At 39.8% G+C, this 572414-nt stretch overlaps 6 protein-coding genes across 14 annotated transcripts; 3 read left to right on the top strand and 3 right to left on the bottom strand.

Moving 5' to 3' along the window:
- Positions 1–27897: 27897 nt before the first annotated feature.
- Positions 27898–144344, bottom strand: LOC126191515 (F-box/WD repeat-containing protein 9-like). Of its 2 annotated transcripts, none has more exons than XM_049932412.1 (9): positions 144222–144344; positions 122540–122634; positions 113766–113919; positions 108407–108552; positions 104267–104493; positions 78945–79236; positions 55508–55615; positions 37856–38011; positions 27898–28453 (listed from the first exon to the last, which is right to left on the bottom strand). In XM_049932412.1, exons 1-9 carry the CDS (start codon positions 144235–144237, stop codon positions 28376–28378), a joined length of 1272 nt encoding a protein of 423 aa, XP_049788369.1. In that variant the 5' UTR covers positions 144238–144344; the 3' UTR covers positions 27898–28375. The 2 variants fall into 2 exon arrangements, with proteins under 2 accessions (XP_049788369.1, XP_049788370.1); XM_049932413.1 differs by lacking the exon at positions 144222–144344 and adding an exon at positions 143504–143779.
- A 54816-nt stretch (positions 144345–199160) lies between these two features.
- LOC126190842 (scm-like with four MBT domains protein 1) lies at positions 199161–378264 on the bottom strand. 4 transcript variants are annotated; one of them, XM_049931422.1, is made up of 15 exons: positions 378181–378264; positions 359034–359107; positions 341312–341671; positions 322101–322190; positions 315714–315837; positions 301733–301872; positions 290009–290222; positions 271270–271555; positions 270133–270276; positions 250840–251133; positions 228843–229021; positions 228168–228380; positions 216112–216244; positions 211408–211597; positions 199161–199596 (listed from the first exon to the last, which is right to left on the bottom strand). In XM_049931422.1, the coding sequence occupies exons 1-15, from the start codon at positions 378197–378199 to the stop codon at positions 199444–199446; spliced, it is 2613 nt and encodes an 870-aa protein (XP_049787379.1). In that variant the 5' UTR covers positions 378200–378264; the 3' UTR covers positions 199161–199443. The 4 variants fall into 4 exon arrangements, with proteins under 4 accessions (XP_049787379.1, XP_049787380.1, XP_049787381.1 ...); XM_049931423.1 differs by lacking the exons at positions 341312–341671; positions 359034–359107; positions 378181–378264 and adding exons at positions 322508–322576; positions 322755–322946; XM_049931424.1 differs by lacking the exons at positions 341312–341671; positions 359034–359107; positions 378181–378264 and adding an exon at positions 322755–322946.
- A 218-nt stretch (positions 378265–378482) lies between these two features.
- Positions 378483–452070, top strand: LOC126190839 (peptide chain release factor 1-like, mitochondrial). Its single transcript, XM_049931418.1, has 7 exons — positions 378483–378892; positions 379132–379217; positions 393902–394088; positions 403498–403661; positions 440348–440465; positions 440866–441002; positions 449910–452070. The coding sequence occupies exons 1-7, from the start codon at positions 378553–378555 to the stop codon at positions 450102–450104; spliced, it is 1227 nt and encodes a 408-aa protein (XP_049787375.1). The 5' UTR covers positions 378483–378552; the 3' UTR covers positions 450105–452070.
- Positions 384282–386405, top strand: LOC126190841 (uncharacterized). Its single transcript, XM_049931421.1, has 2 exons — positions 384282–384367; positions 386006–386405. The coding sequence occupies exons 1-2, from the start codon at positions 384294–384296 to the stop codon at positions 386319–386321; spliced, it is 390 nt and encodes a 129-aa protein (XP_049787378.1). The 5' UTR covers positions 384282–384293; the 3' UTR covers positions 386322–386405.
- A 348-nt stretch (positions 452071–452418) lies between the features above and the next one.
- Positions 452419–535507, bottom strand: LOC126190837 (neuroglian). Of its 3 annotated transcripts, XM_049931417.1 has the most exons (24): positions 535376–535507; positions 534785–534862; positions 522355–522484; positions 518865–518980; positions 517958–518151; positions 512154–512293; positions 508829–508990; positions 507421–507611; positions 506727–507002; positions 504828–505005; positions 501612–501703; positions 500737–501018; positions 496318–496505; positions 495421–495600; positions 494328–494562; positions 487155–487273; positions 486804–486990; positions 481758–481894; positions 481228–481529; positions 480566–480732; positions 475353–475563; positions 466010–466113; positions 463102–463215; positions 452419–453377 (listed from the first exon to the last, which is right to left on the bottom strand). In XM_049931417.1, exons 2-23 carry the CDS (start codon positions 534846–534848, stop codon positions 463115–463117), a joined length of 3756 nt encoding a protein of 1251 aa, XP_049787374.1. In that variant the 5' UTR covers positions 534849–534862; positions 535376–535507; the 3' UTR covers positions 452419–453377; positions 463102–463114. The 3 variants fall into 3 exon arrangements, with proteins under 3 accessions (XP_049787374.1, XP_049787372.1, XP_049787373.1); XM_049931415.1 differs by lacking the exon at positions 463102–463215; XM_049931416.1 differs by lacking the exons at positions 463102–463215; positions 535376–535507 and adding an exon at positions 534947–535085.
- LOC126190840 (uncharacterized) lies at positions 535258–542686 on the top strand. 3 transcript variants are annotated; one of them, XR_007538288.1, is made up of 4 exons: positions 535258–535343; positions 541690–541796; positions 542004–542068; positions 542279–542686. XR_007538288.1 is itself a non-coding variant. In XM_049931419.1 (4 exons), the coding sequence occupies exons 1-4, from the start codon at positions 536076–536078 to the stop codon at positions 542381–542383; spliced, it is 417 nt and encodes a 138-aa protein (XP_049787376.1). In that variant the 5' UTR covers positions 535789–536075; the 3' UTR covers positions 542384–542686. The 3 variants fall into 3 exon arrangements, 1 of the variants encoding a protein (XP_049787376.1); XR_007538287.1 differs by lacking the exon at positions 535258–535343 and adding an exon at positions 535556–535665; XM_049931419.1 differs by lacking the exon at positions 535258–535343 and adding an exon at positions 535789–536215.
- Positions 542687–572414: the final 29728 nt, after the last annotated feature.

Raw genomic sequence — 572414 nt, 5'->3', positions numbered from 1 at the left:
ACTTTCATGTTACAACGAAAAATCAAAATCCATTTATAATCGGACATTATAGCCTTTTGTTCTTATGTGGTCACCTGTATCTTCTGATAAGGCAATGTGACATTACTGTAACAGATAATTGTAATAGTTGCAATTTTACATGTGGAGTAAATATTCCTACCACCACTATTTGGAATAAAGAATAGAATGGGTAGAAACCCTAATAAGTGTTACAATGGGAAGTACCGTCTGCTATGCACTTCGTAGAGGCTTATAGATGTAGAATCAGTCTTACATCAAGAATATAACTGTGCTTTCAATATCTCACTGAAGAATTTTTGGATCAGCTTCAAATGAGTGACATATTTGAAGATCTAGTGTGAAAACTGATAGTACTTATAGTTCAGGTGTAAGTGAATTTTACATATCGTGTAATTATTTCTATTTCTGCCTTTTGGTGAATCAGTACATTTCTTGCAGAATAATCCCACAGCAGCAGCACATAACTGATTGGCAGAGTATATTTTCATGAGATATTTTTCCATTATGTTTTTCAATTTCCTTGGGAGCTTCAGGACTCATATATTTCTGTGTATGGCTGCAACTACATCAAAATCTATTCTCTACAAACCACTTTGAAGAGCATGACAAATGATACTTCCCATTGTATCATTTATTAGGCCTTCTTTCTGTTCCATTTGTTTAAAGAGCATGAGAACAGTGATTGCTTAAATATTCTGTGTGCACTATAAGCAGTCTTGACTTAGTGGTCCCTACAAGATTGATACTTAGGGAGTTGTAGCATGTTTCTGGATTCCTCACTTACTGTAGGTTCTTCAGAGTTTTTATGTGGTATTTCATAGGACAGTTGACATCTGACTTATTTGATCTCCTTCTTTGTAGATGTTCGATATACCTTTATAACAAGCCCTACTACTTGCTAAGGATCCCACACACTTGAGCAATATTCTGGGATTGGTTACTAGTGCATTTTGTAAGCAAACTTACTTTTAGATTAATTGCAATTTCACAGTATGCTACCAATGAATCTGTCACTGAGACTAAGTAATAATTTCAGTTCACATCTGTAATTGTCATGGGACCCAGGTATTTGTATGAATTGGCTGATTCCAGTTGTGCTTCATTTATGTTGTAATGTCCGCCTCCGTAGCATAGCAGTAGCGTTACCGCCTACCATGCAGGGGACCCGGTTTCGATTCCCGGCAGGGGACCGGGTGTTGTGTGTTCTTCATCATCATTGACTCGCAAGTCGCTGACATGGCATCACCTAAAAAGGACTTGCAATACAGTGGCCAAACTCCCCCGAATAGGGCCTCCCGGCCAACAATGCTATACAATCATTTCCATTTTTTGTGTTGTAATCTAAGTATGCTATGTTTTTTTGTATATAGACATCTAATGCAAGTTGCCAATCTTTGCACCATGAAATGTTATCAATATACAGGGTGAGGCATTTAAAACTGTTTGTTGGAATATTTGGTGAAATACACACCAGACTAGAGGAAAAAGTGATAATACATGTTGTTCACCTTGAAGAGGGACATCCATTAACATAACACTCAACCACCCTGTACCACTCCTCTAGGGGTGGGAGACTTTGAAATCTAAAATGGGAACCCCCATTTTTTATTGCATAATTGAATTCTCTGTGAAAAAATATGTAACTTTTGTATGAAACATTTCTTTCGTTTCATGATAGATGGCGCTGTGATCAACTAACATGAATATGGGGTGACAATTGTTGCAAAATGGTAATATCTCAAAAAACTACACATCCAATTAAGAAAATCAAAGTACTTGTAAATAATAGATTTCAGCTAGAAACTAGCCATTCTCAGTGCACTATAATTTTTTATCAATGCATGTAATGCCTGTTGGTCGGGCTTCATCCACAGTTCATTGAATACTCAGTTCATTGAATTGCCTGTGTTCAACAGCATTCTGAATGGAAGGTAATGTGATGAAATAAAAGTACATGATTAGATATTTGAGAATATGCTATCATGTGGCACTGTTTACCCTCCCACAATATATTCTTAGACTAAATTTAGTGCTACCCAGGAACAACGACGTGGACACAGTGTTAATGTGTTCCCTTTGGGGTCCTTGATTCTGGTGACTCCCCTTGCCTCTCACTACCTCGGGGAGCTTGATTATTGCGAGTCCCCATGCCTCTCACTATCTTAGGGTGCTTGATTACTGTGAGCCCCCCTGCCTCTCTCAAATGTTTCAGTGCAGCAAATGCATGAAATGTTGTCATTGATTCTAATGCACATTGCAACTCTGTGTCTGAATGACAATCCGACATGTATTATTGTCTCTGCACTAATGTTTGCACATTCATTGTGAATTCACTGCTGCATATCTTCGGGGTTTGTTGGTACATCCCTGTAAGCTCTCTCTTTTACCCATCTCTAGAGGAAAAAATCGGCAGAAGTCAAATCGGGTGAATGTGCGGGCCATGTTTGAGGACCACTTCATCCAATTCATCGACCCAGATAGTTTCAATTAAAAACTTCTCGAGCTACTCATGAATAATGTGCTGGGCATTCATCATGTTGAGACCACCTATCCAGTCTCATTTGAAGTAGAACATCATCCATTAGTATGGTTAAAACATTATCCACAATCGCAATCTACATTTGTCTAATCAGATTACCTTCTTTGAACTATGGGTCATTTACCTGCATACCTAAAATACCACAACAAATGCTGACACTTCATGGGCATTGATGTTCAACTTGCCTTACCCAATGGGGATTCTTCACTGACCAATAATGCACATTATGTCGATTCACTTGACCATGATTCATAAAATTTGATTCATTGGAGAAAAGTATCTGTGAAATGAAATTATCATTGACTGCCAGTTGTTCTTGTATCTAGTTGCAGAAATTCAGGCGATTGTGAAAATTATCACTGTGCAGTTCTTGATGCAGCGATAAATGAAATGGATGCCATTTGTGTGCATGCAATATGCTTAGAACACTTCTTTGTGAATATTTATGAACCTCATGCAATTTGCCGAGAACTAATGTGAGGATTTGCAGCAACCACAGCTAAAACATTCACTGTGTTATTTTTGTTTGTCACAGGAAGCACAGTCTTTCTCTAGGTTTAACGCTTCCCATTTCAGTAAACAGCTGTACAATACTGCAAAACCTCATTGCTGACGGAACATTCCTATCGGGGAACAGAATAGCATACCTTTGACGAGCTTCGTCAACATTTCTATGAGCCTCAAATTATGTGGAAATGATATCAACCCCATCGTGGAACAATTGCGACAAGATGTGCACAGTCTGACCACGAACTGAGTGCATGATCGTGGTGTGTGTTTCATTTGATTGTGGGAGGTATCACATGATAGCATTATCAAAAATGTACTTTGATTGTCTTAATTAGATGTGTATTTGTTTGATATAGTACTGCTTTGCAACAATTGTCACCTCATTTCCATGTTTGCCAGCTACCGCACCATCTGTCATGAAACAAAAGAAATGTTTCATACAAAAGTTAGATATTTTTTCTCAGAGAATCCAAATCTGAAATAAAAAATAGGGATTCCTATTTAAGATTACAAAGTCATCTCCCCCTCCCACCCCCAGGGGTGGTGCAGGGGGTTGAGTGTTATGTTAATGGATGTCCCTCTTCGAGGTGACCAACAGTTATGACCACTTTTTTTTTTTTAATATGATGTGTGTTTCACCAAATATTCTGACAAACAGTGTTAAATGCCTCACCCTGTATAACTGAATATTTGTGCAGTTTTTTGTTATTAATATCTCCCTCTACATACATACATACATACTCCACAAGTCACCAGACAGTGTGTGGCAGAGGGTACCCTGTACCACAACTACTCCACTCACAGATAGAGAGAGGGAAAAACAACTGTCTATGTGCCTCTGTATAAGCCTTAACTTCTCGTATCTTTTCATGGTTCCTGCGGGAAACATATGTTGGCAGTAGTAGGGTTGTGTGGTAGTCAGCTTCAAATGCCGGTTCTCTGAACATTCTCAGTAGTGTTATTCGAAATGAACGTCTTATTTCCTCCAGGGATTCTCCCTTGAGTTCCCGAAGCATATCTGTAACACTAGCAAGCTGAACAAACCTACCGGTAACAAATCTAGCTGCTTGGCTCTGAATTGCTTCAATGTATTCTTTCAATACTCAAGAATAGGTCGGACTAGTGTCCTATATGCGGTTTCCTTTAAAGATGAACTATACTTTCCTAAAATTTTCCCAATTAACAGAAGATGACCATTTATCTTCCCTACCACAATCCTCACATGCCCATTCTGTTTCATATCGCTTCACAATGTTACACCCAGATATTTAAATGATGTGACTGTATCAAGCAGGATGCTACTAATACTGTATTCAAAGCTTAACTTATATTTTGCTACATTAAGAGGTAGCTGCCATTCACCACACTAATTAGAAATTTTGTCTAGGTCATCTTGCATCAACCTACAGTCACTTGCCTTCTACAAAAAGTCTGAGTTTACTATAAATATTGTCTCCCAGATCATTAATATAAAACAAGCAGCAGGAGTCGAGCGTACTTCCCTAGGGCATACCAGAAGTTTGACTCTACTTCCGGTATAACATGCTGTTTCATCTCCACCAAGAAATCCACATTATATATATATATATATATACACACCTAAAAACAAAGACGATGTGACTTACCAAATGAAAGTGCTGGCAGGTCGACAGACACACAAACGAACACAAACATACACACAAAATTCAAGCTTTCGCAACAAACTGTTGCCTCATCAGGAAAGAGGGAAGGAGAGGGAAAGACGAAAGGATGTGGGTTTTAAGGGAGAGGGTAAGGAGTCATTCCAGTCCCGGGAGCGGAAAGACTTACCTTAAGGGGAAAAAAGGACGGGTATACACTCGCACACACACACATATCCATCCACACATATACAGACACAAGCAGACATATTTAAAGACAAAGAGTTTGGGCAGAGATGTCAGTCGAGGCAGAAGTGCAGAGGCAAAGATGTTGATGAATGACAGGTGAGGTATGAGTGGAGGAAATTTGAAATTAGCGGAGATTGAGGCCTGGTGGATAACGGGAAGAGAGGATATATTGAAGAGCAAGTTCCCATCTCCGGAGTTCGGATAGGTTGGTGTTAGTAGGAAGTATCCAGATAACCCGGACGGTGTAACACTGCGCCAAGATGTGCTGGTCGTGCACCAAGGCATGTTTAGCCACAGGGTGATACTCATTACCAACAAACACTGTCTGCCTGTGTCCATTCATGCGAATGGACAGTTTGTTGCTGGTCATTCCCACATAGAATGCATCACAGTGTAGGCAGGTCAGTTGGTAGATCACGTGGGTGCTTTCACACGTGGCTCTGCCTTTGATTGTGTACACCTTCCGGGTTACAGGACTGGAGTAGGTGGTGGTGGGTTATAACCATATATATATGCCACCTTACTACATGAATATATGAAGTTCAGTTTTTAGCTCTTAAATGTATTTTAAAATGAAGCAAAGGATGTCTGTGTCACAAGAGAGGGTCTCCAACAGTACATTGTGTGTGAAGTGGCATGAGAACAAAGACATCTGTTTTTCTGTCTAACAAACATGACTCTTTAATGTGATGATAACAAGCAAACTAAGAAGAAATAAACATCAGACACTGAGAGAGGAGGTGTGAGACGTCAGGTGAAAACATGGGCTCATTGCTCAATGCACATATCCCCAACTGAGAAGAAACAAATGTCACAAAAAGGTATGTTGTGTGCTACTCAAGAGGAAAATGAAACTGAAAGTGTATGGTAGTGTAAAAAGTGTGGTGTTGCTCTACATTTAGAAGATTGTTTTGAGGGCTGCCATACCAGACAATCATATTCGCTGGCATGTAAAACGGTCATACTGGCTGATATGCGTGAAATTTGTTTCACAGCAACCAGGAGGGTATTTAAACACAATGTTGTCAGGTTAGTAGTGAAAAGCGACAGGTATGAAAGTACGAGGTAACAGAAGCAAAACCGTGTTCACAAATGAGCCATCTGTGAGACAAATTCATATGTGCAATTACAAGCTGCCACTGACTTTAGTTTGAAACTGTGGACAAGCTCTGTTCCATCAGTTCCCACATGGCTTTCAAATTTCTCAGTGGCTGCATCGAGTGACACTGCCGAGACATGCGGTTGTGGCTGTTCGATCGAAGGCAACAGTACAAGTGATGCAGCAGAGTCTCTTGGGCTAGGGCAAAAGCCACAACAACATCGTACGGGTGGCCAGGCCTGTCGTTGCAGCAGTGTGAGAGTACTGACTCTGCATACCAATCAGATTTGAAGTGCTGCTGAATGTGGCGGGGATGCAACACTGCAGCTGTGTCACCTGCAGTTCTGAAATAGCTCCCAGCTATTTGTGTGTGTGTGTGGGGGGGGGGGGGGGGGTGTTTAAGGGCACTTTTCTTATCAAGATAGAGTTACTGAAGGCAACCTGTAAGTTGATTAAATGGATGATAATATATGTCATTTGTAATTTTAATGAAACTGGTTGTAAGCTTAATTTAATGTTTTAAAAAAATTGGAAGTGGCTGTTAATTTTACTGTATTTTTAATGGGCCTTACTGTCTGACAATTATTGTTATTTTTTTCCTAATAAATACTTTGAAAGATAAGCCATATAATGATGTTTTAGTGCAGAAATTGCATATCCAGTCTGGTACAAATCTAAGCAACGAAGCATAGTCAGAAAGGTGCTAAATGAAATGTGTATGTTTATTACAGGATGTTTGAAACCTACGTCACCTGTAAAACTCTACCAGCTCACAGACATACTGCAGATACTCATAAATTAACTGCCAACATTGAGACAACAAATCAGGTTCATCACAAAAACCATCAATTATGTGGGAATATTTCAGCAACCCCAAGGCTGAGGACCAGAAGTAATTTCCACACGATTACTTCAGTCTTGCAAGCAGCAGCAGCAGATATAGCAACAAAATGGTTGTGGATTTCTTAACTTGAGAATAACTCTACCTGATCTCTCCCTTCGGAAACCTTCCCACCTGGGCACTAAAAGGAATTACGACTGTGTGGGAGCCACTCAGCTGTCTTCATTCTGGTTTGGAAGATCAAAGAGTAATTTCCAAAAATGGCACTTTCTTATGAATACCACCTTTCCAAAAATGGTACTTTCCTATGCATACCACCAACTGTTACTTGGGAGAAGCATGGACCATGAAACACCTACCGGATTATCCAAGTACACTCGGCATCTTGCGGAGAAGAAGATTTCTGCTCGCTACTCCAAGTGCAATTAAAATTACAAGATTTTGATCAGTAGTAGTGTAGCTTGGTAATTCTTTCTTTCATTAAGGCCTTTAATGCTAACTGAAGTGTAATCCATTTGTTTCTGACGTGAATAAGTAAATACCCAAATAATCAGATCGGTTCTTATACTCACCTTATGGTCTTAATGCAACTGAACATTACCTTCCCAATTTCCTTCAGACTCCAAACCCACCACCTCATTCTTCTTACATTTTACTAACTGACCCTAACTTACAACTACATCTCCTTTGAGGGGAAGGTATAAAACAAATCTGTGGCACAGCCATGGCCACCAGCATCCCTACACCACTTCCAGTCCCAACCCGCTACCACAGGGACCGTATCCCTGCAGGAGACCCAGGTGCAAGAACTGCCCAATCCACCTACTGAGCACGTCCTGTTCCAATCCTGTCACAGGCTTATCCTATCCCATAAGATGCCAGGCAACTGGTGAAACCAGCTATGTCATGTACCAGCTCTGTTAGAATCATTGCACAGCTTTCTCTATTGGTATGACTATCAATCAGCAGTCCACCATGATGAATGGTACTGGCACCATGAGCAAAGTAGACCACCATGTTGGACTACATGCAGCTGACCGTAATGTGCTTGATTTTAATGGCTGCTTCACTACCTGAGCCATATGGATCCTCCCCTCCACATCTAGCATTTCTGAACTATGCAGATGTTATCCTTATAACACCAGTCCTGGAATTATCCTGGCCTCAACTTACAGTAACCTGCTGTCCCCACACCATCCACCCAACATCTTCCACCCACTCAGCCCTATACCTCCTCCCTATTTTTTTCTCCTCACCTTCTTTGTTTGCCGCCCTCTGCCAATGCACCCATCCATCTTTCTCCTTCTCCACTAGTCTCCTTTTTCGTTCGCCTATTTTCCCTCCCTCCCCACGTTCCTGCCCACAGCCCCCTGCCTCTGCATCTGTTGGCAGTCGAGTCCCTGCATGCTTCATTAGACAGCAATCTTCTCTCCACCCACTGGCACCCTGCTTTCCCTTCCCCTTTCCCACCCCCTTCTACTCTGTGTGACAGCTGCAGTCCAGTCCAAGTTGCCAAAGATGGCAGTCATGTGTGCATGAGATGTGCTGGTCTGTATGAATGTATGTGTGCTTTTTCCTGAAGAAGGCTTGGCCAAAAGATAATATGTAAATGTCTTTTTGTTGTATCTGTCTGCAGTTGAATGTGTCATCTTTATGGTGAGTAGCAGTCTGTCTTTCCCTTATATTGTTGATATTCCAACTTGGAGTTTTCACTTCGATTTGTGATTGATGGCTTTAGCAAAACATGCTATATGGGAAGAAAATGTGGTGTATACTTTACAAGAGCAAATGTTGATTGATAAATATTTGGAAACACTGATAAGAAATCTGAAAGAAGTGCAACAAGTGGAAATCACTCATTTCTTAGGCCTAAAATGAACTGGCTTGTGAAACAAAATGACAAAAATTTCAAGCTCAAAATAACAAATATGAGATATTATTCCATAGACAGTGAAAAACTATATAGAAATATTATTTGAATCAGCAGCAATACAGACATTGTTGAATGGGGAAAAGTGGTTGATATTAGGGATAATCAGATCACCAGTAAGGTAAATGATTTTCTAAAGGAAACAGAAGGGCTGTTAGAGAAGTCTACCAGGGAATTCCCATACATAATAGTAGCAGGAAAACTAAATAAAAAGAGAATGAGAGACAACTGCTATACAAGGTGATTCAATGATCTAATCAACCATTATTATCTTAATGTAGTAGTACATAGTCCCACAAGGTGTAGTAAAAGTTTAGAGACATTAACAGGTTACATAATAAATAAAATACCACATTACAGGCAAAAAGTACTGCATTTGTTAAATACAGCCTTCACAGATCGCTGTAGGATATTATGTAGCATATCGGACAAAGATAGCAAGGTCAGAAAACATCTTTAAAGTATTGTAACAAAAGAAGTTAGAAAACCTCAGTAGACTACAAAGATTACTGCACTCTGAAATTGGAGTGTGAGACGAAGCAAGCTGGGATATTTTTCCTTCCCCTCTTGTTTTGCCATCTGCCTCCTTAAATTCATTTTTTCCATTTAACTAATTACCATTAACATACCTGAGTATAATCTGCATTTTCATAAAAGAGAAAGGTTGACCCTCAGGTAAAGAATATAACACCAGATCTAATTTTGTGCTTAGTTTTATGTATGTAATTGATTTTCTAATTTAGTTTGACTATTCCTAGTTAATATCTTTTGTTATAGGGTGAAATCAGCAATCGTTTCATAATTTAAATTCTATAGTTGACTTATAAATGAATATAAATTCCGTACTAATTATAAACATTTGGAGGAACAACTGATAGTAATCTTAAAGTATCTATTTTGCTCTTTTCGGAAACATTTTAGCAGAGCTCGCCCTTAATTAATTCCAAAGCAATTACCAATTTTGTCAAAAGTATTGTTTGCTTAACTATATCCATTAATTTCATCATTTAAACAAATAATTTGGCCTAACCCTTGTAGTAGAAGAAACTGTTAAAAAGACGGAATTTTTCGATGTATTCAGTTAATTTAATGAGTTAAGTTTTAATTATAATTTCTGCAAATTAAACATCAAACAATGTGTAGTTTCAGTACCTATTATTGTGATGATACATATAGGCCCAATTTTTGGGCTTGAGACAGTCAGTCCATGTCTGAATTTCAGACGAGAAACTTGTAATGGTTAGATCAATAACAGTGTATCAACTTAACTGTGAAATGTGTAACACAATTAGGTCGTATGTTAAAACAATGACTGTGTCTATTCCATACATACCTTTTTATTCTTCAAGAACTGTGAACTGTGTGGTTAGGCTTTTACTGCTCCTAGATGTTCAACAGTAAACTGTTGTAGCAGTATGTGGATGTTTCCCTGTAACCTATTAATGAGGCTTATCGAAAGTTAAACAATGGTTAACTGACCATATAACTGTGTAATACTGGGGGGTTGTGAACAATGAAAGTAAAGAACTGTGAAACGCAACTGTGCAGCTGTCGGCTACATCATTCACTGTAGTCAGTGTTGAACTTCTGTAGTGTTTTGAGAAATTTTGTGTAAATTCTAGAACTACTCAGCCTTCTACCGTCTCGAACAAATGATATTTTTGAAGTGAGTAGGGGATGATAGAATCCTACCTACTGTGCGTCACATGTTTGTGTGTGCAGGTTTGAAATTCAGTCGCGAGAAGAATGTAGACGCGGCGGTCAAACGGCAACGAGAAGTACTTGTTGGGTGATCCATGGAAGTTTTAGTGAAAGTGCATGGAAGAGCCCTGGAGCTTCTATGTTATTCTGTGCTAGTTGTGTCAGTGACCACTGTTATAATAATGAGAGCAGTTGAGAAGGTATTCTTGAGAAAAACTCTTGTCTTAGCCTTGTTGAAGGGAAGACATGCATTATGGTTCATGTTGAGACTGGACTTGGCGTTTAAGCCAACTTTCTCTTATATGTAAATTAGTTTGTTTCTAACGTTTGGAGACACGAGAGATTTACTAAACAGTTTATATTTATATGAAGAGAGAGATTTGTAATATGTCTGAAGTTCAAATATACGTCATTAGCTGAAGCAAATGAAATTGGTATGTCTACTTACTTTTATAAGCAGAGAGAGTTTTAAGAGATTCCTGTACCTAGCAGCATACTTCGGAGAAGAAAGTGAAAGAGAGTTTGCAGCAGCAGGCTAACCAGTAAGGAAAGTCGGCTGAGCATGTCAAGTAAGTCATCTCGTAAAAGAAGTGGAAGTTAGTATATTTACTTTGCACTTCAATTGTCGTCTAAAGCGGTTAGACTCCCCCCTCCCATTTTTCAGTGAGTATCACAACGCAGTACGTCGACAACAAAGGAATAAAGCCAGCGAATACCACAAGTGGCATATACTTAACAGGAAATGTAAATACAGGATGGGAATCATTTTGCAAAACATTAGCTTACTCCACAAGTCTCGCAATGTCCAGTAATATGTAGATGTACGAATGAAAAGCACAATGAAATTTGGTCATAACAGATGCAATAAGGAAGAACGAAAAACTGTGTGAACATTTTCAGACAAAACCAACACAAACAACCTGTTATACCTACAGGGACAAGGAGAGACTACAGGGGAAAAAAAAGAAACCGAGTTCGTTTACTACAAAAACAAAATTACAGCTTTTTCTAATCTCACAATGATTATATGGTCTAACTTACAGAAAGGGAAGATGTAGACATGAAAAACAGTGGGGCATAACTGGCAATAAGATTGGCAAGAAAGTCATGGACACTAAACCTCTTTATTCTTCATGTCTACATGTTTGAGCCCTCTGGCACTATAGAGCTCTGAATTGTAGCATGTAACATGGTGGGATGCAATGTAAGTATGTCAGTGTGTGAGAAACAGCATGCTGTAATCACATTTTGAATTTCAAGAGCCTGTCCATACATGGAGCACCCTCTCCTTCAGCATGACAATACCAGACCATACCGGTGCTGCAACAATTTGATGCCTTGGGTTCACTGTCATCGATCATCCTCCATACAGTCCTGACCAATTTTCATCTGTGTCCAAAACTTAAGGGACACTTTCAAGGACTGCACTTTGATAGTGATGAAGCGATGGAAGCAGAGGTGAGGTTGTGCCACCGTCAACAAAGTCAAACATTGTACAGTGATGGTATCAACAAACTGATCTAATACATAGTTTAAAAACAAAAAATACTGATGAGCACTAGATAGCCCATCTAATAGATTAATGAAATGTCCCCTGCAGCAATTAGTAAAGCATCTGGCTTTTTTAATAAATTTAGCTATGGAAGATGGAACATTTCCCATTTTTTAATTTTATTTATTTATTTATTGTTCCGTGGGACCAAATTAAGGAGAAGTCTCCATGGTCATGGAACGAGTCAATACATGAAATTATAACACGATATTAGAAACAGATAAAATGAAATATAAAAAAAACATATTCAGGTGACAAGTCGTAAGTTTAAATGAAGACAATCAACAATGCAACACTGGAATTTGCTTAATTTTTTAGCTCTTCCAGGAGCTCCTCGACAGAATAGGAGTGAGCCATGAGGAAACTCTTCAGTTTAGACTTAAAAGAGTTTGGGCTACTGCTAAGATTTTTGAGTTCTTGTGGTAGCTTATTGAAAATGGATGCAGCAGAATACTGCACTCCTTTCTGCACAAGAGTCAAGGAAGTGCATTCTACATGCAGATTTGATTTCTGCCTAGTATTAACTGAGTGAAAGCTGCTAACTCTTGGGAATAGGCTAATATTGCTAACAACAAACGACATTAAAGAAAATACATACTGTGAGGGCAATGTCAGAATTCCCAGATTTTTGAATAGGGGTCGACAAGTGGTTCTCGAACTTACACCACATATAGCTCGAACAGCCCGTTTTTGAGCCAAAAATACCCTTTTTGAATCAGAAGAATTACCCCAAAAAATAATACCATATGACATAAGCATATGAAAATATGCGAAGTAGACTACTTTTCGTGTTGAAGTGTCACTTATTTCAGATACTATTCTAATGGTAAATAAAGCAGCATTTAGCTTCTGAACAAGATCCTGGACATGGGCTTTCCACAACAGCTTACAATCTATCTGAACGCCTAGGAATTTGAACTGTTCCGTCTCGCTTATAATATGCCCATTCTGTCTGATCAAAATATCGGTTCTTGTTGAATTGTGAGTTAGAAACTGTAAAAACTGAGTCTTACTGTGATTTAGCATCAAATTATTTTCCACAAGCCACGAACTTATTTCATGAACTACATTATTTGTTACTGTTTCAATATTACACACAAGATCCTTCACTATCAAGCTGGTGTCATCAGCAAACAGAAATATTTTTGAATCACCTGTAACACTAGAAGGCATATCATTTATATAAATAAGAAACAGCAGTGGCCCCAGCACCGACCCTTGGGGAACGCCCCACTTAACAGTGCCCCATTGGGACTGAACATCACTACCACTCTCAATATTGCGGAGAATTACCCTCTGCTTTCTGTTCTTAAAGTAAGAGGCGAACCAAATGTAAGATACTCCCCTTACTCCATAATGGTCCAACTTCTGCAGTAATATTTTGTGGTCAACACAGTCAAAAGCTATTGTTTATTAAGTAGTAAAGAGATTCCCATATACAAAGTAGGCTGCAAGGAAGATGTAGTAAACCACAGACTAATAACTATTACAACTGTATATCTAAAATAAAATGCAATTCAAGCCAGTACAGTAAATACTGTAGGAAAATGCAATATTTTCAATGATGCACAGCATGGTTTAAGAAATGCTAGATCTAAGATAACAGCAGTGGCCGAGTTTTTAACATTTGCTACTAAGGCACTAGATGAACAGAAGAAAGTCTGTGGAATGTTTTGTGATCTTTTAAGAGACTCTGTGTATGCCATAACACATCATTAGAAAAGCTTCAGTGCTACAGTATAAGAGGGAAAGCAGCCGATTTCATACAATCATCCATGTAAAATAAACAATATACAAGAAGTTACAAATGTCTATTCAAATTCTGAATTTGTTAAATGCCTCAAGGATCAACATGTGGCCCACTACTTTTCATATTATAGGTATATGACATGTCCAAATTAGTAGGTGAAAATGGTGTCATGTATGCAGCTATTATAAATGTCAACAAAACTACATATACGCAAATACATGCAAAGAAAACACAACTTTAACAATATTACTGTCAAGCTAAGATATTTGGGTGTAAAAGAGACAGAAAGTTATTAATTCCTGGGTGTGATGGTGAAAAGATTCTTGACACAGGGAAACATATTAAGTATCTGTTATAAAATGAGTACACTCATATGTCTGATGAGAAAAACATTGAGAATAATAAACACACAAAAACTACTAACAAAATACTATATGTTAGTCCACTCACAACTATCATATACACTCCTGGAAATTGAAATAAGAACACCGTGAATTCATTGTCCCAGGAAGGGGAAACTTTATTGACACATTCCTGGGGTCAGATACATCACATGATCACACTGACAGAACCACAGGCACATAGACACAGGCAACAGAGCATGCACAATGTCGGCACTAGTACAGTGTATATCCACCTTTCGCAGCAATGCAGGCTGCTATTCTCCCATGGAGACGATCGTAGAGATGCTGGATGTAGTCCTGTGGAACGGCTTGCCATGCCAGTTCCACCTGGCGCCTCAGTTGGACCAGCGTTCGTGCTGGATGTGCAGACCGCGTGAGACGACGCTTCCTCCAGTCCCAAACATGCTCAATGGGGGACAGATCCGGAGATCTTGCTGGCCAGGGTAGTTGACTTACACCTTCTAGAGCACGTTGGGTGGCATGGGATACATGCGGACGTGCATTGTCCTGTTGGAACAGCAAGTTCCCTTGCCGGTCTAGGAATGGTAGAACGATGGGTTCGATGACGGTTTGGATGTACCGTGCACTATTCAGTGTCCCCTCGACGATAACCAGTGGTGTACGGCCAGTGTAGGAGATCGCTCCCCACACCATGATGCCGGGTGTTGGCCCTGTGTGCCTCAGTCGTATGCAGTCCTGATTGTGGCGCTCACCTGCACGGCGCCAAACACGCATACGACCATCATTGGCACCAAGGCAGAAGCGACTCTCATCGCTGAAGACGACACGTATCCATTCGTCCCTCCATTCACGCCTGTCGCGACACCACTGGAGGCAGGCTGCACGATGTTGGGGCGTGAGCGGAAGACGGCCTAACGGTGTGCGGGACCGTAGCCCAGCTTCATGGAGACGGTTGCGAATGGTTCTCGCCGATACCCCAGGAGCAACAGTGTCCCTAATTTGCTGGGAAGTGGCGGTGCGGTCCCCTATGGCACTGCGTAGGATCCTACGGTCTTGGCGTGCATCCGTGCGTCGCTGCGGTCCGGTCCCAGGTCGACGGGCACGTGCACCATCCGCCGACCACTGGCGACAACATCGATGTACTGTGGAGACCTCACGCCCCACGTGTTGAGCAATTCGGCGGTACGTCCACCCGGCCTCCCGCATGCCCACTATACGCCCTCGCTCAAAGTCCGTCAACTGCACATACGGTTCACGTCCACGCTGTCGCGGCATGCTACCAGTGTTACAGACTGCGATGGAGCTCCGTATGCCACGGCAAACTGGCTGACACTGACGGCGGCGGTGCACAAGTGCTGCGCAGCTAGCGCCATTCGACGGCCAACACCGCGGTTCCTGGTGTGTCCGCTGTGCCGTGCGTGTGATCATTGCTTGTACAGCCCTCTCGCAGTGTCCGGAGCAAGTATGGTGGGTCTGACACACCGGTGTCAATGTGTTCTTTTTTCCATTTCCAGGAGTGTAGTATCCTGGTCTGAGGAATGATACAAATGTATGCATACAACAATTACTAAAGCAACAAAAGAAAGCTGTAAGAAACATAGCAATACTATCTCAAAGCGATTCCTGCAGAAATAAATATAGGGAACTAAACATATTAACAACATAATCACTTGAAATATAAGACACAATTATTTGTGGAAAAACTAACTGTACAGTATGTTTTAACAGGTATATCCACAGTTACAACACAACAAATAAAAGTGATTACTACGTAGAAGGCAATTGTCTCAAATTAACTGACAAAGAGCCTGGAAATTCAGGGTGCTTTCTACACAACAGTTTGTCCATACAATGTTAAAGAATATCTTGTAGCTATATATTAAAGTAGCACATTCATATGTTACTGCACAAATACGTGCATTTTTTTCAGACAGCACCAATTGCCTTTAATATGGGATACGAATATCTGTATAATATACAGTGGCAGACATAGTAGACAAATGTGCTCTACAAAGCTTGATAAATATAGAGGAAATCGGAGGGTACCACGGGAAAAGATGACATCTTAAAGTCAGTGAGTAGTTCGAGAGAATGTGTCAACATAATAAAATTGGATACGAGCATGGGAAACACTAAAAATCAAGACAACACAATCTCGGAAAGTGAGGTTACCAGCCTCCAGACAGAGGGAGAGGGTTGCAGCGTTATGGGACACGTGGCACCTTGATACAAGAAACTGAGAGCAGCAGTCATCACATATTGGCAACTAGTGAGACAACCTGTAAGTATGACAACTAACTTCTTGACCATGACACAATATTACAGGCAAAAGTTATGCAAAACATTAGCCTCATGATGGAGGATTTCACCAACAGTGTAAATATTTTGATAAAGGAAGAAATTGAAAGTAGAAGACAAAAGACGCAAAACCACAGCAAAGAACCAACACCACAGAAGGAAACAGAAAATGTGTTTCACATGAATGAAGATGAAACACCTACGAGATGAGATATGACACAAGATCAAGAAACAGAAACAAGTGTAAACAAAGAACACTGGACTAATGTTAACTGTAGAAGACGGAGGAGACCAGCTGAGCAGCATGAGATACTGTCTGGTGCTGGATCCTGGGATACAAATTGATAAGCTGCAGACATGATGGCCTGGCTCTATGTAGGACAGCCAAAACCTGAGACAATGCCGTATCCAATAAAACAATTTTTCAATAGGAAAGGAAATAAAAAAAATGTGAAGAACAATACTACAAAATATTTTTAAGTACACGTTCCCTTTCACAACTTAGAGCTGGCGAATAAAGCTGAGTTCTGGACAGCATGAATCACTGTCAGATGCTTTCACTTGCCCATTATATATATATTTTAAATAAAGAGAACAGAGGTGTCTCTCTTCCCTAAGACATTACCCACAAAAATGCAAAGTAGTAGAAGCAGTTGGAACCTTAAAGATACTTCTATGGAATATAGAAGGTCTAAAATGTGCAATGAACATGGCTCCAAGAGACTTTCTACATGGATATGACATAGCAATCCTAACAGAAATGGTTTTAACCAAAAACTGGGCTAAACCTGGAATTGTACTGCACTTATCTCCAAGCAAAATAAGGTGACAAAGGAATAACTGTACTCATAAAACTGGAATTAACACCAATAACTACAACTATCAAACAGGGACATACACTCCTAACACAAATGAAGCACATTATAATAATCAAACAAAACAGCCACTGACATAGTAGATAAAATAGGCCAGCTGCTAACTTAGAGTACACATGAAAAACTACTAATTATTGCCGGAGACTTAAACTACAGTGGATATACAAAACTGGAAATGAAAAATAATAGTGGGAAAATTGCAGGAAATAGGCTTACCACATTAAACACCCCAACAAATATGTATATTACCACAACAGTAAAAGCACAGAAGATACTGCATTCAAAAGAGGACCAACCAGGGGCATATAACACCTCTCCGGACTGCAAACCACACCACTTTGGAAACGTATTCCTCTGGCAATAAAATACTCATGGAGAAGGCGAAAAACCCATGACAGAGGAGGAACAAGTACTTTAAAGAACAATAGACATCAGGAAAGTGGAAGTAAAATCAGACAATATAAAACAAACTGAAATAATAATAGAAAATTCATGACTAGAGGATGCAACAGAAGCAAAAGGAGAACTGACATGCCACCAATCCCAGGTACAAAAGAAGAGTGAAAAAATGATTCGACATAGAGTGTTACAGGTTACAAAACGATGTACTAGGAAGCCTTCACAACTAAAATGGTGTGCAGAGAACCGCACACTCCTCAGGACTCATGCCAAAAAATGATATATCTATAAGAAAACTCTAAAAGAAAAGAAGAGAACATTCTGGGAAAGAGAGGGGCAGAAATTAGTGGAGGAGACCACAAGAGACCCATATATTGCACTATGCCTCAGAAACTGAGTTGAAACAAATGACATTGATATGAAAGACTGGGAGGCACACTTCAAAAACATACTGAATAAGGAAGGACTGAAAGACAGACCAGGTGACAGACAGGAGGCAGCAGTGCCACAAGCAGCTATGGAATGAGTCCCGTTGGCCACAGAAGGGGTCAACAGATGCCATTAACAGCACCAAGAACAAAACAGCTGCAGGTACTGAAAGATGATACAGCAAATATTTAAAAGACACTGACCAAATACTAATGTCATCGTGGACAAAACTCCACAGCAAGTGCATAGAAACAGCTTCCATTCCAGAACTGTGGAGACAATCAATAATAAAAGTGCTATACAAAGGGAAAGGAGACCCCAGTTACCATAGCAAATACAGAATCATAGCATTAGAAAATTTATCTTTCAAATGTTCATTAAAATAATAACAGGAAGAATAAAGCAAATAATCAACAAACTTCTCCACGAAAGCCAAATGACACTCAGGAAAGGAAGATCAACTCTGACTGCAACGGAACTCCTGCTAAAGATCATATGAGGAACCCTTGACGACAAAGAAAAGTTTCATGTAGTATTTATAGACTTCACATAGGACTTTGACATTGTAAACAGAAAGCTAATGAAAAAAAAAAAAACACCAAACCTATAAGACACGAATCATAAGCACAGCACTGTGATAGAATAAAATGAGTATCTCAGGCAACCTGTCCCTATCAGCTTCGATACTCCAATCAAAAGGAGTACTTCTAGGAGAGACCCACTGAGTCCTCTGTTATTTATCCTTGTAAGAATAACCCAAAGAGAGTGCATAATCTCGTGCATATGCAGACAATATTGTAACAGGCTCAAAGGACACTGAAAAGCTATAAGCAGCAATAGACAATATGGAAGATTGGTGTGTCAAACACAGCTTTGAAATAAATGTGGCAAATACAGAAATAATAATGCTCAGAAGTGGAGGAGGAGCACTTGTATCAGCTGAGATCATCTTACTGGAGAGAAAACTGAAAATCGTACCAGATTTCGAGTACCAAGGAATCAAGATATACAAACAAGTGCAAAATGTTTCACAAAACATGTAACAGAGAAAGCAATAATGGCTATTCATGAAATAGAACACATTAGATTGAAACATACCAATATATATGATTGTTAGGATAAGCATGACATGAAGTGTTGACCTCAGCTATTAGGCTGCCGCCACATTTACAGGCTTATATACATTTTGTAAAGACCTTATTGCAATTATCTGGTCATTTAGAATTCAATTTATTATAGTGATTCATATTCTGTCATTAATTTCATTCTAATTTTAGCAAGCATACATTTATTCCTGCACTGGTTCAACTGTTACTAATTGATACTTTAACATAAAACATAAACAATCCTCATTTTGTAATTGCAGGATAGTTTTTGTAAGGACTGAAACAAGCATTCCATTTGTATGTGTGTAATAAACTCACAGAAATGTTAGGAACATTTTCCAACTAATAATCTTCATTATATAAGCAACTTTGTAAAACAACAATTTTAGTGAACATATTTTACAAATTTCAAAACTAAAAGCCATGTAAAACTTTATGTTGCAATGTGGGAGGAATGAATTGATGCATAACTGAATGACACCGTCTGCAAACACTAGCAAGATTTTTGAATGTAATCCATAAATTTTCTTTTTCTAATAATGGATGACATAGGCAGTAATGGTTACAAATATATATAAGCCATATGGGTGTCAGTTTTCCGACAGTTTTGTTACAGTATTATGGAATAAACATGCAATTTTGAAAGATGACATCGTGTCTGCCTGAATTTTTTGAAATTTCTCTGAGCACTACCAAATCTATAGCTACACTCTCAAGAACTCAGCAAGTTGCGGCAAATTTTGGTGGAGCAGATAACTTGCAAATTTTTTTACAGCTACTGCAGCATCGGAGATCACTGAGAAGTGAAGGTGAGTACTTACTAATTAACTGTTACACCCTGGTATATTTCAAGATTCCTCAGCCTAGAAGTAACAACGGCACTATTGAGAGCCAAAATCTCCCCTATACTGATGTACAGCATAGAAATCACCAGACCAAACCTCACAATGAAAACATAACAACACAAGTAAGAGTAAAGGCATTCCATAAAAAGAAAGCAATTGGCATGTCCAAAACAACATGATCCTCTCTTGTATACTGCTGGTGAGGGAATCCTTCTTCACTGAAGACTTATGGGCAAACCTGATGCTACCCAACGCCAGGATTATGGAAAATCTACTAAAAACATTGACGGGAAATTCAAATGACGTACCTCCAGAATTTTACAAATGGCTCTGAGCACTATGGGACTTAACTGCTGAGGTCATCAGTCCCCTAGAAGGTAGAACTACTTAAACCTAACTAACCTAAGGACATTCACACACATCCAAGCCCGAGGCAGGATTCGAACCTGCGACCGTAGCGGTCACGCGGTTCCAGACTGAAGCGCCTAGAACCGCATGGCCACACCGGCCGGCAGAGAATTTTACAGAAAGGCTGTCCATGGTTTCCACCATCTTATTTGCAACAATGTGTCATATCATGAACCAAAAGCAATGTGTTAATGTAAACTGTGTCACTGAATATGCGAGCATTACCACATAGAACTCTGTACCAAAAGGACACAGTCAATAAGTGACTATGCAAACCACTATATATAATATTTCTTATAACTGGACTTTCAATTTGTAGGCTGCAATAAACTTTAATAATAAGTACATCTGTATGTATTCATTGTTTTTGAGTATTTACTTTAAGATAAATAAGTGTGCATCCTATTGATTTAAATGTTTGAAACTCCTTGTAAAATGCTAACAAAAACTATGTCTATTAATGCTTTTTATCAACCATTCATTTTATATGTAAAAACTCTGTAACTTTTAAATTCATAAATGTATAATTTCAACAGATTAATTCTGACAGATTTATATAGTTCAATTACATTTGTTAATTTCATATAAGTTTTACTTTCTTTATTTTCCTCACCTGGAAAATATTTTTATTCTGAAAGGTAGAGGAAGAGCCAGTGTTTCATCTTATTCAAGTGTTACTTCAATCCACAATTCTGTTTTTTTCCTAGTCTTTTATACTAGCTGTACATCAGATGCTTACAAAAAGGGCCAGAGATATGGTGTTAGGTGAAATTGTATTAATTTGGTTCCTATCATTAGGGTTGCACAATGCATTACCAACCTTAATGTGTCTTTTGACACATTGTGAGATTTCATTTTGATTCCCATCTTCATGTACTTGTTACTCATTCTTGCTGATAACAAACCTACAACGTCAAATGCTCTATTGAGGAGGGCAGCTTTGGGGGAAAAAAAAAAAAAAAAAAAAAAAAAAAAAGTAAAAGCATGGTTGTATGATGTATTGTATAATGCAATCTTTATTTTCCAGTAAAATGCAATGAAACTGAGTCAGAATGTGAGTAAGTCAGCAATAATATTAAGGCTAAAAATAGGGTAAAATGGAATAAACATAAAAACAGATGAGGAAAGAGAGGGAGGTATTTGATCCATAGCAAATATTTAAAATACAGAGAGAGCTTGTATTGCCATCCTTTTAAGTACATTCATACAACTGTGCACAATAACATCATCATCACAGCAATAAAAAGTTTGGAAGTATAGTATTTCAAAATGCACTGTCTCTTGGAAATACTGTTTCATTTAAATCTGGTGCCTGGTACAGCATACATGGTAATGATTCAGATACTGCTTTAATAAAATATATTTTAGTTCATTAGTTACATTATATTGGTTTGGTTATGACAAATTTCTCAATTACTCTCCAAAAACTCTCAACTCATGCTGTTACACACAGTTATGGCTTTCACATTTTTCTATCTGATACAGACTTCTTCCTCATACCTCCTCTTGTTTTTACAAATTAAATGAGACCTTCTGTGCCTATCAACATGAAATATATGTAGTGCACAAATAATTCAAAGCAAATGCTGTACTCTGATGTCACAATCAATTTTATATTTAGCTTCATGTTTTTATGAACTGATTTCAAGGGTTCTCTTTTCCCACATAGCAGCACAGAATATCATAACCTCATGCAGGGCACTAGTACTAATAAAGGTAACATGCAGCTCTGCTAGCTTTATACTGCTTTTCACACCATTATTGCCAAAGGCAGTGTCATTTGTAATTAAGACTCTCATACACAATTTACAGAATACTGTACAGAGATTGATACAATTTTACACAGTTATCAACAAAATAGCAGTGCTGATTCAGCCTCAGTAAATCACATATTACTAGAAACAAGCCACGAAAATTAAAATTTTTTATGTCAAATGAATATTGCAGTACGAGAAGGTGACTGTATTACGACTATCAAAGTATGAACTGATGCAACATTCAGAACGGAGATAAACTATTTTTGTTCCATCAGCTGCTGTTTGACGGTACAACTGGTAAATGAAATGAAAGGTAAAATGGTAGGAAAGAAAGGAAGAAGGTATCCAACTCCAAAATATTCCACCAGATGGAAAAGTAGCAGCAATCATTATATATGTTTGTGCTAGATAACAGCTTATGACCCGACTGAATATACACGTATGAAATGCTATGCCATACCGTAATAATTACATATCAATTCTGTATCAATCAACATCTCATATTAAATGACAGCAATTTTTAATGTAAATATAATTTTTCTTAAATCTTATAAAAAATCTTAAATATTTAGATTGCATGTTCTTTTAAAATATTCCTGTTAGCTTTTTATTACAAATTCAATTATTTTATGGGTGGATGCCTTCTTTATTTTGTTTTCTGTCTTTTTCCTGTATGGTATCCACCTTCTTACACATAACATTATTTTAAAAATTAGTCATTTCCTTTGATAGAATAAACGCTTTCACGGCCGGACGACTTTGCTGCTGGTAAACCTTTCGGGGTAGAAGGTCACGGCTCATAAAACTCTCCTGTTCCTAACATTTCATCCAGAACTGCGTTGGACATCTTCAGAGGCATTGCTCCTCCTTTGAGTCTTGTCTACAGTTGTCAAGCCTCGATGGAGTAGCAGTGCACTTGTGGACAAAACTTTAGGGACAGAAAGGTTTCATGGACCATGACCTTAAATGCTGAAAGGTTTAACAGCAGCAAAGTTATTTCCTTTACTGTTGCCAGTTTTGAAGAACTTTTTTTCACATATCCCTGCAGACTGCACTCAGAGCTTAAGCTGGTTTAACATACTGATGGAAAAAAGAACATGGTAGCTATTTACTTTTGAACCATCCAATACATTTTATGAATTGAACAGACAAGGATGAGACAATGGCCATGTTTGCAGAAGCAAGTTGGTGGGGCTTAGTGCGCAGACAAATACTCAAATTGGCATACTCCTTTACGTCTAAGATTGCTTGCTTTGAACTGTCTTCATTTATTTATATATATTTAATAAAAACCTTTCAGTTTAAAATAAGTTTATCTTTACTTCCATTAACATAAAAAATGAAAGAACCAGCAAGAACTCTATGCTGTTACAGACTTGTTACACTATTTAAGTCAGAACTGGATGCATCAGTCTCTTATTGACCACAAAATCCTCAGAGGAGCTCTCCTATGTATTCTCCTCCTCCTATTTTGATACATGAGATTCTATCCCTAGAAATAATGTGTGTGTGTACGGGGAAGGGAGGAGCAAATATCCTGTCTTAGATTTTCTATTTGCTGCATCTTGATGGTGATTGCATTTTTGTTGTTGTTGATGATGATAACTAGCAAGAGATCAGAATTAAGAGTTCAACATATCTGCATGTTTATGTTAATACCATAGTGACTTCTGTGTTCTTCAGCAACACACGTATTAACAGCTGCCCTATCACAAAGGCCCAATGCAAAGACTACAACAAGACTATGGGACGCATATTTAGAAGATATCGCAATTGGCAAACTGGCTTAAATAGTACACACAAATACATACAACCAACTGTATTCACACAAATGAGGTCTCAAAACATTTATGAATTTTCTTATGTTAGTATTATTCATGTATTTGTATTCAAAGAAAACTATAACACGTCATGTGCCTAATAAGTTGTTGATAAACATTAACAGTGACAAAAATAAATAGGAATTATCTTTTTTTTACAAATACTCAATACTTTGAAAAGACAAATACATATGAGTTTTCAATCAGTCTTTTTGAGTGAGCTAATGCCCCCTTCTTTCATGTATGTTCTTGTATTGTTACACATGAAATTCAGTCACAGAGAATGATTACAACACAATGACATCTCCACTCATAATATATATATATATATTTTTAAAAAGTCTGTAAATGAAACTGTTGTGCTACACATTCATAGTAAAAAAAATTATATAAAGTGCTCACTGAGAATCTATCTTAATGATACCTCAGCATAGTTACAAATGTGAATCTGCCATTTAAACAAATTCCTGATGGGGCAGTTCAAAGCAAAAACCATCTACAAGAGAAGAAGAAGAAGAGGGAGAAGAAAAAGAAACTGAAACATGATAAAGGCTTTGTGAACACTGCCAATGGTGAAGTATAGTTGTCGTTACATTATAAGCCTTAGTTTTTAAATTTTATTTCCCAAATTTTCTTCTGGTAAGCAATGGTATATGTTTTAAAATATTGTTTTCTGATAACCATTTCTCATGCCAGTGAAAAGTCATTTATAGCATGCAATGCTATAGCTGTAAGTATCAATATTTGTAACTGCTCAGCAACGTATCAAGTTATCTATTATAATCAAAAGATTCTGATTGTAAGTAATTTCATGCAGATCAGTACCATTATATTAAAGAAAAAGAAAGCAAGAAAAAGGAAAAAAGATGAGATGAAATGTATGATACTGTACAAATTTAAATTTTGAAATCATATAATGTCTGAAGCAGATGCAAATGTGCAATTAATAGAGATTGCATTGTCCTGGCAATTAATTGCTTCTACGACTGCTGTCATATTTAAGCTTCTACTCCCACTGCAGTTCAAATTAAGATGCCAAACTGTCTGTCATAGACTTCACCTGATTGTATCAAAAGGAAAATTCACTGGAAGAAACTATAAAATCACAAGGAGGTAGAATAGCTGGCCATTATTTAACTTCAGGAGGTGAAACAACTAGAACTACCGATAAAAATACTTAACAGTAATCTCAGTTTTTCTAACTACTTCATGGAGGAATGAGATATTTGTGGTATGGGAAAGTAGGAAAGGGCAGGGATGTCACTCAGATCCCAGGATGAGAGGCCAAGGAGAGACACAATGGAAGGTCAGATACAGGTAAGCACTGAGATTTCTTCAATTCGGAAATGACAGAAGGGACAGAGTGCACGGTACAGATGGATTCAAAGATGCTGAGAAAATTAAGTGGTGGTATGTTCTGTCTGCAAACTGTAGAGCCAGCAGATAGGTCTCCACTCTCTCTACCCAGTTACATAAAATAAAGCACCTACAGGCTGTTTCATAAGGTTATACCAATCTTCCACAGTCTGCTTTTGAACTGGTGGTGATGAAATGTGCACGCACACCCTGTGAGCGTATATTTTCCAGTAAAGGCATTAACAATATACTGAATTTAGTAACTAATACAAGAAAAGAATATACATAAGTCACAGCATGTTGTACTGCATTGTGACATAAGAAATTGGTTCTTAGTTATCCTGTACGGCAGTTGTTACAATCTTCCAGGTCACGCCCCTTCCCCCACAACAAGCATTGTTTGCTGTTCAGTTTACAGACAGACTATAAAGAATAATGTAATTATGCGATAGAAGAAAGGGGAAAGAAAAGGGGGACATTAGGAGGAGGGAGTGGGATGAGAAAAAATGAAAATAAACTTCTCAACCGCTCAATAGAAAGAGGGGGAAAAGAATCTTGTTACAAGTAGCTGAGTCTAGGATGGTGGAGGAATTATATGTTCCATGTGGTACAGAAGGCATTCAGGGTTGTTGAATCATCCTGTAGGGCAAGCTGATCAGATAAATACTAGGTGACTCAAGACAGATAGTTTTATTATGCCCAATAATGCATTTGGCGAGTTTGGTGGTGGTCATCCCCATTTAAAAAGCTGTACAGTGAATGTGTCTTTGGAAATCAAGCTTCATCTTTGCTTCCTCATCCTCACAACAGATGAGTCCCTCTCTCCCTAGAGTTTGAGTTACCTGCCCCCCCCCCCCCCCCACATCATCCTCACCCTCTCTTTTCCCCCTTCTTTGTAACCTCCTTCAAGCTTTCCTTTTCTCTCTCAGAAGAACAAAGGAACATACAAGTTACAAAAACGTGGATTATGCTTCACCCTTGTCCGATCAATCCCTCTTGCCTCCATGAAGAAGGCACTTGGAAGTTCTGAAAACAAGCATTATTATTTGCTACTCTAAGTGCTTTAAAAAGTGCTAATAACAGATCTTCCAACCCCTGAAAGTAATTTTCAATTTCCTATTAATTTCAAGTTTTCTTAATTGACTTTTCCCTTCAACACAAACCAACAATTGGTCTTCCAACCACAGATCAATCAATTAATTGCACCTGCAAGTCATCCGTACAGTGGAAATACATTCCAACAATTTTTCCCCTCTTACAAGCAATGTATTACTTTTATAAAACATTTCCCTCATTTCGGGCACAAATATAACAAAATAAACACTCACTATAGATTATTGCATATTTCATAAAATATTGTGCCTTGGCCTTTAGACAAGTACAGCTGTTAAATACAAAATGAAGGAAGGGAGAAATGTCTCCAAATTACCAAACACACAGCGTACAACAGTTACTTCTTGTCAATAAAAAATGCAATGTGTGTTAAAACTTTGGGATAGCCCAATCAAGTTATGTGTAATCTGGCAATGAGGGCAGCATTGTGCCATCTTGTTGTGGTTGTGAAGAAAGCATATCAGTTTATCTGTGCACTCTTGGCAAATAAAAACCAGAAGACTAGTTATAACTGTTCAGTATAGCCAAGTGTCTGGGAGCTACATGTTTACAGTAGAGTTACTAAGGTGACACATAATAAGGAACTGAGCCAGGTCACATTTTCTGTTCTGCTAACAATTTTAAAATCACTCTGCTACCTCTGGTGGCTGTTAGAGCAGTCACTTAGAATCAGTAATGTTAACTGTTCTAATTCACATTCATTGTATGGTTGTTTATCTTTACAGGATGACAGTGGGCAGGAAAGTGATAACATCGTTATAATCCTGCAACCTGATATCAGTATCTAATGTTAACTGGTAATGTGTGGCTATACTCAGTATAGAGTTACACAACTGTTGCTGCTACAGTCACATTGTGCACTTTGGTAACAGAGAATCAGTAACATGGCAACTATCCATGCTCATGTGTGGTAGACTGTCAGCCACTTTTCATTTTCATCCACGTTTATAACTTTTTACAAAGTGAATTACTTTCCTCTATACAGAAGGAACACAAAATATAAAACAAAGACACACTGGGTGTACTGCACTCTGAGTAATTTCAAAATGCACATCTGCTCTAAGAGGCACACATTTTGTTCAATTGAACTTTAAAAATGTAACTTTATGAAAGAGGAACAAATTATGGTCCCCAATGAATAAAACAACTAATGCTTTCAACTCAGGGATCGCCATTCCATAAATTAATACAAAAACAGATATGTATACTTATAGGAAAGAATTTTTATAGAAAAATCAAGAAAATCTCTCTCTCTCTCTCTCTCTCTCTCTCTCTCTCTCTCTCTCTCTCACACACACACACACACACACACACACACACACACACACACACACACACACACAACATAAAGTAATATTTTTAAATAGTTCTGTTAATTGTTTTACAATCATCTGATTGTTAGTACTATAAACATTCTTCAGTTTTTCCCGTTTAGGAAGCACTCTTTCTTTTATAAAAAACACATTTCACAGCGACACTGAATTATAAACAACGAATTACACTTCTCTGAATAAATAATTTTAAAAAAGTATTATTTTAAGGCTATCCTGAAAATTACTGTGAAAGCATAAACATGTTAACAATTCTACAGTTACGTACAAGGTAAATAAGGCAAACCAAAGGTGAATACTAGCAAGTGGATCTACAGCAACGTTGGCCATAAACAGACAAAGCACATTTATTAGTCCTCAACAAGAGAAGCACCGGGTCACGAAATGTGAGAGCCTTGACGGTGTATCATCACCAGATCCACCCAAGTGTAGGAATGCCTCCCGCCAGAGCTGCCCCCTATGTCAGCGTTTCCGTGGAGTATATATCTCCACCTTGCAGTTGGTGCTTCCCGTAACTAAAACGCCATTTAAATAGTCAAACTGAAACACAGATTCATTGTATTACACATAGAAGAATGGAAAAGACATCAATGTATTGCTGAAAGTGAAGCGTACATAAAATTATTTTATGCAATCGCTTGCTTTTTCAAGAGGCCAGATTTAAATTTACATAAAATAAACACTAGTTTAATGTACAAATACCTTCAACTTATACATATTCATAATGTAAATTTTGTGATGTGAAATGACAAAAGAATATTTAGCTACTTTGCTTCTGAACATGATGTAAGCAATGTGATTCATTCAGGCTTTCTTGGAGAAATTGATGATTTTACAAGTTTTTGGGTTTGTGGCAGAGTTCTCATTTTCTCTTTACATATTTTGACAGCTTCTCTAGTTGACTATGTCAGGTGCTGAGTGCAAATTTTGTTGCGTGCTCTTTGGACTCTAACCAAACTGTGAAAGATGCATGAATGCACGCCATCCTACCAATTGTTTTCGGTGGTGTTAACCAATAAAACAATCACCATAATTCAAATACAATGGAGAGGCTGTGCCAAAAAAAAAAAAAGTTTAAATGCAGAAAATGCTGTAAGACAGTCTTCATTAAAAGCACTTTTAATAGGCATTTATCTTTGGGCAAAGGTAGAGCACTGAGATGTCTCCATGATTTAAGTAAACGGGATGCCAGATCCAATGCTTTACTTAAGCTACAGCCTCTGCCATTGTTAATTAATTATCCACCACTTTAATCTCAATTGCCTTCTTCAATACACTGTCCCAGATATTAGTCACCTGCACCACAATGCTGGCATCTTTCTATTTAATTTTATGCACATACTTGAGGCTGTTTTTGGAGACAGCAGATTGAGCTGCAAACAATGTCAATTTGTATTGTAGGGCATGCTCAATGTGTTGTCCTGAATACCCATTCCTTTTCAACACTTCTCTCAGGTGACCAAGTTTTTCGGCAAGGCTCGCTTCATCTGATAAGTGTACGTGCTCTGTGGATCAGTATTCTAAGCAAGAAACTTCTCTGTGATGGGTTAATTACGGCTTGTGACTAACAAAAGGTTGATTTGGGTGGAATTCCTGTAGACAGGGACCAACATGCTCTTCTCTTAACCAAAACCTCAAGGAAAGGTTGCTGTCCCTCTAGATATTTCATCGCAATTTCACATATGGTTGGCTTTAATACATACAGCTGGCTTTAACAGTGGGGGAAACAATCTCCACAGCAGTGCACAGCATGTACCACTCACAGATAGGTTGGAGTAAAAAAAGTGAGCAACAAAATTTGCACTTCACACATGACAAAGATGACTAGGGAAGTTGTTGCAAGTACAGAGAAAATGACAACTCAGCTGCAAACCCAAAAACTTGTAAACCATGATCTAATCAGTGTAATCTTCATAAATGTTTGAATGGAAGACTAAACTCTAACTTTTAACTTTTAATAGAGAAACTGTAGCAAGGAATTTTGTTTCCATCTTTATGCTGATTGATGGCCAACTTTTAGTAGGACCTTATGCACTGCACAAGAGTCCACAAATGTAATCCAAAACTCACAATCCTAATACTTAAGTAATGACCTTAACAGGTTCCTTGTCAATATGATGCCAGGTACTCAAGTAAACTAACCAATTCAAACAATGGAAAGTCTAGGATGGAATAACAACAATATTATGAATATTATATTAACCAATTCAAGTTATTAGGCCGATAGACTGTATAGATTCTGATGTGGCTATTGGTAGTAAGCTTAAAAAATACAACTTTATTTGTAGATCTCTAAGAAGAATATTAAGAAAAAGAACTAGGAAAAATGTCGTAACTTTCAGTCTAAAGACTGGTTTGATGCAGCTTTCCATGCTAATTTACCCTGTGCAAGCTTCCTTATCTCTGCATCATCTGCTCCAACCCACATACATTTGAACATTTTAACTGCAGTCAAGCCTGACCTTTCTCAACAAGTCTGACCCTTCAGATTTCCCTCCATTACCAAACCGATTATTCCTTGATGGCACAGGTTGTGTCCAATCACTTAATCCTTTCTATTAGTCAAGATGTGTCGTAAATTTGGTTTTCCTCCAATTTTATTCAGTTCTTCCTCATTAGTTATTCAGTCTATCTGTCTAATTTCAACATTCTTCGGTAGCACCACATTTCCAAAGCATCTAATCTGTTCTTGACAGAATTGTTTATCATCCACATTTTGCTACCACATAAGTCTACAATACAGACAACTGCTGCAAGAAGACTTCCTAGCAACTAAATTTACATTTGACTTTAAGAAATTTCTCTTTTTCATAAATGTGTTTCTCGGTGTTGACAGTGTACATATTTATCCTCTCCACCTCCTTGCCTGTCATCAGTAATTTAGCTACCCAAATAACAAAAGTCATCTGCTACTTTAAGTATTTCACTTCCTAATCAAACTCCTTCAGTGTCTTCTGATTTAATTTAATTAAATTCCATTACCTTTGGTTTGCTATTATTCATTTTCCTCTTCCTAGTCCTATACCTTCTCTGACAGACTAAAGTCATCATCAGATGTCAAAGCTTTTAATCGTTTTCCTGAACTTTAATTCCCTTTCCAAATTTTTCCTTGGTTTCCTTTGCAGCTTGCTTAATATACAGATTGAATAACACTTGGGACAGACTACAACCCTGTCTCATTATATTCTCAATTGCTATCTTTTTTCATGCCCTTCAATTTGAATAACTACAGTATGTTTATTGTATAAGTTGTGGATAACCACAAGCTCCCCATATTTTACCCTTGGTAACTTCAAAATTCCAAATAGAGTATTGTAGTTAGGACAAATATTGTCCTGCAAGCTCCTACATTTCTCTGGAACCCAAACTGATATTCCCCGAGGTCAGCTTCTACCAGTCTTTCCATTCTTCTCTAAATAATTCATGTCAGTATTTTGCAACCATGATTTATCAAACTGATCATCCATTAGCATTCACATCTGGCAGTGCCTGTCTTCTTTATAATTGGAATTATTAAATTCTTCTTTAAGTCTGATGGTATTTTGCCAGTCTCATATATATTGACAACCAGGTGCTATAATTTTCTTATGGTTGGCTCTCCAAAATATCTCTTATTCAGAGGTCTTTTTTGACTTGGGTCTTCAGTTCTATCGTGTTTTGATCTCAGTATTATATCTACCTACTCATCTTCATCAACTTTGTCTCTTTTTCAATAATACTGTCTTGAAGTTCATTTTCCCTGTTTAGTTCTTCTGCATATCCCTTCCACCTTTCAGTTTTCTCTTCTTTTCTTAGTACTGGCTTGCTATCTGACCTCTTGATATTCATATAGTTGCTCCTCTTCCTCCAATTTTTCTATATGTGATACAATCTTTCCCCTAGACATGCACACTTCTACAACCTTTGCATTTATCTTCTAACCATTCCTTTTTACACCTTTTTCACCTTCTATCATATTTTTTACACATTGATATCCATATCCATTATGCCTGCATCATTTGCTGCAAAATTATATTTTCTCCTTCTGTCAATTACATTCAACATCTGCTGTGCTATCCAAGGATTTATACTAAGCCTTATTTTGTTTTATTTTTCTTTATTTTCTAGTAAGAGGAAAGAATAGATGTATCAGTGTAATTTAGGTAATAATATTGAAATATGATACTTAACGAAGTTGAATGTACATTCTTATGTGTTCAAAAAATCAGTTGTACGAAGAAATTTTTAAGACCATGAAAAATTTTGCAATACAACCTTTCTAATTGAACTCAATGTGTAATGATTATCTGGGAAGATTAAATTGAGACTCAAGGTTTTATTATTGCATTTTACATGCAGGATATATGATCTTCTTTTCTTAAATTGTAGTTCGAAGCATTATTTTTAGTAGAAGTAGCCTATATGATAACACACTGCTTGGATGTTAACTGCAAAATAGGTTTTGGCAAATCCTGATGGTGGAAATGGTATTCAGGGAATTCTGTTTTCAGTGAGAATGTCACAGAGAGTTTGTTTTAATGACATGGTATAATTTTGGTCATATCCATGAGAAGTGCAAGGAATACTATTTTTGTAAGCCTGTGGTTTTAACTTATTTTTGTAAGCCTGTGGTTTCAACTGACAATGGACTGGTGCAAAACGAAGCTCACTGTTTTGACTCAAAGTGAGTTAGTACAAGCAGGTAGATGCCACCTCCAAGTTTCTAGAATATCTGGCCTGAGAGGGCCTTAGAAAAAGGTACAATGATTTCTAAAGATTTTCGAGTAGAATGTGAGGGATTACTTTCTATATTTGGAAAGTCTTTGGTATGGAGCAGTGGTCAAATGCACTGGTTACCAACTAACTGACTCGGGTTTAATTCCCTCTGCTACCATTTCCCCCACCACAACAATGTTACACTATTAATTATAAAATTTAAATACATTTAAACAGTTCAATTCATATTTTCAAAATTAATTAGAATATTTAAGCAGTAAATTTACAAAACTGGGTGAAGTTTTGAATGAGTTTCCAAAAATTCTAGCAATTAATTAATTGTTTTTTCTTTAGTATTTGAAGGTATATTACATTTTTTACAGTGATAATTAACAAAGAAACATTTAAAACATATATATTGCTCACACCATATACATATAATGCAATCAGTTTTTGAGCAAGAACATTTTTCCAAAATATGCTTCTGTGGAAAGCACACTTATTTCAAATTTTTAAATTGAAGGTCTTTTGTCCATCAGTTATGATGCATACCAAGCACACGGAATCCCATGGAGGAAAACAGGAATACTAAACTGATGCCACATGATTGAACAAATTTTAATTGCAGTTTCTCTTGACAATGATGATTGCCGTCTGGTAGCACTTTAAAAGCACTTTGTAGTCTTAGTTATATTTCTGATGTGTGACAGAATAGAGTGTTGAATAAAACAAGCACTTTTAGGTGGAATGATCCTCGTAGTACATGTTACTTCACCTTCCTCATTGATGTCTCATCATACAATGTAAAATCTTCTTGGCCACCCCATGAATCCATCAACGGAAGAAATTTACTGTTAGCAATGCATGACTTTGAAGTTGTTTTCAAGAATTTTGCTAAAGCTCTTTTGTTAGTTTTCCTGACTTGTTGATAGGGAGGGAGGGAGGGAGGGGGGGGGGAGGGGGAGAGAGAGAGAGAGAGAGAGAGAGAGAGAGAGAGAGAGAGAGAGAGAGAGAGAACTGAGAAAATCCATGTATCTCTTTGTGAAGATTTTGTCTGTCAGGTTTGGTGTATAATATCAAATCATCATCATTCACTACGAAATTATCATTTATAATTTGAATAATCTAATCTGCAATTCCAGAATGAGATTTTCACTCTGCAGCGGAGTGTGCGCTGATATGAAACTTCCTAGCAGATTAAAACTGTGTGCCCGACCGAGACTCGAACTTGGGACCTTTGCCTTTCGCGGGCAAGTGCTCTACCATCTGAGCTACCGAAGCACGACTCACGCCCGGTCTCACAGCTTCACTTCTGCCAATATCTCGTCTCCTACCTTCCAAACTTTACAGAAGCTCTCCTGCGAACCTTGCAGAACTAGCACTCCTGAAAGAAAGGATACTGCGGAGACATGGCTTAGCCACAGCCTGGGGGATGTTTCCAGAATGAGATTTTCACTCTGCAGCGGAGTGTGCACTGATATGAAACTTCCTGGCAGATTAAAACTGTGTGCCCGACCGAGACTCGAACTCGGGACCTTTGCCTTTCGCAGGCAAGTGCTCTACCATCTGAGCTACCGAAGCACGACTCACGCCCGGTCTCACAGCTTCACTTCTGCCAGTATCTCGTCTCCTACCTTCCAAACTTTACAGAAGCTCCTGCGAACCTTGCAGAACTAGCACTCCTGAAAGAAAGGATACTGCGGAGACATGGCTTAGCCACAGCCTGGGGGATGTTTCCAGAATGAGATTTTCACTCTGCAGTGGAGTGTGCGCTGATATGAACACAGTTTTAATCTGCCAGGAAGTTTCATATCAGCGCACACTCCGCTGCAGAGTGAAAATCTCATTCTGGAAACATCCCCCAGGCTGTGGTTAAGCCATGTCTCCGCAGTATCCTTTCTTTCAGGAGTGCTAGTTCTGCAAGATTTGCAGGAGAGCTTCTGTAAAGTTTGGAAGGTAGGAGACGAGATACTGGCAGAAGTGAAGCTGTGAGACCGGGCGTGAGTCGTGCTTCGGTAGCTCAGATGGTAGAGCACTTGCCCGCGAAAGGCAAAGGTCCCGAGTTCGAGTCTCGGTCGGGCACACAGTTTTAATCTGCCAGGAAGTTTCGTTACTCTGCAATTGCTTGACCCGTAGCTATTGCTACATGGTCTACAGAAACAGGAGGATTGTGAGTGATCATATCTTTTTGTCTTCAAACTGAAAAAGCTTAACGAAGAGCACTGATGATCTTTCTAAATTCTTCATGAAAGGTTGTTTTGATATTTTTAAATTTCAGTTTATTTACAAGTCACTTCACTGGTAGAAAATTCTTGTTTAGTTTTTAGTTTCCAATAAAATAAAATGTCTTGATGGAAAAATACCACAGACTTGTGGTGAGATGCTGTCCACAACTGTAGAGACAGTTACAAATTGTTAGAAAAAAGGTACAGTAATGACTTACTATAGGGGATTTGAAACAGCTGACAAAGATACGTGTTCTGAGTGAATGTAAGATAACAAAGAAAAAGAATACGGTGCTGATATGATGACAACAGAATGTTGTTACTGAAGGACAGCTGAAATCACAAACCACACTCTACAGTAAATACAATGCTGAAATATCATTTAAAGCAATACTTATTTAATAGTCTTTAACAGTTCGAGGGAGGAGGGGGAGGTACGACCAGTAGCAGCAGGAACTGAGCCTTTTTTTTCATAGCATAAAATTTACTTATTTAAGTAAAATATAACAATAACTTAGTATAATTGGATTTAATTACTATTTTTCCCTGTAGAATTTCCTTACATATTGTTTTTATTGTTGTTGTGTTTTGTTATGAGTTGAATTTATTTTGTTTTGTCCTTTGGTTGCTTTTTTTCTGTGTGGCCTTGAAGGAAGTCATCGAGAACAGATGTGATTAGGTCTATTTCATAATCTGAGCCAACAAGCTGCCAGCCAGTGCACCTGACCAATTTACCACACAACTGACTTAAAAACTATGGAAAAAAAAAAATCTCTTGAGCTCTGCTTGAAAATCTTTAGAGCACATTTTATCTATTCCTATGGACTAATCAGGTGAGATATTCTAAGAACTTGAAATGGGCATCTACCTGCTCTGCTCATGTAGTTTGAGCCAAATTGATGAGATCAGTCCTGTGCCCTCCCTCTGTGAGACACAGCATTACGATTTAATTTTTTTCTTTTTGGTGGAATTATTTAGTTAACTGGATATTAAGAGAGGAATAAAAGAATCTGACATTATTATTTTATGGGAGCAATGGGGTAAAGCAATTTTACTACAAACTTAAACTAAGTTCACTATAACAGTTTTAGACACATCACACATACTGGTCCAAAAAACATTTATTTTCAACTGAGGTTGCAGTAGACATAAACTTTACAGATAAGCAGAACTGCAAAAGTGAATACAGTGCCGATAAACTCAAGTTTAACCTAAATTTACTTTGGCAGAAGGGAACATACTGTAATCAACAATAGTATGCTCTGTAGATATTTTCTAGAGCAGTGCAGTAGATCCGCATGCCATTCTGTACATCACAAAAATGGTGTGATTAAGCTGTGGGCCGTGTCACTTGGCACAGGGGCACAACAGTGACAGAATCTGGTAAAGTAAAAGTGGTTATTGCTGAGTTCATTAAAACTACCAGTGCAATGATTTACTCTACTATCAAGAGTGAGATTTCAATGTTCACTTAAAAAAAAAAAAAAAAAAAAAAAAAATTATGTTTCGTTGACTCCACAGATGTGATCAGATTAGGTTTGGTGGTGTATTTTGATTGATTTTGTGTGTGTGTGTGTGTGTGTGTGTGTGTGTGTGTGTGCGCTGGGGGGGGGGGGGGGGGCAGCAATCACATACCGATTTATATCAAACATTATCTGGTGACCAAAATTTGCTTTTTAGTTAATAGCTTCCAATTTATATCACACTGCCTCCCACACTGAGAATGAAGTCAAATTTCCGATGTTCAGTTAGGTTTGTGTGTTTTGTGCATATGTATTTTGTATTTCGGGATGTTGTTATGGCCCCTAGTGTGCATGCACCCCTAATGTACATCCTTCACAGATTTCCCCTTTAAAAGATTTCTCCCAATTCAAAATTTGTTACTGACTTCTTGTTAGCATGTGATCCAGTTACCACACTGAAATGCTCCACTTATGTGACAGTTGGCTTAGCTTTTGACAATTTCATTAGCTCATCAGTGCCTTAATGCTTGACTACTTCTTCATCACTGAAAATTGAAATGTGAAGGAATGCCTGAACAATTATAAATTCAATTCACCATGTGTAACACTGACCTTCACAATCATCAAGCAGTTATCGATACGGCTAGTCCTACATACTATTTTCTAATTTACCTCTTGCTATGACAGCAACTCTTTTTCTTTAAATCTTCCTAACACTGCTATGAATTACTCTGAACACATCAATGCATAATTCTCCATTTCCTCCCCACCTTGTCTCACATGGCTCTATAACATATATTTGGTTGTTTCTAATCTCACATTTAATTTCCTCCAGCTTCTTTAAGTATGGTATCCCATGTATCTACATCAACTTGAGAAGGACTTTGCCTGATAAGGACATAGGAGACTCTCTTTCCTGCCCTTGCAAACTTTAGGTTCTGAAATCCACAGTCAGAGATACAGAGATACATGGATTTTCTCTCTCTCTCTCTCTCTCTCTCTCTCTCTCTCTCTCTCTCTCTCTCTCTCTCTCTCTCTCTCCCCCCCCCCCCCCCTCCCTCCCTCCCTATCAACAAGTCACGAAAACTAACAAAAGAGCTTTAGCAAAATTCTTGAAAACAACTTCAAAGTCATGCATTGCTAACAGTAAATTTCTTCCGTTGATGGATTCATGGGGTGGCCAAGAAGATTTTACATTGTATGATGAGACATCAATGAGGAAGGTGAAGTAACATGTACTACTTCTCTTTTTTTAAAAATCTCCTTTCATGATTCCATATCACTTGACATATTCATCTGGAACTTCAATCAGCAATGAGAAACTTTTTGACAATTTCCAAGAACATTTTAAGAAGTTTAAGAAGCCTTATTTACCCTCATATCTATCTGTGGTAAAGGACTGAACATTAAAATACTTGCAATATTTTAAACAAAGAGGCATTGTACTAACTACCTTACTGTGATATTTTCCAGTATTGTGGAGTGTTCTACTGTCAACAATCTCTTTTGACATAAATCAAGAGTGCAATGAGATTCATGGGCTCAAGCAAAGTACTTACCCCTGTCACTTGCCCTGAAGTCCGTATTAATGAAAGCTGTTCCAAAGGGCAAGATGGTGCAAACGCTCTGAGAGTAGTATCTGTTGATGCAGTCAGAACAACACCTTCATGCTGCTGAACTGCTGTTACTTGGCCTCCATGTTCCACATCTAAGCTCTGAAATATATAATTATGATGAGTCTTAGTAAAACCGGTCATAGTTAATTTATCAGTAGCTTGCATCTGCTGATGTTTTCTATGGCTATACTACAGCCCAACTAGAAAAGAAGCTTTAGTGCAATTCTGGAAAACTAAACAAGAAACAGCTAAAGATTATCTACTTACCAACTAATGAAACAAGAACAACAGCATCAGGTCAAAACCACACTACTGGGGAAAGGGGAAGGAGGGAGAAGAATATTAAGTATAGAGCACTTTTAAGAAAGAAATTCCCTCAGCAGGACCACAGAATAAACAACATCAGTGACAGGCAAAGGAAAGGAAAGGAAGTCATTCCAAGTACACAATAAGATGGAGGCAAGGTGCAGGACCTAGCAGCTGAGAATTCAGTTGTATAGCACTAAAAAAGCTGGAGGAAATAAATAGATGAGGACTATAGCTTGAAAGAAGTCACAATATGAAGATGGGTTCATGGTATTCAGCAGTACAGAAGGATGGTGAAGGAAACACAAAGCAAGAGGTGCAAAGGGGATGTATAAAACATATTCTTAAAAATTAGCTTATGAGGTTTACATTAGACAAGCGTGAACAGAAATAAATATTTCAAGAGAATGAAAGACAGACATGCATTAAGACAGAGATGAAGGAAAGGCCAAAATCTTCACAAAAATAAACAAGGTTGACGGTGAGAGTGCCAGAAAGCCAAGTCCTAACTGCCAACACATGTGCTCACCTGCTCTATGGATTGGAGTGATTATTCCTCTATTACTTTTCTTCAGCATTTTTTCATTTGTGATCTACCTTCTCCTATTTTATAGCTGATTCTACACCTCAACAAAAAACATCTAAAAAGTTTGGAAAGATACAAATTGGTCATCCGCATTTTTGTTCATGTCTGTAGATTCTACTCATGCCATTTCTATTTCAATCCATACTAACTGAGTGATCTTCTATCACACACGATATTAACCTCAATTTTTGGATTCTCTTCTATCTATGTTTTGACTAACTAATGATTATAACTATTATCTCCTTCTATTTTTTGACTAATACTTTAAGATCACAATGACTTTGTTGTTAGCTATAATTAGCTATGAGTTACTATCCTTTTTGGCAGCATTTTCCAAAATCTGTGCATGTTTTATTAAATCACCCCCAAAACTTTGTATCCAAGTATGATACAGATGTCATTAGTTCAAATTACATGTCTTAATTTCTAAGGCCTGTTATTCCTTGTCTAAATTTTGGTAGAACCTAGGTAGAAATACCACACTTCTCCTACCTAGCATTTCTTCATATTGTGTACTGTTTGTCGTAAGGCGCCTTACTAGAGGTTTTGAGATTTACATAGTCTTTTACAAACTATATTGCTGCTGGAGGACTGAATACTAATTTAGTATTGTAGCTTCCCAGCATATTTGGTGGCCCAAAACTGCGGTGAACACTTGGTTTAAGGGAAAAGACAAATCAAATTTTCTCTGTGTATTAAAAATGCTACACAACCACTGTTTCAAATGTACTAACCTGGAAAGGGGAAAAGTTGAAGAAAATAGTACGGTGTTTATCATGAAAAGGATAAAAACTGCAGAAAGGTTTCAGCTTCATGATCCAACAATGAGTAGCATGCTGCATCTTATGGCAACACATGACCCGATACCAAACATTTCGCCACTTTTGGGGAGAAAGAGGGAAACAATGTTGATTTGTGATGTGGGAATGCAGACAGTTTCTTTATGTGGCTATAGAAGCATATAAGGTAGCTATTACTGCAGCTTGTTCATCATATCATGTAATGACATGATGTGCCAGAAATTGCCATTTGCATTTCTGTCATCAACCTGCCTGGCAGTGGATATGGCTTTGAATGGTACTGAAATAAATGTGGAAGCAGCATATAACCATCGGCAGATTATTAGAGAACAAGGATGTATGTTTGGTTTTGCATATTTAGCTCCCACATTTTACGAAGGAAGCAATTTAGTAATAGTTGCTATTATTAAGGAAAATCATGCAGATTATACAGGACTAGGAAACAGGCAAAAAAAAGGAATATTAGCTCTGAAGACATTCTCTTGTGCTGACTCATCAGATTTGCTCCAACAAGTGAAATACAGAGTTGTGAACACAGTATGTAATATCTTAACTCCATCAACAACTAGGTTCCTGTCTAGGAAAAGCCTTTCACAGTCAACATTTGCACTACAGTCATCAACCAAGAAAGCCACAGAAAAACTGTGGGCAGCCAAAATAAGTCAACTCAAAATAGGGGTAATGCCAGCAGAATGCTTACCAGCCACACAGGACCAAGACTGGATCACATGGAGGTAAATGTGTTATGAATGGGTGTTGGCAAGGGAAAACCTAATGAATGTGAGTGTTACTGTTACCGTGATTCTTGCAACAGAGAGAAGGTGCTGAAGGTGCAAGAAAATGCTCTAGTAGTTGTTTCTTGTTACACAAAGACTGTTTGATCTCATTTTTGTAGGTGTGTATATGTATAAATTCCTTCTATTTTCTTAAACGAAATTCTAAATCTATAGAATACTATGTGTATGTTTCTGGCATTAGTAAACAAATAGAATAGGGGAAGTCAAATTGAGACAAAATTTCAAATAATTTTAGTATCTGACAGTGTTTGGATTCCCCACTCAGCCCAAGTGTCGATATGGAGAAGAGGTCAGATATGTTCAGGCTACATATTCCAGCCACAGCATGCTACTGTGGGACGTGCCACCTTAGGGAGTATGTCATGTGGAACTGTCCACACACATGAGACTGTCTGTAAATACCTTGCCTGACACTTATCAGTTAGTCACTCTAGTTAACTGAATCATTAAGTATGTTTCATTGATCAGTAGAGTTTTGACCTAGCCTGTATTGTGTTTTCTGGACTGTTTGGTATACACATTAAGATGGCTTTGCTACAGTCTAGACTTGTTTTAGGTAAACCGTTCACTTTGTAAACATTTGTGGCAGCAGCCACTGCAGCTACAATAGCAACAACAAATGCAGCTACAGCAACAGCACAAAAAACAGTGGGCACTCCAGCAGCAGAAGCAGCACCATCCGGAGCAACAGTGAGAGCAGCAGCAGCAGCAGCAAGAACACCAGTGGTAATATCAATAATAACAGCAGAAATTGCTGTTACAACTGCTGCAAAAACAACAACAGTCTGCTGTTGCAACTTCATTGTCTCCCACGCCATCGTTTGCTTGCTTCTATGAGACAAACGAGAGATGGGAGGTCTATTTACATTGTTTTGTTCTTCACTGCAAGGTGAGCCAAACAACTGACTCAGGATGTCAGAGTGACCTCTTACTGTACTGTACGAAGTAGTGCAAAAACTATGCCCACTCTCGGATGCCAGTAGTTGGATTTTTTATTATGTTTGTGGTTTGCTGACTGACTATTATGATCACTAAACACACATAGTTGCAATAAGGCTCCAATTTAATATGTGAGTTAAGCAACACAAGCAGACATATGCTCGACAAAGTCAGCACAGGGCAGGCCACTACATGCTGATTTAATGGGGGAGGTGTATTGTGCCTGACAATGATTTAGATTCCCCACCCAGTCCGAGTAATGATCAGGAGAACAGGTGAGAGGTAGCTGGGCTACATACTCCTACCGCAGCTTGCTCCTGCACAAGGTGCCACTGCAGAAAGCATGTCAGGTGTGGCCATCCACTGATATGAAACTGCCTGTAAATACCATGGCCCAACAATTGCCAGTTAGTCTAGACAGTTCACTGAAGCATTAAGTACGTGCCATTATCAGTAGAGTTTTGACCTTGCCTGTATTGAATCTTTTGATTCATATTGCTCCTTGGAATCTTCTTATATATTTAAGATGACTTTGCTACACTTTGGACTTGTTTCTAGCAAGCTGTTCACTTCATGAACTCTGTCATCGCCTCAGGAACTGCTTGTTTATTCCACTGCTCTCTGTGTTACTGCTAGTACAAATGGTCATAAACTGTGTTCTATCTACAAAGAGGAGAACAGAAAGATAATCATAATTGGTTGGAAATGCACCATTGTGGAGCTATGGCTATAAAACAGATTATCAGCAACAAGTGTGCAGAAGTGTTTGTATTTAAATTACCTTACTGCCGCTAATATCAGATTTGCTAAGTAGCACAGTTATTTATTGAATTAGATGAATATAATGGTTTCAGATGAGCAGTCAAAGCTAAGCTAATTTTAAACTCCTCTCTATGGTTGGTTAAGTCCGACCTGAATATCGGTGATGTTTCACTATTAAATCAACTATGTTAAAAGTACTGTAATGCCACTAATTTGGTAAGATAATAAGCTGTACTGCAGAAAAAGAAATACAGTAAGATAATCAATATATGATACTGGAAGGTGCAATGTTGGTAACAATGAAATCTGAAATCAACATGTTTTAATTTTTGATAATGTAGATACAGAAAGGTTGTACTTTTTTTCTAACAAGTATGGTAGAGAAGCAAGTGTGAAATAAGACAATGGTGAAGAATAAAACAGAAAATAAAATTCAAAGACAGTTTCTTCACAAATCACATTTTTCTAGAGCAAATGCTAAAAATTCCTGCTTCCAAAATCGCTACAAAGATGACATTGTTAAAGAAATTATTGATGCAGCCTCTTAGAATTTCTTGGCACGTTGCAAATGAGTGTGGCAGCCTCAATAATTCTTGCAACCAGCTTGTCACAGGTGTTGAATGTTGTATGGTAGATGTGATCTTTCATAAAACTCTACACAACAAAGTCTAGTGGTGCTAAATCAGGTGATCTGGGAGCGCACACTTGAGGACAACCACACACAATTCACCTGCACCTGAACACTTTGTTCACAATCACCTGTATGCCAGAGTTCACTGTGGCATAGCACCATCCTGTCAAGACAACATTCTTCACTGTACACCAAGAGTAGCGTCTTCTAACAGGATGGGCAATTTCACTCGCCAAATTTGTAAATAATTGTCTCCATTTAATCAGGGAGGTTGTATGTTAAATACTAGTTCCCTAGTAAATATAACCCATTCATAAACATGATGAAGTAGGGAAAATTTATGTTGTTGAGATGCTGGTGCTGCCTTGGTGCCCAGGTACAAAAATTTGTTCACTGCATTTGTGGACTGTTGCTCTAATGCCAGCTGAAGACACTGCTTCAAAATGATTTCATATTCCTTCAACAAATTCTAGAGTTCTCACTGTTCTTTGCCATCCTCTATCAGCCATTTATGGCACAAACATGTCCGTATCTGTCAAGCACTGTTCCACAGATGTTAAGGTGCCGATTCTGGTAGCCTTCTGCTTGTGAAATGTTCAGCATACCACATTCTTGCATCACCAACAGTCCATCTCACTGCTCTGTAAGCACTGTGAATGTTAGACAGCTCCTCGTTCGTGTGCATGTTCATGACGACTTCTAGTGGGGACAATAAATGGCAACAAGTGAAGTGCACCACAACAACCAGAGCATAACACAGTTGCAGCTTAACAATAATAGAAATTCTGAGGGGAAAAATACTTAAAATAAAAGAAAGGCAATCACTCACCTACAGCGGATCAATGCATGGGGCACAGGAATGCATAACAGGAAACAGCATTCACACTAAATTTTGAGCAACAGCTCTTTTTCTAGTACAAGTACACTGGTTCACACACACACACACACACACACACACACACACACTACCACATTGACACCCAAACGCACACTCCTGTGGTCATGGATGGAAAAGAGTAGAGCAAAAAAAGGTGTATGAAGAGGAAGGAGGGGGGGGGGGGGGGAGGAATGTAGAAAAGGAAAGGGTGGAGGGAAGGAAACATGATGATAAAGAGGCAGCAGAACAACAAGGGACAAGGGTTGAACAAGGGGGGAGAGGAGAGGAGTTGAAAAGAGGTACAGCAAGAGAGCTTGCGAGAGCGAGACAGCGTGCAAGAGCGTGAGAGAGCGAGCAGGAGCGCACGGGAGAGCGGGAGGGAGGGGGGATGGGGGAGAGGGAGAGAGGGGGAGAGGGAGAGCGAGAGGGAGAGAATATCTGCATGGGGGTGAGGGTGAGGGAGGAAGATTGGTGGTATAAGGTAGTGCACGATCCAGATGGAGAAAAACAGGTTAGCGAAAATGTAGGCCATGGGCTTTTAAGAGTGCAGGATATGCTGCAGAATCACTTCTCATCTTCGAGGTTCAGACAAACTTGTGCTGAAAGGGAGCATCCAAAAGGCTCGCATAGTGAAGCAGCTTATGAAGTCATTTGTGTTGTGTGCTGCATGTTCAGCAACTGGTGGTCAAGTTTGTGCTTTGCAACAGTTTGGTGGAGCCCTTTTGAGTGGGTAGACAGTCGGTTACTTGTCATGCCTTTACACACACATCAAAAAAAGTTTTGCATCACTTTCATTCTGAGAGTTACGGAACCTGTACAAAAAAGCTGGAATAGAGATCAACATAAACATCATTTCCGCCCTTTTTATTGCTCATGAAAACCACAGATCGCATGTTGTATCACCATACAGCGAGACCTTCAGAGGTGGTTGTCCAGATTGCTGTGCACACCGGTACATCTGATACCCATTAGCATGTCCCCTTGAATTGATGCATGCCTGTATTTGTCGTGTCATTCTATCCACTAGTTCATCAAGGCACTGTCGGTCCATATCGTCCCACTCCTCAACGGCGATTTGGTGTAGATCTCTCAGAGTGGTTGGTGGGTCATGTCGTCCATGAACAGCCCTTTTCAATCTATCCCAGGCATGTTTGATAAGGTTCATGACTGGAGAACATGCTGGCCATTCTAGTCGAGTGATGTCGTTATCCTGAAGGAAGTCATTCACAAGATTTTCACAATGGGGGCGGGACTTGTCGTCCATGAAGACGAATGCCTCACCAATATGCTGCCAATATGGTTGCACTACCAGTCGGAGGATAGCATTCATGTATCGTGCAGCTGTTATGTCGCCTTCCATGACCAACAGCACTGTAAATCAGCCCCACATAATGCCACCCCAAAACAGCAGGGAACCTCCACCTTGCTACACTTGCTGGACAGTGTGTGTAAGGCATTCAGCCTGACCGGGCTGCCTCCAAACACGTCTCCAATGATTGTCTGGTTGAATGCATATGCGGCACTCATCGGTGAAGAGAACATGATGCCAATCCTGGGCGGTCCATTAGGCATGTTGTTGGACCCATCTGTACTGTGCTGCATGGTGTCGTGGTTGCAAAGATGGACCTCACCAAGGATGTCGGGAGTGAAGTTGTGCATCACGCAGCCTAATGCGCACACCTGGATTCGTAACACAACACCCTGTGGCTGCGCAAAAAGCATTATTTAACAAGGTGGCATTGCTGTCAGGGTTCCTCTGAGTCATAATCCGTAGGTAGCAGTCATCCACTGCAGTAGCAGCCCTTAGGCGGCCTGAGCGAGGCATGTCATCGACAGTTCCTGTCTCTCTCTGTATCTCCTACAAGTCCGAACAACATTGCTTTGGTTCACTCCGAGATGCCTGGACACTTCTCTTGTCGAGAGTCCTTCCTGCCACAAAATAACAATGCAGATGCGATCGAACCGCAGTGTTGACCATCTAGGCACGGTTAAACTATAGACAACATTAGCCATGTATCTCCTTCCTGGTGGAATGACTGGAACTGATCGGCTGTCAGACCCCTTCTGTCTAATAGGCGCTGCCCACGCATGGTTATTTACATCTTTGGGTGGGTTTAGTGACATCTCTGAACAGTCAAAGGGACTTTGTCTGTGATACGATATCCACAGTCAAAGTCTATTGTCAGGAGCTCTGGGAACCAGGGTAATGCGAAACTTTTTTTGGTGAGTGTAGGATGATGTACAGTGATTGCAGCATAGCTGATACATAACATGGCTGCTTTCACATGTGGGCTGGTTTTTATTCGGCAGGAAATGCCTGTGACTGGACTGTGATAGGAGGTGGTGGGTGGGTGTATGGGACAAGTCTTGCTGCTGGGCCAACCTCAAGGGAATGATCCAAGGGGTGCAGGATTGGGAACAGGATTAGAACAGGGATAGACAAGGATATTCTGGAGGTTGTGTGGGTGGCAGAACACTATTTTTGGGGATCTGGGTAGGATTTTAATTCCATACAGCCTTGCCACTCAGGGTCGTCGCATCTGCAGTGTCGAGCAGCTCCTCTCGAAATATACCGAGGCCCTCACTGAGGCCTTCATAGACCATAATTATCCTTCTAACTTTGTCCAAAAACAATGCCCCGTCCCTTATCATTCCACTCTCCCACCCCCTCCTAAAGTCTCACCACCTGGCCACAGAGGAGCCTTTCCCTCATAACTCAGTACCACCCAGGACTGGAGCAAATGAATTACATTCTCCCCCAGTGTTCTGACTACCTCTCGTCATGCACTGAAATGAGAAATGTCCTACCCACTTTTCCCACAGTGGTATTCCACCATCAATCAAACCTATGCAAAATACTCGTCCATCACTACACATTCCCTGCTCCCATCCCCTTACTTCATGGCTCATATCCCTGTAATAGACCTAGGTGCAAGACCTGTCCCATACATCCTCCCGCTACCACCTACTCCAGTACAGTCACACTTATTCCATCAAATACTGGGCTACCTGTGAAACCAGTTATGTGATTACAAGCTTAGCTGCAATCACTGTGCTGCATTCTTTGTGGGCAGGGACAACCAACAAGGTGTCTCTCCGCATGAATGGCCACTGACAAATTGCGGCCAAGAAATAACTGGACCACCCTGTAGATGAGCCCACTGCCCAACACAACATTCTTCATTTCAATGACTGCTTCACAGCCTGTCCATAATATGGATCCTTCCCACCAACATCAACTTTTCTGAATTGTGCTTGTGGGAACTCTCCCTGCAATATGCCCTACGCTCCCTTAACCCTCCTGGCCTCAACCTTCATTAATCATTGCCCTCACCCATCCAGCCCCTTCCCTGTTCCCATTCCAGCACTACACAGCTCTATATTCCATCAACGCACCCGGTCTTTTTACTTCTCCTCTTTTCTGCTACACCCCACCTCTCTCTTGCCCTCCGCCTAACCTCCCGACTGCACCTAGCCGCCCTATCCTCTCTTCACCTTGTCCCTGCATGCTTCCAAGCAGCACTTCACCACCCCCAACCTCCACCCTGCTATCCTTCCCCCTCCCTGCCCCAGCCTCCTCCTTACCCCCGCCCAGTTGCCTCTCCCATCATGCACTGCTTGCAATGTGGCTTCAGCTGCCAGAGACTGCAGTGATGTGTTTGTGAGTTGCATTTGTGTGTGTGTGTGTGTGTGTGTGTGTGTGTGTGTGTGTGTGTGTGTGTGTCAAAGTGTTACATTCCTTCCTGGATTTTACGTTGTTTAAATTTTAACATAATTTCATTTACAAATGAATATAAAACTAATCAAAAATATGAAAATGTATACATATTAAACTACATAAGTCAATTCCTTGTTTACTGTAGCCAAGTAGCTTATTACTATGCAGAACTCATATCATATATATATTAATTACATAAATACAGAAGTTATATGATACTGAAAATAACATTAACACCAAATTGTTCTACTAAGCGGTTCACCAAAGGAGTAAAGGAGTTGATGAGTGGTAAATTCTTTAGGTATGTCTTAAACTATACTTTATTAGATTTTAAACCATTTTTTCATTGCTGGCAAGTTATTGGAAATGTATTGTTGCTCACTAGGAGAGAGGAACAGGATGGCCACTTACACCCTCAGTGCCCGGCCAAGCTGAGGCTCCCATGTGGAAGGTCACAGCTGAATCACCGCATGCATCTGTCAAAAGTAGTTGCTACCAGAACTTGCTTAGTTCTGTGTTTGAATGTGTGACGTGGTCAGTTCCAAGTGTTTCTTATGCCTATTTTGTATTTGATTTTCCAGGGAAGGTGCAAAGAAACTAAATACACCATCAGAAAGAGCAAAATGATTGGAACATGATGAGACTTATAACTATAATTGTGAACATAGGTCAGAAAAATGCTTCATGTAACTTTCATTTAGAATAAAATTAATTATGGCTCATAGGTTTAAACATATCTTGTCGAAGCAAATCTACCCATATATGTAAATTGGTCAGTAAAGTAATATTTCATCAATGGGAGACATTTTTATACAAACTTAATTAAAATGATGAGGAATACAAAGCTGCCTTTGTCCCAGGAAACGACCTCCAGCTTGGGTGTGTGCCCTGGCAGCATTTTCCTGGAGGATTTTCCTGTTGCCTCACAAGCCATATGATGGGGTACAGTCGGGGGTACGCTTTCCTCCACAGCTATGGCTCCCGGCTCATCACTATGTCCAGTGTCCTGCCTCCCTCACTGTTGTCATTCACAGCCTCACTTCACGACAACGGTGCAGTATTTTGGGGAGGGGGGAGAATACGCTGGCGTACACTGTCGCCAGCGCACCAGGTGGCAAAGAGGTTGTGAGAAGATCGACAGTAGGTGCAAGCAATATGCCTATAAGGAGAGAGGCCAAAAACAGACTCTCAGGCAATGAGCAGCCAGCAACCTCTTGACTGCTAGTATTTAAATCGGCACCACAGACCGGAGGGCCAGTTCCCCAGTCAGTCATCCAGTGAGTCGACGAGTTGAGTCATCAGTAGTAGCCCAGTGGGAGTCGCATACAGAGTCAATCAGAGACTCTGTCTCAGGCAGCACATAGCGACCAGAGTATGTGCATAGCAGGACGTGTACTTCACCAGCAGTGAGGCTGATGTGCACTATTGTGGAAGAGACTGTGACACAACATCTGGACTATCTTAAGTAAGTTCTTATTCTTATGAATACAGAACCCTGTTAATACGTGCATGCTGTTGTGGTACAGAAAGAGGGTACTGGTCACTAGCCAACATCCTCACCTTGCTTCCCACGGTACAAGCGTACAGTGACAGCACAACGACAAAAATGATTCTCTAAAGCAGAAGGCACGTACAGACACCTGCTAGAGACAGTCAAGAAGATAGCCTTTCCTTACGGACACGTGTAATGGATGTAGCAGCCCTAGGCAATGCCCTCAGCATTAGGAAGGCATCTCTGACAACAGAAGACTGCCCTTCAGACAAATAGGGGAAAAATACATCCTCATGATGAAGGGAATCCTACACCTCTAACGTTATGCAGTCCAGCAGCCGAATACTGCATAAACTGAAAGCACAGCAAAAATGCTTCATGTGCTTACATCTATTAGACAAAAAAGTGATCGAACATACTGCAAAAAAAAAAAAAGTAAATAAATAAATAAATAAATAAATAAAAATAAAAAATAAAAAAAATTTGCTGAGTACATAGTTCAATTACTTGTAATAAGACTTTTTTAATGATCAAAACTTTTTGTGTGGAATCAATAAATTTGAAAGGTTGGTGATTAGTCTCACAAAAACTGTAACGTAATTTATCATACAAAAATAAAAATCACAATAGGAACTCAAGGTGGGAATATCAACAACGTAAGAAATGACAGATTTCTACTTACCGTAAAGAAAACACATCAAGCTGCAGACAGGCACAATTAAAAGGCATTAACAAAAAGCTTTCACGCACTGCACACAAAAGCAAACACACCTCATGCACACACAACTGCTAACTCCCGCATCTCAGGCTGGATGACATTCCGGCCCAAGATGTTGGCGGCCATGTGTTTGTGAGGTGTGCTTGTTTGTGTGTGTGAGTGGGTGTATTTCTCTTTTACTAATGAAGGCTGTGAACAAATGCTTTATGTAAATGTCTTAATTGTGCATGTTCGCAATTCTTTTATACGGTAAGTAGCAATCTGCTCTTTCTAACATTGTTAAAAATTACTGTATCTTAATAAATATTTTCTTATTATTTATTATTTAATAAACAGCTCTTTCAGACAGGGGTCATTTCCTGACTTGTTAAAAGTCACTGAAATAAGACCATTGCATAAAAAGGGAAAAACTACTGATGTACAAAATTATAGGCCTATTTCATTGACATCAGAAATTAGTAAGTTGTTGGAAAGGCTATTTCTTGATCAAATGGAATCATTTTTCTCTAAGTACAATATATTGAAAAGTTCTCAACACGGTTTCAGCAAGGGCAAGTCTACAATAACAGCCATAGCCACATTTATTCAAACAGTATTGAATAAACTTGATGATGGAAACAAAGTTATTGGCACTTTTCTAGACCTATCTAAGGCTTTTGATACTGTAAATCACTCCATTCTTCTACATAAGTTAGAAACTTAAGGGGTCAGAGGAGTGGCATTAGATTTGTTAAGATTGTACCTTGCTGACAGGAGACAATGTGTTAAGTTGTATCATACAACCGAGGGACTTATACAAACAGTAAAATCATCTTATAAAATTCTTAACTGTGGAGTCCCTCAGGGAAGTATTATTGGGCCTTTTCTGTATATTGTGTACATCAATGATATAACAATTCAAAAAAATGCAGACCTTGTGAATTATGCCGACGACACCTCCTTCATAAGCTGGGGCCCTACAAAACAGCTAGCAGTGCAAAATAATATGAAGAACACTAGCCTCATCACAGAATATATGACTAAAAATAAATTGGCATTAAATAAGCAAAAGACAATTCTAATGGAGTTTATGCTAAATTACAAATCAAGACAAGTGGATACTGAGCCAGAGTTATCAATTGAAACAATTGATAAACATAAATTCCTGGGTATTATAGTTGATGAACATCTTACATGGAAGGAGCACATCAGCTACATGTGCAAAAAAATCTCATGTAATACCTACCTGCTAAAATGCCTTTCTAGCATAATAGTGTTACCAGTCTTAAGACAAATCTATTTTGGTATTATACACTCCCACCTACAATATGGTGTTGAGATTTGGGGCGGGGCACCAACGGTATACATGGCTAGGGCTTTTAGAGCCCAGAAGAGATCAGTTAGGATAATAGCGAATATTAGTAAACGTCAATCCTGTAGAGAATACTTCATTAAGTATAATATACTAACAGTATATTCATTATATGTTCTAAGGACTACACTGTTTGTAAAAGAAATATGGAGCACAGTATAATAAATAGTGATACCCATAGTTATAATACAAGGAAGAAAGAGGATTACCACATAAAATTCAGAAATAAAAAAGCAACTGATCATAAACCATTTTCTGTTGGAAGATTTTTTTTACAACAGACTGCCAAATACCATAAAAATGTTAAAAGGAAACATATTTAAAATAAAATTAAAGCAGCTGTTAATTGCTAAATGTTTGTACTCCATCAAGGATTTTTAATGTTGTATGTACTTTATTTCTACTACTAAACTTTGAATTGAATTGAATTGAATTTTATTTGATCCTGTAAGATTACATTGTGTACAGTAAATGTAAGTGTAATATAGGACATGTCAAAGTATTAACATTCTTTATCACTTATTTTTCTACACCTTTAGCTTACATTTTTACATCACTGATAATGAGTAACAATATATACAAATTTAATGGAATAAGTATTCTGCAACACTGTAAAACTCTTTTTCAATGAGATAGTCTTTAAGTTTCTTTGGAAAGTCATTATGAAGTACACTATCTTGCAGGTTTTTGGGCAGACTTCTTAGTAGTCTGATACCAAAGTACTGGGGTCCTTTTTCTAGCATTGCCAGTCGGTGGGGTATGCTCCGTACTTCATTCTTCTTTCTTGTATTGTGGGTGTGTACACTAGCATTTGTAATCCAGTCCTCATTACCTTTTGTGATGCACATTATTGTTTTGTATATGTACAACGATGAAAAAGTTAAGATACCTAAATTCTTGAAACAGTTTCTGCATGTTTCAGAGGTCTTTCTTCTTAAAATGGTCCTAATTGCTTTTTTTTTTTTGTAATGTGAACACTCGTTTTGTCTCTTGCTTGTTTGAGTTTCCCCACATAGTCACTCCATACTGTAAGTATGGTTCGAAAAGTCCATGATACACTGTACACAGAAGGTTCTTGTCTGAATACTGTGCTAGCTGCATCATTAAGAATATGACAGAGCTCAGTTTCTTACAGACATTATTAATATGTTTTTTCCATTTCAGGTCATTATCCACAAGAATATCTAAGAATCTAGCAGATTCTACTTCTTCCAGCCTTGTTCCATCAACCTCTAAATCCATGTCTACAGCCTTTTCCTTGTTTTTAAACACTGCATACATAATCTTTTTTAGATTTATAACCAGTTCATTTTCCAACAGCCATTGAGCTGTGACATTTGCAGATATGTATGCTCTTCTCTCAAGTTGTTCCATATTTTGGTCACTATTTAGTATTGTCATGTCATCAGCATACAATATTTTCTTTTCGTCCTCCTCAACACCTATATCATTAACAAATACATTAAATAACAATGGCCCCATTAGCGAACCCTGCGGCACTCCATATTTGATGGATTTGGTTTCTGATTGGTACGAGTTTCCTAATGATACATACTGCTTGCGGTTGCACAAGTATGATTTTATCCATTCACCTGGTTGCCCCCGAATGCCATAGTTGCTTAATTTTTGTATCAGCATTTCATGTTCAATGGTGTCAAATGCCTTTGAAAGATCCAGAAACATTGCAGAGACAACCTTTTTCTCATCTAAGGACTGTAAAATGTATTCTGTTAGACTGACAATTGCTGATTCTGTAGATTTACCCTTTCTGAAACCATGTTGTGAGGACATGAGAATGTTATGTTTGTCCAAATAGTTAACTAATCTGGTATACATAAGCATTTCTAGGATTTTTGAGAAACCTGATATCAGTGAAACTGGTCTGTAGTTGTTGGGATCATCCTTACACCCTTTCTTGTACACTGGCACTACCTTCGTTATCTTCAGTATTTCCGGAAAAATTGCATCTCTGAAAGAACAGTTTGCTATGTTCAGCAGTGGCGTTATTATCTCCTCACATACCAGCTTTATTACATGATTTGATATTTCATCATCACCAGCTGATTTCTTGGACTTCAGTTTCTGTATAGTTTTCCGCAATTCATCTTCCATGACTGGTCTTAAGAACATAGTACTGCATGATCTTTTTGGTACCTTAATACCCTTCTGTTTTTGACTATTTGTTTCCAATTTTAGGTTTTCTACTACACTGATATAGTTATCATTCAGTATGTTTGCTATTTCCATACCATCTGTGACCACTGTGTTGTCTATTTTAATTAACCTAATACATTCTTCTTTGTTTGACCCATCTTTTTCCTTTCTTTCAGCATTGATTGCATTCCAAGCTGCCTTTGCCTTGTTTTTTGAGTTTGCTGAACTATTATTATTGTTCATGTATGTACTGACTGACTATGTCCATGACTGTAAAAGTTATTATGGTCAAATAAACCATTATTATTATTATTATTAATTTTCTGTCACCAAACACAATATAATTTCACAAGTCTGTTTAATACTAATGTTCTGTATTTGTTTAAAGGTTCAGATCTTAAAGACCCCTTTCGGGCATTTTTCCAAGCTACGGCAGTCGTGCACCCAGGGGTTAAATTGTTACTAAATTCAAAACAATATTCTTTTCAATCGACTTTGATGATATTTTATCATCATTTTATTATTAAGGGATTTTATGGTAGACATTACTACTTCTGGTGTAGTGAGCGTCATAGTCATGACACTGCAATTACTTGTAGAGATAGGTCTCAAGTTTTCCATGCCAGCAATTACTGAGCATGACAACCCCATGCTATCAGTAACAGTAACAATGCCTGTTAAAGAGCTTTGCCACACTATATAATCTGTCACCAGTGTATTAGTCTTAAAGTTATCTGCTTCTCCTTGTCTCTGGTTCCATCAGTTTTCTCAATCACTGTATTCCATATTGTCTGTATTTTGCTGTCTGATATGGCTTCCTTCTTTTCATAATTATTTTTATTTGATGCTTGGATTACCTTCTTGAATATTCTGCAGTACACCCTGTAGTGGACAACAGTACCAACATCAGAACTGTTCCTAACTAAAAGACTACATTTCCTTTTTGACCCACATGACACCTTTAATTTTTGTATATTTCAGTCTAAATTGAGGTACTTATATGGGAAAATGGTTTTAATTTAAGGCAACTACTTCATTCACAAATTTATGTCACAAGATTTGGAAACAATTCTCCAGTTGACTTCTTAGCGCAGTTTACTAAAATACCCAATTTTTGCTTCAGTAACTACATTCTTGAACTAAGTTTTTCTAAATTCTGTAGCCTAATCAGTATCAATACTTAACCTGAGGAGCTCCACATCATGATCTGAGAGACCATCAACTAATGTTTTCACAATACAATTCTAAATTATCCACAACTGTATTATCAATGGCTGTTTTTGAATAATTAGTTACCCTGGTTCAAAACTTTAAAACAGGAACTAAAGTGTAGAATGATCTTAATGATTGCAATGAACTCATAATGCAAAGTTTTTAAAGAAATCTTTATTATATCACCAGCAAACACTTAACAAAACTATGAAATTGGCCATTAGAGACAATTTTAATCTTGTTGATATGTCAATCAGCAGTTTCTATTAATATTATATTAATGATTTTTAGGTTATAACGATCTGTATGCATACAGATGATCCCAACCTAAAAATAATCATCGTAACGGTCACTAGAAGTTTGAAGGTACTTATAAGTATATTAAAACCTTCCAAAAAGTGCCTTGTATTACAGTAAAATACTTATAAAATTCTACTCTATAAGTGTGGTTTCAGTTGCCTGAGACTACAGTCATGTGTGAGCTGCGTGTGTGTGTGTGTGTGTGTGTGTGTGTGTGTGTGTGTGTATATATATCTATTGTTTACAAAGGCCATGTGAAAATCTTTTTGCGAATCAGCATCTCTGCTATATGGTGAGTAGCAAATTTCCTTCTCATAATATTGTTACGTTCCATCCTGGACTTTCCATTGTTTGATTTAAAATTCTATTTCCGTCGCACATGCTTCCGGGTGCTGCATCAAGCAAAATTTATTAGTCCTGTGGTCCACGCTTTAACTGTAGTGGAAAGCTTTTAATGGTCGCTTCTCAGCAATTTTAAATCAGTCATGAAGCATGCAAATGCATGGTGTGCACAACACCAGTAGAGTGTGTCCACTGCAGTGGACTGTGTGCATTTGGAAACTCAGGAGTGGTTTAAAACACCAAAGAGGTGACCAATTAACAGCTGTCCACTGTAGTGGATGCTATGTGCCATTTGGTTATTGATAGTTTTCTTAAATTGACGGAAATTTTTGATCAATCAGGCAACTCCTCTTTTCTCCATACTTGCTCAAGTAAGATGTTAATTTAAACTCCCTAGTAATACTAACTGAACATTTTGATGGTAAATTCATAGAACATGACTTCATATGCATCTGGTGAGTGTAACAGATTGTGGCATGAATGAAGCCTGAAGCAATGTATCTGCCTGGTTCAGAGACAGAAAGTCACGTTAATACTGCTTTAAAATCAGTTTTCCTTTGTGTACGTTACAGATGGTAAATTTAAACAGAATACAAATACTGATAGTCACCTGAACTAGTTTCAGTTGTCCACCAGTAGCATCAAACAGCCACACATAGCCTTTTGAATCTCCAGCATACAAGGAATTTCCTCGCACTGAAAGGCATGTTGGGTAAGACTGAAAAACAGTAAAGTAAAGGACATCAAAAAACTTGCATTACTGAATGACAAATATAACAAAATTTCAAATAAAAAATTTAATAAAAATAGATTACAACAAATACAAGAACAGTTCTGTACACTGCTCCAGCAATTTGTAAAGATTGAAATTCCTGTGTAACTATTACTGAAAAATAAAATTAAATGAATATTTCCTACATTCTGTGGATTATACATTATCATGAGCACAAATAATGAAAAAAAGGAGCTAGATATGAGGTAAGTGTGTAGTTGTGATAATAATAATACAAGTATCTTTTGGGCTCGTGATGTTGAGATCTTTGGTATAAATACTAAAATGTGATGAGACAAGTGGAGTTAAAATTATCAAAAGGTTATAAAAGCTGTACTGAACATCCACACAGACAACATAAATGTAATAAAAATTTGTTCGAGCCAGTTCTTAAAAGTTTTGCTAAAAATAGACAGAGCTCAAAAAAGAAGGGGTTGCTATACTAACATATATGTGGCTTGCTGAGCAGTGATAAAATTTTGAAAGTTTTACTACACTTCACGAGTTGCAACATACAGCAAAAATTCACAATGATCCGAGAATTTTTTTAAAATATTTATTCCACTAGGTAAATAATTATGCTCAATGACAACTTTATTATCCTACGGTTATTCGGATTCCCTGCCCAGCCCGACTAGATATTCCAGCCGAAGCTTGCTCCTGCATGAGGTGCTGCTGCAGCAACAAGCATGTCACATGGTGCTGTTCATTGATGCAAGAGTACCTGTAAATACTGCAGTCACACACTGGTCAGTCAGTCTCACATATGAGACTTGTGCCACTGATTAGTGGAGTGTTTGGACCTCCCGTGTACTATGTTTTGATTTGGATTGCTCCCTAGACTATTTGTGTACACTTAAGAGGACATTGCTATGCTCTGGACTTTTCTTTGGCTAGCCTTAAACTTCGTGCACCCCACCATCACACACCACAGGAAAAGCCTGTCTGTTCCACTGGTCTCTGTGTTAATGCCAGTGGGTTGATCACAATAGAGGTAATTGCAGCTGAAACAGCAACAACAACTACAGAAAAAGCACAGAAAACATTGGGAATTCGATCACCATCAGCAACATGAATAGTAGAGGGAATTCCAACTGCAGCAGCAGAAACTGCTGTTACAACTACAACAACAGTTTGCTGCTGCAACTTCATTGCCTCCCCCTCCATCTTTTGCTTGCTTCTGCAGTCAAACGAGAGTTGGGAGGTCTATTTACATCGTCTTCAGTGTGAGGCAAGCCAAAAGACTGACACAGAATATCGAAGTGCACTCACTCTTACTGTGTTCTAGTAGTAAACTGTTCAAAGCAGTGCTAAACCTACACCCACTCTCGGTCCCCACTAGCTTGAGCTTTTCAAATGTTTGTAGTTTTCTGACTGACTGTTACAGTCACCAAACTCATGTAGTTGCAACTAGGATCCAATTTAACCGTTGTGTTAAGTAATGTAAAGGAAACAAAAGAAAAATTCGGAGTAGGTATTAAAATCCATGGAGAAGAAATAAAAACTTTGAGGTTCACTGATGACATTGTAATTCTGTCAGAGACAGCAAAGGACTTGGAAGAGCAGTTGAACAGAATGGATGGTGTCTTGAAGGGAGGATATAAGATGAACATCAACAAAAGCAAAACGAGGATAATGGATGTAGTCGAATTAAGTCGGGTGATGTTGAGGGTATTAGATTAGGAAATGAGACACTTGAAGTAGTAAAGGAGTTTTGCTATTTGGGGAGCAAAATAACTGATGATGGTCGAAGTAGAGCGCATATAAAAGCAAAACAAGGATAATGGAATGTATTTGTATGGAGTGTAGCCATGTATGGAAGTGAAACCTGGACGGTAAATAGTTTGGACAAGAAGAGAATAGAAGCTTTCGAAATGTGGTGCTACAGAAGAATGCTGAAGATTAGATGGGTAGATCACATAACTAATGAGGAAGTATTGAATAGGATTGGGGAGAAGAGAAGTTTGTGGCACAACTTGACCAGAAGAAGGGATCAGTTAATAGGACATGTTCTGAGGCATCAAGGGATCACCAATTTAGTATTGGAGGGCAGTGTGGAGGGTAAAAATCGTAGGGGGAGACCAAGAGATGAATACACTAAGCAGATTCAGAAGGACGTAGGTTGCATTAGGTACTGGGAGATGAAGAAGCTTGCACAGGATAGAGTAGCATGGAGAGCTGCATCAAACCAGTCTCAGGACTGAAGACCACAACAACAACAAGTAATGTAAGCAATCCTATGCAGTGTGTGGTGCTTACTTGCAAGGCTTAGCAAGCAAGTGTGATTTTTCCTGTGACCAGTGTGCTGCACCACATGCAGAGTCATTAATCTGTGATGTTATTATATTCCTCAATCCTAATAGAAAACTTTGTGCAAAGGCTTTAGAGCCATTTGATTCAACCATGAGTGATATGCCAAAAATGGCCAAATCTCATGAAGTTATGACATCAGCACAAGCTACCTTTCAAGATGCTTTTGATGTTGACTTTCTTAGTAGTAGTAGTAGTAGTAGTAGTAGTAGTAGTAGTAGTAGTCGCAGTCTGTTCTATGATCAATTGATTGCATTCAATGAAAATCATCATCCAAATTACCAAGCACCCATTCGTCCAATAGTCTGGTGACATGGGGATCAGAAGTTAGTGGATCAATTTGTGATCCCTGCCTTCACGGTCGGTAGACTCGCAAAAACATAAGTGCTTTGTTCACTTTCAGTGTGTCCCAAAGCAGGCGGAGGCTGATACAGCAGTTTCCTCTCCATCGTTGTCAAAGGAGCTCAGAAAAGTTTGTGCCATCACATCATATTCAGATTGTGGCTCATGGCACCAACACACTTTCTGCGGCATCACCTCCTTTACGTGCCACAAACTGGGGCATCTAGAAAATGTCTGCCTTGGCAGGTGTGTGACAGCATCACCAGCCACCAGTGTGCTGCATGCTATCTTGCTGGTGTCCATAGCAGCAGCAGGTGGGATGCAGAAGCTCACGTGGCAACTACACATTAATTTCCAGATGGACACAGGCTCGGCCATGTCGCTGATTAACAAGGACGTGTACTGGTGCTTCAGCATCCCACACTGTGCTGAGTGGTGGTGTACAATGGCCAGTCAATGCTGTTTGTGGTCAGATCATATTCCAAGCTAAGTATAAGAATGTATCTTGGCAACTAACACTTTTAGTAGGCAACTTTTGGATGACTACTAACATTTTTGGCTTAGACACATTTGCACATTTTGGTTCCAAAATCACAGCCAAGTGAATTTAGTTTCAACTGCGACACCATCCACAGAACCTGATACCTTATATGTGTAATATAAACAACTGTTTGAACCTACATTAGATTGTGCAACAGGCTTCCAAGCCAACAAATCCTTAAAGCAATCGGTAATGGCAAGTTTCGTAGAGCTCATCCAGTGCCTTTTGTAGAGCTTATCCAGTGCCTTTTGTAGAGCTTATCCAGTGCCTTTTGCCATGTATAATCAAGTTAAAGCTGAAGTATATAGGTGTGAAGGATGGGAATTATAGCCCCACTATTGTCTAGCTTGTGGGCTACACCCATAGTCATAGTTACGAAACCAGGAGAATCACTCCGAATTTGTGATGATCTTAAGTCTGCCATTAATGCTCGAGCAAATGCCAATCTGTACACAATTCTTAGCCTGCCGGAATTGTTGGCAGAACTGGCTGTGGACCATAAATTTTCAAAGACAGATCTCACTGACACGTAACTTCAATTGCCTGAAGATGACCAGATGAAACAGTTTTTAGTGATTAATACACAAGTTGGCATGTCTCATTATAACAGGATGCCATTTGAGGTCACAAGTGCTCCCACAATATTTCACAGATATCTTAAGCATCTCATCCAAGGTATCCCAAACTATGTTATTATTTAGTTGCTCATTACCGGAGCCATGCGAGAGCAGCTCTAAGCCTATGGTCTGCATTGTCTTCTTAACAAATGTAGTATCATCGAGCCAAATGTAAGGTAAATATTTTTTATTTTATTTTAGTTGTTTATTTGTTTGTTTGCTGTCCATATAAGAATCAGTTTTCAGACACTTTCGTAGATTTTAGTTCATATGTACAAAGCTTTAGTTAACATACATAACTGCACACAGTGATATCAATACTGAAGGTCAGAAATTAAGATTTTTTGTTGTTGTAAAAACAAATTTATGCCATACACACTATTATACAGAGAGACTTTACAACGTGAAATATAAATGCATACATGACATAGTGTGCGAAGATCAGAAATCATCATTTTAGTGTTGCAAAAACAAACTTCATTTTAGTGTTGCAAAAACAAACTTATGCTATAGACGCTGTTTTACAAAAGGATAGTACAACTTGAAATCTTCTACTGAATAACAGCTTGACTCTATTAATAAATGCATAAGTTTATTCTTTAAAGTGTTTCAATTAGCTGTCTTGACATCAGGTGGAAATCTGTTATAAAAGATGGTTCCTAGTGTATGTAGACTATGGTCTGCAGCCTCTTTTTCATTTGCAATTCTGTGAAAGTTCTCCCTTCCCTGTGTATTGTACTTATGTACATTATTGTTTGTTACATTATATTCTGGATTTTGTTTCTCCAACATTATTCCTGCAGGATGTAGATGGAGTAGATGGATAGTATTTTATATTTTCTGTAGATTTTCCTATAAGGCTTTCTCATGTTTACCTTAGCTACCACTCTTACAGCCTTTTTTGTGGTCTGAAGACCTGTCTGAACAGACAGCTGGTGCCCCACCACATATCTCAGTACCATACTTAAGATGTGGATGTAGACCTCCAAAGTGTGGCTTCAGTTGTCTGAGACAGAAGTCACGTGTGTGTGAGTTGCATTTTTTGTGAGTGTCTGTGTGTGTTTGTTGTTTAATTTTGACGAAGGCCTTACTAGCTGAAAGCTATATTTGTGACAGTCTTTTTGTTGTGCTTATCTGCAACTCAGCATCTCTGCTATATGGTGAGTGGCAGCTTTCCTTTTCACAATATTGTTGCATTCCATCCTGGATTTTCCTTTGTTTGATTCTCACTCCAAAGTACATTTGTCTCAAGCTATCATGGCCCAGGAAGTCTGAGACTCTTTTCAGTAGATACACATTTGTACTGATTTTCTTACAAATATGGTCTATATGTTCTTTCCATGACAAGTGCTCATCAAAATGGTTCAAAATGGCTCTGAGCACTATGGGACTCAACTGCTGTGGTCATAAGTCCCCTAGAACTGAGAACTACGTAAACCTAACTAACCTAAGGACATCACACACATCCATGCCCGAGGCAGGATTCGAACCTGCGACCGTAGCGGTCGTGCGGTTCCAGACTGTAGCGCCTTTAACCGCTCGGCCACTTCAGCCGGCAGTGCTCATCAAAAATTACACCCAAAAAATTGTTAGTTTTCTGTAGCTAAGGGCCAATGGATGTGTAAATAGAGCTCCATTTCTGTTGTGTTATAGCTAAGCATAAATTGCATTGTCACTGTCTTCTCTTTATTTATGAGTAGCTTATTTGCAGTAAGAAAACTTTACAGAAAATTATAATTGATTTCACTACTGTTTGTAGTAGTTTGCATACCATGGCCCCAACTGACAAAAGATGTGTCATCAGCATAGCTTACAGTGTTGCAGTTTTGAAGTTCAATTAAATTGTTAATGTATGCAAGAAACAGAAAAGCCACCAATATACTTTCTTAGGGCAGACCACATTGATGTATCTCATGTGTTGATTTGGTTGTTGCCAACTGTTCATTCCTTTCATAGGTTAACTTGACACACTGTTTCCCGTCTTTCAAATAGGAGGAAAATAGTTGTAAGGCTACCCCTCTCATCCCGTACACTTCTAATTTATGCAATAGAATTGTATGATTGACAGTGTCAAAAGCTTTACTCATATCCAGGAAGGTGCCTGTTATCTTCTCTCCTTCATCTAGCTAGTTTAATATCTGACATATAAAAATTGCTACTGCTGGTACAGTAGCTCTTCCCTTTCTAAACCACACTGTAGATTATTAAATAGATTATGTTTGATGAAACATGCCTCAAATTGATTTAATAATACTTTCTCAAATAATTTCTCAAACACTGAAGTTAATGATATTGGCCTATTGTTTTTCATGCCAGTTTTTATTCCCTTCTTATACACTATATGATTTCAGTGATTTTTAAAAGATAATGGAATTCTCCAAGGCAGAGGGAGATATTTATTAGATGTGTCAGAGGCTTCACTAATTCTCCTCTGCATTCCTTTAGCAGCTATGTTATCCCAGCCACAAGACATTTTAGCTTGAATTCTTGAAATGACTGCTTGTAGGCCCCTCTCAGTAATGCCATGGATGTAAAGGATGGCTAGTTTTTGTAACATTTAAATTGGGTGCCCAGTCGTGTGTTTCATATGTGCCAGTTATATTAAACATCTGTATGACTTCTCACACATTTCTTTTGGGTCATTTGTTATAGTGTCATTTCCTTTTAATATTGTGCTGGTGTGTTCACGAGATTGCTGTTTCCAATGTTCTTTACACATTATTTTCTAGGCTGTTTTACTAACACAGGTTGAGTTGCTTATTTGATAGGCACATTTCTGAGCTTTAAGGTTAGTCAATGAATCTCTGTCTTTTTCTCTAAGCAGTTTGTATTTTGTTAAATAGCACTGTAATTTGTATCTCTAAAGCAGTCTTTCACGTTATCTCTCACTTCAATGATTTATGGAGGGGAATTTGCAGCTTTTTGATTAATAGCTTCGTTTACTTGTTTTACTAAACGGCATGTTTCATTTAAAGTTTTATTGACTAGTTTATAGAAATTTTCCCATTTATCATTCACATCCGTTGCATTGTAAAGTGGTTCCCATTTTTCATTGCCTGATGCCCTCTTATTATAATTAAATTTTCTTTTAAGCATAAATTTATCACTTTTAGTTATATCTACATTCCTTACATGTGGCATGCTTTAAGTAAAGAAGAGCTCACGCTCACACAGTACACAGTACACAGTAAGTGGCTTGAAACAGCATATCCAGACACTCCGGGATGATGATGGCATTGAAACAGAGGATGACAAGCGTAAAGCTGAAATACTAAACACGTTTTTCCAAAGCTGTTTCACAGAGGAAGACCGCACTGCAGTTCCTTCTCTAAATCCTCGCACAAACGAAAAAATGGCTGACATCGAAATAAGTGTCCAAGGAATAGAAAAGCAACTGGAATCACTCAACAGAGGAAAGTCCACTGGACCTGACGGGATACCAATTCGATTCTACACAGAGTACGTGAAAGAACTTGCCCCCCTTCTAACAGCCGTGTACCGCAAGTCTCTAGAGGAACGGAAGGTTCCAAATGATTGGAAAAGAGCACAGGTAGTCCCAGTCTTCAAGAAGGGTCGTCGAGCAGATGCGCAAAACTATAGACCTATATCTCTGACGTCGATCTGTTGTAGAATTTTAGAACATGTTTTTTGCTCGAATATCATGTCGTTTTTGGAAACTCAGAATCTACTATGTAGGAATCAACATGGATTCCGGAAACAGCGATCGTGTGAGACCCAACTCGCTTTATTTGTTCATGAGACCCAGAAAATATTAGATACAGGCTCCCAGGTAGATGCTATTTTTCTTGACTTCCGGAAGGCGTTCGATACAGTTCCGCACTGTCGCCTGATAAACAAAGTAAGAGCCTACGGAATATCAGACCAGCTGTGTGGCTGGATTGAAGAGTTTTTGGCAAACAGAACACAGCATGTTGTTATCAACGGAGAGACGTCTACAGACGTTAAAGTAACCTCTGGTGTGCCACAGGGGAGTGTTATGGGACCATTGCTTTTCACAATATATATAAATGACCTAGTAGATAGTGTCGGAAGTTCCATGCGGCTTTTCGCGGATGATGCTGTAGTATACAGAGAAGTTGCAGCATTAGAAAATTGTAGCGAAATGCAGGAAGATCTGCAGCGGATAGGCACTTGGTGCAGGGAGTGGCAACTGACCCTTAACATAGACAAATGTAATGTATTGCGAATACATAGAAAGAAGGATCCTTTATTGTATGATTATATGATAGCGGAACAAACACTGGTAGCAGTTACTTCTGTACAATATCTGGGAGTATGCATGCGGAACGATTTGAAGTGGAATGATCATATAAAAGTAATTGTTGGTAAGGCGGGTACCAGGTTGAGATTCATTGGGAGAGTCCTTAGAAAATGTAGTCCATCAACAAAGGAGGTGGCTTACAAAACACTCGTTCGACCTATACTTGAGTATTGCTCATCAGTGTGGGATCCGTACCAGATCGGGTTGACAGAGGACATAGAGAAGATTCAAAGAAGAGCGGCGCGTTTCGTCACGGGGTTATTTGGTAACCGTGATAGCGTTACGGAGATGTTTAACAAACTCAAGTGGCACACTCTGCAAGAGAGGCGCTCTGCATCGCGGTGTAGCTTGCTCGCCAGGTTTCGAGAGGGTGCGTTTCTGGATGAGGTATCGAATATATTGCTTCCCCCTACTTATACCTCCCGAGGAGATCACGAATGTAAAATTAGAGAGATTAGAGCGCGCACAGAGGCCTTCAGACAGTCGTTCTTCCCGCGAACCATACGCGACTGGAATAGGAAAGGGAGGTAATGACAGTGGTACGTAAAGTGCCCTCCGCCACACACCGTTGGGTGGCTTGCGGAGTATAAATGTAGATGTAGATGTAGACGACGCAGTCACTAACTTACCGGCCCCAGTTGTTGTTGTGGTCTTCAGTCCAGAGACTGGTTTGATGCAGCTCTCCATGCTACTCTATCCTGTGCAAGCTTCTTCATCTCCCAGTACCTACTGCAACCAACATCCTTCTGGATCTGCTTAGTGTATTCATCTCTTGGTCTCCCTCTACGACTTTTACCCTGCACGCTGCCCTCCAACACTAAAATGGTGATCCCTTGATGTTTCACAACATGTCCTACCAACCAATCGCTTCTTCTAGTCAAGTTGTGCCACGAATTCCTCTTCTCCGCAATTCATTTCAGTAACTCCTCTTTAGTTACATGATCTATCCATCTAATCTTAGCATTCTTCTGTAGCACCACATTTCGAAAGCCTCAATTCTCTTCTTGTCTAAACTATTTATCATCCGTGTTTCACTTCCATACATGGTTACACTCCATACAAACACTTTCAGAAAAGACTTTCTGACACTTAAATGGCCAGTTTATATTTTATATCCTCACTACTTCGACCATCATCAGTTATTTTGCTCCCAAAATAGCAAAACTCGTTTACTACTTTCTGTGTCTCATTTCCTAATCTAATTCTCTCAGCATCACCTGATTTAATTTGACTATATGCCGCTAACCTCATTTTGCTTTTGTTGATGTTCATCTTATATCCTCCTTTCAAGACACTGTCCATTCCGTTCAACTGTTATCTCGGTCCTTTGCTGTCTCTGATATAATTGCAATGTCATCGGCAAACCCAAAATTTTTATTTCTTCTCCATGGATTTTAATTCCTACTCCAAATTTTTCTTTTGTTTCCTTTACTGCTTGTTCAATATACAGATTGAATAATGTTGGAACCAGCCCTTAAGAACCTCAAATTTTATTATTTCTTTTAAGTAATGACTTTACAGTACCTTTGTAATGCCTCATTTTCCCCTCGAACTCTTACATTTCCTGCGCCAGAAAGCAGAATTTTTGTCCTTTAATTGCTTTCCATGCAGTTTACCACATTATGGAATATCGAGTCATTATCAACATCAACTCAGTTGACAATCTTTTTTATTATTTGAAAATGTTCTACAAGAGATCCCCCTTTCCTAGAGTTTGCAGAACTCTGCAGCATTTGTCTTCAAGTTGGGTTCTTCTTGCAAAGCTTTCTTCAGTGCCTTTGTTACATCTGAACTTTTCTACAGTTTAGTAAAATTTCCAAGCCAATGTAGAAGTCCCATGCTTGTCAGTTCTGTATTCAGATTTTCATTTGTTACATTCATGTATGTTACAATATACTAGTAAAGACTTAATGCTTTGTGTTCTGTGTAAATGAATATGTGTATTAATACAGGGTGTTTCAAAAATGACCGGTATATTTGAAACGGCAATAAAAACTAAACGAGCAGCGATAGAAATACACCGTTTGTTGCAATATGCTTGGGACAACAGTACATTTTCAGGCGGACAAACTTTCGAAATTACAGTAGTTACAATTTTCAACAACAGATGGCGCTGCAAGTGATGTGAAAGATATAGAAGACAACGCAGTCTGTGGGTGCGCCATTCTGTACGTCGTCTTTCTGCTGTAAGCGTGTGCTGTTCACAACGTGCAAGTGTGCTGTAGACAACATGGTTTATTCCTTAGAACAGAGGATTTTTCTGGTGTTGGAATTCCACCGCCTAGAACACAGTGTTGTTGCAACAAGACGAAGTTTTCAACGGAGGTTTAATGTAACCAAAGGACCGAAAAGCGATACAATAAAGGATCTGTTTGAAAAATTTCAACGGACTGGGAACGTGACGGATGAACGTGCTGGAAAGGTAGGGCGACCGCGTACGGCAACCACAGAGGGCAACGCGCAGCTAGTGCAGCAGGTGATCCAACAGCGGCCTTGGGTTTCCGTTCGTCATGTTGCAGCTGCGGTCCAAATGACACCAACGTCCACGTATCGTCTCATGCGCCAGAGTTTACACCTCTATCCATACAAAATTCAAACGTGGCAACCCCTCAGCGCCGCTACCATTGCTGCACAAGAGACATTCGCTAATGATATAGTGCACAGGATTGATGACGGCGATATGCATGTGGGCAGCATTTGGTTTACTGACGAAGCTTATTTTTACCTGGACGGCTTCGTCAATAAACAGAACTGGCGCATATGGGGAACCGAAAAGCCCCATGTTGCAGTCCCATCGTCCCTGCATCCTCAAAAAGTACTGGTCTGGGCCGCCATTTCTTCCAAAGGAATCATTGGCCCATTTTTCAGATCCGAAACGGTTACTGCATCACGCTATCTGGACATTCTTCGTGAATTTGTGGCGGTACAAACTGCCTTAGACGACACTGCGAACACCTCGTGGTTTATGCAAGATGGTGCCCGGCCACATCGCACGGCCGACATCTTTAATTTCCTGAATGAATATTTCGATGATCGTGTGATTGCTTTGGGCTATCCGAAACATACAGGAGGCGGCGTGGATTGACCTCCCTATTCACCAGACATGAACCCCTGTGACTTCTTTCTGTGGGGGACACTTGAAAGACCAGGTGTACCGCCAGAATCCAGAAACAATTGAACAGCTGAAGCAGTACATCTCATCTGCAAGTGAAGCCATTCCGCCAGACACGTTGTCAAAGGTTTCGGGTAATTTCATTCAGAGACTACGCCATATTATTGCTACGCATGGTGGATATGTGGAAAATATCATACTATAGAGTTTCCCAGACCGCAGCGCCATCTGTCGTTAAAAATTGTAACTACTGTAATTTCGAAAGTTTGTCTGCCTGAAAATGTACTGTTGTCCCAAGCATATTGCAACAAACGGTGTATTTCTATCGCTGCTCGTTTAGTTTTTATTGCCGTTTCAAATATACTGGTCATTTTTGAAACACTCTGTATATTGGCTGTTCCATTAACCAAAAGACATATTATTTGGTGACAAGAATTCATGAAATCGTAAGGACGATCCAGAATGGCATTAGCATAACTCATTGAGGTTATCAAAATGCAGATATGCCAAAAATGGCAGTTTACTAAACAACAGAAAGTGTCAAAATAATAACGCGAGTTGTTATAACTGCCAATGAAATGCAGCACTAAATCATGCGATCAAAAGTAAATGTACCAACATTTCCGATATTTTACAAAAATAAAGGAATGGTGGTACATGTTCATGTGCTGCCTACGTCAACTTTTCAGACAAATGCGCATCAGTACGAAAAAAATTCCCGAGCTACTTAAGCAACTACTGGCGAACTTTAAGGCAAAAACACATGTTCTGGTCACCACTTACAAATTCGTCAACAGAAAAAAGATGCCTGGGCATACATATTGAGAATGGATTGCTGATTTATGTGATGCTGCAAGGCATCACAATTTCATAAGCTAACACAATGGCCAAGAGATTGCTTACACTGACGGACTGATCAGAGATGTCTTTAAAATGCATACCCCTCATGATACCATGCAGAACTTAGCCCTGCACCACAGCAGTCCTTCACTGGACTTGCTTACCCCTTTGGGTACCAATAATATATACAAAAAAACTAATTTTGAAAATTTTCACAAAATGACATTTATCATCATAGTAAGCAACAAATACCATAAGAAACTGACAAAAAGTAAACAATCAATTGATTTAAGAAGGTGGTTTTATTTTGGAACCACTGGGACACACGGTTTTCAACCGCTCTTCATTTCATTAAATATATCTGAACCCCCCCCCCCCCCCCCCATGAACAATGGACCTTGCCCTTGGTTGGGAGGCTTACATGCCTCAACAATACAGATAGCTGTACCGTAGGTGCGATCACAATGGAGGGCTATATGTGGAGAGGCCAACCAAACGTGTGGTTCCTGAAGAGGGGCAGCAGCCTTTTCAGTAGTTGCAGGGGCAACAGTCTGTATGATTCACTGATCTGGCCTTGCAACATTGACCAAAACGGCCTTGCTGTGCTGGTACTGCGAACGGCTGAAAGCAAGGAAAAACTACAGCCAAAATTTTTCCCGAGGGCATCGAACTTTACTTTAGGGTTAAATGATGATGGTCTTCTCTTGGGTAAAAATTCCGGAGGTAAAATAGTCCCCATTCAGATCTATGGGCAGGGACTACTCAGGAGGACGTTGTTATCAGGAGAAAGAAAACAGCATGGAATGTCAGATCCCTTAATCGGGCTGGTAGGTTAGAAAATTTAAAAAGGGAAATGGATAGATTAAAGTTAGATATAGTGGGAATTAGTGAAGTTCAGTGGCAGGAGGAACAAGACTTTTGGTTAGGGGAATACAGGGTTATAAATACAAAATCGAATAGGGGTAATGCAGGAGCAGGTTTAATAATGAATAAAAAAAATAGGAGCGCAGGTAAGCTACTATGAACAGCATAGTGAACACATTATTGTAGCCAAGATAGACATGAAGCCCACACGTACCACAGTAGTACAAGTTCAAATGCCAATTATCTCTGAAGATAACAAAGAGATTGAAGAAATGTATGGCAAGATAAAAGAAATCATTCAGATAGTGAGGGGAGACAACAATTTAATAGTTGTGGGGGACTGGAATTCAATAGTAGGAAAAGGAAGAGAAGGAAAAGTAGTAGATGAATATGGAATGGGGCAAGGAATGAAAGAACAAGCCACCTGGTGGAATTTTGCACAGAGCATAACTTAATCATAGCTAACACTTGATTTAAGAATCACGAAAGAAGGTTGTACACGTGGAAGAGGCCTGGAGACACTGGAAGGTTTCAGATAGATTATATAATGGTAGGAACCAGGTTTTAAATGTTAAGACATTTCCAGCAGCAGATGTAGACTCTGACCACAATTTACTGGTTATGAACTGTAGACTAAAGCTGAAGAAACTGCAAAAAGGTGGGAATTTAAGGAGATGGGACCTGGATAAACTAAGAGAACAAGAGGTTTCAGAGAGAACATTAGGGACTGATGGACAAGAACGGGGGAAAGAAATACAGTAGAAGAAGAATGGGTGGCTTTGTGAGATGAAATAGTGAATGCAACCGAGGACCAAGTAGGTATAAAGACCAGGGCTAGTAGAAATTCTTGGGTAACAGGAGAGATATTGAATTTAATTAATGAAAGGACAATACACAAAAATGGAGATGACTGAAGAGAATCAATATTGCAGAAGTGCAACCCTTCCACAAATTGCTGCAGATTTCAGTCCTGGGCCATCAACAAGTGTCAGCATGCGATTCATTCAACGAAACATTATCGATATGGGCTTTTGGAGTCAAAAGCCCACCCGTGTACCCTTGATGGTTGCACGACACAAAGCTTTACGTATCGCCTGGGACCATCATCACTGATATTAGACTGTTGATGACTGGAAACATGTTGCCTCGTCGAATGTGTCTCGTTTCAAATTGTATCGAGCAGATGGATGTGTGCAGGTATGGAGACAATCTCCTGACTCCATGGACCCTGCATCTGAGCAGGGGACTGTTCAAGCTGGTGGAGGCTCTGTAATTGTGTGGGGCGTGTGCAGATGGAGTGATATGGGACCCCTGATACATCTAAATATGGCTCTGACAGGTGACACGTACGTAAGCATCCTGTCTGATCAACTGCATCCATTCATGTCCATTGTGCATGCTGACGGACTTGGGCAATTCCAGAAGGACAATGCGACACCCCACATGTCCGGAATTGCTACAGGGTGGCTCCAGGAACACTCTTCTGAGTTTAAACACCTCTACTGGCCACCAAACTTCCCAGACATGAACATTACTGAGCATATCTGCGATGCCTTGTGATGTGCTGTTCAGAAGAGATTTCCACCCCCTCGTATTCTTATGGTTTTATGGACAACCCTACAGGATTCATGGTGTCAATTACAATACTTCAGACATTAGTCAAGTCTCTGCCACATCGTGTTGTGGCACTTCTGTTTGCTCACGGAGGCCCTACTCGATATTAGGCAAGTGGACCAGTTTCTTTGGCTCTTTAGTGTAATATGTTTCTGCATATGAAATATAGTTAACATATCAAATTTTTCTTTAGACTTGGGTGGAGGTCTCTGTCTGTTACCAGTCTCAACAAAACTGATCTGATGTAGCACATTCATTTGTGATCACACCATGCTACTGATAAAACCAGAGTGTAATATCCACAACATTCCTCATATTTCATAAACTGTTTAAGATATCGAAATAAGATTTTGGCAGATGATAGTACGCAAACAGGAGAGTATTTTGCCATTTGGTTATTATGCAGAACTTCATTATCTACTGTGTTGTTTCACTCACTACATACTTTTTCGACGAAAGAATGTAGCATTTAGGGGCCATTGATAGCTGACAAAACGAGACGTTCCATGGGTTTTGGCACAATGTAAATGAAGACATTACACATTTATTTTGTACCAAGGCTGTGCTTTTTTGTAAGGTACTCACCTTACTTTTCCTCAGTTCCTCACTTAATTAACTTAATAAAGTACTGTTTCAGGATCCTCTCGCAACTGTGGCTACACAATATGTTAGTGAGGTGACACTATGTAGACTCTGCTGTATTTTGGCAAAAGAAGCAAATTTTAATATGGCAACAAAAAAAATGTGTAAATTTTACTCGAAATTCACCAATTTCTTTTTAGATACTAACCAAAGAAGAGGTGACAGATCATTTTGAATAGTCACCAAGCGAGTGTGGTTGTGAGCGTAGGCTTCAATTTGGAATGACACTTCCCCTCCAGTGCTTGGCATTTCCCCTACAGTGTCTGCCGACAGCCCCCACCCCTACTGCTCTCCCCACACTTGCCCTACCAATTGCGCATCTATCGGCTACGGTATTCTGTGTGGACTATACCAGATATAACTTTTTCTTTAAAGAATCCATTGCCCTTGTACAAAACAGATTCAGATGTCTGATTATTTTACAAATGAGTTACTGTGTTAAATATATGACATTAAATTTGGATTTTGTCATTAAGTATATAAATGAGAAAAATGCATTTTAAGCACAAGCAATTTTTTTGTGAACCTCAATGTTTATGATGTCATATCTCTTGAACTATGTTTCATACAATGATATAATTTTGCAGTTACATACAGTGATACATGGAGGTACTATCTGCAAAGTGTGTTGCAAATAGAGTTAGTAGTAAAGAAGTAATAAATTAAAATGTCATGCCTGATGAAGTTTTACTGTGAGCCATTTCAAGTAGTAGCTAGTTTTTCAAGTATCTAAATGTCTGTTACATTGTATCTCATGAACTACGTATTATACAATGATACAACTTTGCAGGGGCATTCTGTGGTATATGTAGATGCTCTCTGCAAACTTTGTGGTGAATAAAGTTGGTAGTAATGAAATAATAAATGTCTGATGAAGTTTTACTGCACAGTCATCAAAAATGTAGTAAGTGATAAACTTTTTATCTTTCATTTTTTATTTTTTTGTAATTTGGTCAATAATCACATGAAATATTCAAAATCAAATTTCTGTTACTCCTGGATGCCGTCAGACAGGTAACCTGCAACTGGTTCTGGGGTAGTCCCTTGAAATACAGGTCTGATTCTGAGGCCTGAGGAGGTCTTTGAAAATATCCGAAGTGGCAAATGTTTCATAAAAAAACAGATTGATCAGATGCATATCTTCTATTGAAACTGGATGATGAGTCCACTTGGACTATTTGAATACCAGATTAGCATTTGGCATAAGAAGTGTTCCTGCAATAAACCAGCAATTTGTGGAACAAAGGGCATATCTTGATGTACCAAATACACTCCTGGAAATGGAAAAAAGAACACATTGACACCGGTGTGTCAGACCCACCATACTTGCTCCGGACACTGCGAGAGGGCTGTACAAGCAATGATCACACGCACGGCACAGCGGACACACCAGGAACCGCGGTGTTGGCCGTCGAATGGCGCTAGCTGCGCAGCATTTGTGCACCGCCGCCGTCAGTGTCAGCCAGTTTGCCGTGGCATACGGAGCTCCATCGCAGTCTTTAACACTGGTAGCATGCCGTGACAGCGTGGACGTGAACCGTATATGCAGTTGACGGACTTTGAGCGAGGGCGTATAGTGGGCATGCGGGAGGCCGGGTGGACGTACCGCCGAATTGCTCAACATGTGGGGCGTGAGGTCTCCACAGTACATCGATGTTGTCGCCAGTGGTCGGCGGAAGGTGCACGTGCCCGTCGACCTGGGACCGGACCGCAGCGACGCACAGATGCACGCCAAGACCGTAGGATCCTACGCAGTGCCGTAGGGGACTGCACCGCCACTTCCCAGCAAATTAGGGACACTGTTGCTCCTGGGGTATCGGCGAGGACCATTCGCAACCGTCTCCATGAAGCTGGGCTACGGTCCCACACACCGTTAGGCCGTCTTCCGCTCACGCCCCAACATCGTGCAGCCCGCCTCCAGTGGTGTCGCGACAAGCGTGAATGGAGGGACGAATGGAGACGTGTCGTCTTCAGCGATGAGAGTCGCTTCTGCCTTGGTGCCAATGATGGTCGTATGCGTGTTTGGCGCAGTGGAGGTGAGCGCCACAATCAGGACTGCATACGACCGAGGCACACAGGGCCAACACCTGGCATCATGGTGTGGGGAGCGATCTCCTACACTGGCCGTACACCACTGGTGATTGTCGAGGGGACACTGAATAGTGCACGGTACCTCCAAACCGTCATCGAACCCATCGTTCTACCATTCCTAGACCGGCAAGGGAACTTGCTGTTCCAACAGGACAATGCACGTCCGCATGTATCCCGTGCCACCCAACGTGCTCTAGAAGGTGTAAGTCAAGTACCCTGGCCAGCAAGATCTCCGGATCTGTCCCCCATTGAGCATGTTTGGGACTGGATGAAGCGTCGTCTCACGCGGTCTGCACGTCCAGCACGAACGCTGGTCCAACTGAGGCGCCAGGTGGAAATGGCATGGCAAGCCGTTCCACAGGACTACATCCAGCATCTCTACGATCATCTCCATGGGAGAATAGCAGCCTGCATTGCTGCGAAAGGTGGATATACACTGTACTAGTGCCGACATTGTGCATGCTCTGTTGCCTGTGTCTATGTGCCTGTGGTTCTGTCAGTGTGATCATGTGATGTATCTGACCCCAGGAATGTGTCAATAAAGTTTCCCCTTCCTGGGACAATGAATTCACGGTGTTTTTATTTCAATTTCCAGGAGTGTACTTGCATAATGTAACTGTTATAGGTAAAAATGAATGAGCATATGAGGATTTTGGATATGCTTTTCAGACAACTAGAAGAAAATGGTTTCTGTTCCAATAGGAAAAAATGTGAATTCTTCTAGAACCAAGTGGAATAGCTGAGCTACATCACTGATGCAGGTGGACTCCAACCACCCTAAATGTGTGTCAAAGCAATAAAAACTCTCCCTTGTCCAAAGAATATTTAATGGGGAAAGTAAATTCATCAAAGGATATATTGAAATCACAAGACCACTGCATCAATTTTGAAAGAGAAATGCACAGTTCAAATGGATCAAGCAAGAAAAACTGCATTTTTGAAGACCTACAAGGAAAGGAATCTTGTGCACTTTGACTCAAGTCAAATTGTGGTATTAGCTACTGATGCATCATCATATGGAATCAGAGCAGAATTGTCTCATAAGTATTCAGATGAATCAGAGAAATCCACTATTGTTGGTACCAATGCTTCAAATGGACATTAGGGCAGATAAGGCCAGAGTGAAAAAGCAGCACTATCCATAAGAAACTTCACCAATATCTGTATGGAAGATCGTTTGAATTGATCACAAGTCACAAGACTCTGGTTTCAATATTCCATGCAAGCAAACAGCTGCCAGTAAAAACAGTTCAGAGACTATAAACATGGGCAATCACACTCATGTGATATAACTGTGAAATCTGAAACAGACCCACAGAAAAACATGACAATAATGATGGCTTTATCAAGGCCGCCTGCTGGTCCAGATGAAAAATTCAACTTGTCTCAAGAATTATGCTTGCAGAAATAGATCAATTCATTTGCAATTGATCGCAGACAATTTTGTGAAGTCATGAGCACTAAACATGATTGTACATTATGTGAAAAATGGATGGACAATCTATTAACCAACTGAAAAAAAAAAGCTTTGCAGCCTCATTTTTAAAAAACTATTGCGATTTGCACCAACCACAGCTTCTTAATTCTTCTGACAAATTTTACAATGGTTATTATACCCAAGACAGAAAAGTTATAAGACACTTCATTATGGACACTGGGGCATTGCAAAAATGAAACAAATGGCTAGAAGATATTGCTGGAGGCCAAAGATGAACAAAGAAATTGGTTCAAGTGTGAACTTTGTCAAATGGCAAAACTACATTCCAAAATAGATTTTAAAAACTGCCCCCAAGCAACAGAACCATGGGAAAAGATGTACACTGGTTACACTTGATCATTCTGGAAAGCACCATGGTTTGTAACTGTGGACGCATACTCACAGTTCCCATATATGTTTGACATTATGTCAACGACTACAGATGACCCAATAAAGGCAATTCAAAAAGTCTTTCCATAGAAGGGTAGTTTCTAACAATGGGACACAATTTGTATAAATGGAATTCAGAGATTTCTGTGGCAATAATGACACATGAGCTCCATTTAAGCACACTTCAAATGATGAAGCAGAAAGCTTAGTCACAAATTTCAAAAAATCCACGGAGAAGGCTTACTGAAGAGGAGGGAACAAGGAAGATGCTCTGTAGAAAATGCTGACGTTTTATCGCACAACTCCAAATCCAATAACCGGAAAATCACCTGCTGAACCACTTCACAACCATCAGCCAAGGATCACATTGTAACTTATCCTTCCATCAAAAGAGGAGGCAAGGCTAAAGAAGAGTTTGAAGTTCTACATTGGTTACCCATGAAACTGCCTCATGGAACTGTCAAAAGGCATCAAAATTAACTCTGAAAACACAGAATATTGAAGAATAGTGGGCAACACAGAACTGAAAATGAATGAACTTAATTCAATTGCTTCCTGATCCAGTAGTAGAACAGGATGAAACTGTATCCCTGGATAACACTTCATGCATCGAACCGGAAATTACAGAGACTGAGGTAAGACCAACAAAACTTATGAGATCAAAAATCATTTGTCAAAATGTGGTATTCTACAGCCCATTCTGCCATTAACTGGGGATGAAATGTTAGACCTGAACTTATCAACATTTTAACAGAATTTATAAGTGTTCATGTAAGTGCAATGATTGTCTGTTTTGTGTTCACTTTTTTATTTGTTGTGTGCACATAACATTCCATGTTAATATACCAGCAGCTTCAAGAATTACAACTAACATAGCCACTAACCAAAAGTCATATTTAGAATCCCATGACGTAAGACCATTCTTACCCCTGTTAAACAAACCCTTAAGCAATATTTGTTTTGTAAAAACCAACATTTGCCACTGATTCCAGCCAATTAAAAATGCAGCTTCCTCAAAGTCCAAGATCCACTTATTGTCTAGGTATCTGTCATTGCTACTAAATTACTTAGGAGCACCCTCTACATCACAACACAAAAGAGAAAATTTACATTGATCATGTGGAAATGGTGAGAAGGTATTTTTTTCACCTTTTTATCTAGTAAACTCAGTTTTCTGTTGTCATCATTTTGGAATTCATCTTTTGCATCACCATTATCTCCACATTGTACATCATCATCAGTTTTCAATGCTATTTTTTCTGTGTTGGATGAATAACAACAAATTTCAGTAGTCATTTCATTTTTTGTCCCATTATCTATACACAATATACTGCAGGTTGTTTCCAACTACACTTCTGAAAATTTCATTTTTTGTCCCATTATCTATACACAACATACTGCAGGTTGTTTCCAACTACACTTCTGAAAATTACTTTTCAATAAATGATTTCTTAGCTTCTTGTTCACCAGCATTTTATTGAAAAGTGGAACTAGGATATTCTGTAAAGCATTTCCAATTTTTTCTATCAGTTGAAACTGTTTCAAAAATTAACTCATGTAAAAATTTAGTGGCTATAGCCAGTGCAGAGATTGTATTTTAATCTACTTTTTTTATTTTACTTAACGCTGCCATTTCTAGATATTTTATCAACTTCCTTAAACTGGCAATACAGCTAACTTTTCACAGTATTCCAAAATCGATGTCATAGCTTCTCAAAATTAATGGGTAAGTAAACCTGTCCTTGACAGATCCAATTTGGCATTCCACACTAAAAACTTATTTTGTCTGATAGTTTTTTCTTTTTTCATTTATTTCTTCTGTCATCATTCCGCTAGCACTAATCATTATTAACACATGAATCTGCACCATATATTTAAAATCCACACAGTCACATACTACTACATCGCAGCTGGCAAACTAACTCTCAAGAAAACTCATAGTAAACATCACAGATGTACAGGCAAAAACAGCACCACATCATTCAGTTGATAACAGGAGAGTACTCAAAATGTGTAGGAAAAATGGTTCAAATTCCACACAAACTTCTTATTATTACCACAAATACAAACTCTAATGATTAACAGAACAAAAGAACAGACTAAGCAACTCACATGTTCTGCATGAATGTAGTTTCTTCCTGAAAAAATAAAATCTGTTCTGCTTCTCTGTTGTGTCACTTGTCTTGTCAGCAAGGAAACCTGTAAATCCGTCATTCGAATCCCACACAAGTAACATATAATGGGTGATTCAAAAAGAAAAAACAGATTTCAACTGTTAATTACAGACAAAATGCAAAAGATAGAAACACATTGCGCATATAACTGGATAGAGGAAGATTCAGTTTTGACACAGCTCCATTGTTGTTTGTTTGTAACAACATGGCAACTACACAGCAAGAGAAATGATTTTACAAGTTGGAATTTGCACGAAGTCAATCCACTGTTCAAATGCAAAGTGCACTCCGCCATTGACTCTGCAGGAAGCCAGCCGCCCCTGCAAAAGCAGATATATGACTGGCATACAAAATTCTTGGAAGCTGGTTGCTTATGAAAAGGGAAGAGCACTGGTTGGTCATTCATGTCTGCTGAAAATGTTGAGTGTATCTGAGATGCATTCATACAGAGCCCATGGAAGTCCACAAGATGGGCAGGCCAAGAACTTCAACTTCTTGTTCTGAAGCAACTTCTGCATATGAAGCCTTAAAAGTTGCAGTTACTGCAGCAACCCGGATCCTGGCAACCATAACAGAAGTTATGAAATTTGCAAAAGCAGATATATGACTGGCATACAAAATTCTTGGAAGCTGGTTGCTTATGAAAAGGGAAGAGCACTGGTTGGTCATTCATGTCTGCTGAAAATGTTGAGTGTATCTGAGATGCATTCATACAGAGCCCATGGAAGTCCACAAGATGGGCAGGCCAAGAACTTCAACTTCTTGTTCTGAAGCAACTTCTGCATATGAAGCCTTAAAAGTTGCAGTTATTGCAGCAACCCGGATCCTGGCAACCATAACAGAAGTTATGAAATTTGCATTTCAATTCTTCAGCATATGTCAGAGGATACTTTTTTCAAATGACTCATCTTTTCAGAAAAATTGACTTTTCATCTGTCATGTACAATAATCACCATAATGTAAGAATTTGGGGGTCACAAAATCCAGGCATCGTCATAGAACATAAGAGACTCACCGAAACTGAAAGTGGGGCAGCTCTACATGAAGGTACCAATAGCCCAGGAAGGCCGCCGACCGCGGGAATTCGCGCCGCCCCCATCCCGCCAGCCTACACGAGACTTCCAGAGCACCCTGGAAGACATCGAGGGACTGGAATAACTGGCATTCGCCGTGTCACAGGGCTCGTTGGTCTAGGGGTATGATTCCTGCTTAGGGTGCAGGAGGTCCCGGGTTCAAATCCGTGCCATCTGTGTTCACAAAGTTTATGGACCTTTCTTTTTTGGGGAGAAAACATGTGACAGGAATTTAATATCTGGACATGCTGCAAAATTGATTGTTTCTTCAATTTAACAACGATTCCAAAGATTTCATTTTAATGCACAAAGCACCCTGCCTCATTTCTCCTTGAAGTGCTGCGTTATCTTAAAAACACTATCCTACAGTGCTAGACTGACTGGAAGAGGTGGACAACAAGATCTTGTTCATTGCTTTTGGCCTCCCAGGTCACCAGGCCTCACACCTTGCTATTTTTTTCTATGGGGATACATAAAAGACAGTGTCTTTGTCCCACCTATGGCAGCTACTCTTCAAGAGCTGAGAAACTGAACTGTTGGAGCTGTCAGTTCAATAAGCAGCGGCCTGTTGATTTGTGGAATGAAATGGACTACCATTCTGATGTTTCTTGAGCAACACATCATGCTCATATTGAGTATATGGTATAGAGTCTATGCGAACATAAAACTTTGAACTTCACTCTACCCATGGACATGCACGATTCGTTTCAATTAGTTCGTCTGTAAATAACAATTGAAATCTGTTCTTTCTTTTTGAATCACCCTGTACACTAAATTTAAAAGGTTTGTAGTTTATAGACATCTCCTGGATGTGTAAGCCCTGGGAAAGCCTGAAATTTAAATCTCATATCCAGCAAATAGTACTCATTACTCAATCTGTTTTTATTGTAACATTCTCAGAATTACCTTGATTTGGCTGGACTCTGGAAAACATTCAGACAATGTAAGTTGGGCGAGGGGGCTGTCAGGACTGCGGAGATCAGTGGTAACTAAACGACCCTCTTCACTGGCAGAGACGAGAACATTCTCGCCCCAAGAAGCTAACCCGAGAGCAGCACGATGATGGGGCCGCAGCAGAGATGCAGGTCCATCTCCAGAACATCTGGTATCTACCAACGCCACATGACCTGTATACTGGCCACAGGCCAACACTGACGAATGAGTGATCTGTGTTAATGAGAGAACGGCTGCCTTCAACCTGTAACATCCATATCATATTTATTAATAGGAAAGCTATGAAGGAAAGATAACATAAGAAAATATATAAAGATAATTTCTTATTTTCTGAAAATCTCTCTTTTCATACACTAAAAGACATTTTGTAGCTGACGTTAAAGAGTTCCCGCACATTTCATCCAATAAAACAGAAATCAGACTTCTTAACAAAGAAGTAAGGAGGGCTGCTCATCACAGGGAGGCAGGAAAGGTAGTTTTGAATGTGGTCATGAAGCAAAATAATTTCTGGAACTTCCTGGCAGATTAAAACTGTGCTCAACTGGGACTCAAACCGGGACCTTTGCCTTTCTTGGGCAAGCGCTCTACTGACTGAATTACCCAAGCACGACTCACAGCCCATCCTCACAGCTGTACTTTTGCCAGTTCCTCATCTCCTACCCTTCCAATTTCACAGTAGTTCTCCTGTGAAAATTGCAGGACTAGCAATCCTGGAAGAAAGGATATTACAGAGACACAACGTAGCCACAGTTTGACGGCTGTTTCTGGCATGAATTTTTTACTGTGAAGTGAAGATTGTGCTGATATGAAACTTCCTGACAGATGAAAACTGTATGCTAGACCAGAAATCGAACCCATGTCCTTTGCCTTTCATGGGCAAGTGATCTACTAACTGAGCCGCCTGGGCATGACTCATAACCCATCCTCACAGCTTTACTTCCACCAATATCTCTTCTGCTACCTTCCAAACTTCCCCAAAGTTCATCCTGTGAAACTTGCAGGACTAGCACCTTTGGAAGAAAGGATATTGCAGAGATGTGGTACTGGCAGAAATAAAGCTGTGAGGATGTGTTGTGAGTCTTGCTTGGGAAACTCAGTCAATAGAGCACTGGCCTGTGCAAGACATGGTCCCACGTTTGAGTCCCAGTCCGGTACATAGTTTTAACCTGCCAGGAAGTTTCATATTAGTGCACACTCCACTGCAGAGGAAAAGTTTCATTCTGAAGGCCCTGTTTGGAAGGATCGAATGCTGCTGCCTCATCTCTATAAGCAAAGCTCCTTCAAACAGTAGTTTACTCCTGAAGAAGATGATGGAACAGCTGCTGAAAGCTCAAGAATTTTACTTTTAAATTATGAAGCTACAACACAAAAAGATTTTCTTTAGGAAGGTACTGTCTTACAACATGTGTAGGTACACAATGCAGTATCCACACAAACTGAATCAAGGGAGTTTTTACAATGATCTTTGGTATTTCCGTTTTTTGGGAAATGTAGTCAGGAATAGCTGCTCTCCCCCACACTCTAACCAAGAATCTACTGTTGCTTTGTTTTAAAATGGATTTTAGCTATCCTTCTATCCTTATTTAGTATACATACAATGGGCAATCATTTTAAACTTGGCAGAAAAGATCAACTAAACATGCTGCCTTTGTGGAAATTATTAATAATAAGTTATTTCTCCTCCCAATCAAAATAAATAAATAAATAAATAAAAAATAAAATAAAATAAAAATAAAAATAAATAAAAATAATCCTCCTCTAATGCAGAATTTAGGTTTCAGTTACTATATAAGTTCTGTTGTTTTGGTATGTCACAGTTTTGATAGATCTAGGTACAAAGGAAACCAATATCCTATCTTTAAGAGAACATCATTACAATGTCTAATCGCTACTAATAAAATTGATAAACTTAAAATTCTTCTATATATCAAACTTACAGTTATACCAACAACATGGAAAGGATAAATTGCTATTCACCATAAAGAGAAGGTGTTGAGTCACAGACAGGCACAATGAAAAAACTACTGAAATATTAATGCTTTCAGACAGTCCATTTGCAGTAGAAAACACACATATACCTCAACACAAGAACAGCTCACACACACATGTCCACTGTCTCAGGTCACTAGAACCAGGCTGTGACTGTGTCTGACCGAGCAGCAATCCCCAAATCTTACCTGCTTGTTGGCATGTTCTTCACAAAAAACACCTATTTTTGAAGTTATATTTTAGGCATGATTATACGAATCCACAGGACTTAGTCTTGCACTGAAAACTATCACTCTGTGATTGAAATCGATACGCAATTTAAAAAAATAAAATAGAAGTTTCAAATTTATATGACCAGTGCTGGAGTTTCCCTTCTTTACAATGCCCAGTCACATGTTTGTGAGGTGGGCTTGTGTGAATGTGTGTGTGTTTTCTACTGCAGAAGAACGACTGTTCGAAAGTTTTAATATTTTAGCAGTCTGTTTCATTGTGTCTGCCTGAGAGTCAACATCTCCTCTGTAAGGTGAATAGCAATTTATCCTTCTCATATTGCTGTTATTCCATCCAGACTTCCCACTGTTTGAAAACTTAGAGGTATGTCATTCAGAGCATATCAGAACACTCGCTTAAATCAGATGTAATTCGGAGTGTGTCACTACCAAATTTCCAATTATGTGATCAGTATTCTAGAACAAAGCACAAACTCTATGGAATATCAGTCATCAGCAAATGTCACACAGAATTTATCGCTTAGTGAACTGAATGTTAGGAAATATTTTTGAGCTAGTTGTCATTCAACTTATCAAAGAAAATCTTATAACTCTCACTATCTACTGTTCTCGTCTGGGAGATTTTAAGTAGTTCATGAATAAACTTGAGCTTTTCCTAAACAAAATAACAAAATGGAAGTGTGATATAATAAGCTCTGGAAACAGTGATATCCTCACCAAAAGTGACAAGAAGGATGCACTTCTGAATCTTATGAAAACATGCAATTTCCAAAACAAAGTAGACATCTCCATTAGAATTAGATCTAACTCACAAACAGTTTTGGATCAGGTTATTGTAAATAAGACCAAACTCTCCATAATAATGCAGAGTTCCGTGAATACCTAAACAAATACTAATGATCAATATAAATACTGATCAATTAAGTAACACCAGAACAGAAACCATTTGTAGATTTTTCAGTCAGGAGAATATCAACTTCTTCAACAACCTACTAAGTTGAGGAAAGTGGATAAATATTTTTGAAGTAGCAGACATAAATGAAAATTTTACCATAGTCATAGATTTGTTAAGTCACTATTCCCAAGCTGTTTTTTCTCTGAATATTGTAACTAGTAAAATAAAGGCCTGTATAAATAATTGGATCACAACAGGAATAAGGACCTCTTGCCTGAAAAAAAGAGATTTCTACACAAAATGTATACACAAAACACATGCAAGATGGCATTCGGTATTGAAGTGTGTACAAATCGTTCAGTGCAAACAAATTTCTCTGTGTCTGTAAAGTGCATATTATGTCCTAAAATTGTTCTTAAAGGAATCTGAATGAATTCTACATTTCAAAAATGGTACCATACAGTGTGTTTTGGTGATATTAATTTAAATTACTCAAATTGTGAGTGTGGCATGTTGGTGTGCAAGGGGCGCCAGTCCACAATTGAAATATTCACTAGTGGATGAACAGAAGGTGTATTGACTTCTCTATGGTCTGATGAGGAATTGTGTGAACAGTATTCTGAAATGCTTAAAAAATGATGCTAAGCTTTTGCTGCAATTTAGGTGGTGTTACTAATGACAACAGTCATGAACATGTTACATCAATGAAGCTAGTGTATTGTAAACAGGGTGAAAACATGTTTCTTTCAACAGTAAACAATCATGCCATGATGCAAAGTCTTCGTAGCAATTTAGACAGTATTACTAATGACAACAGTTGTGAACATGTTAGGTTAATGAAGTTAGTGCGTTGCAAACAGTGTGAAAACACTTATCATTCAGCAAGAAATAGTCACGCAATCTAAGCAGAAATGAGTGCAGGGAAATGTGAAATACCTACTGAACACAGAAGACTTCACACAATCATGTTCTTAAAAATACTGTGTTCAATAGATGGAGTGAACAGAAGACAGAGCTACCTTCAGGTACAGCAAACTTTACAAACAAACATGTGCAGATAAATATGAATTTCAATTCACAAATTTCCAGATTTAATGTAATGATGTGGCCTGATAGCCATGGGCATGGCCTTGCCAGAACCTCATATGGCGATTTTCATTTAAATGCTGCTTCCATTGTAAAACATTGGGCACCTTTGGAAAAATCACAAGAAACATTAATGCTGAAGATCTCTTCAGTTGGTTACAATGTACAGTAATTATTGGGGGTGCTAATGATGTGTAGAAAAACAAATTATTAAAAGCCATTAACAATTTGAAATAAATTCTGTACTCTACTAGGAGAGCATCAGTAATTTTCATTGGAAGTCCTCACGGACATGACCTTATAGCCACTTCTATTGTGAATGATGAAATCATCAAAGCCAATAGACAGTTTGAAACAAATTTGCAAAGCATTCCAGAACTCACATTTCTTACCTGTAGATTCCCTTTAGAGAGAACACTTTACACAACATGGTCTACATCTAAATATTAAGGGTAAAACATTACAATGCCATAAAATCTGAGACATCACAAATTCATTAGGAAGATACAAGGAGTGACCCCCATTACTCCCCCACATCCGACTCCCAGACAACAGCAGCTTCACTGCACTGCAAGCATCATCTTTAGAAGCAACAGGCCAGCTTACACCATTGTCACCAAAAACAACAGAATCAACTAAACCACATGAAGCAGTAAAAACCACCCGTCTGTCAAGCAAAAGAAGAGTGTCACCACCAGGTTACTATAAGGATTTATTACTGAAGCAGCAACCAAACATTGAGGTGAGCAGTGTGACATTTCCCAAGGACAATATATCACATGCAGTTTTTTACCAGAATGTTCAGGGTATAACCAGTAATATTACTGAATTTCAAGTTATGAATCTAAATATTCAGTCTATTTAAAAAGAAAGACGATGAGACTTACCAAACAAAAGCGCTGGCAGGTCGATAGACACACAAACAAACACAAACATACACACAAAAATCTAGCTTTCGCAACCAACGGTTGCCTCGTCAGGAAAGAGGGGAGGAGAAGGAAAGACAAAAGGATATGGGTTTTAAGGGAGAGGGTAAGGAGTCATTCCAATCCCGGGAGCGGAAAGACTTACCTTAGGGGGAAAAAAGGACAGGTATACACTCGCACACACACACATATCCATCCACACATACACAGACACAAGCAGACATTTGTAAAGGCAAAGATTTTGGGCAGAGATGTCAGTCGGGACGGAAGTACAGAGGCAAAGATGATGTTGAAAGACAGGTGAGGTATGAGCGGCGGCAGATTGAAATTAGAAATTGGAAATTAGCGGAGATTGAGGCCTGGCGGATAGCGAGAAGAGAGGATATGCTGAAGGGCAAGTTCCCATCTCCGGAGTTCTGACAGGTTGGTGTTAGTGGGAAGTATCCAGATAACCCGGACGGTGTAACACTGTGCCAAGATGTGCTGGTCGTGCACCAAGGCATGTTTAGCCACAGGGTGATCCTCATTACCAACAAACACTATGAAATCCCCAAACCACCTTCCCTACCCTCTGGCTCCTACCCCTGTAACCGCCCCCGGTGTAAAACCTGTCCCATGCACCCTCCCACCACCACCTATTCCAGTCCTGTAACCCGGAAGGTGTACACGATCAAAGGCAGAGCCACGTGTGAAAGCACCCACGTGATTTACCAACTGACCTGCCTACACTGTGAAGCGTTCTATGTGGGAATGACCAGCAACAAACTGTCCATTCGCATGAATGGACACAGGCAGACAGTGTTTGTTGGTAATGAGGATCACCCTGTGGCTAAACATGCCTTGGTGCACGACCAGCACATCTTGGCACAGTGTTACACCGTCCGGGTTATCTGGATACTTCCCACTAACACCAACCTGTCAGAACTCCGGAGATGGTAACTTGCCCTTCAGCATATCCTCTCTTCTCGCTATCCGCCAGGCCTCAATCTCCGCTAATTTCCAATTTCTAATTTCAATCTGCCGCCGCTCATACCTCACCTGTCTTTCAACATCATCTTTGCCTCTGTACTTCCGTCCCGACTGACATCTCTGCCCAAAATCTTTGCCTTTACAAATGTCTGCTTGTGTCTGTGTATGTGTGGATGGATATGTGTGTGTGTGCGAGTGTATACCTGTCCTTTTTTCCCCCTAAGGTAAGTCTTTCCGCTCCCGGGATTGGAATGACTCCTTACCCTCTCCCTTAAAACCCATATCCTTTTGTCTTTCCTTCTCCTCCCCTCTTTCCTGACGAGGCAACCGTTGGTTGCGAAAGCTAGATTTTTGTGTGTATGTTTGTGTTTGTTTGTGTGTCTATCGACCTGCCAGCGCTTTTGTTTGGTAAGTCTCATCATCTTTCTTTTTAAATATATTTTCCCACGTGGAATGTTTCCCTCTATTATATAAATATTCAGTCTCTAAGAAATAAATACCTTGAACTAGAAGTTGCTTTAGATGAGTTTAATACTGAGTGCTTGTGTCTTTCGGAGCATTGGTGTAGGGAATTTGAATTAAACAACATCATCATACACCCTTTTAGACTAGCTAGCTCTTACTGTAGGGAAAATGCCAGAAGTGGTGGTGTCTGTATTTATACAAAAACAGGGATAAAATTCAAAAGGAGAAGTGATATTGAAAAGTTAAGTGTAGAAAAGCATTTTGAAGCAGCTGCTATTGAGTTGTATGGTAAGCAAAGGAAAATGATAGTAATAATTGTGTACAGGTCACCATGTGGAGATGTAGATAATTTTTTTCAAAGCTAGAATTTATGTTAAACATTGGGTACAATGAAAAAGCTACTGTGCTTCTTTGTGGGGATTTTAACATAAATCTTATGTGCAATAATAAGGTTAAAGATAAATTTCTGAATATTTTACAGAGTTTTAACATGTTACCCCATGTAATAGGTCCTACCCGAATAACACACACATCACAGACCCTCATAGATAATATATTCTCAAACATAGATTCCAATGAAGGGGAGGTAAATAACACTGACCTTGGTTTATCTGATCACAATGCTCTTGTGCTTACCGTTCCCCCCAATGCCTGCGAAAAAAACATGTTGCCACACTTATAAAAGAATTTTTTCTAAAGAAAACTGCACACATTTTGTTAAGTGTCTAACCAATGAAAGCTGGACAGATGTAAAATCAGAATCAAGTGCAAATAATGCATATAATACCTTTTCTTCTATATTCATGTCACTATTTGAAATGTGTTTCCCTACGAAGTTAGTGAGCTCCAAGTCTTCAGAACAAAAAGCACATAAACCTTGGATAACTACAGGCATTAGGACTTCCAGTGTAACCATGAAAAGACTGAACCAAGAAATTAAAACTTGCTCAGATCCACAGTTTGTAGAATATGTAAAAACATACAGAAAAATATACCAAAAAGCAATAGCAAAGGCAAAGTTGCTATATAATGACAATTTAATCAGTAACTCAGACAACAAACCACAAACTATATGGGACATTGTGAGGAATGAAACTACTACCTTGGGAAAAGAGGAAGAAATAATACTCAAAAGCAGTGAAAACTGCAATATAGAAAAGAAGGAAATGGTGAACTATATTAATAATTATTTTTTAAATGTACCACATTCACTAAACTTAAACTTCACAAAACAAAAAATAATACATGCTCCAAGGGTTGCCTGCGGCATGAAAATTCCTTTAACAAATGAACAGGAAGTAATTAGAGTGATTAGAAGCATAAAACCAAAAATGGCAGCAGGTGTTGATGAAGTACTAGTTTCAATCATAATAAAGACTGCAGTGCAGATTGCAAAACCTTTAACCCATATTGCAAATTTATCCTTTAGTGAATGTGTGTTTCCTCAGCGACTGAAGATCTCAAAAGTGAGGCCACTATTTAAAAATGGAGACAGACATAAAATAGAAAACTACCATCCCATATAACTTCTTCCTGCTTCCTCCAAAATATTAGAGAAACTGATGAAATTGAGAGTAACTACACTCCTGGAAATTGAAATAAGAACACCATGAATTCATTGTCCCAGGAAGGGGAAACTTTATTGACACATTCCTGGGGTCAGATACATCACATGATCACACTGACAGAACCACAGGCACATAGACACAGGCAACAGAGCATGCACAATGTCGGCACTAGTACAGTGTATATCCACCTTTCGCAGCAATGCAGGCTGCTATTCTCCCATGGAGACGATCGTAGAGATGCTGGATGTAGTCCTGTGGAACGGCTTGCCATGCCATTTCCACCTGGCGCCTCAGTTGGACCAGCGTTCGTGCTGGACGTGCAGACCGCGTGAGACGACGCTTCATCCAGTCCCAAACATGCTCAATGGGGGACAGATCCGGAGATCTTGCTGGCCAGGGTAGTTGACTTACACCGTCTAGAGCACGTTGGGTGGCACGGGATACATGCGGACGTGCATTGTCCTGTTGGAACAGCAAGTTCCCTTGCCGGTCTAAGAATGGTAGAACGATGGGTTCGATGACGGTTTGGATGTACCGTGCACTATTCAGTGTCCCCTCGACGATCACCAGTGGTGTACGGCCAGTGTAGGAGATCGCTCCCCACACCATGATGCCGGGTGTTGGCCCTGTGTGCCTCGGTCGTATGCAGTCCTGATTGTGGCGCTCACCTGCACGGCGCCAAACACGCATACGACCATCATTGGCACCAAGGCAGAAGCGACTCTCATCGCTGAAGACGACACGTCTCCATTCGTCCCTCCATTCACGCCTGTCGCGACACCACTGGAGGCGGGCTCCACGATGTTGGGGCATGAGCGGAAGACGGCCTAACGGTGTGCGGGACCGTAGCCCAGCTTCATGGAGACGGTTGCGAATGGTCCTCGCCGATACCCCAGGAGCAACAGTGTCCCTAATTTGCTGGGAAGTGGCGGTGCGGTCCCCTACGGCACTGCGTAGGATCCTACGGTCTTGGCGTGCATCCGTGCGTCGCTGCGGTCCGGTCCCAGGTCGACGGGCACGTGCACCTTCCGCCGACCACTGGCGACAACATCGATGTACTGTGGAGACCTCACGCCCCACGTGTTGAGCAATTCAGCGGTACGTCCACCCGGCCTCCCGCATGCCCACTATACGCCCTCGCTCAAAGTCCGTCAACTGCACATACGGTTCACGTCCACGCTGTCGCGGCATGCTACCAGTGTTAAAGACTGCGATGGAGCTCCGTATGCCACGGCAAACTGGCTGACACTGACGGCGGCGGTGCACAAATGCTGCGCAGCTAGCGCCATTCGACGGCCAACACCGCGGTTCCTGGTGTGTCCGCTATGCGTGCGTGTGATCATTGCTTGTACAGCCCTCTCGCAGTGTCCGGAGCAAGTATGGTGGGTCTGACACACCGGTGTCAATGTGTTCTTTTTTCCATTTCCAGGAGTGTAGTTACCTAGACAATAATAAACTTTGGAATAGTAATAAACATGGTTTTTGTGCAAAACGAAGCACAGAAACTGCAGTCATAGACTACACCCAAGAAATAATTAAAAATTTGGAGAAAAACAAAAGTATAGCAGGAATCAATTTAGATCTATCTAAAGCTTTTGATACGGTCTGCTATGAAATCCTCCTTGATAAGCTGGAAGCAGTAGGTATTAGAGGAAGAGTTAAAATGTGGTTTGAGTCATATCTCGAAAACAGATCTCAGATTATAGAGCTCATCACTGTAAATTCAAATCAAAAAATAAGGTTAGTTTCAGAAGCAAAAGAAGTTCCTTTAGGAGTACCCCAGGGCAGCATCTTAGGGCCACTACTCTTTCTCATATATGTCAATGATTTACAGTTACAATATGATACAGCCAAACTTGTAGTATATGCAGATGACACAAGTCTAACAGTGAGCGACTTTAAAAACTCGTTACAGTCAACTACTGACAAAATCCTAAAAAGTATTGAGACTTGGTTTGGTGCAAATAAACTTACACTCAATGCAAAGAAAACAAATTACATACAGTTTGGTAAAATGATTCAGGGCGAAGACGTTAATCTAGAACTGGATGACAGACTAATAAAGAGAGTGCATTTTCCAAAAGTGTCAGGAATGCATATAGATGAAGCTATGAATTAGATACACCATGTAAAATTTCTTACATACAGACTTAACTCAGCCTGCTTTGCACTGAGAGTTATTGCAAATGTTTGCACTCTAGAAGGCATCAGAATGGCATACTTTGGGTACTTTCATTCAATTGCCTCATTTGGAATAGTGTTCTGGGACAGATCAAAATTGAATTTGAAAGACATTTTTATTTTACAAAAACGGGCTGTTCGAATAATTACCCACAGTCCGACACAAGCTCACTGCAGACCTCTTTTCAAAAAGTTAGGAATATTTACTCTGCCATCAGTCTATATACTTAAATGTGTACTCTTAACCAAAGCTAATCTAAGCCATCTCCACACAAATGCAGACTGTCACAACTATAACACAAGGAACAAGAATGATCTCCACATAGAACAAGTGAGAAGAACATGAACTTAGAAGTATGTAAGCCACATGGGCATTAAGCTCTATAATGCACTGCCTCAGTACATTAAAGATTTAAAGGACAATACAAATTTTAAATTGGAACTTAGAAAATTTTTAATTGATAAATGTTGCTACTCAATAAATGAATATCTTGAAGACCAGGAAAATGACTTTACAAACTAATCTCCAAAATTTTCTATCTTTGTTTGTTTCAGCTTTTATTATACTTTACCATCTATAATACTAGTTTTTTTATTGTTACTGAGAAACAAATTACTATAAACCATTTATGTGGAAAGAAACTGTAAGTTTGCTGTCATTTATTATAGACAATTTCATTTTGTACATTCTATATTTTAATTTCAGTGTATGAAAAATCCAATTGTAGACAATTTCATTTTGTATATTCTATATTGTTAATTTCTATGTATGACAAGTCCAATATCGTTTGTACAATGACACGGATGCTAAATAAATAAAATAAAATAAATATCCACATAATTTATCACCCACTGTCCACGAACACACAAAACTCGGAAAGACCTCTAAAACGACAGTTGATCAAATATTTTTAGACTTGCAAACATTTGATCATAATGTAGAAGTGACTGATACTGGATTCTCGGATAATGAAGCAACAAAATTTAGTGTAAATAATATACACAACACAAATTTTAGGAAAAGTGACAAGATATATAAATGAGGACAACATTACGATTTTTAATTCATTGTTAAAAAATTCAATCGGGGATTTACATAAATGTGACAATGCAGATACGAAGTTTGAGTCATTTTTAGCTCATCAGAGGCTAACTATGAAATTGCATTCCCTCTTAAGAAAATTAAAGCAAAAACCAGGACTAACACTTGAATAACACAGAGGATAAGATAATCTTTGGAGCAACTTAGAAAGTTAATTAAAACAGCTAGGCCAAATCCAGCTCTGAAACAGTGTGTAAACTGTCACAGAAAGGTGTACAAGAAAGTTGTTACAGCAGCAAGAAAATTAAACAATGATTCATATATCAAAAGAAACAAGGGTAACAAAGAAATGAAATCAATGTGATAACTGGGTTGCCGCAAGTGAAACTCCCTGACATTTCCCTGATTTCCACACAAGTTTCAGCATTTTTTTCCTGACAAATTTTGAGCTCTCAAGTGTAAGTAAATACATAAGCTGGGGAAAAAAGAAATGCATTTTTTAACGTGTGAGCAAAAATCTTAAGTACTAACATCAACATCTTTTGTAATGAACAGTTTTTAGGTGGAGAAAGCAAGCCAAATGGTATACATGATTCATTAAGACCATTGGTGTTATTTTATTTTGATAAAGTGAAACATATTTGGTGACAAAAATATGCATTTCGTTGGAGTCGCAAGACAGATTTAAAATACCTTCACTGCTTTCAGAAATAACGTCAGAAAAAAATAGGCCTCTTGAAAGAAATGTGTAAGGTGGGGAAGAATTGTGTAAACCAGCACTATAGGTGACTGCCAATAAAATGTTGGTTCTACTATGTACGTTATTGTCGGTTATTACCCACTGTGTTATGTCTATTATTCTACAGATTTTGTGTGATTTTTCTTTCAAGAAATACACGAGTACACAGCATACAAACTGCCAGCGACTGCTGCAATTTTCTTCTTTTTATTGTTCATGCTTTCTTATATATAAACTACTTTTGAAGTGCCAAAATGTACTAGAATAAATAAAATGTCTTTATAACACCACACTGTACCATGTACTTGCAGTGACATGGTCACAATTCCTCAAATCCATCGGCCATGGCCTCTGGCCTGCCAAGGAGCACCACAGTCCTGGGTCCTAAGATAAACCATGAAAATCCACCTCATTACACCACACACAGACAGACCCAGCCTGCAGGCAGATTGGTGAGACTAGATCTGACAGGCACATTTGTGAGAAACTATGGGCTTCAGATTGGCAGGCCCATCTGTTACAGAGACCCACAGAAATGGCCTGCAGTTTTGGCCCTTTGTTTGAAGTTCACTTGTGTGGCCAGCTATTCACGTGCCACAGACACCATGTTGATCAAATGAAACAGCGGTGATCACTCACGCGACAGATAACTTGCGCAATACTCTGAGAATCAATACCAATGAGGATAGGTGGCAATTCACCATAAAAATGATCACTGAGCCACAGACAGGCATTTGATGTTTTTGATCATAAACTGCACATTTTTAAAAATGAGCTTAAGAAAATGCTAATAAGTGAAAGCTTTTACAGTGTTGATGAGTACATAAATTTATTGAATTTGAGAATGTCCAAACGTTGCCATGTGTCACTGGATACAATGTAAAGTTAAAATTTGTTTGGTTTATGTAGTTCATTATCTGTATGATTTGTATATAGACATTATTATTTAAGTTTTTTTGTATCAACATATGACAAGTCCTATATCATTGTGTGTAATAAAATAGATGATCAATAAATATAGCTGATATAACAGGGATAAGGACCTCCTATCTGAAAAAAAACTTCTACATCAAATGTATAAACAGACCAAGGCATCAACAGAGCTACACAATTACTACAAAACATAGCAAAAACATAGTTCTAAGACTTGCTAAAGAAATGGACAAACAGTGACTATGTAAATAACACACCAAAGTAAAAGCCATGTGGAAGATTACAAAAAATGAAAATTGTGACAGTAATACAGAAGTACAAAATCAAGTTAACTTACAAGACAAAAAGATACATAATCCCACAGCACTGGCAAAACTATTTAATAACTTCTTTAACGGCATTGCAGGCGATACAGTAAAACCACATTTTATGCTTAAAACTGCACCTGTTAAATTCAAACTAGAGACAAGTTCTAGATCAATGTTTCTTAACACTGTCATAAAGATAGAGACATGAAAGCAATAAAAGTGAAAAACTCATTTTTCAGCTGGAATTAATGACATTTCACTGACAAAGATAAAAAAATGTGCCCATAATATGATAACACCATTAACATACTCATGTCACTCTTCTCCGAGGTGGCGCAGTGGTTAGCACACTGGACTCGCATTCGGGAGGACAACGGTTCAATCCCGTCTCCGGCCATCCTGATTTAGGTTTTCCGTGATTTCCCTAAATCGTTTCAGGCAAATGCCGGGATGGATCCTTTGAAAGGGCACGGCCGATTTCCTTCCGAATCCTTCCCTAACCCGAGCTTGCGCTCCGTCTCTAATGACCTCGCTGTCGACGGGACGTTAAACACTAACCACCACCACCTCTCTTCAATCAAGCATTTTTCCTGAGTTGTTTAAAACATCTTAAGTCATTTCTATGTAAAAGAAAATGTGAAAATGGGGAGGGAGGACACAAACAACTACAGGTCAATCACCATTTCATCAAGTACCAGGATATCAGAAGGTTTAGAGGATATAATGGGATGAGAAGAAAACACTGACTCTTGGGGAAGTTTTAGAGAAAATTATGTACAAAAAACTACTAACTACTTTCACTTATAAAGAGGAATGATGTATTATGCTTATCTCATATGGGGGCAGAAGAGAAAAATCAGCCCAAACAGTGATGTATGAATGTTTTAATAGTACATCAGATCTGGTGAAAATCAAAAAATTGACAACAGGGATATTATTAGATTTGTCAAAATCATTTCACATGCTTAACAAGAAACCTTTCTTACAAAGACTGAACACCATGGCATACGGAACCCTCCAGACATCTGGATCAAATTATTTTTGGACAACTGCAAACAAGAGATCTCACAGAGATGCGGGGATAAAAACTGCAAACAACCACTAAAGTGCTCTCAAATGGGGGTAAAATCAAATATGGTGTGCCCCAAGGCTCATTTATGGTGCCCCACCTCTTACAACTCTATATCAATGATCTGAGAATAGATCTAGATGCATTCAAAACCGACTTATTTGTGACTGAAAGGTGAGAACTTTGAAGAAATGTAACAGTCTGTATATTGTGCCAGAAAGTCAGTTTGCTGTTGGACAGCCCACAGTCACTTTACCATAAACAGTGAGACTGTTGCAATGAATTTTCGTACTCACATAACAAGAATCCACAAAACCCCATGTTAGGATGGCCAAGTGCACAGTAGCCCTATAACGAAATTCCTTGATTTTGGGTGCAAGACAATTTGAAATGGATTAAACACACTAAGTAAGTTAATCATGCATTAACAGGAGTGGGTTATGTCCTAAGAGCCCCAAAGCCATGCGTCAAAGTGGAAACTGTTTTAAAAGTGCTTATATTCATGTATAAAACACTCCCAGTGTGCCACATCAAATTTATTTACTTATTTACACATCAAGTTCTGTAGGACCAAATTGAGGAGCAAATCTCCAAGGTCATGGAACGTGTCAGTACATGAAATTACAACATAAAAGTAATAACAAATAAAAACAAATGCTTATGAACCTGAAAAAAGTCAATCCATAAGTTTAAGTAAACGCAATCAATAATACAATGAGAATCAGCTTAATTTTTCAAGGAACTCCTCGACAAAATAGAAGGAGTGACCCATGAGGAAACTCTTCAGTTTTGATTTGAAAGCACATGGATTACTGCTAAGATTTTTGAATTCAAGTGGTAGTTTATTGAAAATGGATGCAGTAATATACTGCACACCTTTTTTACAAGAGTCAAGGGAGTCCAATCCAAATGCAGGTTTGATTTCTGCCGAATATTTACTGAGTAAAAGCTGCTTATTCTTGGGAATAAGCTAATTGTTGTGACTCGCCGATTATTCAAAGTGCCGCCGCGCAATTACGCATGTCCTCTACATGTGGCGCTGTCTGCCAGCCATGCAGCAGCTGCGCCACCTAAGCGGCCAGCCGAGCAGCGGCCGTTAGACTGAGACTCAGTGTTTAATCGAATGCCGACTTGTACACAGGTCAACTTACTCAGTGACTTATATGTGTTGTTGTGTTGTCCGAAATATGTGTTAAACTTGAAGATTTAACACTAATATTGCTAACAAGAAAAGACAGTGAGGAATATATATATTGAGAGGCCAATGTCAAAATACCCAGACTCCTGAACAGGGGTAGACAAGAGGTTCGTGAACTTACACCACTTATTGCCCAAACCGCCTGTTTCTGAGCCAAAAATATCCTTTTAGAATGTGAATAGTTACCCCAAAATATAATACCATATGACATAACTGACTGAAAATACGCAAAGTAGACTAATTTTCATGTTGAACGATCACTCACTTCTGATACTGTTCGAATAGTAAAAATGGCAGTATTAAGTCTTTGAACAAGATCCTGAACGTGGTCTTTCTACAACAGCTTACTATCTATGTTGGCAAAATCTGAAGCTTTCAATTAAATTCTCCATCATCTTCATCAGGAGCAACTGATTGTCCTGATGGTTCCTGTTGCAGTGACTATTTATAGCATATAGATGGCATGGGATAGGTCAGTGTACGTCATCATTATGTAATTCTGCTTGAGATTCTACCTGACAAGTAAACCAAGGATGTTGCATACAAGAATGAATCATGAGAAAATCTGATATCACATGTTTGTATTCACTCACATCTAAATTACAGAGTAACATTGTGGGGAAAGTCCTGGCAGCACCCGGCATATTTAAAATTTGAAAGAAGGCCATTAGAATAACAAATGGAAGGAAATTAAGTGAACTGTGCAAACCTGATATCACAGCATTTAACATTCTTCTAACACCATTCATTTACATAAGAGAAATCAATTTTTTCCTCACTCAAATGAAACAGATAACAATAAAAGTTTTCTGAAGAACTATGAGTGACCATAACATCAGACTCAGTGTTTATACAGGGTTATTACAAATGACTGAAGTGATTTCACAGCTCTACAATAACTTTATTATTTGAGATATTTTCACAATGCTTTGCACACACATACAAAAACTCACAAATATTTTTTAGGCATTCACAAATGTTTGATATGTGCCCCTTTAGTGATTCGGCAGACATCAAGCCGATAATCAAGTTCCTCCCACACTCGGCGCAGCATGTCCCCATCAATGAGTTCGAAAGCATCGTTGATGCGAGCTCGCAGTTCTGGCACGTTTCTTGGTACTGAATCTTTCACATAACCCCACAGAAAGAAATCGCATCGGGTTAAGTCGGGACATGAATTGCTGATCATGATCTCCACCACGACCAATCCATCGGTTTTCCAATCTCCTGTTTAAAAAATGCCGAACATCATGATGGAAGTGCGGTGGAGCACCATCCTGTTGAAAGATGAAGTCGGCGCTGTCGGTCTCCAGTTGTGGCATGAGCCAATTTTCCAGCATGTCCAGATACATGTGTCCTGTAACGTTTTTTTCGCAGAAGAAAAACGGGCCGTAAATTTTAAACCATGAGATTGCACAAAAGACGTTAACTTTTGGTGAATTGCGAATTTGCTGCACAAATGCGTGAGGATTCTCTACCTCACAGATTCGCACATTGTGTCTGTTCACTTCACCATTAAGAAAAAATGTTGCTTCATCACTGAAAACAAGTTTCGCACTGAACGCATCCTCTTCCATGAGCTGTTGCAACCGCGCCAAAAATTCAGAGCGTTTGACTTTGTCATCAGGTGTCAGGGCTTGTAGCAATTGTAAACGGCAAGGCTTCTGCTTAAGCCTTTTCCGTAAGATTTTCCAAACCATCGGCTGTGGTACGTTTAGCTCCCTGCTTGCTTTATTCTTCTTCTGCTCCCGACTTCCGCGGGCTACGCGTGAAACTTGCCCGCACGCATTTACCGTTTCTTCGCTCAATGCAGGGCGACCCATTGATTTCCCCTTACAGAGGCATCCAGAAGCTTTAAACTGCGCATACCATCACCGAATGTAGTTAGCAGTTGGTGGATCTTTGTTGAACTTCGTCCTGAAGTGTCGTTGCACTGTTATGACTGGCTGATGTGAGTGCATTTCAAGCACGACATACGCTTTCTCGGCTCCTGTCGCCATTTTGTCTCACTACGCTCTCGAGCGCTCTGGCGCCAGAAACCTGAAGTGCGGCTTCAGCCGAACAAAAATTTATGAGTTTTTCTACGTATCTGTAGTGTGTCGTGACCATATGTCAATGAATGGAGCTACAGTGAATTTATGAAATCGCTTCAATCATTTGTAATAGCCCTGTATAATTCATGAAAATATCAGAATCTGTCAGAAGAGTCCATTCCATATAGGACTAAAACATCTTAATAAACTTTCAGTGAAAAAAAGCTATTCAGGACACAAGATCTTTAAACAATCCTTATAGTCATACTAATGGTGTCATGGTTTATGATCATTGTATCAATGCATTGATACATAAACTGCAATGTACAATATTACACATTTATTTGTTTTATATATATATATTACCTAAGTTTAAAATAAACATTGGAAAATCCAGGATGGAATATAACAATATTATGGGAAGGGAAGTTGCTACTCACCATATAGCGGAGATGCTGAGTCGCAGGTAGGCACAACAGAAAGACTCTCACAATTAAAGCTTTCAGCCATTAAGGCCTTCATCAACAACAGGCGCACATAAGGGTGTACACACACACACACACACACACACACACACACACACACACACAAACGCAACTCACACACGCGACTGGCAACTTAACTCTCAGGCAACTGTAACCACACTGTGAGCACCATCACCAGTGCATGATGGGAGTGACGACTGGGTGGGGATAAGGGGGAGTCTGGGGTGGCGAGGACGAGGGATAGTATGGTGGGGATGGTGGACACTGAAGTGCTGCAGGTTATATGGAAGACAGGGGAGAGGTGGGGAGGGGAGGGGAGGGGGTTGTGCCAAAGGTGAGAAATAAAAAGACTGGATGTGGTGGTGGAATGATGGCTGTGTAGTGCTGGAATGGGAACAGGGAAGGGGATGGATGGGTGAGGACAGTAACTAACAAAGTTCGAGGCCACAATTCAGAAAAGCTGGTGTTGGTGGGAAGGATCCATATGGGCTGTAATGCAGTCACTGAATGAAGGATATCATGTTTGACAGCGTGTTCAGCAACAGGGTGGTCCACTTGTTTCTTGGCCACAGTTTATTGGTGGCCATCCATGTGGACAGACAGCTTGATGGTTGTCATGCCTACATAGAATGCAGCACAGTGGTTGCAGCTCAGCTTGTAGACCACTTGACTGGTTTCACAGGTAGCAGCCTTTTCATTTCTCTCCTTTTCCGCTACTTGCCCCCCCCCCCCCTCCCACCTCTCCCCTGCCCACCATCTAACCTACAGCACTTCACTGTCCGCCCACCCCCACCATACGATCCCTCCCTTCCCCACACCAGGCTCCTCCATGCCCCCAACCACTCACCACTCCCATCATGCACTGGTGCTGCTGCTCGCAGTGTGGTTTCAGTTGCCTGAGACTGCAGTCGTGTGTGTGTGTGTGTGTGTGTGTGTGTGTGTGTGTGTGTGTGTGTGTGTGCGCGCGCGTGCGTGTTTTAATGAAGGCCTTAATGGCCGAAACCTTTAATTGTGAGTCTTTATTTTGTGCCTATCAGTGATTCAGCATCTCTGCTATATGGCAATTAGCAACTTTTCTTCTCATAATATTGGTAAGTTTAAATCATATGTTTAATTCTAATAGTCTATATTACAAATTATTTTATTTGTGAGGAAAAAAATGCATTGTGTGTGCAATACCTGTAGCACAACATACTATCATACATAAAAAGGCCAATAAAGATATAAACTATAAGACGCATAGACAAAATAAAGGAATAATGTCTATATGTTGTTGTGATTCAAGAATTTCTGTGTAAATTCTAGAACCACTCAGCCTTCTACCATCTCGAGCACACAATATTCTAAATATGAGAGTGGGATGGTAGAATCCTACCCACTGTGCATCACATGTTTGTGTGTGCAGGTTTAAAATCAGTCATGGGAAGAAAGCAGATGCAGCAGTCGAATGGCACCAAAAAGTACCTGTCGGGCAATCCATAGAGGTTTTAGTGCGTGTGTAAGGAAGAACTATGGTGTTTTTATGCTGCTCTGTGCTTATGGTGTCACTGACTATTGTTATGTGAAACAAGAAAAGTTGAAAAAGTGCTCTTGTAGAAACCTTGACTCAGCCTTGGTAGAGGCCAGACATATTTTCTGATTCATTTTAAGGAAGTCATGGTAGTGAAGCCAACTTTCTTTTAACTGTAACTCATTTTGTTTCTAATGTTCGATGCTACAAGGTAATTACAGAAAGTTGCAAATGTATGTTGAAAGTGTGAATTATGTAATGCATGAAAGTCAAATACATCGTTAACTGACAAAGTTTGATTGTCCATGCAGTTTATAAGAAAGAGGCTTATAAGTTCCTGCAGTTAGCTCTATTCAATGGAGAAGAAGTCAAGAGACTTTTCCAAAAGCCGACTATCACACATAAAAAGGCCAATAAAAAAATAAACTATAAGATGCATAGACAAAACAAAGAAATAATATCTATTGTGTCATAATCTACATATGTATTAGTATGTCAAACAATTGAAAGACCAGGATGGAATAACAACAATATGGAAAGGATAGATAGCTAATCACCTCGTAGAGGAGGCACTGAGTCACAGATAGGCACAACAAAGGAGAATACTAACAATATTTAAGTTTTGGGACAAAATCCTCCCTCTGAAGTACAACACTAACATATTCACATAAAAACTGCAATCAGGTCTTAGAGCCCAGAGATTGCAGTCATGTTCGTGTGGGTTGTTGTTGATGTTGTTGTTGTTGTGTGAATGTGTGAGTTCTACTTCTGGTGAAGGCTTCATCTGAAAGCTTAAATATTCTTTTTCATTGTGCCTGTCTACGACTCAACACTCCTCCATGTGGTACGGACTAATATGTATCATTCATATTTTTGTGTATTAACATAGCCCTTTTTATATTTTACAGCTACTGTCATTTTTGGCACAATTTCTGTGCTGAATTTTGATGTCCAGTTTCATTTGTTAGCTGCTTAAGATAAGTGGCATTTTATTGTTGCAAATATCAAACACTGTTGGGCTTCAGTGAATTAATAGACAAAGACTGGAGCATTTTGCAACTTTTTTATACATACTTTGGTAGCTACCAAGCAGTGCTAGATCAGCATTCCCATTACTCCACTTACATAATTCAGTTTTCGTTTATATGGTAATGGATTTCCTTCAAGAACCTCAAAACTTTGCTTACAATAATAGCAACATGAAATACTAAGTGCAGTCTTGGAGTTTACTACCAGCTGAGAAGCCATTTCTGGTTATACTGCAAACTTGACCTACTCACACAAACATACACGCCTCCACTCTTAAGCTTTCCTGACACATCTACTGCAAATATTTTCACAGAACTGATGGAGCCTATAGTTTACACCATTCGTATAGTTCCAGACCAAGGGATACCAGTCCATTTTAGGAATGATTCCAACCTGTGTTGAGGTGTCATGACACCCATACTTGCACTGACTTAGGAGCTGCACAATATGAATGGCTCACACGCAATTGTAACCAACAAAGCAGCTAAATAAAATTGCATAATCTGTAGGTAGATGGGTCTTCAGGAAGTATTTCAATTACTGATAAATATTAATGGTGTTTCCATTCAACTGGCGAGAAGCAGATTTCAGCATTTTGATGCATCTGTTTGTGTACAGTTGTCGTTGTTGTGGTCTTCAGTCCAGAGACTGGTTTGATGCAGCTCTCCATGCTACTCTATCCTGTGCAAGCTTCATCATCTCCCAGTACCTACTGCAGCCTACATCCTTCTGAATCTGCTTAGTGTATTCATCTCTTGGTCTCCCTCTACGATTTTTACCCTCCACGCTGCCCTCCAGTACTAAATTGGTGATCCCTTGATGCCTCAGAACATGTCTTACCAACCGATCCCTTCTTCTAGTCAAGTTGCGCCACAAATTTCTCATCTCCCCAATTCTATTCAACACCTCTTCATTAGTGAAGTGATCTATCCATCTAACCTTCAGCATTCTTCTGTAGCACCACATTTCAAAGGCTTCTATTCTCTTCTTGTCCAAACTATTTATCGTCCATGTTTCACTTCCATACACGACTACACTCCATACAAATACTTCCAGAAACGACTTCCTGACACTTCAATCTATACTCAATGTTAACAAATTTCTCTTCTTCAGAAACGCTTTCCTTGCAACTGCAAGTCTACATTTATATCCTCCCTACTACGACCATCATCAGTTATTTTGCTCCCCAATTACCAAAACTCACCTACTACTTTAAGTGTCTCATTACCTAATCTAATTCCCTCAGCATCACCCGACTTAATTCAACTACATTCCATTATCCTCATTTTGCTTTTGTTGATGTTCATCTTATATCCACCTTTCAAGACACTGTCCATTCCATTCAACTGCTCTTCCAGGTCATTTGCTGCCTCTAGCAGAATTACAATGTCATCGGCGAAGCTCCAAGTTTTTATTTCTTCTCCATGGATTTTAATTCCTACTCCGAATTTTTCTTTTGTTTCCTTTACTGCTAGCTCAATACACAGATTGAATAACATCGGGGAGAGGCTACAACCCTGTCTTACTCCCTTCCCAACCACTGCTTCCCTTTCATGTCCCTCGACTCATTGCCAGCTGGTTTCTGTACAAATTGTAAATATCCTTTCGCTCCTTGTATTTTAACCCTGTCACCTTCAGAATTTGAAAGAGAGTATTTCAGTCAACATTGTCAAAAGCTTTCTCTAAGTCTACAAATGCTAGAAATAGATTTTGCCTTTTCTTAATCTATCTTCTAAGATAAGTCGTAGGGTCAGTATTGCTTCATGCGTTCCAACATTTCTACAGAATCCAAACAGACCTTCCCCGAGGTCAGCTTCTACCAGTTTTTCCATTCGTCTGTAAAGAATTTGTGTTAGTATTTTGCAACCATGACTTATTAAACTGATGGTTCAGTAATTTTCACATCTGCCAACACCTGCTTTCTTTGGGATTGGAATTATTATGTTCTTGTTGAAGTCTGAGGGTATTTCGCCTGTCTCATACATCTTGTTCACCAGATGGTAGAGTTTTGTCAGGACTGGTTCTCCCAAGGCTGTCAGTAATTCTAATTGAATGTTGTCTACTCCCAGGGCCTTGTTTCCACTTAGGTCTTTCAGTGCTCCGTCGCTATCTTCACGCAGTATCGTATCTCCCATTTCATCTTCATCTACATCCTCTTCCATTTCCATAATATTGCCCTCAAGTACATTGCCCTTGTATAGACCCTCTATATACTCCTTCCATCTTTCTGATTTCCCTTCTTTGCTTAGAACTGGGTTTCCATCTGAGCTCTTGATATTCATACAAGTGGCTCTCTTTTCTCCAAAGGTCTCTTTAATTTTCCTGTAGGCAGTATCTATCTTACCCCTAGTGAGATATGCCTCTACATCCTTACATTGTCCTCTAGCCATCCCTGCTTAGCCATTTTGCACTTCCTGTCAATCTCATTTTTGAGACTTTTATTCCTTTTTCCCTGCTTCATTTACTGCATTTTTTATAATTTCTCCTTTCATCAATTAAATTCAATGTATCTTCTGTTACCTAAGGATTTCTACTAGCCCTTGTCTTTTTACCTACTTGATCCTCTGCTGCCTTCACTATTTCATCCCACAAACCTACCCGTTCTTCTTCCACTGTATTTCCTTCCCCCATTCCTGTCAGTCGTTCCCTAATGCTTTCCCTGAAACTCTTTGCAACCTCTGGTTCTTTAAGTTTATCCAGGTCCCATCTCCTTAAATACCTACCTTTTTGCAGTTTCTTCAGTTTTAATCTACCGTTCATAACCAATAGATAGTTGTCAGAGACCACATCTGCCCCTGGAAATGTCTTACAACTTAAAACCTGGTTCCTAAATCTCTGTCTTAATATTATATAATCTATCTGAAACCTTCCAGTATCTCCAAGCCTCTTCCATCTATACAACCTCCTTTCATGATTCTTGAAGCAAGTGTTAGCTGTGATTAAGTTATATTCTGTGCAAAATTCTAAAAGGGAGCTTTCTCTTTCATTTCTTACCCCCATTCCATATTCACCTACTACGTTTCCTTTCCTTCCTTTTCCCACTATCAAATTCCAGTTACCCATGACTATTAAATTTTTGTCTCCCTTCACTATCTGAATAATTTCTTTTATCTCATCATACATTTCATCAATTTCTTCGCCATCTGCAGAGCTAGTTGGCACATAAACTTGTACTACTGTAGTAGATGTGGGTTTTGTGTCTATTTGGGTGTCAATAGTGCGTTCATTATGCTGTTTGTAGTAGCTTATCCACACTCCTGTTTTTTTTATTCATTATTAAACTTACTCCTGCATTACCCCTATTTGATTTTGTATTTATAACCCTGTATTCACCTGACCAGAAGTCTGGTTCCTCCTGCCACCGAACTTCATTAATTCCCACTATATCGAACTTTAACCTATCCATTTCCCTTTTTACATTTTCTAACCTACCTGCCCGATTAAGGGATCTGACATTCCATGCTCCGATCTGTAGAACGCCAGTTTTCTTTCTCGTGATAACAATGTCCTCCTGAGTAGTCCCCGCCCAGAGATCCGAATGGGGGACTATTTTACCTCTACAATATTTTACCCAAAAGGATGACATCATCATTTAACCATGCAGTAAAGCTGCATGTCCTCGGGAAAAATTACTGCTGTAGTGTCCCCCTGCTTTTAGCCGTTTGCTGTACCAGCACAGAAAGGCCGTTTTGGTTAGTGTTACAAGGCCAGATCAGTCAATCATCCAGACTGTTGCACCTGCAACTACTGAAAAGGCTGCTGCCCCTCTTCAGGAACCACACATTTGTCTGGCCTCTCAACAGATACCCCTCCATTGTGGTTGCACCTATGGTACGGCTATTTGTGTTGCTGAGGCACGCAAGCCTCCCCACCAAGGGTGAGGTCCATGATTCTTGGGGGTACAGTTATATATTGTAAAGTACGATATTTCTGACCAGATTCCTACAATCACCACAGATACAAAAATACACAGAAATGAAATGTTAGTTTCACTAAAATATTGCTACACTGAAATTTCATTACCCATTAAAATCATGTGCCATATAAAGATCTCATCCAGAAACTTGCTCTTTGCTGGAAGTCCTCCTCTAACTGACATAACAATTTATCTTGGGACAGTTTATAGCTTGAATCAGTGATTATCTCTTCTAGCATTGTTCCAGGCTCTTACAGAGGCTCTCCTGTAACTGCACACAGGTAAATACTCCAGAAGTTATTTTCAGGAGGTTGGAGAGCAGTTGGTGGTAGTTTAAGTTTTGAATCAGTTTGTGAGGTACACTTGATGAGAAAAAGCACTGCCTCAAAGTGTGGGTGTCCAGGGCTATTCACTTACTTGCACAAACCTTTTGTTACAGAATGTTCAATGCTTAAACACATGTGTAATAATATCTCATTTAATTTCTAAATCTTTGCTTGGACCTGCTCATTTGAGACAAATTGTTGCTTTTACTGTAATTAAAACTAAATTTAATCCTATTTTGAAAAGCGCAACACTAGCTACTTATTTATTATACATTATTGGAACTGTTTTCCTGTCATATTTTACATTATATGGGGAGTCAGCTGTAATTTAATTAGCACAATAATTTGGTTTTAGTAACAGTTGGAGAGACACTGACGCAGTAGATGACCGCTGTTCTAGAACTCTGTGTACGTCCCAGCACTTGACAGTGTAGTCCCAGGAACAAGAATACAATGTTCCAGGCTCTTTTGCATCAGGAAGCAGGGCCCAGATCCATCCAGAATGAGCATCCTGTCGCAGGTAGCCATTTACAGATCCAGTTGACGTAAGATCCCATAGTGCCAAGCTCCTGTCTCTCGACCCAGAGACACAGAGCTGTCCACCCTGTTCAAAATGTTATCTTCACGTTAGTTTCTTCATTGTACTGAAGTTTATACATAAAAAATTAAAGCAGGGATATAAATTTAAAAATTACTTTGTGTGGCCTTCATGATGAGGTACAGATAAAAAGTTACAGCAAATGTTGTTACAATCATTACAAATGTCAACAAACAGAATGACCCAACCTAAGTCAGTGCAAGGACTTTGGTCATAAACGGAATTTTAAAATCAGAATAATTAATTATTTTCCAATGTCTTTATGTAGCCTTTGCTGTTTAGAATGTGTTTAATACTCAGCTATGTTCCTTTTACTTCTACTGATCTTTCTAAACAATAAACTAATCATCAGCAATCAGACTGCTCTACAAAACCTGCAGATGTATCACACTGAACTTGGTAATGTTCTCGTGGTCACTTAACTGTATCACAAGCAGTTGTTATCTCCATTACAGAATCCACAGTTCTCCCTAAATTATGCAATGATACATAAACACACAAATCTCTTGTGCACGCTTCATTTACACACTTCACAATAAGGAGACCAGTAGAAAATATGGATACCACACAGTGTAACAAACTCTGAGGGATTGGAGGATCAAGTACAGGAAACGACATCCTGAATCACCATTCAACGCCACTACAGAGAGTTGAAGCAATTGGTGACAGGTGTTCCTTCCACTTACAACAGCTCCATTGGTCTGAAGATAGTCTACATACCACTGAAACCAGTTAGCATGCCATTAAAATAAAAAGCGTTTGCAAGCTTGAAATTGCATTACAAGATTGCTGATGTTCCAATTATGAGTTCAAAAATTATTAAAAATCTTAGTGATGAGTTGACAAAACACCACTGCTAAATTCTTACTTAACAATAGTGACTGGGAGCCATTGATTCCTTTGCCTACGTGGGGATTAAATTACATCAGATGGAGGAGCAAAGGATACTGCAACCTGAGTCTGCCAGCAAAGGCTGCTTTTAACAAGTAAAGAACCCTCTCCAGACTCATCTGCATAAACAAACATATCAGGAAAGACACCATAAGATGTTTGTTTGGAGTGAGTTGCTGTATGGAAGTGAAACATGAATATTTGAAGAAGCATAAAAAGATATAATAACAGCCCTCGCAATGTGGTGTTACTGTAGAGTGCTAAAGACTGCCTGGGTAGACAAGGTATTAAATGATAAGGTGCTCCACAGAGCGGAGGAGAAGCCATACTTTGGAAGGTTATCCTATGCAGAAGGGATACTTGGGTCAGCCATTTGCTAACACATGTGCTGTCATTACAAGTATTACTGAAGGGATATAGAGGCAAAAAACACCACAGATAGGCCGAGATTAGAACACATGCCCACATCATGGAAAATACCAGCTGCATCACCTATACCACTTTTACAAGGAAGACCAATGACAGAAAAATATGGCAAGCCGCTGTCAGCTGACCTGATGGCTGAAGACCTATGAAGAAGAAATAAGGAAAAATAGTGGAAACTAGAAAGATATGTCAAAGAACAAAAACAGAAACTCCCCCCCCCCCCCCCCCCCCGCCCCCCACATGAGACACAAATAAATAAAATAATAATAGGGGCATTCCTTGCTGAGGCAGCTTAATAAATAAGCTTTCAGTGTGGAGTGGTAATTCTTGTTGACAACACTGCTCTAGAAAATTGTAATTGATTTCAGATTCTGTGTGACAATAAAATCACAATCAAAATACCAAAGATGGAATGACCACAGCCAACTTACAGCCAACAATCTTGCTTTCAAAGACTCACACTTTCCTCTACTGCTCCAGAATTCCAAAAACACACACACACACACACACACACACACACACACACACACACACAGAGAGAGAGAGAGAGAGAGAGAGAGAGAGAGAGAGAGAGAGTTTTGTGAATATTATCAGCATTTATCCACGAATATTATCAGCATTTATCCACGTTATTTCTCCATGCTCTGATGCACAGTCATTTGCTCCACTTTTCTTACCTTCCTGTACTTCCTATACTCCCTCCCAGCCAGGAAGGATGAGGTGTGTGTACATTTCCTGAAAAAACTGAGATACCTAAAAAATTACTGTGATTTTCTAATTGATTGTATGTGATATGTTCCAACTATCATTTGAGATAAAAGCAGATTTTTCAAACTTTAGATGAAAAAAATCTTCAATATGGTATTTGTGACAGAAGAAAAACGCGATGTAGGAAGTGTGAAACATTTCTTAATGATCATTTCCAGTGCACCTGAATTTGGTCAATTTTACTGTGGTGTCACCTCCAGACACCACACTTGCTAGGTGGTAGCTTTAAATCGGCCGCAGTCCAGTAGTACATGTCGGACCCGCGTGTCGCCACTGTCAGTAATTGCAGACCTAGCGCCACCACATGGCAGGTCTAGAAAGACGGACTAGCACTCGCCCCAGTTGTACGACGACTTTGCTAGCGACTACACTGACGAAGCCTTTCTCTCATTTGCCGAGAGACAGTTAGAATAGCCTTCAGCTAAGTCCATGGCTACAACCTAGCAAGGCGCCATTAGCCTTACAGTGCTTGTAATTAAAGTCTCATTTGTATTGTCAAGAGCGATGTACCACAATGATGGATTAAAGATCAGTATTATAGAAGCTACGTACTTTTCTTATTAGCATTCATTACGTATCCTGTTCCAGACTTCACGCCAGTCGGCGTGTGTGTATGCGTGCCTTTCGGTTACCCGTCACTGTGGACTGGCTGTCTTGTCAGCCCACTACATTTATCATATACCATGAGTATCTATCACATGTTCAGGAACACCACAGTCCTTGTTCACAAGATGCTGGTCACTGAGAAATAAACAGTGGATTCCAGAAACAAGAAGGTGTGGCTCAATGTATTATAAGCTCTGGTGGCTCCATGTGAACCTTCTGGTTAACAATTACATATGTTATCACAGGATAGCTACTCAAACTTGAAAAATAATTTCTCTGAGAAATCCAGGTATAGGAAGCAAGATGACATCATAAGAAGCCCCTGTTAAATTAAGGTTCAACAGGAGAGGGAGAAGAGCATCTCACAGCAATAACGACTTTTGTCTCCTCTTGGCTGAGTTATACTGGTCATAAGCAGTAGTTTGACTACAGTTTTTTAAACATCAATAATTTATATGGGATGACATTCATATAATTAACACACTGTGAAATACAAAGTATTTTAAAATTTGTGATTTATAAAACTCAATGAAATTAAATTTCAGTGCTACGTTAAAAACAGAATTCCCTGAGACTTTATGAAATATTTGAAATTCCCCAAGATGCCTGATTTTCCCAGCTAAAATGTAATGCCCTGAGAATTCCATTCTCCAGATATTCCAATAGAATCACTATCCTTTATCAGGTGATATATTTCTTACAGAAGACAGGCTTTGTCATTAAGAAGAGTAAAACGAACATTACATTATTAAGTATGAAAACACACACACACACAAACCAAAACACACACACACACACACACACACACACACACACACACACTAGTATGTAAAATCCAATGCTCTCACCTGATGGCCAAGGAAGTACAGAAGGGGTGGAGGATTGAAACGGATTGGAGGAAGGGGCGGGGGGGGGGGGGGGGGGGGGGGGAGGGTATGAGATTGAACCATGTGCTTTGCAATGGATCTGAGTGTGTACAGAATACATTAAAATAAATCCAACACATCAGAAAATAATAAATTGTACTACAATACATACTGCCATATTTAAGTCTCAGATTCAAAGTTCCATATCCTAGTAGCTTTGTTTCCAAATTATGAAATTCTTACTGGTCAGATCGGCTCTGAGCAACTAGTCCATGCAGTGACTTCATAGACGACAATAAAATTCACAGGGTTTCTGAATTTTGTCTTATAGTTATAACTATGTTTACATCACAGTCACTTACATGAATCAGAGCAACTGAGTCAACAGCAGCAATATGTACATAATCCGCAGGTTCCAACTGCAGCATTGTTTCATGTCGATGGGTCCAGTAGAAACGTTCAGATTCCAGTGAAACACATGCACGTTGCCAGTCAATAGCATCCTCATCTGCCAAGAAAGTGAGATCTCATGAGAACTTTTATACTCAAGAATATGACTACGACAAACATGTCGACTCCAGGGAAGATAAGCAAAGAATGACTACAACAAACCAGTAAAAGTGTAATTTTTACAGCATATGTACTAATGTGGGATGTGGAAGATATTTATTTTTCCCTGCTTTACTTTGACCTGCCTAGCACAGTACTTTCACATTTTGAATAGAAAAATTGTGTGTTTGCATACTATCCCTTTACACATTTTCACTAACTTTATATATTACTTTATCCTGGAGATGTTTGCACACATTTTATGTGTTACTGAAGTCATTATTCTCGCTCTTGCAATTCTTTTCGCTATTGACATCTTCCCTTCCTCAATGCTCTTCCTCTCATTCAAATCTGACTACAGCCATGGCTCCAGTGTGTGTGTGTGTGTGTGTGTGTGTGTGTGTGTGTGTGTGTGTGCATGTTTTCCTTCCTTCCTCTTTCTTTTTTTTTTCCAGTCGAGCAATATCCGACTTCTAGTGTACTTATCTCTAGCTGTTAGTTTGTATTACTTCTTACTCATTTTCTACAGAGGTGCCCACGGTACAGGGCTAACAACTTTGACTACTAATCAAAACATCCTGTGTCCTGGGTTTGCTCTCAATCAGTAAATTTTGAATAAAAACCAATAGCAATGGCGGATAAAGACTTTCGATAAAAGAAGTTATCCTCGTTCTGCCAGCGAGCTTGTCAAAGAAGGTGAAGGAGCACCCTCTTGTGCCTGGTGTGGGAAACTGCCCCTAAAGGGTTGAAGAATCATCAATGATCAATAGCGTAAGAATGCAGCAGGCAATGGAAACCAGTGCATTAAATACACACAATATGTATCCTGTAATTGAAAAGGTGTCATGGAGGATATATCCCTTGGCTGAAGATTCTGTATTGGATGTTGGGAAGGGATGCCAAGGGGCACATAACCATAAGAAAAAGAGTCAATAATGAATGAGAGGCTAACAGTATATGAGTTGGAATGTCGAACATCAGAAGTCTTAATGTGGTAGAACAGCTAGAAAATCTAAAAAGGGAAATGCAAAGGCTCAGTCTAGATATAGTGAGGACAGTGAAACAAAATTTAAAAAAGATAATGATTTCTGATCAAGTGAGTAAAGGGTAATGATGTGTTATTAAACACCTTTCAGCCATCTAATTTCCAACCTTATTTTATTTGGCAACCAGTTTTGGTGGTTTATCATGCCATCTTCAGGCCCCTGACCAACATGTTGCAAGATTCCACCTTGGTTCTAGTCAAAACAGGGGCCAGCATTCAGAGATAGTTGAAGTGATTGCTACAGCAAGAAGAAATCTACAGGTACCAGTACTTGAATGCTGGCCCCTGTTTTGACCTTAACCGAGGTGGAATCTTTGTACACGTCGGTCAGGGGCCTGAAGATGGCGTGGTAAATTGCCAAAACTGGCAGCCAAATACAATAAGTTTGGAAATTAGATGGCTGAGAGATGTTTGATTTGACATCCTGTAGCGAACAGCTAAGTCTCGCAACCATCTCTGAAAAGATGGACATACAGAGAGTCAATAGCAGAGCAGAAAGGAGTATAGTGAGAGTGGGATTCATTAGAAACAGGAGTAGATTACTATGAACAGTTCAAGGATCTGACTGTTCTCATCAGAATCAACAAGAAACCAACAAAAACAACAGTTGTTTAGATGTACATGCTGATGTAATACATGGAAGATGAAGAGAAAGAAAAAGTATGTGAGGACATTCAACAGCTAATTTAGTATGTAAAGGGAAGTGAAAATCTAATCATCATGGGTGATTGCAATGTTGTGGCAGGGGAAGGAACAGAAGACACATTATGAGAGAATATGGGCTTGGTGGCACAAAAATAAGAGAGGAGAAAGGCTAACTGAGAACTGTGGAAGGAGACTGCAAAGAATTCTTGAGTAACAGAAGAAATACTTCAATCAACTGATGAAAGAAGAGAGAGCAAAAAGTTAAGGCAAAAAGAAGCATACAACAAAGTAAGGCACTTGGGTAAGATACCAATAGGAAGTACAAAGAAGTAAAGTGATATGATTGCAGGAAAAATGTGAAGAAATAGAAAAAAAAAGATTGTCATCGCAAGGTATGAATACTGAAAAGAAAAAGCATTCTTCTGTGAAACTAAAGCGAAAATTCTCAACATTACGGGCACAAGAGAAATAACACTGTTAAATGTAGAGGAGAGAGTGGATAGGTAGAAACAGTACACTGATGGGCTTGATCAGAGGGAGAAACTGCATGATGTGATAAAAGAAGAAATGGGATTCACTATTGGAGTCAGAATTTAACAGAGTTTTGTAAGACTTGTGAGCAAATAAGGCAGAACTAAAACAGCACTCCTTCAGAATATCTAAAATCATTTGGGGAAGTGGAAACCATATAGAATCGAAGTGACTGGAGATATACCATCAGACTACTGGAAAAATATCATCCACACACTCCCGAAATAGCAAAGTTCTGATAAAAGGGAGAACTATTGCATACTCAGCTCGACAGCTCAAGCGTCTGAGTTGCTAGCAGGAATAATATACAGAAGAATGAAAAAAGAAAACTGAGGATCTGTTAGATGATGATTAGTTTGCCTGTAGAAAGGTAATAGCTCCACAGTAGCAGTTCTGAGTGCTTGATAATGGAAGTAGGATTTTAGAAAAATCAAGATGACTTCATAGGATTTGTTAACCTACAAAAGGCATCATGCAAGACATTTGAAATTAGCAGGTGACCTGGGAGGAGTTGGGAGGAGGGGCATGAAGGGGTGAGGTGGTGGTGGTGGGTGGGTGGGGGGGGGTTCCACACTAGCAACCTCACATTTATTGTGTGATCCATTCTGACACAATTCCAAATTCCGGAGTGATAGAGTGCTGCAACATCTTGTTGTAGTTACAGTTTTGTGCATGCTGCTGTAGGTAAACAAAAAACATGCACACACATGAAGAGCAGGAAAAATCACACACACACACACACACACACACACACACACACACAGCACAAGACTAGCTCCACCAGCAGTTTGAAAAGTGCCATGCTGATAAGCGAGATGCAGTCCCTCACATAATTTTCAACATATTCACATCCTGTTTAGCAGCATCTGCCAATGCGTACCATGAGTTATCATTGTAGGAGACCTTCGTCCACACTATGCACATGACAGTCTTTTTGTTGCCATAATACTGTCTGTGCCCTGTGGTCACCAAAGGCACACATGTAAAGCATTAGCTTCTGTATATTATAGTGAGATGATGATGTTGGATGCCACACCTGCTCATTGGTTGTTGCTGTTCAACACTGAAATGGCAAGCAATTTGCTGTAATGTAGACCACGTATCTACTGATAAAACTGACAATAACGCTGACATGTCATTGCCTATGGCAGTATCAGTATCAATCTTGACACTGTGGCATGCGAAAAACGCTTTGTCTAGATTACCTCAGAAATGAAGGATAGTCACAGTCAAATGTACTGATATAGCATGTCTTGCCTACCCTGAATTCTACTGCCGTGTGACAATTGATATGAGTCACATAGTGTGCTGAATTGGTGAGGTAGCAAAAATGTTCTGTCTCTCCGAGGCCATAGCTATACCGAATTCAACTGCTCGTGAGTATAACTGCACCTCAGCTGGTATATGATGTAGCTGCTTTCACATGTTGCAATTATTTGAGTGGAAGGAAATGACTGTGAGATATGATTTATGGGGCACAGGACTGGGATCAGGGATGGCACAGAGACAGACTACAATACAGCATAATTTGGTTAGCAACGAGGGAAGGATTTTCATTGTGATTTCTTCTCAGGGTATGTTGACAGTTTCTTGATGCACTAGTGATAAGGGGAGTACTGGTCAGTAGGTGGCTCAAGTGGCAATGGAGTTGTTGAGGGAGAAATGACAGTGAAACATGTTTCTGTTTAGGAAGGAGGTAACAAGTTTGTTGTCAGGACAACAGTGGGAGAGGTAGTGTTTTATGACATCCTGGTCACACTTAGCCCCTTGTCTGGACATGGGGGATGTCTGTACTCAGACAATGACAAGCAAAGAGCCTGGCTGTAATGTTATAGGACCCATAGTTGGTTGGTTGGTTGGTTTAAAGATGATGATGGTGGTGGAGGAAGTGATAAGCATCTTGCATGTACAAAGTGAGGCATCAGACAACTTGGAGTTACCGGTAAACCAAGGCACATGATCAATCAGTACTCTCTACTACCTCACAATCTGTCTTTCGTTCCACCCTCCTTTCCAACTTCAGATCTTGTGACTATTACTACAGCTAATTCTCTTTTTTTCACCACTTACGAGAGACACTAGCTACAACACACTTCTGGTATTCACTGTAGAGCTTTTGGAAACTGTCAGTTAACATTTTGTGGAACCGCTTGAAGCACCATAGTCTCTTGTTATTGGATATCTGCACAATTATGAGAAATGAGACCTTGTGCTACCAATACGATCTGGAGACCAAGTGACAGTCAATGGTACGGTGTTCATTGTCTTTGCCGGTCCCCCCAAAAATGTTGGCTTACAAAACCCAAGATTAAGATGATCTTGATCACTTTTTCAACAGCAAGGGCTTGATCTACCATGTATTTCTATATGATGGAGGTGAGGAAGATGATGGTACACAACATCATTGACTGTCACACGATCTCCGGCTCGTATTACTAGCACAAGATCTCATCTCTTGTAACGATGTGGATATCCCTCAACATGTGACCATGTTGCCGACAGTTTCCAACACCTTTACAACCAATAGCAGAAGTGTGTTGTAGCTAATGGCGATTACTTTGAAGGCCAGTAATGGTATTTTGTTTGTAAACTGTGTTTCTTCAGAGGCTATATGCTTTAAGCTCTATGTATACTGGCCTCTGCTTAGCCTAAATTGGCTATCCAAGGATCACTACGACCTTGCAATCATTATGACAGTTATTTTATGTTTTTATTTTGTCGTTTAAACTATATGTTTTTCATGAAGCCACTGTACCTACCATGTCATTCATCCAACCATTTGACATATTACTGTTATTATTCTCATCAATACTACTACTATCATTATTTTATTATTGTCATCATTACTATCACCATTATTATTATATGGCTCCTGTGTGCTGCAAAACCTATGATTTCATACAGAAAGTGAACATATTTTTGAAGTAATAAAATTTTCATGTGGTACTTACTACCAATTGCAGGATAGCTATATTTCATCCTTTTCTTCACTCGATACTTCCACATGTTTGGATCAACCAATATAGCATGAAATTGTCTGCATACTAAGCTCACTGATGATACGAGGAACTTGGCGTCCAAGAAAGAGAATATTTTTAAAAGAATCTGTAGGAAAAGAAGGTTAAGGTTAATTATTTTTTCTCATCTTTACTGTGAATTAAGCTGTTAGTTTAAAGCAGAGTTCATCATCAATACAGGCACAGGTTATAAGACGGCTTCATATAAATTTGTTCTGATCAAAATAACACATACATATATCTTCATCTTTAACAATAATTACATAGCAATCATCTAACACAACTTTTGCTTCAAATCTGGCTGCTTTGAGCAACATATTTTGTATATATATACTACTGGCCATTAAAATTGCTACCCCAAGAAGAAATGCAGATGATAAACGGGTATTCATTGGACAAATATATTATACTAGAACTGACATGTGATTACATTTTCACGCAATTTGGGTGCATAGATCATGAGAAATAAGTACCCAGAACAACCACCTCTGGCCATAATAACAGCCTTGATATGCCTGGGCATTGAGTCAAACAGAGCTTGGATGGCGTGTACAGGTACAGCTGCCCATGCAGCTTCAACACGATACCACAGTTCATCAAGAGTAGTGACTGGTGTATTGTGTCGAGCCAGTTGCTCGGCCACCACTGACCAAATGTTTTCAATTGGTGAGAGATCTGGAGAACGTGCTGGCCAGGGCAGCACTCGAACATTTCCTGTATCCAGAAAGGCCCGTACAGGACCTGCAGCATGCGACCATGCATTATCCTCTTGAAATGTAGGGTTCCGCAGGGATCAAATGAAGGGTAGAGCCACGGGTTGTAACACATCTGAAATGTAACGTCCACTGTTCAAAGTGCCGTCATGTGAACAAGAGGTGATCCAGACGTGTAACCAATGACACCCAGGTTCGTCATTGAGTACACCATCGCAGACTCTTCTGTCTGTGATGCAGTGTCAAGGGTAACCGCAGCCATGGTCTCCGAGCTGATAGTCCATGTTGCTGCAAACATTGTCGAACTGTTTGTGCAGATGGTTGTTGTCTTGCAAATGTCCCCATCTGTTGACTCAAGGATCGAGACATGGCTGCACGATCTGTTACAGCCATGCGGATAAGATGCCTGTCATCTCGACTGCTAGTGATACGAGGCTGTTGGTATCCAGCACGGCGTTCCATATTACCCTCCTGAACCCACCAATTCCATATTCTGCTAACAGTCATTGGATCTCGACCAACGCGAGCAGCAATGTCGCTATACGATAAACCGCAATAGCGATAGGCTACAATCCGACCTTTAACAAAGTTGGAAACTTGATGGTACGCATTTCTCCTCCTTACATGAGGCATCACAACAATGTTTTACCAGGCAACACTGGTCAACTGCTGTTTGTGTATGAGAAATCGGTTGGAAACTTTCCTCATGTCAGCACGTTGTAGGTGTCGCCACTGGCACCAACCTTGTGTGAATGCTCTGAAAAGCTAATCATTTGCATATCATAACATCATCTTCCTGTCAGTTAAATTTCGTGTCTGTAGCATGTCATCTTCGTGGTGCAGCAATTTTAATGGCCAGTAGTGTACATATGTTGTTATATACAGAACTTTTTAAAGAATATATTCATAAATTAATGTTAATGAGAAGTCCTGCAGGATTTTAAATTATTTAAGTACAGTTAGTAACTGACTGAATAGTAGAGGTGTTGAGTTGTAAAAGGCACACAAAAAACCTGATAACTTCGTTAGCTTATGGGTGAATCCTTTTTCAGAGCTATAGATTACAAACAGGTCTGCTCTCCAGCCAGCCCTACGATCTTTACCTGTCACTTAACACTTCTTACTTCTCTGGCAATGTTTGCTGACGTGTAAAATGCCAAGTTGCACTGTGGTTCAAAAGCCATGTACATTTAGATTTGTTCATGGCTATGCACCTAACAAAACAAATTCATATAGGACAATAACGCTCCACAGTTGTGTACGGAAAGTGACGGATAAGATGTTGGAAGATAGACATGAGTGATGGGACAGGCATCTTAGCCTGTCCTCATAAAAGATATTTGGTTTTTGGAAATGATATGGTACAAACCAAACACTAATAAAACTACCAACATATATCCAGCTCTATGTCATTGCTTGTTTATAGGCGTAAACAATACTTATGTCAATGTCATTTTAACAACAGTGGCTGCCAATATGCAGTAGAAGAAGTGGTTTCATGAGTAAACTTACATTCACATAGATCACTGGTAGCAAGGGACGGAAAACTTTGATAGAGCTCCAAATGACTACCTCAGGGATCAGTTCTGTCTCTCCTGCTCTTCAAAATATATACGCTGAACTTTTATGACATTTCTCCATAAAGTGTCATAATCTTACAGTAGCTCATGGACTGTATACATCTTCACAGAGTGCGGCTGTAAATAGTGGCCTGGAGAAAGATCGTATCATACCTAGACTACATGCATATATGGAGAAAAATGGTTTCCACATATCTCCTCCTCTATGTATAAACTGAAGTTCCCTGCTCACTCCTGTTTGTATGTGCAGGCTCAACTCATGAACTTCTGTAAGGGTTTTGATCTGGTTTTTACAAATAGATAAAGTGGTTCACAGGAAGGTTCTTGTGTAAAATTTATAAATATTTCACGCAAAATTCCTCCGCTGCTGTGAAAGTGATGTCATCTACTGGTGCAGTTGCTGTAACTCCAGATAGCACTGAAGCCTAACCGGAATACTAGTTGAACCTGGTGGTCTACTGCATGCCATAAAACTGAGAGGGAAATACATTTCCCATCACCCTGCTCAGGAGCAAAAGTAAACAATGTACATCACAATAATTTATACCAGATGATGCATCATGTGATTTAATAAAACACAAAAATTTGTGGCTGCAGGTGTTACTATATAATCATACTTCCTCGAAATTGAGGAATATATTTCCTGTGACATTGTGGTTAAATTTTCTTGCGTTTTGAAAAGGCTATGGGATGACACTCTTGAATGAACACCACATGATTCTCACTGCCTTTTCTTGTGATACGAAGGTTTTCTCTGAAACTGACATGCTGCACCAAAAGCTTACTCCATAACAAATTAGGGACTGGAATTACTTTCTCCGAAACTGATAAGTAGCACCACAAGATTATACTAAAGCAAATTAACGAGTGAAAATAACCAGAGTATTCTGATTTTGAATTTTACTGACAATAATCTTTTTACTGTCTGGAGAATGTGATGTTCCCAATTCAGCTTACTGTCTATGTGAACACTTAATAATTCAGTCCCTTGCTTTATTGGGTGGCTGTTACACATAATATTAGTTTTCTCTGGATTCTTACAGTTTGATGAAAATGAATGAAATTAGTTCTATTGAAGTTTATCGAGAGACTTAACAATGGAACACACCATAACTCTGATTCTAAGTCACTTCTACACACACTACCAACTATAATATTTGTACCACCAACAAACATTACGGCATTTACGTTTTCCCTTACAGATGACACTACACAGTTAATTTACACAAGAAATAGCAAGTGCTCAAGAATGGACCTTTGAGGAACTCCTCCTTGATGTATATGCCGTATTCAGAGAGATGTTTTCATATCTTGGGAAGTAATGGCTGAGACATGATTTTAGCAAATTACCTGTTGATCTCAAGATAGTTATTTTTGAGCTGTTTTAAAAAGTTAGTGTCATGGGGGTGACCCTGTAGATTTTTGCAGACTTCTTATTAACTTGATATCTGAGTGCTGAGGCCCTTTCTGAAGGACTGTCAGCTGGCCTGCAACAAGCTTGTGGATGTTTCTTATTCCATTTTCAAATTTCTATTGAATGTTTGTTACACTTTAAAACTTGGAGATGACAACTGATTCCAAACTATATATACTGTCTGAAAGAAGCTATACACATATTCAATCACACTCTAATGTTATACTAAACTACCTTGGACAATCATTTGATGAATAACTTCACAGAAGTTCTTTCAGTTACAACTGGTATAAATTTGTGATTTGCTCTGCAAATTTCTGACCATTAATCACAACATAATCCAGCTCAATTTATTGTGAATGCTCCTTGGTTTAGTTGTCCACTTGATAAGATTTCAAAGTGGTGCGAAGATTGGAAGCTTGCTTTAAATGCTTAAAATTGTGCACTTCACAAAGAGAAACAAAAAACACAGTATCCCATGGCTATAGTATCAGTGAGTCTTAAATGAAATACCTGGGTGTAACACTTTGTAGGAATATGAAACGGAATGATCACATAGGTTCAGTTGAGGATAAAGCAGGTAGTAGATTTCAGTTTATTGGTCGAATACTGAGGAAATGCTATCACTCTACAAATGGGGATTGCTTACAGATCACTCGAGGGACTAATTAATTATATTTCTCAAGTGTGTGGTGGCCTTACCAAACAGGACTAACTACAAACATATACAGAGAAGGACAGCACAAATAGTACAGGTTAGTTTGATCCATGGGAGACCATCACAGAGATGCTGAAGAAACTGAACTGGCAGACTCTTGAAGATAATCATAAACTATCCTGATGAAGCCTACTTACAAAGTTTCAGGAACTGGCCTCAAATGATACACTATAGGAATATACTAAAAGGGGAATTCAATAAGTAATGCAACACATTTCTTTTCTCAGCCATTTTCAGTTGAAAAAAATGCAGAATTTTGTTTCGAAAGATTGTAAAATATTCTTGCTTCAGCACTATAGTTTCATAAAGTTCAATAGGTGGTAATGCTATATGTAGCCTTCAAAATGGCCATGTAATGGAAGTTTGTTCCGGGTAGAGAATTGCCATGGAGTTTCTTTTGGCAAAAAACCAGATCATCGCATCCTGCATCCTCCCCTTGTCACTTTTTAAGACCGCATTGATATCCAGCCAAATATTAACGTGATTTACCTACCCTCATAAAAAAGCTCTTATCAAAAGCACACACTAAAAAAGGAAAGTTTGCTACCTTTGTCTCAATTAGACATTAATTACACTTTTATTTTATTTTTTTTCAATCAAACATACATGGGGGAAATAGAGAGATAACAATACAGACAAGCGCACATTGTCACAAAAAATATTAGCTTTCAATCTAACAGAAAACTTCATCTGAAAAGAGAGGAAAGTACAATAGAAGAAGAGGTCAATCAAAAGTCAATGAGGAAAGTCAGTGGGTGGATCAGGATAGTAGGATACGAGAGAAATCAACAATGAAAAGTTGGCATCCACAAAGTTTTTTGGCAATTCTGACTTTTGAAATAATACCATTTTATTAAATAGAAATATGTGCACTATCACTCTTTAAAATAAATAACTACAAAGGTAGTTCTTTTATCATCCACACAAATCACCTAAGAATTAAGCCCAAGGGAGTGTTTTCTTCTGCAAAATTAAAACAGTAAGAAACAGTATTTTGTTCTTAATGGTAGCTTTTAACAATTCATGTCAGCATTACTAGTTTTCATTCTGTTCTCCCACAAACAATGAAAAAAATAAAAATATGTTTCTTGAACGTTATATGTTGTAAGAAACTGCACTCACCACATGTAATAACTGCTACACCGACATGAAAAGTACATGATCAATATTGATAATAATATAAAAAATAAAATTACAAAACTATTTTCAAGCCAGCCAGGAAGGAGCAGGAACATCTTGTACACAAGGAATTTTACGAAAAATTTATAGGAAAGTGATTGAGATTTTGAAATAATCTATAGAATTCACAGAAAGAGTGGGTGTGGTGAGCCAACACACTGAATAGGAGAAACTTTATTTTTCAAACAGTTTTTACTTTTTCAATTTTTGTTCTCTTTAAGGTGTAATTGCATTTCACTGAAGTCATGACCAGACTTGGATTGGTACAGTACTGAATACTGCCAGATGCCATTGCCAAACCATGCCCTGTTCACGACTACACCATTCTTCGTTCTCTCAAGTAGCCAATCAGGGGGATGTGAATAGACACATGGAGGTTCAGGACGGTCTGGTGAGAGTGAGCTATAACAGACCTCAGCCTCATTTAGCAGCCAGCCACTGACCAATTCAGACGTGCCTTCCCATCCCTCTCTCAGGCAACATGCCCCTCAGTCTGTTGATGGCTTCCCTGGTGCCATATTTTGTACCTGCTAGTGGCAGATTTTATGAATAAACCTGGCACACCAGCCAGTTTCTGAAAAGTAACCAACAGTTCTTATTCAGTGATTTTGTACACTCCTCGATGACCACTTCCCACAGCAGCCTTACACTTGCCCAGTCCTGGGCAGGAGGAAACATTTGAAAATGAGTGAGACCTGCACATTGGAAACAAGGAAATGCACAAAACCAATGTCTCAAATATTATATTTAGCTTAAAATTGTCCATGTATCAAAATTTATAAGATAACACTTTTTCAGCAGTTGGATATTCTTTCTGCACTTAATTTGCTCAGTAGCAGATGATATAGATGCAAGATTTTTGCACATACTTGCATTAATGTTTTACTCTTTACAAAATTCTTTGCTGCAATTTGTTTCATGTTTCTTTCCACCCATGTGGAACAGAAATTCACTTGCACTGTAGAAACAATGAAAAAGTAGGAATGATTTTAATTTGTTATTAAATACAGTCAGGGACTTACTGTTTTTTTATTTCTGATGGCAGGCTATTGTATATTTTAAATCCTTTGTTGAAGGGAGAGTTTTTAAAGGTAGAGGTGTGCATTTCTTTAACATGGAGTTCCATTTTCTGTCTAGTACCATAGTCATGGGCATTTACATTTTTATTAAATTTTGCACTATTACTTATTACCAATTTGCATAGTTCTAGTATATACAGGCTGCCAAGGGCAGCAACTTTTGGAAGAGAGGTCTGCAGCTATCAGTCAGCTTTGCCTTGTTCATTATTCTTAAAGCTCTCTTTTGGGTGAGGAGGATGTTTGGGCTAGGTGTAGAGTCTCCCCAGAATATAAAACCATACTGCATTACACTGTGGAATTGCGCATAGTAGGCTGTGTGAACAGTTTCCGGGCTTGTGCAATATGCAAGGATTCGTAGGGCATAGCACACTTGGTTTACCTTACTATTAGTTTTATTAATGTGTGTTTGCCATTTTAGATTATCCTGAATCCATAGGCCTAGAAATCTTGTTTCTGTATTTGGGGATATTTGGGAACCATGTAATTTCATATCAGGCATAATTTTATTTGATCTTAGGTGGAAGTTTAGGTAAGTGGTTTTCTTTGTGTTAACTATGAGCTTGCTTTTTTTTTCTCAAACCAATCACCACGTTTGTCTGTATTTCCATTTATGGCCTCTAGGAGTTCATGTTCATTTTTGCTTGTTATGAGGATATTGGTATCATCTGCGAAGAGTGTACTGGTGCTGGCATTGATGTTTGACGGTAGGTGGTTTATGTACACAAGGAAGAGCACTGGTCCAAGGATTGAGCCTTGGGGCACACCTTGTGTAATATTGCAATAGTCAGAGTAGTATGTTTCGATATGTCCTTGGTTGTTATGTTATATTGACACTTTTTGTTTCCTATTTGTCAGGTATGAGCTAAACCAATTTAGTGGCGTGCCTCTGATGCCATATGACTCCAGTTTGTTGAGAAGAATCTTGTGGTCTATGACATCAAATGCCTTGGACAGATCTAGGAAGAGCCCAACTGCTTTTTATTTTTTGTCTACAGCAGTGTAAATACTCATACATGGCAGTTGTCGCGGATTTGTTTTTTTTTCTGAAACGGTGCTGGGCATCAGATAGTATCTGGTTCCTATCAAGAAAATTTATTAGTCTTTGGTGAACTAGTCTCTCCAAAAGTTTACCAAACACAGGTAACAGCAATATGGGTCTGTAATTTTCTGCGTTGTTTTTTTCACCGTTCTTAAAGACTGGGATGACTTTAGCCACTTTCAAGCATTTTGGAAATGTACCTACATCAACAATGAGTTGTACTAACTCACCTCCACCCTCGGTGTGGCATCCTTGATATCTGTGATACTGTTGGGAGCCACAGTAGCAATTAAAGGCCTTCACAGAACAGAAGTGAATGCTAATGGAGATATAACCCTGTCTACCACCCACACCATCTTTTGCTCCCAGCCCACCAAATGTGGTCCCTAGCTGTCCCTCAAACCCTACAGTCCATCTGGCCTCACCATATGTAGTTACATCAGACACTGACATCCCAGAGGCAATGGATGAGGCACTATGTGTCAATTTAAGGGAGAGTAATTTAGTATTGTGTGAGTATGACACTGTCTCTGATAATGAGGCAGAGACATTAGCAATGTCAGAATTGACATCTCTCTCTTCCTGAAAATTGGCACTGTGGATTTTGGCTTGTGACAACTTTGGCTTGATCTTGGTTTTCAATTAATTTCATAAATCCCTATGCCAGTTCAATTCCTGTCAATTTTTTTGAGGTTTCTATTGTAGTCCCATTACATAAATGTTGACTTTCACATTCCCTCTATTATCAATGGCGACCACTGCACAGCCTTGCTGGTGTACTAGTGACCAAACTCTAGTGATATTATTGTGCTCAGCAATATATTGTCATTGTGCAACAATGCCTGCAATTACACAATTACATCATTTAATGTGTTTGACATATCCTATACCATTATGTTAAATGGCAAAAGAACAACTAAATAAATAAAATATTAGCTCATTATAAACTTTGAAGACAGAGAGGGCTGAACACTGTTACTACATGCCTCTGTTGGTAGGTGTAATATTTGAAGTTTCTCCTCAACATCTTTACTCGGCTGCACTTCTTCAGACTCGCTGCTCATGCTGGTTGTTGTACAATCTGAAATTATAAAAAATATGTCACGTGCTATGCAAAGTAGGACTTTAAGAAAAAGATCACAATCAATATCACATTTGTTGGTAACTCATTGTAACTCTTATGTTCACGTATGAATTGTAAGTTATTCTCTTGTATGTGCATATTCATTAAAATAAAGAACAAATGTAAAAATTTTTATATAGCTTCAATACTATGAAATTAAAACCAATTTGTGGAAAAAGTAATTTGTATTTAATATAGTTACTGTTGTGAGAAAGGACTAAGTTTGCGGTAATTGCAGGCTCTCAGATTTATAAGCACTCAGAACTTACTATGATGATAGTTCTGGCAAAATTCAGCACCATAATTTCCTAGCAGATTAAAACTGAGCACCAGATGAGAATTTGAACCTTATGTGGTGAAAATGCAAGGTTCTGGATTAAAGACTTGGCCTGATACACAGTTTCAATCTGCCAAGAAGTTGCATAACAGCACACGCATGGCTGCAGATGTCATTCTGGAAAGCTTTACGTGTCTTGTATACCACACAAGTGCACAATAGCTGCGGATTTTTGAGACATTGGTGTTCTGACCATGTGACAGAAAACTGGAAGTAATAGACTGAGGGAACATGGGCAAACTCTTTAGGATCATAGGCCGTGACCACCTACTTCTGTTCCTACATCTTGCTACGTGATGTTTAGCTGAATAAACAATGATGTTGACCTTAGAAATCCAACTGCCGTTAGTATGAGGCATGTCTGGAAAGTAAGTACCATTTCATTATACTGCCACTCCAGCAGTAGTGTCACTGTTCCACACATTTCCACTCATCTTTCTGGTTCACTGTCTTTCTACTGATGCCATTACAGCTAGATTTTGTTGTGTTTACATGCATTAGCAATTGTTCAAAATGTTTAAGACAATCTCTCCCCGCCAACTGTGAAACACATTCTGTAATACGGTTTTTGAATGCAAAGAATGTCAAGCTAGCTGACATTCATCATCAACTTGTAGAGATTTATGGTGAAAATGTATTGACGAATGGTGAGAAAGTGGGTGACAAAATTCAATTATAGACGAATCAATGTTCGTGACAAAGCACGGAGTGGATGCCCTTCTGTTTTCAATGACAATTTAAGAAAGTGAATGAGAAAATTTGTGAAAACTGTTGGTTCACAACAAGAATGCTTTGGGATGAGTTTCGATAAATTTCAAAAGCTGTTTTGCACGAGATTGTCACAGATCACTTATATTTTCGCAAATTATGTTCCCCTTGCATTCCGAAAATAGAAGTCCACAAAATGAAGTAACCTTGCAGTACTTTGACATTTCTTGTCTGATACAGTGATGAAGGAGATTAAACAGATCTGTGAGTGGCGGTGAAACCTCAGTTTACCATGTCAATCCACACTCAAAACAACAGTTGATAGGATGGAGGTACTCACGATCCCCCAAAAAACAAAAATTCAAAACGATATTGTCAGCACAAAAAAATCATGTGAAATGTGTTCTGGGACAGACAGAGCATTCTGCTTGTTGAGCTCCTGCCCATAGGTGAAATCATAAATGTGGTATAATACTTTGAAGCAAACGAGGTCTGTTCAAAAAATTACGGAACTTTGTCCACAAAATTTTTTTATGCTTACCTTTTACTTATTGTGCATGGTCTCCTTCAAAATACTCTCCTCCACAATTGATACACTGCTCCCACTGTCGTTTCCAGTTCTGGAAGCAGTCTTGTTACATCTCTTGCTGGATCACATGAAGTGTCATTTGGGAATTTTCTTTTATCTCATCCATCGTTGCTAACCTTCATCCTTTCAACAGGGATTTCAACTTTGGAAATAAAAAAAGTCCTCAGGGGTCAGGTCTGGAGAGTATGGAGGATGAGGCAGCACAGTGATTTCATTTCTTGTGTAATAGTCACGCTCCAACAAGGATGAATGTGCCCACGCGTTAGCATGATGCAAGAGTCATGAATTGCCTCGCCACATTTTGTGCCGTTTCCTTCTCACATTTTCTCACAGACATCGCAACACATCCCGATGGTACCATTGATGAACAGTTTGTCCCTGTGGCATGAATTCATGATGAACAAATCCTTCAAAGTCAAAGAAAACTATTAGCATGGCTTTGACATTTGACCTGATCTGACGAGCTTTTTTTGGTTTTGGAGAACCTTTCCTGGCCCACTGTGAACAATGAACCTTGGTCTCAACATCATCATAACCATAGACCCACGTCTCATCACTAGTTATGACTCTCTTAAGGATCATCTCGCTCTCATTCGCTCGATCCAAAAGCTCTTTTGAGAGTGTGAGGAGAAGGTCTTTCTGGTCTTGACTCATGGGACGAGCTTGGCAGCATGGTACATTCTGAGATGCTGTGTCAGGATTTCATGATATGATCCAACTGAAATGTTACATTCTTCTGTAGTTTCTCGGACAGTCAGTCTTCAATTGGTATGCACAATCTCATTGATGTACGTGACATGAGCGTCATCGATAGACATCAAAGGGTGTCCTGAACGAGGGTTGTCTTTAACTTCCGTGCAGCCATTTTTAAACCATGTGAACCATTCATAACACCGAGTATGGCTTAAGCACTCATCACCATAGGCTTCCTGTATCATTTGGTGTGTCTCTGTAAAGGTTTTCTTGGGTTTCATAAAAGTTTAATGCAGACACATTGCTCTTCTAACTCTGCCATCTCAGTATTCACAAACTGTGGGACACAATGTTCTGCTCAATACGGCACTGAACAACAATTAACAGACATTCAAGAATGAAACTTCCAGCAGTTATACATTATACAGAGGCATGAGCAGGAAAGACAACTGCATTTCGCTCCAACACACCATTGGCTCAATATTACGAACGTTCTGGAATTTTTTGAACACACCTCGTAGAAAAAACTTCAGTGTGCACTTCAAAACAATGCTCAGTCAAGGTACAGTGTCACTTCATCAGAAGGCCCGATCACCTGCCATACATCCCTAATCTCACACATTCTGGCTACCACTTGTTCTTGAATTTGAAGCCTGTTTTTGGAGGAAGGTGCTTTGACAGTGATGATGATGCAAAAAGCAGTGTGCAGTAGTGGCTGTCTTCACAGGAGGCATCTTTCTATGAAGAGGGCATAGAACTGTTGGTTACCTCAATATGACAAATGTCTGGATACTGGTGGCAGCAACGTAGAAAAATAGTTTAAGAAATGTTCTTTCTTGTAAAAACAAATTTTGGTAGAAAAAAATGTTTTTTAGGAGTCTTTTCTAAAACAGTACTTACTTTCCTGATATGTCTCAGAATTATTATTTGAGATCAATAAATTGCAGAATTTTGCAGTCCAAAGAGTGGAGTTGAAGGAATATTCAAATTGAGACCAAATTTGGTGTAGTAGTATTAGTACAAGTGCATAAAAAGAAGAGATCCATTTAAACATACATCTGCTTGTGTGTTTCATTATCTAGAGCAGAGAGGGAATTCAGGTATAGGCTCTGTTGTAAAATGAAAATTAAAAATGAAAATTAACAACAATATCAGAGATATTGGAGGAATTTACACACACACACACACACACACACACACACACACACAGACAGAGAGAGAGAGAGAGAGAGAGAGAGAGAGAGAGAGAGAGAGAGAGAGAGAGACCTACACCCTTTTGAAATAACAGATATGTCAATGAAACGGGTGATTTGGCAACTATGGAAATGACACGTTATATTAGGAATCAAAACAGCAGTGGTGCCACATGGACAATGGACCTTTGCCATTGACCCTGATATAGATGTTCAGTCAAGATAGCTTTGTGGACTAGTGAAAAACGCGCTTTTTCTGTGAAAACGACTACTATCTAGCCATGCAACTTGTATTTCATGCTCATTACAGACTCACACATTGTGCCCCAACCCATCAAATATGGGTAATGAACTTTGAGGAAATAGGTGATATGGTGCGAAAGAGGGGTCGAAGTGCAAAATGCGTGTGCACTCCAGAGAACATTGCAAGAGTGGAAGAAGCCTTCAGCTGAAATCCCACATGTTCTGCATGCATGCATGCATATGCTGCAACTTGACAAATCGGATTGCAGTTTGTGGCAAATATTGCCCAAGGAACAGCAATACCACCCATACAAAATTCAGATAGTGGAGTAAGTGAACACAGATAAACTCCCAAAGAGGCTATGCTTTTTCCAGGAAATGTTGGAAGTCATGAATGACAACCCAGGCCTGTGCATTAATCTTGTCATGAGTGACAAGGCCAATTTTTATGTGTCAGACTTTATTAACAAGCAAAACTTGAGGTACTGGTCACCTGAAATGCTTCAAGAAACGCCACTTCACAGTCAGAAAGTGGTAGTGTGGTGTGGCATATCATCACTTGGAATCACAGGGCCTTATTTATTTGAGGATGATCATGGCACTCTGTTACTGTGAATACAGAATGTTATGTTTGCATGTTGAACCATTTCCTAGTGTAAGAGCATGGTGATCTTCCTGCAACTGCAAATATATTCTTCCAAGAAGATGGTGTCACATTCCATAGCTCACAACGTTCCATTAACACGCTACAGAACATCTTTCTTTGGCACCTCATCTTGAACAATGGGAACACTTCCTGACTTCCAAGATCACTGGCTTTTCAGCATGTGATTTCCTCCTTTGGGGTCATTTCAAATCTCAGATCTTCCAGTGTGAGCCACCACACATACCATCCAGGAAGGATCAAATTCAGGAGGAAGTTAATCGAATTACACTGCCAGTCCTCCAAGATTTGGTGTCTAACTTCTATAGAAGACCTGAAATGTGTGTGAAGGAAAATGTCGGCCACCCATATGATGTCAGTTTCAAGTGACAGGCATTTTAAATTGTAATCATTGTAAAGTCACGCTGTATTTCTTTCATATCATGTGAATACATTTTTATTGCTAGTGGAGGTTTCAAAGTCATCCCTTTTCACTGCCACAGCTGTTACAAGTGAATATTAAATAAAAGTGTGTGGTAAAAAACTAGAAAGAAACAAAACTCATCAAGTAGGTAGCCAGTAACATAGAGATAAATCTCCTGTTTCAAATTGCCTTGTAGGAATCTTGTAATAACATATAAGTAACCAATGTCAATATCCTATTCAGTAGCTGAACCAAAAAGATACCTAACGAATTGTAAAGGCTTACTGGGGTTTATGTCTCGTCTTAGCCTAAAACTTCTGTTTGTGTGTATCTTTTACTATTAGCTATGCACTGTATCTAAAAATACATCCTTGGAGATCCTTTTTAGTTTTGAAAATCCATTTGGTATCTACCAGACTTTTATGTGGGGGTAGAATGCCTTTTTCTTGTCATATTCAGCATGTGACTATAACTCTTCGTTCATTGCCTGAAGGCATTGGTGCAATTCTTGACTTTGTGAAGGTTCTTCTAATGATAACTGATCTGAATTTTGTGTGTCTGCAGGACATGTAATAGAACATGTAATCATTCACCATTACTGGTTTCAGAATTCTCAATGATCTGAGCATTTGGTTTTTATCTGGTAAAATATGACTCGAGCCGTCACTATTCTAATTAAGAACAGGCTGAGATGAACCTATTTCTGAATCATCTTGCTTAGTTCTGTGTGTTTCTCCTCACATGAATGTAATAAATAATCTTTCTGGTTACTGAAACTTTTTGGGCACTGTCATATCATCACTATTATTAACAGTATTTTCTTTAAATATCACATATATTGCCTTTATTAACTTTTATAGATTGGGTTGAAATGGATGCTACGCCTTGTTGTGTTCACAAAATCCTACCAGTATGCATTCAATGCTCTTCTTTACACATTTAAGCCTGCTTGCTTTAGGTAAAAGAATGAAGGCCTTGCTGCCAAATATTTTTAATTATTGAGGTTTTTCTTTTTTTAATGGCTCTTCTGGTGATCTACTAATAAGGTAAGAGGCAGCAGAGACTGCTTCCCCCAATATGTTTTAAGTAATTCCGCTTCAAATACCTTTTTCTGGCAATGTATGCCTTCCGGCTACTTTCTACATCTACATCTACACAGATACTCTGCAAGCCACCCCATACCACTTCCAGTCCACTCGCAAATAGAGCGAGGGCAAAATGACTGTCTATATGCATCAGTATGAGCCCTAATTTCTCTCATCTTTGTGTCCCTTATGTGCAGTGTATGTCGGCTGCAGTTGAATCGTTCAGCAGTCAGCTTCAAATACCAGTTCTCTACGTTTTCTCAATAGTGTTGCTCGAAAAGGCTATCACCTTCCCTCCACAGATTCCCATTTGAGTTTTCAAAGCATCTCCATAACACTTATGTGTTGTTTGAAGTTACTAGTAATGCATGTAGTAGCCTGCCTCTGAATTGCTTCAATGCCTTCCTTCAATTCAACCTGGTACTCATCCCAAACACTTGAACAGTACTCCAGAATAGGCCACACCAGCATCATATATGCAATCTCCTTTAGAAGTGAACCACTCTTTCCTAAAATTCTCGCAATAAACCAAAGTTGACCAATCACCTTCCCTACCACAGTTCTCACATGCTCGTTCCAACTCGTATCGCTTTGCAGCATTATGCTCAGTTATTTAGACAAATTGACTGTGTCAAGCAGAACACTAGCATTACTGTATCCGAACATAACAGGTTTGTTCTTCCAACTCATCCTCATTAACTTAACTTTGTTTTGTTATGGTGAGTAAGATACTGGTGTTTGATGAATTATTTCTTTCTCCTTCAAGAAGTTTGCTAGTTCTTCATTCACATATTCCTTTCAGTTGTCAGTACACACAAGATGAATTTCACTATGTCTGTTTTTCCATTTGCTTCTTGGAATCTCTGATAACTTCCAGTACTTGATTTTTATCAATTAGTGTGTACAAAAGTATCTTTCTTGAATAGTCATCTATTAGTGTCAGGAATACCTAGCATTTAATGTCCCCACCAGTGAATGATATTGACATAGGCTCAGAGTCATAATAGCTCAGGAGTAAAGTGCTTCACCAGAGGCATGAAAACTGTCTCGTGTGGGCTCAGCCACTAGCAGCAACGAGCTATGCAAGCTACCATGGCTCAGTCTTCAATAGTACGCTGTATGAGCTCCTTTGAATGAAACCTAGCTGCTATCTGGAAACAGACTGGTTGAGAACTTGAATATTCTGGTTATCATTTTTGACATTCCTTCTGTCTTCCCCTCATGGCAAACATGGCTATGTTTATGGATTGTGCATTTGTATCAGGCGCACACAAAAACTGGTGATGAATTCTTGCCAGTTGTATTTATAGTGACACATTTGTAGCTAGTGCTAGTGTTATGGTCGTAAGTTTCTGAAACTTTGGCAGCAGCAGATGTCATTGCAACAGCAACAGTTTGCACTACAAGAAGAATGGCAATGGCGACATTTGCACTGCAACAGAAGCAGTGCCAGAAACTAAGGCCGGTATTACACTATCAAATTTCTTTGTCAAAGATGTGATCAAATATTCCGTCAAATATATTTGACAAAGATCTTTGACGTAGTGCTAGAAGGGATATTACACTGTCATCATATTTTTCGTCAAAGTTCAAGATGGTTGACTACAACAACTTGTTATTAACCGCAGCAGTTGCATGTACCACGATTGCACTGTGTGCACGTGTGGAAGAGAAGTGGGAAAAAAAAAGGAAACACACCTGGGTGAAGCCGTGAGTTTTACGACGACACGATAAAAGCATTCAACAAAACTTGTTACGTGAGCTTATAGTGGAGGATGTCAAGTCATAAATCAATTATTTGAGAATGGATGAGCATACATTTCTGTATGTGTTCAGTGAAGTGTATCCTCATATCACAAAGCACAATATTCACTTAAGAACTGCTACATCTGCAGAAGACAGACTCACTGTAACACTCCGATTCCTTTCTACGGGAAAGGTTTAGGTTAGGTTAGGTTAGGTTGGGTCAGGTCAGGTCAGGTCTCCAATCTTCTTAATCTATTTTTGTATTCAGGGTGCCTCACATTGTAAAGCACCTCATCAGCTTCATACATCTCTATTAATTTTGTAGTTGTCGGCACACATCAATTGTATTTACTGGCAGTGTTTATAAAAACACTACATACGACAGAACACTGCAGCGATGCTAGCGCTCCATGTTGTAACATGTCACATTGCAGTGAACAGAAGACAAGCGACTTCTTTGATCAAATCTACAGCGAGGCCCTAGATCTGATCAAATATTGGACACATTTGATAAAGTTCCCTTTACACCATCAAATATCTTTGACAAAAAAATTTAATAGTGTAATACCGGCCGAAGTCAGCAATAGCAAGAACAGACTGCTATTCACTGTCAGCTCTTTTCAGCAGCAACCACAACACCACTTGGTGGCCACAGCTACATCCCCATCACCATTCACTGCTGTCAATAAGTCACTGGAAAATTGGAAAGTCTACCTGCCCATTTTGAACTATACTGTTTTGTTTATGGCATTTCTGGTAGGCAACAAAATGCTTTGCTCTTGTCTCCTAGTAGTCATTTATACAAAGTGGTGAAGAAAATGTAACCACTCTTGGACCCTAGTGAATTGTCTTTCAATGATCTCTGTGCTTTGTTAAGTGAATACTATGGTCAGCAGTCATATCTTATTGCATCTACGCACTAGTTCCATGTCATAAACAACACAGACAGTAATAAGCACCAAGGGCTGTCAACATGCAGGCAAGCGTAGTTTCATGTGTCAAAGCTGTTAAGTTTCATAAGTGGAATCATGGATTCGAGATGTGATTGTGTGCCTTGCACCCAACAGGAAGCCCACAGCTAAAAGCTCTGGATAAGTCCGATCCTAGTCTTAGGGAAGTGCTTAAAAGTCTTTTGATGTTACTTCAGCAGCTCAGCATAGTTTTATAAATGAAATTCACATTTTCCAAGTGGTTAATTGCCATCACAAGCAGGGGTCAACAGATGATTCTAACTCATCATTCTCTAATTCTGTCTCTGAGTTCATGGGCATTCAGATCACCAGCATTTCATGTGAGACTTAAGTACACTTATCATTCTACTACCCCTCAGTGTCAGATGACCCTTTTTTAATTGAGCAGACCAGAAATGATTTCCCTCCACAGCATTGTGAAATATGCCATGCATGTGGAAGAAACTCCAGTCCTGTTCTGCCTGCAGCAGCAGGCTTACCAGAAGGGGATGTCTGCATTGTGCAGTGGACTGCTTGTCCTGAGGCCTGTGTGTTCATGTTGTCATTGCATGTCAACATGCAGCCCGCTGAGTGTATGCCCTGCTGCAGAGTGAGGGCATCACTGCAATCCACAGAGTCACAGTTGCAGAGCAGGTGGTTTCCATGTCACCGAGAAAGCTCACTTTGGACTTGACGCTGTTTGACCAGTCCGTTGAATTCCAGTTGGACACTGGTGTTCCCATATCTTTAATCAGGGAGGACACATATCACGAGCTCAGTTTGACTCTGCTGCAACAGGCCCAGCACCAGGTTCTGTTTACTGTCGCAGAGATATTCCTCTCCTTACAGAACTGTCACTGGCAACCAAGCACAAAACAATTAGATACTTCCTAACCTTCTTAGTCATGTGACCTCTGCTACTACTAACATTTTAGAGATAGATGCCTTTATCAGTTTTGGTTTCAAAGTAGAGGACCAAATCAATTTATTGTCAGGCACAGTTGGTTTTTCTGATCTGGTACCCTGTGTACTTCATATGAAGGAAATTTTTAAACCAATGCTTGGGTGTGGACATAACTTTATGAGGCACATTACTCAGTAGCCATCTGCAGTGCCTAAATTTTGCTGAGCTCACTCACTTCTGTTAGCGGATTGCAAGGCTGTTTGTGCAGAATTCGCACATCTATAAGGCTAACGCATTACTTCATCAGTTTTAACTTTGGGTGGTTACCAGGGTGGTCATTAAAAACCAAACATTTCATTACATATTTGTTGTGATTTTAAATCATCTATTAATTTCCAGTCCATCATACATCTCTATCCACTACCTCACCCAGACGAGTCACTGACAAACAAACTGGGGACCACCATGATTTGAAGATAAATTCAAAGGATGCATATCTCCAGCTACCACTTGACAACATGTCAAGTCAATTGTTAGTTTTGAATAAGCCATTCGTCTTATACAGGTACAGTCACTTACCATTTGGGGTTATAATTCCACTCAATATTTTCCAAAAGTATTTAGAACAACTGATTCAAGGTATTCTGCATTGTGTTAATTATTTGGACAATATTATCATTACCATGTCAACCCAAGCAGATCATTGCAAGAATCTTGAAGCCCTTTTTAAATCTTTTTGTTGTCAGTTAGAGAAGTGCAGTTTTTGGGCCCTGGTTTCAAATACCTAGGGCACATTCTCAGTCACAAAGCTATTGTACCTTTGCGCGAGCACATCAACGTGTTCATAAACATTGGTCTCAATAACCTTAACCAGTTGCAGTCATTCCTGGGTAAAACACATACTATGCCAAGTTTATTCTCCAAGTGGTGCAGATCACAAACCATCTCAATCAGCAGCGCAAGAGGAGCATCAAATTTGTGTGGTCAGCCACTAGTAAAAAACACTCATCACCGCTTTACTATTATGTGTAATTGCATGAGCAGGGCTAAAGAAAATTATGTGTTAATTAATGTTAACACTAATCATGTATACATATCCTTTAAACTGACCCATTTCACATCATTCCAACAAAAGAATCATTCAAATGATTTATGAAACTAACTAACAGTCTCACAGTGACACTGTGTCTGATGCTATATATGCTGGACTTGTCGTTGAATCTGGCGGCACGTGCATCCCAGTACTGCATTGCAGCAGTTTTGTACCACAGGTTAGCAGATGGTTTGGAGTGCCTACCTGCCTTTGCCTCCAAAACATTAAATGCCGCACAGCTCAACAACTCTCAAATAGAGGAGGCGGCTTTGGCAGTGACTTATGAGTTCAACAACTCTCATCTGTATTTCTACAGCATCAAATTTGATCTGTTCACTCACATCAAACTCTCAGTTTCCTTGTTTGAGCATTGTTATAAGCTCCCAGATAACACAGCAAAGCATCTGCAGCATTGCATGTTGCTTTTAGGTGGGTAGCACTAGGAAATTGACGTGAGCCCCACTGCCCAGCACAGTAACACAGATGTCCTGTCACCTTTCCCTCTTGGCCCCAACATGGAACTGATCACCGGGAAACGATTTCTTTCGCCCTGAATCAACACTTACAAATGTGCCTGGATGAATACTTGCTGATGGCAAGCCAAGTAGCCTCAGCATCATGCTGTGACCCAATCCTGAGAAAGACTGTCAGCCGTCCAGACCATCTAGCCACAAAATGTTTCCCACCAGGTCAACCAGGTATTTTGAAATTATTTTTTGCTGCAGTTCAATGCCGTGAGCATGTCTTAACACTGGTCACGGACGACTCTGACTGCTGGGCCATCATTCCGCCCTCACATCCTTCACTTCCTGACACCATGGTATTGGACAATGGTCCCCAATTTACGTCAATTCAATTCCAGGCATTCTGTCACCACAATGACATCAAACATCTGACCATGAACCCCTTTCATGTCACCTCCAACAAGGGTGCTGAGGAGATGTGCACATTCAAGATCCAGAAGCAGAAGGCCTTGGAGATGTCATCGACCTAGGACGCCTCGCAAAGCTTCCTTGCTAAATATGGATACACCCCCATCAGTAGGGTCAGTGTGGCCACAATCCTGCATGGCGGCCAGCATCACACCCCGTCCTGGACCAGACACCACAATAACCACCATCTGGTTGTCTCAACCTCTTCCCATGCCTCTGTACGACCTCCATTCCCACAAGCCAATGTGTGGATAAGGGTATCTCTCAACTCAGGATATTGGAAATGTAACCTGATCTGTTTACCTTCCATGTACATAACACATCGAGAATTTGTAGTTAGCACATATTTACGAGGTGCATTCAAGTTCTAAGGCCTCCGATTTTTTTTCTCCGGACTAGAAAGAGATAGAAACAATGCGCATTGTTTTAAAATGAGGCCGCGTTCATTGTCAATATGTCCCAGAGATGGCAGCACCCTACGGCAGATGGAATTTTACCGCCAGCGGCGAGAATGAGAACTGTTTTAAATACTTAAAATGGCGATGTTTTCCTTACTTGAACAGCGTGCAATCATTCGTTTTCTGAATTTGCGGTGTGAAACCAATTGTAATTCATCGACAGTTGAAGGAGACATGTGGTGATGGAGTTATGGATGTGTCGAAAGTGCGTTCGTGGGTGCGACAGTTTAATGAAGGCAGAACATTGTGTGGCAACAAACCAAAACAACCTCGGACTCGAACAAGCCAGTCTGATGACATGATCGAGAAAGTGGAGAGAATTGTTTTGGGCGATCGCCGAATGAGTGTTGAACAGATCGCCTCCAGAGTTGGCATTTCTGTGGGTTCTGTGCACACAATCCTGCATGACGACCTGAAAATGCGAAAAGTGTCATCCAGGTGGGTGCCACGAATGCTGACGGATGACCACATGGCTGCCCGTGTGGCATGTTGCCAAGCAATGTTGACGCGCAACGACAGCATGAATGGGACTTTCTTTTCGTCGGTTGTGACAATGGATGAGACGTGGATGCCATTTTTCAACCCAGAAACAAAGCGCCAGTCAGCTCAATGGAAGCACACAGATTCACCGCCACCAAAAAAATTTCGGGTAACCGCCAGTGCTGAAAAAATGATGGTGTCCACGTTCTGGGACAGCGAGGGCATAATCCTTACCCATTGCATTCCAAAGGGCACTATGGTAACAGGTGCATCCTACGAAAATGTTTTGAAGAACAAATTCCTTCCTGCACTGCAACAAAAACGTCCGGGAAGGGCTGGGCGTGTGCTGTTTCACCAAGACAACGCACCCGCACATCGAGCTAACGTTACGCAACAGTTTCTTCGTGATAACAACTTTGAAGTGATTCCTCATGGTCCCTACTCACCTGACCTGGCCCCTAGTGACTTTTGGCTTTTTCCAACAATGAAAGACACTCTCCGTGGCTGCACATTCACCAGCCGTGCTGCTATTGCCTCAGCGATTTTCCAGTGGCCAAAACAGACTCCTAAAGAAGCCTTCGCCGCTGCCATGGAATCATGGCGTCAGCGTTGTGAAAAATGTGTACGTCTGCAGGGCGATTACGTCGAGAAGTAACGCCAGTTTCATCGATTTCGGGTGAGTAGTTAATTAGAAAACAAGTCGGAGACCTTAGAACTTGAATGCACCTCGTAATTCGATTGGTCATACTTTTGTGTAAAGCTTCCTTTCTGTCAAAGTCCCTATGCCTCAGCCCAGTGGCACCAGAGCAGTCTATTGCCACAGGTGCACCTCCTACGTCTCTGCCCTTGTCCCCACAGTCCTTTCCTGGGCCTCCTGGTGGGGTCGATCATGAGCCAATGATGCTAGATCTGCTGGCAGAGTTCTGCCACCCCCCTCCACCCCTTTGCCACCAATGGCAAAGCATTGATGGGATATTTTTGGTCCTTTGTGTTGATTTGAGGGGAGAAGGATTTAATATCCATGCCAGCAGATGATATCAATAGGAAATCTGCTGCATTATAGCTTACAAGTGAAGCACACAAAAAAGAGGTACGGAAACTGTGTCAAATGGGCTCAGCCACTCACAGTGACAGGCTAAGCAAACCATCGTGGCTCAGTCTCAAACAATACGCCACGAGAGCTCCTTTGAATCTCACCTAGCTGTTATTTGGAAACCAGCCTGGCTGTGAATGTAGATCTTCTTGTCATTGTTACTGGTATTCCTTCTGCGTTCTGCTCACGATGAACATGGCTTTGTTTATGGATTGCACGTTCATATGAGGTGCTGACACAAAATAGTATCTCCAATAGATCTTGTCTCCACCAGTCCGCATATGTCAGGGTGTATTAACAGAAAGATATGTTTTGCTCTCAACTCAGAATATTGGAAGTGTTACCTTATCTGTTTACCTTCTATGTACATAGCACATGGAGAATCTGTAATTACCACATATTTAATTCAATTGGTCATACTTTTCTGTAAAGCTTCCGTTCTGTCAAAGTCCTAACATTCTGCGCAACAAGTCCGTGTCATGTAATAGTGATCCAGACTTGGTTTTAACTAAATAATTATCTGGTTCATCCTATGCATAGAAGCCTTTAACAAGCATTACTACTTTTCCATGTCATAAATGTGAAGGCCTCATTTATCAAAGGTGATGGAAGGTCGCTTTTAAACTATCTTATTAAAAAAAAAAAAAAAAAAGTTAATTGGTACTTCACTGTGTAATTTTTCTTTTTTCTGCCAGCCAGTACACCAATATGTGTGAGACCAATTCCTTCAATGGGTATCTTTTACCGCCACCACCTGTAAAGTAACACTGATCTACCTCAATTCATTTCACACAGGAGTTTAGACAAGTGTGCTGATACACCAGTGTCAACATATCAATCATTATTTATGGCTTTATTTGCCACAGTGAAGAATACTTAGTAATTATAATTTCCCTTCAGTGACTAGCCACCTTCTTTGGTTTCACTGAGTTCTAGAAATGTGACCATACTTACTACAATTATAAGCATCTCAGTTCCTTGGAAAAACTGTGCACAAAGTTTCTGTTGTCTTTCTTGTTCGCTTGCAGAGCTGAGACAGTATTCATAGAATGGCAGTACTTGTAATCTTTCACTTTCTGCCACAATTTAGTTTTAACAGAGTCTCCAGTTACTGGTATATTCTCTAGGCTCATCATTGATGGAATATGTAAATTAATATTAGCAGTTTTTCATTTATTTCTTGTTTTATTGTTATCTGAGGTGGTTGTGCATTCATACATGTGTAGTCATTTAGTGCATGTACTGCCTTTTCATTTAATAATATGTTAACCTATTATGAAGCCTTCATATTTACTACACTATAAAGATTTAACAAAAGGGGAATGGGTCCAGGTATAAAAGCAAAGTAATATAAATGTTAAAATACGAAGTTATGTGGGGAAATCCGGAGTTGGTTCACAAGTTATGTGTGTGCTGATTGTTTTTTATTTTAACCAACTCATCATTCGCACATTCAAATGGATGTGTACTTCATTCAGACTTAAAAGTGAGAGTTACAGCCTCTTCTGGATTTCAAATAGTTGGAAAGTTGACTGGAATTTGAAAATTATTCGACATGGGAATTAACCTGGAGGCTTATTTAGTCCATGACAAACTGTGGGTCGTTGCAGAAAACTCTCCTCCAGATCCAACAAAACTGGTCAATACTTGGAAGAGAGATTATCAGCTCACACGCAGGGTAGGCTTACTTAGAAAATTAATCACAACCAAATTAGGTAAATACAAGTCAGTAGATGACCACTGTGACTGAATCATAACAACCAAGTTTAAGTTAAATGAAATTAAATTTGCAATGAGTGAAGAGTGGAATGGGAACTTTGCTCCTAACTGGATTGCCTGGCCGTTATCAACCTGTGACTACAGAACTTGAAAACATTGGTACTTGTCACCAGAGGTTCTATTCTATTAAAACTGTTAAATGATGTCAAACATGAAGATGCAAATGGAAATGAAAAATCAACCTTAAATCCAAATAAACATGATCATACAGCACACGTCATTAAATGCTACTTGCGCAACAGACCGAGTCACATTCCTAAATATTGTTCTAGTAAGGGGAATAAAGGAGACAGCTCCCTAAATCATAATGATTGGTAATGTAACTATAATACAGTCAGAATACAAGAAAGCCTTCCCTGCAGCAAATTCTGAACAGTCTACTGAAATGGAGATGTGATATTTAGATTCTTGTGCTTTGATGCACACCTCAAACAATGGAGGGAAGCTTCATAGTGCCAAGTCATGTAATAGCTTAGTTCAAACATATTCAAATGAACAGACACCACATTCATATAACAGCTTAGTGCTCAATGTAGGAGGTGATGGCTTAATATCAGAGATTTCTGGACATTTTAATCTGACTTCTTATACTAGTGATAAAACAGTATAAGTATCTGACATCATTCACATCTCAAACCCCATCATGAATTTTCTCTCAGTTAGTAAAATTGTAAGTAAAGGGCCAAAAACTCACCTAAGAACGATGTCTATTGCATGAATAAATTTGAAAAGAAAACATGTTACTGCACAAAGAGTTGTGGATTCCTATGACACTGCAGGTTAGGAAATACAAATCACAAAAGAAAGCTGAAGTTGGTAAAGGTTTCAAAGTAACTGAATGAGGATATTGTGGTCACAATTCACTATGAGTTGTACGTCATGGGAAAATAATCATGTTTTCCATTCAAAACCAGCAAAAGGTATTCTAAAAACACCTTGAACTTAGTACATTCTGATTTGTACTGACCAAAGGAGACATTGTCTATTGGTGGGAATTATTATTTTCTCACATTTATTGATAATCTTTCATGGTACAAGTTTGTCTATTTTTTATGAAAAATTCCAAGGCACTCCCACATCTAAAAACTACAAAACATAGTCCAAAAGCAGATAGGCAGAAGTATCAAGATATTGTGGTGTGACAACAGAAAGGAATCTGTCTCTGAAGGTATCATCCACCAGATTACACTGTGATATAGTCCATAGCAAAATGGTGTTGCCAAGAGAGCTAACTGAAATATGGTTGAGAAAGTATTTATACAACACAGAAATTTTTTTTAACATACATTTACAATATTTGCTGACAATCTGACATTTTTTTAAAGAAACTTGTATATTAAAATCACAATCATGAAAATATTTTAATAGTGACTCATTTAGTGGGCAAATTTTTAAAACAAAAACAACCATAGGTTTCTTTAAAATACAGCTAGAAAACTAAAAAGATGCTGTTTGATGCACGTGTACAAAGACAGTCGATTGTTAGAATCTCATTGCTCTGGGATAAATGGCTTCACACAAAAGGTTCATTAGGTTAGGAAAAACAAAAGCTTGGGGAATTTGGGTTTAAGGTTTTATTGTACTTACAGAGTCTGTAATACATTAATACTGTGCACTTATCATTTAAACTCACAACTTCCTTCATTGCATCTGTCATAGATTACTCTGCCATTGATTTGTAAGCAGTATGCAGAAAATAATTATATTTCTGAATTATTGTAGGAGAGGTTCTTAAGTTCATAACAGCAGATAAGATTTTCCCTGCCATTACTCCTTTCCAATAGTATGTGTGCCATACACAAACCTACTGTTGTTTTCACTATATTCACTGCTCCTTTCTTTCAAGTTCTCCAAAACTTTTATTGACAATTCTGGAGGTCGATCTGGGATTTCTTTTACCAGACACAAAAAAAAACGCATGTTACATTATTACTATAGGAAAAAACTGAATGGAAGACAACAATCAGTGTAGATAGTAGCTAAAAGGCTAAATGAACGGGAGAAAATGTCCCTAGGCTTATGAATTCAAAGAAGAGAAGTCACAGACCAACAATCAGGTGTGTCTCGCTGTGGAAGTTGTCATTTAAACCGACATTTGAGACCTCTAAATAAGGATCTGGTTCACAATACTTTTATATTCACACAATGAATACTTCGAACCATAATAATTGCCAATAAAAAGAAATTTCATATTTTCATCATTTTCAAGATATCGTCTGCTCCTATGCCATTAGACTTAGGATAAGAAAAGTTGGAAGCAAGTAGCATTGGCAATGATGTGCAAACATAGCTTGTAAATATTACAGTCTGTGGTTCTTTGGGATCATCAGTGAAATAGATGCAACTGAATATGGTGTACAGTTCAATTTATGCATCCTTCAGAATCATTGTTGTCATTCCTTCTGGCACCAGTTCTTATGAAGATGCTACTGTCAAACCTCCTAAAACATTAACTGGAAGAGTATCAATTTTCAGCTGAGTATATGTGCTCAATTCAGAAAAATGTTGCCGTTTTAAATTACTTTAACTTTTCACAAATTGGGCAAGAAATTGAACAAATCAGAAGTTTTATTATTGCTTCAAAATAATTTTTTGTAAATACTGTTAACTACACCACTTTGTTTTCCAAGTATAATGGCTTAAAATCTTAGTTTTGCCATAAACACATAGTCCGAGACTCATAACACTGCCTATTTGATCAGTTGTGAACCATGTCTGTTGCCATTTCTTCCCTCATTTTTAACAAAGTGCTTTTTGTTAAGAAGAATATTAATAGAGGAATCATAAAAAACAATAATTAAAATATTTTCCAAATATCTGAATACTAGCAAAATTTGTCAGATGATAAAATGAAAATTGAAATAATATTACCACTACAGCATGAAAAATAATACCACCAAGCAAAAAAAAAAAAAAAAAAAAAAAAAAAAAAAAAAAAAAAAAAAAAAAAAAAAAAAAAACTAACTCCTTTTTTTCCATTAGATAGCCTATTATTTGACAATGATTTCAGAAAAAAATATTTTGGAGATTATCCCTTTACCTTCAGCATAGTGATGAACTGTGTTTTTAAGAAATGGAACACCAAAATGTGAGTATTTCGGTGAGTTTCTGAAGGGTATTAGGTAAATTTTGTATACAATACTTATAATTTACATTATACAATAACCAAATTTTACACACATCAAGTGATTAACAAAAAAAATGTAATTTCTTTCAAGATGTTATCAAGTGGCATTATGCACCATTGCAGAGTTAAAAACGTCAAAGCTTCCAAATTTCAAAAAACTACATAATGAAATCTCAGAGAGAGAGAGAGAGAAAATGCCAAATTTTCGCTCAAATAGTTATTTATCTATGTATGGTGAACAAATAAGTTTCCTCAAACTCTGAGATGGGGAATGATACAGCTTGGTTGACTTGAAGTAGAATGATCCCAAATTTTACAAAAACTCGTATTACGCAGTTCTGAACAAATAAAAATGACTAAAAGGTACCAGATATATAGATAAATGGGCACACACAGGATGAAGCTCTATGTCATAAGTTCTGAGGCATTCAGGTGGATAAAAACTTGGAGAGCACCAGCATGTGGATAAGTTAGTCAAGTAGCTCAATTCTACCTGTTTTACACTTAGAAAATTCTTTCATTTATGTCAATCTATGGACAGGATTGTTGGCATACTTTCTCTCAGTACAGTCCTATGTTTAATCACCTGGTGCAATACAGCTAAGACCGAAAAAGCATTTATTCTACAGAAGTGAGCAATATGAATATTAAAAAATTGGTAATCAAACAGCTTGGAGCAGCCTCTTCATGAACTTTGGACATACATATGTACCAAAACATTAACTCCCTAATCGTATTTGTGATTAATTTAGGACAAACTCAGCAATTCACATCCACAATATTAGCAGTAAAAACAGTTTCCAAATAGACTGTGTACCCCACCTAGAGTTCACAATGGAGCTTTGTATTCTGTTGATTTTTTTTTTATTGGTCCAGTTTTATTATAGGCTACAGCTCTAATTGTACAAGTGATACTGGACAAAACCTTTACTATATTGCTGACAGACATAATGCAAAACACTGTAAATCAATTTGTGTGGGTGAATAAATAATAAATGCTTTATTCTGAAAAGATGTAAACATCATAAAACAATGACACCATAGTTACCAAGGCAACGACACATTTGTATTTGCTTTCTTATATGGGAAAAACACAATTGCTGTTTACACAGATAGCAGTCCAGGTAAGATCACTTGCAAGTGTGTGTGGTGGCAAAAAATATTATAAAGTCACAACAATATGGCTAACATGGGGCACATCATGCAAATGTGCTACTCTGATTATGGCTCTAATTACGGGAAAGACAAAATATATAACCTGGACAAAATACACAAAACATTGAGTGATTATCAAAAAATTACACCTACATTCAAACTTGATTCTTAAGTACTTACTGGGATTCGTTTCTTAAACAGACAATCAACATTTCAGTCCTGTACACCATTTACAAAACTGAGAATTACCTATCATTCATTCATTATGTTCTTTAGATCCCATCAAGAATAGTCCTCAGGGATGTGAAAAAAGTAAAAATACAATTTCACATAGGGCCAAAACAGCATAGAAACTATCATAACACTGATTAATATTACTCATGTTTATATCATTTAAATGTAATCTAACAACTAGTAAGAAAGCTACTGCTCTGAAAATAGCTGCTGCCTTCTCAGTTTTATTATATAGCTGCTGTTTACCTTGTATTAGTAGCTTATTATTTACTTGATTACATTGATGTTTATCAATATACAGTCATAAATGGTGAGGGAAATCACGTGCAAGCAACATATGGTGCACATTGAATCAATAAACTGAAAGGCTATAGAGAAACATTATTTATTAGGATGAGGGAGGTGGAGATCTCAGTGGTGCACAACACAAGAAGTATTAAAAGTACTGGATATGATAAAAGTGTGAAATTAATGCGACGGTGGTATTGGTTGTATATTATTATATTTGCAAGGTTTTATACATACGTAGCAACTACGATTTCATATATTTACTGAATAAACGGAATGATCGAAAACACTGAAATAAAAAAATGCTTTGCCTTTACGGGTTTTTAACAGGATGTGTGCCACGAAAAATATTGGAAATGCAAGAAATGTTAAGACAACGAAGCTTCCACATTCATAACACGACTACTTACAGCCGTACAGAATCTCGGGATGCAGGGAAGATGTTAATTAAAAACATATAATAAATATCTGGTTTGGCATTGTTTGTGAGGAGGTTCAAATTTCAGGACGCGAAATTATTTACCACGACTATATCTAATCCTTTTCATTACATATAAAGCTGTTTTTTTTCTTTTTTGTGCATAAATGTTTACAATGGGTAAATACTACTAACGAATAACACGTATTTCAACTGCATATAACTAATAGTTTTACCCACAGATTTCACACTCACTCTGTTTGCAAGTCGCCCTGTCACTCTAAATTCTTGTAGGCGTTACGCTTTCTACGATGCCCGTAAAAGGTACCATTCACAAGTGTAATCAATGTTACACCAGATCGCAAATGGGTTACGCTCAGCTAAGTGTCAAAGCGGGTATTGCTATAACAACTGTTTCAACCGTACGTCAAGTAAACGCCACTCAGCCAATCACATTTTTTATAGATCAACAAAGAAATAACGTAACAACTGACTTCAAACGTTGCTTTCAAGTGACATTAATTGACAGACTTCCTTACATGGCAAGTCCTCCGATTAAACGCAAAATTTATGTCATTCCATTTAGTTGCGGCGTCAAAACCTGTTGAAAAATGCAAACACACGGCACTAGGTTGGTTTCATAAAGGATCAATATTTAATACCATATTCACCACTTCTTTAGTAATTAGCTTAAACTACAGACGTAAAGGGACCAACGCTTCTGTAGTAAATACAATACTATTTTCTGTTAAATAAGTGTAAAACGTTTATTGAGTGTTCAGCGGATGGCTTTGGAAGTGCAATAGTGATCACAGCGATGCCCTCATTCATTAGATACCGCTACTCAATAAGGAAAATAAATACATAACTAGGAAAGATGACTGGCGTGAAAAGGAATTACTACGTGTCCAGCTGTATCATTATAAGAATAATTGTAATGTCCTGACTGGCCATAAAACTGCAGCATACGTACGTCCTGTGCTGCCCATAGCACATCATCACATGGATAATAACATTGTAGTCGATGTGATGAGAGGGAAATACTTCACACTATTTTATTTAATATCATGAAGTACTGTTTGATTGTTACATGGACAGTCAGCGCTGAGTAACTACATGCATATTTTTTTAGGTTTGCTAGTAATTACTGTGTTACGTAGGAGCAATGTTGGTACTTCAAGAAATTCATGATGGCTGACGTGGAATTGACCAATTGTAATAGACGTCTCCCTTTGCGGCGTAAATCGAATAAGGCGCGAAAACGAAGCTGCCAAAATAACCTTTATATTTTCACATTACCAGTGTCAACCTATCAGACCTCACTGAGGATAAAACCAATACATTGCGCATTGATCTGAAAGTGACTGATTTTCATTGTAACTATGGTTCTCGACAGTTCTTGTTAATCTGTACATGACGGTTTAATACGGTTGACTCCGGTCACGTAAAAATTTAAATGGTTCTGTGTCGGCAGTAGTAGAAAAACTGGGGGTGTCTCGTTACGAGGTAATTCATAAAATAACTTTGGTAGTTTTTGCTTCAAACGGAAGTCGGCTATACACAGGCCTTTATGACATTTATGGCCATTGCCACACACCGGATGTTTACGGTATTTATTTTCTACTCTGATGTTTCATATGTTGTAATAAAATGAGAAGAGCTTGGAAACAATGCCAGGGAGGGATTAAAATATTTTACTTCTAAAGAAGTATTAGATGTCTTGAATTTCGTTTTGAGTTGAAACTGTAAACAAGATCGGGCCTGACACATGACAAGTGTCCAGATACTTCTCGTTATACAATGTTTTGGACAAATTCTAAGGACGCTGTATCACTGCCAAGTAACACAGTTCGATGAAACGTAGACCATATAGAAAGAACTGCTACAATGTAGTACAGAAGGTATCAGAAAGCTACGAGACGAACATAAACACCTTTATTCAAAGACAATAATAGCACTGAAATCAGCATAATTTGTGGTGGTTCTTCGGACATTAGAAAAGCTGGGACATGGCTCTTAATATGGGGTGTGGTCACCACAGACGGCAGTATATGCTCTGCAACGTGCTGCCATGCTGGCTAGAGTGGCTACTAGGTTGGCAAGGAGTTGTTGTGGTAAGGCGTCCCATTCCTCCGCCAATTCTCCCTACTTAAATCCCATCGAACATGTGTGGGATGCGTTGAGAAAAAGTACTGCAGCATTTACACATGCACCAACAACCACGCAGCAGTTGTCAACTTCCTGATGGAGGAATGGGACGCCCTACCTTAAGAATCCTTACCAACTCTTTGCCACGCAAGGCAGTACATTGCAGAGCATGCACTGCCGTCCGGAGTGACCCTATTGAGAACCACCCTATTGAGATCCATGTCCCGCCTTTTGTAACGTTCAAGGGCCCATCACAAACCGTGGTGATTTCAGTGAAATTATTGTCTTTGAATAAAAGTTTCATTTCCGTTCCTCTCATTGCGTACTGTATTTGTTTCTTTCTATGAATGGTCCGAGTTTCATCGAATTATGCTTTTAGAAGCTAGATTAAGGAAAGGCAAGCCAACGATTCTAGCATTTGTAGACTTAGAGAAAGCTTTAGACAATGTTGACTGGAATATTCTCTTTCAAATTCTGAAGGTGGCAAGGGTAAAATACAGGGAACGAAAGGCTATTTACAATTTGTACAGAAACCAGATGGCAGTTATAAGAGTCGAGGGGCACGAAAGGGAAGCAGTGGTTGGGAAGGGAGTGAGACAGGGTTGTAGCCTCTCCCTGATGTTATTCAATCTGTATATTGAGCAAGCAGTAAAGGAAACAAAAGAAAAATTCGGAGTAGGTATTAAAATCCATGGAAAAGAAATAAAAACTTTGAGGTTCGCCGATGACATTGTAATCCTGTCAGAGACAGCAAAGGACTTGGAAGAGCAGTTGAACGGAATGGACAGTGTCATGAAAGGAGGGTATAAGATGAACATAAACAAAAGCAAAACGAGGATAATGGAATGTAGTCGAATTAAGTCGGGTGATGTTGAGGGTATTAGATTAGGAAATGAGACTCTTAAAGTAGTAAAGGAGTTTTGCTATTTGGGGAGCAAAATAACTGATGATGGTCGAAGTAGAGAGGATATCAAACGTAGACTGGCAATGACAAGGAAAGCGTTTCGGAAGAAGAGAAATTGGTTAACATCGAGTATTGATTTAAGTGTCAGGAAGTCGTTTCTGAAAGTACACTCCTGGAAATGGAAAAAAGAACACATTGACACCGGTGTGTCAGACCCACCATACTTGCTCCGGACACTGCGAGAGGGCTGTACAAGCAATGATCACACACACGGCACAGCGGACACACCAGGAACCGTGGTGTTGGCCGTCGAATGGCGCTAGCTGCGCAGCATTTGTGCACCGCCGCCGTCAGTGTCAGCCAGTTTGCCGTGGCATACACAGCTCCATCGCAGTCTTTAACACTGGTAGCATGCCGCGACAGCGTGGACGTGAACCGTATGTGCAGTTGACGGACTTTGAGCGAGGGCGTATAGTGGGCATGCAGGAGGCCGGGTGGACGTACCGCCGAATTGCTCAACACGTGGGGCGTGAGGTCTCCACAGTACATCAATGTCGTCGCCAGTGGTCGGCGGAAGGTGCACGTGCCCGTCGACCTGGGACCGGACCGCAGCGACGCACGGATGCACGCCAAGACCGTTGGATCCTACGCAGTGCCGTAGGGGACCGCACCGCCACTTCCCAGCAAATTAGGGACACTGTTGCTCCTGGGGTATCGGCGAGGACCATTCGCAACCGTCTCCATGAAGCTGGGCTACGGTCCCGCACACCGTTAGGCCGTCTTCCGCTCACGCCCCAACATCGTGCAGCCCGCCTCCAGTGGTGTCGCGACAGGCGTGAATGGAGGGACGAATGGAGACGTGTCGTCTTCAGCGATGAGAGTCGCTTCTGCCTTGGTGCCAATGATGGTCATATGTGTGTTTGGTGCCGTGCAGGTGAGCGCCACAATCAGGACTGCATACGACCGAGGCACACAGGGCCAACACCCGGCATCATGGTGTGGGGAGCGATCTCCTACACTGGCCGTACACCACTGGTGATCGTCGAGGGGACACTGAATAGTGCACGGTACATCCAAACCGTCATCGAACCCATCGTTCTACCATTCCTAGACCGGCAAGGGAACTTGCTGTTCCAACAGGACAATGCACGTCCGCATGTATCCCGTGCCACCCAACGTGCTCTAGAAGGTGTAAGTCAACTACCCTGGCCAGCAAGATCTCCGGATCTGTCCCCCATTGAGCATGTTTGGGACTGGATGAAGCGTCGTCTCACGCGGTCTGCACGTCCAGCACGAACGCTGGTCCAACTGAGGCGCCAGGTGGAAATGGCATGGCAAGCCGTTCCACAGGACTACATCCAGCATCTCTACGATCGTCTCCATGGGAGAATAGCAGCCTGCATTGCTGCGAAAGGTGGATATACACTGTACTAGTGCCGACATTGTGCATGCTCTGTTGCCTGTGTCTATGTGCCTGTGGTTCTGTCAGTGTGATCATGTGATGTATCTGACCCCAGGAATATGTCAATAAAGTTTCCCCTTCCTGGGACAATGAATTCACGGTGTTCTTATTTCAATTTCCAGGAGTGTATTTGTATGGAGCGTAGCCATGTATGGAAGTGAAACATGGACGCTAACTAGTTTGGACAAGAAGAGAATAGAAGCTTTCGAAATGTGGTGCAACAGAAGAATGCTGAAGATTAGATGGGTAGATCATATAACTAATGAGGAGGTATTGAATAGGATTGGGGAGAAGAAAAGTTTGTGGCACAACCTAACTAGAAGAAGAGATCGGTTGGTAGGACATGTTCTGAGGCATCAAGGGATCACCAATTTAGTATTGGAGGGTAGCGTGGAGGGTAAAAATCGTAGAGGGAGACCAAGAGATGAATACACTAAACAGATTCAGAAGGATGTAGGTTGCAGTAGGTACTGGGAGATGAAGAAGCTTGCACAGGATAGAGTAGCATGGAAAACTGCATCAAACCAGTCTCAGGATTGAAGACCACAACAACATGTTACTTGGCAATGACACATCATAAGGAAGTTACTTTCGCCCTTAAGTTTTGCCTACCATTGTGTATAGCAGCTAGAGGAAAACGTTTTTTTTAAGGGTCAATGGCATTCTGATTAGTTTGTTGCAGTACACCACGAATTCCTGTCCCATATCAACTCCATCTCAGAGTTACCTGAAACCAACATCCTCAATTATTTGTTGGATTATTTCAATCTTGGTCTTTTCCTACAGTTTTTGCCTACCAATGACCCTTCTAGAATCATGAAAGGTAAGCCTTATGCCTAAACATATATTCTATCATGCTGCCCCTCCTTCTAGTCAGTATAGAACACATTTTTCTTTACTCACTGATTCTACCATGCACACCGTCATTTCTGTTCTTATCAGCCCACTTAATTTTCAACATTCTTGTATAGCACATCTCAAATGCTTTGATTCCCTTCACACTCGCGCTTGTGACTAGTGGTCCCTGTGTGACTTCGAATCCCTCATTTTATTTTCATGGTCTTTTCGTGTAACATAAATGGGAAGAAACAGTATATTGGGCGACTCTCAGAGATAAGTACGCCCTGCTCTTTTTTGGATCTTCTCCATTACGTCTAACAATTTTGCCTGCCTGGCCGGTGAGGGTCCAATTTTGTCAGTCACTCACTTGCTGTTTCCACGAGGCTTCAGGCTGTTTTGCTACTGATAAGCAGTTGTTGCTGTTCCTCTTTCTGCCATGGGTTCAGTTGTGTTACCTCTCATTAATGATTTCTTCCTCACATTGTCATATTGTTTTGTCTTCTTTCTTCGCCTCATAGCGTGACTAGTCATACAACGGGACTGACCATGTTCTGTCACCAGTGTATCTACATATATACTCCGCTAGCCACCAAGCGGTGTGTGGCGGGGGACACAATTCGCGCCAGTCATCCCCCCCCCCCTCCCCATCACGCTGTTCCAAGCGCGGATCGCGCGAGGGAAAAACGACTGTCTGAAAGCCTTAGTAAGAACTCTAATTCCCCTTATCTTTGAATGGTGATCATTGCGCGATTTGAGAGTTGGTGGTAATAATATATGCTCTACATACATGACAAAGATCGTATTTCGGAATTTAGGGAGCAGCCCCTTCTGTTTAGCGCGTCGTCTGTCTGCAAGTGTCTCCCACTTCAAACTTTCTATGAGATTTGTAACGCTTTCGCAATGGCTAACTGTAACAGTCACGAATCTTGCCGCTCTTCTTTGGATCTTCTCAGTCTCTTGAATCAGACCCAACTGGTAAGGGTCCCACACAGACGAACAATACTCTAAGACTGAACAAATCAATGAGGATTTGCAGAAAAGAAATGTGTGGTGTAATGGCTGGCACTTATCTCTCAATATTAGTAAGTATAACCTACTGTGTATAACAAGGCGAAAATCCCCATTAATGTAAAAGTACAAAATAAATGCGCAGTCTTTGGAAGCGGTAACATCCGTCAAATACCTGGGTGTGACTATTCGAAATGATCTCAAATGGAACGATCAGATTACACAAGTAATGGGTAAGGCGAACTCTAGGTTGTGGTCTATTGTTAGAATCCTGAAACGATGCAGTCCTTCAACAAAGGAAATTGCTTACTCTAGACTATTGTAAGTAATTTCCTTTGTTGAAGGACTGCATCGCTTCAGGATTCTAACAATAGACCACAACCTAAAGTTCGCCTTACCCATTACTTGTGTAATCTGATCGTTCCATTTGAGATCATTTCGAATAGTCACACCCAGGTATTTGACGGATGTTACCGCTTCCAAAGACTGCGCATTTATTTTGTACTTTTACATTAATGGGGATTTTCGCCTTGTTATACACAGTAGGTTATACTTACTAATATTGAGAGATAAGTGCCAGCCATTACACCACACATTTCTTTTCTGCAAATCCTCATTGATTTGTTCACAACTTTAGTGTGATACTACTTTCCTGTAGACTACAGCATCATTGGCAAACAGTCTAATGCTGCTGTCAGATTCCCGTGCTGCCTCATAGAATCTTCTTGCAGACTGGTGGGATATATCTTCGAGTATTGGAATTCAGGAAGTCTGTTGTAGTTCTCTCGGCAGGAAATCTCTGGGAAGGAGCAGCAACAGCCATAGGGCTTTATTCCGCATCGTTTCAGCATCTTCATTGACGTACGGCAGCATTTCCCGGCACTTGAGCAGAATATTCAAGCACCAGACTGATGAGAGCTAGGTAGGGCATGAGGCGGCGGTCTGAGGGCAGTGTCGTTATGGGGCTCAGCAAGGTGTACATTAAGTGCATTCCCCCAAGTGCATTACCCTTCACCTCCCATATGTGGGCGTTCCAGGCAGGCTCCAGTCCAGATCGATGCCGAGGTACTTGTCAGTGCGAGATGAAGGTGTGAGGCATCCATAACATACACTGGCTGTAGACCAGCTGTCAGCTTCCGTGCCTTTGAGTTTCTTTGGTATATCAGCAGTGGGGAGGGAGTACAGAAGGAGCCCAGGCACAGACACTCTTGGTACTCTCACTCTTATGCTACATGCTGCTGAAGTGCCTGTGTTGGCATGCACTAAGGTAGGATTGTAACAGGCAGATGAGCGAGAAAAATACCCCATTTACAAGCAGCTTGTGTAGGAGGTTTGTACCACACATTGTTGAAGGCTCTAGAGAAGCCAAGGAGCATTGTGCCTAGCTACACAAAACACTCCATTGTCCCAGTTACCTACACCACCAGCTGTATGGAATGGCCCCCAGGAAAGCCAAGCTGTTCATTATAGAGCAGGGCTTCATTCCTGACCTGACGTCTCAGTCACTTGGCACCGAACCTCTCGAAGGTCTCGCAGAGGGAGCGCAGCAGGCTAAAAGATCGGTCATTCTGCGCCAGCCTGGTGTCCTTTCCTGCTTTTGGAATGGCTACCACTTCGGCATATTTTCATATGCAAAAGTAGTTCAAATGGCTCTGAGCACTATGCGACTTAACTTCTGAGGTCATCAGTCGCCTAGAACTTAGAACTAATTAAACCTAACTAACCTAAGGACATCACACACATCCATGCCCGAGGCAGGATTCGAACCTGCGACCGTAGCGGTCGCTCGGTTCCAGACTACAGCGCCCAGAACCGCACGGCCACTCCGGCCGGCTGCAAAAGTAGTGGCTGGTTTGAAGAATGCTGTTAAAACGGCTGTCGGAATTCACACTGCCTCTGATTCCAGTTGCCTCAGCGGTGTATTGTCCATTCGATCGCACACTCCTGCTTTCCTTGCCTGCAGATGAGTGAGCTGTTGTTGCACCTCATCTTTGGTGATGCTGTCGATCTTGTCAGTGTCACCTCTGTTTGCTAAAAATGCTGGCAATTGCCACTCATTCTGCCACCATTCATACGTGACCTTCATCGTAATCATCACGATGTTCAATAATGCTGCATGGTAAAGCCATCAGTTAATAATTACTGGTGAAGGAAGCTCAAAGCACAGTTGACAGATGACAGAATCTGGTGTGTCCAAAGCAGTGACTTAGACTGATGTCCTACCTGTGTTGCTGCTGCAGGAGCTCCACCTGGATAACATCCATGATATGTCGATCGCCATCCTCTAAGAAGTCCAAAACTATTTTTCAATTATACGTTTCAAATTTACGAAGTGATGTCTATTTTTGGGTACAGTGAACTGCAGATTATGCACAAAATTGTGAGGAGCATCATCACAAAAATATTAACCGTTACCATATGTCACTAACACCATCAATCTCAGTGGGCTTCTTGAGCTATGTGTGAAGAAATGAAATCAGATTAATTAGCCGATTACAAAAATATACTGTCAGCACATTCCGCATTAAGTTCAGAAGTCTGTGGTTAAATAAACATTCACCATTCTCAAAAGACACTTCCTCTACCAGTACCAGGCTGCTTCATCAATTGTGTGAGTAAAGGAAGTCAAATTAATGAGCCAATTGGGAGATACAGGCAATGAAGCACAGCTGAAATATGCTAGCTTAAGATCCTGCTCTAAGTTCGGAGTGCCTTATTAAATAAATATTTGCAGTTGCCAAATGTTGCTTGCACCGTCAATACCAGTGGAGTTCCATAGCTTTGCTCGTAAGTATCCAAATTAAAGAACTGACTTGGTATTATAAGCATTTGACAAATGGCAAAAATGCAGGGTTCACAGATTCCACACTGAAGAGTATCATAACGAAACTTTTGTGTATTACTTTAAACACAATGGTAAGGAGAGGTGCACTACAGAGTGGTGAACAGCTGTCATTGAAGGGAAGCTGGACAGGAAGAGAAATGATTAGTTCAAAAATGGCTCTGAGCACTATGGGACTCAACATCTGAGGTCATCAGTCCCCTAGAACTACTTAAACATAACTAACCTAAGGACGACACACACATCCATGCCAGAGGCAGGATTCGAACCTGTGACCGTTGCGGCAGAAATGATTAGTGAACATGTAAATATCGTAAACAGAAATTTTATTTAACTTACAGCTTTCTCCAAGGGTTGCGAGGAAACTTTACAACAAAATGAACAGCTATTAAAAGAAGCAAACTAAAGAGCATTGTGAAGTGTGTGGCTCTCGCAACTAATGTTATCAATGAACTGTCAAAAGCTGACCAAGGCTGAAGACTGTGAGGTGTAGCTCCCACCGGCCGTCCTATATTGCAGTGGCAACGGGCAATCGCAGTCAGTGCCACTTGTATTAAATGGTATTATTTGTTCTTTCTTTCCTTGTATGTAAGCTGTATGTAAACTAGATGAGTTGTAAACCAAGGGCACCACCAAAAGTGTATTAACTAGTTGTTTTGTGGCAAGGATAATGTTTTGATACATCGTTAAATATCTGTAGGAAACAAAGTAAGAAATACACTCTTCAATTCATTAATTCATGTAGCTTCACCATTTTGTTTCGGGAGGTGGTAGCGTACGGACGTATGCTTGGATCCGTTGCACCAGCATTGTTAAAAACGTGTATTTTAACCGTTCATTAAAAGTGTTATAAAAAGTTGTTAGAAAAGGAATATTTATTCGCATGATTGTAAGTTCAATCCCTATCTGTTCATCATTTCATTCGCCGCCGGTATCCTGCATAAAGAGGTTCGGTGCAGACAAGAATAATTAACGCCGTATCTGGAGGAGTGTTCCTGCATAGACATTGTCACTCACGACTAAACACAATGTAATTAATGTGAAGGTAATGACTCAGACTTGATAGGCACCTGTTGAACTTGGTTTACTTATACTTGCGACCGCTACGGTCGCAGGTTCGAATCCTGCCTCGGGTATGGATGTGTGTGATGTCCTTAGGTTAGTTAGGTCTAAGTAGTTCTAAGTTCTAGGGGACTGATGACCTCAGAAGTTAAGTCCCATAGTGCTCAGAGCCATTTGAACCATTTTTACTTATACTAAACATATTGTGCTTTGAGTGTTTAAAAACTTATAGACAGATGGTCAATTTCAGTGGTTGCGGTGCGTATTTGGTACTGTACACTACTGGAAGCAGCAGTAAGTAATGCAAATAATGTTTATTTACCTTGAATATAATGATATACCATGTCTGTTATTATTAGTATCAGTTAAAGTTCACCCAATATTGTGCACAGGTTCTTTAATTGCCTTCGAAATTTTCTCAACTATTCTTTCCAATCAATTTTTTTCCAATTATTCAAAGAATTATTAATCCATTTCCACACCCATATTCAGTGGCGACCATTTAAAGGACGGCGCCGAGCGAAATATGAACAGACCTTTCAATTGTTGAAAATGGTTCAAATGGCTCTGAGCACCATGGGACTTAACATCTATGGTCATCAGTCCCCTAGAACTTAGAACTACTTAAACCTAACTAACCTAAGGACATCACACACATCCATGCCCGAGGCAGGATTCGAACCTGCGACCGTAGCGGTCACTTGGTTCCAGACTGTAGCGCCTAGAACCACACGGCCACTCCGGCCGGCCACTGCATAAAAAGGCAATGCATTGGGGGAGTTGTCGTCTGTATTCTGAGATAGTTCGAGATAGTTCTGATTGTTTGTAAGGACTTAGAACAGTAGTTGATTGGAACAGATATTATTTTGGAAAGAGTTAATAAGAGGAATGTCAACAAAAGTAAAATAATGGTAATGGAATACCGTCGAATTACATCAAGGAATGACGAAGTAAGTAGATTAGGAAATGACACACTAAAAGTAGTAGACGAGATTTGCTAAATGGCTCTGAGCACCATGGGACTTAACATCTATGGTCATCAGTCCCCTAGAACTTAGAACTACTTAAACCTAACTAACCTAATGACAGCACACAACACCTAGTCATCACGAAACCCGGGCGTGGGAAGCGAGAACGCTACTGCACGACCACGAGCTGCGGACTCAATTGTTGAGACAAAAGTTTTTTACATAAATGATTCATATTATTCTTACAAGGAATTAACAAAACTTTCATTGTCCACGAGATTGGGAATGATAAAACTATTGAAGGAGCAGATTAAAATTAAATTCTGCCTACAAAGGAGACGAACCGGAAATGATGCTTTCAGCGGTACAGATAGGACGCTGCTACGCTGAATGGTTTTATGGCCGAGCTTGGCGCCGTATCTCTGGCAGTAGGTAATCTCTTTTCCTTCCAATTAATATCCTATACAGAAAGTGCATTTCTACAAAAAATATGAAAATTTGTACAAAGTCATCATTAAAGTGCAAGATAAGTTATTTAAATACAGATAATAACCAGGTTCATCAGTGAATATGCAGATAAACCTACACTCCTGGAAATTGAAATAAGAACACCGTGAATTCATTGTCCCAGGAAGGGGAAACTTTATTGACACATTCCTGGGGTCAGATACATCACATGATCACACTGACAGAACCACAGGCACATAGACACAGGCAACAGAGCATGCACAATGTCGGCAGAAAAATGGCCAAGAAATGTCACCTCTGACTGCCCAGAAACACATTTGTACACGTTCAAGACGACACCATAACGCTCCAATCGCTCGAAAATCTCTCGCAGATGTCGGTGTTGTTCATGGTCAGCAGAGAATACTAACACATCGTCCAGGTAGGCGAAACAAAACGGCAGCCCCTGGAGAACCGAGTCTATAAACCTTTGCCAGGTCTGAGCGGCATTGCGTAAACCGAAAGTCATAAATTTGCTTTCAAATAAACCGAAAGGCGTTATTATTGCAGTCTTTGGAATGTCGTCATTGGCCACCGGAATCTGTGTATACGCTTTAGCGCAGTCCAGAACTGTGAACACTGTGGCACCATGTAAAGCGTGTTTATAATCCCTCAGTAACGAAACGGGATATTTGTCCGGCACTGTTCGCGCGTTAAGCGCACGGTAGTCACCGCATGGGCGCCAACCTCTATCCTTCTTCGGAACAATATGTAATGCAGAGGACCACGGGCTCTTAAATGGCCGCATTACGCCCTCGCAAATCATGGCGTCAAATTCTGCCTTCGCTATCAACAATCGGTCTGGAGCGAGACACTTGGGTCGGCATGCTACTGGGGGACCATCAGTCGCTTGAATGTGATGCACCGTGTCATGTGGTATGAACCTGGAAGCGCCGGGCGGCTGGGTCAAGTTCGGATGTTAAGCAGTTATTCAGTGTTCTCACCCCTCCGTAGCATGGACCAATTTGGCACTGTGCGTTGCGGTGTTGCGACGGAAAGCGGTGACTGCTAAGCCAGTGACGCTGTCTACCAAGCGTGCGCTCGTGACGTCCGGCAGCAGGTGGTAGTGCGCCAGGTCAGCCAAGACGATCGCCTCCATGACGTCAGCCACTGTAAAATTCCACTCGTACGGGCAACGTTGGCTGAGATTAAGCTCCATCCTCTGTATGCCATATGTTGCGATGGAAGAATTGTTGGCTGCCGTCAGACGGAAGGCAGTTGGCAGCCGGCAACGATGTATGGCTGTTCGTGGTATGATACTCAGGGCCAACCCAGTGTCAATTAAAAACTTTACGCCGGAACTCCTATGGGTAACGAACAGGCGTTTGGAGGATAACTGGCAGTCGGTTGCGCCTATTGTCGACCGCCAGTGGTGTTTGAGTGCGAGCATGGCGATGTGCACTTCCTTGCATGATCGCCGAATTGTCGGTGGTACCAGCACAACGGTACTTCGCCTTGCGGAGTGGTAGCACCGCCGGAAGATCTGCTTCTCAAACGCCGCCGTCTGTATCGGCTTCTTCTTTTGTTGTCATCGTCACGTGCCATCGGCGCACTGACCTGGGTGCACGAAAGCTCAACCTTGGCCGCGGGTGAATCCTGGTTGGCCCGTGCTACAGATGCGGTACTGTTTGTACTGTTGTCCAACGCCGCTACTGCGCTGACCTGAGCCGTTGTTACCGCGTCCTGAATCCGGTCTGCTAGCTGCGACACATCATCCAGCGGCATGTCCGTTTGTGAGGCGATTATGGCTTTTATTTGCGGCGGCAACCTACTGCTCCACAGCGTTCTGAGCAGACTATCTGGTACAGTAACGGTGTCAACTTTGCTGTGTAGATGTCTCAGATATTGAGAAGGCTTCCTGTCGCCAATTTCTTCCTGTGTCAGAACCTGACATATCCGGTCCTCTTGTGACATAAGCCTGGCATAAGCTCCAATCTCGGGCGGTGCTGTGATTATTTCCTGTGCCTCGGCTGCGTAACGTTGGTCGAGCTGACTCACAATCAGAGCAAAATTTAGTTGCTTCGGCCGTTATTCCAGCACAGCCAAAACTTGCCTCTGCCTGCGTGAACCAGAGTACCGGGATGTCGGGCCAGAACAGCGGCAAACGGACTGCAATCCTGGAGACAGCCTGCTGTTCGGTCATTATGTGCTCGTTACTTACGTAGCTCACGCCCGTTTCTTCTTAATCACGTCGGCTTCTGCTTGGATCACGTCGGTATCACCACTTGTCTGGTTCAGCTGAACTGGTGGTTGTCCGACATTTGCTTAACGTGTAGTTATTGGACAGAAAACAGTACTCGTCCACACAAACCAGGAGGCACGGAACTACCAATTAACTCAAAAAACAAGGAATAATAATAATAAACAGAACGTATATAAAAGCTAGAAAACACAGTGCCTCTAGAGGTTGGGCGCCGAACTACACAGACGTCGTGTACAGTGATTACGACCACGCGCACACACACACACACACACACACACACACACACGCACACACACACCAACCGGCGAGCTAGAATTAGTGCGCGGCAGCGTCGCTACAAAGGAAAGTTGCCACTCACCAAATAGCAGAGATGCTGAGTCGCAGATAGGCACAACAAAAAGACTTTCATGATTAAATCTTTCGACCATTAAGGTTGGTTCAAATGGCTCTGTGCACCATGGGACTTAACATCTATGGTCATCAGTCCCCTAGAACTTAGAACTACTTAAACCTAACTAACCTAAGGACATCACACAACACCCAGTCATCACGAGGCAGAGAAAATCCCTGACCCCGCCGAGAATCGAACCCGGGAACCCGGGTGCGGGAAGCGAGAACGCTACTGCACGACCACGAGCTGCGGACGACCATTAAGGCCTTCGTCAACACACACACACACACACACACACACACACACACACACACACACACGCTAACCCTTACTGCACCAGCGTAGCTTATAAGAAGCATCGTCTTTCCATAGATGCATTTTGCATCAAACCGATTTTAACTACTCTTTGCCACTGTTTACTTGAAGCTCCATGCCAGTAGTGACCGTTCCTGACAACAAATGGAATGAACTAACTCGCGGGAAGAAGGAAACAATTGTTGAGCGTGACTAGTTGCTGCAGTCTTCATTGTGAAGAATTGATGATAAAAAAAACACGTAAAATACGTAAGTTTTGCACTTTCGTTTACAGTGAAATAATTATCATGTGTTGTGACAATCCTTCCTGTATAAGTACATCATACATTTGACTTGTATAATGATTTCCAGATAAGATAGACTGCGAAAAACCTTATGTTGCTTCAAAGCAACAGTGGAATTGAGTGGAAATTCCCCCCCCCCCCCCCCCCCATAATAAACCTTATGTTGCTTCAAAGCAACAGTGGAATTGAGTGGAAATCCCCCCCCCCCCCCCAATAATGCCTCGCTTTACAAATCTGTTGATGTAGGTGTTTGAAATTTTGCTTTGCAGGTATAAAATCACATTCTAGACACTTTTTAAATATTGCGTCACTATGTCCGGCTTTTTGAATGATGCTGACCTAGAATATACACTCCTGGAAATTGAAATAAGAACACCGTGAATTCATTGTCCCAGGAAGGGGAAACTTTATTGACACATTCCTGGGGTCAGATACATCACATGATCACACTGACAGAACCACAGGCACATAGACACAGGCAACAGAGCATGCACAATGTCGGCACTAGTACAGTGTATATCCACCTTTCGCAGCAATGCAGGCTGCTATTCTCCCATGGAGTCGATCGTAGAGATGCTGGATGTAGTCCTGTGGAACGGCTTGCCATGCCATTTCCACCTGGCGCCTCAGTTGGACCATCGTTCGTGCTGGACGTGCAGACCGCGTGAGACGACGCTTCATCCAGTCCCAAACATGCCCAATGGGGGACAGATCCGGAGATCTTGCTGGCCAGGGTAGTTGACTTACACCTTCTAGAGCACGTTGGGTGGCACGTGATACATGCGGACGTGCATTGTCCTGTTGGAACAGCAAGTTCCCTTGCCGGTCTAGGAATGGTAGAACGATGGGTTCGATGACGGTTTGGATGTACCGTGCACTATTCAGTGTCCCCTCGACGATCACCAGTGGTGTACGGCCAGTGTAGGAGATCGCTCCCCACACCATGATGCCGGGTGTTGGCCCTGTGTGCCTCGGTCGTATGCAGTCCTGATTGTGGCGCTCACCTGCACGGCGCCAAACACGCATACGACCATCATTGGCACCAAGGCAGAAGCGACTCTCATCGCTGAAGACGACACGTCTCCATTCGTCCCTCCATTCACGCCTGTCGCGACACCACTGGAGGCGGGCTGCACGATGTTGGGGCGTGAGCGGAAGACGGCCTAACGGTGTGCGGGACCGTAGCCCAGCTTCATGGAGACGGTTGCGAATGGTCCTCGCCGATACCCCAGGAGCAACAGTGTCCCTAATTTGCTGGGAAGTGGCGGTGCGGTCCCCTACGGCACTGCGTAGGATCCTACGGTCTTGGCGTGCATCCGTGCGTCGCTGCGGTCCGGTCCCAGGTCGACGGGCACGTGCACCTTCCGCCGACCACTGGCGACAACATCGATGTACTGTGGAGACCTCACGCCCCACGTGTTGAGCAATTCGGCGGTACGTCCACCCGGCCTCCCGCATGCCCACTATACGCCCTCGCTCAAAGTCCGTCAACTGCACATACGGTTCATGTCCACGCTGTCACGGCATGCTACCAGTGTTAAAGACTGCGATGGAGCTCCGTATGCCACGGCAAACTGGCTGACACTGACGGCGGCGGTGCACAAATGCTGCGCAGCTAGCGCCATTCGACGGCCAACACCGCGGTTCCTAGTGTGTCCGCTGTGCCGTGCGTGTGATCATTGCTTGTACAGCCCTCTCGCGGTGTCCGGAGCAAGTATGGTGGGTCTGACACACCGGTGTCAATGTGTTCTTTTTTCCATTTCCAGGAATGTATTATGAATTTACTCGAGAATGAGTTCAATGCATACATTGATGTCCCTGATGGGGATATATAAGATGTTGGGGACGAAGATAGAGATGAAACTGTCGAAACTGATGTAAGTTCTCAAGCTATTTCCGAAGCAGCTGTCATGAATTTCATTCAGATGATGGAAAAGGAGGATGGAATTGAAATTTCGGCAATTAGAGAGGAGCAAGAGACAGAATATGAATTTCCAAAGGTAGGGATCACTAACAGAAGTAACAATATTGAGAAAGTACGTAAGTATAAGTATAATTACGTATTTTAGACGTTAATATCTTTACATTTGAGGCTGATGCAGTCAGGAGTGGTAAAGTTATTGATTCTCAGCCAAAATCAGATGTAAGCGACAACAACACAAATGAAGAAGCACCATCTACACGTGAGCAGCAGCAGCAAGTAAAACATAGATGTAAGCGTAGTGATTATAAATTTAGAAAAACTGCTTTTGTGGTACAAGACACAGAATGGAAAGGATCACTTCCACCACCACCAGTAGAGGAAATGACACCTTTGCAATATTATAAAATATTTATGAATGATGACGTATTTGGACTCATTGCTGAGCAGTCCAAATCTATGCTTTGCAGAAAGATTCAGTTTCTTTGCAGACAAGCAAAAATGAAATGGAGCGGTTTGTTGGTATTTTACTGCACATGGCCATTATCAAAATGCCTTCCATTCATTTATACTGGTCAAATGAGTGTAGGTATTCACCAACAGCTACTGCGGTATTTTCATGTGGCAATAATCAAGACTTGCCTGAAGCTAATAGTAATCGTGACAAACTCTTCAAGACTCGCCCACTTTTATCTGCATTGCAGTCATAATTGAAGACACTCCCTCCAGAAGAATACCAAGCTGTTGATGAACAGATAATACCATTCACGGGTAGAAGCGGTTTGAAACAGTACGTAAGAAATAAGCCTCACAAGTGGGGCTACAAATCTTTTACGAGAGCTGGTGCTTCAGGCATGATGTATGATTTTGAAATTTATGTTGGCAAAAACACCTGCAGTGATAGAGGATTAGGTTTGTCTGGGGATATTGTTTTGGCATTGACGGAAACATTGCCAGAGAAACAGTATTTCAAAGTGTTTGCTGATAGTTGGTTTTCATCTATACCATTAGCAATTGCCCTGAAAGAAAGGGCTATTGAATTCTGTGGCACTATCAGGACAGACAGGATGGGAAAATGTCCCTTGAAAACTGAAGTGGAGCTCAAGAAAACTAGACGTGGCTCCTGTGACTGGAGAGTGGAGACAACAAACAATGTATCTTTAGTAAACTGGTTTGACAGAAAATGCATAAATTTCGTGTCAACATATGCTTGTGTTGAACCCATGGTAACATGTAGACGCTATTCTGCATCTGAAAAGAAATTCATTGATGTACCTAGGCCTTACATAGTGGAAAAGTACAACAAACATATGGGGGGTGTGGACCTTGCTGACATGTTGATAGAACTATACCGTATCAACTTGAGGTCACAGAAGTGGTATATGCGCGTTGTGTACTGGTGTTTGTCTGTAGCAGTTGTCAATGGATGGTTACTCCACCGACGTCATATGGTCCAACGTGGCAAAACCTCAAAGATGTCACTGCTGCAGTTCCAAGCTAATATTGCTGCAGGTCTACTGCTTGCAGGGAAATAAGCTTCCCAAAAGAAGAGAGGAAGACCAACTTCTGAAATGTTGACGAGGACTCCTGCACCAAAAAGGACTGTATGTGCAGCTCCAGTTATGGATGTGCGTTTTGATGGGTTCGAAAACTTTGCAGATATGGTAGACAAGAAAGGTCGATGTAAAGTTTGCATTAAGTATACTACACAAATTTTTTGCACCAAGTGTAAAGTGCATATGTGTTTCCACATCTTTCATGGAATATAATAACTTCATAACGAGAAGATACAACACACACTGATGTCTGACAAGATACATGAAACTAAAACAGTGAAATGTTTGCAGTACATAAATTTCAAAATTTTTACTAATGCACAGAGTTGACTTTGTTAATTACTCGAAGGAAAATTAGTCATCAACACAATGTCAATAATAAAAATGCTGTGCATAGACTTCTAAGCTGAAAAATGTGATGTATAAACCAATATTTTGCTTAAATCAACCCATGTTTATTGAATTTTGTTTCTGTGATGTCACTACTTGTAAGAACCACTGTTGCTTAAAAGCAACATTCAAATTTTTTTTGAATAAAACATATAAAAAAAGATTATATCATATTTTACATTTATGCCCCTAAATAAGTGTAAAAACGAATGCAGATTTTTTTTCTCAAAACTTTGAAATTCGTTAAGGAAAGGGCTAAGGTAACTCACTCTGACGAACTATCTGGGAAGTTGACAGAAGTAGGTAAGCAACTAAAACAAGAAATGATTACCAACACATCCCGTCATATACACAAATCAAAAAAAGTTTTGCATCACCTCGGTTGCAAGAGTTCAGGTACCTGTACAGAAAATTGGGAGAGAGGTCAACATAAACATCATTTCCGTCCTTTTTATTGCCCATGAAAACCACACATTGCATGTTGTACCACCATACAGCGAGACCTTCAGAGGTGGTGGTTCAGACTGCTCTGAACACCAGTACCTCTAATACCCAGTAACACGTCTTCTTGCTTTGCTGCATATCTTTATACGTCATTGCATACTATCCACAAGTTCATCAAGGTTGGTCCAGATTGTTCCACTCTTCAACGACGATTCGGCATGGATCCCTCACAGTGGTTGGTGGGTCACGTCATCCATGAACAGCCCTTTTCAGTCTACCCAAGGCATGTTCGATAGGGTTCATGTCTGGAGAATATACTGGCCACTCTAGTCGAGCAATGTCATTATCCTGAAGGAAGTCATTCACAAGATGTGCACAATGCGGGCGTGAATTGTCGTCCATGAAGGTGGATGCCTCGTCAATATGCTGCCAATATAACGGTCAGAGAATGGCATTCCGTATCATACAGCCGTTATGGCACCTTCCATGACCACCAGCGGCATACATCGGCTCCACATAATGCCACTCCAAAACAGCAGGGAACCTCCATCTTGCTGCACTCGCTGGACAGTGTGTCTAAGGCATTCATCCTGACTGGGTTGCCTCCAAATATGTCTTCAATGATTGGCTAATTGAAGGCATATGCGAACACTCATCAGTGAAGAGGACATGATGCCAATCCTGAGCGGTCAATTTGGCATGTTGTTGGGCCCATCTGTACCATGCTGCATGGTGTCGTGATTGCAAAAATTGACCTTGCCATGGATGTCAGGAGTGAAGTTGCGCGTCATGCAGCCTATTGCACACAGTTTGAGTAATAACATGACGTCCTATGGCTGCACGAAAAGCATTATTCAACATGGTGGCGTTGCTGTGAGGGTTCCTCCGAGCCATAATCCGTAGGTAGCTGTCATCCACTGTAGTAGTAGCCCTTTGGGCGGCCTGTCATCGACAGTTCCTGTCTCTCTGTATCGCCTCCATGTCCGAGCTACTCCGAGATGCCTGGACACTTCCCTTGTTGAGAGCCCTTTCTGGCACAATGTAACAACGTAGATGCGATCAAACTGCGGTATTGACTGTCTAGGCATGGCTGAACTACAGACAACACGAGCCTTCCTGGTGGAATGACTGGATCTGAGCGGTTGTCAGGCCCCATGCGTCTAAAAGGCGCTGCTAATGCATCGCTGTTTACATCTTTGGGCGGGTTTAATGAAATGTCTGAACAGTCAAAGTGACGATGTCTATGATGCAATATCCACAGTCAAAGTCGATCTTCAGGAGTTCTGGGAACCGGGGTGATGCAAAACTCTTTTTGAAGTGTGTAAATACTTTAACAGAAAGTGTATCATCCGTAGAAAATAAACAGGAACAACTTGCAGGTTAGTGTGTGCAAAAACTTATCTACAGAAGTACAAAAGTTAAGTCTAAGCCTGGACCAGTTAAGTTTAGAGTCAAAATTTGCAAAAAAAAAAAAAAAAAAAGAAAAGAAAACAGAGAGAGAAGATATGTGCAGATGTTAAGGAAATAATTGAAAAAGCTGAAGCTGGGATGCTGGATAAGGGCAGCACCATTGCTGATAAGGTGGTATCAGAGAGCAAGATTTATGTAGATACAGTAGAAGAAACTCTAAAAGAGAAAGACATTCAATTTCTGGCCAAAATAGATTCAGGTTTAAAGGAAGCACAGACAGTATTACTAAAACTACTGACATTCCAAAACAACATTTGATAGGAAACAAACCCATGGTTTTAGAGAAGTTAGATACTTTCACTGGTTACTCACAATACGTGGGCAGCTCGTCGAAGGAAAATAGTGAAGGCTGCAGAATGCAACAACATTTGCCGGCAGCTGTACCGTTGAGCAAGTGCAGTTGCCATGCACTACGCCACAAACAAACATTAACACAACTGTCACTGACAGCGCAGCGTGTTTGTCAACATTACTTGCAATGAAGGATTACTTAGCTATCGACAGTTCCTGGTATTTACTTCCAAAGGGAAATGGACAAACCCTGTGGACTTTGTCAGAGCATTTCAACGGTTTACCTTGTACCTGGACTGAAGCCCAGAAAATTAGATTTGTTGTTGGATACACACAGGGTGACGTTTTGCTATGGGCTACGGACATGGTGGAATGTTGCCACTACTATGAACAGTTTGAGAGAGCCTTTCTGGACAAATATTGGTCTGAGATTGTAGAAGAGAGGCTCAGACATGAAGTATTCAACACAGCTCCATTCAGTAGCAAACGTGGAAGCTTAAGGGGCTATTTTGAAAAATATTTGAATAAAACCAGATACTGGATGAACCCAGTGTCTCAAGTAGATGTGCTGAAAATTTTAAAGAGCCATCTACCTGCCCACATTAGGGGAAAGCTCATTACCATTCCGGAACACGACACCTATCTGCACTGGACACAATAGATTTTATATACGAAGAGAGACCAGTACAACCCAATCCTGATAATATGCAGGTAGTGCCACAGAGATTTACAGACCAAGTGAACAACGGATTTTTAGTACAACATGGAGGACAACCTTACCCCGCACAGACCTATGGTAACAGTAATCACAACAGCAATGGCAAAAGCCGTAAATTGAAGGGCGGATGTAAAAGAAATGGGTAATAATCAGCCGATCATTTGGCAGACACAAAACAATACCAGACAGCCGAATAATCCACAGACAGTGGAATTCTTCCAGAAAAGTAATGCACACATGCCGAATAACACACAAAGGCAAAGAGAATTTCAGTCGAGGGCCTCACTGGATACTAACTGGTGTAATCAAACACCAAAAGTCCATATAGTAGAAGTTACACCTAACCCACAGACCGATCCCATCGCGACGCTGGAAAATTTGAACCGATCACTGTAGGTCCCTGTTCTGTGACCTGGGAGAAGAGTGGGGCATTGGCTTGACTGACACTTGCTTTGTCAGATACGATCCAGGTAGTAATGTGAAAGATGATCTATATCTAAGTGATGGGGATACATGGGAAAACTTGGCAGAGTGCAAGGTACAAGCTACTATTAAAGCCAAAATATTTGACATTGATGTACCCATTGTGCTTGACATAGGTGCTATGACTAATTTGATGTCACAGGGACTCTTTCAAGAACTGAAGAATCGTGGGTGTATAACCATACTGCCAGTTCAAAATTGCAAGGTACAAACCGCAATTGGTCAGAAATCGAAAGGAGTCAAAATATAAGCTTTAATTCCTGTCCAATTAGGACAGTTTTCCATATGACACAAGTTTTTGATAGTAAAGAAATTAATATTTGACTGTTAAATCAGTGTGGATACATTTAGGACATATCAAGTACAAATTGATGTAGGGAAGGGCCAGTGTCATTTCACAGTAAATAACCAATTATTTGCAACAGATCTAATAAGGGGAAGTACTTATAGACATAAAACTGAAGTTACTCACAACTTTGACGTTCAATTTGTAAATTCCATAGACATGTTTATCAACACATACAACAACAAACAGTCAGCAGCAGAAGAAGTAACGTCAACACAATAAACATGAAGGTAAGTGAATCAAAGTGCTTATCTCAAGGACAGCAAGTGGAACTTACAGAACTGATACTTTCTTATATACATGTATTTGGGAAAAAAAAGGCCAGGTATCATTACGGATTTTGTGTACAAAATGGAAGTATATCCCCACAAAACTTTTTGTTCTACTTCATACCCTGTACTGTGGACAAAGAGTGAAGCAATAAGAAAAGAGATTAACAGGATGCCTGAATGGGGGGGGGGGGGGGGGGGGGGAATAATACAACCATCATTTTCCTCTTATTGTAGTCATATTATGGCCATGAGTAAGCCAGATGGCAGGGTGCACTTGGTCTTTGATGCATGTAACATTAATAAGAACTGTACCAGTACGAACACGTCCAGACAATTTAGACGGACAGCTTATGAAATTCTATGTGCTAAATTTCTTACTATTACCAATCTCCGGTCCTCTTGTTGGCAAATGAAACTACATGAAGAAAGTTGGAAGTATACTGCCTTCGTATGTGGGGGCAGGAGCTTCGAATTTCAAGTATTACCATTTGGTCAAAGCACAAAGGTGCTAGAACCCAAACTTTTGAGTAAGGTAACAGTATATGTGGATGAAATTTTAGTCGCCACACCCATTTGGGTAGAACACTTAAGATTAATTGAACAAATGTTGAACCGCTTTTCCAAACATGGAGTAAAAGCAAATCTCAAGAAATCTAATTTTGTACAAGAAAATGTAAAACTTTTAGGACACATAATGTCTTTGGAAGGCATACTGCCAGATCCTAAAAAACTTTATGCCATTAGGAACTGCCCTATTTCTCAAAACAAGAGGCAGTTAAAGGCATACTTAGGCCTAGTATCATTTTTCAGGAAATTCATCCCTAACAAACTTATTGACAGTGATTTCTTCTTTGAAAAAACAGACATTGTTATGGGACAAGCAATGTCAAACCGATTTCGAGAACATCAAACACGCCTTATTAAATGATAATATTTTATCTCAACCAGACATGAAGAAGGATTTTTGCTTATGTACCGACACGTCTTCTCAAGGTTTGGGTGTGTTGCTGTTCTTGTTGTTGTCTTCAGTCCTGAGACTGGTTTGATGCAGCTCCCCATGTTACTCTATCCTGATGTGCAAGCTTCTTCATCACCCAGTACCTACTGCAACCTACATCCTTCTGAATCTGCTTAGTCTATTCATCTCGTGGTCTCCCTCTATGATTTTTACCCTCCACACTACCCTCCAATGCTAAATTTGTGATCCCTTGATGCCTCAGAACATGTTCTACCAACCGCTCCCTTCTTCTTGTCAAGTTGTGCCACAAACTCCTCTTCTCCCCAATTCTATTCAATACCTCCTCATTAGTTATATGATCTACCCATCTAATCTTCAGCATTCTTCTGTAGCACCACATTCCAAAAGCTTCTATTCTCTTCTTGTCCAAACTATTTATCGTCCATGTTTCACTTCCATACATGGCTACACTCCATACAAATACTTCCAGAAACGACTTCCTGACACTTAAATCTATACTCGATGTTAACAAATTTCTCTTCTTCAGAAACGCTTTCCTTGCCATTGCCAGTCTACATTTTATATCTTCTCTACTTCGACCATCATCAGTTATTTTGCTCCCCAAATAGCAAAACTCCTTTACTAGTTTAAGTGTCTCATTACCTAATCTAATTCCCTCAGCATCACCTGACTTAATTCGACTACATTCCATTATCCTCGTTTTGCTTTTGTTGATGTTCATCTTATAGCCTTCTTTCAAGACACTGTCCATTCCGTTCAACTGCTCTTCCAAGTCCTTTGCTGTCTCTGACAGAATTACAATGTCATCGGCGAACCTCAACGTTTTTATTTCTTCTCCATGGACTTTAATACCTACTCCGAATTTTTCTTTTGTTTCCTTTACTGCTTGCTCAATATACACATTTAATAACATCGGGGACAGGCTACAACCCTGTCTCACTCCCTTCCCAACCGCTGCTTCCCTTTCATGCCCCTCGACTCTTATAACTGCCATCTTGTTTCTGTACAAATTGTAAATAGACTTTCGCTCCCTGTATTTTACCCCTGCCATCTTTAGAATTTGAAAGAGAGTATTCCAGTCAACATTGTCGAAAGCTTTCTCTAAGTCTACAAATGCTAGAAACGTAGGCTTGCCTTTCCTTAATCTATTTTCTAAGATAAGTCATAGGGTCAGTATTGCCTCACGTGTTCCAACATTTCTGCGGAATCCAAACTGATCTTCCCTGAGGTCGGCTTCTACCAGTTTTTCCATTTGTCTGTAAAGAATTCGCGTTGGGTGTGTACCTTTTTCAAATGGTAAAAGGAGGAGGAAAATTCATCCATAAAAAAATTATCTTTACCGGCTGCACCTTATCCAAAGCTGAACATTCATATTCAGTTATAGAGTTGGAGGGCCTGGCTGTAATTTAGTCATGTAAATGGTTTGAAATTTCCTTTGGGGTAAACACATAAAAGTATACTGTAACCATCAGTCCCCATCGTTTTTGCTAACTTGTAAATTCCTAAACCAACGGATAGCAGGTGGTGTATGTATCTTTAAGAATTCAATTTTGAAATAGTGTACACAAAAGGAAACCAGAATGTAATAGCTGATGCTTTTTTTTCTGATTACAACAAGGCTTAGAGGAATTCAACGATCTTTTAGAGCAGGAAGGTGAAATGAGAGCTATGTTGATGGAAGACAAAACACTCTGACCATACTATGTCCACATGTGTGAACACATAGTGCAATTACAGCAGGAAGACACATGCTGGAGTAAGGTATGAGTGAAACTTATGCAAAACAGTGATGAAAAGGTAAAAAGGTTTTTCACTATTCACAAAGATGTTCTGTTTCATAGGAACCATCCCAAACAAGAACAATGGGACGTGTGTTTGCCACAGGAATATATGAATGATTTCATCTTGTACACACACAAACCTTGTGGCCATTATGGCATGCAAAGTGCACTGACAAAATAGGTAAATGTTGTCATTTCTCCAACCTTAGACAAAGAGTACTACTGGTGGTAAGAAAGTATATTGTCTGCCAGAAAACTAAACATTCTAACATCTGCAAGCAGATTGAACTACATCCCATTGTGGCTAAAACAAAAAACCTCTAAAAAAGGTATCATTGGATGTGGCTGGACCATATCCCAGAGTTAAGGATGGTGTAAAGTATATAGTAGTCAGTATGATATTTTCACTAAATACATATAATTGTATGCTGTACAGAACATTACAGCTAGTTCAATTATAAGACAAATCAAAGAGGACTATTTTGAAAGAGTAGGAAAACCAAAAACCCTATTAACAGATAATGCCTCATATTTTGTTGGATGTAAATGGAAAGAGTTAGTAGATTCCAACCAAATCAAACACATTTTAGTATCAAAATTTAATCCTGAAGCATCGCCCATAGACAGGATGTTTAAGGAATTCAACAGGTTTGTAAGGACCTTTATACCTTATAAACATACCAAGTGGATTGAATATGTCACTCCCTTCTTACAAGTTGTTAACAACCTTCTCCAAATGGATTTACACCAAATGAGCTAATGTTCAATTGCAAACAAAAAGACAAGTGGGAGAAACCTTTGCTCAAGATACTGATACAGGAATTATCACTGCATGATAAAATATGACAAGCAGTAATCAACCTTGAAGCCTGGGTGAAATACAGGAAAGGAATTTATGACAGGAAGCTGAAATGTACTACACAGTATTATATAGGACAAATAGTGTTACTCAGAACACATCCCAAATGCACAAAAATTGTAAAACTGACCCATAAGGGGAACTACCATACACCGGGCTATACATACTGGAAAGTCACATTCGAGAATTTATGTTGTTACTTGTTAACGACAATTTTTGTTTGTGTTTTTTCTTATGTGTCAAATGTGTAAATGATAATATATACATTGTATCTATATATGTACAAAATTTGCAAATTTGTAACAAGGAAGAATTTTACTTTTGGGTACACAATACACAAGACAACCCCCCCTCCACACACACACACACACACACACACACACACACACACACACAAAATAAGCTAAGGAATTATGTACACATGAAAGGAACTCTAACTATGAGATATTTACTTAAGCTATGCTACTATATACATTATATCTATATATGTACAATATTTACAAATTTAAGTATTGAAAATGCATGCACTAATCGTAATTGATAGACAAAAGAAGTCTTACTGAAGGTAAACAAGTGAGTACAGTATGAATGGCAAACTGAATAAGAGGTTGCACCATGCCTCTAATACACTGTATCTTTTAGACTTATAAGGTCAGTAGAAATGCACACATGACATGAAATAAGTTTTGTGATAACAAGACTGCGCACTGAAGTGAATGAATACATGGTTGAATATATGAAGAAAGTATTAATAGCCATTGAGCCACTATACACTTATTATGAAGATTTAGTTTTAAGTTAGTATTAAGTTTTTTCTTCCAGGGAACGATGCATCAACATGTCCTAAAGTGAAGAAAGGTAAATGCTTGTAGAGTGTTAGGTGTCATATAAACATAAGAAAAGGACTGCACTACAAGTGACCATAGTTGTAAGTTTATGATACATGTGAATGTGACAGTGTGAAAGTATATGAAGAAGGAAACAGTTGCAGTATGTCAAATATCATGGTGCTGAACTAAGGTTGAATACTACCAAATAATCATGGGGTTGAGACCTAACTACTGTGAATGTCAACTACCCATGAAAAGCGTCAAACACCTGAATTACATTGAAATTTTTATGCACGTTTGTTACTTGTGTAAACATTAGTTTATGCTCATTATATGCAACATATTGTATTGATGATACAACTCTGCAAACCTCAGCACATGAAATGGTTATCCTTTATACAATGAACAGAACAAGTAAATACTGGGTTGCACTTTTAAATGCTGAATAAACATTTAATACGATTGGTATCGTTAGATTTGAGTTGTGCTTAGAAACAACAAACTATTTTGTTCTTGGTATCACTGTTAAGTCCATTAATGAGACATAAATGAGCACATAAATGTCTTTCCATGGAATTTCTACAACCCTGTAGTATGTAGATCCTTCCTGGAGTATGCAAGAGAGGCAAGGCCATGCGTAGTTATCCGAGTGGTGCGTAGTATCTATTGTAGCGACTATTGTTTACTTCTTTGATTCTTTTTTGAACTGATATATATGCTCCAACAATAAGTCACTGTAAATTGAAATGAAATGTATGCCAATGTATGCCATAAATGAAAACAGAATCTATCATTGTATGAATGTTATATGAAGCATGTGTAACCAAACGAGAGTAAAATGTGTACTCATAAAATTTGAATTGAATAATGTAATGAAAATGAGATCTGAAATAATGTATTAAAACCAAATGACAAGTAATGACCCTATATATAAAAAGAGGAGAGAATATGTTATAGACTATAATTTATATGAGCAACGATAATGGCATGTTAGCAAATGAATAGAATAAGTTGTATTTTGTAATTGTTTTTGTATTTTATTATGTTATGTGTACAGTAGAACACTACAGAAACTGTATGTAATGCAACTGTATGAAAGACACTCAAAAACAAAGTACAAGAACATATGAAACCTGGCTGCAAAGTATTAAGTGTATGTGTGTTAAGACAGTATGTGGGTGTGCCAATGGTAAACTAAAAATGGCAATACTTGGTGTAACACGAATCTTCTGTGCTCGACAACATCGTAAAAGCAGCAAGGAACTTACCTTGTTGACGGATGTTGGATGCATGGGTGGTCTCCCTACTGAATAAGTGAGAGCGACGAAGAGAAATAAATTCTTCAGACTGCTGATATGGAAACCAGTTGTCACTGCATCGAAGATTTCACAAACGATCACAATGAGGAACACGTGCTGCATGAATCTGTGCAGTGAAAGCCACTGTAAATGCACAACACGGACACTCAGGCCTTGTGCAGGATATGTGAGTGCGAACTGTGACAATAATGGATGTCTGCACGCGCATACTTTGCAAGCTAAACACTGTGTGGATGCTGACTGCCAATAATGGGACTATGCAGATACAGCATGCACTAAATAAGAGAAAACTTGTTGTAAAACTGTTGATTTCTTAAAAAAAAAAAAATTGCTTACACACACACACACACACACACACACACACACACACACACACACACACACAGCTGACATGCCCATATAAACTGATAACAGTTCAAGATACACTCCTGGAAATTGAAATAAGAACACCGTGAATTCATTGTCCCAGGAAGGGGAAACTTTATTGACACATTCCTGGGGTCAGATACATCACATGATCACGCTGACAGAACCACAGGCACATAGACACAGGCAACAGAGCATGCACAATGTCGGCACTAGTACAGTGTATATCCACCTTTCGCAGCAATGCAGGCTGCTATTCTCCCATGGAGACGATCGTAGAGATGCTGGATGTAGTCCTGTGGAACGGCTTGCCATGCCATTTCCACCTGGCGCCTCAGTTGGACCAGCGTTCGTGCTGGACGTGCAGACCGCGTGAGACGACGCTTCATCCAGTCCCAAACATGCTCAATGGGGGACAGATCCGGAGATCTTGCTGGCCAGGGTAGTTGACTTACACCTTCTAGAGCACGTTGGGTGGCACGGGTTACATGCGGACGTGCATTGTCCTGTTGGAACAGCAAGTTCCCTTGCCGGTCTAGGAATGGTAGAATGATGGGTTCGATGACGGTTTGGATGTACCGTGCACTATTCAGTGTCCCCTCGACGATCACCAGTGGTGTACGGCCAGTGTAGGAGACCGCTCCCCACACCATGATGCCGGGTGTTGGCCCTGTGTGCCTCGGTCGTATGCGGTCCTGATTGTGGCGCTCACCTGCACAGCGCCAAACACGCATACGACCATCATTGGCACCAAGGCAGAAGCGACTCTCATCGCTGAAGACGACACGTCTCCATTCGTCCCTCCATTCACGCCTGTCGCGACACCACTGGAGGCGGGCTGCACGATGTTGGGGCGTGAGCGGAAGACGGCCTAACAGTGTGCGGGACCGTAGCCCAGCTTCATGGAGACGGTTGCGAATGGTCCTCGCCGATACCCCAGGAGCAACAGTGTCCCTAATTTGCTGGGAAGTGGCGGTGCGGTCCCCTACGGCACTGCGTAGGATCCTACGGTCTTGGCATGCATCCGTGCGTCGCTGCGGTCCGGTCCCAGGTCGACGGGCACGTGCACCTTCCGCCGACCACTGGCGACAACATCGATGTACTGTGGAGACCTCACGCCCCACGTGTTGAGCAATTCGGCGGTACGTCCACCCGGCCTCCCGCATGCCCACTATACGCCCTCGCTCAAAGTCCGTCAACTGCACATACGGTTCACGTCCACGCTGTCGCGGCATGCTACCAGTGTTAAAGACTGCGATGGAGCTCTGTATGCCAAGGCAAACTGGATGACACTGACGGCGGCGGTGCACAAATGCTGCGCAGCTAGCGCCATTCGACGGCCAACACCGCGGTTCCTGGTGTGTCTGCTGTGCCGTGCGTGTGATCATTGCTTGTACAGCCCTCTCGCAGTGTCCGGAGCAAGTATGGTGGGTCTGACACACCGGTGTCAATGTGTTCTTTTTTCCATTTCCAGGAGTGTAATTCCAATGGCTGAAAAGAATTGCTATGCCCATACTGGCCAGGATTATATAAGCTATATGTAAACTGAATGAGCTATAAACCAAAGACACAATTAAAAGTAAATTAACGAGTTGTTTTGTGCCACGGATAATGTTTTGATACGTCACTAAATATCTGTATGAAACAAAGTAAGAAATATGCTCTTCAATTTATTAATTCATGTATCTTCACCCTTTTGTTTTGGGAAGTGGTAGCATACAGGTGTATCCTCGGATTCATCATACCAGCATTTTTAAAAATGTGTATTTCAACCATTCATTAAAAGTGTTATAAAAAGTTATTAGTAAAGGAATATTTATTCACATAGTTATAAGCTCAACCCCATTTGTTCATCATTTCACTCACCGCCGAGATCCTGCATCAAGAGGTTCGGTGCAGACGAGAATAATTAACACCATATCTGGAGGAGTGTTGCTAAATCTACATTGTCACACTCAAGACTAAAGACAGTGGAATTAATGTGAAGGTAATGACTCAGACTTGATAGGTACCTATTGAACTTGGTTTACTTTTACTAAAAATATTGTGCTTTGTGTGTTTAAGAACTGACAATTTCAATGGTTGTGGTGATTATTGGTACCGCACATTACTGGAAGCAGCAGTACATTATGCAAATAATGTTTATTGACCTTGAATGTAATGATATACCAGGTCTGTTGATACTGATATCAGTTAAAGTTCACCCAAGATTGTGCACAGATTCATAAATTACCTTCAAAATTTTTTCAATTATTCTTTCCAATCATTTTTCCAATGATTCAAGCAATTATTAATTCATTTCTATATCCCTATTCACACTGAAGGCATAGCTCAGCAGACATGCATTATTGGATCTGCCAGGTCTCTGTGTGACCACTATTGGAGTGTGTCAGAAATATGCATTTCCATTGATTACTGTGAGATGTTGGCAAGGGTGGTATCTATCTATGATACCACAGAAATTAATATTGGCCATCTATATACGCCACTTGATTCTTCAATTAACAAGTTACCATTTCACAAGGAATGTTGGAGCCATAAAAAGGGGCATTGCTGAAGAAATGAGACTTCCAAAATTTCTTTTCAGTGACATATCGCACACAATAGAAGTAACAGCAATGCCCTTAACAGAAGAAGAACCTCTGCTTTTAGATCTTCATTTCAGTTTACGCACATGGCAATCACTTGAGCCTATTTGGATTAGTTGCAAAAACTGAATGAAAAAGGCCATATGTGACTGTTTAAGCTCCTAGAACCTTTTCAGATTATTGAAATAGCATAACTATGTTTGATAAACTAACATGCTGGGGTTTTAAGTAGTATGGAATATGCAAGGATGAAAAATGGCAGGAGCTGTGCAATATTTGTTATTAATTGCTTTTGTTACACATCTCTAGGGACACCATTCACTGATGAAATATATCCATCTGATGCAAGACAATTTTGTCTATTGAAGCTCATAAGGACATGCTCATTTAGAGAAACTGCAACAGATGCCTCACAATATGCAGTGTAGATATCTCTCTATGGTTTAAAAATAAATGATCATCAAAACTTAAAATATCAAAAATGCTGGTGACTAATACATGCTAGATGCCAGGAAGACTTCACAGTTTAAATGATACAGACAACTTTTGGTAAACTTGTAAAATGTGCAAGACTACTCTCCTTTCAGAATGAAAATTGTTTTACTTGATCTTTATGCAAGTGTATTGTTTGTGTGTCTACTGGTAATTCCACTATTTATCACAAAAAGGAAATGCACTACGTTGCATGTATCTGCATGATGTGGAAACTGCAGCACGTCTGTGACTGTTACTACATAATAGAATACTGTTTCCCGATCAGTGGCTGAACTGTAATGCGGCCACAAATGTTTTCCTGTTTCCTGTCTAACTGAATGATCAGCTAAAAACTGTCATCAAGTTGCATAAGGAGTTAAATTATGTTGGAAAGTAAAAGAAAGGTGAAAGATACTTCTTGAGCCTTTCTAATTTGGAATGTGTGGCTGCTCAGAAGTTTGGTGCAATCTGATGCATGACTTTGAACAGGCATATGTATATATTGTTACAGGAGATTTCAATCAGCTGGGAAAAGAAAAAGGATGTTTCAAATCCAGTGAGGCATAATAGGTTTCTTAAACCAACAGTAGTACAAACGTTAGAGAAAAATTACAATTTTAGTAGCATGGACGAAGTAAGGTTGGGCAGCGTACTATCATCACCAGTGGGTATTCAAAATGTATTACGACAAGGAGATCCATTGGCACCAGTGCTATTCAACTTGGCCTTGGAAAAAGGAATCCATGGCACTAGTCGAAACAGAGAAATGGGAGCAGACATAATCCTGGCATTTTCTGATGGTGTTGTGATCCTTGGTGACACCCAGCAGTAAGTAGGTGAAAGATACTTCTTGAGCCTTTCTAATTTGGAACGTGTGGCTGCTCAGAAGTAGTAGTAGTAGTAGTAGTGGTAGTAGAAGTAGGTGCTGACACTTCACGATTCCTCCACAACGCAAAACAAATAGGGCTGGTAGTGAACAAGAGTAAAATAAAATATGTCGTCATCTTGCGACATCAAGCTCCTTTCCCATCCATTATTGTTGATGGGAAAGCCTCCTAACGAGTAAGAGAATTCAGATACCTGAGATGTACACTGACCAATAAAAGTGAAGTGACAAAACAAGTGCAGCAATGAATAATAAATGCTAATAGCATTTTTGTCAGCCTAAACATTCTATTCAAATCCCAGCCAATATCGCTAAAAAACGAGATTTGGCCATACACAATATTAGTATGGCTGGCACTTTTATATGGTTGTGAAAGTTCAGCAACTTCAGCAACAACTGAAGAAGCAATTTGTGCATTCAAGAGAAAGGTACCTGCAAAGATATATGGACCTGTCTACAATACCGTGGAAGGTAAATGGGAATGAAGAAGAAAAGGAGACCTTCACCAGCAGTATGGAAAGCCACGTATGAGCCGAATATTGGGGCAGAAGAGGCTACAGAGATTTGGCCACATCTTCCGAGCCAGTGGATCCATCCCTAACCTTGTTCTCAATTCCCAACCTGACCTGTTGCAAATCAACTATAAGCTTAATGAAACCAAGCTTTTCACATAAGGTAGGAAAATCCGATGGTACACAGGAAATGTTCAAGAGGTAATAAAGAACCATTCAAACATTCATGTTACATTTTTGAAAGACACAGTATTATCAGTTCAAAATGATACATTATATTCAGAAATATAGCATGAAAGGCTTTCTCTGCCTTTTCTTCCAAAGTCTGTCGAAAAATGCTATATCGTAAAATATGTGCTACTGCTACTTTTGACATTGAAGCTAAGCCAAAGTTAGTACACAGTTATCATTTAGTCTTAGCGACTCAATTCTTGTTGACACAGATTATTTTGCCTCAGTTGATGTCAAAGAAGATGCAATCATCCCTCCATGGCAGCCTGAAACCATGTTGAGGCAGTCCTCACCCTACCCATTTGGTGGACATTTAGCTATTTAATTTACTAGTTTATTTCTAGTGTTGTCTGATTATTTATTTAAACTTGTACTCAAAAGCCACCTAGGCTGTAACTAATCAGTCTATCAGCACAAAAAATAAAACAATAGATTTGACACTTATACTTCAATAATAATTTTAAATTATTTTTACATGCCATCTGCTTCCATCCATGCCCTCATGCCTAGTGACGAAATGTCATAGAAATGCTTAAAAGTCGTCCTAAGATGCCAAACTAAAAAAATAAGGATTTGACAATAATTTGATGAACACTTACAACTTCATCCCAGTGGTCAGTTTTCCTCCAAGAGTAACTCAAAATTAAGCACTCTAATTGACAAAATTACTATTAATACGTAATATGAATATTTGCTGGAATAAACTGAGCCCCAGTGGAAGGTTGTTAGACCCATAAATCAAGAAATGATTAAGGCCTTTAAATCATGTCTCCAAGGCATAAGTCGAAGACATTCCTATGGTGAAACATATGTCATATCCAAAAGTAATCTGTTTAGCAGTGAAATTGCTGCAACATTTGAAGATTCTCTTCTAAAAAGAGGATGATATTTTGCAACCAAAACTTAAGAGTTGCAAATTACATCAAAAAATTCAGGCAAATCTACCCAAATCAATTGTTATAAAAAGTACTGTAAAATATTAAGCAAAGTAATTAATCAAAAAGTTTATATTTCAGTTGCACAATAAACCAGTCCTATAATAAAATCAAAACACTTTGGGCCACAAGGATCAAACAATGGAAACTCAAGGTAGGAATATCAACAATGTGGGAAAAGATAGATTGCTACTTACTGTAAAGAAGAGATGTCAAGTGTAGTGCTTCGAGAATTTCTGTGTAAATTCTAGAACCACTCATCCTTCTACCGTCTTGAACACATGATATTTTAGAGATAAGTGGAAGAGTGTAAGCATATCTACTGTGCCACCTGTTTCTGTGTGCAGGTCGGAAGTTTGTTATGAGAAGACTGTAAGAGTGGCATTCCACTGGCGACGACAAGTGTTTGCCGCTAGTGCCACAGACACTGTGTGAAGGAACACAGAGTAATTATAGGCTATTTTTTGCTGTGTTAGTGAATGTGATTATTGTAAAAAGAAAAGCGAACAATTGATCATAGACTTTTAACTTACTTCATGTCTTAGCCCTGCACGAGGCAAGATGTATGTGATGTCCATAAATCATTTGGTTGTTAGATCAATGTTATTATGAATATCTTTAATAGAGTCTAATGTTTGATGACTAAGTTGAGTTGCAGAAGTTGTCTGTGAAAGTTGAAAATATATTATGATTGAACTGAAAGTATTCAACGAGTACCCAATTACTTCAAGAATAGAGAAAGACTCTAATTAATTCCTATAACCAGTGAAAATCTGCAGAGAGGAAGCTTTTAGGAGATCGATGTAGTTGAATATCCAGAGAAGAGGATCGGCTAGTCACATCACGTAAGTCAACTGATGAGACTGAGGTGTGAATTGTGAATGCAATCCAGTTTCACACCACTTTTCATGTCGTTAAAACTATTAGAATGTGGTGACCTAAGTGACAGGACTCGACGAAAACGGGAATTTTAAGATGGAAATGGGAAGAAGATATTCTGAATTGCCATAGCAACCAGGCATAATGAGGTAAGAGAACTGTTTCGAGTAATTGCATTGAGTCCAAGGAACCAAATGGAATAAAGTTGTGAATGCAACACAGTAAAAGACTTAAGAAAGTAATAACGTCAAAGGAACGAAGAGTAGACCTCAACATTTTAGACTTAGAAGAGTTACACTGAGAATACTTCAACTAAGGAGATTTGGTGTGAAGAGTAGACAGCTCTCATACACATCGCAACCGATGCCAATGCAGTAACCAGTGACCGACGCCAACGGTGCTGACTCCACATCTGCTCACCAACACCAACGCTGAAACCAACGTTTGACATCACCAGCGCCAGTGCTGTTCACCAGCACTGAATACATATCCACTCATCAATGCAGCTAGAACTCTTCACCGGATAAGCGTAAAACAATAATTGTTTGAGTATAAAGTTGAAGAAACTGTTGAAATAGACTGTAATATTGTAGTCATTAAAAGTGGAGTAGGATTTTTTTAATGCCCACGAGGTCTAAAACATATAAAGTTATGGATCAAGAACAGAAACTAGCTTCAGAACCAACCACGGCTATTAAAGTGAGTAGGGAAACGTCAGACTGGACTGAGTTAGCAAATTTAATTAAAGCCCAAAGCGCAGCTTTAAGAAAAGAGATAGGCTCAGTACATTCTAGATTAGATTTAGTAAATACTCAGTTGAATGCTAGGTTGGATGAACAGAAGGCAGATTCAGCAACTTTAAGTGAAAAGCTTGATGCACAGACTGCTAATTTAACTAGAGAAATAGACACAGTGAATATCCAATTAAATATTAAATTAGAGCCTCAGAGTGAGGTTTTAAGTAACCAGAGAGCAACCTTGAAAGCAACAAATATAGGTTTGTTTATTAAAGACTGAACTTGACACTTTAAATAAGAAAGTTGGAAATCTGAAGTTAGATTTAAAGAGTGAACTAACTAGTTCTTTAAATACTCATGTAAATCAACTGTTTACTGAGCTTGACCAGAGACAGAATGAGCAATTTCAGAATTTGACAAAGAAGCAAGAATGTGACATTGAAGGCAAATGTAATAATGTAGAATCTGAATTTAGTGAAAAATTAGGATCATTTCAGAGTGTATGTAATGTTACATTTGATGCTGTAAAGCAAAGATTACACACTTTAAAGGAAAATTTTGAGAAGCAGGACAAGCTAATTCCTATAGTACAATTGCAAATTGCAGGCATTAACACTCGAGTTGGAAAGGAATTTTAAAGAGAAACTAGCAATGTCAGACATAATAGATATAAGCAGTCTGGAGGAACAGGTAGAAGAGATGATAGAAAAGTTACCATGAGAGTAACCTCCAACATCGTGTCTCCAATTTTTTCTTCCAAACTTAGTAATATTAAGAGAAATGTAGATTAACTATGGAAAGAATACAAATTTATCCAGGATAGCATAGAAAATAGAATAACTTTACCTGATATTGTGTTTCCTAGTAAAGTGGTGATTGTTTTGCCATGGGGAGACTTTCACACACAATTTTACAAGTAGTACTGGTTTGCACTTGCTCAAGTGACGTTAATATCAGATCCATGGGATCTGGTTGGAGTCACGTTTATTCCCCCAGGGACATTAAAGTTCTGAGTTAATGGACGGAGTGACAACTGTCGGATTCCAAGTTGTTTTCAGTGTTTCTTCAAAATTAGTTTTCCTACACCAAATTCTTTTCAAATCTTTAACTATTCTGTTATCTATTAATCAATTCTTAAACTATCCTATAATTTTAGCATATAGAAAACCGGATATGATAAGAAACTAATAGACTTAAGAGAATCATGGAAAAACAGTGATCTCTAAACATGAAATGAGATGAATAGAATATAGTATTAATGTAAAAATAATATCATGCTACTATTCAAACAGAGTGATATCGGGACAACATAAACTGAACAGAGTATTTTATGTGTGTATAAAATATAGTATAAACTGAATAACTAAACAACTATTTGATTGTAGTGCATAATTTTTTATTTGGTATAGAATATTTTATACCTTTTATGAAATGTGAAGTAAAGGGAAGCGTTTGTATTAGTTTTGGAAAGAGTGTGTACTGTAGATTAAAGCATGATTTTCACCAATAGACAAATCAGTGCTAACACACAACATACACCACATCTTCTAAACAACCTTCGCAAACAAGTGTGACTGATTCTTCACCATTTGCCATCCCATAGGTGTTGCTAAGATTTTCTTCGGGGACCTCAAGGGTGAAGGTGAGAATGTCCATTCTGTAGGAGATGATTTAACACCATACCTCCTCCAGCTTCTCACTCAAGTACCGGCAAGATACGGATCCTGGGAGAATGGGGGTGGGAAGGCTTTCCTGTCTTTGGGGCTATCTTCTTTCATTTCTTCAATCTTAGCAACCATTTCTACTTTTTCCTTTTTTACTGCTCATTTGAGTACCTATCTATCTTTCCCTCTTTCATATTCAACTACTTCTATCGTAGAAGTCCTTCTTAATTTCCGAGGTTTCCAACAACCTACAACTTATTTCATATAAGTAGGCTGAAGAATCACGCTGCTCAAACACACATCAACATACACACAATGATACACTTAAACACAAACAAGAAAATTACAAATTAGAAACCTGAAGTGATGTCAGAACCACCAAGAGATGTAAGGGAATAAAGATATACGAGGGTCACTCCAAAAGAAATGCACACTATTTTTGTAAAAATACAGTATTCATTCTGCATGTGTGAAAGTTTTACAGTGTGTAGATACATCCTTCCCCCTTGTTTTCAAACTTACTTCAAGCTGTTCCCATGAGTGGCGCTGTCACAGCATGTCTTCAAGATGGCTGCTACACTTGACATTCGTCAGAAGCTACGTGCTGTCATAGAATTCCTGTGCTGTGAAAACGAGACAGTGGGAAACATCCACAAGAGGTTGAAAAAGGTGTGTGGAGAAGATGCTGCTGTTGATCGCAGTACAGTTAGTCGGAGGGCAAGCAGGTTATGTGATGAAAGTGGGCACGGCAATATTGAGGATTGTCCTCGCAATGGCAGGCCTCGTACTGCACACAATCCAGACAACGTGCAGAAAGTTAACGAATTGGTGACTGCTGACAGACGCATCACAGTGAATGAATTGTCATGTTACATTGGGATAGGGGAAGGAAGTGTTTGGATACGACTGAAAGTGTTGACGTTAAAAAAGGTTTGTGCCAGGTAGGTTCCCACAATGTTGACAGTGGCTCACAAAGGAACAAGAAAAACGGTACACAGCAAACTTTTGGAACAATGGTGGAGATGAATTTCTTGGAAGAATTATGACAGGTGATGAAACATGGCTCCATCATTTTTCACCAGAGACGAAGAGGCAGTCAGTGGAGTTGCATCATGCAAATTCACCCAAGGAAAAAAAAAATTCAAAACCACACCTTCTGCTGGAAAAGTTATGGTTACTGTGTTTTTCGATCCCGAAGGACTCTTGCTTGTGGACATCGTGTCAAGTGGAACCACCATAAATTCTGATGCATATGTGATGACACTGAAGAAACTTCAAGCTCGACTGAGTCGTATTCGATCACATCGGCAAAAGCAGGATGTTCTGCTGTTGCACAATGCACGGCCACATGTCAGTCAAAAAGCCATGGAAGCGATCACAAAACTCGGATGGACAACACTGAAACACCTGCCTTACAGTCCTGACCTGGCTCCATGTGACTATCATCTCTTTGGGAACTGAAAGACTCTCTTTGTGGAACAAGGTTTGAAGATGATGACTCCCTTGTGCACGCTGCCAAACAGTGGCGCCAACAGGTTGGTCCAGAATTTTACTGTGTGGGTATGCAGGCGCTGGTTCCAAGATGGCATAAGGCAGTTGAGAGGGATGGAAATTATGTGGAGAAATGAAAATATTGTTCCTAAAGGATGTATCTACACACTGTAAAACTTTCAAACATGTAGAATAAAAGATGGATTAAAAAAAAAAGTGTACATTTCTTTTGGAGTGACCCTTGTATGTACATCTGGGTAGATGCACACATTACATTGTTTTTATAAGTGACAGTTCTACATCGTTCCCCCCTTTTTTTTCGTCTCTTCGTATATATACATACAGGTATGTAAAGAAAGAAGTATAGCAATCAACCCATGCGCCTAAAGAGACAGGAGCCGAAGAGCTGAGTTAATCATGATAACCGTTTGAGAAAAGTCCGGGTAGCTTTCCATCATGTCGTTCTTGGAAACTCAGAATCTACTATGTAGGAATCAACATGGATTCCGGAAACAGCGATCGTGTGAGACCCAACTCGCTCTATTTGTTCATGAGACCCAGAAAATATTAGATACAGGCTCCCAGGTAGATGCTATTTTTCTTGACTTCCGGAAGGCGTTCGATACAGTTCTGCACTGTCGCTTGATAAACAAAGTAAGAGCCTACGGAATATCAGACCAGCTGTGTGGCTGGATTGAAGAGTTTTTAGCAAACAGAACACAGCATGTTGTTCTCAACGGAGAGACGTCTACAGACGTTAAAGTAACCTCTGGCGTGCCACAGGGGAGTGTTATGGGACCATTGCTTTTCACAATATATATAAATGACCTAGTAGATAGTGTCGGAAGTTCCATGCGGCTTTTCGCGGATGATGCTGTAGTATACAGAGAAGTTGCAGCATTAGAAAATTGTAGCGAAATGCAGGAAGATCTGCAGCGGATAGGCACTTGGTGCAGGGAGTGGCAACTGACCCTTAACATAGACAAATGTAATGTATTGAGAATACATAGAAAGAAGGATCCTTTATTGTATGATTATATGATAGCGTAACAAACACTGGTAGCAGTTACTTCTGTAAAATATCTGGGAGTATGCGTGCGGAACGATTTGAAGTGGAATGATCATATAAAATTAATTGTTGGTAAGGCGGGTACCAGGTTGAGATTCATTGGGAGAGTCCTTAGAAAATGTAGTCCATCAACAAAGGAGGTGGCTTACAAAACACTCGTTCGACCTATACTTGAGTATTGCTCATCAGTGTGGGATCCGTACCAGATCGGGTTGACGGAAGAGATAGAGAAGATCCAAAGAAGAGCGGCGCGTTTCGTCACAGGGTTATTTGGTAACCGTGATAGCGTTACGGAGGTGTTTAACAAACTCCAGTGGCAGACTCTGCAAGAGAGGCGCTCTGCATCGCGGTGTAGCTTGCTCGCCAGGTTTCGAGAGGGTGCGTTTCTGGATGAGGTATCGAATATATTGCTTCCCCCTACTTATACCTCCCGAGGAGATCACGAATGTAAAATTAGAGAGATTAGAGCGCGCACAGAGGCTTTCAGACAGTCGTTCTTCCCGCGAACCATACGCGACTGGAACAGGAAAGGGAGGTAATGACAGTGGCACGTAAAGTGCCCTCCGCCACACACCCTTGGGTGGCTTGCGGAGTATAAATGTAGATGTAGATGTAGATGTAGCTAATACTCTGGTGAGTCATAGAGTAGTGGGACTTGATCATTATGTGTAGACACAGTATCTACTAAGAGTTAGTTAATACAGGTAGACATAGCATCTACTATGAGTTGAACAATATGTGTAGGCATAGTATCTGCTTCTATGATAGAAGTGAGGAGTGGAAGAGGACTCTAGAGTCTAGGGTATTAGATGGAGTATTAGAAAGTGGAGTTGAGGTGTAAAATAGATGTGTAGCATTACCAGAGAATATTTAAATATAGTGTACATAAAGATGTATATTAGAGCAATGAACCATGAGGCCTACTCAGGAAAGATAAGGGGGGGGGGTGCACCCAGCACTTATTGAATATAAAAGGCAGATAGGCAGACCTAAGAAAGCCTGACGTTTACTGTGCAGACAGGGGCACCAAGAAGGGGATTCACTTGTACCATAGGAGAATAGGAATCAAGAGGGACACACCTCCCGAAATGGAAGGAGGGAGTGCACTCATAGGGTCAGCCCATAGGTGAGGTATAGGTACAGTTTCTAAAGGGGAAAAGGTCAGTATTGTGACAGAAGTTACACATTTTATAGCAATTACTCTGTTTAGTTTGAATTCTATGCATCATAAGTCTTATCATGTTTTATGTTCACAAGTGAAGGGGATTGACCTGTACCTTAGGGGAAGAGGAATCGAGAGAGGCATACCTACCAAAATGGAAGAAGGGATTGCACTCATAGGGTCAACTCATAGGTGAGGTATAGGTACTATTCCTAAAGGGGAGAAGGGCAGTATCGTGACAGAAGTCACGTTTTATTGGAATTAGTCTGGTAAGTTTGAATTCTATACATCACCAGTCTTATTACGTTTTATGTTTACAAGAGTGGAAAAAATAAAAATAAATAAATAAATAAATAAAATAGAATAAAAATAAGAACACTTTTACTTTCCCAGAGTTCCTCCAAGCTACAATAAGTAATAAATAAGTGCATGCTTAGGAAAGCTAGTACGAAAAGTAGGAACAAACATTAGATTACTCATGGGTCATGCACACCTGGAATTTATGATTGGAAAAAGGGCACTCGATTAGCCAAAATGGTCACTTAATCCTAGACAGCAATGCAATTCTAACAGAAAGAAGAAGGTTCTGCTGCTGGTAGTTCGCATAGCAGAGGTGTGAGCCAGCAGTTGCAAGATGTGTTGGAGAGTGAGTACAAGGCCACCAGCATTGTGAAGCCTAATGCATGGTTGTCTGAGATGACTGTTAATTTAGGGGAGTTATGTAGGAATTTTATGAAAGAGATTCAGGTAGCAATTATGGGTGGAGCTGGGAATAGTCTTGATAGGGATGGGGAGTGTGTTGCAAGTGCTCAACAGGTAAAGATAGCTACTCAAACTGGTGGCACTAATGTGCACTTCATGCAATTGTTCAGCATCATGATTGGCCTCATCTTAATGCAGCTGTTACTCGCGTTTAACATGGAGCTGGAGAAAGCATTGATGGCGGAGGACGTGGATCACATTGCAGTGGTTCCAGTCAAATCTATCAATAGATCGGGTTTCACTAGGCGTGGGATTCACTCATGGAACAATTCCTGTAGCAGTTGATGTTCGATTGAAGTCAGCTGATAGATATCCCTACTTAAAGGGGGTCCATCTAACAAAGGAATCACCTTCAAAGGAGGCCAGGTATCCAAGTAGTGAAGGAATTAGAATATTTCATCACAATATAAGAGGAATTAGAGATAAAGTTAGCGAACTGCTTATAGATGTTGACTGCGACATTATTGATACGTCAGAGCACCACTTAAATAATTTGACAATTCAGACACTTCCTATACCAACATACAGATTAGCTGTCTGTTTTTCAAGGAGTTCTTTGGGGAGTGGGGGAGTGTCCATGCATGTAAAAACCAGTATTCTATTTGAGTCTGTAGACATATCATGGCACTGCACTGAACAGGTATTTGAATGGTGTGCAGCAGCCATTGAATTTAGTGAAAGTAAACTTCTAATTGTTGTTATTTATAGGTCCCCTAACTCTGACATCGGAGCATTTCTGCTCAAATAGAGAGAGTTCCTGGTTCACTTTATAGGAAGTACCAAAAATTAGTTACTTGTGGTGACTTCAACATTTATTTTGTAAGTGATTGTGTAAAAAAAGGGTGTTGGAAGATCTCCTAAATTCATATGCAGGGTAACAGTAGCACAACCATAGACAATATTTTTGTTTGTTCTTCATTACTAGATGGCCATTCTGTTAGTAAAAGGGTGAATGGCTTTTCAGACCATGATGCACAAATTTTAACACTAAAAAGTTTTTGTATTATGTATTACATATAATTACAAACTAAGTAGAAAAGCTAATCCAATGGCAATAGAGAGTTTTTTAAACCTCATAAAGGAACAAGAGTGGCAGGATGTTCATAGTGCCGATAACACAGATGGCAAATATAATTCTTTCATTAACACATTTCACATGCTCTTTGAAAGTCGCTTTCCATTAGAAAATTCTAAACAGGATACCAGCAGTAAATGGCAGCTTGGGTGGCCGACTAGTGGGATAAGGATGTCATGTAGAACAAAGTGGAAATTATATCAAATTGTTAGTAGTAGTCACAATAGACAGTATTGTAAGGCATGTAAAATTGTTATTAGGAAGGCAAAGAGTGTGTGGTACATGAACAGAACAGTTAATTCACAGGATAAAATTACAACCATATGGTTAGTCATGAAAGAAGTGTCTGTCAGCGGCACAGGGTCGATGATATAGTGTCAGTCCATAGTAAAAATGTTTCTTTTACTGATAAGTCAGATATATGTACAGTACTTAACAGTCACTTTCTGATGATTGTTAGTGAATTAACTAAAAACTTAGTTTCTACAGGAAACTGCATAACTTTCTTGGAAAGTGCCTTTTCAAGACTGATGTCTGAAATACTCCTCTGTGATACAGACAGAGAAGAGATTGAGTTAATAATCAAGTCACTGAAGACTAAGAACTCTCATGGGTATGATGGAATACCTAGCAGAGTATTGGAGTACTGTACTGCACATGTCAGCCCTGTACTTAGTCATATTTGTAATTTTTCCTGTAAAAATTATCAGTTTCCTGGATGATTAAAGTACTCAGTAGTAAAGCTGCTTTATAAAAAGGGATAATGTAGACAATTTTAGATCTATTTCTTTGTCATCAGTGTTTGCTAAGGTTATCGAAAAGGCTTTGTATGTAAGGGTAATTGATGATTTTACTTCACATAATTTGCTGTCAAATGTACAGTTCAGTTTTAGAAGTGGTTTAACAACTGAAAATGCTATATTCTCTTTTCTCTCTGAGGTATGGATGGATTAAATGAATGGTTCCGAACACATAGCGCATCGTTTATCTGCAATTGTGTCCCACTTCAAACTTTCTATGAGATTTGTAATGCTCTCATGTTGGCTAAATGTAACAGTCATGATTCTTGCCGCTCTTGGACCTTCTCAATATCTTGAAGCAGACCCAACTGGTATGGGCCCCATACAAACGAACAATACTCCAAGACTGGACAAACTAACATATTGTAAGCTATTTCCTTTGTTGAAGGACTGCATCGCTTCAGGATTCTGCCAATAAACTGCAATCTAGAGTTCGCTTTACCTGTTACTTGTGTAATCTGATCATTCCATCTGAGATCATTTCGAACAGTCACACCCAGATACTTGACGGACGTTACCACTTCCAAAGACTGGGCATTTATTTTGTACTCGTACATTAATGGGGATTTTCGCCTTGTTATACACAGTAGGTTACACTTGCTAATATTGAGAGATAACTGCCAGTCATTACACCATGCATTTATTTTCTGCAAATCCTCATTGATCTGTTCACAACAACCTACTACTGTAAGTTTCTTTATCAGGACCTCTTCAGCCAGTGGTATGGAACAAATCCAGTTGTCTAGTGTTATATTGCGTCCTGTACCTTCGATAGGCCATACAAGTCTATTTAATATCTCCTTAGGTGAGTTTGACAGTGCAAAGGAATCCCCTGGCTGTTTCTCAACATAGATTTCCATCCTCAAATCCCCATGTTCTTGCGTCACATAGGGTGAAATTTTCAAACCATATTTCAGAGGCCTGCTTGGCATATACTGCCGGAAACTGCATTTGCCTCTAAATGCAACCAGTTGTTCATCCACTGTCATATATTCAGACACAGTATAATTACTGACACAGTTTGACACGACTAATTCAAACAACTCTCTGAATGCAGATAGGCAATTAAGTTTTCTACGCTGTTGTCTGCCTCAAATATCATTGAATCTCACACAACCCAACAAGAAATGAAAGTGCTGTAAACTCATTGTTGTATGAAATATTGCAATTCCAAAACCATTTATGTCCCATAAGTCTTCCAGATTTTGGTGTCCTGCCCTGTAATGCCCAGCCAATATCAATAGACACAGGAGAAATATGATTTCTTCCTCATTTGTTGGTTTGTGAAATTTGATGCCGTGTGTTGTACGTAAATATTTGTGCACGATGTAATCATTCTAATTATTATGTCATGAATATAATAGAGGGAAACATTCCACGTGGGAAAAATATATCTAAAAACAAAGATGATGTGACTTACCAAACAAAAGCGCTGGCACGTCGATACACACACAAACAAACACAAACATACACACAAAATTCTAGCTTTCGCAACCAATGGTTGCTTCGTCAGGAAAGAGGGAAGGAGAGGGAAAGACGAAAGGATGTGGGTTTTAAGGGAGAGGGTAAGGAGTCATTGCAATCCCGGGAGCGGAAAGACTTACCTTAGGGGGGAAAAACCCACATCCTTTCGTCTTTCCCTCTCCTTCCCTCTTTCCTGACGAAGCAACCGTTGGTTGCGAAAGCTAGAATTTTGTGTGTATGTTTGTGTTTGTTTGTGTGTCTATCGACGAGCCAGCGCTTTCGTTTGGTAAGTCACATCATCTTTGTTTTTAGATATAATTATTATGTCATTTATAAATAACTGAAAAACTGACCACAGCAGTTTTTGCAGCTTTTGCGATAGCTTTCACACCAGGGAGATGAATAATGAGGTCTACACTTGTAGTTCTTATGATGTGAGTAGGACATTTTTCATCCATTTTGTAACATTATCCTTTCCAATAAAAAATCATGCTTGCTTTCATTATCTGCTGCACTTACTTGCGGTTCCAGTTCCAGGTTGTCATCATCCTCCATTTTCCGTGTCACTGTGATGAGAGATAACTTCACAACTCTCTGTTTCATCCTCTTCCTATTCTTCTCCTTCACAAGTTTCATCTAAGACCTCTTCCAGAAGCATCTGCACTCTTTCTTGTTCTGTTTCGTAATGATCCATAGCTGTTTTAACGCACAGAGCGACAAAATACAAGCAGTTGCTAGGGAACACAACTGTGTGCTTTCTCACAGCACTGCAACATAAAGAGTCGCGTGGGGTGCCGACAACACCCCAAGGCACATTTTTGCGTTTTCTCTTGGAACTTGTGATTCCATTGTAGATTCCATTGTTACTCAAATCTTTCACATTACGTCCTAGAAAGGTACCAAAGAACATGACTTTATACTCCTATCCATTACGTAATAATCCATAGATAAGGTTGACTGGGGTGTTCTGAACACCCCACGCGGCCGCTTAAGGGTTAGTAAGGTGCAGTTTTGTACTGTGAAATGTCTATAGTAAAAACGGTGTATCAAGAATGCTAATGTTTATAATACAACAGTGAGAGCAGAAAATAGAAAATCAGTCAATAACAAAAACAGTTTTTAATTTGAAAGTCAACATTTTTATCCATTGTCATTTTTATGCAATTGAAGAGAATCTATTATTGACTGTGTTGAGTTCAAGAATATGTTATGATAATCCTTTGTTAATAAATTAATGTCTCTTCGTAAAACTGGGAAGACCAGGATCTCTAATGTAATCATACTCCAAGTTTTACAGGACAACAAGATGTGCCAATAAAATCTACAAGAAATTAAGATGAGTACAATTATCAATTGCTAATTACTGACACAATCAACTTAGGCAATGCCTATCTTCAATCCTGTTCCTGCCATAAATATTACACGTTTCTATGTTAGCTGATGCTGACAGAAATGTTGAAATTTAATTATGTTCATTTTATTATCATAATGTTTATTGAACTGTAGAAATGGGGTTGTTAGGTGAAGTGAGTCTTTCTGGCTCGGTTTCAGTTTTAATGGAAGATAGCTCCTCAAACTTGTTGGGTGGGGGATTGAGTTCTCCCTCGTCCCTGTCTCCCCTGTAGACGGCTTCTAGCCCTAATGCTAACACAGCCCTCACAATCATGTGGATGAGTATTGGTCAATCCTGTACTTCACATAAAGAAGACAGGATCCATAGGTGAGGTAGTATTTGAGATGCCTTTGGTATCTCTGGTACACAACTCTCAGTGGCCCTCCCAACACACCCATTTACAGCAGCTTCTAATCACAGCTGGGGAGATTTCCAACTACTTATGAACATCAACTAGCCTATCCTGTGCCTGAGAACAGCACATACAGTGGTGCTGCATTGTGTCTAGTACAGCATTTTACTGAATGGTAAATAAATAACTTTAAAGTAAGCTCAGTGATTCTCTATCCTTTTTTTTTTGATCTGTTACACTAAGAGTATAACTAATAAGCTTTTCAGAACTGAAACAATTAGTATGAAAAACAAAATCTCTTCTAAGGCAGCAGAAAACCCTGGGATAAATCTACCTAATATCCTGCTTTTCTTTCCTTTTTTTACTTTGTAGTCACTAATGAGCTTGAAATCATCATTAATTTATGATAAAACCGAAAAATATACATTCTTGTTTTCACATTACTACACATGCTAACATATACATAAAGTGAATCTACCTGTATTACCCTGTATTATTACCTACCTTAAAATTAATATGCCATTATGTACAGGCAAAAATAACAAGCAAGCAGCAAAAATTGAGGTGTAATACATCATTTTAGGGAAACTGTGGGTTTACATTCTCTGGCCTTCTAAACAGTGGAAGATGATCATGAGATAATTTTTTTATTAACAGATAAGTTTCAGACAGCATATTGTAGATGAAATGTTCCATTATTATTATATGTAGGTAATACTAGGTACATCGGTGCAGCATACTAGCAAGACAGGACAAAAGTTTAGTGTCTCCACCTTCAGTGGGCTGCTTGTTCTTACAAGTCGTGGCTTGGAGGTGTATTGTGGCTATGGAAGAACAGTAGTCACAGTAACAAAAGTGACTGCATCGAAGCTAAAAAAAGAAGTTAACTGTCATCCTGACATTCATTCTCCGGAGTTTAATATGTCAAAGTGTATTCATGTTGTGCACTCTAATGAGACAAGACATATATAAGCAATCAAGCTATTGTAATACAGTTGTGTTATACATATCTGATGGGAGTTATTTGTCGATTGTGAAGAAGCTTTAAAACACAAGTATTAAAAGAAGAAATTTTCTTGGTCATTTTGTAGATTAGGGGATTACAGCTCTCTGTTAGCTTCTAGTACTGAAGACACTGCCAAGGAAAAGAAGTCGGCTAAGAAGACCACATGCACTTTTACATAAGATGTATTTGCAGATGCGAATATAGACTACCATCAGCTGTACAATATAAATTAGCAGCCACTATTCTGCAAAAGCCTATTACAAAGTTTTGAGAATTAGTACTAAATGAATAATCTAAGGATTTTGTTCATTCCCCTATGTGCTGCAGCAACCAAAAAGGAGCCCATAAACTATCAAATAAATGGATAACCAAATATCTGAGAGAAAAAGTCTTCAAATCAAAAGCCGCAGTCATCAACACTGCCAACTAACTCTTCCAATTTTGTGTGTAAAGTTGTAATTCTATGAGAAAATAATCTGCAGAAAGTATGAAATTTTTTTTCAGGCTGTTATCATCTACTGCATTTACTAGTGTTGTGGCATTTATTATGTTCCCTCGTGCTGCTGTGCTTCACCGTACTTGACACCAGGTGTAATGCCACCTTCTCTTTAAGTGGTTGATTTGCATTATGCTAACACTGGAATGACGCTCACCTTTAATAATAGTAATGGGCTTGCTATGCTGGTCAGTTCCAGCCTGACTTTTCCGAAGTGCAAGTGCTTCACTGCAAGAGATTGGAGTTTCTGCTATCTTCAGCTAAATAAAATATTTTTGATAGTGTCTTTGCTTTAAACACTGTATTTTCTTCCATAAATTTACACAATTACAATTTGCAACCATATAACAATAACCTTTAATCTGGACTTCCAACCAAAATCATCCAGTCTCTTTCATGTCTTTACTGTTCTTGTTATTCTTGGAGTGGTCTGCCTGCGTATTCTATGGTGGCCCCTCCAAAGCACATTCAACTAGCAGCAGCATGGAATAGTGTACTTCATCAGCAAGTTTAGTGCTCACTGATCAGACTGCACACACAGGTAGTGTCTTTTCTCACTTGACTCTGTACAAAGAGATACCTCTTGTTGGTGTACTATTTTTACAACATCAAACTGCAAAATGTGACCAAGCTAACACTCGAGATGATTTAGTGTTCATATCCATAAAAGAAAACTATTACACTGGATGGTACCTATATACTAAGCCTGGTAATCCAGTAACCTTCCTCTATAAAACAGTGTGTAAACCCACCCTAAATTATTGAGAGTCCTATACAAAAGGTAATAAACCGTACCCTGAATTTGTGGAAATTACCTATTAGTGTTGGAAAATATAAGAAAGCGACAGACTTAATATACTTTTTCTGTTATGTTACTATGCCATAAAGCTTATTCTATCCGTTTGTAACATTTCACCAGTTCCACATTATATAATCTTATCTCTCGTTCTATAGTTGGTTCTACTAGGAACTAAGCTTTTGGGTGTGGAATCTATTTGCCGTATATGGTCCGCTATGTTTAGGGAAAAATTTGCTTGTCTCCTTTTCGATATTTGAACTTAACTGGTGACTGAGAATCAATAACAATTCACCAACATTAAATTCTGGAACATGCACATGATGGTTATGTTGCCACACACACTGTTCTGAAACATTTTTAGTCATTGTTCCCCTATAAATAATTTACCCATCACTTTTACAGGTGCTTAACCTGTCGTGTGTGGTAGTTCTTTGATGATTACCTGGAACTCATGAATTAACTGTGCCTAAGACGTATGTTTAGCAGGACAGTAGGTTCTACATAGTCGTGAAATCTCCTACATAATTCATTCTTGTGTTACTCTGCGGATGGTATTTTGAGGTAGCTATATGCTTAACTCTTTCCCATACCAAACACTCCTCAAATGCCTGACTGATAAACTGTGGACCATTATCTGTTAGTAATCTGCGTGGTTTTCCTACATTTTCGAAATATTCCCTCAAACAGCAAATCACTCTTTCTGTATTTTATGGGATACAATTTTACATATTTTGACCAGCACTCAACTAGTATAAAATAAATACGTTACTCCTCTTCTACTCGTTGACCAAAAAGGTGACTGCAGTAAGGTCATGCAACCACTTTGGCATTATAGGATACAATTTATAATTTAAGAGCTTGGTTATTGTTTTTCATTTTCTGTCATGTTTCACATGATCTACTTTTCTACTTAAACCCTTAAAGTAATAGAATTTGAACATGTGCTTCATGCACTTACATACTCCAAAGTGTCGCTATCCCTTGTAGATAAACTTAATAAGTACCGTCTCCACAGTCATTGGTATGCATACTCTCCACGAAGGTCTTGTAGTTCTTATTCTCCAGAACAAAAGATGATGTATTATCCATTCAGCTGTATTATCATTAATCACCACACTTTGTTTCATAGTTAATGACTTATCTTTAAAATATCAATTCTCAGGTATAACCTGCCTTATTGTCAGCACCAAGTTGTGTACAACATTAATGGTTTAACTTAAGGCTACAAAATTTGTAGTGAAAGTTACTCCAGACCTTCGGGTCTCAAAAAGTCATTCATGCCTGTAGGTAGACGTGACAATGCATCAGGAGCCATGTTCTGTGAACCTTTTAAGTAATTTATCTCTATGTGATATTCCTGTAGGAAAAATACATATCTGATGAGTCTCCTGTGTAAGAGATGACTTTCCATTAAAAAAGAGAGGACTTGATGGTTAGTATAAATTATAATTTTAGACCCCCAAATCAGAATCTACAATTTCTTTATGTTCCATACTATGGTCAGTAACTCTTTTTCTATTGTAGTATAATTTAACTCAAGTTTGTTCAGTGCTCTATTGGCAAGTGCTAAGGTATTGTTGTCTCCTACTGTCAGATTCTATTCTCCCTGGAACAATTCACAACGAATTCCATATTTTGACGCATCAGTACTAAATTTAAAAGGCTTATCCATACATGGATGTCTTAAGACAGGTGCTTCTACCAATGCTAACTTAATATTATTGAATGCTGCCGATTGCTCTTCACTCCAAATCCATTTTGACTTTTGTTTGTGAACTACTGACATCTTAGGATCATTCATAGTTTGCCCCTGTATGTATCACCTAATCCTGCTAATCCTAGAAACGATCTTAATTGCTTCACATTTTTGGGCTCAGGACAATCTTTGATAGCCCATATTCATTCTGGATCAGGTTTCATCCCATTTATACGCAAAAGATGTCCAAGAAACTTAAACTCTTCTCTGCCAAAACGTAATTAAAAAGTTTAATTGTAATACCTTTAACGTAAAATCTTTCCAAAGCTCTTGTTAATAGATAACAATGTTGTTTCCAAGTTTTTGATGCTAGAAATATATCATCTGCACAAATAATAAACTCTTTTAATAGAACCTTACCTAATGCTGTGTACAAAGCTCTAATGAATATGGACACTGAAATATTCAAACCAAATTGTAACACTTTATATTGGTAAGACATACCTTCATACAAAACGGCTGTATATTTTCTTGAAGCTTCATTAGTTCTGACCTGCCAATACCCCAAGGTCAAATCTATAGAGTTAAAATTCTTTGTTCGTTTGAATTTTGACAGTAATTCATCAATACAGACTAGTCTATCTCATTCCGTTTATCTATGTTTATTCACAGTACACGCATCCAGGACTAACCAACTCAGTAGGTAGCCTTACGTACCACTATCAGGGGATCATTATAAACACTAAGACTATGTTCAGTAATATTGTTTTCAAGCATACTGTTCCAAACAAATTTCAAGACAAAAACTGCTCATATAAAGTGGTGACAGGAAACCATGTCGCAGCATTAACGAGCTGCATCACAGCGCCAGTGTGTTGAAAGGAGTGGCAGCAGCGTGACCTGTAACTTCTTACATCAGCCCGCAGCAGTTCACTGTGCATGCGCTCAGCTCAATATGGTCAGCGTCAACATCACCACAGCATCATCAGCCAGCTATGTCCCTCATAATTGTGCATGCCGTCTTCCAGCACAGACTACAGCCGTCCAATATTTGTGGCCACCAATCTTCTTCGTAATTTTACATGGCAATAACACCTTAACTCTCACTTCTATGTGTGACTTCTTATTTGATGAGCAAAAACCATTATTTATGGCTCAGTAGCCTCTTTGACTCACTAGCCTCTTAGTATTTTGTAACTAATGAGTGTTTGACCTTGGCAACACATTATCTCTTCAGATCTCCCACTTAAAACCATTTAAATTCTTCAAAATTCCCTTCTTGTGCTCTCATCTACAGCCGTCCAACATTTGTGGCCACCAATCTTCTTCGTAATTTTACATGGCAATAACACCTTAACTCTCACTTCTATGTGTGACTTCTTATTTGATGAGCAAAAACCATTATTTATGGCTCAGTAGCCTCTTTGACTCACTAGCCTCTTAGTATTTTGTAACTAATGACAGTGTTTGACCTTGGCAACACATTATCTCTTCAGATCTCCCACTTAAAACCATTTAAATTCTTCAAAATTCCCCTCTTGTGCTCTCATTCGTTATCACACTCAGTCCTGGTCATATTGGTCAATATATACAGTGTTTATTATGTTCCTTGTTGCTGCTGTTCTTCACCTTATTTGACACCAGATACAATACCATCTTCTCTTTAGCTGTTTGAATGTACAATATGTTAACACTGGACTGACAGCCACCTTTAATAACAATTATGAGCTGGACCTGCTAATCAGTTCCAACTTAACTTCTTGCCATGCTCAGTAACTTCCTAATTGCTGAAGTGTGAGAGCTTCAGTGTAAGAGAGCGGAGTTTCTGCTATCTTTAGCTACATAAATTATTTTCGATAGTGTCTTTGCTTTAAGCCCTGTATTTTCTTCCATAAACTTACACAGTTACAGTTTGCAACCATATGACAGTAACCTTTAATCTGGACCTTCATCCAAAATCACCCATTATTTTCTGTGTCTTTACTGTTATTGACATTCTTGGAGCGGTCTGCTTGCATATTCTATGGCCTCTACTAAGCACCTTCAATTGGTGGCAGCATGGGCTAGTACACACCATCAGCAGTGCAGATGCCTCCTCACAGCACACAGTGTCTTATCTCACTTGACTCTGTACGAAGAGTTGTTTGTGTACTAACTCCATCTAAGCTATACATAGTTTTTAGTATTTTGTTCATGCAGCTATCCTCCATACTTTGGAGAGCCTAACTGTATGCCATGGCCTTTCCCATGGAAATGTTTTGGGACATCACAGCATATCCCGTCAATCATCAGGGATGGAATTCTTTTAAATTTCACTTAGGACTACAACCTAAATATGTGCAAAAATGATTATTACAGATCATTTGCCATACAACACTGTTTGTTAGTGATTAAGTGGATCTGTTTGATGTCAGTTTGTCATTGTGTGTTCAAATGTTTAATTAAAAGGTGAAATATTGTTGTAATACGAGGTCTGAGTGAACTGGAAATGATATAACCCATTATCTGATAGGAACACTGAATACGAAGTTTTGTTTATTTGAACCCATTCTACATTTGAGATTTGAACCCAATGTAACTTTGAATTAGGAAAAGCAAGATGTATAAAAATTTCATGGAATATTTATAACCTGTATGGTGGAAGAAAGAAGTGGCAGTTTGTGAGCAACAATTTTGAGCTCACCTCATCCTTAAAGGTTACTGAAAGGTGCACCAACTAATTCAAATTTGAATTTCTCATTAAGTTCACTTACCTGATCAACACTAGTCAGCTTTGGTAAAGCAATGAAAAAATAAAAAAAAGGCCAAGTTAACATAAGTTTGAACCACAACTGAAGAAATGCAATTGCTAGAAGTCTTTGCGGTGGAGCTGAGTCAGTGGAGGCTATACTTTATTTTCTTCGAAATAGGCTGGAGAATATTTGCCAAGGAAGAAATATTCAGGTGAAAGGCCATCAGGTATCATGAACACAAAGGGAAAGATGTAGTACTTGATTTTGAAGAATGCAGATAGATTATTCCAAAACTGCTTCAATCTTGATAGTGAGTGATACCTCCCTGTGAAGAAATGCTGAGAAGGACTTCATGATATAACTGCCCACTTTAACTTTGTGTAACTCTTTGTAGATAGTTATTAGTACAATGACATTCATTTCTTTAGGCATGCGTTTCAATGTTTGTAATCTTTCTAACTAACATTCTCTTGGTACAGTGTAGTTTTGGTTGCAGTTGTATAAATTGTGCATGTTTATGAAAAGTGTTTGCATTATCGATGTTTTTAAGCTATGTATACAATTTGAAGATGAACTGTAAGGTCTATATTGTGTAACAAGTCAAATTAATATTATATGAAACATTGACCTGGAAAGTAACTTTAAAAAATATGTTTCAATAAAGAATTTTGTACGAAAAAAAATTGTAAATATTAAAAATATGTGTAAATTACAGAAAACAGGACCACAGATGTTAATTTGTATTTGTTTTCCTCTCTCTTTTTTTGGCCAACATTGTCCAGGGCATGGGGTACAAAATTAGTCTGTGGTTAGATTCTCTGTCAGCAAGTTGTAGGAGTAAGTGGGTTGGTTTGTTCCAACATGTATTCACAACTGCATTCTAGAATTTACGAGCGAAGATTAAAATTGAGGAAGATTAAGTAGAAGAAGCTTTAATTAACATAAAGTCACAGCACCTACATGTATTTACCCCTGAAAATGGAATCTGTGGACCCAAAGTTACTATATAATGGACAGCTGCAACAAAGGATTCAACAGGAGCTAAACACATAGATAAGTTTAAATCTTGATTTGTAGTTCCAGTTGAAGTCAAGTGGATTTGATTCACTTCGTCAGAATACAATGAGGTCACATAATATTTTTGTGTCACGTTGGGAGGGCAGGGGGTCCAGACAATCTGTTGTTTCTGTATTTACTAAAACCAGAGCAGAACAATCTACATTGTAGATGTTAAGATGAGCGGTTGAAATACCCAAAACATCACTAACATCTTTGTTGCCATAACAGCAGCAATGTTCCACAGCAAGATTCCCATGTGCCCTGTGATGGTGTGGTGTGCCATCTTATTTCCCAGACAAGGGTGAAACTTTTACAAAGTACAGCTGTATAATTACTGCCGATGAGAAAATTTCATCATACTGCAACATCTGCAGTTCCGTTTGTTGTAACAAATAGAGTTTAAGTACTTATGAACTGAATGCTGACTTCTCATTCCTGTATGGGGAAAGTTCGTGTAGTCTGGAACCCTGTATATCTATGGGATTCAGTGCATACACATGATACTTTGTATATATCAACTGATGGATAATTTAACAACATTTGAAACTTGTTGATGTAACAACATCTGATTGCAGTTGGGAATACAAGTATGACCAATAAGATAAAGGACCGAACACTCTTAGTACCAGTGAGTTAGAGTTATTTTTATACATTTGTAGCAGCCAAAAATCTGAGTCTTAGACAAACAAAGTATGTGTTGGCAGTCTTTTATTCTTTTATTCTGTACAGGCTATACTTACATTTTTTATTGGCATGAATGGCTGCTTAAGAGGTTTGTGCCAATTATAATATCTAAAACATTTCAATTTCCTTTAAACTATTAACACAGATCAACAGTTGTACATCACTTAAACCAAAAGGCTTTGCAATTTATAATTACTATGATGTGACAATACTTTTAACCTGTTAGTCTCTCTCTCTCATTATCTTTGTCTGCTTATTTCTCCAGTACCCCGTTGGTGGGATTCCTGTTATTAATCCTGTCTTTTGGTGTAATACTGTAATAGGAAGGCCAGTTTGACCCTCTCAATGTGTCGACACACCATAAGAGCTGCATCTGGTTGCATAAACAAGTGCTTCTCCAGTGTTGGCAGGTTCAGCATCATGAATGCCTGTCCATCAATCATCTATAACAAGGAAAATTTACATTGTATCAGTATGGAAATTAATCGAGGAAACTATTACGAGATAGAATTGATGGCCATAACTTATCTTCAGGAGGCAAAATATTCAGTATTGTCAACAGAAAATTATCAAGAAAAAAAAGGTACATGGCACTATCGCAGCTCTCAAACTACTAATTCATTCCCCAGGGAGCAAAGACGGACAGACTGGGGCAGTTAGAAAAGAGGGATAGGTCACTTAGATCTCAGGTTGAGAGGGATCCACATGTAATGAGGATGAGATAGATGAAGGTCACAGGGGAAGAGTCAGAGAGAGTACGAGATCAGAGATACCACATTGGTAAGCCTCATGCTGGCTTCAGTCCAGAGATGAAGAGGACAGAGTGAGAAGTAAAGACAACTTACTAGGAAGAGAAAAGAATATTGCAATCAAGTAGCATGAGCAAAAGTTGCTCTCGTAAATTAGCAGCAAGACTGACATACAAGTTGTTACAGTGCTGTCAAATTCAAGGCTGGTACTGGGGTGGGAACCACTTGACTTTATTTATCCACTTAATGCCAGTTTGCTGCACCAAGTTGTAGTTTTCACTAGTATATCATGGAAATAATGTTAATAAATACTGCCTTATAGCTGTAAGGTTGGTTATAGCATGACGTCGCAATATTCGGTGTGGTAGCAGCTGCAAGTAGTATCGTTTACACCTCACACACTACTGGCTGGGGAGTTTGCTTTCGCGTAAGATGTATGTGTGCCCGTGCACTTGTCACACATCGGTTGTGTTAAAACTTCAAGTGGCAGAAGCCACAATATTAATAGTGTATTTTTATCAAATATTAAAAGTGAAAATTTGTATTATTGAGTGCTACATGTTATTGAATCACATATTTGTGACTTAACGCTCTTGTCACTATCAGTGAGAACCATACCCACTTACGACTGACATCCACCCTTTAACTTGACGACTAGGTTCCTTTCCAGCCTGGAATATATTAACTAAACTGTGAGGATAGAATGATGAGAAGAGTAAGTAGTGTGAGCTTACAGTGGGACATGTGACACAGGACTTCAAACATCAAAGGACTTCAAACATCATGCTGTCTTTCGATCTTGCCCATCTACCCCAGTAGCAAAAGAAGAATCTCTGTGAGTTTACAAGCAAATGCTTCACAATGCCTTAAAAATTTCATCAAGAATTGTGTTGGATAGAATTTTGTGTATTATGTAGTTAGCAAACTTTTCTGGTGATGGTTGATGCTTTTAATTGTGCAATGATAAAGCTTCAACTATAAGAAAATGGCTAGTACCACTAATATTGTTGACCAAGTGCAACTTGCAGAAGGTGCATTATTGGATGTTTCGGGAGGAGAGCTGCAGATACTCAAATTAGTGGAGATGCAGATTTTGATCCAAAAGTGCCAATGTCAACAATAAAGACTACGAATGTTCATGAATTGGAAATGAGTGACTTGAAATATGGCTTACTGTTGAAGCTTGTCCAAGGAATAAAGAAAACGAATTCTACTGTTCAAGAGACTAGCAAAGAAATAAGAGATAGGCATATGTGACATGACTTAATGCACAGATATGATGAACTGAAATTTGAATCTGATTCATGACACAAAATTTTGAAACTGAAAGCATAACTGTAAAAAGTGAATTAGAGGAACATAAAGAACACTGTTAGCAGTCACTTACCAAAACAACAAATCTCTGGACTCAACAAAACACTTAGATCACTATAGTGAAACACTTCTGTGCAGCAAAACATAACTGCTGTGTCCTGAAACTTACACTTGTGTTTTTGAGTGCGCTGAGCATGTCGTCACTGCATGTGTATGTTTGAATCCGCTGCCAACTATATCAGTGAGGTGCCTGCTGTGAGGCCACATGTGGGAGGCATGCGCACAGCGAGGTCTCCGCCACACTGTCCGCTGGTGACTCACCCACATATATATGCACAGAGCAGCACTGAATGTTGTCTGATTATGTGTAAATATTGGTCTCTAAGCTTCTGACAGACAATAGGATTTATTGTCACCACCGATATACAATCGCAATAAGGGTGCAATGAGTAGCTATTTTCAGTATCACTGGGATAAAATCATATATCTGGATGATTTGGTACAGGATAAAGATTTAATTCAGTTTTTTTTAAGGCCCACAGGATACCGTAATATATATATATATATATATATATATATATATATATATATATATATATATATATATATATAAACAAAGATGTTGTGACCCACCAAATGAAAGCGCTGGCAGGCCGACAGACACACAAACGAACACAAACACACACACAAAATTCAAGTTTTCGCAACAAACTGCCGCCCCACCAGGAAAGAGGGAAGGAGAGGGAAAGACAAAAGGATGTGGGTTCTAAGGGAGAGGGCAAGGAGTCACCCCAGTCCCGGGAGCGGAAAGACCCACCCTAGGGGGAAAAAGGGACGGACACACACTCGCACACACACACATATCCATCCACACATATACAGACCAAATAAAGAGAAAATAAGACGACAGGAAAGATTTTGAAATGCAAAAACAACAATAACAAACGTAATTGTTGGGTTTAAATTAATGACATGGTTATAATAGAAGGAAACATTCCACGCAGGAAAAATATACCTAAAAACAAAGATGATGTGACCCATCAAATGAAAGCGCTGGCAGGCTAACAGACACACAAACGAACACAAACACACACACAAAATTCAAGCTTTCGCAACAAACTGCCGCCCCACTAGGAAAGAGGGAAGGAGAGGGAAAGACAAAAGGATGTGGGTTCTAAGGGAGAGGGCAAGGAGTCACCCCAGTCCCGGGAGCGGAAAGAGCCACCCTAGGGGGAAAAAGGGACGGGCACACACTCCCACACACACACATATCCATCCACACATATACACATATTTGGTCTGTATATGTGTGGATGGATATGTGTGTGTGTGTGCGAGCGTGTGCCCGTCCCTTTTTCCCCCTAGGGTGGGTCTTTCCACTCCCGGGACTGGGGTGACTCCTTGCCCTCTCCCTTAGAACCCACATCCTTTTGTCTTTCCCTCTCCTTCCCTCTTTCCTGGTGGGGCGGCAGTTTGTTGCGAAAACTTGAATTTTGTGTGTGTGTTTGTGTTCGTTTGTGTGTCTGTCGGCCTGCCAGCGCTTTCATTTGGTGGGTCACATCATCTTTGTTTTTAGGTATATTTTTCCTGCGTGGAATGTTTCCTTCTATTATAACCATATATATATATATATATATATATATATATATATATATATTTAAAAAGAAAGATGATGAGACTTACCCAACAAAAGCGCTGGCAGGTCGATAGACACACAAATAAACACAAACATACACACAAAACTCTAGCTTTCGCAACCAACGGTTGCCTCGTCAGGAAAGAGGGAAGGAGAAGGAAAGACAAAAGGATATGGGTTTTAAGGGAGAGGGTAAGGAGTCATTCCAATCCCGGGAGCGGAAAGACTTACCTTAGGGGGAAAAAAGGACAGGTATACACTCGCACACACACACATATCCATCCATACATACAAGACACAAGCAGACATTTGTAAAGGCAAAGAGTCTGCTTGTGTCTTGTATGTATGGATGGATATGTGTGTGTGTGTGCGAGTGTATACCTGTCCTTTTTTCCCCCTAAGGTAAGTCTTTCCGCTCCCGGGATTGGAATGACTCCTTACCCTCTCCCTTAAAACCCATATCCTTTTGTCTTTCCTTCTCCTTCCCTCTTTCCTGACGAGGCAACCGTTGGTTGCGAAAGCTAGAGTTTTGTGTGTATGTTTGTGTTGATTTGTGTGTCTATCGACCTGCCAGCGCTTTTGTTGGGTAAGTCTCATCATCTTTCTTTTTAAATATATTTTTCCCACGTGGAATGTTTCCCTCTATTATATTCATATATATATATATATATATATATATATATATATATATATATAAAGAAAGATGATGAGACTTACCAAACAAAAGCGCTGGCAGGTCGATAGACACACAAACAAACACATAAAATTCTAGCTTTCGCAACCAACGGTTGCCTCGTCAGGAAAGGGGGAAGGAGAGGGAAAGACGAAAGGATTTGGGTTTTAAGGGAGAGGGTAAGGAGTCATTCCAATCCCGGGAGCGGAAAGACTTACCTTAGGGGGAAAAAAGGACGGGTATACACTCGCACACACACACATATACAGACACAAGCAGACATATACAGAGGCAAAGAGTTTGGGCAGAGATGTCAGTCGAGGCGGAAGTGCAGAGGCAAAGATGTTGTTGAATGACAGGTGAGGTATGAGTGGCAGCAACTTGAAATTAGTGGAGATTGAGGCCTGGTGGATAACGGGACGAGAGGATATACTGAAGAGCATGTTCCCATCTCCGGAGTTCGGATAGGTTGGTGTTAGTGGGAAGTATCCAGATAACCCGGACGGAGTAACACTGCGCCAAGATGTGCTGGCCGTGCACCAAGGCATGTTTAGCCACAGGGTGATCCTCATTACCAACAAACACTGTCTGCCTGTGTCCATTCATGCAAATGGACAGTTTGTTGCTGGTCATTCCCACATAGAATGCGTCACAGTGTAGGCAGGTCAGTTGGTAGATCACGTGGGTGCTTTCACACGTGGCTCTGCTTTTGATCGTGTACACCTTCCGGGTTACAGGACTGGAGTAGGTGGTGGTGGGAGGGTGCATGGGACAGGTTTTACACCGGGGGCGGTTACAAGGGTGGGAGCCAGAGGGTAGGGAAGGTGGTTTGGGGATTTCATAGGGATGAACTAAGAGGTTACGAAGGTTAGGTGGATGGCGGAAAGACACTCTTGGTGGAGTGGGGAGGATTTCATGAAGGATGGATCTCATTTCAGGGCAGGATTTGAGGAAGTCGTATCCCTGCTGGAGAGCCACATTCACAGTCTGATCCAGTCCCGGAAAGTATCCTGTCACAAGTGGGGCACTTTTGGGGTTCTTCTGTGGGAGGTTCCGGGTTTGAAGGGATGAGGAAGTGGCTCTGGTTATTTGCTTCTGTACCAGGTCGGGAGGGTAGTTACGGGATGCGAAAGCTGTTTTCAGGTTGTTGGTGTAATGGTTCAAGGATTCCGGACTGGAGCAGATTCGTTTGCCACGAAGACCTAGGCTGTAGGGAAGGGACCGTTTGATGTGGAATGGGTGGCAGCTGTCATAATGGAGGTACTGTTGCTTGTTGGTGGGTTTGATGTGGACGGACGTGTGAAGCTGGCCATTGGACAGGTGGAGGTCAACGTCAAGGAAAGTGGCATGGGATTTAGAGTAGGACCAGGTGAATCTGATGGAACCAAAGGAGTTGAGGTTGGAGAGGAAATTCTGGAGTTCTTCTTCACTGTGAGTCCAGATCATGAAAATGTCATCAATAAATCTGTACCAAACTTTGGGTTGGCAGGCCTGGGTAACCAAGAAGGCTTCCTCTAAGCGACCCATGAATAGGTTGGCGTACGAGGGGGCCATCCTGGTACCCATGGCTGTTCCCTTTAATTGTTGGTATGTCTGGCCTTCGAAAGTGAAGAAGTTGTGGGTCAGGATGAAGCTGGCTAAGGTAATGAGGAAAGAGGTTTTAGGTAGGGTGGAAGGGCTCCATCGCAGCGAGGCCCTGGACATGCGGAATATTTGTGTATAAGGAAGTGGCATCAATGGTTACAAGGATGGTTTCCGGGGGTAACAGACTGGGTAGGGATTCCAGGCGTTTGAGAAAGTGGTTGGTGTCTTTGATGAAGAATGGGAGACTGCATGTAATGGGTTGAAGGTGTTGATCTACGTAGGCAGAGATGCGTTCTGTGGGGGCTTGGTAACCAGCTACAATGGGACGGCCGGGATGATTGGGTTTGTGAATTTTAGGAAGAAGGAAGAAGGTAGAAGGTAGAGGTGCGGGGTGTTGGTGGGGTCAGGAGGTTGATGGAGTCAGGTGAAAGGTTTTTTAGGGGGCCTAAGGTTCTGAGGATTCCTTGAAGCTCCGCCTGGACATCAGGAATGGGATTACCTTGGCAAACTTTGTAAGTAGTGTTGTCTGAAAGCTGATGCAGTCCCTCAGCCACATACTCCCGACGATCAAGTACCACAGTCGTGGAACCCTTGTCCGCCGGAAGAATGACGATGGATCGGTCAGCCTTCAGATCACGGATAGCCTGGGCTTCAGCAGTGGTGATGTTGGGAGTAGGATTAAGGTTTTTTAAGAAGGATTGAGAGGCAAGGCTGGAAGTCAGAAATTCCTGGAAGGTTTGGAGAGGGTGATTTTGAGGAAGAGGAGGTGGGTCCCGCTGTGACGGAGGACGGAACTGTTCCAGGCAGGGTTCAATTTGGATAGTGTCTTGGGGAGTTGGATCATTAGGAGTAGGATTAGGATTATTTTTCTTCGTGGCAAAGTGATATTTCCAGCAGAGAGTACGGGTGTAGGACAGGAAATCCTTGATGAGGGCTGTTTGGTTGAATCTGGGAGTGGGGCTGAAGGTGAGGCCTTTGGATAGGACAGAGGTTTCGGATTGGGAGAGAGGTTTGGAGGAAAGATTAACTACTGAATTGGGGTGTTGTGGTTCCAGATTGTGTTGATTGGAATTTTGAGGTTTTAGAGGGAGTGGAGCTGGAAGTGGGAGATTGAGTAGATGGGAGAGACTGGGTCTGTGTGCAATGAGAGGAGGTTGAGGTTTGCTGGAAAGGTTGTGAAGGGTGAGTGAGTTGCCTTTCCGGAGGTGGGAAACCAGGAGATTGGATAGTTTTTTAAGGTGGAGGGTGGCATGCTGTTCTAATTTGCGGTTGGCCTGTAGGAGGATGCTCTGAACAGCCGGTGTGGATGTGGGAGAGGAAAGATTGAGGACTTTTATTAAGGATAGGAGTTGACGAGTGTGTTGATTGGCTGAGTTGATGTGTAGGTGAAGGATTAGGTGGGTGAGGGCAATGGATTGTTCAGTTTGGAACTGGTATAGGGACTGATGGAAAGAAGAGTTGCAGCCAGAGATGGGAACTTTAAGTGTGAGGCCTTTGGGGGTGATGCCAAATGTCAGACAAGCCTGAGAAAATAAAATATGGGAGTGTAATCTGGCTAGGGCGAAGGCATGTTTGCGGAGGGAATGTAAATAAAACTTAATGGGGTCGTTGTGGAGGTGTTGTGAGGGTGACATGGTATTAGAAGGTGGAAAGTGTAACATTAGGCTGAAATGAAAATGAAAATAAATATAAAAATATATGGGGAGAGATAAAGGTGAACTAGAAAGCAAATGGAGATCTGGTGTGAAAAAAGGCGAAAAAGTGTTGGTTAGAGCTGGGCTATGTTGATCCTGTGGTGAACTGGTGTAGGTAAACAACGATGTGCATAAAGGTTAGGTGGCTGTGTTGCCGCCAAAACACATTAAAGGGTGGAGAAATTCGGGAAAATTTCGAAAAAACTACATGAAGATGTATTAAAAGGAGTGGTTTGGTGGTGGCAGATTATGGAAATGAGGCTAACAATTGTCTGATGAAGAAATAATGACGTTAAAACCTGTGGGAAGCGGCTAAAAATCATCGGTGATGTGAGATATAAGGCAAAAGTTATTAGAACTAGCCGAAAAGGTTGTTTAATAGACGAAAGGAACTGTTTGTGAACTAGAAACGGTGGATTTTATAGCAGCGGTAGTGTTGAAAGCGGAAAAAAAAAATGTTTTTGGTTATGGTTTGGAAGTGGGTTACGTATTATTACGTATTACATATTATTGAGTATATATCGGCGGGATAAAATTGTATAGTGGATTACGGTAAAAAGGAGAAGGTGAATACAAAGTGAAACTACTGGCAAATGTGGGAATGACCAGCAACAAACTGTCCATTCGCATGAATGGACACAGGCAGACAGTGTTTGTTGGTAATGAGGATCACCCTGTGGCTAAACATGGCTTGGTGCATGGCCAGCACATCTTGGCGCAGTGTTACGCCGTCCGGGTTATCTGGATACTTCCCACTAACACCAACCTATCCGAACTCTGGAGATGGGAACTTGCTCTTCAATATATCCTCTCTTCCCGTTATCCACCAGGCCTCAATCTCCGCTAATTTCAAGTTGCCGACACTCATACCACACCTGTCATTCAACAACATCTTTGCCTCTGCACTTCTGCCTCGACTGACATCTATGCCCAAACTCCTTGCCTCTGTATATGTCTGCTTGTGTCTGTATATGTGTGGATGGATATGTGTGTGTATTGCACCAGTGTATACCCGTCCTTTTTTCCCCCTAAGGTAAGTCTTTCCGCTCCCGGGATTGGAATGACTCCTTACCCTCTCCCTTAAAAGCTTTCGTTTGGTAAGTCAAATCATCTTTGTTTATATATATATATATAATAGAGGGAAACATTCCACGTGGGAAAAATATATTTAAAAAGACAGATGATGAGACTTACCGAACAAAAGCGCTGGCAGGTCGATAGGTCTATCGACCTGCCAGCGCTTTTGTTCAGTAAGTCTCTCTCTCTCTCTCTCTCTCTCTCTCTCTCTCTCTATATATATATATATATATATATATATATATATATATATATATATATATATAAAAAGGTGATGAGACTTACCAAACAAAAGCGCTGGCAGGTCGATAGACACACAAACAAACACAAACATACACACAAAATCTAGCTTTCGCAACCAATGGTTGCCTCGTCAGGAAAGAGGGAAGGAGAGGGAAAGACAAAAGGATTTGGGTTTTAAGGGAGAGGGTAAGGAGTCATTCCAATCCCGGGAGCGGAAAGACTTACCTTAGGGGGAAAAAAGGACAGGTATACACTCGCACACACACACATATCCATCCTCATATACACAGACACAAGCAGACATTTGTAAAGGCAAAGAGTTTGGGCAGAGATGTCAGTCGGGTCGGATGTACAAAGGCAAAGATGATGTTGAAAGACAGGTGAGGTACGAGCGGCGGCAAATTGAAATTAGAAATTAGCGGAGATTGAGGCCTGGCGGATAGCGAGAAGAGAGGATATGCTGAAGGGCAAGTTCCCATCTCCGGAGTTCTGACAGGTTGGTGTTAGTGGGAAGTATCCAGATAACCCGGACGGTGTAACACTGTGCCAAGATGTGCTGACCGTGCACCAAGGCATGTTTAGCCACAGGGTGATCCTCATTACCAACAAACACTGTCTGCCTGTGTCCATTCATGCGAATGGACAGTTTGTTGCTGGTCATTCCCACATAGAACGCTTCACAGTGTAGGCAGGTCAGTTGGTAAATCACGTGGGTGCTTTCACACGTGGCTCTGCCTTTGATCGTGTACACCTTCCGGGTTACAGGACTGGAATAGGTGGTGGTGGGGGGGTGCATGGGACAGGTTTTACACCGGGGGCGGTTACAGGGGTAGGAGCCAGAGGGTAGGGAAGGTGGTCTGGGGATTTCATAGGGATGAACTAAGAGGTTGCGAAGGTTAGGTGGACGGCGGAAAGACACTCTTGGTGGAGTGGGGAGGATTTCATGAAGGATGGATCTCATTTCAGGGCAGGATTTGAGGAAGTCGTATCCCTGCTGGTCAGCACATCTTGGCACAGTGTTACACCGTCCGGGTTATCTGGATACTTCCCACTAACACCAACCTGTCAGAACTCCGGAGATGGGAACTTGCCCTTCAGCATATCCTCTCTTCTCGCTATCCGCCAGGCCTCAATCTCCGCTAATTTCTAATTTCAATTTGCCGCCGCTCGTACCTCACCTGTCTTTCAACATCATCTTTGCCTTTGTACATCCGACCCGACTGACATCTCTGCCCAAACTCTTTGCCTTTACAAATGTCTGCTTGTGTCTGTGTATATGAGGATGGATATGTGTGTGTGTGCGAGTGTATACCTGTCCTTTTTTCCCCCTAAGGTAAGTCTTTCCGCTCCCGGGATTGGAATGACTCCTTACCCTCTCCCTTAAAACCCAAATCCTTTTGTCTTTCCCTCTCCTTCCCTCTTTCCTGATGAGGCAACCATTGGTTGCGAAAGCTAGATTTTGTGTGTATGTTTGTGTTTGTTTGTGTGTCTATCGACCTGCCAGCGCTTTTGTTTGGTAAGTCTCATCACCTTTTTAAATATATTTTTCCCACGTGGAATGTTTCCCTCTATTATATATATATATATATATATATATATATATATATATATATATAATAGAAGGAAACATTCCACGAAGGAAAAATATACTTAAAAACAAAGATGATGTGACTTACCAAATGAAAGTGCTGGCAGGTCGACAGACACACAAACGAACACAAACATACACACAAAATTCAAGCTTTCGCAACAAACTGTTGCCTCATCAGGAAAGAGGGAAGGAGAGGGAAAGACGAAAGGATGTGGGTTTTAAGGGAGAGGGTAAGGAGTCATTCCAGTCCCGGGAGCGGAAAGACTTACGTTAGGGGGAAAAAAGGACGGGTATACACGGGTATACACTCGCGCGCACACACACACACACATATCCATCCACACATATACAGACACAAATAACAGCCTTAAATATGTCTGCTTGTGTCTGTATATGTGTGGATGGATATGTGTGTGTGTGTGCGAGTGTATACCCGTCCTTTTTTCCCCCTAAGGTAAGTCTTTCCGCTCCCGGGACTGGAATGACTCCTTACCCTCTCCCTTAAAACCCACATCCTTTCGTCTTTCCCTCTCCTTCCCTCTTTCCTGATGAGGCAACAGATTGTTGCGAAAGCTTGAATTTTGTGTGTATGTTTGTGTTCGTCTGTGTGTCTGTCGACCTGCCAGCACTTTCATTTGGTAAGTCACATCATCTTTGTTTTTAGGTATATATATGTGTAACTAACTAATTGGAACCAAACTTCTTTCAGCCCTTCCTATGAATCAGCGATTGAATCTCAGAAAATATGTTTCCGGATCCATTTTTACTGGATTTGTTCCAATCTTTCAAAATATTCAGCATTACTTTTCTCGACTTTTTAACACCCTAGATTTTGTAATATATCATAAATTATATTACTACGAGACTTGTATCTCCCTGTAACAATCAGGGACAATTTGTATTTACTTCTCATATATTAAATGTCACATCTACACTAAGTTCTGCAATGAAATCCAGTTTTGTGTACTGCCTATGTCTCTATGATACCCTCGCCTCTCCTCCTTGTGTTCCAATGTTTTGCTCAACTGCAATTTCTGGCTAGAGCATACCTGTAAATCATCATCATAAGCAATTTCATTATTAGATATTCCATTTTCTGCAAAAATTACTTCATCTGCATTATTTTAAGTAATTTCATTACTATATATTCTATTTTCTGCAAAAATTACTTCATCTGCATTCTTTTCACTATGTGTGCAGATTTACTGCGTGCGCTTGAGCCGCTCAGGCACTGAATGTATTCACGTAGACCTCAGAGACCTTTTCTTTTTTTTAGATGAATCCTCACAAGTCTTAACAACAAACTGAACAATGATTTGTAGAGCAAATCTCAGATGTTAGCTCATTTCCTCTTACTTGACATTATTTATTGTACTGGTACTTTTGAAGGCCGATTTAAATTACTGTTGTACACTATATAAATTTGCTACCAGTTTACTGAGGAGAGTACAGTAGATCTGTTCCATAAGTAATTTGCAATACCACTATAAAAAGAACTGGAAGAACATCACTGCATAGAGGTGTGGTATTTTAAACATTGGTATTATGTAGATTACACCACAAATGATGTAGTACTGCGTAGCTCCCACTATGTGTGAAATGGGCATGAAAAGCTACTAATTTATGAACTTAGAAAATCAAATTATACATGTTATTCTTAAACTAGCCTACTTAAACTATGTTTACACCTTACCTCTTCCTTAAATTTATCAGCAATTGGGGCACATTCACCAGTAGAGACCAGGTAATGATGTAAATCATCTTCTGTCCAGTACAAAGGATTGGAATTCAGATGATAATTAAACAGTTTAATATGCTTTGAGTTATAGCCAATTTCATCTTCTTCCGAATCATTCTCTTCCCTTCGAGAAGGTACAAGCAACCTGCAACATAGTATTCTCAATATAAAGAACTAATGATTAAATTTTGGATTTGCTGGAACACGAATTCAATGTAAGAGAGCAATTCCCTCATGTAACACAATCTGAAGTGAAATGATGAAATGTATTAAGGGTAACAGAAAGCTGGGAGGATAGCAAAAATCAAAATTTACAGAACAGAGTAAAAGAAGTAAAGAGGGTCATGAAAGAATCTGTTGAAACAAAATAGTGGAAAACTCCTTAAGAGAGATAGCACAGACTAGCATGGTGCAACCCTAAGGAAAACATTACCTTAAATGTTGATGGAGTAGGTGCCAGTGATGAAAATACTGTTAATACAGTTAAAGTTAGATGGTACCATCTTCTACAAAGTATTCATTTGCTGGTAGACAGTAACTGATGACACTTACTAAAACACTTGCAGATCTAATAAATGAAGTAAATACTCGATTTTATGTATTAATTGTTATACTATTTTCATCAGAAATTGATCTAGTGCCACTGGAATAGAGGTTCAATTAACATATTCCATTATCCTCATAGTGCTGTACTTTTATATGCTAACTGAGTACTTCAGCTTTTCCTTCCACAGCTTCTCTTTCCTCAATTTTCAGTTCCACCCTGAAGACAGAATACAAGTTCATCCCTTGAGCCTACCCCCATGAACCATGGACCTTGCCGTTGGTGGGGAGGCTTGCGTGCCTCAGCAATACAGATGGCCATACCGTAGGTGCAACCACAACGGAGGGGCATCTGTTGAGAGGCCAGACAAACGTGTGGTTCCTGAAGAGGGGCAGCACCCTTTTCAGTAGTTGCAGGGGCAACAGTCTGGATGATTGACTGATCTGGCCTTGCAACACTAACCAAAATGGCCTTGCTGTGCTGGTACTGCGAACAGCTGAAAGCAAGGGGAAACTACAGCCGTAATTTTTCCCAAGGGCATGCAGCTTTACTGTCTGGTTAAATGATGATGGCGTCCTCTTGGGTAAAATATTCCGGAGGTAAAATAATGCCCCATTCAGATCTCCAGGTGGGGACTACTCAAGAGGATGTCATTATCAGGAGAAAGAAAACTGGCTTTCTACGGATCGGAGCGTGGAATGTCAGATCCCTTAATCGGGCAGGTAGGTTAGAAAATTTAAAAAGGGAAATGGATACGTTGAAGTTAGATATAGTGGGAATTAGTGAAGTTCAGTGGCAGAAGGAACAAGACTTGGTCAGGTGAATACAAGGTTATAAATACAAAATCAAATAGGGGTAATGAAGGATTAGGTTTAATAATGAATAAAAAAAATTGGAGTGCGGGTAAGCTACTACAAACAGCATAATGAACGCATTATTGTGGACAAGATAGACACGAAGCCCATGCTTACTACAGTACTACAAGTTTATAAGCCAACTAGCTCTGCAGATGATGAAGAAATTGATGAAATGTATGATGAGATAAAAGAAATTATTCAGGTACTGAAGGGAGACGAAAATTTAATAGTCATGGGTGACTGGAATTCAATAGTAGGAAAAGGGAGAGAAGGAAACATAGTGGGTGAGTATGGATTGGGGGAGAGAAATGAAAGAGGAAGCCGTCTGGTAGAATTTTGCACAGAGCATAACTTAATCATAGCTAACACTTGGTTCAAGAATCATAAAAGAAGGTTGTATACATGGAAGAATCCTGGAGATACTAGAAGGTATCAGATAGATTATATAATGGTAAGACAGAGATTTAGGAACCAGGTTTTAAATTGTAAGACATTTCCAGGGGCAGATGTGGACTCCGACCACAATCTATTGGTTATGAACTGTAGATTAAAACTGAAGAAACTGCAAAAAGGTGGGAATTTAAGGAGATGGGACCTGGATAAACTGACTAAACCAGATGTTGTACAGAGTTTCAGGGAGAGCATAAGGGAACAATTGACAGGAATGGGGGAAAGAAATACAGTAGAAGAAGAATGGGTAGCTTTGAGGAATGAAATAGTGAAGGCACCAGATGATGAAGTAGGTAAAAAGACGAGGGCTAGTAGAAATCCTTGGGTAACAGAAGAAATATTGTATTTAATTGATGAAAGCAGAAAATATAAAAATGCAGTAAATGAAGCAGGCAAAAGGGAATAAAAACGTCTCAAAAATGAGATCGACAGGAAGTGTAAAATGGCTAAGCAGGGATGGCTAGAGAACAAATATAACGATGTACAGGCTTATCTCACTAGGGGTAAGATAGATACTGCCTACACGAAAATTAAAGAGACCTTTGGAGAAAAGAGAGCCACTTGTATGAATATCAAGAGCTCAGATGGAAACCCAGTTCTAAGCAAAGAAGGGAAAGCAGAAAGGTGAAAGGAGTATATAGAGGGTCTATACAAGGGCGATGTACTTGAGGACAATATTATGGAAAAGGAAGAGGATTTAGATGAAGATTAAATGGGAGATACGATACTGTGTGAAGAGTTCAACAGAGCACTGAAAGACCTGAGTCGAAACAAGGCCTCGGGAGTAGACAGCATTCCATTGGAACTACTGATGGCCTCGGGAGAGGCAGTCCTGACAAAACTCTACCATCTGGTGAGCAAGATGTATGAGACAGGCGAAATACCCTCAGACTTCAAGAAGAATATAATAATTCCAATCCCAAAGAAAGCAGGTGATGACAGATGTGAAAATTACCAAATTATCAGTTTAATAAGTCACAGCTGCAAAATACTAACGCGTATTCTTTACAGACGAATGGAAAAACTGGTAGAAGCCGGCCTTGGGAAAGATCAGTTTGGATTCTGCAGAAATGTTGGAACACGTCAGGCAATACTGACCCTACGACTTACGTTAGAAAATAGATTAAGGAAAGGCAAACCTACATTTCTAGCATTTGTAGACTTAGAGAAAGCTTTTGACAATGTTGACTGGAATGCTCTCTTTCAAATTCTAAAGGTGGCAGGGGTAAAATACAGTGAGCGAAAGGCTATTTACAATTTGTATAGAAACCAGATAACAGTTATAAGAGTCGAGGGGCATGAGAGGGAAGCAGGGGTTGGGAAGGGAGTGAGACAGGGTTGTAGCCTCTCCCCGATGTTATTCAATCTGTATACTGAGCAAGCAGTAAAGGAAACAAAAGAAAAATTCGGAGTAGGTATTAAAGTCCATGGAGAAGAAATAAAAACGTTGAGGTTCGCCGATGACATTGTAATTCTGTCAGAGACAGCAAAGGACTTGGAAGAGCAGTTGAACGGAATGGACAGTGTCTTGAATGGAGAATATAAGATGAACATCAACAAAAGCAAAACGAGGATAATGGAATGTAGTCGAATTAAGTCGGGTGGTGTTGAGGGTATTAGACTAGGAAATGAGACACTTAAACTACTAAAGGAGTTTTGCTATTTGGGGAGCAAAATAACTAATGATGGTCGAAGTAGAGGATATAAAATGTAGACTGGCAATGACAAGGAAAGCATTTCTGAAGAAGAGAAATTTCTTAATATCGAGTATAGATTTAAGTGTCAGGAAGTCGTTTCTAAAGTATTTGTATGGAGTGTAGCCATGTATGGAAGTGAAACATGGACGATAAATAGTTTGGACAAGAAGAGAATAGAAGCTTTCGAAATGTGGTGTTACAGAAGAATGCTGAAGATTAGATGGGTAGATCACATAACTAATGAGGAGGTATTGAATAGAACTGGGGAGAAGAGGAGTTTGTGGCACAACTTGACAAGAAGAAGGGACCGGTTGGTAGGACATGTTCCGAGGCATCAAGGACTCACAAATTTAGCGTTGGAGGTCAGTGTGGAGGGTAAAAATAGTAGAGGGAGACCAAGAGATGAATACAGTAAGCAGATTCAGAAGGATGTAGGTTGCAGTAAGTACTGGGAGATGAAGAAGCTTGCACAGGATAGAGTAGCATGGAGAGCTGCATCAAACCAGTCGCAGGACTGAAGACAACAACAACAACAACAACAACCCTTGAGCACTGAAAAGAGAAAGGAGTGGGCGGGGCGGGGGGGGGGGGGGGGGGGGGTTGTTGTTGTAGTGGTGATGAATACACTACAGGTATACTTGACTTCAAATAATTTTAACTACAGTGTTCTTGCTGAAAGCTTGTAAGTTGCTAGCAAAAATATGTTACTAACAAAGATATCTCCTAAGTAAATGGCACATACTGTCTAAATTTTACACTATCTGTAATTCTATCTGCCAAACAATGAAAAATCTGGGATGGATTAACAACAATCGAAAAGGACAGATTGCTGCTCTATAAAGAGGAGATGTTGAGATATTATCCAGCAGCTCTTTTTTTTTATGTGCCTGTCTGTTACTAAACACCTATATGTGATGAGTAGTATCCTATCCTTGTCATATGTTGTATTTGTATTGTGTCATACAGAACATTTCAGTATGTGCTGATTAAGTTTTCATGACACTTAAGTCTGCTTCTCACTTGAACCCCTGCTCTGCCATAGCTTATCATAAATCGCAACATTACTTACCATTGCTGCTGATTTGTCAGATGAATTACAATTCCAACTTACCTTATGGAAGACGATGTTTGGTGGTGATTTCCAGGTGCAGTTGGAGTCTTCAAATCCTTCTTCGGCACTGAAGTATCTGACTCAACGATGGTACCAGTGTCTGAAGTATTTGATGATTCCCGTATTGTTTTGTCTGTCCACATGTAATAGAAAATTAAGTATGCTTGGTGCACAAAATGGGGCAAACAAATCTTTATAAATTTTCAATGTATTTCCTTTGTATTTATTATATAACAATAGAGAAGAAAAAATATATAGACGGTACAGGTAATGGAAGGGAAGTTTGGGAATGTTAGGAGGGTAAGTCAGGGACTGTAGGGAATATTCGGAAGAAACATAGACATGGTTGGCTGTTATTTGGAAAAGTTGTTCACTTGTTGGCAGCAAAATGGTGTATGAAGTATGTAGTACCAGCACAAAACAGTATTTATCTGCACATGTATTTCTGGGAAGTAGTTGCAGTAAGTGTATGAAACTAAGCGATCTCCATATGGGGATACTCAGAGGATTCTTTGTTGATGTAAGATGGTTGGGGGATGGTATATGTGGTCATATCATGACTGAGGAATAAACTTGTGCCATAGTCTCTGTGCATTTATGCATGGAAACAGGAGAGATGGAAACAGGAGAAATGGAAACAAAGATAGACGAGTTAAGCAACATCCAATAATTTACGAGTAAAGGAGACCACTCCCCAAATAGTAGAAATGTTGGCGACCCCCCCCCCCCCCCAATACCCAACCTCCCCCCCCCCCCCACACACAAATGACAATTGTGCCAGCTTGGCAGGTGGATTGGGGTGATGGGTTGTGTCAGGTAGGGTAGGTAGAGCGAGAACAATGTGGAAAGCTGGACGAGGGTTAGGAGACGGGTAGCTAGTGCACTGGAGGAAAGAAACAGGTGTGTGGTATACAAATACTGGAGAGGTAGGCAGTGGGTGCACAGGTACCAGAGCCAATGGGTTTGGATGGTGCATGATGAATATGCTGAAGGTCTCACAAACGATGTCACAGACATGCACTATCCCCGAAACCTAGTTCAGAAACAAATTTCCTGCACTACACCCTCACATACCCTAATCTTCCTACCACACATAAGAACTAGCTGCAAAGAAGCAACACCCTCTGGAAAGGAGTGCCCCTCTCATCAATGAATATCATCCCAAACTGCAGCATCTAAACCGTATCCTTTGTCAGAGCACTGACTATCTATTATTATGGCCAGAAATCTATCACCATGCCCATGATACTTCTCATGTCTCCTAAAGTGGTATTCCACTGTCCACCCAACCTATACAACATCCTGGTCCATTTCCAACCTCTTGGCACAGGTGTCATATTGCTGCGGGAGACCTCCACGATTTACCTGCCCAGCACATCCTACTCTGGTAGTGTCACACGCTTATCCTATCCCACCAGAGGAAGAGTCACCTGTAACAGCAGTCTTGTAACATACCATCTCTGCTGCTGCAATTTCTGCATGTTTTTTTATGTGGGTATGGTCACCAACCAGGTGTTCACCAGAGTGAATAGCCATCGCCAAACAGTGGCCAACGGCAGAGCTGACTAGTGGCAGAACACGTGGCTGAAAACAGGATCTTGAATTCAATAGCCACTTCACAACCCATGCCACCTGGATCCTTTTCCCCAGCATCAGTTTTTCTGAAATGCACAGATATCCTTCACTCCCTTAATGCTCCTGGTCTCAATCTCTACTAGTCCACTGGATCCACACCCTCTGCCCAACAACCTCCACCACCTCTGTCCTATCACCCCATCCCCCAATCGATGTCTCAACACCATCATCATCGTGTGCCTCACAAACTCACTGGCTCCAGTGCATGTGCACAGTGATCCCCCCACGCCCCCTCCCACCTGTTGCATTCCTATTCTGCACACACACACACACACACACACACACACACACACACACACACACACACACCTCCCACCACTAGCTAGCCACCACCCCCTCCCCCCCCACTTCCTGCTCCAGCCCATCCCAATCCCCATTCCCATCTCACCTGACACTTTAATCATTCCCCCCCCCCCCCCCCTCCCCCCAACTGACAATTCAACACCTGTGCTGTTTGTTTGGTGACTGGTTTCCTTTACTCCTAAATTATTGACATTCTGCCAGAAATTTCGTTACAATATTTAACCACATTGTGGTCATTAATTACGGTTGACAAGTTCAAGACGGAAGTATTTGTTGACATCCATGGCTGATTGCTATGGAAGTAAACTGAGCTGGATATGCTTATGCTCCACAGTGATGCATATTTGCACATTGTCCACATCAAATGAGATGGTACACACTGTTTTGGCAGCAGTGTTTAGGATCACGGGCCAGACAGACCTAAGCTTTCTCCACATGATTACCCCACACTGAAGTGTTGAATGCTGAATGCAAGTGCTCTAATTATTATCAAGTGTTTCATGAAGCAGAGGAAGGATGATTCAACTAGCAATCTCTACAAGTATGCCCCACTATGCTATCTGCTACTGGAATTGTGTTGTACTGACTCCAAAATAAATATTACACTAATTATTAGGAGCATTGAACCACCATCCTCCCAAAAACAAGGCCAATGTCTTATCACTGTAGAGTATTGCATAGTAAGAACAATGGATATTTTATGCAGAGGTTGTATTTGATAGGCCAGAGTATACAGGAAAGGACAGATTACATCAGCTGAGGCCAAGGAAGCGTATCCATTATGACTGTCCAAAGAAATTATTAATATTTTAGCAATTTTGTGAAATTTTGTTAAAACGCATACAGAAAATATCCCTTTTTTATAAGGGCAGCAAAAGCAAAATATGCATAGATGCAAAGGCACTGGCACCCATGTGATTGTGCATGCCCGTGTGCACGTGCACAGCCCCCCCACCCCGCACGGACACACCCGCACCCGCTTTGTGAGTAAATTTTCTACTTGCCCAGTTACATTATATTTTCAAAAGTTGGTTATTTTCGTTTCTGTATAAGTCTTGTTTGCATAGTTGAGAAAAGTCTTGTATTCATAAATCAAACAAGACATTCCACATCAAAGCAAGATACCACAATTATAGCTATGTTACAATTTACATCAAACTAAGCTCAGTTGGTAAGAGCATGGACTGTGAAGTGCTAAGGTCTGGGTTTGATTTCCTGCCATGCATGTATAGTAAGTTAAAAAGGTCTTAGATATGCCATGCTAAGATTAATATATTAGGGCTTCCAGACATAGTAGATATAATGACCACATTCAAACCTTGTACTCTAAAGACACACAGTATGCATACTTTACTTTGAATTTAGATGCCACTAAAAGGGTGTTTTATGTTTATGGGTTGTGAGAATAGTGGCTTGTATTGTAAGAATACCTCTGATCTTGGTTAATAGTCAGCAGAGGTTCTTCATTCAATATTTGTGTTCAATGTGTGTGCAAAAATCTCACAAACTGCATCAGAATTGCATGAATTATGTGTGTACTGGAAGTATTGTTGAGTGTGTTTTGTTCTGTCAGCTGCCATGTTAGTAACTGTTATTTTTCGTTCTTTCTACACCTACAGACATACTCTGCAAGCTAGCATATAGCGCATGGTGGGGGTTACCTTGTACCAGTATTAATCACTCCCTTTCATGTTCTATGCACAACTGAACAAGGGAAACAAGATTGTCTACATGACTCCGTAAGAGACATAATTTCTCTCATCTAGTCTTTTCAGTTCTTACGTGAGATGTATGTATGCGGTGGTACAATCACAAATGCCAGTTCTCTAAGCTTTTTCAATAGTGTTTCATGAACAGAATGCCATCTTTCTTCCACAGATTCCCATTTCAGCTCACATATCATTTCCTTACCCATTATGTGTTGATCAAAGCTACCAGTAAGAAATCTAGCAGCATGCCTCTAAATTGCTCAAGTGTTTGGTGACCCAAACACTCGAGAAGTACTCAATAATGGGTCACACAAGTGTTCCACATGCACTCTCCTTTACAGATAAGCTAAATTTTACTACAATTCTCTCAATAAGCCAAAGTAAAGCATTTCTTTTCACTACTACTGATCTTGCATGCTCATTCCATTAAACATCCCTTTGCAAAACTATGCCTAGTTATTTAACCGATGTGACTATCAAGCAGCACACCATTAACACTGTATTTGAACATTACAGGATTGTTTATTTACATTCTAAGCAAGGTGCCATCCATCACTGAAACAGAAGTTCTGTCTAATTCATCCTACATTCTCCTTCAGTCGCTCAACAACACTTTCCTGTGCATTACAGCATCATCAGCAAATATTCCAAAACTGCTGCTCACACTATCTGTCAGATCATCTTCTATCTATTAATACCAACTGATTAACTGAATAGACAAAAAATATACTCATCAAACAGCAGCCGGAGAAGACACACATAAAGTTTAAGGAAGTGTGCAAGATTAAGGACCAAGCGACTACTACTTCTGGCGCATGGTTTGAAAGGGGGGGAAGAGGGATGAAGGGATATGACTGGTGAGGTTTAGGAAATGGGGAGAGTTAGAATGTCACCCAGAGCCCCAGGTCAGGCGACTATTCTGTAAATCTCCCCATTTCCTAAACCTCGCCGTTCCTTTTCCTTCATCTCTCTTCCTTCCCCTTCAATCCTTTTGCAGAAGGAGCCACTGGCTCCAAAAGTTTGCACATTTCCTGAATCTCTGTATGTTCTTTCTCCAGCCACTGCTTGGTGAACAGATTTTTTATCCATCGAATCATATAGCATATTCGAAGATTTTCACTGTGTTGTGCATTCTGTCTGTATATAAGGGGTAATCTTGGAAATTACTGTAGAGATTTTGATCCTTTTCAACTAATAGATAGACTGATTCACAAAAAAGGTTTGTGTATAAAATTTATACATATTTCATGGAAACTGACTGAAATATAAAGAATTAAAACCACCACTGTGAAAATGATGCTAATAAAACCTAGTGGTACAGCCAACACAATTTTAGAAAGCAGTGAAGCTTGACCAAAATCCATGTTAGGCTTGACGGTGTAGTGGCACAGTTCGTGCTTGGAAGCCAAAAGATTGCATGATCAAATCCCGGGAGGAGCATGAGTTTTACACCCTGTGTTTCAACCTAGCATTCACCTTTCAGTGAGGTGGAGATTTACCATAAACGAAACATGGTTCAGATTCTACACTAGACTGTAGGTCGCCTTCCCCAACTGGATAATTGGGGTACGGTAGGACACACAACTCACCAAAGTAACATCCAATTGAAAGACTTCCAGCATGCCACTGGGCCATACAAAATTATTATTACCAGAATCTATATATCTACACATATATTCTCCTTCCATACTTATTATGAATTAAAGTCCCCATTGCCTTAATCCATCTTACATGAAAGCTTATCTCAGGAACTACTGTAGGGATATTGATACTTGCACTGCAGTTGCTAAATTCTCGGAGGACATGAATTTTGTCTGTCCCATATTTAATTGGTGTTTGGAGTGACATCTCATGACAATGATGGGAGCTGCGATCTACTGAACCACCTGCAGCATCGGGAGCAGGGCAGGGTGATGACTGCCAGCTAGTGGCTGGCTCTCATGGCCAGTTTGGACACAAAGTGGACTGGCGACCACCCTGCCGACAAATGGGCGGCCGCAGTAGTGTGGCACCTTTGATACCCTGCTCACATTGTTGGGTCGGTTGCGTTAAGTTGTATGGAGGTGATGATATTTAGCTACATAATACTGTTCTCTGAATTTTAAACGTAACTCTAAGCACTGACCCATAAAAAACAAAATTATTGCTATACCGGACAAGTTGACCAGCCACAGATACATAGCACTACCTGTACAAAGCCTGGATGGGTTGCTAGTTAGTAAACAAGAATGGTCCTGTTACACTTCCACAGGGATCTCCTGATTATACCTCTGTCTCTAATGAACACTCACTGCCCGAGAGAATGTACTGAGTTTCTATTACTTAAACCTGAGAACCTATGTTGTATGTTTGGACCTTCATTAACAGTCTGCAAAGTGCCATTGTGTCAAACAATTTCTGGAATACAGAATCTCCATGTTGCCCTCCAGCGACGGTTTGCACGATATCATGTGAGAAGAGTGCAAGTGTAGTCTTGCATGAGTAATGCTCTCTAAATCAGTGCTGATTTGTGGACAGAAGGTTTTCTGTCTTGAGGAAGATTATTGCATTCAAACTATGAATAAGCTCAAGAACTTTGCAACAAACTGATATTAAAGATATAACACTGTTCTATTACCCTTATTCTATATAGAAGTAAATTGCACTTTTTCTCAGTCACTTAGGACTTTGCACTGGGAGAGAGATTTACAATAAATGTAAGCTAAACAAGGGGCAATGCCAAAGAGTACTCTCTGCACAACTGAACTGTGATTCCATCCGGACTTTGACACTTCTTTGTTTTTTACTCTGTCAGTTGCTTCTCAATGCCACAGATGTCTATTACATGCATTCATACATATGCAAAAATGTATAAAAGGTGAAATTCTGATAAAGTGACTCTTATACATTGCTTGTCAAATTTAGAACTTGAAGGACTCTTGAATAATGACATAGCACTAGATGAGCGTACAAACACTGATGTAAAGATTATGATTCTTCTCATGAGCTGGAGAGTGAAAAACTGATTTGTGATAAATGTACAGTGTGTATACAAAAATTTGGGGCTTTCTGGTCACCCCCCCCCCCCCCCCTTTTCCACGCACAGACATATGAAGAGTGCATGAAATGTATTTGCAATTGCGAATATCAACAACCATCAGCCATGACAATGAAAATTTGTGCTAGGTCAGTACTTGAACTACGATTTCCCATTTTATGTGAGTACCAGGGGCGGCTTCTGAGGTAGTGCCGCTGTGCCGTTGCACCATTTGTATGAAAGAGAAATCTGTGCAAATTGCACATCAAACATTGTTTCGGAGAATGTATTTTCTGATTTGAAGAAGCCCGTTTTGCCCCGCACACTCTCGTGGTAGTTTTCTGAAGCCTGGAGCCAACTGCAGATTGGCACGGTCTGTGCTCATAAGCCCTGTATGAAAGGCTCAGCCATTGGTTTCTACACACTTCTTATGGCGGGGATGGAGCCACAGCTGGTTTGACTCAGAGCTTTACATTCCTTCTGCCAGAGAGCAGTAAACTGCAGAACCTATTGAAGCAAGATCTGACATCTAACGATCATGTTAGAATACATCACGGCGCAAACTTCTTGTAATCCAGTCTTACAATCTTTCTGCAAGTTCATGCTAATGCATTCATACACGCAAATTATCAGTAATTTTCCAAAAGAACAAATGGACTTGTGGCTGTGAAGAAAGCAACAATGTTTTTTGTTTTCCTTGCATGTTCTTTGGGGGAGATGTGCATTGGTGAAAGACTGGAATAACTGATACTGGGCATATGTGGTCTAAAATGAAAGTACAAGAAATGTCAAAGTGACACATGAATATTGTGCTTAGTCTTTCATTTCTAGGCAAAACCAACATTCAGCAGGAATTAGATTCACAATATAGACAGACAGTGTAGAAAAAAATAGGTATATATATTGAGTTTAATTGTAAACTGTATTCGGTTCTGTTGTGCTTTGGAACTGGCTCTCAGGGCCACGATGAATCTGATGCCTCTCAAAATAAGGTGGTTTTTCGTAAGATAATTCAATTCAGTGCAAAGCTGGCTAAAGATCTTAAAGTTCATCTCAGTCAAGCATGAGTATTCAACGGCATTTCTAAGACTGATCAGAACGAACTACTTCAATGCATGGTGGAAGTGTACCATGATGAAGTTTGTATGGAAATAAAATGTGCCGATTATGTTGCAGTAATTGTGGATGAAACCACAGATGTGTCTTGTGAATTTCAATTGGTTTCAACTTTGCTTTTAGTTTTAAATGTTGGTAATTTGATTAAATTTGCTTCGCAAAATCCTGATTATAAGTTCGAATAATTTATACATGCTCTATTATTCCTAGTACTGGCACTCATGTTGTAGCAGAACAGCAAGCACCACTCAAAACAAAGCGGAGCACATACATTGTTTGGTAATGGCTAGCGCACAACTGCTAGCTGAGCCGGACAGTGTTGTTAACGTGGTATTTCAGGTCCGATCTCCACCAGTATCTTAAGCACTTACATCAAATCCCCAACTACTTACGACTGCCATGTAAAAGTGTTTGCACATACCCTATGAGCAATGAAGAATTGTGCTATTGATACGCGTGTGCGGATGCATACATTTGTGTGTGTGAGAGAGAGATTTTCGGAGAAGGTATTATGTTTTATATCTCATGCAGACATGCCACAAACTGTTACTGTGCATAAGAATGGCGCTGTTGTAAAACATGTTTATTTCTGTTTCTCTACATGTTTTGTTTGATATAATTACTTACGAAACATATGAATTATTGACAAAATTCAATAATACGTTTGATGCTACCAAACAAAGTTTTTTTTTATATTCTATTTTTTTGGGTGCCGCCAATGGAATGCCTCAGCGGTCGCCATTTGGGGGGGGGGGGGGGGGGGGGGTAGTCACCTTAACCACTTCGGCTATTCAGCTATCCATGCCAGATCCGCAGCCAGACCCTAAGAAACATTGCATCATTCTTCTTAACAACAAAAGCACTGCAATATTGTACACGAAGCATAGTCACAAAGTTTCAATGCTCAACTTTTAAAAAAATCAAAGTGGAGCTACGAAACTTGGTGATGGTATTAGCTGTTCTTTACGCATTCACCCTTCAATAGGACACATTTTTCCCAGCAATGGATGACTTAGCAGAGACCTTGGTTCTAATTCTGGAAATGCCTACCAAACTATAACTTCTTCATCTGGAAAACAGCAAGAAGTCATTGTTTGCCACGTAAGGAGAATATGGGTGTCAAGTAAAATTTGTTTAGCCTGAAGCAGCAGCATGTGTACCTGTGCCCTGTGCAAAATGAGCTGGCACAGTGTTACAGAGCAAAAACATCCCCTTGAATACTTCGCATAACAATATCTTTCCAGTCTTTTTTAACCTCATAAGGAGATTTTGGGACTATGTTCCTATGTCAGTTTGCCTCTTTATGAGCTTAATCTGTTGGCACCACATAATGGCAGTCCCAAAAAATACTCAAGTTCACTTTGTCGGGTGATTGTTGAGTCAGTGGTTTTTGTTTGGTGGGAGTGAATTTAAATGTTTCCATGGTTTGATTAGCTCCTTTTTCTCATATTCATACTCGAACACTCAGCACTCAAGCATGGAGATTATGTGGCTAAAGAACAGACCTGGATATGCCTCACACAGCTGCAACATTTCTCCTGTTACCTGGGTTTCGTGGCCCTTTTGAATAGGTGTGAGGAGTCATGGAACCCAGCAGGCAGCAATCTTCCTCATATCCAAATGTTCGTGAAAGATGTTGAAAGCTGGTCCATGACTAATTTTCCCTTTTTCCATTGTGAAAGATGTTGAAAACTAGATCATGGCTGACTTTCACTTTTTCCATTACTACCATGGTTGTGATACGCCAGTCTTTGTGCACTTTTCCCGCGGTTCATGGCTCTTCTCAGAGAGATGGTATGCCACTTCATTCTTCATCACTCATACTTGTTTGACCAACTGGAAGTGTCTGCACCACCTAACCACTGTGTCATATCCTGGTGAATTATTGTAACACGGTTCCACCAAATCAGAATGGGCTGCTGTAGCATTATTCTTCTTCAACACAGAAAATGAATTAGAATATAATACTCCACTTTATTAATGACTGTGTCATTTTATTTTGGTTTCTCTACTGCTGTGCTATGGTACTGTGAAGTGGAGATTTCAATGTGTATGAGAACTAGGGCTTGTACCAACAAAAAATAAATTACATAACTTAATTTTTTAGCTAATAATTAAAATTTTATGACTACCCCTTGTATATATTTACAGGAAAAAAAATTATAGAGAATTGTAGTTCCCTACAAATCTACTTCACTTTTCCATTACACTGCCATACACTTCTAAGTATTTTTCATAATGTTGCACTAGCTTCTTCAATCTTTTGCATAGACAATCCGTGACAAATGTATGAGGCATTGACAGTTTTGGTTCCCTACAAACCTACTTTACTTTCCCTTGAAATCATCATAAGTTTCTAAGTACTTTTCATAATGCTATATTATGTTCTTGAACCCTTCTGCATTGAAGTTTGGAATTGAACCAACAGACAATGGTAATCTTGAGTTCTTCAACACTTGTAAACTGTTGTCTATCAAGTTATTGTGACAAAGGCAAGTGAGATAGTAGTTACTGGTTTTACAGCTTCCATCCAGTCAGTCGTTGACCAATCTTATGTGGCAGCTTAAGGTAGCAAAACGAAAGCTGAAGTTTTAAATTTCAAGTTTAAGAAATTGTTCAAGCGGGAGAATTGTATAAACATTCTTTCTTTTGACCAATGAACTGACTCCTGTATGGGTGACACAGTAATAAGCATACCTGCCATACAGAAACAATTAAAAGATTTGGAAGCAGCTAAGTTGCAAGTCCAGGTGGAATACTAATTCAGTTTTACAAAGGGTATTTACAGCATTGACCTCTTACTTAGCTTGCATTTATTGTGAATCTCTCTTCCAGCACCAAGTCCCAAACAATTGGAAAAGTGCAGGTGACTCCCGTATATATGAGAGTAATCCCAAAAATAAAGTCTCCTATTTTTTTTATAAGTACATAGACCTGTTTCTGTGAAAAAACTCAAATGGCCAATTTAGAACTGGAGAATAGTAATGTTGAGCAAGGCGCACACATTCCCCATGACAACGCTTGCCCACACATCGCTCGGTAAACCATTGCTCTCCTGTAACAGTTTCAGAGGAGCATAATCACCCACCCACCCTATAGTCCTGATATGGCGCCCAATGACTATTACCTGTTTCCTAGGTTAAAAGAACATTTGGCCCAAAAGCGATTCAGCTCTGATGACGAGGTGAAAGAATAGGTTCACAACTTTCTGAACGGCATGGCGGCGAGCTGATATGACATGGGCATACAAAAACTGCCACAGCGTCTACAAAAATGCATCGACAGAAATGGTGATTGTGTCGAAAAACAGCTAAATGTTCAAGCTGTAAACTGATGTAAACTATTGTAGAAATAAACACCTCTAAGTACTTATCAAAAAATAGGAGACCTTACTTTTGAGATTACCCTCGCAATAAAGGTAAAAGAACAGACCTGCAAAATTACAGACCATTACCCCTAACATCAGTTTTCTGCAGAATCCCTGAATACATAATCCGTTCAAATATAACACATTTTCTTGAGACTGAAATCTTATGTCCATGAATCAGCAAGTTTTTAGAAAACAAAGGTCGGGCGAAACTCAGCTTGCCCTTTTCTCACAAGACATACTGCAGACTATGGATGAAGGTCAACAGGCAGAGTCCATACTTAAGATTTCTGGAAAGCATTTGATATGGTGCCCCACTGCAGACTGTTAACGAAGGTATGAGCATAAGCAATAGGTTCCCAGATATGTAAGTGGCTCTAATACTTCTTAAGTAATAGAGCCCAGTATGTTGTCCTAGACAGCAAGCGTTTGTCAGAGAAGAGTCAGAAGGAGCCCCCAGAGAAGTGTGGCATGAACACTATTATTCTTTACATGCATAAATGATCTGGTGGACAGGAATCTGCAGTTGTATGCTGATGATGCTATAGTGTACAGGATGGTGTCGAACTTGAGTGGTTATAGAAGGATACAAGATGACAAACAATGGAAAATACTGGATGGAATGTAACAATATTATGAGAAGGAAAGTTGCTATTCACCATACAGCAGAGATGCTGAGTTGCAGATATGCACAATGAAAGGACTCTCACAATTAAAGTTTTTGGCCATTAAAGCCTTCGTGAAAAAACACACACACACACACACACACACACACACACACACACACACACACGACTGCAGTACCAGGCAACTGAAACCACACAACTGTAAACTTTTTCAAGAACTCCATATGGCATTTTCTCTCAAGTTTACAAATACAATATCCACTTCTGCTAATATAACAGTGTACCTTCAGCTTGATGCTGTGTCTTAGTGACTGTAGACTGCAGTGATTCATGAGACAGAAGCTGAGATGAATTGGAGGCAGTGGAGGTAAGTTTACGCCACGCTGCATTGATCCTTGCAGCTACCCTTCCACGACGCTTCCTAGGCCGTGGGACTACAATACTCGCTTCACCCTTCGGTCGTCCAATTTTTCGCTTTCCGTGCACCCAATAGTGCGCTGAAACAGAGAATCATAGCGTGTAGTCTTTCACGGCCGGCGTCTTCAGTAATTAAAACTTCCGGGCTAAGAGGCCGTGGTCCAATAGTAGAAATACTTCTCCCTGACGTTTCGTTGCCAGCTGCGGGCAACATCATCTGAGAGAAGTATTTCTACTATTGGGTCACGGCCTCTTAGTCCGGAAATTTTAATTACTGAAACAGAGAACTTCCTAAAACAAAGATATCCTTCAAGAACTGATTGCTATAAAAACACTGTTGAAAGATGTTCTGAACAGTGTTTACATTAAAATACTACAAAAACTGTCAACAAGAAGCAAATCTTCACTCTACAAATGGAGTTTCTTCACCAACAGTATGTGCAAAATATACAGCAGTCTGGTGTAAAGTTTCACCCTGAATCACACTTCTATGTCTCCAACTATCCACAATAACATGAATAAGAAAGATTGTGTCTACTTACTAAATTTTGTTTTAGACTGAGTGTTACATTTCTCAGGGCATACATTTTCTCCAATGGCTATCGGACCAAACAAATATGGGCAGACTTGCAGTCGCCGGCAGACTCTCTTGCAGAAATTTGTAACCTCATCTGCTGATGTCACAACAGCAACATTTGCCCGGTATGAATTATTCTTGTACCTGTAAAAAAAAGTAGCTAAGATGCCAACACTAATCAGAAGAAATACAAGTGGCTGAGTCATATTTCTGTTGTAGATATTTAGACTGGACTCTGCTCATTAAACAATGTTCATAAAGGCTGTACATTCAGTGGGCAAATCCTAGAATCTACTGAAACCTTAACTATGCTACTGTATATCTACAAGGTCTGCACAATGAACTGTATGAATCAGAAATTTTTAAAAGCTTCAGATGAGATGCTGAGTGAAATGCATTTGGCTGACAAGAGAACAATGCACGATGCCTTCAATGACTACTGTAGCAGAATATTGTCAAGTGATCTTTCAGAGAACCCAAAGGAATTCTGGTCGTATGTAAAGGCTGTTAGTGACATCAAAGTTCATTAGCGAATGAGATAGGAACTGAAGCTGAGGGTATCAAAGGTACAGCTGAAATGCTTAATGCCATTTTCAAATGGTCATTTACAAAGGAAAACCCAAGAGAATTGCCCTAGCTTAATTTTCCTACTGAAAAGGTGAATGAAATAAGTATTAGTGTCACTAGTGTTGAGAAACAGCTGCAATCTTTAAAATTGAACAAAGCTCCATGGCCCAGTGGAATACCTGTCAGATGCTATACTGAATTTGTGGTCGAGTTAGCCCCTCTTCCAACTATAATCTATTGTAGATCCCTCGAACAAAAAACTGTGCCCACTTCTTGGTAAAAGGCACAGGTCACACCCGCCTACAAGAAGAGTCGTAGAAGTGATCCATCCAATATCCTGGACATCAATTTGTTGTAGAAATTTAGAACATATTCTGAGCCCAAACATAATGGGGTCTCTTGAACAGAATGACCTCCTCAGTGCCAATCAGCATGGATTTCGAAAACACTGATCATGTGAAACCCAACTCGCACTTTTCTCACATGATATACTGCAATCAACCACGTAAATGCAGTGTTTCTTGATGTCTGGAAAGCATTTGACTCAGTACCACATCTACACTTATTTGTCAAAAGTATCATCATATGGGGTATCAAGTGAAATTTGTGACTGGATTGAGGACTTTTTGGTAGGGGGAGGACACAGCATGTTACCTTGAATGGAGAGTCATTGTCAGATGTAGAAGTAGCTTCGAGTGTGCCCCGGAGAAGTGTGTCGGGACCCTTGCTGTTCATGTTGTGTATTAATGACCTAACATACAATATTAATACACTCATGCTCATAAATTAATGATAATGCTGATACATGGTGAAACAACGCTCTTGTGGGTGGTTTGCAGGTTTAAATCACCTCGGGGTATGAAGACGCGGTGCATTTCACCTGCGGTCATCGCACGGTGGCGCTGGCAGCAGTCCACATACGCAGAGGTGTGTTGGTACATGTGAGAGTAAAGTGCAGTGAGTAAGTGTGAAGATGTTTCCAGACATGTTGATGGTGACTGTGTGTTGAAAATGGCTCAAAGAACACATATTGATGATGTAATGAGGGTTAGAATACTAGTGCAACTGGAGGCTGGTCAAACACAGTAGGTCTTAGCATGGGCGCTCCATGTGCCAGAAAGTGTGATATCAAGATAATGGCAATGATTCCAGCAGACAGGAAACGCGTCCAGGCGCTACAGTATAGGACGTCCACAGTGTACAACACCACAAGAAGACCGATATCTCACCATCAGTGCCCGCAGATGGCCATGGAGTACTGCAGGCAGCCTTGCTCGGGACCTTACTGCAGCCACTGGAACAGTTGTGTCCAGACACACAGTCTACAGACGACTGAACAGACATGGTTTATTCACCTGGAAACCTGCAAGGTGCATTCCACTGACCCCTGGTCACAGGAGAGCCCATAAAGCTTGGTGTCAAGAACACAGTCCATGGTCATTGGAACAGTGGTCCCAGGTTAAGTTCACAGACGAGTTCACGTATAGTTTGAACAGTGATTCTCGCCGGCTTTTCATCTGGCGTGAACTAGGAACTAGATACCACCCCCTTAATGTCCTTGAAAGAGACCTGTATGGACGTCATGGTTTGATGGTGTGGGGTGGGATTATGACTGGTGCACGTACACCCCTGCATGTCTTTGACAGAGGAACTGTTACAGGTCAGGTGTATCGGGACGTCATTTTGCACCTTGCACCAGTATGTCCGCCTCTTCTGGGGGCAGTGGGTCCCACCTTCCTCCTGATGGATAACAACGCACGGCCCCATTGAGCTGCCATTGTGGAGGAGTACCTTGAAACAGAAGATATCAGACAAATGGAGTGGCCTGCCTGTTCTCCAGACCTAAACCCCATTGAGCATGTCTGGGATGCTCTCGGTCGACGTATCACTGCACGTCTTCAGACCCCTAGGACACTTCAGGAGCTCTGATGGGGTACATGTGCAGGAAACAGTGGCGTTTTGTAGCACATGTGTTTCATGTCAGTTTTCTCAACTTATCACCAATACCGTGGACTTACAGATCTGTGTCGTGTGTGTTCCCTATGTGCCTATGCTATTAGCGCCAGTTTTGTGTAGTACCACATTATGCGACACTGCAATTTTCTTTAATTTATGAGCACGAGTGTGGTAAAAAAGGCTTTTTGCATGTGATGCAGTTACCTATAATGAAGTGCTATCTGAGAGAAGCTGCATAAATACGCAGTCAGATCTTGATAAGATTTCAACATGATGCAGAGATTGGTAACTTGCTTTACACATTCAGAAATGTAAAATTTTGCACTTCAGAAAACGAAAAAAACATAGTATCCTATGACTATAATATCAATGAGTCATTTTTGGAATTAGCGAACTCATACAAATACCTGGGCACAACACTTTGCAGGGATATGAAATGGAATGATCACATAGGTTCTGTCGTGGGTACAGCAGTTGGTAGATTTCAGTTTGTTGGTGGACTACTGGGGAAGTGCAATCAATCTACAAAGGAGATTGCTTACAAATCATTCATGTGACCGGTTCTAGAATATTGCTCATGGGTGTGGGACTTGTAGCAGATAGTGCTAATAGTGGGTATTGAATTTATACAAAGAAGGGCAGCACGAATGGTTACAGGTTTGTTTAATTCGTGGGAGAGTGTCACAGAGATACTGAAAGAACTGAACTGGAACTTGAAGATAAACATAAACTATACTGAGAAAGTCCATTTAGAACCCCCTCTAAATGATTACTCTAGGGACACACTACAACCCCCTACATATCACTCACATAGGCATCGTGACAATGAGATTAGAATAATTACTGCACGCACAGAGGCATTCAAACCATCATTCTTCCTGCACTCCATACATGAATAGAACAGGAAGAAACGCTAATAATTGGTACAGTGGGATGTACCCTCTCCATGCACCTCACGGTGGTATGCTGAATATAGATGTATAACTGAGTGAAAATGAACAAGATCACAACATAAATAAAACAGTAGTGGTGGTGGTGGTGGTGGTGGTGGTGGTGGTGGTGGTGGTCGTAGTAGTAGTAGTAGTAGTAGTAGTAGTAGTAGCAATACTACTACTACTACTACTAATAATAATAATAATAATAGATGCAGGTACTTCCAGATTTTCAGATTTTGAAAATATAAGTTGTTACTACATACAAAACTACATGCCTGATGGAACTTGTTTTCATGCTAGACTTGGCATTAACTCCAGAGAAATAAAGTTTACCATTGTGAAATGTAGTGGAAAAATGCAGTGGAAAAATATTTACATATACTGTATAATCACACAAGCACACAAAGTCACCATATCTGGGTGCTGGGACCCGATTATGACTGCATCTGACATGGGCAGCAATCTGATGGAGTAGATGGTGGGGACAATGAGGTGGCATGGGGTGGGGAGGGGCAGGAATAGCAAGAGATGGGGAATAATTGCAAGGGAGGGGAGGGAGGGAACAGGGGGGGGGGGGGGGGAGAAGATGCCTGTGAAAATGTACGGGGACAGGGCGGGGCTGCTAGAGGCAGTGTCTAGAGGCTATTCTGGAAGGGGGATGGGAGAGGGCCAGAAAGGGAGAGAGAGTAATACCCTCTCCATCTGTCTCACAACAGTACTCCACCATCCATGGAACCTATACAATATCCTAGTCCATTCCTACTCCATCCGCTCTCCCAGAACCATTGCCTCATGGCTCATATCTCTCCTATAGACCTAAATGCAAGACCTGTGCCATACATCCTCCCACTACCACCGTCTCCAGTCCTGTCACAGGCATCCACTACCTATCAAAGGCAGGGCCACATGTGAAGGCAGCCAGGTCATCTATCAACTAAGCTGCGACCACTGTGTCACTTTCTACATGGGCGTGACAACTAACAACCTGTCTGTCCACATAAATGGCCACTGCCAAACTGTGGTCATGAGACAGCTGGACCATCCAATTGCAGAAATGACACCCAACAGGAAGTGCTTCACTTCAATGACTGCTTCATAGTGTGTGCCATTTGGATTTTTCCTACCAATACCAGCGTTTTTGAACTGCTGCTTGTGAAAACTATTCCTAGAACATATCCTTCATGCCTGTAACACTCCTAGCCTCAACCTTCACTAGACCCTGTCCTCCATCCACCTATCCCTTTCCCTGCTCCCACTCCAGCATTACACATGCCTACTATCTAACCTGCATGTACTAGCCTTATACCCTTCTCTAACTCTCTTCCCTTCCACCCCCAGCACAGCCTTCTGATACAGCACCTAGAAGCAATACAGGGCTATTACAAATGATTGAAGCGATTTCATAAATTCACTGTAGCTCCATTCATTGACATATGGTCACGACACACTACAGATACGTAGAAAAACTCATAAAGTTTTGTTCGGCTGAAGCCGCACTTCAGGTTTCTGCCGTCAGAGCACTCGAGAGCGCAGTGAGACAAAATAGCGACAGGAGCCGAGAAAGCGTATGTCGTGCTTGAAATGCACTCACATCAGTCAGTCATAACAGTGCAATGACACTTCAGGACGAAGTTCAACAAAGATCCACCAACTGCTAACTCCATTCGGTGATGGTATGAGCAGTTTAAAGCTTCTGGATGCCTCTGTAAGGGGAAGTCAACGGGTCGGCCTGCAGTGAGCGAAGAAACGGTTGAACGCGTGCGGGCAAGTTTCACGCGTAGCCCGCGGAAGTCGACGAATAAATTGGCTCATGCCACAACTGGAGACCGACAACGCAGACTTCATCTTTCAACAGGATGGTGCTCCACCGCACTTCCATCATGATGTTCGGCATTTCTTAAACAGGAGATTGGAAAACCGATGGATCGGTCGTGGTGGAGATCATGATCAGCAATTCATGTCATGGCCTCCACGCTCTCCCGACTTAACCCCAGGCGATTTCTTTCTGTGGGGTTATGTGAAAGATTCAGCGTTTAAACCTCCTCTACCAAGAAACGTGCCAGAACTGCGAGCTCGCATCAACGATGCTTTCGAACTCATTGATGGGGACATGCTGCGCCGAGTGTGGGAGGAACTTGATTGTTGGCTTGATGTCTGCCGAATCACTAAAGGGGCACATATCGAACATTTGTGAATGCCTAAAAAAACTTTTTGAGTTTTTGTATGTGTGTGCAAAGCATTGTGAAAATATCTCAAATAATAAAGTTATTGTAGAGCTGTGAAATCGCTTCAATCATTTGTAATAACCCTGTATAGCACTATCCTGCCCCGACATGCTGCCACCTGTATCCTGCTATTAATCCCCCTCCCCACCCCATGCCACCTCCTTACCCCCATCAGCCACTGCAACAGACTTCTGCTCACATCTAATAAAATCACAGTTGGGTGCCAGCACCCAGAGACAATGGCCATGGGAGTGCAAATTGTGCTTGTGTGAATGTGAGTGTTTTCTACTTTGGAAGAAGGAATTTGTTCAAAAGTTTAAATATTTTAGCAGTCTTTTTTCACTGTGCCTGTCTGCAACTCAATGCCTCCTCTATGTGATCAGCAGGAATCATATTCAAAATGAAAATTTCACTCTGCAGCAGAACGTTTGCTGGTATGAAACTTCCTGGTAGATTAAAATTGTATGCTGGACCAAGACTCGAACTCAGGACCTTTGTCTTTCGCAGGCAAGTGCTCTACCGACTGAGCTACCCAAGCATGACTCGTGACCCGTCCTCACAGCTTTACTTCTGCCAGTATCTCGTCTCCTACCTATCAAACTTAATAGATGCTCTCCTGCAAAACTCACAGAACTATCACTCCTGGAAGAAAGGACAGTGTGGAGACATGTCTTAGCCACAGCCTGCGGGATGTTTCCAGAATGAAATTTTCGCTCTGCAGCAGAATGTACATTGATATGATCGTTATCGAAGTACTATAGTATTGTAGAGCTTTATTTATCATACCATAAACAAACAATGAAAAAATAGGTTGGAACAACATAAATATGTGAAAGATACATTGTTACTCATCAAGCAGAGGATGCATTAAGTGTCAGGTAGGCACATTGAAAAAGACTGCTACATATTATTAAGCATCAGACTAAGTCCTTTATCAGATGTAGACGCAATAAAAAGCACACACATTCACATATGCATAAAACAAATGCAGGCATGCCCCCCCTTCCCAATACACACATATGGCTGCTGTCTTCTCTGGGCATAAGATCTTAGTGTCTGGTGACAATGGTGGCTGTGGCCATGTGTGTGTGTGTGTGTGTGTGTGTGTGTGTGTGTGTGTGTGTGTCTGTCTGTCTGTCGCGCATTACGCATGCGAGGTCAGTAAGGCAGGGTCAGGGTACTATGAGTATTTGGCAAGAGGACTTAAGACGAGATGTATAAATGGGCAGTGGCGTTTTGAGGCAAGAGTAGGATGTCACTAAATTGGAAAACTTTTGGAGATGGTGTCCAGTGTGCTCTTCCAAATGTTGGGGGGCAATTTGGGAGACAGGGAGTAGGTAGGTGGGATCCCGCAATAACAGTATCTTCTGAAGGGAACAGAGATAGTTTCCGGAGTGCAGTGGAGATTTGTTTCTCAAGTATGAAGTTGGTGAGGGAAAAGGATTGGTGGAATCAGAGGATTTTAAGATCCTTGTGAAATGAAGGGTAGCATCCACACAAAGTATTTTTATACTTAGACCACTGGTGTGTGTGTGTGTGTGTGTGTGTGTGTGTGTGTGTGTGTGTGTGTGTGTGGGTGGGTGGGCACGCGCGCACGTGGATTGGGGTGGGGTGTTACATGATCTAGGCAGCATAGTGAGGACCCCAGTGTGTGTGTGTGTGTGTGTGTGTGTGTGTGTGTGTGTGTGTTTGGGGGAGGAGGGGGATGGGTTATATCATGGTCTATGGGGCACTTACAGAACGGGTTGTCAGACTGGATTTGAGCTCAGGGTAAGGACACTTTTCTGAACTGATGTAGACCCTGCTCACCGACACTTTTCTCCTCTCGTCCACTCCATCCATCACAACACCCTCACCTCAATCAAGCTGCAGTGACAACTGGGACAACATAAATGTACATGCACATATATATGTATGTGTGTGTGTGTGTGTGTGTGTTTTTTACTCATTTGTTTGAAATAGGATTCATCCTAAAGCCAAGCATTCTGTCTTCTTTATTTGCCTGTTGACACTCAGCACATCATCAACTTATTATTGAATTGTCAACAAAATTTGTCTGGGTTGGGTAAACAAAAACACTCTGAAGGTCACTTGCAATAGCAACCGAAACATCAGTAGTTTTACATACTGAAAATGCAGTCACAAACCCAGACGAAAAAATTTATCGACTGTGACAATGGCTGCGGAAGTCGACATTTATAATTATTGGTGAATTGTTACCTTTCCTCTTCAAACCATTTAACTTTAAAATTTACGGCTCCTATAATGCACAGATACTGATTCCATAGGGTTCAAATGGGTGCTCAAACAGAGTAGACTTTCTCGTCAGATATAAAAGGTCATCCAGTTTGAACGAAGTTAACCAATTTAAAATTATTCACTCATATCATCATATCAAGGGAGACAAAAATTTAGTAGTCATGGGTTACTGGAATTTGAGAGTAGGAAAAGGGAGAGAAGGAAACATAGCAGGTGAATATGGATTGGGGCTAAGAAATGAAAGAGGAAGCCACCTGGTAGAGTTTTGCACAGAGCATAACTTAATCATAGCTAACACTTGGTTCAAGAATCATAAAAGAAGGTTGTATACATGGAAGAATCCTGGAGATACTAGAAGGTATCAGATAGATTATATAATGGTAAGACAGAGATTTAGGAACCAGGTTTTAAATTGTAAGACGTTTCCAGGGGCAGATGTGGACTCTGACCACAATCTATTGGTTATGAACTGTAGATTAAAACTGAAGAAACGGCAAAAAGGTGGGAATTTAAGGAGATGGGACCTGGATAAACTGACTAAACCAGATGTTGTACAGAGTTTCAGGGAGAGCATAAGGGAACAATTGACAGGAATGGGGGAAAAAAGTACAGTAGAAGAAGAATGGGTAGCTCTGAGGGATGAAGTAGTGAAGGCAGCGGAGGATCAAGTAGGTAAAAAGATGAGGGCTAGTAGAAATCCTTGGGTAACAGAAGAAATATTGAATTTAATTGATGAAAGGAGGAAATATAAAAATGCAGTAAATGAAGCAGGGAAAAAGGAATACAAATGTCTCAAAAATGAGATCGAGAGGAAGTGCAAAATGGCTAAGCAGGGATGGCTAGAGGACAATGTAAGGATGTAGAGGCATATCTCACTAGGGGTAAGATAGATACTGCCTACAGGAAAATTAAAGAGACCTTTGGAGAAAAGAGAACCACTTGTATGAATATCAAGAGCTCAGATGGAAATCCAGTTCTAAGCAAAGAAGGGAAAGCAGAAAGGTGGAAGGAGTATATAGAGGATCTATACAATGGCAATGTACTTGAGGACAATATTATGGACATGGAAGAGGATGTAGATGAAGATGAAATGGGAGATACGATACTGCGTGAAGAGTTTGACAGAGCACTGAAAGACCCGAGTCAAAACAAGGCCCCGGGAGTAGACAACATTCCATTAGAACTACTGACGGCCTCGGGAGAGGCAGTCCTGACAAAACTCTACCATCTGGTGAGCAAGATGTATGAGACAGGCGAAATACCCTCAGACTTCAAGAAGAATATAATAATTCCAATCCCAAAGAAAGCAGGTGTTGACAGATGTGAAAATTACCAAACTATCAGTTTAATAAGTCACAGCCGCAAAATACTAACACGAATTCTTTACATCATCATCATCTTGGACAGTTTCCAGCCACTGGCTGGGTCTGTTGGGAACACAAGCCTCTCCATCGTGTTCTGTCTTTCCACCATTCCCCCTCTTCCACCTTCGTCCAGTTCTCTCCTCTTCTCGTCACACATTCCTTCACTCCCTTCACCCATCTATCTCTTGGTCTTCCTCTGGGCCTCTTCCCCTTCAGTTGCAGATCAAACATCCTCTTTGGAATTCTTCCCTCATCCATTCTCTTCATGTGTCCATACCACTGCAGTCTTGATTTTTCTATCCTGTCCTGTACTGGTTCCTCCTTTAGTCTTTCCCTCACATACACATTTCGCAATCTGTCTCGTCTTGTTACACCCAACCTGCTCCTCTGGAACTTCATTTCGCTAGCCTGTATTCTACTTTTGTCGCTTTTGTGCATTACCCATGTCTCACTTCCGTATGCCAATATGGGGACAAAGTAGGTTCGGTATATAATTCCCTTGGATTTCTGTGGCACCTCCTTGCTCCAAATAAGCCCCCTAATGCATTTGTAGAACTGCCCTGCTTTTCTGCACCTTTCATTTATTTCCATTGCGTTTCCCCCCTTACTTTCAATCACGCTTCCCAGGTACTTGAAGTTCTCTACCACACTTAGTTTTTCCCCTCCACAAGTTATATCCACATTTGGCCTATTCGTCTTCCTTGTTGTGACAATTATTTCACTTTTCTTTGCAGAGAAATGCATTCCATATTGTGCTGCCGTTGCCTCCCATGCATCTAACTGCTCTTGCACCTCCTTCTCGCAATTTCCCCATAACATCAGGTCATCGGCAAAAAGCACTGCTTTCATTTTATGATCTCCAATTGCATCTGACACTTGCTGTAGGATTTCATCCATAACAATAATAAACAATAAAGGCGAAAGTGCACTTCCCTGTCGCAGCCCATTTTCCAGCTTGAACCATGCAGTACATTCCCTCCCCACTTTCACACAACTCTCACTTCCCTCATACATTTTTCTGACTTTTCGTGTTATCTCTTCATCTATCCCTTTTGCGTTCAGCACATCCCAGAGCTTGTCCCTACAGATACTGTCATACGCCTTCTCAATATCTAAAAAGGCCATGATTAAGTCCTTCCCGTACTCATAGTGCCTTTCCTGCAGTTGCCTTACCGCAAATATGAGGTCCGTTGTTGATCTTCCCGGTCTGAAACCATACTGCTCCTCTTGCAGTCTACTTTCAATACTGCTTCTTATTCTCTTCTCCAGGATCTTTTCATAGATTTTTCCACAGTGGCATAGCAGGGTGATTCCTCTGTAGTTCTCACATCTCCTTTTATCCCCTTTCTTGAAGATCGAGACTATAATTCCTTTCTTCCAATCCTCAGGAATTCTGTTCTCCTTCCACACCACCCTCAGCACTCTGTATAGCCACTGGGTTCCTACTTCTCCTGCTGCTCGTATCATATCCACTGTTACTTCGTCCCAACCTGGTGCCTTGCCCCCTTTCATCCTCTTTATGGCTTCTTCCACTTCATTCCAAGTTAGATCATCAATTTCCCCACTATTATCATCGTCTGCTGCCTTAGGCTCTCCATCGCTGTTAGTTACCCGCTTGGCGGCATTCAACAGATCTTCAAAGTACTCCTTCCAAATCTTTTTGAGCTCATGCATTTCCTCCACAACTCTTCCATTATTATCCATGATCCTCAGGCACTCGCTTCTGTCCTTCCTCTTATTTCTTACCATGGTGTAAAGTACTTTTTTGTTCCCTTCACTGTCCTCTTCTAACATTCTTGTCCATTTTTCCATCCACTTCTTCTTCTCCGCCCTTACTATGGTCTGTGCCGCTTTCTTGCTTTCCTTATACGAATTCTTTACAGACGAATGGAAAAACTGGTAGAAGCCGACCTTGGGGAAGATCAGTTTGGATTCTGCAGAAATGTTGGAACACGTGAGGCAATACTGACCCTACGACTTACGTTAGAAAATAGATTAAGGAAAGGCAAACCTACATTTCTAGCATTTGTAGACTTAGAGAAAGCTTTTGACAATGTTGACTGGAATACTCTCTTTCAAATTCTGAAGCTGGCAGGAGTAAAATATAGGGCGCAAAAGGCTATTTACAATTTGTACAGAAACCAAATGGCAGTAATAAGAGTCGAGGGGCATGAGAGGGAAGCAGCGGTTGGGAAGGGAGTGTGATAGGGTTGTAGCCTCTCCCCGATGTTATTTAATCTGTATATTGAGCAAGCAGTAAAGGAAAAAATAGAAAAATTTGGAATAGGTTTTAAAATCCATGGAGAAGAAATAAAAACTTTGAGGTTTGTCGATGACATTGTAATTCTAATAGACAGCAAAGGACTTGGAAGAGCAGTTGAATGGAATGGACAGTGTCTTGAAAGGAGAATATAAGATGAACATTAACAAAAGCAAAACGAGGATAATGGAATGTAGTCGAATTAAGTCGGGTCATGCTGAGGGAATTCGATTAGGAAATGAGACACTTAAAGTACTAAAGGAGTTTTGCTACTTTGGGAGCAAAATAACTGATGATGGTCGAAGTAGAGAAGATATAAAATGTAGACTGGCAATGGCAAGGAAAGCGTTTTTGAAGGAGAGAAATTTGTTAACATCGAGTACAGATTTAAGTGTCAGGAAGTCGTTTCTGAAAGTATTTGTATGGAGTGTAGCCATGTATGGAATGAAACGTGGACGATAAATAGTTTGGACAAGAAGAGAATAGAAGCTTTCGAAATGTGGTGTTACAGAAGAATGCTGAAGATTAGATGGGTAGATAACATAACTAATGATGAAGTATTGAATAGAATTGGGGAGAAGAGGAGTTTGTGGCACAACTTGACAAAAAGAAGGGACCGGGTAGTAGGACATGTTCTGAGGCATAAAGGGATCACAAATTTAGCACTGGAGGTCAGTGTGGAGGGTAAAAATCATTGAGGCAGACCAAGAGATGAATACACTAAGCAGATTCAGAAGGATGTGGGTTGCAGTAAGTACTGGGAGATGAAGCTTGCACAGGACAGGGTAGCACGGAGAGCTGCATCATACCAGTCTCAGAACTGAAGACCAGAACAACAACAACAACAACAACAACAACAACAACAACACATCATCATATTTAGTTTTTTATTGGTTGGTAGACTGTATTCTTTCAATCATGAAACCAGTACATCCATTACATAATTATGCTGGTCCTTCTCAATGTCCACATAAGCACTGAGTTTTCTCCTCAATTCCATCCCAGAAGTTCAGCGTACACTCCAATCCCTACTTAAATCCTTAGGCCAACCCTAGGATCTCTCCTCTGATCTCCCTACTCATCCCAACTACTTCCTGCACACCCACCTTCAACATATTTTCCAACATTGATATACCTGAGAATCTTGGACATCCCCCTGTGGCTGGTTCTGTGCTCCCACTGAAAGAATCGTGGTACTTGCTGACCAATACCTCAATCAATTGCCTGAAGCCCAGCTTCCCATATGAAAGACACAAAACATTTTCTTAACAGTGACGCAACCACACCCACCCCATTACCATTAACCGAGTTTCTCCAGGCAGTGATTTACTAATCCTTTCTTTATTTATTGATTGGATAGGTTCAATAACTTAAAATTCTTCTAAATATGACCCTTCCGCATCAATACATTTGTCCAGCTTGATTTCATTGCACCATAAGGTTTCTGGAATTCCTCAATTGGGATGCTCTTCAGGGAAGCTATCAAAGTAGCTTTCACACTGTCCATTGACTCAAAATGCTTACTTTGAAGTCCTTTTTCAGCTAAGGGGAGAGGGGGCAGGGGGAGAGTCTGCTGGGGCCAGGTCAGCACTGTAGGGCAGCTGCAGCAACCTTGTCACATGTAATGGAACAGTTTCCATAAAGTGCAGAACTCTTCTCAGATGCTGGCAACTCTGTAATTCAATTTCTAGAGCATTTACTTGTAAAATTAAGCACAGGTGGTCAGGCCAGGTGGTATGAACTTACGATGCACTATCTCCTTTGCACAGAAAAAGACAGTGTGCATGACTTCACCCGGGACTTGTTCATGCGAACCTTCTCCTTAAGCAGTGACAACTTGTGTCATTCCACATTATGCCACTTTGACTCTGGATCATACTGAAAGATGACTCTTCCCCATGACTCATCCCCAGTGATCATATTGTCCAGGAAATTGGGATCATTTTAGCAGATTTGTTTGAGTGTGCTTTTGCATGTTGGTCAACTCTGTACGCAAGTTTTATGCAAATCTCCCGCATGGCCAAGTCTTCTGATATGTCTCATAGACAACTGTTTTCAGCAAGTACAATAATTCTGAGATCAAATGAACACACTTTCAACAGTCTGAATTCAGTATCTAGTGCAGAAGAATCATATGATGGTTCGTTCACAATGTCAATAACCTCCTCCCGATGTTCTCTATGTTTCTTGAGTCAGCTGCTCGATTGCGATCAGGAAGGCAATCATCCTTGAAGACTTCCATAAGTATTCCAGAAGTGTCCTGTTAAACTGCATATTGAGCAAGCAGTAAAGGAAACAAAAGAAAAATTCGGAGTAGGTATTAAAATCCATGGAGAAGAAATAAAAACTTTGAGGTTCGCCGATGACATTGTAATTATGTCAGAGACAGCAAAGGACTTGGAAGAGCAGTTGAACGGAATGGACAGTGTCTTGAAAGGAGGATATTAGATGAACATCAACAAAAGCAAAATGAGGATAATGGAATGTAGTCGAATTAAGTCGGGTGATGCTGATGGAATTAAATTAGGAAATGAGGGACTTAAAGTAGTAAAGGATTTTTGCTATTTGGGGAGCAAAATAACTGATGATAGCCGAAGTAGAGAAGATATAAAATGTAGACTGGCAATGGCAAGGAAAGCGTTTCTGAAGAAGAGAAATTTATTAACATCGAGTATAGATTTAAGTGTCAGGAAGTCGTTTCTGAAAGTATTTGTATGGAGTAGCCATGTATGGAAGTGAAACATGGATGATAAATAGTTTGGACAAGAAGAGAATAGATGCTTTCGAAATGTGGTGCTACAGAAGAATGCTGAAGATTAGATGGATAGATCACATAACTAATGAGGAGGTATTGAATAGAATTGGAGAGAAGAGGAGTTTGTGGCACAACTTGACAAGAAGAAGGGACCGGTTGGTAGGACATGTTCTGACGCATCAAGGGATCACAAATTCAGCATTGGAGGGCAGCGTGGAGGGTAAAAATCACAGAGGGAGACCAAGAGATGAATACACTAAGCAAATTCAGAAGGATGCAGGTTGCAGTAAGTACTGGGAGATGAAGAAGCTTGCACAGGATAGAGTAGCATGGAGAGCTGCATCAAACCAGTCTCAGGACTGAAGACCACAACAACAACAACAACAACAACAACAACCTGTTAAGCTTCACACAAAACTTTATCGCATAACACTGATCTCAAGTTTTCTTCATCATTAAGTTCAATGTGATCACTGTGCAGAGGTTCACTGAAGAAGCTGTTCTAACCCTCCAAGAGCACAGAGCCAAATGAGCAACCTTACGCCGGAAAGCTAAGGGTCTCCTGACCCTTCCCAAGCGGTCTGACCACTCTGCAATGTATAGTCTCATCATTAAAAAACTGTGGTGCATTACTTTCCAGACTCTCTCTGTAGCTCCCTATCTGTCACTGTTGATACCACCTCCCTATAAAGAAACGTTCTCTATACCCATGGCCTTGTTGCTGTCAAACACTACCTCTCCCAATGTTGTTCAGACATATAACCCACCACTACAGTCTTTATACAAGGTATTATCAAACAATAACGGAATCCAGACATTTTAACTCGATCTCCATGGACTGCTTCATGCAAATGATGTTGAATTTGTAAGCAGAACTCCTTATTGATCATTTGACATACTAGCAAGTACTTACAATGTACAAACCAAGGACCAGTTACTCCGTTGCCAGCTATGCCGCATGTCCTGTACCAAGGAAGAGCTAATTCTGGAAGCTCTAAATGCTACGAAGTCGTACTCTTCCATGCATTTATACCAGGACATGTTTACTTTTAGTTACTTGTTTTATGTATCATCAAACAGTATCGTTTATTTGCTCTTTCCTGCTGCACAGCAATGAATTGCCAGACACTTTCACTTCTGCGTGTCAGTTATTTTAAGTGCGAGATTGTATTTACCATGCACCGTGACATATATTTTGGTTCGATTATTTTCCTTGGTAAATATCTGATAAACAGTCTCATTGTTGAAAGTTCACACAGTATTGTCAAGTGGAGAAACTGCATTGTTGAGACCAGTGGGAAAGTGTTATAACTGCAATTGTCAATGGTGTCAGTAGCCTATGGTACTGACACAATTCCTGCACAAGTTTGTCAAGTTTTTTGTGTAAAGTTACAAAATAACAACGGTTTTTACAAAAATTTTTATTGCTTGGGGTGATATCGGACAATGCTGAAGATTTATAAAATAAGGAAAGGTGCTAAAGTATGGTATAATTATGACATGGAACTTTTAGATAATGCTGTTCCTGATATCCAATGTGGAAAACTACTGTATAGAAGAGCTTGTGATTCGTATGGTATACCTAGATTGACCCTACAAAAGAAAGCGCAGGAAATAAATGTATATATACCGTGGGTTTCAAAAGCTCGAAATTTGTGTGTGAGTTTGTGTGTTTTTTATTGTGTCTATCTACCAGCGCTTTCTCATTTGGTAAGTCACAGCATCTGTTTTTAATATATTTTTCCCATGTGGAATTTTTCTTTCTAATATATATATTGGGGATTTCCTTTTAATATATTGGAAGTTAGGTGTTTAGTGAAAGGCTACCTTGATAAATCTGGCCAAAAACAAAAGAAATTTTCTAACAATTTGCCAGGAGAAGAATGATAAGAAAACAAGTAGTAAATGAGGAAGAAGAAAAATTCTTGAAGTAAGGTATAATAATAAAAACTGATCCTCAAATTCATTATCTCATACCTTATCAAGTCTCCAAAATGAAGGACAATCTTAAAATGTGTAATAGTTACTAAAATTAAACAGAAAGAATGTAGAATTTTTAAAAAAGTGTCAATTTCTGTCCAATTCCTCCCATGTGCTAACACATTTATTCTCAAACTGACCCAATCTGCCACTCAGTTTGTTTTGTGTTAACTTCTTGCATTCCTGATAGAATCTCATGGACATGTTACAACACATTCTCTAAATGTTCCTTAAGAGTATCTACGCGCGTGCGCATGCACCCACCCACCCACCCACCCACCCACCCACCCACCCACACACACACACACACACACACACACACACACACACACACACACACACACACACAAACTTTTCCTGTGTCCATTTGTACTTTCAATTGTTTGAAACCCTCCTCTATACAGGTTTCTGCACAAATGTCCGACCCCTAGTATTATTTGTGTTTGTATTTTAATGTTCAGGTCATTACACAACTCACTAATTAGATTATTTAAGTCACTAACCATTTTGCTAATTTGATTACTTAAATCATTGCCATTTATGCTCTCAATTCTTGACTATGCTCCAATGTGTGCAAATTAAATAAAGAGGAATCAGTTCACTCTTTTGGTTAAACCCATAGATGAAACTTTCCCAAATAAAATATACAGTTTTAAAAATCACACCAATAAGTAATGAAAACAATGCAGTACAGCACAACACAATTACAGACCTGTTGATCAACCATTACATACCTACCCAAAAGTACTTGCAGATTGGTCCTAACATAACACAACAGACCCAAATCACTATCTTCTCCCTCCATTTTTTTAAAAACCCACCTTCAGCCAAGATAGGCAAAAAACTGGACCCCTTTTGTGTTGATGATGCAGCATTTGAAAGAGGTGAGGTTGAGAAAATCTGCAACTGAGATATTCTGAATGCTGCAGCAAGCTTTGTGGACAATTGTTAAAAGACATTCACAAAAATACAGGAGGGGGCAGAGAATAATCTACAGTCTGGAGACCTCTCCAAAAGCAAGTCCGAGGACAAAGTGCGTCATATGGATGAATTTCTGAATGACAATGATGATGTTGCTTTGTATGGCGCTCAACGTCGTAGTCATCAGCACCCGTTCTGAATGCCAATGCTCGATTAAATTCTGGGCATAACCCAAACAACAGCTTTGGATTTTAGTGTTTACTACTTCAGTCTCTTTTCATATTTGTCAGTGATAGTCGTTAGCAATTCTGGGAAGGCATCTGATCTGCTAACAGTCAAGGAATTACATCATAGAAAAGTTATAAATTGTTGCATATAAGTTGAGGAAAACTACAATTAGGTGAGTGAAATAAGATATAGGGAAATCTAATGACTTCATTTATGATACTGTAACAGAATATCAAAGAAAAGAATCCAACACCTCTTAAATCTCTACCTTGGAACAGATGAGGAGGAGTAATGTTTTCTTTAAGATTTACTAACATAAATACTTTTTAATACTTTAATTGGCGATGAATTCAAACAAGCTGCACAATGAAAATCCAAATTCTACATTTAATTCTTCAGTCAAATTTTCTATAACTGACCACTATCTGTTCAGTTTGAAGAGATTACTTTGTGGCAAGCAAAATATTTTTGGAGTTTATCATCACTGTGCCCCATATGTGTGTCAACAGATTTCCTTCACACTGCAACTGCTTTAATAAATACACTGAAGAGCAAAAGAAACTGGTACACCTGCCTAGTATCATGTAGGGCTCCCACGAGCATGCAGAAATGCTGCAACACGACATGGCATGGACTTGACTAATGTCTGAGGTAGTGCCTTAGGGAAGTGACAGCACAAATCCTGCAGGACTGTCCATAAATCTGTAAGAGTACGAGAGGGCGGAGCTCTTGTGAACAGCGTGTTACAAGGCATCCCAGATATGCTCAATAATGTTGATGTCTGATGAGTTTGGTGGCCAGTGGAAGTGTTTAAACTCAGAACAGTGTTCCTGGAGCCACTCTGTAGCAATTTTGGACGTGTGGGGTGTTGGATTGTCCCGCTGGAATTGCCCAAGTCTATCGGAATGCACAATGGACGTGAATGGATGCAGGTGGTCAGACAGGATGCTTACGTACATGTCACCTCTCAGAGTCGTATCTAGATATATCAGGGGTCCCATATCACTTCAACTGCACATGCCCCACACCATTCCACAGCCTACACCAGCTTGAACAACCCCTTGCTGACATGCAGCGTCCATGGATTCATGAGGTTGTCTCCATACCCGTGCATGTCCATTCGCTCAATAAGATTAGAAACGAGACTCGTCTGACCAGGCAACATGTTTCCAGTCATCAACAGTCCAATGTCAGTGTTGATGGGCCCAGGCAAGGTATAAGGCTTCGTGTTGTGTAGTCCTCATGGGTACACGAGTGGGCTTTTGACTCCAAAAGCCAATATCAATGATGATTCGTCGAATGGTCCACACACTGACACTTGTTCATGACCCAGCATTGAAATCGGTAGAAATTTGTGGAAGGATTGCATTTCAGTCACGTTGAATGATTCTCTTCTGTTGTTGTTGGTCCCATTCTTGCATGATCTTTTTATGGCCACAACGATGTCGGAGATTTAATGTCTTACCAGATTCCTGGTGTTCACTGTACATTTGTAAAACGGTCGTACGGGAAAATCCACACTTCATCACTACATCGGAGTTGCTGTGTCCCATCATTCGTGTGCCAACTATAACACCACGTACAAACTCACTTAAATCTTGATAATCTGCCATTGTAGCAGCAGAAATTGATCTAACAACTGCACCTGACACTTGTTGTCTTATATAGGTGTTTCTGACCACAGCACCGTATTCTGCCTGTTTACATATCTCTGTATTTGAAAACAAATGCCTGTACCAGTGTCTTTGGTGCTTGTGTTTTATGGCTGTTCATCTACCAAAGGATTGATCATGCACATATCTACATCTACGTCTACATCTAAATCTACATCAATACTCCACAATCCACAGTACGGTGCATGGCGGAGGGTACCCCCATACCACTACTAGTCATTTTCTTTCTTGTTCCACTTGTAAATAGAACGAGGGAAATACGACTGTCTGCATGCTTCCATACAAGCCCTGATTTCTTGTATTTTATCTTCATGGTCCTTATGCATAATGTATTTTGGAGGCAACAGAATCACATTGAAATGACAGTTCTCTAAATTTCCTCAATAGCGTTCCTTGAAATGGATGCTGCCTCCCTTCCAGGGATTCCCATTTGAGTTGCCAAAGCATCTCCATAACACTTTCATACTGTTTGAACCCACCTGTACCAAATTTAGCAGGCCACCTCTTAATTGCTTCAATGTCTTCTTTCACTCCGATCTGGTATGGATCTCAAACACGCTTTAGGAGTACTCAAGAAAAGGTTGCTTAGTGTCCTTTATGCGATCTCCTTTCCAGATGAATCACACTTTCCTAGGAGTACTCAAGAAAAGGTTGCTTGGTGTCCTTTATGCGATCTCCTTTCCAGATGAATCACACTTTCCTAGAATTCTCCCAATAAACTGAAGTTGACCATTTGCCTTTCCTACCACAATCCTCACATCCTCATTCCATTTCATATCGCTTTGCAACGTTATGCCCAAATATTTAAACAACACGTTTGTGTCAAGCAGAATGCAACTAATGCCATATCTGAACATTATGTGTTTGTTTTTCCTACTCATCTGCATTAACTTACATTTTTCTACATTTAGACCTAGTTGCCTTTCATCACACCAACTAGAAATTTTGTGTAAGTCATCTTGTATCCTCCTACAGTCACTCAACTTTGACACTTTACTGTACAACACAACATCATCAGATTGCTGCCTACCCTGCCTGCCAGATCATTTCTGCAGACAGAGAATAACAACAGTCCTACCACACTTCGTTGGGCGCTCCTGACGATACCCTTGTCTCTGATGAACACTCGCTGTCGAGGACAGCATACTGGGTTCTATAAGTTAAGAAATCTTCGAGCCACTCACATATCTGTGAACCTATTCCATACGCTCGTACCTTCTTTAACAGCCTGCAATGGGGCACTGTGTCAAATGCTTTCTGGAAATCTAGAAACAAGGAATCTGCAATATATCATGCAAGAAAAGAGCAAGCTGAGTTTCACATGGGCGATGTTTTCTAAAAAACATGCTCATCCGTGGACATGAGCTTCAAGGTCTCAAGAAAACTTATTATATTCGAACTGCATCACACCGATGTTAGGGGTATTGGACTGTAACTTTGCGGGTCCATTTTTTTGGCTGTCTTATACACAGGAGTCACATGCACTTTTCTTCCAGTTGTTTGGGACTTGGCACTGGATGACAGACTTGCAAGCTAGGTAAGGGGCCAATGTCATAGAATACTCTGAAAAACCGAACTGGGATTCCTTCTGGATCTGGTGGCATATTAGTTTTCAACGCTTTCAATTGTTTCTCTATGCCAGGGACGCTTATTACTATGTCATCCTTACGGGAGTTTGTTCGATGGTAAAATGACGATGTATTTGTATGATTCTTCTGTGTGAATAATTTCTTAAATGTGAAATTTAAAACTTTGGCTTTTGTTTTGCTATCTTCTCCTGCCACACCAGACTGGTCAAGTGATTGGATGGAAGCCTTAGACCCACTTAGCAATTTTACACAGGATCAAAAGTTTCTCAGGTTCTCTGCCAGATCTTTTGCTAAAGTATGACAGTGGTAGTAGTTGTATACTTTGCACAAACATATTTTCACAGACACACAAATTTCTATTAACCTTAGCTTGTCATTATTTGCACATTCTCTTTTGAACCACGAGTTCAACAGCCACTGCTTCTTCAGCATTTTCAGAATCTCTTTATTAAACCATGGCAGGTGTTTTCCATCCTTAACCCACTTACTAGGCACACAATTATCCAGACTATGATTTACAATCTGCTTGAACTTCACCCATAATTCCTCTACATCCTTCTTATTGTAACCAAGTGATGTCAGTTCACTGTCTAAGTGCGATGCTAACAACTGCTTATCTGCTCCTTCTAGCAGAAACACTTTCCTAGCCTTCTTAACTGATTTATTAACTTTTGTAACCATAACTGCTATAATGACATTGTGATTGCTAATCCCCTTTTCTATACTGACCATATTCCTCTGGTTGGAAATGTTCAGCAATGCCATGTGCTTGATTAGACATTGTTTGGCTAGTACCACAGTAGCCTGGCACTAGTTGCAGTTAGGCAGTGTCTGAGATCAGAGTAGTAGCATGGCACAAGGCGCTGTGAGCACTACACAAACCAATGGCACTGTGCAGTGTCCTGGTGTGCACCAAGCAGTTCCCAAATTGTTAATCTAGGAGAAGACAGAGAAACGGGTGCTCATTTGTAAGGAAGTCTTGAAGCACGTTTGTAATGGCTTCGATATCTGGACAGAATCATTACTGGTGATGAGACTTGGATTTTTTACTACAGTCCGGAGAATAATCAACAAAGCACATCAGCCTTTCTGGTGGCACTGAAAAATGTGGTTCATTAAATTAATATTTCTAATCCAACCACATCAAATAGGAAAGATGGCGATGTTAGTCCACAATGTATCATGATTATCCAAAAAAAAAAAGCATAGTAAAAAAAATTACAACTGAGGCTTGTCGAGCAAATACTTACTTAGCCTTAAGTACCTCAAGAACATGACCATGAGGTGGTTGCTTTGAATCACATTGCAGTTCTTTCAGAACACGACTAGATTTGTAGGCTACCGATATCACCATGGAAAGAACTTCTTTTAGTACTAGGGTCACTGGACCTGGACCCACCGATTTTGGCAAGCCTGACAGTTTGCCTTTGCTGAGGTACGGACCAGAAAAACACTTGTGATTGAAGTATATTTTTGGACACCAAGAGCTGCCATTTCCTGAACTGGTAGCAGGAACACTAGTGCTAGGTTTAGCCTCCACTGACCTAAAAACAATAAAAACAATATAATTACAATACTATAAAGATCAAAACTCAAGTAAAGAAAAACATTTATTCATGGTATTTAATGGACACTGAACACAATCGAGAAGTTTCAAAGATGTTGAATGAGTCAAGATCTATGAACACTAAATTTCTAGATTGAACCTTTCACTCTGGATCAGCGTATGCTCTCTTTTGAAACTTCTTGGGCGATTAAAATTGTGTGCTGAACCAGAAGGGGAGGTTCCAGGTATCTATCCTTTCTGTAATACTGTTGTTACTTAATATTTACATGAATGCAGTTATAATTGTTAAAGGAGTTATCTCTGTCTATCTACTGAGAGAATGTAGGTCTCTCTATAGCACTGTTATTTTCATGCAGCCAAGAGGAGTGCCTGATTCTGGGTGAGCAGATAATCTTTGGGAATCACTAATAAGATAAGCACTTCAGTTTCCTTGTTCATATGAAACTGATTGCTAAACAACAGAATATCCAGGCTGGAATAATGACAATATTATGAAAAGGATAGATAACTACTCAGCATATAGCGTGGATGCTGAGTTGCAGTTAGCCACAATAAAAAGACTGTCAACCTTTCGGCCAAAAATGCATTCATCGGAATCAACACACACACACACACACACAGACACACAGACACACACACACACACACACACACACACACCACACACACACACACAAAACCACATTCTCTGGGTGCCGAGGCCACACCGTGAGCAGCAGCGCATGATGGGGAAGCAATCTGGGTGGCGGGGGTAAGCAGGAGACTGGGGCAGGGAGAGGGGGCGGGGGGAGGGGTGCAATAGCAGGGTAGGGGTTGGGGACGGTGTGAAGTGCTGCATGAGGTGGAGAGAGGGTAGTGCAGCTAGGTGGAGTCAGGACGTTAGACGGTGGGAAAGGGGGAAGGGGGGGTAGCGGGAAAAGTGGGTGTGTTGGTGGAATAGAGGGCTGTGTAATGCTGGAATGGCAACAAGCAAGAGGATAGGTGGGTAAAGGACAATGACTAATGAAGGTTGAGGCCAGGAGGGTTACAGGAGTGTAGGATACATAGCAGGGGGAGTTCCCACCTTCATAATTCAGAGAAGCTGATGTTGGTCGGAAGGATCCAGATGGCACAGGCTGTAAAGCAGTCAATGAAATGAAGAACGTTGTGTTGGGCAGTATGCTCAGCAATTGGGTGGTCCAGCTCTTTCTTGGCCACAGTTTGTCAGTAGCCATTCATGCGGACAGAGTGCTTATTGGTTGTCATACCCATGTAGAACACAGCACAGTGGTTGCAAGTTAGTTTATAGATCACATGACTCATTTCACAAGTAGCCCTGCCTTTGAGGGCACAGGTGATGCTTGTGACCAGACAGAAGAGGTGGTGGTGGTTGTGGGATGGTGTATGGGACAGGTCTTGTATCTGGGTTAACACAGTCATGAACCTTTCCTCCACAAGCCTTAGCACCACAAAAGTAGTCCTTTTCAAAGGCCTCACCTTTTGCCCAACTCCCAAATTCAAACATGCAGGACTTGTTAAAGACCTTCTCTTCTTCTCCAGCCACTACAGTGGAAAAACTTTTTGCTAACAACCCTACTAATCAGACTCAAATCAAGATAAATATTGAACCCTGCTTGACACAGTTCACTCCTCCATCCAGCCATGGTCCATCCCCATTGTCTCCTCATCGCATACCATTAACTTTTCAGAATTTCTTAAACTCAAACCTTGCCTCACCATCATTCCCCAAATCCCTCAACATGCAAGGTAATGTTACATCCGCAGGAAGAACTGCATTCCACCATCAAAACTGATCCTGACTTATAATCCTACCTGCTGACAAAGGCACTACCACTGTTGATTTGAACTGCAAGGATTACCTGGCAGAAGGATTCCACCAACTGTCAGATTCATCCACCTACAAACCCTGCCGCAGTGACCTCTTTCCAGAAATCCAGCAGGTCTCCAGTCTCTCCTCCAATAGTTAGGCCCATCCCAGAGCCTCTCTCAAGAGTCCATTTCTCTCCTCACCCCTGTCACTCCCCGCACTATTACCTTCTCTACATGCCTCTTAAGTCCATAAACCTAATCACCCAGGATGCCTCTTGGAGACCAACACCTTTGGCCTAATACCTGCAACCTAAACGCATATATAAAAGATACCAACCATTATCTCCAATGACTCTCCACAGTCCCTGTTGCTTTACCATGTGGTGCTCTGCTCTTCACCATAGACATCACCTCTCTTTACACTAACATCCCTAATGCCCATAGCCTTGCTGCTATTGAACACTAACTTTCCCAATGTCTGATGAAATCCAAACCTACAATGTCCTTCCTAGTTGCCACGACCAACGATATCCTCACCCACAATTACTTTTCCTCTGAAGGCATCGCCTACAAACAAATATGGGGTGCGGCAATGGGCACCTGCATAGCACCATCCTATACCAACTTATTCACGGATCATATAGAGGAATCCTTTCTAACCTCCCAGATATGCAAACCCCTCTTCTGGTTCATATTCTTTGATGTCATCTTCACGATTTGGATCGAGGGCCAGGACACCTTATCCACATTCCTCCAGAACCTCAATACGTACTCCCCCATTCACTCCACCTGGTCCTCCTCAACCAAACAAGCCGCCTTCCTCGGTGTTGACCTCCTTCCTTCGGTAGCTCCATCCATATCAAACCTACCAACTACCAGTGATGCCTCTACATCAACAGCTTCACTCATTCCATACCAAGAAGTCCCTTCCATACAACCTAATCATCACATCTGTAGTGACAAGCAGTCCCTCTCGATATATACCAATGGCCTCACTGAGGCCTTCGCATACCGTAATTACCATGTACCATGTACAAAAACAGATCTCCAGGTGCCTTATCTCACCAGTAACCCTGCACCTCCCAAAGCCCCACTGCCTGGCCATATTCGATCATTCCCCTTATGACTCAGTATCACCCAGGACCGGACCACGTAAATCACATTCTCTGCCAGAGTTTCAGCTACCTCTCATCGTACCCTGAAATGAGGAATGTCCTACCGGCTAACCAAACCATGTGGAAATCCATATTTGACAATATCCTGATTCAGAGCTTAGTTTAACTACTGTTGCACAGTTTGCCTGTCATGAAATAAAATCCATTCATACAACAGGTTGGCTTTAATGCCACAACATTTTAATTTACATAGTAGAGTTTTACTGTCCACACTATCAAAGGCTCTGGTAAGATCATAGAAAACTTCCACAGGATATCTTTCCTTGTCTGGCTCTGCCAGACTTCATTAGTGAGGCCATTTTTGCTTTCTTTGAAAATACTCCTACATAGTAGAAAAACTGAGATGTAGGTAACAAGCTTTACTCATTATGCTGCCTCTGCAGGCAATTTTTTCAACACTTTGAGATCCAGCTACTTAGAAAAATTTTGGGCCCACAAAACAAGCAATCTATGTTGTCATGTAAAACGTTACTGGCATTTTTGTGTTTTATATATCTTAAAGGTTAGTACACACCGTAAAAAAGCTTCGAAGTTTATTTTTCACATTTATTGTAGTTCTTTGATATATTTAAATTTTACAATAATAATGCCCAAAAATAGAATTATCCTTAAAAACATAAGGGTGTGAGACGAGTTCTTGAGCAGATTCACATGTAACACTCTTTTGTGTATGAAAAATTCTGAAATATTCTGGCATGCAGAGAGGTATGTTGTATTCAGGGCAATGCCAGTGTGTTTTGTCAGTGAATGGTCTCGTATTTCCAAACAAATCATGGAATGCTGATACTTCATGATAGTCACCTGAAAAGAAGATGAGATTAAGACAAATAAAACAGAACTAAATTGTAATTACAGCAGCGTTATCTGCAGTAACAATATTGTTGCCAAATAAATCATAGCACATTGCAGCTGAATTTTCTTCAGCCTTTTTCCACTGAGATATTTCTCCCTCTGATGCAGAATTACTGAATCTTCCTCTTGAGCTTTCAAAATTTCTTGCTCACTCTATAAATGTGATCAATTTGTAGCAGAATTACAGCAAACTTCAAAACCTGGTAAGTACACACACAAAACTCATAACAACACAAGCACACTTTTCCTTTGTTGCATTCACTACTGTTTCTGTCAAAGTAAGTCTCGAAATTGACAACAGAAGACAGTACCTGTCAATGGACAGTAAGCTAGACGTCTGTACATTCTTCTCATACAAAATGAGACCACTTTTTGATCAACAAGTGTCTCTGGCGTCCAGAAAACTTGTGACCCAAGTTGTACTCAGGCGCAGTCTTTTGAACACAGTGTTGTCGCATGAGTTACACTAGGGCTTGGTTGCCAAAGTGTTAAGTCTTGAAGGAGCAAAATGCATCAGTAATTTGAGTTGTTTTTCTTTCATCTATTTATATATATAGCCAGATTTTTAACTCTTTCATGAATATTGTTTTTAGTTACTGAGTGCTTAAAAAGTGCTTTTTCATGCCAATGAGCCTGAAAAAGTTCGACAACTGATCATGGAATATTAAATAACTATTTATAAAAAAAAGTGACTGGTGGCAGTTTTATGTATGTACATTAAAAGTGGAATTTCACTGATTCATCTCAGGAGATGAACAACCTACATCAAAAAGTGTCATCTATAGACAAGGCGCAAGAGGAAACTGCTGATAAACTTAAGATTGTGACTGACATGCAGACTCAGATGCAAGAGGATTAGTCAGAAATTTGCACAAATTTAGAAACTATGACAGGTACTATTAATGAGTTGCAATCTTTACACACAGATTTGTGAGAAGTAGTACAGGAGCTGTTGGTAAAACTGAGTAATTCAGATTTGGACATTAAATTCATAAAGAAAGCAAAAGAAAAAAATTGTGCAGGAGGTAGAGTGTATAAATGACAGAGACAAAGTGGGAATGCTAGATAAGGGTATGACACTCACACAGATGACCTACAAGAGCATAAGACTTATGTCAAAGCAGCTGAAGAGGTAGTAAAGGAAAAGGAATTGATTCCTAGGATTGAGCTAGGTTTAAAGGAAGCAGAAGAGAAGTTACAGAGCAATCTAATTAATGTTGCAGATGTCACAAGAGAGAAACCAACAGAAAGCAATCGGGTGCAGTAGGATAGGATGGATGGTGGTAATACTTATCAATCATTTGCTACCGGCCCTTCATACAGAGGAGAAAGGAATTACAAAATGCAACAGGCACTGCCAATGTCAATAATAGTTGCACAAACATATCCAGAGTATAATCTGCTGCATCTGAACTATCTCACAGCAACAATAGACAATACTTATTTTTTTCTACTTTATTAGTGGATGAGAGTCTGCTCCCTTTTTGAACAGAGGGTAATAGAATTAACCACATAGTGTTTATCAGCGCTTTTCGAAATGCCACAACTGGACAGAAGCACAGAAGATCCTGTTCATTGTCGGGTACACAGAGGGTGACATTTTACCGTGAGCAACAGATAAATATGCCATACCTATCAGCAATCTGAACAGGCATTTTTCGACAAATACTGGTCCACAGCCATTCAATAGAGGCTACATCGAGAGGTTTTCAACCCATCTCCATTTATTAGTAAACATGGGGGACTGAGGACGATTTTGAAAAATACTTAAACAAAACGAGGCGTTGCTCAAAACCAGTTTCCCACATGTATTGAAAATACTGAAAAGTTGCCTGCCCATCTACATCAAGGGAAAGCTGATCACTATACCCGAAAATGATACAGCGTGTTTGTTAGCCATACTCAACTCAATTGACCTAATATATGAAGAGAGCCCGTTGCAACCACAAAACATTAATACGCAGTGCACATTTCCACAAAATAGTCAACAGCAGTCACAGTTGACCACCTTATGCCCCGTGCAACAAAAATAACACAAGAAATAATCATCGTAATGGGGGAACCCAAAGTACAAATGAGGTTTCGAAGAAAATCACAAACAGAATTATAACAGACTGGTTTATACTGAACTGAGAAGCTGTGTTGGAAAAAACAAAGGACATTTTCATTTACTGTTAAGCATGTTGCAGTTGTTTACATTTTGTATTTTTTACATTGTTTTGACTTTGCAATCACTTGTTTATACTGTTTTGTGGCAAAATAAATGCATCCTAGCAAAATTTCTGTTTGTTGCTATAATTTTGGACACCGTGTAGATGCACCTGTGGTACTTGACACGGGTGCATTGGAAAATGTAATATCAAAAGGGGTGTTTAAAGAACTGCAAAGATGATGTTTTTATACAAACTTTTACCCGTGCAGAATTGCTGTACTATGACCACAGTTGGAAGCAAGTCAAAAGGAGTTAAATTTCAGGCATTAATACCCACTATCATCAGCAATTTTTCTGGAAGTCGAGAAACTTGTAGTAAACTGTCTTATTGGGATGGGTAGCTCTAGACGATACAAAGCACAGATTGGCGTAGGGCAAAGAAAATGATTCTTTACAATCAATGAACAAAGGTTATCAGAACAATTAATTAAAACCAGCACAACTGAAAACACACTCAAGACTAGTACTGATATCAGATTACTATTCCCATATCCAAACGTCCCATTTCTTGATATACAAAGGGGCGAGGCAGCTGTCTGATGAAGACATGAATCTAGAGACTGTTTGAACCAAGGCAAGTGAATCTGCTTGTTTGTGAGAGGGCCAGAAGGAGGTGTTACAAAAAGTAATACTTCAGTATGTGCAAGTATTTAGAAGCTGCCCAAGGGTAATACAGGGTTACATGTACAAAATAGACATTTCCCCTCATGAGACATTCTGCTTTTCTTCATTTCCAATTTCTTGGACAAAAAGAGAAGCCGCCAGAAAAGAAATTGAAAGGATGATAAACGGGAAGATCGTACAACCCCCCTCCCATTCCCATTTTGTAGACCTATTTTAGCTATCACCAAGCCCGATGGTAATGTTAGGCTTGTGCCTGATGCCCGAAGTATAAACAAAATCATTGTTCCAGTCAGGACACGCTCTGACAACATTGATGAACAATTACTGGAATTTCACAATGTTTAATACCTCGTGACAATTGATTTAAAAGATTCCTATTGGCAAATATCATTACATGAGGATAGTAGGAAGTACACAGCATTTGTATGCGAATGTGTGTAAATGGTGGCTTTTGTACACTGGGCCATTTGTGGTTTCTAAAATTCCACATCCAGGAGCATGTAGATTAGCCTGCCCCAAAAGTGGAAAGAACAAGGATCCAAGAGAATTTGTACACTAAAAGGATTGGACAAAAGTCAAACTTCATTTGAACTACTGTACATGAACAAATGAAATACTGTACTTCAATATAATAGGTACATAACATTTTTTTATTTAGTTTTAAGAGACAAATTTCATTTTTTTATTTATATGTGCTTAAATGGAAGCAAGGTAAGTTACATAATTTAAGATTTAGTTTAAAGTCAAAAGGCTATATGAAGCCTGAAAATCAAACATGATCACAGTGATGCCAATTCATTCTACAATATGTAAATTTTGCAAATACAATGTGATAAAGCAACTGAGGTGTAAATACATGAAGTAGATTTACAAGAGGGACAGGATCTGCAGGCGTAGTAGGAGCTAACACACAGATCAGCAACCTCAGCACATGCACAGAAATAGTTCAGTCCAACATGCCACTTTCCATGCCAACTTGGCATCTAGCTGCAAAAGAAGTTATATTCTGAAGATTTTAATGCAAGTTAATTACTATTAAAATGAAGGAATCTGCCCTATAAGGATAAAACTAATACAGTAAGGAGGTTTAAATTAAAACAAAGGAAAATTTTCAGAGGAAGAAAGAATCACTAACTACAGAAACCTATCTACACACTACACCAATATTTACAGTATACACAAATTTATGTGGTAGTTACATACACAATGAATAAAACACCATATAAAGTATCTACATACAGCAAAAGAAAGACTAATTGTAGGAGTATGGTTACATTCTGAACAAACCACAAAAGACAGTGAGGTTGTGCCTGTCTAAAACAACACCTATTAAGTGCAGGAGTAGTATGCATATGGCAGGACTGAAAAAGATAAGTCGAAACAACGGACATGCTCTGAATATTTGCGCTCTTATAAAAGAAGGATTGACTTTGAGAATTAAGAAAATAGTTGATGAATTTACACATCCATGTACTTAAAGTAAATAGATATGTGTGTGAGGAGAAAAATAATAATTATAAATTATAGAGTGCAACACTCAGTCATCCTTTTTAGATTTTATTATGCAAATCCAGATTTCGGCTAGTAGCTAGCCATTCTCAATGCATGTAAGTCCCTGTCGTTTGGGTGTCACTCACTGTTTGGAACTGAGAATGGCTAGCTACTAGCCAAAATCAGGATTTGCATAATAAAATCTAAAAAGGACGACTGATTTCTGCACTCTATAATTTATAAATCACATACAGTCGATGAGTGCATCCACTTTCTGAATGGAAGGTAACCTGATGAAAAATAATATGTGAGTTAGGCAAGGAGCAACTACATTCTTAGTTTATAAGTTGTTATTAAGTTTCTTTTACAGGTAACAATGCAAGGACATGCCCTGGTAAAGGCAGAAAGGAGAATTTGGGTAGCTAGTACCAAAGAAAATGGGTCACACCACAATATGAGAAATTATACGTACATAAACATGTGTATGAATGTGACACTGTGAATGAGTATGTGTATATGAAGAGATTACAGTATGCACAATGTTGCTAAGAGAAGTTTAGGTCTAGTACTACCAAGACAAAAAGCAGTAAGAGCGATATTAAACGTGCAAGCTACTGACATGAGTGCCAAATAGGAGTGTTCATGACGCATTTACATGGGATCACGACTTATCTGAACATTCTTCTACAATATTTTCTCGGCAAAACTTACGTAGTGACATATTTAAGTATATTACATACATAAGAATGGTATCATAAGTTAGGTATGCTGAATTATGCTCACTACAGGTACTTTCAGACAAGTAAGACTGATAACTTACATGAAACAGCACTGTAAGAATTCTGCAATTAGTTTATCAATCACTAAGTAAGTAAGTAAAGCAGATGGAACCTTGGGACACACTGTCTACTGCAAGCCAACACAAACAGATCTATATCTACAAGCCACAAGCTGCACAATGTGGTAATGCATCACTTACGTTAGTTCATGGAGTATATGTGGTATCTGATACTGAAAACCTATCGAGTGAAATACATCATTTGTAGACAGTGTTCTGACAACGTTTATTATGAGAGACAGGTAAGTAATGCATTCAGGCCCAGACGAGTTCAGTCTATGCTGCAGAATGAAGATATGAAGACACCCATCACTTTCACCTTTCTGCCGTATTTTGGTGCCATGTTGTCAAGAATCGGAAGAGTTCTCAGAAGATTTGGTATTAAGTGTGTTTTTTAACCATCTGCAAAACTGAGAAACCTGTTGGGTTCAGTTAAGGATGATCTTGGCCTGAAGAAATGTGGTACGTACAAGATTCCTTGTCAATGTGTCAATGTGGGGCAGCACATATAGGCCAGACATGTCACAGAATACAGGAACGCTGCAATGTGCAATGAACATAAGTGTCATACATGCCTTCGCCAACCAGAAAAGTCAGCAATTGTGGAGCACTTTATGAATATAGGACATTGCGTGATTTATGAAAAGACAGAAGTTGTATCCCCAGTATCATCTTCCTGGGATTGCGTCATTAAGGAAGTAATACATATCTGTACAGCCGGTAATCTCATCAATAGGAATGCGGGATTTCAACTGAGCACAGCCTGGAAGCCTGCACTGGCTGCTATTAAATCACGAGATGAAAATCAAGATTTTTCGGTAACAGACCCATCATGCTTTCCCCATGAACCATGGACCTTGCCGTTGGTGGGGAGGCTTGTGTGCCTCAGCGATACAGATGGCCGTACCATAGGTGCAACCACAACGGAGGGGTATCTGTTGAGAGGCCAGACAAATGTGTGGTTCCTGAAGAGGGGCAGCAGCCTTTTCGGTAGTTGCAGGGGCAACAGTCTTGATGATTGACTGACCTGGCCTTGTAACATTAACCAAAACGGCCTTGCTGTGCTGGTACTGCGAACAGCTGAAAGCAAGGGGAAACTACAGCCGTAATTTTTCCCGAGGGCATACAGCTTTACTGTCTGGTTAAATGATGATGGCGTCCTCTTGGGTAAAATATTGCGGAGGTAAAATAGTCCCCCATTCGGATCTCCGGGCGGGGACTACTCAGGAGGACGTCGTTATCAGGAAAAAGAAAACTGGCATTCTACGGATGGGAGCGTGAAATGTAAGCTACTACAAACAGCATAGTGAACACATTATTGTGGCCAAGATAGACACAAAGCCCACGCCTACTACAGTAGTACAAGTTTATATGCCAACTAGCCAGTTTGGTAGACAAAGTGTTAAGTCTTTAAGGAGCATGATGCATTTGTAATTTGAGTTGCTTTCCTTATATTTGTTTTTATATATCAGTGTTAGTAGCAGATTTTTAATTCTTTCACGATAATTGTTTTTAGTTGCTGGGTGCTTCAAAAGTTTGTTCAAGATAGAAGGGGACAGAAGGTGTCCTATCAAAACAGCACAAAGGTGTTATACTCTATTGCTTACAAACATTCTGATTTGCCCCAACTAAATCCATTTTGGTCACTATAACAAAATCAAAATAACTAATGAACAAACAGCAAATGGACTCTCCATTAAATCAAAAGATGATCATCAAAGCAGAAATTTAACAAAGAAACAATCGCAGATATAGTACATCTGCGTAACTTGTATATCACATGTAAATCGAAAGTATTTTTATGGCATACAATGTGGTAATACTGGAAGCAGATTCAGGGAAGACAGTCAAAAAATAATTTTGCAAATGATGTTAAACAATTGAACCACTGAAACAGACTTATCACTATAAACGATGTGTCATCAACAGTCAGCGAAAGATATATCTTGGACTTAATATGTGAGCAAAATCTTGTGAATCACATGCAAAGAGAGGGAAATTAAGCTAAGATTCAAGAACTAAGAGAAAAAACAAGCATGTATCATGTGATCGAAGTACATCTAAGGGTCAGGGAGATCTTCTCAGCCATAAAAAACAGTTACATAAGCTACAGTGAAATGGCATTTCATAGCTGTTTAGTGGTGCAAAAATGGTTGCGGTTATAGACACGTAACCACATTTTGCAAGACAGAGAAGCAAATTTGTGCACATTGTGCTGAAGCTAATCAGTTAAAAAATCTGTCCCAACATTAAAAGGTCACTAAAAAGTATACCTTGTGCAGTCAAGGAAAAAGAGATGTCTGAAGTATGGAAATGAATATTGTATTTACAAGCTGCAAAGAGAAATCACAAAAATTGACTATGGTCAGTACCCCATTAACAGTAAGTTTAACTGGACAATGATCAATTATGCATGAAATATATTCAAAGTTGCAAATATGGACAACCATTAGTTGTGTAATGGAATGACGACAATGAAAATTTGTACCAGATTTGGACACGAACCCAGATTTCCTGTTTATGGGATGCGGTCACCTCCCTATTAGGCTATCCGAGTACGCTTCATGGCCACACCGAAATTTCAATATATTATCAATCATGTGCCTACAGCCTGCACACCTACATTCCTTACTAACATTTCCTTACAAGAGAGGCATTTTAAATGAAAGTTGCTTGCCTGGCATCAGCAGATAAACATGGTACTGCAGTGCCTGTGTTGTTCAGAAATATGATGCACTGCTGCTTCAAACATGCATGCATTGTCAAAATCCTGAGCTGGTGCTGGAGGGCCATGCACATATTGCTCCAAACATCTCAACTGGGAGAGATCAGGCGACCTTGATGCCTAACATAGGGGTTTGCAAGCAAGAAGACAAGCAGTAGAAACTCTTGCTGGTTACGGGTAGGCATTACCGGCTGAAATGTAAGCCCAGGATGGCTTGCCAAGGAGGGCAACAAAACAGGGCATAGAATATCATCAACGTACCACAGTGCTGTAAGCGTGCTGTAGATGACAACCAAAGGAGTTCTTCTATGAAATGAAATGGCACCCCAGGAAATCACTCCTGGTTGTCAGGCCGTATGGCAGGTGACAGGCAGTTTGGCAAGCCACTGTTGTCCAGGGCATCTCCAGACATGTCTTTGCTCGTGATTGGGGCTCAATTCGAAATGGGACTCATCACTGAAGGCAATTCTACTCCAGTCAATGAGATTCCAGGCACAGGGCTGGAGACGCCCTGGACAATGATGGGATAGCAATGTGACTGTTACCCATCATATGGCCCGACAGTCAGAACTAATGGTCTGGGGTGCCATTTCATTTCATAGCAGGACACCTTTGGTTGGCATCTGTGGCACCCTTACAGCACAGCAGTACTTTGATGACATTCTATGCTCCGTTTTGATTGCCCTTCATGGCCAGTCATCCTTGGCTTACATTTCAACAAGATAATGCCTCCTCTCCAACAGTGAAAGTTTCTACTGCTTGTCTTCGTGCTTGCCAAACCGTATCTTGACTGGCAAAGTCACCAGATCACTGTCCAATTGAGAAAGTTTGGAGCATTATGGGCTGGGCCTTCCAAACGGCTTGAGCTTTTCACTATCTAACACATCATTTGGATGGAGTTTGGCTTGAAATCCCTCAGGAGGATCGCCAACAACTCTATCAGTCAATGTCAAACCCAATAACTGCTTGTATAATGGTTAGAGATGGACCAATGCATTACTGACTTGCCATTTTGTGAAGCTCTTCCTCTTCAACAAATTTTTCTGAAATTGTAACCTTTTGTTTGTCTCTACATGTACATCACATCTACTGATTTCAGTCCCATTTGGATAATTCCTTCAAGGTATATCCTTTTTTTATCTTAGAGTGTATTTGCTAATGAAATTCTTCATAAATAAAGCTGAGAATTCTGTGTAAATGTATGTTTTTATGGGATCATTGGACATAGCTCAAACTTAGTATTTATCCATTTCATTACTTTCTGACTCCAACTATGTATACTTTTTCTGTGCATATTTTGATTTTTTGGGGAGAAAACATGCATAATGCCTCTACAAGGCATTTTTAATTTATTTATGCATACAATATAGACTATTTTTAGTTTAAACTCATATTTTAATGATTTTGAGCAGCCACCTCAGTTTTTCGATTTTTATGATCCTTATTTCTGCTTCAGGAATGAGGAGTGAAGAAAAAAGTGGGGGAATAATAGGAATTGAAATTTAAGTTTCTCACAATAGGACGACTTTCTCAGAATTTTACCATCAGCTCTTTGCAGAGAACTTGTCCACAACAACCACTGGCAAGCCTTCGGTCTTGCAACAATGAAAATTTGGCCTTTAAAGAGAGGTACTGCAGCTGATGCAGAGCAGTTTTGTGGAAAATGAACAAATTTCATTAGCAGTTTTGATCCTTCTAAAACTGATATCGTTCCCTATAATGACCTTGCTCTGTGTGTGTGTGTGTGTGTGTGTGTGTGTGTGTGTGTGTGTGTGTGTGTGTGTGTGTGAGAGAGAGAGAGAGAGAGAGAGAGAGACGCTTGTAAGTTTGTGTAATTCCATTTACGTGTGTTAATGTGCTTCTAATATGCCTCCAATCAAAAGTTCCAGAAGAGTACTCCTTGCACAGTGGTTAAAAAGAAAGGATTTTATTAGATCAGACGGAGATGATGTACGCTATGATTGTTGTAGTAATAAATATACTATTCTTTTTCAGAAAATTTTCTATGGCATTTTTTCTTTGCAAAACATTATAAAATTTATTTTAAACAATTAGTTAAAATGAATGCCATTTTTAAAAAATCATATCCATATAACTGAAAGAGCTTTCATCATTTCAGATGAAATGTTCTAAAAAATTTCATGTCGAACAGCATGTCGCATCTGCATCATGTACTGCAAGAATGTGAGACACAAAAGAATCTTTAACACACAAAATCTAGTCATTTATTACTGTTCACATAACTAAAGCACTGCAAAATAATTTTTACATGGCTTTATGTGATCCATTTGTAAGAGCAAAAATACCATTTGAGAAACTCAGAAATCCAATTCTTAAGGGCTTTTTGGAGACGTATACATCAGAACATGTCCGTGATCCCTCGGCACTGAGGAAAAATTATGTTCCCAAATTTTATAAGCATAAGCTTTTGTACTGTATATGCCAAAATATATGAAAACTATTTTTACACACAATTGATCCTACAGGGCACTATGTTGCTAACCTAGCTGAACAAAAATTAACTGAGAATGGGCCTGGTCAACGCCATCTAGTGTGCTGTAAAGTCCTGCGACATGCAAATAATTCCACAACTGCTACCATCTTTGATGCTGAATTGTGTTAAGTTTTAATTAGAAATTGTAACTGAATAACATTTCAAATAATTCTTTTATTCACATTTAAGTGTCTACTTTTATAAACCATTTTCTGAGAAAATGCTTTTTATATTTTAGGTCTTCTGTAATCATATAACCTAAATAAAAGCAGAGTTGTTTTCCTGTTAAGTGATGCTGCTCTCTACATGCTGAAGAAGACCAGTAATGCAGTTAAAATATTCTACCCAAATGCAAAACACATTACGTCTTGTCTGTGGACCCAATCAGGTTGCAGAAGCAATTATGATAATGACAATAATTTGATATCCTCAATTAAAAGGTATGTGTAAAAATTTAGGGATATATAATATTGAATGGTGCCAAAGCTGTAAAACAAATCAGTCATTTTAAATGTTATTTTGAAGTCCCTGTACAGGTAGCTGCTTATAAAAAGAGCCTACCTGAGCTACTGTTACCCTCTCAGCCCATCCTTACCTCCAGATGGGGTAGTTGGTTGAAAACTGCAGTTTTTTACTCTGTCACTTCTGATGTCATTAAATCAGTATGAAATAAAATTGGTACATAGTTAATTGCAACAAAATTGATACTTCAATATTCTACAGTAAATATTTCTTTCATTTTAGGCAATAAATAGTTTCTCGGCAGATGTTGGTGTATGTATTAGAGATACACAAGCAGCATTTAAATGCAAAAATGTGCAACATGATTTAATTAACATTAAGGCATACGTCCCTAAATTTCCCTCTACAATAACAAAATTAGAAGTTAGGTGTCTGCCACTGGTAGACTCAATGTCAATTTGTGAGGAATTACATAGATAGCTCAGTCGTGCCCAAGGGAAAGTGTGAGTAGATGCAAAGAACAAATTGGACTGTGTTATAAACAAGAACCCAGACTACAGATTCTTTTGTTCAGTGAAGAAGGTATTTTGTTGTGAAAGCATGAATGAAGAACTTGACCAACAAATATGTTCATTCAAATTTGCACCTGTAACTTCTTGTTGTGTAGAGAGGTATATTGTGCCTACAGAAATGTTTTGGCTGATAAGCACAGGAACTTAGCAGAAAATAATTTTAAAATGTTGTTAGTCATTAACTGTGCAAAAAGGGGAGTGAACTAATAAGTTAGGAACGACAATAACAGTGCATATTTTGATGTATTTTTCACCTGATATTGCATGTACTGTAATTCGATAGTGCATGCATATGTATTTTTTTGGGATTTTATGGTGCATAGAATTCTTGTCTTCAGTCATAAACAATTCATCACAATTTGAGAACAACAGTGATGTCCATACCTACAATACTAGAGGGAAAAATGACTTTTTTTAGCCATTATTAAAGATGTCTATGGCCCAGAATGGAGTTTAATGTAAAGCAACAAAAATTGTTGATCATTTGTCCAATACCATAAAATGTCTGGCAGATAGCAAAAGATGTTTTAAATACAATTTAGAACCATTTCTCTTTCACAACACCTTATATTTCACGGAGGAATTTTTACTTAAAAACTAGTAGTCTTCTAAAAAAAGGACTAGTTTTTAAGTGTATTTGCATGAATAGGACTAAAAAATTATATGTTCATTAATAATACATTAATCAAGAATACATATCATGTAAACTGACTTGTTCCATATCAGTGTGGTAAAAGAATCATTCAAATGATAGGACAAGTAAGTAACTAATCAGTCTATTGTTGTACAACTCAGTGAAAATTAAATACACTCATAGAAATTGAGTCAATAATTGAATCACTGAGTACTAAATACTCTCATTTATTGAAGGGGTATCTAGCAGACTACTAAAGCACTGTACTGCATATATAAGCCCAGTAATTACCAAAGCTGGAATTTTTCCTTTAGCAATGGTCAGTTTCCTGAACGATTAAAGCACTCAGCGTTAAGATCACTTTATACAAAAGGAGAAAGGTATAATGTTGAAAATTTTACACCAATTTTTGGGCCACTTGGATTTTATAAAGTTATTGAAAATGCTGAAAAATAGATTTCAGTTCACATAATTTGATGTTAAATGTACAGTTTGGTTTTAGAAGTGTTTTAATAACTGAAAATGCTGTATTCTCTTTCCTCCGTGAGGCATGGATGGATTCAACAAAAAGTTGCAGACACTGGATATCTTCTTTGATTCAAGTAAGACACTTAATTGTGTTGATCACAAAACATTAATCCAGAAGTTGCTACAGGAAGAAAGAGCTCTCGTAAGCACAGACAGCACAGGAGAGGGAGAATGAGTGTGATATGTGCTATGAGAGGCGGGAATTCTGACAGTGACTATCAAGGGTGCAGTGGAAGGGCAGAGTTAAATGGGATTTTATTTGTTGATTGTACAGCATGCATCAGGGTGGTAGGTGGGGGTGGGGGATTGGTTTAAATCACAAGGCAGGCTACTGTATTAGCGAGATTGGTGGGTTGCGGGTGGGGGAGTGAGGATTATGAAATAAGAGGAGTAGCTCACAACTGGTTCCTCTCATACTTCAAGAACAGAGAATGAAAGGTCATTCTCTGCAGTAATGACATGGAGTCTGAATGTGCCATGGTTAGCTGGGGTTGCCCTAGGGGTCGGTCTCGTATTGTAGTGCTTCGAGAATTTACAAGTAAATTCTGGAACCACTCGACCTACTGCCACCTTGAACATGCGATATTTTAAAGATAAGTGTGAGAGAGAGCCTATTTACTGCGCAACACATGTCTGTGTGTGCAGGATTGACGTTTATCGTGGGAAAACACGAGCACGAGCAGCGTCAGATGAGCAGCACCAACAAGTGTTTGCTGCAAGCGTCACAGGCGCTGTAAGAGAAGACACGGAGTAATTAAATGCTACTCTTTATATCTTAGCTCTGAACGAAGCAAGACACAGGGGAGTCTATAAATTATTTGGTTGTTAAAACCAGGCAATTGTGATTATGTTTAATTGTATCTAACAGGTGTCGTCGTAGTTGACTTTCAAGAATTTGTATGTTTATGTGAAACTTGTGGAGATGAAAATATACCTGAACTGAACTGAAAGTATGAGGGTACTAAGTTATTTCTAGTGAGAAAGAGAGTATTTTTTAGTTCTTCTAGGCAGCATTATTTGTTTGGAGAAGAAGTTGTGGAGATCAACGCAGCCGCATATCCAGAGAAGAGGATCGGCTAAAAGTTCCAAGTAAGTCAACTGTAGAAAGAGAAGTGTGAAGTTCGCAATCCAGCTTTGCACCGCTTCTCTTGTCACCGAAACCGTTAGATTATCATATCTTCTAACATGACAAGCGATTCCACAATATCTGTTCGCTAATGGCACTAGCTTAGTAGTGAAAGATGTTGACTGCAACACAGGGAATGTATCAAATAATGTAGCTGAAGACATTTCACGGCTTCTAGAAAATAAATTGATGCTTAATCACAGTAAGACTCTGTTTTTACAGTTTCTAACACACAACTAAACTAAAACTGACATTTTGATTACACAGATGAGTGATTCTGACATTTTGATTACACAGATTAGTGAGTCTGAACATTCATGATTCTTAGGTGTTCATACAGATGCTGAGTTGTAATGGAAAGCCAACATTCAGGACCTTGTCCAACAAATTGAATGCCACAACATTTCCCATTAGAACAATATCTGCAAGAAATGATAGTACAGCATGAAAATTAGTCTATTTTCGCTTATTTTTGTTTTATTATGACATACAACATTACATCCTGTTGTAACTCTTCTTATTAACTAAGGATATTTTTGGCTCAGAAACAGGCAGTTCGAGTGATATCTGGTGTAAGTTTGCAAATCTCTTGTCGGCGCCCCTGTTCAGTTGTGTGGGAACTCAACAGCGGCCTCTCAATCCATGTTTTCTTTAATGTTGTTTGTTGTTAACAATATGAGTTTATTCCCAAGAATTAGCAGCTTTCACTTAGTTAATACTATGTTGAAATCTGATCCGCATTTGGATAACTCTTCCTTGATTCTTGTACACGAAGATGTACGGTATTCTGTTTCTATTTTCAATAAGATACCACAAGAAATAAAAATCTTAGCAATAATTCACCGATTTTTACATCTGAACTGAAGAATATCCTCTTGGTTCACTTTTTCTACTCAGCTGCTGCTAGTACAGCAGTTATGCCAAGAGTTCTTACCAGAGCAATGTCAGGTGAATAAGAGCACTGCCACAACTGCCTCACAGTCTGTGTGTCATACCCTGAAAATCTACACGGGATAAAAAAAAAAGCATAACTAATATTCGTGCATGTGGGATCACTGGTGCAACTGAACATGTCATGCAAGAGTGTTCTGCTCATGAAGACTTGTCGACTTATACCACATACAATGAAACACCAAGGGAAATTGTCAGGGATAAAGACAAATGGCAACAGGTGAGCAACACAGTGACATAGCTAGTAAGGAGCTTAAAAATATTAAATGAGTCTGAATTCTTTCTCAGCTGATAAAAATTGCTGAAGCAAACAGAAAAAGGTAACTCAATGATCAAGGAGTTCCAGTATTATTTTCTCACATCTTCTAATACATAACCTCAGACTGGAAAAAAAGTGTAACTTCTTGCTCTGTTCAATGCAATCATCCTGAAATATAGCTACGTTTTTATATTGGCCCGTCAATTTTCAGATTTTGTTACTTACTTTGGTGTGTTAACTTGGGCTGGCTGTCTCACTGGAACAGGCGTCGAGAAAGAACGAGGAGGTTTAAGAGGATAAGAATTGCTCTCACACCAGCCCACAGGGAAAATGTCCAGAGAATCAATATTGACTACGTATTGACGAGATCTGTAAAAGAAAGTTTCATACGTATGCCAGAATGCATTGTCAAAAAAGATGAACAATTTGGAATAAACATGAATTTTGTAAAATTAATAAGTGTGTTACAGTGCCAAATGTAACACTTGTGTGTGTTGCAATTTGTATCAGAAATTTATCAGACAATGAATTTTAGTGACATGTATGTACTCGAGTACATGTCGACTCTGCATACAGAACAAAGAAAGTGAATGGTGAGATATGGGGATGAAACAAGAACTCACTGTAGAATGAGATGGCGGAATGGTTAAGACCTTGGATACTCATTTATAAGAAGTGAGGTTTACATCCTAATTAATGTTTCCTATGGTTTGTTTAATTTACTTGAGGTGAATGCTATGATGGTTCTCTTAATGGCATGGAGGCCATGGAGGATTTCTTTACTTGCACTTCACTTCCCCAAATGAAGGGCAGGAATGTAGCTTAAGCTTTAAGATCCCATTATTGATTATGTCACTAGAGGCAGACCACACACTTGTACAGAATAAAGACAGGTAAGGAAATTCATAATGTCGCTTTGAATACGCCTTAACTGATTTAAGAAAACTGCTTAGAACTAACGTGGATGGCTGGACATGGCTTTGACCTCACTGTTCTTGCAAGTCCAGTACTTAACCACTATGCCACCTTACTCAGTTTTTATGAGTTAGTGATTCATCTCAAATTATGTTGACAATATCACCTTTCCTTACTTTTTAACAATACATTAGATACAGTATAAGTATGCCATACCATTTACGTATCTACACAATTGCAATGAGCAAAAAATTAATGTAATTCACCTAGTACAGCAGAACACAGAATAGAAACACTCGATAAATAAAAAACTTTTGCTAGAATGCTATTAGAGACTCTGTTATGTTATCATACTTTCTATTCAGTACTACTATTACTACGAGTTCAGTATTAATGAAAGATGCATTAGAATCGCAGCAGGTAACAACTGATGAAGAGAGAGATTACCTCTCTCGAGGTTCTGATTCGAGACGTATCCACAATAGATGCTGAGTGATGTTTGCAATAGTTGCAGCACAAACACGATCAGGATTATTTGGGTCAACAGCTTCCAAGGCTGCACCTTGACAAAATCCCATTTCAGAAGCAGAACGGCGTGGTGGAAAAAGTGCTGTGGGAGCAGTCTCGACACCAGGCATCTTTGACAAATAATTAACCCATGAAAAAGCCTCTCCATCATTGCTCTGCCATCCCCGCGGAGGTGACAGAGTTATTCCATTCTCTTCACACCAACCTGCACAGACAAAGATGTAGATGTAGCTGAAAGATCTAACAACTGTGTTAAAGAAGGGCAGAATACAATTCCTATCGAAGCAGGGACTAGAGACATTAGGACTTTGCTACATATTCATGATTATAGGACAACTATACTAAAATCTTTCTTAAAGGACATCATAGCCACCGTTGAATGTATAAAATATTTATTGTTACTATTGCAATTTCGGCCTTATGGCCATTTTCAAGTAAACTGCAAAAGTTACATTCTGTCAGAATATAAAACTATCTGACAGAATGTCAAATGAGTACATGTCGTCGTCAAAATGCAGCTTTTTGAATGTGAGAGTCCCACAAGATCTGATGAGTATGACACTTATTACATAGTAATATGTTGTTAAATATATACTGAACTGTCGATGTTACCATCGTTCTAATAATCTATCACAAATACAAGTTCAGGAGCACCTGTACTCATCAGATCTTGTGGGACTCTCACATTCAAAAGGCTACATTTCAACGAGATGTACTCATGTCAGGTAGTTTTATATTCTGACAGAATGTAACTTTTGCAGTTTACTTGAAAATGGCCATAAGGCCGAAATTGCAATAGTCATCATCATCATCATCATTTAAGACCGATTATGCCTTTCAGCGTTCAGTCTGGAGCATAGCCCCCCTTATACAGTTCCTCCATGATCCCCTATTCAGTGCTAACATTGGTGCCTCTTCTGATGTTAAACCTATTACTTCAAAATCATTCTTAACCGAATCCAGGTACCTTCTCCTCGGTCTGCCCCGACTCCTCCTACTCTCTACTGCTGAATCCATTAGTCTCTTGGGTAACCTTGCTTCTCCCATGCGTGTAACATGACCCCACCATCTAAGCCTGTTCGCCCTGACTGCTACATCTATAAAGTTCATTCCCAGTTTTTCTTTGATTTCCTCATTGTGGACACCCTCCTGCCATTGTTCCCATCTACTAGTACCTGCAATCATCCTAGCTACTTTCATATCCGTAACCTCAACCTTGTTGATAAGGTAACCTGAATCCACCCAGCTTTCGCTCCCATACAACAAAGTTGGTCGAAAGATCGAACGGTGCACAGATAACTTAGTCTTGCTACTGACTTCCTTCTTGCAGAAGAGAGTAGATCGTAGCTGAGCACTCACTGCATTAGCTTTGCTACACCTCGCTTCCAGTTCTTTCACTATGTTGCCATCCTGTGAGAATATGCATCCCAAGTACTTGAAACCGTCCACCTGTTCTAACTTTGTTCCTCCTATTTGGCACTCAATCCATTTATATTTCTTTCCCACTGACATTACTTTCGTTTTGGAGATGCTAATCTTCATACCATAGTCCTTACATTTCTGATCTAGCTCTGAAATATTACTTTGCAAACTTTCAATCGAATCTGCCATCACAACTAAGTCATCCGCATATGCAAGACTGCTTATTTTGTGTTCACATATCTTAATCTCACCCAGCCAGTCTATTGTTTTCAACATATGATCCATAAATAATATGAACAACAGTGGAGACAGGTTGCAGCCTTGTCTTACTCCTGAAACTACTCTGAACCATGAACTCAATTTACCGTCAACTCTAACTGCTGCCTGACTATCCATGTATAGTAACAATAAATATTTTATACAGTCAACGGCGACTATGATGTCCTTTAAGAAATATTATATGACTGTGAATCGCAACCGTGAGAAGTTAATCATATACCAAAATCAATCTGTGACTACGTGGTAAAAAATTCAGCAATGAAAACAAGCTCTATAGCACATATTAAGTATTGTGAAACTGTAGGTGAACACCTACCATTTTCGAGACACAATACAACATGAAACCACAGTGCTTGTCAGTTTAACCTTCAGTGGGTGAGGCTGTGCAGACATAGAAACTGAAAGTCAGTCTACACAATGTAGCAGTAATAGTTGGCGCAAGCCACCACTACTGCAACTGTGCCAATTGCAGTAATAATTTGTTGCAGCATTTCACCATCGTGGTCAGCCTCTGCACTTTGGTACAAACACCTGGTGCGCAAGCACTGGTGTTACTGAAATCCAGGACACCACTTAGTATCGCTACAAGGGAGCTACAAGATTCTGGAGCATCTGCATGTCAACACACCTAACCTTGTGACATATAAGTACTGGCTGCTCAGCCGGCAAATTCCACTGAATCGGCAACTGCTGCGAAGCAGGCGATCCCCTTGTGGCCCGGAGAAGAATCGTCACTCTCTGTCGTCCAATGGTGCAAGTCGTCACTGCCTGTCACCCACAGGACTGTCCATCATATAGTCTGGCATCAGCGCTGAAGGGCAGAGGGTCGAACTCTGTCCCTTCTAACCACCGACCCGTTTAGTGTCCACTGTTGCCGGATGCTACTAGTCAGACATCAAGGGCCAGTGTTCACACTTCAGACATGCCCTGAATGTGGCACAGCCATACTGGTCTGTAATGTCAGCAACGGAGGCAGCTCCATCACCACCCAGGAATGCCTACCTCACATAGTTGCTCCATTCTCAGGCCAGGCTGAGGTGTCACTGGCATCCTTAATAACAGTGTCCCAGAAACCAGAAGTGTGCAGCTGGATCTCTGTGTTGTTACATTCCTTACGAGATTGATACTGAGGCAACATTCTGGAATCATAGATTTGACTGGATGCTTTATGCATGTGTGGTGCTGCTTACTCTCTGTTACACAGTACTAATGACCTGACCGCAAGGAAACGAGGGTCCATCATAGACAGCCACCTTGCACAAACTGAGAATATCCATTACATATTTTGAAAGGTGTCCCAAATAGCCCTTTACACTGTGCTTCTTTGGAATATGACCAAAATAGTATCTTATGTACAACAAAAAAGCTGTAGACTTGAATGTCACCTCATTATTCTCATCATTCACCTAAATCATAATTGGGCCTTAGTGATCTGTCTCTCACAATACCCTTTCTGCCAAAAGGTAAACCAAGGTCAGCTAACTCAGTTGACAAACTTTCAGAATCTGGGATAATTTTGGGTCCTATGACTTATGATACAAAGTATCCCCTGACAGTGAGCAAGATGGTGACAACAATTAGTCAGAAGATACAAAAACAGTGTAAACTGGCTTCCTATAAATAGCGTGTCCCAAGGTATTACCACCCTTCCTCCAAACCCATACATCCAGACAGGAAATGTAGGTGCCCTTTTCCATCTTCATAATATAGCAAATATTTTAGCAGACTGAAATGAGATGCTGTTGGGTAATGTGTCACTACTGATATCGTCTGGTGCTGGTCATCTATGGTTGCTTATTGTGAGTGTTGTCTTTCTGCAGATGTTGTCTTTTGGTTTCTGTGGTGGAACAGGTCTACACACTGACAGATTAAATTGCCATGCACAGTGATCTCTCATTATATTTGCATCTTCAAAATGATATAGGGATCACTTACTGATATATCAGCTGTTCCTGAAGACATTAGCCTGCTGCAGCTTCACAATATGTGGTAATATATGTCCCATTTTCCTTCAGAGTTGCACAGTTGTTGTCTAAATTCAGTTCCCATAATAAAACTTCACGAGATCATGCAGTACCTCACCAATAACTCGTGTTGTTAGGATAATATCTAGACAGCAGCGGACACAGTTCATCATACCCTCCAGCTCCATCTTCGTGTTGAGGAAAGTCTGATGATCACTTGATATGCAATAGGTGCTGCAAATAGGTATTGTCAAAGATTTCCAGTTAAACATTCTAGAGTAATGAAGCTCACAAATTACAGAATCATGATCCTCAGATAAATAATTATTTGTTGAAGACTGTGAAACTACTAAAAAATATTTTTTTTAAAAAATCTTTTTTAAACTCAGGAGATACAAAGGACTACACTTATTAATAAAAAACAATGGAGCAACCTGACTTTGTAATTAATTCATCAGTGTTGTTCAAGAGATTTATTCTTTATTATTCACGTCAGAAGGATCTCTGATATGTGTATGTTTGTAACGGTTATTTTTACAACAAGCAAGAAGCCTGTCATTGGTGGAGAGGTAGAGGGGAAGTTTTCGATAGCATGTTTCTAAAGCAACTAAAGAGTACTTATAATGTTAAATTTAATAGCAATAAAGAAGGAAAGATACAGATTGATCTAAAATTGTAAATACGAATTGTACATTATTTTCTGAGCCAACCAATGATAAATATATTAAAGAAACAGGAGGCTAAGAAACCAACCAATGGGAGCATCTCTTGGTGGACACAGGCTTCAAGGAAGAGACACTATGGTTGTTGCAACCAAGGGAACTGCTGAGGAGATGCAGTTGGAATGTTGATAGTGACAGTTGCACGTTATCAGGCAAGTGAGCTGGGGTGGCAGCTGACACTTCAGAGGGCTGCCACCAAAACCCTCAGTCTCCGACAAAGTGGTCCAGTATGATTTCCTCAGCCACCACTGTCAGTGAAAAGTCAACTGCTAGGTTGGGACACTCTAGCCAGAAACTTGGCGGGAATAAAACTGTGGAATGTAGATTGTACAGAGAAGAGTTCCATCCACAAAGCAATCAGCAATTTATTGCATCATACATTACTGTCATTAGGAAAGTGCATTAACTTTAGACAATTGCTGGGACATCATCTAATAGCAGTCATTAACAGTGTGACACCTTGTAACGGGTCATACAGTGTTACTGGTTTTTTGAACTGCTGTCTTCTCTTTCACAGACGCCTTAAATATTCCTGACTCTGAACTTGAATAATTTCTTGTGGAACTTTGCTTGGGGTGCAAGATAGGATCAGTTAGGACACAGCCTAGGATTGCTGCAACGAAAGCCGAATCGTAAAGCCAATGAAAATAAATGGATGTTCACCTTATCTATAACTGTTGTCATGTTCTTTCACTTGGACAACTCTGTGTCTGATGTGGCTTGTTGCTGAAGCCATCATTAGGCTTAATCTTTTTCTCAGCATTAATAGAATTGTAAAGGCCAGTAGAAGCTATTAGCAGTTTTGATTCTTAGTGTGTACGTTTAGCTTATCCTGGCATTGCTATTTCTGCCCATTACAAACAACAATACCGTTGAGAGTGAGAAGTGACCATTTCATATGTAAGAAGTTGTGTATCGGGGAATAGCAGTAGCAGGCATGAAGTGTCTTGACATTATCATCGTGAGGTTGAAGCTCTTTTGTCTGTGCTTGCTTTAACGATACATATGTTTTTGGACGGGATCTGCCTTCACCTCAGGAAAACCACACCATGTGGTAAAAAGGTATGAATACATAATTTTGTGTGTTCTTCAAAAATTTGTAAATGTGATTTTAAAACTAATATTTACATGTGTACAGACAGTAAAGAACATTCTTTATGTTTAAGAGGCATAAAATAAAAGCCCCCTGATGATGCTCCAACTGCAGTGAAACATGTTTCAGATACAAAATAAAATTGTGTTTTGCTAAAAGTAGGCCCCATCCAAAAACATATGTATAGTCTTGACATGGTAAAAAAGAGAGAGAGTGGTCTGGCCAATTGGCTGTGGGGCGTCAAGAAGGAGATGACCCTTCTTTCTTTGTGCGTTTTTTGATAACGAGTTGACAGGTGAGGCATATTCACAGCTGGCATTTTTGGAGTTGGCTGCTAAGAGTCACCATATAGGTGACAAATGTGCCATGTAGAAAAATGAAAGGAGGTTTAAATGTATCAAAAAATCGTTGACCATCTGTCTGTCTGTTAATAACCCTTTTTCTATGGAGCAGGTACGCATTTCAAGTTGAAATATAATTCACATAATAAGGCCCATGGTCTCTTGGCAGAGCGACCTATGTCAATGTAGTCAAAAGATCGGGCATTTATACCATATATTCTGATAAAACAGGTACTTCCTGTTGGACTAGAATAATGAAATTTGACCAAAAGCAAGGACTCACAATGCTACCAAATGAAAAAAAATCTGGAAGCTGTAATTTTGTAATTATACCACATGAAAAAAAGGTTTTTTATTTCTTTTTTTAATCTGACTCTGTTCATCCGTCTATTAAGACACCTTTTTCTCAGGAACAGGTAGAAGTATGAAGTTGAAAAATACTAAGGTCTATAGGTCCTTGAGAGGTTTAATAAATGTAACAATCCGGCCATTTAAGTTACATATTTTGGTACATTCCTCAAAACCTACAGGGTACTTCCCATTGACCTACAATGATGAAATCTGGTGAAGAAACAAGGTTTCACAGTACAAGTAAAGGAAATAATTCGAAAACTCTTAATGCATAATCATATCACATGAAAAAAAAATTCTTTTGTCATTTTTTACCCGACATCAGACTTAAAATTAAGACAATCACAGTTCGGGTGCAATCAGGATGACTGTTACACACATAACTTGAAATTCCATACCTACATGCAGCAATCTCTCCCGGATATCTGGTGATGGATAAATTTTGAAACGCATCGTATGAGTCATTCCTTGCCTGATGTTTGACTTTAACTACTGCAACCCAGTCAGCCTGAATACAGAACTGTTGTTGTTGTTGTGGTCTTCAGTCCTGAGACTGGTTTGATGCAGCTCTCCATGCTACTCTATCCTGTGCAAGCTTCTTCATCTCCCAGTATCTACTGCAACCTACATCCTTCTGAATCTGCTTAGTGTATTCATCTCTTGGTCTCCCTCTACGATTTTTACCCTCCACACTGCCCTCCAATGCTAAATTTGTGATCCCTTGATGCCTCAAAACATGTCCTACCAACCGATCCCTTCTTCTAGTCAAGTTGTGCCACAAACTTCTCTTCTCCCCAATCCTATTCAATACCTCCTCATTAGTTACGTGATCTACCCACCTTATCTTCAGCATTCTTCTGTAGCACCACATTTCGAAAGCTTCTATTCTCTTCTTGTCCAAACTAGTTATCGTCCATGTTTCACTTCCATACATGGCTACACTCCATACAAATACTTTCAGAAACGACTTCCTGACACTTAAATCTATACTCGATGTTAACAAATTCCTCTTCTTGAGAAACGCTTTCCTTGCCATTGCCAGTCTACATTTTATATCCTCTCTACTTCGACCATCATCGGTTATTTTACTCCCTAAATAGCAAAACTCCTTTACTACTTTAAGTGTCTCATTTCCTAATCTAATTCCCTCAGCATCACCCGACTTAATTTGACTACATTCCATTATCCTCGTTTTGCTTTTGTTGATGTTCATCTTATATCCTCCTTTCAAGACACTGTCCATTCCGTTCAACTGCTCTTCCAAGTCCTTTGCTGTCTCTGACAGAATTACAATGTCATCGGCGAACCTCAAAGTTTTTACTTCTTCTCCATGAATTTTAATACCTACTCCGAATTTTTCTTTTGTTTCCTTTACTGCTTGCTCAATATACAGATTGAATAACATCGGGGAGAGGCTACAACCCTGTCTTACTCCTTTCCCAACCACTGCTTCCCTTTCATGCCCCTCGACTCTTATAACTGCCATCTGGTTTCTGTACAAACTGTAAATAGCCTTTCGTTCCCTGTATTTTACCCCTGCCACCTTCAGAATTTGAAAGAGAGTATTCCAGTTAACATTGTCAAAAGCTTTCTCTAAGTCTACAAATGCTAGAAACGTAGGTTTGCCTTTTCTTAATCTTTCTTCCAAGATAAGTCGTAAGGTCAGTATTGCCTCACGTGTTCCAACATTTCTACGGAATCCAAACTGATCTTCCCCGAGGTCGGCTTCTACCAATTTTTCCATTCGTCTGTAAAGAATTCGCGTTAGTATTTTGCAGCTGTGACTTATTAAACTGATAGTTCGGTAATTTTCACATCTGTCAACACCTGCTTTCTTTGGGATTGGAATTATTATATTCTTCTTGAAGTCTGAGGGTATTTCGCCTGTCTCATACATCGTGCTCACCAGATGGTAGAGTTTTGTCATCACTGGCTCTCCCGAGGCCATCAGTAGTTCAAATGGAATGTTGTCTACTCCCGGGGCCTTGTTTCGACTCAGGTCTTTCAGTGCTCTGTCAAATTCTTCACGCAGTATCTTATCACCCATTTCGTCTTCATCTACATCCTCTTCCATTTCCATAATATTGTCCTCAAGTACATCGCCCTTGTATAAACCCTCTATATACTCCTTCCACCTTTCTGCCTTCCCTTCTTTGCTTAGAACTGGGTTGCCATCTGAGCTCTTGATATTCATACAAGTGGTTCTCTTCTCTCCAAAGGTCTCTTTAATTTTCCTGTAGGCAGTATCTATCTTACCCCTAGTGAGACAAGCCTCTACATCCTTACATTTGTCCTCTAGCCATCCCTGCTTAGCCATTCTGCACTTCCTGTCGATATCATTTTTGAGACGTCTATATTCCTTTTTGCCTGCTTCATTTACTGCATTTTTGTATTTTCTCCTTTCATCAATTAAATTCAATATTTCTTCTGTTACCCAAGGATTTCTATTAGCCCTCGTCTTTTTACCTACTTGATCCTCTGCTGCCTTCACTACTTCATCCCTCAGAGCTACCCATTCTTCTTCTACTGTATTTCTTTCCCCCATTCCTGTCAATTGTTCCCTTATGCTCTCCCTGAAACTCTCTACAACCTCTGGTTCTTTCAGTTTATCCAGGTCCCATCTCCTTAAATTCCCACCTTTTTGCAGTTTCTTCAGTTTCAATCTGCAGTTCATAACCAATAGATTGTGGTCAGAATCCACATCTGCCCCAGGAAACGTCTTACAATTTAAAACCTGGTTCCTAAATCTCTGTCTTACCATTATATAATCTATCTGATACCTACTAGTATCTCCAGGATTCTTCCAGGTATACAACCTTCTTTTATGATTCTTGAACCAAGTGTTGGCTATGATTAAGTTATGCTCTGTGCAAAATTCTACAAGGCGGCTTCCTCTTTCATTCCTTCCCCCCAATCCATAATCACCTACTATGTTTCCTTCTCTCCCTTTTCCTACACTCGAATTCCAGTCACCCATGACTATTAAATTTTCATCTCCTTTCACTACCTGAATAATTTCTTTTATCTCGTCATACATTTCATCTATTTCTTCATCATCTGCAGAGGTAGTTGGCATATAAACTTGTACTACTGTAGTAGGCATGGGCTTTGTGTCTATCTTGGCCACAATAATGCGTTCACTATGCTGTTTGTAGTAGCTAACCCGCACTCCTATTTTTTTATTCATTATTAAACCTACTCCTGCATTACCCCTATTTGATTTTGTATTTATAACCCTGTAATCACCCGACCAAAAGTCTTGTTCCTCCTGCCACCGAACTTCACTAATTCCCACTATATCTAACTTTAACCTATCAATTTCCCTTTTTAAATTTTCTAACCTACCTGCCCGATTAAGGGATCTAACATTCCACGCTCCGATCCGTAGAACGCCAGTTTTCTTTCTCCTGATAACGACGTCCTCCTGAGTAGTCCCCGCCCGGAGATCCGAATGGGGGACTATTTTACCTCCGGAATATTTTACCCAAGAGGACGCCATCATCATTTAATCATACAGTAGAGCTGCATGTCCTCGGGAAAAATTACGGCTGTAGTTTCCCCTTGCTTTCAGCCGTTCGCAGTACCAGCACAGCAAGGCCGTTTTGGTTAATGTTACAAGGCCAGATCAGTCAATCATCCAGACTGTTGCCCCTGCAACTACTGAAAAGGCTGCTGCCCCTCTTCAGGAACCACATGTTTGTCTGGCCTCTCAACAGATACCCCTCCGTTGTGGTTGCACCTACGGTACGGCCATCTGTATCGCTGAGGCACGCAAGCCTCCCCACCAGCGGCAAGGTCCATGGTTCATGGGGGGGAATACAGAACTAAGTATCATAATAATGATCGCTTGCCTCATACCTGACTTTATGTCACATTTATATTACTGAAATTAAAACATTCTCGAAAATCTTGGAATCCCTGGGACCAATACCTCGCCAGTATCAATGTCAATAAGAAGCAAAAATGGTTGAGTTTCTCGAATCCTAGTATGGATGAACTGTATATATAAGTAATTAGGTTTGTACGGAATCTTCCCAGTCCAAGAGTCTTACTTGCATTTTGCGAAAGAGATTCTATAAGAATTTTGCTTTTCCAACTGATGTACAGCACCCTAAAAATTAGGAGTAATCTAACTTATAAGATCCTTGTTAGCATGCTACCAAGGCTTTAACACAAGCTGGGGGGGGGGGGGGGGGGGGGGGGGAACAACTTTACAATGTTTCAGAGGATAGATCGATGGAATGCTAGCTTAACTAACAGAATGACGAAGTCTGATAGCAACAGGAGAAAGCCAGGACGTGTTACACGTCCTTGTTGATGGTAGAAGTTTTGAATGGCATTATGTACTATGTGAAAAGTGAAACTGATGAAGAAGACCTCATGATGGATTTTTTTTCTTTTGCTGATTAATTATTTTTAAGATAATCTAATCATAGATCAAGGAAGACGTTGCTACAATACAGACTGCCATATATTGTCCAATGAGACAGTTGGGTAGAGAGGAAATGAAATATTACGACCTCACTGCTTCCGGATTGCACACAGTTTTGCAGTGTGGACTGAGAATTTGTTACAGAATTATTTCGCAGATATGATCAAGAAAGGAAAAAACTTCTGGGTTTAATAGCCAATTGATGATGAAGTCATTAGAGACAGCGCAAGCTTGGATATCTGTGACTTCTTGGGGGGGGGGGGGGGGGGGGGGGACAATGGTCCAATGGAAGTCATTAGCTCACTGATGACAATGATGAAGAGTGTGGTATTCAGATCAGAGCCCTGTGGGGCAGTGTTCCCTTGCACTCATCACAAGCTGACTGAGATACCAACTCTAACCCAAAATAACTGGTAGGATATGTAGTAACCAAGTAATACACGAAACTGGTCCAAGTAACATACATATGGCTTTATTCTTAAACTTCTCAACAATAACAAAATAAGTTTCTTGTGAATCCAGACGTAACAAGACACAAAACAACTGATGCGAACAGTGCAACTGGATGAGCATAGAGAGTCTGTCAGTGCTGCTCCACACATACATATGTGCAAGTTGCCAGCAGACAGCGTGGCAGAGACTGCGCCACGTGCACGTCTCCCATAGGGACCTCCAGGGGCCAGCCAGCACTTATGTAGTTGATGGCCGATTGAAATGCACACAAGCAGCGACCCACACTTGGCGCACTCACACTCACACGAACTAGTAGTGGGAAACAGCACACCTCACCCTTGTGCGAATTGGCCGCCCAGTAGATGGAGGAGACACTAGCCGTGTGTCGAGAGAGATATCCATTGGATCTGGAGCGGTGGTAGCTGGTGCCAATGGAGGGGGCAGGAAGATGGGCTAGGTGGACATCGGAGCATAGGGCCACAACACGTGGGGATGTAGGCATGCCAGAGGGCGGTGGGCCCCAACAGCTCCTGATGACAACACCGGAGAGGAGCGTGCCATTTCCTGCATTGTCAACAGCAGGCAGGTCCCAGTGTGGAGGAGACGGGGCTGGGTCCACTGGCGATGATGGATCAGGCAAGGATGGCGAGAGGGCTGGTGGAGGCAGCCCGACTGGAACAGCAGGCTGCGGCAACGAACACAGAGGCCAGAGATGAACCGGCGCCCACCACTAGGAAGCTGGAATTCCAGGATGACGCACGTGGAAGAGGCAGCCAATGTGACAGAGGCAACTCCACAGAAGGTGATGACGGCCTCGAGGCAGAGGGAGCGGGCCAGGCTGCGATGATGAAGGCAGCACACACAAACCAGTAGCTTCTGGCAGCGAGCAGGGGCGCAACTGATCAAAATGGTGCACTACTAGCCCATCGGTTCTACAGATATCACAAAGATAGCGTCCCCTGTGATGGACAACAGTGGGCAGTATCTACTCGGGCTGGTGATCAAACCTTTGCACTCAAACCAGTGATCCTGGTGCGAAGTGGTCAGACAAAACTGTGCAGGTGTGGTGTATGCTGCAGAAGGTGGAGGTGCTTGCATGGCTGCCGGTTGTGAAGCAACTCAGCCAGGCTCTGCTCCCCCTTAGGGTTCATCCCTAAGGGGGAGCAGAGCCCAGTGAAAGGTCTTCAGAAAACGGAGAAGAGCATCATCCGTCGAAGAATCCGGAACAAACTTTTTTCATTTGGGACTCGAACATACACACTAGTTGTTCTGACTCACCATTTGATTGAGGATGGAATGATGGAGCCATAACATGACGAATGCTGTGACGGAACAAAACAATTTAAAGGCGTGAGAAACGAACTGGGGCCCATTATCAGAAACTATTGTACAAAGCAAGCCTTCAATAGGAAAAACCCTCAAAAGCACACGAATTGTGACCTCAACTGATGTCATTGCATGCTGGAGAATGTAAGGAAACCAGGAAAATGCATCCACAACCAAGAGCCAACAGGAATTCAAGAAGGGATGTGAGAAGTCTACACGAATGCATTCGCATGACTGGTGGGGAGTGGGCCAGGGGAGACACAGACGCCACGGGAGCTGCCAGTTGTCAGGCACACTGCTCACAAGCTGCGACAAAATGGACAATTTCGCCAGCGACCCCTGGCCAATCAAAATGTCACCTAGCAAACAGTATAGTGCGCAAAACTCCTCAATGACACTGGTGGAAAAGGCATAGACCTCCTAGTACAATGCAGGGGGATAGACTACACTGGGAAAGAGGTCTTCCTTGGACAACAGTGAAACATAGCCAAAAATGAAGACACAAAACTGTAAGGAAATATAATTGCTCAGGGGGTCTGAAGTCCATCCTGACAGTTTATCTCGCCAGCACTGTCGAGCAAACCAAACCACCCGGCAGAGAACCGAACCGGCAGCAACAGCAGCTGCTATTCACAAGCTCGTAATCAGGAAACCCTAGACCAGGGCCTACATTTCAGTATCAAGATTGAAGCATTGGAATTCTTCATAATCAAAGTTTGGATCAGGATCAACAGGAAGGTGTTAGCATTGGCATGTTGAGATGTAGGTCAAAAATGAATTTTGTAAGTGTAGCAAGATAAGAGCAGTGACCAGCATCGTAAGCCGTGTGCTGCATTGCCAGGCAAGGAAGTGTCACGATACAGCTGGGCCAGAGAGAGAGATTTAGAGACGAAAGCAACAGGCCATTCAGAGATGTCGGCATATCGCCACACTAGGTCCACGGCGAGGCCGTACTGTGAGGCATCAGTTGCCAGAACTGTGTGTCAGTCTGAAGAGAACGTAGCTAAACAAGCGGGCAAGAGTAGTTTGGATTTCAACATTTGAAAATTGTGTTTGCAATCTGGTCTCAAGATGTTGTCTGGCAGAGGATTAATTCCATCCTGTGAGACCTCAAACCTCATATAAACAATAGAAAGTTGAAAAAACTGACATTTTATGAGGTTACACAGTAAGCCTGCAGAGTCTATGACAGAAAACAAAGTGTGCAACTTTTTCAAGTGATTGTCCGTGGACAAGCCCGTGACAATATCATCCAGATAATTAATTCAACCCAGGACAGGCATAATCAACTGCTCTAAAATCGTGGGGAAATAGCAGGGTGGCCAGCCACACCAAAGGAAGACACAAATATTGATTGAGACCAAAAGCAGTATTCAAAACCAGAACTCTTAGAGACTCTTCATCCACAAGAACCTGCAGATATGCTTCTGACAAATCAGATTTAGAAAAGTACTGGCCTCCCGATATATTTGCTAACAGTTTCTCCTAACGTGGAAGGGGATACGTACCGACGACTGTCAGTGCACTGACAGTAATACTGCACTCACAACAGAGGCGAAGTTTCCCTGGCAGCTTTCAAACTGCAACCAGTGGGGATGACCATAACAGGTTGCACCACACCTACATGTTGAAGTATGCCCAATTCTGCTTTCACTTGATCTTTCAGCACTACAGGAATAGGATGCACGCACAAAAATGATGCCTAGCCCTGGATTTCAAAGAAATATGAGCAGAAAAATTTGTAGCAAGCCCTATACCTTGTGAAAGTAAGTCAGAAAACGCCTCACACAGTGTTTCCAGTTGAGAATACAGTACCCGATTGGACACAACGTGAACTGTGTCAGTGAAAGAAAACCCAAATGGCTGAAATGCATCCGCCCTGAAGAAGTTCTCACCACCAGCATCAGCAACCACCACCAAAAATGTAACGGAACAAATCACTAACTCGTAAGAGACAGATGCCGCAAATTGTCCCGATGGTGCACTGTCAGAACTGGCTAGCTTCTGTACGACCAGAGCGACACTGACAAGCCTCAACTCACTATTTGCAAAACTTCTGCTAACGGGGTTTTTACACAGAGTAAAGCCTTCTGCCGCACTTCCTTGTCCGGAGCTAAATAGGTAATTGCATCCGTCATAGTCTGAGTAAGATTAATTAGGGGTATCGGTAACTGTCTGTTAATGAAGTTGACAAAGTGGTCATTGCCGAAGTAAGCTGTTCGGTCAGGGGTGGTAGCGTGACGCCCACAGAGACTAACTCGATGAAACTACAATTAAAGACTGTACACGCAGAAATGTTCCAAATTAATCGCTAATCCAATAATACACGAAACCAATCCAAACGACACAAATAATATGGTTTTATACATAAATCTCTGAACAATAACAGAAATAAGCCTTTTGCGAATCCACGTGTAACAAGACGCAAAACAAATTATGTAAATGGTGTGCCAACAGTAAAACTGGTTGAACACAGAGGGAGTCTGCAGCACTGGTCCATGCTTGCTTACAGTATATGTGAGTCGCAGGCAGACAGTGTGGTAGAGACTGCGCCTCCTAAAGGCGACCGGTCCACGCCAATACAGTTGCCGGCCGATTTGAGCACACGTGCGCGGTGATGCCGCACTCGCGCTCACGTGCAGTAGTAGCGAGAAAAAAATTGACAAATAAAGATTGGTAGGGAGGCTTGAAAGCCCCAGGCATAGTGAGAAAGAAAAATGTAATGGCACCGAGCAGTGTCGAATGACTTATGTACGTCAAAAAAGATGCAATCAAGTGCTGGATTTTAGAAATGTGTAGTCAGGTTGCCGGTTTGTCGGTCGTGGATCATCACTCCCGGAAACCACACCGATAGGGGAAGAAAAGGTCCCACGATTTGAGAGCCCAGCATAATCATTGGGTTATCATCGTTTCAAGCAATTTACAGAGCATGTAAGTGAGTTAATCAGTCAGTAGCTGTCTATAGACTCTGAAGGAAGAGAACCAGAATAATTGTTGCTCTTTTGTAGCCTAGAAGACTACGAAGCTTGCCCATACCTGGGATGACGAGGCACGCTTTCCCAAGGACGAGGCATAATACTGCACACAATCAGGTAGTGAGCTTTAGTGCGTAGCTGCTTAAACATGAGGACGGTGGTGTTCGAAGCATGCTACTTGAGACATTGTGTGATCATTCAATGATTGTGAATACCTGTTGCAATGTCTTTGGTCTACCACAAAGTCAGCCATGTTAAAAGGACCTTATAGAAAGGCGAACAGCAGTTCCAGCAGTGTGGGTGATCAGGTCTGAGACATCTCCCGCAACCTCATCCATGCTACCTGACACAGAGTGGACAAAAGTGACAACAGAAGTACACAACTGCCAGACGGCTCTCCAAAGAGCTAAACGCGGTAACTGGTCAGTTGGTGGTGACAAGTAAGTGACAGGATCACCAGAAAATAGTCACTGTCAAAGGATCATTGTGTAGCATTTTAGCAAAGGAACACGACTGGGAGAAGAGATCGTAAGCTCGACAGCCAAAAAGATTCTGTGGGTAACACTGAAATGAGTAGGAGTATTGTCATTAAGGAGACACAGATCGAGGTTGTGTGAGGCCTGGCACTGCCCTGCTGAAAGAGAGGGTGCCCCACATGTGGAAAACCTCTTTGAATTCAAAACTCAAACACGGCACTTACATAGTTATGTCATACAACACAACACACGTCACACACTTTACTCTTTCTTTATTACAATTAGCCTTTTCGTGGAGGGTGAAGGTCCTTAGCATGGGGTAACACGATAATTTAAAATGTGCCTCCTGTACAAACATACATACTAGTTTTGTCGTTCATTAATGTTTGTTGTAGTAAGAATAATCTAAGGAATAATTTATTGAAATTTTAACAATCACTCACAGTTTTCAAACAAAAGTAATACTTAAAAACTAGAAGGAAACATTTTTTGTACTATCCATCAGCTTTAGAACAGGTTTGAAAGGGGTAAATACATAGTCATAAAAATCTTGATCATTTAGCTAGTGATCTAAGGAAACTACATTATAAAAAACAATTTTAAATGAAAATACTTTAAAAAAAGCAACCCCACTCTATACAAGAATTTCTTAACAGGCAATCCTATTACATACAAGTGAATGTTTTTGCTGTTACGGTAAATTAGAATGAAGGGCAGCTACGCACACCAAAAAATTCAACAGATAAGTGATTGCCTATTTTATACAAAGGTCGTTGTAAAAGTCATGGCATATATTTCTTGTCTCAAAAATGATAACAAATTAAAAAAATTCTTAAATATGTAAATGGAAGGTTAGTTCATACGTAACCATTGCACGTAGGGTGACGGATGAGCGCGCACACCGCCACGAAGATATAGCATGAGAGAAAAGACAAAAAAAGTTTGTCTTTGCATACGTATTTTACTGTCAACTGCAAAAGTATGCAATAGTACATTACATTACAAACTATGTGCATTCCATAGCATCAAAACCCTCCCTAAGAATCCGCAGTAGCATAATGTGGTGGTAGATGGCAGTCCTTTCCAACAGAACCGAGTGGGAAGAGAGGCCACGGTGTGAGTTCGGCAGCCACCAAGGGTGGACGTTACCTCCCTCGTACAGTGGTCTTACGTAAAGATTGCAGTTCACCATGGAAGGAATGCGTGGCACTGTCACGGGGAGCTCGTGGAAGCCGTAGGAAATGCTGTTCTACCATACTGAATGGTTGCTTGGTGGACAGATGCATTCAGGCATTGCTGACATGCACCGATTGGGCTACCTGTCAGTGTTTGTACGGACCATGCTCATACCCATATCACCCAATGCTTGGAGAATGACAGAAGGTGGATGCTGCAGGAATTACAGTGCCATACTGGTATTGAGAAGACAACTATTAACAGGAGTTCTAGCAATGAGCTACATACTGCAACACGGGTGCCTCATGCACTAAGTGAAGTGGAAAAGTGGACACATTATGAAACTTGTCCTGTACATCTAGCGTGTTACGAGGGAAAGTGAGACGATACGCTTGTGAGAATATCGACATAGATGAATTTTGGGCCAGGCCCCGTGAGCCAGAATTGAAACGCCAGTCCACAAAACAGCGTCATCCAGGTTCACCATGCAGACAGAAATTTTGTCGCAATCCACCTCCGATCGATTTAACGGTCTGTGACATTAGAGGAGTGATTTTGAGCCATTTGGTCACACTTGGACAAACTGTTAATGCACTGTACTACTGTCACACTTTCCTGCAATGACACCTACGATAGACTAATCGAGGGAAATGTCCTGACTATCTACACAATGTGTTAATTCTTCAGGACAATGTGAGAGCCCGTAAGGTAGCATATATGTGGAATCGGCTCACACAACAGGGACGGGAAGTAATGGAGCGTCCACCATATTCGCCAAGCTTACCACCTTGCGATTATGACCTCGTACCGAAAGTGATCGAGCCTTCGCGTGGAACGTACTTTCAAGCACGTCAAGACATTGCCGTAGCAGTGATGCGTGAGATCCGACGATTCGTTCATCGTGAGACCTCGAGTATTCGGTGTCTTCCACAGCAATCACAGTGTGAGATGGATTCTGAGCTGCAGCAGGTCTGTGTTCCTGCCCTGTACTATAGCATACTGTTGCAACTGACAGTAAAACATGTTTGAAATGACAATTTTTTTTGTCTTTTTTCTCACATCGTATCTGCATGGCAGCGTGTGTGTTCGTCCAGCTTGCTAAATGTAATGTTTACATATGAATTAACCTTCCATTTGCATATTTCAGAATTTTTTAATTTGTTACCAATTTTGAGACAAAAAACAGCTGCCATGACTTTTGCAATGACCCTCAAATATATAATTCAGTTGAGATTTTTATTCTCACAGGGTCAATTTTATTTTTTTAAATACAGTGGGTATATCACTTCTCATAACTATTTTGATTGCATATAATCCTCTGCACGTTCACAGCAATAAGGTTAAGTAACGTCAGAATAGGCTTTGCAGATAATGTGCTTCTTAGTGGTCCATTACTAATAAAATAATTGACTTATTTATTAGTGCCTCTGGAAAGACCATTCATATTTTTGAATTATTTTAAAGTTCACTCAAAACTACCTCCAATTTTTTCAGTTGTTTTTTGTTTTATAGGGGCAGTATAAGGGACATCTTTACAGAACAAAAAAATGTATATGAACTTATGTTGTTAATAGATCTGAAAATCACAAAAATCATATGACCCATAGATTTTCACAAAGGAAAAATAAGAATCAACAAATTCACTTACCAGCAGGGAAGATATATGGGTGGTCAGCTGTGCACAAGCAAATGCCACGTGTTCCAATGCTGTCTGGGCCACACCCATCTATTCTGATAAGAAAATAATTTTCATCAAAAACTCGGGCAACTGTTGCTGGTCTTATATCGGTATGTGTTTTTGGGTCAAGTGCCTCGAGTTTCATTCCAACTTTAAAGCCATGTAGAGGTACAGATACCCTGTTCTAATGAAAAAGAAATAACCATTCTTAATGCACAGAAGAATATTGATGTTTTCAGAATAATATGCAGTGGTACAGGCAAACTGTTCTCATGTAAAATAAATAACCTTTTTAAAGCACTGCAGAATATTGATAATTTCTTAATAATAACTTAAGATTTCACAGCAAAACATTATCAATTAGATAATATTTATAACCAGCAGTAAGTGGCAGATTGTTTACGCAACTGAAACTTGTCACATGATACTAAAAAGTGTGAACTGTAAAAGAACAGAGAATAATAGTCTTAAGTTGTATTATATCAAATCTTGCAGCAATATGTAACAAGGAAATCAAATCTGTGTAAGTAGGTTTTAATTATGACAAAGTTAGAGAAAGGACTACTTGATGGAAACAGTTAATAATACTTCTCTAACATACGGCCACCCCAATCATCTGGAGACAGAAACAGAAAATGGCGGCAATATTGTTTGTATGGCACTAATTTAGGCACACATTACCCATAGTCATAAAGTTTAGTATTCAGAGAATTTTTGGCCAATGAGTTTGTGCCAATTTTCGTTTACCCTCACTACGTAGCTCAGGGCAGTGACCAGTTTAGTTTGTAATGGACTACTACACAAAAGAAAGAACGAAAATGTTCTGGGTGCAAATTCGAGTCAGAACACAATTTTAATCTGTCAGCAAGTTTCAAAACAGCGCACATTCTGCTGAACAGCAAAAGATTAATACTGGTAACAACAGTACACTCAGAAAAGTGTAACATACTAAGAAATAGCAGAGTAATCTACTGAAATGTGTAGCAGCGTCAGATAACGTTCTCACAACAGCATCAACGCTGCTGGTATCGAGGCCAACTGCATCTGACACCCGTGTTTCTGGCATTATATGATATGACTTGGAATACAGATCTGAGATAGTTTCTGCTGTTTTGCAGGTTTATCAAATCCTGGTATTTATGATAATCTGATTTGGTATTGTCTTATAGTAATATGTTTATGCACTGCTTCACAAATTACAACTCATGTACATAAATGCTTGTCGTTCAGCATCTTGTGTAGTTTGTTGTCCACTCATTTCAAGATGTATGTGCATTACTGGCTGCTAGATTAAGTTTCAGCCAGTGTCAGAAGAAAGTGAACTCATCACTGGCCAACCTACATGGTCGTGGTTAATAGCAGAATTTTCTGTGCTCAGAGTGGAACTTGTCCCGTGTAAAATTTTTAATTTGTGCTTATAGCTCCTGACCAGAAAGTTTGAGCTTGTGTTCTTGAAAAGCCTGATCCTAGGCGAAATGAGGTTGCTCAAAAAGCTCAGTTTATTGAAAGTGCATCAGCAGCATAACAAGCATCTGAATTTACTTGTGAGCTGTACAATGTGCATCCACTGTTGACTAAAGTGTGGCAAAGGTGCATCCTAGACAATGCCATTACCTAAAGTCAACTGATGACAAGACAAAGCCATCATCTGCAAACTACAAGGCACCAACAAATGAGGGTGCAGGTATGCCAATTAGGAATATAGTTAGCTATTCCTCCTCACTGTTGGCTCAAGCAAAAATGGCAGTATCATTTAGATGGAAATTCTAGTAGCAGTTACCATAGAGATAGTTCACAAAGCGTAGCAAAAGCAAGGAAATCCTGTGCTGTATGTTTCTGCAGCTGAAGACGGGGCAACTGGCCTTAGCAAAATACTACATGTTTTGCTTGCAATGAACATGTGTATGTGGCTGCCATCTGTTAAAGCTGCTCGGGATGGCATCAGTCGATAGTAAAACTCCATTCAAACTGATGAAACCACAATTCATCAGCAGTGTGGGTGAGATTTTCAGGTGGATACCAGACCATCCTCATCCCTAATTAATGAACAACTGGCATATCAGCCTCTGGAGACAACTAATTATCATCTACTAGCACACAAAAATCAGCCTATTGTTTAAAAGGCTAAGTAACAGTCAATGTTAAAAACATATAGGTAGACCATTAACATTTTTGGTAGTGTTTTTAGCAGTCGCAATTAACATTTTTGATATTGAACCTTTATCAGTTTGGTTTTCAAATACAAGCTATCGTTAATATAATCTCTAACAGTATTTTGTCCACTGATTTGGACTCTGGTCTGAATCTATCCTGTATTGTGTACAAAATTTTGAAGAGCACATACCATTAAATCTATGCTGCTACTCATTTATCCCAAGCTAAGTATGTGCCTCTTGCCATGAATGAACTAGTTGAAGCACAATTTGGTCATTTGGAGCCATCAGGTGTTGCGACACAAATTGTCTCAAGCCAATGTTCAACATTTATGGTTGTAATTTTAAAGAATCAATCAAGGCTCAATTTAATGTAGATGCTTATCTTATTCCAAACCTGGCAGAGCTACTGGCAAAGTTATCTCAAGGGTCAAACTTATAGTAATCAGACTTCTACTGTAATCGGACTTCTCTGACACACTTCTGCAATTTTGTCCTTCAATGAAGAATTAAAGCATTTTATGGTAGTCAATAAATATGACTTTTGAGTTACATCAATATAACATATCATCTTTTGGTGTTGTGAGGCTGCCCTATTACTTTAAAATCATTGATTATTGCTGAATCCAGTGAGGATAATGGAATATCTACAATCCACTCAGCAGAGTGGTGCTGCACACCTTACAGGACACCAGCAATGGGACACTGCAAAACAAGTGGCACCACATCTCTCACCAGTAATCAACCACCAGCAACCAGCCACGTTTACAGTGGCGGCCAGTTACCATGCGCTAATGTGCTATGGCACACTATAAACATCACACTACAATTATGCTATTTCTCTTTGAATGCGAGTCGGAAATCGCACTAAAATTACACCATTTCTCTTCGAATGCGTTCTTGTATGCAAATAAAAGGGACAAAAACATGACTTGTAGTGTTCTTTCTGCAATAATTAGAAACTAGTGTCCAGTCCTGACACGATTGTTAGCTGTGCTATGATCAACTCGGAAAAAGACAGTGTGTCTGCTTTTGATGTGATGTCACCCATTCCCGCACTGCAAGTGCTACATTGCTCATAGCACCAAGTCAGTATTTTCCTTGAAACTGCATTAGCATATTGTGCAAGTGCAAAATATGAGGAATTACTGGAAAGCCATTGCGACTGAGTGGTCTAGCACGTGGACTGACAGTTCATTGACTTGTGTTTGATTCCTGCTGTCATTAACTTCTCTCTCTTTTTCATTTTATTTGATTTTATTCCTTGCAATGTTAAACAATTAATTATAAAATTCAAATAGACTAAAACAGTTCAATCTGTATATGTAAAATTAATACATTCCATTCAGTTACAATTACTACCTTTGTAAGTCTAAAGGCTATGGTCACAACTTCATAGCACATCTGTACAATTCTGCACAAGCCACCACCGCACCTGCAGGTTGGCTACTCAAAACTTAGAAAAAAAATTCACTGAGAAATACATGTGCAAGGAGCTCCTGATAAATTAATGTTGGGGGGGACCATAGATTACCACAACTATGGCTTTTCTTTCAGCTGAGCTATACACCAGCCATTAGCAGTAGTTTAACCACAGTTTTTAAATATCGATAATTTATATGGGTTAATATTCAGATAACTAACACATTTTGAGATATTAAATATTTTTAATTTGTGGTTCATAAAACTCAATAAAGTTCAATTTCAATGCAAGGTTATACATGCAGAATTCCCTGAGAACTCCAGGTTTTCTAAAAGAACTGCCAGCCTGACCTACAAAAGGGTGTCCACAGATTTTCAGAGGATCAAATTTATGATTTTTTCATGCCTTTTGCATTACCTCTTTAATTATATTCATGGCCTCTTGAAAACATGCATGGTACAATGTCAAAAGTGCTTTTTTATGAACCTGAAAGATAGGTTGAAATGAAAGGTGAATGTAATAGTTCTTAAATCACTTATGTCAGCATGAATAATGTAGTTATGTATGACTTAGTAAAATATTCATAAAATACTGTAAAAACATCAATTCTCATATAGGACGGGTATGACTATTTTCAGATATACTTGTCATGACATCAATTAAAATACAAATTGTTTTAACATTGTAATGCAGTGAAAACCTACAATTTTCCTTTAGACAATATAATAATTTTGAAGTACAAAATTTGTCAAATGTTTAACTTCACAATACAAGATTCACTGTTTAAGGTTTTTAGCTAAACTTGAAATTTCAACATTGAAAACTTTGGCTGCTTCTTTTGCCTTTTCCCCCATCCACTTTTTATTTTTGAACGCTTTTTTTTTCTTGAACTGTTCTACTTTTAAGATTGGCCACTTCATTTCCATCAGATTTTTTATTTTTTAAGGCTTCTATACTTTTTGATGAAGTATTTTTCACAGTTAGTATCATCGATTTTGTAATGTCCACATTCACTTGTTTCTCATTATTAAGTAAACCACCTAACATTTGTATTGCAATATGAACACTTCTTTCTGCAACAATTGTATCTTCTTCTAAGTTTTCAACTAAAACTTCTTTGTTAATAGAATAGCCTCTTTCAACTTCAGCATTTCCTGGAAACATGCACAATAGCTTCTGTAAGAACTCAATGAAGTCATGGTCCGCACTTTGCAGTGAATTCATCAGAAAGTGATCAAGTTTGTCCTTCTAAGGATTGAATTTTTTCGGTTGTTTTTCAGAATATTCACAAAAATTAAAGTATTCGTTCTTAACTATATCAGCTGTTGATGGAGTCTTATGTTTTTGTGATACAAATTTTTCCAATGCAATTTTCACTACAGAATTTCTCAAAATGGAGCTCTGCTTAACTTTGGGTGATAAGCTTGGTTCACCTTTGACTGTCTTTAATTTTAAAGGCCTCTTCTCAGCAGTTTTTGGATACAGACTTTGCAGACAACTGTGACTCATTTCTGAGAATAAGGACATTCTTTTCCATGTACAGGGTGTCCTATGAAAGAGACCCATTAGGGATCCATGGGTCGCATGGAGCAATTGCCAGCTGCTGCATCTGCCGGTTGTCACTAGGCATAGTTGTCGGACACCAATTTTTCGCACATGCCCCATACACTGTGCGACTGAGTGTACTGGTGTCTTCTTTTAAGTTTTTTGTCAAGTTTAATTGCTTCAAATATCATTGCTAGACATTATTTTTGCAACTGTGCTGAGTCCAGGGATTTCCCTGCCCATATGTCGCTGGGCCCGGTCCTCAGACAGAAATACCGTGCGTGTGTCTTCTATACTGTGCGACTGAGTGTTTAGGTGTTTTGTTTCGAGTTTGGTTTTGAGTTTCCTGTCAAGTTTCCATTCAGTATGGTACACAAGAAGGATAAATAGCTGTATCTTGTGTTGAACTATGCAAAAACAGAACTACATGTAGAATGTCGTCTTTAATTCATAAGAAATTTTCCCAGTGTGCATGTTGCCAATGATTTGTGAAGAAATTTCAAGAGACTGGATCCGCGTTACACAAACAGAGGCCTAGAGAACCTAGTGTTTCAATAGAAAAAAAGTTAGACAGGGCAGGGGATGCCTTGTAAAGAAGTCCGAGAAAATCTCTGTGCCGTTTGGCATTTCAGACTGGTGTGTCAGGAGCACCTGTTCACAGAGCTGTGCACAAACTGTAATTGAAACCATACCAAATAACAGTAGTGCATCAACTGAGGAACTCAGATACTGTTGTTCGATGTCATCATTGCAACTGGCTGTTACAGTCTCTGCATGATGGGGAAGTTGATCCTGAGATGCTTTTGTTTTCTGATGAAACATGTCTGTATTTGTCGGGGTATGTAAATTCTCAGAACAATCGACGTTGGAGCTCCGAAAATCTTCATGAATTACAACAACCACCTCTGCATGATGGGTAAAGATGAGTGTGGTGTGCAATTAGTGCAAGATGTATTATTGGACCAATCTTTTTCCACAAAACAATACTTTCTGACAGGTATGTGAACAACAAACTGCATCCTTTTTTTCGGGAACCAACACCTAATGAAAAGACGTATGGTTATTTCATGCAGGACAATGCAACACCACACATTGCCAATGCTTCTAATGACAGCAATATGAAGTATTTTTGATGATAGGATAGTGGACCAGCCTCGTCATTCTCCAGATCTAAATCTGTGCGATTTTTATCTTTGAGGAGTGTTACAAGACCAGGTGCATGCAAAGAATCCCCACGTGCTTGAAGAGTTGGCTAGCCATTTCCCAGATTTCGGCAGCTGAAATTTGACGAGAGTTTGCAAATGCGCGTAAGAAATGTCAGGCTGCCCTTACCGGAGGGACATCATTTTGAGCACCCACTGTAAATAAATATAAGCTAAAATTAATCAGATGGCAACACTGTTTATGCTTAACTCAGGGGAGACACGCGCACAACCGACTACTGGCACATAGAGTCGGGTGCAGTGGCACAGCGGATACAGTGGCAGTGGCCAGCACATGCAGTGGTGGCAGCTGGTGGCCTTGATGCACGATCTGCGGACCCATCCCAGGTGTCTTTTTTGGGACACCCCGTAGTTCCTGCTAGCAGCCGTACTGATTTGCAGATGTTTGTTCGTAACTGTGCAGTGTACTAGTGGCCAGTGTTGACTCTATTGTTGTCTGCTTTGTCACTGAACTGTGCTTGCCCTATCTGTGCTTTGTTGCACTATATCCAATGTTTTTCATTATTTAACATGTCAATACAAACAGTGGTCTCAATTTCGACACCACAAAGTATTTAACTGATAGTTACATCTAGTCTGTGTTGCCTGCACTGTGTATTTACAGTACATGGAGATGCACTAACCCTCTTCCTGCAGCAAACATTGTGTACTCTACCCACTCCCCTCATTCAATAGATACCAAGTTATAGTCCATGAGTAGTACTAATATAGTATGGGAAACGTTTTGGCTAGTGAGAAATTGATTTACTCTGACCGTCCTTACAGTCCATGAGTAGTACTAATATAGTATGGGAAACGTTTTGGCTAGCGAGAAATTTATTTACTCTGACCGTCCTTAACACCTTTAACACAAGATTAAAATTACAGTAGTTGAATATTAATTACTAAAAACCTTTAAGGAAATGTCTTCTCCAAAAATATGCAGGTTAAGGAGATTGAAACAGAAGTGGTGTGGACAGAATTAAAGAAACAGCTGACTTTACTGAAACTCCTCCAGCAACATACGAGGTGGCAGCACTGTCATGGGCAGAGTTACAATTTATACACCATTTCCACCACATATAGGTCAATGAAACCACCTCTAAGTTTCTTCAACCACACATGCCACTCAATGTTGCAAACCACAGTAGCAGAGGCTCTGTTAACATGGCTTATGCAGATGGACGCACAAGTTCGCTACAAAAAACATCCACTACTGATAGCAAAGAATATTAAGATTTCTGGTGAATCTTTTTTCTTATTGTTAACACTTAGGAGCTGAAGGCCTGTAAACATACAGGTGCGCCTGACATGCCCATAATTTTATGGATGAGCATTCTCAATCATCCCCTTCCTTCCTTTATATGTTCTTAGAGCTGCCATTGATCTGGGAGGCACAGCAGAGACTATAACTGAAGTATTTGATGCTAGATGGTATGGGCATGCTGGGCAAGGGTGAAATACTACTTTTTTTGGGGGGGGGGGGGGTGATTTTGAAGAAAGTGTTGTTGTTTTTTCAGATGCTGAAATAATTAACATGATTCTGACGGACTTTACTGATGAAGGAATGCAGATAATAAAATACACAATATCATTATTCAGTGTCAATTGAAAGAGCTTTTAATACATAATTACTGTAGGAAGTGATTTTATTTGCAAATACTACTGTTATGGTAGATTTAGATGAGGAAGCAGGCATACAAGTTCTTCAAAAACAAATATTGCCATTATTCCTGAGGATACCATGCCCGAAGAGTGCACAAGGCCAAAGGCCAAGCACGAGGCCGAGGAACTTCACACCATATTGATTCTGAGGAAGGCTGGAAGACTACTGATCATGTACCAGACACCAATATATTCTCAGGACCATATGGAAAGTGCAACCTTATCAGTTTAGACCAGAACAGCACATCTCTACACTTATTGTCAAGTTTACTTACAGACAGTATGGTGAGTCATATAATGCAGAGAAACTAATCTGTATGCCCAACAAAGCCCAAGGAAATTACAAAGTACAAATTCCCTTTCACATACCTGTTCATTATCAAAGTAGAAAGGATTTACTCTCATAGAAATAAAGTTTCTGGCAATTATAGTCCATATGGTTGTGTGACCTTGTATATGAGAGCACTGGTCTAAGACTCTTCTTGTGCTGTATCTGGAAAATGCTACACAACGTCACGGTTTACGACAATTATCTGTGCAGATCATGCAGATAGCAGAGATCTCGAGCCATGACCTAGTACATCGGGACTCTCCAGGCTAGCAAATGCAAACCATTTTTTGGAAACGACTGACATGCAGATAGGGAAGAAACACAAAGTACAAAAATTATGCACATAGTCTTAAAGAAAGGGTCGAAAAGGATTTTCTAATAACTAATGAGTCTATGCTTCAAAATATAGTAGCTCTGAGTTGCGCAACTGATGTTTGCCCAGAGTTACAGACTCATCAACTAAACAAGCAAATGAAAAAGTCTTGGGAGCAAAATGAAGCCAAGCAAAAAGTCCTAATTATAACACTAACTACAAGGCATTTTTTTTTTTTTTTTTTTTGTACATGTGGGAATAAATGCATTTCAAAGCTGCAGTGAAGAAGACATCACCAATAAAACAAGAAATGTGATCCAAACAGTGAAAAACACATATATAGCATCATGAACAGTAGCAAGTGACATCATCCATAGAAGATCAGAGAGCGATAGACATAGAAACAACATAAACTGCCATTCTCCAAAACAAAAAAATAGGCTGTAAAAAAATCTGTAGATTCTAATAAGTTCATAACAACACAAGATGGTCTATTACCATACACACCATCTCAAAATATTACAACAGATTAAGGTATGTGCAAATTTCTTGGCCATGTGTATTTCAAGCCAAATAAATATGGGAAAAAAGTGTAAATGTTATCAGAGTCAGACACAGGTTATGTCTGGAATTTTTCTGTTTATGCAGGTGAGAGGTCTGACACTGCTTGGGAATCTGTCAGGAAAAGGTTACACTTCATTTACAAACCAATGCTACACCAGTCCAACAACTGCTTCAGAACTGGAAGCTGCAAAAGCTGCTCTTGTGGGAACAACATGAAAATCTAGACAGGGTTTACCTTGTGCTATAAAAGATTCAAAACTACAGCAAGGTGAACTAATTTTTAGGCATAAAGGAAAATATCTTAGCATCTGTTGGAAGGACAAAAGGGATGTGCAGATGATAAGTACAAGGCATATTGCTGAGATGGTGATCTTCACCAATACGAGAGGCGGGAAGATGTCAAAGCCAGTCTGTGTGGTGGACTATAATAAAGACAAGTTGGGTGTTGACTTATCAGACCAACTACTGTCATACAAGGCACCAGACTGAGAAGTGGTGGAGACAGTTGGCATTACACATCCTACTAATAGTGATGGGAAATGCCGGTATATTTTACAGAAACAAAACAATGTGCAGTGTGTTCTCTCAGATGCAAAATACTTACTGGAAAAGGGTGGCAAAAGACACAAGCTATCAGCATAGTGAATGTGAAGTACTGTGCAAATTACTTTGTTTTAAAATTTATCTTACAAAGACCAAAACTGCATCTTAATATAAAGACAAAGGAGGTTACTGTAGATAAAACAAGCAGCAGAGATCTTTATTAAAATTTTGTGAAAAAAAATGTAATTTTCTTCTGGAAAATTAAATGGGTATATTCTTGACCAATTTTTCCTCTATCAAAAAACAAAATTATACTTGAAAGTTTCTTGGAAGCATATATTAATTAAAAGAAGGAAATATTACACAGTTTTAAACTAGAAAGTCCAGGCTTTTCAATACGGGTAATATCATTCCTCTGCATCGACATGGATACTCTGCAAAACACACTTAAGTGGCTGGCAGATGGTTCATTTAACCACCTTACAATAATTCTCTATTATTCCAATCTCAAACAGCACACAGAAAAATGATAACCTATATCTTTCCGTGCGAGCTCTAATTTCCTTTATTTTATTATGATGATCATTTCTCCCTATGTAGGTCAGCGTCAACATAATATTTTCACATTTGGAGGGGAAAGTTTGTGATTGAAATTTCGTGAGGAGATTCCACTACAAGAACAAATGCCTTTGTTTTACTGATCTCCACTCCAAATCCTGCATCATATCACTGACACTTTCTCCCTATTTTGTGATAATACAAAATGTGCTGTTCTTCTTTGAACTTTCTCGATGTACAAGTCTACATGGTACGAATACCAGACTGTGCAGCAGTACTTCAAAAGAGGATGGACAAGCGTAGTGTAGGCTGTTGCTTTAGGAACGCCAGAAATCGCCTCTGTTGTATTTGGTGACTGTCCATCAACTAATACAAACTGTCACATCTCTGACAGGAAATCTTGAATCCAGTCACATAACTGAGACGATATTCCGTAAGCACACAATTTCACTACAAGTCAGTTGTGTAGTACAGTGTCAAAAGCCTTCAGGAAATCTAGAAATATGGAATCAATTTGAAATCCCTTGTGTATAGCACTCAACACTTTGTGTGTTTAAAGAGCTAGTTGTGTTTCACAAGAACGATGTTTTCTAAATCCGTGTTCACTGCATGTCGATATACCATTCTCTTCAAGGTAATTCATAATGTTCAAATACAATATACGTTCTAAAATCATGCTGCATTTCGACGTTCATCATGAATATTGGTGTGACCTATTCAACTTTCCAGTCTTTGGGTATGGATCTTTTGTTGAGTGAGCAATTGTTTGTGACTGTTAAGTATGGAGCATACTCTGAAAGGAACATAACTGGTATACAGTCTAGACTGGAAGACTTGCTTTTAGTAAGTGATTTAAACCGCTTCACTCCTCTGAAGATATCTACTTCTAAGTTACTTATGTTGGCAGATGTTTTTTTTTTTTTTTTTTTTTTTTTTGTTGCTATAACAGAAACCATTAAAAACAATGAGGCCTTTCATTAGAGGTTTATGCACTATGGTTCAGGACCCAAAGTGTTAAATGGACTGTTTGATACAAAAAAGTGAAACAGATGATATGGTAAGGAGGAGATATCAGGTGAGTATGACTAGTAATAGGTAGCTGTCAGTTGTGATTCAGAAACAAACACATGATCTGTATTATATACTGAAAACGATAATCTCGTAATCCCACAGCCACACCAACCAAATGACAGTTACAGAGATGTCACTCTCCAGCAAAAAGTTGCTCACAATACCACAACAATGTTGCTCTTATTAGCTTTTGTTAGGGTATGTGGAATGTAAAATACAGTTAGAGTGCAATCACTATTCCTGAGAGTGTCTGTTACAAATTTTACTTTTTAAATTTCTTGGCTACTTAGTTCAAAGTGTACATTCATATATGTACCGTTTAGTACCTGCAAGAGGTCAGGTGGCAGAGGCATCCGCTGGTCTTCCAGTCTTGACATTTCCAGAATAGCATGCCATTCTTCACTACTACGGTGCTGCTGTTGCTGCTGAGAGTCTGTTTTAGGCCAACGCAATCTCCAAGGTGAGCCTGCAGTTGTACGTGAAGTGTCAATACAAGTACACAACTGTGGTTACAGTAAACCACAAAACATCCTTGACACATATGTAGATGACAAGAGATAAAGTGATTGCTTAATGGAGAACATATGCAGAAATGCACGCATATAGAGATGTGTATATAGAAAACACACACACACACACACACACACACACACACACACCACTAAAACAGAATGTACTCCTTCTTTTGTACTTTATTAATATTTGTTTTTAGCATATGCTGAAAACCAAATACCATAAGCCTGTCCTAGTTCAAGATTTCCTTTCACTCAGTGGTAGCCTCAACCGGAAAAACCACTTCATCTGATGCACAAACAACACAGTGAGTAAAAACCGAGGATGAACACTCCTAAGCCTAAATGGGGATCCTTCTCCTCTTTCCAAAAACAACTTTTTCAGGATCTTAAGACTTCCTTCCTTCAAGCATCATCTCCCGATTCTTCCTAACAAATACTTCTGGAACCTCAAACTTGACTATCTGAATTCCATGCTATCAGTTAATATTAAGCAAGCAGTAGTAGACAAGGGAGCAACTGTTAACTTTAATTCAGGAGGCAGCATCTTTTTAAAAGTAACTGTTTCCTTCTTTATTTTAAAATGTTAATTTTAGGTTGTATAAGTGGAAATTTTTATTAGTTTGGTGATAACTAATTACTACAAGTGCAGACAAAATTAACTTTAACATCTATTTTTGGTAAAGTATAGCTTGACTAGTGCTACGTATCCTAAAGTTCTCTTTTATTAAGAACTCCAGGAAACATGATGGATGATGGCACTGACAGTACATTTAGTAGTTAAGCGTGTAAGGTATGTGAAAAACGAGTGTATAAACGTATATTATGTTTGAAGTGTAGCTTCTGGCTTCAAGAGAAGTACATGAAGGTCAATTTGAAAATGACAAGTTTCCTTGGTCATGTTCTGTGTGAGCATGACAAACGTGTAGAGGTGATTAATAAAGTGAACTTTAAAAAATGAAATTGTCAAATTTCTGAACACATACACTGAGGCACTTAAAAAGATGAAATAGCACTCTTGAAAGAGGAAAATGCAGCACTGATGAGCAAAAAAATTATGGTGCTGATGAAACTACTGATATAATGACAAAAGTACGCACAAAATGGCTGTATGCGTTATATAACAGATTTCAATAAAACGCTTCAGGTTGGCATAAACAACATGCTAAACCAACATGAACATATAAATGGATCAACACAAAGTACAAAAATTATGCACATAGTCTTAAAGAAAGGGTCGAAAAGGATTTTCTAATAACTAATGAGTCTATGCTTCAAAATATAGTAGCTCTGAGTTGCGCAACTGATGTTTGCCCAGAGTTACAGACTCATCAACTAAACAAGCAAATGAAAAAGTCTTGGGAGCAAAATGAAGCCAAGCAAAAAGTCCTAATTATAACACTAACTACAAGGCATTTTTTTTTTTTTGTACATGTGGGAATAAATGCATTTCAAAGCTGCAGTGAAGAAGACATCACCAATAAAACAAGAAATGTGATCCAAACAGTGAAAAACACATATATAGCATCATGAACAGTAGCAAGTGACATCATCCATAGAAGATCAGAGAGCGATAGACATAGAAACAACATAAACTGCCATTCTCCAAAACAAAAAAATAGGCTGTAAAAAAATCTGTAGATTCTAATAAGTTCATAACAACACAAGATGGTCTATTTTTCAACAGATTAGGGTCTCCAAATTTCAGGAGAATGGTTATGTGCAAAATTATAAACAATAATAAAAACAGAAACTCCTCCATAGCCGGTCCCAGGCCAAGTTGAGAAAGGAGGAAGGGAAGGCGTAACACCTCGTTAAAAACCTTGGTTCACCTGGCCCGGGTGATAGTACCTCATGAGGGCCCCTTGCCAGGGATACAGTGAAGACCTCAACAGCAGCGAAGGCGGAGAAGATGGACTTCGGTATGGCGGAGCTGGCGAAGAGGCAGCCTCTTGTCCAAGGCCAAAGTGGACAGAGGGCACGACGGTTCCACATGTTAGTGGAGGTACCAAGACAACGTCTGTTCCACATGTTAGTGGCAGCTGAATAAGTAATATTCCAAGCTAACAACCTGGTCTTACTTTGGGAATTCAGGGACTGACTTTGGATTCCCTACTCTTTATGGTTTACAGCTTCAAGTCGCAAAATGGTAAGTTCACACAATGAATGCTCTATCCCAGGTGACAACTCTGACGAGGAATCCACCATTACACCATGTAATACAATGGGACCTAGGATTCTGGGGAGTCCCAACACTTGCGATGAAATAGAGACGGAATATATTGAAAAGCCTTCCAAGTTTCAGTTCAAGAAGTAGTACTACTTTGGAACATTAAATGTAAATTCTCTTCTGAAAATTGGGAAACAAAAGGAATTAGAATTAGTTCTGCAGAAGAATGATATACAAATTATAGCAGTCCAGGAAACACGATTCTTAGATGAGAATGTAGTTGATACACAACATTATAGAATTTATAAAGGGAAACCAGCAGTGAGAATAATGGAAAACATGTCGGTGTTTGGAACAGCATTTTATGTCACAAAAAAATCGTAGACAGTGTAATAGAATTTAGATAAAATTCAGAAAGAATGTCCCTGTTAACAATAAAGTGCAAGAAGAAAAGTTACAACCTGTCATGCACTTATAAATGCAGACAACAGAAGAAATCTGGAGAAAGTAAATCAATTATGGGATCTTTTAGAATCTGAAATATCTATCATACCTAAAAAGAACGTTAAAATACTTCTTGGTGACTTCAATGCGCAAATTGGGAGGGAAAAGAATTTTAAGACTATTGTAGATGAATATCCAGCGCACTCAAGAACAAACAGAAATGGTGAAAGACTGAACAATATGTGTAAAATGTTCTAGTTAAAACCTTGGAGACATCCAAATGGAAACCTAAGAGAATTTCAACTGGATCACGTAGTCATATCTAAAAGTTATATCACAGAAATTATGAAAGTTAAAATAGTCAGAAATGGGGAATTCGACTCAGATCATTATCTATCTTTTCCCACCTAAAACAAAAAAGATGACCAAGAAAGTGATCAGATACAACACCACTACAGCTAATATTACAAAAGAAAATATAGAAAAAATTAGAGAAGAAATTGAAACATGTAAAGAAGGTGATTGGCGAGAACTCCAGATGCAGATAACTCAAGCAGCAGAGAAAACTTTAGGATTGGCCAAGAGTAAAAAGAAGACACGGTGGAATGAGGAGTGTGATGAAGCACTAATACAAAGTAATGGCCAAACTAAGATTAACCTTTTTCGGACACCTCTACCGAATGGATGGAAATAGACTAACAAAACAAATACTCCTATATTTCTGGAAGAAGAAATAGACAATAGCATGGGTTACAGAAGTAAGGAAAGATCTAGAAAGAAACAACATAAAAGAATCACAAATAGCAGAAAGAAACCGTTTTAAAAATAAAGTACTACATTTGGAAGGCTTTCAAAGCAGAAGAAATAAAAAATTGGGACCAACATGGGCAGAAGAGAGGAAGAGACTTCATGGAGAGAAAATGATGGAATACTGGAAACATAGGAAACACCTACAAAGGAAGAAGAGGAACTGAAGCTGTTCAAACGGTTCAAATGGCTCTGAGCACTATGGGACTTAACATCTGAGGTCATCAGTCCCCTAGAACGTAGAACTACTTAAACCTAACTAACCTAAGGACATCACACACATCCATGCCCGAGGCAGGATTCGAACCTGCGACCGTAGCAGTCACGCGGTTCCGGACTGAAGTGCCTAGAACTGCATGGTCAAAGCGGCTGGCGAACTGAAGCTGTTAATGTGATCCCAGTTTGTCAATATGATTGTGGGGGGAAGGGAGAAACCAAAGAATATTTCGCACTTTCATGTTTTAAGTTTTGTATCAAGCGCGTTGTAAAGATTGTGCTACTGAATAGCAACAGTGATCAAGTAAGAATGCCCTTATGGTTTAACAAAAAGATGAGACTGATGAAATAATTTTTATCCTACATGGAGAATTATTGTAAATTTTTGTTGCACTACTTGTAACAGAACATTTATAAGCCAATATCCTTACTGGAGATACTAGAAGGTATCAGATAGATTATATAATGGTAAGACAGAGATTTAGGAACCAGGTTTTAAATTGTAAGACATTTCCAGGGGCAGATGTGGACTCTGACCACAATCTATTGGTTATGAACTGTAGATTAAAACTGAAGAAACCGCAAAAAAGTGGGAATTTAAGGAGATGGGACCTGGATAAACTGACTAAACCAGAGGTTGTACAGAGTTTGAGGGAGAGCACAAGGGAACAACTGACAAGAATGGGAGAAAAAAATACAGTAGAAGAAGAATGGGTAGCTCTGAAGGCTAGTAAAAATCCTTGGGTAACAGAAGATACATAGAATTTAATTGATGAAAGGAGAAAATATAAAAATGCAGTAAATGAAGCAGGTAAAAAGGAATACAAACGTCTCAAAAATGAGATTGACAGGAAGTGCAAAATGGCTAAGCAGGGAAGGCTAGAGGACAAATGTAAGGATGTAGAGGCGCATACCACTACAGGTTATCTCACTAGGGGTAAGATAGATACTGCCTACAGGAAAATTAGAGAGACCTTTGGAGAAAAGAGAACCACTTGTATGAATATCAAGAGCTCAGATGGAAACCCAGTTCTAAGCACAGAAGGGAAAGCAGAAAGGTGGAAGGAGTATATAGAGTGTCTATACAAGGGCGATGTACTCCAGTGCAATATTATGGAAATCGAAGAGGATGTAGATGAAGATGAAATGGGAGATATGATACTGCGTGAAGAGTTTGACAGAGCACTGAAATACCTGAGTCGAAACAAGGCCCCGGGAGTAGACAACATTCCATTAGAGTTACTGATGGCCTTGGGAGAGCCAGTCCTGACAAAACTCTACCATCTGGTGAGCAAGATGTATGAGACAGGCGAAATACCCTCAGACTTCAAGAAGAATATAATAATTCAAATTCCAAAGAAAGCCGGTGTTGACAGATGTGAAAATTACCAAACTATCAGTTTAATAAGTCACAGCTGCAAAATACTAATGGGAATTCTTTACAGACGTATGGAAAAACTGGTAGAAGCCGACCTTGAGGAAGATCAGTTTGGATTCCATAGAAATATTGGGACATGTGAGGCAATACTGACCCTACGACTTATCTTAGAAGCTAGATTAAGAAAAGGCAAATCTATGTTTCTAGCATTTGTAGACTTAGAGAAAGCTTTTGACAATACTGACTGGAATGCTCACTTTCAAATTCTAAAGGTGGCAGGGGTAAAATACAGGAAGTGAAAGGCTATTTACAATTTGTACAGAAATCAGATGGCAGTTATAAGAGTCGAGGGGCATGAAAGGGAAGCAGTGGTTGGGAAGGGAGTGAGACAGGGTTGTAGCCTCTCCCTGATGTTGTTCAATCTGTATATTGAGCAAGCAGTGAAGGAAACAAAAGAAAAATTCAGAGTAGGTATTAAAATCCATTTAGAAGAAATAAAAACTTTGAGGTTCGCCGATGACATTGTAATTCTGTCAGACACAGCAAAGGAATTGGAAGAGCAGATGAATGGAATGGACAGTGTCTTGAAAGGAGGATATAAGATGAACATCAACAAAAGCAAAATGAGGATAATGGAATGTAGTCGAATTAAGTCGGGTGAATCTGAGGGAATTAGATTAGGAAATGAGACACTAAAAGTAGTAAAGGAGTTTTGCTATTTGGGGAGCAAAATAACTGATGATTGTCGAAGTAGAGAGGATATAAAATGTAGACTGGCAATGGCAAGGAGAGCGTTTCTGAAGAAGAGAAATTTGTTAACATCGAGTATAGATTTAAGTGTCAGGAAGTCGTTTCTGAAAGTATTTGTATGGAGTGTAGCCATGTATGGAAGTGAAACATGGACGATAAATAGTTTGGACAAGAAGAGAATAGAAGCTTTCGAAATGTGGTGCTACAGAAGAATGCTGAAGATTAGATGGGTAGATCACATAACTAATGATGAATTATTGAATAGAATTGGGGAGAAGAGGAGTATGTGGCACAACTTGACAAAAAGAAGGGACCGGTTAGTAGGACACGTTCTGAGGCATCAAGGGATGACCAATTTAGTATTGGAGGTCAGCGTGGATGGTAAAAATCGTAGAGGGAGACCAAGAGATGAATACACTAAGCAAGAATGTGGGTTGCAGTAAGTACTGGGAGATGAAGAAGCTTGCACAGGATAGAGTAGCACGGAGAGCTGCATCAAATCAGTCTCACGACTGAAGACCACAACAACAACAACAACAACATCCTTACTGACTAGACATAGCACTTTATTTTTGTCTTATTATAACATGTGAATGGATACTGAAGTTTTTATTTATGTACACTACAGACAGAACAAAATGACTAGCATATGGACAATGAATGAAACATGCATTTTAATAGAGCTGATGTTGGAAGTTTATGGCCATCCATTTTATAAACAATTGATTTGTGAGGCAGGTTTAACCGACAACTGCAGCTGAAGTATGCTGTGATCGCGTTTACCACGTTGAGGCACACGTACCATCTGCACAAGTTGTATCATTTCTGAGCATTCAGCAGAATGTTGAATTCAGTATGCTCAAAGTCGACATTCAAAAGCTCATTCTGTGTGCCAATGGCTGAAGGAATAATAAGCAAAAGAATTGTAAGAAAGAATTTTCTTCAAGCTATAGTGAAAGTAAAAGCATAATTTGGATACATTGAAACACAAACAGCTTAAATAAAACCCTTCTAAATGGCAAAGGGACAAAAAATGACTGCGTACAAATTTTTCTGACAGACTAGAGAAATGTTACAGTCCCCTGCCTTAATGAACATTGACTAGCAAAATACTTTCACTAAAATCCATAATAAATCAGACAACTACATTGTAGTTAGTAGGTTTCGTAGAAGAATGGAATTTATGGGCATTCCTGCACACTGATAAAAAATTCTTTACGTATATGCTAAGGGATGATTTTTTTGGATGATGAGGACATATTTGCAAGATTGTATCAAGACTTCGACTCTTAGAAGGACAAAATATTCTGATGATTTCGATTCATAAATCCCAGGTAAACAAGTAATAAAAATACTTACATTTAAACTTGGGAATCTGTTACAGATACAAACCAAAGAGAAAAAGTAAAAGATTATGACAGCTGCTGATTTCACATTTGATTGTACAAGAAAATTCTGCATTGACATGGGAATTTCCAATCACTCTGCATTGTTTTTGAAGCTAACAAAAATAAATAAACCATGCATTACAAATACAAATTCATTACACAAAGCTTCAGTGAAGAATTAATAAACTTTTTGTATTGCAGACACGAAGAAATAAACTGGCCAATGGGTGATTATATTCTAGTTCTAAAAACTATGATATATTTGTTGACAGTTTTATGCAGGGTTAAACCAAATATTTTTGTCATTACAATTAACAGACAGTCTAAATTAAAAACTGCTGGTACTACTAAAGTGTCAAGTGGTAGGAGAAGACACACAATGAACTGAAAAGTAAAATACATGTAGAATTTATAAACTATGTCAGACATTATAAAGCTATATTTTAAAATAGTAGGAAGAGCACGAAAAGAAATGGTTCACAAAAAATTCATATTGAACCATACAAATAAAACAAAGGCATGCGGACAATTATAAAATAAGAACTTGGTGTCACAGCTGGTAGTTCACATGTCTATAAATCCCTTCCTAACCCTTCAGAAATATATGAGTATTTCAATTAATTTTTAATAAATGAATTAAATCAGACGTTGACTTATGTAGCTACATAAGTAATACCTATATCCTCAGTCTGGATCAGGATAACAGGAAATTGTAAACTAAATTTGAAAGAATTACAGCTGAAGATGTAGAAAAAGTAGTATTTGATCAGGAGTAGTGTGATTTTCTGATGAAATCATGTCATATACAAACTTTGTTAGAACTGTACATCTAACTGTGTGTATACGACAGTTGGGCAACAAATCCAAACAGTATATTGCGACTATGGCCGAAGGATAATCTCAGCCGCTCAGTTACATGGAACATTAATTGACATTTGGCAGTTAATTTCAGTAAGTCCTTCACAACCTAAAGCCTTTTGGACATTTTCTCCAGGCATCATTCCCTCTGGATTATGCAGTCTGTGACAGTTCTTCCAACATATCATTTAGTCATTCAGCTCTATGTCTCCGTCCCTGCTAGTTCCTATCCTCTACTTGCCCCTGCTCGCTTTCCAGTCTTCACCCCTTATCTCTCTCTTCTTCTTTTACTTCCTCCTTTCTTCCCTTTACTCTGTTGCAAACATCAATATTTGTCCTGTGCATTATTTTATTTTTAATTCTAGTATTATCATATAGTATGGCACCCCATTTTCAAACAAATTAACTGCCAAGGTCTGTAGAAAGAAAAGATTATTAGCTTGTGATTTGGGGATCTGATCTTTCATGCTGGGAGCAACCCCAGAAGCAACACAACTGTATACTTATAATTCTGCTTGATCAATAACATTGACGTGGATGGGCAGATCTTAAAATATCAGTCAATTTCTTGCTTAAAGAATTATGAGTCTTGATGTGGTTTCAAATGAACTACATTCCAGTAGCAGTTTTAGCTGCCAACCTGACACTACCCAACTCTTTTGCACAACTTATCGTACAAAAAATAGTGATCTACTGAGAGACCTTTAATACAAATCATCAAATAAACTAAATATTTTCATAGTATGGAAGTATGAATATGAAAAGCACCAAATACAGCCCTTTCCTTTTGCAAACATGTAAATCAGTATAATGTCTGACTCTTTTCATCCTAACCTAGGCTCCAGCCTATGCAATAGTTCATGCTGTCTCCACAAACTTTATTCACAAAATAGCTAAAACAATATTCAATACAAACTAAAACAAACAATTTCAGTGTTCTGTTTTATGGCCAGAAACACTTATGCACGACATTGTGTCTCCTGTGCTGTGATCAGTACATGGAAGCAAAATGAGTGGACACAATGTTTATTTACATATTTCTGCAGATAAAGTGGCATGCTTGGTGATTTTCATATTTAAACTTACGTACTACAAAAGTATGCAGTTTAAGTGATGCACCACACAAAACCACATTATTTTTGGTATGATTTGTCACGCAAAAATATCTGGAAATCTGTTGCCAGATAAAAAAATACCTGTATTCCAAGATAATAGTGAAGATCGCTTCATTATTGTGGGAAATGGAATTCTAATGATTAAAATAGTTAAATTTTTGACAAATATGAAGAGGCAAATTCTTCAGAGAGAAATGAAGGAAACACTGAAACGCACAGGGTTGCATGTTGAAACTAGGCTAACAAATCTTATGGTCACAGATCCATTATGAACTATGTGTTCACATTCCACCACAGAACGATAATGAACACTGTTAATGCTGACATAGTGAAGAGTATTATGTGTACACAGAAAGGCTGATCTCAGCCATGTTAACTATCCTATTCCTACATAATTTAGTACAAAAGCAACTTTCCATGCCAGCAGGATATGTAAATATGTCTCGTGTTGAGCTGAAAGTAAGCTGCCTACCATGCTCAAATTTTGACTCTTGGCAGTTGTTTTCACACTACTATGAAGTGCTGATGAAACAGTGGCGTGGAGTCTCAGAAGAGAACTTTTCAAGGCTGTACAGTTCACAAGCTACTTTTCCGTAACTGATTAGATTTAATGGGTTTAATATAAATTATTTCTATTTTAATAATGTCAATAAATGTGACCTGCAGTGTTCATAAATATAATGTAACTGATAGGTATATTTTCATTTTCAATGTGACAATGAGAAACAATGGAATAAGACATAAGTAGGAACATACAATACTTAAAAAATAAGCCATCAGAAATTAATACTAAAGTCAGCATAAAATAATGCCAAAACTGACAGAAAATAACACCAAAACTGGCAGAAAATACAGGGTTATTACAAATGATTGAAGCGATTTCACAGCTCTACAATAACTTTATTATTTGAGATATTTTCACAATGCGTTGCACACACATACAAAAACTCAAAAAGTTTTTTTAGGCATTCACAAATGTTCGATATGTGCCCCTTTAGTGATTTGGCAGACATCAAGCCGATAATCAAGTTCCTCCCACACTCGGCGCAGCATGTCCCCATCAATGAGTTCGAAAGCATCGTTGATGCGAGCTCGCAGTTCTGACACGTTTCTTGGTAGAGGAGGTTTAAACACTGAACCTTTCACATAACCCCACAGAAAGAAATCGCATGGGGTTAAGTCGGGAGAGCGTGGAGGCCATGACATGAATTGCCGATCATGATCTCCACCACGACCGATTTTAATACTTTTTTGTGTGTGGGATCTAAAATTTAAAAACCTCTCTCACACCGGCCTGATTTAGCTTCACTGATCAGGATAGTAAAACATGAGTATATTAAGGGAATTTTCATTGACAAAGCAGGCTAATCACATTCACACAGTTCAATACTGTTCTATCCTGATTAAATTGAGCTTAACTTAAATTCCATAAGGCAGTGAAGCAATTTCGAAGTCTCGGTGCGACGAAAATTGTCAGTCGATCTCCTGGAAACATTTGTAATAATTATTAACTTTCGGTGATCACATGGGGAAGACCGGAGATCTGCTGGTAAGACCGTGTTAGCCTATTTATTTGAAGTAACTGGATATATTGAGCATACAAAACGGCAGGTTCGTCCAGTGTAAATCAGATGTTCCCCACTGATCCCGTGCAACACAGCGTAGTAAGCAGACACTGTCAATAATAAACAGTTAAATAATATGTGAACACACTTACTTTAGTTTAGTTCATGTATTAAATTCCTTCTCATGCAGAATCTCATCAAGATGGCGACTAGCCCAACAATACATACATAAACATCCTCCTTTCACGTCTAATCGGCAAGAAGTCCTCTTTCTTTTTCATGCCCGCATCTCGTGGTCGTGCGGTAGCGCTCTCGCTTCCCACGCCCGGGTTCCCGGGTTCGATTCCCGGCGGGGTCAGGGATTTTCTCCGCCTCGTGATGGCTGGGTGTTGTGTGCTGTCCTTAGGTTAGTTAGGTTTAAGTAGTTCTAACTTCTAGGGGACTGATGACCATAGATGTTGAGTCCCATAGTGCTCAGAGCCATTTGAACCATTTTTTTTTCTTTTTCATAAGAGAAAACATAGATAGCAGAGAAGCTATTCCATGGAGTAAATGGACGCTCCAAGGAATAATTGGGCTTTAGCAGAGAAGCTATTCCATGGAGTAAATGGACGCTCCAAGGAATAATTGGGCTTGAAACTACTTTGCATTGATAATCGGTAAGATAAGAAGAGATATTTCGAGATATGTACTGAGTTATATAATTTATAAAATTTCTGAAAATATCGCGGAGAGACCGCTGCAAGAGACATTACACGATCCATCGGTTTTCCAATCTCCTGTTGGAGAAATGCCAAACATCATGATGGAAGTGCGGTGGAGCACCATCCTGTTGAAAGATGAAGTCGGCGCTGTGGGTCTCCAGGTCTGGCATGAGCCAATTTTCCGCGGGCTACGCGTGAAACTTGCCCGCACGCGTTCAACCGTTTCTTCGCTCACTGCAGGCCGACCCGTTGATGTCCCCTTACAGAGGCATCCAGAAGTTTTAAACTGCGCATACCATCGCCGAATGGAGTTAGCAGTTGGTGGATCTTTGTTGAACTTCGTCCTGAAGTGTCGTTGCACTGTTATGACTGACTGATGTGAGTGCATTTCAAGCACGACATATGCTTTCTCGGCTCCTGTCGCCATTTTGCCTCACTGCGCTCTCGAGCGCTCTGGCGGCAGAAACCTGACGTGTGGCTTCAGCCGAACAAAACTTTATGAGTTTTTCTAAGTATCTGTAGTGTGTCGTGACCATATGTCAATGAATGGAGCTACAGTGAATTTATGAAATCGCTTCAATCATTTGTAATAGCCCTGTAACATCAAAATATGAAAAAAAAAATCACAAAAACTGAGAAAAAGTAACACTGAAACTTATTTTTGCTTGTCTATATTGTTGTGCAATCAATAAAAAGTCCCATCTTTTTAAAATAACTGACAATATACATAAGAAGTGGATACTGGCTTTTTAGAAGGGCACAGTCAAATCTTTCATTGACATAAATAATTTTAAGCTAGGATTTTCTGTTCACAGCAAATACTACAATATGTCCTTGAGACTCCATATTCCAAAAAGTTATTGGTTTCAATTTCTTAGGCCAATTTCTAACAAGACACTGCATAGAGGTGTCATGAAATTGTCACCCTGATTCACTCTATCTAGTCCTAGTATGTACATCTTGTTAGGCTCATTAAGTTTGGCTGAATTCATGCTTTCTTGATTTTAATAGTTCACTCATTCTTAAATATGTAGTAATGCAGACTAATAAGACATGGGAAAGACTGAACTTAATAAAATAGAAGTTTCTTGTTGTGAAAACATACTGTCACAACACATATAAAAATATCCAAACTTTTCAGCACTGATGTTCCTCTCACCTCATTCCCAAAGCAATGCCTCACTCAGGATTTCCCACAGAAATAATCCCAGTTTCATTATATATTTTTTCCTCTGGATATTTTACCCCTGTGGCTTGCTGTTGTCAGAGCAGATACCTTCAATTTTGTCAAAGGCTCAACTATTAAATACCAAACAATAACTTATTTATTTTTACATATTTATGGTATATGTATGCATAGATTTGTATAAGCAAACAAGTTCCTTGGGTGTGAAACAAATCAGTAAGTGGAACACAAATACTATTACACGGAACACAATACAAAGATTGTAGAAAAAACCTGTCCACTAATCAAAATGTAAGAAAGCAGTTTATGGGGAAGGAGCATAATCACACACAGTCAGTTATTTGCAAATTTAAGGTATCATATGTGGAAGGGATAAGATTTATAATTGAAGTATATTTTTTAAGTGAAAAATAGCACCATGCTAACCAATTACATGATTGTCTTATGCTACAGTATTTTTTTTTTCTTTCTTTCATATCACACACACACACACACACACACACACACACACACATTTAGAAATCCTTCTATGGAGTAAGAGTTATCAAACAGATATGATATGAGTTTGTGTTTGAAGTTTTATGGCTGAATGAATACCTCATTCCTTATGTTTGTGACGACTCAACCAGAGAAACTCTGTACATTAGTGGCAGTACAGGTCCAAACCAGATAATTGATTATGACAGATAGGCCACAGATGATTGAAACAAAAATTAGCTGTTGACTTTGTAGCTACTTTTTTGTGCTTGGTGAAGACATAAACTAGAAGCACAATAACCACGCAAATTGCACTAGTAATTAAAAACCCACTGCTGATGGCACCGTCTTAGTGCAATTAGAGTGTGTAAAACAAATAAAGTGAATATTATCCATAGTGGATGTTGCTGGTAGAGGAAATTTTTCTACACCCTATATACAAGTAAAGTATTTTGTTGAAGGCAGAACAACAAATCTTACCTAATCAATACGGTAAAATAACATAACCTGGATTTGTTACACTGTATATAATTACAAAATTGTTAAGTTTTTATTAGTTTTGTGTAAGGAATGTGTTTTGTACTTCCACAAGTGAATCACACTTTCTGTAAATCAATATCAGCATTGCAAGTGATACTACAGTAATAAAAGCATTGGGGTTTAACTACAATGTGTTCACATATGCAGTTTTGTGTGTAGGTCTGACCACCACAAAAAATCTTATCACTAATACTCACCATTCTCTTCAGCAAAACCCATACGGAAGAGTCGAGGAGAGCTGTAGAATAGCCAGAAGTCAGGGAAGTTTGAGTCTGGTGTATCATAACGAAGTAGCAGGCGACCTCCCACATTCTCAACAATCTGAAATCATTATAACACACATTAATAAAATGATACACTCACCTTACGCAAACAATGGAATGTGCAGAAATTTGGTGTGACAGAAGTGCATTAGTGAATACATAACATGATTTATAGTTTAATCTGACAGCTTTCTCTCTAGACACACACACACACACACACACACACACACACACACACACACACAGAGTCACAATTTACTGTCATTCTGAGAGCAGAAGTAAACTTAAAATCTTCATTTATGGACTATAACTTTTCCAAAGTTGCTCCTTTCTTAGTCGTCATCTTTGTCTCTGCACTTAGCCTTCTCACTATGATGCTATTGTAAGACACAACACTTAACAACTGTCTGCTATGTGCGCTATTCTGTACATTTTGTTTTGAGGTTGTACTGTCATCACGACAAACTTAGTGATTACATGGAGTGTGAAAAATGTAAACAGTTAAGTGCAGTCCTCCTAATCCAAACAGAAAATGGTAAAAACAGAATTCTGCTTTGGTTTAGCCAAGAGTATTAACCGAGAGACACCTGCCATGTATGCCATGTATGCCATCAGTGTTGCATCCTGTATGAAAAAATTGTTGGGTAGACTGTTCTAGCAACCTGCAAACATGGGATCATTCATATCAAGGACATGGGATCACAGTAGACTTTGCACAGTTTGCACACCAGATATCGAACAGTGAATTAAAAGGTGACCCTGAAAAGAATGTGAGAACAAATGGAGCCAGTGAAAGCAAAAACCATGGTCTTGCACAGTCAGTTCTGCACGAGTAGTTACTTTACCCATATCACTTACAGAATATGCAAGCTCTCAGGTGACAGAAGACAACAATACCAAATTATAGTTCATAACATACAATTTAGTTATGGATCAAGCAGGATTCACACACAGTAGGATAATAAATTACCACAATAGCCAAATGGGGACAGACGCAAATCCTTGAAAGATCATAGATGCGAGGCATTGGCTCGCTCTAGTAGCAACCTGTGAGCAGGAATTGTGGAAGACAGACTCACAGGGCCTTACACTTTACCAGATAAATAATCAGATGCCATTTATCACCAATTTATCACAGTATGTTACCTGTGGCACTGGTGAAAGTTACACTTGCAGAAAGACAATGAATATGGTTTATGCACAGTGGGGAACCACACCATTTTCTACTCCTTGTAAAACGGTACCTAACACACAATTAGATTTCTATCATGTGCACATTTGAAGGTATTTGTGTATCTCACAGCCATCTAAAACACGCACACATTACAGGAGTGTGTTTCCCACAGATGTGACCATATCCAAATGCAAAGAGATGTGTTGGCACAGCTGAGCTACTCTTTGAGGAGGGCTGAAGGATGTTTAAGAATGAGTGGTAATCACACTGAGCACTTCCCATAGTGCCAACAAATAGCTTTCATATGACAGAATGATCGATCTATTTTTCAACATCTATTTGTTTATGGACATATGTTCACCAGTACTTTTTCTATTTGTTCTAGTATAATGCCTGTAAAATTTGGGACACTAAATAAATAAATAAATAAATAAAATAAAAAGAAAATGTATCTCTCTCTTCATCAAACATAAGCTGAATTTGACAGGCGAAAAGTTCAACTGAAAATGTAGCTGTGCATTCCGAGTACTACAGCTTCGTAAATATTTGTGAGCTACAATCACGATAACAGCAAATGTATACAGAGGGGAATAAGCCAAGGTAACAGGAAAGAAGTAATGTGAGCTGTAGAAGTACACATAATAAGACTATAGATGCAAATGACAGTGTAATTATACACCTCAAAATTAAAAATGATTAAAGAATGAAATTATTGAACTCTAAAAGGAAGGAAATGAATAGCCAGAAGTATGTAGGGTCCCCCTGAATAGGTCAGGCGTGCACTACATGCCGGAAGCGGCTACAAGGGTAGCGGAGTACGTGTGGAGTGCACATGGGGGTTTTTTAGGTTAGAGAATTCCCTCCCTAGGCCCGTCAATACGCCTACTGAGACGCGGCAAGGTAGGAGTAGGCAAAATGCAACAGGGAATAACAATATTAATGTGCTAATAGTAAACTGCAGGAGCATCTATAGAAAGGTCCCAGAACTGCTCTCATTAATAAACGGTCACAATGCCCATATAGTACTAGGGACAGAAAGTTGGCTGAAACCAGATGTTAACAGTAATGAAATCATAAACTCAGATTGGAATGTATACCGCAGAGACAGGCTGGACAGTGAAGGGGGAGGCGTGTTTATAGCGATAAGAAGTGCAATAGTATCGAAGGAAATTGATGGAGATCCGAAATGTGAAATAATTTGGGTGAAGGTAACGGTTAAAGCAGGATCAGACATGGTAATTAGATGTCTCTTTAGGCCCCCTGGTTCAGCAGCTGTTGTGGCTGAGCACTTGAAGGATAATTTGGAAAATATTTCGAGTAGATTTCCCCACCATGTTATAGTTCTGGGTGAAGATTTTAATTTGCCGGATATAGACTGGGAGACTCAAACGTTCATAATGGGTGGCAGGGACAAAGAATCCAGACCCGAACTATTTGAAACAGTTAACGCAGAACAGGGAATCAGCGATCATAAAGCGGTTACGGCATCGATGATTTCAGCCGTAAATAGAAATATTAAAAAAGGTAGGAAGATTTTTCTGTTTTAAACAAAAGTGACAAAAAGCAGATTACAGAGTACCTGACGGCTCAACACAAAAGTTTTGTCTCAAGTACAGACAGTGTTGAGGATCAGTGGACAAAGTTCAAAACCATCGTACAATATTCGTTAGATGAGTATGTGCCAAGCAAGATTGTAAGAGATGGAAAAGAGCCACCGTGGTACAACAACCAAGTTAGAAAACTGCTGCGGAAGCAAAGGGAACTTCACAGCAAACATAAACATAGCCAAAGCCTTGCAGACAAACAAAAATTATGCGAAGCGAAATGTAGTGTGAGGAAGGCTATGCGAGAGGCGTTCAATGAATTCGAAAGTAAAGTTCTATGTACTGACTTGGCAGAAAATCCTAAGAAATTTTGGTCTTATGTCAAAGCAGTAGGTGGATCAAAACAAAATGTCCAGACACTCTGTGACCAAAATGGTACTGAAACAGAGGATGACAGACTAAAGGCCGAAATACTAAATGTCTTTTTCCAAAGTTGTTTCACAGAGGAAGACTGCACTGTAGTTCCTTCTCTAGATTGTCGTACAGATGACAAAATGGTAGATATCGAAATAGACGACAGAGGGATAGAGAAACAATTAAAATCGCTCAAAAGAGGAAAGGCCGCTGGAACTGATGTGATACCAGTTCGATTTTACGCAGAGTACGCGAAGGAACTTGCCCCCCTTCTTGCAGCGGTGTACTGTAGGTCTCTAGAAGAGCGTAGCGTTCCAAAGGATTGGAAAAGGGCACAGGTCATCCCTGTTTTCAAGAAGGACTGTCGAACAGATGTGCAGAACTATAGACCTATATCTCTAACGTCGATCAGTTGTAGAATTTCGGAACACGTATTATGTTCGAGTATAATGACTTTTCTGGAGACTAGAAATCTACTCTGTAGGAATCAGCATGGGTTTTGAAAAAGACGGTCGTGTGAAACCCAGAAGGCGCTATTCGGCCACGAGACTCAGAGGGCCATAGACACGGGTTCACAGGTAGATGCCGTGTTTCTTGACTTCCACAAGGAGTTCGATACAGTTCCCCACGGTCACTTAATGAACAAAGTAAGAGCATATGGACTATCAGACCAATTGTGTGATTGGATTGAAGAGTTCCTAGATAACAGAACGCAGCGTGTCATTCTCAATGGAGAGAAGTCTTCCCAAGTAAGAGTGATTTCAAGTGTGCCGCAGGGGAGTGTCGTAGAACCGTTGCTATTCACAATATACATAAATGACCTTGTGGATGACATCGGAAGTTCACTGAGGCTTTTTGCAGATGATGCTGTGGTGTATCGAGAGGTTGTAACAATGGAAAATTGTACTGAAATGCAGTAGGATCTGCAGCGAATTGACGCGTGGTGCAGGGAATGGCAATTCAATCTCAATGTAGACAAGTGTAATGTGCTGCGAATACATAGAAAGATAGATCCCTTATCATTTAGCTACAAAATAGCAGGTCAGCAACTGGAAGCAGTTAATTCCATAAATTATCTGGGAGTACGCATTAGGAGTGATTTAAAATGGAATGATCATATAAAGTTGATCGTCGGTAAAGCAGATGCCAGACTGAGATTCATTGGAAAAATCCTAAGGAAATGCAATCCGAAAACAAAGGAAGTAGGTTACAGTACGCTTGTTCTCCCGCTGCTTGAATACTGCTCAGCAGTGTGGGATCCTTACCAGATAGGGTTGATAGAAGAGATAGAGAAGATCCAACGGAGAGCAGCGCACTTCGTTACAGGATCATTTAGTAATCGCGAAAGCGTTACGGAGATGATAGGTAATCCAGTGGAAGACTCTGCAGGAGAGATGCTCTGTAGCTCGGTACGGGCTTTTGTTAAAGTTTCGAGAACATACCTTCACCGAAGAGTCAAGCAGTATATTGCTCCCTCCTACGTACATCTCGCGAAGAGACCATGAGGATAAAATCAGAGAGATTAGAGCCCACACAGAAGCATACCGACAATCCTCCTTTCCACGAACAATATGAGACTGGAATAGAAGGAGAACCGATAGAGGTACTCAGGGTACCCTCCGCCACACACAGTCAGGTGGCTTGAGGAGTATGGATGTAGATGTAGATGTAGAAATGAACATGAGAACATTCAGTATGGGTAGTGAGAGTGGTGCTCACTGGTCAAAAGGACTGAACAGAAAATGAAGGTAAAGAGAATAAATAGATGAAAAAAAAAAAAAAAACAGACAATAAACAGAAAATTGCTACAACACCTACAGTGTTTATAGAAAGTAAAGGAGGAACATTTCATTATCACGGTAATATGATAGTCCAGGGGAAGTTCTCAGGCTGCTCAATTGTCAACTTGATTAGCACAATACAGTTTTGCTCAAATGGCTTTTAAAGGTAGTCAAGTTAGTATATTTCATTATAACAGATAAAACGGACTTTGCGTAATCATAAAATTCTATATTTTGGATGGTTTATCATCAACAGAAATTCATCAAAAGTTGGTGAAGTTGATGAGGAGCAATATTGTTTAACTTTAACAGGTAAGATATGGTGAAAGAAGGCACAGCAATCAGTCTCAACTTGGGTTTACAGTAGCAGATCTAGATTTTGGTCACAAAGACAAGAAGACAAAGTTAACACTTTTCAACTCATCTTTTGCTAAATAATGGGAAACCACCACAGGAATCACTTCCCTAGACACTCATGCGGTGGACCTCTCTGGCGAGGCTTCACCCATGGCAAGACCTGCTGTAAGGCAGAACCCAAAGTTTAAGTTTTTGCCAGATAAATATCATGCTTTTTAATACCATTTTTTACTTTACAGGAACACTGTAACAATACTGAATGCGGTCATGGAACATTTAGTTAAATTTAATGAATAATAATTAAATACACATAATGATATTAGTATGTTAAATGTTAATTTCAGGTACACATCTGGGAAAATAAGGATGGCAACAACTACGGCTTGTAGTTAACAACCGCCCTGGTATATGCTTAGAATGATTTGGTAAAACCTTGGAAAACCAAATCAGGCTTTTGGAATAGATAAAAATTCTGAATCACTTCAAAATGATGTACTTTTAATTACAAATTTTTAGTAAGGTAAACAAACCTTTGCTATTTTTCTGAAACTATGAGTGTGTCAACAGAAAACATTCACTATTTAATTACTTCCATTCATTTCTTGAAAAGTCTTTTGAAAATGTGTGCTGTAGTGGAACACAAACATTAACAAATGGTTGATGAGGGGGTGCTTTTCACATACAGACTGTTTCTCCATTTTGTGTCTTTTGAATGGATGAAGCTGGTCCTTCAAATAAATGCATGATACCAACAAATCCTATGAGAATATATAGTACATTCTGAAAGAATCCTTTGTTTATTACATATTGACAATAATTGATGAAGAGTAAATACTTAAATGTACAGTTTGCAACAGTCAGCTCCTGTTTTGCAAAGCAGACTATGTGAGAACATTTCATAATGTAAAAGAATTAGCAGTCATGCTTGTAGAAATTTTTGTTCCTTAAATGAGTATTTTTGCCTCCAAATTGATTAAAATAATGATAATCTTAAAAGAAAGACCAAATGAAAATAAAAAGTATATAGAATTGAAACATCATAAAAGCTCACCGTTGCTACCCATAACAGATATGGGTTTATCCTATCCTGTACTTCCACCTTCATCCCCTGTTTGATGCGGTCCACTGGTATGAATCCATCCTGCAACCAAAACTTGACAAATCAACAATGGACACATCACACACAATGTAGTTACATTTTGAGCATCGTTTTCACATGAGCTTCACTTGATAATCTATGGTCATTGAGAGTCATCAGACTACACTTTAATAATGTTGAAAAATTATAACTGACATCATTTTCAGATTTAGCAGGACATTTGGTGATTAACGAATTGAAGAACTTATTTCCAAAGTGTCTCAAATCCATGAAATAGCAGTTTTTATAATATGATATTTATTTTCAGATAATTAATTTGAAACAGACTTATCATTACAACATATTTTATTCATAATTACATTGTTGACACTGGCATTGATTCTCCAAAATCCTCCACGATTACAAGTGGTAGTAACAGCATCATATGCCTTGAAGTTAAGAAATTTTGGAAGTAAAAATATTTTAAGGATTGTTTGTGTAAAGGCTAATACTCAATGATATATGCAATATTAAGTTTAAACATTGCTCACATGAAGGTAATACAATCTTTCAGAGCTAATCATCAGAAGAGTCATTTATTGCATCTTTTTTTCTTTGTGACAATACCTTTTGCCAGAATGGCATTGCATGATGGCACTCCGTAATGCCTAACTTACTTAAAAGTGACTTAATGTCTTTCAACTTCTCCTCCTTTAGTGGATGCAGGTTGATTTTCTTTATTTGTGGGTTTGCAGTACAGAACTCAAACAAATAGTGAAACAGCTCACTGCAGACCTGTGAACTTTCCCGCATAGCATCATTTTCTGCCCAACTGTAAAAGACACAACAGTTTTATCTCGTTTTGACCTCATGCCACAGTGATGAACAAGACCCAGATAATAATGTCAGAGGTGCCGATAAAAAAACACCTCCCTCAAAGCTGTATGAAGCAAAGGCTGGTTTTGCATCATATCAAACACAAAACAAGCTGTATCATCACATGTTTTCATTGCTTTCATGAGTTCATAAAATCTCTTTGCACAGTGTTTATGTACAAGAAGTTCATAAGCTATTGTCTTGGGTTTCTCTCCACCCTCTTTACACTTCAAATGCTGTGGGTGTTGCTCACAATAACTACATATATCTGTGCCTGGTGTTCCAAATCCAAGGTTAAACTCACGAGCGAAAACTTGGTAATAAAGCTGGTAGTTGCAGAAGTGGGCTGCTTCATTTTCCGTTTTAGCTTCAAGGAATCAATTCCACATTACTCTGATCGGTAGATGGGACAGTAAATACTTTCAACTGTGAGTCTGAATGAAACAACAAATCCAAATTACAACAACAGTAACTTTTTAGTTACTAATGTGTGACTTACATAACCTGACTTGCTGGTCAAGAATTGACAAATTTTCTTTATCATAATGAAGACAACAACAACAACAACAACAACAACACACAATGTGTACACCTGTTACAAGTAACTTATACAATACTATCTGTATATACTGGTTAACCTACTTTCTCTCATATACAATGTGCAGAACAGCATTTGAAACTCAGGATGTGTTAACAAATCAGTTCCTTGATGCCATCAGTCCAAATATTAATGTGTTTCCTGTCCCCAGTTTCTCCTCTGCAAGAATAGATTTTGAAATACTATGCAGAAAGTCACTGAAAATGTTTACAATTCACTTGCAAAATGCTGCAGAAAATGCTGAACACACTTTTCATTTGCCCCTGCCACCCTTCTCCCTAAATAAAGTAACAAATAGAAAATACCAGTTTTCGATCATTCTGTTTCTCCCTAATACGTTGTATTTTCGGTATCTGTACAGAATTTGTAATAAATAAAACTTGTTACACTTTAGTTTTGTGGTTACAAAATGCTGTATGGAAATGCTTACTGTCTGCAGTAGAATGCTCAGAGGCTTTACACAGTCCATCATTGTGATTACATGCCACTTTTGGCATGCTACCATCTCTAACATATTTACGGCATTTCCCGTGGTTTTTAGCCTGCTCTGAAGGTACTAGTAATCTTTTCCTCACTGTCTATCTCGAGTGACGTACTAAATCTTCTTTAAAACAAACCAACTGTTTCTTACTCATGAATAAGCAGAAAAAAACAACAACACACAAACACACAGCCAACTGTTGTTCACCACCGTAAACAAGGAGTGTCACGGCAGCGGCCAAGATGAACAGTGTGCTTTGCGCCAGTCGGTGCATTGCTCACATGGGTATGAGACATATTCGAAATAAATACAGCTGGGACATCTACATCTACATCATGAGGTGCATGGCAGAGGGTACATCCCACTGGACCAGTTATTAGGGTTTCTTTCCATTCCATTCACGTTTGGAGTGGGAAGAACGATTTTTTTAATGTCTCTGTGTGTCCTGTAATTATTCTAATCTTATCCCCATGATCTCAACGTGAGCAACACATAGGGGATGTAGTATATTCCTAGAGTCATCATTTAAAGCCGGTTCTTGAAACTCTGTCAATAGACTTTCTTGTGATAGTTTATGTCTATTTTAAAGAGTCTGCCGGTTCAGTTCCTTCAATAACGCTGTGACACTCTCCCATGAATCACACAAATCTGTCATCATTTGTGCACACCTTCTCTGTATATGTTCAATGTTAGTTCTATCTGGTAAGGGCTGAGAAATATTCTCAAACCAGACACACAAGAAATATGTAAGCAGTCTCCTTTGTACACTGATTGCATTTCCCCAGTAATCAACCAATAAACCAAAATCCACCACCTGCTTTAACCATAACAGAGCCTATGTGATAATTCCATTTCATATCTTTACAAAGTGTTTCAGCCTAGTGTTTGTATGAGTTTGCCGATCCTATCTGAAAAACTGAATTGAGCATTTCAACTTTTGCTCTGCTACCCTCAATTTCAGGTACTGTCTCATTCACTAGGGACTGGACACTAACATTGAATAGGATACTATTCATTTTGTGAAGGGCACAATTTTGCATTTCTGGATGTTTAAAGCAAGTTGCCTGTCTTTGTACCACTTTGAAATCTTATCAAGATATGACTCAATATTTATGCAGTTTCTTTCAGGTAGTACTTCATTATAGAGAGCTGCATCATCTACTCAAAGTCTGAAGATACTATTAATATTGTGTGCAAGGTCATTAACATGCAACATGAATGGCAACGGAACCAACACACTTCCCTGGGGCACATCTGAAGTTACTTCTACACCTGAGGCTGATTCTCCATCTGAGATAACATGCTGCATTCTCCCTACCAAAAAGTCCTCAATCCAGTCACAAATTTCACTTGAACCTCATATGATAGTACATTTGACAATTGCGCAGGTGTGGTACTGAGTCAGATGTTTTGTGGAAATCAAGAAATACTGCATCTACCAGACAGCCTTGGTCCAGAGTATGTCATGTGAGAAAATCACGAGTTACGTTTCATATGACTGATGTTTTCAAAATTCGTGGTGGCTAGCATTGAGGATGTCATTCTATTCAAGATACCTCATTATGTTTGAGCTCAGAATATTATCTAAGATTCTACAACAAATCAATATCAAGGATACTGGACACAGTCTTGCTGATCACTTCTACTACCCTTCTTACCTGTGTTTTTCCCCAAGAACTGTGCACGGTTTTACGTTCGAGGGATCTATGATAGACTATAGTTAGAAGAGGGGCTAACTCAGCTGCAAGTTCAATATAGAATCTGACAAGGATTCCGTCGGGCCCTGGCGCTTTGTTCAATTTTAATGATTTCAGCTGTTTCACAACACCACCAACACTAATACTCATTTCATTCACCTCTTCAGTGGTACAAGGATTAAATTGGGGCAATTCTCCTGGGGTTTCATTGTAAAGGCACATTTGAAAACTGAATTAAGCATTTCAACTTTTGCTCTGCTATCCTCAATTTCAGATACTGTCTCATTCACTAGGGACTGGACACTAACTTTGGTGCCACTAACAGCCTTTACATACAACCAGAATTCTCTATCTATAGCACTAGGCTTTGTTTTAAACCTATTATGAAGTAATCTCTGTTTCTTTAGAGAGGTTTCTTTACAGTGCCTGTATACCATGGAGGTTCCTTCCCATAATGAACTGTTCAACTGGGTACACATCGATACAGTGCATGGTCAACTATTCCTTTAAACATGAGCCACAGTTGCTCTACATGCTCCTACCCGGAACTGAAAGTTTCAAGATCCTGGTTGAGATATGACACTACTCATTTTTTATCTAGTTTACTGAACATATATATCTTTCTGATTGGTTTAGTTGTCCTTTGTACTTTGGTAATCAATGTTGCCATCACTGTGTCATGGTCACTGGCACCAGTTTGGATGAGGACATCCTCAAACAGGATCACATCTATTTGTTGCCATTAGATCCAATATATTTCCATCACGAGTGGGGTTCCTAACTAAGTGTTCTAGGTAGTTTCCACTGAAGGCATTTAGTAATATTCCACAGGATGTTTTTATCATGCCCACCATTAACAAAACTGTAATTTTCCTAATTAATTGTTGGATGATTAAAGTCTCCACTGACAATTACAGTATGATCGGGAACTTATGTACAAGTGAACTGAGGTTTTCTCTAAGCCCTGAGGTGCTTTTCCTGTTGTAGGTTGGTTTTAAGTGATCAATATATCGCGAGAATATATCTTTATTCATTCCCTATAATAATATTTGCCTTCTTTTCTGAATTTCCTGGTCGCTGTCTTGTTTTCTCTTGATGTTGTGTTCCTGCTACGCAGTGGCATGTAAGAGAGATTCTATGTTTAAACAACTCAATATGAAATCACAAAACACCATTTCCATAATTCTTCTAAATTTAAATAAGTTCTCAATTCACAACAACTATTAATTAACAAAGCTTTTCAGACAACTTGTTAACACATGATGCTTCAATGCTTGACCAAAACCATAAGTTCGTACTTAACTCGAGATAGCATAGCATTTTCTTTAGTGTTTAACGATTATTGTCAGGCTCCTTTTTTCTCTGGAGTCAACGGCACCCCCAAAGCATGACTGCAAAATGTGGGTGACCCCTCAGTGGCCAGTTCAAATTACACATCTGTCATCACTTTCTCTGGTGTGCCCACATTTTTCTTTCTCATATCTACACACAAATTACAGCATACCTGGGCACAATAGATGCTCTTCCTGCTACTACTAATAAAAGTGTTGTACCGTCAAGTTTAACACATATATTTCAGAACGACACAACACATATAAGTCACAGAGTAAGTTGACAAGCAAGACATGTGTACACGTTAGCATTTGAATGAGCACTGAGTCCCAGTCTAGCGGCCGCTGCTCGGCTGGCCGCTTAGGTCGCGCAGCTGCTGCATGGTTGGCAGACAGTGCCGCATGTAGAGGACGTGCGTAATTGCGCAGCGGCGCTTTGAATGATCGGCGAGTCACAACACTTTTCCCCCCTTTGAAATTGTTGCACTGGTCTTGATGGAGGTGTCCTGGAGATGGCTAACGTCCATAGCCATTGTTTGACTCGCCGTAAAGTCTCGAGGAGGAGGCTTCCCATACGGACGGAAGTGTCCCCGATGATAACGGGTCGAGATGACAGGAGACGTAGGAGTCGAATCTGCTGGGGCTCCATGCACCAATCTGCCCGTTGCGGCAAGTCCAGTTGATATGACAGGAGACACGGGCAATGTGTCGGCGACCATTGGAGGAGGAGGCGAGTAGATTTGCTCTGACAGAGGATGGTCATCCGGTTCCTGCATGGGCACGTCTCCTGGTGGCGTCCGTTCTTGTGCTGGCATCACGATGACGGTGAGAGGACTGCGTTGTGAGTATTGAGAGATGCCAAGATCCCGAGCTCCAGGTAGAGCCAAAAGTGGTGTAGCGGCATTCGGAACAGGCGTTGCTGGCACACGAGGCCGAACCTGGTCCGAATGATGCACTGCAAACCCGTGTCCATCTGGATTTCATACAGGCGTCTGCCACAGTGTCTTAAGATGCGGCCCGGGCTCCATTTTGGCCGCCTGCCATATCCCCGTACCCAGACAAGGTCGTCGGCGGTGAACCGGCCAAGTGAAGGCACCCGCGGCCGTGAGGTGGGAGGCCGCAGAAGATGAAGTAGCGTGCGGGGCTGTCGGCCATGTAAGAGCTCAGCCGGGCTGTGATCGCCCATGGGGGTGAAACGGTACGACGCCAGGAACTGGAGAAGCGCGTCATCAGCAGCAGAAGAAGTCAGAAGTTTCCGCATCTGAGCCTTAAATGTGCGGACCAGTCGTTCAGCCTCACTGTTGGATTGTGGATGGAACGGCGGGGCCGTGACATGCATAACGCCGTGATGAGCACAAAAATCCACAAATTCGGAAGAGGCAAATTGCGGACCATTATCAGTAACAAGAGTAGAGGGGAGGCCTTCCAAAGAAAAAATGCGGGCGAGAGCACTGATGGTTACCGCGGTGGTAGGCGGCGTGCAACTGACAATGAAAGGAAAATTAGAGTAGGCGTCAATTACGAGGAGCCAATAAGTACCTAAAAAGGGTCCCGCGAAGTCAGCATGAATGCGCTCCCAGGGCTTCTCAGGCGAAGGCCACGGTGACAAAGATGACTTCGGGGCAGCGACCTGTGACGCAGGCAGCGACCATGTGTGCTATTTCAGAGTCGATGCCAGGCCAGTACACATGACGGTGCGCCAGAGATTTCGTGCAAGACACACCCCAGTGCCCTTGGTGAAGGAGGCGCAAGACCGAAGCACGCAAAGACGCAGGTACCACAACACGCGGCGAAGCATTGTCAGTGGAGAGGAGGATAACACCATCCCTAGCCGTGAGGCGGTAGCGCAAAGCGTAGTAGTTCCACAATGGCTCAGAAGTCTTAGCGGACGGGCGATCTGGCCAACCCTTCTGAATACAGCGTAAAACCTGGGAGAGGGTAGGGTCAGAACGCGTAGCAGCCACCAGCCTGTCCCCAGTGATGGGGAACCCGACCACAACCCGCTGCTCGGCAACATCCAGGTGGAAACACAAAAGTTCGTCCCTATCGAATGCCTGATCAGGACCTATAGGAAGGAGAGACAGAGCATCAGCATTTGCATGTTGAGCCGTTGGCTGTAAATGAATCTCATAATTGAAACGAGACAAGTAAAGAGCCCAACTCTGGAGGCGGTGTGCAGCCTTGTCGGCAAGTGACGTTGATGGATGAAACAAGGAAACAAGTGGTTTGTGATCCGTAACAAGATGAAATTTTGAGCCATAGAGAAAAACACCAAACTTATGAAGAGCATAAATGATGGCCAAAGCTTCTTTCTCAATTTGAGAATACTTTTGTTGGGCATCCGTGAGCGTTTTGGAGGCATAAGCGATGGGTTGTTCCGAACCGTCCGAAAAACGGTGCGCAAGGACTGCACCGACCCCGTATTGAGAGGCGTCTGTGGCAAGAACAAGATGTTGGCCAGGTCGATAAGTAGCCAGGCATGGGGCCTGTTTCAGCATAGTCTTCCATTTCTGGGAAGCCGCTTCGCATGACGCGGACCAGTGAAAAGGCACATTTTTATGCAACAGGCGATGCAACGGCTGAGCCACTGAAGCCGCAGATGGTAAAAACTTGTGATAGTAAGCTATTTTCCCCAAGAAGGCCTGCAGTTCCTTAACATATGTAGGGCGATGAAGGGCATCGATTGCAGCGACAGTTTGCTGAAGCGGACGAATACCATCCCGAGAGAGTACGTGAGAGATGCCTGAAAAAATTGTGATTTCTGAAGATTACACTTAAGACCGGTAGTCTGTAAAACACGAAAAAGTGTGCGGAGATTTTGAAGATGTTCTTCAGTGGTGGAGCCAGTGACAACAATGTCGTCCATGTAATTGATACACCCAAGGACAGGGAGCAACAATTGTTCCAAGAATCGCTGAAAGAGAGCAGGGGCGCTAGCAACCCCGAATGGCAAGCTTTGGTATTGATAGAGGCCGAAAGGCGTGTTAAGGACCAGAAACTGCCGGGAAGCAGCGTTGAGAGGAAGTTGATGATAAGCTCCTGACAGGTCAATTTTAGAAAAATACTGTCCTCCAGTGAGTTTAGTGAACAGTTCTTCAGGACGGGGCATAGGGTAAGTGTCGATGAGGCATTGAGCATTTACAGTGGCTTTGAAATTGCCACAGAGACAAATATCACCATTTGGCTCAGCAATGACAACGACAGGAGAGGACCACTCACTGGAAGTGACAGGAAGCAAGACCCCTGAAGTAGTGAGACGATCCAACTCCCATTTTACCCGATCACAAAGGGCCACAGGAATGCGCTGAGCCAGAAAAAACTTCGGCCGAGCAGTGGGTTCGAGTGTGATATGAGTTTCAAAGTCGTTTGCACGGCCTAACCCAAGAGAAAAAAGGGACGAAAATTTCGTCGACAAGGAATCCAGTTGAGCATAAGGAATAGCATCAGAGACAATATTGACAGAGTCATCTATGGAGAACCCAAAAACGCGAAAGGCCTCGAAACCAAAAAGATTTTCTGCGTTGCTCTGGTTGACCACAAATATGGGAACAGTGCGAACGACGGATTTGTAAGATACCTCAGCATTAAACTGTCCCAAGAGAGAAATCTTCTGTTTATTGTACGTCCGTAATTGCCGAGTGACAGGTGACAGGAGTGGAGAACCCAACTGAAGATACGTCTGGAATTAATTATAGTGGCAGCAGAACCGGTATCCACTTGCATGCGAACATCTCGACCAAGGATTTGGATAGTGAGGAATAACTTCCCTGAAAGGGAAGAAGTGCAATTGACAGACAACACAGAATCAGAATCAGCGTCATGTTCATGAACATGATGTATGCGGTCGGATTTGCAAACGGAAGACACGTGACCTTTCTTTTTGCAATTGTGACACACAGCTCAACGTTGGGGACAATCCCCGCGTGAATGTTTCATAAAACACCATGGACATGAAGGAAGTTGCCGGGGATTTTGCTGCAGTTTCTTAGCAGGTTGTTTACAGCTAGGCCGAGGCTGCGCGTGGGAGCGCACTGCAGCCACGCCGGCCGGCGGGGACGCGCCGCACGCATTGTCAACAGCGCACAGAGGTCGTATTTCCCCGACATCACCCCACGGCTCTATTTGTGCCCCAGCGGCGCGAGAAATTTCAAAAGACTGCGCAATGGAGAGAACTTCATCTAGAGTAGGATTCGCCAACTGAAGGGCACATTGCCGAACTACTTTGTCAGGCGCCGACCGGATAATAGCATCCCGTACCATGGAATCGGCATAGGATTCTTTGTGAACGTCAGTAACAAATTGACACTTTCGACTGAGGCCGTGAAGTTCAGCAGCCCAAGCGCGATAGGATTGATGTGGCTGTTTTTGACAACGATAAAAGGCAACACGAGAGGCTACCACATGCGTTTGCTTTTGAAAATAGACAGACAGAAGTGAGCACATTTCAGCAAAGGACAAAGACGCAGGATCCTTCAAAGGAGCCAATTGCGACAACAACCGATACATTTGAGGTGAAATCCAGGAAAGGAACAGAGACTTACATGGTTGTTCGTCCGTGACATGAAATGCCAAGAAGTGCTGTCGAAGACGTTTTTCATAATCAGACCAGTCTTCCGCCATCTCGTCGTAAGGCAGAAAAGGAGGTATAGCCAACGATGAAAAACGCCCCGCATTTGAGGCCGTGACGGAATCGCGAATCGCCGCTGTTAGAAGCATTTGCTATTCAAGGAGATTTTGCAATAGTTGCTTGGCAGAAGCCATGGAACCCTGTGGGTCAACGGTGAAAAGGAAGAATCCCATCCTCGTCGCCAATTGTTGTAACGTCAAGTTTAACACATATATTTCAGAACGACATAACACATATAAGTCACAGAGTAAGTTGACAAGCAAGACATGTGTACACGTTAGCATTCGCATGAGCACTGAGTCCCAGTCTAGTGGCCGCTGCTCGGCTGGCCGCTTAGGTGGCGCAGCTGCTGCATGGCTGGCAGACAGCGCCGCATGAAGAGGACGTGCGTAATTGCGCGGCGGCGCTCTGAATGATGGGCGAGTCACAACAAAAAAGTCATATTTTTCACAAACACATCTTTCATCTATCTGGTAAAAAGAAAGTGAGACGTATTGCTATGCTTTATAGCAATATTACCACTACAGATTTCCCCACTAAGACAAAAGGTGTTGTGTGGAAAAACTTATGCAACTAGAGACTGTGTGGCTTCTGTTGTAAGCAATCCATACATTAATTTCACTTCTATATTGAGGTCTCATGTGACTTAAATTCAAAGCATTTCATTTAACATCACACCGATACACATAATTGTCATCAATTGTCTTACATTAGTCACCATGGCTTAAAAGCCATTTAGTTTCTGACCATGTAAAGATTTCTATCTTTGTATCTCAGAAAGATAGATATTACCTTAAGATAAAACTTAATTAAACAAGAGGCACTTTCTCTTTCATATACTTTTTCTCCAACTTTCACACTCTGTTTGTTTAAAATACATTTTGGTTTGCTAACCACCATGAGATGCTTAATTTACCCTGCCATTTTCCTTAAGGAGTTACATATTGTATTGTATGTTAACCGGGGGCCTAGAAACGACAGAGAGGCTCCACCCCCGCTGCAGCGGTCCACAATCTCACAATGACTACTGCAGTCCACTTCACCCCTCCGCTGCTCCACACCGAACCCAGTGTTATTGTGTGGATCGCCCCCCCCCCCCCCCCCCCCCCCACTCCCCAGGGCACGGTGGTGTATGCATACATGGAGAACTTGTTTGCGCAGCAATCACTGAGGTAGTGTAGCTGAGGCGGAATAAGAGGTACCAGCCCGCATTCGTCGTGGAAGATGGCAAACCGCCTAAAAACCATCCACAGAATGGCTGACTCACCGTACCTTGACACAAGTCCACTGGGCGGATTCGTGTCAGGGACTAGGCGCTCCTTCCCGCCCGGAAAGCCGTGCGTTAGACCGCACGGCTAACCACGCGGGCAGTTACATATTGGTATTTGACCTTATTTTACTTTCCACATTTACAAATCTCTGAATTGTTCTCGTTCAATGTGTATTCAAGAAGGGAAAAGCCTAATGATCTTACCCAAAATGTACATAATATGATAGTTTCTTACTTCCCCCTTTTCTCTTATCATGCCTATTTCTCAACCTGTTATTATTTATGTGTTATATAAGTGCATCTGACCAACTTAGCTTATATTAGTATGTCACTTTGTAATTTCTTAACTAGTACCTCTTTCTGTCCTATCTTCCCCATGTTCAGATGACGTCATTAATACAAGCTACAACCAATCAACTTACTGGAGAAAACTGAATGTCTTAATGAGAAAAAGGACTTTAGTCCATGTCACTACGTCATTTTTGTCACACTCACATGGCTTTACCGCTATATTGTCTGCATAAAAGAAGGGTTACAGTGGTACTACCATTTGCATATGGAAAGAGGGAGGGTAGAACTGGTACTCCTAATGGAGAAGAAAGTATAAGTACATTAGGATCAAGAATAAAAAGGTGGTAGACGCCAAAGAGATATTCCTTTCCCACCTCCTCATCCGTTTCCCCTTCTTCTAAGGTCTTTCACTGTGATGGAGGGAGACGATTCTCTACAGAACGGACTGTCACGACTTCACAGTCACAGACCCCGAAAACTGATCCTTACCCATCCCTAGGGATAGCCAGTAGAGATCTGGTAGTCACACATTACCCACAATTTAGTTGCTATCATTAGTCCTAATGTCTTTGCCAGTTTTGTTGACCTTAACAAATGTGTGGGTACTTGGTCATTCTATATATACCCAACATGTGACAGGTACTACTGTACTTAGAAAAATATATTAATTATTCCAGTAGTTAACCTGCCCTATAAAACATACATAAAACCCAACCTATTGTTTATATGGAAGGAAAAAAATACAGTATTCCATATAAAAAGTATATTAAATTATTTGGATAATTTCTATAAAGCTTGTACAAATAAATGACTAATTTTATTGTACTCCAGTATTTTTTAAATTAATATTGTAGATTTTGACCTTCCTGCAACAACTTACGAAGATTATGCTATACTTATGTATTCGAAATAGAGTTATACCCATACCTTTTTAACAACTACCCTACATGTTGGCAATATCTCTCTAAGATAGCAGGAGAAAGCTGAAAGACAATAGAATAGTTAAAGAGGAAGATGCCTCACAGAAAACTAAAGGAGAAAAAAACTGCAGCAATTAATTCGGAACCTGATAGTTGCTGCTCTGCCCAGTCTACAAAGAGGGCAGATTATCTTGAGGACTTAGACATTTTTATTGTATCAATGTTATAAAGTCATTTTTCACATCTCGTTTTTCTCTTAAATTTTTCCTGAAAATCTTCCCACAGCTGAGCTGTTTCCCATTCTGCTGCATCACCTAGTAAACACCCAAGTGTAAAAAAAAAATTTTTTTTTTTTAAATTATCATTCCATTTCTAAGGCACAAACTGAGAAAGTACTCCTAAGAGTTATGTTGGATGTACTTCTCCTTCCGGTTTAAACTTTGGAAACTGCTTAGAACAACTAACTATTTCCAATTTATAACTGTTTTAATAATTCTGGAGATAATCCAATGTTACAAGCAGCTTTTTGTTTCCAAGTTCGTGTTTAGTGTCTTCTAATTATTTCTGTAATTTCTGTAACTCACTCGTATTATTAAGAGTTATAATTAGAGTTAGCGCTGTTGGTATCTAATTTTTCATGCACTTTTTGCTCCACCATTTCTTCCACATGTTTCTGCAAATCAGTTACAGCAGATGGATCACTAGAAATTTTTAAGTTTTCTATTTAGTTCTAATATTTCTACCCTATCTTGAGTGAGATTTGATTGCTTATATTTTTGTAATTGCTTGAAGATGATTTCTCTGATGGTGTCATCTTACCATAAACTTTAAACTATATTTTCATTTCTTGTCTAACCACATCACAAAACACTATTTTTGTTTTGAACTTCTTGTATAAGGTAGCTAAGGTTTCCTCTGATTTGGAAACATTATCTATTTTTGTGGATAAATTGTCGAATTTTTTATTATTTTGAGACAGTTCATGAAGTTGCTTCATTTTATTTGACATCTCATATAGTTTTCTAATGCTGTAAGTTTATCTAGAATTTCTGCTAAAACTGTACTATCCATCTTCTGGTTGTGATAGGCACGTAAAAACTTAAAGCTTGTTGTTGTTGCGGTCTTCAGTCCAGACACTGGCTTGAAGCAGCTCTCCATGCTACTCTATCCTGTGAAAGCTTCTCCTTCTCCAAATACCTACTGCAACCTACACCCTTCTGAATCTGCTTAGCGTATTCATCTCTTGGTCTCCCTCTACGATTTTTACCCTCCACACTGCCCTCCAATACTAAATTGATGATCCCTTGATGTCTTAGAACATGTTCTACCAACCGATCCCTTCTTCTAGTCAAGTTGTGCCACAAATTCCTCTTCTCCCCAATTCTATTCAGTACCTTATTAGTTACATGATCTACCCATTTAATCTTCGGTGTTCTTCTGTAGCACTACATTTCGAAAGCTTCTATTCTCTTCTTGTCCAAACTATTTATCGTCCATGTTTCACTTCCATATATGGCTACACTCCATACAAATACTTTTAGAAAAGACTTCCTGACACTTAAATCTATACTCAATGTTAAGAAACTTCTCTTCTTCAGAAACACTTTCCTTGCCATCGCCAATCTACATTTTATATCCTCTCTACTTCGACCATCATCAGTTATTTTGCTCCCCCAAATAGCAAAACTCCTTTACTATGTTAAGTGTCTCATTTCCTACTCTAATTCCCTCAGCATCACCCGACTTTATTCGACTACATTTCATTATCCTCGTTTTGCTTTTGTTGATACTCATCTTGTACCCTCCTTTCAAGACATTGTCCATTCCATTCAGCTGCTCTTCTAAGTCCTTTGCTGTCTCTGACAGAATTACAATGTCATCGGCGAACCTCAACGTTTTTATTTCTTCTCCATGGATTTTAATACCTACTCCGAACTTTTCTTTTGTTTCCTTTATTGCTTGTTCAATATACAGATTGAATAACATAGGGGATAGGCTACAACCCTGTCTCACTCCCTTCCCAACCACTGCTTCCCTTTCATGTCCCTCGACTCTTATAACTGCGTCTGGTTTCTGTACAAATTGTAAACAGCCTTTTGCGCCCTGTATTTGACCCCTGCCACCTTCAGAATTTGAAAGAGAGTATTCCAGTCAACATTGTCAACAGCTTTCTTTAAGTCTACAAATGGCAGACACGTAGGTTTGCCTTTCCTTAATCTATCTTGTAAGATAAGTTAAAGGGTCAGTATTGCCTCACAGGTTCCAACATTTCTACGAAACCCAAACTGATCTTCCCTGAGATCAGCTTCTACCATTTTTTCCATTCATCTGTAAAGAATTCATGTTAGTATTTTGCAGTCATGACTTATTAAACTGATAGTTTGGTAATTTTCACACCTGTCAACACCTACTTTCTTTGGGATTGGAATTATTATATTCTTCTTGAAATCTGAAGGTATTTTGCCTGTTTCATGCATCTTGCTCACCAGATGGTAGAGTTTTGTCATGGCTGGCTCTCCCAATGCTATCAGTAGCTCTAACAGAATGTTGTCTACTCCCGGGGCCTTGTTTCGACTTAGTTCTTTCAGTGCTCTGTCAAACTCTTCACGCAGTATCGTATCTCCCATTTCATCTTCATCTACATCCTCTTCGATTTCCATAATATTGCCCTGGAGTACATCGCCCTTGTATAGACACTCTATACACTCCTTCCACCTTTCTACTTTCCCTTCTGTGCTTAGTACTGGTTTTCCATTTGAGCTCTTGTATACACCACTGGTTGGTGATAGAAGGACCCAATTATTTTATGCCCAGTTGTTATGGAGTTGAGTTTCTTGACTACTGCAACAAATACAACACCTACATTTCTCACTGGCTAGCCTTTTGATACACACTTAAGTTTTCGCCAAAAATATCACTGCTATCAATTTTGGGTTTCAATCAGCTTTCTGTACCTAGTATTATGTGAGCTTCACCACTTTCATGAATGCTTGCTGTGAATGCTTCGGCAGTTTACCATCAGGAGTTTAATACTTTCACCTGTGGGAGGCATTTCTTTCAATCTTACACTGACACTTCTGGGCTTCTTACAGCTGTCATTATCTGGATTGGATGGAGAGTCACTAATATATTTTTTAAAAATATTTAACACAGTCAGCTACCTGAGTAGCAGCTTCTGACATGTAATGCACACCTGACCCATTTAAGGAGACCCTGCAATTCTCAATCTTAATGGTGCAAGTCCAGGAAGCCACAGCCTACCTTGTCACTTTTCATAGAACCTTTGAATTCTCTGGTTCAGTTCTTCCACTTGACTCAGAACCAAAGGCCACAATCAGTTCTGGATACAATGATGCGAATTGTGAGTGTCATTGAAACTCCATTTGCAAGGCTGGTCTTCTCAACCATCTCTGCCAGTTGCTGGAATGACCTAAGTATGGTCTCGGAGCCCAGAGGACAGGCATCATTTGTTCCAAAGTGATATAAGATGCTTTGGAAATAAACACAATTTTCCAACCATTTCAACATAGTATATAAGACACTTAGGAATATAACAATGTGTTAACATGATACCTGATAGTATAACATATCTCATCATATATGAATACTGAAAATCACACATTGGAAATAACCTCTTCAATTAAGAACATGTTATAAACCTGTAAACTTCATCATCTGGTTACGTGAATTGGCAGAGAAACATTGTCAGTAGATAGCAGAGCTGGAACGTATTTATTGCTGTTTGATAGGCAAGGCCTAATGTCATTACTCAGGAACATCGTGCAGTTAATCTGAGCTTGTGCTTGCCGAATACTGAGGTCTCCATTATGTTTGTTGCCGACTAGTAAACGAGGCCTCATGAATATAAATTTATCAATTCCCAAACTCTCATCGATATAATTTATCTTTTTGAATATGTCGATTTTGTCGACAGGTACCAGTTTATGGCTCCTCTTTGTGTATGTTGTTATTTTAATGCTATATTACCAATGAATAAAAAGAAAAGTTAATGTAATGTTTGTTCAATAAAAATATACGAATGGCACATACACACACTTGTTCAAATTTCAATATGGCTGACATCAGTGCTGCCACAATACAATTACTTCAACAGAAAATACTGATGCGACACATACAAATACATTGTGTATTAATATTCTCTCGGAGCTGTCTGTGCCACACACCTCCCCTCAGCTGACAAGGCGTCTTCTGATGTAGTAAAGATGTGACAACACTATTATGAGGTGAGTCCTTCACAGAGTGCAAGTTCTACATGCATGCTTTTCATCTCTAATATGTTGACTGAATTGGGTTGACATTATGAAGAATGGTAAAAATATATAACATTTACAGTAAAAGAGCCAAAAAAATAGAATAGGATATTGTTATTATGAATATTAAATGAGTGTATTTGATCTGAAGAATATGAACTGGAAATCATATCTTGTCAAGGCAATGCCTTTTGAAAGTAACTGACCTATTCTTATTTATGTTTTAATTTATTCATATTAAACAAAACATCATCTTTTATGGGAAACCGGTTATCTGAATTGAAATAGTTCAATTACTGCAAAAGGTCATTTTTAAAAGGTGTTAAAAACAAGTGGGGTAGTACTCTCATATCAGGCTTGGTGGGATTTTTCATGAAAGATATTCCTCACAAAATCTATCATATATTCACACATACACACACACACACACACACACACACACACACACACACACACACACACACACACAAATCTGTTTCCCAGGATGACAACAGAAAGTGAAAATACAAGTAAAATGATTATTATGATAAGATACAAATATTTTCAAGTGATTTTAGATTTTAGCCCAAAGTATGAGTTATCTTACACCAGAAGCAACATTTAATACATGAAAATTTATGTAAAAAGAGCACAGATCTTTCAGTCAGAAGCAATCAATCGGATGTCAATCAAATACATACTACAATCACGGCGAATTCAACATAACTGTATCACAATGTGATAGGATTTAGGATGTTTTTGGATTAGCAGTTCATCTGGAACAGTACTTCTGTCAAAGAACAACACCGCTGTCCTAAGACCAACTCAGCAAGGACAGAACTCAGAGAAAAAGCTGACACTATCCTAATGACCTGTATGTACAGGAACTGTGGAAGAACTGCCCAGAAAACACACGAATACCGGTGTCAGTACAGAGAAACTTGAATATCTGAAGTACTTGGGAGACATTATCAAACAGACGACTAGAAACTCAATATGTTTGGCATACTGAAACTGCAAGACAACTACCAACATTAGTATATAACTGTCATACAAGATTAATCTTGTTCACTAGGGAGAGCCGAATCTCCAAGTGAGATTAGGAAGATGCCATAATTCCACGATCCGTTAATGTATGGTACTAACACAACACAACACTTTAACTTTGTTAATGTGTACCTATTACAAAGAAATGTTACTTGTGTTCACTTTAGCATTGAAATACACCATTTGAAAGTCCTTTTTCTATGTGTAAGGAATATATTTTTCTTTCAAGATTTTGTAATTGAAGACATGCTTCAATTTTACATCATAACTGTCATTGGAATTTTAGAACCAAAACCTCTTGTACATACAGTGCTATTATCATGCAGCCCTAATTTGCTATATTCAAAAATGTATACAATTATTGAGAAAATATGTTAGTTAATGAAATGTCATATTCTCAGTGGATTTCACCAGAAAATGGGGAGAAAAGTGTGCATCTAAAAATATTTTCCTGAAAGCACAACCAATATTAATGCCATTTGAAGAACATGTCTTAAATAGTTAATCAAAATATCTTAATTACCAGGTGCTACCTTGCAAAAGTTGTGGATCTTGGTAACAGCAATCTTATCATCAAAGGGTGTTTTTGGAAATAAATATGTGTTGATTGAAGCCTTATCACCAGTGTTGTCTTAATTCTTGAAAATTGTTCTATTTGAACATAAAATGAATAAGAAAAGAGGCATCTTACAAGGTACTAAGATCAGTAATGTTACTAGTGGTTCCAAATTAGTCTGGTATGGTGTTCAGTACAAGAGACAGCAAAACATAAAGAATAAGCAATATTACAGTAGTGCTGCTGCATGGTGACAAAAGACAGTGCAGTACAGGTCAGCGCACGATAGGGCAAGCAGGAATGCTCAAGACATTTTTACAGAACAGCTTGAAAGTGATAACTGTAAAGATCAGCATTAGTAATATGGCTGGCTCTTTATTTGTGGATAATTACAACAGACATCAAAAGATCGGTAAACATTTGTTTACCACACCATCTTTTCCTTACTTTCCTTGTCAAGTTTGTAAAATGAATACCTTCGTTGGCATAGAATGTTTATTTCCAACGTTTCCTTCTTAGGGTACAACAAAAAACTATAATCCTCCACAAATTTCACCGTGAGCTACCACTGAAACAATTTCTCACAACATGCAGGTGCAACTGCTTTAGCAGTTCAAGATAGAAAGACTCATGTGAATGTTGAAACATGTATCGGAAATTTCTGTATAAATTCTAAGTTGGAAACAATAAACAAAACTGAGGAAAAGACAGACACTCACCTGCAACTCAATGAGGCACGGTGTATACACACAGTTGGCTCCATAAATTGTTTGGGACACACACACACACACACACACACACACACACACACACACACACACACACAGAGAGAGAGAGAGAGAGAGAGAGAGAGAGAGAGAGATTGGTATATTTTATGCTGTTAACTGTGTGTGCAACACATGAAATAGCTGCAAGCGAGTGACTGACTTCCCACATTTTTATGGGTAATTCGAAATGAAAGGCTATCTAAAGAAAACATTTACATATTTATGCCTCACTGTCTCAATTACAAACAACATCCAATAGTTTCTGGAACACTGTAACAGTTTTCAAACTTAATAGAGTACAAACTTAATATGTGTACAGCAACATAACAAAAATTTTACTGAAATGATTATTTTTCAACAAGCTGAATTCAACTGAATGAAGTAATTGTAATATTTTACACAGAGAATCTTAGTAACTCTGCATGGTTGAAAGTTGGAAACAGTGACTAAACAAAACAGTGCTATGAACTGACCCCAGCTAGCAGCTCTTCAGTGACAGGTGTAACAGCTGCAGCAGCCTGCTGTGCTTCCTCAGCTGCTGCTCTTTGCAGGGCCCCGACATCTGCATCATCTCCTGCTGCCGAGAGCAGTTCCGGTGGAGGTAGCAATTGCAAACCATTTGCAGCACCCCATCCCGGCGCGTGGACCCTTACTTTATCTGGATCGCACCAGAATTGCAGTGCAGTATTTTGTGGACCGAGACCCAGAGGTCGAACGCGAAGGAGAGGGCCACAGGCTAAGGTCAATGAGCAAGGCCAGTATCCACCTCCACTTCGGTCTGGTACTTCAACGACAGTTCCCGGACGAAGGCCAGATGCTAGAGACCGCTCCACCTGCAGCAGGAACACACTTCGTAAGTTACAACAAGAAGTCAAATGTGTGTGAAATCTTATGGGACTTAACTGCTAAGGTCATCAGTCCCTAAGCTTACGCACTACTTAACCTAAATTATCCTTAAGGACAAACACACACACCCATGCCCGAGGGAGGACTCGAACCTCTGCCGGGACCAGCTGCACAGTCCATGACTGCCGCGCCTTAGACCACTCGGCTAATCCCGCACAGCCGCAAGTTACAACAACTCTTGATGTGCACATAAGAATACAGATGTTAGTCACGTAAGGCACAAAATGATAACTGAATGACTAATATAATACAAATACAAATAGCATACAATCCTATAATACATTGACATTCAGTTCATTTTCAGTGAAGTATAAGTTCCAGTGTGAAGGAAGAAAGAAAGAAAGATAGATTTGAGTTTAATACCTCAGTCATTGGAGATGGCGCACTGGACACAGCTTTTTTTAAAAAGGAACCATCCTGAATTTTCTTTACATGGTTTAGCAAAACCACAGAAAATCTAAATATAGTGGGAAACTTAATATTGAAACTGGGGACCATGTAGTAAACAAACCGAAGGAATTCTGCCACTTTGGAAGCAAAACAACAGTTGAAGAACAGAGGATATTAGACATAGACTAGAACGGGAAAAGAGAGCATTTCTCATTAAATAAGCTTACAGGTACCAAACCTTGACCTTAACTTGGAAAAGAAATTTTAGAGATTGTATGTCTTGAGTGTGGAAGTGTTGTATGGAAGGAAATTATGGACTGTAAGAAAACTGGAAAAGTAGAGAATCTAACTGTTTGAGATGTGGTGTTACTGAAAGATGCTGAAAGTTATGTGGAAGAAGAAATGAATATCTGGCAAACAATATTCATAAGAACGGACAGATTGATAAGCAGTATGTCAAGACATCAGGAAGTACCTTCCAGGGTAACAGAGGGAACTGTGAAGGGGAAAAATTGTAGATGAAAGACAAGAGATTGGAACATATACAACAAACAACTAGGATATTGAATATTAGTGCTATTGTGAGGTGAACAGGTTCGCACAATCGACAAAATCGTGGCGGGATGGATGAAAAAAAGTAAGCTGATGAGCCCACACCTCTTTCCCACCGGAAAACTGCAAATAAAAGCAATCTTCTTCGCTTTTTTAATCATATGACAGCCACTATTACCGCTATCACAGTTGCCTTTCCAACTAATACAGGCATACAGTCCATAGTAATGCACAACCATACTGTAATTATTCATCTTTAAATTGAACCCATCCTCAGTGTGCTTCATGCTTATTTCATGTAGAGTTCAAATAAGAAATATTTCAACCCATGCAATTCCAAGTAATTAAAAATTTTTAACAATCCCATAAATTTGAAACAACACACAGAAAAGAGTACAGTACACTAAGCAATAGTCTACAAGTATATCATGTAAGTACTACTAAGGCAATAAGATGCTAATTATCTAATACACATGTGTCAAATATTTGTATTCAAGTCATTCACAAGGGTGAAACCATGGAAACACTATCCAAATACAGTGTTTTGATGAACATGTTTTGCCACCTCCTTAGCAATCACTCACAAGAGTCCAAGTAAAGTCAATATTTTTGGCGATGGTGAACTGATAAAGTTTACATGACTATTAGTTACCACAGTGCATTGTTGGAGGTGGTTTGCAGTTTTCCTCTTCTGAATTGTATTGGAAATGTTGTAATGCATTATTTAATTACTGTGAACTAATAACTGCCAACAACTACATGACAATGCCAGTTCTGTTCTCTCGGTCACTTACTAACATCAGTTATCTAAAGTTAATCTGTTCATTTAACCCATTCAATGTTGCCTGTTCACAAAAACATGCACCATTCATGTGGTTATTACTCATTTGTTTTGGAGAGTCTATTGGAATTTGCGCAGCTGAATAAGTATTAAGGAGAAAAAAAAAGGACATTTTACTAATACCTATATTTGCACATTCAAGAACAAAAAAAATTTACAGCGAACACAACAGAATAATTACCGCACACAAAGAATGTTAGACAATGCCAAAGAGGTCTATTTTACACAGTGCACTTTGCGCCGTCACACACGAAATATATTGTTCACACAATTCCAACACCCCTCCTTGAACTTATATTTTGTGTGTTGCTTCCACAAGATAAACCAAATAGTCCCACAATCTTCTCAAACTTCTCCCTTTCCAAGGGTTTGGTCAGAAGGTCAGCTAACATGTCTTCTGTGCGCAGATAGTCCACGGCAATGTTCTGTCGCTCTATGTGGTACCGAATGAAATGGCGCCATATATCAATATGCTTTGTCCTAGCACTAGTAACATCATTTTTAGCTAGGTTTATGGCTCCCTTATTGTCACAGAAGATGGTTGTAGGTTCCTCAATTAAATTGGGTTCTATTTCACTTATTAATGTTCGTAGCCATAATGCTTCCTGTGTGGTGTAAGATAGTGCCATATACTCAGCCTCTACAGTGCTCAATGCAAGTTTTTTGCTTTTGACAGGACCATGATGTGAGGCCCCCCATTAATTTAAAACAGCAGCCAGTGGTGGAGTATCTGTCTCCCAATTCACTCCCCCAGTCGCATCGCTATATCCCTCTAGTTTTGCGTTACCATCTCTATGGTATTTTAACTCATAGTTTGAGGTTCCTCTTAGGTATCGGAATATCCTCTTTACAGCTTTCCAGTGCTTTTCCTTTGGGTCTCTGCAATATCTGCTCACTGCATTGGTGGCAAAAGCAATGTCGGTTCGTGACGTTTGAGACAAATATAACAGACTCCCTACTGCTTCTAAATAAGGAACATTCTTGTCACATTCCACATCAGTCTCATTTACACTTGACTTCCATTGGAGTACTTATGGGTTTGCAATCACTCATGCCAAATTTCTTTAATATTTTTTCCGTGTATGGTGATTGACTTATGCTCAATTCTTGTTTTTCTTCATCCTTAGTAATCTGCATACCTAAATAACATTTGACTTCTCCCAAATCATGCACCTTAAACTCGGTTTGCAGCTGTTTCTTGAAAATTCTCATTTGGCCTTCACTTTCAGTCAGGATAAGGAAATCGTCCACCCATATCGCCATTATTATTATTTCTTCTTTTCTCCCTTTATAGTAAATGCTGGGATCTGCCTTGGATTGCTTCACATTCATATTTATTAGAGTTTCATGTAGACATCAACTCCAGCAACGTCCACTTTGTTTAAGTCCATAAATACTTTTTCTCAAACGCCATATCTTTTTACTTTCTGACCTGGTTTTTATGGCTTCCCTTGGTGGAATGACATATATCTCCTCCTCCAATTTCCCATTTAAATATGCCGTTTTAACATCCATATGATGAATTATTAAATTTCGTTTTACTGCCAAGGGTAAAAGATATCTCAATGATGCATACTTGACTACAGGGGAAAAAGTTTCTTCGTAATCTACTCCTTGTTTTTGTGAATATCCTTTTACCACAAGTCTTGCTTTGTATTTTGGTGCTGAGCTTTCAGGGTTCTTCAAATTGAACACCCATCTTGCCTGCAGTGGTTTCTTATCTCCTGGCATGTCTACCCATTCAAAGGTTTCGTTCTGATATAAAGATTCTAATTCTCTCTTCATCGCTTCTTTCCATTCTTGAGAGTTTGGGCCACTCATTGCTTCTTCTGCTGTTCTTGGCTCATCATTAAAAGACTGTGCTGTATACATCTCAAAATCCGGATATTCCTTCGGTTTTGGTACACGAGAAGAACGCCTTACACAGTTTTCTTCATTTTTTTCATCCTCTAACTCATTGCCATCATAAATTGTATCTGTATCCATTTGTCCTTGGCTGTCGCCTTCCTCTTCTTCACTTTCTATTTCCTCACACAAGGTTTCACCTTCTGAACTAGGTGTAGTTGACTTAGTGGTTTTGCTCTCTTTTGAGTCCTTTCTATTTTCAAAGAATATTACATCTCTACTTGTGACAATCTTTTTAGTCAATGGATCCATTAATCGGTAGCTCTTTGAATTTTCCCAATAACCTACAAAAATATACTTTTTAGCTTTCGGATCCCATTTTCCTCTTAGCTGTTTTGGAATATGTGCCATTGCATCACACCCAAAAACCCTTATATTGCTTAGATCAGGTTTCTTTCCTATCCATATCTCATAAGGGGTTCTATTCTTTAATGCTTTTGTAGGTGATCTATTGTTCAAATATACAGCTGTTGACACTGCCTCTGCCCAAAAATCTTTGCATAATTCAGCATCAGTCATCATGCTCCTTGCTTTCTCAACAATGGTCCTATTAGCCCTCTTGGCAACCCCATTTTGAGATGGGCTGTACCTTATGGTAGTTTGATGCCTGATTCCCTTTTCTGCCAGAAGTTTCTTCAATTTTTGGTTAATATATTCTCTCCCGTTATCAGACCTGATGATCTTGATTTTCTTTCCCGTCCACCTTTCAACCATATTGCAATATTCCTCAAAGATATCTCTCACTTGGTCTTGAGAACTAAGAAAATAAACATGAGTATATTGTGAGTAATCATCAATAAATGTAAGAAAATAATTACTACCACCTATGGATTCACACTCCATCGGGCCACATACATCTGTGTGGATTAACTGTAAGACTTCAGTGGATTTACTCTTACTAGTCTTGAAGGGTAACCTTGCTTGTTTTCCCTTTACACATGTCTCACAAGGATCCCTGGACACACTAAAATTCTGTATTCCCTTTACCATATCCTTTATTATAGACATACTATTTCTATTTAGATGTCCAAGCCTCTGGTGCCATAAAAAACCTTCTGCTGAATATACTGAATCACTAACATTTTTATGTTTACTGTCAATGGTATCCAACTTAAAAATACCCCTTTCGTTACTTGCTGTAGCTATAACTTCACCACTTTCACTGATTACTCTTGAACCCTGCATGTCAAAAGTGACTGTATTTCCTTTCTTGACAATTTCCTCTACAGACAGCAGGTTAGTTGCCACATTTTTCACATAATGAACATTGTGTGCTGTAAACATATCTGATTCACCATTTACACTTACATGTAGATCTAGTTTCCCAGCCAGGTGACACTGGAGCTTGTTGCCATCAACAGTAGATATTCCCATATGAGTCTTATCTTTGATGTCATAAAGAAGTGATTTATCTTTAACAATATGCACAGATGCACCTGAGTCTAAAATCCATTCCATATCACGATTACTCATACCACCAAAAGAATAAAAACATGAGAGTGCCTTACCTTTGTTATTGGTCCTTCTCTCTGGGCTATCGGTAACATACCTCTTTTGCTGAGTGTCTGATCTTGGGCTTACTTTTTCTTTGCACTGAGATGCAATATGTCCCATCTTCTGACATTTATAGCACCTCACCGATTTCATCTTTTTGTTTTTTGAGTAGAGAGCAGACGCACCTTCCTTCTCCAATGTACAACAGCTTGGAGCACTCTTTACGTTCTGCAGAATTTTCACCTTAACACTGTCGCCTGTGATTGGTATACCCGAGCTTTCAAGTCCCATAATCATAGGTGCATACCTTTCGGGCAGTCCTGCCAACAGCAATGTTCCTATCCATTCGTCAGCGATCTCGAATCTGATGTTTCTCAGTCGGTTCGACATGGTTATTATTTTGTTAATGTATTCATCTACACTCTTACATTTGTCCAGATGAGTGGTAATTAACTCGCATAATAATCCTACTTTTCTCATAAGACCACCATCCTCGAGTGCACTTCGTAAATTGTCCCAGACTTCTTTCGCTGTACCAGCTTTTTCAACGTGAACATAATTCACCGAATCAATCAGTAATATCAATTTTGATTTTGCTTTCCTATCCTTATTTGAATAATTCTGATCTATGGATTTCATTGTCCCATCTACCACGTCCCATAGGTCGTCTAAACATAAATACGCTTCTACTGTGAACTTCGAGGTTGCATAGTTTTCGCGACCTATAAGTTTTTCAATCTGTGGAATTTGTGCCGCACTCATTCTTAACGGTAACTTGCTTTTTATTGCCGTAAAGAACACCGAAAAATAATGCAGAAAAAAAATTGCAATCGTCTTGTAAGGATAACTCGCACTTCACGTAAATTGGAACTTTTCCAATACTTTCTCCCCACTATTTTATTAATATACTTATTCCAAATGCAGCCTGGGCCCATAACCTATTGGAATTTGCGCAGCTGAATAAGTATTAAGGAGAAAAAAAAAGGACATTTTACTAATAACTATATTTGCACATTCAAGAACAAAAAAAATTTACAGCGAACACAACAGAATAATTACCGCACACAAAGAGTGTTAGACAATGCCAAAGAGGTCTATTTTACACAGTGCACTTTGCGCCGTCACACACGAAATATATTGTTCACACAATTCCAACAGATTCTTATATAACCACAAAGCAAGACACAGACATCCATTTACCTAGCGAGCTTGCAATCCACTGTTTTTACCATGGAAGAAGGTACACTAACACATGGCCAAGAGAATGTTAAGTATTCTGCTTAATTTTACATCTAGTGTAATTAATGTACAGAAATATAACGTAGTTATTACTTTAGTGAAATAAAGGAGCTAAATTATATTGTCTGTGTGACTCTGAAATACAAAGAATCAGATATATCAAAATGATGCATACTACACAATGCTGTTGTAGTCTTAATTCCTGGTTTGATGTAGAGATCCATACTAGTTCATCCTGCGCAATCTTCTTCAGCTCCGCTTAACTCTCGCAACCTACAGTCTTTTGAATCTGCTTGCTGTATTCTAGTCTTAGTCTCTTTCTACAATAAAATACAATGCAATTTCTAGCTACAAAAATTTGTTTCATAACAAAATTCACAATTCTTTGATTCCTCAGGATGTGTCCACTCAACAGGACCTTTCTTTTAGTCAAGTTGTGCCATAAATTTCTGTTTCTTTTTTATTTCATTCACCTATCCAAAGTTCAGCATTCTTCTATAGTACAACATCACAAAAGCATCTATACTCTTTCTGTCTGAAATGCTTATTACCCCATCTCACTTCCATACAAGACTACAATCAACACAAGACTACAATCCACAAAATCTACAAACTTAGCTGCAACAGCTGTGCCACATTCTACATGAGTGTGACTACTAACAAGCCATATGTCCACACAAATGGCCACTGCCAAACTGTTGCCAAGAGACAGGTGGACCACCCATTGGGTGAACATGCTGCCCCACACAATTTGCTTCACTTTAATGACCGTTACAGAGCCTGCCGTGTATTTCAAACAAGTGGTTTCTTTCCTGATTCTGTTCTGGTTCCTTGAGATAAGTCCACTTCCCTCAAGGAACATCATAATATTTAAGTTTAAATATGCTATAGATCATGTATCTAATTACTTAATATTTTTGTTAACAAGAGTGACCTGTGGCTTTTCACCACAAGGGGGCTATTTGCTGCACGAGAAATTCCCTATCAGTTTGAGGTAGGAAACAGGCTAATTCTGCAGCACATTCAATGTATAAACTAACTGGAATACTGACAGAGATTGGTGCATTGTTTTTAATTGCATTTCAGTATTGAAGAGGACTACATATTTCAATATCTCTCATTGTTGAGTTTTTGTGGTGGTTAGAAATTGGTATGGTAGTATCCTCATGCATAAATACCATTTTAAATGAAAAATTAAATATTTCACACAACAGAAACTCTTGGTAGAAATATAAACAATGTAGGAAAAGATAGGTTGCTACTTAGCTATAGACAGGCACTGTTAAAAGACATTCACACATAAGCTTTTGGCCACAGCCCTTGTTGGAAAAGGAGAAACACACACAATTTATACATACAAGCAAGCACGCTTCATGCACACATGACCACCAATTTCGGCATCCTGGCCCGAGCTGTCAGAGTTGGTGGTCTGTGTGCATGAGGTGTGCTTGCTTGTGAGTATTTCTCTATATCTGACGAAGGCTGTGGCTGAAAGCATACGTGTAAGTGTCTTAATTGTTCCTGTCTGCAACTTGGTGAATTAAATATTTCAGCTTTTCATCTGCTGTCTGCAGCTTCAATGCCAGACAGATCCACATGAGACTGACTGGAAAGTTTGGATTCATCTACTGACTTAATGTATGAGCACAACTTTCTATGGTTTTCTGAAAGATCTTTCCCCAAGATACAACTGTGAAAATTATTGTAGACTTCAGAGATAGCTCTTCTTATGGATGCATGAGCTGCTATTAAGTTTTTTTTTATGTTTCCCACCAATCTCTTTCGAAGCATGACTGTAGCAGTCTCTGTTCCTGCAACACCCTACGAATGGTTTCATTACACCCAAGTGAGTCTTTGTCACTGTTTATTATTTTATTTGGTACACATTTAATTAGACCACGGTTTACACTGTCTTTCAGCTTTAATTGCAATTGTTCCGCAATTATTGGACCTGAGATAAATGTTGTCAGTGTCTCCTTCAAGTAAGTTGTTAGTGACTATCACTTTGACCAAATGTTCCTAGCTTTCTTGATGAACATTGTTCCCATAATAGCATGTGGTCACTAATCCCTCCCTCACTGGTGACAGTCTTGAAAAGATTGGGTCCATCTGTAGCCAGGATGTCTACAATATTGTCACGTAGACGAAGGTGTAATTAGACGAATGACGAACATTACCTTAACTTAACGAAGGTTTATTCAGCACCCGCACATACAAGAGTGCAGAGCGAACTGCCTCCGGCCAGAACACATACAATATATATACAGCTACAGAACATTCCAGTACAACGATTCTTGGCATTTGTGAATACTTGTAGAATGTACTTGAACCGGATATAGAAATTAAAATTGTACAGTCCAGGTGAGTTTTGAACTCATGACCCTCCATGCAACAGTTTAGTATCAAATCCACTACACCACAGTGCTACTCAGCTTCTTCTGTGACACTGCTCCCTCCTTAAGAGAACAGCGTCTTGGTGTTACATCCTCCTAGTCCGGGAATGAGTCATCAGTCCTGCATACTCTGACTCCCAATGACTGATACTCACCCTGGCAGCGATCTTCTTAGAACTTTTTTTGCCGCTACACTCTTCGTCATGTTTCCACTTATTGCCAGCTGCTGGAGCTTCGAATTTGCCCTGGGTGGCAGGATCCTCTTGGAGTCGCGTGGCTTTGATACAAAAGTCTCTGCTAAAACGACGGTAATAAGAACATCATCCGACATAGCTTCTCATGTCTCTAATACTTTTAGGAATAGGAAATTCCGTTACAGATCTCACCTTTTCTGGGTCTGGCCGCACACCTTCGTTTGACACAACATGTCCAAGTATTCTGATTTCTTTTGCTCCAAAGAGACACTTTCTTGGATTAAGTTTCAGTTCGCCTTGTTGGAGATACTTAAGAATGGCCCTCAGTCTGTTTACGTGTTCATCAAATGTCTCTGAGAACACTATAATGTCATCTGAATAACAAACACACATCACCCACTTCAGGTTTCGTAGAAGATTATCCATCATCCGTTCAAAAGTTGCTAGTGCATTACACAAACCATATGGCATTACCTTAAACTCATACAGGTTGTCAGGGGTGATGAATGCAGTTTTCTCACAATCATGCTCATCTACTTCGATTTGCCAGTATCCCGAGTACATGTCTATGGTTGAGAAAAACTTAGCCCCCTTCAGACAATCTAGTGTATCTTCAATTTGTGGGAGAGGGTAAACGTCCTTTTTAGTTATATTATTAAGCTTCCTGTAATCAACACAAAAACGCAAACTGTCGTCCTTCTTCCTGACAAGGACCACTGGTGATGATCATGGGCTCTGCGAAGTCTGAATGATGCCATTCTTAATCATTTTCTCTACCTCGTCGCGGATTATTCGACATTCCATTGCTGACACACGGTATGCTCTCTGGCTTATTGGTTGATGGTCTCCAGTGCTAATCCGGTGCTTCACCATCGATTTGTCTAATTTGCTCTTCACCTGTGGATTGAAGCATTCAGAGAACTCTTGAAGAATGGCAAGTAGTTTCTTCTGTTGTTCCTTAGTGAGATCTGGTGATAGTCGAGCTAGAAGATCTTGCCTTATAGTAGTAGCAGCAGCACTAATTTCACACACAGAGCATGGGAGGTTTCTATGACGTTCAGCTTTACTTCAATTAACGGCTCAGCATTTGCTACGCACATGCGTCTTGGAAGGATCTGCGGTTCTCGCCAACAGTTAACTATCCACAATTAGCCGAATCCATTCTTAAACGAGTCAACAGAGGCTGGGATGACCGAGTTATTCTTCAGTGGTATGCTTCTCTTGCATTCCACTACAAGATCCATGGGTTGACCCATGGCATGACACATGACATTTACTTTTCTAGTGCTGACTGCAAGAATGATCACTTCGTCCAGCACACATAGTCTCCACACACTCGAATGTGCATCTGCCTGTTCACAGTATCTCATTTCGTCTAGCATAATCTTCGAGTGACCACAATCTATAATTGCCTGAGAAGCTTTCAAAAAGTCCCATCCGAAAATGACGTCATGACTACACTCTTGTAAGACGACGAATTCTAAGGGCTGTGTATGACCACTTGTACCCACACGAATGGTACATCTTCCTGTAGGTTCTACATATTTGCCATTAGCCTCTTTCAGCAGAGATGTTTTGCTCTCGACGAATATGGTTTTCTGCAACTGGCAACGGTACTGCTCCGAAATGACTGAGTAACTGAATATGATGCTCCAGAGTCCACAAGAGCTTGGGCTGGTTGGCCATCCATGAAGATATCGACGTAGTTTCCTATCATTTTTGAAGTGATCGACAGTGGAGGATTTTTCTCTTCGGTGGCCTCACCTCCAAGGATGGTCGCACCCTTTAGTTTTGCAGGTTGTGGCGGTAGGTGATCGGAATGGCAATGGAGACCTTGATCGGTGTCTTGGGGAGCATCCTATCCTTGTGGTGATAGTGACCTATGTCGTCCTGCACCCACATCTTCTTGTTCGTCTTTATCGTTCCGGAGATGACGTCGGCTAAGATCGGTCTGCTGTCTTCTGGCGTGAGCATCATCAAATATCCGCTGTCTTTCTCGACAATAGTGCACTACATGCCCCGGTTGTCTGCAGTGGAAACATACTGGTTGGTTATCCAGGGTCCTCCAGACATCAGTCTTTCTTGGTGCCCAAACAGGTTACTCATGCGGCATTGTATGAATGTAACTCCGCCTGGGTCTCGACTTTTTCACCTTTGTAAAGAGAAATGAAGGACTGGAGATTGGGTTCAATGTCTGTTCCACTTCCTCCCTTATGACCTCTTGAAGCATCTCAGTTTTTTGTTTGCCATGCACTCGAAGTGCCTTCTGAACTTCCTCCCTCACTATCTGATGAAGAAAACTTGTGAAATCAGTTGCTTCCTCCATCACAGACATCAATATGACGTTTGGAAGCCGTTCAAACTTCTTGCGAGTAATTCTTTTTAATGCATTGTCTCAATATACTGGCACCATTTTATGAAGTTGTATGCTGTCAAAACCTCCTTCAGGAGTAGGGCTTGATACATGTCCTCAGCAACACCCTTCATGAGATGTGCAACCTTATCTTCCTCCTTCATTCTAGGATCCACTATTTTATACAGCTCCAAGACGTCTTGAATGTAGGATGCTGTAGTTTCTCCTAGACGCTGTGCCCTGCACTTTAATTTATCTTCAGCCTTGCACTTCTGTCGTCGTGTGTCACCAAAATACTTGCTCAGTTCTGCCTGGAATACTTCCGAGCTTGTGAACTCCTCATTGTTCTCATACCATTGCTTGGCAGTGCCCTCCAAGGAGAAAAATACGTTAGCCAAACACACGGTGTCATCCCATTTGTTAAATTTTGGAACCTGGAAGGATGTCTCATGTGGTGGCACACAGTTGCTGTCATCGTAACATCCTCTTCTTCTTGTCTCTTATAGATTGCGATCTGTTGAATATGGCTTGAACTTGGGTTTCTTGCCATGGAAACGGCGGCTTTGTCGTGGCCTAATGGGAGCCACTGTGTCGTCGATAATGTGCGCTAGCACAAGTTCCAATACCCGGCGCCGCCACCAGAATAATGTCACATGGAAGAAGGTGTAATTGGATGAATGACGAACACTAACTTCACTTAACGAAGGTTTATGCAGTACTTGCACATACAACAGCGCGGAGCGAACTGCCTCCGGCTAGAACACATACAGTATATATACAGATACAGAACATTCCAGTACAATCATTCTTGACATTTGTGGATAATTGTAGAATGTACGTGAAACGAATATAGAAATTAAAATTGTACAGTCCAGGTGAGTTTTGAACTCGCGACCCTCCATGCAACAGTTTAGTATCATATCAAATACACCACAGTGCAACTCAGCTTCTTCTGCAACAATATTTCTTTTGTTCATGGGTTAAAGGATCGTTGTTCACAGGAAACGTCAGTTTTATTTTTTCCCTTCTAATGACCAATCTGTCTGAGTCTGGGGGTACATAGAAACATCCGATTATAAATGTAAGTTCACCAGCCAGGGTCACTCTTGTCCACATCTGTTTGCAGTTGGATTCATTTTGGACATCACCAGACCTAACTCTTCTTCATACCAGTGTAAACACTCTTCCTCCTTGACAGTTTACTCTATTTTTCCAATACATGTTATATGTGTTGTAAAAAAATTCCAAATCCAAAGCTTTTGATTTCAATCAACTCTCAACTGCTAGTTATGATGTGGGAGCTGCTTTATAGGAAAGAGATCAGCTTTGGAACTTTGCTGTGAATACTCCAGCAATTAAGTATTAATACCTTAAGGTCCTCACTCCCACCATTTGCTACTGAGTGTGTTTTAAAAACTCATTTATATGCTGGTAATTTTTTTTTTTGTGAGAGGTCTCGGAATTTAATATAGTCTAAAAAAATACCACCATGTGCATTCCACATATACTCTTCCATCCAAGCAACCATTTGTAGTGTATAGTGCACTCCTTGCCTACCCTGGGCAACTTAAAAAGTCTTGAACGTGCAGTGAAGTTCAAGGAATCTACAGCTGCAGTCATCATAAACCCAAATAAGTTTCTGGTTTAGACCCTCCACTTGGATCCAAACTGAAGGGTCTCAATCAGTCCCTGATACAATGAGGAAATCAACAACTATGCAGAGAGCACACAAAAGACATTACGCATCATCACCAGATCCACTAGCCTCTGAAAATCAGTAAGAGTAGTCTCATAACCCAGGTGACAGATATTACTAGCACCAACATGAGTGACAATCTGCAACTGACGGCAATCTGTGATTCCAATTGCTCCCCAAGTGGTCTCTTCTACGTGGCACACAATTTCTCCAGGGATACACTCCAAACAGACATTTTGTTTGTTTTCCTCATGTGACGTCATTTCTCTGACGGAACATCTGCCTAGCACTGGAACTGTCCACAACTTCCAGACCCTACTCTACCCATTATGGGTAACAACACTCCAACAGAAAAGAGACTATTGCAAGAACAGGAGAAGCAAGACCTACTGGCTCTGTCTATTCATTAGAAGCAATTAGCAATATACAACCTTCCTTGGGAAACATCTCCAGATGTTGATGTGGCCCAACAGATGCCATTGGGTGACCAGTTGGTGCCAAACAAGTGGTCTCTGTGGACTACACTGGCAACAAGAATAGTTGGGCAATCACTGTGGTGCCTTCACAATAATGACTGTCTTGCTATTTCACCAGCCAGCTCACAGTTGCCAAAACAGCTTCTAGCTGTCTGTGCAGGGCAATTGACTTTCATTTTGACCTCACAACAAGAAATATCTATAAGTGAATTTAGCTCTTTCAAAGGCAGAGAGAAGTACATAGTTTAAATTCAAGACTAGGCTGTGCTTACATACACTATGTGATCAAAAGTGTCCGGACACCTCCAAAAACATACATTTTACATATTAGGTGCATTTTGCTGCCACCTGCTGCCAGGTACTCCATATCAGCGACTTCAGTAGTCATTAGACACTGTGAGAGAGTCGAATGGGGCGCTCTGCGGAACTCATGGACTTCAAACGTGGTCAGGTGATTGGGTGACACTTGAGTCATACGTCTGTATGCGAGATTTTCAGAAGGCACTTGGATTTCATGGCAAATAAAAAACCGAGACACTTCAAGAGGTCATAAGGGAGGAAATGGAACAGACATTGAATCCAATCTCTAGTCCATCATTTCTCTTTACAAAAGTGAAAAAGTCGAGACCCAGGCGGAGTTACGTTCATACAATGCCGCATGAGTAACCTGTTTGGGCACCAAGAAAGACTGATGTCTGGAGGACCATGGATAACCAACCAGTATGTTTCCACTGCAGACGACCAGGGCATGTGGTGCACTATTGTCGAGAAAGGTGGCAGATATTTGATGATGCTCATGCCAGAAGACAGCAGACCAATCTTAGCCGACGTCAACTCCGGAACGATAAAGACAAACAAGAAGATGTGGGTGCAGGACAACATAGGTCACTATCACCACAAGGATAGGATGCTCCCCAAGACACCGATCAAGATCTCCATTGCTGTTCCGATCACCTACCGCCAAAACCTGGAAAACTACAGGGTGCGACCTTCCTTGGAGGTGAGGCCACCGAAGAGAAACCTAGGGATGTCCACTGTTTCCAACGCAATAATGAAGTGGAAACATGAAAGGACACATACAGCATAAAAGCGTACTGTCCTACCTCATCTGTTGACTGACAGAGACCACCGACAGTTGAAGAGGGTCGTAATGTGTAATAGGCAGACCTCTATCCAGACAATCACACAGGAATTCCAAACTGCATCAGGAATTCTAAACTGTATCAGGATCCACTGCAAGTACTATGACAGTTAGGCAGGAGGTGAAAAAACTTGGATTTCATGGTCCTGTGGCTACTCATAAACCACACATCATGCCGGTAAATGCCAAACGGTGCCTCACTTGGTGTAAGGAGCGTGAACATTGGACGATTGAACAGTGAAAAAACATTGTGTGGAGTGACAAATTACAGTACATAATGTGGCGATCCGGTGGCAGGGTGTGGGTATGGCGAATACCCGTGAACGTCATCTGCCAGTGTGTGTAGTGCCAACAGTAAAATTCGGAAGCGGTGGTGTTATGGTGTGGTCGTGTTTTTCGTGGAGGGGACTTGCACTCCTTGCTGTTTTGCATGGCACTATCACGACAAAGGCCTACATTGATGTTTTAAGCACCTTCTTGCTTCCCACTGTTGAAGAGCAGTTCCGGGGTGGCGACTGCACCTTTCAACATGATCAAGCACCTGTTTCTAATGCATGGCCAGTGGCGGGGTGGTTACAAGACAATAGCATCCCTGTATTGGACTGGGCTGCACAGAGTCCTGACCTGAATCCTATAGAACGCCTTTGGAACATTTTGGCACAATAACTTCGTGTCAAGCCTCACCGACCGACATCGATATCTCTTCAAAGTGCAGAACTCCATGAAGAATGGGCTGCCATTCCCCGAGAAAGCTTCCAGCACCTGATTTAACGTATGCCTGAGAGGGTGGAAGCTGTCATCAAGGCTAAGGATGAGCCAACACCGTATTGAATCCCAGCATTACCAATGGAGGGCACCATGAACTTTTAAGTCATTTTCAGCCAGGTGTCAGGATACTTTTGACCACATAGTGTAAAAGTAAACTGAGACCAATGCACAAATTTATGCTTCAGATACTGCAAGTGTCATTATACCTAATGCTGATGTCACAGGATCTGAAGCACTACTGCGTGTTATTTAGCAGTCATTGGTTCAAAGTGAATGAGAAGACTGGCACTGACAGCAGCACTGTACACTGTTGCTGGTGTCATCACTGTAGATGAGAACGGTTCAAACACATTTTCTTTGTAGTTCTCTGGAAGAAGGGGGAAACAGTGGGGACAAGCTTCATCTAACACCAAAAATGTTTTGGGGAAAGATGTGGAATGGAGTGGGTTAGCTAAATCTCATCCATTTAGTAGGGCCAGCTAGAAAGATGATGTAGGATGCTATGAGGGAGCACCTATAAATTTTATAGTTAATATGCAATGCTGATTAACTCCAGATGAGCTGTACAGGGAACAAACAGATGCACAGGTAGAGCCATGCCTTGATGGTCCTGTATCCCTCACAGAAGTGCCAAAGCTGTGCCCTTCCTTCCCCTTCTCCCTCACAAAACTACCTTCCAGTAATTTGTATGGCTTTAGCAAATTTTATTTTGTAAACAGGTTTAGTAAAAATACAGGTTTGTGGAAAAGTATTAGTGGTATTAGTTGCATGCACTATCTCTCATTTCACTTGTACCTTGAAAAATGACGGTGTGCTCACCAGTCAAAATATCGACAGTTGTCAATGATGTTATATGGCCGCGTTCTTGTGAACATTCAACATGTCAAGAGAAGGTCAAGTTTCAGAGGAAAAGTACTGGATGGAGTATCTAGTACACTACTTATACCCTGTTTTCTTCCCCCACTACTGTGTCTCACTCCGGTCAACTGTCGGCAGAAACTGAGAAAAATCGGAATCCTTCATTCAAATAGTGTATTTGCTTCGGCACCTGCCTGCAGACCATTGAAATACCACAGCAAAGAAGCAGCAAGAACTCCACTGTTGAATATGAGAGAGCTGTGTGGGTGGCTGGTGTGGGAACAGACATCTGCTCCATAGTAGTCATTTCTTCACAATACTACTCTGACAAATAGACGCTGTAGAAATGACACTGCAACAACAGCGCGCATCTACTGTTGTGGTCTGTGGGTAAGGCTTCTTCTCGTAGGCAGAAGGTAGGACATAGGGGGTAGGAGAACTCAGATATCTCTCTAGGGGTAATTCTTAAACTAGATTTTTCTTGGCTGTTTTCATTCAAGTCAGTTTTGCACCATCTCTGTGTATGTGTCCTTGGCAGGAACATATCTCACCACGCCCTTGATACAGCCCTGTGCACAGATCAGATACTAAGTTCTGGTGTTGCCAGAGATAAATCATGGCAAAGGTACTGGACTCAATTTTCTGCCAAGTAAACGCCCATGATTTAAGAATACCTCCAATACCTGTCTGAATGGTGCCAATTAGCAAGTGGAATGATTACTTATTTATTCATTTTTTTTAAAAAAAAGCTCATACCCTATCACCAGTGTGTATTGCAACTAATTAATTCAACTGACATATTAACTTTCTTTGAGCACGTAATAGCACTGTACCATGCCCTAGTAATTTCTGTGCCCTAAGACCTGCAGTGAGTAGAGGTACACATAAATGTGTTCTATGTTTAATTGAATAAAACAAACCAAAATCAACAAAGAAACAACTTACAATACATACTGATAGGTATAAATTTCAATACTTTGCACACTCACATGTGTAAAGAGAGCATGGGGAACTGCCTTGGTGCCTGTTGCTTCCAGGTAATCTTGCCAAATGAAACTGTCATCTGTAAAGGTGAAACAATAAATATACAGAAAAAAATGTTGTTAAATATACAAACCAATATATTAGTGCATACATTAAATGTACTAAGTCATAAATGAAATACATATTTTATTGCACGACCACTAGTTTCTTTTAAAACCGAGTGCTGATGATAGAGGGCATATGGTCACAATGTAAGTATTTTACAAAAGAGAGCATAGTGGTTACAGTGGGTGAAACAGGCAATAGTACTGACAGACATCCAAGTATTCTAGAGTGTGTGACCTTGTAGAGATAGCATCAGCATCATATCATGCCAGTTGAGTCTGTATATGAAATTGGCTGACATTACCAATCTCATTTACATCCTCCTGCCAGGAACGTTAATTACTAGTTGGAATGGCTGCCTTCAGTGAGTGCAGTGTCACAAATTGTTATGGTTTATGTTGATTCCACCAGCAGGTAGAATTACTTTGGACACGTCCTTCACCTCAACAGGATAGATAAGGGAGTCTGACTGGGTTAACAACAAAACCTTAAGCAGGTAGTAAAATACAGTAGGACATAGGTCTTAAATAGCACCTTTTTGAGTGTAGGGAGGACAGAAAAAAACCAAATTCTAGGGGAGATCAGAACTGAAACAAATACTCATTTTGAGAACGTAACTAAACAGAATAAGTTTACCATACTGTATTCATGTGAAAGCTGTTAGTAGAGAATTTTCAGCAATACACAAATTATAATTCCGAAAGAGTAAAAATAAAACTCAGTTAACATAATCTGCCTCTCTGAATGTCATGTAACCACTGGTATATGAATCTCATATAACCACTGGTATGGATGTTATCGTTACACAGTTTAAATTAGCATTGTACTTCTGTAGAGCAGACATGGAGAAACCAGAAGTTATCATGTACACTAGGAATTATTATACACTTAAGAACATTAACATTAACAAATTATTCTAATGGTGGCATCAGGAAACATGAGCAACAAATTTTCAGGTAATCGTACATCTTGAGGAAAACTTTTTATGGAATTCTTACACTCACTTCCCAATACATTTACTCCTTAATAGTTTATGTTTCTTGAAATAAAAATCACTTTCACTGAACTGAAATATACACAGTCACAATACAAGACAAACAACTGACACGTAAATTTTGCCTTCTTGTCCAGGATCCAGAGTTGCAACAAGCTCTCATCTAGCTGGGATCCTACCAGTTCAAAAGAAAATTAAAACATAACTCATTAACCACATTACACATTACCTGAATATTTAAATTCAGGGATTCAAAACTTTCTGGTAGCTACATGGCAAATAGAAGTGTTAGTTACAAAGTTGCATTATATATTTTGAAAAATAAAACTGTAATCACGTAAATATTGGCACAATCTAGGGTGCAGGCAATGTGATGTAATGGTAAGTGTCACTGGCTGGAGTGCTGTGAGGCACCAGTTCAAACCTGACCACCAGCAATTATTTGTTATTTAGTACTTGTAGTTAATGGAAGGTTACTGAAATATCATTTATGTTTGTAATGTGTGCATTTTTAGGAATATCCAGTGAATGAATCAATACCAACATTCTCGAATTTCTGAAGTCTGCATGAACAACTGCACTCTCCATCCACAATGCCAGTTCTGTTCTGGCTGCATGCTGGTGTTTGAAATAAACATGTTTTCAGTGATAAGCATTGTAATTCAATGATGACCCTGCTTTCAGATTTGGACTTCATTCTGGTAACAATGCAATACTGTGTGGTGGAGATGTCCAGTACTTATACTCACGAAACCAGCAGATTCCAAGCCTGCAGTAAATCAGCTGCACATAAGGTACCTATCAGTGTTTAGCAGGGACTCTGGTCAGGACCCAATGAAGTGGGTGACAGGATTTGACTGAATCATATGGCAACATGATGTGGTTTGCAAATGTATACTTTGTCTCAGACAGCACTCAGCACATCCCAGCTATGGTTCGAGAACAATGAAGGGAAGCTTAATAGCTGGGACATATTCCAGGCTGAACTAAACAATTTGGTGACAACCAGCAGCAAGTTAGAAGTTAGCTTGGCTTAGCACGGGAACAATTGAAGAAAAGGGCTCAATGTCATGAAGAAATGATACAGTTCCACATACAGAATGTTTTGTACTTTTGCAGCTTTGAGAACGAATATGAGGGAAGCTGACAAAATTGCACAATTGATGAAAGCAGTCGCAGAAGACACGGACAAGCTCTTCTGGTAAAGAATGTCACAACAACTGAAAAATTCATCAAGTGGTGTCAATGCATCGAGGAAATGCAACAGAAAGCAGTCCGACACAATAGGTATGATCGACTCCTGACCGTGGTCCCTACGACAGTTGTGGAAGACTGACATACCCTTTCCTTACCACAGCCAGTTGGATCTAGAACACAAAAAATAGTGACTTTGAATGTTGACTCTATACATCACGTGGTAACAGAGAATGTTAAAGAAGATGTATGTCGTCCCTTGGCACCAACCTCCACCACCAGTCAGTGCATCATAAAGAATGGACTCTGCCATTTGACAAACATAGGTACACACAACTCTTCCGCCAAGCACAGCAACCCACAGAAGAACAGACATTTGCAAAATGGGGGGCAGCATGCCAGTCTGCTTTCACTGTGAATGACTTGGACACATTGTACACTACTGCACAAAAATAACATGAGAAATTTATGACTACTATCCCGCAAGACATCAATCATCACAACAGTCTTATTCCCGCCAGTTAACGGCAGATGTCAATGGTCAAACTTGTGGGACAAAGTCACTTCTGTATCCTGGATGGAGTCACTCCCTAACATGCCATTCCCCATCACCTTACAGAGAAACCAACTGCTTGCCGAGCCACCGAATTTGGGAAAAGTAAGTTAGGCGACCAGCTATGGAGATGAAGTTGCCATGGATGATAATTCGGTAATGATGACAGTTACCGAGAAGATAGGAAATCTCATTGATGTCATCATTACAGCCAACCTGCCTGGGTGCTAGCTGACTCAGGGACTTCTTTTTCTGTAATGCCAAATGCTTATCACCACCAGTTAAAGAAGACCATGTTGTGCTGATTGTGCTGAAGGTCACAAATGGGAAATACATCCAGGTGACAGGGAGATGTATTACAAGAATGACAGAATGTAGCTCTTCGAATATGTAATTTTAACAGAAGGTAGTCATAATGTTATTCTTGGATGGGACTACTTGTAGGCATTACAAGCAGTCATACATTATGAAAGATTAGAACTGCAGGCTGACAAAGCTATCAATCAGCACAAATAGTGTAGATCACTCTGGGCAGTAGTTTGCCATTGAAGACTTTGTTATCCAGTCACCAACAAGGTGAGTTCCATTGTCAACAGAGATGCTTAATTACACAACCGCAAAAAGCAACTCAAAGCTACAGAAGAAACCTACATGCCTGCAGCAGCCATAACCATTGTAGGTAGGAAGGAGAATTTTGAATCACAAATTGTCACAAGCAGCCACATCTCAGAACAAAAAGGTATGTGGTTGGGATAGTGGAACCAGTCCAGGAAAGGCAGCTGCTTCCTCGCTGCTGCCACTACAGACAACACAAAAGAGGAAGCTACTGTTGAACTGACAATAGGATCTGGTCCAAACAAGGAACAACGTCGGTGATTTTTTAAAGCTTCGGATCTCAAGTCGAGAAAAGACAGACCAAGCAGTCCAAGGCAAAACACTGTAACAACACTGGGGACCATCCACCAATTAGCCACTCATTTATGTGATGCTGGTTGAATGATGGATAGTCCAGGAGGAAGTGGAGAAGATGATGCAAAATAATATCATTGAACCTTCAGATAGTCCTTGGTGTCCGTGTAGTTCTTGTGAAGGAGGACAGCACATGGCATTTCTACCTGAAGTACTGATAACTGAAAAAAATTATGAAGAAAGATATGTATCCACTGCCACCCATTAATGGCACCAGAGGCTGCTTGAAAGCAGGAAAGCTTTTTTCAACCAAGGACATACAAACAGTCTGCTAGCAAACTGAGATTGGCAATACTGAGACCGAGAAAGGACTCCTTCCTATCTTGTCATAGTCTCTATGAGTTTAAAGTTGTGCTGGACTGTGTAATGCTCCAGCCACCTTCAAATATATGATGGACAACCTGCTTTGATGCCTTAAATAGATGATGCAACTTTGCTATCTGGATGACACTGTTGTTTTCACAAACACATTTGATCATCTAATTCGCAACTGTGCTGCAGGCTGTTGGGACTGCAGAATCCCCCCTGAATCAGATAAAGTGCCTCTTCGCCACCAAAGAAATAAATATCTTGGAGCATCTAGTGAATGGCGATGGTGTCTGTCCCGATCCAGAGAAAATACAAGCAATCACAGATTTTTTGATTCTTCACCACACCTGCTATGTGAAAATGAGCTTTTACTGCAGGCGATTCATAAAGGCTTTCTGTACCTTGCAAGAACTACTGCAGGGACACACAAAATTTTCCTGGAATGAGGTACAAGAAAGGTATTTACTTGTCCTTAAGGATGTACCAACATCTTCTCCATTCCTAGCATTGTATGATAAGAATGCTGAGACGGAACTTCACACAGACACTAGCTGTTATGAGATAGGGTGCAGTTCTAGTGCAAAATCAGAAAGGTGCTGGAGGGCCATATAGAGGAATCATTTCTAACTGCCCAAAATCCCAAACCCCTCGCCTGAATCAGACTCGTTTTTTTTTTTTTTTTTTTTTTTTTAGGGCGCAAAACTGCTATGGTCATTAGCGCCCGGTCTGTGACTTAGGAAGCAGTAAAACACCAAAAATGGAAACCAGCAGCAATGGGAACGAAAGTCATAAAATTGGAGAAACTAAAACCAGAAGGAAGGCTTAAAAAACCACTACAGAAGGGGGTTGGTTGTCCCAAAAAAAACTTCAAATGACTGACGTCATTTCACTGGCACGAATGAACTCTAGAACGCGATCGGCCGATCGAGTGTCATCTGCTAAAATTGACGATATATCAGGCGACAGCTGTAGACGGGCGCGTAACATATGAAAACAGGGGCACTCAATTAAAAGGTGTCTTACCGTCCACAGCTGAGAGCAGTGGGGACAGAGTGGGGGAGGATCGCCGCTTAAAAGATGTCGATGGCTAAAAAGACAGTGCCCTATCCGGAGTTGAGTTAAAATTACCTCCTCCCGACGACGCGTTCGGGAGGAAGAGGTCCAAGCACAAGGAAGAGTTTTCACGTCCCGCAATTTACTTTGGGGAAGTGTCGACCAATGCGCGTGCCATAAATGAACAACACGACGACATAAAACGCTCAGTAGATCGGCGACGGGAATCGATGGAAAAGCTGGCCGAAGAAGAGAGACTGCAGCCTTGGCTGCAATATCGGCCGCCTCATTTCCGCAGATACCAACGAGTCCCGGGAGCCAGAGGAACGCCACCGAGACGCCCCCCAGGTGGAGCAAGCGCAGACAGTCCTGAATCCGGTGGACCAGAGGGTGCACAGGGTAAAGAGCTTGGAGACTGAGGAGAGAGCTGAGAGAATCTGAGCAGATTACGTACTGTATCCGCTGATGGCGGCGGATGTAGTGGACAGCCTGGAGAACAGCGTAAAGCTCCGCAGTATAAACCGAACACTGGTCGGGAAGCCGAAATTGATTTGGGGTGTCGCCAACAATATAAGCACTCCCTACACCTAACGATGTTTTCGAGCCGTCGGTGTAAATAAATGTGGCCTCCGTCATTGCTGCACATAGAGCAGCAAATGCCCGATGATAAACAAGTGTAGGGGTACCATCCTTGGGAAATTGACAAAGGTCACGGAGCAGGCAGATCCGGGGACGGAGCCAAGGCGGTGCTGTACCCCAAGTTGTCCAGAAGGTTTTAGGAAAGCGGAAGGAAAGAGAATGGAGCAGTTGACGGAAGCGGACTCCCGGGGGTAGTAGGGAAGAGGAGCGGCCTACATACCCTACATCAAAGGAGGCGTCGAAAAAAAGGTCATGGGCTGGATTAGTAGGCATGGAAGACAGATGGCTAGCATAACGACTCAGGAGTACTGCCCGCCGATTGGACAGCGGAGGTTCAGCAGTCTCAGCATAAAGGCTTTCCACAGGGCTAGTGTAAAAAGCTCCAGACACTAAACGTAATCCACGGTGGTGGATAGAGTCGAGACGCCGAAGAATAGACGGCCGAGCAGAGGAGTAGACTATGCTTCCATAATCCAATTTCGAGCGCACTAAGGCGCGATACAGGCGGAGAAGGACCACTCGGTCCGCTCCCCAGGAGGTACCATTCAGGACACGGAGGGTGTTAAGCGATCGCAGACAGCGAGCCGAAAGATAGGAAACGTGGGAGGACCAGCTTAGTTTTCTGTCAAACATAAGACCCAAGAATTTAGCGACGTCTGAAAACGGAAGGTTGACAGGACCTAGATGTAAGGAGGGCGGAAGAAACTCCTTACGTCGCCAAAAATTGACACAAACGGTCTTACTGGGTGAGAAACGGAAGCCAGTTTCGATGCTCCACGAGTGGAGGCGATCGAGACATCCTTGAAGACGTCGTTCAAGAAGGCTGGTCCGTTGAGCGCTGTAGTAGATCGCAAAATCGTCCACAAAGAGGGAGCCCGAGACATCAGGAGGGAGACAATCCATAATTGGATTTATGGCGATGGCAAATAGTACAACACTCAGCACAGATCCCTGGGGTACCCCGTTTTCTTGGGAGAAAGTACGGGAGAGAGTAGTGTTCACCCGCACCTTAAAAGTGCGCTCTGCCATAAATTCGCGAAGAAAAAGGGGCAGCCGGCCTCGAAAGCCCCAAGAGAACAGTGTGCGGAGGATGCCTGTCCTCCAACAGGTATCGTATGCTCTCTCCAGATCAAAAAATATTGCTACCGTTTGGCGTTTCCGGAGAAAATTGTTCATGATATAAGTGGAGAGAGCAACAAGATGGTCAACGGCAGAACGATGCTTCCGAAATCCGCATTGGGCTGGTGTTAAAAGACTGCGGGATTCTAGCCACCAAGCTAAACGGTAATTCACCGTACGCTCCAAAACCTTACAGACACTACTCGTGAGAGAAATGGGGCGATAGCTAGAGGGGAGATGTTTGTCCTTTCCAGGTTTCGGAACGGGAACGACAATAGCTTCCCGCCACCGTTTGGGAAAGGTACTGTCGGTCCAAATTCGATTATAAAGGCGAAGGAGGTAACGCAGACTAGGGGTTGATAAATGCAGCAACATTTGGACATGGATACCATCCGGTCCCGGGGCGGAGGAGCGAGAAGATGAGAGGGCATGTTGGAGTTCCCGCATGGAGAAAACAGTATTGTAGCTTTCGTGATTTTGAGAGGATAAAGCAAGAGGTCGCACTTCCGCTGCACGTTTCTTCGGGAGAAACGCTGGCGGGTAATTTGAAGAGCTCGAAATCTCAGCAAAGTGCTGACCCAACGAGTTAGAAATTGCGACGGGGTCCACTAAGGTATCATGCGCGACAGTGAGCCCAGAGACCGGGGAGAAACTAGGCGCGCCTGAGAACCGTCGAAGCCGACTCCAAACTTCCGAGGAGGGAGTGAAGGTGTTAAAGGAGCTAATAAAGAATTTCCAGCTTGCCTTCTTGCTATCGCAGATGACGCAACGGCATCGCGCACGGAGCTGCTTATAGCGGATACAGTTGGCCAAAGTAGGATGGTGACGGAAAATGCGAAGAGCACGTCGCCGCTCACGTATTGCATCACGGCATGCCTCGTTCCACCAAGGAACTGGGGGGCGCCGGGGCAATTCGGAGGTGCGTGGTATTGAACGTTCCGCAGCTGTAAGGATAACGTCGGTAATATGTGTGACCTCATCGTCGACGCTGGGAAAGCAACGGTCAGCGAATGTCGCGAGAGACGAAAAAAGTGTCCAATCGGCTTGGGCAAACTTCCAGCGTCGCGGGCGCATATATGGCAGTTGAGGCTGCAGTCTGAGGACACATGGAAAGTGGTCACTCGAGTGTGTATCATCAAGGGCGAACCATTCGAAGCGCCGAGCTAGCGGAACAGTACCGACCGCAAGGTCCAAATGAGATAAGGTTGTCGTGGAGGCAGACAAAAATGTGGGGACCCCAGTGTTGAGGCAAACTAGATCCGCTTGGTGGAAGACGTCTAGCAATATGGAGCCACGTGGACAAGGATGAGGAGATCCCCAAAGCGGGTGGTGGGCATTGAAGTCCCCAACCAGCAAATAGGGGGGTGGAAGCTGACCAAGAAGATGAAGGAGATCAGCTCGTGCCATTGGTGTGGATGATGGAATGTATACAGTACAAAGAGAGAACGTGTATCCAGAAAGGGAAAGACGGACGGCGACAGCTTGGAAGGAACTGTTTAAGGGGATTGGGTGATAATGGAGAGTATCATGGAGAAGAATCATGAGTCCTCCATGGGCTGGAGTGCCTTCAACAGAGGGGAGGTCATATCGGACGGACTGAAAGTGAGGGAGAACAAAGCGGTCATGGGGACGCAGCTTTGTTTCCTGAAGACAGAAGATGACCGGCGAGTAGGAGCGTAAGAGGACCGACAATTCATCCCGATTGGCTCGAATGCCGCGGATATTCCAGTGGATAATGGACATGGGGTGAAAGGAAAATGGAGGAATGTGACCAAAGTTGCTGTCAACTCAGAGACTGCTCGGAGCTAGCAACCGACAGCATGGAATGGCATTCAGCCGAAGGCAGAAGATCCTGATCCATAGGTTGGTCAGGAGCAGTCCCTGCCACCAGCGATCGGCCGGTTGACCGGCCACCAGCAGTGCGCCTCGGCGACACAGAAGATGGCCAAGGGCGATTTCCGCCAGGTGGTGCTGTAGAGGGGGCACGCCTTGGCGGAGAAGGAGAGGAACTGGGTTTCTTTGTAGCCTTCTTGGAAGAATGTGGTTTAGATGAAGAAGGAACCGATGGTTGTGAAGTTGCGGTACGTAAAAACTCTTCACGAGTATGCTCTTTTTTCGAAGACTTGGCGTCCGACTTTTGGGCTCGAGATGTAGCAGAACTCGACGAAGGGTGAGCCACAGAGTGGGCAGGCGAAAGTGGTGAGGTTGAACGAGCGATCTTTGCGCTGGCCGATCTGACGACCGTGGTACTAAAGGTGAGGTCGCAAGTCTGCGTGGCCGCCTCCTTTGTTGGCCGAGGAGAAGCAAGGACAGTGCTGTATTTTCCTGTCTGAGGCACGGTGGACTTGCGACTGGCGAATAATTTTCGAGCAGCAAAGGTCGACACCTTTTCCTTCACCCTTATTTCCTGGATGAGCTTCTCGTCCTTAAAAACGGGGCAATCTCGAGAGGAAGCAGCGTGGTCACCCATACAGTTGATGCAGCGAGGGGATGGAGGTGGACAAGCACCCTCATGGGCATCCTTGCCACACGTAACACATTTGGCTGGATTGGAACAGGACTGGCTGGTGTGATTGAACCGCTGACATCGATAGCAACGCGTAGGGTTTGGGACGTAAGGGCGAACGGAAATTATCTCATAGCCTGCTTTGATTTGCGATGGGAGTTGAACTGTGTCAAATGTCAAGAAGACAGTGCGGGTTGGAATGATGTTCGTGTCAACCCGTTTCATTACTCTATGAACTGCCGTTACGCCCTGGTCAGACAGATAGTGCTGAATTTCTTCGTCAGACAATCCATCGAGGGAGCGTGTATAAACGACTCCACGCGAGGAATTTAAGGTACGGTGCGGTTCCACCCGGACAGGGAAGGTGTGGAGCAGAGAAGTACGCAGCAATTTTTGTGCCTGGAGGGCACTGTGTGTTTCTAACAACAGGGTGCCATTCCGTAATCTGGAACAAGACTTTACAGGACCTGCTATTGCGTCGACACCTTTCTGAATAATGAAAGGGTTGACCGTGGAGAAGTCGTGACCTTCATCAGACCGAGAAACAACAAGGAACTGTGGCAACGATGGAAGAATCGTCTGTGGCTGAGACTCAGTATACTTACGTTTGTGAGCAGACTTAGTGGAAGGTGAGGAAACCATTGCGGAAGAATCCCCCATGATTACCGGCGTCTCCGATGGCGCGCTCCTCCCTTGTGGGGGCCCTCTCTGAGGGCACTCCCGCCTTAGGTTCACACCTCAGGTCACACCTCCCGACAAACGGACGGAGGGACCAATCGGCATTTTCGGAAGGTATCAGCTCGGGTAATCACCCCTCCCTGGGCCTGGCCGTTACCAGGGGGTACGTACGTGTCCTACCTGTCTACCCGGGGTGGGGAATTACGCGTTACCCCGTCACCGGCTACGCACGAAGGGCGTGGGTCGGCCTTCAGACACACACAGGGAGGAAGAAAGAGAAAGGGAAAGGAAGGAAGAGAGGTCTCAAACGCCGCAGCGGAGAAAAGGGAAACAGAAGAGGTAAGGAAAAGAGAAGGACAAAGGAAGGAAGAAGACAAAAGCAAGGAAGGCGAAGAATGCAGTACATTTACGAGCGTCCGTCTCCGGACGTAGGCACAAACCATACTCCCAGATGGGGAGAAAGGGAAGGAAAGAGCCAGAGGTGAGGGGAGGAGGGGCGAAGATAGGGATGGGGAAGGATGCGGAAAGGGAAGGTATGCAGCCCGGAAAGGAAGGAAGGCCACATTAGCTCGGGGTCCCGTGCTCGCTACGCACGTATCCACAAAAGAGTTGTGGACCCCCTGGGGGGACCCTGGGACATTACGAGGCTCTCCAAACTAAATATAGTTCGAGTTCCGTAATACATTATTGGCACTGAAGTCACCTGGTAGGAGAAATGGGTGGTGGAATTGTTCTACAAGACCTGAGACAGTCTCAAGAGTCCATCACACCCTGTGGAAGTAAATACAGTGGGCAGACAGTGATCTTCTGATCCACATGAACTTCAATGGCTACTGCTTGTAGATCAGTAACCAAGGCATGAGCAGAGGAGTGGTGCATGGCAGTAACAAAAGCAGCGACATCTCCCTTGGCTCTTTCAACAGTCAGGTCATCCTTCTGGTGGAGGGTGGAGCTGCTTAGCACAGGGGAATCAGGGCTTCAAAATGTGTTTCTAGTGAACAGGCACCTACACGGTGTGCCTGGGCTAGGAGTTTCATTTCCTCCACGAGTACTGAATCCATTCAAGTTCCACTGTGGTATGGGAGTCATTTATCAGGGGAGTTGCACTTTCACCCTGTATTTCCACCAGGGAAGTGAGCTCAAAAGGGGGAAGAGGGAGGGAGGGTGTTGGGGTAGGTTGTGTTATGGGCTTTTAAATACAGCTTTACATGTGGGTTAACAAAAGCAGGTAGTAGTACTGGCATTTCATTGTATTTATTTAAGACCTGCTGTCTGAGATTTTAAAAAACTATTCATACGGTATACAATTTTACATGTAATAGTACATTGTTCCACACTACTAGCAGAATTTGTTTTGAGCAATAATACAAGGGTAACAACAATCAATTACAGATAAAATTAGCTTAGTTGTAGGAGTTAAAGTAATAAACATTAGTAATTTAGAATAAAATAATAGAAAGATAAAAAAGGGATGATCTACAAATTTTCTTTAACTGTTAAAAAAAATATGTAACATATAAGTTATATAACTATAACCTCATGTTGTTGCTATTCCAGGTGGGAGGGCCTCGGCAAAAACATAGTGCCTGTCCCACGTGAAGTAGCATACAAAATTATGTCTTCTTGCATTACTAAATAAAATACATCACGAGTGACTCTGTGTGTATTTGTTTCTACTGTCCAAGAACTGTACTACTTATTACACCTTTTACGTGCTTCTGCAGGACATACCCACTGCACTATTAGTGTTACTATATCTAGACGTAATTCTATATGTTTTATGTGTGCTGTTATGTTGTATGTTTCTGTGAGTGATGCTGTTTCACTTGACCAGTGCCATATGCAAGAGGGAAGCCTCTGAACTTAAACTTTGAGCCTTGCTTACCGATATGGCATATCCTCATATATAATGATTATCTCGTTTCTTATATTAGTAATTTTCCTTTACATTATTTAGTCATCACATTAAAAGTGCAGTTTAGGTACATGAACCAATCACATGCTACGATTGCTTTTCTTATAACTAACTTAATTTATCTTTTCAGGTGTCATACTCCTATATGTTATGAGTCTGTGTCTAATGTTGTTGTTGTTGTTGTTTCTGTTGTCATTTTGTGTGTCTGCAGCTACATCAGTGTCTGTGGCTGTGTTGCAGTTTGTGTCCTCCAAGGATCTTTACTGTGTGTGTGTGTGTTCAAGATCTGCCATACGGATTTTCTTGCCTATAGGCATCATACAATGTTCTTGAAACCTTATCAGCAATGTTGCCAAGAGCACACCATTTGTCTGGGTCACATAACATTCTTTGATGTCCTTATATTCTGTTATAGGTCTTACGTGTGAGAGGGTGTTGCCGTGTAATGCACGTGTTCAGGAGACCCATATACCTCACATAAGCACATGTCACTCTGGCTAAAGCCCACGTGATTCAAATGTGCTGGGTACGGGCCATGGCCAGTCAAAAAGTGAACCATGTTGTAGGTTGGATCTGCAAGCTTCAGCTTCAGTTGTCCCTATACACTGATGGAGGAGGAGAAAACGCGAAGGCCTTTATTGGTCGTCCCCCACTCCCACTGCCATGTGTTAATGCGCCAGCTCTTTAACTGATGCCTCCCTATGATGTTTTCCAGTTATTTCTCAAAGCTTGTTGTGTTTGCTCCTCTGTAGCCAGTATGCCACTGCTCTGTGGCAGGATGTGATGTCAATGAGGCAATTCCCCAGAATCACACATAAGGCTTCTACTGATGTGGTGCCAAAACACACCACATCCTGTCTAGTATGTTCCTCTGTCTTTGCCTCACTATGTTTCTATGGGTCATTAGACACAGACAGTGTGCCCATGCACTCACTGCAAAGCATGCTATAGCTTCCAAGATAGCTGTGTGATACGTTCATAACACCTGCAGAGGTAGTGAGTATTGTGTGGTTGCTAGTTTGTGGATCAGTTTTGATGCTTTGTCTATTGCCAGTCTTGTGTGGATATTGAAAGTACGTTTTTCATCAATATGTATTAAAAATATCGAGTTACTGGGTTCCTCTTTATGTTAATAGTATCCCATTTAAAATTGGATTGTTTTTCAGTGGCCTTTTGAGTAACAGATATACTTTTCTGTTTGCAGGTATTGTGAGTTTGTTCTGGCTACTTCAATCACTTATTTTGTTTTCTAGACGTACTCGTGAGTTTGCTGATCCAATGACTAATAAGTCGTCTGCATAAGCAACTATCCCATTTACCCTCTCATCCACATCCAAATTGTTTAGGAATGCCCCAATAGCAATATCCCAAAATATTAGTCCACAGATTTAGCCCTGTGGGCATAATTTCATTATTTTCTTGACTACTTTCTGGTGTCATGTTACCCACTCTGCTCTTCTATTTTTGCAATAATCTAGTAAGCTGTTGTTATATAGGGCAGTTGGAAGTTGCATCTCTCTCAACCTAGCAAAAAATGGATGCCACCAAAGGTTATCAAAACCACCTGCAATTTACATTAAAATTGTAACTATGTATTTATTGTTTATCTTGTGTATTATTTCTAATGCATGATTAATTGCATCATCTACTAATCTTTTTGTCCCAAAACCATATTGATGTGAACTTAGGCCAAAGAGCCACCTGTGTGAGTGTAGTTGATCACAAAGGAGCTGCTCCTGTACCTTAGCCAAAGTGTTTGGGAGGCAGATTAGTCTATGTTTTGGGGCCAGTTAGGTCGCTGTCCTCCGATTTCTTAATAATTAACACATTGGCAGTTTTCTGAAGAGCAGGGATTCTTCCTTGTTGTCAGACATTGTTTAAAACGTCCGTTAGAAAGGGGGGGGGGTGATCTGTGTAACAGTTTTTTTAAGAGTTTGCAAAAGTGTTCCATCTGGGTCAGTTGCCTTTCTATTTTTAAGTCTATCAACCCCTACCTGACTAGTGGCATCGGCTGTTGGAATAGGATTTTTAAGAGCAGAAATTAACAATGTTGTGAATGTGGGAGGCACCATAGCTTTATAGATTTTTTTGGCCTAGTTGTTTTAAGTTCCTGGATCTTCCTTTCTTCAAGGAATATACTGCAGTCCCTACTCCAGACAGAGTGATCCGCAGAACAATTGAAACACTTCAAGTGAAACGAACAACTGACTCCTTCATGGGCAGCCTTATCACTTTTATCACAAGTGACTTCTCCCTTCTATCCTAGAGTGGTGTGCCCAAAGTGCTGGCATTTAAAACAGCGCATTTGGTTCGGGTCATGGGGCCACACGTTTAAGTGAAGGAAACCTGTTTTGATATCCTCTGGCACTTTAGTGCTATTGAAGGTAAGGATAAAGGAGTCAGATTTTACCAGATCCCCACCCACATGTTTCATATTTTGCACATCAAAGATACATTCCTGAGCCACTCATCTATCAATTCTTCATTGGGAATATCTACACGATCTCTACAAAAGATTAAGTCTTTGCTGTAGTTCAAGGTGCTGTGTAGGTCCGTTTCGATGGTATATTCCCAAGGCATTTAGCTTTCTGGAGGTTCATCGCTTATTGGGAATGACATGTTTCAACCAACAGTGTTTCACTGTGCAATTACTCGACCGATTTTGAAGTGCCAGCAACGCTCTCTAAAGTTTTTTTGAATACATAAAGGCAATACTTTCTCAAAGGAGCCCTCTTTCTTTTAACTATTAAAAGCACATTCTGATTACCAGCATACATTCTGTTACTAGAACCAATAGTTTTGGAAATAATTCCTGAGTGAGGAGGACTGGCTGATGAGCCCTCTTGGTGGATTGGGTGTTAGTATCTACCAGTGGCCCACCCATGCCGCTGGGAGGAGAAGGAGAAAATTTTGAGGGTTCCATCTCGGTCTCATAAGCACCTATGGAAATAAGTGACCTGTCAGACAAAACCCTTCTTGCCCGAAAAAGCCATACAAAACTGAAGTGTGGCAGTTTTCCCAGAGCCTGCCTGCTAATGACTTTTCCACTTCGACAGCCATGCATCTCACTGCCCAGTTCAGGAATCCTGAGGTCACCAAGGTTTTTCTAAATCACTTCAGGCATATGCCAGGATGGTTCCTTCAGCAAGACTATCCTCGTTACACTCATCTGTAAATTTACTTACTTGTTGTTATGTGTTTGTGTACCTGTATATACGACTAATAATGACTACGAAAACAGGTATGCGGGTAAGCAAAGTGAACACATTATCATAGCCAAGATAGACATGAAGAAAACAACCCACCATGGCAATAGAAGTTTGTATGCCAGCTAGCTTCACAGATGACAGAGACATTGAAAGAATGTGTGATGAGACAAAAGAAACCATTCAGATCATTAAGGGAAAGGAAAATTTAATTGTGGTGGGAGATGAGTTCAACAGCAGGAAAAGGAAAAGAAGGAAAAACAGTAGAATATGGAAAGCAGAGAAGCAATAAAAGAGAAGGTGCCTGGAAGAATTTTGCACAGAGCATAATTTAATCATTGCTGACACTAGGTTGTATACATGGAAGACATCTTAAACACTAGAAGGCTTCAGGTTCATTACATAATGATAAGACACAGATTTTCAAACAGTATTTAAACGAAGGTATCTCCAGGAGCAGATGTGAACTTGGATCATAGTTCATTGCTTATGAACTGCAGATTAAAACTGAAGAAATTGCAAGAAAGGCAGAAAATTAAGATGATGAGATCTGGATATGCTGAAAGAATCGGAGATTGTTGAGAGTTTCAGAGTGAGCATTAGGCAACAGAAACTGCAAAACTGCTATGCAGAAATGGCAAGAGGACGAACTCAAGTCTACAGAAACTTCTATTACTAGATGACTGACAAATACAGCCTCTAGGAAAATTAAAGAGGCCTTTGGAGAAAAAGAGAAGCAACTGCTTGAATATCAACAGCTCAGATACAAAAACAACTGGTACTAACCAAAGAAGGGAAAACTGAAAAGTGGAAGGGGTATATAAAGGAGGTATATGAGAGAAATGAACTTGAAGTCAACATTATAGAAAGGCAAGGGGAATTAGATGAAGATGAGATGTAAGATACGATACTGTGGGAAAAATATGACAGAACACTGAAGACTTAAGTCAAAACAAGACAAGGCCCCTAGAATAGAAGACATTACCTCAGAACTTCTGACATCTTTAGGAGAACTGGCCATGAATAAACTCTTCCACCTGATGTGCAAGCTATGTGTGACACTGGAAATACCCTCAGACTGCCAGAAGAATGTAATAATTCAAATTCCCAAGGAAGTAGGTGTTGACAGGTCCAAATATTATTGAACTATCGGCTTAATAGGTCATGGTCGCAAAATACAGAGACAAATTATTTACGGAAGAGTGAAAAAACTGGCATAAGCTCAGCTCAGGGAGAATCAGTTTGGATTATGGAAAAATGTACGAACATGCGAGGCAATACTGAGCCTATGATTCATCTTACAAGATAGGTTCAGGAAAGGCAAATCAACATTTACAGCATTTGTAGACTTAGTGCAAGCTTGTCACAGTGTTGACTGGAACACACTGTTTGAAATTCTGAATGTTGCAGGGATAAAATACAGAAAGTGCAAGTTTATATAGGCCTACATCTTGTACAGAAATAAGACTGCAGTCATCTGTTGAAGGACATGAGAGGGAAGCTGTAATTCAAAAGGGAATCACACACAGGGTTGTAGTGTATGCCCAATGTTATTCAATCTGTAAACTGAGCAAGATGTAAAGGAAAGAAAAAAATTGGAGACACAATTAAAGTTCAGGGAGAAAAAATAAGAAGTTTGAGGTTTGTCAATGGCATTTTAATTCTGTCAGGGACAGAAAAGGACATATTAAAAAACAGTTGATGCCGAGCGAAATATATTAGGAAGCAATACACTAGAGGGGATAACAATATGTATTTAGTACTAACATTGGCTTTGACCAGTAATGTAGGAAACATGCAACAAATGTCGTAAAAATGGTGACTACAACACAATATGGGTGATGATTTTTCAACACGCTGAGTTACAGATCAGTCAGCCGCTACAACTAGTTTTCATTTTTGTTTTCATATTTGCTGGCTATGCCAACTCACAACCAAACTGTCACTTTCCCACCTAACCTAGGCCTTGGGCTAAGCTACAGATCAGTTTGTCAGCACAATCAGTCCCCCCACCCTCTCTTTTCACATTCGTTGACTTCACCAACTAGCAATCAAATGGAGAAAACGCCCATTACAAGGTGACGTCCCAGCAGCCATTAACATTATGTCAGTGGTCAAAGGCAATAACTAGATCAAATCCTCTTGGCCCATTAATAGTAGTAAAGAGTTTCCCTATTGCTCAGTAAAATAACTGATGATGGCGAAAGTAGAGATGTTATAATATGTAGACTGACAATGGTGAGAGAGAGAGAGAGAGAGAGAGAGAGAGAGAGAGAGAGAGAGAGAGAGAGAGAGAGACAGAACTTGACTACAAGAAGGAAGTAATTGACAGGAGACATTCTGCAACATAAAGGAATCATCAATTTACTACTTTAAGGAACTGTGTGTGAATGGAGGATCGTAGAGGGAGAGAAAGACTCAAATACTATAAATAGGTTCAAATGATATAGACTGCAGTAGCTTTTCAGTGGGGAAGGGGCACAGGACAGAGTAGCATGGAGGACTGTGTCAGACTACGCAACAAAGGCTTCAGTCTCTTTCTTTCCTTGCGTAAGCTGAAAAATCCTACATGACTGGAAGACTACTATCACGCTGAAGTCTCACCAAATTCCAAACCAATCAGCATAAAATCTAGTTTCTCTTGTTTTAGGCCTACATCACTTCATCATAGGTAGCTAGAAATTTTGGTATACAGTTAGATTACTGTTTCATATATTAAGCATCTTCATTAAAATATATAGGCCTATATATCTTTCACACACAACAGTACTTTCAAATATTATATAAAAGAGAAAGAATAACAATTTCATGGCGCCACTGGAACATCTTTTATTAAGGTCTCTTACTGGGGGACGAACCACATACATTACAAAGTATTTATCTCTTTCGTGCATGAAAATAAAGGTAGACATAGCATTGATCTTGATTAATTCCAAGGTGACCATATTTTCTAGACCCAAATTTGAGACAATAAAAATGTTGATATTGCAAAAAATTAATTAAATGTAATAAATACAAAACGTCACTTTAATTCATTACAAAATGTACGTTCACTTTATTTTATTAGTACTTCCTACAAGCAAACAAACTGTATTTATCAGTGTTGTCAATTTTCTTCAGAATGTCTGCATTCTTGAACTGCATATAAAAAAATTCAACCCTAATGTTATCATAATTCACCCTAATCATTAACACTGCACTCATAATTCATATAACATGCTGTGTTTTGTCACTGGTACATATATCATTCATGTGAGAAAATGCCCTTTCAGTAGCAGCCTTAGTACCAGGAAAAGAATAAATCCACGAGTAAATTTGAGAAATGCACGAGTATGACTGAAATGAAAACTAATAATAATAATAATAATAATAATAATAATAATACATAGCGATATAGGTGAAATAAATATCTAATTCAGCCTCGGGGCTTAAATCGCTTAATAATTGCTAAATCCTGGGCAAATGGGTGTCCCGTATTACTTCTGGAAAAAAAAATGTGGGACACAAATACAAGCGTCGCAACTGTCTCGAAAAAAAAAAAAAAAAAATGGAACGGATGGTCGGCTTATTCAAATATTCTTCGCTACGGAAATCTACTATCAAATAACATGTCTCCTCAGACATCGTCAATGGGATGGAAAAAAGTAACGGTGACAGAACGGACAAGACAGTATTACGCGCTGACAGATTGTCTGTTTCGCAATTAGAAAATGTTGCTTTGTTTCTTGCTTATCTATTCTCCTTTCGTATTATTACTAAACTGCAAGCTTTGCAGAACGGAGATTTTTCCTATTATTTATTGCCTGCGAGAAGTATTCTTACATTAGTCTAATTAGTTCTCCACTAAGGTAGAAAAACGCAGCGTTTAACCGGTAACTACACAAGAAATAAACTTGAAAAGAAAATTCCTACCATGATCACCCAACATCATTCGTTTGACAGGTCAATTATTGAAACCAAACTAACGCGGCACACCACTAGTCCCGTCTAATATCATAGACTAAAGAGCAAATCCATCTGTCGAAAACCACTAGTGTAACTGTTCATTTTTATCATTGTATTCATTTTTAAAGTTAATTTCATAATAACAAGTACTTATTGTTAAAAGCAGATTATTCATATTAATCTATAAATCAAACAAATCGTGTTAATGAGATATCGACTGTGTGAGCTCATGTTTGTGATGTAGTTGCACTTTCATACTTCTTTGCTTTTGAAGTTTGTTTATTGTTGTGTATACACTGTATACGTTGTGAGAGGAAGCGGTAGTGTGATGATTGATGAATGATGAATCTGAATTGTGCGGCTAGGCTGCACCGACTTCGGAAAATCTTAAAACTGGCAGTTCGTTTACCAGACGAACTGGAATATGCATCACGACATACGTACATTAAAAACAGGCAGATTAATGATTTCGTTAGGGCTTTGCATCACGGTGGCGTTTGTGTGGACGATTCAGATTTTAAGAATTACACTAATAAATTAATCTCGGAGTACAATATGTTAGTGCGTGGTAGTGTTGCCGATTCAAAAAGACTTACTGAATTGCAACCGATTATTGACATCCTCAATAAGAAGAAGCATTTGGAAGAGTCTTTGGATGTTTTGAATGAATTAAAAGGAGGTAAAAGTATTACACGCACACAGTTTTAAACATTCAACCTCTAGTAGTAACGCGACTGCTTATTCTTGCGTTTGTCTAATAAGGAATGGAACATACAATCCATCTAATATTTGATTTGTTTTTTATTGATCCCTGAAGTCCTGTTATGTGTTGTTACACACGGATATGGGACACAGTGCTCATTGATTAGAGATAATATAAATTGATGAATTAAAACAGTTATTGTTGTCTTTGAATAGGTGCCGCTGATGACAAGGAATTTGAAAGAATGGCTGAAAATGAAGAGAAACTCTACAAGGAGAGACTGGCAGAAATAAATTCAAAGGCTTGTATCTGATTGTGTAAGAAACATTTGTAGGATACTTGTGACCCAGTTGTAAAATAGAATGAACACATTGATAACCTGGTTGAGGAAGTCAGTCTGGTGTGATTAACATTTACCTATAAATATATCTCACTAATGCTAGCTTATTTTGCATACTATTGCACACTGCCGCCCTCCAGTATAAATCAGTGTTATTGGATCTACAAAATACACCATTAAAATATTATATGCAGATGAAAACTAAATATTAGACTGATATCTGTTCAAGAGGCTTCTAACCTAATTTCCCAGTACATTTTCTCATTAACGGTGTTTGTGGTCTGTAATAGAAGGTGGTATCATATGCTTGGTATGTAGAACCACAGCTAACAAGCTTTATATTATTTTCTTCAACTAGACTTGAATTGAGATTGCATCTCTACAATAGATCAAAAGCTTCTATAAATTATTTGAACATGTGTTCTGGGTTGGCACATCTCTGAATACTGTAGAGAACAGAGTTTTATTAGAAAGCGGGACTGCTACGGTCGCAGGTTCGAATCCTGCCTCGGGCATGGGTGTGTGTGATGTCCTTAGGTTAGTTAGGTTTAAGTAGTTCTAAGTTCTAGGGGACTTATGACCTAAGATGTTGAGTCCCATAGTGCTCAGAGCCATTTTTTTTTTTTTTTATTAGAAAACGCAGGGAGAGACAGTGAAGGGTCACAAACCTTTTTACCACAAAATGTGAAACTGGTGATGAAACCACACACAAAGTAATAAGCTTATAACACACAACAAAGCAGAAGAGAAACCATCAACAGGATTGAGAGATGAGATACTCTAAATCAGATGTTGAAAAAGTTTGAATATTTTGCAAGGACTGACCCTAGTGCCAGAGGTATAAAATTGTAAAATTATGCATTTCACTAAAATTGTCTGGAATGTTGCTAATGACATAGCTGTTCTTGAGTATATGCAAATTTGTTACCCTTGTAGTAGTCAGTATGTAGAATAATATGTGGATATAGTTGCCACAAATTGTACACACAAAAAGATATAAACACTTCAGTCATGATAATACACAGCAGTACAATGACAAAATAATCAAAAGAAATGATAAAAATAATCAAAAGTGAGATATTTGTTCATTGTTCTGAATCTCGATTTTGCGTATCTATATCAATTTCAGCAGTCAGTGCTGCCAAGGAGCTGCCTCCCTCCCCCTCCCGTCCAGTATGGAGTATCGTGGAGTGAATGGGAAGGGGACCCTACTCCAGAATGTAATCTTGTAGAAATGCAGTATAGCAAGAGTGGAGCAGGTCATAATCAGCAATATTCAAAACAGGTGACTGGATGCTGAATCCGCCAACAGTATAAGATGATCAACCAAGGGTCCTCATCAGTAGAGGTGGATATGTGGTTGAAGGATTTGCTGGTAGCAGTGCCTGTTTGTCCTCTTCCTCATAGTCTTCCAGTACCCAAGCTGCCTGAGGCACTTTGCAAAGACAGGTGAAGGTTTATGAATAAGTGGGATGGGAAATATCTGTTCCCTGCATCAGAATGCTTTAGGGAGCCAGAATAAGGCTGCAGGAGTGCAGCACAAATTGTGTTGTCTCAGAACATCACGTGGGTCAGTCACCTAATACCTTACGTACGAAAACCTGCCACATGCTGCGAGCATGGAGAGGCGGTATATGGACATGAGTTAATTGACGTCTGTCTTTGTATATCAACAATGGCAACTCTGAGGTTGCCGTACAAAATTTCAACGAAAGAGGATTTCAGGTTGTCCTTATAAGATGTTCGTGTACGGAGTAGAACCCATGGTGATGGTTCAGTCCATTGTGGACTGTGACACATCAATGTACAAAATTTTTAAAAGAGAAGAGATTTGAACTGCTGCCATTAGTTGGTTGTGATAGGCAATGATCACCCAAAATGAGATATTGATGACAGAGAATGCTGCTGCTGTTATATCCATTAAGGGGACAGCTTCAACCACTGTGTTGTGCACTTGATAGCTAACAGAGTATACCTGAAACCTGTGGATTTGGGTTACAGTCTAATCAAGTCCGAGTGTACATGTTGAAAAAATGCCCTTTAGGTATTTCAAACATACTTTGTGGCAGGAAGGCGAGGTGTCCTGTTTTGCTGTATTGGCAAGGGAGCCAGGTGCGTAACCACTTTTTGCGATCTGCCTTTACCCCAGGCCAAACAAACCACTCCATATTGAACCTTGTGTTGGGACGAACTGCCGGGCGTGATAGATTATGCAAGGTATCAAAGGTGGATTTATGGAATTTTGCTGGGACTGCCAAGTGATGTATCGCACCATAAGTGCGTGCTAAAGTTAGGCTACTGAATGTGTTGCAATTGTAAACTTGTGCTGGAGTTGTCCAAGAATGCCTGTAACTGCCTGTCTTGCTCCTTCTCCATGGTCAACCTGCCAAAATCAATTGGTGCACTAAGGGCATGAAAGAGTGACATAATGAGCTACCACATTGCCCCTCTCCATTTACATGCCAGATGTTGGTAGTAAAATGTGCATATTAGTCCAGGTATCTGAAGCAGCGGCGGGTACATGTCACGACTTTGAATGTGGATAGCACGAACCAATGTGCGTTGGTCTGTAAAAACTGTGATGGACCAACCCTCTTAATTGGTATTTCACTGCCTCACATATTGCTAGCCATTCATGGTTGCAAGCCAACCACAAATGTTGGGTCCCCTTCAGTTGGTAGGAGAAGAACCATAGAAGTTACTGGATACTGTCTACTGTCTATTGCAACACTGCACCAACAGCATTCTCGCTTGTGTCATCTGTAACAGACAAATGTGCCATACTTAGGGAATGGGCCAAGGTCTCAGTGTTCTGTAAGGATTGTTTAATCATGTTGAAAGCATGTGTCATTTTGATTGAGCAATGTGCGGGTTTGTTTCTCCTTAATATTCTTCGTTGTTAAGGCATTAGTGAGTGGCAGCTGGATTCTTGCAGCCTACAGAATATATTGCCAATAGAAGTTTATCATATCTAAAAACCTTCTTAAGTCTTGATAAGCACATTAATTCTTGATAAATACATGAATCCACAATGATTCACGTCATTGTACTCGAAAACGGCAAATGTGATGAACTGTGATCATTCCACCATTGTGTGACATTTGCATGGAATGAGCAAGCAATAAAGGAAACAAAAGAAAAGTTCGGAGTAGGTATTAAAATCCATGGAGAAGAAATAAAAACTTTGAGGTTCGCCGATGACATTGTAATTCTGTCAGAGACAGCAAAGGACTTGGAAGAGCAGTTGAACAGAATGGATAGTGTCTTGAAAGTAGGGCATAAGATGAATATCAACAAAAGCAAAATGAGGATAATGGAATGTAGTTGAAATAAGTCAGGTGATGCTGAGGGAATTAGAATAGGAAACGAGTCACTTAAAGTAGTAAATGAGTTTTGCTATTTGGGGAGCAAAATAACTGATGATGGTCGAAGTAGAGAGGATATAAAATGTAGACTGGCAATGGCAAGGAAAGCGTTTCTGAAGAAGAAAAATGTGTTAACATCGAGTATAGATTTAAATGTCAAGAAGTCGTTTCTGAAAGTATTTGTATGGAGTGTAGTCATGTAAGGAAGTGAAACGTAGACGATAAATAGTTTAGACAAGAAGAGAATAGAAGCTTTCGAAATGTGGTGCTACAGAAGAATGCTGAAGATTATATGGGTAGATCACATAACTAATGAGGAGGTATTGAATAGAATTGGGGAGAAGAGGAGCTTGTGGCACAACTTGACTAGAAGAAGGGATCGGCTGGTAGGACATGTTCTGAGACATCGAGGGATCACCAATTTAATGTTGGAGGGCAGTGTGGAGGGTAAAAACCGTAGATTGAGACCAAGAGATGAATACACTAAGCAGATTCAGAAGGATGTAGGCTGCAATAGGTACTGGGAGATGAAGAAGCTTGCACAGGATAGATTAGCATGGAGAGCTGCATCAAACCAGTCTTAGGACTGAAGACCACAACAACAACAACAACAACAAGATAAAAAAAGGGAATGGTTGAGCTTAAACAAAGCAGCAACTTCCTATACACAGACATGCATGCATCCACGAAAGAGAGAGTGTTATGCATCTGGTAGAACAGCGACAGTGTGGTGTATTATGAATTACTTCCACAACCATCACTGCTGATATTCATTGTCAACAACTGAGATATCTTTCAGATGCAGTCTGAAAACAGTGACCAGGAAGACTGCATGAAGTGGTGCTATTCCACAATAACCCCCACCCACATTCTGCTAGACTAACAAAAAACACTGTACAGGAGTTGGGTTGGGAAGTCATTTTGCACCCAACTCATTCACCTAATCTTGCACTCTCAGTGTTTCACCTTTTCCGCTCTCTATCAAACAACCTTCAAGGAACTTACTTTCCAAATGAAAATGTGCTCACAACATAGCTTGATGAGTTCTTCATCCTCAAAACCACTGTGGAATCAAAGAGTTACTCCAGTGTAGGCACACTGTTGTAAATAGTGACAGAGAATAAACTATTGATGACTAATGTCTCTGTTATGTGTATCTGTTGTGTTTATTAAACTTGCGGAAAAATGCTATGAACTTATGCACCATCCCAGTATTGTGATCTTCTTGTGCAAGATACTTTGATAAGAGAACAAACTGAAATGCAGTGTTCGTGGAGTGATACCCACAGTGAATCATGTTATTACATATTGTGCTTTATATGTCGACAAAAGGAAAACTTTGGCCTACCAAGGGACTTACCTCAATGTTAGGCAATAATGCCACGATAGCAAGAAAATTGGTACAATTTTGTGTGGTATCAAAGTTCCTCCCCAACTTACTTCGGCAGAAATTTTAATGTGTTTTTGGGTAGCTGGTTCATCCTATGAATTGTATGCAACCAACCTGCCACAATTTGTCCACTAACTATATTATCATTTCTGTAAATATATGACAGCAGTACAATTGGAGAGACTGTTGAATGCATGTGCAACATTTTAATGTTCAAATTTGTAGATAAGGAGTCTATTTTTAATTTGAACTGCTTGTACCACTATACCTGGTACTTGTGAGATGACTTTGTCATTTATTGCCAAAGTTACTCATCCATCCCTCCAAGAGACTTTCCCAAAGAGACTAAATCACAGGTGAGTTTTTCCACAGTGAACTTTTCTGCTGGCTTAAAAATATTAGTTGCCTGGTATTCACATGTTAGACATGGGCATAATCTATGTTGTCCTGTCCCTGATGGTATTCTTATGGCAGCTGGTCATTGGGTGGGGGGGGGGGGGGGGCAACAACCTAGGATTTAGGCCTATAATAAGTTCTGCACTTTGGCAGACAGAGATATTGTATGGGTCTCAGGAACATAATAGGAAACTGTTGATATATGGACCACCTGCATCCTCTCTCCAAACACCAGTGCTTGTGAAATTTAAAAATGGAAGCAAACATGCATACGTGGATGTGTGTGCATAATTATTCATTTTTTCTGTTTTCTGAATTTTCTTCTATTCTTTCTTTTTCGTTTTCATTCCTCTATTTTTGCACTGTTTCTCATCATTTCGCCAATTGTTTAAACCAAAATCCTATTTGTGTTCACTTTTCATTTACTTACTTTCACAGGTTTCTTGTTTATTTTCTTTTAGTTAACAGCACCAAGACACTTGTGACTTCCCCCCTCCCCCCTCCTCCCCCCCCCCCCCCCCAAAAAAAAGTAGTATCTGAAGGAGTGGCCATGGGTTGCTCACTTTCCTGATTTGTTGCCAAAATATTCATAGACCACTTTAATGAGGAACGTCTGCCACCAGAAAAGCACTGATTTCTTGTGTTATGTTGGCAACACTTTCATAACATAGTCACATGAAAGGAAATGAATGAATTTCTTTTACTTCTCAATGCCTTATGTCAGAGATCAACTTTGAGAGGATTGCTGCTCAGCTTTCTGTGATATGACATGCCCTTTTTTGTGGGCGGCGGAGGGGGGGTGGGGTGGGGGGACTACCATACCTTGTGTCATTATGGGAAGGAAAGGGAAAGGAGTGCCATGTAAACATACTTTAAAAAACCAGATCTAAGGACATAAAGTAGTCCATCTTTGCAATTTTTATAGTGTGTGTATTATTTATCTACAGATCATGCGTTAACATGCTCATCAGAGATTTATCTATTATATAAGGCAATGTTTCTGAATTTACCTTACAGTTTTAGTTAAGTGTAATGAAAAGTCTATTGTATGTATTAAGTGAATATAGACCTTAGGCAGTGACATGCAAAATGATGCCACACCTGGATATTAATGTTAAGAATTTTTAGAAACAAAGGGAGGTGACTTCCTCTCAGAATTTCTTTATTCTTGCTCCTGGAGGTGATACTAAAAATGTTGTTTATTCTACATTTTGTAGTAAAATAATTCATTCCCAGGTGGCTACATTTTGTTGTCAAATGGGCACAATATTTAGGTGAGCAACCAAGTTGCTAATCATCAGGTGTACTGAAAAACTGACTGCTTCGGGGGAGATGCATGTTTTCTCTCTCTCTCTCTCTCTCTCTCTCTCTCTCTCTCTCTCTCTCTCTCTCTCTTCCTTCTGTCCCCCCTCGCATAAAAAAGAAGTATTTGATGGAGTGGGCAGTTCACTTTCCTGATTTTTCAGCAGTTTCTTCGTAGAGTGCTTTGACAAGAAAGTCAGTTCAAGAGAATCTAACTGATTTATTTTGTTATGTTGACAACAACTTCATAATATTGCCACATCAAAGGAAACTAATGGATTTCTTTCACCTCTCAGTGCCTTACATCAGAGATCAGTTTCACATGAAAATGGAAGTGAGGGGAGCAAGTGGTATGTTGGGTCACAATGTATACTGCAAGAAAGTGCACACCAGATGTGCTTTCATGTAGACTGGTACCACCATCCAGCACAGAGGAATTGGGCACTCAGAACATTGGCAGACAGTACCTGTACACCTTGGGAGACAGCTACAGCAGGAGATTTCATGAACCCTTTGCTCTACCCAACAACGCAACAGACAGAAATGGGAGAGAGTGCTGGAAAGGACATAACTACTGTAATTATTCCATGCAGTAATGCTTTATGTGGGTAGTGTCAAGAAAGACATTTGACCACTAGCAGCTCCTGCAAAATTTACCAGTGAATTACAAAGTGGTGTCCTATAGCCTTTTGACTTACTAAGGTACTAATCACAACTAAGTTGAATATATTAATTTTACATATATAAGTTGAACTGTTTGAATGTTTTTAAATTGTATAATTGATCATTTAATATTACAAGGAAAAAAAAAAAAGAAGAAGAAGTAGAATGATGATGACAGCGGAAATCGAACCCAAGTCAACCAATCGCCAGTCCACAAACTTACCCAGCCAGTTACAGAAATGACGTGGGCGATTTCATGTCAAATCATACAGATCATGTCAAGACACCCGGACACTTATGGGCTTCCTTTAACTTATACATGAAAGATGAAAATACGAAATTCAAGTTAATTTTTCCACTTAAAAAGAAATTCTAATCTGGAGAGCCACAAAATGCTATCTTTTTTGTCTTATTGCCAGATGCTACTGATTTAATTAGAAACAGTGTATTCTCTGCTCCAGATATCTGTATTATTTAAATATTTATTACTAAAAATGTAAAATTTGCATTATTACGAGTTTTTACAACTTATTTACTCAAAAAACTACATCCGAAAACTTTTGAGAATTACACAAAATATTGTTTGGTTAATATGTTAGTACTCAGTGCACACACAGTAGGTAGTAGTTTTCTATGTAAAGTGTTAAAAAATTTTCAGCATTCTACATATCCGCAACACTGAATTTATAATGCAAAATATGCATGTTGGCAATGCTGTTTCCAGTGCTCTTCTGTTTATAACAAATGAATGAGAATTTGCACACAACTATTCTGCATCAAGTTTTGTGTTTGGTTTGAACTTTTTGTTAGATACAATATCAGTGAGGAAATACAGCAGTGAAAGCGTGAGATGTGTAGACTGTGAAAAATGAAGCAAGAAGGTGGTGTTTATCAAAAATGAAAAACACTTCACAGTTGTTGGAAATCTGTCAGAGGTATTGCAGAAATATCTTGGTTCTCAAGTAATGGTATTAGCATCACATCCATTGTGCAGGAATTGCCACACTCAGTACAAGAAGAAATTTAGTGACAACACACTTGAATGATCACCATCACCTAAATGTGAAATGAAGAAGACAATGCAGATGTTTATTTTCCTTGGTGTGAAGTTGTTGAAGCATTTATTGTTAGCATTTCTGCTGTAGCTCCTATTATATCCCCCCTTAAACGTCCAGGAAAGGTAAGAAGCACAAGAAGAAAACAGTGCTTAAAAAGATAAGTGGAAGAAATTGAAACAAGTTTTACATGAGCAACATCTTCCAAACTTTATGAAGTGTATAATGTAGATGCACTTGGTACAGAACCTGAAGATAGTGATAAGTGCACGAAATGTGATGTATGATCTTGGAAACTAAATACTGTTATCTCAGCAGCCACCTGTCCTGAGATGGTACAGTTACTGATACTGATACCAAGTAGCAACTTTAAGCAGCAGATACAGAAATACATACCCACTTCCTCATATTATTTGATTTCAAAAGCTTTTGAAATAAGGAATGAGAAAGGTATTTGGGCATGTCCAGATTCTACGCAGAGATGGATGTGATGCTTTTGTGTATATGTCAGGAGGTGCAAGATAAATGTTGATTGCCGGAGTGTGCAATGTGTCGTGGTGCTGAAGTGATGATTGTTGACGCATTATGCCTTCAGAATACTGACAGTGACATAACCTATGCATTCTGGGAGGGAGGAGAGTTGATGAAGAAGACAGTAGAGCCAAAGAATTTTGTTACAGAGTTTAGGCATTGAGTCACGAAAGGAATAGCTCACCATCGTATCCAGAGGATTCAGAGACAGGCCATAGCAGAAGTAAAACCAGCCACATCTAAATTCTGGCACAAAGCACAGATATCAGTATTAATAGGTGTTGCTCACTTTCTTGGAACACCATGCAGTTTTGCTTCTGTCAGTGATGATCTCATTTTTGGCAGTGCACGTGTATGCTACACTGTTAGCATGATAATTGATGACATAGCATCTGGAGGCCATGTATTTCCTAAAAATGTGTGTGATTGACGGTGCATCATCTCATTTTAAAAACTGCTTTCAGCTTTGTGAGCTTGGTCAACACTGTAGTACAGAAATTAAGGCAAAAAGTGGATATTTTCAGCAACAGGTCATGGAAAAGGTGCGTGTGATGGGGTAGGAGGTCTCTGTAAATATCTTGCAACAAGATTTAATCTCCAGCATGAAACTGTTGACGCTATAAGAGATGCTACTGGATTCGAACACACCATATCAACATTAGTAACGAACATGAAACTCTTAATTCGAAATGAAAGTGCATTAAGGGAATTCCATTTAAAAAAGAGAGAAGAGTGGTCTGCTATGAAGCCTGTGGTAGGAATTCAATCAAGTCACTACTGGATTGCGTCCTGGAATGGCACATACATTTGCAATAACAGTTCTCCATGAAATGCAGCCTGTTACTGTGTGTGAAATGCAGAGACAACAGTATACATTAGAAGACTTTGTAGTGCGCCACTTCATTTCTTGTGTGTATGACAGTCAGTGGTGGGTGGGACAGATAATAAGTGTCTCTCATGAGCTGCATGATATAACCGTCTCCTTTATGACACCTCATGGTCCTGCTAATGCTTTCAAATTGCCATCATCAAAAGATCACTGTGTAGTTCCCATTTCCCGAGTACTGCTCTTGTTGGATCGTCCTCGTCTGTGTGCAAATTCAGCTCGGCTATACAAGTTCAATCAGAAATAGATTAAAAACACTAATGAAATCTTTTCAACAGTACAGTGTTGATTGTTTAATTGTAGGCAATTATAATTTATGGAAAGTCATGAAGGATTAAAATCATGACAGAAGACAATAATAATTTAAGAATAATATCATAAAAAGAAAAATGGTTCATGGTGTGGGTTCCTGTAGTCATGTCCTAGTTCATGAACCACGGGCAACGTATGAGTGGCCAAGTAAGTGGTCCCGACAGTCGGGATACCAGTTACTTTGGAATAAGGCTGGGCATCTCAGACATATTCTGAGTCGTGGTCACCTTTGTGCTCATACGGCAAAGACTACCAAATCCACCGGTTAGTCCCTCAGCCGTTAGGGGTAAAACCCAATGGGACTCGGGGCAAGTAAGGCTAGCAACCTGCTTCCCTGGTACTTTAAATATGATGCTGGCAACAATCAGAGCAAAATGCCTCGGACCTTTGGAGGTGACGGAGTCCCACATCTAACTGACAAACCAGGGACTCCTAAGATACAACTTGGCAAACAAATGGTAATGAGATGGGGAGCTATTAATATCAATGGGGGCTACTCTGGGAAGAAGGTAGAGCTGGCAGAGGCTGCAAGTAAGATGGGGCTGGACGTTTTAGCTGTTAGTGACATTCGGGTAAGGGGTGAGAAAGAAGAGGAAGTGGGAGAATACAAGGTCTACCTGTCAGGAGTCAAAGCAGGAATAGCACAATGGGGAGTAGGGCTTTACATCAGGAAAGAAATGAAACCCAGCGTAGTTGCAATAAGGTATGTAAACGAACGACTGATGTGGATAGATTTGACAGTATCTAGCAAGAAAATTAGGATTGTGTCAGTATATTCGCATTGTGAAGGGACAGATCAAGATAGATGGATAGTTTTTATGAGGCACTCAGTGATGTAGTTGTTAGAGTAAAGGACAAGGACAGTGTTCTGCTCATGGGTGATTTTAACGCCAGGATTGGAAATCGAACAGAAGGGTATGAAAGGGTTATGGGTAAATTTGGAGAGGATATGGAGGCCAACAGGAACGGGAAACAACTCTTGGATTTCTGTGCCAGTATGGGCTTAATAATCACAAACTCCTTTTTTTAAACATAAGAACATTCACCGGTATACTTGGGAAGGCAGGGGAACCAGATCTGTCATTGACTATATAATAACAGATCAGGAATTCAGGAAGGCTGTGAGGGACACACGTGTATTCAGGGGATTCTTTGATGACACTGATCATTATTTAATCTGCAGTGAAATTGGGATTGTGAGGCCGAAAGTGCAGGAGGTCAGGTCCATACGTAGGAGGATAAGAGTGGAGAAACTTCAGGATAAGGAAATCAGGCACAGGTACATAACAGCGATCTCAGAAAGGTACCAGTTAGTTGAATGTAGTCAATTACAGTCATTGGAAAAGGAATGGACAAGGTACAGGGACACAGTACTAGAAATGGCTAAAGAATGTCTTGGAACAGTAGTATGTAAAAGTAGGATGAAGCAAACAGCTTGGTGGAATGATACAGTCCAGGCAGCCTGTAAAAGGAAAAAGAAGGCGTATCAAAAATGGCTACATACCAGAGCCCAGGTAGACAGAGAAAGTTATGTTGAAGAAAGAAACAAAGCCAAACAGATAATTGCAGCATCCAAGAAGAAATCGTGGGAAGACTTTGGAAACAGGTTGGAGACTATGGGTCAAGCTGCTGGAAAACTATTCTGGAGTGTAATTAGCAGTCTTCGAAAGGGAGGTAAGAAGGAAATGACAAGTATTTTGGACAGGTCAGGAAAACTGCTGGTGAATCCTGTGGATGCCTTGGGCAGATGGAGGGAATATTTTGAAGAGTTGCTCAATGTAGGTGAAAATGCGATCAGTAATGTTTCAGATTTCGAGGTAGAATGGGATAGGAATGATGATGGAAATAGGATCACATTTGAGGAAGTGGAAAAAATGGTCAATAGATTGCAGTGCAATAAAGTGGCTGGGGTGGATTAAATTAAGTCGGAACTCATCAAATACAGTGGAATGTCAGGTCTACACAGGATAATTGAAATGGCCTGGGAGTCGGGACAGGTTCCATCAGACTGGACAAAAGCAGTAATCACACCAATCTTTAAACATGGAAACAGAAAAGATTGTAACAACTACAGAGGTATCTCTTTAATCAGTGTTGTGGGTAAAATCTTCTCAGGTATTGTTGAAAGGAAAGTGCGAGTATTAGTTGAGGACCAATTGGATGAAAATCAGTGTGGGTTTAGGCCTCTTAGAGGTTGTCAGGACCAGATCTTTAGCTTACGGCAAATAATGGAGAAGTGTTATGAGTGGAACAGGGAATTGTATCTATGCTTTATAGATCTAGAAAAGGCATATGACCGGGTTCCTAGGAGGAAGTTATTGTCTGTTCTACAAGATTATGGAATAGGAGGCAAACTTTTGCAAGCAATTAAAGGTCTTTACATGGATAGTCAGGCAGCAGTTAGAGTTGACGGTAAAGTGAGTTCATGGTTCAGAGTAGTTTCAGGGGTAAGACAAGGCTGCAACCTGTCTCCACTGTTGTTCATATTATTTATGAATCATATGTTGAAAACAATAGACTGGCTGGGTGAGATTAAGATATGTGAACACAAAATAAGCAGTCTTGCATATGTGGATGACTTAGTTGTGATGGCAGATTCGATTGAAAGTTTGCAAAGTAATATTTCAGAGCTAGATCAGAAATGTAAGTACTATGGTATGAAGATTAGCATCTCCAAAACGAAAGTAATGTCAGTGGGAAAGAAATATAAACGGATTGAGTGCCAAATAGGAGGAACAAAGTTAGAACAGGTGGACGGTTTCAAGTACTTAGGATGCATATTCTCACAGGATGGCAACATAGTGAAAGAACTGGAAGCGAGGTGTAGCAAAGCTAATGCAGTTAGCGCTCAGCTACGATCTACTCTCTTCTGCAAGAAGGAAGTCAGTACCAAGACTAAGTTATCTGTGCACAGTTCAATCTTTCGACCAACTTTGTTGTATGGGAGCGAAAGCTGGTCGGATTCAGGTTACCTTATCATCAAGGTTGAGGCTACGGATATGAAAGTAGCTAGGATGATTGCAGGTACTAGTAGATGGGAACAATGGCAGGAGGGTGTCCACAACGAGGAAATCAAAGAAAAACTGGGAATGAACTCTATAGATGTAGCAGTCAGGGCGAACAGGCTTAGATGGTGGGGTCATGTTACACGCATGGGAGAAGCAAGGTTACCCAAGAGACTCATGGATTCAGCAGTAGAGGGTAGGAGGAGTCGGGGCAGACTGAGGAGAAGGTACCTGGATTCGGTTAAGAATGATTTTGAAGTAATAGGTTTAACATCAGAAGAGGCACCAATGTTAGCACTGAATAGGGGATCATGAAGGAACTGTATAAGGGGTGCTATGCTCCAGACTGAACGCTGAAAGGCATAATCAGTCTTAAATGATGATGATGATGAAAGAAAAATGGGTATAAATATTCTATATATCTCATTTTCGGTACAAAATGCTTTCGGACAAAATTATGAATTGTTTTCCCACTGACTTATAATGTTGTAAAGTAATTATTTTGATTCAGAAATACCAGTTTTGCATGACATTTACTTAAAATCAGCAATCAGTTTAAATCCCACTCTGATTGTTCTTTCCCTAAGTACAATGATCAACTAACGTACCACGAAATTTTTAGAACATTTATGAACTTGGAGAAAAAAAAATTTATAAATGATCAAAAAATTTCAGTGTGTTTCATCTTTATGTACAAATATTTTGACAGTTTAAGAATTTCATACATTATAGCTGACAGCAGTCCTTCCACTTTATCATTGCTCAAGATATTTAACATCCTGTTACTATTTATATTTTCAAAACATAATTTTGAAATTCACCAAAAGTTACAAATTTTCATAGTTTATTTCCCTTCCCCCCAAAAGCTAAAGTGTATATATGTGTTAATCATGTCCCATAGTATTGAGAACAAACTATTTATTGAAAATAAATTCAGGTCTCTATCAATTTTGATTTCTTTATTACAAATTTTGAATTTTCCCTTTCCTTACAACATTTTCACAAATACTCTCATTTACGGAGGTCTGTGGCATTTTAACAGATCATCAGAAAGTGAAAATATTGTAGTTTTAAAGAGGTATCAAGTGGGACTTCATCATATATTTTTTCAGCAAACTTTGAAATAGTGATGTAACACATTGACTCTTGACTTTTATGATTTGAGATGGAATTGCGCACATGTTTACTACTGCTTGGAAATCCCCCATATTCTACGCTTAGAGAATTTAAGTACTATTGGTGTGTTTACACATATTGGCAGATAAAAAAAGTTGAGTATTTTTCATAAAATATACATGCCTCTTTGCATGCTCTCTTTTGCAAAATACTTCATTTCAGTATCTTGAACCATTCAAGAAATAGGACAAATGTTATAGCCACATGATTCTCAATGTGCAGGAGGCAATACTTTCATTAGTACATCCAATGATGGCAACATGGCTGTTAGCCAAAATATTGTACCCATAGGTCACTGAATTCCAGCCATACACCCATTGATTATTTTGTCATTTCAGCAATTACACCAGAAGAAACTGAAGAGTCACAGTAAATTTCTGCATAAACAAATATTACAATAAATATGTAAAACATTTTCTGGTAGTATGTTTACTACACTGTACCCATAACCACACATGAAGTTATTTCAGTTTACATTGTGGAAAAAAATTAGTTTTTGACTAAACATATAGTTTTGTTTACTGTAAGAGTCTGAATAAGTTTTAACTGAAGTTTCTGTTGCAGCTACTGGAAATACTGACACCTGCTCATCCAGATGACAGCTGTAGTGGTGTAGTTCTGGAAGTTATGCCAGGTGTTGGTGGTCAAGAAGCCATGCTGTTTGCACGAGAATTATTTGACATGTATCAAGCTTTTACCACATTCCAGAAATGGCAAACAGACTTAGCTGCACTTGACACCAGTGAGGGAGGTGAGTACAATGATGCACTTCAAGGGATGTTCTATATGATTCAACTTAACTGATTTTACCACTGACACTAGTGATAACTACAGTGACTGTGATGTCATACAGTACTGCTTATTTTAGCTCTCAAAGTAGGAGGGCCATTGGGGGAGGAGTAAGGGGTTTTTGGACAAGATTGCAACTTTGTGGCTAGATACCTCTTCAGTCACCACAGTCGTTGATTAACCTGAGAGAGAAGTCACATGCACTATCTGCCTGTGAATTTTGTTCTGTCTGTCATCATATTTTAACTGTTTGTACTTAGTATTTTGTGAGCTTGTTATTGGGAATCATCTGCCTCGTGGATTTGATCCTGGTCTGGCTCGTGTCCATCTCTAAAGCCTGCTTGCTGCACAGCAGTAAGCTCTACGAGCAGGATGTGTGTGTGTGTGTGTGTGTGTGTGTGTGTGTGTGTGTGTGTGTGTGAATTCCTAAGGGATCAAACTGCTGAGGTCATCGGTCCCTAGATTTACACACAACTTATGCTAAGAACAACACATATACACCCATGCCCGAGGGTGAACTCGAACCTCCAGCGGGAGGGGGCATGCAGTCTGTGACATGGTGCCTCAAACCGCATGGTGACTCCACGTGGCCCTTGGCAAAGTGGAATGATTTACTGTGAACTTACACACACACACACACACACACACACACACACATTTATAGTACAAACCGACGATGTATTACATGGGAAAGCAATCCATGGACCCAGGCATAGCATAACCTAATGTAGTCATGGTCTTTTTTTGGTTCAAAGTACAAGAAAGGTGCCTCCCTGAAGATTACACTGCTCATAAAATGCCATCACAGACAATCGGGTGTACTGTGGCAATGCTATAAGTTATCCTAGTGGTATAACCTTTCACCACCAGAACAACTACAATAATGAGACCAAAAAGACTTTTTCAAAGCCAATTCTGATGGTAATCTCCATTAATATTGAGGTGATATCATATGAGACAGAAGCTCTGCAATCAGACATCTGCAAACACACAAACTGACTTTCTTATGATACAAGAGATCCGTATGGTTGGAGGCCAAACATAAAAAGTATCTAACTGATTATTGAAGAATCAAATGCTCAGTATGGAAATGCAATATTTGCCAAACTGAACCTTCTTACCCTATCCACAGACCTAATGGCAAAAGAAAACGCAGAAATCCTGACTGTTTTTCAGTAACGCACAGTAAGATCAGTGTATAATTCACCAAATACAGACCTCAGTTTCAAGGAATGAAATAATTTTTGCAGCAACCAGTGAAACTAGTCGTGTGATTTCAGTTGCCACAGCTTTTCGTGGGCCTACAAAGGGACAAAAATGGATAAGATCTTGAAGACTGGACCAAAAACATGGAGCTGAAGCTCTTACATGACCCGAAGAAACCACACTCTTTCAACAGTGGGAGGTGGCACTCAGGATATAACCTTGATATCATCTTTGTAAGTGAGAACACGGCATACTACTTCAAAAAAGAAATTATGGAACCAGTCCCATGCTCTCAGCATTGACCGACATCTGTATTGTGGAAGCAGCTGTGGTGCTAAAGAAAATCCCATTGAAAAGATGATTTAATTTTAAGAGGGCACAGTGGACTAATTTCACAGAAGATTGGATAGGGAAGTGGGAAATGTCAAACCTGTCCCAGGAAAGTATGGTCACTTTGGCATCTGAGTGAAAACCATCTGATGGAAACATATCCCTAGGAACTGTAGAACTACCTATATGCCAGGGCTTGACAGAGTTTCAAAAGCACTGCTGGAGAAATATGAGAAATTATTCAATGAAGACCCGTTCTCCGAAGAAACAATTCAAACAGGTGAACAGCTGATTCTGCCATATCTGCCTCTACAAGAGAAAAGTGGTGTAACCTAGTAACACAGTTAGACATGAAGCATAGTAGTCATAAAGTGTGGAATCTCTTGAAAAACCTCAGTGATGACCACACTAGAATTTCTGTTGATACATCTAATGCAACCCCTGACCAAATAGCTCATCATCTGCTACTAAATGGCAAAACCAAAAAGCGATCTGAGAGGACAAAGCTACAATGATATGTTGAAGAAAATGGCTTTATTTCTTGCCCTTTCACTTTAGCAGAAATACAGGTTGCAGCAGAATCGACTAAGCAATTTTAAGGAGCAATAAAAAGTAAATCTGGATGTATAGAGAAAAAATGTTTTTATTTTATAAATTAGTACAATATAATATTTTACATTCATTTTGTTTTTAATATAATTTCCTCAAGATGGTGGCCGTTAGCATCAATATATTCTGTAGACGATCCCTGAAGTTTCGAGCAGCTCTTGCACACATATCACGGGGTATGGCATTCACTTCGTCAATAATCCACTCTTTTAACTCTGGTAGGGTGTGAGGGTGGCTTTTGAAAACCATTTCCTTCAGATATCCCCAAAGAAAGTAGTCACAAATGCTCAAATCTGGTGACCGCACAGGCCACCCAACATCACCCCTCAAAGAGACGAGGCGTCCCGGAAACATTTCTCTCAAAACATCAAGTGAAATTTGAGCTGTGTGAGCAGTAGCTCCATCCTGTTGGAACCACACGCCCCCCCCCCCCCCCCCCCCAGTCCATGTTCTTCAGCAATCTCGTCCATTCTGGGTTGCAGAAAATTTTGCAACATTGAAACATAACGTGTGGAATTCACTTTCATGGTCACTCCTTCCTCAAAAAAGTAAGGGCCTACCATGCGAAACTGTGATATGGCACACCACACTGTCACTTTAGGAGAATTTTGCGGTCTTTCGTGAATGAATCGGGAGCTATTTTCAGCCCAGTAACGAAAGTTTTGCTTATTCACGCACCCACTAAGATGAAAATGTGCCTCGTCACTACTGCTGCATTTGGAGGGATTCAAGCAAGCATTTGCTCACACAGATTTTGACGGTTGGCATAGTCTGCTGGGCGTAATTCTTGAGCAATCATTATTTTGAAAGGATGGAACTTCAAATCCCATTGCAGAATCCTTCTCAAACTGCGGTCTGAAATCCCCAATGCAACAGCTTGTCGTCGAGCAGAACGTTGCGGCGATGGTTGAACTGCTGTTCTCACCCGCTGTGTTCTGATGGATCTGCATCGGCCGTGTGTATGTATTCTTACTGTGCCACCAGTTTCCTCCAATTGCCAAACCCAGGACCGAATTGTGTTTGCATTAGGAATGGCATTGTTGCGTGGAATGTTGAACTGTCGCCGAAAAGCTCATTGTGTTGCGATCACAGATCTGTTGTTTTCATAATAAGCGTGAATGGCAAAACCACAATGTGTACTGGTCCAGACCATGTTGGCTACTGAAATATGGTCAACGACTGAACAAAGGCAGACCACGTGCAACTGCCTGCCCCCACCACAGCTCCAGCAGTAATTGATAGAAACTGCTTAGTCCGTACTGCTGCACGCTGTAGAGGACACCATATGCTGCGTGAAGAATAACAAAGCTCCAGGATTAGATGACCTACAAATTGAACAAATAAAGAAATTCGGACCAGGTACTAATCAGTGGGTTTTAAAACTAATTAACAAGTGTGTCTTCAAGTTACAGATACCCTAAATCTGCTGTAAAGCTCAAGTGGTAGCCATATTGAAACGTGGGAAAGATCTGAGAGACCCCAAGAGTTTTCAACCAGCCTCGCTTCTGTGTCATCTACACAAATTATTGGAAAGAATGATTCTGAACCGCATATCTGGATACGTAAATCAGACCCTTGTTAAAAAACAGGCAGGATTCCACCTAGGAAAATCATGTTATGGCCAGGTCCTCAACCTAACTCTCAAACGAATACTAGAGAGGGCAGACAAGCGTGTCACTCTTGGATCTAACAGCAGTATATGACACATTAAATCATAAAACACTCACAAGAGAAATTTGTACAATCACCAAGGATTACAGATTAACACAGTTTATCTAAACCCTATGACAAAACAACAATTCTTTGTCACCCTGAGCAAAAATAGAAGTTGATGGAAAATCCAGAGCGGTCTTCCCCAAGGATTGTGCTGGCACAGCTGCTGTACTGTCTGTACACCAATGACCAACCTGTTGGAACAACCACAACATCTTTCATACAATGGCATAGTGGTTGCAGCCTAAGGAAGAACGTTCAAGGTGGTAGAAATGAAACTGACAGCAGTCCTTGAAAATCTGGAAGAGTACTATGGCAATAACCACCTAAAGCTAACACATCCAAAACACAGGTCTGTGCATTTGACTTGAGAAATAGACACCTCAGGAAAAAACTGGAAGTAAATTGGAGGGGAAAGCAACTACAACACTGTGACACCCCTACATACCTCGGAGTAAAGCTTAACCACACACCTACTTTCATAGACCATTGCGAGAACATGAAGTTCAAAGCATGCAGCAGAAATAATATTATGTGCAAGCTCACTAACAGCACGTGGGGAGCTCAACTAAATGTTCTACGTACGTCTGCTCTTTCTCTATGTTTCTTTGTGGCAGAATATGCTACACCAGTCTGGCAGACCTTCACACACGTAGGCAAGTTGACACTGCTCTTAACAAGACAGGCCGTGTTATACTGATTGTGTATGAGCAACTCCAGTTGACAAAATACAATTGACAATCTTATAGACATAGCACCCATGGATATGAAACGAAGAACAGTGATAGAGGTTGAGAAGAAGAAGCAGGAGAATGGCACCAGGCATCCCATTGTTTGGAAGCAAAGCGTCATGTCCTAGGCTGAAGCTCAACGAATCGGTGGTAAAAACAAGGCAACTTGAAGTAATAATCAAAACCTAAAGAAAGAGCTCGTTCTGATTTCCAACTACTCTATCAGACATGGAAGGCTTTGAACGGACTGTGAATTGGAGTGATGCAGTGCAAACAAAACTTGAAGTAGTGGGGCCACAGTACTGGAGATGCAACCTGCAACTGTGAAGATCTTCAAGATAGTGAACACCTCTTGATCAGCCCGAAGTCACCTGAAGCCAGCTTGCTGAAGGACCTGGTTTCAGCAAATGTCCCAGCAGTCAAGACTGCTGGATTTTGGACTTCAAAATCAATTTGATGTATACAAAGTATAATTTACATATTGTAGGTGTAAATCTGTAAATAATTGTACTGTCCTGGACATGAAAATAATAACAAGAATGGTAGAATGAATAAATGAATGAATGAATGAATGATGATGATGATGATTAATAATAATAATAATAATAATAATAATAAAAATAATAGTAATAATGATGATTCAAAGTAGCGCATGTTGTTACCTTGAAGTGAAAGCACAGAAATTGGTTACAGAATATGTCTTCTTGAGCAGCTGCAGTGGTGTACTGTTAACGTCATTAATGATGACGATAAGTAGAAGGTAATGGCACTGCAAACAGAATGTGCATGCAAAATTTTAAAGATGAGTAAGTTGATGGTGTGCAATTTATGGAAGGAGGACACAATGTCAAGCAGAACAGGGTTTAGGTATTTGCTCCAAGGCAGAAGAAGCAAAGTGCATACGAAAAATATTTCATTGATAATTACAGGTAGATTTGTTGTTAAGCAGCAATTTCTGTGATAGATATTGTTAATAGGTCAGGGAAATACCATCACTGCAAAATATTTCACAACCTACATTGCACAGAGCTAGACTTCCTGACTAACAAAGAAACTCATAAGAAAAACTATTCCATCCATGGAATTTCATTTTAAAAGGTGCCATAGTAAATGAGTCGTCGTGTGTAAAAGACAGAAACTTGTAAACATTTGATTTTTACACAAAAAAAAGTGAAGCATGACAGTTAAAGTGACCTGTGGTTTATTGAGACGAATGTGGAGTCACACACATTACCCTGTTAATAAATGCTGGTAAAGTGACAGTTTGTGAGGAGTATCGTCAGACTAAAGTGCCAGCCAGCATTTCTTTATTGTGTATGTAGGTAAATGATAAGAGTTTATTTTCATGTCCACTTCTCCAGTATGACTGTAGTTGCAAAACTTCAGACTGTCACAAATAAATGGACAGAAAAAGTAAAAAAAAAAAACTATGTAGAGACAGGGAAAAACAAATTTTTTGCATTGATGAAGAAGTACCAACCTTTTACTATTTATTCCGCAGAAAAAATTTTGCGAGAAAATTGTTCTCTCCTACTGCTGCCATACCATGTGTATCTAAATAGTATAGAACTGGACTGGAAGCCTGCAAAGAATAAGGTCCTTTGTTGTACTCACCAAGCAGCTCACTTACGAAGCTGAAAATTATAACAGCTGATGCTTCTGCTGCTAACAAATAAACTATGTCTCACTCAGCCCAGTGTAAGTCTTTTGATGCGATGCCACTTCAGCAACCCGAGCATCAATTTTTCTTTATATTTGAATGGCTTCTTATTTGGCCTTGCATGAATCTTGCTCCGCATATTTCCACCAGAGAAAATGTGAGATGATTGCCAGGAATAGAACCCATGACCTCTGTATCACTAGCAGAAAATATCAACTGTTAGACCATGAGGCCAGTCTGCCATCACTATTGTGACATTAATTAACACTGGATGACTGTGCAACAGCCACATAACACATCAGAATAGTGTGTGATTACTACTGGACGGAACACGCTTTGATGGGTGAGAAAACTGAAATAAAATGCAATCTTTCAGCTTGAATTCAAATTAAGCGTCCGCTTTAATTTTGAGACTGCAACCAATTGACAGAGGCAGCTGAGGAAGATACACGAATGACCAGACAGACAGTGTTAGTAGCAGCAATCTGCAGCTGTTTGCTGATGATGCTATGGCGTATGGGGAGGTTCCATCATTGAGTGACTGTAGGAGGATACAAGATGACTTGGACAAAATTTCTGTTTGGTATGATGAATGGCAGGTTGCTCTAAATGTACAAAAAAAAAGCAATCCCAGTGTTTGAATACAGCATTAGCAGTTTGCTGCTTGACACAGTCTCATTGATTAATTGTCTAGGCATAACATTGCAAAGCGATATGAAATGGAAAGAACACATAAGGATGGCAGTAGGAAAGGCAAATGGTCGACTTTGGTTTATTAGGAGAATTTAGGAAAGTGTGAATCATTTGCAAAGGAGACCATACATGGAACACTAGTGCAATTCATTCTTGAGTACTGCTTGAGTGCTTGGGATCCTCTCCAGGTCAGAATAAAGAAAGACATTGTAGCATGTCAGAGGAGGGTTGCTACATTTGTTACCAGTAGGTTCAGTCAACGTGCGAGTACTGCAGAGCTGTTTAGTGAACTCAAATGGGAATCCCTGGAGGTAGGATGAGGATCTTTTTGCAAAACACTATTGAGAAAATTTAGAGTGTAGGCATTTGCAGATGACTGCAGAATGATTCTGCTGCTGCCAGCATTTGTTTCACATAAATCCTGTTTCTGTTCTTTTTCTGAACAGGCACTTCATTTAATAGTGCCTAGAGACAAGTAGTGTGTGACTATATTCCACTTGCAAGACTACTGGAGTGTATGGAGTTATTACATTCCCACACTGATTCTCAGGCCAAAGCACAACAGTTCTTTCACCCTCGTGACATCTTCAGTTCATTTTTCTGGGTAGGACCTGTACATTTACAGGTAACTGTTTGAGTGTTGAAACTTAACAATTGATTAATCTCTCTACCATTAGACCAGACCAACAGACAGCTACTAAATTATAAAGGACAAACAATTCTTTTAAAATTGTAAATTAAAATAGATGAGTTTTCCTGGAAAAATAAATAGACCTCAAAAGCTTCTTCTGGTTGTTTCTTAGGCTGCTGAAACCTCAGTTACTGCAGTCATTAAACTGCAGATTTGATTTAAAATCTGACACATTTAGTTATGTGAATAAGTAAAATCTGACACATTTAGTTATGTGAATCATCAAAACAACAATAAACTTCAATTTTTTCCCTATGTGTTGTGTTTTGCCATATGTGAATGGAATAAGAAGAAAGCATTAGACATGTTATAATGGCAAGTATCCTCAGTCTTGCAATTAACGGTGGTTTGCAATGTGTGCTATAGATGCAGATGTGTACAATGTAATTCCTTAAACTCTCTGATCAGCTGCACAGTGATACGATGTGGTGTTGCACTGCGGTGTGGTATTAGCAGCAGAAAATATAATAAAAACAAAATCTTAAATAGAAAAAGTTTGCCCGTCTCCCCTTTTTCCAGTCTTCCCTGTTGATCCCCTTTTCATCCCCATTGATGGCACATGTAGTTCTGAAACTGTGAAATATTAATAAATTTGTTTAAACTGTTTCTTTTAGCTTTATTGGGAGTTTCAGCTCCCATAGGCAAGTACTGGGCAGCCTTTCTGTCTCTTTGTAATATTAAAATCGCAACTGATAAGTTTCACACACAATAAGGGATGCTATACAGTTACCACTAACTGGTAATCAATGTTACAGTAACAAGTCTTTCATTTTACTTCACTATCTGCCCTCGACCTTGCCCTGATACCTCAAAACCTCTGTCCACAAAGCAGAGTTTAGACTTTTGATTCTATAGTATTGTTGTTCATATTGATTAATTAATTAAGTTGTACTTTTATATAAACTGCAATATAGTATGGATAGATAAAAAGCCTACTCAGCAAGTGGTGACAAGAGAAAACACGTAAAGGATTTGGAAATGTGCAAGCTTTCAGAACCTGTGGCTCCTTCTGGTAGAAGGGTTGAAGGAAAATGAAGAGGTATGAAGGAAAAGGAATGGTCAGGTTATGAAATGTTGTTTCCTGCTGCCACTTGGCGAGTAGATTTTTTATCCATCCATGTTGTATTATATTTTGAAACTGTATAAACTGTCATTGAGTTTCAATTCAGGCCTGATCATGACAAACTCAAACAAAGATACATTGAACTAAACATTAAAATTTGTACAAAATGTATAATTCATAACGTACAGCTAATATAGCTGTAATCATGCTGTCCTGAGACGTACGGGAAGATATTTTCATTTCTGTATATGATTTAAGAAAACTATAGCCCAAGAAAAAAATGCTGGTTAATGGTTTCAGTGAGATGGACATTATTTTGCCATCAGAAAAGTGCTACTGTAGAGTTTTCAAAGTATTTCCTATGTTTGAGGTTCTTCAGTTGCTCATATGCCAGGGTAGTGGAATAATTGCAAGTTAGTTCTGCTGTAGTGATCTGGTTGTGCGGAATAAGGAAATAATCTGCATTAGAAATCAGCAAACTTGGTGTACTGAACTGAACTAGACCCCCATAAACAATAGGTTTTAGGCAGTTGGTTGCTTGTGCTGATTTTACAAGGAAAGTGCTCTGTGGTGAACTTCCAGATTTGAAGATAGTCAAAGTAGTAACTTCCACATGCTCAGTTTTACATATTAGGTTCTGTCTGTACAAAACACTGCATTCCATTGACTGTGTAGGTGGAGTGCGACATGCGAGTCTCCTTGTCCAGGGTGCAGGTGCATATTCTCTCTTACGCCACGAGGCTGGTGTACATCGCGTTCAGCGTATTCCGGCCACTGAGAAGGCAGGACGTATACACACAAGCACAGTAGCAGTTGCAGTAATGCCTCAGCCATCAGAGGTACGTTTGTTCATGTTGACAATTTAACTCCATCTCCTTGTATGCATTGCATGTTACAAAAGGATTGCTCACTAATAAATATCTTTGTCTAGTAGCTTTTGAATTCAGAATAAATTAGGAACAAAATAGAATTACTTCATGTACTTACATTTTATTTTTCAAAAGGTCAACTGAAGTTCTGAGCAGAGTGATATCATTTTATGTGTATGCTCAAGAAAAAAAGGGGGGGGGGGGAGGCTAGGGATCACATCTCTGAAATCTATTGTGCGGAGTAGTGGTGGTGGGGGGGGGGGCCTCCTTCAACAGTACACTCCATGACGGGCATTGATTTCCTCAACAATTTGTGGCTGTATGTTTCTATTTTGCTGATTTTTCTCCTCGTCATTTAATTTCCGTCTTGGCAAAGTCAACCAACACATTGCGTTGTGGGTTGGCAGGAGAGCCAACACCGGTATGAGAGGAAGCCGAAAGGCACGCATTTTAACTCACGCAGGCTGGCGTGAGGTCTGGAACAGGACAAGAAAATTAGACTTTAGCAAAAAACGTACGTAGCTGCTGGAATACTTAACTTTAATCCATAAATGGTGAACGTCGCTTTTGACGGTACATGTTTTACAGCATCAATAGTAACTGGTAATGCGCCTTGCTAGGTCGTTGCAAATGACGTAGCTGAAGGCTATGCTAACTATCGTCTCGGCAAATGAGAGTGTATTGTGTCAGTGAACCATCGCTAGCAAAGTCGGTTGTACCACTGGGGCGAGTGCTAGGAAGTGTCTCTAGACCTGCCGTGTGGCGGCGCTCGGTCTGCAATCACTGATATTGGCGACATGCGGGTCTGACGTATACTAACGGACTGCGGCCGATTTAAAGGCTACCACCTAGCAAGTGTGGTGTCTGGCAGTGACACCACATTCCTCCCCCGCAAATCGGCGCACGGTTGTGGCATAAGGCTTCCGCCCGCCGTGGGGAGGACCCCATGTTGACGTATGCGACGAGGTGGGGAGCCTAACAACAGGCGAGGCTGTGCCACCCGCACCCTGCCAATCGGACCGCTGGGAGCTAGGAAACGCCTGAAAACCTGCTCCAGGGTGCACGCCAACATGCGGTGTATGCGCCCGTAGAGAGACAGGAGGGGCCGAAGGGTCAACCTTCATCGGGCCGGGGCACCCGACGGGAGAAGACGACATATGGTGCGGAGCGGGCAAGAGTTCCATGTCGGAGGATAACTGGTCACGGGAAGCGATCGGCGGCGCATGACCCAGGGAGGTGCCCGGCGGTTGCAGCGATGCGTCCACTGCGGGCGTCGACGGTGGGAGAACAGGCGGCGGAGGCGCGTCGCCATGGGGCAAAATGGAAGGCAGCATCGGTAACACCTGGGGCTGAGGCGAGCCAGTAGATGGGTCCCCAGGGTGCTGACCGGACGGCACCGTCGCTGAAAGCAGACAGGGAGCGGCAGATCCCATGCGACGACAGAGGCGCAGCTAATTGAGATGCCGATGCACCTCACCAGAGGCCCCCAAAACCAGATACATAGTGCAGCCGAGGCAGCGTAGAATGCGCCCTTCGAGCCAACGCCGTGAACCTCGATAGTTGCGGTAGAAGACAACGTCACCTGAGGCAAAAGCAGGTGTCTGCCGCTGCACAGGAACCTGATGTGGTGGATGTAGCAAAGACATCAAGGTTCGATGAGGGCGACCGTGAAGCAACTCAGCCGGCGAACGACCATCTCGGGGCTGAGAGCGATACGAGGACAAAAAGAGCAATAACGCGTCCTCCCGAGAATGTGATGCTTTCAACTTCAACATCTGTGACTTGAAAGTCCTGACCAATCGTTCAGCGGCACCGTTTGACTGTGGTGAAAACGGCGCGGACGTCAGATGTTGAATACCATTGGCCGTGCAGAATGACTGAAATTCTGCGGACATGAATTGTGGGCCATTGTTGGAAACAATAGTCTGTGGAAGACCTTCAATGCAGAAGATAGCAGATAACACTTGGATGGTGGCAGATGACGTCGTGGAAGACATCCGGACAACAAAAGGAAAATTACTGAATGAATCTACCACATCCAACCATCGAGCATTCCAGAATGGACCAGCAAAATCGATGTGTAAGCGTTGCCAAGGGGAAGTGGCTTTTGGCCGTGCAAAGGATTTCCGCGGTGGTGCTGATTGTTGTTCGGCACACACCATGCAAGAAGAGCACATATTTGTAATCACGGCATCGATTCCGAACCAAGTACAGTGCTGACGAGCAAGTTGTTTTGTTCTCACTATACCCCAATGTCCTTGGTGGAGAAGCTGTAAGACAGAGGACTGTAACGAACGTGGGACCACGACCCTGGACTGATCATTATCAGAACGCAATAGCAAAACACCACGTCGTACAAAAAGTCTCTCCTTGTGAGCAAAAAATCGGCGAACCAACGGATCCCCGATCTGTGACTTTGACAAGGGCCATTGCGTAGCAACAAAACGCAGAATGGTAGCAAGGACAGGGTCGGCAGCTGTGGCTGTAGCTACACGACAAAAATCAATCGGAAATGATTCGACCACGTCATCAGTTTCCGAATCAATGAACATGTAAGCAAGTTCGGAGGAATCGTATGCTCTATCCTCAGCAACAGGCAAACGGGACAACACATTGGCATTTCCGTGCTTAGCAGTGGACCGATACAAGATATCGTAGTGGTACTGCGAGAGGAAAATAGACCAGCGAATGAATTTCTGCGCAGTACCTGGAGGTACAGGCTTGGTCGGATGAAAAAGCGATGTCAAAGGTTTGTGGTCTGTGATGATGGTAAAGTGACAACCATACAAGAAATCATGAAACTTTGTAACACCAAATACAAGAGCCAATGCTTCTTTCTCGATCTGTGAATAATTTCTTTGTGCAGATGAGAGCAATTTGGATGCAAAGGGTATAGGGCGATTGTGCGAACCATCTTTGTGCGCAAGCACAGCACCGATCCCAAAATATGATGCATCCACCATCAACAAAAGAGGCTTCCGGGGATCGAATGGCGTAAGGCAAGTATTGGAAAGCAACGCCGATTTCAACTGGCGAAAGGCGCGTTCGCATTCCGTCGTCCAGACGAACGGAACACCTTTACGGCGTAAGCGATAAAGTGGAGCTGAAATGGAAGAGGTGTGTGGGATATATTTATGATAATAGTTGATTATTCCCAGCCCACTCTGTAGCTGCTTCAAATTCTGCGGCGAAGGCAAGTCTTGTATGGCACGGAGGTGCTCTGGACTGTAATGTATGCCTTGGGCATTGAGTACATGTCCCAGATAGGGTAAGTCACGAGCAAAAAACACACATTTGTCCTTCCGCAACCAAAGACCATTTTGTCGCAAGACCTGAAATAATGTTCTGAGATTGGCTAAATGTTCTTCTTCCGTCTGTCCGGAGATCACAATATCGTCCAGATAGTTTGCTGCCGTAGGGACCGACGCACAAACAGTTTGTAGATATTGCTGAAACAATGCAGGGGCGGATGCACACCCGAATGGCAGTCGTTTGAATCGATACAAACCAAGATGCGTGTTAACCACCAAAACGCGCTGGGATTCTTCGTCCACCGGTATTTGCAAGTACGCATCAGCTAGGTCCAACTTCGAAAAATATTTACCCGGGCACAGTTTGTCAGAAAGATCTTCCAGGCGGGGTAAAGGAAAAGTTGCAGTCACTAGTTGTGGATTCACTGTTGCCTTGAAGTCCACACAAAGTCTCAATTTTCTGGAAGGTTTTGGTAAAATTACTAAGGGTGATGCCCAGAGAGAAGCCTGCACATGTTCAATTACACCTTGTGATTCCAAATCGCGTAACGTTTTTGCGACCTCATCACACAATACGTGGGGAACATTGCGCGCTCTGAAAAATTTCGGTTGTGCGTTTACTTTCAGTTCCAAATTTGCTTTATAGTTCTTAGCGCAACCAAGGCCCGGTGCAAAAATGTCTGCAAATTCTTCACATAGACGAGAAACACTGTCTGAAGGCACAGTCTGGTTCACTGATAGGACCTGATTTACTATAGACAAGTTAAACAACTGAAATAAATCGAAACCAAACAAGTTCACTGCAGCAGAAGAACGAAGGACGTAAAATGACACAAGTTTTGTTTGTCCCTTGTATGTTGCAAGAAGGCTGCACTGTCCTAACACAGGGATCACTTGACCTAAATAGGTACTTAACTTAACATTTGCGGCACGCAACGGAGGTGTGCCCAGCAGTTTGTAAGTGTCTTGATTGAGCAGTGAAACTGCAGCCCCGGTATCGAGCTGGAATGGTATCACTTTGCCATTAATGTCCAAGTCCACAAAAAGTTTATTGTCCTGCTGACGACAAGAGCGACTGTCTTGTGCAATGTGAACTGACACTGGTACAAAATCACTTGCAACTTGATTGGAGTTCCGGCGACGTCGACGCACACTATTTGTGGGACGAACACAGTCACTGTTAGAGTGAGAGGCACTGGGCGGAGTGGAATGAACTACATGAATTTCCATGGGCGAAGTGTCGCGAGCCTGAGTATCCTTGGTTCGATTCTGATTCTGGCGCGAAGCAAAGGGCCTGGAATGGTTTTGAGCTTCCGATCTCAGCTTTTCCTGCCAAACACTTTGAACATGTCCTTTTTTATTACAGTAAAAGCAATTAGCTTGGCGGGATGGGCAATTCTCACGCGAATGTCTAGTAGCACACCGCAGGCATGATTTTAGCACTGCATTTGCTTGCCGGCACGGGACACGTGGCTGAGAGCCAGGTGGCAGTGGCGCGGTCGGGCGCAAGGACAGTTTACTGTGCCGTGCAGCTCGCCCGGCAGGCCGGTTAACCTGACGTACTGGTGGCGAAGTTTCAAATATTACTGAGCAAAGTCAAGTGTGTCCTGCCGATCCAATATGTCCATCACTTGTTGAAGGGAGGGATTGACTAGTTTCAAAATCTGTTCCCTTATACGAACATCAGAAACATTCTGTGCAATTGCATCACGTACCATAGTATCTGAATAAAGGAGTCCACATTGACACTCAAAAGCACAATCCCTAGTAAGGCTTTGCAAGGTTGCAACCCACTCCCGATTAGTCTGACCTGCCGTACGTTTTGTACGAAAGAAGGTATACCGTTTGGCAACTACATTGACTGATTCTTTGAAATATGCATCTAATGCAGACAAAATTTCATCGTAGGACAGAGTTGCTACGTCGCGTCGGGGAAATAATTTGACTATCACACGGTACGTGTGCACCCCTACGGAGGACAATAAAAAAGGCTGCCGCTCGTTACCTTGAATTCTGTAGGCAGTGAGACGGAATCCAAATTGGCATGACCACTCCGTCCAGCTTTCCAGTGCAGCATAAAAAGGACAAAAAAGTGATGCAACGGCGTGTTGTGGCTGCGTTAGCGGTGGAGCGGCGGCTGCCACATCGTTTTGCGTTGCACGTTGACCCTGGACGAGCTGTCCAAGGGCATCCAGTAAGGCCTGCGTCTGCTGATTCTGTAAGCGATAAAATTCGGACAGTACATCTGGAGATGATGGCGAAGCCATTACACAAGGAAATCATGGCAGTATAGTTACGAACGCGGTGTTGCCTCGTCGCCAATGTTGTGGGTTGGCAGGAGAGCCAACACCAGTATGAGAGGAAGCCGAAAGGCATGCGTTTTAGCTCACGCAGGCTGGCGTGAGGTCTGGAACAGGACAAGGAAATTAGACTTCAGCAAAAAACGTACGTAGCTGCTGGAATACTTAACTTTAATCCATAAATGGTGAATGTCGCTCATGATGGTACATGTTTTACAGCATCAATAGTAACTGGTAATGGCGCCTTGCTAGGTCGTAGCAAATGACGTAGATGAAGGCTATGCTAACTATCGTCTTGACAAATGAGAGTGTATTGTGTCAGTGAACCATCGCTAGCAAAGTCGGTTGTACCACTGGGGCGAGTGCTAGGAAGTCTCTCTAGACCTGCTGTGTGGCGGCACTCGGTCTGCAATCACTGATATCGGCGACACGCGGGTCCGACGTATACTAACGGACCGTGGCCGATTTAAAGGCTACCACCTAGCAAGTGTGGTGTCTGGCAGTGACACCACACATTGCCCTGCCTCTTTTCCTTAGTCATTGTGTCCCTATGGCGGAACACAATCTTGCCTACAGTAATGTTTGGTAATCCTACCATCTACCAGATGTCTTAAACATCATATTCTCTGTTATTTGTTTAATTTAACATGTAAAGAAATTGAGTTTTTTTTTATCTGCCTTGTGCAAAACACTATTTATTCTTTTCTTTGCCCAGACTTGTTTTGAAAAGTGTGTGTAAGCTTTTGTGGGTCAAATTTATTTCTCTTATGTATTATGATCATTTATCTATTTTAGCTTAAAAATTAAAACATATGCATTTTGTTTGGTTTTTTTCAACTGTCTCCTGAATATTAAATCGCTAGTGAAACTACATGTTTACAGATAATTTTTTGTGCCCCCTTTGTTTGTTCCGACAGCATGTCATCTACAAAGTAGTCATGAAGAATTTTTTCTTTTTTAAAGTACTTTTTCATGGGTAGTGGTTGCGTATGTTGCTGTACTTACGTTTTCTGTCCTGTTGTGTATCTCTGGTGAATATCTCTTTCTACTGCTGTTGAGTACACTGTTTTAACACCATTTTTTATATAATGTCACTTTCACCTTTACTTCACATATATTTTCTGTAGAAGGTGATTTGAGTTGACAGGCTCATTGAGAGGTGCAATGTTGTTGTTGTTGCTGCTCACTTGTGTCATCAGTTGCCTTATGTTCAGTGTGGTACTGATTTTGACTGTTTAATGAGAACTAGTATGGTCTGCTGGCAGAGAATGTGTGTGTGTGCGTGTTCATGTGCGTGCGGGGGGGGAGGGGGGTGCCCAATGAGAGAGAGATGGGGGGGGGTTAGAGAAAACAGATGTTTTTGGATATTTAAGGGTGTTTGATTATTATATTCTATGTGGGAAATTTCAAGTGTCCAAACAGTGTTGTAGTTTCATTCAAGACTTACTTTTCATGTTTCACTGCTTTTTGTACATGATAGTTCTGCTCTGTTGTGAGTTTTTGATAGAGACTGTAGCTTTCTCTGAGGGTCTTAAGATCAATCTTAATGTTTTTTGGGTGATGGTTTTCTAGTATGAGATGATCTGCAAAAGTGGAGTCTGTACTGTCACTTTTTAAGGCTCTGAGGTCTTCAGAATATCTCGTTTTGAAATTTCTGCGTGTTTGGCCTATGTAGATAGTTCGGCATGAACTACAGGTCAACTTAGAATCCAGCTGCAGAGAATGTGTCTGTGGAAGTGTTCTTGATTTTTCTGTAGTGCGTTGTTTTGTTGGACACCCATTCTGTCGTCTTTGTTCCTTGGTGTGGTGAATTTCATGAGGTGATTCTGTTGTTGGTTTTTTTTTTCCTCACTAGTTTTTCTGTGTATAACTTGATTCCTTGTATGACATAACTGAAATGGTCTGATTTTTTATGAGATTAACTAATTCAAGGTTTGTTTTATAACGAAACATTGAGCTGCTGTTTTTTTTTAGCAGATATTTAAACCAATAATTATAATTTCTACTTTGCTTTCAGCTACTTGCACTTTTTGAAGTACTTTGTATTAATTTTGTGTGTTACTGTACTTATATTTTCCATCCTGTTGTGTATTTTTTCATGACTACTTTGCAGATGACATCCAAAATGACAAAAAAGGACACAAAAACTAATCTGTAAAAATGTATTTTTACATGCTATGTAATTTTCTGGTAAGCATTTAAAACAAAACAAACAAAATGCAAATCTTATAGTTTTTAGGTTTACAGTAGATAAACGATTATAAACTTTGTATTATGCTTTACAGAAATTAATTTGACCCACAGAAGATGACATGTAGGTGTCAAAACATGTCTGAGTGAATAAAAAGAAATAAATAGTGTTTTGCATAAGGCTGGTAAAAAAAAGAGAAATTTTAAATTGCAAACACAAAACCATGAGAAAATGTCAAGAGAAGCTTCTAATCTAAGCAAGATGATTCTATTAAAGCCATGCCAAGCATTTCCCACAAAGCTTTACAACAATTTCAAACATAGAACAGTATAGTTGCACAGAGCTATCCTCAAAATCATTTTTTTTAAATCTTTGTGAATAATAATGTAATTCCTGGTTTTGTAAAAGTCAATATAAACAGCAGGTCACCTGCAGCACAAGTAGCCAAAACAGAAGCAGAAATTTTTTGGTTAGAAGAATAAATTCATTTCCTGTGCGTTAAAACAGAAAACAGCAGCTCTGTGTTCATTTATATAAAACACACTTTGAATTGCCTAATCTCATAAAAGCATCAGTCCATTTCGATATCACACAAGGAATCAAGTCATATACAGAAACATTAATGGAAAGGAAGAAAGATACACAAAACAGAAAACAGAAACACCTCATAAAATCCAACACACCAATGAATAAAGAAGATAGATTGGATGCCCAACTCAAGTTCCATGACAGACTTGTCAATTTAACTTGTACGGAATGAACTAAGCAAGAAAGATAATTACTTGAAAATGGGCCCAAACACAGCATAAACACAAAAATGTCATACAAAATCATGAAAAAGCTGATCACAGAAACCGAATACACAATAAAACAAGAAGAAAAATTGGACAACCCAAAATTCAATGCCAAGTTGACAAGGGAAGTGGTAGCTGAAGTGGTAAAAGGAGAAGTAGGCCCACGTCAACTCAAAAACAAAAATAGCAGAACAAAACACATCAAGAAAACTAAACAAACAAAAACTGCAAGAACATAATACAGTCATCCTCAAGGCAGACAATCAGAATACCCTGATCCTTATGACTGAGGCAGAATACATAAAAAATAGTAGAATTTGTAGAAGAGAACAACATCATTAAGTTAATGAGTGATCCCACCATGAGATACCAAAGAAACATACAGGAACTTCTAAAAACTCTCAAAATTACCATCACAAGAGCTCGAGCCAATTAGGTGACACAAAAGAAACCCAAAGCACCCAACCTGAACAGCTTACCAAAATACATATGCATAACTGTCCAATTAGACCAGTAATTAACTTCAAAAATACACCATCTTACCACCGAGGTAGGCACACATGTACAGTACTACAGGAATTGTACACTTGCACAAACAATAAAAACATACAAAACAGCAACAAACTGAAAGAAAAGATAAAAGATGTAAATACACCATCGGCAGCAAATCTAATATCATTTGACATCACATCCGTGTACACAAATATGCTGGTAGGAGAAACAATCAGCATTGTTAAAGAACAACTGCAGCAACAAGGAAATACAAGAAGTGCACCCATAGATGAACTGAAGCCATCCTAAGGATTATAACAGAAGAGAGCTACTTTGCTTTTATCAAGGAGTTTTCTCTACATAAAGATCACCTACAAAGTGGACTCACTGGTCAGTGGTCTACTTGTTTCTGAACCTCATTGAAAACAAAATATTCAGCAAAATTATATATACAAAAAAATACAAGACTTTATATTGGTACCACTATGTGGATGACATCATTTGCTTGACAAATGAAACAGACACCCGGAAAAACAACTACACAATGATATAAACACAGTCCACCCAAACATTAAATTCATTGTTGAGACAAGCAGATGTGAAACTTAAATTTTAGACATCGCTATCTACAGAATCAACTACAAACATAATTTTAGAGTAATTAGAAAACCTGCAGCCACGAGTACAACCATCCACGACTGCACCAATTACACCCAGTCACTGTCAGGTTTCAGACACACTTTACACAGGCTCAACAGAGCTCCATGGGATGAACTTGACCACACACAGGAACTAAACACAATGCACCAGATAACCAGAGAGAATGGGCACAACACGCAAATAATAAGTAAAATGAACAACAAAATAAAAAAGGAAACTAAAAAACGAATGAACCGTGAACAAATCACCAGCCACAGCAGAGAACCAGAAACACAAACACTTGCGAAAGATGAGGAACCAGGAACACCTTGTAAAGAACACAGCATGGCACATACTAGCATACAGAAACAAAAATACCCGTTAGATGAAGAACATCCTGAAGGAACGAGATTATAAATATCATTCCACACAAACAACACAGTACAGGAAAATCTAAAGTCTAAGAACAATTCCAAAGACAAGTTCTCCAAAGCTGGAATCTATAAGCTAACCTGTAGCTCATGCCAATCTGTCTACATAGGCCAAACACACAGAAATTTCAAAACACAATCCACTTTTGCAGATCACCTTATACAAGGAAACCCCTGCCCACACAACATTGAGACTGACCTTAGGATCCTCAGGGACAGCAGTAGTCTCTATCAAAAACTCACAACAGAGGAGGAAAAAAATAATGATACAAGGAAAGTAAGTCTTGAATGAAACTACAACACTGTGTAACAAAACAATGTTTTGAAGACTTGATGAACTGTTCAAAGACGCTTCCCAAATAAAACATAATAATCAAACACCCTCAAATATATAAAAAATCTGCTTTCTCTACCCTCGTTCCAGTGCTCTCTCTCTCTTTATCTATCTATTTATCTATCTAACTCTGTCACACACACACACACACACACACACACACACACACACACACACACACACACAAAACCCCCTGCCCCTCCCCCCGCTGCAGAGCCACCACAAGTTTTCATGAAAAATTCAAAATAAGTGCTATACTAAACATGTGGTGAACAGTGAACAAGTGAGCAGTTGCAACAACACAACACCGTCAATGAGCATGGAGGCAGAAATGTCTGCTCAAATCGCCTTATGTGGAAAATACGTATGAAGTAAAGGTGAGAGTGTTATTGTATAGAAAAAGGTACGACAACAGTGTACTCAATAGCAGTAGAAAGTCCACCAGAAGTACACAACAGGATGGAGAATGTAAGAACATTAACATACGTAACCACTGCCCACAAAAAATACTCCAAAAATCCACAAAAACTTTCTTCATGACTACTTTGTAAGTGACATGCTGTCAGAATGAAGAAAACAGGCACAAAAAACTGATCTGTTAACATGCATTTTCACTAGCAATGTAAATAAAATGCAAACGTTATAATTTTTAGCCCCAAAATAGATAAATGATTATAAACTTTGTGTAACACTTTACAGTAATAAATTTGACCCTCAAAAGATGATACACAGGTGTCAGAACATGTCTGGGTTAAAGTGAAAATCCACTCTCGAGTGTTTCTCAATAGGACCTTCCAGTGTATTTAAAAAAAAAAAAAAAAGAGAAAGAGAGTTAATTTTTGTTGCAATGTTGCACTAAATCTGTAGCTAGATTTTTACTCACAATGTGGTGTTAGTCTCTTTCCCGCGGAAATACAGTTTTTTCTTAGAGAGAGAGAGAGAGAGAGAGAGAGAGAGAGACCACAATAGTCTTATTTTACAAGGCTTACAGTGTCGTCATGCATCTTTTGGTTGAAATATTTTGTAAATAAACTTTGTACTTTAGTTTTAATAGTTTGATGAAGTGATAGAAGTGTAAAAAATACCAACAGCATCTTGGGTCAACTAACATTCAAGAGAAAACGTGTGAACTCCAAGTATTTAGTACCAGTTTGAAACTCATACTCTGACTTAACTGGAACATCAGAATGTGCATAACTCCTGTTGAAACAATCTGAAGTTCCTGACAGCCCACAATCCACCTTAAAACTTTACCATTACTATACTCCATTCATTGTAAGAGTAATATAACAATTACACTATGTAGTCTTCTGCATTTGCTGGAACCTCATTGGATTTCACGTGGACTGGAAGCCAAGCCATCTCGGGTGCAGTCAAGTATGATAATGAGGTTAAGTTTTATGTTGTGCGTTACACGAACATTGACTTAGCAATGATACGGAATGACAGCTTTACTGTTGCATTTAATTGGACTGCACTGGCCAGGCAAGGGATCCAACTAACAATAGTGATGTGAAAAATTGCAGTTAAGACGTAAAAAGAAATGAGCAGAGAAAAAAATGTAGCTTTGAATGTCATTTAATTTTTAAACATAAGGAAGTAATATATGGCAAAACCGAGTCAATATGCTTCTTCGGTGATGGGGTGGAAAACATAACGTGCTCTCCATCTTAGCTAACTCTGTGTTGTAATTAAAAACAAGTGTGTTCAAAATCGCTGACTTAACAAGATTAATTTTCCTGCATTCCATATCGTACTCCAAGGAATACACTAAATTTAATTACTGCTATATTGATAATGAGGCAATCATCAACAGAATCCCAAGCCACCAAAAAATCTATATTTCCTCCTCCTCTTTTATGAAGTGCTGTTCTGGATTTCTGCATCATTCGGCAGTGACGTGTCACAAAGCTTTGTGCATTAGTTCCAGTGGCAGTTTAAATGTCTTATTATTTCTTGCGACAAACCCCTTAACTTAGCTCCAGATCAGCTCTGTTGATTACAGATTGCAATATTATGGTGGCAACTGTAAAAATGCAGCATTTGTACAGTGTGCTCGATGCCATGAAAATTGTTGTTTTCCATTTTCTATGACGCTTATCGCTCTGGCTCATGAGAGAGCACATCTGTCCTACAAAACAAAGGATATACAAATAAAGAGTATTTGGTTTTTCATTTTTCTCCAAAAAAATTGTGTAATGTTTTCTTAATTTCCACAATCTCCTACAAAATATCAGTAATTAAGAATGTATATTTGCAATAAAAACCAGAATTTTGCATGTGATATGTAATTAGAAACTATAAGTCATGCGTTTTTCATGAAACATTATGGTTAACTATGAATTAATTAACATATATTTAATGAATTTCATATTTAAATGATTTAGGTATTCAAAATGAACGAAAAAAAGAGTTATAGACTACTATGAGTTTCAAACCGCCGTCTGCCAGCATGCGCGACTATCATTCTACGATGCTGTTGTTTACGCCACATGTATAACTAAATTACCCTACTGTATATTTATTACATAGTGTTTCTCTAAAAATATCAAAACTCATTTTTCTCTGTAATCTTATGAGAAACATTAAGAACAACTTGTTCTCACCATTAATAGTATTCTGTACTGCAGGAAGGAGTGTCATCGATTTTCACAGTACCTATGAACTGCAAGACAATCAGAGTATAAGTAGGGTTTACAAAGACTGTCACTGTACACGATTTTTGAAATAAAAATTACATAGCTAAAGTATGATTAAGAAAAACATTGATGGCTGTTAAAACATCAGAATTCCTTAAAGATTCTTTTACAGTGACATGATAATAAGATATATAATACGTAAGTTGGACCTACTTCCAAGACAGGAACAACACTAGTGTACAAGAGGTACACTGGCTGCTGACCAGTCATTGTGTTTGTGTTTGCTTATACCGGTTTATTATTATGATGAAAGCAAGTAGAATGAGGGAGAATGACTGTGTGCCTCCATTTGAGCCCTGATTTCTTGTACCTTATCTTCTTGGCCTGAATGTGCAGTGCATACTGGAGGCAACAAAATCGTACGGAAGTCAGTATCAGATGCTGGTTCTCTAAATTTTCCCAATAGTTTTCCTCAAAAAGAATGTTGTCTTCCCTCCAGGGATTCCCATTTGAGTCCCCAGTGCATATCTGTAACACTTGCATGTTGTTCGAACATACCAGTAACAAATCTAGCAGCCTGCCTCAGAATTGCTTTGATGTCTTCCTTTTGCCCAATCTGTTACAAATATCAAACACTCGAGCAGTGCTCAAGAACTAGTCATGCTAGCTTCGTACATGTGGTCTCTTTTACAGATGAATTGCACTTTCCTAGAATTCCCCCAGTAAACCAAAGTCAACCATTTGCCTTTCCTATCACGATCCTCACATGCTTGTTCCATTTCATATTGCTTTGCAATGCTATGCCCAGATATTTAAATGACATGACTGTGTCAAGCAGGACACTACTAATGCTGTTATGAACATTATGGGTTTGTTTTTCCTTCTCATCCCCATTTACTTACATTTTTCTACATTTAGAGCAACACCACAGCATCATCAGCAAACAGCCACAGATTGCTGCCCTCCCTGCTGCCAAATCATTTATGTACATACAAAATAATAGTGGTCCCATCACATTTCCCTGAGGCTCTCCTGATGAACACTCGCCATCGAGGACTCATACTGGGTTCTCTGAGCCACTCACATACCTGTGAACTTATTCCATATGCTTGTACCTTCTTTAACAGCCTACAATGGGACACCATGAAAACCCTTTCCAGAAATATAGAACTATATAATCTTGCCTATTGTCCTTCATCCATAGTTTGCAGTATATCATGAGAGAAAAGGACAAGCTGAGTTTTGCACAAGCAATCTTTTCTAAAGCCATGCTGATTCATAGATGTAAGCTGCTCTGTCTCAAGAAATACTTTATATTCGAATTGGGAATATGTTCAAGGTTTCTGCAGCAGACTGATGTTAAGGATATTGGTCTGTAATTTTGCAGGTCTATCCTTTTGCTCTTATACATAGGAGCCACGCTTTTTTCCAGTCACTTGGGTCTTCGTGCTGGGTGAGAGATTCATGATAAATGCAGGCTAAGTAAGTGGATGCAAAAGGAGAGTCGGTCAGTTGGATGAGTATAAGCAACAGCAAGCAGAGTTCCTCATTGTGGCCTAGGTGGGCCATTTGGGACTGGCTGACCCCTGGGGGTCAGTTGGATGTGGCACGGAAGGGTACGAGGTCAGTACACTGCCTGTTCAGTCGTGATTGGCTTTTTTTTTACCTCAGAGCCTATACTTCCCAGTTGATTAGGTCCTCAGTTGGCCTCACAAGGTTGAGTGCACCAAGTCTCCCTGCCAAGGAAAAATCCCTGGAAATCGAATGCAGGTTCTCGCATAGCATCCAGACATGCTGAGCACTGAGCTACAGAGGCAGAATGTGGGGTGAATGAAATTTGAAAAAGACTTGTTCTCAAAGACTATATTTAAAGAAACTTCAGTGCACTGTTTATTTCCATTCTACAGATTTATCTGGGAAAGAAAGGACAAGTAAGACCTCTGCAGTCTCGAGTAAATGTGTATCAAGTTTTACTTTATCGGCCCAGGAGACCAGTGAGTGCACAGAAAAAACATGAAATCAGTCGTGCCATAAGGGCCACCAATGCCTGACATGTACTTCAGATACATTCCAGTATAATTAAACACAATCTCCATTGATTTATTTTTGCAGAATTAGTACATGAATGACTTTTTATGATTAAATGAAACAATGAAAACTCCACATTGGAATAAAAACAATTGAAAATGATAGATTGCTACTCACCGTAGAGATTGAGTTGCAGATGGCCAAAATTTAGAGACTGTTACATGCTGAGCCAATGGCCAAAGCCTTTTTCTGAAAAGAAAGGAAAAAACACATAAGCAGGCACAGCACACATGTACATATAGATGACTACTATCTCCGGCCACAGCATACAGGAACTAGAAGGCAACTGCACAAGCTGTGGTGGGGGTGGGGGTGGGGGAAGGAGTGCAAATGGAGAGGAGCAGAGAGGGAAAAAGACTGGTGGGTGCTTTGGCAGAGAGCAGTCTGGAATGCGAGTGAGTGGACACGAAATAGGAAGAGGTAATAAGACAGGGGGTGGAAACTGTTGGATGGAGGGTGTGGGCATGTTATGTTCAGCTGTATGTTGTGCCACAGAGCGGTCCATTTTGCTCTTGGTCACAATCTGGTGTTGGCCATTCATCCTGGTGGATAGCTGGGTGGTAGTCATACATGATTGTGGCAAAGCTGGTGTATCACGTGGCTGCTTTCACAGCCTCTGATGGGGTAGGATAAGCCTGTGACAGGACTGGATAGGCAGTGAAGGGCAGGTTGACCAGCCAGGTCTTTCACTTGTGTCTTCCACAGGGAAATAATACCTGTGGCAAGGGGCTGGGATCGGGAGTGACTGGTGATGGACTAGGATGTTGTGAAGGTTAGGTGTTGATGGAACACCACTTTAGGGGGAATAGGATGTCCCTAATTTCAGGATGTGATGATACATAGTAAAAGCCATGACAAAGGATGTGATTCTGCTGTTACGGTCCAGGGCGGTATTGGGTTCAGAGGGGGTACCCCTTTCTAGCAGGTTGTCAGGGGTAGTGGAGGGAGTAGGTGGTGTGGGATTGTGGCACAGGAAACCTGTTTGCAGATTAGGTCTGCATGATAGTGCCTGCCTGTGCAGGCCTTTGTGAGACCTTCAGCATACTGGGCAGGGCAGTTTTTGTCACCGCAGATGTGCTGTCTCCTGGTTGCGCGGCTATATGGGAGGGATTTTGAGATGTGGAAGAGATGGCACCTGTTGAAACACAGGTGCTGTTGGTGTTTGGAGGGTTTAATGTGGACAGTGTTCTGGGTGGAGCCATCAGAGAGAAGGAAGAAACGTCCTGGGGGGTGGTATGCTGGATTGAGAAGACCAGGTGAAGTGGATGGTAAAGAAGGTGTTGAGGTAGTGAATGAATGAGGATAGGGTGTGTGGGCCCTGAGTACAGATCATGAAAATATCAATATACTTGTATCATGCCTGGGGTTTGGTGCTTTGGGGGCTAGAAAGGTTTGCTCTAGATGCCCATAAACAAGTTGGCATAGGAGAGTGCCATGTGTGTGACTATGGTGTGACGCGTATTTATTGTAGAAGTGAGGAGGGAAATGGATTCAGGGGAGAGGTTCTGGGAAGGGCCCAAGGCTGCAACTCTTTATTCACTGTAATTGTAAAAAATAGAAAATCAGGGCTCAAAATTTTTACTTTAATACTTGGTGAACACTTATTGAATTCATAGTAAATTATTTTATTTCAAAAATGATACAAAGTCATTGAAATGCATAAAATGTTCAGAGGACTTGTAGATCTTCATGGGATCAGACAGGTGAAGTATATTAAGGAATGGGAAGTCCCAAAAGAATAATACTGCTAGAATTATTCCTTCTGGGAGAACTTAAAACAGTTTTTTTTTTCATTTACATACAAAAAAATATTGCCCTCTGAACATTTTGAATGGGGTCTGGATTCCAACTTTGTAGATGAGAAAAGTTCACATGTGCATCTTGAGTAGACAAATGTTCGCCAGTAAGATCCTGTATTCTGAAAACTTACATCTTTTGCTACCAAAAATGCTGTCTTTCTTCTCCTAGGGGCTGAAAGAGGAGAATTTTGATTCTTTTTGTGTCTTCCCCATTTTTTGAACATTTGCTTTCCAAGTGTGAGTAGACCAGATGTAGTTTTATATTTGAAATCAATCAATGAAAGTGCCGCTTTTACATCACAGTACAAAATATAGAAAAACCAAAGATCATTTCCACCATTGTGTAAAAGAGTCTGCGTCAATATTTTTTTGACTTTCTGTATGTTTCATAAGGAGACCTCAGCATGCCCGATTCATCTCTGCTACCCATGTGTTCATTATAATTTTGTACAACTGTCATTGCCCCCCATCTTTCTGGGTTCTGAAAACACTGCATACTTTATTTCCATGACAATTTGAAAGAAAATGGACTGCATGATTGTCAGTCCATATTCTTAGACATACTAGCACATGCTTGAAGAAATATACTTTGAGCATTTTCTTTATTGTGTACCTGTTCCTTATTAGCACTTAGTTCAGGTTCTGTAATATTTTGTGAAGTACTGGCATATAACTGAAGAGGTTCTACATTATTATTTTGTGGAGTACTTCACGTCATTTCATATTGACTGTCATCAGTATATCAGATGGCGCATCAAAATCATCTGGAAAATTTTCTAGATGAATATGAATTTCTTCATCTGTAATAGGTAGTCATAGCCTGAAACAAAAGATTACTAAGTTCACTAATGTTTTTTCAAAATGAAATGCTATATTGTCCTCAGCTATGAATTGCTTTTATTTACAAAAGTTCTTGAAAATGGAAAAAGCGGTAACATCAGAGCAAAGCAAGCAAAAGTCAGTGTAACCTCAACATATGAAGACACTGCCCTGGATCTGCTAATCATATTTAACATTGGAATTGAATATTACAAGCATAGTGTTTTGACATTTTATCAGAATTAACATTAGTATGCATAAAAGAAAGTTAATAGAAACTGTCACTCACTGCAGTTCACATATAAACCTTGCTTTTATTTATGTAACCTTGCAGCGTTGTTTCATACACCAAGCAGCCATTTGCAACACAGCTGTTCACGTTTCAGACTGGTATGGGATTCAGAATTATGTACAGACTGTAACAAATTCCAGCGTAGGATGCACAAAGTGTATGGACAGGGACTTTTGAATCTGTGCTGGCCTAGTGGGCTTTTGAGTTACATAATTCCACACAGAATCTCTTGGGGCTCCTCTGTCCTGCCAGAAAATTATGGGTTAAGCAGGGATTGGCAGTTATGTTGGACTTCTTGGATGGGATCACTCTGGCAGAGTTTATTGGTGGAAGAGTCAGACAATTGGCAGCAGCATTCCGCCAAGTAGTCACTGTGATTTATAATGAAAGTGATGAAACCTATGTGTGCTGGTATATGGTTAGGTGATGCTCTGCTTTCAGGCTGTGTATGGCTCTCCTTCTTTCTGCTGAAAGGTTGGTGTTCTTAGGAAGAGAATTGGGGAAGAAAAGTGAGGCCAAGGTGGTGATGTTGTTGTTGTGCTCTTCAGTTCAAAGACTGGTTTGATGCAGCTCTCCATGCTACTCTATCCTGTGCAAGCTTCTTCATCACTGAATAACTAAGGCAATTTACATGCTTTTGAGGCTGCTTAATGTATTCATCTCTTGGTGTCTCCTATACGATTTTTACTCTCCACGCTTCCATCAAGTACTAAATTGGTGATCCCTTGATGCCTCACAGTGTGTCCTACCAACCGATCCCTTCTAATAGTCAAGTTGTGCCACAAATTCCTTTTCTCCCCAATTCTGTTCAGTACTTCCTCGTTAGTTACGTGATCTACCCAACTAATCGTCAGCATTCTTCCGTACTCCGCAATTCAAAATCTTTTATTGTCTTCTTGTCTAAATTGTTTATCGTCCATGTTTTATGTCTATACATGGCTACACTCCATACAAATACTTTCAGAAAATGCTTCCTGACACTTAATTCTGTTCTCGATGTTAACAAATTACTCTTCTTCAGAAACACTTTCCTTGCCATTGCCAGTCTACATTTTATATCCTCTCTACTTTGGCCATCATCAGCTATTTTGCTCCCCAAATAGCAAAACTCATCTACCATTTGAAGTGTCTCATTTCCTAATTTAATTCCTTCAGCATCACGTGATTTAATTTGACTACATTCTATTATCCTCATTTTGCTTTTGTTGATGTTCATCTTATATACTCCTTTCAAGACACTGTCCACTCCGTTCAACTGCTCTTCCAGGATCTTTGCTGTGTCTGACAGAATTGCAATGTCATCAGAAAACCTCAAAGTTTTTGTTTTTTCTCCAAGGATTTTAATTCCTACTCCAAATTTTTCTTTTGTTTCCTTTACTGCTTCCTCAATATATAGATTGAATAACATCAGGGCTAAGCTACAACACTGTCTCACTCCCTTCTCAACCACTGCTTCCCTGTCGTACCCCTTGACCCTTATAACTGTCATCTGGTTTCTGTGCAAGCTGTAAATAGCCTTTCGCTCCATGTATTTGACCCCTGCCACAGTCAGAATTTGAAAGAAAGAATTTCAGTTGATGTTGTCAAAAGCTGTTTATAAGTCTACAAATGCTATAAATGTAGGTTTGCCTTTCCTTAACCCAGCTTCTAAGATAAGTCATAGGGTCAGTATTGGCTCACGTGTTCCAAAATTTCTACAGAATCCAAACTGATCTTCCCCGAGGTCAGCTTCTACCAGTTTTTCCATTCGTCTGTAAAGAATTCATGTTAGTATTTTGCAGCTGTGGCTTACTAAACTGAAAGTTTGGTAATTTTCACACTTGTCAACACTTGTTTTCTTTGGAATTGAAATTATTATATTCTTCTTGAAGTCTGAAGGTATTTCGCTGTCTCGTACATCTTGCCCACCAGATGGAAGAGTTTTGTCATGGCTGGCTCTCCCACGGCTATCACAGTTCTAACGGAATGTTATCCACTCCCGGGGCTTGTTTCTACTTGGGTCTTTTAGTGCTCTGTCAAATTCTTCACACAGTATCATATCTCCCATCTCATCTTCATATATGTCCTCTTCCATTTCCATAATATTGCTCTCAAGTACATCGTCTATATACTCCTTCCACCTTTCAGCTTTCCCTTCTTTGCTTAGAACTTTTTTACCATCGGAGCTCTTGAGATTCGTCCAGATGGTTCTCTTTTCTCCAAACGTCTCTAATTTTCCTGTAGGCAGTATCTATCTTACCCCCTAGTGATCTATGCCTCCATATCCTTACATTTGTTTTCTAGCCATCCCTGCTTAGCCATTTTGCACCTCTTGCCGATCTCATTTTTGAGATGTTTGTATTCGTTTTCACCTGCTTCATTTACTGCATTTACACATTTTCTCCTTTCATCAATTCAATTCAGTATCTCTTGTCTTACCAAAGGATTTTTACTAGCCCTCGTCTTTTTGCCTTCTTGATCTTCTGCTGCCTTCACTATTTTATCTCTCAAATCTAGCCATTCTTCTTCTACTGTATTCCTTTCCCCTGTTATTGTCATCAATTGTTCCATAATGCTCCCTCTGAAACTCTCTACAACCTCTAGTTCTTTCAATCCGTCCAGGTCCCATTTCCTTAAATTCCTACCTTTCTGCAGTTTCTTCAGCTATAACATACAGTTTATAACTAATAAATTGTGGTCAGAGTCCACATCCGCCCCTGGAAATGTTTTACAGTTTAAAACCTGGTTCGTAAATCTCTGTCTTGCCACTATGTAATCTATCAGAAACCTACCAATGTTTCCAGGCCTCTTCTACATATACAACCTTCTTTCATGAATCTTAAATTGCTAAAAAAAAGAAAAAAGAAAAAAATGCAACAACAGTGGAGGGTACCAAGTATCGTGCCCCAGTTGTCCTGCCTATTATGTAAGGAAAACAGGCAGGAACCTTAAAACTCGTTTTCAAGACCATGTAAATGCTTTCAGGCTCAGCCACTACGAAAAATCAGTCATTGCACAACATATGTTGGAAACAAAACATGTCATCAACAGTCTGGAAAACAATTTGGTAGTACTACATAATAAAGCAAACAGTAAGACCCTAAATCTGTTAGAACAACTCGAGATATACCTCCACAAAATCAAAAAACCACAAGCTATGTCAAATGAACAAATAGATTCACAAGCCATAGCTATTTCATTATTTTTAAAGACCTATTCTAAAGTTATTCCTTGTGTATGTCAATTGTTTAATAATTATATCTTTAGCACTACGAATAAATTCACTTTGATCGCATCATGTATAAAAACATCTGTGAAATGTTTACAAACATGTATACAAATGTGCCTCTTGAGTGAAGTGATGTGTACGAAAAGGATGGAGAAAAGAGTGTATGATGGTGTTAAATGTTAAAAACGCTTTTCTTGGATTGTGTGGTAAGCTCACACTATTAATCTTTTCCCCTATTTCTAACATGTTTTCTGCAATTGACTTACGAAATTCATAACCTAGCATCACACCTTTTCATGACAGGAGTATGCATTTCACCTCATTCAACAGAAAAAAATGAAGCAAATTACATCTGATGATGGATCCACAGGGTCCAAAATGGATTGTGTACTTAATAAAACATGAAACATTGTGACTGAAGGCATTTCTTAATTCATGCTTCCAGTGTATTGAATACAGCTATGTTTGAAGCTGCAAAATATGGATAAAATTAAAAGGGCAAACCTTTTTTCTACTAGTTCCCCCAACCAAAGCCAACCCAGTCCCAACATTGAACTCTGCCTCTCCCAGTTAATACCACCATCCAACCATGATACTCCCTCACTTACCTCCCCCACTGCCCCCTCCAGCCTAACCATCTTACAGGAATTTCTTGCCTTCAACTTGGTCTTGCCATCCTTTAGCAAGTCCTTAACTAAGATCACCAACCTTCCAGCAGAAGAAAAGACAGTCGTACACACAAATCCACGGCATAGCCATGGACACCCACATCTGCCAACCTGTTTATTGGTCATTTAAAGGAAACCTTTCAAGCCTCCCAAAAGCCCAAAAACCTTGATCTGATTCAGGTTCATTGACAATGTTTTCATGATCTGGACTCAGAGCCAAAACACACTATCCTCATTCCTTCACAACCTCAACACCTTTTCTATCCACTTTACCTGGTCCATCTCAACCCAGCGTACCACCTTCCAATATGTTTCTTCCTCCTCTATGATTGCCCCATCCAGAACACTGACCGCATTAAACCCACCAACCACCAACAGTATCTGCATTTCAACAGGTGCCATCCCTTTGAAACCTCAAACTCCCTACCATATAGCTGTGCCACGAGGAGGCAGCACATCTTTGGTTTCAAAAACTCCCCTGCCCAGTATGCTGATGGTTACAAAGGCCTGCACAGACAGACACTATCCTGCAGACCTAATCCACAAAGAGATTTCCTGTGTCACACCCCCCACACACTCCTACTCCATCCATTAGCCCTGACAACCAGCTAGAAAGGGGTGCCCCCTTTGAACCCAATACCACCCTGGATCGTAACAGCAGAATCACATCCTTTGTCAAGGCTTTGGCCATGTATCATCATGGCCTGAAATGAGGGAAATCTTACCCAAGGTCCTCCCCACACCACCTAAAGTGGTGTTTCATCACCACCTAACCTTCACAGCATCCTAGTCCATCCCTATGCCTCTCCCAATTGCAGCCCCTTACCTCAGGGATTATTTTGCTGTGGAAGACCCAGGTCTAAGATGGAAGACCCAGGTCTAAGACCTGGCCAGTCCAATTCCCATTGCAGTTTCTATCCAGTCCTGTCACAGACGTATCGCAGCCAGCCAGAGGCCTTGAAAACATACATGTGACACTCCAGCTCTGCCACAATCATATGCGACTACCAGCCAGCTATCTGCCAGGATGAATGGCCACCACCAAACTGTGACCAAGAGCAAAGTGGACCACTGTTTGGCACAGCGTGCAGCTGACCATAACATGCTCAACTTAATTGGCTATTACGCAACCGCCTGTTCCGAATAGTGCAGATGGGAGTTGTCCTTACAACACATACTCAGCTCCTGAAATTATCCCACCCTCAATGTATAACTTACTGTCCCACATCCTCCACCCAACAGTTTCTGTCCCCTGTAACCTGTCACCTCTCATTTTATGTCCACTCACCCACATTGCACGCTGCCCCCTGCCAAAGCACCCACCAGTCTTTTCCCTTTCTTCTGCAACTCTCCATTTGACCCCCCCCCCCCCCCCCCCAAAATGCTGTGTGCTATGCCTGGCAGGCTTGTCTTGCCACCTGCTGGTTCCTGCGCACTCTGCCAGACAGCACTCTTCTCTCCCCCAGCATCTGATCCATACCCTGCAACCCCTACCCCTTCCTGCCCCACTCCAGCTCACTGCTTTCGTTCAACGCAAATGTTGCATTTTGGCCATAACGACTGGAGATAGTGGTCATGTACATATGTGTGATGTGCGGGCTTGCAGCCAAAAGCTCTGTGTGTAACAATCTTTTCATTGTGCCTGTCTGCAACTCGGTGTGTCATCTTTACAGTGAGTAGCAATATTTTCTTTGTGGTGTTGTTACTTCTTATGACTAGATTACTAAGAAATACTTTAATATACAGTTGTGACAAGTGTAATACAGGGTAATTCTAAATGATGGACCCATTTTCAAAACTTTGTATTTATTCAAGTACAAATCCAAAATGAACAAGCTATATACCAATGAAAAGAGGAAGCTTCAAAGTTTTTTTTTCATAATGTTTGATATTGATTTAATAATTTGTAATTAATTAGTTTTAATAATTATTTAATATTACAAATGTGCAAAATGTTATAAATGTTTCCTGTGGCCACCAGCGGTTGCATGGTAAACATCGACACAACAGCTGAACTCGTCCCACACACGCGAAAGCGTATCTGCTGTTACTGAGTGCACGGCAGCAGTGACCTGGTTCAGAGTTGGTGTTTGAGGTGGGATGTAAACAACTTCCTTCACATAACCCCATACGAAATAGTCACAGTGTGTGAGATCAGACCTCTGTGGCCAGAAGTGCAGGGCCAGGTCCTCAAGTCCCCTGCGACAGAGCCAGCGCTGAGGAAGGGAGTCATTCAAAACGCCTCATACATCACGGTGCCAATGGGGCGGAACTCCATCCTGTTGGAAAATGAAGTCCTGGGAACCTTCCATAAATTGAGGGAACAGCCATTGTTCCAACATGTCAAGGTACGTGATTCCTGTTACAGTTCTTTCGGCAAAGAAAAATGGTCCATAAACCTTTGTATGGGATATGGCACATAAAATGTTGATCTCGGTGAGTCTCTTTCGTGTTGCAGTGGTGAATGCGGATTTTCCAAATCCCATATGTGAACACTGTGTCTGTTGACTTTTCCACTAAGATGGAATGTCGCGTCATTGCTAAAAATTACATGCTTTAGAAATGTGTCATCCTGCATCTTTGCAAGCACATAACCATACGAGACACTTCTCTTTGTCATAGTGGTTAAAAGCCTGCAGAGGTTGTAATCGGTAAGGCTTGTACTGCAAATGCTGTTTCAGTACTTTCCATACAGTTGGTTGGGATTTTCCATGTTCTCAACTGGCTCTGTTGGCAGGCTTACTGAGACTGCGCACAAAACTTTGTTGAATCCATCAGACATCATCCTCTGACTTATGCACACGCGGTTGGCCTGTGATTTTTCCTTTGTACAATGCTTTTTCGAGTTGGTGGTTGAATACTGAATTTGGTACGAAATGCCTGCTGCATTGCAATTTGCGACTCACTTTTCGTGAACTGAAGAACACAGAAAACCTTGTGCTCCACAATCGCCATCTCATTCACAACTGACAGTGAAATGGAATGACGGCCCTATTGCTACACAAACTCTAACGGCCGCTTCTGAAACCATCACTGCCCGCCCACCACCACCCACCAAAATCTTTGGAAATTCCTCTTTTCATTGGTATAGAGTGTGTTCATTTTGGATTTGTACTTGAATACGTACAAATTTTTGAAAATGGATCCATCATTTAGGATAACCCTGTAGTATTACACTCTTATAAGTAGCACTTCAATGAAAACTGAGGATTTGTTGTGTCAGTGTGTTAATATAATGTGAAACAAATTTGTATAGAAATCTAATACTGATAATAAATCTGATGTCATATACTTTTATTGAAGTTTCTGAGAGATAGTAAACCAAATCTTGTAAATTGTTAAAATTTATCCTTCCGAGTGAAAAATGTAATGATAGAGGTATATAGCATAATAGTCCATTTAAACATTTACTGGACATACCTAAACTTTAAAATGAATAAATCTTGTATTTAATAAATTTCTGTGGTTTATATTTTCAATCTCTTCTCTCAGAACTGACTGTAAGATACTTGGTGCATCCTAATTATGAACTGCCCCTGTATCCCTTGTATACTTCATGGCTATACCTCATTCTCTGTTCATATTCTGGTAGTTTATGTTACCTGTCATGATTCACCCTCCTCACTTGTGTGAAACAATTGGCCACACAATGCAACAGTGCAAATTTTAAATTCCGTTAATATAAGTTTCGAAAATAGGTTCTGTTCCTTGCTTATAACTTTTCTTTGATCCCCCCCCCCCCTCTCTCTCTCTCTCTCTCTCTCTCTCTCTCTCTCTCTCCCCCCCCCCCCCCCTCTCCCTCTCCCGTGTTATTATCACTGGATAAAGGACATTTAAGTAACTGAAGGATCTGATGTTGGATTATTGTACTGTGTTCCAGTCGTAGAATTGAAATTACCTTCTACTTAGTATTATTTTCGTTTATGTCCCTTATTACTGCATTACTCAGTACATACTTTTAAAGAGTGTGTATCTCTTCCCACAACTGCACTATCATTTGAATGTTCACATATCTGACTTGATTTCATTATTATAATGCTACATCTTTCCTGTATCATATGTCTAATGCCAAGTTAAACAGAACTTCAGAGAGAGGCCATTCACTCCTGCTGTAAAGTTGGAGCTCATGATAATTATGTTACTGAGATTTTCTTTTGCATTTTTATCCTTCATTGTCACATCACATAGTATTAAACTGACATACGTGTCCATCTATTTTAGTGTCATATTCAATACCTGCCAGTGAACATGATGAAACAAATCTCTGAGATCAACAAATATGAAGTGGGCAGCTGTCATAGTCCTAAAATTTGTTCATCATTTTCCTAATGCCAGCAAAATGACAGTAGTGCCTCCATTTGTACAAAAATCACACCCATGTGCTCTCTTTCAAATTCTGAAGCTGACAGGGGTAAAATACAGGGAGCAAAAGGCTATTTACAGTTTGTACAGAAACCAGATGGCAGTTATAATAGTCGAGGGGCATGAAGGGGAAGCAGTGATTGGGAAGAGAGTAAGACAAGGTTTTAGCCTATCCCTAATGTTATTCCATTTATATATTGAGCAAGCAGTAAAAGAAACAAAAGAAAAATTTGGAGTAGGAATTAAAATCCATGCAGAAGAAATAAAATCTTTGAGATTTGCCGATGACATTGCAATTCTATCAGAGAGAGCAAAGGTCCTGGAAGAGCAGTTGAATGGAGTGGATAGTGTCTTGAGAGGAGGATATAAGATGAACATCAACAAAAGCAAAACGAGGATAATGGAATGTAGTCGAATTAAATCATGTCAACCTTCGACAGAGTCTGGAATGTGGCCTACCTGCAAAACTTTATTGTGCCCTCTATGTCTCATTGTAGGTAGTACGTTGAATTACTGTAAAACTGGTATTACAGGAGATCTTCTAATAATGTTACCATACGACTTTTAATTAGTGTGATTTTTCCCATTTCTTTTGTCACTGGAAGCAGTATGCTGAACAATTCCAATTTTCACATGAATTAGTTGTTTACAGGTTTCCTACAAAACAGTTGGACTGTGACAAGACAACCCCAGTGCACTTTTACATATGAAATGTCACAGATGAATATAAAAGTTGGCTTCAAATTGCACAATTAGTGGACTCAGTCTGATAATAATGCACAGAAATAAACTTGGTTGACACTGGACAGGTAATGCAGTATAAGCAGGTGGTAGCTTTGAAGTAATGAGTATGAACTCATTTTGGTTTTGGAAGTTGCTTAATGGTTTAAAAAGAAACTAGGTTAGATTTTGATAATTTAAATAAGCTGCATGTAAATGCAGTAATTTGGTTTATAAAATATGTAGTAGTTTATGAAAATGCAATAGATAATGGAACCACTTTGGAAAGAATCAAACAATGGAAAATCCAGGATGGAATGCAACAGCATTATGAAAAGGAAAGTTGATACTCAACATATAGCGGAGATACTGAGTCGCATTTCATTTATTCATTATTAGACCTACTCCTGCATTACCCCTTTTTCATTTTGTGTTTATAACCCTGTATTCACCTGACCAGAAGTCTCTTTCTGCTTGCCACTGAACTTCACTAATTCCCACTATGTCTAACAGTGACCTATCCATGTCCTTTTTTAAATTTTCTAACCTACCTGCCCAATTAAATGATCTGAAATTCCCCACTCTGATTCGTAGAAGGCCAGTGTTCTTTCTCCTGATAACAATGTCCTCCTGAGTAGTCCTTGTTTGGAGATTTGAATGGGGAACTATTTTACCTCCAGAATACTTTAGCCAAGAGGACGCCATAATTATTTAACCATACAGTAAAGCTGCATGCCTTCGGGAGAAATTACGGCTGGTGTTTCCCCTTGCTTTCAGCCATCCACAGTACCAGCACGGCAAGTCCATTTTGGTTAATGTTACAATGCCAGATCAGTCAATCATCCAGAATGGCTATCTGTATCGCTGAGGCATGTAAGCCTCCCCAGCAACGGCAAGGTCCATGGTTCATGGACTTTTCCCATTAAGAGTATGGTACTTACACTAGAATGCATACAAATACAAATGTTTCTCTTCCCAATCAGGTGTACTTAAGTCAGTGGACATGTGTTCTTTTAAAAATAAACGAAATTATTTTTCTATGTAGGAACAATAGAGTTGCTACTTAATAGGAGCAATGTTCACCATGTTCACAATCAGTTGTCGACCACTTCAGAATGTCCTTGTTAAATTCATCATGCTAATGAGGGATTATTACATAACCTTGCTGATGTCTTGCAGTTTGTTTGACATATAGATATTTTCTGTGTGTAAGCTTTCGAAGTTGGCAACAGTATCTTACCCTTATCCCCTTCAGAGATTTTTAGCAGTCTCATGGTGTTCCTTAGAAGCCCACAGATGCATGTTTATGACACTATGACCCCTGTGCTTTTGAGCTGTTCTCAAAGTGTGAGTGAAAATTAGGTGACTGTTTTGTCCTTTAGGAATCTTCCCAATTCTATTCAGCACCTCCTCATTAGTTATGTGATCTATCCATCTAATCTTCAGCATTCTTCTGCAGCACCATGTTCTGAAAGCTTCTATTCTCTTCTTGTCCAAACTATTTATCATCCATGATTCACTTCCATACAAGGCTACACTCCATACAAATATTTTCAGAGAAGACTTCCTGGCACTTAAATCTAGACTCAATGTTAACAAATTACTCTTCTTTAGAAACACTTTCCTTGCCTTAGCCAGTTTACATTTTATATCCTCTCTACTTTGACCATCATCAGTTATTTCGCTCCCCAAATACCAAAGCTCATCTATTACTTTAAGTGTCTCATTTCCTAATCTAATTCCCTCAGCATCATGTGATTTAATTCGACTAAATTCCATTACAAAATTGTTAAGGCTTTCGTGGCCACTTGTTGACAAACTGCCTATTGGCTTCTGTCTCGGGTTCTTCGGCCGACGGTCATCTAATGATTTTTCTGACGTTTCGCCAGCACGAGTGGCTGGCATTGTCAAAGCTTCACCCTCCATTGCTACCTAGCAAGAGGAGAACCGCACCGGAAATGACCGCAGAGAAGCCCTCGGACGTTGGCGCGCCAGGTACATATAGTCTGCGGCCGCGAGCTCGGCTCCAGTTCACCACCGGCAGTGGAGGGTGAAGCTTTGACAATGCCAGCCACTCGTGCTGGCGAAACGTCAGAAAAATCATTAGATGAACGTCGGCCGAAGAACCCGAGACAGAAGCCAATAGGCAGTTTGTAAATTCCATTACCCTCATTTTGATTTTGTTGATATTCATCTTATATCTGCCTTTCAAGACACTGTCCATTCTGTTCAACTGTTCTTCCAAGTCCTTTGCTGTCTCTGACACAATTACAATGTCATCAGCAAACCACAAAATTTTTATTTCTTCTCCAAAGATTTTAGAAACACTTTTCCCAAAAGACTCTGTGGGAAATGCATCTTTCTTATAATATTTCATCCAACATCATTTATAATCTTAGGTGTCTTCAGTTTTCATCAGTGTTACAATGAATCAGAGTTATTTGATTCTGCACTCTTTCTTGCATATTTTTCTGGTGGGTAGACTTGGTCAATTTTTTTCCAAAGATCATTTTATAACATTGAAATCTCAACCACAGGAAAGGAAAATGTGTCCCCTAATCAGAAAACTCTGCCAACAACTGTTTCAGCAGAAAAGAAACATATGACAGTGTGGTTAAGGTTAAGGTTTCTTCCCGAACTCCCATCTAAATAACAAAATGTAAAGACATCTTATTCTGTTCAGAAAGTAATTATTTGTATACTGTTGCATGAAGGTACATTCTCCATTTGAGGCGTTCTTCATGATTACAAATATTGGTCTTTCCCATATTGAGATTACGTATTTCAAAAACGTTCACCCATGGGTGCAGGTAATAAAATGTTTCTTAAACCGGAATAGGGCGAGTTTTGCATGTAATCCACAACAATCCTGCACACATCATCATTAGTAGAAGAAGTTCCAAAATGCTTCTGGAGCACCATTTTCTGTCGCAAGTTGAAATCGAGAAACGGCACTTTCCACAACAGATCAATGTGTCATAGGGGGCACCTTGAGAATGTGTTACGCAATGCATGCCTTCAGTGCAAAGCACTGAATGCAGCGTCTTTCAGATAACCCCACGCCAGAAGTCAGATGACTTAAGATTAGGTGATTTGGGCGGACAGGCTGTAGAGAAATGATGGCTGACAATTCTAGCATTTCCAAAATGCTTCTGCAGCAGCTGTTTCACTGGCTGTGCAATGTGCAGAGTAGTGCCATCTACCATAAAAATGATCATATTCACACATCCATGCTGTTGTAGTGGTGGAATGACATTGGTGTACAGAGAACTCTCATACCATTTACTGGTGACAGTACAGATATCAGGACCTGCAGGACTCATCTCCTCAAAAAGATATATGGCCCTACGGCAAACAGTGCCATCACACTGCACAGTTACCTTTTCGAATGAAGTGGTATTGGTTGATGTCTGAGCTGAACTTCTAGCCTGTATTCTGCAGTTGTGTCTATTGACATATTCTTGGAGATGGAAAAAATGGGCATCGTGTGACAACGGAATGTTCCAAGTCCGTCTGTCGTCCACTTCCATGCGAGCAAGAAATTCTAGAGCAAACATTTGTCTTACTGGAAGGACAGTGTGAAGCAATTCCTGAACATGGGAAATTTTGTTTGGATAGCAATGTAGAATGTTTTGTAGAATTTTTTAATACACCATGCTCACAGGCATGTCCAAAGTTTGGGCAATTCCCCATTTACTGCGTGCTAGCGCACTACTCGTCAATCCCTACTGCAGTACTGTGGCCACATCTTCTAATGACTTCGGCTCAGTTGTTCCTTCCTTGTGCCCCACTGTACTTAAAAAGAACCTGTCTTTTCAAATTTAGCTATCATTTTCTCCAGACATGTGGCAGACATCAGAGCAGTGCCTTTTTGCTTATCTTTGATTGTCTGGAACTTGTGCTGGAATACTGGCATACAGTCACCATTTTTGTTTTTACTGGTAGCTTGTAATCCTCCATTGAGTCATTCACAAGCCAACTATCTCAGATGCAAACAGAACAACAGCCATGTACCCCATGTCTTTTATTTCGCACATTCTTCTGATTGCAGTGCCATTTTCATTATTATTATTTTGTTTCCATAACATTTTTCCCTTCTCTGGATAATATTCTGTTCCGATTTGAGATCATTTTGAGCATGAATCTGGAACTTTAATTATAACCAACCTGTATTATATATATTACTCAAAAGTTACCTCACTTTGTACAGATGTTTTACTTCAACAGAAAATATTTACGTGCACATGTTTACATTTTGTTATGCAACTCATGTTTCTGGTTTGTGATTAAATCGTTTTCACACAAACTTGTTGTCTGTAGAAGACCATTCACAAAATAAACTATTCCAAAGAAATCGTCCCTAATTGTCACTGCTTCATGCAGTACTCACTTCATTATCTCATTATTACTTCATTCCTTATTTACTTGTATTTTGTCCCTTCCTTTTAGGTCCTCATATTCTGTTGACTCATTACTTCATTTCATCACTTTATTACCACATTATCATTATCTCATTACTTTTTATGTCTTTATTACAATGTTATCAAACATTGAATCCCTGATTTGTTTCTTAAAAAAAACAACAACAACAACTCTATGATGACACTCCACAGCAACAAACCCTTATCATTATTTAACAAAACTTCTTTTCGTTATAAACAGACAGAATTCTTATCTACTGCATTTCATGCTTCAGATGAGGATAGTATTTTATTTTAAACCACCTACTTTCCTCTGTTCCAACCTGAAGGGCTACATCATGACAAACATTTCCTTCCCATAAACATTACTGTGGGCAACATAACTTAAGTTTCCTTAGCTCTCTTTACTTTGGTCCGAAGAACAATACAGTTACACATTTTTATGGTACTGACTCAGTCCTATAACAAATTGATACTAGTTTTGCTGTAAGCAGTAGAAATAAATAAATGTTACTGCTTTAAGTAGCATTAAATTTAGTTTTGCTGCTGCTTTATTACTATCTTGTGTATTCTTAATTTCATTGATGAATCTGAAAAATGTTTTACCATTACTCACACAAATTTTTCAAAGTTGCTAACTACAGATATAGATATTTTCTTCATTCAACTTTTAACTGATGCCATATTTTTGCTTCCATGATCTTACCAATTAATATCCATTAACATGTAACAATTCAGTTATTGAAGTAACACAGATTCAAATTACCCATAAATTGAAGAGAGTAGAAGAAAATTACTTTTTTCTTACAATCTGTAGAAAGGATAACAGAAGAGAGTGATACAGTAAAGCAAGAATGACATTACCCAGCTGGTGAAGGCATTACTGGCCACATAGTGTGCTCACTGAAGTTCAGTGAAACGCCTATCTGTTCATACATTCACAATTACTCTGACCACCTGCTCCTCCATCTACTTTTGCAACATTGGATAACTTTCCACATTTACTTATCAAAACAGTTCCTAGTGCAATGCCACAAATAACATAGACTTATTGAAAATTACTCCCTGCATCTTGTTCATTTCCATGTCAGCTTTGAAAATTTTATCTACATTTAATACTGCACATTTAACAACATTTTTGTTTACTTTAGTAGCATTTACCTTTGCAAACTTTGTTTTCTTTACCAACATATCATTCGTCACACATTGTTTACGTTCACCTTTACTAATTTCATTTAATTTATGTTACTGCTGATTACACAGGCTTTGCTCTGATTTCCAACAATATCATTAACTTTTTCAGTAATTTAATTCCCTTCTTGCACATATCTGATCATACTAACATTAAAGTTATTTAATCGGATAGAAAAAAAAAAAATCTACTCAACAAGCGGCGGCAAAATACACACACAGAAAAGACTATTGCGATTGGCAAGCTTTTGGAGCCAATGGCTCCTCCTCCAGGCAGAAGAGTTGAAGGGGACGGAAGAAGGGTGAAGGAAAAGGACTGGAGAGGTATAAGAAAAGGGGTAGATTTTGGGAAAGTCACCCAGAACCACGGGTCAGGGGAGACTTACTGTATGAGAGGAGCAGGAAAGTCTGATTGTTGGGGACTGCATCGGACAAGATTAGAAAACCTGATAGCTTAAAGGTAGCAGACAGGGTAATATGCAAGACAGAGATTACAACTAAAACCATGCACGAATTAATAAGAGTGAGAAGCTAGGTGCATTGTATGTAACAGAGGTAGGAGCGGGCGGTGAAAAATAGGTGGGAAAGACAATGAAAGATGTAGACAACTAAAATGGAGTCAAGCACAGAGTAGTTAAAGTGAAGAAAAGCTGAGACGGAAGAAATTAACGCAAATTAAGGCCAGGTGAGTGGCAAGAACCAAGGACATGTGCTAGTTCTTAACTGCGGAGTCCTGAGAAAGTGGTGTCTGGGGGAAGAATCCAGATGGCGCGTGTGGTGAAACGGGCACCGAGGTCGTGAACGTAAAAGTGTAAGTACTGTTGTTCATTGGTAAGTTTACTGTGTACAGAAGTGTACAGCTGGCCTTTGGTGAGGATGAGATAGACCTCAAGGAAAGACCAGCTTCTTCTGTCCACATTAAACCTACCAACAAACAACACTACTTACATGTTGCCAGTATATACCCTGTGCCTATGCCCATTCATCCTAATTAATAATTTGGTGTAGTCATGCCAATATAGAAGGGTGAATAGTGTTTACATAATAGCTGGTCAATGACGTGTCGTTTTGCAGGTGGCTCTCCCTTTGATAATATGTTTTGTCAGTTACAGGGCTATTATAGGTGGTGGTAGGAAGGTGCATGGGGCAAGTCTTGCAGCAGGGATGGTCACAGGGGTAGCAGCCAGAGGGTAGGAAGATGGGTGCAGGGGGAGCATAGGTTCTGCCAAGAATATTGCGGAGATTGGGAGGGCGAGGTAAAGCTATTCTAGGTATGGTGGACAAAGTTTCAGACAGAATGGATCTCATTTCAGGGCATTATTTTAGGAAGTCATGGCCCTGTCGAAGTAGCCGATTAACACATTCCAGACCAGGATAATACTGAGTCACCAATGGTGTGCTCCTAACAGTTTTGTGAAGGGATCAGCAGTACCAGGATTGGGTGTGATGGCCCGAGAAAGCTGCTTTTTAACTAGACCAGTGGGGTAATTATGTGCAGTGATGGCTGAGTGAGAATGGTGGTGTATTTCTGTAATGAGTCTGCATCCCAACAAATACATTTGCCTCGGATGCCAAGGCTGTATGGGAGAGAATGTTTGACATCGAAAGGATGGCAACAGTCAAAGTGTAAGTTATGTTGTTTGTTGGTAAGTTTACTGTGTACAGAAGTGTACAGCTGGCCTTCAGTGAGGATGACATCAACTTCAAGGAAAGACGAGCTTCTTCCATCCACATTAAACCTACCAACAAACAACAGTACTTACATTTTGACAGTTGCCATTCATTCCGCGTCAAACATTCCCTCCCATACAGCCTTGGCATCCAAGGCAAGCATATTTGTTCGGATGCAGACTGTTTACAGCAGTACACCACCATTCTCACCTCAGTCCTCACTTACCCCATCAGCCTAGTTAAAAAGCAGATTTCCCAGGCTATTACATCCAGCCCTGATACTGTTGATTCCTCCACAAAACAGCTTTGGAGCACACCAATGGTGACTCAGTATTTTCCTGGTCTGGAATGTGTTAATCAGCTACTTCGACAGGGCCATGACTTTCTAAAATCGTACCCTGAAATGAGATCCAACCTGTCTGAAATTTTGCCGACCACATCTAGAATAGCTTTCCGTCGCCCTCCCAATTTCCACAATATTCTTGTTAGACCCTATGCTCCTTCTACATCCATCTCCCTACACTAAGGCTCCTACACCTGTGACTGTCCCCACTATAAGACTTGCCCTTTGCACCCTCCTACCAGCACCTATAATGACCCTGCAACTGGCAAAACATATACTATCAAAGGGAGAGCCACCAGCAAAACGACACGTCATTTACCAGCTATTATGTAAACACTGTTCAGCCTTCTACATTGGCATGACTACCACCAAATTATCAATTAGGATGAATGGGCATAGGCAGAGGGTACATACTGGCAACTCACAATACCCTGTTGCAGAGCATGCTCTACAATGTGACATTCGTGACCTCGGTGGCTGTTTCACCACACACGCCATCTGGATTCTTCCCCAGACACCATTTCTCAGACCTCTGCAGGTGAGAACTAGCACTACAACATGCCCTTCATTCTTGCTACACACCTGGCCTTAATTTACGTTAATTTCTTCCGTCTCAGCTTTTCTTCACTGTAACTACTCTTGGCTTGACATCATTCTAGCTTTCTACGTCTTTAATTGTCTTTCCCATCTATTTTTCACTGACCCGTCCCACCTCTGTTACGTACAACGCTCTTAGCTTCTCACTCTTATTAACTCGTGCATGATTTTAGTAGTAATCTCTGTCTTGCATATTGCCCTGTCTGCCACCTTTAAGCTCTCAGGTTTTCAAATCTCGCCTGATGCAATCCCCAGCAATCAGTCTTTCCTTCTCATCCCATACAGTAAGTCTCCCCTTCCCAAAATCTACCCCTTTTCCTATACCTCTCCAGTTCTTTTCCTTCATGCTTCTTCCTTCCTCTTCAACCCTTCTGCCTGAAGAAGGAGAGACTGGCTCCGAAAGCTTGCCAATCACAACAGTCTTTCCTGTGTGTGTTCTCTGCCGCCACTTGTTGAGTAGATTTTTTATCTATCCAATAAATAATTTTATCAATAATTGATTGTTTTTGTTGCTATAACATTAAAGCTGCCTGCATTTGCATCAATATTTTGTACAATTTGCAACCAGTCACAATATCATCAACTTTGTCAACAATTTCATGTAAAACTTGCACATATTTTGTTCCAGAATCAACTTTCATCTGCTTGCTGCATAAATTTTCGATTTTGTCTTCTTTGTGTACCGTATCATTACCAAGAGCGTCTACTTTTGAACCCAACGTCTCATCTACACTTTGTTTTCTCTTCTAACCATATTTGATTAGAATCTAAGTTAGAACAAAAGCTATACCCAACTTATTTTTTCTACACACATTTTCAATCATTTCCTTGCTGCTGTTGTTGGTTCAGTCCATGTTTTTATGCATTTCTATTAACATTGACATCATTTATATGAACCTCTTGAGAATTTTCTTATGATTTTCATCACTTATCCAGTCACTTTGAACCAGTCTTCTGTCTTGTCAGTTTTGGATGAGCACTTAATAACACACACTTATATCTTGAATTGTCTTGGCATCAGTTGCTGCTGCTATGAATAATTGTCATCTGCTCATCAGTCTACCCATATTTCCAGTTCAGGCTGATTTATTACATTTGGACTCTCCTCACCCTTTTGGTTCCTCATTAACTTAAGTGCTCCCAAAGATGGCAGTCAGTTTCTGCATTTTTGTTTTTTACACAGTGTCGAAATGTTACAATGCCAAAACAGGAAGGTTCCCTCACCCTAACAAGCACCAGATGAAATGTGATCTTACCTGCAAACCTTTATCTGCCTTCGATGTCTCATTGCCAGTAATTAGTTGAATTGCTAAAACTGGTATTGCGGAAAATCTTTTCACTGTTGTTTGTAGAGCTGTGTAATAAAATTCAGTCTATGTATGTACATAAATAGATGTTTTTCATAGGTAGAAGTCATTTTAAGGGAGAGTGACCTGGAAATCGAGACAAAAAGGGCAAGTGGAGCAGGGGGCCAGCATGTTAACACTACCGACAGTGCTGTGAGAATCACACACCGTCCTACAGGTAAGCAGTGGCTTATTTGAAGGAGAGTTTAGAGCATACTTCTCATCATTCAGTTTTTTTTCTTTTTTTTCCTCGGTTCATGTTAGACAGATAATTAAATGTATTAGGTGTGCTCCCTGAAGTGAAGTGATTATCAATCCACTGGTTGCTTTGAACGCTGCAGGATCTAACATAGTGTGTTGGGATGGAAGTCTGTGTACACTGTACAACAGAAAACTCTAAAAGTACTTGATCAGTAGTAGTTCTTTCAGTTCATGCATGAAACCAAATCTGTGCAATGTCAGTCAACACTGAAGACCTGTTCAGTATGTCAAACAAATTACAACAAGTAATATATTCCACTTTGCAGCTTATGCTGCAGTTTAGTATGTACTGCAAAAAAACTTTTCTTTTTTTTAAGGTATTGTAGTGGAGAGTCAAGTTGATAGGTCTCAACACAAAAACAAAGCTATCGCCATGGAGAGGCTCCGTGCCCGCATCTGGAAGATGCGTACAGAAGAAGAGGAAAGTCGCTTGAGTGCTGAACGTAAATCACAGGTAAAACAAATGGCTTATGGTATTTTGGTTATTCAGATGCTTTAAATGAACATGTAACTACTTGTAGTTGAGGAAACTTTTTAAAGACTTAGGAAACGGCATGGGAGAACATAATGAGTAGTAGTTTGGGATCTGTGGACATGTCTTTCTTTTTCAACTTCTGTGAGAGGGGAATTGGTTGAATAGACAGCCTGAAAAGAAAGTGGAATTGAATTATTGTGTGTGTGTGTGTGTGTGTGTGTAATTGAATTATTGTGTGTGTGTGTGTGTGTGTGTGTGTGTGTTTGGTCGGTTGTGCAAAGTCTTTTAAGAAATAGATTTCGTAATTGGAGGAGAAGAGTCATCAAGTCTATTAAATATACTGTTAATCTAGTGCTATTGATTAAGCACGAAGAAAACTTGCAAAAGATTCTTAAGCAGCTGACAGAAGGAATCCCTGGTGTAGGAGTAAACTTCGAAAAATCAAAAGTAGTTACAATAAGTATGAAACAGCACTGACAATAGCAGTGAAAAACAAGCTCAAGGAAGATGTCGATTACTTCCAATGCTTGTTGTTGTTGTGGTCTTCAGTCCTGAGACTGGTTTGATGCAGCTCTCCATGCTACTCTATCCTGTGCAAACTGCTTCATCTCCCAGTACCTACTGCAGCCTACATCCTTCTGAATCTGCTTAGTGTATTCATCTCTTGGTCTCCTTCTACGATTTTGAGCCTCTACGCTGCCCTCCAATACTAAATTGGTGATCCCTCGATGTCTCACATGATGTCCTACCAACCGATCCCTTCTTCTAGTCAAGTTGTGCCATAAGCTCCTCTTCTCCCCAATTCTATTCAATACCTCCTCATTTGTTATGTGATCTACCCATCTAATCTTCAGCATTCTTCTGTAGCACCACATTACGAAAGCTTCTATTCTCTTCTTGTCTAAACTATTTATCGTCCATGTTTCACTTCCATACATGGATGGCTACACTCCATACAAATACTTTCAGAAACGACTTTCTGACACATAAACCAATACGCGATGATAACAAATTTCTCTTCTTCAGAAACGCTTTCCTTGCCATTGCCAGTCTACATTTTATATCCTCTCTACTTTGGCCATCATCAGTTATTTTGCTCCCCAATTAGCAAAACTCATCTACTACTTTAAGTGTCTCATTTCCTAATCTAATTCCCTCAGCATCACCCGACTCAATTCGATTACATTCCATTATCCTCGTTTTGCTTTTGTTGATGTTTATCTTATATCTCTTTTCAAGGCTCTGTCCATTCCGTTCAACTGCTCTTCCAAGTCCTTTGCTGTCTCTGACAGAATTACAATGTCATTGGCGAACCTCGAAGTTTTTATTTCTTCTCCATGGATTTTAATACCTACTCCAAACTTTTCTTTTGTTTCCTTTATTGCTTGCTCAATATACAGATTGAATAACATTGGGGATAGGCTACAACCCTGTCTCACTCCCTTCCCAACCACTGCTTCCCTTTCATACCCCTCGACTCTCATAACTGCCATCTGGTTTCTGTACAAATTGTAAATAGCCTTTCACTCCTTGTATTTTACCCCTGCCACCTTCAGAATTTGAAAGAGAGTATTCCAATCAACATTGTCAAAAGCTTTCTCTAAGTCTACAAATACTAGAAACGTAGGTTTGCCTTTCCTTAATCTTTCTTCTAAGATAAGTCGTAAGGTCAGTATTGCCTCACGTGTTCCAACATTTCTACGGAATCCAAACTGATCTTCCCCCAGGTCGGCTTCAGTCAGTTTTTCCATTTGTCTGTAAAGAATTCGCGTTAGTATTTTGCAGCTGTGACCTATTAAGCTGATAGTTCAGTAGTTTTCACATCTGTCAACACCTACTTTCTTTGGGATTGGAATTATTATATTCTTCTTGAAGTCTGAGGTTATTTCGCCTGTCTCATACATCTTGCTCACCAGATGGTAGAGTTTTGTCAGGACTGCCTGTCCCAAAGCTGTCAGTAGTTCTAATGGAATGTTGTCTACTCCGGGGCCTTGTTTCAACTCAGGTCTTTCAGTGCTCTGTCAAACTCTTCATGCAGTATCATATCTCCCATTTCATCTTCATCTACATCCTCTTCCATTTCCATAATATTGCCCTCAAGTACATCGCCCTTGTATAGATCCTCTATATACTCCTTCCACTATTCTGCTTTCCCTTCTTTGCTTAGAACTGGGGTTCCATCAAAGCTCTTGATATTCATGCAAGTGGTTCTCCTTTCTCCAAATGTCTCTTTAATTTTCCTAGCCATCCCTGCTTAGCCATTTTGCACTTCCTGTCAATCTCATTTTTGAGACGTTTGTATTCCTTTTTGCCTGCTTCATTTACTGCATTTTTATATTTTCTCCTTTCACCAATTAAATTCAATATTTCTTCTGTTACCCAAGGGTTTCTACTAGCGCTCGTCTTTTTACCTACTTGATCCTCTGCTGCCTTCACTATTTCATCCCTCAAAGCTACCCATTCTTCTTCTACTGTATTTCTTTCCCCCATTCCTGTCAATTGTTTCCTTATGCTCTCCCTGAAACTCTGTACAACCTCTGGTTCTTTCAGTTTATCCAGGTCCCATCTCCTTAAATTCCCACCTTTTTGCAGTTTCTTCAGTTTTAATCTACAGTTCATAACCAATAGATTGTGGTCAGAGTCCACATCTGCCCCTGGAAATGTCTTACAATTTAAAACCTGGTTCCTGAAGCTCTGTCTTACCATATCTGATACTTTTTAGTATCTCCAGGGTTCTTTCATGTATACAATCGTCTCTCATGATTCTTAAACCAAGTGTTAGCTATGATTAAGTTATGCTCTGCGCAAAATTCTACCAGGCAGCTTCCTCTTTCATTTCTTAGCCCCAATCCATATTCACCTACTATGTTTCCTTCTCTCCCTTTTCCTACTCTTGAATTCCAGTCACCCATGACTATTAAATTTTCGTCTCCCTTCACTACCTGAATAATTTCTTTTATCTCATCATACATTTCATCAATTTCTTCGTCATCTGCAGAGCTAGTTGGCATATAAACTTGTACTACTGTAGTAGGTGGGGCTTCATGTCTATCTTGGCCACAATAATGCGTTCACTATGCTGTTTGTAGTAGCTTACCTGTACTCCTATTTTTTTATTCATTATTAAACCTACTCCTGCATTACCCCAGTTTGATTTTGTATTTATAACCCTGTATTCACCCGATCAAAAGTCTTGTTCCTCCTGCCACCGAACTTCACTAATTCCCACTGTATCTAACTTTAACCTATCCATTTCCCTTTTTAAATTTTCCAACCTACCTGCCCAATTAAGGGATCTGACATTCCACACTCTGATCCGTAGAATGCCAGTTTTCTTTCTCCTGATAACAACGTCCTCTTGAGTAGTCCCCGCCCGGAGATCCGAATGGGCGACTATTTTACGTCCGGAATATTTTACCCCAGAGGACGCCATCACCATTTAATCATACAGTAAAGCTGCATGCCCTCGGGAAAAATTACGGCTTTAGTTTCCCCTTGCTTTCAGCAGTTCGCAGTACCAGAACAGCAAGGCCATTTTGGTTAGTGTTACAAGGCCAGATCAGTCAATCATCCAGACTGTTGCCCCTGCAACTACTGAAAAGGCTGCTGCCCCTCTTCAGGAACCACACGTTTGTCTGGCCTCTCAACAGATACCCCTCCATTGTGGTTGCACCTATGGTACGGCTGTCTGTATCGTTGAGGCACGCAAGCCTCCCCACCAACAGCAAGGTCCATGGTTCATGGGGAGGGGGGGGGGGGGGGGGTTCCAATGCTTAGGGTGTATGATGCCTGGAATGCCACAGAAATTTACCACTGCAAACGTGAGGAGACCCTCTCCAAACTTGGACTGTGATGAAAAAGAAAATGAAGAATCTCAAAACATTTGGGATTTACTTAAAGTAGATTGATAAGAAATCAAATGAAAATTTGGAGAGGAATAACTATTAGTTGCTGTAAGTTACAAGAGAATAAAAAATCAGACTGAGTTCATCTCTAGAGGGAAACACCTGCTGCACGTCATTTAGGGCATTGGAAGAGATCAACTCTTCTACATCTACATCTACATCTACATCTACATGGATACTCCGCAAATCACATTTAAGTGCCTGGCAGAGGGTTCATCGAACCACCTTCACAATTCCCTATTATTCCAATCTCGTATAGTGCGCGGAAAGAATGAACACCTATAGCTTTTTGTAAGAGCTCTGATTTCCCTTATTTTATTGTGGTGATCGTTCCTTTCTATGTAGGTCAGTGTCAACAAAATATTTTCGCATTCGGAGTAGAAAGTTGGTGATTGGAATTTAAACTTTCCAGTCTTTGGGTAAGGATCTTTCTTCAAGCAAACAGTTGTATATGATTGTTAAGTATGGAGCTAATGCATCAGCATACTCGGAAAGGAACCTAATTGGTATACAGTCTGGATCAGAAGACTTGCTTTTATTAAGTGATTTGAGTTGCTTCACTACCCCAAGGATATTTACTTCTACGTTACTCATGTTGGCAACTGTTCTCGATTCGAATTCTGGAATATTTACTTCGTCTTCTTTTGTGAAGGCATTTCGGAAGGCTGTGTAACTCTGCTTTGGCAGCACTGTCTTCGATAGTATCTCCATTGTTATTATGCAGAGAAGGCATTGATTGTTTCTTGCCACTAACAAACTTCACATATAACCAGAATCTCTTTGGATTTTCAGCTAGGTTTCGAGACAAAGTTTTGTTGTGGAAAGTGTTACAGGCGTCTCGCATTGAACTCCGCGCTAAATTTCGAACTTCTGTAAACGATCGCCAATCTTGGCGATTTTGCATCTGTTTAAATTTGGCATGTTTGTTTCATTGTTTCTGCAACAGTGTTCTAACCCGTTTTGTGTACCAAGGAGAATCAGCTCCGTCGTTTGTTAATTTATTTGGTATAAATCTCTCAATTGCTGCTGATACTATTTTTTTTGAATTTAAGCCACATCTGGTCTACACTTATATTATTAATTTGGAATGAGTGGATATTGTGTCAGGATGGTATCAAGTGAAATTTTATCTGCTTTTTTGAATAGGTATATTTTTCGCTAATTTTTCAAGGATTTGGGGATTACAATATTCAGTCTCGCTACAGCAACCCTGTGATCACTAATCCCTATATCGGTTTTGATGCTCGTTACTAAGTCAGGATTATTTGTTGCTAAGAGGTCAAGTGTGTTTTCACAACCGTTTAGTATTCGCGTGGGCTCATGAACTAACTGCTCGAAATAATTTTCAGAGAATGCATTTAGCACAGTTTCGGGTGATATTTTATGTGTACCTCCGGAATTAAACATGTATTTTCGCCAACATATCGAGGGTAAATTAAAGTCACCACCAACTATTATCGTATGAGTCAGGCATGTGTTTGAAATCAAACTCAAGTTTTCTTTGAACCTTTCAGCAACTGTATCATCTGAACTGGTAGTTCGGTAAAAGGATCCAATTTTTATTTCATTCCGGTTGCCAACAATGACCTCTGCCCATACTAACTCACAGAAAGTATCTACTTCAATTTTGCAACAAGTTAAACTACTTCTGACAGCAACAAACCGGCCAGCGCCAACCGTGTTTAGCCTATCTTTTCGGAACACCGTTAGGTTCTTCGCAAAAATTTCGGCTGAGCTTATATCCGGCTTTAGCCAGCTTTCAGTGCCTATAACGATTTGAGCATCAGTGCTTTCTATTAGCGCTTGGAGCTCTGGTACTTTCCCAACACAGCTACGACAATTTACAACTATTTTACCAATGGTTCCTGTATCTACGTTCTTCCTGTGTTCAGCCTGCACCCTTTGTGACTGTGGCCCTTCTTGTGTTTTCCTGAGACTCTCTAACCTAAAAAACCACTCAGTCCACGCCACACAGCCTCTGCTACCCGTTTAGCCAGCTCCTGCGTATAGTGGACACCTGACCTATTCAGCGGAACCCGAAACCCAACCACCCTTTGCCGCAAGTCAAGGAATCTGCAGCCTACATGGTCGCAGAACCTTCTGAGCCTCTGATTCAGACCCTCCACTCGGCTCTGTACCAGAGGCCCGCAATCGGTCCTGTCGACTATGCTGCAAATGGTCAGCTTTGCTTTCATCTTGCAAGCAAGACTGGCAGCCCTTACCACTTCTGTTAGCCGATCGAAACCAGAGAGAATATCGTCTGATCCAAAGTGACACACATCATTGGTACCAACATAAGCAACCACCTGCAGTTGACTGCACCCTGTGCTCTTCATGGCATCCGGGAGGACCCTTTCCACATCTGGAATGACTCCACCCGGTATGCACACGGAGTGCACATTGGTTTTGATAGAACATGCTGTTCTTATTTGGATCGTCTTCCTCTCCTCCATTCTCTATTTCTTTTAAGACTGTTTCAAAACAGATATCTATGTCTTATGGGGTACTCATGCATACAGAGTTTATAAATTTTATTCTCCCTATTTTTTACTTCATTCTTTATCACTTTTTTTCTTAATTCTTCCACAATACTTTCACCAGTTCAGTCTTTTCGGAAAGAATAACTCGCATTTATCTGAGTTTTATCCAACCATGCAATCTTTCCAAAACTGTTTAACTCTCTTAGTTGGATGTACTTCTGTAATACTCATATATAGCGATTTTGTCTTCTTCTTCTTCTTCTTACTGTCTCTGTAGCTGAGATAAAATCATCCCCTTCCTGTTCTACAGAAGAGTATTTTTCCTTGCACTTTCACACCCACATTTTTGTAAATCTTCAAAGCATCTGCAGTTCTTTTGGCACCTTCATAAGGAACAGTAGTTACACCATTCTCTCTCTTCAAAATATTGCTGGACTAAGCACACAAACTGATGAGTGACCATGCAGAATTTGAGTGTAGATCACTAAATTCCTGTTTAGCACCCACACTTTTCCGTGCACTTTTGCTGCAAACTTCAAACATTGTGTAGTGTAAAACAAACATGCCACACACAGAAACAAAGCACACCATGGAAACAAATCTCAACTGTTACTTGACCAACAGTAAAGCCGTCATCACACAGGACGAGGCAGCTAACATTCATGTAAATGCAGACAGGATATCCAACATCGAGAACCAGTGCTATCAGCACATGTGATGGGTAGCAGTTGTCGGCTTTATTTGGCTCCCAAAGTATACAGTTTGTTTATGAAAGTGGGCAAGTGTAAAATTCCTACATTAGCTCTTTTAAAACACATATTTCCTCCCTTGTCTACATGCTAATCATGGTGCTCTGTCTGTGGTAAACATAAATAAAAACTTCACCAGTGTCCATGAACTTAAAGTAAAACAAAAAGAAAAGATATATGTTCTGTCACTAAGGGCATCAGCTTACAAAAGTTCACAAACTCAAACTAACTCACTCCAGAGAGCCCACTTACCAAATATTACACAATTTTTTTCTATTAATTTCATAAGAAAATCCCACAACCTTTTAGAAAGGCAAAGGTGAGAGAAAAAAAGGAAGAAAAGAAATTGATTACAGCAGGAACCCAAACCTGCACCACTCTACCCTTTGTTCCATAATGTGGCACCTGCTACCAACTACACTACACTGAAAGTCTGCAGTGAGTGACCTTGTATTTTATTTTACAGTATTCTAACGGCTTTAATTACTAAAATGTCATTAGGTGACATAATAAGTCCTAACAATAATGACATGTTTTTCATGAATCTTCATAAAACCCGAGTTATAATGTGAAAATAACAATACGGCATGTCTTTAACCACCAATATGACATATCCTGTCATTTTAACACAAATCAATCCAAAATGAATTGTTCTCGAGGCATTCAATGTGCTGCTGCCTAGAAACAGCATATATTCATAAGTTGAAGATAAAACCCACCGAATATGGGCTTCTGCTGAACACGACAAATACAAAATATCATCTCACATTCTGCTTGTGATATAGGAAACATTCTCTCTTCCCATCAGTTCCACGTTACGTGGCATGTTGCCACAATATTGCAGAACTAACTTTGTGTTTCATGTGACAAAATGGGTTCTCAACGTGAAATAGCAGGAAGTGAGATCAGAAAACACAGAGCCACTTCAATGTTAGCTTATTTGTGCATCTGCAACAGACTAGTAACTGCTACTTGCCATTACAGAGCTACTTGATAACTGCAAATACAACAAAAGGGGCAACCAAGTGTATTCTGTCATTTGTTGCCACAGATTAGTCAATCACTTTCTTATTCTGATCAAAGTATAGAAGTGAGCAGAAAGTTTGGAAAGTAGTAGTGTGGCACTAGTAGAAGTGAAGCTGTAGGGGTCACAGTTCATGCCTGGGTGGCACAGTTGAGTACTGCTCACGAAAGGCAAGATTCTGTGCCAGAGTCTCAGTAGTGCATACAGTTTTAATTTGTGAAAAAGTTTTATGTCTGTAGCAAACTGCTTTGAGTTGCTTGGTATTGTTTAAATTTGTCAAAGCAAATGGATACAATTTGAGTTTACAGTAATATGCCATGACAGATATTTTCCCTAGCAGTGTGAACAGACTCAAAGGTAGCACACAGTATTACGGTAAAAGAAATATCTCTATGTGGCCTGATTTCTTACTGGCCATTCCCAGGGAGGCTGGAAGATTATTAAAATGACAGGATTTGTTATTTTACCAAAACTCTCCTGCTCAGTTGTTGAGGTCGTATAAAGGCAGGCTGCTGAGTTTGTAATGGTTAAAATATTTACACAGCAGAATTAAATAATTGATTCAGAAATAAAATTTCCTGATCCATGGTAGTACTTAGAAATGATGTATTTGTCTGTACATAATCTGATGTACTTATGGAGATGCTGTTCATAAAGTAGCCCTTATTAAGGAAAGATCAATTAAAATGGAAAGGATTAAGCTTGTAACAAATCGTTGTTTGTTGCAGATTGGAATGAGCATGCGATCAGATAAGATACGCACGTACAATTTCCAGCGAGATACTGTAGTAGATCATCGCATACATTTCACTGTACATAACTTGAGGGAATTCTTGGAAGGTGGGTTGTTGTTGAACAACCTAATGAGGAAGCTTCAGCAGGAAGACTACAAGGAGCGGCTCTTCTCCGTGATCCACAGTTGAAAAATTATAGCCCATATTTACTGGATGGCAGTTGGTGGTATCATGGCTGGCTTGATGTTGACTGTATTGAGAAAAATTTTAGTGCCTCACTTTGCAACACTTGTGCCTTTCGTCATTGATGTCTGTGTCAAATTTATCACAAAGCACTGTGCAGGTTACAGTAGTGTGCCACATTTTTGTAATATTGTGTAGTTAATGCATTTTCACTTAGTTAATAACATTTTAAAAATCTGTGCCAAACAGGAAAGTAACAAACTGCTGATGTTTTCATTTAAGACTGGTGGCAATCTCGTATTTGATGCTTCCTTTAATCATGGGGACAATGACCTTGATATCTTGCCCAATTTACATGTACTGATAAGTTTGTCAGACTTGTTCTGTTTATTTATGGTCCAATTTTGTTTTTTGATGGCTACAGATTTATTGTTGTGACTGGTTATAAAAACAGCCCTTTAGCAAATACTATTTAAGTACAAGATTTTAACCAAAACTTTTTTTTGGGGGAACTTCATATTTAATAACTTCAGTTTACGCTGGTAGTCTGCAAGCTGTCATTGATATCTGAAAATCTACATTACTTTTATCACATGATGCTGTTGAGAGGTGCCCGCTTACTTCCACTCTTTTTTTGTGGTAGGATGACAACCAGTTACTGGTTTGTTCTGGTTATCAAACTGACAAAAAGAGATGTTGTACTACATGTTCTGTGATAAGTATGTCAGATGCTGTATTGATTTGGACATAGGTTGCAAAATAAAGAGAGCTGACACAGTTTCTTTTTTTTTCTCATTTTGTATTTAATATTTGTGGCTGTAGACAAAAATAAAATAAAAATACACATATAAAATAATTTCACTCAAAGTGGGTGTTAAGCTGGGAATGATGACTTTACAGTTGCCTGGCAACTATCATAAAAAATTAAAATAACTTATAGAAATTATTAATAATACTTAGAACAGAACAGATCATTAGTTAGTTCACAAGGTCTCCTGTCAGTGTCATCAGGAGATACCACCCCACAACAGATCCATTACCTTACATAATTAAGTATTCTGAAACGCAATCCCATTGTCTACATATAATGTAGGTGTATACTGGTGCTGTAATGACATAAATATTTACAACTGACTAACTTATAATGTTAAATTTTAATAAAATAAAACACACCAAGTTAGATATTTGAAACCGTTTGAACCACAGTAATGACAGCCAGAAGCATTTTCAATCATTAGATGCTAAATGCTGAGTTGAAGAAAGCATTAGCAGTTAAATCAGTAATTATATTTATGTCACACAGCTAAAGGATTGCAATGGACATGGATGCTCTGCAAATACAAAAATATTACTTAATTTTCACTGTTACCACGTAACAAGAATTGTGCAATACTTTCGGAGTGTCAAAGAAACTATTGCAGCTGCTACAATACCAACATATGGCTGCAATTTCAGTACACTTTAAAAAAATAATGCTGCATATTCAAAATCATCTGCAAGCATACAAAAATACAAGAGAAAAATAATAAAGGTCTCTTCTTATATGGGAAATTAATATAAACTTCCCCACTACAATAGTTCTTAAATCAACTTTCAGTTACAAGACAATGTGGTGCAATTATATCAAAGATGGTTTATGAGATTCATATTCTGCACACTGAAATTTCTTTCAGGTGTCAGTACAATCAAACCCACTGTACACAAACAATGGTGTTGGAGATTAAAAATTGGAAACTCAAAGGCAAGAGATCAGTAATTTCAGCACTGAGCTTATATACTGCAGTACAACAGCATAAGTGTTGTTGCTGCTGAAGATGGTCAGCAATAATTAAGTATACTACAAATATAACAAAGATATAAAGTGTGAAATTCCAATAAGCAACAGAGTTATTTTGCAAGCATGCGAACTACTCACACAACCGACAAAGCTGCCACCTTATCTATCGTGCAACTGTGCTTACGCAAGTAATAATAGTGCAAAAATAAACAACCTTTACAGAAGCAAAAACATCTCAGCGAATAACAACATTTATATTATTCAATTAACATCAAGTAGGCCACCAACCTGTCTCGTGCTTGAAATAACCTCATTTTTTAATGTATTTTTTAACCTAAGCTTCAACATCAGGCACACCATGTCAGAACAAGACATCATCAAATTACATTTATAAGCCTTCACACTATGCCGATGTATAATGGTCTTTTAGGAAACATACAATTATAGCTCTCTTTTTTTACAAAGAAAAAAAGCATAATTAGGGCTTAACACTCCGTATCACTGCCCATGGACATGGTCATGGAATCACATTTTATAAGTAACCCTTCCACTTAACCAACAGTTCACAATGCAACATACCTAACAGTGGTGCAACATCTGACACAGCCAGGAATATTAATGCACTTTAATTTATAGCGTGGTACATACAGCACCAGCTAGTAGACATCAACATGCACACACTAAATATGTAACAACTGTATCACGAGACAAACTGGTGGGCTACAAGAGCACCACCACTTTCTTCAACCTGCCATCTTACTTCACACTTCAGTTCACATTCGTCCCATGACACTGACCAGCCACCAGATTCAGAATTGCATAGAAAACTGTGTCCAACTCAGTAACAATTAGGTAGCTGGCTAGGATGACAAATAATATGTAAAAACATATTTCTCTGATACAGTTTTATGTGGCAGCTGCAGGAAGCGACCACATTTTTAAATGCAGATATGAAGTCAAGATTCTGTGTTTTTCTCACATAATGAAGAAAATGTCAGCGCACTATAGCAGTCTTCGTAGCCCATTCACAACAATTTTCTAACATACTGATAATCTGGACTGTACATTAACAAGAAAGTAAACAGCTGTTGCAGTACTTCAAGAGTAAGAAGGAAGTGCAAACAGAAGGGACATTTCTTGTATAGAAAACACAGTTCATAATATTTAATATTTTGAAATAACACCTATACTACCACTCTCGAAGCACAAAAAACCGTGGCAAATGCAACAGCAGGAGGGAGCTTCGAAGTTGCCCACACTCCATTTAGTCATCGAGTGGTACCTCTCAGTCACACGCTGCACAAGCGGTCACACTGAAAAATGAATTTTCATTTATTCTGTACGTCCCATTGAACAGCAAAGTAGATCTTGAAGAATTAGCCCACAACAGGGCTAAACATATGTGGCAGCTGCTCCCACACCCGCTGGTGTTGGTTGATCTTCTGGTCTTCGTTTTCCTGGTCCATACTGTCCAATGAATGAACCATCCTCTGTGAATTTACCTGAAAAGTATTTTTTCAAACTATAAACATGCTACTATACCATTGTCATGAATGTATTATAAACTAGGAACTTGTGCCTAATTCAATTGCTCAATACATACTTTATAGCATCCAATTTCAAATTCAGCTCTGTGTATACATTCATTTAGAGTTAAATATGAAATTAAGCAATGCATGGTCTGATTTTCAAATATCCTGTAAGATTCCAATACAGCTGCTATTAATGCAATAAGTCCAGTACATGTTATTAGCACACATCATTACAATGATTTTGCTTGGTAAGTTCAATGTCAAGACTTATTTTATTCTGCCAAAAAATCCCAAAAACCCATCTCCATTAAAATTTTTCTTGTGCAGAATTCTTATTTTGCCAGAAATGTTTCTTGATTCATCACTGTAGCAGGACTGGAGCTATCTATCACTTTAGTTCAGCCTTGTATCCAAACAAGTTATCACCATGCTAAAATTTCTATCCACTGTTTTGATATTATCATTAGTACCAAAGTAGAGCCAAGCAGCATAACAAAGCCAAATCAAAAATGTGACTTACAAGTCTACAAATACACAACTTTAATAAATTACACATCACACACAAAGTTCACTGATGAAAGTACCCCACATTTAAATTACATTAGTCTCATGTAAAGCAAGACTGTGGAACTTGTATGAAACATTTACTATTGCATTTGAAATATTCAGTGCTAAATTTTCCACATTTATGGCAAAGAAGAAGGTGCAGTTCTACTTACAGTATGAAGTTAAGTGTTATCTTCTCTTTTCTTTCTTATCAGCAACGGGAGAGGAAGATCTACAGAGGGACCGCTTGTTACCCCAGATGCGACAGCCATGGGTGGCTAGGCTGTGTGGAAGGGACTTCTTCGTATGGAATGGGTGACAACTGTCGAAGTCGAGGTATTGCTGGTGGTTGGTAGGTCTGATATGGACAGAGGTACTGATTTAGCCATCTTTCAGGAGGAGGCCCATCGAGGTATGTGGCTTATTGGATTGAGTAGGACCAGGTGAAGTGAATGGAGGAGAAGGTGTTGAGGTTCTGGAGGAATGCGGATGGGGTGTCCTCAACCTTGATCCAGATCACGAAGAAGCCACCAATGAATTTGAACCAGGTGAAGAGTTTGGAATTCTGAGTGTTTTGGATGGATTCCTACAGATGGCCCACAAATAGGTTGGCATAGGATGGTGTGATACAGGCACCCATAACTGTACCCCAGATTTGTTTGTAGGTAATGCCTTCAAAGGAGAAGTATACCAAGGCCTGAGGCCTTTACAGACTGAAATTCCCTCCCAATCTTGTACAAAAACAGATATCCTATGCCTTACCTTTCCCATCACCCACCACCTCCCAATGTTCCACGATCTGGCCACAAGAAGCATTCCCTTCATGACTCGGAACTACCCAGGACTGGAGCAACAGAATTACATTCTCCATCAGGGTTTCAACTGCCTCTTGTCCTACCCACTATCCTTCCCATCCCTTCCATAGCGGTATCCCGCCACTCACCGAACCTACACAAAATCCTTGTCCATCGCTACACAAGCCCTGCTCCCAACCCCTTACCTCATGGCTCATATCCCTGTAACAGACCTAGATGCAAGACCTCCCAACACAACCTACTCCAGTCCGGCCACAAACATCCCACCAAAGGCAGGGCTACCTGTGACACCAGTCATGTGATCTACAAGCTAAGGTGCAACCACAGGCTGCATTCTACATGGGCATGACAACTAACAAACAGTCTGTCCGCATGAATGGCTACTGACAAACTGTGGCCAGAAAACAGCTGGACCATCTAATTGCTGAACACACTGCCCAACACTACATTCTTCATTTCAGTGACTTCTTCACAGCCTGTGCCACCTGGATCCTTTCCACCAACACCAGTTTTTCTGAATTTCACAGGTGGGAACTCTGGAGGAGGAGGATGAGGAGATTAGTGTTTAACGTCCCGTCGACAACGAAGTCATTAGAGATGGAGTGCAAGCTCGGGTGAGGGAAGGATGGGGAAGGAAATCGGCCGTGCCCTTTCAGAGGAACCATCCCGGCATTTGCTTGAAGCGATTTAGGGAAATCACGGAAAACCTAAATCAGGATGGCCAGAGACGGGATTGAACCGTCGTCCTCCCGAACACGAGTCCAGTGTGCTAACCACTGCGCCACCTCGCTCGGTTGCGGGAACTCTCCTTGCAATATATCCTATGCTCCCGTAACCCTCCTGACCTCAATCTTCATTAGACATTGTCCTTACGCATCTAGTCCCCCCCCCCACCCCCCCATTCCACGAATGCAACCAGTCAATTTACTTATCTCCTTTTCCACTACCACCCTCTCGCCTCGCCGCCCTGCCCCACCCCAGCCTCCTCCTTACCCCCACCTGGTTGCCTCTCCCATCATGTGCTGCTGCTCACAGTCTGGCTTCAGCTGCCAGAGACTGTTGTGTGTGTGTGTGTGTGTGTGTATTTTGTATATTTTCAACAAAGGCCTTGCCCTTGTCCAAAAGCTCATTTTGTGAGAGTCTTTTTGTTGTGCCTACCTGCAACTTGGCATATCTGCTGTATGGTGACCAGCAACTACCCTTTTCATAATATTGTTATATCCCATCCTGGATTTTCCAATGTTTAAAAGTATATTAACACTTTGGAGACCAAGCCCAAGCATAGTTCAGCCTGCAACTCTTGTTAGAAAGATTACACCCGAGTATGGGTCAGGCGGTGATTTTCTCAATGCATGTTTGTGTGAGAACAACGTTCTGAAGTCTTGCAGCCTTCCCCTTGATGGGTGCTGCCATCTTTGTCAATGTCTAATATTTTGGAAGAATCATTAGTGAATGTAACAGCTGCTGTTGTGAATGGCTGAACCAATATGACTGCACTGACATAATTTCGTGCACATACTAATTAGGTTTCATTCACAGTTCGTTATAATTCTTCCACAAATACATCATGTTTGTTGAATGAGGCAAGAAATTTCAAAATCTCACAGGGAAAATATTGTTCAATAACTCACCTCACATGTTTTTATCGGGAGGATAATCATACTTTCTGTCATCATCATCATCATCATTATTTTAAAATTTATAATCTACAAGGTATGTCCACAAAGTATATTCCGATTGGTTATATAAAACAAACATCTACAGACACAGAAGAAATATTTATTGTACAAAAATCTACAACTTTTAAAATACTTTTCTACATAACTTCCGAAATTTTGTAGGCGCTTTTCATGGCGTGGCACAAGTTTTTGTACGCCTTCTTCACAGAAGGTTGCTGCCTGTGTATTCAACCATGTGGTAACATGTTCTTTCAGTTCGTCATCATCATTGAAGTGTTGACCACCAAGGACAGATTTTAGGCATAAGAAGAGATGAAAGTTGCTAGGAGCGAGGTCCGGGCTGTACGAAGGACGATCAAACGCGTCCCAGTGAAATTCCCGTAAGAGTTGTTTGGTCACATTCGCCATGTGAGGTCGGGCATTATCGTGCAAAAAAACAACACCTTTTGATAGTAATCCTCAGCGCTTGTTCCGTCTTGCACGGCGCAATTTCTTAATGATATCACAGTAACCGTCTGCATTGATTGTTTGGCCTCGTGGTAAGAAATCAACTAGCAAAATACCTTTTCTGTACCAAAAAAAACAGTGCACATGACTTTTCGAGGTGTCAAAATTTGCTTAGGCTTAACCTTCGTTGGGGATGAAGTGTGCCTCCATTCCATTGATTGCTGTTTTGTTTCAGGGGTGTTGTACGATACCCAAGTTTCATTCCCCATTACTATCCGAGAAAGAAAACCATTGCCTTCTTCAAGGTAGTGTGTCAAAAACTGAAGTGCACTGCCTATTCATTGTTTTTTGTGTTGTTCAGTAAGAATTTTGGATACCCAGAGTGAGAAAAGTTTTCGAAATTTCAGTTTTTCAGTAACAATTTCATGAAATATTGATGGGTGAGATTTGCGGAACTTCCATAGTTTGCAATAAGTGTGAACTTAGGGCTGTGCTTAATCTTCTCTTCAATTGTGTGAACCAGTTCATCAGTAACCACAGACGGGCGTCAATTTCGTTCTTCATTGTGCACTTGATCACGTCCTTCATTGAACAGTGTGACCCATCTTCTAACCATTGAATCACTCATAGCATGTTGTCTATAAATCTCGCAGATTTGCCGATGAATTTCGTTTGGTTTAACTTTCTTTGCATTTAGAAAACGAATCACATATCTGATTTCACACGCGGCGGCATTTTCAATTACGGCTGACATTATAAAGAAGCACTACAAAGCAGACGTCAGCAGGAGGGATCAGAAAATGGCGTACATGTCTTCTCCTTGAGTTAGAGCAACTGCCGCCCACTCTCGGAACTGCGATCGTAGCGCTGCCGTGGATAGAAATAGAAACGGAACTTACTTTGAGGACAACCCTTGTATCAAAGAATTAAAGCAAATATGAAAAATAAATCTTCAAGCTTAACTATTTTTAACTATGTATTACTACATCAATTAAGAACTAAAGTAAATACGAAAAAGAAATCTTGAAGCTTAGCTGCTTTTAACTATGTACCACTACATCGATTACATATGTGCCAGTAATGCTTTAAATAATGACGTAAATGGCCAGTTTCCTAGGCCAACTTTTCTTCAAGTGGCCTCTCTCCAAAGTGTTAAACACTACTTACTATACACTTCTCATCTATTACAAAAGAAAGGATAATTGACCAACTAAGAAATAAAATTATATGAGAAATCTAGACAGAAAAGAAGATCTGCAAACAAATGATGCAAAGAAGCTAGAAGAAAGAGGGGGTGGGGGGGGGGGGGGGGAATCTATGGCTCCAAAGACAAGCTGCATATGAATCTCTGAAAAGACTTCTTACTTTGTCCTTATTGCCAACATTTCCAAGATGCAATACCCTGCTGGTAACTTTGCTCTATTAAATTAACTTGGTCAACTGAGATACACTGAAGAGCCAAAGAAACAGGCACACCTGCCTAATACCGTGTGGGGCACCTGCGAGCACGCGGAAGTGCCACAACATGACGTGGCATGGACTCAGCTAATGTCTAAAGTAGTGCTGTAGATAATTGACACCATGAATCCTGCAGGGCTGTCCATAAATCCATAAGGGTACGAGTGGGTGGATATCTCTTCTGAATAGCACATTGCTAGGCATCCCAGATATGCTCAATAATGTTCATGTCTGGGAGTTTGGTGGCCAGCAGTTGTCTTTAAACTCAAAAGAGTGTTCCTGGAGCTCCTCTGTAGCAATTCTGGATGTACGTGGTGTCACACTGTCCTGCTGGAATTTCCTAAGTCTGTTAGGATGCACAATGGATATGAATGGATGCAGGTGATCAGACAGGATGCTTATGTGTGTGTCACCTGTCAGCCATATTTAGTCATATCACTCCAATTGCACATGTCCCACACCATTACAGAGCCTCCACCAGCTTGAGCAGTCCCCTGCTGACATGCAAGGTCCAGGGATTAATGAGGTTGTCTCCGTACACGTCACCCACTCAATACAATTTGAAATGAGACTCATCCGACCAAGCAACCTGTTTCCAGTCAGCTACAATCCAGTGTTGGTGTTGACAGGCCCAGATGACGTGAAAAGCTTTGTGTCATGCAGTCAGGAGTGGGCCTTTGGCTCTGAAAGCCCATATCGATGATGTTTCATTGAATGGTTCGCACATTGACACTTGTTGATGGCCCAGCACTGAAATCTGCAGCAATTTGCAGAAGGGTTGCACTTCTGTCATGCTGGGTGATTATCTTCAGACGTTGTTGGTGCCTTTCTTGCAGGATCTTTTAACGGCCGCAACAATGTCGGAGATTTGATGTTTGACGGAATTCCTGATATTTATGGTACACTCGTGAAATGGTCGTATGGGAAAATCCCCACTTCATCGTTACATTGGAGATGCTGTGCCCCATCACTCATGCACCAACTACAACACCATGTTCAAGCTCACTTAAATTGATTACTTGCCATTGTAGCAGCAGTAACCGATCTAACAACTGCACCAGACACTTCTTGTCTTATGTATGTGTTGGCAACTGCAGCAACATATTCTGCCTGTTTACATATCTCTGCATCTGAATATGCATGCATATACCAGTTCCTTTGGCACTTCAGTGGTTTCGTAGATCTTACCTAATTGATCTCAGTATGTTTAACTTATCCATTACTTGCTCTCCTGCCTTCCTCTTGCAAGGTTAATGGCTGATCAATTCAAGCTAATGAGCAATGCACAGCATCCTAATCCATAAGGTACTGCCTTATTCCCAAACAAGCTGCCCCAGCATTAATCTACACTAATAATAAATCTTTGAAACTGTTGTGTCTGGCTGCCTTTGAACAAGCTAATCTCCACAGCTACCAGATGAATTTTCATGGGGTTTTCACAGGTAATTGAAAATAGTTTTGGGCAATGCATAGGCTATATTTCATGAAAATCTGAGCATGGAAAAATTGATATTCATACATATTATAAAAATCAATGTATGTACCAAATCTCCTCCAAAATCTCTGGACCAGTTCCAACCAAACTTGGTACTTACTGTCTGCAAAAAATCGCTGGGAGGTAAAGACCTCTGCAAAAAATCGCTGGGAGGTAAAGACCACCTATCTATCAAAGGGGTGGGGGTGAAAGAGAAATGTTAACTATGATGTATGAATACCCAGATTTTATTCACTCAGTATTTGAGAACGAGAGCACTTAGTGACTTCAACAAACTTTACACACAATTCCAAACCTTTACAAAACTTTTCTGACGCCGCCTACATCATGACAAACAGAAAAAAGTTTATTGCTTACTACATTTTTGCTGTACATGCAGTAAAATTGTCGCACGCGGCCTGACATTCACATTTATTACTTCTTTATTACTAACTCTATTGTTAGCACATTCAGCAGATAGTACCCCTCTACATCTACACGGATATTCTGCAAGCCACTATACAGTTTCAACCAAACTTGGTACTTACTGTCTGCAAAAAATCTGGGTGGAGGGTACCCTGTACCACTACCAGTCATTTCCTTTCCTGTTCCACTCACAAATAGAGTGAGGCAAAAACGACTGTTTATATGCCTCCATATGAGCCCTAGTTTCTCTTATCTTATCTTCATGGTCCTTGCACAAAATGTATGTCGGCAGCAGTACAATCATTCGGCAGTCACCTTCAAATGACGGTTGTCTAAATTTTCCCACTTTTGAAAAGAATGTCACCTTCCCTCCAGGAATTCCTATTTGATTTCCCGAACACCTCCGTAAGACTTGTGTGTTATTCGAACCTACCAGCAACAAATCCAGCAGCCCACCTCTGAATTGCTTTGACGTCTTCCTTCAATATGCCCCTGTACAGATCCCAAACACTAAAGCAATACTCAAGAATAAGTCGCAACAGCGTCTTAAACAGCCTCCTTTACAGGTGAACAACTCTTTTCTAAAATTCTCCCAATAATCTGATGACCGTGGGTCTTCCCTATCACAGTTCTCACATGCTCGTTCCATTTCATATCGCTTTGCAAAGTTATGCCCAGATATTTAAATGACTTGACTGTCACGCAGGACACTAGTAATACTGTATCTGAACATTACAGTTTTGTCCTTCATATTCATTCACATTAACTTACACTTTTCCATATTTAGAGCTAGCTGCCATTCATCACGACAACTAAGCCATCGTGTATCGTCCTAGAGTCATTCAACTTTGACACCTTACCATACACCACAGCACCATCAGCAAACAATTGCTGACTGCTACTCACCCTGTCTGCCAAATCATTTATGTACACAGAGAACAACAGTGGTCCTATCACATTTCCCTGGGGCACCCCTGACAATACCCTTGTCCTGATGAACATTCACCATTGAAGACAGCATACTGGGTTTTATTTCTTAAAAAGTCTTCAAGCCACTCACATATCTGTGAACTTATTCCATATGCTCATACCTTCGTTAACAGCCTGCAACAGGGCAATGTGTCAAATGCTTTCTGGACATCTAGAAATATGTAATCTCCCTGTCGCCATTCATCTACAGTTCGCAGTATATGTTTTGAGAAAAGGGCATGCTGAGTTTCACTCAAGCAATGCTTTCTAAAACTGTGATGATTCATGGGCATAAACTTCTCAGTCTCGAGAAAGTTTATTATATTCGAACTGAGAATATGTTCAAGGATTCCGCATCCAAACCGAAGTTAGGGATACCGGTCTGTAATTTTGCAGGTCTGTTCCTTTACCTTCCTTATATATTGGAGTCACCCGTGCTTTTTTGCAGTCGCTTGGGGCTATGTGCATTATATTTCCATTGTTTCTCTACGCCAGAGATTTTTATAACTATTTCGTCAATATGGGAGCCTGTCTGATGGTCAAATGACTGTAATGTTTGTACAATTCTCCTTTGTGAACGGTGTCTTGAATGTGAAACTTAAAACTTTGGCTTTCGTTTTGCTATCTTCAACTGCCACACGAGATTTGTCAACAAGGGACTGGGTCTTAGACCCACATATGATACTGAACGTACCTACAAAATCATATCATTGTCCAACACACAGTTCATCAAAAGAGATGAGGGAAGGAGGAGATGGACAGAAAGGTGGACTAATAGAACTAAAATAAATATGTACCAGGGTAACACTGGGTACTCAACTAGTTTTGAATAAATCTATAAAATTTTACATATGGTGTTTACCACAAGAAGTATGATTTCTGTCATTTTATAACCTAACCGTTCCAACTGTTTGTCTCCACTTTACTCTTTGTATATTTTTATTTCTAGCTTATAAGGGCGGTGGCTTTTTCCATCAGATATAAAGACTTTTCTGCGTTTGAGTTGGCGTATTAGCTTATATGCTTCGATTTTACATCTAGCAAAGCAGATTGCTACTTGAGTCATAATCTACACCTGAATCTGTAATCTGCAAACCACTGTCATGTGCTTGGCAGAGGATACACCCCACTGTACCAGTTATTAGGGTTTTTGCCCATTCTATTCACATATTGAGTGCAGGAACAATGACTGCTAAATGCATCTGTGTGTGCTGTAATTAATCTAATCTTGTTCTCACAATCCCTATGTGGAAAATATGCAGGAGGCTGTAATACAGTGTATTCCTAGAATCATCATTTAAAGCCATTTCTTGAAACTTTGTAGTAGACTTTATCAGAACAGTTTGCATCTACCTTAAAGAGTCTGCCAAATCAGTTTCTTCAGCATCTCTGTGACACTCTCCCATGGGTAAAACAAACCTGTGACAATTTACACTGCCTTTTTCTGTATACATTCAATATTCCCTGTTGGTCCTATTTGGTCTGGTCCCACACACTTGAGCAATATTCTGGAATGGGACGCACAATTGCTTTGTAAGCAATCTCGTTTGTAGATTGACTGCACTTCCCCAGTAGTCTACTAATAAACCGACATCTACCACCTGCTTTACCCACAATGAAGCCTATGTGATCATTCTATTTCATATCCCTACAAAATGTTATCCCCAAGTATTTGCATGAGTTTGCTGATTCCAAATGTGACTCATTGATATTATACTCATAGTATCCTGTGTTTTTTTCGTTCTGTGATATATGAAATTTACTCCTGCCATTGTACAACTGCAATTTCACTGCAGCTTGAAATGAACACTTTACAGTATCAGTTTGCATGAGGCATCAAAATATTAGTAGTAAACTTCCAAGAATTATTATTGTCTTACCTCTGCAGGATACCTAGACCAAGGTAGCAAATCCGCCACCCGCTGATGCTGTTTCTGCTTTCCTTTGCTGACGGCCATACTGACCAATGAAAGAACCATCTTCATTCATACCTTCTGCATGGCCACACACCGGCATCCAAAAGCAAAAATGTTACATACAAAAAATAGCTACAAAGCTACAACAAAACAGAAAAAGCAGCATGCAAAACACAGTAAAACAAAATGGCACTAACATAAGACAGAAAGAGAATGTAAAAAATTTTCTCATCTCTCTGGGGCATCAACATGCATGTGACACAAAATACATTTTCTTTTGAGTGCTGTAAGTATACTTTCCAGACAAACATATTACGAGATGAAATAAAGTGTCAAACAACCAAATACAGTATCTCTTACCATTAACACTGCACTCTTGTTCACAAGGGAGAAATGTGGTCACCAGACAAACTATACATCCACGAGTTTTGAAAGATCTAAGCTCAATAATAACAACTGAGATATATTTTACAAAATTATTTGTCTCCCATCCTGTCATTTAATTATATTCAGAGAACTGTCGTAACTGTATCATTTTGGCATCAGGGACAAAAGTGCAAGTACGAGTTTTATGCATCAAAGAACACACCTCAAGACCCTTGCCCCAAATCTAACATTGTGGGGACATTAACACATCAATAATATATCACATCATGGGTGTTCTAGTTCTGCATTCTGTTGCATCCAGCACCTCCTACAGAAAGGAGGAGGTCAACACATACTGTGGCAAACGCTGGTGTGTATAGAAACTCTACTGAGATAAGAAATCCACTTCTGCTAAATACCAATGTACTATATCATGTGTATATGAGTGAGTAAGCAAAAAGGAAATTTCTTGTCTTAAAGATGGGGAACTATCCTATACAGTAGGGTAATAACAAGTCTGTCAGCAGCACGGAGATACTAACCTACAAAGGAGACAAAATCTCTGAAAATGGGGTAAAATACTCTGCAAGTATAACAGTACTCAATTTAGACTGAGTACAGACTACACTGGAGGGAATGTAAGAACATTACAAAACACAGGACAATTAGAAAACTTAAATGTATGATTTAGTGAAGAATTTGAGCAGGAAAAAGGGGAAAAAACATGTTCTACTGAGGAAAGAGAGAAAGCTGAAACAGGAGTTGTCATCCTGCTAACAAATCAAACTAGGAAATACTCATCATGTGAAAAACTACAGTGACGGGTTGATGTTCATTAAATTCCAAGGACACTGTAGTAATTCAAGTGTAAATGCAAACAAATGACCACCATGGCTATAAAGTTGAGATCATGAACAGAGAACTAAGATACATCATGGTTTAAGAAGCTAAATGGTGACTTATATAATGTAACTGGATAGATAAGAAATCTACTCATTAAGTTGCGGCAGGAGAACACACACATATAACAAAAGCACTGGAATTTGCAAGCTTTTGCAGTCAGTAGCTCCTTCTGACAGAAAAGCTGAACGGGAATGGACAGAGGTGTAGGAAAACAGCTGGTGAGGTTTAGGACAAGAAGACATGGAAAAGTTGTCCAGAACCTTGACTTTCGGGAAGACTTACCAGATGGGATGAGAACGAAAGACTGATTGCTGGGGGCTACACAGGAAAAATTTGAAAACCTGAGAGTGTATTCCAACTTACGACATTTTTGTTCAGTACCAGTTCACATTAAACATTTTTAAAATTTTGCTAGCTCTTTATTAATTTCTTTCAGGCTTAATCTGTAATTTACGGTCATATGCTTCTGAGAAAGCTCCAGTTTTTTATTACTTCAACTTATCTACTTTTGACATTTCAACTCCTTCTCCACTTCTTGAATTTCAACAGAAATTTCATTAGTAATTGGTTATGATCACTATCAATGTCAGCAGCTGTATAACTTTCAGTCCTTCATTTGAGACAAGAATTTTTGTTTTCCTGAAATATTGGCTATCTCATTTCCTTTTTCAGTTCCTTAGCATCTTTCACATGTACTTGCCCCAGGCAGAATTGATCTTTCTTCCATCTCATTTTTCTTGCCAAGGTAGAGCTTTCCTTTTACTTTTTGTTCTCTGTCTTACTTCGTGATTACACTCCTGTCTTCCATTATGATTAAATTCTCAACCCCTTTGATATATTTTGCATGTTTTCTGTTTCAATGTCATTCACATCTGTGGTTACCAATTTACATATACAATTACAGTATCTATTGGATGTCCATTCAATGTCATCAGTATTGTTCTTTCTGTTGTTGCAGATAATCTTCTGTTCTATCACAAAATCTCCTATTTGCTCTTATTCCTACTGCTGCTTTACTATTATATAACCCACAATGAATAAGCCCATGATCTTCACATCACAAATCTCCCCATTCTCTCCATCATATCTCACTGACTCTTAAAATATTTATCAGCATTCTTCCTATTTCAACCTTCAGATTCTTCTAGTTTTCCACGCTACTTTTGTGCTGTAACATTCCATACATCCACAGTAATTAGCATTCTATTTTTGTACGACATCTCCTATCAAGTAGTCTGTCAGAGATCCAAATGGGGGGAATATTTTAACCTGGTGGTAGCCATTATAACATTATGGCAGAGTCTCCACACACACACACACACACACACACACACACACACACACACACACACACACTATAATACAGGTTCAGCTATCAATTCTGGATGAGTCTTCAGGTGCCATTAACTACTGTCAATGTGGGAAAACTTCCAAGTCATAAAAAAGTAATTTCTCAATTTTACTGATATATACTAACCTGTGAAAGAGAATGGCTGGTTAAATATACTTACACCACACTGAGTTACGAAACACAATTAAAGCAAGCAAGTTAAAAAAATGTCTCATTCTGCAATTTCATTCAAGTCATAAGACATTCACGAACCTGTATCACCATCACCATACTCCGCCATTGAATCCGTATCACTTTCTGGTGCAGCTTTCTGATCACTGGCAGTTGATCCACGACCATGTGACTTGTTATCAAGCCTAAATGAAATGAAGTAAAATGAATAAATAAATACACATGAGGAAAAACAGAAGATTTATGTGTGTGTGTGTGTGTGTGTGTGTGTGTGTGTGTGTGTGTGTGAGCGAGCGAGCGAGCGAGCGAGAGAGAGAGAGAGAGAGAGAGAGAGAGGTGTGTGTGTGTGTGTGTGTGTGCGTGTGTCGATTAGACATTCATTCCACACATTTCAGACTAGACGTACACAATGCACTTTGGTTCACCTGTATGTTGGATGCCATTTTTTGCTTATTCTCTTATTCTCAAATGTTTGTGTAGAGTTTCTTTCACAGTCCTGCAATATGAAATTCTTTGTTGACATGGTACCAAAAAAATCAGTCTCACTTACTAACTCAAATCCATATCGACAAGTTTTACAAAGTATTTCACTATTAACTCTGAACTGGTTTATACTGATGGTGGATGAGTATTCGTATCCAATTTGCTGTATATACCTGCCAACTTCTGAAATAGGCTATCAATAAAATTCATGCTTGACCAAAAATCTAATGAATTTTGATATACCCCGGCTTGAAGAAAATAATAATACTTTTGTGCTACAAAATACAATAATTCATGTTTTAAACAGGATAGTTCAATGAAATCAAACCTACTTACATCATAGCCAATGATTTGTATGTGAACATAACAATAAAGAAGAAATCAATGTTAAACAGCAGCAGAAGAAATCTATGTTAAACAGCAGCAGGTGTGGTGAATATTAGTTTGGACTTCCTTGATAAATGAAGCAGATACACAATAACTGACAAAGCTTTTACACAATAAAACTTGTTCAACATAACACAGGCAAGAAAAATATAATACACACTGCAAATCACATGCGAGTTTGACCTTAAAAGTCACAGTTTTGGCATTTTTAGCTTCCTGCAACAAGTCTTGAGAAAATGTTTTGTCATAACTGGGACCGGAACTCATGGTCTTCAAAAGAGAAATAGACTCCAGAGATTCACTGAACACGGATGATATGAACTCTGTTCAATTTTTCTTCGCAAGGCTGAAACACCTTCACATTCTGCATTGCTATGGGGAATGGTGAGAACAGAGAGTATCACTATAGAAAGTCAGTTGAACTTAAAGACATCCATCAGCTCCAAAAAGTCTTGGTATTTGTGCCCCACTGCAATTGCTTAGTATCATCTACCTGAAGAACTGTGAACTGCTGATGAAGAGCTGTGAACTGCTTCTGGAGCTCATTCACCACCTCCCCTGTAGTTTCATTCTCTTCCTTGCACAATACGATAGGAAATTTTCCCAAGAAAAAACAATTGGAAGAAAACTGTGCATCTTTAATTTTGTCTAACCTAGCAACTTGAGCATGCTTTAACACATCATCCTTGAGTGGAAACTTGATGATAATGTAGTCACAGGCAGTGCAAATGTAGTTTATCACCAATGAAAAGAAATGAGATTTATCTGTAATCCTGGATAGCATTCACTATGTTCAAAGTCTGAATGTCAATAACTAACTCATCATCACTTCTTTGCTTTTGAATCAAGTTGTGCTCCATTTCAAGCAATTAGGAGCTTTAGTGAACAACTGCTTTAGCAAATCCATTAGAAGTTGTAACAAAAAGTGAACTTGTAGGGGAAGAAGTCTCAAGGGCAACATTCAATTTGTCAAATACAGGCATAGCCACATGAATGGAAGTGCAAAAGGCCTTGTTTAAGTTTGAGGACAAGACCATAAACAATTTTACCTTACATGTTGTGGCAGAAGTCTTACTTCTAAGGATGGGTTTGTCTCATTTGGAAGAATATGCTATTCTGTTAATGGCATGTGTAGTAGCAGAATTAAGAATTCTCTTCTTCTGATACTCTTGAATCCCCTCTGTTCAACTCTAGGTATTCTAAAAGATGTCAAGCTTGAGGAAATGTTTTGGGTACATAATATTACTTCCTCCTTGAAGAAAGGAAGAGGTGGATCCTAATGGCCCAGTAGTCTATCCAAACATCTGACTAAAGATAACCATGTAGTATGTACATGCTACAGAATTTTCTTTGCCTCTTTATTGTGCAAGTTCTGAAAGCATTCTTTTCTTTTGACGTTCTTCTCTAAGGAATAAAATATACCAACAAAGATCTCATCCACTTTAAGTGGTAATCTTCCAGCACTTTTTTTTCAGCTGCTAGATTAATAAGGTGCCAAATGCAACCTACGATTGCAATACCTGGTTGAACTTCCTTCAGAACTGCTGAAACACCATTTTCGTGTCCTATCATAACAGCAGCATTGTCGGAACAGAAAGCCACACAGTTTTCAATTGGTATGTTATGAGAATTCAGCTGTTATAACATCAGGTTACCTACGTTTCGCCCTGTTGAGCCCCCGTCTAACACTGGCATGGACAGCACAGTGTTCAGTTCTTTTTCCTGCAGAATATCATAGAATGTAACAACAACAGGATACAATTTGGCATTCGAATCATTGCTTCCATCCGTTGCCAAAGAAAATGGTTCATTCTGAAGGCACATAAAACTTCAGATGATGCATTTTCTGCCATTTTATTTACAATGCAAGTCGTTTTCTTTGCAACTTCTGATGTGTGAAACATAATCTTAAATAAAGCACCAGCACAATCAGCTGCACCTAAGGGAACATTGTGTTCCATCAAAAAGGAAGGCCCTAATTATGTCACTGTCAATGTTTCCAGACTTGGCAAAGAAAAAGGTGTTGATTTTCTTGTTACCTTCCTTCACTTTAACATAATTTATGTTTTTACCACACTTCACAGGATTACTCAGATTGTTTCTTCCACCATAAGCAATATTAATATCACGCCCACATAAAGTGCAAAAGGCAAATTTTTCTCCCTTTCTATATTTTGTATGCATGGAAAATCAGCAGAATATGATTCTTTAAATGTCTGGAAGTACTGTTTCTTGGCGGATTTATTCATGAATCTTACAACAGGAATACAGCATATTAAAATGTCCAAGAACAAATGTTTCGAAACATATCGAATGGAACCTGGATAACAGAATGTCACAAACAAGTTATGACAAACATTCAAGGCAGTCAAACACTTTATTGAAACATCTCGAAGCAAACAAAGTCTTAAACCATTAAATCAACATGACACCAACCTCATGAACATAGAATAAGCACATGGGGGGGGGGGGGTATGGGGGAATGGAGGAAAGCCGCCAACAACAACAGCAGCCCCCCCCCACCTCCCCACACACACACACACACACACACACACACACACACACATGTAAGAATTGAATGTAACTAGTTCACACATGGTCAAAGAATATGGTTGAATCACAGCAAGTGAACGGAACAGAACAAAGAAATTGCTGAGCAGAGCCTGTCGACATATAAGACTCACATGGAAGAACTGTTATCCCAGCTTTAAATTCAATTCCAACGACGACACAAACATCACACACAGTTAGAAGTACCAATCATATCAAAGAATAAATTATGTACTATCGTAGACTTGTCATGTTGATTAATCAGGTTTCTGCCGGTTATTCACGTCTTTCCTGCATGATATTTTAATTACGTACCTCACAGTCTTCAGGTGCTGCCTAATACTGATTCCAGTGTGCAACAAGTCCAGTATTTATGCCTACGTTGTGCTAGGTGCAAGAAGTTGCACATTTGCCATATGTTGGGCCGATATCTGCCAAAATCAACAGAGTTCTCCACAAACATAACATTAAAAGTGTGTTCCATCCACCCACCAAGATTAAAGCTCTGCTAGGGGATGTGATGGATGACCTGTGTCTACAGAAACCAGGCATTTACCGTGTACCATGTGAATGTGGTATGGCATACATCGGCGAGACCACCAGGACCATTGACATCAGGTGCAAAGAGCACCAAAGGCACACAAAACTGAGGCAGGCAACCAAGTCAGCGATTGCCGAGCATTGTTTAGACCTCAATCATTCTATGAAGTATAATGATACCGGCTTGGAACCCAGCACTCGATCTTCTGAAGACGCAACGTAGGCAACATTCAGACCCCAAGAGACACAAGTATAAGGTTTGAATTAGACGTGACAGCTCAGTACATGTAACTAAGGATGTATGTGAAATGGCACCTCAGAGAACAGACAAAGTATCTGAGGACGCTCTTCCGAGTCTCAAGTGTCAGTCTGAACACAATCGGCCTGAAAGTGACACTGCAGCCGCTCCTGGAGAGCAAGAACTTCGGACATCATGCCTAACACGATACAGCACAGTAACAGAACGTCCTAATTCACAGAAAGACTCCAAATTATGACAGTTGGAAGATAGAACATCTAGCACAGCTTGGATGCCATTCAGAACTTAATTCAGCTATACTGACAACGGATAATAACCACAAAGCACGCGCACAGTGTACAGAACAGCAGCGGCTGGAAGAAAATGCTACATCCATTACTATTAGTCGGCGCACACCACAGACGAAGTGCCAGATGTGGCGTGGACCACAAAGGGAACACCTAGCACAACTTAGCCATAAATACCAGACTCGTTCCACCCTGGAATCAGGATTAGACAGCACCTGAAGGGGACTGTGAGTCACGCAGTTGAAATATCGTGCAGGAAAGACGCAAATAACCGGCAGAAACCCGCTTAATCAACACGACAATGCCTCACCGGGAAAGCTTGAAGAATTATATCGTAGACTTGCCTTCGACCCACGCAAACAATGAACTGTACGGAAGTGGGGTGATTACTGAATGTTAAAGTTTCAAATTTTTGTCCATGAAGTCTTAAAATAACATTGTACATCTGTAACACCATAAAATGCTGCAATTCCTGTAAATTTTATGGATAAACTGTAAAAGTTGGCAGGCTTGGCTACAGTATGGAGATAACTCCCCTTATCTGATTACTTGGATGTACAGGGTGATTATAATTTAAGTAAACTGCTGTAAAAATAGAACTATTTCTAAGAATGATAAATTTGAACGTAATATTATCACACCAGAAGAAAACACTATAGAAACAAAATTTTAACGAAAATTTTACCAATCATAGCGTGCAGGCTTTCACGGCCGGCGTCTTCAGTAATTAAAACTTCCGGGCTACGAGGCCATGGTCCAATAGTAGAAATACTTCTCCCACACATTTCGTTGCCAGCTAACGGCAACATCATCTGAGGTGAGTCTACGACTCCACTAGGCCATGGAGGTCCTGTTTATATAGAGCGTGTCAGGGAGAAGTATTTCTACTATTCGACCACGGCCTCTTAGCCCGGAAGTTTTAATTACTGAAAGTTTACTTCTAGATGGCTCCTTAAGTGGCAGAATATGCAAAATACACTGTGGTGACAAAAGTCATGGGATAGTGGTATGCAAATATACAAATGGTGGTAGTATCATATACACGAGATAGGCAAGGACAGTCATTCGCAGAATTGTGATTTGTACACAGGTGACTCATATGAGAACGTTTCCAATGTGATTATGGCCGCACGATGAGAATTAACAGACCCTGGACGCAGACTGGTAGTGAGAGGTAGATGTGTGGGACATTCCATTTCTGAAATCGGCAGAGAATTCAATATTTTGAGATCCGCAGTTTGAACAGTATGCCGAAGACACCAAATTGCAACCACTATCTTTCACCACAGACAACGCAGTGACCAATGACCTTCACTTAACAATTGAGAGCAGTGGCGTTTGTGCAGAGTTATCAGTGTTAACAGACAAGCAATACTGTGTGAAATAACCTCAGAAATCAATATGCGATGTACGATGAACATGTCCATTAGGACAGTGTGACGATATTTGGCGTTAATGGTCTACGGCAACAGACGACCAGTGTGAGTGCCTTTGCTAACAGCACAATATCCCCTGTACTGCCTCTCCTAGTCTCATGACCGTATTGGTTGGAATCTAGATGACTGGAAAGCCATGCCCTGGTCAGATGGTTCCTGATACCAGCTGGTAAGAGCTGTGCTAGGGTTCGAGTGTGGTGCAGACCTGCAGACCCCACAAAACCATAGACCCAAGTTGTCAACAAAGAACTGTGCAGTCTGGTGGTGGCTCTATAATGTTGTGGGCTGTGTTTACATGGAATGCACTGGGACTTCTGGTCCAACTAAACCAGTTATTGAGCGAAAAGGGTTATGTTCAGCTACTTTTGAGACCATCTGCAGCTATTCATGGACTACTCGTGTAACGATGGAATTTTTATGGTTGATAATATGCCATGTCATCATTCACGATTGGTTTGGAAAGCATTCTGGACAATTGGAACAAATGATTTAGCCACCCAAATCGCCCAACATAAGTCCCATCGATCATTTAGGGGACATAATTGAGAGGTCAGTTCGTTCACAAAATCCTGCACCGACAACACTTCTGCAATTATGGATGGCTGTAAAGGCAGCGCGGCTTGAATTTTTCTGCAGGGGACTTCCAACAACTTGTTGAGTACATGTCACGTTGAGTTGCTGCACTGCACTGGGCAAAAGGTGATATCCCGTGACTTTTGTTACCTCAGTGTAAAAGATGGGGTGCACATGGATGTTCCTAAGTTTGAATCTAAGACACTCAGGAAGTCTGTCTCAATACTGGATCGCATGCTACTGGTTCTGGACACTCAGCAGTATAAAAAAGGCATTGGTCTGATGTCTGCTAAGGGTCTGGAGAAAATGATTACGAAATTCAAAAAGACACATTCTCTTCAAGTGTCAAGAGGAGGAAAGCAAATGAGCTTATGTCAGTAGAAGATGCAGCTACGTCACTCTGGAGGGGTCGAGCAGTGGTGTGCAAACATGCAGTGGACTGGGAATTGGCAGAATTCTGGACATGCCTGTGAGCGCTGCACACAAAATTCTACAAAACATCCTGCACTGCTGTCCATGCAACACTACCCATGTTCAGAAGCTGCTTCATGCTGACCTGCCAGTAAAACAAACATTTGCTCTAGAATTTCTTGCTCACATGGAAGTGGACAATGAATGGCCAGGGGACATCTGTGGCCAGACAAAGCCCATTTCCACCACACCAAGGACAATTCAATACACACAACTGCAGGATTTGGGCACATCAACCAGTACCTTTTTATTCTACAGAGGTGACTGTGATGGTATCGTTTATCATAGGGCCACATTTTTGTTGAGGAGATGGATCCTGTTACTTGTACTGCCTTTTGCACTCCAATCTCATTCCAACCCCATCAACAGTATGGGTGTGTAGGTAGAATCATTTTTGTGCAAGATGGAGCCCCTCCGCGCATTGCACAGCCAGTGAAGCAGCTGCTACAGAAGCATTTTGGAATTTCTAGAATTCTCAGCCATCATTTCCCTACAGCTTGGCCGTCCACATCATTATCTGAAAGAAGCTGTGTTCAGTGCTCAAATTACAAACACAGGGACTTGAAGGCACGTACTGCGCAACACATTCTAACGTGACCCGAAACATTCCATCTGTTGTGGAACATGCTGTTTCTCGACTTCAACTTGTGACAGAAACGATGGACAGCATACACTACTGAACATGTCTTGCACCAGTTTCACAACAATTAAAAACCGATTTCATCATTGCTTTTTATGTGGTTTTTGGTCTGAGGACAATTAAAAAACCTATTTTTCCCATCCAATGTGTATGACCTTGTCATGGTGGATGGGCTTACCTTACACTGCCACAACTGCTGAATGCCGAACTTGCACACTGCACAGTACTTTGGGTATAATGTGCAACTCACACCACAGTCATTGTATTGTGATTTATTTGCCATTTGTAGTCAAACAGCATAATCTAGTGCAAAATTTTCACCCCCCCCCCCCCATAATGTTTCCCCCTTCTTCAACAATATTCCATTCAAAGTTGGCAACATTCTGGGCAGTCTCTCTCTCTCTCTCCCAGTGTTTTTAAAACTGGAACTTTAAGTATAATCATCCTGTACTAAGCAATTAGGGAACACACACATAACAGAAATTACCTCGTTTTAGTAACCACATTTGATGGCACAAGATGTTGGTAACTATCCAGAAAGTTTTAATGTAGTTACCTCATACACAATTGAAAGAAATCTCAAAATAAACTTTCAAGGTCAAGATAAGATACACTGGATTGTTGTGGGAAGGGGGGGAAGGGGGTGTTATGCTTGGGTATTAGTTCACATTTTCTGCAGTTTTTTCACATCACTGTGAAATATACCAGGACAGTTATTACATTATATCTTCAAAAGTACATAGCACAAACAGTTAGCACTAGGATATCTGCCTGTAAATACCAGTGTTCACACAATCACAGAATAATTAATTATAATTAGTGACAATGGAAACATCTTAATCCAAGAAAAAACTGCCAACAGCTATGTATGGTTATATCTGTAGGTTTCAAATATTCTTAAAAGAGTATTTTTGACTAAATGACAACTGATTATGTATGCAGTGTCTATAATTTAATGAACAAAAGCTCTAACAATTTTGAAGTTTTCAAATGAGCCATGAAAATTTGGATCTGTAAGCTCCCAGCAATGTTATACAGCTCACCTTCAGTCATATTTAGAAGACAACTTTCGCAAATGATATTTTACTTCGCTTCCTTAGTAACAGAAGTCGTAAATATTGGACAGCACCATAGATCTTTCTGTTGGTCACAAATATAAAATGCAGCAAATAATATTTGAAGATTCAAGTTGCAACAGCATACAAATATGCATACTTTCTTGGTGAGAATTGGGAGCATTGTGGCTTGGTTACTATGTCATGCCATGGACCCTAGTCTATAAAGTGATTCAGAAAAAAGACTACAATGGTTTTGCAAGTATATAGGCAAGGTTAATCTTGTCAGTGTCATGCACATTTTCTCAAGCAAGTGGAAAAGTAACAGCAACACAAACTTCTTCAATGAAAGCAGGAATTTATTTCTATTGTATATTTAGTTTATATTAATGAATCACTGCACTGCAAATGGATCATGTCTAGAATCATTTATGTTTTAACTTTCCTCAATTTTACTGGCACAAAAATATACCTTCATGGAAAGGTAATCAAATTAGCTCCATATTACTGAAAACTGGTAGTGGTGTTTCATCATGAAGACCTGGAATGCTATTAAACATTTCAAAAATAATATACCACCGCTGAAATGTTCCACTAAAGACAAAACAATGGAAAGGGTGAAAATTTCAACCAGATAAATTAGAAGAAATATAACATTTCTGAATTTTTAGTCCAAGTACTATATCTAGACTCAAAATACAATACCTATGTCAACAACATATTCAGATATTAAAATAACTTACGGCTGTGAATACTCATGGAAGCCTGGTTCATCTGGATAGTCACTGCGCCCATGTGCTGCTTCCCTCTCATGAACAGCATACTTTCCGCCACGATTCCGCTTTATTATACATACAATGACCAATACTAGCAATAGGAAAGCAATTGCCAGCATCATACCAATGAACCATCCCGCTGTAGCCACATTTTCCTTAGGCTGGATGATTGGACCTTCTGGAAAAAAAAAAAAAAAAAACGATGATGACGCTGCAAAATGTGAATCCACTTGAGGAAAGGTGATGTTTCACACACTGCCAGGCAAACTGTTTACAAAGGGCCAATATTCAAAAAACAGGGTACAAAAACATAATGTTCACACCAACAAGCAGAAAACAGGAAGTGTGAAACAGTGACCTGATAAACACATATCAGCAAAAATACAAGTCAGTAGTCATTAGAAATATGGCAACAATTTATGCTGAAATCAGAGAAAAGTGAGTTTATGCTCTTATAATAACAGGTACTAGCTACATCAAAACATGTGTGTCTGATTTAACACACTCAATTTCCTAAGAAGTGTTTGGTGAATTAAAATAATGATCAGTGCCTCTCATGAGCAATAATAAGAAACAAGGAGTGATTAAGAGAATAAATAAGATGAAGTCAAGCTACACAGGTATTCTTGATATTTTGAATACAAAATCATTTCCATGGGGAACCAATCACTACACTAACAGACTCTTACAGCCTGTTTTCAATTTTTCATTCTATGTTGTCTATTATAGAGGGAGTCCTTGTTGACCAAAAGCTCGCTTTCTGATAGTCCTTTTGTTGTGCCTATCTGAAACTCAGCATCTCTGCTATATGGGGAGTACTATCCTTTTCATAATACTGTAACATTCCATCCTGGATGCATCAGAAATACGAAAGTTTCAACTGTTTTGATGCTGGTAGCATTCCATACAGCATCTACATTTAAGATTGTTGTGTGGTCACCAGTAACTTATGTCACTAAAATAAGGACTGATGTGCTAAATAACAAGAAACACAAAACAGGCGTTGATAGATCAGTTCTGAATGTACATATGACTACCATTTTGTCTGAAGTAGTTGAAGAAGCTATCTATTCCATGCACTTTATACCTGAAAATCAGAAGCCCAAATGAAAGGAAAAATTATGGACTAGTGCAGTGCCAGATAGAGTCGGCAAATTGTTCTCTAATGGGATTAACGTACAAAAATACATACCAATGTGTTCCTCAGAACCTGAACCTAAGCCAAGCTGAATGAATGGAAGACATTTTCTAGGGAATTTACTATCAAAAGAACAAAAGCAAGATACAGGTTGAATTTATGTCAGTGCACGCCGGTAAGGAAAAAAGCGGCTAAGATTTAAGTAAGGAAACTTGTAGCTACTACCTCAATTGTGTTCTTGCTCTATGTACACCCAACTGCTTTAAAATACATACACTGAAACAAACTACATACAAACTTTCTCTCAGATAAATAAGAGTACTTTTTTTTAATTGTGCAGTGTTACATTAAGCTAAACACATTTAATATAAATTTTTATTAGCTAACAAAGGGCTAAACTTCAATCTAACAATAGGGTTAAGATTGTCTAACCACTAATTTTTCCATTTCTTTTTTCTTTTCTCTTTTCCTCTAAAAACAATGAAAATCTGCTAGTCCAGCTGATAAAAGCCTCCCTGGAAGGGCACTCTTCAAAGCATTAAATTACTCTATATGGGTTCTCAATTCATCCATACTCTGTTGAATTATAGAAGCATTTATGACAATGCTCTCTCAGCAATTGTAATGCTTCGAGACATTTGAAATTTACAGCGAATTGTAGGATTTGGAATACAGGGCCATATCTTGATGTTGAATACGTCCTTTTTCATATTTTTAAGTAATATCAAACTAACGAAGGCAAGCATGAAGGCAGCTTTCCTTTTTACATGTATCTTTTTTCGCAACTCTTTACAGAATGTATACGTGAGAAACAAACGAAAAAGATAAGAACAAAATCACAGATTTTCCCAGATAAAAATGCACTTTTTCCTGCGTGAAAATACACTATATCCTGGGCGAAAGTTCATTTTTTCCTTGTTAAATGACAATATACTTTTCTTCAGAGCTGTAAAATTTATCAATCTTTTGAATGGTAAAAGTTTTACAGAAGAGTAGAACTTCCCAGCACATTAGGAAACGAAACCCAGCAAAAAGCAATGCATTTTGAAAAAATCTTCAATGTACAGCCACATGTACACTACATATTTTTGTATTACAAAAGTGTAAACACAAATTCCACTAAATACAGCATGGTAGCTTCCAAAGCACTGAAATCAGGATTGTGATGCCCTTTTGTCAGCCAATCAGAGCTCATGGCTCATGATCTCGCCAGTCAATGGCAGCAGATACTCAGAGCATAGGACACGTGATGTAGTCGGCAAAAAGCAACCACACTGTTATAGCACGAACACACAAATAGGGAAAGTTAATGGTTTAAATTAATATACATACACCATAGTGACAAGAAAAGCTAAGCTGTAACATACAGTATATACATACACCATAGTGACAAGAAAAGCTAAGCTGTAACATACAGTATTGATCACAAACCATTTCTTGCCTCCCCTCCACCCTCCCCGAGAGTGTGGTTACGCAGGATCCTAACCACTCAGCTTAAATTGCAGCAGATGACAAGCATGAATATAAATTTCACTGCTGTGCACCAAACATTTCGTGGGTAGCCCGACTGAATACATGTTCCGTCATGCACAGACAAGCCAGTTACGTGTGAAATTTCTCAACAACTCACTTCACACTTTTTTTTTTTTTTTTTTTTTTTTGAAAGATAATTATACTTCTTTTGCCATCATTGTGCATAATCTGTAATCTATGAAAGAACTAAAAAACTAAAATAAATATGAAAAACTAACCTTGAAGCTTGGAATATTTTACTGTGTGTTCCCCTTTAAGATGCAGTATATCAAATACAAATGTGCCAGTAAAATTATAAGTAATGGCATAAATGGCTGGTCTTCTGTACCCAAAAGTTTTCTAAGTGGCTGGTCTTCAAGTATTAAGTTTTGAATATGGGTCATACACTCCTCGATTTTAGAATTTCATCGCCCATTCTTACACATAGCATAATTCATCTTGCGCAAAAGGAAATTTACTTTGAAAGTTAACACTTCTCGAAGCACCATATGCAATATTTTCCCACAACCTGTTAGAAATGTGAACAGTTGTGATGTCATGCTCATAGAAAGCAATTTGTTGTTACGAAGTATTGCATATTCTTCTCCTAAAGCCTTTGATACATATTGCTGTGTTTTGTTATTGCTTAAGTGGCACATTTTCTTTGCAACTAAAGTTTTATTTTGGTGTTAGTCTCTCACTTATGTTTTATTGCTGCATTATTATTCTGAAGTAGCAGGCTGAAGTAAAAGTCTTTGTTAGGGTATCAGTTCTGATCAGCGAAAACATTTTTCCTGCATTTCCCAGGGTGTATCCACACTGTTTTACATTCTTTCGATAAAGTTTGATATGTCCAACTCCTCTTCCTTCTTACTCTTGCTGCTGCTCTCTTGTTGCAATGTACATTAGATCATTACATTACAGTTACAACACTTTTGCTAATATAAAGAGTGTGTGCAGTTCTACTACAACATTGCTTTTAAGGCGGGTGGCAGCCTGCTGAGATTCACATTCACAAACCCTTGCCATATACTACTACAATTAGCAGCAACTTTTTCAAAAGACTGCTTGAAGAACAGATGTATTTTGTACTTGTATCAGATGACATATCAATACTTTCCACTGCGTTCTCCACAGCCTGGTTTTTGTTTACATGATTCACCCAAGCAAATATTTGCATGCCTGTGGAATCTGTAAACAAATAGGGAGCTGCTGCTGGTAACTCAGAGTGAGCTAACTGTTCAGTGTTTCACAGCTAGAACCATCCCCCCCCCCCGAAAAAAAACACCCCTTACAAAAACCTTATAGATAGATATTAAACTTAGAAAGTGTTGAGACCTAGAAGGTATTACATGCAGGAGGATAAAAAGACTGTCGAAGGGGGGAGGGGGGACAGTGGCTGTGGCAAGAAAGAAACAAAACTTCTCGAAGCATTGCAAATGACCAAATATTGAAAAACCTTTGCACTTTTGCCCCAGATTTCAGAAGGATTAGTCTATGGCAGTGTTCATCCACTGACATACAACATCCAACAACTGGCAGGCAGTAGCCATACAGAATCAAAGCTAGGAGCAAACCAACTATCACACAGTGCATAAGGAATGTCAATGTAATTTTCACTTTGGGCTATTACTAGAAATACTTCATATCAGTCTGACAAACAGAAAACAAATCTTGCAAGTCAAGATAATTGAGATTTACTGAAGCTGTGATCAATAGAGTAGGTTACTTGCCAAAATGGTGGAGGTTAAGAAACAAACTGAACCACGAGTACAGCTCCAGCTGTATACGGGTACTTTATTACATAGCTGGCTTTTATCTAACATAATTTTGAAAGTAGTATCACTACTACTCAACTTTATTGGTCACTACGTAACTCAATCTGTTCCATTTTCTTGTGTGCTCTAACAGCAGAGACAGAAAGCTGGAAGTCACCTAATTAGCTGGACTGTATACCTGTTGCACTGTGTTCAATACACTGCAGTCATTATTACAAAAACCACTTATGAAGTGAAATTTAATAACTCAATCTTCCCTATGCACTTTCACTGTCACTGCACATTTAGTGTGTGACTGAAACTAACTTACTGTTATTATGAAAAATCATCCAAAGTAGTAATTTTGAGCTTTCTCACATTTTAAAATTATGAAAAAGAATCAATGGCTAGTACTTTAGGAGGTGAAATTCTTATCACAATAGCTACAAAACTACAAGAAACTGTCCTAGCTACCAGAACTGTTAGTTCCTTCACTCTTTCTTCCCCACAAAAGTACTAGCCATTCACTCTATCTCAAGTGAATTTTCCTTCTGATACAATTAACTGCCTTTCTCAAATTTTATATGCTGCACCAAATGTTCTGTTCTAACACCTGTGAATTATCCCATTAAATTCTCATTAGTGCACCAATGCTCTGCTCTCATAAATAGGACTTAGACCATTAAGTTCACATTATGACACTGAACTTCACATACATGACCAAGCTTTTCAGTTAACATAACAAGCAGATAATGAGCATGACGAATACTAACCAACAGTGTATGTCTCCACCTCTTCTGGTTCACTTTCTGTCTGACGCTCTCCATCGACAGAAACCACAACAAACTCATATATTTCTCCTGGTATTAGGCCTCTTACAATTAAATAATCTTCATTCATCTCTCTGCTGGTTTCCTGGAACATTGTCTCACCCTTTTGCCTACATGAAGGAGAAACAGAAACATTATCTCTCAGGCAAGAAAAGATACTGCTAGTGTCAGCCAATAACAGTACCAGCTTTGCTGTAAGTATCTGCATTTTAGAGCTACTTGAAGAAACATAGTGGTAGACTGTGCGTCAAAACGCAACAATCAGGAGAACTGTAAAGGCTGATGTCTAATAAATAGCCAAAACATAAGGTAACACCAAAAAACGCTATTTACCTCATGTATTGTAGTATCAAATATTTAAAAAACTACTACTGGATGCATCATTCTGCATATCATGATTACATTCAGTTCTCTTGTGGTACATATGATTCAAATGTATAGTGTTCAGGTATTAGGAATATAATTTTGCACGAAATGTTCTCATTCATGGTATACCACAATTTTAACAATTGTATAAGACAACGAAACATACCACAATAAAATTAGTGAACGAAGAAGATTAAAGTGACATAACAAATTTATGCAGCATTAAGATGATTGCTTACCTATATTTAACAAAGAAATGAGATCCAGGTCGTCCGTCAGCTATATCAGGCACCCAATTCACACGGACAGAAGCATAACCATTATCTGAAGGTAATCGAGTCCATGTAAAGCGAGGCACACCTGGTGTGATGTCTGCTGGACCTCTGGTACGCTGTTCCAAAAAGTAATCTTCACCCTCACCTGCTGCAGTTGTTGCACGTATATGCAGCCGATACTTAGTATTTGGTTCCAAACCTGCTAGCTTTGCCCGTGTCTGCTTTGGATCTCTGACTGGAGGTTCACGCTCCATCAGAGGACCAACCTACAAGTGAAAGGGAAATCACAAACAGCTTTCAGCACAAGTACAAGACTCAAGGCTCTGGCCTCTTGAAACGGTACACAAAAGACAAACAGCATGAGGGTGGGGGGTGGGAGAGAGAGAAGGAGAGAGCAACAATTACAGTAGTAGTGGGATAGTATTTATCCAAATGATCATGGAGTAATTCCAAAAAGTATTAACTATACAAATAAATAATTCAAGTATTCTTACTTTTGTACCAACTACAGTCTGATAATAAATTCGATAGCCTGTAAGAATGCCATTTGGTTGTTCAGGTTTCTTCCAAATGAGATAAAATGCTGAGGAACCCATTGGAACTGCCTCAAAATACTGTACTGTCCCTGGAACTGAAATGCACAACACTTAGTTGATACTTCAAAAAGAGAACATTGCGACATCATTAACATAAACAAATATACTATAGGAATGGCACTTGGACTAACAAGTTTAGCTGCTGAATTACACAGCTTACTTCAGCAGATGAAGATGTCGGTCACAGACTAGTTTCTGCAACATATCACGGCTGTGGCCTACTGCATATCAAAAATCTTCCACAAATGTGCTAGTTAAGTAACAAATTAGTAGGCTGCTGTCAAGAAGCCCTGAGAAAAAATTGTGAACAGTGAAGTAAGTCTACTTGTTAAGTGTTTGTTCTAGAGAATGGAATTCAAAATAACTTTATTTTTAATGTAACCCTTAAGGCACTACATTCTCAAGTTTGGGAGAAATATCTTTCATTTGAGTTAAAAGTATTTTTTACTACTTCTTTAAGGAAAAAAGGTATTTCAACACCAAGAAGAAAGCAGACTCCTGTGCAGTGAACATTCCAGAATAGAAATGTAGCCTCCTTTCTTATCCACTTTAGAAGCCAGCTGATCCATGACGCAATTTATATTTTTTTCTTTTTTTCACTGGCGACTAAAATTTCCATTAGATATGGAGTATAAACCTGCTGAAAACCATTCCTTTGCTATTTCATATCTGTTGCACTAATACATACATTCATATCAATAGGGAATGCACACCTGCAATTTGAAATGACTCTCTCTTTCAAAATATTGCAGTTAAATAAAATAGTCTTATGTCTCAAACAGTTAGCCAAAGGAAAGGTCAACATCATGAGGAAGATAAATTTCACAGTGCATCAGTGCGAAGATTTCTTACAACATCAAATTCAGAGTGTGCTAACAAAGCTTTGTAATCCATTAATTATCAGTCTAGGTGGAGTGGAACCACAGGCTGCACCTGTAGCACACTCAGTATGTTGAAATGAACATCAAAGAGATCATTTTTCAAGTTGGAATTCACATCCACATAATCACAGTTTGGGCACTGTACAACTTTCTGCAGATGACTCAACAGACAACTCTCCACATATCAGTACCAGATGTGGCCAATGCTTCACCACTTGTTGAGGACTTGTGGATGGTTCCTCTTGAAATGTAGTGCCCCCCTCCCCTCCCCCCCCCCCCCCTTTCATTTTATTTTTACACCTTATACTAGGCAGAAATACTGAACAACTGCTGACACAGTAACATCCTCAACTTTTTTGGCCGTCTTCCTCAGTTGTATGTAATATTATGATATATTGATAATTTTTTACTTTTGGACCATCAAACTACAATTGAATGGAACACAATTTTCACACCATACGCGTTTCGCCTTTATTCTCTGCAAGGCATCTTCCGTGGCTTAGGATATGTACATATATTTACTATTTAGTTTACGTTTTGGAGCAAACGCACCTGCAACCCATAAACAGTTCTGGTGTTGTTTTTGACATAGTAATATTTTAAATTCTACTTACAGGTTGCGTGAATGTTCTTCTACATATTACGTCTCTGTTCCATTTTTGTGAAGTTTTTCTTCTTATAATTGCCACTTAGGGTTTTGTTTTTCATATTTCACAATACTGGGAAGTGAACACTTGTGTTGGTGCAATGCTTTGGTTTGTGTTGCTGACTGTTGAATGCTATTGCCAAAGATCGAATGTTATTGCCAACTTTCGAGTGTATTTTTTGAGATATCTGTGATCTCTTTCTGTACAAGGTACAAAGAAAATATCAGGTTCTGGAAGTACGAAACAAACCATTCCACATTTGCAGAACATTTAAAACACCATAACTACCAACCCAGAAACAAGGAAAAAGAAATGAAAATAATTAGAATAAACAACCATGACAAATACCTGATACAAATGCAAGAGGACATCCACATTCAGAAAGCCATCGCTGAAAACAAATATGTGATAAATGAGCAAACGTGCATCAGGACACACTCCCTACAACACTTAATTTAAAAAATGATAAGATAAAAATAATCCCTCTTGCACATGCAGCCACTAATAAAATAAAATAAATACATATCTCTCTCTCTCTCTCTCTCTCTCTCTCTCTCACCCTCCCAACCCCCACACTTCCCCTTCGCATGCACGCATGCCCGCGAAATGTGGAAAACAGAAACCCCAAGTGGCAACTATAAGAAGAGGAAAAGCACCAAAAATGGAACAGAAACATAACACGTAGAAAAATGTCCATACAACCTGTAAGTAGAATTTAAAATATTACTACATCACAGAAAAAAACAACCACCAGAACTGTTTATAGGTTATAGGTACATTGCTCCAAATATAAACTAAATAGTAAAAATACGTACATATTCTAGGCCACTGAAGATGCCTTGCAGAGAATAAAGGCAAGACGTGTGTGGCACGAAAATTGTTTTTGATTCAGTCGTAGTTTGACAATCCAAAAGTAAAAATTATCAATATACCATACACGGATACAGTATTTAGGAGGCCTACCAGACAAAATAAATTTCTTGATACCACGTAGTACTACTATTCCAGGTGGAAAATGCTGTACCTACTGACACCTTTCCAGTCTTTTATGGTATTTGACCTAGCCTTGAATTGTGAATGGTATTTCTGTTGTGAACCCTTATTGCAGACAACTGTGCTGTAGCTCTGACCTCATCCCGAGCAGGAAGCACACCAGTCATTCAATTACTTGTGTAATGCTTCTTATCAAAATGCTGTCACAAACAACAGTGCACAGATAAACACAACACAACTACTCAATTACAATGGGAACAAAGGAGGTTACAATTTACGTCCAAGAATCTTATTATATGCGTTCCATGAAGCCACCTTACATTGATGGCTACCAAGTCGCATATCTACAGACATACAATTCAAAGAAGCTTTAACGTGATCATTCATAAACACTGACATCCCTCAGCAACAAAACTGCATTTCTAGACACAAAGATTCGCTCTTCAAAACTGAGAAGCTTGCTTCTTACCCAACATACTGTTGATGTTTATTTGACATACACTGTAGTCATCGGCGGACATTTAAATCATGGCACTGGCGTCTCCATAAATGGCTTTACTGCTGTCAATACCTGTTTTTATGTGGTCAGCAGCTCATGCTCACTATCCACAATGCCCCCCAATATGCAGTGTGCTGCCACTCTCATCTTATTGCTTTGAAGCTGCACTGGAGACAAAACCCACATAATGAGTCACAAAATTTTGTCACATATACTTCAACTGTCTCCTTAATGATACTGTCCCAGAAACCACCCATTGCACAGATAATGGACATTGTCTTAAAATCGAATCTGTGTTCCTCCATTAAACTGTTTTAAAACAAAGCCATTTAACATTCTTGGCTGAGTCTTGCATTGTATGTGTGATCAGGCGAGTCTTGTACTGGGTAAATGTTCGGTATAACATATGGAGATACACTGGGCAGACAGTGAGTGCACTGTATGACTTTCAGCATTTGAAGAACCAGATAGTATCTGATTACAAGATTACTGTGAACACCTTGAGCATGTTAAGTATTTAGGGATAATAACACAAAGTGATACAAAATGGAAAAACAACATGTAATCGGTATTTGGGAAGGCAGGTGGAAGACTTTGATTTGTTGGAAAGGTCCGGGGAAAATGCAGTGCATCTGTAAAGGAAAACACACATATGATGCTAGTGCAAACAATTTTAGGTATTGTTCCAACATTTGGAGTCTTTATCGAGTAGCTAGGATCATAATTGTTCAGCAAAATCCATATGAAAGTATAGCAAAAATGCCTGGGGAACTTCCCAGCAGGTTAAAAAGTGTGCCAGACCAAGACTCGAACTTGAGACCTTTGCCTCTTGTGGGTAAGTGTTCTGCCAACTGAGCTACTGAAGCATGTCGTCACAGCTTTAATTCTGCCAGTAGCTTGTCTCCTACCTTCCAAACTTCACAGAAGATCTCTTGCGAATCTTGCAAGACTAACACTCCTGGAAGAAAGGATACTGCAGAGGCACAGCTTAGGCACAGCCTGGGGAATGTTTCTAGAATGAAATTTTCACTCTGCAGCAGAATGTGGGCTGAAATGAAACTTCCTGGCAGATTAAAACTGTGTGCCAGGCTGACATTAACTCACTGCAGATTGAAAATTTCATTCTGCAAACATCCCCCAGCATGTGGCTAAGCCATGTCAATATCTTTCTCCCAGGAGTTCTAGTCGTGCATGGTCCGTAGCAGAGCTTCTGTGAAGTTTGGAAGGTAGGACATGAGGTATTGGTAGAAGTAAACCTACAAGGATGAGTCATGCTTGGGTAGCTCAGTTGGTAGCACACTTGCCTGCAAAAGGCAAAGATCCAGAGTTTGAGTCCCAGCCTGGCATGCAGTTTTAATCTGCCAGGAAGTTTCATATCAGCACACACTCCACTGCAGAGTGAAAATTTAATTTTGTTAACTAGGAATCCTTGAAAGAAAGATGACATAATTCTCAAGAAACATTGTTAGATAAATTTAGAGGATTCTGATTCGAAAAAGACTGCAAAAATTCTACTGCCACCATTGTGTACCTCGTACAGGTATCAGAAGAAGAAAAGAGACATTAGGCCACATACACAAGTGTAGAAATAGTCATTTTTCACCTCACTCAATATGCAACTGAAGAGAGCAGAAAATCTACAACTCAGTGCCATCAGCACCTTAATATGTTCCCTCTTGTAGTGGTTGGAACCAAAGGTCTTAAATTTTATGTCATAAATATTCATTCAGTGTCAACCTGTCTATCCACCCACCCGCCCATTCTAATGTGTTCCTGCCACTATTCTCATAAATTTCTTCTGTTTTTTCTTAGATATTTTCTTCCAAATATATAATAAACTGTAAAGATACAAAGTCCAATGCACTGTTACAAAGATATGTCATTTCGAATCACATAAGCTCCCATATAAAGTATGGATACTTACCTCCTTCGGGTGTCTGAAATGTAAGTGTGTCACTTGGTGGTCCATTGTACCTGCCATTGTAAACCAACACACGAGCATAGTTTTTCGAATGTGGCACAAATTTGGTAACAAGAGTTCGTGTCGATTCTCCTTTCACCTGAATTTCTCGCATTGCTGATTCTCCATCTCGCTCGGTCCATGTCTGAATCTGTACACAAAGAGGTCCAAAATATGGTACTATCATCAAAATAGCAATTTCATCCACACCACTTCAATAAGTAAAAAAGGATCAAAAATGTTCGCTAGTGATAAAGGGCACTTAACAGATAAATCTATCTTCAAGTAATAGAAGACACCTGCAGGCAGTCCTACCTTATACCCCTTGAAGTGCCCACGCACTGACTCTGGTGGAACAGGCATCCAGCTAAGTAAGGCACTAGTGCTATCATGCACATTTTCAACTGTGAAGTTCTGTGGAGCCATGGTTGGAACTATAAAAGTACAATCATTTATTACATGTCTGTTGTGTTCATGCAGAATGTGCAGTTGAATTAGGTGTACATTATGAGGATAGTGAAAAATAAGAAAAGAAACTACGGAGTAGTGCAATGTTCATCTTTTCCACTGCCCCCCCCCCTCCCCCCCCCCAACCTCTTCCCTTTCCTCCCTTGTCTCCAAGGTGTGATGCAACTGTGACTGCCAACCAAGGAACCAGGATTAATCTATTCCAGGAAAACAATGTGAAAAAAATTAATTTACACTCATCTGAATTTACAACCAAGCAACTGAAATTTCATACACTTGTGCAAGTTAATTAGTCTTTCAATGAGAGATGAAAGGAATAAAAGAAGAATAAATCTAGTACATAAAGGTTATCAAGAACGTATACATGCATACAGAAACTTGTATGTACACAAATGCCACACATAACAGAGTTTGTTCAGATGTTGAAATTCAAGTCTAGCAACCCACAACACTGGCACCTCCTGTTATTCACTGGTTTTATTACTACTTTGTCCGCCCACGGTAGCTGAGTGGTCAGTGCGACAGATTGTCAATCCTAAGGGCCCGGGTTCGATTTCCGAATGGGTCAGAGATTTTCTCTGCTGAGGGACTGGGTGTTGTGTTGTCTTGATCATCATCATTTCATCCCCATCAACACGCAAGCTGCTGAAGTGGCGTCAAATCGAAAGACTTGCACCCGGCGAACGGTCTACCCGACGGGAGGCCCTAGTCACGCGACATTTACATTTACATTACTACTTTAATAGTTTATAAGTAATACCTGTGATTTATCCCTATTATACACATTTTTACTAACATTACTAGAATAGCAAGTCCACCTACCTTCAACACTGTAAAAACATATATTCAAAAATGCTTATAACTAAAGACAGGAAAAAATTGAAGAATATTTTATGGGCATTGTCAGTGTAATTTTTTTGCCCATTTCAGTGTTTTTTTTAGCCAATATTGGCATTATTTCTGAATGGATTTTCTTCAAGTACCAAATTTTTGTCTTATTTCTCTGGTTTTTCAGTGTTGTGCTGAAAATATGCATATCAACTACGTTATGTTAATTGAAATTCTAAATCACATTTATTTATGTTACTGCAAAAAGAAATATTTACACTGCTTATTAAACCTAATCAATTACAGAAAAAATAACTCTGCAACAATAAAAATTTGACAGTTTTTTCAAAATAAAGCACTGTCTTCACTACAAAGGTTTCTCCCGAGACATTATGGTGCCAAAGCTTCACTATTATGTGTAAAAGCCACTGAGAATCTACATTTGAACATGGAAGACAAACTGCCTTCAACACAGCAGCAGATATTTAGTGATGTCAGTATTTCTTGCTGGCACAGGAAATAGCTTTTCCACTAAATCCTAAAGGGATCTATATCCCTAAAAAATATTCCCTGTAAATTCTGAAGGGAACTGTACCACTTCCAAATAGCTACATTGCTGAGACCTGCCATTTCAGGAATTCATAACAGAATCTTTGCCAGGTAAAATTAATAGAACTCATCATTACTAGTCTTTGTTTGAAACTAGAATGAAGGGCCACAATCACAGATGGGTATGGATCTGTGGACTAGTTTGAAGGTGAAAAGAATTGGTTTTCATCAATTCTTTTGCCTCTGGAGTTTGTCTCTTCATGTGTTTCAAACGCTTGTTGATTTCATGAAATATAACTTATTTTCTCACAATAATAATGCCATCTTCAAATTGTTTTAACTTGGTATTGAAGGAACAGTTTCATGCACCAACATTGCCTTTCTTGACATTTTCGCAGAAGAAATCGTACCAAAAATTGCAAGTTTTGTAGAGATCTTTAGTATGGTGCACATTTTTGTAATAAATATTAATACCAAGCAACCACATATGGCACTTTAGCTTCACTAAACTGCGTCTGGTAGGTTTGTGACCATCATCCAATCACATTACAGGAAACTTGATGTCATGAAAATGTGTTTCCTGTGGTATAACCGAACACACAGAATGTTTATTTCAATATTTATTCAACATTATTTTCACTACTGTATGAATGAAATTTATGTAGAAATGTACCCTGGCAACTATGTTAGATTGAAAGATGATAGTTTGATTGAGAGTTGGAAAGAAACTGTCGTACTATCACCTATCATAAGTGACAACATGTATGTTCGTGGGATGTCATGTATCTTGTGTGGTGATTAGCTGATAAAAGTAACCAGAGCAAGCACCTTGTTGATCAGCATGTTCACACAGCTTTTGTTGTGTTCTTCAGTCCGAAGACTGTTTGATGCAGCTATCCACACTACTCTATTCTGTGCACGCCTCTTCATCTCCAAATAATTATTGCAACCTACACCCTTTTGAACCTGCTTACTATATTCATATCTTGGTCTCCACTTACATTTTTACCCCCCCCCCCCCCCCCCCCCCCACTTAAACCTATATTCGGTGTCAACAAATTTCTCTTCTTCAGAACGCACTTTTCTTGCCATAATATTTTATATCACCTGTACTTCAGCCACTATCAGTTACTTTTCTGCCGAAAAAGCAAAACTCCTACCTTAAGTGTCTTGTTTCCTAATCTGATTCTCTTAGCATAATCTGATTTAATTCAACTACATTCCATTATCCCTGTTTTGATTTTGTTTATGTTCATCTTATATCCTTTCAAAATGCTGTCCATTCTGTTCAATTGATCTTCCAAGTACTCTGCCGTCTCTCACATAATTACAATGTCATCTGTAAACCCCAGTTTTTATTTCTTCTCTCCGATCTTTAATTCTTTCTCCAAATTTTTCTCTGGTTTCCTCTACTGCTTGCTCAATATACATACTGAATAACATTGGGGAATAAGATACAATCCTATGTTACTCTCTTGTCAACCACTGCTTCCCTTTTGTGGCCTCTGACCCTAAATAACTGTCATCGGGTTTCTGTTCAAGTAGTATAATCTTTTGCACCCTGTATTTTACCCCTGCTACCTTCAAAATTTCAAAGAGCATAGCCCAGTCAAAAGATTTCTCCAATTCCATTATGGCTGTAGATGTAGATTCGCCTTTCCTCCTAGCACATCTTTTAAGGTAAGTCACAGAGTCAGCACTGCCCCACGTGTTCCTACATTTCTCCGGAATCCACACTGATCTCCCCCGAGGTCGGCTTCTAGCAATTTTTCCATTTTCTGCAAATGATTTGTGCTAGTATCTTGCACCTGATAGACTGTTAATATTTTAACAGGGTGTATACATGGAGATGGAAAAAAAATTTCTGGATTTTTCCCGGATTTCCCAGTTGAAAATACACTTTCTCCCGGGTGAAAATACACTTCTTCTGTGTTAAGTGACAGTATACTTTTCCTCGGCACTGTAAAACTTATCAATCCTTTGATGATTTATGGTTTTATACACCGATATAGAATTTCCCGGCATTTTAGAAAATGAAACTCAGGGGCAAAAAACACGTTTTGGAAAGGTCTTCAATGTGCAGCAACACCTACGCTGCATATTTTCATGTTATGAAGGTATAGATTTGAATTCCACCATCACCGCATGTTACTTTCCGAAGTACTGAAATAGAGATTGCGACGCGTTTTTGTAAGCCAGTCACAGCTCATGTCACGTGATCTCGCCAGCTGATGACAGCATAGGACACGTGATGTAGTCAGCCAATAGCAAGATCACTCTTAAGTGGTGCTAACACACAAATAAGAAAAGTTAATGATTTAAATTAAAATACATATTGTTGCTACAAGAAAAGAAAAGCTTTCAAGTATAATATTGGTCTAAAAGATTAATAAGCTGCAAGAGAAACAAAACTTCCACATATAATGTTGATCTTTTTTGCGCGTGTTACACTTTAAGATACATCTCATAAATGTGCCAGTAAAATTTTTAATAACAGCATAAATGTCTGATCTGGGCTCGAAATTCTTCTAGATGGTCCTCCTCAAAGAGTTGATTTATAAATAAGAGTCAAACGCTCTGTGATTTAAGGAATTTGTCGTACATTCTTGCACATAGCTCGTCTTGCATAAAAGGAAATTTACTTTGAAACTTTTCAAACCACCAGTCACAATATTTTACTGTGATCTGTTAGAAATAGGCTCGTTTCAGCAGTTGCCAGAGAGCGCCAGATAATAGGCCTCATTGCACTTGCGCAGCTACGATGACCCAGGAGGCCCATATGTTCGTACATGTAAAACATTTAAAGATCTTGCATTAAAATGAATCTAACATCAACAGCTGTCACGTCTCGCTCAATGGAGGCAATTTGTTGTTAAGAAGCATTGCATAGTCTTCCTAAAGCCTTTGTCACACTTTGCTGTTGGCAGACGCTTATATGAGCACTGTGTTTTGTTGTTGTATATGGCACATTTCGTTTGCGACTTAAGTTTTATTTTCATTTTTTCTCTCTCGTTCATGTTTTGTTGCTGCAGTATTATTCTGCAGAAGTGGGATACAGTAATATTCTTTGTTGGAGTATTGGTTCTTACCAGTTAAAATCACAAAAATGTAACTAAAAACTAAAAAAATGAAAAATTCCCGGACCCAGTTGTCCCAGGTCATATACACCCTGTCTCACCTGTCAAGCGCCTGCTTTCTTTGGAATTACAATTATTACATTTTTCTTGAAGTCTGAGCGTATTTTGCCTGTCTCATACAACTTGGACACCAGGTGGTAAAGTTTTGTTATGGCTGGCTCTCCCAAGGATATCAGTAATTCTCAGAGAATGTTGCCTACTACAGGGGCTTTGTTTTGATATGTCTTTCAATGCTCTGGTCAAATTCTTCTCTCAGTGTCATATCTCCCATCTCACCTTCATCTACTTCATTTTCCTTTCTATAAAATTGACTTCAAGTTCATTTCCCCTGTACAGTCCTTCTATAGAGTTCTTCCACCTTTCAGTTTTCCCTTCTTTGCTTAGTACTGGTTTTCCATCTAAGCTCTTTCTATTCATACAGCTGCCTCTCTTGTCTCCAAATATTTCTTTAACTTTCCTATAGGCAGTATCTAGCTTTCCCTACATCCTTACATTTGTCCTCTAGCCATTCCTGCTTGGCAATTTTGCACTTCCTATCCACCTCATTTTTTAGACATTTCTATTCGCTTTTGTCTTCTTCATTTGCAGCATTTTTATATTTTCTCCTTTGATCAATTAAATTCAATATTTCCTGGTCTATCTAAGGATTTCTACTACCTCGTCTTTTTATCTACTTGATTCTCTGCTGCCTTCACTATTTCATCCCTCAAAGCTACCCATTCAATCTTCTACTGTGATCCTACCCCCTTTTCAATTAGTTGCTGCCTAAAACTCCTTCTGAAACCCCCAACAAACACTGGTTCTTTCAACTTATCCAAGGCTCATCTCTTTAATTTTGTAAGTTTTTGCAACTTTTTTTAGTTTTAATCTACAGTTTATAACCAATAAATTGTGGTCAAAGGCCACATCTACTCCTGGAAATGTCTTACAGTTTAAAATCTGGTTCTGAAATCTCTCTCTTCCCATTATATAATCAATTTGAAAACTTCTGGTGTCTCCAGGTCCCTGCCATGTATACAACCTTCTTTTATGATTCTTAAACCCAGTGTTTATAGATGATTAAATTATGCTCCGTGCAATATTCTATCAGGCAGTTTCCCCTTTTATTCCTTACCCTCAGTCTATATTCACCTACTATTGAATTCCAGTCCCCCACCACAATCAAATTTTCCTCTTCCTTAACTATCTCAACAGTTTCTTTTGTCTCGTCATAAAATTTTTCAATCTCTTCATCAGCAGCACAGCTAGTGGAAACATAAAACTTGTACTACTGTGGAGGGTGTTGGTTTCATGTCTCTTGGTTACAATAACGGACTCACCATGCTGTTCATGGTAGCTTACCCATGTTCGTATTTTCTTATACACTATTAAACCTACTACTACATTACCCCTACCTGATTTCATATTTATAACCTGATACTCACTCCACTAATCCCCACAATCTTTAACTTCACCCTATCTATTTCCCTTTTTAAGTTTTCTAACGTACCTGCCCAATTAAGAGATCTAAAATTCTGTGGTCTGACCTGTAGAATGCCAGTTTTGCTTTTTCCTGATGACTCCATCGTCCTGAGTAGTCCCCCGCCTGGAGATCTGAATGGGGAACTCTTTTACCTCCTGAATATTTTACCCAAGATGATGCCATCATTAAACATACAGTAGAGCTGCATGTCTAAGCTAAGGTTCTATATTTGGTGATTTATCTATTTATACTTGCATGTTATGAAAACATTCAGATTAACTGGAGCTCCACAATAAACACTTCCGAAAACACAACTTTTCTGTGCAATTCGTTATACATAAGTGTCAAGAATTTTGGTGCCAGAGAATAAAACTGTTACCAACAAAGTAAGCTGAAAATACAATAAAGTTACATATACGACATCACTTATTTATATGTAGGAAATGAACTGTAAGGTAAGTGAACATGAGCCTTGAGGAAAAAAATCAAGATCTAATTTCAACACTGAATAACTTATCAGTTAATGATATTAGTGAATTGCAACTCACATTCCTCACATTTTTACAAAAGAACATGGAAAATGCCTACTTACAGCTGACCCGTTTCCACACTAACTTTCCATCCCTCTACTCTACAGTTGGCAGTTAAAAGTTTACATTCCTTCATTCTCTTACCCCCCCCCCCTGCCCCCCACCTCCTCCCCGAGAATTACAGAAGCTTCACCACCATCCTATGGTGGGAAGACAGATAATAATTAGTTCAACATTCTCCTCATTACATAAGCACAGCCTCCGTAATCTCTCTTGCTTGATAAAAGTTTTCTTTGTACATATGAGAGCTTTTCCATGTATATGGTGTTTCTATGCTTGTTTTTTGTCCAATCTTTGCAAGAGTGAATAGCCATTTCATTATAAGGGGTAACTATTTAGCTCCAATTAGTTTACAAGGATTCATGTGAGCACAAATTATAGCAATTATCACAGAACCCAGTACAAGACTGAACTACTTTTACTTGTCACACAAAATGAACAGAGCTGTTCTTACCATCTTCTCCAGAGTACCCAATGACCTCCCGAGGGGAGACATTTGATTCTCCCATTTCATTGATGGCAACAACCTTAATACGGTATTCTTGGAAAGTTGGCTGTCCTGTCACTTCAAACTGTGATTGCTGCCAGTCTGTTATGTCTCTGGAAGTCCACTGTGTTCCATCAATATTGCGTCTCCAATACACACGATATGAAAAGCCTGGTGCATTATGTTCAATCTCAGGCATTGGCTGCAGAAGGATAAATAGTATTAATAATAAATCACAATAATATGAACATTTTCATAAAAGAATTTACATACAAAAATATCAGTAAAATCCCATATTTCAAATATTATATGCAAACGCACATATCCAGGATTCCATGCAGGTGTGTAACGAAATTACTTCTGAATGATAATTTGCTCATAAAGAGAGTGAACATTAAGTAACCTCATATTTTGTGACATCTAGTAGTGTGACAAACAGTATGTTCAAGTGTAATTAAAATATTTATTTACTACTTTCATAATGGGAAAAAAATTTATATAGCATGACAAGGTTCTTTACTTACCAAATTCCCCAATCAAATGATTTGGGGAATTTCATAAATAATGTGCTGGAAAGTTGGCTTTGGATAATCTCTCTCTCTCTCTCTCTCTCTCTCTCTCTCTCTCTCTCTCTCTCTCTCTCTCTGTGTGTGTGTGTGTGTGTGTGTGTGTGTGTGTGTGTGTGTGTGAATTCACACTAATAAATGGAAAGGTAACTTCTTATCATTACAGCCTTCATATTGGTTGAGTGGAAATTCATTGTTATATACTGTCACTTCTCTTTCTCCCTGCATAGATTTTTCAAGGCTGTGTCAGAAAGACAAACACAATCTCCAAGGTGGATAAAGCTGTCAGCACTGCCAGATGTCAGGAAAGAGCAACCTAAGCATACAATGAGGGGCTAAGAAGCCAAAAGAGATGAAAAGCAACTGGCAATGGTACACTGTACTGTCTGCATCTCCCTACACATAATGAATCCCTCAGCAGCCTTCTTGGGTGTACACTACTCTAGTCCCAGACCTGACTGCTACAAACCAATGTGGTGTATAGGTATACTTACTGTCCAACTAATGACTATATTGCTTGGGTCTGTTCCCTTCCCTTCCACATTATCTGGATTCTTGTAGGGGACATCAGGTGGTGTCGAACACATCAAGGAGTGTTGTGAAGCTTGTGACTGACCAATCTTGTTTACAGCTATCACTCTGAAAGTGTAGTTTGCCCAAGGACTCATACCAACCTGCAAGCAAATAAAAGTTCTGACAATATAAGACACTGCTGTAAATAAAATGAAAGTTAAACAGGACATACTCTTTGCAATGATTTACAAATACTCAAAGTATGAGCAAAAATATTAATGGTGTAATTCAAAATACAACATAGTAAATACAACATATTAAAATGAAACTTCTGTACAACACAGAAAAGGCATTAGGCCAAGATATATGAGCACACCACATAATTCTTTCGGTACTGATGTGTGTATTACCGTGCAGCATACTTAAATCTTTGAAACAATATTGTACTCACTTCTCTCTGAAATGCCATGCCATGCCATACATTTGTATTTGAAAACAAATGACAGCAAGGTAGGGAGGGCATTTCAAACAAACAAACATTTTATATAGAAAGTGATATTAATTGCTGCTTCTGTCTATGCTGTCTACTAAAGCTTTCCACATCTTCCTTTGTGATATTTGTCTTCACTCATTCAGTAACGTTCACAAACTCTGTTACTCATCACATTAACAAAGACCTATTTCAAGGAAAGCATACAAAACTTTTCCATCAAAAATACACACTAAAATCAATATTTCCCAGTTTGTGTTTTTTACATGACACAAATATAAACAAAGAAACTGGTGCTTCTTAAATGAATATATTCAAAATAACTATTTACTCTTAACATTTAACACAGCAATAAAGCAAAACTGCTAATTAAAGTATCTGCACTAACCGTATAGGACATGTCAGTAGCAGGAACAGAATCCACAGCTACTTCCCACGAATCAGGAGTGAAGCTAGTGTTATACTGTATAATATACCGTAAAATTGGAGCACGATTGTCACCCATTGGCTTCCAGTTAATACGAGCTTCTCGTTTGCTGCATGTTACATACTGCAATTCTGGAGGATTTGGCACATCTGGCAAAATAACACACACATACTTAATAACTTCTGAAGTAAAGGAATACATCAAAATAATAATAATAATAATCTTTATTTCTGACAGCCAATATCATCTGTACTTTTATACATTACGTACAATGATCAACACATTTTATCTGCTTTATTCCTTAGTACTTTTAAGAAATTTAGGGGATAGCACATATGAATACGGATGAACGAGTTAAAATTATCCTAGTTTAGGGTCTCCTGCAGCAAACAGTTCGAAGGTAGATTTAAATTTGAGTGCAAGACACAAAACAGAAAGATGAAAAACCAAGGAAATTGAGCATTGCAATTCTGAAATCCACAATTATCGGGAGCTCAGCATAATTGTGTGAACACCTACTGCCTTTTATAAATGTAACCACCTATGTTTACTCTCTAAACAATGGAAACTCCAGGCAGGAGTATCAATAATGCTACTTTCCATACAGATAACATGCATAATTGCAGACAGGCACAATTAACAGACAATTACACATAAGATTTCAGCCTCAGCCTTAGTCGAAAAAAGAAAAACACCATTCCTTCATACAAGCAAGCACACCTCATGCACACATGACATTAGCTGGTGATCATGTATGTGGGAGGTGTGCTTGTTTGTGTGAATGAATGGTATGTGTTTCTCTTTTTCCAGGCTGAGGTCGAAGGCTTCTGTGTAAGTGTCTTAATTGTGCCGTGTAAGTGTTTTAATTGTGCCTGTCAGCAATTTGGCATGTCATCTTTTTGGTAAGTAGCAATTCATTTTTTCCTAAATTGTTTATGTTTACTCTCCAACTGACAAACCATTAGTTCATGCATTTGTACATATGCATAGCTATACAAATGCATATTCAGAAAACAAATGTTTTTGCTACTTAAAACAATCTCTTCTTTTTACTATTTCCACAAGAACTAAGTTTTCATTATTAAAAGCAATCACCTGTTTTTACTATTTTCACAAGAACTGTCATCTACTGTTAATACTTGTAAAAATAATTGGAAAGTAACAAAAACAAAACAAAAAAAAGATTTAAATAAATAACAGCATGAGTGGAGAAAAAGTGCGACATTCATTCATGAAAACAAAAGGAAGTCAATCGCCTAGTATTACAAATCAATTTTTTAAGTTTATGTTGACATATGTGGTTCACACCCCATACTGAGCAGGATGTGAAAGACTGTATATCTCGCCAATATTACACAAACGCTCCTTTTCTAGAGCTGCAGATATTGGTAGTTCAGTTGGCAGATGGAACTGCAACACATTTCCTTAGTTATGTCCCGCTGAAGTTCATTTGTTTATTGCAAAACGGAAGTTCTATGATATCTGTGTGTGTGTGTGTGTGTGTGTGTGTGTGTGTGTGGAAGCTTGCCTGCAATGGTGGGGGTGACTGACAAAACTATGAGAGTTTTTCAATGGAATGTGAAAGAGAATTGACTTTTATTTTGTTTTAGGTTTAACCAATGAGTGAGAAACGCACAATTCCATTAAGGGAAGTCTCCAACAATATTTTGTAAAAACGATATATATATATAAAAACACCCTCCCCGGTGGTGGAATGAAGAACTTCGTAGTCACACAATCCAATAAGTACACCTGGTGCAGAGTAAATGAGTGATTGACAGCTACCTTATTTACTCGAATCTAAGCCGCACTCAAATCTAAGCCGCACATGAAAAATGAGTCTCGAAATCAAGGAAAAAAAATTTCCCAAATCTAAGCTGCACCTGAAAGTTGAGACTCGAAATTCAAGGGGAGAGAAAAGTTTTAGGCCGCACCTCCAAATCGAAACAAAGTTGGTCCATTGTAATATGAGACACAATTTAGGTCGAATGAATGGCGATACAGCTACAGTAGTTTGGTTCGAGTCGTAAGCTTAGCAGTTAAGCTTTACCAGGTAGCCATTGCTATGAGTCAGGCACTCCGTCCATATTTATACGGGTACCCTTCCTTTTTCACGTGCTTCGTCTGGTTTGAATTGATTGCTTATTTTTCTTTGATCTGATAAGTGCCATTCTTTTTGTTATACGTGTTTACGTCACTCTTAAGCTGAAAATGCATTATCGTATTGTGTCATGCATTGTTTGTCACATTCTGATAATGAGTGTTTACAGCATGGCTTGCTTTTGTGCACGCTACTGCCACTTACAATTAAAAAAAAAAAGAGAGAGAGAGAGAGAGAGAAATCATCTCATTAGTGAAACAATGGCAAGAGACTGCTATTTGTTGTTACTTACACTGCTGCTTTCTTTGATAATGACCAGCAAGAACTAAATAATAGACCGTGTATGATAGAAGATGTTCTGAATGAGAGTTTAGCGAAAATTTTTCTCTGTTTGAAAATCTTTGCAGACGCCTCTTTAGTACATTACATTCTGCACAGAAATTAGGGTCATCTTAGATTTAAAAATCTAGTCAATTGCCATGCTTCATTTCTGACTGTATCACTATTAGGCATAAGAATAATACGGGTATAAACATGACGTGATATGTATATTCTTCCGTGTTTGCTGTTGTCTCACTCTAGTTTCGCAGTTTATTAGGCAGACAGGATTTAAATGAGATAGCAGCAAACACGAAAGCATACATGGCAAAATGTTTATATTCGTATTATTCTTATGGTGAAGAGAATACTGCATGTGATTCACAATTCAAAAAGTTCCTATTAGCAACCATCTCTTCTCACAGGTAGGAAAATTTCAGAACGCAGAGTTGGCCATATTGACAAACATCCCAGTTTTGCCATTCGGTTTTTCGTAGTACATTGAAATGCTGCTACATTCAAAGATGAACAATACGGAATTTGTATTTACTTCGTTGGATAATGTATGAGAATGCAGTGGTCGAAAGTCGGGGCGGAGAAAAAAGCTCGTCTTCCACCTTTTTTTAAAATTTATTTACTGACGCAGAGGTTTTGGCAACAGTATTTATCATTGTGCCTGCAAAACATGCCTGTGTAGCGCTACATATACTTGACGGGGCTGAAGTTAGTTGTGGCGGCACCTACCAACATTTTTCAGAACTTCCGCTTACTTTTCACTCGATTCTAAGCCGCAGGCGGTTTTTTGGATTACAAAAACTGGAAAAAAAGTGTGGCTTAGATCCGAGTAAATACGGTACTCGTTTACAGACTGCTACTGCAACAACATATCAGAGAATGAGCTGAGTCACACTTTCCATTCTGTCCCATCACAGTCATATGCTTTGCTACCTTAGGGGCAATTGCCACAGTCAGTTACAGGTGAACCAGTAACGTAACAATCATGAGTTGTTTTCATGGTTTCCACTGTTTGTATGCAGTGTATTTATTTTATGTGACAATGTCATAAACTAGTTGCAAAAATATGTGGGAAAGTGATAAGACTACTCCTATCCTGTTAAGCAAACCCAATTCTCAATATTAACAGACAGTGTGTGAATGCACCCAGAATGGAAATGCCCAGCTGCTCCTGCTGCCACAGCCATATCGTGTGTGCAGACAAATGTGAACCAACATCACCACATCCCGTGCTTGACTGAACCAACATCACTCACTTCCATGTTCGACTGTTAATCACTTTTGTTATTTTGATCGAGGTATAAGATGAAAATTTTTACTGAAGAAAGGTGAAAAAATATCTTACACTTGAGGAGCCCTTTGACTGATTACACATTGCCGACTTCCTCGGTAACGCTACCTTAACATTGCTGGTTCTTCCAAAATGCCAAGTGGAGACAGTACAATGACTGACATTTCTCAAAACTTTTACCTTCAAACAACATTTCTGAGAAATTACAACACTAAATATACAGCAGTTGTGTGTGTTTGTGTGTGTGTGTGTGATCTATTGTTGATGAAGGTCTTAATGGCCGAAAGCTTTATTTATGACAGTCTTTCTGTTGTGCCTTTCAGCAACTCAGCATCTCCACTATATGGTGAACAGCAACTTTCCTTTTGATAATATTGTTACATTCCCTCCTGGATTTTCCATTGTTTGAGATATCAATAAGGCCTTTCAACATGCACGAACAGAAAAATTAAAATCACAGATATATCAGCAATGATTATTTGAAGTATTTTGCAAATGAATGGTGATGTTAAATCCCAACACCTCATATTTATTGCCATAAACATGGTTATTTCAACATACAAATAAAATAAGCAACAAACATAGAACCAATTCTTTTAACATACTACTGCTGTCAGTGTATTCCAGTTAGATACAAAGCTACAGATTCACCAACCTTGAACTGTGAGTGTAGCAGAAGCTGTTGCTTCATCCAGCTCTGTACGGGCAACACAAGTGTAAGTGCCTGAATCCAGTTCGATGGCCTTTGTTATGGTAAGAGATGTATCCGACGATTGGATGAAGCGTGGTTCTGCTTCAAAATCAATCAGCTGACCCTTCTTCATCCAGTCAACTGTCAGCTGAAGTGAATTATCAGCAACAGCATTGCATCTAAATGTAGCAGACATTCCCGCTGCTACTTCGTAGTCTTCAGGTTCTGTGGTAATCCGTGTGTGCTCTGCAAATAATTCGACACTTTAACTGGTTGTTACTAGTAAAGATGTGACCGATATTAACAGAGTAGAAGTGGCAGTTCTGTCAGTAATGCTCACAACTGACTTATAATGATCAACAAGAACTAAATAATAGACCGTGTATGGTAGAAGATGTTCTGAATTAGAGTTTAGCGAAAATTGAAACAATCACACCAACATTTCACAATTTAACTGGTTTCAGACATACAATGATAATGCTCTGTGAGCACCTGGTATCCCTGTATGCATATAAGGAATGTTTGATTTGAATTGGAAGGTTAGCACTATGTGGTTGATATATAATATATATGATGTACAGGTTGCATGTTCATAATTTTACCTAAAAGGATGCTGTCTTTTAAGCACAAAATAAACAAAAATAAATGTGGAAGGGTACTGTTTCTGCTTTGGTTACTGGAATTTCCACTGTGCACACATCGTCAGTGAAAATGCTTAAATGACAGTGATGTCATTAAGCTAAATTTTATGGATTTTTGTTTTCTCATTTTTTTTACATAGTCTGAAAAAAATATTTAATGGTAAACTAAAAGTAATGATGATCAAAAACACTACTGACCTTTGACTGTAAGTTTTCCTGATGCTTCCTGATGACCAAATTTGTTCTCTGCATAACATGTGTAGTCACCCCCATCTGAATAGTTAACATCCCTGGAAAATTGTCACTGAAATTAGCAATACATCTTTTATGGTGCATACACCTGAGGAAACTGACAAAATTGTCAAACATCAACCGTACACATTTACATATGTATGTAAATGGAATGCAATTTTGGGATGCATAATACTTTTAAGAGCATTTTAATATCAAGCTAATAAAGCAATCCTCGTGAACTTCAGTGAAACACATGTAGTCCAGTCAACAAAGGAAAATTAGGGGAAACAAACTGCATAGTCACAAATTTTTGTACAGTGCTAGGAGAGAGTGTCATGAGCAAAACACTAAAAATTTCCACAGGTGGCATGTGAGCATTAGGGTGGGGTGGGAGTGGGGGCATTTAAATATCATTTTTTAATTGTTTTCTTTAATAACCTCCAGCAAAAATGTTTCCCAGTACAAAACTGAACTATGTTAAACTTCCTACAAAAAAAGTCCCCATCAATTTTTTTCTCTATGACTAATAGTTTGCACACAGATTATTAAACATAATGTATTACTTGCATAAAATTACTGTTTACTGTTAAACAAAGTGGGTTAAGAACAAATATTACATGTGTGTGCCATGTCTAAGTGCAGTAGAGCCGTACTAGGGGATAACCTGTGTTCTCAGATTTTAGAAGGGTGTAAGGGGCACAGATGGAGTGTAGAAGTGCAAGGAAGATAGGCTGTTGGGTTGTGGTCATTCATCTCCCCTCCTTCAAAGTTCTGTAAACCAAAGCACAAACTGCTGATTTCCCAATATCTACCTCTCTACGTCATAGGAATCAACTAGAGGGTGTTACACAAAGTTATATCGACTCTCTGCCTTATGGATCACTGGTGTTGCAGAGTGCCAAGGTGACTGGGCTGTGTTTATTTTACCCAAAGAGGACTGATACTACAGAATATAGATATCAATTACTAATAATACTAATGCAGGAAACACATATGGACAGAATCTAAGTAAATCTTTATTTACTATTCTGCACTGCTTGAGGAGAAATCGATTCTTAATCATTCTGTACGGCATCTGTAATATTCTTCTGGGGAAGGCAACTCCCCCCACCATGAGCACTGTATACTTTTCATTTTGCAGATAGTCTATATCTCCGCAACATTTCCTGTCCATTTCTCTCACATCAGCAGACAATATAACTTTCCCAAGTTTATGTTTATATACTAGATTTATTTGTAGTTTGTTGAATGAGTACTCATTTTCAGTTGTTAAGTGAACTTGTATGTAAAATATGTTCCTATAAACAATGGCTGAGAAGTGTATAATGTGTAAGTGTTATGTTTCAGCCACCTTTGTAGTGGTTGGAAAACGTATTGGATAGGTAAAATGTGGTACTCTACTGCTGTCTGTCACTGACAGCATATTGTAAAGCCATGTAGTTGTGTTCTAGTCACTCGGTGGCGAATAAATGAATTATCAGAAAGCTACTGCACTTCTCCCACTACCAATTATGTTACTGGTAGATAGCATAAAGCTCTTCCATTGATAAATTGCTAGCACTTGTACAGTGGGCTGCAATGAGTAGAGCCACTTACCATATGTCCACAGTATGTCTTTGAATGTGGCTGTGAATGCTTCTGATCATGTTCATGTCTAGAACCATAATCTGCTATAATGCATTGCTTGATTGATGTTGAAATATCGTAAGTTCCACTGCATAGAGACACAATTTCAGTCTCTGGGCCTCTTCAGCCATTGGGAGAGCTGACGCTGAGGTGATGCATTTGATACCACCGATGATGTAAAAATATTCCAGCCATTGAAAGTGAAGACAGTAAAATCTACACTACCGATAACATACTGACAGTATGTTACACTTGGGACAGGCTCTCCATTGTGGCAGAAATCTGACAGTTCTAGATGTTTAACTTTTTTATATAGTAGCTCACATGACTGCAAATAAGCACTCATTTAATAAACTGAAAACAAGCAAAGTTTATAAATATGAGATCAGTGAAGTTATTTTGTCTAACGATATAAGACAGCTGGGTAGGAGATGCTGGGGAGGTATAGTCTGTCTCCAACATGAAAAGCCAACAGGGGTCATGGTCACAGAACTTGCCTTCCCCAAAAGAATGCTACAGCTGGCTTTCAGGATGACCAAGAAGAAATTTTCCCTTGAGCAAAAGTAGAACAGTATGAAATGTTGATTTTTTTAAATGATAGAACATGCCTAATCTTTTAATTAAGCCTAAAATACATTAAGAATAAATTACCCTCCTGTAAATAAATCTGCAAAGTAAGGAGAAAAGGTCACAATTTTTTTTTTTTTGCTGTTCCAGTACAGAAAGAGCGAGAGAAATGTTTATGTATCGAAACTGTAAAGCAAGCTGAAGTCAGTTGCCATAATTTTTTTTATTATAAAAAAGCAGGAGCTGTGAGCACTCACTCTCTCTCTCTCTCTCTCTCTCTCTCTCTCTCTCGTTCGTTTTCAATGGCTGTTTCACAAATGTAAGTGTCACTCTGTAACGTTTGGCACATAATTACGCTAATTTAATTTCAAAATCTGTGTTTTAATTAAGACTGTACTTTCCTTTTTCATTAATTCCACATATCAAATTATTATGCTGCATTTTAGAACTTTTTCAGACTGCAGCGAAGAAGAGTTGCCGACAAATTGTTGGGTGGCCACAGCCAAACACTACTAGTGTTCAAACGGCTATTACTTTATCAAACTTTTACTTCAGCGTTCCTGAGATATCTTTTACTGGTCTTTTCTATCAGTATCCGGGCAATGTGATTATACAAGCTCCGTAATTTTTAGATCAGTCGCTGGCCTCTAAACAATGCCATCGGTCAACATTCTTGTCGGCTGTTGGGAATCTGATGTTGGTTGGCGGAATATATAATGTCATCATCCACAAATAAAAATTTTTCTTTGCAGCATTTTATCATTTTAGAAGCTTGCCAACACCAAAAGTGATAAATATAATATTAAATTATTATTTTTTAAATACCAGTAATATTAAATTTGGCAGAGATTTACATTCTCATATGTACTGTCCATATGTGTTTCTTCTTTATTAGACCAACTCATTTGCTTGAGTTGAGGGTTAAATACCAACAAGTAAATTTATAGCTACAACTCTTTTTGACAACAATTTCAACAATTAAAATACCTTATTTCCAGGTCCCCATTGTCCAGAGTAGTGTATCTCCCACCGGTTAGCTCCTTTCCATTACGTATCCATTTCACCTGTGGCTTGGGAGCTCCAAATGTCCTGCATAACAGCGTTACCGTTCTGCCGTCCACTGTCTGTTCACTACGTGGTGGCTCAGTTATTTCAGGTGGCAAAGCTGCAACATCATGTCTTACATAACATATTTTCAAAAAACAAAGATGATGAGACTTACCAAACAAAAGCGCTGGCAGGTCGATAGACACACAAACAAACACAAACATACACACAAAATTCAAGCTTTCGCAACAAACGGTTGCTTCATCAGGAAAGAGGGAAGGAGAGGGAAAGATGAAAGGATGTGGGTTTTAAGAGAGAGGGTAAGGAGTCCTTCCAATCCCGGGAGCGGAAAGACTTACCTTAGGGGGAAAAAAGGACAGGTATACACTCGCGCGCACACACACATACCCATCTGCACATACACATCCTTTCGTCTTACCCTCTCCTTCCCTCTTTCCTGATGAAGCAACCGTTTGTTGCAAAAGCTTGAATTTTGTGTGTCTGTTTGTGTTTGTTTGTGTGTCTATCGACCTGCCAGCGCTTTTGTTTGGTAAGTCTCATCATCTTTGTTTTTAGACATATTTTTCCCACGTGGAATGTTTCCCTCTATTATATTCATAACATATTTTCAGCATGATATTTTCCTTTGCCCCCACCTCCCAAATAAGTGTTAATCAGACTTAATACCAGTATATTAAAATTGCATTGCTCATAAAAAGTAATGCAAGTTTGAAACAATACCAATGGTCATTCGAAAAACAAAAAAAAAATATTATAATGGAGTACCTGATATAGATTAGAAGCATTTTAACAATGAAAATCTCCAAGAAAGCACAGCTAGAATTAATGAGAAAGTAGAATAAAGTCCTCATGTCATCGACAGAACAATAATTCTATATTTTATTAAAAATAAACTGTTTCCTGAAGAAGAGATTTTTCATTAAAATAAAATTTTGTTTGCTCAACAAGAGATATTTGAATTATTCATTCTTGGTACAGTACTTAGTCCCAAAGTGAGTACAGAGGTTCATTCTAGCTTTTCAGTTGTTTGAGTTTAAGGATTTTAAATTTTTTTTACTAATTATTATCTGGGAAAAATATATACAGTTGTGAGGGAGGGAGGGAGAGGGGGAGAGATAGGGGGAGGGGGGAGAGGGGGGGATGGGGAGAGAGAGGGGGAGGGGGGGAGAGAGGGGGGCAGGAAGGCGATGAAGTTTGATTACACATGGCGGAAAACACCTTCCATGTTGCCATGTATTACAAAACTGCTTTTGAGAACAACAAATTAACTTGCATCAGCACTAAAGTATAGCTATGCAACAGTCTACAGGAGAGCATTTATTGTCATCCAGTACTGTTTGTGACAAGGCACCTGGAGGAAGACTAAATCTGACTGGCTGTTAGACTTGTGTTCCTCCAGGAAAATTTTGCAACATTATAGTGATATTGTGATAAGGAATGCATCAAAGTTAAAAATCTATTTTTAACACTGTAATATCAGGAAATAATAAGAATATGACATGTATTTTAACTGCTGTGATACAGGAAAGAGGTCATAAACTGTGTAACTACCACAAATTCGAGGGAAAATGTATTTGACTATTTTTTTTAAATTTATTTATTTGGAGTAACTATAATCAAGATCTTACTCCATATGCAATAATTAGACATTTATCTCTACAATAGTTAAACTTAGTTAATGTACTGAAATAAAATGAAGGTATTAATAGGAATGAAATCAATAACATGCAATGACATGTAATTATACAAACACAATCAATTGCAATAAAGTATGTGTTGTGAATAGTTTTAGACAATTCTACCCAATAAAGTACATACCTAACACATTAACATACACATCTTTGTACACATAGCCATGACTATTGGTAGCATTGCATCCATAGTTGCCAGTGTCCTTTTTTGAAAGCCTCTCAATAGTAATGCTATTTGTGGTGACTTTACGGCGTGGATTCGGTGGTGCCTCACTGATTGGTCGCCCATTGTGGATCCACTTAATCTGGGGATCAGGAACACCTTCGGCTTCACATCGGAAAGTTACAGTTTCATCTTCCGCTGCATTGATAATTTCAGGCTCAACAGTGAAATATGGTGCAGCTGTGAAGAACAGACATAATACAATGAATACAATGGCTGCATAAGTGTACTTGTAAAAAATTATAATTTCAACAAATTACACGAAATGTTGCTCAAAAGTAGTTGTATGTTCAGAGCAGAATCATACATACTACGCCTAGACCTTCCATGAATTACGATGTTTAGTCAATTTAAGAGCAAATGAAGTCCTTTTATGATGGAACATTGCAACTGCCTGACTTAATAATTTTTGCAATATATTTACTATGAGAGAAATTTAATGCTGCTTCAGACAGTGTAGTTATTCTAGTAGTCTTACAAGTTGCACAATACAGAAATATTCAAGAGAATAATACAAGAATATTTCAAGCTATATGATGCTTTAGTATTTACGACATTCTGCAAAACAGAAATTCAACAAGTGTGATTGTAAACTCACCCATAACTTGTAGATTTATGGAATATGACTGGGCACCACCAACACCATTACTAGCCTCACAGGTGTATGCACCTGAATCATTGTAATTTACATGTTTTATTACTAAGCTCTTTCCATAATTGCCTTGTGTTATTCTGTCTGATGGCTGGATGGGTCTGCCATCTTTACTCCAGACTATTTGGGGCAGAGGCCTGAAAACATAAAAATAAAGTGAAGTATAGGAAAAGTTGGAAAATCAACTAAAAAACAACAACAATGAAAGAAACAACCAACAAGGCACTTCCAAAACTAATTACTTGGAGGAAAAAATGTACCTTATTTCTTATACACTAAATCTGGAGAAGAAAAAATATACAAAAGTCTTTACTTTACACCTTTATTTTAAAAAATTAAATAAATAAATATAAGTTGGACATTTAAGGGGTAATAAAAATGAAATGCTAAAAGTGTTTTGCAATATTGTATAAAAACAGCTCTGAGGTACTGAGAATCTTAACCAACAAGTATCAGCTAGTACTAAGAGAGCAGACAACTATAACAATGAGCACGAAATAAGGGTCAAAGTAGCATTATCCTCCACTGACATGCAGAAAGTCCATATTGTGACCACTGCTGTTTCTCAACATATGCTGTTTATGTCTTGTGCATTTCTCTCCCCAGATTTTGTTTTGAGATCACAAAGTGTCAGTTTACATATTTGACAGCAATAATGAATTCTCTATAGCCCATAGGCCCAGAGACCTCTGGTATTTTAAGTGAGCCTGTGGAACTGCTTCATGCATTAAAAGCAGCTAACCACATAATGCAATTTTGTTTTTGTTTTGTATCTGTAAGGCACCTCCTTAGTTTTGCTGTAGATCCAGGCCACTATGGCTTGTACTCAGTACTGATGGCAGCCTTTTGCACTTTGTAACTGAGGTCTGGCAACAACACTGCCAGATGTAAGGAATCATTTCTAGCCATACAGAATGTAGGTACTAATATATCAACAAAAATAATAAATTTTTGAAAATATAATTGGATAGATAGTGTCAGCAGGAGAAACACAGCTAAAAGATAAAGAAATGTTCAATGTTTTTGAGCCAGTGGCTCCTTTTGGTCAGAAGGGACGGGAGGGGGTATGAACCCCTGATCTGGGTTTCTAGGCAACTTTTCTGTAGCTCTACCATTTCCCAAACCTCGCCAGTCCTTTTCCTTCATCCCTCTTCCTTTCTTCTTCTACTCCTCTGCCAGGAGGAGCCACTGGGTCAGAAACCTTGCACATTTTCTAACTTCTGTGTGTATTTTCCACTGGAGTATAAGTACTACAATTCCACATGAGCCTGTACACTTGGCACCACATCCAATTCTGTAATGAACAAAAACTGTATGAAACAAGCTTAGAAGTATATACTGCTGCAATACTTACGTTCCACCAAATATACAATACATTTCAACTTTCTTCCCTCTGAAAGCCACCTCATTCTTTCTTGTCACATACTGCTTCACTGGTGGGTGCCTGTTCTGGGCAGCTGAAGAGCCCGTCAGTTCCACATTCAGCATGACACGATTTCCTAATTTGTATTCATTCCTAAAAAAGAAAAAAGTGAACCACATTGAATTCTTGAACAAAAGTTACACAATGTCAGACAATATCTTCCATTTTCTGTGTGGTACAAAACAATTATTGTGGCAACAATGATGCTCAACAGCCAAGACAAAAGAAATTTTCAATAGGTTCTAGCTTTACATGTGGTTTTCATGAACTGAGGTGATGGAAGGATAATACAGTCAATGTAAAATAGCATCAAAAGTTAAGGAAAGCTTTTTAACAACAAACACAGGTGACACTTGATATGCTGTCAAAACATTAATAGAAAGTAATGTACTTCTGAACACTTACTTTCACTGTAGCTTAAAAAGAAACACTCTTTATACATTATATGTAGTGGAACAGCCTCGTAAACTAACCAACCTCTTTATACACAAAGTGTTTACCCCCCTCCCCCCTCTCTCTGTCCGACATATGTAAATGATTTGTTACAGGGTTATGATTGCACATTAAGTGGTGGTTATTCTAGAATAGAAAATGTGAGTCAAGTCTCCAAATCACTGAAAGGCAAAGTCACATCATCTACAAGCAGACAACACCTAGTAAGACACAGTGGTATTTTATTCAGCTTAATGACGGCTTTTGTGGAAAACCAGTTTCTGGAACCAACTGAATGAAAACTGTTGACACAGGCGGTTTTAGTTTTGCTTATTGATAAATATTGATTGAGTTATTCATTCTTTCTTTTCAAGAGAAACTAGTCTGTATTTTTCTGTCAGATAAATCACATATTCATTGTTTCAACTGAAACTATTCTTTAGTGTTTTACCTGACTGAACAACCCAGTCAATCTTCTGAATGAAAACAGACTGTAGTACTTTCATTAGTTGAACTAAAGCAGTGGTATACAAATGGAATACACATAACCCCCCACCCCAAATTGGGTTCCTCTACCCCCCCCCCCCCCCCCAACCACCACAGGAGTGTGTGAAGATATCTCGGATGGTACACCAAAGTTAAATTAACCATTACACATAATCATTTAATTATGAACTGAATATAATACTTCTACTACTACTTTTCATCACTTAAAACTGATTAATATATTTCTACGGTTAAGTTGTTCCTTTCAGATACAATTAACATTTAACTAATTAAGCTGATGTATCCTCTTGGGTACAAAATTGAGCATAAATGTTCCTAGGGGTACACGAAGAACGAATGTTGCCGACTTTTAGTGTTCTCCCTTTCACTGAAAAGATGGGGTGATGTTCATCAATTAAAAAAACCAAAGAATCTAGCCCTATTTCTGCGGAAAGTAAAATTTTTGTACAAACAATTACATTACCAGCTATATCTATGTACGAGGGTCATAACTTTACTAGTGGCAACTATTACAACTTATACAAAACAGATACAGGTTTCAAAGTTGTACTGTTCTTAAAAGTAGTCACCAGCATTATGTATAACCCACTGCCAGCAATGTGAGAATCATAGATTACCCTTAGCAGTACCAGTTGTGTTGATAGTTCAAGTGGAGTCGACTATTGCCCACCAGATCTCAGTAATAGTTGAGAAGAGAATGCCATAAAGTGCTTCCTTTATCTTACAAATCACGCTGATGTCACAAGGACTGAACTCCAGAGAGTGCCCAGTGTGGCACCGCACTTACCAGCTCCATCAATCGCAAACCTCAGTCACAATTGCGACATTCGTGCCCAGCCCTCATCCTGCTAAATGACAGCCAGGTCCTGCAAAAAGTGTCGCCGCTTCTTTCTCTAAGTTGTTCATTTTTGGAACACGGCCTGCTTAGAGAAACAAGCAGTGACACTTCCTGCACAGATTCTTCGATTCTCTTCTTTTCCAGTTTTCCACAGTGCATTCTTTGGCTTGGTCTGCTTTTTATGTCATCCTTGCTTCGCCTGTCATATGTTATTGTGCTAGTTCCTTCATTCGTCGACTTCGTGGTCCCCAGTTTTGATGGTTTTCCATTAATCTCATGTCTGCTACTCCTTGTTGCTGTCATTTTCTTCAGTTTACTCTCAATCCCTATTCTGCGCTAAGTAGGCTGTTCATTTCACTCATTATGTCCTGTACATATTCCTCATTTTCACAAAGTATAGCAGAGTCACCAGAGAATTTTATCATTGATATCCCTCTGATCATTAAACAGACTTGAGTCACTTAAAAAGGTTGTTTCCATCATACAGCTTTTGATCTTCGAGCATTGGAGTCACTCACTGATGACATCTACATTTTCTCCCTTCACTAACGATAAACAACTTTAAAAGCAAACTTGCTATTTTCAGAGTTGTGTTTTCCATTTCCACTGACAATGGAACTACACTCCATTTTGCACTGTTCTACACTATGCATTTGTGTGCAAGATGGCACAACACTCATACAATGGAACACTGCCCTGCGATAAAAGTATAATATCAATCAGAAGTTGAGTGGCACATTTTCTTCATCAATGCGCACACTTAGTAGTTATTAACTGTTTGATGCGGTAAACTCATCCTTGTCTAAACATATTTATTGCCCCATAAATTCAGTTGTTCCATATTTTTCTGGAACTCTTGATGTAGCATGCCTTCTTCACTGCAACTTGTACTTCACCTGTGATCACTCATTTACTCTGTTGTCTTAAAACCAAATTCTTAAAACAGAAATATTTTTCTATTATTTTCTTGCTTATTTTTTGATGGCATTTCTGTTTGACAAAATCTCTTTTTTTTCATAGTATTACATCAAATTTTCTTAGTATAGCAGAACATGCTGCCTTTCTCACAGGACTAACAATACTTGCTGTGAGCATTTGCTTCTTTTACTTGGGTACACATTTACAAATTACGCTATCCTCAGCATAATTGTCCTGCTACTGTACCTTTCACATTGTCAATCTATGTAGAGCTTCCACATTTAATTATTAAACCTCTCTCCATGCTGTTAATGACATGAGCAACATACGGTGAAGCCTGTCCCTGAAGACATTTTCCACCACTGGTTTCCTACTGATAGAGTGAAACAGAATGAACAACATTAGACTTGAACATAGCTGTACTTTGTCATGTCATCAATTCAGTTACCACTTAAATCACACTTCAGTTGGTTCAGTCAGGAACCAAGTCCATTTGTTTGCTGACAGTAAATGGTCCATGCTTTGAACAGCATACTGACAATCATTTTGAAGAAAACTCACCTGAAAAATGATGTTGCAGCACAAGCATACATGAAGTCATCACTTGCATCCTGACGTGTCACATTTGAAAACCACAGGTTTCCTTCTGGGTCAAGAGTCATACGAGAGTTATTGATGCTTTTAATACCACCATCATTATTCTAAAGGAAAAAAGAAAAATTACATGTAATAAATAATCATTTGACTGCAAATGCAAGTCCAAACAAACCAATTTCTATTCAGGTCAGACTTTTTTCCTGCCATCACATGCCACAAAGAATTTACATGAATTTTCAGAAGAAACTAATTAAAAATGCTACATCATGCACCTCACACATAATTTTTATCTTTATTGTTGTTTTATATATTAAACACATCTCAAAAACATAAGTGTACCAATAAATGCCCACATAATAAGTAAAAACTGTTAACCCATCACCAGGCAGGTATTTGCAAAGGAAAAGTAAAAAAAGACCTGCACAAATGAGTGATGCAGCAGAACTGATATAGCTGCTATCCCAAAGCAGATTAAAATTGCTGACACAAATGGAGACTGGAAGACCTGACTACATTGTTTTTACACATAACATTTCACATATTTCATGGGCACATCCTTCAATCCCACAATCCTCCAGGCCACTATCTCTGTTATCCCTTGCTCACACCTACTTCCAGCCCTGCCCCACGAGCTTAATTTAATTCTTCTTACATTCATACCCTTCTCTCCGCAGTCACCTCCTTCCTGTATTATATTTCCCTCTCCCGATCCACTCCTTCATGTGCACTGTGTGATGTGCACAACTCCCCTGTGCCCATGGCCAGAAGTCAATGTCACATTCCTATCCTGTGCACCCTCCGCTTCTCCCTCCCAAGTGTCAGTCACTCTTTGCTAATGGTGCCTCCCGCTCCTCTTCTCTTACCCTCTGCATAACACAACCCCTTACTCCATCTGGAATTGCAGAGCTGGCATAATGTAGTCAGCCAGGACACCTTAAAACCGTGCAGGTTTCAGCTGTTGCCCATTACTCTCCAGCAGAGCAGCATGTTGCTTATTTAGCTTTTTCTGATTTTTCTCCGTAGTTTAATTCTTAAATTTCATGTGTGTTTTTCTATTTAACAGGTGTAATCTTGCATTTTTGTAACTGTAAAATGTAGATCCAATCAATCTGTAACACAGTTGTAACTTCTTTTGAACAGCCAGCTGCACAACTCAATAAGGCATCAGTCTACATTGATGACATATCAGGAGGTCAACAAATTGCTTATTTAGGTTTCTCTGTATGCTTTTATGGTTTAATTTTTAAATTAGTTGTGCTGGGATGGATAGGATATGTGCATGCTGCGTGAGGATGCAGGACGACTTGTTACAGTTCTTGAACAGCTGAAGGTGCTTTTGGCTACAGTCAACCATCTTTAGAGTGCTCCCTTGGGGTGTAGCAATAGCGGAGAATTTTTCACACTGCACGGATCATCTCAAGTGTCGCTTGTTTTGCTCACAGTAACTGCTGCTGGGGCACCTTTCAATGTACCAACACGGTGCATCTGCCCTCACAGCAGGGTGAGTGGTGGGTGGTAACATGTTCGCATCACTCGAGGCCGAGGGTCAATGTGGAGGTTGGCTGTCTGGCCTCACTCATTCACCCTCTGAGGGGTCAAGTGGCCGCTCCTTCAGCAAGGTCCAAGCAGGTAAACAGGAGGAGGGATTTGCTAGTTATTTGGCACTCCAACTTTAGGTGTGTTATGGAGCTCCTTAAGTAAATAACATTCAGGACCGGAAAGAAATCCCAAGGGCACTTAGTATGTCTGCTGGAGGGGCCTCATCCCAATTGTGCAGCTACGAGCATACAGCGTGCAGCTATCTACAAGTTGTGGCATTTGGAGCCGAGTGTAGTGTCCCACCCGAAGGCTTCCCTGAATCTGTGGCAGTCTTGGTTGCAGTTCTCTGGATCTGCTTTACTGGGTGGAGATTTGTAGGACCCCTCCTAACAGGATAGGGTCCACTACACAAAGGAAGCAGCTACTCAGGTAGCAGAGTACTTCTGGAGTGCACATGGTTTCTTTTTTTTTAGACTAACCACTAATTTGAGGTAATTTCATGAATAATTTGAGGCATTTTGATTAACACTCTCCAGCTGACAAGCACATAGTGAAATCAGGCCATGTTCAGACTAAAGACCCTTCAACAGTCAAACTTTTGTCAGTAAATTGCTGAAGTATTAGTAACAATGTTCCCAAATTTACTGCCCTTTAGGAAATTTGTCAGACTCAAATTATTTTGGGATTGAGGGCTGGCTAAAACTCAAAGTAGAAATCTCTGAAATATTTAGTGTGTCACTGAATTATGTCAGGGGAAAAGACGAGAGGCCATAGGAGAGAGAGTATTCATTGTAGCAACAAAAATATGAGTGTGACTGTGGAGTTATCTGGACATGTACAACAGGTCTAGCTGAAATTAAGTTAATTACTGGATAGTTTTACTGCCCATCCAATTCCACCATGACAGTTTCAGAGTCATTCAAAGGAAATCTACACTCAGTAGTGCAGAAATACCCAGATCAAGCAATATTAGATTGAGACAACTTTAACTATAGACTGGTATCTCTATGGATTCATTGCAGCGGGTACAGACAGGCTGTCTTGGTAAGTACTTTTGGACATGTTTTCCTAAAAGATGTCTTGGGCATCTAGTTTGAGAGCCCACACACTATGAAAATATTTTAGAACTTGTAGCTACACAGGCCTGACCTTATCGACAATGTATATAAAGACAAAGATTAGTGATAAAGATATAACAGTGACATTATTTACCAAAGTTAATAATACAAGAGATGAGTATGTTTACTAGAGAGAGCAGGTAGGCAGTTGTTAGCATCCCACTTAACCAATGAATGGACACGATTTAGTTCCACTATAATGGATGTAGAGGAATTATGGGTGACATTTAAAGGGATTGTAAATCACATTCTGGTGAACTACCTGCCGAGCAAGTGGATTACAGACAGAAATTCGGAAGATGCTCTCTCGGTTCAAAACAGAAGGCACAAATGACAAAGGCAAAAGTTAGTAGAGATTCACACTTCTGTAAAAAGATCAATATAACTACTACCAGCGTCATACCTTATCAAACATCTTGCAGAGAACCCGAGAAAATCCTGGTCCTATATAAAATCACTAAATGGATTTAAGGCATCTATCCAGTCAGTTGAACAGTATGGTGTGGCAATAGAGGCTAGTGAAGGAAATGTGAAGCTTTAAATTTTGATTTCATGTTATCACTTTGGACAGCAAGCCGGGCTGCAACTCTGTGTTAAAAAGACCTTGCCCAAGTACAGATCATGTCACAATTTTCTCGATGTGTGAACCACCTATCACTTGAAAACTAGACTCATTTTGTATGAGAACAATGTACAAAGATCTCGTGACCTACCCCTTAACTGGTGCTGCCTTCTGTTGTCAATTTCTAGAATTATTTCAAAAGAAATATTAGCGAAAGTAACAGCTGCTGTCATGAATGGCCGACTCAATATGATCGCATTGACATAATTTCATGTTTGTTCTAGTTAGGATTCGCATTCTGCTGTAATTCTGCTAAAATACATCATGTCTGTTGAGTGAGCAAGAAATTTTGGGGGAAAGAAATTGATCAGTAACTTACCTCACACATTTTACTTGGGAGGATAATTATAATTTCTATTGTCTGTCTTTGTTCCTTGACAACCTCAACAACTTCTCTCCCATCTGCTTCACTTGGTCCTCCTCAATCTGGCATGCCACCTTCCTAGATGTTTACATTCTCTTCTCTGATGGCTCCATCCACACCTCTGTCCACATTAAACCTACCAAATGTACCTGCATTTTGACAGCTGTCATCCCTTTCGCCAAAAAAAATCCCTCCCTTATAGCCTGGGTATCTGGGGACGGTATATCTGCAGTGACAAAAACTCCCTTGCTCAATATGCCAAGTGTCCCACCAAGGCCTTCCTGACAGGAACTATCTCCCAGACTTAGTCCACAAACAGATCTCCTGTGCCATTGGCCCTCACAACCGCAAGCCTCCCACCACCCCCATAAACTAGCCACAAAGGAGTACCCCTTCGGCACCCAGTACCACCCCGAACTGGAACAACTGAACCACATCCTTCGCCATGGATTTGGTTACCCATCACTGTGCCCTGAAATGAGGGACATCCTATCCGAGATACTTCCCACCTCTCCTAAAGTGGTGTTCCATCACCCACCCAACCTCCACAACATCCTAATCCATCCCTATGCCACTCCAATCAGAAATCCCTTGCCACAAGCATTATATCCATGTGCAAGACCCAGGTGCAAAACCTGCTCAATCCACCCACCCAGCACTTCCTATTCCAGTACTGGTTCATCCTACCCCATAAGGGGCCGAGCCACCTTTTACAGCAGCCATGTCATTTACCAGCTCTGCTGCAATCATTGCACAGCTTTTTACGTTGGTATGACTAGCACCCAGCTGTCCATCAGGATGAACAGCCACTGCTAAACTGTGGCCAAGAGCACAGTAGACCATCCTGTGGGACAACATGCAATTGAACTAACATGCTTGATTTCAATGGCTGCTTCACTACCCTAGCTATCTGGATCCTTCGCTCCATCATCAGCTTTTCTGAGCTGCACGGATGGGAGTTATCCTTACAACCATTCTCCACTCATGTAATTATCCTGGCCTCAACCTATGATGATAATGTAACATACTGTCCCCATACCCTCCACCCAACAGTTTCCACCTCCTATGTCCTATCTTCTCCTCCCCATTCTCATCTCCCATCCTGTTTATTTGTAGCCCTTCGTCACTGTATCCGCTCATCTCTCCCCGTTCCTCTCCTTTTTTTGTTCCTTTTTTCCCCACCTCTCTGCCTCACAACTTCCTGTTGCTGCACCTGTTGAGTCTGGTCCCTACGCACTCTTATCGGACAGCATTTGTCTGTCCCCCCCACCCGTACACTACTATCACTATCACTATCCCTTTCCCTTCCCCTTCCTCTCCCATTCCAGATTGCTGCTTGCATCTTACATGACGCTGCATTAACGCCTGAGATGATGGAGTTGGCGGTCATGCGTGCGTAAGGTGTGCATGCATGCTTGCTTGCTTGCTCGTGTGTGTGTGTGTGTGTGTGTGTGTGTGTGTGTGTGTCCTCTCCTTACTAACAAAGGCTTTGGCCGAAAGGTACATTTCACTGTCTTCTAATCGTGCCTGTCTGCAACCTGACATGTCATCTTTACGGTAAGTAGCAATCTATCTTTTTCTACACTGTTGACATTCCTACCTGGAATTTCCTTTATTGCAGTTACTTATTTCACATTGTAGGACCTATTACCTTAAAAATTTCAGTTATTATAATACACATAAAAATCTGAAATGGAGAATGATAAAAATCAATGCAGACCATACAAAGGTAGAAGTAAGCTGACACAACCAAAACTGGCATAAAGAGCTCAGCAGTTTTTGAAATAACAAGCATTTCCTCAAATAATGGAGAACTGAAAATAACAAATACACAGCGAGAAAGAGCCCATTTTAAATTATCGTGGCAGCAAAAGGAGAAAGATTAGGAATAATACAAGTAAAATTATCATTGCCTAGAAATCATAAGCACAAACAAGAAGTAATTGAGAAATAAACTATGGCAAACATATGTAAAAAGATTATCACAGTTTTGGTCCATTAAAACAAAATCATTACAAAATTACACATTGGATCATAAGCATCTGACTTGTGTCATTTTCATTAAAAATACGTATTTGTAAGACTTTAGTATGTTGTATAAAAAATTTCTGGAATGCAAACACACCTGTATCAGCCAATATACATTTGGTTTTGGCCATCCATCAGGAGGATGGCAGGTGAGTTTAAAAGGGTCTCCCTCCTGAGCAGTAACAGAAATTGGTGGCTCATCTTTAAAAGAATTAAGCTCTGCTTTCCGCACAAAAACTGAGTTTGATGTAGCTGTGCCCCATTCATTCTCAGCGAAGCACTGATACTGACCTGTATTCAGATGAGATGAGATAAAACATACATAGCAATGACTCTGCAATTATAATTTTAAAATTTGACTTATAGCCAACACACCACAAATTTAAATTATCTTCACACTGCCTAATGTCCTAAAAATTATATTTATTTGGTCATGAACCAGCTTTTGGCTTCTTTGGTCACCATCAGTGTCCACTGCATGTCACAAAAGTAAGTAAAATGACATGTAACTTGTACAGATATTATTAACACAGAAGATACAAAAATTATGACATGTAGAATGTTTGCATAGGAAAGTACTACATGTTTTTTTCTCATGCAGAAATAACAGAATGAACTACAAAAGGGAACAAAAAGCTTTGTTCATGTAGAGACAAAAAGTCTGCACATCCATCAAATTTGCCTACCTTACTGGCACAAATTCTCCATTATTTTCTGGAGAGAGTATATGTATTAACCTTGGTATAACTGAGGTTTCTTCTTAAAGCCTTTTCTCTGAAAACTGTGACAATGTTTGCTACTTTGTTTCTTGATAAAGATTATTTGGAACAGATGCTGATCACATGAGGTATTTATGTGATTTCCAGTATCATATGAAAACTTTGTTTTGGTCATCACTGAAGACATAATTCTACTTTGACGAAAATATCAAAATACTAAGCAACACATTCCTGACAGCCATGTTAATGTACCCAATTCAACAAGTACATACACAACACACATACCTAGATCTTCATCTCTGGGTGATGTTATAACCAGGGTGCCCCTTCCAGGCTGCTGTGAGATTCTATTATCATAAGCCTGCCAGTTGAAATGTTTTCCATTCTTGATCCATCGATACCTATAAAGTGTTGATCATCACATAAATAGTATTTTAATTTCAATTAAATAATGAGAAAACTGTCTTGCCAGTTTCTTAGTATATATTGTTCACCAAATGGATTACTCAATCTACTGGTCGATACTTTCAGAGTAACATGTCTCTAAAAATAAACTTACAATCTTAATGTATTTTCTATGTCTGTGTAAGATGGATAATTCAGTTTCGTTGCAAAATGTTGTTGCTCCAAGACTACATAACTTATTTTTACAGTACTCAAAATAATTTTTTTCTAGGAACAATGCACAATTTCCAGACTCTTGTAGATAAAACTATTCTATATATTACTGTTTATGGAAACCAATGAGCACTCCATGACAAAGAAAGCAAGGCTCTCAGAAGATAATATCAATTTTTATGTAACTTCGCACATGCGTACGCACATACACACCCACCAACTCACACCACTGGCAGGTATGTAAATTATTTAAGAGTTGCAACACTCTGTGATAGAATGGCAACCAGAGTGCTGTTATCAGGTCTGGTTACATAATGGGTGTGAATGATGTCAGATATTTAGTAACCACTGAAAGACAATCAGACACTGTGTACTCAAGCGAGACAGCGTTATCAGCACCTGGCAGAATTTGAAAGCAGTTTTATTGTGGGTCTTCATTTGGCTGGCTGGTAGAATCGTGCAATATTCACAGTTGTGGGACACTCTGATGTGACAGTGGTCTAGTGTTGGCCTGAATGGAAATATAAGAGCAGGCATACTCCCTGTCAAAGTTCCAGTTAGCTACAAGGGAGGAATACCATATTGTGGAACAGGCACATTGTAAACTCCTTCACCTCGGCAATTGCCATACGAAAACAAGTACTGGACTCTTCGCAACATTCTGTATCATCCCACGTCATTGGTAGGAAACCAGCAACTGTGTGGAGGCTACTATTATCCCATGCGGAAGCTACAGTTAACACAAAAACACAAACTGCTGTCTTTGGAATGGTACCATGACAAGGAAGCAGTGATTGCTGATGGATGGCATCACATTGTGTTCAGCGATGAAACACTGTTCTGCTCTACCTTGGATGACCAACATCTGGGAGTATGGTAGCGACCTAAGGACAGGTCATTTTCTTCTACTGTTTGGGAGACAAACAGCAGTGTTACTCACGGTATCATAGTGTGGGGAGCAATCAGGCACAACTTTTGGGCACAGCTGGTATAGAACAACAGAGCTCTGTCAGTGCAATAGTATGTCAGAGACATTCTGCATCCTCATGTGCTACCCTACCCCTCTTGTGACTGTATGATGGTGCTATTTTTCAACAGGGCAATGCCTTTTCATTCAGGGGACGGCCTCTCTGAAATGTCTGCATGATAATGAGGAATTCCCATTGACAGCAAGATCCCCAGACCGAGCGTGTGGGGCTTGCTCAGTCGTCAACTCCATCTCACTGCCTGTAGCCAGGATATCAATGACCAGTTACAAAAGTTGTGGGCCAGCCTACCTCAGGAAAGGTTACAAAAGCTTTTATGGCACCATTCCCAACCGAATTAGTGCATGCATCCAGGTCATGGGGTGCATCATCATAGCAATAAGTAAGCTCATACTGCCAAGTTCTTTATAAATTTAACTCGATATTGTAAGCATTCAAATAACATCACATACCCTCTCAACCTGTGAAGTTTCATTTTGCTTACTCCTCCTCTTCTGGGGGCTTCACTTTATATTTGCATTTCCTCACAAATCACACACATCGATGCTACAAACCTTGTTCATACTGTTTCAAACAAATAAATTTGCAAAGCACTATAGGGAGAATGTACAGTCTTATCAATGCTGAGTGATGAAAGAGAAAAACCACATGAAACTACAAAATAATACTGATTTTCCAACAATTCTGTTATTACTGAAATACATGTACTACAGTAATAGTGTTAAATGAACTATGTATACCTGACAATACAGGGGTATATCAAAAAGAATCATCCAATTTGGCACGACTATATTTCTGAAACTAATAAACATATACAATCTCCCCCCCACCCCCTGTACCTCTTCATATGTATTCAATATGGCCCCCTTGAGATACATGGCATATTCGACGCGGTATTCAAATTGTTCCCACACTGCAGCGAGCATGTCTTGAGTTAGGCCTACAGCTTTCACAGCTGCCGTTATGTGATGTCTCAGTTCATTCATTCATTGTTGTTGGTAACAGAGGGACATAAACAGAGTCTTTGGTAAACTCCCACAAAAAATAATCACATACAGTCAGGTCTGGTGACCTTGCAGGTCAGCAATGTAGGGGTGAATAATTTGGTCCAGTGTGACCAATCCATCGTTCAATAATCGTTTGATTTAAAAATTCCTGCACTTCCATACTGTCGGTAAATGAAGTAGTTTGAATCAGTCTCAGAAAAAGAAAGTTCTCAAGTGTATCCAGAAATGTGTTGTCGGCAAAGAAAAATGGACCACACACCTTTTCTGCTGAAACTGCACAAAACGCATTAAATTTTGGAAAGTCCCTCATGTTGTACAACTTCAAGTGATTGTTCCGTACCCCATATTCTCACATTATGACGGTTCACCTTTACCTTTAAATGGAATGTTGCCTGGTCACTAAACGCTAAGCACGGAAGAAAACTATCATCCTCCATCTTGCCAAGAATGAACTTACAGAACTCCACACGTTGTTGTTTGTCACCTTCATGAAGAGCTTGCAATAGCTGAATTTTGTATGATTTGATCTGTAAACGTCAACACAGACAGACATCGGGGGGCATGTGTAGGTGTCAAGCTACACTACGACCGGATTTCTGCAGAGTCCTTGTGAAACTATGTCAGATGCGTTCGACGTCTGCGTCAGACACTTGGGGATGGTTCGGTGATTTGCCTTTACACAAACAACCTGTTTCTCAGAATTGTTCATGCCATCGTTTAATGCTCTGTACTGTAGGAGGATCCCACCATGCCTAGTATGAAAGTCATGCTGAAAGTTATTACTGACCCACACTGCGCAAAATGAAGAACATGAAATGTTTTCTGTTGTCCTGACACCATTTTTACTAGAACTGAGTGGGCACACAGTGCTGCTGCCTAGTGGGAACCATGTTTGCTTTTTCCAACACTACATCGTTCACGCACATTTCTCAAATAACATAATAGTTATGATTTTTTAAATCGGGTGATTCTTTTTGATATATCTAGAATTAGTTATGAACGTTGGTATTTACAACCAAGGGATGAAATTGTCACTCATCTTGTGTGAAATACTTGTATCATACAATATGGCTACAGGTAGGTTTAACACAAAAGGATGGATGAAGGATGGGAAGGGAAGGAAACGAAAGAGACAAAAGTGGAAAGTACAATGTGCAGACTTACTTAGGTGCTGGTTCACCTTCAGCTTCACACTCTATGATGAAAGGCTTATCATTTTCATTTTGTTGTTGAGCTACCTGAAATAGTAGCTCATCTGTTGGTGGCTGTTTAATGATTTGTGGTGGGGACTGGACTGGAATAAAATACAGTTTACCATGTTAAATGTATTTATTGTGTTAATACTTAATTTAAAACAACAGTAAATAGATGCATTATAATTTTTTAACACTTTAAACTCAACATTTTTGTCACTGTTTTCATTATGTATTTGCACTGTCTAAGAGGATGAAAACGCATACTTTTTTTTTTGTGATCACGAAAATAGCTAGGCAGTGAAATTCCAATTGGAAAAAATATAACTTCTTGCTTTATATGCTATGTTTCTAAAAACATCTGGTCATAGAAAAGAATATCCTTTTCTCAACTGCTGTTTATGACAACATGCATATGTGTTGGGCAACTGTCTTCTAGTAAAATCCATTTGTCATTTACTTACCTAATATCTGAGAACAAAAGAAATCTTTTAAATTATGGTGTAACTTGTTTTCACAGTGAAATTTTTAAGATTCCTTATGAGGTCTTCAATTTCCCAATGAAAACCTATTTAAATAAGGAGTTCAGAGATTAAAAACATTTACTTGCAGTTTCTGACTCCTGAGCCTAGTTTAGCAGAATATATACATTACACTAGATGAATGTTACGTGTATATGGAATCATTTAGATGTGTTGCTGTGTACAGGTTTGTTTGGTACAGAACACGTCAATTCCAAAAGGGGACACTTCTTCAGACTGTCAGATATTCTTGCCTAAAACTGCAAACTGGCTTGCAGCGTACAGATTCGGAAGGAGAATTTTACAAACTTCAGGACAAAGTAAGAAACGTTTGTTTTTTATGTTTGTTTGTGCAGCCACTTTCTGCAGCAGCTGTTACAATCCATCTTGTGTGATCATTCTGAGCACTGGTGTTATTTCCATTTCCCCTCACTTTAGAAACAGAACTGCACTTACATATGTTTCACACTCAGCACAAGAAACCCCTCCCCCCCCTCCACACACACACACACACACACACACACACACACACACACACACACACACGTACAAACAAATTCCTGTCAAAGGTTGGCAATACTCACAACTATCCAGTAAAATAAATGTACTAAGATTAACACTGTGCTGAATGAGGAATATATGTACTGTAACTGCAATTATATTTCTAAAGGAATGTGATCTGGAAAAAATGCCAATGTAATATAAGAAAAAATACTTTCCAAAAACAGTGAAAAATTGCCAAATGTGAGTACAAGCTTTTTTTCAACCTCAGCCTTTGCTAAAAATGAACGAAAAGCTGTCATTTGCAGAATATGTGAACAAAAGGCTGAAACACCACAAGTAAATTGCACACCAGCTTCATAAAGAAACACTGTTTTTAATCTGTAAAAACCAAAATGTAAAAACGACCAGTATCATGTACCCATATTTCCAGAATGACTACAGAAGATACTTTGTAAATAAAAGCAAAACACACCTAAGCAAAACACGCCTGGTGTAAAGTACTCTAATTCATTGCAGTAAACTTAAGACATAGAAACCAATAATAACTGCAATTTTTTTTGTTTTGTCAAAAAATTCATGGCCCAAGATACAGCCACAAAATGTTGGCACCTCAATTGAAAAATTTCATGTGCAATTTTTGGTAAAATGTTACCACATTCTATGTCTGAAAGAGTTCAGAATATTACAATGCATTATATTTTATTTGAAAGATGACTTTTTCCTGATTAAAATTACACCCTGGGTTTGTAAATACAGTGGAACATCGCTTAACAAGCACCTCCCATAAAGCGCAACTAGCATAACATGCAAAACAATTGTAAAAAATGACTCGCTTCATAAGCAATGATCACACATAACGAGTGACAACGATTTAGCGTGACATTGCCAGCCATTCGTGCACAGTGGGGGAAATGTTCAGCAATATGAATACCTTTCAGTGTCGGCAGCAGCATAAGAACAATGTCTTAAGTATGTACTGCAGTCCGGGTTTAGCACTCTTTCTGCTACCATCTTAGTGCAGCTTATTATCACACATTTTTCTAAAGTTGTGTTCACACAGTGATTTCTGTGTGCAAATTTTAATAACTTTCTTAGAAATGTCTCCAAAGATAAAAGCCGCAAGACGACAACCATATGAGAAAGAAAATGACCTTAGAAATGAAATGTAAAATTACTGAAAAATGCAAACATGATGAAAGCTTTGCTGATTTAGCACGCACAATTGGTCTACATCAACTACTTGCATTATTCTCAAGGACAAGACTAAGGAGATAGGTGCATCAAAGAGAGTGACAAGAGTATCTAAGCAATGGTTTCGTATTCTGGATGATGTCAAAAGGTTGCTCCTTATATGTATAAAAGAAAAGCAACTGCAAGGTGACGCCATTAATGAGAACTTCATTTGTGAGAAGGGGAGAATGATTTCAGCCGAACTTGTTAAGAAGATGCCAGGATCATCAGTGACCGAAGAAGTGTTTGAGGGTAGCTGTGGGTGGTTTGACAAGTTTAAGAGAAGAATCGGCATCCACAGTGTTGTGTGGCATGGCGATACAATAAGCTCCAACACAAAAGTAGCAGAGAACTTCATAAGCAACTTCAAGATGCTCATAGATTCTGAGGGTTATCTGCTGCATCAGGTTTTTAATTGTGATGAGATGGGTCTATTCTGGAAAAAGATGCCAAAGTGTACCTTTATAACAACAGAGGAGAATGCAATGCCTGGTCACAAGCCAAAGAAAGACCATAGCATACTGCTATTCCATGCCAATGCAGGTGGCGACTTGAAAATTAAACCACTGCTTGTGTACCATTCAGAAACTCCATGAGCCTTCAAGAAATGTAAAGTCCAGAAGAGCAGGTTAAATGTGATGTGGAGGTCCAGCAACAAGGTTTGAGTGACACATGATCTTTTTTGTGATTGAATCAATGAAGTATTTGGTCCTTTGGTGAAAAAATATTTGTCTGAGATGAATCTGCCACTCCATGTCTTGCTTGTTATGGACAACGCTCCTGCCTATTCTCCTGGACTACAAGACCACTTCCTTGAAGAATGTCAATTCATCAAGATCCAATTTCTACGTCCCAACACCATTCTGTTACTCCAGCCTATGGATTAGCAGATTACTTCTAACTTTAAGAAGCTCTACACTAAGGCATTCTTTGAGCATTGCTTTGAGTTGACTGAGGCAACCAATCTCACTCTCATAGAGTTTGGGAAATTTCACTTCAACATTGTTGCCTGCATCACGATGATAGATATGGTGAGGGAAGGGGGTTACCAAGAGTACTCTCACTTCTGCTTGGAAGCAGCTTTGGCTGGACTGCGTTGTCGAATTTGACTCTGAGGCATTTGAATAAGTACCTGTGGAGCCAGTAGTGAAAGAGATTTTGTCTTTGGCCAAGAGCATGGAACTAGAAGTGGATAACAATGAGATTGACGAGCTTGTGGGAGATAAAAGCCAACAAATGACCACCAAAGAGCTTATGGAGATGCAGAGTTTCTCACAGTAGGAAGTTGTGGAGAAGAAGAGGAGGAGGAGGAAGAGGAGGAGGAAGCAGTAACAGTAAAGCAGCTATCTTCCAGTGCAATAAGAGAAATGCTGAAAGAATGGGAATTGGTTGCATAATCACTGAAAATCATTACCCCAATAAAGCAATGACTATGGTCGGTACAAATTTATTTGACGATAATGCTGTGTCACATAATGCTGTGAAGCTACTATAGGTAGCTTCCTAATTAAAAAAGAATTATTTACATATTATGAATAATAAAGTACATAATAGTGCATGTATAATTTTCTTTGAATAAATGGCACAAATAAGATAAAACTTTTAGTACCTTTTCTGCATGGAATGAATTATCTTATTTTACATTTATTTATATAGGATAAATTGTTTCACTTAATTTGTGTTCCACACTACGAGAAAGATTCTGAAACGAATTATGCTCACTATGCGAGGTTCCAACTGGATATGTATCTACTGTTATTTTATTATAATTTTCTTAAGCAGCTCTTGGACCAGTGTCGTAGAGTAAAAATGATAAAAGAAATTTGGAAATTGTTAATTGTCCAGTTATCCAGGGCTGGTTTAAAAAAAAATCCTGCAACAGCGACTTAGCACCCGAAACGACCACTGCTAGCTGTGGTAACTCCTCTATAGAAATTTTACAGTTGTCTGTGGCGCCCCTTTCAGCTTGGCACCCCAAGCAGTGGCTTGTGTCACTTGGGCCTTAAAGCAGCCCTGGAGTGATCCCATAAACCTTTCAAAGAAAATTGTTTTCCTCCACATTCCATTGTCATCAAAATACATGATGCTGACAATGCAAGAAATGTGAGGACTGCAAAAGGAGCAGTTGGAAAACCAGATCCATATCATGGTCATCTTGCTCACAAAGTACATGTTCATATGACACAGTCATTTTATATGGAAGATATATGAGGCTGTTCTCACAAAAGAGACACCATTGCTGAAGAATAGTGGTGAAAATGGGAAAGAAAAAAAAAACATGGCCTACAATATTAAAGAAACTGTTGTGATGTATAAGATTCAATATTTAACATATCAGTTGGAAGATCAAAATTTTACACACTCGTCTAAGTGGGTTGTTCCATATCCGCCTAGAGATATCTACATATCTGTGTGTTGCAGAAATTTTGAAACTGGTGTGGGAACTTTAAAGAACTTATTTCAAGCCTTGACATACTGTTGGATATATTTGTATTAATAATATCATTTACAATCTGCGATATTTTAAAGATAGTTGGTACCCCAGTTCAATAGCATTTATTAGCAAAGGAAGATACCAACTCAGCTGAGAAAACATGAAATTCAGTGGTCTGCTCATTACTGTTATAAGTGTAGTGCACTACAATGCTATTGTTTGGAACCTGTATATTTATACATTTTGAAAGCTTCTTGTATGTTTGAAATACGTCTCTATTAGGTAGCCTATCTTTAAGAAGTATTAAAACACTGTTTCAAAAAAGACTAGACCTTGATTTCATGAGTCCAATACATGAGAATAAGACAACAGAAACTGGTTTAATGTGTGACAAAAATTTTCAGTTGTTTGTAAAACTTGTTAAACTTAAAAGTGGGATTTCACCTTTTCAGGAAATTCTGTACTGAACAAAACTGATCAGAAGTAAAACGAATCAATTTTTGGGACTGGCATTTTTTGTGTGGATGTGGACAGGGGGAGGACTGAACTCCATTAAAAAATTGGAATGGTGCAGCAAAATAACTGATGATGATGGTTTGAGGTGAGGGGCATTTGACATCACGGTCATCAGCCCCCTGACGAAAAGTCAGCATGCTAATCTCATGGGTGGAGAAGAAGGCTGTCTCCACATGAGGAGCAGTTTATAAAGTAGTAAAGTCTGCCTCCCTTCCCCACCAGTTTAGGGATGAGGCATGATAGCTCACTAAATTTCACTACTCTTGTAGCACTGGAATCAGCATCTGTGAGGATGGTGGGCAGATCTCCATTGAGACTGAGAGCTCCCTAATATTAGTAAATAGGGCACACATTGCCACGATATGCTGCACTGAAAGTGGTACGCCCCAAACTTTAAACTGCCGGAGGAGGAAGCCATGTGTTAGAAGGCTATGTCCGATTCGCAGCCTAGTTAGTAGAACCTCCTTCCAGTGGCAAGGCTGACATGAAGTTCGCCATGCCATTGTGGTCAATTTGAGCAACTGCAGCCATTCTGTCTCCCACTGATGCATGATGCACAGAATAACTGAGGGTATAACCTTAATCAGAAAAGTATCTTTCAAAACAAAAGAGCAACAAAACATTCAATAAACAGAGCATTTTAATGTTTTATGCATGTGACAAAAATATCACCCAAGGCTCCATCTTTGGCCCATATCTTCAGGACAAGATTTTTTTTTTTTTTTTTTTTTTTTTTTTTTTTGCGAGAAAGAAAGGATTTTTACATTTCCCTGAATTCAAATGTATGCTAAATTTAATACAATCTGATACTACATAGATGAGGTCTTTTCTTCCTTTGTCTGAATGCATACAGACTATGCTGTTTATTTTTTCTGAGCTGTACGAACAACTATTTACAAATTAGCCCACTTGACACAGAAAAATATGTTCCAACAAACTTCTGCAGCAGACTGAATGCATGCCCAAAATCACACAGCGATATGGATGAAGTTAAACTTATTCACCTGTTCAGCAACATTGAATAGTGACAATAACCACTGGAGAAAATGCTTCAAGATTATTTGTAAATCCAGATAAAAGATACCAAAAATCAAGAAAATATGGAGTTAATATGTCAAAAATTAAAGCAGATAAAGAACTCTCAAATTGTATGGGTGCTAAAGCATTTACGAATTAAATAGGAATGAGAAGAATATCTGGTATTCAATCTTTCCCATCACTCATCCTCCATAAAAGCATATCTTGTCAATGCCAACACACACACACACACACACACACACACACACACACACACACACACCGCCTTAGAAAATTACTTCCTTCAAAAATGATAAATGAAACTATTTTGGCATTGTAACAATTTCATTTCCATTTTCTAAGAGGGGCATCGTCTATGTCCACTGGTTGAAGACTTTTTGTCATGTGGATAGATCATATAACAATTTTATAACTTCTCTACATGTATGTGCTGTTGTGTACATTAGGTGATTAACTTAACAAGACACATATAATATATTCTTTAGCTTATTAATATTAAGCAAGCAACTGAAATACATAATTCCACAAACACTATTGTTCTACAATCCCATAAAGGGCCCAAACAAGGCAGTCCTGAGTAAAATATATTTTTGTTATTCGCAACTGAGCTCTGATAACTGTACTCGGTATTACCAACCACAAATTTTAATTTTTTTACATTTAGAGGACGTAAGAAAGCATTATCAGCACTAACTGGAAATGAAGAAAAACGCATTTGCTGGCCAAAATTAAATATTCAGTTTTGCTCTCAAAGACATTCTTAGCAAGGCAACATCAGCAAATCTACACAAATTTTGGAGGAGGGCATCAAAACAGCAGTACACCCATGTCTCCCCCTTCCTCTACATTTTTCTCCCTATGTTCTCTCAAACCTGACTGTAAAATCATTAACCAGAATAAGCCTAAATTGAGTTCTGTTCTCTGAAAAGATTTCTTATAAAGGAAAATTCCAAGCACATTATAACTACTTGTTGCATTAGAACTGAAACCAATATCTTCTTTTTGTATGCAATCCTTTGCCATTCAAATGGTACAATGATGCCCATGACAGCTATTCCCTATGTTCAAGCTCACTTTCAGCACCAATTTCTACACTCCACAGAAGTTTCATTTCACATGCTGCTGCAGAACAAAATATTCAATCTGGAACTCACCACTCACCAAGGAAGTCAGGTAATTGCAACCCTCTGCACTTTTACAAGCTTTACTACCTTCAGCTATATGCAGCCATACTGCTCCTGAATGTATTCTAATGTAATCCATTCATTTTTCGTTTGAGTGTCATCCATGTATTTTCTTATTTATCAGGATCTACTAACCCCCCTCTCCCACCTGTGCACACGTAACAGTTAATCTAAAATGCACTGCTTGGATGTTAAATGACTGGAATAAAGCAGCAAAGTACAGGGCTATTACAAATGATTGAAGCGATTTCATAAATTCACTGTAGCTCCATTCATTGACATATGATCACGACACACTACAGATACGTAGAAAAACTCATAAAGTTTTGTTCGGCTGAAGCCGCACTTCAGGTTTCTGCTGTCAGAGCGCTCGAGAGCGCAGTGAGACAAAATGGCGACAGGAGCCGAGAAAGCGTATGTCGTGCTGGAAATGCACTCACATCAGTCAGTCATAACAGCGCAACGACACTTCAGGACGAAGTTCAACAAAGATCCACGAACTGCTAACTCCATTCGGCGATGGTATGCGCAGTTTAAAGCTTCTGGATGCCTCTGTAAGGGGAAATCAACGGGTCGGCCTGCAGTGAGCGAAGAAACGGTTGAACGCGTGCGGGCAAGTTTCACGCGTAGCCCGCGGAAAATTGGCTCATGCCAGAACTGGAGACCCACAGCGCCGACTTCATCTTTCAACAGGATGGTGCTCCACCACACTTCCATCATGATGTTCGGCATTTCTTAAACAGGAGATTGGAAAACCGATGGATCGGTCGTGGTGGAGATCATGATCAGCAATTCATGTCACGGCCTCCACGCTCTCCCGACTTAACCCCATGCGATTTCTTTCTGCGGGGTTATGTGAAAGATTCAGTGTTTAAACCTCCTCTACCAAGAAACGTGCCAGAACTGCGAACTCGCATCAATGATGCTTTCGAACTCATTGATGGGGACATGCTGCGCCGAGTGTGGGAGGAACTTGATTATCGGCTTGATGTCTGCCGAATCACTAAAGGGGCACATATCGAACATTTGTGAATGCCTAAAAAAACTTTTTGAGTTTTTGTATGTGTGTGCAAAGCATTGTGAAAATATCTCAAATAATAAAGTTATTGTAGAGCTGTGAAATCGCTTCAATCATTTGTAATAACCCTGTATGTTAGTGCCAAAGATTTGCTTCACTACAATTATTTGTCTGTTAAGAATATAGCAACAAGCTGTGATGTGTGCAGTGTGGCATAATCAACAAATAGGTATCAATGGATAATTGGCTGCACTGACTACATCACCCTGCTACACTGTCACTAAAGCTAAGCCGACTGCAGGTCCAGAAATTGCAAAGTTCCTTGAAAAAGACATCATTTCAAAGCACAGAGCACCTCCTTTGGTGATCTCTGATAATGGGTACGTTTTTCAGTTGAGATTAGTGTCACAAGTAATTTCACGTAGTGTCATCTTCCACAGAATGACAACCTGTCTGCCATCCATACTGGAAGACATGTTCTCTGTGTCCATTGTTGTTGAACAGAGGCTGGGGTACAACAACGCCTGTTATGGCATTCGCATATAACAAACTGAAGCAAGAGACTACAGACTTCACACCACTCTTCCTGCTTCATATTTGTGGTGCCAAAACAACATTGGATACACTGTTCCCATTTGAAACAGATGATAATGCCTCATCACCGGAATCACAAAGGCAAGGCAGCTTGCTCGCAAATGGACCTTGGATGCCCAAGAGAGGCAAAGAGTGCTAATGACAAGCATTGGCAAGTGAGATACAGTCCACTAGACTTGGTATAGATTTTTAAGCCTGTGGAGAAACTGAGACTATTGAAAAAGTTCCTATATTGTATCTTTCGTCACTTCTTGGACGTCATATATGTAGTCAAGGATTTTATGACCTTTCATCAAGAAGACAAAAGCACAGAGATGTCATCTACACTCTTAGTATGAAGCCCCATTACCATCTAGAGGTGCAGGTTGATGATGGGAGGGTCAAGAAAATTGAAGACCCAGACGATGATCGTAAAGCTTCGGTGCTCACCACAGTGAAGGGGATGTGACAACATGACCAGAATGCAAGAATCTGCCAGTGTCACTATACCGAGTACTGCTGACAATATCTAGATCCAAGCTTTGAAACAGTGGGTCATTACTTCTCTAGGAGAGGAAGCATTGTTATGAGCTGTGGTGGTATATGTAGTGCGAGGTAACAGTTATATCGCTGGCTGGCATGCTGCAGATCACCAGTTCAAACCCAACCACAAGCAACTGCCTGTTATTTAGTATTTATCAGTTCTGGGAGATTCTTGAAATATGTTATGTTTACAATGTTAGCATATTCTGGAATATTCAGTATACATATCAACACAAGCATTCTGTAATATTCAAAGCTTGAATAAATAGCTGCATTCCCTATCCAGGTGGTTTGGTCTATTCTGGCTGTATATTGGTATTGGTAATAAACATACTTTCCGTACTAAGTGTTGTACTTCACTGACAACCCTGCCTTCAGATGTGGACATGATTACGATTTCAACATGACAATATCTACAGAAAGGAAGTACAAAAATCAAAGACCAAAAACAGAGCAGTCATTCAACAAGTCCTCAATTCTTGTAATGACACAGTTTTGCACAGCCAATTGGAGGATTGTTTAAGATACGCACTGAGAGGCAAGGAAAGAGGTAATGTATTTTAAATGCTTGCAGTAAAACTATTCAATATTCTTTACAGGTTTTCTTAACATCTGTCACCATAGCTTTGACCTTTTGTTTACTACTTGTTTGGAATGAAGACGGTGCATCCAGACTGATAACTACGGTTTTGGACACTACTTGGTAAAGACATTGAATATAACTAACAGCAAGTGGTTTACTGGAACTAAGACTGAGATGAATTAATTCCCTGCGGCATAGCCCAAGATCTAGGGTGGATTGAAATATTGGTTAAAAGCTGCTAAAGCCAACCTATGTAATATTATAACAAGAAATTTGGCTACTCTTTATTGAACAGATTAAGTAGTTATTCAGAAGATAAGTCAGTGCCCACAGGTTATATACAGTTTATATAACTTTGCAGTGTCACTGTGGCCATACCTCACATGCCCCAAATTATTATTTCGTTTGGTCTTTCAAAGCACACATGGAACTGTTGGCTAGTTTAAGTTCTTCTTCTTCTTCATATCTTCCCAAAACTTTTTCATCCTCTTACTACATGTCTGTTATCTATCTAGTGCGAATGTGTTCTTGAGTTTCAAGCTCTTTTCTGTTAGTTGCTAGGATGTGAATTTGTATGCGTAATTATTTTGTGTGTTTATAGTCAGTGGGTCGATAGCAACTTTCATAAGACCCTTTTGGGTTTGTGTTAGTCACTGTGCTTTGTACTACAAACTTATTTTTTATGTAATGATCATCATCTTCTTAATTTATGTAGGCCTAATTATAACTACTGTTTCTAAAATACACTGTGTATTTCTTCTTTATATTGTCATATTTGTAAAATTTATAGTGTTGCTGTGGTATCAATTGTATACTACAATATTATAGTAGTTTAATACTGACACAATCTGCTCATTGATGACTAGTAAGTGACTTCGCACAGCTAATAATGAAATATAGTTTTCTACGTATTACATAAAAGTCAGGGCAATATTTGAAACAGATAATGACAAATATTTTTTTTACACAGATACTACAATTGTTTTGCATCATACATGGCATACTGTCATATGGGCCCTAATCAAAAAGTAACACCAGACACACAGTCAAATGGGCAGCTTTACCAAATTGCAGAGTTCAACCTGGAAATCATTCCACAAAGATGACAAGTAGCTATAAAAAGTTAATGTAAAGCTGCAACACCAAACAAGCTGCCTGCTTTGCAGTTTTGCATGCCACAAAGCACATAAACCAGACAGGATATGTTATCCTGTAAAACTGGAAGAAAATGAAGGCATATGCATTTTTATTCCTTCAGCCCAATTGGAGTCTTCAAAATTCAGAGAGAGCACACAGATTACATTGGGAAATGCCTTTTTCCATCTACTGACCCAACAGAAATGGTCACACCACCTGGATAGTGAAGGATAGGCCCTATAATGGATATTGAGGTAACAGTTCTGTAACAGATGCAGAGTATGATGAACTGCAAGTACGGTGGATCCATAGATTACATTAGATTAGATTCAGTTTTCGTTCCATACACCCAAAAAATGTGATGATTCTCGTGGGAATGCCAGAAAATACAACATAAAAACATAAAGCATTTGAATATAATACTTACTACCCTGATCATTTGTCAGGGACTGTCGAAATAAATGAATTAAATGTGGTGAACTGGAGCAGCTAATATTTACAGAATAAACATGCTGTCAGAATGAAACATTGTTATGCACTATTAATAAATTTATCATACAAAAAAATCACTAATGCTGACTATCGTGACCAAGTGCTGTCAAAACTAAAATCTAGCAGACATTTGTACATAAGATAGCTTAACAGTCTCTGTTAAGATATTCATCTATAGAATAGGAGTTGCCTATCAAAAAGTCTTTCAGACTCTGTTTAAACCATGCTTTATCTGAAACCAAGTTACTTTTTGAAAATGGCCACTGGAGGAAAAGGGTGGCTTCTGTTCTGGGAGGGAAAACCCAAAGCTGAACAAGTTTGGTCCCCAATAAGACTAAATGAAAGAAGCAGTAACTCCCATCCCAGAATGAATAACGTCCAAGTTGGGGCAGGATTTAACATTAGTAATTATTGACCGAAGCGGTATCCACAGGAATAGTTTTGCAAACAGCACTGCAATGTGTTATTTCGCGTTGACACCATAATGAACTCATCATTCCCTGGGGAATCCAAAGTGTGTTCCACATGTTTTTACAATCTGTCACTAATGTTTCCACACACGCCCTACACATTACATGCAATTCGGGACATAATATATAAACATATCGGTTAGTATTTTAATACTTACTTAGCGCAAGACACTGGGAAGTCGTGATTAATACCACTAATCGTATAATCCAAAACGAATCCATGTTCCACAGAAATCCTGTAAAAGAAATTAATTAATCGAGGTCGAAAATTACACTAAACACGCAAAGTAAGCCGTAAAACTTAATTTCGCTGTCCTTACGCCGCACAGCACCCTCCCTACCGACTCGCAACAGGCTATGAGAGTATTCTACAGTGATATGTTTGATTCATTGGCCCCAAAAGGCTGATGATCTAACCGAATGACTATTCCCCCCAAGGCGTGAGATCCAACTGACAACACCCACTATCCAGGACGCGACATTTATACAATATGCACAGTACTCTGCTGACATATCAGAAAAGACCAAACTATCAGTATCATAACATGGAGCTAATATAAACTCCAGTCAAACGTCATTTCGGTGCTTCAGTGCAAAATTGGTAAATGTAAAAAGGCTTCCGGAGTTTTTAGTAACACTCCATTACTGCCCGCAGCAGTAGCTTTATCGATCTGGAAAACCGCAATGACGCAGTCCTGGCCCTCAAGTAAAAGACGTGTAAGTTTCAGAACTGTAATATTGGTGAATACCTGTCACACACGTCACTCGATAAAAGAAAAAAATCGTAAACTAAAGTTTATTTCATGTTTGCTTAGTGCACTTATGCACTACAACAAGTCTTTCCGCTGCGTCACGTGACGACCACATTCGTCAACACAAACACGAAATGTGCTAATGCAAATATATTTTTGTAGACAGTATGATTCGGGAATAGTCGGTCCTCACTTATGTTATTTGCTTCACATAAAACTAAAAATGCAACTGGTCTGGTGTGGACATGCAATGTACAATGGAAATTTCGTACGAAAATATATTTATGGTATAAAATACTTCATCGATAAAGAACGAAAAAAATCTAACAGAATTTTCAAAGAATATTGATTTGTTGCTCTTATAGAGAACACAGAGGGTACTAATTCTGTCAACTGGACACACACAAACATCAAGGAGTGGCACTTCCTGTAGCCTGCAATTGGTTGAATCGAGAAGTACCGTTGCGAACAGGAGCCAGCCAGGAGTAGTAGTTCTGGTTCATCATAGAACATAGACAGATGATTTGGGATTAGTTTATCTATCTACAGAGAACTGGACGGTCATTTTCCACAAAAATCCCTTCGTCTTCAACAACAGTAGCAAGACTCAACAAAAAAAGGAGCTCTAGTTAATAGCGCGTGTCTAAGTATTAATCTGGACAACAATACTGTGTGTCGGTAAACAGCTGAGCCTGTCATGACACATTATCTTACATTGACAGTTATGCGAGTGACAATCATTTTATTAGTTATTAGAAACAGTTGTTCTCTTCCTGATCAAAAAACCGCAGGAAAAAGGAGGAAGGCCAATCCGGATGAGGACGCAGTTATCGAAAAGTAGCCATACTAAAGAAACATTTACAATTTGTACTCGGCGTTCCCCACATTCCTCTCCCGTTTTCGTTCATTAGTTATTATTTAATACTTAACACACTATTTAACAATGGCAGTGCTTGTATTGTTGGTTGTACCGAGTACTTAAACTGTTTCAAAAAAATCTGTAAGATTTGTTCATTAGCTTTTTCATGGATGGATAATGGTTCATACACACTGCAATGGATGCCACTATGTGGGTCTCTCTTTAGTACTTCATAGAGTATGCTACAGTCTGTTGCTGTTCGCATAGTTCATCTACGTTGTCTCCATGTGCACTTAATTTTCCTTTGTGTTGTTCATTCGCTCAGTTTTTTACTTATTTATCATTTAGAGCCCGTATATGCAGCTCTTGGCTTTATGTCTTCTTTCTTTTGCCTGTCTGGCAGCATTTACAACATTTCTACACCTACATCAATACCGTCCAAATTACCGTAAAGTACATTTAAGTATGGGATGGTGGAAGAACAATAGCTTAAACGCTTCTGTGAACAAGTTAATGAGTTTAATTCCCTATTCATGTGCCTATGGAAGTGCTACATGGTAGGCCATAGTATGTTGCTCATTTAATACTCGTTTTTGGAACTTTCTAAAGGCTTTAGCGAGATTGTTGGCATCAAGCATTTGCCAGTTCAGATTTCCAGCACTTTAGAGATTTTCCTGAGTGTTGAAGAAAACTGACAATTTGTATTTGTGCTGCCCGTCTTTGTATATGTCCAATATTGGCTGTTTGGTATTAGTCCCACAAACTTTAGTAGTATACTATGATTGATCAAAAAAAGTAGTTTGACAGTAATTTCCTCTGTAAACTTATTGCATTTTCCTCAGTAAACCAAAGTCTGTCACATGCTTTATCTGTGACAGCCTAAGTGATCATTCTGTATCATATCCCTACAGTTTATACTGTAGGTATTCATCCAAGTTGTTTGATTCAAGTTATGACATACAGCCATGATAGCCATAAGATATCACATTTTTGAGCTTTTAATGTCACATGAAAAAAGTTTGTTAGGGTTCTTATGACCAGTATTTTGGTTGGCATGGATGAGGTCATTATGGTTGAGATTCTTCATTAGGTTTGAACTCCATATATGCTCCAGAGCTGCATGACAGATGGACATCAGTTAGATTGGACAATACTGTTGTGAATTATTTTTGTAGACAGGTGTGACCTGTATTTCATTTCAACTCTGGGTACAATATTTTGTTTGTGGGATACAGAAAGGGATTATATTGGGCTATGGGGCCTTGTTCAATTTTGGTAATTTTAGCTGTTTCTCAATACCAATGACATCATTAATCTTTGCAGTGATATGAGAATTACGCAGAAGCACAACACTGAGCGAGGTGGCACAGTGGTTAGCACTCTGCATGCACATTCAGAAGAACGACAGTTCAAATTCCTGTGCGGCCATCCAGATTTATGTTTTCCATGATTTCCCTAAATTGTTCCAGGCAAACTCCAGGACGGTTCCTTTAAAAAGGGCAAGGCCAATATCCTTCCTTGCCTTTCTGTAACCCAAGCTTCTGCTCTGTCTTGCTGTTGATGGGATATTAAACTCTAATCTCCCTTTCAGAAGCAATACCGTGATCATCCTTTTCAAAAACACTTTTGAAAACAAGGTTAAGCGCTTCTGTTTTGCATTACCATCGATTTCAGTTCCTGTCTTATCCACTAGTGCCCCTGACAGCCTTTACATATAACCAGAATTTCTTTGGGGTTTTGTGAGAGGTCGTTTGATACATGTTCTGCTTCAGTAGTCATCAGAGGCTTCTTCACACATCACCCTTTTGACAGCCAAACACATTTCAGTAAGCATATGTCTGTCTACACTTTATGCTTTCCTTTGCTTGTATTGTGCAGCAGTCACATACTCTTTACCGAGACTGTATGCCATAGAGAGTACCCCCAGTCACAAACTACACTGAAGAACCAAAGAAACTGGTACACCTGCCCAATATTGTGTAGGACACAAGCGCGCTTGCAGAAGTGCCGCAACACGATGTGGCATGGACTTGACTAATGTCTGGAGTAGTGCTGGAGGAAACTGACACTGAGAATCCTGCAGGGCTGCCCATAAATCCATAAGAGTACAAAGGGGTGGAGATCTCTTATGAACAGCACGTTACAAGGCATCCCAGATATGCTCAATACTGTTCATGTCTGGGGAGTTTGGTGGCCAGTGGAAGTGTTTAAACTCAGAAGAGTGTTCCTGGAACCAATCTGCAGCAATTCTGGACGTTTGGGGTGTCACATTGTCCGGCTGGAATTGCCCAAGTTCGTTGGAACGCACAATGGACATGAGTGGATGCAGATGATCAGACAGGATGCTTATGTACAAGTCACCCATCAGAGTCATATCTAGATGTATCGGGGATCCTGTATCACTCCAACTGCACACACCCCACACCGTTACAGAGCCTCCACCAGCTTGAACAGTCCTCTGCTCACATGCAAGGTCCATGGATTCATGAGGTTGTCTCCATACCTATACGTGTCCATCCACTCAATATAATTTGAAACGACACTCGTCCAACCAGGCAACATATTTCCAGTCATCGACTGTATAATGTCGGTGTTGATGGGCCCAGGCGAGGCGAAAGCTTTGTGTCGTGCAGTTATCAAAGGTACAAGAGTGGTCCTTTGGCTCAGAATGCCCATATAGATGATGTTTCATTGAATGTTTCGCATGCTGACACTTCTTGATGGCCCAGCACTGAAATCTGCAGCAGTTTGTGGAAGGGTTGCACTTCTGTCACTTTAAACAATTCTCATTAGTCGTTGTTGATCTTGTTCACAGTGATATTGAGGATCTGATGTTTTACCAGATTCCTGATATTCACAGTACACTTGTGAGATGGTCGTACGGGAAAATCACTTTATCGCTATCTCGGAGGTGTTCATGCGCCGAGTATAACACCATGTCCAGACTCACTTAAATCGTGATCACCTGCTATTGCAGCATCAGTAACTGCCAGACACTTGTTGTCTTATAAAGGCATTGCTGAATGCAGCACCATATTCTGCCTGTTTACATATCTCTGTACTTGAATGCGCAAGCCTATACCAGTTTCTTTGACGCTTCAGTGTATTTAGCAGGTACTATCATGTAAATTGCCCATCATTGAGGTTAAATGGAAATAGGAATTCAGTTTCAGTTATTTAAACCTTTCTTTTATTACTTTGTTCAGACTATGTAATGTTATACGAACTGTAAACATAACACTAAAACCACACTCACGGATTAGGTCTTAGCCTGCTGCAACTGGCAGACTGCTGCCTGGTATGTCTCCAATCCCTCCAGCCGTTATAGTGAGTAGATAAATCCTGATGGTGCCACTGCTTCTTGATTCAAGCAGCTCCTCATTTGGCCTCACGAAGCTGAGTGGAACTTGTTCCCAACCTCCTTATCTCAGAGAAAATGTGAGGAAGTACTGGAAATCGAACCCAGGTCCTTCCGCACCAAAGGCAATGATGCTAACCGTGCAGCTAAACAGTGGTCCAACAATTATTCAGCAAAATGTTAAAAATTTTTAAATATCTTCCATCAAAACGTTATAAAGTGAAAGAAAACCTCACCAAAAAAACTGTACACCAATTCCATTAATAAGATGAACTGAATTGGACACAAGTTTCTTTATTTAATGTTTCTAATTTTTTAATTACTTCTTGTCACGTCATAGCTAATTTTGAATATAAATGTATTTTTGTATGCGACGTATCTGCACAGGGAGATGCAGAATATTAGGAATGGACACATCTCTTTTGACAATGAATCCCAAGCTTGCCTTAGTAATATAATGTATCAGAAGGAGACCTCAATATTGTTGATAGTAATGTTGACAGAATACAGCATGGTAGATGTCCTGTGACAGCCACTTCAAGTTAAAAGTGCTACACACGTTGTCAGGTGATTGCACTCGTAATTGTCATGCAGGTCCAGCAGCTGACGTGACTGTATGGGATGCCATTTTTTATGAGTTAAGGCCAGTCAAGGCTTCCATTATGTTACCTTTCAACAAGATAATGCAAGACTGCTTGTTGTCCTAGCTGTCCTGACATACTTTGATATCTACATCTATACTCTGCCAACCACCATGAAGTGCACGGCAAAGGGCATGCACCGCTGTACCAGTTATTAGGGTTTCTTCCCATTCCATTCACATATGGAGCAAAGAAAGAATGATTATTTGAATGCTTCTGTGTGTGTTGTAATCTAATCTTATCCTCATGATCCCTATGTGAGCAGTATGTAGAGTAGTATATTCCTAGAATTGTAATTTAAAGATACTTCTTGAAACCTTGTTAGTAGACTTTCTGGGATAGTTTATGTCTACCTTCAAGATTGTGCCAGTTCACTTCTTTCAACATCTCAGTCAAACTCTTCTATGGATTAAACAAACCTGTGACCATTCTCGCTGCTCTTCTCTGTATATGTTTAATAACCCGCTAGTTCTATTTTATGTGGGTCCCACACACTTGAGCAATATTCTAGAACTAGTTGCACAGGTGATTTGTAAGCACTCTCCTCTGTAGACTGGTTGCACTTCCCCAGTATTCTACCAAAACTGAAGTATATCGATTCCCGGGTTCGATTCCCGGCGGGGTCAGGGATTTTCTCTGCCTCGTGATGACTGGGTGTTGTGTGCTGTCCTTAGGTTAGTTAGGTTTCAGTAGTTCTAAGTTCTAGGGGACTGATGACCATAGATGTTAAGTCCCATAGTGCTCAGAGCCATTTGAACCATTTGACCACCTCGTCCAAAGCTTTCAGTATATCATGTGAAAAAAGTGCGAGTCAGGTTTCATGTGATTGATGTTTTCAGAATCCACCCTGCCCAGCACGTTCTCCTGATCTGTCACTCGTTGAAAACATCTTGTCATTGATTGCCAAGAAATTGAAATGCCACCTACAGTGACTTACTCTACTCTGTAATCCAAGCTCAGTTTGACTCAATGATCAGCCAGGTTAGAGTCGTCACAAATTGAAGGTCTGTGCATCGTATTTCACAAACTGTATATCCCCAAATCACATACAAATTTTATCATGTTCTCATCCTGCTGTACTGTATACACACAATAAGTAAAATTTCATTATTTTCTATCCTTCCTCATGTTGCAATTTCAATGGACTGCACTGTAGAAAGAGCAATAATTTTATTAAATACTAGCTTAACACAAGAAAGCTATAACTTATTAAATATTGTGGAAGTTTACTGGTGTTCAGAAATGAATATCCATCAAAAATTTTAGCCATTATCTAAAATCAACTATTCTTAAAAAATAAAAGTAATTGTAATTCATCTGTATTCCATTCCTGCATATGCTACAACTCATCTGCCTATGCATGTGTAACAATTACTGCTACATTGAAGTGCTAGGATTTCAGGAAGTTCAAATCAGTTGATGTAAAATTTATGTCTTTTGTGTTCACCCACAGATCTGAGAACTGTGCAGTTTGGTTGCCTAATGCTGGGGATGGATGGCCTAAGGAAACAAAACAAAGTATACCTTTAAAAAGTCATTACACCTTGAACATCTGCCATGGTAGTAATGATACTTTAACCTATAACTTGTTGGATGTTATGTTGGTTATTGTTACAGAGTATGAAACTAAACATTTTAGTAACACTGAAATTTCAAAATAGAAAGTGGCTTTTGTACATGAAATAAACCAGATGAAGGTGATTCATTTCTACCTTTTCATTGCAAAATAAATTATAAATTAATGTAATGGCAGTTTTTGTTTTACAGAATTCTGGAGATGGCAACAAACAAAATATTTCTGCTTACATTTCAGTGTCTGCTCAAAACACTTGGTAAATATGAGATGAAAACAACTGGAATGACTGCTGATTTCAATAGTAATGTCAATGTTTGGCTCAAAATTACATTTCTCTGATGGCACTAGAGTAAAACAGTCAGTTAGTTACCTGTATTGATGATATTTCAACTAATTATGCACTTCAAGATGTTTGCAAATTTTTCTTTGATTTAAGAATCTTTTGAATATTGTGCATTGTTCACAGGACTGCTGCCGAGAGAGAGAGAGAGAGAGAAAAATTTTATCTAAAAAAGTCAAAGGAAGAGGAACATTAAAAAAGATATTTCATCCATATTTAGTAGTAATTTAAGACAGGTTGAATGGCGTTTTGATATTTCCTTTTCAAGTATAGGAATTATGAGAAAATGCCAATGAAACCTTTCTGTTTAAACACCCATATGGAACAAAGTGGCAAGTTGACCATAATGGATCACTCAAGTTACACAAGTTTCTAGTTCTGGGAAAATATAATGAAAATAGACACTTAATAGCATGTCAGGAAGTATAAAATTATATATAAGACAACTGTCAGTGCTGTAAAAAGCAAATAATAAGTTAATTTTCAAACATCAAAGGATGAAAGAGGCAGGGCAGCCAGTTGTAAAATTCTCATTTGGTGTTAGAAATTGTAAATAATTGACTAAGTCAGATGATAAATTATTATACAACCTGTCACAAATATATTTATTGCTTAAACGAATCCTTCTTAAATGTAATGAAAGCAGAGTTTGACATAGCATTTTGTTAGAGCAAAGTAAATCCCTTTAGTCAAATGAAACTGTATGGTTCCAGAGACCTTCTCAAGTCTCAAACAACTATGATGTGTATATGCAGACTGAAGGATGAATGAAAATTTGTACCAAGGCCTGCAATCGAACCCAGGTCTCCTACTCATAGGCATAGTGTTAACGACTATACCACCAATGCACAGTGACTTTGCACAGCTGCACAATTACCCTAGCATGCCTCTCTCAATCCAAATTTCCATTCACACTTGAGCCTGCTTGGTATTCCCCCTAAAATTCAAACAGCACTGCAGAGGCTCTCCAACTGTACTGAGATAGCACCTCAGCATTGAACGACATGGGATCTTGCATGAAACACAGGCACAGGTGCTTTAATCAAATGAAACTATAAGGTTCCAGTGACCTTTTCAAGACTCAAAAATCTCTTTAGCCTTGATTAGGAATGTAAGCCCTTTAGAAACCTTAAAAAAATGTTGTGTTAATGGCTGTGGAAAGTGTTACTTTTTCATTAAGAAACAAACATTTTCATGGGTAGTGTGGGATACCCACACTACTAGTTATAGTAATTTATCACATAGTAGGGCCCTTAATATTTTCATTAATTAACTGATCTTTCAAACAATGTTGTTCTCCAATGTGTTAAATATACAGCAGTGAAACCTCTGTTAAAGAAAGGCTCAGGGGAAAACATGGAAAACTATTACTATTTCAATCTTGCAATCTTGCTGAAAGTATGAGATAAACTTGCTGCACTGCAAATTGCAGAATATTATTCTTTGAAATGGTTTTGGATTCCAACAGGGAAAAAACACTATGAATGAAGTAAGAAACTTTGCTGGAAACAGCAGCTCAACATTAGGTCAAAGGAGAAAAGCCATATATATCTTCTATAATCTTACATAGGCTTTTCACATGGAATATCATGCCTTTCGAAACTACAACTTATATAAATATGACAGAAGTGGCAGTTCTTTGAAGTGGCTTACAGAATAGGAAAGTAATTCAAATGCTAGAAATGATTATTCTAAGTGGAATAAGCTATCGCAAAGTATCCTCAAGATTCCACACTAGAACCAACACTTTTTCAACTCTCTATAAACTTACCTGTGAATGTCAGCCAACTTGTGAATGTAATATTTTCGGAGTTGGTTCATCTATATTAATTGGAGATAGCGATGCAGAAGAGAAGATCTAATTCTAACATGAACACTTTCAAAATCTTATAAGGTTGGTACCACTGAAATGGAGTGAAACCCAACGTCTCATAAAACCATATGGTATGGTTCAGAACCAGACATTCTGAATGTGATGAGATTAAAACAGATAACAAAAAAAAAAAATTATGAAAGAAGTTGCTGTGGTCAGATTATTTTGATTGAAATTAAGTCAGAATACACAACAATATGGAAAAGATAGAGTGCTATTCACCACATAGAGGAGGAATTGAGTCAGAGATGGACATAATGGAAACAACTGTAAACTATTTAAGCTGTATAATGTAAATGGGTAGATAAAAAAGCTACACACTAAGTGGCGGCAGGAGAACACACACACAAAAAGATTTAACTTTTACAAGCTTTCAGAGCCAATGATGATGATGTTTGGTTTGTGGGGCGCTCAACTGCGTGGTTATCAGCGCCCGTACAATTTCCCAACCATTGCTCAGTCCAATTTCGCCACTTTCCTGGATGATGATGAAATGATGAGGACAACACAAACACCCAGTCATCTCGAGGCAGGTGAAAATCCCTGACCCCGCCGGGAATCGAACCCGGGACCCCGTGCTCGGGAAGCGAGAACGCTACCGCGAGACCACGAGCGGCGGACTTTCAGAGCCAGTGGTTTCTCCTTCTGGAAGAAGAGGTACAGGGGAAGGAAGAGGGTGAAGGAAAAGAAAAAGGACTGTAGAGGTTTAGGAAAATGGTACAGTTCAGAAAAGAACTCCAAGTCAGATGAGACTTGTCGGGCGGGATGAGAAGGTGGAAGCTTAAAGGTGGAAGATAGGGTAATATTCAAGACAGAGATTACTACTAAAACATTGTGCATAGTTAATAAGACTGAAAAAACTAAGTGCATTGTATGTAACAGAGGTGGAAGGGGGGGATGAAGAGAAATAGAAAGGTCAGGAGATGACAGATGTAGCAAACTGAAATTAAGTGAAGAAAGGAGTAGTTACTGTGAAGAAATGCTGAGATGGAAGGAATTAACCTAAATTAAGGCCAGGTGGGTGGCAAGAACCAGGAACATGGTGTAGCGCTAGTTCCCACCTGCAGAGTTCTGAGAAACTGGTGTCTGTGGGAAGAATCCAAATGCGCGTGTGGTGAAACAGGCACCGAGGTCATAACTGTCAAGTTGTAGAGCATGCTCTGCAACAGGATATTGTGTGTTGCCATTATACACCCTCTGCCTATGCCCATCCATCCTGACTTATAACTGTGTGATAGCCATGCCAATGTACAAAGCTGTACACTGTTTACTTAATAGCTGGTATGTGATGTGTTGTTTCACAGGTGGCTCTCCCTCTGATAATATATGTTTTGCCAGTTACCGGGCTGGGACAAGTGTTGGTAGGAAGGTGCATAGGACAAGTTTGCAGTGGGAAACAGTCACAGAGGTAGGAGCTATAGGGTAGAGGGATGGGTGCAGAAGGAGCATAAGTATGGCAGACTCAATTACACCCTTATCCACTGGCTATCACAGTATGGGACCAAACATCTAGAAAAACTTTTGCGTACTGAAGGTCTTGGAGATTGTACACTATTGCAGCTCCTCCAATACGGTTGGAAGGGGAGGGGGCTGCAATAAATGAAGACATTCTAAAGCAGTTTTGAAGTTTTGGCTATCATGTTTACCTTCCGATGCTCAAAAATCTTGATGTTATGTGCTAGGAATCTTAATGTGTTGGCACAAATAACCAATCGCATAGCAAAGATAAATCTGTCTGTTAATGTTGTCACTGTCTCTTCCAAAGCAGAAGAGAGGCACAAGTAGCTGAACTGCCCAGGCAAGTACCAGAGCTTCAAACAAAGCATCCTATGCACCCTTTCCAGTTTTCCAGGGACTGAAGTAGATACAAACAAATATATGTTGGTACCATCGCAATTTTAATGATCAAGCCCGCCAGTATCACCCGCCTTGTTATATGGGAAATGCCCAGTGATGAAAATAGAAACAGTGATTGGCTTCTAAAGAGACAGTTGTGAACCATTTGTCAAAGAAGTAAAGGCGAAATTATAATTCTGAGTTAGCACAGGTGCTGAAACCTCTGTCTGTCAAGCATGCTGCCTTTGTGACAGTCACTTGTACTCTGCTAATCAGTCAACAGTGGTTGTGTAATGCTGCCAATTGATTTTTGTCTTTGACACAAATCATTGTTACCAGCATGCCTCACCAAATTACTGGAGTGGATTTCCTGTCTTTCTATGGTCTCATATTTGACCTTCACTATCAGTGATTCATTTGATTAATAGTTTGATGGATGAGCTATAGATATGTTTGTTACACCATGGCATTTGGACAATTGCCAAGAGACTCCTTGCTGTGATCAACTATACCAGTTTCCAGGCATCACCCACCAATTACTCATGTCAGTACCTATAAGATGTTCAACAGTACAACAAACTGGTGTGATGCCTGGATCTCCCATTCATGCAAAACTGCACAGACTGGACACCTGAAAAGCTGAATGTGGCCAGACAAGAATTCCCCCAACTGTTCACCCAGGGAATATGCCACCCATAAAACAGCAGCTGATCTTTATCACTGCACGTTGCACCAACGAAAGATAACAGCTGGGGACCGTGTGGCATTTATGGGCACATTAACACACTGACAACAATATAATATTACACTGTCTTGCACACTAAAGACTTTGTCATTATGATCCCCATAGCAAGTAGGTATTTTCAACACTTGACCTCATATCTGTGTTCTACCAATAGCTACCACTCCACAGGTCATTAAAAAAGTACACATACACTGGACGCCATATGTCCTCACCCAAATGCTATTTGGACTTGGTAACAGCGTAAAACTGTCAGGAATTCTTGGATGAGGTAACACATGATCCGCTCTTCTGCTACAAGTACATTTATAAGATACCCATGTCACATGACAAGGCAGATCATCTCCACAACCTTTGGCAAATATTTACATCATAGTTATGTGAACATGGGTTGGTCATTAATCCATACTAATGTGTTTTCAAGACAACAGAAGTACAATAATTTTTGGACCACTCAATCAGTGGAAAGGAATGAGCCCACCATAGAAAAGAGAAATACCTGTTATCATATTCAGTTGACAACTGCAGTCCCTCCCATTTGTCAGTTAGAAGCTATCACCTTCACAAGCAGCATATGACAAAGGACTTTATATGACTTTTGCTGAAATAAATAAATAAATGAGAAAGGTCTATTGATCACTCGTCACATGGACCACCAACTGCTAACATATGTTTTCCATCAGAAACAGGAGGAAACACTGCCAATATCAAGCATGTTATTGGCTTGCAGCTTTTCTCATAACGTATCAAGACAATTGCAAAACAATTAAATTCTGAAGCTCCACAGGAGGAGGTCAATGCTCCTTGTTTCTTCATTCAGTTTGCAATTGTAGTACATCACCTTTTGAATTTTTGTGCATGTTCTGTGGAAGCAGTTAACTGAATCTAAAATAAAGCAACACTACATTGCAATGTTTCAGCACGGAATACACACCCATTTATTATTGGCGGAGTTCTGACTTTTGGCCAACTCTTCACTTCATACACTCTTCATCAAGGACTTAAAGGGAAAATATACTAGGTAGTTATGATTAAACTTTCTCTATTTAACATGTTATAACACAGAAACTAATTAGTATGAGTACCAAACTTGGTAGCATTAATGTCCAGAGTATGCAGTGCACGATTTCCATGTGTCACAGTGCTACTGTCCAGTTCCAACTATGACCACCAGGTGCCATGTTCAGCCATCGTGATTCACAGTCTCACACACCTTATCAGTCGCAGCGCACTTGTTAATGTGTCAACATGAGCTTGGACAAAAGTAGCAGGCTCTGTTATCAAAACAACAGTAATGATGCAGCTGCACTTCAAGAATATCACCTGCTGAAAGGATTAATGAAGGGTCCTCTCTCAACCTTCTGCGTGGAGCATGATGAAGAAGTCTGAATCAACTGGAGAACTGGGCGTTGCTCTGGGACGAGGCTGACGACCAGTTGCACCACAAGTGGTTGATAAAATCACTGTTTTATGGTAGACAACGCTGCACACAATTCCCGATCATCAGGCAGTGTGCATGCTGTGTCATGACAGCTGAATGTCCCGTGCTTCACTGTACAGAAGGTACTTTGAACCATTCTCAAATGGTACCCATACGAGATCCATATCATACAGCAGCTTGCACCACATGATACACAATGATGTGTTGACTTCACTGTCCACTTTCCTACAAGGATTGAAGTTGATGAGGGCTGGCCCTGGACCATCCTATGGACAGATGAAGCTCATTTTTCTCTGACAGTGATGTGAACACACAGAATTTCCAAGTGTGGGGATCTTTACCTCCATTCGCTGTGCATGGAGTTCCTCTGTATGGTGAGCGTGTCATCGTATGGCGAGGCTTTGTGGCTACTTTCATCATTAGCCCATTGTTTTTTGAACAGGTTCGCACTCCAAGGACCAAAGACATGCAGTGTGACTGGAGAACATTACTGTGATATGCTTGACAGCGTGTCATACCCGCCCCCCAGGAGAGAGATGCATTGAACTCAACAATTTTCATGCAAGATGGAGCCCCATCGCTCATTGCTTGTGAAGTTCACCTGCTACTCCAAAACACAGTTGGAAATGATCGAATTATTTCCAAATACTTGGCCACCATGATCACCTGATGTCACTCCCTGTGATTTCTGGTTATGGGGCTACCTGAAGGACTGGGTTTTACCAGGGGAACATTCACACGTGGGCTGATCTGAAGCGCAGCATATCAAGAGAGATAGCCAGCGTACCTACTGATATGCTTTGTTTCACTGGGCAGAATGCAGTCCTGAGTTTTCAGACTCTTCTGGACACTGATGGGTGCCATATTGAGCCCCTTTTGTAACAGTAATGGTACTGGCACGTAATGGTATGATGTACTGTAGCAGCACATTAAAAGTGTTTCAGTTGAAATGATTCTGCATTATTTCTCTTCCCCGTGTCCTTGACATAAATGCTACCAAGTTTGGTACTACTACGGTAATTAGTTTCCATGCTATAATGTGTAAAACAGGGAAAGTTTAATTATAAACACTCAGAATGTAGCAAAGAAAGCATTTGTTTGGCTTAAGATAGAAAAGGACTGTTTTTTCCTTTCCTTATCACTTATTTTAATGACACACTGCCTGATTTCTTAAATCGGGCTGTGAATCAGCCACTTAGCTGCTGTGTCTGGATGAAAGATCTGAGAGAGTTAATTGACAACCTCTGCCAGTGCACACATCCGCACATGCAGTTGCCTGTCTCACCATGTAGGGCCAGACTCCCAATTTTTTTTTTCTATTTCTGTTATTTTTCTGCAGCTTTTAAAACAAAAAAATATAAATGGAAATATAAAAAGATTCTGAATCTTTAAGAAGAATAAAAATAGGTCAGATAATAGATAGCATAGCGGAAATTCCTGTATGGAGCAGTACACAAAATAAGAGAAAGCCAATTACTCACCTATAGCAGAGCAATGCATCAAGCACAGCAACACACAATAGGTAAAAGCATTCACACCAGCTTGTGAGATCTTGCTCTTTTTCTAGCAAAAGTACACATATTTACACCCAAATGAACACTTCCATGACAACAGCAAGACTTATTATTGAAACCAGTTGACTGATCTGATGGAAGTGGGAAGGGCACAAAGAGAGGGTAATGGGAAAGAGGCAGGTCTCTGGACAGATGATTCTGTGGCTGCACAACGAGACAAAAGAAGTACTGAGGGTACAGCAAAAAGAGATATAGGAAAAAGGGGGGGGGGGATGAAAGGGGGGAAAAAAAGAAAAGAAATGTAGAGATGAAGAAGGGGAAAAAGAGAGGAGAAATAGGTGAAGGGGTGGTGTGGACACAAGAGAGAAGGGCAAAAATAAGGTGAGCCAGTGGGAACAGATTACAAAGGGTTTCTTCCAGGATGTGTGCCTGATATGAATGGATGTAGTTATGGAGCCATAAGAGAGGTGGAGATCAACATCTGGGAAGATGGGTCGATGAGTTGAGCAGGACGAGACAAAGTGGATTTGGGAGTAGATGTTGAGATTACCGAGGAAAGAACAAAGGTTGTCTTTGTCACCCATCCAGATCATGCAAATATCATCAGCGAATCTGAAACAGACAAGAGGTTTTAGGTATTGCTGGACAGGAAGAATTCCTCCAGATGGCAAATAAATAAGGTGGCATAGGATGGTGCCATGTGAGTACCCATTGCAGTACCATGGATTGTTTATAGATATGGTCTTCAAAAGTGAAGTAATTGTGGGTCAGGAGGTGGCTGTCTAGGAAGATTTGGAGACAGAAGATAAATTTGGTATCTGGAGGATGTTGGGAAGGGCCTCAAGACCATGTTCATGGAGATGTTGGTGTACAACAGTGACCAACAAGCAGTTCTAGTGTTAATGGAACAGGATCTATGGAGAGGAGCTGAAGGAAGTGAGCAGTGTCTTGAATGTAGTTTGGAAGGCTACAGACGATAGTTTGAAGGTGTTGGTCAACAAAGCAGAGGTTCGTTCTGTGGAAGCATTGTACCCAGCCACAATGGGATAACTAGCAGGAGACTTGTGGGGTTGGATTTATGGAGTTTGGGGAGTAGATAAGAGAGGAGTGTGGGTGGTTGTTGGTGTAAGGAGGGAGACAGCTTCAGAGGTCAGATTCTGGGATGAACCAATGGTCTTAAGGAGTTGTTTGAGGTCATGTTGGGCTTCTTGGATGGGATCATGGTTGTAAGGTTTCTTTGCAAAGGTGTCAGAAAGTTGGTGGAGACCTTCAGCCACATTTACTATAGTTCGTGACCACTGTGCTGGACACTTTGTATGTGGGCAATATGATAATGTTAGGATTGTTTTTCAGGTAATGCACAGCAGTGTGATCCATAGGAACAATGTTGCACTCATTGGGGAAGGATTTAGGAAAGGAAGGTGAAGCCAGGTTAGAAGTGTGGATTACCAGGGGATGACTGGTTGGAAGCAGAGGAGGGTCACAGTTGGAGGGAGGCTGGAACTGTTTTGAACAAGGTTCTATATGAGGTTTTGGTTGGCTGTTGTCAGTGGCGCATGTGGGAAAGAAATGTTTCCACTGCAGAGAATGAGTAAAGGAAATAAGGTCCTTTAAAAGTTTTTCAGGGCTGAAATTAGGTTTGGAGCTAAAGGTGAGCCCTTTAGAAAGTACCGAGACTTTTGCAGGAGTCAGGGTTTTGGCAGATAGATTGACAACAGTGTTACGGGATGGGTGATCAGGAGCAGTGGAAGAAGTTTTTGAGAATTTAGAAGATGGAGTAAGCCAGCAAGATGTGGTTGGGGAGCTATGAGGGGTTGATAGGGGAGGACTGTATCAGATTGGTAGGATTTTTCTCAGCTATAGGAGTCCCATGTGGGCACAAGACAGGAGTAGCTGGGGCAGTTTCCTCAGATGAAGCTGGACATGTCATTCCAACTGTTGAAGAGCAAGAGTTTCTATTGCAGTGAAGGCATTCAGGAATTTGTGGTCACGGGGTAAACAGATTTAATGAAAGGAGTAGAGGCTGCATACGGGGATGACCCTGTAAGCACCTGTGGCCAGCCTGATTCCTTTATGGTGGATAGCACCAATGATCTTCAGGAAAGAAGACTCACTGATCCATACACTGTGCACCCGTAGTCTAATCACAGTGTCACAAAAGCCCTCTAAAACTGCAGCAGACATGCCCTTCCACTCCCTGAGACCTGTGGCTAAGGTGCACATACAAACACTTATCTACAGAAAATTAAAAACCTGTCTTTGTAACCCACTCCCTCAACCTCTTCACTGTAAACTGTAACTGATGAGTCACTGTTGAAGTATTGGAGACGGAATGCAAGAAACTGCAAAATCATCCACAAATAAGGAGCATTGCACAGGATTCCCTATGGAAGATGATATACTGTTTATGGCTATGCAAAGAGGGTAACACTTACAGCACTTTCCTTGGGAATACCATTCACCTGCTCAAAATTATTTAACAACACAGTATCAGCTCAGTACCTAAAATTGTTTTAAATAAGAAGGACCAAATAAATATGGGTAGGTGGCCATGAAAGCTGTCCTACAATACTGTGTCTCCAAGTAACTCTATATGTCTCACCGATGTCAAAAAAGATCCTTTTACAAGGCCATTTACATAGGAAAAGCTTGCTGATTTGCTGCCTCTAGCAGGGCCAGGTTGTTGAATTCTCACTGAGGGTGGTTAGGGAGCCGTCTGGTCTCTAATATCCAGAAGCAAACGATGGTTGCCCATTTGCTCCAAGGTCTTACTTACACAGCTCACTGAGGCAATGTTCTGGTAGTTACACAAGATATGTCTACTCCTTTCATGGTGTGAAGAGAGGTATCAAAATTGCCTCCTTCCACAAGTGGTGAAACTGTCCTGTCCACCATATCAAATTAAAACATTCAAGAAGGGTTTTCTTTGATGGTCTTTGCAAATTTCGCATGATGCCACATTGGATTCGGCCATGACTGGGTACAGTATCGTAAGTCTCCAATAGTGCTGAATCTAGGTCCTACATGGAGAAAGAGCATTTGTATGACAGAATTGTTGGATATGAAACCCAACTCATCCCTCTCAATTGTCACACAGTTGAGGCAAATCCTGGCTAGCAGTGGCAGTAGCCATCACACAATGCTCTATTATTGCCTGGGCAGTGTCTGTGGCCATTGTTTGGAAACACCCCTGCTTCAGCACCACTGCTGTAGGTAACCAAGTGCATTTATCATTAATTGTCCTGAAGGCTTCCCATACATATACACATAGAGTGACTATAGAGTCCAGTAACGCGTGACATGACCTTATCTTGCTCTCCTCGATTATGCATCAAGCTTTGGCTCTCGCTGCTCGAAAGGCTGTGAGCTGCTGTTGGGCATAAATCATCACAGAGGCGCAAACCTGAATTTCTTCTAAGATGACCTGAAGACTTCAGGATGGTTAAGTCAGTGGCAGGTGGATCACACGTGTAGTGTGGTCCTCCCATTGCTGGACACTGGCTTTGTGGTGAAACACAACCAGTTGGCTGAACAATGTAGAATTACCTCTGCTTATCATCTACCTTGGTGGCTTTCTGTTGAGGATTACTGCATCTGGTAGGTGAATCCAGAATAGGAAGTGGTCACCTGAATGAAGGTCATCAGTAATTTCCCACTGAGCAAAATCTAAAAAATGGCTCTGAGCACTATGGGACTTAACATCTATGGTCATCAGTCCCCTAGAACTTAGAACTACTTAAACCTAACTAACCTAAGGACAGCACACAACACCCAGTCGTCACGAGGCAGAGAAAATCCCTGACCCCACGGGGAATCGAACCCGGGAACCCTAGTGTGGGAAGCGAGAATGCTACCGCACAACCACGAGCTGCGGATGAGCAAAATCTATAAGTAGCTGAGGGCAGAAAGAGATTTCTGTGGCTGAGGATGACCCAGTAACAGCAATGAAATTGTCCATGTTGAGGAGACACACTACCTGATACAGCATGAGGCTCTCTAAAACTAAACCTCTGGAGCTAGTCTTTGGGCTACATGGTTGTATCAGACTGACTTTGTATCCCATTGTCTTTGAAATAGAGTTATTAGCACCAAAAGTTTAACAACTTATTCCCAGGATATGTCAGTTTAACAACTTATTCCTGGGACATAGGTTCAAAAGCAAGAATTCACAAACTGAGAGGAAAACAATACACTATGTCCAAGCCAAACCAAGTTGTCAGCAATGAGTTCTAACATCCATAGAGCTAAACCAATTAAAATTATGCACAAGCCAGAAACACCAACAGTGCACTTAATATGTCAAGAGAAAGAGATACCCCTAAACAAGCAAATGTCTAAATATGGAATAATATCAGCAGGTCAGGCTTCTAAGCTAGCGAACACAAAAGTTACTTGAGTTGGCATCTGCCTTAACTTCGCACCCTGGAAACCAGAGGTTCTTTCCAATTCACAACCTATCGGCTGCCACCATAACCAGTTCACTAACTGCCAGCACCATTGGTTGCAAATCCTTCATTGCCATGGCAATCTCAGCAGGCACAGATACCAAATTCCTCCCACCTTTAATGGGCACATAAGGGCAAAAGTGCCAATATCTATGTCTTAAATGTCTAGGGAGGGGAGGGAGAGGGAGGGGGAGGGGGAGAGATACTGGAAGCCCACCCAGTGGTTCCATCTCAACATTGGTACTCTCAGGTGCTGGAGCCAAGGGCAGCTCAAAATATAACAAATCTATTCAATGGGCTGCTGAAGTAGCATTGGAGGGACAACCTCCATTAGTTGCTCTCCCCACAACATGAAAGATCAACACAGCTGTCAGAATGTTACAAGCAGTCTGGCATGCCTCCTTCCATTTGTAGTAAATTTATGTGCCCCTTTTCATGACTTGCAATACCCAGGCCACTTTAGTTGCATGTACTTAAAGCCTCATTACATTGATTTATTATGAGGAAACATAAACTTTCACTGGTCATTGGTAAAGGGGCTAATAGTTTTAGTCTGTAAATATATCAGAAATGCACAGCCCACACATTGCTCTGAATGCGCCACGTGTATCGTGCACACTCAAAGCTTTATGCTGGCTTGTTTATGTCAAGTGGCCACCAATGGAAGCTTACAGAACCTACTGCCCCTTTTCACTAAATTTAGAGTAATGGCCTGTGGCATGACTTGCCTCTTGAGGTAGCCCAAGGCAACCATTTCAAGTGCTTGCTGGGATGTCAGAAACGTAGAAGCCTTGGAATGTGGTTTGGCCTTGGGAAATTCAGAAGTGTTAAACTACACTCTGATTTGCCCAGCACCAGGTGACGTCAGATGGGAATTTCTAAGACAAACTAACAAGGAAGATGTGCTGTGTTTGGCCATTGACTGACGACATTCTGGGGTGGAATTTGTTAAATGTGGCATCGAGATGCTATTGGTGGAAAAGAGTAACAGTTTTTTTGTTTGATGTGTGGGGTCAGGAGCAGGTGGAAGAAAAAAGAATACGCTTGGTTTGATGGTGGTTAGAAATGTTGTGGCGCATGGACGTGTCCAAGTTCTGATGATTGAGATTTTGGTTCTCCACTATGACCACTGCCCTCTGACTTACTGCCACAGCTGATTGATGAGAGCATACAGTAGCACGGCTCAATACATAGTGCTTAACGTTTGTATAGTAAGCATACTGTTGCCAGTTCCGCTAAACCCAATTCATTTCTTGGTATCATTTGACATAGTATTCAATTGACCACTGCAGTTTCTAAATTAATTATTGGGTTGTACTGGATTAATGATTTAATGAGCACCTTGGATACGGTAGCCATCCAGTCTATCTTGTTACCTGTGATCAGCAGTTAACTTTATTTTTTTCATAGAATGTTGAAGCAAATGCTTTTTGATTGGTTAATAAAATAAATAAGCGGTTTATGTTTCATTCAGGGTGTATACACGGACAAGAAAAAAAATATTCCTGGATTTTTCCCAGTTAAAAATAGACTTTCTCCCGGGTGAAAACACGCTTTTTCCGTGTTAAGTGACAGTATATTTTACGTTATCAATACTTTGAATGGCTATGGTTTTATACACGGGTGTAGAATTTCCCGGCACTTTAGAAAACGAAACTCAGGGAAAAAGACACGTTTTGGAAATATCTTCGATGTGCAGCAACATGTACGCTGTGTATTTTCGTATTACGAAAGCATACAGTGGAATTCCACCAAACACCGCATGTTACTTTCCGAATCATTGAAATAGAGATTGCGATGCGCGTTTGTGAGCCAGTCATAGCTCATGCCACGTGATCTCGCCAGCCGATGGTAGCGCATATCCAGAGCCTAGGACTCGTGATGTAGTCAGCTAACAGGAACATCACTGTTAAGTAGTACGAACACACAAGCAGGGAAAGTTAATAATTTAAATTAGCATACAAGGTGTTGCTACAATAAAAGCAAAGTTTTCACATATAATATTGGTCTCTAAGGTTAATAAGCTGCAAGAGAAGTTAAGCTTTCGCATATAATGTTGGTCTTTTTTGCGCGTGTTACACTTTGTATCACACAAATATGCCAGTAAAATTTTTAATAATGACACAACTGTCTGATTCTGATCTTCAGGGTTCGAAATTCTTCTAAATGGCTCGTCATCAAAGAGATGATTTTTAAATGAGAGTCAAACACTCTGTGATTTAATAAATTCATGGCACATTCTCACACATAGTTCAACTTATGTAAAAGGATATTTACTTTGAAAGTAACGCTTTTCAAACCACCATTCACAATATTTTTCCGCAACCTGTTAGAAATAAGTTCGTTTCAGCAGTTGCCAGAGAGCGCAGTAACAGGCGATACCTCGCTTACGTACATGTAAAATATTAAAAAAAGAAACAAGACATCAGAGGATACACCAAGAGCATCGGAATTTCGTGAACAATACTACAATGTGCACATTTAAAGTGCATTCCCAATGAAGTAGACCTTGACCTAATAGTACGCTTTTCAGTGTGGTTTTCGGGATGTAAATTTTCTTGGAGCACCAGTACTGTATTATATCATGCTTGGTTCTTTATTATGGCAAATGCCATACATGCTAGAAGATGAAAACGTGAACTTCAAATGCAGCGAACAGTTGTAACTAGCCAGCACTGTGGAATTAACATTTCGTTTCAAATACATTGGCTGCCTCTGCGGAAAAAGTTTATAAAAGTCAAATTTCTTTAGCAAACAGACAAAAATAACTTCATTGTTCCACAAGGCGATTAATGCTTGACTGTCAAAAAAGTGGAAATAAAATAAAATCTGAAACTAATGACATATTTTAGCCTTGCGTAATTATGTGAATGCATTTTAATGCACTTGATAGCTCCCGGCCAGAGATATCTGTTTTGTTTTCATTTGACTTGAGAGTAAATGAGGGGGAAACAGCAAAATCACTAAATGTAAACACGGATATTAGTTTGATAAAGCTTGTTTATCCAAATCATATCATGTGCACATTGTCAGTCAACATCACAGTCATACTTGTGAAATTTCACCATTGTATGCCAGATAATTTGCCTAATGTCATTTGCATGCCCACAACTTAATTCTCCATTATGTAACCTGCATCATGTTTTTCTCGGTAATGCACTTTAGCAAACCCATTTTGTTCACCTCTAACTTCATTTTCCAAACCCATTTTGTTCACCTCTAACTTCATTTTCCAAGTCTTATTGTTCATCATGTTAGTGTAACCAATCTAACGGTCAACTACTTCTTATGTCTATCATTACAGTGGCATGAAATTATATGTATCACATCTTTCAGTAAGCGAGAATCTTACAGCTTATCAGAAAAATTTTCAATCACTCTTCTACTTGAAAGAGGCAGAAATTGTAACTTAATTAAACAAGAATAGCTTGGATTGTAAAGTCACATGAATTGATTTCTGCCACCTTTGTCTAATGTACACATATTTACAAAACAGTAAACATACAATAAAGGCAGAGTCCAGCTGATAACTTTGTATCAATCTGTAACTCTAAGCAATTAGTAATTGTACTAGCAGCCATTCCTTGTTACATTGGTATTGTTGCCCTTGTTAAATCTGCTGGCAAAGATACTGTATACCATAAACATTAGGCCAGTTTATATTTATTCCAATTGTGTGCAGGAGAAGACTGTCCTGTGGTTTTACGTGGAGTGTTTATTCTGCTTCCATCACTGGTATATCATTCCCTGCTGCAAATTTCAGTCTTTTACATGAGTGCCACGACTAGTCTTGACAGGTGGCAATTTTTTTTCTTAGAAATTTTTCTTTGTATCACCCTACTACCATGCTCCAGCTCAAAATTCTATTGTAAGATATCTGGCTTGCCTGCTTCCATTTATATTAAATTTATCAGCCTTTGTCACAAATGCAATAGGCAGGACATTTTAGTTGCCTCTATTTAAAGTCTCATTATGTTGATTTATTACGGGAAAATTTATTTTATAAAATTTCACTTATTGTCAGTAAAGGGGCTAGTAGTTCTAGTCTGAATACATTAGAAATGCACAGCACACATGCTGCTCCGAATGGTGTGGGCACTGAACCTACTGTCCCTTTTCACTAAATTGGGGTTAATGGCCTGTGCCGTGATTCACCTCTCAAGATGACCAAAGGCAACCATTTCAAGTGCACACTGGACACCACAATTTATGACAAGTATAAGTCTTCAAATGTGGTTTAGCCTGGGAAAATTCAGAAGTGTTAGACTACACTCTGATTTGCCCAGAACCGGCTGACTTCAGATTGTTATTTCTAGCACAAACTAGCAAGGAAGATGTGCTGTGATTGGCTCATGACTGATGACATGCCAGGATGGGGATTCGTTAAATGCAGCACTGACATTCTATTGGCAGAAAAGAGTAACATTTTTTTGTGATCGGTGTTTGTGGCCAGATTGGCGCAAACTGCTGAGTTGGGAGCTGATGGAAGAAAAAGGGATACTCTTGGTTTGATAGTGGGTGGAGTCAGGTCCCTGGTTCGAGACACTGTGGCGCTTGGAAGTGTCCGAGTCCTGAAGAGCAAGATTCTGAATCTCCACTATAACCATAGTCCCCCGACTTACAGTCACAGCAGATTGGTGAGAGTATTCAGGAGGACAGCTCACTAGATGGGGGTTCATGTTAATACAGGAAACACACCATTACCAAAGCTCCGCTAAACCCAATTCATACCTTTGCATAATTTGACATGGTATTCAATCGACCACTATAATTTCTAAATTAATTGTTGGGTTATATTGCAGTGTTTCGAGAATTTCCACACAAATTCTAGAATCAATCGGTGTTCCACCATCTTGAACACATTTTAGATGTGAGTGAGAGAAAGGAACCCTATCTACTGCGTATCACCTGTCTGTGTGTGCAGGTTTGAAGTTTGTCATACGAAGATGGTAGAAACAGCGGTCGAACAGCACTGACAAGTTCTTGTCGGTTGGTCCATGGAAGTCGTAATGAAAGCACACGGCAGCACCAAGGAACTACTGTGTTATTCTGTGCTGTTTTGCAACTGTGACTATTGTTAGTGATGAAAGAGCAATTGAGTGAAAAAAGATTTTTAGTAACTTTTAACTTGAACTTGCTAGAGGCAAGACGTGTAAGAGTCCTGTATAATAGAGTCATGATTATCAAGCCAACTCTGTTGAAAATGTAACTTAATTGTTTCTAGTGTGAGATGACACGGGTGACTTAAAAGAAGTCAATTGTTTATGTGAGAAGTGTGAATTTTGTTCTTTGTGGAAGTTCAAATACACCACAGTTGTTGAAAAGTATTCTTTGAGTACCTCATTATTTCACAAAGAGAGAGAGAGAGAGAGAGAGAGAGAGAGAGAGAGAGAGAGAGGGGGGGGGGGGGAGACTTAAACATTATTGTGACTACTGGCATCATTCTTTGGAGAAGTAGTTTGTAGAGATTCTAGAAGCCGGCTATCCAGAGAAGAAGATGGCTGCGCATTCCCAAGAAAGTCTACTTGTGTAAGAAAAGTGGGGAGTTTGCACATAGACTTCACACACTCTTAGTCATGGATTAATGATGTAATATAATAAATAATTGGTTTATGTTACATTCGCATTTTTATATGAAAGAGCACAACGTAGTTCCCTTCAATTAACCAATTTATTCTGCTGACTGAATGGGTAGTTATATCATAGGATTCCTGCAAGATAGCAATTACACTGTATAATTTACAGGTAGTATGGAGTCTTAAGAGGAGTGTGATGGAGTGTGGGTAGTTGCATTACTCTGCTAGTTTTCACAGTCTCACACACCACGGGATATCGCACTGTGACCTGACATAATAATCACAGTGTGGGGATAATGAATCCCACTGTCTTATCTGTTGGTGAATCACACTGCCTTATCTGACAAGGGGAAATACTGTTGTCATCCATATTGGTTGAAGTCCCTGGAGTTGATTCCTCAGGCGGTGGTTGGCTATGCTCATGTTGTGGCCATAAGTGGTTCTTGTGTCTCGTGCACCTATTGTCTCTGACTGTAACCCCAAAAGGTTGCCAAACTCTGTGCTAGACTATTACCCCTTCCAACCACCCTGGTCGATGCCCAAATGTGTGGACTCAAACCAACACACCCTTCTGGAAATGAGGCATAAAACATGACTGTTGGGGGTGGGAGGCAGGGCACAAGGGATCCAACTATGTATGGGGCCACTGTGCATGCAGTAGCAGCACTAGACTATGCCCATTTACCAGGGTTGTGCAGTATGTGGCTAAGAAGTGCAGAAGAGCCTCATTTATTGGTATAGTTTGCACTGCCTTCCTCATTTGGGTCTTAAATGTCTGGACCACCCACTCTGCCTCAAATTTGGATGCTGGATGGAAGAGAGGAGCAGTCAGATGCTGGACACAATTGTAGCGACAGAACGCCTGAACCTCCGACATAAACTGCGGACCATTAACAGAGATCAGTGTGGTTGGCACAGCCTCTGTTGCAATATAGTTGTGAGCCCCGAGATGCTGGATCTTGCTGTCATGGTGGACAGCCATGCCATACAGCAGAAGTTGGACAGGGCGACCACCAGTACGAGCCACATTTCCATGAAAAAGTGGTGAAATCCACATGTACTCTATCCAGTGGCTGAGGATGTCAATGTCACAGTAAAAACTCATATGGAGAGGTTATTTGGTTCTACAGACAGGCACGGCATGGCCTCACCGCACATTCATTATGGGTGCTTATCACAGGCCAATATACGTGCCATCCAGCTAATGCTTTCATAGGAGACATCCCTCTGTGAGAAGAATGCAGCAACTGTAGGACACACAAATGGAGTGAATGCAGAACTACAATGCAGAACTCATTATCCTCTGTTGGAGGCAGCAACACTCCCTGGCATACATTGAGCTGCTTTTTCAACCCGATAAAAGGTCGAAAATTGAGAGGGACATCCTTAGGAAGGAGATCTGGTTGTCCCAATTGAACAGCTGCAACGTAGCTGTGCAATACTGGGTCATGACTTATGCTTCTGCTACTTCTTTGGTGGTGATGGTAAAGTCTTGCATTGTTGTGTCTAATGCATAGTCAATCACAAAACAAGTTGTTTACTCCCTATCAAACTTTGTATCGAGACCCGTGGGCAACTTGGACAATGAATCGAAATTGTGGGCCAAAAATGGATATCATAAAAACAGTTGCTAAGAAATAGTGCCCAAGGCTGCAGTATTTGAGCTGTCTTGTCAGGAGGCATAACAATAACAATGGTTTATGATCCATGACCAAGTGAAATTTGGAGCTATACAGAAAAAAGTGAAACTTGCTAACACACAGACTAAGGCCAGTACCTCTTTCTCTATCTGGGAGTAATGCTTTGGGCAGGCAACAGCATCTTATGTGTGAAAGGAATCAGTTGTTCTTATCTGTCTGGATTTCTGTGGGGAAGTACAGCACCAACCCCATACATCGAAGTGTCAGCAGGCAGTGTTAAGCTTTTCTTTGGGTCAAAGGTAGCAAGGCAAGGAGCAGTGCATAAGTAGTGTTATAGTAAAAATCATACCTTTCTTACAAAATTATTGAGAGATTGTGAGACCTCTGTTGCATTTGGTATGAATCTGTTATCTCATTCGAATTCTGGGCAACTTATCAATTTCTGGGATGTGGTCACCAATTAGTTTAAAGCCCTCCTTATTCAAGAATGCCCTAAATACTTGGCAACGGGTGCAGAAAGTACACTTTTCCAAGTTACAATACAGACCACTGTCCTCCAGCAACTGAAACACTTCCTGCAAGTCCTGCAAATGTTCTCCCTTGGTGGCAACTGTGACAATTAAATAAGCCATATAAGTTGCACACTATGGGATATGGTGAACACTCTACTGAATAAAATGCTGAAAAATTCCTGAGGCTGATGCAACACCAAAATATAATCTGTATAGGCCAAATGGTGTATTAATAATGAGCACCTGCTGTGACTCATCATCAAAGGGCAATTACAGATAAGCATCTCACAAATCAATCTTCAAAAACTAATGTCCATCAGTAAGTCTCACATCTTTGCACAAGGGATTTAACTTCTACCTAACTTTGGGCATTAATTGTGGATTTAAAATCGCCACACAATTGAATCACCCCATTGGGTTTGTAAGCTATCACTTCAAATTATTTATTGATTTACACTTAATTATTAATTGCTATAGTGTGGCTGGTTGGAAAATTAGGCATTGGACATACATAAGTAGCCACTTTTCGAATGTGACCTAACTCCCAAAATACATATATAATTATAACCAAAGTTCTGATCACAAGGCTATGTGCATGCCCTATCTATTCTCCCTTATTGTTCTATAACTCATTCCCTTCCAGAATTTTTAATGACACTGAAGAGATTGCAATATGTGAACACTTTCATACAACACAGTTAATTTATTTGACTTTAAATTCAAGTATTAAATCCCTTCTTGTTCTTACTGCCCCACACTATAATCACAGTAACTCATCTATTGCGAAGTTATATGAGTTTACTACTGCCAATTGATATCTGTACCCTTACATTCCCCAATTATTTCGTTTCAAAATCTGCATGAAACAAGGATTTTTGAAAAACAATTTAAAAAGTCCTCTCAATTACTGAAAGAGACATTTCTCACTTTTTTTCAAAATTTATTTTGTCACATCTATTCATACCTATTGTTTCTGACATTTAGAAAGATATATTGAATTTCAAAATGCATAGATTTATTCAGACAGGAAAAGATCAAATTGAAGATTTCAATAACGTTTTGTTTCAGTCTATTTCAAAATTAATGAAATATAAAAGTCCTTGCTGAAAGAAAAATACAAATAAACACATTTAGAAAAATACATTGAAACATGTTTCTCAAAATTCTTAACACCACATTTTGTTATTTCCTTTAACCATTCTTGTAACATGTTTATCTGACATGTTCCACACCCAGGAGGATCCCCTCTTTTGTGGGTCTATGGAATGAATAATTAATCTAATCTAATCTAGTCTAATCTAATCTCCACATCAGCTAAGTATTTAAGTTAAAAAAAGGTGTTCTGTATGACAACAAATCTAGAAATCAATAATATTTTCAAAATTATTCGAGTATGAGGTATGTCTGGAAAGTAAGTACCGTTTTGGGGAAAGACCCATAAAAACATTATTTTCAATCCAAAATTTATTTTTACAAGAGCATTTCTTAAATTATTTTTCTACACAGTTTCCAACAGCATTCAGACATTTGTTATAGTGGAAACCAACTTTTCTATCGTGTCTTCATAGAAAGATACTGCCAGTAAAGACAGCCTTTGCTGAATACCAACTTTTGTGTCGTCATCACTGTCAAAGCACCTTCCTCTAAAATCATGCTTCAAGTTCAAGAACAAGTGGTAATCAGAATGTGTGAGACTGCAGCTGTGTGGTAGATGATTGAACTGCTCTCAACCATATGGCTGAATAGGTTTTAGAGTGACACTAGCAGAATGGGGATGTGCCCTGTCATGAAAAAACACAATACCTTGACTGAGCAATCATTCCACATCTTTTGGTTTGAACAGCATTGTCTCACTGTTTCACAGTACCATACCACTTTGATGGTTCCACCTCTGGGAAGGAACTCAGCAGTCAGAATGCCCTGTCTGTCCTAGAACACAGTGAGCATGATTTTTTGTGCTGACAAATGTTGATTTTTCTTTTTTTTTCTTTTTTTGGGCCATTGTGAGTACCTCAACTTCAATGACTGTTGTTTCGAGGAAGTGACATGATGAACTGCAGCTGGTTTAACATTCTTTGCATTCAAACCCATATTACAAAACACACCTCACAGTCAGGAGGCTCGAAGATTGTCTTAAACAATTTGATCAATCACTGACAAATGTATACACAACACAATCTTGCTATAAATCATCAGTGGAAAGACAATGAACTAGAGAAATTAGTGTAAATGTGCAGAACTGCGACACTGGTGCTGCAGTGGCGATAGAACAAAAAAGTACTTCTTTCTGGACACACCTTGTATTTCATAGAAATGTTTCTTTTTTTCCAAAGTCCTTAATGCTTTAGAAACCTAATAAAAATGAATGACAGAATTAACACGACATAAACTGAAAATTTCTGATTGTTGCAAATAAAAAAAAAAATGGTTTTGTGCATTGATTCATGAGCACATCATTACACTACACAGATAAACACACAGGGAGACACTTCTGGTATATTGAACAGCATCCACGCACTTGCACATGCACACACTTAATCACTGTAATGCGCAGCTCACTCTCCTCGCATTCTGCCCTAGTATAGTTTGTGTAGCATACGCAAGTAGATGAGCTGGCCCACACCTGCTGTTGGCAGCTGATGGGGTCGATGTCTGCACTTGCTGAAGACGTATGGCCAGCTGCTGATTCCTCCTCTCTCTCCTTCCCCCCTTTTCCTATCGGCTGCTTCATACACTGTCCGAAAGCTGACCAACAGTAAGGCTGCTCTCCAGTTCTACAGTTAATTGGAGTGCCTCACCCTGCCAGCTCTCAGCATGGAACAACACATCACACTGAGTGAGAAACAGGTTCTTCTCGTACACTCTCTATGGCCACACCACCTAACAAGAGTTGCAAGTGCTGGGCCCACTTTTCTATCTTTTGAATCACTGTGCTTTAACACAACAGTCTAAATAAGTGGCTACATAACTGAAGATGTTCAAAGAAACCTGAACACAGGTGTGCACATATCACAATTCTTTAGCAATTCATTAACAGTCAAGATAAACACATAGCACTGTCCTTAAGAGGAGTACATATAAGTCTAACTACACATAAATGACACTGTTCATTTTTGGCAGTCCTGTCTACTAAGTTAGGTCTTACTTTTTCAGCATTGCTAATTTCTTTTTCTGTTTTCTGCTTCTTCTTCTTGCGGGATTGTAAAATAGTTCTTTACATTCTGAATGTATTCATTACTGTGGTGCTTACCATTTGTACAGTCTTCAGGTTCCAGTGTGTTAGGGTATTTCAGTGGTATAACCCTATATTGTTCCTTGTACATAGTGCACTTTTTTATCTCATGATCATCCTTCTTTGACTAAAAGTGTGTCTGTCTTAAAACACCAGATCCACACCTTGTAGGATGCACCAGTACATCATACTGTCTTTTTCTTGCTTCAGCTCTTCCAATAAGGACAGTATTTCTAATTAGGCTGCTCAGACTTTGGTTAAATAGTATTTCCACTGCAGAATAACCTGTCATCTCCAAATGAGCTAATCCACTGTGTCCACTTGCTATGTCTGTTGTCATCACATAATCTGCACAATCTGTTGATTTCCTTCATCACTTGTTTGGTGGGTTTTGAGCAGGTCTACATGCTGATACACATATTGATTGCACCTTATGCAGTGTCAATGTATTGCTCCATGCCTACTAATGAAATGACTTCCATTGTCACTAATCATATGCTTAAGCAAGCATAGCTTGTTAATGTAGTCTTTGGCTAACTTCTCATCGATATATAACATGAGAATAATTCAGTTGCCATGAATGTATAAGTTAATCCCCCACTAGATTTTAGAAGGGGTCCTAGGGGGAACCACCATGACAGTTTCTTTCGGTTCTTTTGTCAGCACAGTATGCATAAATCTTTTATGTTGTGTCATAGTAGCTTTTTTTATTTGACATATCTTACAAGTCTTCAATAATTTCCTTATTCTCTAAGCCACATTCAAAAACTGACTATATTGTTGAGACTTTTCCATACATTTCTTCAGACCAAAATGCCCACAGCTAAGGTGAGTACACCATAAGAATGTTTCTATTCCTTGTTCTGGAATGCACACATTCCATTCCTCTTCATATCCATTGTTTCTATGGTATAATATGCCATTGTACACAAGGTAATATGTTTTGATTCCATCTTCCCTGGCACTGTCATATTTTCTCTTGAGTGGCGCTAGCTTTTCGTTTTCATTTTGCTCTCTCTTGAAGTTCCTTACCATTCTTCATATTGCTTATTCATGTGTAACCCCTTTTATAAGACAAATACTATTTTCCCTCAGCTGAGGCAGTGTTGGTTCATTCTCTAGTCCTAAAGGCAAACATGATAGTGCATCTGAAACTATTTGTTGTGTACCTGGCATTATAATGGATACCAAAATCAAATTCTTCTACAACAAGCATTCACCTCATCATTTTGCTGTGCCAGTATATACATTAACATAAAAGACAGCCCTTTATGATATGTTACAGTGACTGATTTTCACCTCACCAGACAGTACCTAAACTTTCTGAATCTGGGGAAAAAAAGAAAACTAACTGCTAATGCCTCCTTCTCAGTTATGGAGTACTTTTGCTCACAGGAATTTAATACCCGACTACCAAAGGTAATGGTTTTTGTCACTTCCTTCCCATCTTCTTCTTCTTTTCGATATAAATGGACCCTGAGACCATAATCTGATGCATTACAACCTAGGTAGAATGTTTTCATCATACCTGTATGAACCAGTATTGGAGCATTACAGAGCTTTTATTTTATTTTCTCAAAATCTGTCATATATTCTACTGCCCAAGACTATGGATTATTTTTCTTCAATAGTCTATGAACAGCAATTCGCTATTTAAGGTTTTTTCATTGATGAAATGATGATAGACTCCGCAGAGACCAAAAAAACTCTTTAATTGCTTCCTATTTCTTGTTGATGGAAAATCTCTTACGGCTGCCAGCTTTTCTGTGTTAAGTTTTATCCTTTCTGGCCCTATGATGCGTCCCTGGAAAGGTATCTCCAGTCTTTCAAATTCTGAGTTTTGAAAACTAAGACTTGCACCTTTAAGTGCACACTTTCCTAACATTTCTTCTAATGTCTTTATGTGTTCCTTCCATGTTTCATTGGCTATCAATATACGATCCATGCAAATGATAAATTTTATTCAATAATTAATCCCATTGCAATTAATCTATTGTCCTTATAAAAGCTCATACTGATACATTCAATCCATTGTATTGATAACATCTCCCTTTGTATAAAAATGTTTTATATGGCCTCAGTGACAGTGTCTTGAAAGGAGGACATAAGATGAATATCAATGTAACAAAAACAAGGATGATGTAGTAAAATTACATCAGGTGATGCTGAGGGAAATAGATTAGGAAATGAGAAGACTTCAAATAGTAGAAAAGTTTGCTATTTGGGCAGCAAAATAACTGATGATGGCCAAAGTAGATAAAATATAGACTGACAATGGCAAGAAAAGCATTTCTGAAGAAGAGAAATTTGTTGACATTGAATAAAGATTTAAGTGTTAGGAAGTCTTTTCCAAAAGTAATGGTATGGAGTGTAGCCATTTATGGAAGTGAAACATGGATGATAAACAGTTTGGACAAGAGGAAAATAGAAGCTTTGAAATGTGGTGCTACACAAGAATGCTGAAGATTAGATGGGTAGATCACATAACTAATGAGGAGGTGTGATTCCCTAAATCATCCTAGGCAAATGCTGGGATGGTTCCTTTAAAAGGCATGGCCAATATCCTTCCCATTCTTGACACAATCCGAGCTTGTGCTCCATCTCTAATGACCTCGATATCAACTGGACGTCAAACCCAATCTTCCTTAACGAGGAGGTACTGAATAAAATTGGGGAGAAAAGAAATTTATGGCACAACCTGACTAGAAGAAGGGAGTGGTTGATAGGACACATTCGGAGACATCGAGGGATCACTAATTTAGCACTGGAGGAAGTGTGGGGGAATCATAGAGGGAGATCAAAAGGTGATACAATCAGCAGATTCAGAAGGATGTAGGTTGCAGTAGTTATTCGTAGATGAAGAGGTTTGCACAGGGTACAGTAGCGTGAAGAGCTGTATCAAACCAGTCTTTGGATTGAAGACAACAACAACATTAGAATTGTGATCAACTGACTATATTTATTTTTTCATAATTTGCAGATTGGGCATGACTACAGCGTCTATTTGATATGATTCTTCTTCTATTTCAACCTGTAACATTACCTGACAATTAATAGTTTTCCCATATCCACCTACAGCTCCTTTCATTTTGAATCCACTGACCAGTAAGCTCAGGATTTCATCTCCTGATTTTTTTCAGTTCATTATACACACTGTCTGGTATTAGACACTGCTGGCTTCCTGAGTCGATTAATGATTTAGTCACATGTCCATACATTTTAACCTTGAACGGGGTGGTTACTGTCGCATTTTTCAATACATCTTATTCGACCATGACATTTTGTTCATCACTTAATTTTTCTGGTGTTATTACATAAAAGTTTTTTTCTTCTTCCCTAGTTGTTTGAGGCCCCTCCATATACGTTTCAGGACATATCAATCCTGAAACCCCTAATGTTAGCCGTGTTCTCATTCTCAGGCCCCATCCTCCGTATTTATCTTTGTGTGCGCCATGCTCTTCTTCCTGTCCTCTGCCTGTGCATCTTTCTTCTTGGTACCTGAAAGCATAATCACTGCATCACTGGCCTCTTCGTCTCTGAATTCATTTCTCTACTCTTGTTCAAGGTGCATGCCACACTGTGGTGTTGCATTACTGAAGTTCTCTCCTTACACTTCTGGCTGCCTAGCTTCACATTCTAATTGTGCAAATATTACCCTGGCCTGCTCCACTGAGTCAATAATTGTTCTTATTAAATGGCTATGTACTTCATTTGGTAATCTTTGTACCACCCATCACATCACATTTCTGTTATTGTCAGGTGTGTCAAGATTGGTTTCTCTCCAATCCCTTTACCAAGTACTTACTGGAAGTTCCATCCATTCTCCTATTATGTTTACATATAGAAATTAGAATATCATCCTATTTGCTCTTAGATCAATATTTGTTTAGAAAGATTTTTTCAAATTAAGTATTCCTTTCCTAACCGTGTACCCAGTTATATGCTTCATTGTCCATTTGATTTACAACACAAGCAATTTTTTGTTTAATTGTCTCATACTTCCTGAAATAACCTGTGAAGATTTCTTAAGTACGTAGCTGGAAGCAACTTGCCTTTAGAATGGAATTTCCTGAATTTACAACTATGTATAAATTCCATTTGGGGATCATCTTTGGGCACTATTGCGGTTTGGCCACTTGCTGACTTTTTGCTTCACTGTGTAGTCTGCTATTGACTGTCTGTTCAATGTGCTGTTTAGTAGCTTGCTGTACTTTCAGTACTTCTCCTACCACTTGGTTTGTGACTGCTACTTTCTATTCTATCTCCTTTAAGCATTTATTAGTTACTGTAGTGCCCCCAGAACTTTACGAAAGTCTGGAGACACTTGTGTTCCAGCCGTTTCGAATACGCGTTATTTTAAAGCAGGGCGTAAGGATGAGCATGGGATACTGCACCCATTTATTGTTTGTGCAGGCGAAACTGGAAGGGAGATAGTTCGTCGGCACTGGCAAGTGTTTAGCGCGACCTGCGAAGAATAAACACATACGGCCCAGAAGCTCCGTGGCCGGCTGCAAAGAGTATTTTGTATTGTTGAAAAACAAATGGAGTGACTCGAGATAGTGACTGTTTTAGTAGATGTTGAACTGCTGTTGAGAGTACGTGGACTGGAGGTGGATAGTCAGCCATGATAAAAGCTTATGTATTAATTGTGTTCAAAAATGTGTAATTAACTGATCTTGGGTGCCCGGTAATGTGTGGGCTTACATCATAAAGTTTAGTTGTTTTATTGTACAAAGTGGAAATAAATATGTTCTGGTGCATTGAATGATATTCCAAGAGAAGCATATTTTTGAATAAGAAGAGATAGAGAGAGAGAGAGCGAGAGAGTGGAAATTTCCCCTTCCTAGCAGTGAAATCTTTGGAGAAGCGTCCAGTGCTAGCAGAAGACATCGGCACTCCGAGAAAGCAGAACCAGCATTCTTCAACAAGTAAGTCCACGAAAACGCTTAAGCTGTATAGAGGGAGCTTAACATTACACCGGGCCACCGCACGAATGTGGCGAACGTAAAGAAAGGACCTGAGAAAGAAGGGGAAATATTAAGGAAGTTATAAGAAAAAGAAAAAAAAAAACAGTTGGGAGTTGCCATAGCAACCGATAACAGCGAGGCTGAAGAGTGATTCCACGATACTTATCCAGAAATATCGTGTTGATAAATGGCGAAATGATTAAGGGAATGAAGAAAATCACACAACGCTGCAGTTAGTCTCAATTCGCCGACACCGCCATCTACAAACGCCGATGCCGCCGTACACCAATGCCGCCACCGCCTTCCACCGACGCCGGGTGAGATACTACTGACCTTTGATTGATTGTGAAGTGTGTGGTGTTGTGGAAATAAGCGAGTGTACTTTTAATGATAACTAGATTAAAGGCAAAACAAAACACAATGGAAAAGGAACATCAATTCATAGAGCCTGTTGGGGCTACGGGAATTGAAAAACAGGGGCCAGATTTAGGCGAATTAATGAGGTTTATCAAAGTGCAGTTTGAAACACAAAACACAAAACACAAAACTAGAGGCTCAAGTTAATATCCTAAGTAATCAGATGCAAGAATGGAAAAAAAAAAGAATTGTCCAATTCCCTGAGTGAACAGACAAATATTTTATTTAAGGATTTAGAACAAAGAAATGAAGCCAATATAAAAGGATTAGTTCAAAAATTAGAATATGATGTAGACTGTAAATGTAGTAATTTGGAAACACAATTTAACGAAAAATACAACTCTTTGAAAAATGTATGTAATGTTACATTTGATGTGGTCGAACAAGAATTAACTAAGTTAAAAACCAATGTCCAGAAACAAGATAAGTTGCTCCCCCTAGTACAGGCGCAAATTTCAGGGGTCAAATCACGCGTGGAAACCGTAGGACAGAACTTCAAAGAAAAGGTAATGACTGCAGAGCTTATAAGTTTGAATGGCTTAGAAGAACAAGTAGAAGAATTAATAGGATGAAAGGTTGAAGAGAAATTAAGTGTTGATATCTCTTCGCCTATATTAACTTCCAATTTAGATAACACCAAGAAAGACTTTGAAATGTTGAGGAAATAATTCAAGCTTATGCAGGAGGAACTAGAGAAAGGCACAGTTCCCCAAAATATTATATTAAATAAGGACATGACAACTGATTTGCAATGAGGATCAAATTCAGGCTTGTCGAGACAGTTTCCTAAATTCAAACCAGATGGGGAGGTACACCCCACCCATTTCTTAAAACGGTTTAACCAAGCCATACCTAAAAGTTGGGAGGATGCTAAGAAAATAGAGTTTGCGGTAGGGTATTCGGAGGGTGAAGCTTCAGAATGGGGTACAGTTGTTGTTGTTGTTGTTGTGGTCTTCAGTCCTGAGACTGGTTTGATGCAGCTCTCCATGTTACTCTATCCTGTGCAAGCTTCTTCATCTCCCAGTACCTACTGCAACCTACATCCTTCTGAATCTGCTTAGTGTATTCATCTCTTGGTCTCCCCCTACAATTTTTACCCTCCACGCTGCCCTCCAATACTAAATTGGTGATCCCTTGTACAGTAAATACAGTAAATATTGAAAACTTCACATCCTGGGAAGATTTTCAGAGAAAGTTTAAGGAAAAATATTGGTCTTCAAGTGCACAAGAGAAGCTGATCTCAAATTTGTGGGATCCTAAATACTATAGTAATGCCTGGGGTACAATGCGCAAGTATTTTGACTGGCATTTGACAAGGGCAAAATATTTAGATCGACCAATGGAAGAGGGATTAGTTAGAATTTTAGTAAGACGTCTACCTACTTATGCTATGCAGTGGGTGGAAAACGGTGGAGGAACTGTTATCCTTTGTAGATGCACTTGATGCAATCAATAAAGACAGGAACGAGAACTTGCATGCGCAAGAAAATCCGAATTTTAGGAGGAATAATATGAATCATAATAATCAGTCAAAGCCTTATGAATCCCATCTTACCCGAGTCCACTAACCTAGCAGGAATGTAAATAGAGGGAACATTAACGGCCAACCTCGGTCTGGTAACTACACAGGAATTCATGCTCAGCAACAGCTGTGGAACAGGGGGTAACAGAGTTGCAACGTTTGGAAATCGTCCTGTGGTTGCTACCAATGAGGAAAACGTGGAGCGATCTGGACCCAGGGCCAGGGCCCAGGTCGTCGAAATACATTGAGAGGCCTAAATAAGGGAGTACAGGTTTCCTTTATGCATAAAGTACCTACCAAGGAGTGGCTACTGCTGGAGGAAATGAGCAAAATAACTACGTCACCACAACCTATTATAAAAGGAGAGATAGAAAACCACAAAGCAGACATATTCATTGATTCTGGTAGTGAAGTATCGCTTATTTCTAAGGAATACTTTAATACATTAAAAACTAAAAGTAATTTACCTGTTTTACCAGTAACTGGGGTATACATAGTTGGTATAACTGGAAAGAAGAGTAAGGTTGTTAAATACGAAACCTTGG

This window comes from Schistocerca cancellata, chromosome 6, assembly GCF_023864275.1.
Source record: "Schistocerca cancellata isolate TAMUIC-IGC-003103 chromosome 6, iqSchCanc2.1, whole genome shotgun sequence".
Classification (NCBI taxonomy): domain Eukaryota; kingdom Metazoa; phylum Arthropoda; class Insecta; order Orthoptera; family Acrididae; genus Schistocerca; species Schistocerca cancellata.
The sequence above is the reverse complement of the archived record's forward strand: the minus strand, read 5'-3'. Positions and strand labels throughout refer to the sequence as shown.

Bases quoted from the DNA above. Each gene is read 5' to 3' on its own strand.
- LOC126191515 (XM_049932412.1), bottom strand. The intron at 79,237-104,266 runs GTCAGTGTCTCT...TGGATGTTACAG, and splicing joins GAACAGCGGTCATCTACTGC to GTTGAAGGCAGCCGTTCTCT. The intron at 28,454-37,855 runs GTAAGTACTTTG...TCTGTGTTTCAG, and splicing joins CTTCAGGGCAAGTGACAGGG to TTTGACTATTTAAATGGCGT.
- LOC126190842 (XM_049931422.1), bottom strand. The intron at 216,245-228,167 runs GTACACTGTTAT...ACATGTGGACAG, and splicing joins GACACAGCATCAAGCTGAAG to ACAAAACAATACGGGAATCA. The intron at 211,598-216,111 runs GTAAGTTGGAAT...ACTATGTTGCAG, and splicing joins CAAACATCGTCTTCCATAAG to GTTGCTTGTACCTTCTCGAA.
- LOC126190839 (XM_049931418.1), top strand. From the start codon at position 378,553: ATGATGAATCTGAATTGTGCGGCTAGGCTGCACCGACTTCGGAAAATC. The intron at 379,218-393,901 runs GCTTGTATCTGA...TTTCTGTTGCAG, and splicing joins TGGCAGAAATAAATTCAAAG to CTACTGGAAATACTGACACC. The intron at 394,089-403,497 runs GTGAGTACAATG...TTGACTGTGTAG, and splicing joins ACTTGACACCAGTGAGGGAG to GTGGAGTGCGACATGCGAGT.
- LOC126190841 (XM_049931421.1), top strand. From the start codon at position 384,294: ATGACTTTGTCATTTATTGCCAAAGTTACTCATCCATCCCTCCAAGAG. The intron at 384,368-386,005 runs GTGAGTTTTTCC...TTCACCTCTCAG, and splicing joins CCAAAGAGACTAAATCACAG to TGCCTTACATCAGAGATCAG.
- LOC126190837 (XM_049931415.1), bottom strand. From the start codon at position 534,848: ATGGATTCGTTTTGGATTATACGATTAGTGGTATTAATCACGACTTCC. The intron at 494,563-495,420 runs GTAAGTATACCT...ATCCTTCTGCAG, and splicing joins ATATAGTCATTAGTTGGACA to CCAATGCCTGAGATTGAACA. The intron at 453,378-466,009 runs GTTCGTGAATGT...AATACTTTTCAG, and splicing joins GTATGGTGATGGTGATACAG to GTAAATTCACAGAGGATGGT.
- LOC126190840 (XM_049931419.1), top strand. From the start codon at position 536,076: ATGACACATTATCTTACATTGACAGTTATGCGAGTGACAATCATTTTA. The intron at 536,216-541,689 runs GTAGCCATACTA...GTTCACCCACAG, and splicing joins GAGGACGCAGTTATCGAAAA to ATCTGAGAACTGTGCAGTTT. The intron at 542,069-542,278 runs GTAAATATGAGA...CATTGTTCACAG, and splicing joins GTGTCTGCTCAAAACACTTG to GACTGCTGCCGAGAGAGAGA.